The 576,716-nt window shown below is 36.8% G+C and overlaps 2 protein-coding genes across 2 annotated transcripts in view; one reads left to right on the top strand and one right to left on the bottom strand.

Annotated features, from left to right (window-relative positions):
- Positions 1–186,883, bottom strand: part of LOC150095816 (outer mitochondrial transmembrane helix translocase-like) — a 235,029-nt gene extending 48,146 nt beyond the window's left edge. The window contains exons 1-8 of the mRNA XM_090408910.1: positions 186,642–186,883; positions 172,601–172,642; positions 148,594–148,771; positions 135,510–135,578; positions 102,235–102,323; positions 72,222–72,264; positions 44,500–44,696; positions 3,298–3,348 (exon numbers count right to left, since the gene is read on the bottom strand). Of these exons, the coding sequence (XP_090265036.1) occupies positions 3,298–3,348; positions 44,500–44,696; positions 72,222–72,264; positions 102,235–102,323; positions 135,510–135,578; positions 148,594–148,771; positions 172,601–172,642; positions 186,642–186,812 (840 nt within the window). The 5' untranslated portion in view covers positions 186,813–186,883. The remainder of the gene's footprint in view (positions 1–3,297; positions 3,349–44,499; positions 44,697–72,221; positions 72,265–102,234; positions 102,324–135,509; positions 135,579–148,593; positions 148,772–172,600; positions 172,643–186,641) is intronic.
- Positions 186,884–210,788: 23,905 nt separating this feature from the next.
- Positions 210,789–458,814, top strand: LOC150095815 (phosphatidylinositol 3,4,5-trisphosphate 3-phosphatase and dual-specificity protein phosphatase PTEN-like). Its single transcript, XM_090408810.1, has 12 exons — positions 210,789–210,796; positions 227,526–227,616; positions 268,270–268,354; positions 284,356–284,400; positions 293,705–293,879; positions 310,861–310,968; positions 346,354–346,495; positions 349,824–349,987; positions 379,806–379,993; positions 393,309–393,420; positions 431,036–431,216; positions 458,147–458,814. The coding sequence occupies exons 2-12, from the start codon at positions 227,538–227,540 to the stop codon at positions 458,170–458,172; spliced, it is 1,305 nt and encodes a 434-aa protein (XP_090264936.1). The 5' UTR covers positions 210,789–210,796; positions 227,526–227,537; the 3' UTR covers positions 458,173–458,814.
- Positions 458,815–576,716: the final 117,902 nt, after the last annotated feature.

The following is a 576,716-nucleotide window of genomic DNA, read 5'->3' as shown; positions in this document are numbered from 1 at the left end:
TTGCTAGCAGTTTTTTCTGTGAGTACAAATGCAAGCTGAATGGCAGTAATTATACAGCCAGACTGTATAATTAATTCAGTCAAGTGGGATCTGTCTAGATTTAAAATATAGTCAGGAAGCACAGCAGAGGTCTCACATCTTGAATTGTTAGCAGTATAGATGGGGAAGAAATTAGAGTAATCTGCTTTGTGCATATTAAACAATTGCAGGTAGATTAATGATGAAATATGAACTTCCTTAGATGGAATGGTGAGATGTTACATGATAGTGTGTAATTTGCCATGAAGGAATACTGCTATTTTCAGAGCAGGTAATGTTGTCAACATTCATGGCAATAGATGCATAATCTCTTTCACATGGGCGAATGCCAGTCTGATGAGTGTAATACTAAGCTTCCCAATGTAGAGAAAAAATACTAGTCCACATAGAATGTTTTGGAAGAGACTTTAGTTTTAGGGCATAGCTAAGAGACAACTGTTTCTGCCAGAGTAACAGAGCAGCTTCATTTGCTTTGAGGTAAATGTGTTGAATGGGCAGAAAAGAGAAGGAAAGGTTGCCAATCTAAGAACAAGATGGAGAAATGATCTACAAGTGTTTGACATAACATGGTGGACTTAAGGACAGAAACAACTGAAAATTTATGAGGAGGCCTATATCCAGCAGTGGATAGAAAGATGCTACAGCAGAAGAACAATGACCACTCATTTTGCATGTACCTTAAAAGTTTGATCCTTTCCCCTTTATATTTCCTGGACTATAGCAACATCCAATTAAATATCCTGTCTACTAAATATACTCTCAAAGCTATCAGTAGCATTTCCCTTTTGATTCTCAATCATGAGCAGGCACAACTCATCATCAGACAGAAGTAACAGCCACCATTCCATTTATCTTTCTGTGGAATTATTTAACTACAGTCATCCCTCGACTTACGTCAGAGTTCCATTCCATCCGGTAGGACATAAGTCGATACATTAAATTAACAGAGTTATAGGGGTTAGGGAGTTAACAGTAATAAGTATACTGTCATTTTAATTTTTAAACCTTATTATAAAACTGTACTGTGCATTACTGCCACTATAAAACAGGAGAATAATCATCCAAATCTTCCTCCATAATCACATCTTCATTATTTTCCCTATGTAATGAAGGCGTGCGACCAGGTATGCGACCAGGCTGCGGCTCATCTAGTGTAACCTTTGTGTTTTTGATGAAAATGTCCAATGTGCTTTGCTTATTCCTCTTCTTCTTTTCATCATAAATGTGTTTATAGCAAGCAAACACATCATGTACTTTCCTTTCTACTAATAAGTAGTATTCAACATTGGGGTCCATGTCTTCAGCCATTTTGAGACATTGCTAACTGCAGAGAACATTTCTGAAAGACCCTTCACTGTAAATTGTTTAACTACCTTTCTTGTTTCTCTTTTTCCTCTTCCTTTTCTCGTTCTTCCTCCAGTTCGACCAATTCTTCGTTGGTCAACTCTTTCTATGAGTTGAACTATGTCATCATCATTCACTTTGAGATTCAGACTGTTTGTTAGGCGCACTATTTTTCCTCAATTTACAAAGGTCTTGATTTTTTTTTAAAACTTCCAAAATCGTGCACAAATCTTTTTAATGTCTTTTTCCATATGCCACTCATACACTGAGATGTCACTTGACTCAAGCCACAGCAATATTTTTAATAGCATGATAAATATTAAATGCTTTCAAGAATTGCATGAGAGTTTCGTCATGTCCTTCAGTAGCAGAAATGGCTTGTGAAAAAGTTCTCCATAGATAATAAGCCTTAAACACTACAAGAACTCCCTCATTCATTAGCTGGATCAATGAAGTAGTGTTTGGAGGGAGAAACATGACTTGAACTTGGTGAAAATCACCAATATAAGATGGATGACCTGGAGCATTATCTAGAATTAATAAAATTTTAAATTCTAACATTTTCTTTCACAATAGCTTTCCATTTCAATCGCATAACAGTTGATTAAGGCATCCTCAAACAATTTTTGAGTCATCCATATTGCTCCGATAATGAACCAGAAGAGAATGCTTCCTAATGTTTTTGAAGAATCGTGGATTCTCAATGTGCCATATCACAAATGGTTTCAGTTTTATATCCAATCACATTACCCCTAACAGAATCGTAATGTGGTTTTTAGAGCTTTGAAACTAGGCACAGATTTTAGCTTTTCGTGGATGAATTATCCTCTTCGGTATTTTTTTTCAAAACAAGGCGGTCTCATCCGTATTAAATATTTGCTGTGGCAGAATTTTCCTCCTCAATAATTTTATCCAATTTCTCCACAAACTCCTTGGCAACCTTCTCGTCGAAACTTGCAGATTCACCATACATTCTCACATTATGCAGTGCAAAATGCTACTTGAATCTCATAAACCAACAGGAAGAAGCGTTGAATTCGTAGTTGTAATCGGTTCCTGCTTTCTCCTTCAACATGTTGAAGAGAATTCATGCCTTAACAGTTATGGTCATGTGCTAAGAGGTATGCACTTCTGGTTCAGGTCCTCTATGCATGATGGAAGTAGCTTTTCCAATCACAGATAGGACCTTGTTGTTGTTTCGTCACTATTATTGAACTTACAACTTCATTTCAAGATCAATTGCTCGCCTCTTTTTCTGTGATTCTTCACTAGGTTTTTTTAATTGGGAGAGGTGTGTAAGGGCCATGTTGCACAAATTATTGCAAAATATTTAGCGATAAATACATAAATAACCTATTTTTCAAACAGAAAATCAACATAAGAACTGTTGAAGCCATGTGCACTGCCTGGAGTGGTTGCCGCTGAATGCGCTGCTGCCACTGCATTGTTGAATGATGCATTGTTGCTAAATAAAAACCTTTTTACTTTATGCTTGCTTGCATCTTGTTCGAAAGTATGGTCAAAAAAGTTATTTATTCCATTATGGGATCACGGACGTATCTTCGAATGGACATAAGTTGAGGGATGACTGTTCAAGGTGAACCTAACAAAGTAAATCATATGGCCAAAGGTTTTCTGTATTATTTAACTTAAACCAAGCGATTCTTTTGTTATAACTTTACAATGAAAGATAGTCAAGAGACTCAACAACATATCTGTATAAATAAACAATTTTATAATGTAAATGACACCATACCAGTTTTAGTTATTATGAATATGTTCCATTAATATTTTAATCTTTAACAGGCTTGTAAAAAATATAACATTCCCAACACTTGCTAATGATTTAAGCAACATATGCATATATTTGCAAACATAAAATAAATATTACACATTGAAAAGAATGGCACTTACAACTTCATTTTCCAAGATCAACTGTAAAATGCCTTCTCGTTGTTGTTGATTCTAAAAAAATAATAATAATAATAAATAATAAATAAAACATAATAAATATAAATAAAATGTTAACATGTCTATATTCGTTCTAAATAATCAATGACTGCAAGTGAAGTTTAACTATTTAAATAATGATAAAAAAAATAAAATAAATGAGCATACAAACCCAAAAATATTTTTTATTTTTTATAAATAATTTTTTTATTAATTTATATCTATATAGATAAATGAAAAAGAGACCAGATGCTAGCATAGTCTCTTGTAAACATTTTACAAAATGCTACACAGTTTCTGATAAAACAATGAAATAAATTTAAGCTGGAGTTCCCTTTCCACAAACACAATAGTTATAAAATGCTAAACCATGTTCAAAGGTTAGGAAAAAAAAGATTCAAGTATAGTCACAAATCCCAAAATATGGTCAACTCTTACTATAACACACTACCAAAAGCCCCTGCCAAAATTCTACAGCACCAATGCTATTTTAGAAGAAATTCACTATAGCAATCTATTCCTTTGTTTCCTACAGATTCAATATAGTAGGAGTTGATTTATTCACAATCATCTTACCTTATTTTAGTGAACTACTGAAGAACACTGGCCTGGTGGGCAGGGTGTCACATTCAACCAAAAGAGGCAGTGGGTTTGAATCCCGAGCAGCATGGATGTTTGTACAATTTCTCAGGTAGTAAAATGAAGTAATCTCATGATAAAAGTTTAATGGAGTGAAATGCACTAGAAAACAGTTAAAAATAGTATTTAATGCTTCCAATGTTTCATCTCAGTTACAGAACATCATCAGGAAATACAAAATGAGACTTGTAACACACACACACACACAGGTAGCACAAAACTAACTGAAACATATGGACTAGAGACCTAAATAGGTGGGCACAGATTTTAAAAATTAATTCACATAACTGGAATTTGTAGTTTTAAATTCTATTAAAGATGTTCCATTTCTTGCTGAAATTAAAATGGTGGTGGTGTGTGTGTGTGTGTGCATACACCACCATCATTTCCCAGAATTCATAGTATAGGCGAGTAAAATTATTTTGTAACCAGTATTAGATCTCATCTTCCTTTTACCCTCTTTTACCTTGCGGTGTCAAGGGTTTATTAATCATCGGACCTCAAACCATTCACATGTCTGTAGTGATGGCCGGTTTGCCTGCTTTGCGGGATGAAAAACCCCAGGATAAACTGAGGAAAAAACCCTACTGTCCATGCTCAAGACCGGCTGACTTGGCTATGGAAGATTCTTCAGCTCCTCACGTTGTCGAAGGGAATCGAACCTAGGACACTCCTTCACAGGCATATGGCTGCAAAGTGCACAGCCACTAGGCTAACCATAGCAAGATTAACGCAGCGAATGAAAGTCAGAATACAAATGAAAATTGTGATGTAACACCAGATAGCACTGAGAGTGAGGTTAAATATGACACGGTTGAAAGTGAGACTAAAAGTGGAACAAGAGAATAGTTGGACTGATATAAAAAATGAAGAGTTAGGTGCAATGAGGAAGATAGCTCGATTGCGAGGATTAATACATAGTGCAAAGTGGCAGCTGGAGTGATTGCAAAAATGTCTACCGAGTGGATTAGCTAATAACAAAAAGAAGCAAGTGCAAGATAAGAAAAATGAGGGCATGATTGGGAGAGAGAGAAAATTTAAGGATCGAGTGTTATACGTTGATTCAATCGTAAAAGATGTGATCGATGACAGTTTGACAAAATCATGCTTTCCTGGTGCGAAAATTAATGATGTAAGTGAGGCTACCAGAGCGCAAAAGCATAGGATGAAAGAAATGACTGTAGTGGCTGGAATGAATGATTTAAAAGGAGAAAAGTATGGTATGAAAGAGGACTTGAAAAAATTACTGGAAGTAACAAAAGAAAACAGTGAGAGAGTTAAGATAGTGGACGAGTGTGTTGCCATGGTGTGACAGAATAGAGTTGAGAAGGAGGGACATAATAGTGAATGACTCTATGCATAGGTCATGCAGGGGGAGTGGTGTGAAGTTTGTGGCTGTGTGGAGTGAGTTTGACGGGCAAAATGATTTATACAAGGATGGTTTGCATCTGAATGGATTTGGTGTTCGGAGACGAAAAATTGTTGTTGAATGAATGAAAGCGTCTGTGCAGAATCAGGGAAACTAGAGCTTTTTTGGGAGGGGGGGGGCTGTTGAGTGGATGTTGAGCAGACATCAGTGAGGCAGTTGGGTGTAAGAATGTGTATAATATGCCTGAATTAGTACCAATAGTAACAATCCAGGATGGGATTGTTAGTATAAGGCATCAAGATGCCTTATAAGGGGTGGGAATAGGGAGCTTTTTGCACTTTATAATACACTAATGCTAAGATCATTAGGAACATGCAGGAGGAATTTTTGGCCTAGGATGGCTCATCCTGGCCAAAGGTTATTACCATTAGTGAGACATGGCTAACAGAAGATGATATAGTTAGTGGGATAGAATGTGAAGGGTATATTGTATATACAGGAAAGATAAAGAGAAAAGAATGGGGAGTGTTATTGATGATAGCCAATGAACTGTAACCAAAGAGAATAGAAGTTTGACTGCAGGAGAGTGAAAATAGTACATCTGAGGCTATCTAGTGTGAGGTTGAGGTCAGCAGAACAAAATGTACAGTTAGGTGCTGCTATAGACCAGGGGATGGAATAGCTCATAGATGGTGAACCTATGGCACACGTGCCAGAGGTAGCACGTCTGAGAATTTTGCTGGCACGTCAATGATTTACAGGTGATATCCTTTTTATACGCTTATAAATTATTCAACTTTTTTAAAAAAATTATTACAATACATACAAGTTAAATTTTGTTTTACACGATAGAGCAGCTACGAAGACGTGGATATGGTTGGTGCGGTATTAACAAAAGATCACACGACCCAAAGACAAAGGCAACCGACAAGTGTTGAGTTGAAATGCTAATTCTCTTCAACCGAATTCCATAACACCTGAAACTGTCATAACAACATTCACTATATATTTCTTAGTTTTAACACATTCACGACAGGATGTCATTTCTCATTCCAACAGAACTTCTCGTTACAAGCAGGCTCAACTCACACACAGTTTCAACCCTTGGTTGAATTTTATTCCTGCTTGTTTGCATTTGAGCTGGCGGGCAAACTCATACAGGTATTATATGTACAGTGACCATATTTTTTTGGAGAAAATAAAGAACAAATCAGAAATTGTTTCATAATAAATAAATAAACAAAAAAACAAGTTGCATTTATTTGTTTCAATAAAACTAAAAAGCTTTATAATGTTTATTGTAAAATACAAGCATATACATAGCATTTTGAACAATGATATTATTACTCAAAAAAACTTCATTTTGATACTTTTCACAAGAATGATTTTTTTTAATAAATCAGGTTTGTGTTTTTTGTGTTTTAAAAATTCATAAAACTGTATATAATTCATGTCAAACTTGCATTTGGTATAAATGCATGCATTCAATGTTTCGATTTTTAATTGGGTTTTTTCACAGGTCCGCATATCGTTCACTAATGAAAATGCTCGTTCAGTGGGGCATTAGATCTAGGGAGACATAAACAAAATTCAACTATTTTTAAAATGTTTTTAAAAGATATGTGTTTATCTGTGAAATATTTTAAATTTTCAACCCATCTATGTCGGCAGGACTCGTCATTTTGTTGCCATTCTTTGATCTTTTCATTGGTGACATAACTTCTAATACATGAAACTTCATCAAATAGTTCACCTTCATTTATATTTAAATTCCAGTGACTGGAAATGAACAAAACACTTTCCTCGATCTTCGCCCACAAAGGGATTTCTCGTAGTAGGACCCATTCAAATACTTCCATTTCCATGAAACAGCTGTTTCAGTTACAGTGGTAGCTTGACTTATGAACTTTTTTCATATCCCATTTTGAACTCTAGATACAAACCGTGATGGTTTTCTTTTCAAATGAACTAAAGCCTGTTTTACATATTTTTTGTTAACTTTTTATGCACGTTTAGCTGAGTGCCCGCTGAACTGTCTCTAGTGTAACGATTGTTGTTACTACGTCGTATTTATCTGAAATACGATAAACACTGCACGTATTTGCTTTTTTTGTGTGTATCTATTTCAGTATTTGTGTAAACAAATAATACACTTCGTGAAGATTTTTTAGTTTTGTATTTATGATGTGTACTGTATGTATTTGTTGTTATAAGTGACGTGGTTTATTTTGTGAATAATCTACCAGATAAGCGTCATTTCACTGATCAGCGTATTATTTTCAACATAGGGTGAAAGAAAACTAAGAAAGAAAGAAGAGAAGAAGAAAATCACAATAGAAATTAAGAAAGAGATTGTGGGAAAATATGAGAAAGGAGTCGGGCAAAGTGATCTGTGCAAGCAATATGACTTGTCCAAAACCACCATAGCTACAACTGTGAAGAAAGCAGATTTTTATAAGGAACTGGATATGGCCAAAGGAGTATCGTGTCATCTCAAAGAAATAAAGTTATGGAAGAAATAGAAACTTTACTACTCGTCTGGATTAATGACATGCAACAGAAAGGAGATAGTGTATCTCAAAACATGATCTGTCTATAAGCTCAAACTCTTTACAAAGATCTTTCGCAGAACTTGCCATCCACTAGCAGTAGCAAAGACATCAGTGAAGAGTTTAAAGCTAGCAAAGGATGGTTTGAGAAAGTCAAGAATAAAACCAGTATCCACAGTGTTGTTGGACATGTAGAAGGTGCTAGTGTTGACAAAGAAGCTGCTGAAAGGTTCGTGAAGGAATTTCAGAAACTGATGGAGTCAGAAGGTTAGAGACCAGACCAAGTTTTCAACTGCGATGAAACTGGGCTTTTCTGGAAGAACATGCCTAAGAGAACGTTCGTCACTAAAAAGGAAATGGCACTGCCAGAATACAAGCCAATGAAAGACAGACAAACTTTGCTTTTCTGTGCCAATGCCAGTGGTGACCTGAAGATAAAAACCTCTGATTTACCACTCTGAAAATCCTAGTCTTTAAAAAGCAGAAAGTTAACAGGCACAAACTCAGCATTATGTGGAGAGGTAACAGCAGAGCCTGGGTAACCAGGCAATTCTTCTGTAAGTGGATGACAGAGGTCTTTGCTCCCACAGTGAAACAGTATCTACAAGAAAAGGTTCTGCTGAGAAAGTTCTTCTTATAATGGACAATGCTCCAGCATAGCCACCACAATTGGAAGAAGATTTGGATGAACAGTTTAATTTCATCAAAATTAAGTTCTTGCCTCCTAATACCACACCACTCCTACAACCAATGGATCAATATGTTATTTCCAACTTCAAAAAGCTTTATACCAAAGTTCTTTTCCAAAGATGTTTCGAAGTTATCAATGACACAGAATTAACCCTCAGGGCTGGAAGAATCACTTCAATATTCTTCATTGTTTACATCTTATTAGTCAGGTATGGGAAGATGTTTCTGTGAGAACTCTACAATCAGTCTGGAAAAAGTTATGGCCCGACTGTGTCCGAGGTACTGTTGGAAGGAAGGACCTGAAAGCAAAATTAACATTGTAGATACAGTTCTCTCCCTGGGCAAGACCATGCATTTGGAAGTTGATGAAGCAGACATAGAGGAGCTGGAAGAGGAGCACAACGTTGAGCTCACACTGAAGAGCTACAGGAGTTAAAAAGAGAGTAGGAAAAAGAAAGGGATGAGGAGGAAAAACAAATGTCTTCAGAGCAGTAGCACACTCAGGATTTAATCTTGGGGGGCCGAGTTGAGTAGACGATTTGAGAATACACACTACGTATCGCATATGACCTATGACTGAGCATCTGCAACGATTGCTAATTCATAAGGAGTATAGAAATAGAAGACACGACACAACATAAATAAAATAAATGAATTTTATTAATTAGGAAAAGGTTTTTGGAAAATTTTCTAGTGTTTTTTCCTTTTTCTTTGGGGGATGCCCAGGCCCCTTGGCCCCCCTCTAGGTGTGCCACTGCTTCAGAGGACGAAGAAGACAGCAACAAAAAGGGAGCAATTGCAAACAAGTGTTGTAAAAAAATCTTGCAGCACTCAGGCGAATTGCAAGAATTGGTTATTGGTTAACAAGTGGCATCCAAATCAAGTTGTTGTTCCTAGAGCGACCAATATCTTCAATGACAATATCATTAATCATTTAAGAAGGGTATTAAGGAAACGACAGATTCAGTCAATGTTGGATAGGTTTTTTAAACCTCCCTCACCTAACAGACAAAAAGAAGCAACTAATGACAACAAATCTAAAATTCCTGAACCACAAAACCAACCACAAGAAATTTGATTTTTTTTTCTTTTACAATTTAATGGAAGATGATTTTCATAAGGGGTGTTTAAGGGTCAAAGCTGTATAACTGAGAGGACACCTCCATATAGCCTTTAAAGCAATGCGGAGAACAGACCAGGGCTTCTGACCTAATGTCCAATCCGCACCTTCTCGTGGTGCACCCTGTTGGGTATCTACTATACTGAACGAACGAGGATAGGCTGGCAATTTGGGATTTAGCCGACCAAATTGTATTCTTATTGATTAAACCAAAATAAAAAGTGATGGTACAACATGACAAAATTTCATGCCGGGGGCGTCGCCCAGTTAAACAAGGCCCCCGTTGTTTTCACCAGGGAACCAGGGCGAACAGCAAAAAGTCAGCTACTGGAAAAAATCTGAAAACAAACCCCAACTCAACATCACCAGAGTCAAGGATCGGTACTATCAACGTAAGAAGCCTGAATGGCAAAGAAATGGAGCTACCTGAGGAATTAGATAAGTACCAGATCGACATAATAAGAGTGACTGAAACAAAAAAGACCAAAACTGGTGAGATCTTTCTGAGCAATAAATACAAAATGTTATATTCAGGCAATGACAATCAAGGAAAGGAAGGAGTAGCCATAGTATTCAACACAAAATACAAGGCTAATCTTCTTGATGGCAGTCAGTCTCAAGTAGAGTAATGTGGGCAAATATGAGAAGGGGGAACTGGACAATGAGACTTATTTGTGCCTATGGTCCCACAGAAGGTGCTACTAAGGTAGAACTGGAGGAATTTTTTGATGCTTTAGAAAAAGCAACTGACACAATGAAAAAGGAAAAGTTGGTCCCTGTTGGGGATCTAAATAGCAGAGTAGGAAATGATTGTCAGACATACAAAAATATTTTGGGAAAATTTGGAGAAAACAGCAAAGCTAATAATAATGGCAAATATTTGTTGGATTTCAGGTCAGGACATGGACTGGTTATTACTAACACAATGTTCCAACATAAAAATGAGCACAAATTCACATGGAGAGAAGAGGCAAGAAATAAGAAAAGTCTCATTGACTATGTTATTGTTGATAGTGATGTTTTCTCCCTGGTGCAGGACACCAGAGTGTACAGAGGATTTGAAATTCGAAGTGATCACTATTTAGTCTTGAGCAGGATAAAATTGAATTTCATATTGAAAAAAAGAACATGTAAGAAAGTTTTAAAGCGAATAAAAGTTGAGCAGCTCTCAGATGTGAACGGTAGATTAAAATACAGAAAGATTATTGAAAAAAAAATGAAAGAGTTTGAGAACAGGAATCAAACCTTGGAGATTGAGTGGCAAACTCTGAAGAAAACATTGATTGATTCTGCCAGAGAGGCATGTGGTGAGGTTGTGTGCAAGGATGAAAAAAACAGAACTCCCTGGTGGACACAGGAAGTTAAAGAGGCAGTGAAGGAAAAGAAGAAAGGATATCAAAAGTTCCTGTCAAATAAGTCAGCTTGTGCTCTTAGAGAATATAGAGACAAATGCAAGAATGCTAAAAACTGCGTAAAACTAGCTAAACAAAAGTCATGGGAGAACTTTGGCAAAAATATAGAAAATAAATATCAAGATGGTGGCAAAATATTCTGGAGGTTGTTGAAGAAGCTTAGAAATGGAGGAAAGAGTGCTGTAAAAGGAGTTAGAGATGATAAAGGTGACATGAAAACAGGAAAAAAAGATATCCTTGAAGTATGGAGTAATTACTTTGAAAAACTGCTAAATGAAGCAAGCATTGATGACAGCACAGTGGTAAAAAGCACTGACCAGGTATGCAGTCAGGAATACATATCCATACTTGAAGTAGAAAAAGCCATCACAGGCTTGAAATGTGGAAAGGAAGCAGAAGTAGATGATATTCGACCAGAAATGCTGAAGTATGGTGGTATTAAAAAGTCTTACAGTAGCTGCACTGCATAGTTCAGAAAGCCTGGACAGAGGGACGAATTCCCGATGATTGGAGTAGAGCTCTCATAGTACCCATATATAAAAAGGGAAATAAAACTGAATGTGAGAATTACAGGGGTATTTTCCTGAGTGTTCCTGGCAAGATATATGCAAGTATACTTGAGAAACGGTTGAGAAGAATTGTGGAAGAAAAGCTTGGTGAAGAACAAGCTGGATTCAGGCCAAATAGAAGCTGTCAGGTTCAGATCTTCACTTTACGACAAATAGTTGAGAAAGCCTGGGAATATAACAAAGATCTGTATTAAGTTTTGTCGAATTGAAAAAGGCATATGACAAGGTGCCAAGAGAGAAGCTATTCAATACGCTGCAGTTATATGGTGTCGATGGGGCATTATATCAAGCAATACTCATTGAGTTGTAAGTCAGCAGTTAGAATTGAAGGAAGCACAGGAAGATGGTTTAATGTTAAATCTGGTGTGAGACAAGGATGTACATTATCCCCTCTGTTATTCATTATCTATATGGATCACATTATGAAGGAAAGTGATATTAAACATGATATCAAAATTGGAGATGTTAATGTCAGCTCTTTGCTTTATGCGGATGATGTTATACTTCTAAATAAATTCGCTACAAGTCTGCAAGATTCTCTGACTAAATTGAATAGCTGTTGTAATAGATATGGTATGAAGGTCAGCAATAAAAAGAAAAAAACAATGAAAATAGGCAGAATCATTGAAAATGTCAACTGTGTTGTGAATGGAGAACCTGTGGAACAAGTATTTCAGCTACTTAGGCACGATTTTTAGTGAAGATGGTAAATTAAATATGGAAATAGACAACAGAATCAGCAAAGCTGGTATGGTGGGAAGTCAATTGAATAAATTCATATGGAATAAGAGAGAAATTAGTCGGAACACTAAATTAGCTGTATACAAGACAGTGTTCAAACCAGTTTTAACTTATGGATCTGAGAGCCGGATCAGAAGTAAAACATTTGACCAAAGACTAGAGACCGCAGATATGAGCGTTCTGAGAAAGATTAGAGGCGTGAACAGGTGGCATCAATGGCAATATCATATTAAAAATGAGGATATTAGGAAAGAACTTGACATTGTCAGCATCCAGGAATGCGTTAGCAGAACTAATCTCAGGTGGTATGGTCACTTAAATAGAATGGGAGAGAAAAGATTAGCAAAACAAGTGTTCTCGGCCAGGTTGGCAGGAAAACGACCCAGAGGGAGACCAGGATATAGGTGGATTGATACGGTACAAAGTGCCTTAGACGATAGAAATATAAGATCTGATAATGTTGGAGTCTTAACAAGTAACAGACTGATTTGGAGGAAAATTGTAGATAGGAAGTTAGTAATAATGTAATTTTTTCATGTAGTACTATTATATCCTGTACACCCCTTAAGGATACATGGCAGGAAAATGCTGCTTCTCATTCCTTCTTAGTTGAAAATAGTTTTTTTTTTTTTTGGATTTTTTTTTTTATTTTTGAATCTGAGAATGGATTAATTGATTTCCTATAAGATATAATGAAAAATTCGGTTTTGAGATACCAACTGCGGTCAGGAACAAATTCAGTTCCTTAGTTGAGGTACCATAAAAATAAATCAGCTAATGCCTTTTATTCCCTAATAGGGAGTAGGCGATGCCTTTTACCATAGTTTCCGGAAGGAAAGACCAGAGTTTCCGGAAGGAAAGACCCACTTGCTCATGCCATCGACTAACTCGGGGACCGGTCGAAGAAAGGCTTAGAAAAAGTTCCTCCAGTCAGGACTAGATTTGAACTTAGGTCTAACTTCGAGCTCCCAAGTGCAGAAGACGCAAGTGCCACTTCCACTGAGCTACACAGGTCTCCTTGTCAAGGTACCACTGTATTTAAATAATCAATGCAGGTTTGGTAAAGTTTATGAATTGCATCTTTAAATATGTTGGCATCAATATTCAATTTACTGTGTCAATTCACAAAATAAAGGACAAAACAAAATTTTTTTTTTTTTTCTTAGAAAAAAAAAAAATCTTAAGGACAGCAGTGAAATAAAGGACTGTGCTCTTAAATAAAGGAAGTATGGTCACCATAATTATATGGCATGTTTCAATTCGTGGTAGAATTTTATTTGAAGTTAGCCTTTGTGATCTGTCATAATGACATCGAGAACTTCAAATGCAATAAAACAAACACTTATTTCATGTAATTGAAAAATTGGACAATCGTTTTTAGTTAGTATTGTTTTACAGTGCAATGTATGGTTTTACTTGAGTCTATACAGCATAATTTCTGTGGGAGGGGACAATAATAGTGCAATTAGAGACAGCTGGAATAAAAACGCCGCTAACTAATGAATCACACTATTTGTTGAGAAATATATTACACAGACTGCAAAAGCCACTGTACTTTATTCGGGGATACAATAAAACTATTTGTTTTCCTTGCATCTGCAGTATAATGGCTGTTGGGGAGGGCGTGTTGTTACCGAGTGGAGCAAGTTACTATCGTTATCAGGTGAACATGTTTAAACATTTTGAGTGTGTGAGGTAAATGCAAAACTTTTTAATGTCTTTTTTTGTAAAGGCGTGCGAATTACACGTGAGGGTAAGTTATATTCGAATAAATGCGTTAAGCATTTTGCCGACAAGCTGACATCCTTCTGCTGCTTCTCCTGCTCAGCTGACTTGTATGGTGAGTTAAAATGCATAAATATTTTACTTAAGTATAAAGAGCTAATAAGCTTCATTTCGGCAATGAAAACATTACTAAAATTAAGGGGATATTAAATCCCACATAGTTTTAAAACCGAATAAGAAACTCAAAGATAGGAATCGGAGAGTTTCTTGCCGAATATAGTAAACTATAAAATATCGGCGAACACTAGCGTTAGCCAATGCAAGTGATCCTAGTACGTAGTACAATCTCGGGCAACTCGTTGCAAAGGTGAGTAAGCTAGTGTTCGCCGATATTTTATAGTTTACTATATTCGGCAAGAAACTCTCTGATTCCTATCTTTGAGTTTCTTATTCGGTTTTAAAACTGTGGGATTTAATATCCCCTTAATTTTAGTAATGTTTTCATTGCCAAAATGAAGCTTATTAGCTCTTTATACTTAAGTAACTTAATGGTTGCACCTACTTGGAAAACTCGTTCGCAGAGTATATAAGTTCTTTTCGCTATACACTTCGGTATTAGGTCTAGCTGCTCACTGATGAAGCCTCAAAAAAGGCTGAAACCGGTCTGGGTAGTGACCTCCCTCCATAATGTAATAACAGCATACAATTTCCTAGGAAATGTGTTTTTACATTATGGAAAATACCTAAGAATAGCGATCTGAACTTTACTCACCTTTGCAACGAGTTGCCCGAGATTGTACTACGTACTAGGATCACTTGCATTGGCTAACGCTAGTGTTCGCCGATATTTTATAGTTTACTATATTCGGCAAGAAACTCTCCGATTCCTATCTTTGAGTTTCTTATTCGGTTTTAAAACTATGTGGGATTTAATATCCCCTTAATTTTAGTAATGCATAAATATTTTTCTCACTACCGTTTTTTTTTTTTTTCAAACCAACATCATTAAAATCAATTTAATAATACAATAATCAATTATACACTGAATAATATTATAAATGTATATATAAATAAATATTATAAATAAAATAAAATATTATTTATAAAATTATAAATAATTATTTATAAAATATTACATAATATTATTAATTAATTAACTTTCTATTAATTTTTCCTCAACTAAAAACTGCCCGGCACGTCAGCAACTCGGTTTTGGCACGTGCACATAAAAAAGTTCGCCACCACTGGAATAGATGATGGAGATAGTATGCATCGGCAAATAGATCCAATGAGTGGAGAACAGATAATTATTATGGGAAATTTCAACTATAGTAACAATGATTGGAAGGAGGAGAGGACACATGGAAGGAAGGAAATGGATTTTATTAAGATGGATGTTACTAAGGAATAATTACCCAGGAAAGCATGAAATGGAATATATTAGGGGTTCAAGAGTGCTCGATCTAGTAAATGCATCTGAAAATTTGTCTATAACAATTATGACCACATTGCCACCAAATGGTGAGAGTGGTCATATGGTCTTGACCTGGCAGGTGGCTAAAAGTATGGAATTTTCAGTTAAGACAGAGTATATGTGGAGTTACTGGGCTGGTAAGTATGATAAGCTTAGGAGATTGCTTGGATCAGTGCAATGGCATGTAAAACTGCAAGGGCTGGATGTTGATATTGCATGGGAAGTGGTAAAGGTGTTTGAGGGAGGTAATAGCTGACTGCATACCTAGAGTCAGGAGAGTAAATCAAGCAGGAATTAAATGGATGAATAACACCGTTAAGCTGGAGCTGCAAAAACAGAAACAATTGTGGAGGGAATTTAAAGAGAAAGGTGATCTGCAGGCACACGAACAGTACAAGGCTCAGGCCAGAAGGGTAACTAGTGTGGTAAGAAACGCAAAAACAGATTATTAAAGCAAGTTAGCAATGCAGGCTAAAGAGAATCGCAAACAGGTCTTTTGATATGTTGCGAGTAAAAGAAAAAACGTATACAGCAGAATGATTTTAAGGAATGCCGATGGTAGGAAGGTAACTGAATCAGTTGAAATATTAGAATTACTAAGTGAACACTTCACAAGAGTATATCATCCAGGTGATGATATTGCAGGAATGAGAAAAGCATATTACAAAACCTTAACGTGAAAACATCTGTGGGATTGGACGGTATACCAGCTCGAGTCTTACGTGAAGCAGCAAAGGAACTGTCAGTGCCCTTGACCATATTGTTTAATCTAAGCTCAGTTCTGGATTACTTACGAGTCGTCAAGGTATTGGAGAAATTAGTCAAGAGCAAAATACAAGAATGGATAGATGGAGGGATACTGTATGGGGGGGGCAGCATGGTTTTGTGAAGGGTAGATCATACCTCAGTAACTTGTTCATGTTTTATAATATAGTGAAGGCTGAATTGGATAAGGGTAATGGGTTTACAGTAATACTGCTGGACTTTGTTAATGCCTTTGACAGGATACCACATGGAATTATAATCAGTTATTCTAATCACGGAATTCTGTTCAGTTATTTGCCAATGATGAAAAGTATGGTAGAGCAGTAGTGAATATGCATGATGTCAAAATTTTGAAGAATGATTTCGATAGATTGGCAGACTGGGCTAAGAAGAATGGATGTCGGTTTAATGTGGCAAAGTGTAAGGTTATGCATTTTGGAGTGAAAAGATTATCAGCAGTATACCACATTGGTGGAACTCAACTCCAGGAAATTGACAAAGCCAGAGACTTGGGGGTGTTAGTGGATGGGGAGTTGAAGTTTAGGGGGACACATAGCATAAGTGGGTAAATCAGCTCATCAGATCACTTGGTTACTGAAGAATACTTTGACGAGCCAAAATAAACAGGTTATTGTTCTTCTTTATTGAGCCTTAATAAGACCCCATATTTACTACTGTGTGCAGATCTGAGAGCATGAGTTTCTTGGTGATGGGGAGAAGGTAGAGAGAATCCAGAGGCGAGTGACCAAGATAGTAGCTGGTGTAGGGGAACCTTACAAGAACAGGTTGAAGATTTGTTGGTTACAGAAACTGGTTGATAGGCAGAAAAGGGGTGATATGATTGAGACATTTAAATTACTGAGGGTTTTTTATGAGATTAATTCAGGGAAATTTTTAGAACAGTGTGGTGATAGGAGAACTAGGGGCCATCCATGGAAACTGAGCAAGAGTGTTAGAACTAGGTTTTTTACTTGGAGAGTGGTGAACAAGTGGAATAAGCTGCCAAGTTTATTGTGGGTGCCATCACTGTGAATGAGTTCAAAGCAAAGTATGATAAATACTGTGTGAATGCTGAATAGTTCTTGACATGATGTTTAGGGCCTCCCTCGACAAGTCTGAGGATACCATGGAGTTGCCCTTAATAATAATAATATTTTTGTCCCACCTGAGAATAACAAGCAAAAAGTTTAATTTAACACATTGGTTATGGAAAATCTATAAGCATGAACAATTTAGGCATTACAAAACATCCCAAATGTAGAAGAATGAAGAACACTGATCACTGAGTGAAAGCACAGAGCCTTAGAGCACTAAGTCTGTGATTGCACTCAGAGAAATATACATCATTATCATCAAATTCCTGTCATGTACCCTCAAGGGTGTACAGGATATGATAGTACTACATGAAAATAATTACATTATTACTAACTTCCTATCTACAATTTTCCTCCAAATCAGTCTGTTACTTGTCAAGACTCCAACATTATCAGATCTTATATTTCTATCGTCTAAGGCACTTTGTACCGTATCAATCCACCTATATCTTGGTCTACCTCTGGGTCGTTTTGCTGCCAACCTGGCAGAGAACACTTGTTTTGCTAATCTTTCTTCGCCCCTTCTGTTTAGGTGACCATACCACCTGAGATTAGCTCTGCTAACGCATTACTGGATGACAATGTCTAATTCTTTCCTAATATTCTGGTTTTTAATATGATATTGCCATTGATGCCATCTGTTCATGCCTATAATCTTTCTCAGGACTCTCATATCTGCGGTCTCTAGTCTTTGGTCAAGTGTTTTACTTCTGACCCAGCTCGCAGATCCATAAGTTAAAACTGGTTTGAACACTGTCTTGTATACAGCTAATTTAGTGTTCCGACTAATTTCTCTCTTATTCCATATGAATTTATTCAACTGACTTCACACCATACTAGCTTTGTTGATTCTGTTGTCTATTTCTATATTTAATTTACCATCTTCAGTAAAAATTGTGCCCAAGTAGCTGAAATGTTTTACTTGCTCCACAGGTTCTCCATTCACAACACAGTTGACATTTTCAATGATTCTGCCTATTTTCATTGTTTTTGTCTTTTTATTGCTGACCTTCATACCATATCCATTACAACAGCTATTTAATTTAGTCAGAGAATCTTGCAGACTTCTAGCAGATTTATTCAGAAGTATAACATCATCTGCATAAAGCAAAGAGCTGACATTAACATCTCCAATTTTGATATCATGTTTAATACCACTTTCCTTCATAATGTGATCCATATAGATAATGAATAACAGAGGGGATAATGTATATCCTTGTCTGACACCAGATTTAACATTAACCCATCTTCCTATACATCCTTCAATTCTAACTGCCGGCTTACAACTCAAATACAGACTAACTATTGCTTGATATTATGCCCCACTGACACCATATAACTGTAGCGTATTGAATAGCTTCTCTCTTGGCATCTCGTCATATGCCTTTTTCAGCTCTACAAAACTTAAATACAGATCTTTGTTATATTCCCATTCTTTCTCGACTATTTGTCGTAAAGTGAAGATCTGATCCTGACAGCCTCTATTTGGCCTGAATCCAGCTTGTTCTTCACCAAGCTTTTCTTCCACAATATTTCAATACAATTCTTCCATGCATATTTCTTCCACAATATAGAGAAATACTTCCGTAATTCTCACATTCAGTTTTATTTCCTTTTTTTTATATATATGGGTACTATGAGAGCTCTACTCTAATCATCGGGAATCCGTCTCTGTCCAGGCTTTCTGAACTATGCAGTGCAGCCACTGTAAGACTCTTACACCACCATACTTCAGCATTTCTGGTCAAATATCATCTACTCCAGCTTCCTTTCCACATTTCAAGCCTGTGATGGCTTTTTCTACTTCAAGTATGGATATGTATTCCTGACTGCATGCCTGGGCAGTGTTTTTTTTTATCACTGTGCTGTCATCACTGCTTGTTTCATTTAGCAGTTTTTCAAAGTAATTACTTCATACTTCAAGGATATCTTTTTCTCCCATTTTCATGTCACCTTTATCATCTCTAACTCCTTTTACAGCACTCTTTCCTCCATTCCTAGGTTTCTTCAACAACCTCCAGAATATTTTGCCACCATCTTGATATTTATTTTCTATATTTTTGCCAATGCTCTTAGAGAATATAGAGACAAATGCAAGAATACAAGCTGACTTATTTGACAGGAACTTTTGATATGCTTTCTTCTTTTCCCTTCACTGCCTCTTTAACTTCTTGTGTCCACCAGGGAGTTCTGTTTTTTTTATCCTTGCAGACAACCTCACCACATGCCTCTCTGGCAGAATCAATCAATGTTTTCTTCAGATTTTGCCACTGAATCTCCAAGGTTTGATTCCTGTTCTCAAACTCTTTCATTTTTTCTTTAGTCTACAGTTCACATCTGAGAGCTGCTCAACTTTTATTCCCTTTAAAAGTTTCTTACATGTCATTCTTTTCAATATGAAATTCAATTTTATCCTGCTTAAGACTAAATAGTGATCACTTCCAATTTCTAATCCTCTGTACACTCTGATGTCCTGCACCAAGGAGGAAACATTGCCATCGACAATAACATAATCAGTGAGACTTTTCATATTCCTTGCCTCTTCTGTCCATGTGAATTTGTGCACATTTTTATGTTGGAACATGGTGTTAGTAATAACCAGTCTATGTCCTGAGCAGAAATCCAACAGATATTTGCCATTATTACTGGCTTTGCTCTTTTCTCCAAATTTTCCCAAAACATTTTTGTATGTCTGACAATCACTTCCTACTCTGCTTTTTAGATTCCCAACAAGGACCAACTTTCCTTTTTCATTGTGTCAGTAGCTTTCTCTAGAGCCTCAAAAAATTCTTCCACTTCTACCTTAGTAGAACCTTCTGTGGGACCATAGGCACAAATAAGTCTCATTGTCCAGTTCCCCATTCTCATATTTGCTCACATTACTCTACTTGAGACTGACTGCAATTCAAGAAGATTAACCTCGTATTTTGCGTTGAATACTATGGCTACTCCTTCTTTTCCTTGATTGTCATTTCCTAAATACTTAGAGAAATAAACTTTCACTCAGAGAAATGAACTTAGAAAAATATACTAAGAGGAAACCATTCAACATGACATGCAATGAATAACCAGAGAGCTGGCAACTTAATTACACAGGATATGTAAGAGATAACAAGATGACAGCTTGGTAAGAATGTCTCCATAACAGACTTTATAAAATATCTAGGAAATATCACTTGAGCTTCTCCAGACTTTTCCATTGCTTATGAACAAAAGTGGGTAAGTTTGGTTGGGGGGTATTAATGATCCTATGATTACTTTGAAGAGTATTTAAGGTGGAAGCAATGAGATGATGGTCGACTTTGATTTCATTTTCAATAGCAGGATAGAAAGAAAAAAAAAAAAAAAAATTGCCTGTCCACACATTTACCCAAAACAGATTAAAGCTTTTGTATACTATATGCGAGAGCCTCTGTAGCTCAATCAGTATAGCCGAAGCCCTTTGGTCAGAAAGGCCTGGGTTCGATTCCCGTCCATGATATGAGGAACCTTTATCTGGACTCTTTCAACTAAACATGATTTTGCCAGTCTTATATGGAGGTAGAGGAGTTTTTTTCACCCAAAAACTTGGGTTTTTCATCCCTCGGAACAGGCAAACTGGCGCAGTGAACACACATGGCTTTATGAATGCTTACGACAATATATGGAAGAGATATGACCTCGCTACATATAGTTATGTCCATAGTTAACCACAGGTTGCATCATGTTAGTCAATCACCTAGATAGAGGGAGAGACAGCACATGAATGGGATAGGATACTATATGTATATATAGTATATACAGGGTTTGAAAATTCCATGTACAAACTTTGAGGGCATGTAGAAAACATCATAATCAACCATATTCACATAGGAAAGCATGACCAGAAACGCCACCCGAAACTGATAGGTGGAGCTGTTTACCAGCACTCCAGGTGAGCAATTGGGGCTTCCTCATTCAAGCATTCGACGTCATACGAAGAACATGCAGTTTTATGAACATTGAGATGGCAGACATGCACCTCGTTTACGGGTTAGCTGATGGTAACGGACAAGCAGTTGTACGAATGAACCATGAAAGGTACCGCATCATCAAATGTTTGCGCATAGGCATCAGAATTTGTATGACTTTGGATCATTCAGGGATTGCAGACATGATAGTGGGCGGCCACAATCGATGTGAAATCCTGCCATGGAAGAGGAGGTGTTGCATGCGATGGACAATAATCCAGAGACAAGCACACATGCCATTGCCTCTGCTATAGGAGTATCTCGATCCAGTGTATTGATAGATAGAAATATAAGATCTGATAACGTTGGAGTCTTGACAAGTAACAGACTGATTTGGAGGAAAATTGTAGACAGGAAGTTAGTAATGATGTAAATTTTTCATGTAGTACTATCATATACTCCAAAATGGTAATATGGTTGTGCCTTATAACACATCTCATGCTGCAACAGTTGTCGTGCAGAATAATCAGAGCCGAGTTCAGGGTTTAGGCAGAGGGTCCTGTTTGAGAAGTATATTACAGTCTCCATCAAAAGTTAGTGATACTGTGAATGAGCAACACAGAAGGTATAAGATTAATCTTAGAAGGGAATTTTACATAGGCACATGGAATGTTTGGGGTCTACAGATTGGTACTCTTGAGATTGTCTGTAAAGAGATGGATAGGTATAAAATTGACATCCTGGGAATTACAGAGACCAGATGGAATGGAGAAGATCACTTCAAAAGACAGGATGGTAAGCTAGTTATTTACTCAGATGGTGACCCAAAACATCATGGGGTAGCTCAGGCAAGAAGCCTTCTTGGTTATAACCCCATTAATGATAGGATACTTTCTATTAGACTTAAGGCTCAGCCTACCAATGTATCAATTGTGGTAGTTTATGCACCCCACACAGAGAGGACTGAAGAAGAGAGTGAGGAATTCTATGAAAACTTAAACTGTTTTGGACTGTCTACCAAGGAGTGACATACTTTACATCTTAGGGGACTTAAATGCAAAAATGGGAAAGAGTATGAGAGTTAGCCGGAGTGTGGCATGTTTGGTCTAGGTGAATGCAACACCCGTGGTGAAAGACTGCTGGAATTTGCCCATGCTAAAAGATTAGTTATTACCAATACTTGCTTCCAGAAACATCCACGACGGACCTATACTTAGATATTTAACATTGATTGGGCAAGGCACCAGACTGATTATATCCTGGCTCTCCTGCAGTGGAAGACGAGCATCTCTGATGTGCACACTTATCCTGGAGCAGATTGTGATAAAGACCATCAGCTAGTAAGAGCCGAAGTAAGACTAAGACTCCGAAACCTTCCAGGTCAGGTACATCCCACTAGATTGGATGATAGAGTAATTCCTAGTGGATTCACAGAAGAAACATCAACTTTGGTTGGATGATTTTTTTGGAGACCAATGAGGAGAACTCACCAGAAATGCTTTGGGAAGGAGTCAAAATGATAATACAGGATACAGCAAAGAAGTATCTCAGCCCAATAAGAAGACTAAGAGACCCATGAATATCAGATTCAACATGGGAACTAATCAAAAGAAGGCGGGTGGAAAAACAAAGAGACACATGGGCTGAAGAATACAAGAGAAGTCAGAAGAGCCATCAAGCAGAACAAGGAAAAATTCTATACTAATAAATGTGAAGAGATAGAAGTCCAGATGAGGAGGCACAATTATAAAAGGATGCTTTATTTAGTTCACAACTTAAAGCAGAAGTGTAAGCCTAAATTGAATGTCATCAAAGACAGGAATAGAGCATTACTAACAGAAGAGTTAGAAATCAAAAACAGATGGAAAGAATACTGTGAGGAACTGTATTCTTACAGCAGAGTGGATGAAGAAAATGTGGAGCCCTCTCACCAGGAAAATTTTGATTTGAAACCTCCTCCACTTAGGCATGAAGTTGAAAGAGTAGTTAAGCAGCTTAACTGCAATAAGGCCCCATTTGCAGATGAAATCTGAGTGGAGTTAATTAAAGCCATGGGGGATGGAGGGATAAGAGTGTTTCATAGATTGATTACACGGATATGGGAGACAGGATCATGGCCTAGAGACTGGAAGAAGTCGGTTTTCATACCACTACATTAAGAAAGGAGATATGAAGGTGTGCAAGAACTATAGAACTATTTGTTTAATGTCTCATGCAAGCAAAATTTTATTGAAGATCATGCTAAATAGGATTGAGGCCAAAGTTCAGGCAGAGATGCCCAAGGAACAAGCAGATTTTAGGAAAAGTAAGGGCACCAGAGATCAGATCCTTTGACTTAGACAGATTATACAAAAATATAAAGAATTCAGACTCCCTCTGGGATTTATTTGGGATTTAGCTGACCAAATTGTATTCTTATTGGCTTAAACCAATATAGAAAATGATGGTACAACATGACAAAATTTCATGCGGCTGGGACGTCGCCCAGTTAAACAAGGCCCCCGTTGTTTTCGCCAGGGAACCAGAGTGAAAAGCGAAAAGTCAGCTACTTGAACAAATCTGAAAACACACCCCAATTCAACATCACCAGAGTTAAAGTTCAGTACTATCAACATAAGAAGCCTGAATGGCAAAGAAATGGAGCTAGCTGAGGAATTAGATAAGTACCAGATCGACATAATATGAGTGATTGAACAAAAAAGACAAAAACTGGTGAGATCTTTCTGAACAATAAATACAAAATGTTATATTCAGGAAATGACAATCAAGGAAAAGAAGGAGTAGCCATAGTATTCAACACAAAATACAAGGCTAATCTTCATGAATGGAAGGCAGTCTCAATTAGAGTGATGTGGGCAAATATCGGAATGGGGAATTGGACAATGAGACTTATTTGTGCCTATGGTCCCACAGAAGGTTCTACTAAGGTAGAACTGGAGGAATTTTTTGATGCTTTAGAAAAAGCAACTGACACAATGAAAAAGGAAAAGTTGGTCCTTTTTGGGGATCTAAATGGCAGAGTAGGAAATGATTGTCAGACATACAAAAATATTTTGGGAAAATTTGGAGAAAAGAGCAAAGCTAATAATAATGGCAAATACCTGTTGGATTTCTGCTCAGGACATAGACTGGTTATTACTAACACCATGTTCCAACATAAAAATGTGCAGAAATTCACATGGAGAGAAGAGGCTAGGAATCAGAAAAGTGTCATTGACTATGATGTTGTTGATAGTGATGTTTTCTCCCTGGTGCAGGACACCAGAGTGTACAGAGGATTTGAAATTGGAAGTGATCACTATTTAGTCTTGAGCAGGATAAAATTAAATTTCATATTGAAAAGAATAACATGTAAGAAAGTTTTAAAGCGAATAAAATTTGAGCAGCTCTCAACTTGGAAAGAACTTGACATTTTTGGCATCCAGGAATGCGTTAGCAGAGCTAATCTCAGGTGGTATGGTCTCACTTAAACCGAATGGGCGAGGAAAGATTAGCAAAACAAGTGTTCTCTGCCAGGATGGCAGCAAAACGACCCAGAGGAAGACCAAGATATAGGTGAATTGATACGATACAATGTGCCTTAGACGATAGAAATATAAGATCTGATAATTGAGTCTTAACAAGTAACAGACTGATTTGGAGGAAAATTGTAGATAGGAAGTTAGTAATGATGTAAATTTTTCATGTAGTACTATCATATCCTGTACACCCCTTGAGGGTACATGTCAGGAATTTGATGGCGATGATGATGATGATGACTCCCTCTGGTAATGTGTTTCTTACACTACTCTAAAGCTTTTGACTGTGTTGAGCATGTGAAACTGTGGGAAGTAATGAAAAGAATGGGTTTTCCTCAACACACTATTAGATTGATAGCCAACTTGTACAGGCAGTAAGAAGCTACGGTAAGAACAGGTATTGGATTGACTGACTGGCTTCAAGTTGGAAAAGGAATTATGCAAGGATGTTTACTTTCTTCTCACCTGTTTAGTATATATGCGGAGGACATCATGCATGAAGCATTGGATGAGCTCAAGACAGGAATTAGGACAGAAGGTAGATTGATCAGTAATCTGAAGTATGCTGATGATAGAGCAGGGGTTCCCAACCTTTTTGTTTCCTAGAGCACATTCTAAAATACCGGTAGGGCGACGGGCACCATCTATTTTTTCAAGCAAATTTTCTGAATTCATTTGTTAAATGAATACATACAAAGTTTACATTATAATCAAATGTTTTATTACTTAAAAGTTGACATTATATAAAAATTTAAATATATATATATAAGTTAGTGTGATCTTTGGCATTGCATTTCATTGACTAGTGCTTCATAATTAGGAGATATGATGATATTCCAGTTCTTAAACTGGAATGAACAACTTCGAATTCGCATCTACTTTACATTGTATGCGTTTAATACTCGTCATGTGTCATTAACACACGTGTCTTATAGCATGCCATGAATTGTTGCGTGATTATTTCAAACTATGCGGCACATGGTTGAACAGCGGCAGGCACACACAAATTGGTCGACGGGTACCATGGTGCCCGGGGGCATAGGGTTGGGAACCCCTGTGATAGAGTATCCCTTTGTAAAGACATTGAAGAACTAGGACTAATTCTTGACAAAGTTAAGATCAGTAATAACAGAGGATTTCAACTCAATCCTAGCAAGACAAAGATTATGATTCTCAAAGGAAATACAAACGAAGAAGCTCTTGAGAAACAAGTGTACCTTAATGGAGAAAGAATTGAGGAAGTCAGCAAGTTTGAGTACCCGGGATCCATTATTAATGTGAAAAATTGCTGTTCAGAAGACCTCAGAAGAAGGTTAGGAATGGCTAAAACAACAGTCTGAGACCTGTCTAAAATCTGGAAGGATGGCTCAATCTCCATGGGAACAAAGTTCAGGATTTTGGATGCAATTGTTTTTCTAACAGTGACTTATGGATGTGAGACTTGGAACTTAAAGAAGTCAGATAAGAAACGGATATCTGCTTTTGAGATGTGGTGTTTACAGAAGGCTATCGAGGCATACAAATGAATGGGTGTTAGAAAAGATCAGTAGAACTTTAAGGCTCCTTAAGGATATTGATAAAACAAAGTTAAAATATTTTGGATGCATAGAAAGGTTGGAAGGGGGATTTCTCAGAACAGTAATAGAAGGTAAAGTTCCTGGAAAAAGAGGAAGGGGTAGACCATGAATGAGATGAATGGTGTGTGTGTGGAGTGACTGATCTTCAGAGAATTGAGGCCACCAGAAAAAAAAACAACAGGACCACATGGTGAGGCCTAGCGATTGTTTAATGTTATGTTCTTGATTAAATATTTTATCACATAAAAAATAATAATGTCATCCAAAAGAAGGAAGTCTGATTCTGATATAGCTAGCAAGAAAAGAAAAACATCGACTTTGGAAACAAAACTCAACATTATTAAGGATTTTGATGGCGGAATGAAAATTTGCAAAGAAGTTTGATCTACAGGAATCCACAGTAAGACAATCATAAAAGAAAGGTTTACAGATTTTGGAGGACATAGATTCTAACGAGGACCGAATTATAATCACAAGGCAAGGAATAAAAAAATCATTAACTTGCTATGAAAAAATTTTGCGTTACAAGAAAAAAAAAAAAAAAAATTATGCCACCAGACGAATCTATTAGATTTTATGAAACTATCGACATCAAAATAACTTTCTTTTTTTATGTACGAAAAACTACAATAATGATTATATTTCTTAAAAAATATAGGTGTTTTCGTAAACCTTTGGAACTAATTAACTAATATTTGTATGTTTGTATATATAAATTACATGCAAAATTATAACCCGAGTTACGCAAATTCGAATTATGTGCTTTTTGTTGGTCCCACCTACCGTGTAACTTCGGGGTATGACTGTGTGTGTGTGTGCATATATATATATATATACATACGATCATTAGTTACAATGACTTGGTGATTAGATGTGTTCATCTTTTTTTGACTGATTGAAACCAAGAAAATAAATAAGAAGTTAATTTAATGGAGCACACAACATGTTTCGTCAAAACGACTTCTTCAGGTATGGTAACACTTAAAGCAAATTAAAAAACCATAAAAACACTGTGCCATTATAATAACATTTCTCTTGGCAAAAGACTAGCTATCAAAAAACTTAAAAGGAACAGAGATATTATTATCTTCCAAATAAACTGAAGTTAAATTTGAATTATCGTTATAGTCCGTTCTGTAGTTCTATTGTTGTGCAAATGTGAGTGTATGAGTTCACACGTACACCAGTATCTAATGGCAGAACTATGCGAGTCAGGTAGACTATAACTGAGGTTGCTGTTGATGTGAGAAGGGTCTAGGACAATTTCTTTGGGTTCAACTATGTGCCCTTCCACTTCATCATGACAAATATAAACGTTTCATGTTGCATTCCAATCTACTCCGTGTTGGCAGCCTTCATCATTTGTGTTCACTGAAAATAAGACGTGACCTGAGAGTGCACTTGCTTTTATTCTGTTGTATGAAATGTCTCTCTAATGTTCCTCTAGCCATAGGAGGATTGACTTCTCAGTCTGGCCTCCCACAATCACATATTATTTTATATACAATGGGGAACTGAAGATGGTTATGAGCTTGTTTTGGGTGGCTCAGACTGACCTTAGTTTAGGAAGAGTTGAAATTCACATTTTTATATTAAATTCTTTCAAAATTCTTCCTAGTTTCCGGGAGAGGGAGCTGTTGTATGGTATAGAAATATAACCCTTGAGGTTATATTTCTTTACCTATGATCATCACATTCCTTCTGACAAGGATACATTCCAACTTACAAAAGCTTATCAGAAAACCACCAGAAGCATTGGATTATTCATCAACTTGTCTTTTTAAAATGCTGTAAGTCCTTTTCAATCATTCTGAAATCCTACAATTCAAGGAAATCATCACAACGGAAAGGAAGGACCCTGTAACCCCTAGAGAACACGTCTCCTGGGTGGCAGATAGGGGAGCCCACCATGTATGTGTATATATATATATGTGTGTGTGTGTATGTATATATGGTAGGGTGGTCAGAATATACTAAATAAGGACTCGTGGACCAACAGGGCCAATTATCTTGATTGTAAGGGAAGTGGCACTCCCATGAACCCCTAGCTGGATTATCCTCTTCTTCTACTTTGAGGAAGATCCACTCACTTTAATCTTTCCTATAAGGCCTTATCAGCCAACTCTTCTTATTTTATGACCCTTATGCTATTAGAGTACTCAAGGGCCATTGGGTCTTTCCATTTCTGGCCTTACAACTATGTCCCCCTCTATAAACCTTTATTATAATTCTACTCTATTCTCCTTTAATCTCTTTCCCCCTCCAATAAACCCTATTCCTCCTATGGGTTTAAATTTGGAAGAAGGCTAGTTCAGGAGCCTTAAGGTAGCAGCCCTACCATTGAACTATTCCATCGTCAGGCAAGTCACCTGATATGGAGAACATAATTCTACTTTTAAACTAACAGTAAAAGGTAATTGGAATGAATCTATGGAAAACAACCGTGGAATGGAAAAGGTAAAACGAAAATGGAAACGACAAAATATAATACATATAACAAACTGGAATGGAAGAGGAATAGCATATAAAGAAATAGAATTAGACCAAATATTATATGAAAGAAATTGTAAAATAGCAGTAATCACTGAAACAAAAAAGAAATTAAAAGGAACCATGAGAACCGAAAATTTTAATGTGATATACAGTGGAGTTGACAGAGACCAAAGAGCACAAGTAGGAGTCATGCTTTGGATTCATAACTCCCTTTCAAAACAGTTAAAACATTATAAATTATGGAATGAAAGAATAATAGAAGCTAGAATAAAAATAGATATAAGTTATTTAACAATAATTGGTTTATATGCCCCAGAAGAAGGAAGAGAACAGGATAATATTGATTTTTATAATCAGCTACAAAACATAGATAATAAAATAAATAAAAATGATTACGCAATTTTAGCAGGAGACTTAAATGCAAGAATTGGAAACACGAAAATTAATAATAATACAAGGAATATATGGAGAACATACAATAAACAGAAATGGTAAAAAATTGATTGACTTTGTAGTTTATAATAACCTAAAAATAATGAATTCTTTTTATAAACATAAAGATATACATAAATATACTTGGGCAGCAAGAGGATGGAAATTAATATTAGATTATTTTATCTTAAATGAAAAGACATCAAAGTTTTCATTAGATGTTACAGTTCACAGAGGATATGAAATATTTCCATTTCCTCGTTAAAATAAAATTAAGATTACCACCTAAATGGCTACAAGTAACAAGAACAGAAAGAAAATGTAACACATTTGTTTATAAAACTAGACTATTAAATGACACAAATATACAATGGCTATATGAACAAAGAATTAACCAATATCTAGATAAAATAAAACAAAATGAAGAAATAGAAATAGAATGGCTTAATACAAAAACAATACTAAATGCAGCAGCAAATGAAAGCTTAGGAAAGACCAAAAAATTCAATAAAAGGGATAAAACTGAAGATATGGGATGATACAACCAAAGAAATAATCAAAATGAAAAAAGAAGCCTATCATAAATGGTTAAGCAGTAAAAGATCATCATCATCAAATTCCTGCCATGTACCCTCAAGGGGTGTACAGGATATGATAGTACTACATGAAAAAATTACATCATTACTAACTTCATATCTACAATTTTCCTCCAAATCAGTCTGTTACTTGTCAAGACTCCAACATTATCAGATCTTATATTTCTATCGTCTAAGGCACTTTGTACCGTATCAATCCACCTATATCTTGGTCTTCCTCTGGGTCGTTTTCCTGCCAACCTGGCAGAGAACACTTGTTTTGCTAATCTTTTCTCTCCCATTCTATTTAAGTGACCATACCACCTGAGATTAGCTCTGCTAACGCATTCCTGGATGCTGACAATGTCAAGATTAGTAAAAGATTAGAATGCAGTAAAAGATTAGAAGATGAAATAGAATATAAAAGAATAAGAACCATAGCTAAAAGAGAAGTCAGATAAAGACAGAGAATCATGGAACAAATTCATTTCTAATTTAGAACATGATTTATATAAAATAAGACCCAATGTATATAAGATTTTGAAAAGTCTAAACGCAGATACTAAAGAAAACATAAAATTAAACACCGAATTGAAATTAGAAGAATTTCTAAATTTCTACACAGAATTGAGGACAGATAAATATTTTAAAAAAGACAACTGGCAAACACTTAATGAAAATGAAAAGGAAATAACTAAAGAATTAGAAATCAGCCTGAAAGAAAATCACCTGGAGATGATAAGCTAAGTTCAGAAACTGTATAAATATGAGGAACACGATTCAAAGAAAGACTCCTATTATTTTTAAATAAAATTTATACAACTGGTAAGTAACCCCCCAATAGAATAGAAAAAAGCAATTGTGATTCCTATCTTTAAAAAAGGTAATAGAGAAGACCCTAAAAACTATAGAGGTATAAGCATACTAAATCCCTGTTACAACATATATAGCAGAATTTTAAACAGCAAACTAATGAAATATTCCGAAAACTTTATTTTAGAAGTACAGAATGGGTTTAGAAAAGGACGATCATGTATATAGACCCAGCCTTCTGCCTAAAATTAATAACAGAGAAAAGAAGAGAATATAATTTAGAAACGCATATTGCATTTATTGACTTTGAAAAAGCATTTGATAAAATTAAAAGTATTTTATTTAACATATTAAATGAAAGACAAATACCAAAAATATCCTAAAAGCTATCATAAGTATATATGAAAATAATCAAATACAAATAAAATTAAAGCATGAGCTATCATATACAAGAGAGATAAACCAAAGGGTCCGACCGGGACGTCCCCTCTCAGCAACTCTTTTTAATATTTATCTAAATGAAATAATAATAAAATGGAATAAAAATTTCCATCAAGATATTAAACTTTCTCCTACTGTGAACTTAAACACTCTCCTTTTTGCTGACGACCAAATAATAATTACAAATTCTGAAGATAACTGACAGACAGCGATTTTAGATCTAAATGAGATAGCCAAAGATTATGGTATGATAATATCAACAGAAAACTCAAAAACGATGGCCTTTAAAGGACAAGATCTAGCAAGAATAAGATAGTAAAAGATAACTCATTTAACTACCGCATATAAAAATGAAAAATATGTAAATGTAAAACTTGCAAAATATTTATTGTATGGAAGTGAAACCTGGACTAAAACAAAAAGACAAACAAAGATTAATAATAGCAGAAATGAAGTTTATGAGAAAAACTGCAAAGTATACTCTATTTGATCACAAGAGAAACGAAGAAATTATGAAATAATTAAACCAAGAATCAGTAATAGAAAAAATTAAAAAATATAAACATAAATGGATGGAACACATTCAAAGAATGAAAATAGAAAGATTACCAAAACAAGCCTTGAAGTACAAGCCATTAGGAAAATGAAAACCAGGACGTCCTCTTAAACGATTCAATGATGACCTAAGGCCAGAACAGGTCGTGCTAGGCCTAAATCCTTGATATGCATGATGATGATATTCCTTCTGACAAAGATACATTCCAACTTACAAAAGTTTATCAGAAAACCACCAGAAGCATTGGACTATTCATCAACTTGTCTTTTTAAAACACTGGTCCTTTTCAATCATTCCAAAATTCCTACAATTCAAGGAAATCATCACAATGGAAAGGGCACGCAGAATTTACCAAAAAGCGAAATTAGATCTTTTATCAGAACGAATTGGTGAGACAAAATGGAACTTAGCCTATCTTATTAGAAAAAACTCACTTTGGAAAATCATTTAGCAGTATCTTTAGACCCCCATGTCGTGAAACACCATAAAAGAGATAAGCACGCGCCGGGCTTCAAGAACTCAGGAAATCAATAAATCTAAGCATATTAGGAAATTTAATTCACTCAGATTAACACAATAGTGATTAGCACCTAATAAGCATCATGAAGGCCTTAAAAAATTAGTAATAAACAAATCATCTTACACCCTTAGTCCAAAAGAAGAACATATTCTCTCAAAAGGTCTTAATTTGCCAAAATCCATCCTTAGAGAATTGTTTCTTACTAAGATAGAAAAAGCTAGCTCACTGCTTCCTACAGCAGACGCAAATTCACTTCGTTTGGGACAATATTTCCGATTAACAACGCAAAAGCACCAGTCGACAACATTTCTCCTGATGAAAGACTAGCTATCAAAAAACTTAAAAGGAATAGAGATATTATTATCCTCCTAGCAGACGAGGGCAGTGTAATGGTCATACTAAATAAAACTGTTTATCGCAAAAAAATCCCAACGTTACTAGAATCAGATACCTACTCTGAACCAGACCAAGACCCAATGAGAGAGAGAGATACATAATCGAACAAACAATCTCCTTAAGACGACAACGGAACTTCCAAGAAACACACGTTTTTCTCTTTGGTCCTTACATCCACTTATTCCAAGATTATACAGCCTTCCAAAGTTACATAAACCAAATTGTCTCCACTCAGGCCAATAGTTGATAGTATTGATTCACTGACATATAAATTATCAAAATATCTAGCATCCTCCTTAAAAGGTCTAGTAGGAAAATCTTCCTCTTACATTACAAATTCAATGAACTTCGCTTCGAAAATCAAAGGTATAAATCTGAAGAATTCCGATATTATGGCAAGCTTTGATGTTGCAGCACTTTTTACAAATGTTCCAACGCAAGATGTTCTCAGCATTTTAAAAAACAAGATCGCAAAAACACATTTTTGCTCTCCTCTCACACTGTACTAGTTTGGGGTATTTTAAGTTCGAAGAGAAAATTTATAAACAAAACAAAGAACTATGGGTATCCCCCGTCTCAAATACTGGTTAACATTTTCTTCGATGATTTCGAGGAAAAAGCCATCTTTAGCAACATTAAAACCAAGAACATGGCTCCGCTATATGGACGATATATACCTTATTTGGGAGCATGGCGTAGAGAATCTTCACACCTTCCTAAATCATTTAAACAACTTCCACCAAGAAATAAAATTTACCGTCAAGATTGAAGAAAATGGTTCCCTATAATTTCTAGACATGAAGCTTACTAAGATGTCTGATTCTTTAAGGATCTCAATCTTCAGGAAATCAACACATACACGGATAGATACCTACATGCATTCTCACATCACTATCCTGCACAAAAGTTAGGTATCATTTCCACATTGGCTCACCATGCTCGCTCAGTATTGTCCCATGAAGAACTAAAAAATGAACTAAAATATCTAGAAAGAACTTTCTTAAATAATGGATACTCTTCCAAAAACGTTACGACGCAACTATATCAGCACTCTCGAAACAACATAGATCCCTAACAACCCCAAGGGTTATATTTCTTTACCGTACATCAGCTCGCTCTCCCTGAAACTAGGAAGAATTTTGAAAAAATTTAATATAAAAATTTGATTTTCAACTCTTCCTAAACTAAGGTCAGTTCTAAGCCACCCAAAACAAGCTCATAACCATCTTCAGTTCCCCGGTGTATATAAAATAATATGTGATTGTGGGAGGCCATACTACGGCCAGACTGAGAAGTCAATCCTCCTATGGCTAGAGGAACATCAGAGCGACATTTCATAAAATAGAATCAGAGCAAGCGCACTCTCAAGTCACGTCTTATTTTCAGTGAACAGAAATAATGAAGGCTGTCAACACGGAGTAGATTGGAACGCAACATCAAACATTTATATTTGTCCAGATGATGTGGAACAGCACCTAGTTGAACCCAAAGAAATTGTCCTAGACCCTTCTCACATCAACAGCAACTTCAGTTATAGTCTACCTGACTCGCATAGTTCTGCCATTAGATACTGGCGTATGAGTGAACTCATACACTCGCATTTGCACAACAATAGAACTACAGAACAACTATAATGACAATTCAAACTTAACTTCAGTTTACAAGTCTGTAATTATAATGGTACAGTGTTTTTGTGTTTTTTTTTAATTTGCTTTAAGTGTTACCACACCTGAAGAAGTCATTTTGACGAAACATGTGTGCTCCATTAAATTAACTTATCTATTTTTTTTGTTTCAGTGAGTCAAAAAAAAGATGAACATATATATATATATATATGTTCATCTTTTTTTTGACTCATACATATATATATATATATTTGTGTGTGTGTATATGTGTCTGTGCATGCGTGTATTTGAAGAAATTTAATAACTAGAAACTGGGAGATAACAAAATAGAAAAAACTATTATTTGAATGCCCAACTAGTTTCACTTTCTTAGAAGACTTCATTGGGTGCATAACATGAATTATGCTCACCCTAACAATTAAGATTCTATCACTCATCTGGTGGTATGAACAAATTGGAAAATGTGTTTAGATGCTATGATGAGATTGAGAGAAGAACTGTGGAATCAACTGTCCTTAATCTGGTCCATCTTAATACTAACCTTAGCTATAACCTATTTGATTGTCGCTCTTCAGCAATTCAACTTAGGCATACAAGAGATCATAACTGTGAACTTTCCCTACTATACATGGCATCAAAAATGCCTTCAAATGTCAGCAATACATTTGCAACTTAATTTACAGCTATTGTTCTCTTCTAATATATATATTTTTATATTTCTCTTTGCATGTTAAGTATGATGAAGTCTTCTAAGAAGATGAAACTAGCTGTGCATTCAAATAATAAATAATTTTTCTATTTTGTTATCTCTCAGTTTCTAGTCATCATTAAATTTCTTCACCTATGTCATATAGTCAAAAAACCCATTGCATCAAATATATATACAGTTGAAGAATGCAGGTTTGAACTGCATGGGTCCACTTACACACAGTTGTTTTTTTTAATAAATTTGAAATATTTTTATTTTATTGGATTTTTTTTTTTTTTTTTTTTTTTAACAGATTTTGACTACGAGCCACATAGCCTATAAATATTGAAAAAATTAAGAAGAAAAATTAAGTATGTCGTGAATTCATAAAATATATATAGATCCTGGTCCAATTTATCATTTGCTACCATAAAGATATACACAAATCTATTATAAAAAGTTAAAATTTATCAAAACTTATGCACACAAACAATTACAGACCATATGTGGCCATTTGCAGTCAAGAGAAATGTAAACAAACTTAAAGATGCAGTATTAAATGATAACTGCATAAAATAACTTAATTAGTTAAATTAATAAATTAGCATAAAATAAAAAAATTATAATCATTCATTCATTAACGTATAGGCTACCATAAAGCAATCATACTGGTACTTTTTTGTTATCAATGCATGAATTGTTATACCTGTAAATAAATATGAATAATTTCTTTTCATTTTTTGTAATACGTATAACATCTACATTGTTTTGTATCATATAAGACAACATTGATGTAGGTACTGACAGACATACAATTCATCTTGTAAATAGATGATGTATACTTATGGTATCAATAAATACAGTACTGTAAATATATTTTCGCTTCTTTATGATTTTCTCTAATAACATTTTATTTTCTGTTGCTTACTTTAATGTAAGAATATAGTATATAATACATACATACCATACAAAATATGTATTAATTCACTGTTTATGTTATTGGTAAGGCTTCCAGTCAACAGTAGGATATTAGTAGTTAAGTTTTTCGCAAGCCAAAAGTTATATTCTGATTTTCAAACAACATGGGTGGTTGGTGCCCCTAACCCACGCATTGTTCAAGAGTCAACTATATATATATATATATATATATATATATATATATATATATATATAGTATTTTTTGTCGTTTCTACAACTTCTGGTCCAAGTCATATCGGACTCTTTTTACAATCTATTCTATTTTCTGAACATATGTCTTAATTCATAAGTCTCTTTTAGGTTATACATTCGACATATTCTATCTTGGGCTATTATTACACAGTCATCAGTGAGCCCTCAAGGGCTTACTTTAGTGAGTATGGGAGTGGTGAACCCCAAGGTATCTGATGCTGGACCATACCTTATTTCATGTAATAAAAATCTGCTATATTATCTGTAGTCTTGTCCCTACTCTTCTTTCTTTCCTTCTTGTTCCTCCCCCTCCATCTTTCCTATTTTACTTTTCTTCATCTCATGCAGTTTGTTAGCCTTACTTAGTAGGCTACACAAACACAAAAGAAGGCGATGGCAAACCATTTCTGTATATATTTTGCCAAGAAAATTTTATGACCCTAGGCTTAAGTTACTGTGTTATATATTGCTGGAAGATGTGACACACAGGTCAGAAGGCACTAAAGTGGCTACTGAGGAAGAGTAGATAGGAGCTGCCAATGAAGTTAACAGGAATGATGAAGCTGGATCAAAGTCTTCTGGAAATTCAACTACTGATAGAGTTAATCTCAGAAGAAGAAGACACCTCTGCTTTAGTTTAGTGATTTACATAAAATAGGAGCATGTAAATATAAGAAGCATGTATCATGGAAAATTGGAAGTTCTTTCTTTTAAGGTTACACGGTGGTCAGTTCATGGTTAAGAATTTAGGAAGACACAACACACGTGCAAAAATAATTACTTTACTTAATATTAGGAAAGTAACATTTGATGTTTCTACCTCTGTATTGATGTCATCATCAGAAAAATACATATGTATAAGAACCAACCTACATGCTACTGCACCTTATAAAGGTAAAATGAATCTAAGCTGCTTATTAAACTGTTATCTAGCCACCTCTAGTTGGAAAATAATTAATAATATTAAAAATAATAATAAAAATAAAATAAAATAAAATTTAAAAAAAATTAGATATAAAAATAACTTAAAAACAGAACTTCATGAAACATTTCTAAAGTCCTATCGTATCGAAATTTATTTCCGTTCTTGTTCCAGTTGCGCCCTCCACATTCTTGGAATAATTAGTCCAAAAATGATGGACTGATGTGATCGTCATTTTTGTCCAAAATGATGTGTTGTACCACATCATTTTGGACAAAAATGATGTGTCATACCACCATAGTATTTAACTTCACCACTTCAGCCATCGATAATTCAAATCATGAATTATTGATGGCTGAAGTTAAATTGAAATTAAGGGCTAAGAAGAAACAGAAGGACAGTATCAGATTTGATTTAAATCCTATAAATTAAGCATTTAAAGTAGAAGTCTGAGAGAAATTAAAAGGTTTGGAAAGACATGAAGAGAATTCGGTTGTTTGGGTTCGAGGTTATATGGTGAGTGGTCGGTGTAATTTGGCGCTCGTGTAAAATTGGTGATTTTTGGTGTTTTTTGTGTGTGTTTTTCCTTAGAAAATTGGTTTTCTAGTATATTAGAACGATTTTCGTGTTTTTAGAGTATTTTGTGTGTCTTTATAACATATTTTATTGAGGCTGTCGCCGCTAGAGGGATTCGTAGTGTGTAGTGTACGTGAAACCTCCGGATAAGATAAGTATTATTTTCAGTTATTGTTGATAAATTTATTTAATATTGTAGTTTTGTTTGCCTTGCGTCTCTTAGTGCATCTTTTTGTGTGTTTTTGGTGTGTTATAATTTATAATTTGATAAAATACGTTGCAAGTAAGTATGGCTCCAGTACGAAGGAAAATGGCGGCCAGTAATGATGGTTCGCCATCTTCATCAAAGAACGGTAGTATTAAAGAGATGATTCAGTGTACTAGCTGCGAAATGTACGCTTTGTGGAGTGCGGTCGGAGTGTGGTTAGATGATAACAAAGGAGTGAATGTGTGTAGAAAATGTAGGGAGAATGAGAAATTGAAGAGTATTTTGGATCGTGAGTGTGATATTTTTGTCAAACTTCAGAATGAAAAAAATAGGGATATGAAAGAAACGGCGAGGTTTTACCAGAGAATTGTGAGAGTGTGAATGTAGAAAGTGTGAATGATAGTATTAATGGTTTTACTGAGAATAAAAAAGATGAGATAGACAATGAGTGAGATCGCGTTGTTGAATGGTGCGATACAAAGGGCAAAACAGCAGCTAGAGCGTATGAGCAAAAGTCGACTGAATGAACCAGCCAATAATAAAAAGTATGACAGGAAAAATAGATATATGAGTGTGAACATGAACAAAATGAAGGATAGTGCTGTATGGAGACTCGTTAGTACGAGGTGTGATAGTAGAGGATTTGACAAAATCGTACCAACCTGGTGCGACCATAAAGGATGTAACTGAGTCTATTAGAGAGCAAAAGGAAAGGGTGAAAGAAATGATTGTTGTGGCAGGTACGAATGATTTGAAAGGAGACAAAATGGAAATGATAGAAGACATGAATGAATTGTTTGAGGTAGCAAAAGAAAATAGTGAGAGAGTTAGAATGATTAGTCTTTTGCCACGGTATGACAGTGAAATGTTTAAAAGGAGGGCCATAATTGCGAATGACTTTATGTGTGGGTTATGTATGACGAGTGGTGTGGAATTTGTGGACGTGTGGAGTGAATTCGATGGGCGAAAGGATCTATATAAGATGGATGGCTTGCATTTGAATGGTTATGGTGTAAGAAGACTTGAGAAAGTGTTGCTGAATGTGGTGGATGTGCAAATTCAGGGAAACTAGATTTATTAAGGGGGGGGGAAGTAGATATATAGTCCTTAAGGAGGCAGTTGAATGTAAGAATGAATATAATATGCCCGAGCAAATAAGGACAACAAATCAGAGTGGGATAGGGTGAAAGAGGCATTAAAATAAGGCATCAAGGTAGGGTTGAGGCTAATGGGGGTCTTAAATTCATGTATACTAATGCTAGGAGTATTAGGAACAAGAAGGAAGAGTTTTTGGCCATGATTGGCACTTCCAGACCACAGGTTATTGGTATTAGTGAAACATGGCTGACTGTAGATGATATAGCTACCGGGATTGAATGTGATGGGTATAGTGTGTTCAGGAATGACAGGGAGAATAAAATGGGGGGAGGAGTATTGTTGATGATAGCTGATGAGCTGCAGCCAAGGAGAATAGAAGTTGAATTGCAGGTTAGAGAAAAGAGCACAACTGAGGCCATTTGGTGTGAGATTGTGGCTAGCAGAACTAAATATACAATTGGGTGCTGCTATAGACCAGGTGATGGAAAAGATAGTGGTGACAGTATGCACAAGCAAATAGAAGAAATGAGTGGAAGGAGGGTGATTATTATGGGAGATTTCAACTATGGTCGCATTGATTGGAGTGAGGAGAGGACACACGGGAAGAAGGAATTGGATTTTATGCGGTTATTAAGGGATAACTATCTGCGACAGCATGTAATGGAAAATACTAGGTGTCAGAGTACTTGACCTAGTAATTACATCTGAGGGTTTGGCTGTAACAAATATGACCACATTGCCACCAATCGGTGAGAGTGATCATAGGGTCTTGACTTGGGAGGTGGCTAAAGGTGTAGAATTTTCAATTAAGACAGGGTACATGTGGAATTATCAGGCTGGAGTGTATGACAAGCTTAGGGGTTTGATTGGTTCAGTGCCATGGCATGTACAACTGCAAGGACTAGAAGTCGATAGTGCATGGGAGGTAGTTAAGAAGTGTTTGCATGAAGCGATGGCTGACTGTATACCTAGAGTCCGAATAATAAATCAACTAGGGGTTAAATGGATGAATAACATCATTAAGCTTGAGCTGCAAAAAAAGAAACAACTATGGAGGGAATTTAAGGAGAAAGGTGACCGGCAGGCACACGAACAGTATAAAGCGCAGGCCAGAAGGGTAACGAGTGTGGTAAGAAAAGCAAAAAAGGATTACGAAAGAACATTGGCCATGCAGGCTAAAGAGAATCCTGAACAGTTTTTTAGATATGTAGCAAGTAAAAGGAAAAATGTACATGGTAGAATGATTTCAAAGAATGCCGATGGTAGGGAGGTAACTGAATCAGCTGATATAGTTGAGTTACTGAGTGAGCATTTTGCAAGAATATATCATCCAGGTGGTGACATTGCAGAAACGAATGTACCAGTAGATTATACGGGAATTGTGGTAAATGAAGTGGAGGTGAGTAGTCTATTGCATAACCTCAATGTCAATACATTTGTGGGATTGGATGGTATACCAGCTCGTGTTGTACGAGAAGCAGCTAAAGAATTGTCAGTACCCTTGACCATTTTGTTTAATTTGAGTCTCGGGACTGGGTTAGTCCAGAGGGGGTGGAAGGAGGGGAAAATAGTTCCACTGCATAAAGGTGGTTCCAAGACTGCTGTTGTAAATTACCGACCGATTAGCATATCAGGAATCATTGTCAAGGTCTTAGAGAAATTAGTCAAGAAAAGAATACAGGATTGGATAGATGAAAATGGGATATTGTATGGGGGACAACATGGTTTTGTGAAGGGTAGATCATGCCTCAGTAACTTGCTCACGTTTTATAACACAGTGACGGCTGAACTGGATAGGGGTAATGGGTTTACAGTAATACTACTGGACCTTGACAAGGCTTTTGATAGGATACCACATAGAACCCTAATCAGTAAACTGGAGCAGATGGGGATAGACATAGGATTGGTGAGATGGATAGGAGGGTGGTTGAAGGAGAGATACCAGAGAGTGGTTTATTCAGGAGTGGAGTCTAAAAGACAGCTTGTGACTAGTGGAGTGCCACAGGGCTCTGTTCTTGGACCACTGCTTTTCAATTTGTTCATCAATGATATAGGAAAGGATTTGAGAGGAAGTGTTCACTTGTTTGCTGATGATGCAAAGTTGGGTAGAGCAATTATGAGTGCACAGGATGTCAAAATTTTACAGGATGATTTGGATAGTTTGGAGCACTGGGCTAGGAAAAATGGATGTCAATTTAATGTGCCAAAGTGTAAGGTTATGCACTTTGGGGTGAAAAGAATTGCAGCAGTACATCGCATTGGTGGAACTGTACTCCAGGAGATTGATGAGGCCAGGGATTTGGGAGTGTTGGTGGATAGGGAATTGAAGTTTAGGGGGCACATTGCAAAATGTGACTAAAACAGCTCACCAAATCACTTGGCTTCTGAAAAATACTTTAACATGCAGAGACAAACAATTTGTTGTTTCTCTGTATCAAGCCCTGATAAGACCCCACCTGGACTACTGTGCCCAGTTTTGGGCACCAGGGTTTCTTCGTGATGGGGAGGAAGTGGAGAGGATCCAGAGACGAGTGACCAAGATGATAGCAGGTCTGTAGAATGAACCTTATGAGAATAGGTTGAAGATTTGTGGGTTGCAGAAATTGGTCGATAGGCGAAGGAGGGGTGATATGATTGAGACATTCAAATTATTGAAGAGTTTCTATAAGATTGATCCAGAAGATATTTTTGAAAATATGACTGGTGGTGGGAGGACTAGGGGCCATGAATGGAAGCTGGGCAAGAGTGTGGTTGACAAGGGTGTTACAGCTAGGTTTTTTACTTGGAGAGTAGCGAATGAGTGGAATAAGCTTCCAGAGTCTGTTGTGGGTGCTACGACCGTGAATGAGTTCAAGGCAAGGTATGATAGATACTGTGTGAATGTCGAATAGTTGTTCTTGACATGATGTTAGGGCCTCCCTCGATGAGTCTGTCGACTCCTTGGAGTTGCCCGGAACAATAATAATAATAATTAGAAGAACTATGGGAAGAAACAAAATATACAGTCATAGAAGCAACAAAGAAGACTAAGTAAAGCACCAAGAAAGAAAGAAAGATTGTAAATGGTTGTCAGAAGAAGTTCAAATAGCAGAGGAAAGAATAAAATTAAAACTTCATAGAAACAAAGAAAGGGTTAGACAACTGAGTGCAGATTTCCAAAGGCAGGCAAGGAAACATAAGGAACAAATCTAAACAAAACGTGCAAGGAAATTGAAGAAAGCAATATTATGGGTCGAACAAGAGATTTGTTTAGAAATTTAAATGTTACAGGAAAGTTTATCCCTAGATTAGGAATTGTAAAAAGCAATTTGTGAAAATGTCTGATGGAAGAGGAAGCAGTGAGAAAAAGATGGAAAAAGTATGTAGAGGATTTGAACAAGAAAGATAATAATATTGAAGAGGAATTTGAAAGGAGAGAGAGAATTTGTCGAGGAACCCATGATAATGTAAAGTGTAGTGATATCAGTAACAGAACAGCTGCCAAAAGGAAAAGCTTCTGGAGCTGGTGTTTCAGTGTAATTATTGAGAGCAGCTAGGGATGAAGTAGTGAATATATTCCCTGAAATTTTTCAACATGCTTGGAAAAAAATATACTGACTTGGAAAATATCAGTAATCAGTATTCATCCCGATTCAAAAAAAAAAAAAAAAAATCCCAGGATTCCATTCATTTTTGTAAATATGATGCCCAATTGAAATCCTCACTGAATTATTCATTACATCTTCAAAAATTCGAACTTGATCAGATGCAGGTTTTTTTTTTTTTTTTTTTTTTTTTTTTTTTTTACAGCAGTTCAGGAAACTCATCACTAGAACATGGGGATTTCGCACATGTTTCTAGTTTGTTGGCTTTCATCAGATAAATTCTTCTTCTTATAGAATATAGAAGTATTCATTTTCACTTAGAAATAGATAAATTTTTGCTGTCCAAAGACTGGAAGCAGCTGTCCCTCTATAGCAAACAACACACCCTCCCCCAACAGCCACTATACTGCAAATCCAAGAAAAACAAGTAGTTTTATTGTATCACTGAATAAGGTACAGAAACATTTGCAGTCTGTATAATATGTGATATACTTGTCAACAAATAGAATTAGAGACAACTGGGATAAAAATGACATGACCTAATGAATCACATGTCCCCTTGCACAGAAACTATGCTGTATAGACTCAAGCAAAACCATTTGTTGTATCACCACAGTATTTAACTAAAAACAGTTATCTTAACATTTATCCAAAATTTCAATTACACGAAATAAGTGTATGTTCGATTGCATTTGAAATATTCAATGTCATTAAGACAGATCACAAATGCCAACTTCAAATAAAATTGTACTGAAAGAGTTGCAACTAACATGCAGTATAAGCTTTGTATCAGTTGAGCCCACCTGCCCAACATGGAAGCGACACACAAACAGTAATGAGATATCCATTGGTACAACAAACGTGTGAAACACTTCCTGATCTGAACAGCTTAAAAAGATATCACCTATTTTTGTCTTCTTTGTTTCAGTCACATATATTGTATTGATCTGGTACATATCCAATTATGCTGCCAATTCTATTTTTCCATTGATGCTTCTTATGTTTGATAGTACCAATCTTGAACTTTGCTGATGTTGAGTTAGGATATCTTCTGGAATTTCTTCCAGTAGCTGACTTTTTGCTGTATGCCCTCATTCACTGACAAAAATAGGAGCCTTGTTTAATTGGACGATGCCCAAGCTGGTATGAAATTCTGTAAAAAATATATATATATATATTGTAAAAAAAATTATGTAAAAAAGTCTGCAGATCATAATATGGCCTTAACAGTGCATTTACCATCAGGTGCAGTCTCATGTAATGTAGCAGCCAGCTTGTGGAACTAGTTCACTAATGTATCCTCAAATGGTGAGGCTCTCTGCTGAACCTCTACAGTATGTTTGGCATATCCTTGAAAGTCATCATTCACACTATACATTTGAAGAAGGAAAAAAAAAAGGGGGGGGGAGAGACAGCCCAGAAGAATGCTAAGAAAAATAGTTAAAAAAAACAAAATTTGATAGAATAATATTTTATTAACTATAAAAATTAAAAGATTTGTGATAAATATCAATTACAACCCATCAGAACAGATTAAACATTAATCTTGAACAATTAAACATGAGACTGAAAAAGAATAGTTATAGGTAGCAAGAGACTGAAAACCAAATATTAAATGAATATACAAAAAAAAAAAAGTTCAGAATAGAATAAATATATTAATAGAATATATTGAAAAAGAATAATTAGAAGTAGCTGAAAACCAAATATGACAAGACCAACTCTTAGATATTACAAAAGTACCAGTGGAAGCTTAAAGCAAGAAAAGGAGTCGATTACCTATAAATCAGCATACCATTCAGCATCAACATTTGAGGTTTACAGTGAAAACAGACAGACTTGAATTACGTTTTTTTTTAAAAAAAAAAAAAAAAAAAAAAAAAGATTTCAAAACTTACTGGCAGACCTATATGAAACATAGCTGGCATGCGGCGAAGTATGGCTTTATCTACATCTTGTGGTCTATTTGTTGCTCCCATAACTATAACCTGACAACCAGGATCAGTAATCAGTCCATCCCACAGACTCATAAATTGTGCTTTCATCATAGCTGTAGCTTCATGGTCATGACTATCTCTGGAACGCAAAAATGAATCTGCAAATATAAAGACAAAACTAATTATAACAAAATTTCAACTACTTCCTATGCATTATGAAAAAATCATAATGCATAACAAACTGAACCACTGATTTTTTATTTTTTTTTTGTAACTGTAATATTATACAGGTAGTCCTCGACTTATGACGGCCAAAATTATTATTATTAAAAATTCTCTAATTTAACTTTGCCGCCAGCATATATACATACATAAACCACATTGCTTTTGTATACACATTGCAGCGTCACCATTAGTCGACAAGCAAAGCCTATCACCAATACGCAATAGCCACTGCTATGATTCATCCACCTCTAACTTATCACAGTGTTTGGCACGTTAGTTGCTAATCAGCAGTCGAAGTGTTCATTTTTCTCTCGTTGGAATTTTTGTATCTCGTTATAACCCTATCATGTCCAGTAAGAGAAGTAAAACTACTGATGAAAATTCCAACATAAAAAAGAAGGCAAGGAAAGCTTTAAGTTTAGATGTTAAAATGAAGGTCATTAAAGCATATGACAAAGGAAAGAAAGTCGGTAAAATTGCACGAGAAGAAAAACTGTCGCATTCAACTGTTTCAACAATCACAAAAGATAAATCAAGAATAACGGAAGCAGCTAAAAGGGCAGTTAATATGAAATGTACAATTTCAACGAAAAAAAGAGAAGGGCCGATTCGTGAAATGGAGAAGCTTTTAATGATATGGATAGATAATCAAATCATCAAGAATATTCCTCTCAGTTTGTTTACGATTCAAACAAAAGCATGCAGCCTATTTGACAATTTAAGGAAACAACATGATAAATATGGCGAGCACACATTCAACACTAGTAAAGGTTGGTTTTATCGATTCAAAAGCCAATTTAACTTGCATAACATACGAATAACAGGAGAAGCTGCTGGTTCCGATTTTGAAAGTGCCGAAATTTTCAAGAAAAATCTGAAAGAGATGATAAAAGATGAAGGCAATTTGCTAAACCAGATTTTTAACATAAATGAAACCGAACTGCTCTGAAAAAGAATGCCAGAACGAACTTACATTCACAGAGAAGCTACATCGGCACCTGGTTTTAAGGCATTTAAAGATAGGATTATGCTTCTTGGAAGAAAAGCTGCTGGTTTTAAATTAAAACCACTTCTTGTTTACCTTTCACAAAATCCCAGAGCTTTTGAAAAACATTGACAAGAATAAATTGCCGGTTTACTACAGAAGTAATCCTAAGGCTTGGATGACAATTGTTTTATTCAAAGACTGGTTCTTAAATTGTTTTATTCCAGAAGTACATGCCTACTGTCTTGAAAAAAACATTCCTTTTAAAATTCTATTGCTACTTGACAATGCTCCAGGACATTCTCTTCACATTGGCGATTTGAATGAAAATATAAATGTAATGTATCTACTGCCCATACAACAGCTGTGATTCAACCTATGGATCAAAGTTCGATTGCTACATTCAAGACATATTACCTGAAAACTACATTTTCTCAAGCAATAACAGCAATAGCTAACGATGCTATAACATTAACCAATTTTTGGAAAAATTACGATATTAACCAATATATCCAGAACATTGGAACTTCATGGAAGGAAGTATCAGAACAATGTATGCGAGGAATTTGGAAGAAGTTACTACTGCAGGAGACACTCAAAGAGTACAATGAGCATAGTATATTAGAACAAATTGGTGAAGAAATCGTTGAAATTGCAAGGAAACTGGATTTAGAAATCAATATTACTGATATAGAAGAATTAGCAAATCATGAAGAAGGTGAACTGACTGATCAAGACTTGATTTTTCAAAACGAAAGAGTTATAGAAGAAGAAAGGAATAACAAGGAAGATGAAGAAGAGAAATTGTTAAAAAAATTTACTGTAAAAGGATTAGCTGAAGTATTTTCTAAACTAAATCAAGGACTTCAGCTACTCGAAAAAATGGATCAAGACACTGATCACTTCACCAAAGTCGAAAAACAAATTTGAGAAGCAGTCAGATGTTATCGCGAAATATATGAAGAAAAAAAGAAAAAAACCCAACAGACAACAGCAACCAATTTTCTGATTTAAAAAGATACTCCCGATCGCGAGAAATAACCATATCGTCCAAAGTGACAGTTACTCACCTGTTTAATTAAAGACACTGTTAATAAGTTTTTTTGTTTATGTTAAACAATATTTAAAGGAATTTCAAATTAAAGTGAGTGCACCATTTTCGATATGTGTTTATGCATTTTTTTCTTAAATTTTTCTTTCTTAATTTTGTATTTATGTATTTGTATGTGCTAATAATTAATTTATAAATGTTTATGTAAGTTTATACATTTTTCACTGTTTTTTTTATATAGAAACCTAATTTATGAAAATCTTATAACAGAAATCAAACAAATCAAGAATTGACAAAAGTCCTCGACTTACGTCAGAATAGACTTACAACGGAGAGGTTGGAATGTAACCCCGTCGTAAGTCAAGGATTACCTGTAACGAGAACTGATGTCATTTTAAAACTATCTCAGCAGAGATCTCTAATTTGGCAGAGCTCCTACTAATATCTTCTCACTGATGACTTAAATAATTTCAGCATTTTTTTTTTTTTTTAAACCATGAACAAATAATTTATGAACAAGTTTTTGGACTACCAGTGAGCCAAAATATTACTGGACAGCTTGCAGAACTATTCCTCACCTGCTTAAAATAACTTCTATTCACTTACTAAAGGAACTTGAGTAAGTTTCTTTAGTACTTACTAATGGAACTGTTATTTTTTGTTTGTTTTTCAAGGCAGATATGCTGATGATCTTTTCATCAGCATATATTTCATTAGCAACGAACTTTTCATACTAAAATTATTTCGCTTATTTAAAGCCTTTAACCACTACAATTCACAATCAAATATGAGAAAGAAAATTAATCAATTTTTTAAAGTTAACACAAGATCAGATCAATATCAAAATATTAGCAATTACTTGCACTTCTCCTGTTATACCTTACTATATAAAGAAATATGTCACAACAAGCCAATTTATCAATGCATATTACAAATATTCTTCAACAATCATTGCCTTTAACCAAGAAATCATGTGCTTCAGAGACATCTTTCTGCACAGACAATATCCACAAAAATTAAACTATGCTATCCACTGAATGAATTAATATATTCTAAATGGGTGGAAAATTACATTTTCCACCCTTTAGAACATATTAATCTTTTATAGTCCTGATTCCCATATATTCACAATATCCATAAAGCTCTCAAATGAGCCTTTTAAAAATTTCAATGTCAAAAAAAAGCAAGCAATATCAACAAAAAATTCCATCAATGAAATATCATTACATATGCTATACAATTCTAACATACCCTAGAAACTGAGACATTCACTTCTTATAGATTTTCAAGAAAATGAAAACAAATTATAATACTTGGAAACCACTGTAATATGAACAGACCCACAAGATATAATCTAATAAAACACCAGATGAGAACATAAACTGGCATAATTAAATAAATATTTCCTAAGTCATTCAGAGTTATTATTTATTTTGGAATGAACTCATATAGACATTACTACACTGCATGGCAATTAAAATAAGTTACTCCTCCTTAATCTTAAACCAATAAAATGCCACCCTAACCTTATAGTACTTAGGTGTTGGATGTTATGTTTTTATTATGCTTTATTTATTCTCATCTCATCTTCTTTTTACCTTCTTTTACCTTGCGGTGCCAAGGGTTTATTAATCATCAAACCTCAAACCGTTCACGATAAGGTGGTCAGCCCTACGCCTCAGTGTATCCTATGTCCTGTAATGTTGAGTTCTCAAGGCCAGTTTGCCTGCTTTGTGGGATGAAAAACCCCTGGATAAACTGGAGAAAAAACCCTACTGTCCATGCCAAAGACCAACTAACTTGGCTGTGGCTGAGGAAGATCCTTAAGCTTCTCACGTCACCAACGGGAATCGAACCTAGGACACTCCTTCCCCAGGTTGCGAAGCACAAAGCCACTAGGCTAACCACAAAACAATAATGCATATCTTTGATATGCATTAAGTAGCTTATATTTCACTGGATTTCAAACCAACATCTTTTACTTATTACAATACATACGAGGAAGCTTATATTTCACTGGATTTCAAACCAACATCTTTTACTTATTACAATATATACGAGGAAGCAATTCAAACTGTAACAGACAAAAAGACCTAGAGTGCTAATTTTGATCCCTTAAAAGTTGTAAAGTAGTTTTTATAGCTTAAGGTTAAAGTTATCTTAGGTTGAAAATTGATCTTAAGACGATTGTCTCAAAAATGGCGGATTAATGAAGCCACACTTGTTAAGGTTAAGAGAGTGCTTCATAGCCATTGCTAACATTAAAAAAGCATGGTCTGCAAGTCCTGACTTCTCATAACGATAGTAGTGAATACAAAAATATTGATAATTACTTGCACTTCTCCTGTTATTCTGTATTTACCGTATTTTCCGGTGTATAAGACTCATTTTTTTACCTTAAAAATTGATCTTAAAAATGGGGTGCGTCTTATATAATGAAGGTAAAGATTGTTTCCTCTTTTCAAAGTCATACGCACTCTCTTTTATGTTCCAAGATCTTTGTAGGCGGTTAATGGTGCAATCAAATTGATGTGTGACCTTCACGTGACTTCTAGCACGTCATTTGCTAAGAACGGGGAGTCTCTATTCATAATATCAACACCAAAGGGTGCCCTGAAACGGCTATCAATCTCTCTGATGATGAAGAACAAGAGGAAGAAGAAAGAGAAAAAATTAATGATGACAGAGAAGAGTCAGATGACAGTGACATGGGTTTTGCAGGTTTCTGAAAGGTCAGTTTACTATTAAAAATTACCTATTATTTTATCAATTTTTTTTTTAAATCATACTTTAAAGTTTAGGTTTTTTCCAGAAAACTGTATTAAATTTCTTGGGTGTGTCTTATACCGAAAATACGGTAATTATATGCCTAAATTAAATTATCTTTATAATTCCCATTTACATTAGCAAAAACAAAAGTGCACATACGCAACAACGATGCACTTCCCGCTGATTATTTCTGCCTACTGGCGGATGTGCGGTGCGAACTGCATAATGAACGCATGTGCAATTAGAAAAGGGAAAAGTCAGAGAATCCTAAGGATCAGTTGTTCTCAATTCTTTTTCTATAAGACTGTATTTTTATTTATTCTTATATTAGAGGGCTCAGTCCCAACAAACTTACTCCTAAATACAGTTCCCAGAAGGACGTCGACTTGTCGTCGAATGCTTACCGTTGAATATAACTGGCACCCCTGATTTCACTTTACGAAAAGACATTAAAACGTTTTGCATATATACCTCCCAAAAAAAAAAACAACATGCCCTCCCCAACAGCCATTATATACTGTAGATGCAAGAAAAAAATTAGTTTTATTGTATCCCTGAATAAGGTACAGAGGCTTTTGCAGTCTGTGTAATATATTTCTCAACAAATAGTGCAATTAGAGACAATGGGAATAAAAACGGCGTTAACTAATGAATCACATGTACCCCTCTCACAGAAACTGCACTGTATAGGCAAGCAAAACCATACGTTGCACCGGAAACACAGTATCTAACTAAAACTATTGTCCAAGTTTTCAATTACATGAAATAAGTGTTTGTTTGGTTGCATTTGAAATTCTCGATGTCATTATGACAGATCACAAAGGCTTACTTCAAATAAAATTCTACCACGAATTGAAACATGCCATATAATGCTTGTGTGAGTTCCCCTTCCTGCTCAAATGCAAACAAGCAGCAATAAAAAAATCAACCAAGGGTTGAAACTTTGTGCGAGTTGAGCCCGCCGGTAATGAGAAGTTCTGTTGGAATGACAAACAAAACAACACCCCCTCACGAATGTCTTAAAACTAAGAAATATATAGTGAATGTTGTTATGATAGTTGCAGATGTTATGGAATTCAGTTGAAGAGAATTAGCATCTCAACTCAAAAACTGTCAGTTCGATTTGTTTTTTGAGTGGCGTGATCTTTTGTTAATACCGCACCAAACAAATTCATGTCTTCATAGCTACTCTCTCCTATAAAACAAAATTTAACTTGTACATATCGTAACAATTAAAAAAAAAAAGGTGGAATAATTTATAAGCATATGAAAGAATATCATATGTAAATTGTTGATGTGCCAGCAAAATTCTAGGGGCATATTATGGCACGTGTGCCATAGGTTCGCCACCACTGAGGTAGATCATACACATAGATGTTAAAAAGTATAGGGGATAACACACAGCCCTGAGGAAGACCGTTGTGAAGGAATCTGGGCCTGCTCTTTTTTCTGCCAATATGGACCCGGATCTTTCTGTTGGAGAGAATGATTCAAAAAGTTGAATTATAAAAGGTTATAATATTATAAAATGTGAAAGTTTTTTTTACATTTTATAATATTTCCTAATTTAAGGAGGAGGCTCCTGATCCAGACAGTGTCATAAGCATATGTTAGGTCAATGAAAGTGGCTCCAGATTTAAGTTTCTTCTGAAAGCCTGCTTCTATTTGAGTTGTCAGGGACAGGACCTGGTCACAGCAACTTCTTCCTGGCCTAAAGCCAGCTTGTTCAGTCAGGAGTGCTCTTTCAATGAGTGGTGAAATTCTTTTAAGGAGAATTCTTTCAAAGAGCTGAAAGGTGGTGCAAAGCAAAGAGATAGGTCATAGGTTTTTCACTTCATTTGGATCTTTCCCTGGTTTTGGCACGGCAATTATTTTGGCTTCCTGCCACAGCTTTGGTAATTTACCAGTCATGATGATTTCTGAGAAAAGGACAGCCAGCCATGTTGACCAAGATGTTTTACGAACTCAGGTAGTATACCATCTACTACTCCTGCAGCTTTGCCATTCTTGGTAAGTTTTAAGGCTATTATAGCTCTTCCCGAGATATTGGGTGTATGAGTTCAGAAGCTCGGGTTCCATCTTTAAGTTTTGTCTGATGGAAGCTTGTACAGCAATTTTACTGGTAGAGCTGGGATGAATCTTGGGGGTTTTCAATAAATGGTTAGCCATTTGATCAGGAGTTATCTCTGTTGTTTTGTGTGTCGTTGGCTCTGATCCACCTATTTTTCTCAGAAGTGACCAGCTTCTCCGACTAGATGTGATGAAATCGAATTCACTGATTTCTGGATCTTCAGTTTCCTCATATTTGGCTAGAGGTTCCTCACTTTCTTTACTCCAACATGGGATATATTGTTTTCTGTAGCCTCTAGGGATAGAGGATTTTGCTGCAGATTTGAGTAGTTTAACAAATCTAGGATAGCAATTAGGAGTGGGTGAATTGCTCTAATGCTTTGCTCAATTTGTTTCTGAAATGCAGGCCAGTTGGATCTGCGGAGATTCCATCTAACGATTGGTGTTCTGCTGATGACTGGGATTGATGTTCCTATCTCTATTAATGTAGGACGATGTTGACTATTAGGGAATCTGTTAAGGATGGTTCTGGTTGATGGAAGAGGGTGGTCTTCAGAGTCTTTAGTGACTATGCACAGATCTGGGGTGTAGGTTCTGTTCCATCTGGCTGAGTAAAAAGTGCCATCCTGCTTGGCATCATAATTCCAATACAAATTACATGTGTCCATTCAGTTAGCTAGATTATTACCATCCCAGTTGTTAGAGTTCCCATGGTGTGATGGGAATTGAAGTCACCAACATAGATAGCAGGGTGGGGAGGAGGTCGGTCCATCTGATCAGGCCAGGATTGCGATGGAGATTTGTTAACATTGTAGATGGTGATATTTTGAACTTTAATGCCTATGGAGTATTCTGTATCAGAAACACTTTGGGTTATGTCCTTGAGACCAGGCCAGATATAGGTTGCTAGGCCATGCTTGAGGTGGCAGTTATAAGACACTAGAATGAGTCCTGGGATCTTAATCTACTGAGGGCTGTGTCAGGCACATGGGTTTCCTGGAGAGTCAAGACATCAATTGCTTTATCTTTGGCTATTTTGCCGATGACTTTGGTTTTGGATTTAGATATCCCTTCTATGTTTAGGAAACATATCTTGAGGTAGTGTCGACTGGGGGACTGTAACATTTTTCGAAGCTTGCCCTCCACCTAAACAAGCGACGCGATCCTTGTTTTTCAGGGCGACAATCGAGCTGGCATGGAACTTTTTAACTTTTGTATTCATCATAATATAAGTAGTGCAGGAGGCTTGGAAATCTTTGGATGCCTTGTTTGAGACATTAGCTTCATGTTGCCTGTGATTCATCTCTGGGGCTTCTTTTGTCTGAAGCACCAAGAATGTACCACAAGGCAACACTACTGGCACTGGGGGGGGGGGGGGGGCACACACAGGAAGGCTGTCTCGATTGATACAGTAAAAAGTGCCTTATTAGACAGAAATATAAGATCTGATAATGTTGGAGTCTTGACAGATAACAGACTGTATTTTGAGAAAAATTGTAGATAAGTTAGTAATGATGTAAATTTTTCATGTAGTACTGTTGGATTCTGAATGAAGAGAAATTAAAGTTATTGGTATTTCTTTCAGAATCCAACATGATCTTCCATAACATAAGCAAGACTTGTAAATATTGTTTATTGTTTGTGTTTGTCTCTTGCTTAAACTGTATTACTCATATAATTGCTCTGTATTTTGTCAGTTATTAATTATATAATTTCAGGATATGTCATAATAATGAAAGGACTCTGTACTAAATGCCATTTATTTTATTACTTTATTCCTTCAATAATATTATAAGAAATTGTATGTATGTAACTTTATGAGCCTTATGTGAACTGTAATATATATATTTTTTTGTTATTGTGAATGAAGGTGAAGGTAAATTTAACTATAATATTTTTTTTATTAATTTTCATTACTGCATGTAAAGGTAAAATGTTATGTAATGCTTATACTTATGTTTCATTTTGATTGTTGTCATGGAGACGGAATTAAAACTAGATAGCACGAGTGTGGTGGCACGTGAGCTATAGTATTCAAAGGGAGATGGAATTGATATGAGCTAGACTGTGAGAACAAGTTTTGGTGAGAAAGAAAGTGAAGGTATATAAGCGAAAAGCGAGAGTATACAAGGGGGATCAGTAGACCAGAAGCATTCACGATAATGCAGTGAAGAGAGAGGGGGGGGGAAGCACTCATGCAGAGAGGCAGGAAGCAGGGAGCACTCATGGCAGCACGGAGTAAAGTAAGAGTTAAGTTAAGAATATTAATGTATTGAGACTTTACTGACTGTGTGATAATAGTAAAATTTGTTGCTAAGAGATTTTATGATATTGAACTCTATTAAAAGTTATTTTAATATCGTGAAAGCTATAAGTCTGATAGCAGAATGCCCATAGACTGAGTCTGTAAGATGTTGCAAGTTAAGCTAAGACATTTATATAATCTTGTTCTCAGAATTGAGTTTATATGTATAATATATAACCCAGAATTAAATGTTTTGTTTTGATGATTTTAAAATTGTGTTTGCCTGAATCTTCTTTACTGCACCGTTCATGAAATTATCGGAACTAGCAGGGAGCTTCAAAAATAATAGATAAACTCGGTCTATTTAAGAAATAATGTTGATATAAAAGTAGTTGATGCTTGGTTTCACTACATTTCATTTGACTAATCTAGATATAGAGTGGCACAGTCTAAAAATATAAATTTCTCTATATTTAAATTAGTAATCAACCAGCAACTTATTACTGGTTTAAGAACAGAGTTAAAACAAGATGGAGGATCAAAAACAAGGAAGTATGATCCAACAGTACTATCATATCCTGTATACCCCTTGAAGGTACATGTCAGGAATTTGATGATGATGCATTTTCAGGACTGGGACAACTCCTATATAAAGGCTAATGATTTCACATCACTTGCCTTAGTACTTTATTCCATAATGCTATGCATTATGGGAAGGGTCACTACTCAGACTAGTTTCGACCTTTAATGTGGTCTCATCAGACCTCAATAAAGGAAGAAAATGGGGAGAAAAACCCTGCTGTCCACGCCCAAAACTGGCTAACTTGGCTATGTCGGAGAAAGATCTTTAAGCTCCTCATGTCAGCGACAGGAATCGAACCCAGGACACTCCTTTTCCAGGCATATGGTTGCAAAGCGCATAGCCAAAAGGCTAACCATGTGGATCAATAACTTGCCTAATTTTAAAATTCTTCCAAAATTCAGTCAATGAAATTGCACCTTACCCTGTTGTAGCTTGCACTGCTTAACTTGAAAGTTGAAATTCTAGTTATTGACTGTAGCAAAGATGTAGTAATCTGAGGTAAAAATATGACTTTTACATTTTCACACGGGTTATTCAGTACAGCAGAAAGGCCAGGGACATTGTCAGAAACTAAGAGGGCTTTAAATGTAAGATTATTTTATTTGCTTGCAATAGTTTTGAGCTGCTTGACAAAAATAACTCTTTAACCAGTCTTCAAATAAATCTTCCATGTCCCATGACTTTTTATTTTTCCATCAAATTACAGGCAGTGATGTTTTGTTGCAACCTCTTAAAGCCCTCAGATTTAGTGAATGGTAAATAAGCATAAGTTTCAATTAGAAATCGCCTTCAGTAATTCCAGCCAAGAGAAGAGTTAAGCAGTCTTTGGAGACTTTGTAACCAGGTTGTAATTCTTCATTTTTAGCTAAGAAAGTTCTAGGCAGCAATTTCTTCCAATAAAGAATGGTTTCATCAACATTAAAAATTTGGCACTCATTGTAATTATTTACCTCGATTAATTTTTTTAAAAAAACATGCAGGAAATCTGGCAGTTGCTTCTTTATCGGCACTTGCTGCTTCCCTTGTTAACTTGACATTACCCATTCCAGTTCGAGCATTAAACTTTTCAAACCACCCTCTGTTGGCAGAAAATATTGTAGTATCCACTCTGAATTTGATTTCTTTGAGCAATAAAAACAAGCTAAGTGCTTTACCAAACTGTTGTTGATACCAATTGGAATCCATTTTTGATTGCAATCTTCCAGCCAAGTTATTAAAAGATTCTACATTTCAACCAAAATAGGGCTGCACTGCATACTGAATGATGTTGATGCACCTTTACCTTGTTCTATTTATTCCTTAGATTTGGACAGAATTAGTTGTAGCATAGACTAGCACCGTGCTGATGCTTGTCCTCCTTTGATCATTATCAAACTGTTTAATAATGTCAAGTTTCACATCCAGAGTAATAACTTTAAGTTTCTTCTTATCAGATTTCACTAGCATATCACTTTTCCTTTTGGGCATCGTGAACTTTTACAGAATATGAAATACAGTACTGCTTTGCATGAAATATATTTCATGCAAAGTAATGGAAAGACACTACTTTAACACGTCTGCCTTGAATGATCATCTAAGCAAAACTAAGCTTGTGGCAACATGGTAGTGTGGCAGAAGCACAAACTGGCAACACTGTTTATGGACAACAGTTTTCGGGTGTCTTTTTTTTCTATTTTGTAATCAGCTATACTATTCAAAATTTAAGGGGACATATATAAAGGAATGGTATAAATATTTGTGACTGTATTAATCGAAATTCACATTAATTGAAACTGCATATATCAAAGTTTACTTGTTACCAGTTTACCTATTAATATATGTTTCAAAACTGGCTATAATTAGCTATAGTATTAACCAGAAATAAACACGGTGAATGAATACAAATGAGATGTTTCTGGTTCTGGTGAGCCATTACAAAATTTTTCAAGCATATCGTACTTTATCTATTTTGTAAGAGCAAAATAAATAAAGTACTGACCAAAAAAAGTGTGGCAAATTGCAAGGTCATGAAGATCCAGAGAACTGCTGCAATACTGTGGACAGACATAAAAGGATTGCAGTCCCCTTGTATAAAGCTCTCATCAGGCAACATCTAGATTACTATGCTCACATATGGTCATCAGGATTTGAAAAGGATGAAAAAACCTTGGAAAGGGTGCAGAGGCAGGTAACAAAAATGATAATGAGTGCACAATGATGGTTAAGAACACACTGAAGCCATGAAAACTATGGTGTTTGTTGGATAGAAAATGAGGGGGTTTTTGAGTGAGACATTTAAGCTGTTGAAAGGTATTTACTAAACCGATACTGGAGAGGGATTTCAAATTTACATGGAGTGGTAAGAGCACAGAATGTATTGTCTGAAGGAGTGGTGAAAGTGATTGTGGACAAGTTTAAGGAATGGTACAATAGACTACGTTGACTAAGGTAGACTTTTTACAAAAAGTCTTATGACTCCATGGAGGTCAGGAATAATAATTAATATCTATAATAATTATAGATATTGAGAATGAGATAGAGATATAGAGAATGAGACAATATATCTCTGAAGAAAAATGCTCAAATTACTGAAAAAAAAAGTTGCTTCTTGGCCTAAAGAAACCATTAACAAATTAAAACACATTCATGTTAAAATACCTAGTATTTACAGACCTTCCCTCCCCCCCCCCCCATACACACACACACACAAAAAAAAAATCATACAACACAGTACCACACATTACATAATTGCCCAAAAGTTAGCTATGTTACTTGCTCCCTATATAGGTAATACCTCTACTTTATATTTATATATATCTTCTTCTTCCTAACATGGAATATAGGCCATGTGGCCTGTTCCGGTCTCATGCCATCTCTTTCTTGGTCTTCCGATTCTTCTTTTTCCACTTATTTTATATCTGTATAATATTTTTGGTAGTCTGTTGTTGTCCATTCGATTTAAATGTTCTAGCCATTTTTGTTTATACTGTCTTATGTAGTAATTAATTGGTTTTATTTTTAGGGATTGTAAGATTTCTTCATTTGTTTTGTGGTCCCACTTGGTATATCCAGCTGTTTTTCTGAGGAACTTCATTTCTGCTGTTTGAATTCGTTTTTCATCTTTCCTTTTCATGGTCCATGTTTCGCTTCCATATAGTAGAGTTGGTTTTGACAAGACATTATATAGTCTGATTCTAGTGTGTTTTTGTACCAGGGATGGCTTAAATATATTATTTATTATGCCATTTACTTTGACAAAGTTCATTTCAAATCTCAAGTAACAATCCCATATTTAAAAATTCAGATATCATGATTAGTTTTGATACAATATCCTTTACTAATAAGTAAATACCACTAACAGCCATTCTTCATTAATAAAGTCCGACTTTACCACTAATATTTTTGAGTTATTCAAATTTACTATATATGCAAGCTGTTTACTTGCCAAGGGTAAATTAATGGTGCTGCAATGCATCCACATTCTCCTCCTTTGGCCAATTTCTATTTAGAACATTCTAAGAATTCTAAGAACAAATCACTTAGTAGAGTTACTCCCAAACCTTTAAGTCTGCCTGAAATATGTAGATGGTGAATTTGCCATTTAGCCCCACCATGAAATTGAATTCCTTGTAACTGACCTAAACAGCCAATACCCTAAAACAGACTTTATATTAGAAAAGAATCAAATAACTGTCTGCCCTTTCTTCACACATAAGTCAGTCATCTTTCATAGGTTTACTATCTTTTTTTATTCAGAGCCTACACCAGGAGTCACCAAAGAAATCTGCCCGTCGACCCCTTCAAGCGTTTCTTGACTTTTTATCAACCCCCTATATTTTACTATTATGTAATTATAATAGGACAAGCAAAAAAAGACGCTTATGTGAGTTTTTAGATTGTTTATTTTATAGTTACAGTGTTTATTGTATGTATAATATAGTATATATTATTATATTACTATTACTACTACTATTATTATCACTGGTATTACTAGTGATATTAATAAACTACTGGTTTTAATATCACTGGTATTACTACCAGCGCTGCTCAACTCTTCAACATAGAGAAGTTTAGTTCATAAATGAATAACGATTGAATTATAATATGTATGTTGATGAATTTTAGAACATTAACGCTCGCTTGTATGTCGATGTGCAAAAATGAGACTGGGATCGAATACTTGTAAGTATCAGTAAATAAGAACCACGCACATGATGCACTCTCGCTCCCACTGCACCGGCCGGTAGGAACCACCAACATCCGTTTATTGGTAAATACGTCATTTTGGCCTACTTGATTGGCCTCAGTAACTATTTTCATGACCTTACTCCATCTTACAGGTCCTATTCATGGACCTGTAAGATGGAGGTACTGATCCCACAATTCACTCTTAATTGAGTTGTCATTACCTCCATGTCTTTTGTCATGGAGGTAATCCAAGTTAACCAAATTAAATATTACCCATACAATGATGTCTTATATTTTTCTGTCGACCCCCAATCGACCCCGAATCGACCCCAGGGGGTCGATATCGATCCCCTTTGGTGACCACTGGCCTACACACTGAAAGATACCTATGTAAACAGTCGCATCATCACCCACATAAATGAGTGGAATCCTCAAAATACTAACTCGCAAAGCCAACGTTATCTGTTTTAGTGATGCAACAGATCTTGAGTTACAGGTAGGAACCATAAATCGATGGACTTCATGGATAAGTTTGGCCAGTGTGAAATGAACATAACATTTTGAAATGTTATGTTCATTTTGTGGAGTTTTATGGAGTCATAAGGTTTTGGGAAAAATAAGAAGATGCTGTATCATGTGATTACAGAGTATAATGACCTATGGATGTGAGTGTGGGATCCTTATTAACAGCCAAAGGAATGAAGTAGAATTTGTGTAAACAGACTACTTCAGATGAGGTATGAGAGCTACTCACATGGATCACCTCAGGAACGCACATATGGCAGTTGAACATTTCAGTGCTTTGAAATGGTATGAACACATCCAGAGAATGTGAGAAGAAAGATGAAAATTATGAACCGATCGCCCCTGGAAGGAGAAAAAGAGGAAGACCAAAGATTACATGGAAAGGGACCATTGTGAGAGAAATGGAGAAAAGAGGCGTATGGAATGAGGACTGGAGGAATCATGCAGAGTGGAGTCTGAGAAGAGGCAGCAGGAGAAGTCTGCGAAAAAGAATTTAAAAAAAAAAAAATTCTTTTCTCTACTATTTCAATGCTTAAAAACATTTAGAGTGCCTCTGAATAATCAGCAGAGAATAGACAAATTAGGATCAAATTAAGATTATTATTAGTGAGTCTGCAGACTCATCTTGGAAGATCCAAACTATGCACCAATCTATCTGCATCTTTCTTAGAACTCACTGACAAAACACCCGACTGAGTCTGGCAACCCATTCATTCTCCAATTGAAAAACAGCCCTCATACCTGTGCTAACCACTCTTAATTTGCAGAGATAACTTCTTGTTCTGTATCCCCCAGCAAGTGCTGAAATATTTCCTCTGCAGTCCAATAAATATCCATCTACAATCAACTTTGTTTACTTGTGCAGTCACTAAACAGTTTATTATTTTTAGCAAGAACATGACATACTTGGAAGGATATAATTTTAACCACTTTGACTTCAATGTTTCTTTAATAAAAATTAATTGTTCAGCTGAAAGGCTTTTTCTTGGTTTTAGGTTTAACCTTCTACAAATCACTATTTTGTGGATATTTAATTTCAAAGTTGCCATATGCTGTTTTAAAGTGTCATTCAAGGTTTCCTTTCTTTAGTAATGCAACACTAACACTACAAATTAAAAAAAAAACATTTGTCTTTTATCATAACAAAAACTACCTTATCTCTACTTGTCAATGTGTTCTTCGATAACCTAATAATTCTCTGAGATACACTGGCTACCTTAGCAATATGTGTGGTACGAGAGCGAGAATGGAGAAAATATTTGTTGGAAATGTTTTGTAAGTGAATATAATGCAAGTCATGAAAGAATGAACTGAGTGTGGAGAATGGAGTGACTGATAATAAAGATATAAGGCAGGATTGTCAAGGTGTGGAGAATGTAGCAGAAGCAGTGAGTGATAGTGCACAAAATATGAATGAGAGTTTGAAGGAAGTGATGGAAATAATGTGGATAATGAGATGCTAGTATGGAAAGAAACTGCACACTTATGTGGACTCCTTCACAGGACAAAACATGAGCTCGGGTGAATGGAGAAACAATTAGCATGTGGTACAGAAGGATGGAGCATAAAAGAAAGAGTGAATAGGAAAAGAATAAAAGTGCAAGAGACCGGGAGAAAAGAGATAGTATTGTATGGGTATTCGATGATAAGAGAGTATGAAAAAGTGACGAAAACATGTTTTCAACGATGCTATTGACACTAAGTATGCAGAAGAATGGAATGAACAAGTTGATTGTATTGGCTGGCTCTAGTGATTTGAAAGGTGAGAAATATGCAATGAAAGAAGATATGAAAGGGTTGTTAGTGGAAGTGAAAATGAAGAGCAAGAAAGTAAAGATTGTGAATCTGCTACCTCAGTATGATAGGAGAGAGCTGAGAAGAAGGGCCAGGATTGCCAGTGAGAAGCCTCCTGCACCAGGAAGATGCAGGAGGAATGGTGTGCAGTTTATTGATGTATAAAGTGCATTTGATGGACGAAAGGACTTATATATGTCCAATGGACTACATTTAAATAGTTCTGGAGTTAGATGTTTGGAGAAAGTGTTGTTTAGTGAGAGTATGGTAGTGCAACACCAGAGAACTAGAGATATCAGGGAAAATTAAATCAAACATGTGTCTGGATCCCTGTGATAAACAAGCATGGGTACAATAATGATTATGCAATGTTGAACAAGATTTCACAGGTCTTCAATTTAAATGGGTTGGTAATGACATTACACAAGGGTAACTATGGGTATTCATGCATGTGCATGAATGCAAGAAGTATCAGGAATAAGGGCGAAAAGTTTATGGCATTGGTAAGTTCAACTTGCCCAAAAATTATAGGCATCAATGAGATGTGGTTGACTGAAAATGATATAATTACAGGAATAGAATGTAGAGTGTATTGTGTTTTCAGGGAGGATAGAAGGAACAGGACAGGAGGTGGGGTATTGCTGGTGATAGTTGTAGAATTACAACCAACAAAATTAAAAGATAAAGAGGATATTAGGTCTGAGAGAGATGGTTCATTTCAAGTTGTCTGGTGTGAGATAGAGGCAAATAGGACAAAATACATTGTTGGCTGCTGTTATAGACCTAGGATCCACAGGAAGATGTGGATGCCAGAGATATCAACAAATCAGAACAATGAGTGCAGGCTGAACAATTATAGGAGACTTCACCTATGGGTAGGAAATTGGAGGGAGGAAAATGGCATGGCAAGATAGAAGTGGGAATTATACAGTTGTTAAGGGATAATTACATTAAACAACATAGGGGGACAACCTTGAAGGTGTTGGATCTGATAGTAGAATGGGAAGATGTATCAATAACTAAGGTAGACACTCTGCCTCCAATTAGGGAGAGTGATCATGGGTCTTGTTCTGGGAAGTTGCCAAAAACATGGAGTTCTCTGTCAAGAAGGGGTTTATATTCAACTACAAGGCTGATGGTTATGAGAGACTCAGGAGTCTCTTGGAACAGTGGCATGGCTGCTGCAAGAAGAAGCTACAAGGTAAGAATGTCAGTAGTGCATGGCAAGTGGTCAGAGACTGCTTGAGAGTAGCAGTATCAGACTGCATACCCAAGGTTAGGAGGATAAACCCAGTTGGAATTAAGTGGATGAGTGATGATATTAAGCAAGAGCTGCAAAAAAATAAAACATTGTGGTAGATATAAAAAAAAAAAAAAAAGATCAACATACTCTTGAGCAGTACAAAGTGCAAGCAAGAAGGGTGACTAGTATCGTAAGGAAGGCCAAATCAGACTATCAGAAAGAATTAACGAAACAGGCAGAAGTAAACCCAAAAGAGTTTTTTTTTGTTATATAGCAAGTAAGAGGAAAAATGACTATGGTAGAATGACTTGAAACAATGCTCATGGTAGGAAAGTGACTGAACCAAAATAAATAGCTGAATTGCTGAGTGATCATTTTGAAAAGGTGTATCATCCAGGTGGTGATTTTATAGTTGATATTACAGAGATGCATATCAACTTTGAGGTAGATGAACAGGGGGTGTTCAGCATATTAGAAAATATGAATGTGAACACAGCAGTGGGAATGGATCAGCCTGTGTATTATGTGAGTGTTCAAGAGAATTGGCACTGCTGCTGAAGAAGTTGTTCGATTTAAGTCTCAGCTCTGGCAGGGCTCTGAGTGAGTGGAAAGAGAGTAAGATAGTGCTATTGCATAAAGGTGGCTCCAAGACAGAAGTAGCACACTAGAGACCAATTAATATATTGGGAATGGTTGTTAAAGCATTGTAAAAGTTCGTGAAAGATAAAATAAAACAGTGAGTGGATAGGGGTGCGATACTCTATAGTGGGCAGTATGGCTTGGTAAAAGGTAGGTCCTGTCTTAGTAACTTATTCACATTTTATAATAAAGTGACAGCAGTATTGGATAAAGGTAATGGCTACACCATGATACTGCTCAACTTTGCCAAGGCATTTGACAGAATACCACATGGAAAACTATTACAAAAACTGGAGAGGATGGGAATGGATATGAGGCTAGTAGCATGGACAGGGAGATGGTTGATGGGATGGACCAACATCAGAGAGTAGTATATGGTAGAGTGGAGTCTAGAAGAATGATGGTGATTAGTGGAGTATCTCAGGGTTTGGTACTAGGCCAATGCTCTTTGTGGCCTAGTACTGAACTTGTATATCAATGACATAGGGAAAGATTAAGAGGGATATTCAGTTGTTTGCTGATGATGGAAAACTGGGGACAGCAACAGTTGATAAAGGTAATATAGATATCCTGCAGGATGATTTAAATAAATGGCATTGTGGGCAAAGGATAGTGATTATCAATTTAATGTTGCAAAATTAAGGTTATGTACTTGTATATTCAGGTTGAAAAGGTTGCACATGGTGTATCATATTGATATTATTGCAGGAAATTGATGACGCTTGGGACTTGGGGATAATGGTGGATAGAGTTAAAGTTTAGATGGCATATTGCAAAAGTTGGTAAAATAGTTCAACAAATTACTTGGATGTTGAAAAACACCAAGTAAAGATAAGGAAATTATTTTCCCTCTTTATAAGGCTATGAATCAACCACATCTTGACTACTGTGCACAGATTTGGTCACCTGGGTTTCTTGGGGACCAGGAGGCAGTCTAAAACATTCAGAGACGAGTGACCAAGATGATGACAGGCTGTGGAATACTCCCTACGTGTATAGGTTGAAGATTTGTGGGTTACAAAGTTAATAGGTGGAAAAATAAGGGACATGTTAGAAACTTTTAAGATATTAAAGGGATTTTATAAAACTGATGCAAGTGAAAATATTCAATATACGACAAATAGTCAGTGAACTTGGGGCCGCCCATGGAAGTTTGTAAGAGTGCGGTTAGTCGAGGTGTGTGGATCAGATTTTTTGTGTAGAGAGTGGCAAATGAGTGGAATGGATTGCCAGAAATGGTTATGAGTTCCCTGGTGGTGAATGGATTCAAGGAGAGGTATGATAGGTTTTGTGTGTATTATGTTTGATTTGGGTCTCCTGTGATGAGTCTCTGCACTCCATGGAGATGCTGTAAATAATAATAATAATATGCCCTCTAAACTTCAACTCTCTATCTACTGCTGTTCCCAAATCCTTAGCTTCATCTATTACTTGGAGTGCAGTTCCATGTGTTACACAGCTTGTATTATTCCAGTGCATAACTTTATTATTTTCCATATTAAACTGGCACCAATTACCACCTACTCATACTGTCAATCAATTTAAATCATCCTGCAAGCTCTCTGCATTGCATTGTTACACAGATTGTTACACAAATTGGTTAGAGTATTAGTAATCATTGCATGATTACTAATACTCTAACCAATTTTAGATCATTAGCAAAATCATTCCTATGTACAAAGTAAACAGTAATGGCCAACGCCTTGTAACACTACTAGTCAAGTGCTTTGTCGTGGATTCTGCTCCTGAATATACTACTTTTTTTTGTATCTATTCATCAGTTACTTCTGTATCCATATCCATCCTTATTTGTTTCAATTTGCATAACAGAATTATGTGGTATCTTGTCAAATGCTCTTTGCAAAATTCAGTACTATCATTAAGTAGCCATTCTCTTTATTTAACTCAGCTGTCACTCATAAAAATTCAGCAGATTACTAAGCCAAGACAGATTCTTCAAAAAGCCAACATGCAGTCCCCTTCACAGAGCACGTACTCTCACCACCCATTTCTGAAGTCTTTCAATGACCAACTATTCCAATAATTTTACCACCATTCCTGAGATATTGATTGGTTTATAATTTGCAAATGCAGTCTTAGAACCTCCTTTATGCAAAGGAATATTTTCCCCTCCTTACGCAACTTAGGGATTTGGAAGGCGAAACTTAAGTTAAACAGAGGAAATACCAACACCTTTGTACATTCTCATAATACAGGGGCTGATATCCCATCTAATTCCACAGCTGTATTTGCATTGAGATTCTGCAATATCTTTAGTACTTCCAATTCATTGACATTATTTTCATATCAATTCCTGTCACATTTGTCAGAGCAATATCCTCTAATCTGCTAACATCTTTCTCTTACAGATTCTTATATCAGTGCAACTGCTTCAAGCTGCCTACTAAGCCTATCATAATCGCCTGCCCATATTTCCACATTAAACTGGCACCAATTACACCTACTCATACTGTCAATCAATTTAAATCATCCTGCAAGCTCTCTGCATTGCTTTGGGATTTTCCACATTCAGAAGCAATGCAGCTACCCTAGTTATAGACAAATCTTCTAATCCTATGACCAGATCCAACACCCTCATACCAAGACAGATCTGCTAATATTCACCCAAGATGAACACAAAAAATACATCCATGGCCTAGCTGACTATAGTCGGTCTAACTGACCGTGGCTTAAATACCTTAAATTGTATTTAAGAATCAGATGGAAGAAAACTACACTGTTCCATTTCGCTAAATAAAAATTTGAAAGATTCTTTTTAGAATCAGTAGCAGATTTAAAAAAAAAACAGCCTAATCTTAATAAATATGGTTATGTTAAACTTCCCAAGATGTGGGAAAGTTTAATTCTTAGGCCTGCCACCCAACAACTAAGGCTAGCCAACAGTATCACAGAGGATGCCTCTCAAAGACTTTAGTCTTTATATAGTCTAATTTCATTTCTCCACTATTTGTTTCTTATGTGTTTTTGTGTGTGTTATTACAATTTCAACATTGTATTACTGTAGATGTCTCTGTGACAGGCAAAATATTGAGATTAATGAACCTGCAGTTTAATTATTCTCTTTGTGCTGTATAACTGTTCCATTAAATTGTATCATAGATGTAAACCAGCACTTAAGCCTAAATATGTAATATTTTCAGTACTCTTCAAACACTGTAGAAAGGCTTATACGTTGGTTGCACATGATTACTAAATAACTTAAGGAATTCACAACGTACACTGGAATATAAATTAAAATAAACTTTAATATATACTTCCTATATTTCGGCAACGTCACGTTGCCATCTTCATGGGATCATAAGATTAAGACACGTGAACGCATGCACTAAAAACAGCAAATGAGGTCGAAGCGAGGAAACTACTGTTTTTCCTAAAGTTCTGATGGTGCCCCCTAGTGGGCTATATTAGGTATTCTTGGCCATTGGGCTGAAGTTCTCAAGATGTACATCTCGCAAATTTGGGGCAGTCTCATGCATCCAAATTTGTTGAGGATTGGCATGTTTCTTAGGGCTGAGGCTGATTCTATGACTAGTCTTTCAAATTTATACTTGCTGCAGTGTATTACTGTGGCTTTCTTCCACTGTATTCTGTGGCATATATCCAGAGCATGGTCTGCAAGCCCAGAGTGGCTGTACTGGTGAAACCGGATGTAGTCCTTGTGTTCCGAAATTCTGATATTCACTGTCCTGCCTGTTTGGCCAAAGTAGGACAGCTTACAGCTGCAAGGGACCAGGTATACACCATTCTCTACATCCGGGTCACCTCGGGAAAAATTACCAAAATCCTGAATAAACATGACCTGACCTCTTGTTACAGACCATATAGAAAATTAGCATCCCTTATCCACTCCACTAAAGACCAACCACTTCCCCTAGACCTACCTGGTGTATATGGAGTTATTAAGACACTATACAACAAGGCTAAACTAATCTGTTCAAATGACAATGCCCTAACCACTGAACTAAATCACATCCTTAATACTTTCTCAGCCAATGGCTACAACCCCCAAAAAATACTAAAACCAGTAAACCACAGCCCCACTCCCCCCTTCGCAAAAAAAAGATTACTCTAAATCCATCACCATTACCTACATCCGGGGCACCTCGGAAAAAATTACCAAAATCTTGAATAAACATGTAACCTCTTGTTACAGACCATATAGAAAATTGGCATCCCTTATCTGCTCCACTAAAGACCAACCACTTCCCCTAGACCTACCTGGTGTATACCAGGTCCCTTGCAGCTGTAAGCTGTCCTACTTTGGCCAAACAGGCAGGACAGCAAATATCAGAATTTCAGAACACGATGACTACATCCGATTTCACCAGTACAGTCACTCTGGGCTTGCAGACCATGCTCTGGATACACGCCACAGAATACAGTGGAAGAAAGCCACAGTAATACACCGCAGCAAGTATAAATTTGAAAGACTATTCATAGAATCAGCTTCAGCCCTAAGAAACATGCCAAACAAACCCAAACTTCATGCGAGGTCTCAGAGGAGGCCTAATAAAAAGGGACTGAAGCAAGCAGAAGGGGTCCCGGTTCCAGAGTCACCGTCAGAGAGACTGCCCGGATCCACGTTGCTTGAGAGAGGAGTTTCCCACTTCCAGAAAGGAGCCTCTCAGTTCGAGACGTCACTAGAGAGAGAGAGAGACTACTTCTAGGCTGTAAAGAAGGTTTCAAATTGCCGAAAGGAAGAGTTCCAATTGCTGGAGAAAAGTTTCCAGGCCAGGTTAATGTCAGACATTCACCAGTGTGTTGCGTTTTCATTACAATTTGATGAATCTAATGACTTCACTGACATTGCTCAGTTAATGGTATTTATTCGCATGGTATTTCAAGATTATTCAAGTAAAGAAGAACTTTTGAAAATTACACCTTTATTGGGAAGGAATAGGAGAGAAGACATTTTTTGCATTTGATGAATTTGTGAAATAACACAAACTTCTGCTTTTTAAACTTGTGTCTATTACTACTGATGATACTCCTGCAATGATAGGTAATAAATCAGGCTTCATTTCATTATGTAAAAACGATGACAAATATCCAGATTTTTTAACGTACCACTGTATTATTCACCAACAAGTACTGTGTAGTAAAAGATTAAACACAAAAGATGTTTTGGATATTACATTTAAAATTGCAAATTCTGTTCGAGGAAAAGACCTGCAATGGCAGTTATTTAAATTACAGGCAGATGATGATAGGGAACTTCTGTTGTACAATAATGTTCGCTGGCTCAGCAGAAGTCAATTTTTAGAAAGATTTCTTGTATTAATTAACGATATAAAAAATTTTCTTGATGATAAAGGAGATATTTATCCACAATTGAGTGATAAAAGATGGTTGTTACACTTATCATTTTTAGTAGATTTCTGTATGAAATTAAGCAATTGAAATTTAGAGTTAAAAGGTATGGATAAAAATTTAATTGACATGTTAAGCTCAATAAAAACTTTCCAACAATACTTACTTTTATTAAAGAAAAATATAAATGACTGTGAATTTAGACATCTCCCATATTTATTAAAATTTTTTGAACAAAATCAAGAAATGCTTCGCTATGATTTAAAAGAATTTATTCGTGAAATAGAATTAGTTGAGGAAGAAATAAATTCAAAAAGATTTTAATAAAACTGAAATGATTGTATCTTTTATCAATAATCCATTTCAAGAAAACTTGAACATCACAGAAATTTCAAATAAAATTAGTGGGCTGTTTGATATAAACCAAGCTGAAGTAGAACTTGAGATAATAAACATTCAGGATAGTTTACATTTAAAATCAATAAACAATGAAGTCATTTGGAAGTACTGTATGCACATGAAAAATTCCTAATATTAACTGATATTGCGCAAAAAATTCTGTCGTGTTTTGGATTGACATACTTGTCAGAATCCGCTTTTTCAAATATGACCATCATAAAAAAATCAATTAAGAAACCAAATTACAAATGATCATTTGGATGATTGTCTGCGATTGGCCACTTCTTCATATCAACTTGACTATGAAAATATTGCGAGGTCCAAACAATGCCAAATTTCACATTAACTTTTTTTTTAAATCAACCAGCTTTTCCGGACTTGAGTTTGTAATCAATCTGTTGTTTTTTCTAACTTTGGTTTTCCAAAATAGAGAAATAAATATTTTATTCCAATATATTTGTTTGTTTTTTTTGTTGTATTAAAATAAAAAGTGATAAATAAATTTTTAAATACACAAATAAAGTTTTTAGTTGTGTATTTTTTAGTCGTTTATTTGTGCATAATCAGATATCAGGTTGGGGGAACGTGTTCTATATAATTGAGTAGATCGCCGAATAACTTTTTATAGAAAAGTAGCTCGTGTAGTAAAAAAGGTTGAACACCACTGACCTATGGCAACCCATTCCAGTCATTCACCACTTTCTAAGCAAAAAATCTCTATTGCATTCGCATCTATTGAGCTAGGGCACTCTAAGAAATACTGTTGCAAGTTTGATTCTAATTGCCTACTAGAGGAACTTTTTCTGAGCCTTTCATCAACCAGTTCTAGTTAGTCAGGCTACGAATGCCATTTCCACAGGGCTACAGCCTACCCAAACTTATTACAACAATAATTCAATTTATTTAGTTAAAAATCCAGAAGATTTGCACTAGATCAGTGATTTTCAACCTTTTCCATAATACGGCACACCTAGACTAATTATTAAAATTCTGCGGCACACTAAAAATATATTCTTTTAAATTTTTTGATGATCTGGCAAAAAATAGGCATAATTTTGATTGATTTATACACACAAGAAGAGGGAAGACCAGACACTAATAAATAAATGTGCAAATTACAACATTATTTCTTTCAATTAATTTGTTTTCATAAACCTCGCAGTACACCTGAAGACCTCTCGCAGCACAGCAGTTGAAAATCGCTGCACTAGACTTATTTAGGACTATGCTAGCATCATCCAAAAGTAAGAATAAGATTATTTAAATATAAAGAGCCAATAGGCTTCATTTCAGCAATATAAACATTATTCAAATTAAGGGGATTTTAAAACAATGTGGGATTTAATATCCCCTTAATTTGAGTAAGAATAAGAGTTGATTATTTCAGATTTTGCTATCAACTGTAAATTTTGATAATGTGATCCATATAGATAATGAATAACAGTCTCTTGTCTTATGGTGATTTTACATCAAAACGTCTAACTGCACTTCCTTCAACTGCTCACTTATAACTTGAATGTATATATTTCTCTGTATGATGTCAGGTTTACATTTTACAACATTGGTGTTTTGAACAACTTTTATAACACCTTGCCTTTTGTTCCAAATATATAAAATTAAATGCAGATCCTTGTTATTCTCCAATAACTATCTTCCTTTTTTACAGATGAGCATTATGATAACTGTTGGAACTTTATGACCAGGCTTTCTGAATTATGCAATGCAGCTCAGTATCTTTTTGGGAGAATATTATCTACTCTAGCTGCTTTTACACATTTCAAGTCTTTGATGGTTTTATCTACCTCAAGTAATGACATATTCCTGATTACATTTCAGTCATATATTTTCTACCACTGTTCTGTCACTGCTTGCTTCATTTAACAATATTTCAAAGTAATTACTCAATACATCCAGATATCTTTATTTTCCATTTTCATGTAACCCTTGTCATTTGATTTTTTGCAATATTTCCTCCATTTCTCAACTTTTCAAAAACCTCTAGGTCATTTTGTCACCTTTATAATATTTATTTTCTATCTCCTAAGAAAGTCCTATCATGACTTTTGCTTAGCTACTTCTACACATAGCTTGAAATTCTTGTATTTCTCCTTTCTCTCAATGCACCTGCATATTCACCAGGAACTTTTGATATGATCTCTTCATTTCCCAGTCAGACTCTTTAACTTCAGTCTACTAAGATCTCATTTTTCTATTTTTGCAGATGACTTCACCATGCATCCCTGGTGAAATGAATTTTTTTTTCCAATTTTGCACCAAGTTTCCAAAATTTCATTCTTATTTTAAAATTCTTGCAATCTTTCTTCAATGAGTTTGTAATACCCGAGTCTATAATTCACCTATGAAACCTGCTCAATTTCTTTTTAAAACTTTCACACACATTTTTCTTTTCAATATTATCTTCATTTTTATCGTGCTTAAAATTAAATGCCATTCATTTCCATCTTAAATTCCCTGCATACATACATACATTTGTTGTGAACTGGTGTGAAGATATCATTATCAGACAATGCAATCAATTAGACTTTTATTTCTTGTGTCTTCAATGTGAATTTGTACACGTCTTTATGTTGGAACATAGTGTTGGTAATATCTCATCCATGTCCTGCAGAGAAATCCAACAGATAATTACCATTTCTATTAGCTTGCTCTTTTCTCCAAACAGTTTTCAGTCTGGTATTAATTTCCTATCCTGCTGTTTATGTCTCCAACAACTATCTTTTTATTTCATTTTTATTTAAGATAGCTATCCTCTCTAATGACTCAAAAATACTCCTCTACTTTTCCCTTAATAGAATCTTCCATTAGTAACAAAGACTCAAATAAGTCTCATTGTTGAATTTCTCATTTTGAATATGCCAACATCATTTTACTTGAAACAGCCTACCAATCAAGAAGCTTATCTTAATGTTCAGTATTGAATACTACAGCTACTCCTTTCTTACCCCAATCATTCATGATCACATAATAACAATGTGTAGTTATAATTAGTAAAAAATGCTTTGTTCTAATTTCAACAATACCAATTATGTTAATACGATTCTTATGTGAGTTTAACATCTTTGCCAGTGCTACTTCTGATGTTGACAGAATTAGCACTGGCACTGCTGAAGGTGTTGTTCTATTAGCTCACTTTTCTCTATTCACTCTAGTTTCCTTATAACAACAACACTATGCTATGCATGCTTGTTGTGGTTTAAACCAATACACAATACAATTTGGTTGGAACTGAAGGTTGAAAGTTCCATTAAGTTAGACAGCCTGGTAAGTTCTCAACATTCTGAACAGTTTATGTTGATATCTTCTCCTAGTTATCTAACTATGACCCTTTAGTGATCATAATGCAAAATACCTCTTGCAGTTTATTAATTATGTAAAAATTATTTTTTGACATAAAAAATTTATTGCCCTGTCCAATATTTTTCACATTTTCTTTGTTATTATTTCTACAACATTAAAGACAACAACAATTACAAAAAAATTGATCTCATTTAGTATTATTCACATTTAGCAAAATGAATGTTAATGTTAATTGTCACATTTTTGATTTTGCTAGATTATTCTGATAATGTACAAAAAGCTAGGAAACTGTTTAATACACAAAACAGCAGTTTTCAAATATTAGAAACAGTAACATACCTATTTCATCAATAAAAATTATGCAAGGCTGGATCTTGATAGCCTATGAGGAAAAGGGAAAAAAAATATTACTATTATTACACAGGTACCACCTCCATGAATTCTGAAGACTCGTTGTGGGAGTCCCAAACTATCCACCTAATATCTATCATACCTCTCCTTGAACCCATTAACAGGCAAAGGCACTCAACTGATTCTGTTAACCCATTCCATCCATTCATTCACCATTCTCCAAGCACAGAATCTAGTCCTCACATTCTTGCTAACCACACACACTTCTAAAGATAACCTCTTGTTCTTATCCCCTCCCCCAGCCAAGTGCTGAAACACTTCCCCTATATCAATCCTATAAAATCTTTCAAGTAACTTAAGTGTTTCTATCATATGTCCTCTTTTTTTGCCTATTAACCAACTTCTACAACCAACAAATCCTCGACTATCTTCACAGAGCACTCCACAGACCATTCACCATTTTGGTCACTCATCTCTTGATCCTCTCCACCACTTCCTCATTCCCAAGAACCCCAGGTGGCTAACCAGATGTGGATATTCCCAAGGCCTTAAAGAGGAATGACAACTCCTTCATCTCTACTTGTGTGTTCAATAGCCAAATAATCTTAGGAGCTACCCTAGCCAGCTTAGCAATATGCTCTCTAAATTTCAATTGTCTATCTACTACCCCTCCCCCACCAAATTTCTAGCTTCATCTATTTCCTGGAGTACATTTCCATCGACATGGTACACAACACACAAGCCGTTTATTCCTAAAAGCATACATTTCTTCACATTAAGATAACACTCATTAGCAATTGCCACCAACTTACAATCAATGACAACTTACTTAAATCATCCTGTAAACTCTCCAACAATGCCTGCCTTAGTTAATTAACTCTTACTCTACCCAATTTTGCATCATCAACAAACAACTGAATATTTCCCCTTCAAAGATTATTTCAATATTATTTATATACAAATTAAACAGTAGTGGTCTTAGCACAGAACCCAGCAACATACCACTAGCCACCATTTTTTGCTTCATCCAACAACTCCTTCACATCCCCCCCCCCCATAGAATATTTCTCACCTCTCAGGTCATTAGTACCAACCAGGACAATTAGTTCTATCACTTTACCTTTCTGCATTCTGATAGCATTACTAATATGATTAATTTTTGCACCAGGGGAAACAAGATTTTGTTACATTTCATTAAGTATTAATCTGATCACAGAATCATCACACAAAATTTTCTCCTTATCTTGTTTCTTTTGTTTATTCATATGATCTTGATTCCTAACCTTAGACTCCCTGTTTTTTTTCTCTTCTCAGCCCTGTTAATCTATTGACATGTTTCAAATTTTTATACAAGATGTTCATTTGATTAAGAACATAAGTTAGCAACTGTTGAAATGTGAAATAAGTGCAACTAATGAACAAAATCAATGACAACTTCTGTAAATTATGTAACAACAAAGTACAAAGTTCTAAAATAAGATATACAGAAATATTTGTGGAAAAATTTGGGAAAACAGTAACCACATAATGGTAAGAACCTAGTAGATTTTTGTGTATTACATATACCACGTTCCAACATAAATATGTGACTACACATGAAGAGGATACACAAGAAAAAGTCTTGTCGTGGTTTAGTTTTAGCAGGAGAAAAAGGAATTATACTGAAAAGAAAAAAAAAATGCATAGAAAAACTGAAAAAAAAAATGTGAAAGTTGTGAAGCTGAGTAGATTATCAGAGGTAAACAGCAGACTCAAATATAAAAATATTATTGCAGGAAAAAAAAGTTTGAAAACAAGAATGAAACCTTGAAGAATCAATGGAAAATCTGAAAATATTGATTCTGCCACTGAGTCATGGTGAAGTTAGTTGAAGTTGCAAAGATAGAAAAACCAGAACTTTAGGATGGATTCACAAAGTTAAAGGTGGTCCAGAGTCCAGGAAAAGAAAATATTAAAATTTCCTGGTAAGTCAGTGGGTGTCCTGAGAAAATATAGAAAATATATAAGAAAGCAAAGCAATGTGTAAAAGTAGTTAAACAAAAGTCATGGGTGTTAAGATGATAGAAGATAATATCACGGTGAAAAAATGGCTGAGGTTTTAAAAGTTTAGATATGAAGGAAAGAGTACTGTATAAAGAAATCATAGGAGTAACATGAGAACTGAGGATTAAGATATCTTAAAGGTCTGCAGTAATTAATAACTCCAGTAAATGTCTCATAGAACAAGAGATTTATGAAAAGAGAATGAAACTAGTGAATGAATGAAACCATTCGCTCTTGCTTACAACAACTCACTCACTGTAAGCGAGAGCGAATGCCAGAATTGTGAGGAGTGCAAGAAGAATGATGGTAGCATGTTGAAAAATGAAATGCACAAAAATGTGATAGGCTAGGTTGATGTTGTGAGCAATATGAGTGACTGCAAGAATGATACAGTGGAAAATTAAGAGTATGACTAGATGGTAATGGAAAAGATAGTGCACTTACATGGAGTTTTCCACAAAAGAAATGTAAGATTGGAGGTTGGAAAAATGCATGATGGATGGTATGACACAGAAACAAAAAAGGGGGAGAGAAAGCAGAGTATGAAAAGGAAGAAGTGTGAGAATAAGGATCGAATTTTCTATAGTGATTCATTGATAAGAGGAATGCTTGACAGTTCAAAAGTACAGAAACAGGAAAACTAGAAGGTTTAGGGAGGGAACTCCAGGCAACTTAAAGGCTATTAAATGGGAGAGTGACTACATGATAAATGTAGCAGTCCAGGTTATTAACTTTAGTGGGCTAAACAACACAAAGTTTAAGGGAGGCTGAAGAATGAAGAGTGGTATTGCAATTTATGTATACTAACATTAGAAGTATTTGGAATAATGGCAAGGAGTTTCTAGCATTGTTAGTTCAACTTGACCAAAAGTTATAGGCATTAGTAGGACTTGGTTGACTGAGCATGATATTGTCATAGGTATACAATACATTAGTCCTACCAGTCTTAATGTATGGAAGTGAAATCTGGACAATAAAACAAAAAGACAAAGATTAACAGCAGCAGAAATGAAGTTTATGAGAAAAACTGCAAAGTATACCCTATTTGATCACAAAAGAAATGAAGAAATTATAAAAGAATTCAACCAAGAACCGGTAATAGAAAAAATTAAAAAATATAAACATAAATGGATGGAACACGTTCAAAGAATAAAAACAGAAAGATTGCCAAAACAAGCCTTAAAGTACAAGCCATTAGGAAAAAGAAAACCAGGAGTCCTCTTAAACGATTCAATGATGACTTCTAAGGATGGAACAGGCCATGCAAGGCCTAAATCTTTGATATGCATGATGATGATGATTGTCATAGGTATAGAATGCAAAGGATATAGTATCTTCAGAGAAGGAAAAAAGAAAAGGAAAGGGAAAGAGGTCTAGCTAATGATAACAGAAGTATTGAAACAAACAAAAAAAGGCTATCTCATTTAAGGCTATCTTGTGTTGAGATAGAGGATAATAGGACAAAGTATATAATTACTTGCTACTATAATCCAGGGAGAATAAGGGAGGATGTAGATGACATGCATTGGCAACTTAGCATGATGAGTGCAGGTCAAGTAATTATTATGGGAGAGGAGGATTTCAACTATGGAACCATAGATTTGGAGGAAAAATGGTCACAGGAAGAGAAGAAAATGGAATTTATACAGCTGCCGAGAGATAATTACCTGAGGCAGCAAGTAATGAAGGGGACTTGAGGTTTTCTGAGTGCTGAATCTGGTTGTAGCATCCAAGAACTTAACAATAACCAATCCAGCTATGCTAAGTAGGGATGAATATATGTGGAATCACAAAACAGGTGATTATGACAAACTGAGGAGTCAGGTTTCAGCAGTGACAAGAATTTGGACAGATCAGTGAGATGTGGTGCACGGGAGATGGTCAAAGGGTGTGAAGGAAGTAGTATCAGGTGAAGGCGAAGTTTATTTAGTTGTATGTGACAGTCAGAAGAATGTTAATAGAAGTTTCCAAAAAAGGAATCTTAGAACTGTGAGCCTTTAAAGTGGAGGAGTTAAGACTGTAAATAAGTATTAGTAAATAAAAGAAAATATTGCAATTGATGTTCTATAGGAATGTTCGAGGAAATGCTGATTGGAAATTTTCATGTGTCTTAAGGACGTTTGATCTATCTGTTATTTCTGCTGGAAAAGGAGACGGAATTGAGCAACTTAGATAAAGCAGTAGAAGAAACCCTTTTTTGCTGGTACAAAATTTAACAAAATTGAACTGCATGAGGTAAGAGTACTTATACTTCGGTGAATTCAGAATATCTATACTTCAGAGTCAGGAGGAATAATGCTACATAAGTGGGCCAAGCGCTGCGGATGCGATTTGAAGAGCTCCAGATTCGGATAAGTTTTACTAGGAATAATTAAGTATATATGCGTAATTGTTTAAGAGAGGCTGTAAACGTTGTATGCTACGGATATTATTAGTGTGGGGGTTTTTTCTTGCCTAAACTAAATTACGAAATCGTTATTAGACCTAGTAACCTGCAGAGAAAAAAAAAAAAATGGCGTCGGCATTGTCATTCCATGATTTTAATTTAGATTTCAGTCGTTTCGTTAAGTGTGAGGTCTGTTATATGTATTCCTTCAATTAAATAAATGATTTGTGGATGTTTAGTGTGGATGGAAGAAGGGTGTGTGCGAAGTGTGACCTCAACGAGGAACTGATGAATGCGAATATGAAATTGATGACAGAAAGTGCTAGTACCGATTGTGTCGCGAGTGCATGTTTGAAAGAGAAGGATGGTGAGTAAGAGAGGCGAAAAAATGTTAAAAAATCAGGAAAAAAGAAAAACAGCGATTTGACAACCGTAACGGATGTAAAAAGGGACGAAAGTGAGGCGGAAAGAAACGAAATTGAGAGAACGAATGAAAGTAGAAATGGCGTGATGCAGAAATCGCAAGTAAAAAAAATCAAAAGAATAAATAATAGCGAAAAAAGAATGAATGATGGCGAAAGTTGGACGCATGTTGGAACGAAAGTACTGAACCAAAGAAAGATGAATGACAGTAAAAGTGAGAAGAATGATAGCGAAAGTTGGACGCATGTTAGTCCGAAAGTACGGAAACAAAGAAAGATAAATATGAGTGAAAGTGAGAAGAATGATAGCGAAAGTTGGACATATGTTGGACCAAAAGTACGGAAACAAAGAAGGATGAATAAGAGGGAAAGTGAGAAGAGGGGGTCGAGAGTTAGAAAGTTAGAAAGATTTAATGATAGAGAGAATGTGTTGCTAGGTTCGGAAGGTGAATTGGATTGGATGAAGCAAGAAATGAAATGGATGCGGAATGAAATTAAGAGAATTCAGGTCAAAACTATTAAAATAAATCATGATGGCATGAAAGAGTTAACGAAAGATGAGCGAGTGGTGTTGTATGGCAACTCCATTATTAAAGGTGTGCTAGAGGATAGAATGCACCAGGTATGTTTTCCAGGCGGTAAAATGAGTAGTGATTGAGGCATTGAATATGAGGCGAGAGCGAGCAAAAGAGTTAATTGTATTGATTGGTACAAATGATTTGAGAGAGAACACAGAGCGTGTCAAAATGAATGTCAGGAGACTGCTTGGAAAGATAAAAGAGAATAGTGTGACAGGAAGGGTAGTCAGTGTGTTGCCTAGGATTGATTGTGATGAAATGAGGCAGAGAGTAAGGATTATGAATGATATTCTGGCTGAAATGTGTGAGGAGATGGGAGTAGAGTTTGTTAATGTGTGGAATGAGTTTGAGGGACGAAGTGAGCTGTATGGGAGCGATGGACTGCATTTGAGTGGTTATGGTGTGAGTCACTTGGAGAGACTGCTGCTGGAAAGTAGAGAAGTGAATAGAGAGAATGAATCAGATCGAGAGGGGAGTGATGTGGAAGAGCAGGAGAGTAAGACAGGAGAGATTGAAGAAGTGGAAATGAATGGGGAAGTGAGTGGTATGAGTATAGAAAATGAGAGAATGGGTGTGCAAGAGGAGCAGGGAAACGGGGAGGCTCAGAGTGGACAGGGGTATACAGCGTGAGAAAGGTGGATGCTCCAAGAGAATGTGAGAGCATGTGTAGGCAGGAAAGTAATGGGATGACCAGGGATCAAGAGGAAACAGATGAAATTGCAAAGGGTTCTAAAATGAAGAAGCAGAAAGGGAAACGGCCCCAGTCCAGCATGGAGAGATCACATCGAGTGAGTGGTATCAGTGGAACTAGCTGTAGATCCAGAAATGAGCTGTTGTGTTTGTATACAAATGCTAAAAGTATAAGAAACAAGGCAGATGAAATGGTTGCACTAATTGCGTCTGTGCACCCAGAGATTGTCGGAATAAGTGAGACATGGTTAGATGAGGACGACATCCTGACAGGAATAGAGATGGAAAGGTACGATGTGTTTCGTGAGGATAGAAGGGGTAAAAAAGGATGGGGAGTGCTATTGATGATAGAGAAAGGGTTATGTCCATACAAGGTAGAGATGCAAGAGGGAAATAGGGCCAGTGGTTTTGAGGCAGTATGGTGTGAGATAGAGGTGAATAGAATCAAATACTTGGTGGGATGTTGTTATAGACCTGGTAATGTGGATGGTGGTGATAGTGAAATGTATAGTCAAATAAGCCAAGCAAATAAGAAAAGGATGATCATTATGGGTGATTTTAATTATGGCAATATAGACTGGAATGAAGAGATAGCAACTGGAAGTAAAGAAAATGAGTTTCTTGAGTTTTTGAGGGATAACTACCTCAGACAGTATGTAACAGAGGGCACAAGAGGATTAAGGGTCTTGGATTTGGTCATCTCATCGGAGGATGTAATTATCAATGAGGTGTCAAATCATCCACCAATTGGTGAAAGTGACCATGAGGTGATTACCTGGGTGGTTGCCAGCAGTGCAAGGACCCCCCTGTGAAAAAAGGGTATATGTGGAACTACAAGGGAGGGGGGTGATTATGAAGAGCTCAGGAGACAGCTTGCAGGTGTAGCATGGAATGAGGAGTTAGCTGGAAAAGAGATCAATGCAGCTTGGGGGATTTTTAAAAACTATTTAGTAGATGCAATGTCTAAATGTATTCCACGGGTGAGAAGGTTAAATAAGGTAGGTGTGAGATGGATGAATAAAGAGATTAAGCATGCGATACAGAGAAAAAGGGCATTGTGGAGGCAGCATAAGAGAAGTGGAAGTAACCAATTTCATGAGGTCTACAAAGACCAGGCAAGGAGGGTGACTTGGTTGGTGAGAGTAGCTAAAGGGAGGTATGAACAGCAGTTAGCTAATGAAGCCAAAAAGAATCCTAGGGAGTTCTTTCGATATGTAGCCAGCAAAAGAAAGAACGATTATGGAAGGATGACATTGATTGGAGGAAATGGTATAAAGACAGCTGTTGCAGAATGTGTGGTGGAGATACTTAATGAGCAGTTCATAAAGATCTTTCAATCTTGTGAAAGTGACTTCATGGAGAGATTAAGAGCAGTTGATGATGGGGAGGAGAGACTGACTGTAAGTGAGCAAGAGGTGTTTGGGGAGTTGAGTAAACTAGATGTAAATAAGGCTGTGGGACTTGATAATATATCAACGCGTATTCTGAAGGAATGTGCCAGAGAGTTGACACCTGCCTTGACATATTTTTTTAATACGAGTCTTGCACTTGGTCAAGTTCCTAAAGAGTGGAAGGAGGGCAAGATTGTGCCACTTCATAAAGGAGGTGATCGAAATCAAGCATCAAACTATAGGCCTATCTGTGTGTTAGGTGTTGTGGTCAAGTTGTTGGAGAAGCTTGTGAGAACTAGGATCCAGAGTTGGGTTGACAACAATGGCATAATCTTTGATGGACAGCATGGATTTGCTAAAGGGAGGTCATGTTTTAGTAATCTACTTATTATCGTCGATTGGTAGTGCCTCTGCTGTCGATAATGTCGATTGGTAGTGCCTCTGCTGTCGATAATGTCGATTGGTAGTGCCTCTGCTACTAATGGCTCAGTTAAGTAAGTTTGAGCGCGGTTAGTAATTGGAAGGGGCCAATCGTTCGATGCTGTCGGCACACTCTCCCTCGATGAGTCTTTGGACTCCCTGGAGGTGTCAAAATAATAATAATAATAATATTACAATAAAGTGACTGCTTCCTTGGACAGAGGAGAAGGATATACAGTAATATACTTGGATTTTGCAAAAGCTTTTGATAGAGTACCTCATGATAAGTTGACAGTCAAACTAGAGCAGATGGGGTTGGATATTAGATTAGTGCATTGGATTGGAGACTGGCTATCTGATAGGTATCAAGAAGTTGTGTATGGGGGTGCAATATCCAGGAAAAGGAAAGTCACTAGTGGAGTGCCTCAGGGGTCTGTTTTAGGGCCATTACTATTTAACTTGTATATTAATGATATTGGCGAAGATTTGGATGGAGATATTCAGTTGTTTGCAGATGATGCAAAATTGGGACGAACCATAAAGAGTAGTGAAGATGTTGTGGCCTTGCAAGAAGACTTGAATAAATTGAGTGATTGGGCAAGCAAATGGAGATGTGAGTTCAATGTTGCAAAATGTAAGGTTTTAAAATTTGGAAAACAAAGATGGGATGCAGAATTTATGATTGGTGAGAATATATTGTTGGAAGTAGAGGAAATAAGAGATCTGGGGGTGATAGTGGATAAGGATCTAAAATTTAGGGGACACATCACCAAAATTGTGAAGACAACACAAAGACTTCTGGGAATGATGCGGAGGACACTGATGTGTAGAAGTAGGGAGATTCTTGTTCCATTGTATAAGGCTTTGATTAGGCCACACATGGACTATTGTGCCCAGATTTGGTCACCTGGTTTTCAGAAGGATGAAGAGATGTTGGAAAGGGTCCAAAGGCAACTGACTAAGGTAGTTTCTGACCTCTGGAATGTCGAGTATGAGGAAAGATTGAAAAGATGTAATTTGCAGTCTAGCGGAGAGAAGGAAGATGGGAGATATGATAGAGACCTACAAGTTGGTAAGGGGTTGTTATAGGATCAATGGTGGAGAAGTTCTACAGAGAATAGTGGGAGATCAGGGGAGAACCAGAGGTCATCCCTGGAAACTGTATAAAGAGGGTGTGAGTAGGGGAGTGAGAGGCAGGTTTTTTTCGTGCAGAGTTGTGAGTGATTGGAATGCCTTGCCTGAGAGTGTGGTGTCTGCAAGGAGTTTGAATGTGTTTAAGACACGGTATGATGAGATGTGTGCGAGATAAACGGACCTCCTAGATGAGTCTTTGACTCCATGAGGTCTTGTTTAATAATAATAATAATAAAAAAAAAAATAAAAGTAGAAGTTAGATGGATAGTTAGCATCATTAAGGAGTTGTAAGCAAAGAAAAGTTGTAGAGGGAAAATTAACAAAGAGGTGATCGGTATGCCCATGAGCTGTACAAGACAGAAGCAAGAAGAGATAAGGGTAAAGCACAGGCAAGGAAGGACAAAAGAAATGCTAAATTTTATCAGTATGTGGCAAGTAAAAGGAAGAATAACTATGGAAGCATGCCTTTAAAAAGTGCTGATGGCAGGAAGGTAACAGAACCAAATCAAATAGTTTAATTATTGAGTGAGTATTTTGCAAGGGTGTAACCATTTAGGTGATGATGTTGCAATGCCAGTGATAGGAAAACCTCTAGGCTGAAGAATTGGAGATGCTTAGGATATTGCAGAACCTTCATGCAAACATGGCAATGGGATTGGATGGCATATCATCCCACATATTATGAGAATGTGCAAAGGAATTATCAGATTCTCTGACCAACATTTTTGAATTTAATCCTCAGTACTGGGAAGGTGCCAATGGAATAGAAAGAGGGCAAAACAGTTAAACTGCATACAAAAGTAGCAAATTACAGGCCAATCACATCTCAGGAGCAGTGGTTTAGTAAAGAAATTGGCAAAAGACAGAATACGATACTTTATAAGGGGCAACATGGTTTCTTGCCTTAATAATTTGCTTATTTTTTATAATAAAGTGACAATGGAGTTGGACTAGGAAAATTTCTACTCACTAACACTGCTGGACTTTGCAAAGTTTGACAGATTCCACATAGAACTCTATTGTATAAATTGGAACAAATAGGGATGGATATAAATCTGGTGATATGGATTAGAGTTTCAACAGATATCAAAGAATAGTTTATGGAGGAGTTGAGCCCACAAGAAGGCAAATGACCAGTGTCCCACAAAGGTTCAGTTCTTGGTCGTCTGTTGTTTAATATTTACATCAATGATGCAGGAAATGATATGATAAGAAACATTCAGTTGTTTGCTGATGAAGCCGGGACAAACAATAGTAAATGACGATGATGTAGAGATCCTGCAGAATGGCTTAAATAGACCAGTAAAAGGGGCAAAGACATATTGCCAGCTTAATGTAACCAAGTGTAAGGTGATGCACTTTGGGAAGAAGAGATCACAAGTTATATACTATATTGATGGAACTGAACTACAGGAAACAGATGATGCCAGAAACACAGGGATGACTGTGGGTGACTTCCACAGTCACTTCTCCTTTATAAGACTTTAATAAGACCACATCTGGACACCCAGATTTCATGAGGATGAAGAAGTAGTAGTAAAGAGGAGCCAGAGGCAAGTGACAAAGATTGTGATAGGTCTATGGAATACTGCTTATGAGAATAGATTAAAGGTCTATGGGATTCAAAAACTAGCTGATGGCCAAAAAAAGAGAACACGTGACAGAAGCATATAACTTAATAAAGAAGTTTTATAGGATTGACACAGAAGTCCTTTTTCAGCATTAAAGGTCAACTGTGGAAATTGTGTAAGAGTGTGGTTTGCAAGGTGTTAGGAGTAGTTTTTTGCTTGGAGGGTAATGAATGGATGGAATAAGTTGGCCAAAAGTGGTTGTGGATGCTTCATCAGTGAAAGAGTTTAAGGAGAGGTATTGTGTGAATAATAGATCTCCTGCAATGAGTCTTTTAACTCCATGAAGATACAAGCAGTGACATAACAGGGTAGAAAATATACCAAGGGAATGCCAACAGGAATATATATTAGTACAGAGGCAGAAAAATCCATTATCATCAAGTTCTTGATATTTAACTCCAAGGGGTGCTCAGGTTACTATGACAGCACTAAATGATTAAGTTTACATTATTATTAATCTATCCACAATATTCCTCTAAATTAGTCTATTACTTGTAAGCACTCCAATATTGTCATATCTAGCATTTCGTTCTTCTAAGACAGTTCTCACTGAATCAATCCACCCAGATCTTGGTCTCCCTCTGGTTTTCTTCCCAGCCATCTTGGCATCAAACACTTGTTGTGATAACCTTTCCTCACCCATTCTATTTAAGTGGCCATACTATGTTAGATTAGTTCTGTTTACACATTCTTGAAAACTAATAGTGTCAAGTTCCTTTCTAATATCTTCATTTTTAATATCATTCTGATTCTGCCACTGATGCCATCGGTTCGCTTCCCTTCTAGGAAGCTGTATACTGTGGTCTCTTGTCTTTGATGGAGTGCTTTATGTCTAACTGTATACTGCTAGTTTGGTGTTTTGGCTAATTTCTCTCTTATTACATATAAATTTATTCAGCCTGCTGCCCACCATACCAGTTTTGCTTATTCTGTTGTCTATTTCCAGATTTAACTCGCCATCTTCACTAAAAATTGTGCCTAAATAACTGAAATATTTTACTATTTTATAGGATCTCCATTCAGAATGCGGCTGAAGTTATCTATGTTCCTGCCTATTTTCATAATTTTGGTCTTTTTATAGCTGATTTTCATGCCAAATTTATTACAGCTGTTATTCAATTTAGTCAGAGAATCCTGGAGACTTGCACTAGTTGTCTTTAGGAGTACAACATCATCTGCATAAAGCAAAGAGCTAAGTATGACATCTTCAATTTTAATATCAAGGCTAATACCACTTTCTTTCAAAATGTGATCCATATAGATGATGAATAAGAGTAGAGATAATGTGCATCCTTGTCTTACTCCTGATTTTACATCAAACTATCTTCCTGATTTCCTTCAACTGTAGCTGCTGACTGACACCAGTTCTGTCACTAGTTCTGTCACCAGAAAAGCTTTTTTCTGGGCACCTTGTCATATGTCTTTTCCAGATCTACAAAACTTAAGTACAGATCCTTGTCATATTCCCATGATTTCTCAACTATTTGTCTTAAAGTCAAAATCTAATCTTCACAACCTCTATTTGGAACCCAGCTTGTTCTTCTCCAAGTTTCTCTTCCACAATTCTTTCTCGACCTCTTTTCAAGTATGTTTGCATAAATCTTACCTGGAACACTTAGTTGATAAATTCTTCTGTTATTCTCACATTCAGCTTTATTCCCTTTTTTATAGATGGGTACTATGAGAGCTCTACTCCAATCATGGGGAATTCAACCTTCTGACCAGTCTCTCTCAATTATGCAGTATAACCACTGAAAAATTTTTATACCTCAATACTTAAGCAATACAGCTCAATATCATCTGCTCCAGCTGCCTTTCCACATTTCAAGTTTGTGACTGCTTTTTCTAACTCAAATATTGATACATACTCCTTTGGCATTCCTCTTGAAAATTTTCTAGTAGTTCTGTCACCACTTGGTTCATTTAACAGTCTTTCGAAGTAACTACTCCAGTTTTCATGTCACCTTTAGTATCTTTGATTCTATTACAGTAATCTTTCCTCCATTTCTAAGCGTCTTCAATAGCCTCCAGAACATTTCGCCACCTTCCTGATATTTATTTTCCATACCAAGTTTTCCAATGACTTTTGTTTAGCTACTTTTACACATAGCTTAGCTCACTTATTCTTTTTCCATCAGGAAAAAAAAAAAAAAAAAAAAAAAAGAGAAAACAGAGGAATTTAGTTGCTGAGTGTTCCACATAGGATTAATGCAAACATACTTGGGAGACAAAAAAGAAAATTGCACAACAACCAGGATTCAGGCCAAATAGGGGTTATCAGGATCGAGTTTTTACTTTATGGAAAACAGCTGTGAAATCATGGGAATATAAGGTTCAAAATATTACCATCATACTGAGTAAAAGGAACATTAATAGAGAAGACTAGCCAGAACAATTCTAGGAGAAGCCCACGGAGTCTGACATATAAGAGAAAAAATGACTGTGGATAAATGCTCTTCCAAGAAAGGACAATACTCAGATGATGACCAATAAAGATAATGCAGAAGGGCTGTTTAATGATCACTTCATTGAACATTTAATTTGGTAAGGCAGATTTTACTCCAAGAGGAATAGAGTGGGTTAAAGTTTTTTTTTTTTTCAAAGTGAATGAAGAGAAGTGATTTAGACTAATGAGAATCCTACGTTTCAGTAAGGCTCTGGGGGAAGATGGATTTCACATGTTTAAGAGAATGTGCAAAGGAAGTAACCTTGACACTGATTACATGTTTAATGAAAATCTTGCAAACTGTAAGAGTATTAAATAGTGGAAGGAGGTTAATAAGGCCTATTGCATAAGGGTGATGGTTGAATGAATTTATCAACCAATATTTGCACAAAGCAGTCCTCAGCTGCAGATATGACTTCATCACATGTAGTCAATTTTGTTCCTTTCAAGTATTTCCTTAAATTTGGGAATATGAAGTAGTCAGATGGGGCCAGGTCTGTTGAATAGGGTGGGTTAGGCAGGCACTGAAAGCCCAAGTTCTGTATTGTCTGTTTGGTTTCATGAGCAGTGTGAGCAGGTGCCTTTTACTGCAAAAGTGACATGCCTCTGCTCAGTTTCCTGTGGCATTTTTCCTTCAGTATCTCCTTCAATTCCTTCAAAACTGTGAATAAACTGCTGCTGTAACAGTTTCACTTTTTTTGAGGTACTTGGTAAGGATTACACCATCCATATCCCAAAAGACAATGACAAGAACCTTCCCTACTGATTGTGTTCAGAAATTCTTTGGCCATGGAGAACGTTTGTGTCTCCACTCCACTGACTGTTGTTTGTTATATTGGAGGTTTAATGGATTTTTTACAACACTCAAAAATAATTAAAATAGAATTTAATACTGCCTATATTTCGTCCTAGTCACTAGGACATCTACGGGGATTACAAAAACAATTAATGTAACATGCACACAAAAACTTACAATACTAAGCCCAACCACGTGGGTGACACTAAAGTCCTATCTAGGTGACACTAAAGTCCTGGAGCGTCCTCTAAGGGCGGTCGTAGGTGGCCTGGAATATAAGGTGGGACCTCTGGTGATGAGTGTTTCCCAAATCTTCGGAAGCTTAATGCAACCGTATTTATTTAGATTTGGTTGGTTTCTGAGAGCTGCTGCTGCTGCTTCTAAGAAAAGTCTCTCTTTCTTGAATTTGCTGTGGTGGAGCATGGTGGTTTTCTTCCATGATACTCTGTGGGTGGTGTCCAACACATGGTCAGCCAAGCCTGAATGGCCATAGTTGTGTTTAACGATGTACGACTTGTGTTCCTCCAGGCGGATGGATGCTGATCTGCCTGTCTGTCCAAAGTACGCAAGCTTACAGGAACAGGGTACTTTGTAAACTCCAGGCAGAGAGAGAGGAGGGAGCTGATCTTTCATAGACCGGATAAGGGTAGCAAGTTTGCGGTAGGGCTTATATGCTGTGTGTAGGTTATACTTTTTTAGTACCTTGGCTATTTTTTCAGAAGGTGCCACGGATGTAGGGTATGGTGATGGCATTTTTAAAATCTTGTTGACGAGAGGGATGGGGAATGGGGGAGGAATTGATTATTTTTTTGATACTGTGTTCGCTGTAGCCATTGGAGAGGAAAGTTCTGTATATGTGGTTAAGCTCAGTAGTGAGGACGGTTCCACTGGAACAAAGATTGTGGGCTCTCTTGGTAAGAGTTTTAATGATGCCATATTGTTGCGAGGGGTGGTGGTGGGAGAGTTTGTGAATGTATCTGCCTGTGTGTGTGGGTTTTCTGTATACAGTGAAGGCAAGTGTATCATTAGGCAGGCGTGTGACTAAGGTGTCTAGGAAGGGTAAACAATTGTTCTTTTCCTTTTCCATAGTAAACTGGATTCTTGGATGTAGGCTATTGAGATGACTGAGGAAGGAGTCTAACGTGTCTGGGCCATGAGGCCAAATAGAGAACACATCATCTACATATCTTAGCCAGATAGACGGTTTGAGTGGGGCTGAGTCTAAGGCTCATTTTTCGAAATCTTCCATATAGAAATTGGCAAGGGGGGGGGGGGTGAACCCATGGCAGTTCCCTCTATCTGCTTGTAGATTTTGTTTGTTCTTCCAAGAGAAATACCCAGAGTTGATGGCAAAGGAAAAGAGATCTAAGATGTCAGAGGGAAAAACGTTTTCTAAGAGAGATAAAGTGTCAGTTAAGGGAATATTGGTAAACAATGAGGAGATATCAAAGCTTACTAATATGTCTGTATTATTCAAGGTTAAATTTTCTGTGAGGGCTTTAAAGTGGGTCGAGTTTTTTATATAGGATGCGGAATTTCCGGTGAGGGGGGACAGAGAGTTGGCCAGCTGTTTAGACAATCTGTAACAAGGTGCATTAGTGGCATCTACTATAGGCCTGAGTGGGGAATTGGGTTTGTGGATTTTTGGTAAACCGTATATTCAGGGGGGACGGAAGCGGAAAGGTTTAAGTTTTTTCATGACGTCAGGGGGCCAGGAGGTAACTTTTTTAAGTAAGATTTTTAATTTCTTAACTTGTGTTTTTGTGGGGTCGTGTTCTAGCGGGATGTAGGTAGCGCGATTGCGGAGGATAATGTTCATTTTACGATTGTATTCGCTGGTATTAAGAACGACTGTGGCATTACCCTTATCCGCTCTAGTGATGACGATACTTTTTTCTTTGCGTAGTTTCAGGAGAGTCATGCGTTGGGCATACGATAAGTTACTTTTTGGAGGCGAAGAGTGAGCGAGGATGTTGGCTATGTCGAGTCTGATGTTGTTGGCTACCTACGACGGTAAGCGACCGATCCCCCGTTCGACGTTAATCATTACATCAAGCACCAGCACTTCTTTCAGGGCGACGGCAAAATTACGGCCAAGGCAAAGGGCGCTGACTGCATTAAGCTTCCAAAGATTTGGGAAACACTCATCACCAGAGGTCCCACCTTGCATTCCAGGCCACCTACGACCGCCCTTAGAGGACGCTCCACCTAGATAGGACTTTAGTGTCACCCACATGGTTGGGCTTAGTATTGTAAGTTTTTGTGTGCATGTTACATTAATTGTTTTTGTAATCCCCATAGATGTCCTAGTGACTAGGACGAAATATAGGAAGTATTAAATTCTATTTTAATTATTTTTGAGTGTTGTAAAAAATCCATTAAACCTCCAACATAATGTCCTCACAGCACTTAAGCCTCTACACAAGGATGACGGTTGTTTGGTCTCTCTCTCATAGTGATGAAGCAATGTTTCATCAAAAAATTTGCACCTGATTTCTCAAAATGATCCAAAATCCCTTGAGATAACAGAACCTGTTATCACCTGTTATTTTTTGGTTGGCAATCAAACATTTGGGGACCCACTTCGCTGAGAGCTTCTGCATGTCCAGATGTTGGTGGATAATGACCCCAACTCATTCCCTGGATATTCCCAGAGTCTTTGCAATGTTTTTGGCTGTTATTCGTCTCTCATCAAGGATCATGGGCATGCACTACATCAATGTTTTCAGGTGTGATATACTGTGGAAAGTCTAACTGACCTGGGGGCATCTGTTATCTAAAGCTGCCCAGTTTAAACTTAGCCATGATCTATCTGGCAACTTTTGGATAAGCTGAGGAACAGTCTCCTAAAGTCTGACACAAAGTTTGGTGAATCTCAGTTGCAGACTTTTCTTGCAGCACGAAAAACTTGATGACAGTCCACATATCTGTGGCTTCTAATTTCTTCAAAACCTCTGACATGTCTTCTTATATATCCTAAAGGAATCATATTACAATCTGATTAAACATTGGGGGGGGGGGGGATTAAAGGGTTTTAAGATATATTTCTTTATATATCTTAAAAATAAATGACACAAAAAATCAGACACTTCAGAATAAGGAAAATCAGAATTATAATAAAAATTAATACAAGTCTAAAAGGAGTGAGAAGAGTTGTTCATAAGACAAAATAAATTAATAACCCTTAAAGATGGATGACCTTAAAGATGGAAATGGTGTACTAATTAAAGACAAAGAACAGATCATAAGACATATAGAATTCTTCTACGCCAAATTACAGGAAATCCTCGCATAACACGAATTCAATATGCGCAATATTCAGTTAGCATGATTGAGTGAAATAATACTATTGCTCACTTTAAGCAACTGATTAATCAGTTAGTGCGATTTTTTACATTATGTGAATTTTATGTTACACAAAATTTTGTTGCCAATCTGCAGCAAGCAGAGGCACTTGTCAACGTTGCAAAGGAATTGCAAAGGATAATTCAGCGGAGTGATTATGATGATCATCAAATATTCAATGTCAGCAAAACTGGTCTCTTTTGGAAGTGTATGCGAACAAACCTTTCCTAGCTAAAACTGACGCATCTCAACCAGGATACAGAGTATCTAAAGACTGTCTTATGCTTTTATTAGGAGACATGCAGAAGGTGACTTTAAGATCAAGCGTATGTTAGTTTATCACGTGCAGAATCCAAGATCTAACATTATCAAAAAAATCAGCACAATCGGAAAAGAACTTGAATTTAATGAAATGGATAATGAAGATGTGAGAAACATGCTCAATTCCATTCAGAACAGTTAAATAAGAGTGTTCTTCTTCAAAAGAGACCAGCAAAACTGGTCTCTTTTGGAAGTGTATGCGAACAAAACCTTTCCTAGCTAAAACTGACGCATCTCAACCAGGATACAGAGTATCTAAAGACTGTCTTATGCTTTTATTAGGAGACATGCAGAAGGTGACTTTAAGATCAAGCGTATGTTAGTTTATCATGTGCAGAATCCAAGATCTGACATTATCAAAAAAATCAGCACAATCGGAAAAGAACTTGGATTTAATGAACTGGATAATGAAGATGTGAGAAACACGCTCAATTCCATTCAGAACAGTTAAATAAGAGTGATCTTCTTCAACTAGAAGAACAGCATGCATATGAAGAAGAAGAAAATAAGGAGTGGGAACAAGAAGCGAATGTTACGACTAAGAAGCTAACCGCAAAAGAACTTGAGCTAGTTTTCAATCACATTGAGCATGCTAAGAAAATTTTGTTTGATGCTGATCCTGATATACAATGAAGCTTCAAAGTCTGCCGAAATCTTGATAAAGTGATCGAGCTATCGCAAATTGCATGACAAGATGAAAAAGTTGAGCACTATTCAAATATCTTTACTTAATTTTTTTGTAAAAAAGTAGCTCAATCAAATGTTTAGACATTAAATAAAAATTTAAGCAATTGATTTTTTATTAACTTGGATGATTTTATCCTCAAATATAGCTTATAATTTTATTTATTTTTTTTAATTTACGCTGATGGATGAATTATAATTATTCCTACTGTTTATTGTATTCGCTTAATGCAATTTTGGTTACCGCACATTATTTGATGGATTAATTAATTGCATTAAGTGAGGTTTTCCTGAATATGATGATTTCCAAGACTCAAACCAGTAGGAAAACAAAATGTAATATCCAAAATGGAAGAGGTAGAAATATGGTCTGATGTTTTAAAAGAAGTTCAGTATGGAATGAGAATTGAAATTGCATTACAATAGAAAATGTAATTCTGATTTTCCTTGTTCTGAAGTTTTTACTTCCTTGTGTCATTCTTTTACTCATGCTAAAACAATAAGGAAAGAAAGCATATGGTGGACTAGTCATGACTATGTTCAGTAAAATTTATACATTATGGTTAGGCCAGTAGTACAGAAAGCAAAGTGTTGAAATAATGCTATCCTTATTATAGTTTTAAAAAAGGGAGACAAGAGAAGACATTAAAAAATACTGCCCTATTAGCCTCCTTATTTTACAAAAATCATTAGCAATGGAATACAAAATAAACTTGATTTTTGTCAACTTCCAGAACAAGCTGGATTCAGAAAAAATTACTATTGATCATATATTTGTAATAACACAAATTGTTGAAAAGACAAATGAATACCAAAAACCTTTAGGTCTGGCATTTATTGATTTTGAAAAGGCATTTGATTCAATTTCAACATTAGCTATTTTAGAAGCTCTTAAAAATTAAGGAACTGAAAAAAACTCACATTTATATACTTAGCCATATATCCATATATACTGTATATTCAAATGTAGCGATAAAATCCATATATATAATATATAGTTATATATAGCTATATGTTAAGTAAAATTTATACATTATGCCTAAGACAGTACAGAATAGCAGTGTTGAAATAATGCTATCCTTAGATTTTTCCATATATAGCTATATAATACAAATATAGCCAAATTTAGTTTAATCCTTTATTCAAGTGTAAGCAAACAAAGTTTGTGCCTGAAGTATCTTTCGGACTGAGGCAACTCATGGTAAAGGCGAACCAAGCTCTCATCACTCCTTGTCTTAGTATCTCCCATAATGCAAAGCACATCTCCTTGTGGAGATGTATAATGCTATGCATTAAGGGAAGGACCGCTACCCAGACCGGTTTCGAATTTTATTGAGGTCTCGTCAGTGGGAGCCAGACCCAGAGGTGGTCATACTAAGGTGGAAGCAATAGAGAAGTCATATTTACCTATACTAGTTGCCAAAAGGTGTCTCACCTTATTATTAAATTACTCTGGATTTAGAGAAAGATATTGGAAGTTTTTTCCCCACTTGGTTAGACTATAATAAATTTAGTTTAATCCTTTATCCAAGTGTAAGCAAACAAAGTTTGCACCTGAAGTGTCTTCAGGACTGAGGCAACTCGTGGTAAAGGCGAACCAAGCTCTCATCACTCCTTGTCTTAGTATCTCCTATAATGCAAAGCACATCTCCTTGTGGACATGTATAATGCTATGCATTAAGGGAAGGGCCACTACCCAGACCGGTTTCGACCTTTATTGAGGTCTCTTCAGTGGGAGCCAGACCCAGAGGTGGTGATACCAAGGTGGAAGCAATAGAGAAGTCATATTTACCTATATGAGTTGCCACTTCGTCCAGAAATGGAAGTGGACTGACAATGGCTGATGATGTTATAACATAATATATTACAGGGAAACCTGGAGACTCGGGATGAGAAAGGGAACACAGCGTGAGAAAGGTGGATGCTCAAAAAGAGCATGAATACATGGTTAGACAAGAAGAGAAAGGGATAGCCTGGTATGTAGGAGAAGTAGGATTTGAAGTAGGTTATGGAATGAGTTAGAATAAAAATAAATGGCTCAAGGAAGGTATGAAGAAGTCAAATCTAATAAGTGCTATCAGTGAAATTTATAGATTCAAGAATGAGCTGTTATGTTTGTATAATGAATGCTAGAAGTATCAGAAACAATGGAAGTGAAATGGTTGCAGTGATTGAGTTCATTTACCCAAAAATTGTTGGAATAAGTGAGACATGGTTGAATCAGGATGACATCCTAACAAGAACAGACATAGAAGGAAATGATGTATTTCATGAAGATAGAAAGGATAAAAAGGAAGTTGAGTGCTATTGATGACAGAAAAAGAGTAATGTAGAGATGCAAGGAGGAAACAATGGCAGTGGTTTTGAGGCAGTACAGCATAAAACACAGGTGAATAGAATTAAATCATTAGTTGGATGTTGTTATAGACCTGGTAATGTGGAGGGTAGTGATGAAATGTACAAGCAAAGGGTGATTTCAATTATAGCAATATAAGCTGAAATGACAAGATTTATTTCTTTATAGCAGAAATAAAGAAAATGAGTTTCTAAAGTTTTTGAGGAGCAACTACCTCAGACAGTATGCACACAAGAATTTAGGTTCTTGGATTTGATCATCTCATCAGAGAATGTCATTAAAAATGAGGTCGAACTTTTGTAGCTCAGTCGGTATGGATGAAGCCCTTTGGTCGGAAAGACCTGGGTTTCATTCCCATCCGTAATGTAAGAAACCTTTATCTGGTTTCATATGAGACTGGCTAAACTCATCTTTCATTGAAAGAGACGAGTTTAGCCAGTCTCATACAGAGGCAGGGGATTTTTTCACCTGTAAATTCGGGTTTTTCATCCCCCAGAACAGACAAACCAGCCCTGTGAACACACACACGGATTGCAATCAGGAATACTTATGATGGTCCCTCCAGCAATAGGTCTGATTTGTCAGCTATGCCAATCCTGAGCCTGGATAAAAATGGGGGGGGGGGGAATTGAGATGATGCCATACATCCCCGTAAAAGGAGATCATGGCTGTTATATCATATGAACTAAATAAAATAAATTATAAATTAGGTGTCAAATCTCCCTCCAGTTGGTGAGGTGACCATAACGTGATTACATGGGTGGTTGCCAGCCCATGTAAGGAATTCTGTGAAGAAAGGTTATATGTGGAACTACAATGTTGGTAATTATAAGAAGCTCACGAGACAGCTTGCAGATGTAGCATGAAATGAAGAGTTGGGTAGAAAGGAGATTAATGCTGCTTGGATTATATTCAAATTGCTGATAACTATTTGATATATGACAGTCAGCTATCTTCTTATCTATGCTAATATTTTATAATCCAATTTAACATTCTCCGATTTATGCAACAGCCTACCATGCTGCATCCTGTCAAAAGCCTAAAAGTATCCATGCTGTTCATTACAAAGTATAAGACACACCGTCAATCCATTTCTCCATACAAGCCCCATCTTTTCAAAAATCTTCACCAATGCATTGATACTGACAGGTCAACAGTTAGACAAAATAGTCTTTCCCTGCTCATTGTACAATGGTGGTGCAGGGAAACACTGTACTGTACATTCTTTCCACTCCTGTGGAATCTTCACTGTTCTGAGACTCAAATTATGTAGCCTGGTCAAAGAAACAGCTAGGTCAACTCAACTCTTTTAGCATCCTAGCTAATATCCCATCATCCATATACAACAGTTCTAGTACCACCTTCTCATACATAAAAATTTCTTCATCCAATGAGGAAGGTAGAACTGAGCTCAATGTTGCATGCAACAGGCTGATAGCTTTTTGCAAAATGGGCACTCATTAGTTGAACAATCTCTTTTGTATTTGTCATTCTGCATACCATCTGCACTGAGTAGTTATTCCTTAGTTTCAATAATGGAATACGAGTTGGCATAATCAAAAGAAATATAAAAATGGAGGAAAACTCATGTAAAAAACGTATTTAATGGAAAGTTTTTGCATAAGAGTCATAGGCATCAGTACAGGATCATAGAATGGCAATTAAACAAAATAGACAAATCTAAGTAGCCAATGTAAGATAACTAAATACAGTCACTAATTTGCTAACATATACATACATATGTGTACACACACACACACACACACACACACACACACACACACACACACACACACACACACACACACACACAGAAATAGGAAAGATTAGTAGAAAGATTAAAAAGTACTATCTCCCACAAAAGGGGGATAGGTATACACCATCGAATCTGTTTAACCAGGCATTAGAAATGTGGGGTGTCGCCATAGACGACACGCTACTCGACAGCCTGTCGTCTATGGCGTCGAGTAGTGGGTTATGGTAGGGGGGAGCAACACTGAGGCATGACTCACTGCCATGCATTGTTATAAAGTTATAGTCAATTTAAAATCTTTGGGGACTGTGACACCCCACCTTACTAATGCCAGGTTAAGTTAGGATGATTAAGTAAAGCCTCACAAGTTTCTTTACATAGACATTCAATGAGGAAATAACTTTTATGAAGGACTTGTCTTATTTCAATAACTATGTTTAGTGCAGATAACATGCTCAGCAAGTCCAGACTGTTCAGGCTCATAATATTTAATATAAGACTTGTGTTCTTCTAGATGAATAAAAGCAATCTTCTGGTTTGTCCAAAATAAGATAACCGACAAGAACAAGGAATCCGGGTAAAGGGTGTAAAACCTAGAAACAGAAGCTTATCCTTAAGAGAAGTGAGAAAGGTAAAGATTTTTTTTGATGGGGCAAAGGCAACAAAAATATTCAGTGGTTAAACTTTCGCTGGGTACAAATGCAAGTTATTTCTTCTATACTGGAAGAAGATGAAGAGATGCCATAACTGTTGAAAGCTTTTCTGATGAAAGAATTCTTAAAACCATTTGATAAAAAGAGTGGATTTAATACATTGTAATTCTTTCTGTAAAAAGTTAATCTGAAGAATTTTTTTTTAAGTTAGGAAATTATTAACCATATTTAATTATCTTACATAAGCTGCTTAGATAGGGCTTTTTAGAACTTTTTGTTATTGTTTAATTGCTGTTCTATGATCCTGTACTTTGCGGTAAGGGCACAGAAAATAAATATCAGGAAGGTGGCAAAATATTCTGAGGCTATTGAAAAAGCTTAGAAACGAAGGAAAAAGTACGATAAAAGGAATCGGAGATGATAAAGGTGACATGAAAACTGAACATAAAATATATTCTAAATGTCTGGAGTAATTACTTTGAAAGACTGCTAAATGAAACAAGCAGTGCAAGCAGGTAGAAAACTGCCAAGAGGAATGCAGTCAGGAACATATCCATACTTGAAGTAGAAAAAATCATTAAAAACCTGAAATGTGGAAAGGCCACTGGAGTAGATGAAATTCAGCCCGGAATGCTCAAATATGGACGTATAAAAGTTTCACAGTGGCTGCATTGCATAATTCAGAAGGCTTGGTCAGAGGGTCAAATTCCAGAGGATTGGAGCAGAGCTCTCTTCAAATTGCATTATATGGTGTAAATGGGACACTATATCAAGAAATACATAGTCTCTATTTAAGCTGTAAGTAAGCAGTTAGAACTGGAGCAGAAAAAGGAAAAATCAGATGTGTGAAAAGGGTGCACATTATCTGCAGTTATTCATTATTTCTATGGATCACATTATGAAGGAAAGTGGTATTAAATCTGATATCAAAATTCGTGACGTTAATCTTAGCTCTTAACTTCATGCAGACAATGTTATACTTTTGAATTGAATAAACGTAATAAATTTGGTATGAAAATCAGCAATAAAAAGATAAAGACAATGAAAATAGGCAGAAAATACAGTGAAAACAACTGTATCCTGAATGGAGAACTTTTTTTTTTTTTTTTTTTTTTTTAAATGTTGGGCCCATACAGGAGAGGTTGGTTGATCAACCTATAGTAGGTCAGTACCGTATATGGGTAATATCCTACAGAGCAAGTAAAACATTTCAACTATTTAGACACAATGTTTAGTGAAGATGGTAAATTAAATAAGTACACTATAGAATTAGTAAAGCTGATATGATAGGAAATCAGCTGAATAAATTTATATGGAACAAGAAAGAAATTAGTCAAAACACTAAATTAACCTAAATTGACTATACTCAGAAAAGTGTTCAAACCAATTTTAACTTATGGATCCGAGAGCTGGGTTAGAAATAAAACACTTGATCAAAAATTCGTAACCTCTGATAGAGTTCTGAGAAAAATTAATGGCGTGAACATATGGCATCAATGCATCATCACATTAAAAATGATGATATTAGGAAAAAACTTGCCGTAGTTAATTATTATTATATGACACCTCCAGGGAGTCCAAAGACTCATAGAACAACCAATACTATGGGACAGAACCCAGAATTCTCCTCCTCAGTGGCTCATAATAACCTGCTTTATAGTTCAGCAAGTAACCTTTTTTTTGAATGGAACAAACTTAGCCACTTCTCAAGTTAGTATAACATGATCACTGTCACCAACCACAGGGATAAGAGTTGTCTTTAACTGAAACCCCTTCTGACACTATAATCAGATCTAATACTCTTTAACCTTGAGTTACTTTTCTCATATGTTTGAGGAAGTGATGTCGTCTCCAAACAGCCCAATAAATTCAGTTTCATTATAATGAGATTTCACCGACACTGAATCAATGTTCAGATAATTAAAGTGATTACTCATTTTACACCCATCATCTTTATTTGGTAATGCATATCTTTATCACTAGCAACCAATCCACTAAATCAGTAATAGCACTCCACTAACTGATCTTGTCAGACTCCACCTCATACTTAAAACTAACTACAATATGGAAAATTGTTGCTAGTATTGCAGTCATAGGTTTCTACTCTTAACTGGACTCAAAGATCTAATATCATCAGTAGTACACTCTCCTCCTCCTCTCCAATCTATATTTCCTAAAAATACTGTACCCTTTACACTCAGTACTAGTAATTACATCTGGCTCATAGGAGGTATCACTAATGCCTAGAATCTGAGGTCCCAATGTATTCACTAAGGTATCAAAACTCTATCCCTTTGTTTGTGATACTCTTAGCATTCATGTACAGAGTTACCTGAATGCTTCTTTTTTTGAATACTCACTTCTGTAGTCTGCATGACAACTTTCAAATCTCTGTTCTTATGTAGTGCTTTACTTATGCAGACATCCTTGCACATCATTGATAAGTCCAAATCAGATGAACACAAAATCATGTTTTCTTAATAATCATTTCCATAAAAATGCCCATTCCTATTATTAGCACAATTATATAGCATTGTCATTCTTACACAAAAATTGTCATCATTTCTCCCATCACAATCTAGTTTTTCTGATTCTCTTTGTTAGGTCTCCTACCAATTAATAATTTCTCATAACCCTTAATACCAAATGCATTCAAATGTAGGCCAACCTGATTAGCAAGAAGATGCATTTGTGTGTGTCATTACTGCTGCTGCTGAAAGATGTCATTTTTTCATGTTTTAACTAATAATATTAGGTTAACTCATATTTTTTGTTTTATAATGGTGTGTGTGATTAACTGAGTTGTTTAGTTTGTAAGTAAATATATATATATATATATATATATATATATATTTTTTTTTTTTTTTTTTTGTTTTTTTTTGTTGTTGTTTAAGTACGATTTTGTCAATGTAGTGCCAATGCATGGTTCAACAACTGTGGCAAAGACATCATTACTGGGTGATTTGAATTATGTGATTTAGTACAGAGTAGTGTAAGTAACAGATCTAAGGCACTGTATACTGCATCAATCCACCTACATCTTGGTCTTCCTCTGGCTCTTTCCTGCCATCCTGCCAAAGAATACTTGTTTAGCTAATCTTTCCTTTCCTTTCCTTTCCATTCTGTTTAAGGGGCCATACCACATGAGATTAGTTCTGCTAACACATTCTTGAATGCTAACAATGTCAAGTTCTTTCCTAATAGCCTCATTTTTAATATGATACTGCTGTTGATGCTACCTGTTCAGTCCCCTAATCTTTCTCAGAACTCTCATATAAGAGGTCTCCAGTCCTTGATCAGGTGTATCATTTCTAACCCAGCTCTCAGATTCGTAAGTTAAAATTGGTTTGAACAGTGTCTTGTATACAGTTAATTTAGTGTTTTGACCAATCTCTCTCTTATTCCATATAAATTTATTCGGTTGACTTCCCACCATACCAGCTTTGCAAATTTTGCTGTCAATTTCCAAATTTAATTTGCCACCTTCACTAAAAATTATGCCTAAATAGCTGAAATATTTTATATGTTCTATTTTATATATTTTAAATATTCTATAGAATATCCATTCAGGATGCAGTTGATGTTTTCAATGTTTCTGCCTATTTTCATTGCCTTTTAATGCTGATTTTCATACCCAATTTATTACAGAAATTATTCAATTTGGTCAGGGAATCCTGCAGACTTGTTGTGGATTTATTTAGGAGTATAACATCATCTCCATAAAGTAAAGAGCTGAGACCAACATCTGAGTTGGATAGGGAAAATGGCTTCGCAATGATTATGCTAGATTGTACAAAGGCATTTGACTGAATACCACATGGAAGTCTGTTACAGAAATTAGAACAAATGGGAATGAATACAACATCGATTATATGGATAAGAGGGTGGCTGCTGGACAGATATCAAAAAGTGGTATATAGAGGAGCAGAATCCAGGTGAAAGCTGGTGACTAGTGGTGTGCTGCAAAGTTCAGTGCTAGGACCACTACTGTTGACGGGAAATAACCTGAAAGGAAATATTCAGTTGTTTGTTGATGATGCAAAATTAGGTAGAATAACAGTGAATCTAGGCAATGTGGAGAGCTGCAGGATGATTTCAATAGCTGTTAGTGTGGGTAAAATATAATGGGATAATGGATGTCAGTTTAATGTGAAAAAAAAAAAAAAAAAAAGTATAAAGTTATGCATTTTGAGATAAACAGATGATAAGATGTATACCACATTGATGGAACTGTACTCCAGGAAATAGCTGAAGCCAGGGATTTAGAGGTGGTGGTAGAGACAGAGTTGAAGTTTGGAGTTCATTTGCTTAGGTTGCTAAAGTAGCTCATAAAATTACTTGGCTATTGAAGAACACACTAACACTCACTGATACCTATAATTTTGGCTATCACACTAATCAATACCAAAAAATCCTCTCTTTTATTTCTGATACTTCTGGATTTTATGTACATTCATTTCGACATTATCTTGGACCAATAGTTACCCTTGCATTATGTTATTACCAATCCATTCCAATTTGAAGCCTGTGAAAATGCATTCAGCAGTACATCACCATTTCTGTACATGCACATGTCTCAGGAGTGGCTGAACCCACACTTGATTGCATCTACCCTAGCACTTCTAGTTTCCATTTTGCACTTCCAAGCTTTCATTAAACAACATTCTCTCCAAAAATATAATGATGATCTTTTCCTTCATGGTTACACGGTGATCAGGATTTGTCATATAAATTATGGAAGCAACTACTGTGTTAGAGTAAAACTTCATTTTAATATAAACCAAAATAATCACTTGACGTTTTGACTTTCACATTAAAGTCATCATCTGGAGTATGCACATATATATACAAAGAAACAAGCTACACTACCTATATGGTATGCTAAAGTTGCATTTATTTGGTCACCTATATTCAGTCAGTTTTACTCTAACACGGTAGTTGCTTCCATAATTTATATGATGTATTCAAATGCCGACTTGGTAGGCTGAGTGGTTAGCATATCTGTTCTCTGATTAAAAGCTGTAGGTTCAAATTCCACAGAAGCACGGATGTTTGTGATTGCCTTCAGGGGGTAGATGAATTTCTTCACCTGGGGTGAGACCACCATCTCAATTCTTGGAGGCTTCCAGTAGCTTGCAAATTTTTGGTTTCTAGAGTAGAGTTTTTAAATTATGTAAAAAATAAAAATAAATGTTAAATATATATTAATATATTAATAATAATAATAATAATAATAATAAAAACCTTAGCCCACCCACAAATGCTAATGCACTATAGCTTTACAACTCATGGATAGTCGCATAAAAAAAAAAAAAAAAAAATCTATATTAAAAGAACCGAGAATCATATCATACCATCTGCATGGAATGCAGACACTGGCAATGAGGGTGAGATCACCATCTCAATTCTTGGTGGCTTGGAGTAGCTTGAAACATTTTGGTTTCTAGAGTAGTTTTTAAATTATGTAAAACATAATAAAAATAAATTTTATATATATTAAATATATTTAATATATTTCTTTTGGGTAGATAAGTATGAAAGATTATTAAAAAATAAAAAAAGATATAGGATGGACAAATTTTAAGTACAACTGAGGGGTACAGGAAGATTTACCAGAGGATCCTTTTTGTTACAAGTATGGAGGCATACAATGATTTTCTTAGTTTTCCAAGAAAGTAGAAGGTACTCGGCCTGATAATCAATGCAGGAGATGGAGAAGGATGATGCCAGAGGGGGTTTTCATATCTTTAGGTGATTTTATAACAGTGCCATCTGAATGTGGGAGAGAGAGAGAGAGAGGTGAAAACATGGATGAGTTGAATGCTTGACTACCATTTGAGAAGAGTCAAGTTTTTTTTTTGCGCTTGGTTCTTTCAATCTGATTTGAACATGCCAATGGTCTGTTTGCATGGTGAATGGGATGCTGGAGTTTTGGCCACTTGCATTATTTGGATTCTTTTTTGGACTCCCTGAAACACTGAAGTTTGGATAGAATGGGTAAAGAAAGTCTTCATTCTAGGAAGAATTATTTCATTTATTCTTTTGGAATAGGAGTATAGATAAGAAGAGTGAAAACAAGTCAGCTTAAGGAAAGGAAAGAAGGGAAGGGAAGAAATCACACAAGTCATCCCATTTGGCACTACTGCAAAGCTAAAGGATGTGAGATGGAGTGACTAGATGAGGGCCATTCTGCAAGAAAGGAGACCTTGGATGAGATTATGGTCTGAGTTAAGAGGAGAGATGGCATCTACAGTAAATTTATCAAGAGATATTTGTGGAGAGCAAATATCTCTAATTCTTCCAAGCTTGATGATGAAACTGGAGAAGAGAAGTCATTCTGAGCTGTGAACATTTAAGTCCCCAAGGGAAACAATGATGTCACTCAATTGGTCAAATAAATATTTTAGCCAAAGCAAATTATAAATTCGCAGCACATTCTTACCTTTTGAAAAGTAAGAATTGTGCTGCAATTCTAAGAGTATAAAAAAGTATGACTTATTATAACAGATATGTTTCAGGTCGAGCAAGACCTGAAATAACGAGCCTATTGATTCCTATGGATGTTATGATGGTAATAATAAAAATAACAAAAATTGAATTTTTAAACTAATGTTTTATAATTTAAACACAGTCTCCTCAAATTAAGTTTGTGGGAGAAAATCTCTTAAATATTTAAACTATGTTTGATTTTGTTTAGCTATTATTAATATATAGTATTAAATCTTACACATCACGTGACAATGTCAATTATTTTATCACTTCATTGGACAGCAACTCTTTTTCCTAACCAAATGGCATGCACACTGGGGCAGTGCAGTTTTTAAAGAGCTTTATTTTTATTTTATTTTATTTTTTTGAATCAGAAAGATTTTTGAGAAACAATAACTTATAGTAAAATAATTATATTGAAATATCCCTAACATGAGAAAGAAAATTTAATCTACATACTGACCAAAGTAAAAACAGCAGCTGCCAGCTTCTGACTTTCACCATACCACTTGTCTGTCAATGCTGATACCTCCAAGTTGACAAATCGAGCTCCTATTCAAAATCATAACATCTGATTATCATGTTTTAAAAGGCATTTTAAAAAAATATTTGCAATTAAAAAGTATGTGGAATTAATTTTAATATACAATGGTATAAACACCAGAATTATCAACAGACAAAACTAACAAAGGTTTGAAAATAACCACAATTTGTAGAGGAAATAATGATTTAAACAACAGAAAAAATAAGTCTGTTTCAATAGCTTTCAAGAGAAAATAATTTAAATCAGCAGGTTTTATTTTTATTCTTCACAATAAGTTTTTGTGCAGAGGTTGAAAAATCTATAGCACATGAATAATCATAGGTATGTAAGAAATAAAAATGAATCCACTCTTTTATTTAGTTAAAAGCTGAATGTCATAGGCATTTGGTACAGTGTGAAAAAGACTGTTCTGGAGCTCAGAGGAATGACAGAAGGAGAAGTTGGCTTGGTAGCCACATCTTTATAGACCCTGTAAAGTAAACTAAATTAAATTAAATAACTGAATTAAATAAACTCTAAATTAAATTAAATAACTAAATAAATTTGTGTGTGTGTGTGTGTGTGCGCGCGCGTGTGTGTACAATTACAAAAGTTAGGAAAGATTTGCTGATTTATAGAGCACTATCTCCCACAAGGGGGAAAGATGTAGACCATCGGATCTGTTTAGGTTAGGGGAGTGAAGTAATTTTTCACATGTTCTTTGTAAAGCCATTCCATGAGGAACCGACTTTTGTGAATGACTTTTTTTGTCTTTTTCCAATGAACTCTGTGTCTAGTGATGATGGCGTGCTCTACAAGTCCAGACTGTTCAGGTTCAAAGTACTGAATATATGACTTGTGTTTTTCTAACCGGATCAGAGCAGATCTTCCTGTTTGTCTGAAATATGATAACCCACAAGAGCAGGGAATCTGGTAGACACCTGGATAGCTGAGATGTGTGGGAGCTTGTCCTTTGGAGACGTGAGGAATGTAGAGATTTTTCAGATGGGTCAAAAGACATCACAAATATTTAGTGGTTTTAACACTTTAGCTATGCGTTCACTAACATTTTGCACATAGGGGATAGATATAAGCATCGTATATAAAAAAATTCTTTGGATTTCAGAAATAAAATTTCCGATCTTCATCTAGACGATTCAGAGATTATGATTAGTCTAAATGTTGTTTCTCTATTTATGAATGTTCCGTTAGCAGACAGCATTGAATTACTGCACCAAGAATTTTCTCCAGGCATAGTCAAATTATTTGAATTTGTAATAAAGTCCGGTTATTTTTCCTTCAAAAACCAGTTATACCAACAAATTGAAGGAACAGCAGTGGATAATCCTATATCTCCTGCTATTGCCAACTACTTCATGGAGCACTTCGAACGACGTATTTTTGACAACATTTCACCCAGACCTAACCTAACCTTTGGTTCAGATATGTGGATGACATTTTTGCCATATGGAAAGGCACTTCGAAAGAATTACAACAGTTTCTCTCAAAAATAAAAATAAAAACTATAAAAACATAGAGCCCGCTCCTTTTGTTCTTCAGAAGAACTATTATAAAAAGAATTACAATATATTAATTCCTCCTTCTTATGGTTATAATCTAATGGTTATAAGAATCGTCTAATGGTTATAAAAATTCCTTCATAAAAAGAGCTTTAAGTAGTCATGCTTCAGCATCCTCTTCAAATATAGAAGAAGCAGTGCGTATACCTATCCCCTATGTGCAAGGTGTTAGCGAACACATAGCTAAAGTGTTAAAACCACTAAATATTTATGTTGTCTTTTGACCCATCAGAAAAATCTCTATATTCCTCATGTCTCCAAAAGACAAGCTCCCACACATCTCAGCTATCCAGGTGTCTACCAGATTCCCTGCTCTTATGGGTTATCATATGTCAGACAAACAGGAAGATCTGCTCTGATTCAGTTAGAAGAACACAAGTCGTATATTCAGTACCTTGAACCTGAACAGTCTGGACTTGCAGAGCACACCATCAACACTAGACATAGAGTTCATTGAAAAAAGACAAAAGTCATTCACAAAAGTCGGTTCCTCATAGAACGGCTTTACAAAGAAACATGTGAAACATTACTTCACTCCCCTAACCTAAACAGATCCGATGGTCTACATCTTTCCCCCTTGTGGAAGACAGAAGTGGGGGGGGGGGAGAAGAGAAACAAAATTTCTCTGACAAGTTGGCTAGAATAAATGAATAAGTTTGTGAAAGAGGAAGACCAATTTATTAAATGGAATGTCTTCTTTGGATAACATCAAGCATTTCTAGGAAAGTGTTTTGCACACAAAAAAAAGTGAAGCAATTCAATATTCAAACACAAGGATTGTATTATATCATGAATGCAGCTTTTTTTTTTTTTTTTTTTTAATATCAATCCACACAGGAAAAGTGGCAGAGTCTACAACACAGAAGGAATCAACTGATATTTTTACTCAAAAACCTAGAAGCAAGTAATTTTCGGCAAATTACTCTCCCCTGGGTAGTATCCAGAATTTTTAGGCAAATATTTGTCGCACCACTCCAAATATTAGAACATTATAAGAGTGGAGAGATTTTGGATTTTAGGCACAATTCTATTTGTTTATTTAGTTAAAAGCTGAATATCACAGGCATTTTGGCATTTTTAATGAAGATAAGTGAAGCAAAGCAAAAATAATATGTTAGGAGTCATTGAAAATATCAACTGCATTGTGAATGGAGAACCTATAGAACAAACAAGTAAAACATTTCAGCTAATTAGGCATGTGAAACAAAGTGGAGTGCAAAACCGTAAACACTCAAAACTACATATACCGCACTCATATGACCCGCTATGGAATATGCCTCATCAATATGGGCTCCAGCTTCTACTGGCTCAAAAGTAAAACTTGACAGAGTACAATCAAGAGCAGCAAAAATTATTATAGGTGCAGTCTCATTGACAAATAATTTAAAAGCTCAACTTCACATATCAGAAGACAGAAGAAAATTCTCCACAGTTAAATTCACTAACAGAATCAGGAGCCAACAACAGAATCACATCTCGCTCAGAACTTGATGCCTGGACAAGTAAATCTAGACTATAGAGATCATCCACTTTACAATACGATCATGAAATTAGAAAACAGATCAACTTAGAACACCTGTCCATTGAAATAAGCAAAGAGTTATTCCTTTCCACTATTTTCACAAAAAACACAATGATAAACTTAAATCTCCTAGAACCTTGTTCAAAAAAGGATTCACAGGAGGAAAATAAAAGAAAAGGACTTGGCATTATACATCACTTAAATAATCTAAACCAGAGCTGTCCAAAACACTGCCCAAGGGCCGCATGTAGCCCGAGGTGCAATTTTGTGCAGCCCGCCTGTTGGTTTTGATTTTCACAAGCAAAAAAATAAAATAATTTGAATCGAGCATGTATTATATATTTTGATTCTATCACTAATCGACAATCTCGATGATGGAAATTTTATTTGGTGTTTTTGCATCATTATATATACCATGTTTTTCAAATAATAGATGTGTCAAAGAAGCGTTCTTACATTGTTTTGTTCCAACACGCATGCTCCAGGTGCTGACGGGGAACATGAAGGCACAATTAGTGTTGTTCGTTTGTTAAGCTATCGAGGTTGTGTCTCTGCTGCTCACCAAATTACTAGATATGCATTGTGATGTGGCCCTCGGACAAATGCGGTCCTCAGATTACCTAAGGTTGGACAGCCCTGATCTAAACAATGTCATTGCCTACACCGATGCATCATCTGAGGAAGCACTCAACAAGGAGGTTCAGGGGTTTTTCTAACTCTATCTGGAGGCAAAGAAATGCAAATCAAAACCACAGCTGGCAAAATAGTTTCAAACTTCACTTGTGAATTAACAGCCATACAAACATCTCTTAAGTTCTATCTCTCTAGTCCATTAATAAACACATTACAGAAGGAATAACCATCTACAGCAACTCTAAATCTGCACTTCAAGCATTAAAAAATGGAATAACAAAACTCACACAGGAAATTCATGAACAACTAACAATGTTAAACTTGAAAAATAAGAACTGTATACTGCAATGGATACCAGTCCATGTAAATATTGAAGGCAATGACAAACAGTCTAGCCAAAGAAGCAAGACATTTATCTCAAAAATTACACCCACTATCACTAACTGATGCTAACTCTGTCGCCAAAATAAGATCGGTAAAACGAACACTTGAGAAGAAGAATGAAATCAGTGAAATTAATGAAAATAGAGAAATAACCACAATCATCACCAGACTAAGGATAGAACATTTTAAAGGCATGAAAATTCAGCCAGACGGTAGTAGGAGCTATGAAGCATGCAAGAACTGTCGTGGAGTTGAACTAACACCTGCCCATATCTATTCTTGTCCAGCAATTGCTGCTGGTCTACAGAAAACTGGCAATAACCCTAGAGAAAAGCTCTACTCCATCAAAGTTCAGATTGCCAAAGCAGTTCTACAGTTCCATGGTCATATCTAGAAGCTCTTCAATGGACTCGACAACAACAACATAAAATGAAGAGAAGACACAAGAAATAAGAAAAGCCTCAGTGACTACATCACTGTTGATAGTGATATCTTCATGCTTTTTCAGGATACAAGAGTGTACAGATGATTTGAAATAGAAGTTTTAAAAAAGAATTAAAGTTGGGCAGCTTTTACAAGTAAATTGTAGACTCTACTATACAAACATTATCGAGGAAAAAATCGAAACAAACTGAAAATAAATACCAAACCTTGGAGTCTCATTGGCAAACTCTGAAGAAGACAGTGATTTGTTCAGCTAGGGAGGTATGTGATAAAAGGATAGAAAAATAAAAACACCATGGTGATCTTATTTTCTGACCAAAAAAAGTCAGCAAGCAAAACATATAATGATTCACCAGAAAGATAACTGGGAACTCAATTACAAATGGTTAAAAGTAGATCAAAAGGATGGTAATTTGCTTATCAATCCTCAACAACAGACACGATCTACAATCTTGAATCATGAAGGTCAACAGAATGGGTTTCCCCAAAACGTTTTCACAGTACGTTTCCAGAATTTCTGAATTTTCATATGAGCACATCCAGGAAAAAAATGCAGTGTCCAGTTATTTTCAACTTCCAAAGGTAATGACATGATAACAAATTTCAACATAACAGCTCAAGATGATGATGTACAAACTTCCTAAATGGATCCAACTAATGTTCCATCTAATTAGGCATGTGTCCTCAACACACATCAGTCAAAAATGGAGTGCAATGTGTAGTAACTGCACATACAAAATTTTTGCTTTCAGAATTTTTCAGTAATTTTTGAAATTTTAAATTTTTTTCAACGTACTATAAAAACAAATCATATGGTAAATCATGTTTGTCACTTATTTGATTTACTAATTTCTCCAATACAATATTATTCTAACCCATTCCAACTTAATAAGCTCTAATTAGTTACTTTTAGCCTGTGCTCACAGTCTACCATGTGGGTGAAGACTAAAAGTAACGAACTGATACTGATGTCACCAAGTTGAGAAGGATTATTTGTTTTGAGTGTTTATTGTCTAGACTCTAGACAGTAGTCACTTGAACTTGTGAAAAACGTGTTGGAATTTTGCAGCTTTGGATGTAAGCAAATTAACTTAGTACTCACAATTCTACAAATTATAACAAGATGATTAGCAAAAATTCTGGTAGATAGGCTTATATGATGGTTACTCATAACTAATATTTTTCAAGAAATAACCACATATACTAAAATATTAATTCTAATCACTTTAATTAATACTTTTCTATAATTTGGCATTGTTACATTGCCATTACCAAGGATCACAGAAACAATGTGAACACAATAACTAACAAATGAGTCCCATATGCCCAGTGTTAGTGACTGCATGCACATATAATTGTTTTCGTGATCCCTGATAATGGAAATGTAATGTTGCTAAAATATAGGAAAGTATTAATTAAAGTTATTGTGATTAATATTTTAGTATATGTTGCTATATTTCCTGAAAAATATTAGTTATGATTAGCAAAGATGTCACCAATTTTAAGCATATCAAATTAACTAGACAAAGTGGATACTAGATCCGACATTATTTCAAAGCCAAATGTTTGTAGAAACCATGGAAGTTTTGTAAGTTGACCTGAGAACTTACAATACAATGCTAGGCATCCCTGAGTGGCCTTAGCTTGCAATACTTAAAAGACATGGGTGCTGCTCAAGCATCCACATATTCGCCTGTGTATTTGATAAAGGTTTCACTGGAGTGATAGCTGTTCCGAACTGGTTGGTTCTCTTCGGAGACCATGTAGAAACTTTAAGACAGCAAAATCTCTCATTCAGTATTAAGGAAATCAAAATGTCAGAGAAATGTATTTTTCATAAGTGAACTCTCAGTCCATGCGTAAAAGTAATTACTAAAAGAAAGAACCAGAAGGTTCCATTTCGGAAATGTAAAATTTGGCAATGTACATAGGCAAAATACATTTCTCTGACATTTTGATTTTTCCTTAGTACTGAACAAGAGCTTTTGCTCTCTTAAGGTTTCTACCTAGTCTCTGAAGAGAACCAACAAGTTTGGAACAGCTGTCAGGCCAGTGAAGCCTTTATTGAATGCACTAATAAAAGGCAAATATATGGACACTTGGGCAGCGTTTTCGGAGATGGAGAAAACATCTCCATCTCCGAAAACGATCTACTAGCCAGCTTAGATGTCCAATCTTTATTTACAAACATCCCTGTGGTAGAAGTCATCAACATTTTAGGTACTTTGTTTCCACAAGATATCGCTTTGCTCTTCAGTCATTGCCTAACATCAAACTATTTTTTATGGAAGAAAACCATTTCCCAGCAATTGACTGGCTTGGCAATGGGTAGCCCCCTCTCACCATCTTGTGCCGATCTTTTCATGGAAGATTTTGAAAGTAGAATTTTATCTCAAGTAGACCCCAAACCCACAATATGGTGGAGATATGTGGATGATGTCTTCATTGTGTGGAACCCACAAAAAAGATGACTTATTTGAATTCCTAAATAAGATCAACTCCTTTCACCATTCAATCAAATTCATTCTGGACCTTGAAAAAGAAAAAAACAACTACCATTTCTGGATATCCTAATTAAGAAGCAAGCTAATAGTCATTTCACCCTCTCAGTTTATAGAAAACCCACGAATATAGGCCGTTATTTACGCTTCAGCTCCTCCCAAGCATTGTACATATGCTAAAGAAGAGAGCTGTCTGGATTACAACAGACCAAAAAGATCTCCAAGACGAATTGACACTGATATCCAACAACCTCATCTTGAATGGCTACCCCTGGAGACTTGTTAAAAAGATTCTGTTCTCTGATCCACCACAAAGACAACAAGAAGACACTTAATATATTACCACAATCATCATTCCTACGTGGGGACAGCCTCTAACAAGGTTGCTAAACTCCTCAAACCACATAAAATAAGAGTGACCTTTAAACCTAAAGATACAATTCGAAAACTCTTAAGATCTCCAAAAGACTTTCATCCTTTCTTTAAATATGCTGGAGTTTACAATATCCCATGCTCGTGCATGGGATATTGTATATCGGCCAAACTTCAAGAAGCCTTGAGATAAGACAGAAAAAACACATTGGATATGTCAAAAACAACAGACAAGATATATCTGGCTTATCTTCCCATTTCTCCAGAACCAACCATGTCATTGAGCGGGATAAAAGCTTACATAGAAGAGGATTACCGCTCTCGTATTTTTAAAGAAGCCACAACAGTTGCCTGTTCTGTAGAAAATCTTAATAGGAACCAAGGTTTAATCTTATCCGAGATCTGGAAGAACCTAATTAGATCTCTAAACACACAAGAAATGAACTTTAGTACCAACTATAAAATGTTTCTAAACAACAACAAGTGAAATCATGTACGCACCACACGTGTATTGCACACATTCAGTGTGCAATACACGTGTAATTTATAATTAGAATTTATGTTTTGTAATTTATAATTAGAATTCTGTTAATGTCTAGTCTGTAACATGTTTTGTTAGCTTTAGTTCCTATCATCAGTCCTGTACCCTGAAGATGCCAACAGCTCAAGTTGGTGAAACTAGTTGGTATTAAATAGTTTTTTCTCAGATACTTGATCAATATTTCCCACATAATCAATTTACATATTTTCATCACTCCTTTTGATGTATAGATAACGTGCATGCGCCAAATAGCAGTAGAGTTAGGAAGTACAGACAGAGGATGGAGGAATTCTTTGAAAGCGCGTGCGTTGCTAGTAGCAGTGGTCAAAAATGTCACATAAAGATATAGTTACTTGGATTGTAGAAAGTTGGGCTGCTGTAAGTGAAAACTGTGTTAGAAATGGTTTCATTAAAGCACCAGGGAATGCAGTGGTGTCCAGTGACAATGATTATGAAGCTGAAGAAATACCAAACAAAATTTTTAACGCAATTGATTCTTTCAATATTGAGTCTGAAGAAGAATTTTTTGGATATGAATAGCGTAATGTTCAATAAATATTAAGTAATACTTCTACCTTAGTTTTGTTATTACATTTGATTTATACCTTTCAAATGTACACCACGCATGTTCATTTTTAATGATTTTAGACTTTTTTTTGTATAGATAATGTGCGCGTTATGTATCAAAAAATACTAACTTAAATAATTAAATTCCAATCCCTCACTCTCGGAAGTGCAGTCTGGCTGGTGCAGTCGAAAAAAAAATGTTTGCCGGACTGTAAGAGTGTGCAAGGGACGGGATAAATCATAGGCATATGGCTGGTCACCATCCAGGTGATCTCTGCTATCTTCAATTGGAGGGAAATACAACATATAATATATAATAACACTCTAATATAATATATAATAAATAACAATCTATTCATATTCCCATTCATTAGATGATATGATCAGATTCAAGCCTTTCAATCCATGTATACCCTCTGTTATACACAGCCTAATATAGCCATCTCTTAAGAAGAAGATATTCATGTTCCTTATTCTAGATGCTATTTTTTCATTCCAATCTATATTACCATAAGTTAAATCGCTCATAATGATCATCCTTCTCTTGTTCACTAACCCAGGTTGCTTACCTTTTTCTTCATTACCACCCTCTACATTCTATAGCAACATCTCACTTAACACGTTTGCTGCCAACTACAAGTATACTCGTAGTTCGTATATGAGCTACACAAGCCAGCTACGAGTATACTCGTATAATGCTTACCGCTGGCAACAAGATTACCGTACTGATCTTGAAGAAGTGAAAATGCTTGGCTTGTGGAGCTAGCAGCAAAACTGTGTATACTCATAGATGGTATGTGCTCTGCACAAGCCAACTACGAGTATGCTCATATGATGCTTACCGCCGGCAATGAGATTACCGTACTGACCTTGAAGAAGTGAAATTGCTCGGCGTACAGGAACAGACTATGCCGAAGTAGCGTGGCAGCGAACGTGTTAAACATCTCTTCCTACCAATCTCGACCTCGCACCACACTGCCTTAACCCCCCCCCATAGTGCATCTCCACCTAAAATGATAAAACTTCCTTAACATAATCAACACTCCCTTTCTCTTCTTATCCTTTTTATTCTCATAAAAAACGTCATACCCCCCACTTCATTTCTATTCCCATCTGGATATCTTCATTCAACCATGTTTCTCTTATTCCAACAATTTTTGGAGAATAAATTCAATAAGTGAGCCAATTTAGTCTCCCTCAAATATCTGATGTGCCTGACATTTGTAAAAGAAAGACAGCAGTTCGCTTTCAAGTCTGTAACCAGTCCCACCCACGCCACCTGTTGGTTGTGATTTCTCCACACCTCTCCATGTGCAACTGCCTTAATCACCACAGGAAGAAAATAAAAGAAAAGGAATTGACACTATACAACAATTAAATAAACTAAAATGACATTGAAAAGAAGAACATTATTATTATTACCACCCCTAGATCTCATGGAGTCAAAGACTCATCTGGGAGGTTCTAGAAAAGAAAGTTTTAAAGCGAATAAAAGTTGAGCAACTCTCAGATGTGAACTGAAGATAAAATACGCAAATATTATTGAAGAAAAAATGAAAGATTTTGAGAACAGGAACCAAACCTTGGAGATTCAATTTCAAGCCCTGAAGAAAACCCTGATTGATTGAGCCAGAGAGGCTTGTGGTGAGGTTGTCTGCAAGGATAGAAAAATCAGAACTCCATGGTGGACACAGGTAGTTGAACCAGAAATGCTGAAGTATGGTGATATAAAAGTCTTACAGTGGCTACACTGCATAGTTCAGAAGGCCTGGACAGAGGGACGAATTCCCAATGATTGGAGTAGAGCTCTCATAGTATCCATATATAAAAAAGGGAAATAAAACTGAATGTGAGAATTACAAAGGTATTTCCCTATTGAGTGTTCCTGGTAGGATTTATGCAAGTATACTTGAGAAATGGTTGAGAAGAATTGTGGAAGAAAAGCTTGAAGAACAACCTGGATTCAGGCCAAATAGAGGCTATCAGGATTAGATCTTTACTTTACGACAAATAGTTGAGAAATCATGGGAATATAACAAAGATCTGTATTTAAGTTTTGTCGATCTGGAAAACGCATATGACAAGGTGCCATATGCGTTTGACACCATATAACTACAGTTATATTTGACATTTGACACCATATAACTACAGTTATATGGTGTCAAATGGGGCATCATATCAAGCAATACTTATCTTTATTTGAGTTGTAAGTCAGCAGGAATTGAAGGAAGCACAGGAAGATGGTTTAATGTTAACTCCGGTGTGAGACATGAATGTACATTATCCCCTCTGTTATTCATTATCTATATGAGTTTGAAGGAAAGTGGTATTAAACATGATATCAAAATTGGAGATGTTAATGTCAGCTCTTTGCTTTATGCAGATGATGTTATACTTCTGAATAAATCCACTACAAGTCTACAAAATTATCTGACTAAATTGAATAACTGGTGTAATAGATATGATATGAAGGTCAGCAATAAAAAGACAAAGACAATGAAAATAGGCAGAATCGTTGAAAATGTCAACTGCGTTGTGAACAGACAGAGAACCTGTGGAACAAGTAAAACATTTCATCTACTTAGGCACCATTTTTAGTGAAGATGGTAAATAAAATATGGAAATAGACAACAGAACAACAAAGCTGGTATGGTAGGAAGTCAATTGAATAAATTCATATGGAATAAAAGAGAAATTAGTCGGAGCACTAAATTAGCTGTATATAAGACAGTGTTCAAACCAGTTTTAACTCATGAATCTGAGAGCTTGGTCAGAAGCAAAACACTTGACTAAAGAATAGAGACTGTAGATATGAGAGTCCTGAGAAAGATTAGAGGTGTGAACAGATGGCATCAATGGCAATATCATATTAAAAACGAGGATATTAGGGAAGAATCTGACATTGTCCGCATTCAGAAATGCGTTAGCAGAGCTAATCTCAGGTGGTATGGTCACTTAAACAGAATGGGAGAGGAAAGATTAGCAAAACAAATGTTCTCTGCCAGGTTGGCAGGAAAATGACCCAGAGGAAGACCAGTATATAGGTGGATTGATACAGTACAAAGTGCCTTAGACGATAGAAATATAAGATCTGATAATGTTGGAGTCTTGACAAGTAACAGACTGATTTGGAGGAAAATTGTAGATAGGAAGTTAGTAATGATGTAATTTTTCATGTAGTACTATCATATTCTGTACACCGTTTGAGGGTACAGGAATAGCAGGAATTTGATGATGATGAAATAATCTAAACAATGTCATTGCCTACATTTATGGATCATCTGATGAAGCACTCAACAAGGAGGTTCAGGGGTTTTTCTAACTCTACCTGGAGGCGAGGAAATGCAAATCCAAACCACAGCTGGCAAAATAGCTTTAAACTTCATTTGTGAATTCACAGCCATACAAACAGCTCTCGAGTTCTATCTCTCTAGTCCATTAATTACAGAAGAAACACATTACAGAAGGAATAACCATCTACAGCAACTCTAAATCTGCACTTGAAGCATTAAAAAATGGAATAACAAAACTCACACAGGAAATTCATGAACAACTAACAATGTTAAATTTGAAAAATAAGAACTGTATACTGCAACGGATACCAGCCCATGTAAATATTGAAGACAATGAAAGAGCGGACAGTTTAGCCAAAGAAGCAAGACATTTACCTCAAAAATTATACCCACTAGTAATAATATTTTTGGTTTATAGATCAAGTGCTGATCATTTTTATTAACTTAACCAACTAGTTTTGCCAATCTTTAACTGTTGGCGTCTTCAGGGCACTTACATATAGGCTGAAACAATCTCACAATTATGTGTAACTATAAAACTAACAAGAATAACTGTAAAAAACTGACTAGAATAATTACAAATAAAATAGTATCGAACGTGCGTGAAACACGTATCGCATGTACAAGATTAGCTAGCTGTTGCTAAGGAACTTTCTGTAGTTTGTATTAAAGTTCATTTCTTTTGTTTTTAAAGATTTGATTAGGGTTTTCCATATTTCTGGGAGTATTAAGCCTTGATTTCTGTTAAGGATAACAGTAGAACGGGCGACTGTGCTTCTTTGAAAATTCTTGAATGGTAATCTTCCTCTAAGTAAGGGGAACAACTTTTGTCCCACTCGATGACATCATTAGTTGTAGAGAAATGAGATGATAGGCCAGAAATGTCCTGTCTGTTGTTTTTGACATAGCCAATGTGCTCTTTTTGCCTGATTTCAAGGCTTCTTGAAGTCTGTCCAATGTAACTAGAGCCACACGAGCATGGAATATTATAAACTCCAGCATATTTATAGAAATGGCAGTTGTCTTTTGGAGATCTTAGTAGTTTACGAATAGATTCTATTGGTTTAAATGTTACTCTTATTTTGTGTTGTTTGAGGAGGTTGGCGAGCTTGTAGGAGATGCCACTTACAAACGGGATGGCAATAGTTTTTTATATTGAATATCTTCTTGTTCTTTTTGTGGTGGTTCAGAGAAAAGGACTTTATTGACTAGTCTTCTTGGATAGCCGTTCAAGTACAGATTGTTGGAAATTAATGTTGACTCATCTTGAAGGGTCTCGTTGTCTGTTGTGATGCGAATTGCTCTCTTCTTTAACATGTGTACAATGCTGAGTTTATGTGAGATGTGGTGAGAGTAGCTGAAATGTAGGTTGCAACCTGTATTGGTCGGTTTTCTTTACACCGATAGATTTTTACTGCCATCAATTTGTTTTTTGATTAAGATGTCTAAAAACGGTAGTTGTTTTTCTCTTTCAAGTTCCAGAGTAAATTTAATAGAATGATGGAAGGAGTTGATCTTTTTGAGAAAATCATATAGGTCATCTTTGTTGTTGTTCCACACGATTAAGACATATCTGAACCAACGTCCACATATCTGAACCAACTTTTAGGTTTGGGAATATTTTGGGATAGGACTTTATTTTCTAAGTCTTCCATAAAGAGGTCAGCATATGAAGGTGAGAGTGGGCTCCCCATCACGAAGCCTCTTAATTGTTGGTAGATCTTATTTTTCTAGGAAAAGTAGTTAGAATTTAGGCAGTGAGCAAACAATGAGGTTATATCTTGTGGGAACAAGGTACTGAAGATGTCAATGACCTCCGCTACAGGAACATTGGTAAGGAAGCTGGATTTGTAAATCTGTTTGTAAAACATTTTGGTCATCCACTGATAAGTTTTCAATGCGTCATACATGAAGGGAGTTTATGTGCAAAAGCTGGCCTAAAGGAACTTCAAGAAGTGATGCAAACTATAACCAAGGTTGTTAATTGCATTTCTGCATGCACTTTGAATCTATTGAATGAGGTGGAATTTGGTATAATGCACAACATTCAAGGTCTTGTTCTGAAACGATTTGTTGAATGATGAGATAAATCTCTTTTTGACTAATCAACAAATGTCTTATAAAGAAATACATGACATCGTGTGGGTTTGTTAACTGATGTCTTTTGCAGATTTTTGTGAACATTTAAATGACTTGAACCTTAAACTACAGGCTCTGGTAAGACTCTTGATGTTATGTTTGATGACAAAGGCATTTGAAATGAAACTAGCAGTTTTATAAAAGGGATGTAGACAGTAAGAGATTTAGATATTTTCCAAACCTAAAGAAATACATCAATGATCTCCAAAAGGATGAGAAAACAGATCGCCAATGTCTTCAAAAGTTATTTTTAAATGTCACTGTATCACCTGTTCTCTCTAACAAATTCTCTCTTAGAGTTCTCTCTAAGATTTGTTAATTTCAAAAAATTAGAAGAGACTGCAAAATTCATTAATTTCCAGACACTACAAAACTGGATGAATTAAACTTGCAGTTATTTTCATGGATAAATATGGGAGATTTCGAAATGCAGTTGATTGATTTTCAAAGTAGCTAAATTTGGAGGCAGAAATTTGTTGACCTCAGAGTTGACTTGGAAAATATTGTAAAGGAGCAATTACAGACAGGAGTTGGAAGTTTTTTTCCCCCACTTGGTTAGACTATAATAAATTTAGTTTAATCCTTTATCCAAGTGTGGACAGACTTATGTGTTCGTCGAACATGTTGTTTATTATTTTAACGGTATAATAGAACACAGAAACTAAGTAAATAATTAATTTATTGACTTGATGCTGATATTTCGCTGGTATTATAACCAGCATCTTCAGAGCACAAAAACACTGTTTGTCACAATACGCGAGACTAAAACAACATGGTGTACTTTACCAAAACTGTAGCAGCAACACAAAGACTAGAGTCCTGATTTTGGCGCCCTCTATCTGAAAAAAAAAAAAAAAAAAAAACCGCTATCATATATTACTAGAGTCCTAGAAAAGTGCTAGTTTTTTCTTAATATGACTGTCTCCCAGATCTTCGGTAAGTTAATACAGCCATATTTGTTGAGATTTGGAGTGTGTTTTAGGGCTTCTGTCGCCTCTAAGAACAATCTCTCTGATTTATATGGGTTTCTGTGTAGTACTTTTGTGTTTTTCCAGTTGATCCTGTGTGCAGGGGTATCCAGCCGATGACAAAGGCATTTGAAATGAAACTATGCCGAGACACCAAATATTAATTTGGTGTCTCGGCACCTCTTTAAGAAGGCTAACCTGTTTAGTTGCTGCGCCGTGTTCTATTATACCGTTAAAATAATAAACAACATGTTCGACGAACACATAAGTCTGTCCACACATTTAAGGATTCTTCACGGAGACGATATCGTACGCAAGACACGACGATATGGTAAGTGGAAGTTGAAATTGGCGCGGCAACTAAACAGGTTAGCCTTCTTAAAGAGGTGCCGAGACACCAAATTAATACCGAACTGTTTTAAAATCAAAAACAAGTTCCACTCGGCCAAAGCCCAACGCATCTATAAACGAGCGAGTGTAGCGCTTTTACGCGAACAAATTAACACCACTCGTCGGGAATTAGCACAAGCAAATATAACCATCAGCGAATTACGAGAATCACTGCATAATATTCTAAATATGGAACTTTGGCAGATTTTAGAGAACATCACCAACGCAATGGCAAAAAAAGAATTCGACAGAGTCAAAAACCGGCACCAAAAGAAGTTCGAAAATCTACAACAACGGAACACCATACAACGACCACAATTACAACAAGACCTCGTCGTCGTGAATCTATCGTCACTCACCTTAAGCAAAGAAGCCACGACTGCTTTAAGTCGAGGGCACAACTTTGCCATAACTCCCAAGCAAGTTCCAAAAGCCGAAATAATGGCGTCCATCGAACGAGGAATCTACGACCTGCCTCCAACAATAGCTAACAACATACGTTTAGATGTGGCCAACATCCTAATCAAGTCCAAGCCTCCAAAAAATAATATCCCACATAAGGAATTCATTGCTATAAAAGAGCTACGCAACAACAGCCAGATTACCATAACAAAAGCAGACAAAGGAAATGCATGGGGGGGGGTGGGGGGGGGGGGGGGTGGGGGGGGGGGGGGGTGGGGGGGGGGGGGGGTGGGGGGGGGGGGGGGTGGGGGGGGGGGGGGGTGGGGGGGGGGGGGGGTGGGGGGGGGGGGGGGTGGGGGGGGGGGGGGGTGGGGGGGGGGGGGGGTGGGGGGGGGGGGGGGTGGGGGGGGGGGGGGGTGGGGGGGGGGGGGGGTGGGGGGGGGGGGGGGTGGGGGGGGGGGGGGGTGGGGGGGGGGGGGGGTGGGGGGGGGGGGGGGTGGGGGGGGGGGGGGGTGGGGGGGGGGGGGGGTGGGGGGGGGGGGGGGTGGGGGGGGGGGGGGGTGGGGGGGGGGGGGGGTGGGGGGGGGGGGGGGTGGGGGGGGGGGGGGGTGGGGGGGGGGGGGGGTGGGGGGGGGGGGGGGTGGGGGGGGGGGGGGGTGGGGGGGGGGGGGGGTGGGGGGGGGGGGGGGTGGGGGGGGGGGGGGGTGGGGGGGGGGGGGGGTGGGGGGGGGGAAGAAGCAAAATAGTAATAAACAACAAAATAATAGAGCAAGTAAATACATTCAAATATTTAGGTTGCACAATGTCTTATGAAAATGAAGCTGATATAGAACCAAAGATATCAAACTTTTTAAAAGTAACAGGCATTATAAATAAAATTTTTAAACCCAATTATGTACAAAAACACACGAATAAGAATCTACAATACAGTAGCTAAACCAACCTTACTTTATGGCACAGTGAGATATGGACAATAAAAAAAAGAAGATGAAAGAAGAATTGAATCATCCAAAATGAAATTTCTGCGCAGAACTGAAAGAGTCACAATAATGGACAAAATAAAAAGCAGTGAAATCAGGAAAAAACTTGGAATTACAACCTCCCTAAATGAAAGTTATTTGCTATAGAGAAAAATGGAAAGAACACATACTGAGAATGAATAGAAGCAGAATACCTAAACAAATTCTAAATTACCGCCCAAAAGGTACTCGATGCAGAGGAAGACCATTAAAAAGATGGAATTGAGTCCGCAACAGGCCACTTGGCTTATAAGCCTGGAAAGGAAGAAGAGGTAAATATGACTTCTCCATTACTTCCACCTTAGTTTTGCCCACTCGTCAGTGGGTCTGGCTCCCACTGACGAGACCTCAATAAAGGTCAAACGATCTGGGTAGTGGCCCTTCCCTTAATGCATAGCATTATACATGTCCGCAAGGAGATGTGCTTTGCATTATGGGAGATACTAAGACAAATGATGAGAGTTTAGTACACCTTTACCATGAGTTGCCTCAGTCCTGAAGATACTTCAGGTGCAAACAAAGAGAGAGAGAAGTGCGGAAAACAAAGTACAGTAAAATCTTTTGTAACTAGCACCCAATTAACCGGTGCTAGTTACAAAATACCAAAACAACAGCACTTTTGAAGGTCTAAATTTAAACTCGAAATTTAAGCCTATCAGATAAGAAAAATATGCAATGGGCTTGCATTCAGGCAACACTGTTGTATGTACAGCGAGTAGCATGGGGCATGCAACTGCTGCACATACGCTTCACACAATACTCCTAGCGGCTCATTGGCTAAAAGAGATCACGTGGGTCATGTATATTGCGCGGCAATACATAAAACACACAGAACTTGGCAACAACAAACTGCATTCATATGTGTACACTATACGCTTTTGCTATGGCTACTCCCGCAAAACATAAGAGAAATGTTCTCTCTCTTTCTAGAGTTAAAACTTGAATTGCTGGAGAAAATGGAAAGAGGTGTCAGCAGAATGAAATTAATGGAGGAATATAAAGTTGAAAGTTCAACTTTGTACGATATAAAGAAACAAGGTGGTCAACTCCAGAAATTTATGATGCAAACAGAATCTACAAAACTGTAGAAAGTTAGATGTGTCTGATGAACAGAGGAGTGCCAATGAAGTGTCTGTGAACGAGTTTATCGACCAGTTTCAGAAAATTGTGGACAAAAATAATATGACTGCGGAACAAATATATAATGTCGATGAGACTGGATTGTTATGGAAGTGTCTTCCCACATCGACTTTGGCTTGTGTTATGGAAGCCTCGTCGAAGGGCTTTAAGCAGAACAAGGACTGCATAACTGTGGTGGTATGCTGAAATGCTGCAGCTATGCACAAAGTAAGATTGTCAGTGGTAGGCAAGTACCGCAATCCATGGTGCTTGAAAAATGTGAAAAATCTGCCTATCTATTATCAGGCACAAAAGAAAGCATGGATGGACGGATTGTGACATATTCAAAGAATGGTTTCATAGTGTATTCATGCAGAGTGTGAAGGAGCATTTAAGGGAAAAGGGTTTACCACCAGACAGAAAAGTGATTCTTTTGTTGGATAATTGCTGTGCTCATCCCCCCAGCTGAAGACTTAAATGTGGAAAACATTTGTGTTATGTTTCTGCTGCCCAACGTAACAAGCCTTATTCAACCAATGGACAAAGGAGTCATCAAGAATATAAATATGAACTACCGCTCCCTTTTTATACATCGATGTGTGAACTTTGAAGGTAGCATCCAAGATTTTCAGAAACAGTTCACATTGAAAGACACCATATTTACTTTGTCTCTTGCCTGGAAGAATGTAAAGAGCATTACTTTACATCGCTGTAAATTGTGGCCAACAATCATGTTTGAAGATGACGAATCAGGTGACGAAGATTTTTGTGGTTTTAAAACACGTCCCATGTTCAACATCTTGGATTTAGCAACACATTCGGAGAAGGTTAGTGTTAGTGAAGAAAAGGTGCAGGCTTGGGTGGATGTAGACAATTTCTTTCCCATCTTGTTGACAACAAAATAATCGAATATGTACTGGGAAAGGAGAAAAGATAGCAATTATCCATCAATTTGCAGTATGCAAATTGATAGATAATTGCCATGACATGCTGCATTAGTAGATGCAAATTAGCTGTAATTTTGCCTGTGTTCCTCCTCCTAAAATTCTCAGACTATATTAATTCAATTACACTAGCACAGTCGATAATCAAACAAATTTGTCTAATTGAGAAGTACGAGAATTTTGGTGAACTGCAAATTGCAAATAAGACACGATAGTAACCTTAAGGCCTGCTTTGTATGCAGTGGGAACTAGGGACAGAGTTGAGAAAGGACAAAAGAGGGTCAAGTGTAAGGTAGGATTAGTTAAAAGTAAAGTAATAAGGAGTCATATTAGTAGCCCGTATTTATTCTTTCAAAGGCTCATTCAAGGATCAATTTGAGAGTAATTATATTAGTATGATTGTCCCACCACTACAATCCAAGTATACAAAACTGAGAATAACAATAATAAAATAATACACAAGAGAATATAACAATAATATGTTCTGCAAAATTTTGGTTGGCACGTGAGAAAAATTTGCATCAAAGATTTAGCGATTTTGGCACACATACTTAAAAAGTTTGCCCGCCCCTGACCTATAGCACATCAGTGATGTGCGTGAGGTGCAGATAATGGTTGAGAAAGTAAAAACCTATTGACATTCTTCTAAAGGAGCTACAGGTTGAAATAGTTAGAAACACATCATGGGGAAGGCTGTTCCAGATGACAGAGGTAGATGGAATAAATGAGAAAGAGGAAAAGCTGGTTGGATGAGTTTACAGTTGTACTGTAAAGGGATGTTGGATAGTTGCTGCTCATGTTTTAACAGGCCTAACAGCAAGTGGAGGAATGATGTTTGCCAATTCACTGGAACAGTGACCAAACCTATGTTTCTCTGCAGACTCGATTATCCTCCCATATCCAAATCATCAATCATCTTGCTCGTTATCCTTCCTGAAAAACAGACCATGTGGACGGACTCTTTCATTCACTATACCTTAAATAATGGAATCTTCATGCATCACCATTTATGAGTCATTCATCACTTCTTTTTCTCTACTTTCCTCTATTTGCACTTTTTCATTCCTTTCCACAAACATCTAATCTCACTGCACATATTCCTCATTTCATTTCTCATTCTGATCAGCTTGTTATTCAAATTTTGCATCCTGGCATACAGAACTTGTTGATACCAATCTGAGAGCCAGTTGCCTATCCAAGTCACTAATCTTTCATCCAATCTCATCTGCTCCAGTTTAGTTTACAACTTGTGGCAATCTATCAAAAGCCTTTGCAAAATCTACATATACCACTGTATATGCATCTCACTTGTCCAATACATTTGCCACTTTGCTATATTACATAAGCAAGTTCAGAAAACACTACTCCAATACCTCAACTACAACTCCAGATATATTCATCAGCCTATCATTTGTAGCCTCAGCCTTATCACCACAATTGTAAAGTGGAATAATTTTATCTTTCTTCCACTCTCCTTTGTGCTGTTTACAACAGCACAAAGGAGAGTGGAAGGAAGATAAAATTATTCCACATTAGCCTTCACTTACCTATTTAATAAGTCCCTTATTAAATAGGTAAGTCAAGGCTAATGCTAACTCTCCAGAACATTTCCTTAACATGTGGTGATAGTCATCAAGTCTTATTGCCTTATTGACAGTTAGCTTACTTAGATCCTGATATTCCTGTTGCTCGTTAACCGTAAGTCTTCTCTCATTTCATTCTCTACACCTGAGCTTATGAATTCACATTGAAGATGAAACAACCTGATGAAATGCTCACTAAATACCTTGACTATGTCCTCTGCAGCAGTTACTAATTTACCACTTTCATCCATTAACATCATCGTGTCATAATCATTCATATTTCTGCTTGCCACGTCTTGAAAAAATTCCCTAGGGTTTTTCTTTGCCTGGTTTGCTAATTTGCTTGTGCTGCACTTTTTCTGTCCTTATCAACTGAGTCACTCTCCTGGCCTGCTCTTTATACTCATTGTATATCCATTTCGCTTCTATGCTGATCATCATATACAAATTCACTACTAACATTCAACTTATGCTAGTGCTGACTGTAATTCAGATCATAACCTATTATTAGTCACAATGGAAATAAAAGTGAAGAAATTAACAAAAGGTAGTAATAAAATCTCAAAACTGAATTAGAATGATAAACAAGTTTCAAATAAATATCTAGGAACATATAACCTATCTAAAGAATTATTTCATAATGAATATGTAAAAAATGGAAAAGAGCAGTAAAGCAGGTATAAATAATGAAGACTTGGAATAATTTCAAGACAATAATGCACAAAACATCAGAAGATCTAATACAAGGAACAAGAAAAAAAAAAAAAAGAATAAATGTCAGGTGAAATTATGGAATTAATTGAGAGAGAAAGAGAGAAGTAAAGATCTAAGTCTTGTTCTTTTTCTTCTTATCGTGGATTTTAGGCCAAATGGCTTATTCCAGTCTCATGCCATCGGATTTTTGGTCTTCCCATTCATCTTTTTCCATTTATTTTATATCTATATAGTACTTTTAACATCTCATATTGTCTATTATTTACACATTCTATCCACTTTTGCTTCTATTTACTTATGTAAATAAATAATTGGTTTTATATTCAGATCTTCATCATCCTTTCAAGGATTTAGTCCCAGTGGCCTTCTGTTTCTCATTCCATCTTTTCCTTGGTTGTCCCAGACTTCTACATCCTCCAACTGGGTAGTAATTTTTTTGAACAGTCTTGAACTGTCCATACATTCAATGTGTTCAATCCAATTCTTTCAGTACTCATGTACTCTGTCCAATACCGAGTCTATTTTTAGCTTTTTATATATTTTGTGCTGCTTTTTTTTTTTTTTTTGAATGTGTGTGCGCACGTGCTAGAGAGTACAGTGTCCTTCGCAGGAATTTAATTTTTCCAGTTTCTAGAAGAAAATTCTGCAGTTTCTATGGTCCATAATTCACTTCCGTACAGTAGAAAAGGTCTTGCCAAAACTTTATAAACTCTTATTCTTGCATGCTTTTGAACTTGGTTAGGTTTGAAAATATTACTGATCATTCCTGTTATATTTAGAAAGTGTGAAATGTTCATATTGATGTCAGCTTCTTCTGTATATGAGAGAGCACATCCAAGGTATTTGAAGCAGTTAATTTGTTCTAAAATTTTATTTTCAATCATGATTTTACTTCTGACTGGAGAAGGCACTTTAAAAGCCATGATTTCTGTTTTGTCTGTTGGTATTTGCATTCCAAATTTTTCAGCAATTATGTTTGAGTATATTATCTTTGTATATATATATAATCATATAATCATAGCAAGAAGTGAATTTTCAAATTCACTTCTTGCTATGATTATTTGGTCATCTGCAAACAAAAGGGTATTAAGTATTGTTCCACGATCCAGTTTAAATGCTACATTCTATAGCATTTAAACTGAATCATCTATATAAATATCAAATAAGAGTGGTGACATTGGACATCCTTAAAGATTCCCCCAACCTCTTTATTGATTTCTATTCTTTAAATTTTTCATTGATTCTTACAGCTTTATATTTAGACACTGTAAAATTTCTTCATTGGATGGTCCACTTGGTACATCCAGCAGTTTTTCTGAGATGCATTTCTGGTATTTGAATTATTATTTTTTTAAGTAAAGATCTAAGTAAACAAAGTAAATTAAATTACTCAGAAATTTAAGGAGCAAAGGAAATATAGTTCAATAGCAAATGTCAAGAAATTGAAGATTTAGAGTCATCACAGTGGTTATACAAAATACAACAAAATAAATTGAAATACAGAAAGAAAGAAAGAAAAGGACCAAACAACCCACATGTACAAAAAATGAAAAAAGTGGATGTGATATTTGAAGATAAATATTGGAAGAAATATATTATAGGTGAGATCTAAAAATTAATAATGATAATGAAATAGACAACTCTCCAAATCCAAAGAAGTGACCACTTCAAAAATTAAAGAAACTTAAAGCTAGGTCCAGATGTAGTTACAGAAATGCTAAAAATTTCAGGAGGTAATGGTATTATTAACAAAGATTTTTAATTTAATACCAGTCTCGTTGGCCGAGTGGTCAGCATATCTGCTCTCCAGCCAAAAGGCCGCGAGTTCGAATCCTGCCGTGGGCATGGATGTTTCTGATTGTCTGAGAAAATACTAGTGGTGGTGGGCAGTAGACAGCATTGGTATAGTTGCAGCTCATTGTAATTGGATTAAGTGGTGGAGACAGAAAGTTGTAGAGTAGATGCCCTTCCTCGATGAGTCTTTGGACTCCCTGAAGGTGTCACACAATTATTATTGTTATTATTATTAATAGAGACCTCCAGGGAGTCAGAGATTCATTGACGGAGACTACATACTACACACATCAGCTATCATACTAATTCTTGAATTCGTTCACACTGCTTGCACTCACAACATTCAATGGCAATCCGTTCCAATCAGGCACCACCCTCTGAGAGAAAAATCTAGTCCTCATTCCCTTCTTAGCAGCCTCTCCAATATATCAGAACCACAATGGAAACCAGGAGACCAGACCTGCACACAACAGTCCAAGTGAGATCTTATCAAGGCCCTGTAAAGAGACAAAATAACATCCTTATCTTTACATGTGAATATTCATTTCAGCATTGCAATTATCTCTTGAGTTGTATTTGCAATCTTTGCCACATTGCCTCTGAACTTCAACTTCCTATCTATTAACACTCCAAGATCCCTAGCATCATCAGTTTCTTCTAGCCTAATCTCACCAATATAATACAACATTGGATAGGTTGGTCGATTTATTAGTCATTAGTAGCCTCTGCTACTAATGGCTCAGCAAAAAGTTAAGCAAGTGTGAGCGCAGTTAGCAGTTGGAAGGGATTCAATCATTCGATGCTATTGGCACACTCTCCCTCAATGAGTCTTTGGACTCCCTGGAGGTGTCACATAATAATAATAATTGGATATCTAATCATACCAAAGTGAATGACTTTACATTGAACTGACACTCATTTTCCCATGCCCACAATTCCAACCAATTCAAATCGTTCTACAAGTACTGCATATCAGCAGCATTCCTGATATACATATCTTTGCATCATCAGCAAATAGTTGTATGTCACTTGTCACATATTCCTTCCCAATATCATTAATGTACAGATTGAATAACGGTGGACCAAGCACTGATCCTTGTGGTACACCACTTTTTATTTTATTTATTTTTATTTTTTTTATTAATCTTTATTAAGCCTTTACAAGGGTTCTATGCCTGTTCTAGTTATCATTGTAGTCATTCTCTGGTGACAATGCAATGCCACCAGCGTGCCCTGTAGAGACCTCAAGGAAAGAACTTTTATATCCTTCTACGTAAGCCCAAGCTGTTTAAAGTCCTTATAGCAGCATCTGCACTCCATACACCATGTAAACAGATGGTGGTGCTGGTAAACCTCGAAGAAGTTGCCCATGCTCCTCCCATATCTTACTAACTAGATCTTGGTTATTCTTATAATAGTTTACCTTATTATTATGGCTATAGGCTAGTGGGTGCTCTGTTCCCACCACCTGGGCATCAACTACCCAACCGTCACCATCTCTTTTAATCACTAAGTCTAGCTTACGCAAACCCACAAAGATCCTATAATGTGGTTCCACCGCAGTCTCCCAACCATTGTTCTTAAAGCGGTTGTTAAGAATGGAGACCATGGCATCATGCCTCTGCACAAAGACCCCATGGGTGCGGAAGCAACACTGGGCTATATGAGACAATATCTCACTATAGTGGCAGCCAGCCCTACAGTGAGTTGTCACTGCCCCATCGAGCTGAGCGGGCTCAAGTGGGCAGGGCATTCATCCTCATCCTGATAAGGTCAATATACTCGAATCTTGCAGACTCACATCCCCCGTATACCACTTTTTGATATCTGTCAGTCAGCCATCCTCTTATCCATGCTATTATTCTATAACCCAAACCCATTTTCTCCAATTTATGCAAGTCTACCATGCTGTATTCCATCAAAAGCCTTAGCAAAATCCAAAAGTATCATGGTATATCCATTCCCCTTCAATGGTACCATTGTTATAGAATGTGAGCAAGTTGTTAAAACATGACTTTCCCTTAGTAAACCCATGTTGTTCATTGCAAAGTAGAGATTCACTGTCAACCTATTTCTGAATGCGAGCCTGGACCAATTTTTCCAAAATGTTCACCACCACTCCTGAGATATTAACTGGTTGATAGTTGGATGCATAGGTCTTTGCACCACCCTTGTACAATGGAATTACCATACATTCCTTCCATTCCTCTGGAATCTTCCCTGTTCTGACACATATTAAACAGCCTGGTCAAAGCAACGGCCAGTTCAGCTGAACACTCTTTTAGCACATGTGCTGATATCCCATCAGTCCCTATTGCTGAATTCTTATTCAAAGTTGTGCAACAGCTCTAATACCTCGTCCTCATACACCTGAGTTTCTTCATCTAGCGTAGAGGTAACAGTGAGCTCAATGTTGTGTGCAACAGGTTGATAGCTTTTAACAAAATGGGCACTCATTAACTCAACAACCTCTTCTGCATCTGCAACCCTCAAGCCATCTGGATTTAGAAGAGTTATTCTTTCATGTTCATTCTTTCTTTTACTTGCAGCATATCGATAGAATTCTTGTGGGTTGTCTTTAGCATGCAGAGCCAGTTTCTTTTCATACTCAGATTTTGCTTTCAGTACAACAGTTGTGACTATTCTAGAGTGCTGCTTATAACAATATTAACAGACGTCATCCTTATGCACATGGTATTCCTTCCACATCGTCCTTTTCTTATGAATCTCTTGCTTAATAAGATTACACATCCATTTGACTCCTACTCTATTTATTCTTCAAAATGTTGGGATACATTCTGATATTGCATCATTCAAATGTTGTTTAAATGCTTCCCATGTCGATATTCTTTCCATTCAGCAACCGATCCCATTCCACTGAACTCAGTATACTCCTCAGTCAGTTATAATTTCCTGCTTTGTAGTTCAGCATGTAACCTTTTCTGAATGGAACATTCATAAACTTAGTCACTTCCCAAGTGAGTACCGCATGAAAACTGTCACCAACCGGAGGCAGAATAGTTATGTCTTTAACTGAAATGCTCTCTGACTTATAATCAAATCTAACACTCTTTGCCTTTAAGTTCCTTCTGTCACATGATGCTTGAAGAAGTTGTCCCACAACAACTCAATAAATGCATTTTCATTCTTCTCATTAGATTCTACTGATACCCAATCGATATTTGGATAATTAAAGTCTCCCATTATGATTACTCTTTTTGCACTGATTTTCTCTATTTGGTGATGCATTTCTTCATCACTAGCAACTGATCCACCAGATCTGTAACAACACCCCACTATGTAATGGGTCTTGTTAGATTCCACCTGACACCAGATGGCCTCAAATTTATTGCCACATGAAATACTGTTAGTAGTTTTAGTAGTAGTACTACAGTCATAGGTCTCAACTCTAATTGGATTCAAGTCATCCGATATCATTAGCAGCATGCCTGTTCCTTTCCTATCGTCTTTATCCTTCCTAAAAATACTGTACCCTTGATACTCGATACCAGTTAGTATGTCTGATTCTGATAGCCAGGTCTCACTAATACCTACTTCTGGGGTCGCAACACATTAACTAAGGCAACAAACTCTATCCCTTTGTTTCTGATACTCCTAGCATTTGTGTGCAGACATAATAATCTACCTGTTTGTTCTTTTGTATTGTGTTGTCTGAAGTCTGTCTGACACAGTTTGACAACTTGCAAATCTCTATTCTTCTCTGATGCCTTACACACGTAGAAATAATAATAATATTATCTTGCATAAAACTATGGAAAAGTCGAAGATCATCCAATACCAAAAAAGCCAAATTTATTGAGATATGGTGATTACAGAGAACAATTAGCTTAATGATAATGCCTTGATATTTCTTATAGTAATATTGGACAGGCAGCCTAACTCTCTCTAATAAGTCTCTATTTAAGCTGTAAGCCAGTAGTTAGTCACTAATATCTGATGTTAAATCATGTGTGCGAGAAGGGTACACATTATCTCCACTGTTATTCATTATCTATATGGATCACACTGTCAAGGAAAGTGGTATTAAATCTGATATCAAAACTGGCGAAGTTGATCTTAACTCTTTACTTTATGCAGATGATGTTATACTTCTGAATATATCCAGCACAAGTCTGCAAGATTCCCTGCCTAAATTGAATAACTGTTGTAATAAATGTGGTATTAAAATCAGCAATAAAATGACAAAGAAAATAAGCAGAATCATTGAAAATGTCAACTGCATTGTGAACAGCAGAGAACCTGTGGAACAAGTAAAACATTTCAGCTACTTAGGCACGATTTTTAGTGAAGATGGTAAATTAAATATTGAAATAGACAACAGAATGAACAAAGCTGGTATGGTAGGAAGTCAAATTAATAAATTCATATGGAATAAGAGAGAAATTAGTCGGAACACTAAATTAGCTGTATACAAGACAGTATTCAAACCAGTTTTAACATATAGATCTGAGAATTGGGTTAAAAGTAAAACACTTGACCAAAGACTAGAGACTGCAGATATGAGAGTGTCCTGAGAAAGATTAGAGACATGAACAGATGGCATCAATGGCAATATCGTATTAAAAATGAGGATATTAGGAAAGAACTTGACATTGTCAGCATCCAGGAATGTGTTAGCAGAGCTAATCTCAGGTGGTATGGTCACTTAAACAGAATGGGCAAGAAAAGATTAGCAAAACAAGTGTTCTCTGCCAGGTTGACAGGAAAACGACCAATAGGAAGACCAAGATATAGGTGGATTGATACAGTACAAAGTGCCTTAGACGATAAAAATATAAGATCTGATAATGTTGCAGTCTTGACAAGTAACAGACTGATTTGGAGGAAAATTGCAGATAGGAAGTTAGTAATGATGTAAATTTTTCATGTAGTACTATCATATCCTGTACAGGGTACACGGCAGAAATTTGATGATGATGATGATGATGATGATATATATAACTATATAATTATACATATAAATTTTAAACAATTGGTATGGAATAGTTTCCAATAAAAGCTGAAAATTGCTTAAAGTTCTAAAGTATGCTGGACTAAGTAGGCTGAATATGTGCCATCCTAATTCTTGGAATTTTTATGCCACCATTATTGTTGAGATTAGGGTGGTTAATCAGAATTTCACAGACTTCTTTAAATTTTTTTTCATACCAGGTTTTTGTATGGTGTAAAGAGCAAGTACTTTTATAGCCATTGTTATAGCCGTTATTTATAAATGTGTTGCTAATAATCTTTAATTCTTGTTTAAGAGCTTGCTGATTAGAGCAAATTGTTATAGCTCTGCTTTTCAAGGTGTTAATGACTCCAAATTTTTGTGACAGGTGGTGATATGAGTTAGCATATTGGCTAGTATGTGTCGGTTTGCAGTAAAATGTGAAGGATAGACTGCCTGAGAGAAGACGTGTAACCTATCCAGGAACAGGAGTGAGTTCTGATTTTCAATTTCAATAGTAAATTGTATGCGTTCATGTTGTTTGTTCAGGTTACTAAGGAATGTGTTTAAAGTTTGTCGACCGTGTGAGCAGATAATGAAAAACATCATCAACGTATCTAAGTCACACTGTAGGTTTTAGAGTAAAGGAATCAAGAGCACTTTGCATGAAAGCTTCCATATAAAAGTTAGCAATTGGGGGGACAGTGGTGAGCCCATGGCCGTACCTTCTTTTTTGTAGGTAAAATTTATTTTGCCACACAAAGTAACCAGAATGTAGTACGTGTAATGTTGAGCAGAAATTTGTTCTGTAGGAGAAGAATTGTGTCATTGATTGGAACATTTGTGAAAAGGGAAGAAACATCAAAACTGACTAATAAATCATTTTTGCTGAGTGTTATGTTTTTAATTTTGCTTATAAAGTATTGTGTGTTCTTTATATAGGAGGGGGAAATGACCTACTAATTCCTTGAGTCTTGATGCTAATTTCTTGGCTAGGTGATAATTAAGGCTGTCTATTTCTTCAACTATTGGCCGAAGCTGATCACTGTGTTCCAACCATCGATCGTCATTCTGATCACCATGTAAGCGTGAAAGAAAGGATTCTCATCATCCATAGAGATGATACTCACAAGTGTTGCAATCAGTATGGTAAGCTAAAGATACGTTTCCCTTTTGATCAATCGGCTGGCCTTTTTAAAGAGAAGCAGAGACAGTAATCTTATTCCTAACTGCATCAAGCTGAAAAAGAAATTTACTTCCGCTAAAGCACTTCGTATCTATGCATCACAGAGAAAGCAATACCTAGAGAGCAAATTCAAACAGCCTGCAAAACCTAGCAATAACTCACAATCAGGTTTTAAATTTACAATCTGAACTCTCTAGTTATATGAATCCAGATATTTTGAATGTGCTTGAAAGAATCACTGACAATTAGGCTAAATATATTCTAGAAAGTAATAAAGAAAAAACTTAAGGCCAAATTTCATATTTTAAAACAACAGCAAATTTTGAATGCCAATCATATAAATTCAACCAATCAGGATATCTCTTCTCCAGTAAACAACTCCAACAGTGAACAACAAACAAGTGATTCAAGGAGCAACCAACCACCTGCAAACAATAGTCATGTGATCAACTTATCAAGCACCTTAATAACGGTCAACTTGTATTACTTTATATAAAGGCCTCAACTTCGCATTAGCACCTAGAACTGTTATAAACTGGATTTTATATACCATATAGAAAGAGGTATTAAGTCTCTTCTTATTAATACAGCTGATAAAATTTGTTTAGATACCAGCAATGTTCTGAATAGAAAGAAAACCATATATAGCAATGTTACAAAAACAGAACTAGCAGCAATCAAGTCATTAAAAGCTAATCAAGATATAATTATAACAAAATTGGACAAAGGTAATGCCACTGTCTATATGGATCACATTATGAAGGAAAGTGATATTAAACCTGTTATCAAAATTGGAGATGTTAATCTCAGCTGTTTGCTTTTGCAGATGATGTTATACTTCTAAGAATCTGAGAGCTGGTTCAGAAATAAAACACCAATCAAACGGTGTAAATGGGACATTATATTATTATATCTGCTACAAGGCTGCAAGATTCCCTTAACTAAATTGAATTACTTCTGTAATAGATATAGTACAAAGGTCAGCAATAACAAGACAAAGACAATGAAAATAGGCATAAGCATTGAAAATATCAACTACATTGTGAATAGAGAACCTATAGAACAAGTAAAACATTTCAGCTACTTAGGCACAATGTTAATGAAGATGGTAAATTAAATATGACAATAGAACAACAAAGCTGGTATGGTAGGAAGTCAACTGAATAAATGTATATGGAATAAGAGAGAAATTAGTCAAAACACTCAATTAGCTCTATACAAGAATGTTCAAACCAATCTTAACTTATGGATCTGAGAACTAGGTTAGAAATAAAACACCAATCAAATGGTGTAAAGGTGACATTATATCAAGAAATACATCATCTGTATTTGAGTTGTAAATCAGCAGTTAGAATTGAAGGAGGTACAGCAATATGGTTTGATGTTAAATCAGGTGTGCGAGTAGGGTGCACATTATCTCCACTGTTATTTGTTATATTATCTATATGGGTCAACATTATCAAAGAAAGTGGTATTAAATCTGATATCAAAACTGGAGATGTTAATCTTAGCTCTTTATTTTATGCAGATGATATTATATTTCTGAATAAATCCTGGAGATCACAGATATGAGTCCTGAGAAAGATTAGTGGCATGAACAGATAGCATCATTCATATTAAAAATGAGGCTATTAGTAAAGAATTTGACATTATTAGCATCCAGGAATGTGTTAGCAGAGCTAATCTCAGGTAGTATAGCCATTTAAACAGAATTGGAGAAGAAAGATTAGCTAAACAATTGTTCTTTGCCAGGATGGCAGGAAAAAGAACACGGAAGACCAATAAAACAGAAATGTAAGATCTAATAATACTGGAATGTTGACAGATAACAGACTAATCTGGAAGAAAATTGTTGATACGTTAGTAATGATGCAACTGTTCATGTAGTACTTTCATAAGATTTTGTACACCCACCCCCTGCAGGTATACGTCAGGATCATAATGATGATCCTAATGATGGAATCTAGAATTTGATCATAATGATGGAATCTAGAGCACAATGCTCAAAACTTTCCAAAACAGGGCTGACATCAGGAGTGAGTAACTGCACTCCTGTGGCCATATCTATTTTTATAGTTATTATTGGACACATGGCTACCAAAAGTTAAACACCTTCCTCAATCACCTGAAGAGACAACACAAATACATAATTCACCACTGAAACTGAAAATCAGAACACACTTTCATTTCTGGATACCGTATCATGATGCTTTCCTTTGGCATTCTGCTGTAACCCTACACATACCAACCAATACATAGATGTAGACACAAAATCTTTGAGTAATTAACATCCTCAAGAACAGAGCAATAACAATATGATCTGATGAGCAAACCTCTGTCTTGAATTACAAATTGTCAGCAGTAAACAGTGGCTTGGTAAAAATACTGCTAATATATTTCTTCAAAAGTTCATACCCCAAAAATAAAAATAATATAGATTATAGTAAAACCAACCATTCCATACATAAAAGTGATATCATAAAAAATAAGCAGAATCTCTCAGTTTTAAGGTTGAGGAATCCAGAGCACACTGCTCAAAAGCTTCCATATTAGAGCTGCCATCAGGAGAGAATACTGGACATATCCTCTTTTTTGTAGGCAGAAGATATTTTACCATAAAAAGTAATAAGGACATAGTATGTGGGCAAAGGGGGTCCATCATATCGAGCAGAAATTTGTCCTGTAAAAGAAGAACTGTCACTGATTTGGACATTTGATAAAAATGTCAAAACTCATGTATCAAAAGTAATAAATCATCTTGGCCAAGTGTCAAGATGATTTATTATCTCATTGTTTTTTTTACAGGAAGGACCTATCAATTCCTTGGATGTTGTCACTAGTTTCTTGGCTGGGGGCGATATAATTAAGAATGTCAGTACTTCAACAATCAGCCAAAGTGGCATGTTATTTTGATTTATTTTAGAAAAACACTAATTCCTTGGATACATGCATAGTCAGAAACTGTTAAAAAGCTATTACCATGCCATGACATACTATGCATACAAAGATAACAAAACTTAATCCTTAACTACAGGCTATCCATTTGTAACATAAGTGCAGAAGACAACTCATCTCACCAGCTACAACTTTTTACTTTTACATTTTTTTGTATATTCAATTTGATCCTAGACACTAAACATATGCTTCATAAATATTTAATATGAAATACAGCACTGAGTATAAAAGGCATTATAAAATAGTCTACTGAAGGATGCTTTGATTCTGTCATGCAGGTACACAACATTTATTGTAGTTATGCTTTTCAGGTCACACATTTACATATTTAAAAATATTTTAACCACTGTGTCATTATGTTTCCACAAAATTTTCCACATCACTAGAATCTCCAAAAACAATCAATAATCTACTGTCTGACCACAGATCCGAGACCCTTGGCTGGTAATGTGCCAAGAAGAGTCAATTCATGTTGAAGGGGAGAAAGGAATAAGGCAATATAGTAATTCATTTCCAACACACGAAATCACATACTTTATAAGCAAAATTTTCCAACTGTTGTACAAGCAAAATAGTTACTGCTTTAAAAAATAGAATTTTCATAAAAGGAAAGCTAATTTTCTGACAAATATAAGAATAAACACTCATCCCACGAAACGCATTGATTACCATATTATCAGAATGGATTTGCCTTCTTCTGACATGTGCAGAAGTGTCAAAGGATCTCACATCTGTGGGCACGCAGTAGGAAGATTAGTATTTAAAAAAAAAAAAAAAAGCAAAAAACTTTTCTAATCAAAGATAATTTTTCTGTCAGACAAAAGAGAAACATTTATTGCAGATACTAATATAAACTTATATTGAGATGCCACAAGTGATCAGAAGAACATAACCTAGCATCACTGCAGGTTCTGAGAAAAAGTTAATTCACAATAAAGAGTAACAGCATTAACAAAAATATCACTTATCTCAATGCAGGAGTAGCCTATATTTAAGAGTTAATAAGCTGTGATCCAAATTCTTCACGTTATCTAAAAAATGTGAGTTTTTCCAACTTTACTGACCAGCATTCCCCTTCACATATTGATATCCTTACAAAATTTTTATGATTTGTATGTGCAATTGGAAAAAAAAAAAAAAAAAAAATCAACTCATCAGAAAGTTTGCTATTAATATTTCAACAGATAAAATGCTAACCTTTCACTTGTACAAACCTGCTTCTCGGGCAGTAGCTTTGGCAATCATAGTTTTTCCACATCCTGGTGGGCCATGAAGTAAAACTCCTAAATGTTAAAAAAATATTCTCGATGAAAACGGAAACCAAAATGTGCCAGTGCATACATGTACGTTTCAAAAATAATATTCAAAATTACAAACTAGGAGTCCAAGTGAAATGGGATGATGGTGGGGACAAAGAAGAAGAGGATACAGTTGTTTTGTGGTGTTTTCTGTTACATTTTCTCAGTCTGTTTTTCCATGTTTTAATAACTATATTATAAATACAATGTAGCTCTGATGTTTTTTTTTACCACTAGAGGTCAGGACAGTAGAATAAAGGTTGATCAAATCATTGTCACTTTGGCATGCTGTCCGAAATGTAATGTGGCTTCTCTCTGTAGATATATGTACATGCCCCAGATGACCTTAATATGAAGGTCGAAACATCATGAAATTAAAGTAATTATTCTTAACATGGTTTTAGTCTTCATAATTTATCAATAAGAATGCTGATCACAGTGTAACATTAAAGGAAAGGTTTTTTTCTATCATCTCTCAAACCATAGTTATCCCATACTTATAAAACAAGTATTTACAGTTGGCTACAAAGCAAATTATACTTGACAAGAAATCATATTCTTATTTCGTCCTTCAGCCAAGAGAAAGCAAACAGTATGCATATGAAATAGCTCCAAAACTTAGCCGCTTACATAAAAAAGCTGCTGACTTAGCACTTCCTTTCAAGCATGTATACTGCTACTATAATAAAAGCCACTATTCAGAGAGGTTTCAACATTTATGGAGGTCTCTCCAGTATAAGCCAGATCCAGAAAGATTATGAGATTGAATGAATGCAGAAGTCAATTTCTGCACTGATTTCTACATTTATTCAACCACAATTAATTTCTGCACTGACTTCAGCATTTATTTAGCTGCAGTCAATTTCTGCACTGACTTCTGCATTCATTCAACTGCAGTCGATGCATGACCGTGCTGACATTGCTAAGATGGAACAGCAACATTGTAATAATGGAAATGGCGAAAGGCAAGATTCCTGGTGATCTGGACTCTAAAGCATACAATCAGAAAATAAATTTGCTTTCTCGGGATTGAAATATTTATTCTGTGATTGCTAAGAAATTGTAAAAAGTCAGCTAAATAAGCTGAGCAAGTTATTATAATAAGACTACATCCACCATCATTTTGTAATTTGGTTACAAAGTTACAATAAATCCGCTACAAGTCTGCAAGATTCCTTGACTAAAATTGAATAACTGTTGTAATAGATAAGGTATGAAGGTCAGCAATAAAAAGACAAAGAAAATAGGCAGAATCGTTGAAAATGTCAACTGCATTGTGAATGGAGAGCCTGTGGAACAAGTAAAACATTTCACCTACTTAGGCACGATTTTTATTGAAGATGGTAAATTAAATATGGAAATAGACAACAAAATCAATAAAGCTGGTATAGTAGGAAGTCAATTGAATAAATTCATATGGAATAAGAGAGAAATCAGTCGGAACACTAAATTAGCTGTATACAAGACAGTGTTCAAACCAGTTTTAACTTATGGATCTGAGAGCTGGGTCAGAAGTAAAACACTTGACCAAAGACTAGAGACCACAGATATGAGAATCCTGAGAAAGATTAGAGGCGTGAACAGATGGCATCAATGGCAATATCATATTAAAAACGAGGATATTAGGAAAGAACTTGACATTGTCAGCATCCAGGAACGCGTTAGCAGAGCTAATCTCAGGTGGTATGGTCATTTAAACAGAATTGGCGAGGAAAGATTGGTAAAACAAGTATTCTCTGACAGGTTGGCAGGAAAACGACCCCGAGGAAGACCAAGATATAGGTGGATTGATACGGTACAAAGTGCCTTAGACGACAGAAATATGAGATCTGATAATATTGGGGTCATGACAAGTTACAGACTGATCTGGAGGAAAATTGTAGATAGGAAGTTAGTAATGATGTAAATTTTTCATGTAGTACTATCATATCCTGTATATCCCTTGAAGGTACATGGCAGGAATTTGATGATAATCATGACTACATCCACTGAAAATATCATGGAAAGCTTCCTAGAATCTATGCACCTTAAATAAGTAAAAATAATTGTCTTCCACAAACCCGTTGTTGATTTCATAGGTCCTACCTATAGAATTTCTAAATTTCTGTCTACCCTTTTCCATCCTCTAATTGTCTTCAATAAAGTCTACAGAATTTATCTCAAAAATTAAAGCCATAAAACTTTCTGCTTTCTCCAAGTGGAGACTGTGTAACTAAAATACTTATTGCTATGTTCTCCGATGTTATGACCAGATCTAACACTCTCGAATTTCCTGTCCCTTCCATTACATGCTGCCTCAGGTAGTTATCTCTTAACAACTGTATAAACTCCATTTCCTTTGTTCCTTGTGACCATTCCTTTTCCCAATCTATGTCCCCAAAGTTAAAATCTCCAATAATGATTACTCGACCTTCACTCATCCTGCTAATTTGCCAATACATACTATCTACATTCTCCCCTTATACCCCTTGGATTATAACAACTGATTATATATTTCACCTTGTTGATCTCTATTACACACCAAACAGCCTCGAATGAACTGCCCTCTACATACCTGTCACCTCGAGGCATTTCTACCTTTTTTGGCTTTAATGCTTCGTCTATCATTAGTAAAGCCCCTCCCCCATTCTGTCATCTCTGTCCTGCCTGAAAATACTGTACCCCTTACATTCAATCCCTATAACTATATCATTCTTATTTAACCAAGTTTCACTAATTCCTATAATTTTTGGCCAGTTGTACTAAGTGATGACAAAAATTCTTAGCACTTATTCCGAATACTTCGAGTATTAGTATACATAAATTGCAATACTCCCTTCCTCCCATAATCTCTCTGTGTGTGTGAGTTAGCACACTCTGAATACTGTTAATTTTCTGCGAACAATTAATCCCAAATTCACAGCGATTAATGACCTTAGTACTATTTATGGCTGACTATCACTTGCCTCCCTAGCAAATCCCATTTCCCTGTTTTTGACCATTTACTCTATCCTTTATCAATAAATGTTCTAAATGCCAAGCGCCCAATCTATTTACAAACCATCTTTCTTAAAATACTTCTTCCTTTTATCAAACTCATCCCAGACATTCATAAAATGAATATTCAGTTTCATTCCTTTGCAAAAGTTTTTACACAGTCTTGACATCATTCCATTTACTATAATTGCTCTTCAGTTTAATTCATCACTATCAAACCTTGGTAGCACACTCATAATCTTTCCACTCTCGCTCTTTGCATTCATTGCTATCATTAAATCGTTCAAATCCTGTCTCACAGAAAATCTTTCGCTAACTAGATAATTCGTCCTGCAATAATCTCACTTGCTCTATCTTTCTGCAATTTCACAGCCTCAGTTATATCCTTAATCTTTGACCCTGGATAACACGCTTTAAATACTCTGCCATCCTTCACACCCTTAATTATAGAATCCTCATGCAGCACAATATCTTTTTAATTTGATATTCTTTACCCCCACTGATGCTTGTTTTTGTCCCTGATCTTCTTTCACATTCTTTTGTACATCGCTCAGCAATCTCTGTGTATGTATTTCTGCACTATTTATTCTATGCACACACACTCACTTAATCTGTTACTAAATAATCTGTCTTTCTCATTCCTTGTCATTCTTAATCCCGCATACTTTCTATTCCACAAAAAACATTAGAACATATTGGAATGCTGCAAGATAGACTATACAATTTGGTCAGATCAAAATTATAAAATATATTACAGTAATTTAAAAATGTCAGTTCCTTTGTCTCAGGAGAACTTGCACAACACAATTTACTCCACATGCTTCTATCAGTTACAATGGGATATGGCTGTATAAAACAGGCATGTTTCCTATGAGACTGATGGCACCTAACTGTGAAGTCTTGATGATCACTTAAACTTGGGACATTAGACAAACCAGATGTATCATCATATATTACACTAAAACTTTGATGTTTATACGAGCCAATTAATACAGGCAAAACAGTTGATACATTAGAAGATGTGAAATAGACTGCATAATCGTTTGTTTCTACCTTAACATCAGATTCAAGAGGTGATACCATAGACACACAAAATGATAAAGATGTTAAGTAATCTGGACTGACATCCCTAGTAACTATAGAAGAAATGGTTGACTCAGATGACATATCAAAACTATAAAATAAAGGATTGATGTCATCACTACCTATATCAGACTTTTTGGCCATTTGACTCTTTGTAACGTTCAGATCCAAGTCCATCATAGGTTTTTTTGACGATTCCCCTTGTTGACTCTTACTTATCTGTGTTTCCTTCTTTGGATGCCGTTTTCTTTGGAAAATATGACTACGCATGTTTGGTTTCCCTGCTTCATGACAATCATTATCTGAAGCTCCCTGCTGTGTGCCTTCCACAGAATCATAGCGCTTAATAGCAACTTGCAAAAAATCTTTACTTTTTAGAAACTCCGCGGCTTTTAACAATGATGAAAGCATATCCCGTGAAATATTAATTTCTCCATGGTACCATTAACCTTAAGTCATTAAACTTCATATCACTTAATGTCACAACAGAATGATTACTTGAGTTCTCTAAAAATAAGTTGTATAGAAGAGAGCTGCTTGCAGATAGAACTACTTTGTGAGCCTTACGGGTCATTCCCTCACACAATAATGTTACATCCACCAAACTTTCACTAGCAAGTAATTTATCAAAAGCAGTTAATATATTAGATTTGTGATTGTGCCCTTTCAAGCAAATGTTCTGTGATCTTGTTATCATATTGAATTCTGAACTAGGATTAAAATAAAATACTCATTAGGATTCTTTAACCAGAAAATTAGGATTCTTTAATCCCTTAACGTACCCAATTAAAAATTAGTCGTTTTTCTGCCAATTTGTTGGGCGAGGATGATTTGCTGGATCAAATTCATCATTATTTGAAAAATAATGATGAATTTGTGCAAAAGCAAATGAAATAGCCGATACACGCGTTGGCAACTTTTCTCGGCTGAAAGGAAATAGGCACAAGATTGTCTAGCATCTATATTCGGTTGTATTTATATGTGAAACCAAAATTCAAAATCAATTTTTGGTGCAATAAACAAAAGACATGTCACAGACGTCTTTGTATGTTAAGGGGTTAAAGTACCATGCCCCTAACTACTTAAAAAACTGCAGGAATTGCTAAAATGCTTCAACAAAAGACATCATTACACAGACAATATTAAACAATAAAAATAACTAACAATATTTACATATGTTGCTTCAAAAAATCACCTCAGTATTATACACTTATAATCAATAGTTTTCAATTTCAAAGTCCATCATAGGTCTTTTTGACGATTCCCCTTGTTGACTCTTACTTATCTGTGTTTCCTTCTTTAAATGCCATTTTCTTTGGACAATATGATTATGCATGTTCGGTTTACCGCACACAACCAAGTACACATGCTGTGAGAATGACTTAACAACAATGCAATCACAATAGCAAGATTAGGCTTAACAACAATGCAATCACAATAGCAAGATTAGGCTTAACAACATCACTACCACAATAGTAAGATTAGGCTTAACGGCATCGATTCTATACTCATACAATCTGATATCAAATACAAACCAATTATACCAAATAAAAATACCCTACACAAAAATATAAACACATACTTCAAAGAAACATCTAATTGAGAGTCTGCAAATATTGCAGCCTAAATTTAGCTGGTAAGTTCTAACCAACACTATTTGAGCTCCGCTCTAATGTTTGCCATTATACACCATATCGATTTTATAGAAGGAATGTTTTTCAGAATAGCACACGTAATTTTTTTTCCCATCAATACCAAATTCTTGCATAATCCTTTTTTTCCAATAAGGTCTGCCAGTTAATTTTTTAATACGATATACTAAATGAAGCTTTGCTGGAGTATGAGAATCTTCCTCTCTGATGGGCCATAATTGCTCGACTTCATTTTCTATGCAATAAATTAGAATTTCAAATCATGCAACACATTTTCTTTGATTATTCTAATTTTTTGATTCGGAGGTGTATACTTGAAGCTCAACTGCTCCAATTATATTATTCCCACCTATCCAACCTATGTATTTATATAGTCAGTTGTGGAGTAAGACAGCATTATAATTTTATTTTAGTTGGTTAGAATGTTTGATTTGACTACATCGACTATGATCAAATATAAAAAATAATAAAAAGTACTAGAGAGATTGGTAAGAACTAGAATACAGAAATGGGTTGATAATAGCAGTATTCTCTGGGTTTGTTAAAGAGAGATCATATTTTACTAACTTACTTATGTACTACAAAAAGGTGACAAATGTCTTGGACAAGGGAGATGCATATACAGTGATATATTTAGATTTTGCAAAAGCATTTGATAGACTGCCACATGATAAGCTGTTAAATAAACTGAAATGGATAGGAGTGGATAAAAGACTTCTCAATTGGACTGGTGACTGGCTGCCAGATAGGTATCAGAAAGTTGTATATGGGGGAGGTACAGTATTCCAAAAGAGGAAGGTCTCACTAGTGGTGTGCCATGTATGGTTTAAAAATTTAGTAAGCAACTATGAGATGCAAAGTATATACTTGGTGTGGAAACTTTAAAGGAAATAGAGGAGATGAGAGATCTGGATTGGTGGTGGACAAGGACCAGAAATTCAGGGGTCACACTGCACAAGTTGTGAAGTAATCACATTGGATAATGGCAATGATGTGGAGGACCCTGATGTACAGAAATAAAGAAGTTGTGATGCTATTGTGTATGGCCTTAAGAGGCTTTATATGGATTATTGTGCACAGAGTTGGTCACTGGGTTTTCATGATGACAAGGATATGTTAAAAACAGTCCAGAGATTGATTCAGTGAGTTTACACAAAGGTGGTCATTTGTCTTTAGAATGCTTAGGACAGATTGAGAGAATGTTAATTACAAAGTCCCATGAATAAGAGGAAGAGGAGGATATGACTGAGACATACAAGTTAGCCAGGGGGGGGGGTTGTTATCAGGTTGATATGATTGGAGAAGGGGGGGTACAACAAGAAGCCATCCCTGGAAACTGTATAAGGATGGTGTGAGCAGAGTGAGGAGCATGTTCTTTACATGGAAAGTCATTGGTGAGTGGAATGCATTGCCTGGATCAATTTAAGGCATAGATGTTAATAATAATAATAATAAATATTTACTGTAAATATATAAATATATACAACAGATACAAATTCTGTATAGTAAGTAATTTCTCTTTATCTCTCTAAAAAGATCTGAGAATATTTCATATTCGCTACAGAATCACAATCAGTATATTCCGTATATGTAATTCTTATTACATATTCAGATATATCTATATGCCATTCTAAAATTACATAATTTGAGATCAGTAAAATTCTTTCACTCTGACTCTCATAGTTAAAATACATTTCTGAAGAATAACATCAAATACTATACAAACTGAGCAAAGCATTCAGCTAAAAGTTCTGCAGTTTCACTTCATTGTATGGGAAGTTCCTTTACATCAATTATTTTATTATTTCCTTTTACCCCTTAAATCTCATCTCTTAAATTCCTCAAAACAAAATAAAAATTAAAAGGCCTAACTTGATTACTATACTTGCAAGTTTCCTTAAACACATCTTTCTTTCATTTTTGCAGAAGTAGGCATGAAGAATAATTGCTCACAAATAGAAATACATTTAATTGAGCAGTTCCAAATGCACTTCGAATAAAAGGAATTTTACTGTAGATTCTATCTTGCTCCTTGGAATATATATCACTTGCTCCTCATATACTTGATACATTATACTGTCCTTCAATTATTAAGTTCACAATTCCATATCCTTGGAGAGTAGTTAAATATGCATATAAAAACTTTTCCAAGATCAGAGAACTTAACTCGGAAGTTTATTCCACCTTTCCGGCTCTCCTTCCTTGCTTGCTTATTAGTGTTCTTGTTACCCCAGTAACAGCTGTTCTAAAAACAACAACTAATGAACACATCTGTTACCAAGATTCAAAGCAAAAATCACTGACAACATTGTTGCCATTACCACAGTGTTCAATACATTGTAATAGTGTATGTCATAAGAACATTACTATAAACAAAAATACAATCATAGGCAGTACATGCAGTGTTGTTTCCTTGTAACTCCTCAAGGATTATAATAGTAAACAAATTTATTACTTCAATTCGTTTAAGTCTCCTTTCGTTACACTACTGCTTAACCACATGGTGGCTGCGGTAATACTCAGCATACAAATGCATTAATAAAACACAGGTAAATATGTATATATTTGTTAGATTATTTTATCATAAAACAAAACTATTTTTCATTACTGAAATTTTCTCTCACTATACCTAACACTGTTAAAAACTAACATAATAAATGAAACATTTATGTGAGATTTTTACACTCTGCAAAATCCTTGATTCATTTTCACTATCTTCTTTTGAGTTTGACTCCTCCTTCAATCTATGAAGGATTGATCATCCATTGTCAAGGTGACAATGTTTCAAAACTGTCATCTTCTATCCTGTCCATAATAATTTAAAATGCAAGTAATGCTTGAATTTATCATTCAAAAGCTTCAAAGCATTCATCAACAATCTTAAAGTGATGATTTTTAATGGCTGAATTCATAAAAACAAATGTAGCATGCTACTGAGCCCAGCAATGCAATTATCATCCATCTTATGGTTTGCACGCACACACACAGCTTGAAGTTAGTAGATAAGTGTTCCTTAATAGGAGAGGGGTGTAGAACAAGAGGCCATTGCTGGAAATTATATAAGGAGGGTGTGAGCAGAGGAATGAGGAGCAGGTTCTTTGTGTGGAGAGAGGTTGGCGGAATGTTTTGCCTAAGTGTGTTGTGAATGTAGACACACTAAATCAATTTAAGACACAGTTGGATGAGCATTGTGTGCGATAGTGTGTACCTCCCATGATGAGTCTCTGACTCCAAGGTCAGATGCTAATAATCATAATAACAATAATAATGTGTATGGAATGGTTATTTATAATTATTATAAATGACCATCCCATACACATTATTAAGCCTATTCTGCAAATAGATTCATTATGAAATTCAGCACAAGGATATTAATTAACACAATCTGTTTAGGAATTAATATACTTCGCCAGTACTATTCATATCGTTTAGTTTAATCTACCTATTCAATATTTTTTTGCTTGATTTGTTATTTTATTGTCACCATATGAGAATAATTCTGATTGTTTTGCATAAGGCAATCTCTCAACAGGATTCTCATTCTGTTACACTTGTTTTAAAAAAAAAAAAAAAAAAAAATGAGATGAAAAATAAAACCCAATCATTAATTAGATTCCTTGTACTTTCTGGTTTTAAAGACCTGTTCTTTAGGATGTTCCCTTTCATAAATGGAAAGGAACACTCCGAACCTTAACTTTTCATTAATGGCATTAAACAATCTTGACAATGTGAGAAAAGAGCAAAGTGTTTTGCAGTTCCTGAACTTGAAAAAAAATACTTCTTTTTCCAAGCTGGGATATTGTCTCCTGTTAACCAAATGAGATTGACCCTGCATCCTCTACAAATTAATATCTAGTAATTTTCCAAAGTGAATATTCTTTTCCACATTTGCATTTAGCAGGGGCGAATGCTGGTCTTGAAATTCACGCTTGCTCTTGTTATCATTCAGAGAATGAGAGGTGTGATTGAAGTCTGATTAATGGAATAACGAATTACTGACCATTTAAAACTATGTTGAAAGTTTATTTTCCACTTGGTTAGAGTATAATAAATTTAGTTTAATCCTTTATCCAAGTGTGAGCAAACAAAGTTTGCGCCTGAAAGTATCTTCAGGACTGGGTTAAGGTGGTACACACCAGGGCAACTCGTTGCAAACAAGTTGCCCTGGTGTGTACCACCTTAACCCAGTCCTGAAGATACTTTCAGGCGCAAACTTTGTTTGCTCACACTTGGATAAAGGATTAAACTAAATTTATTATACTCTAACCAAGTGGAAAATAAACTTTCAACATCTTTCTCTAAATCCAGAGTAATTTATTAAAAAAAGGGTGGCACACCAATTGGCAATTCCTATAGGTGGAGATGACCGGCAAATGCTTCTGCCTGATATCTCGACTTGGGCCTGGCTCCCACTGAAGAGACCTCAATAAAGGTCGAAACCGGTCTGGGTAGTGGCCCTTCCCTTAATGCATAACAATAGACATATCCGCAAGGAGATGTGTTTTGCATTATAGGAGATACTAGGATAGGAGTGTTGGATCTTGCTCCACCTTTGCAACGAGTTGCCCTGGTGTGTACCACCTTAACCCAGTCCTGAAGATACTTTCAGGCGCAAACTTTGTTTGCTCACACTTGGATAAAGGATTAAACTAAATTTATTATACTCTAACCAAGTGGAAAATAAACTTTCAACATCTTTCTCTAAATCCAGAGTAATTTATTAAAAAAAGGGTGGCACACCAATTGGCAATTCCTATAGGTGGAGATGACCTGCAAATGCTTCTGCCTGATATCTCGACCTGGGCCTGGCTCCCACTGAAGAGACCTCAATAAAGGTCGAAACCGGTCTGGGTAGTGGCCCTTCCCTTAATGCATAACAATAGACATATCCGCAAGGAGATGTGTTTTGCATTATAGGAGATACTAGGATAGGAGTGTTGGATCTTGCTCCACCTTGCAACGAGTTGCCCTGGTGTGTACCACCTTAACCCAGTCCTGAAGATACTTTCAGGCGCAAACTTTGTTTGCTCACACTTGGATAAAGGATTAAACTAAATTTATTATACATTTAAAACTATGTACAGGTAACTCTCGTATAACGCGGAGGTTAAGTTCTGCAGAAATGCTGCATTATATAAATCGGGTTATACGAGTCTCAGATCACATTGAAAAAATAGGGTTATGTTCTGAAATCATTTATTTTTTTTAAATTATATAAACAACAATGACATATCCAACAAAAAAAATATTTTTATTTAATTCAGGTAATTTATGTAAGTTAAGAAAACATATAAACTATGAAACAAATAAATAGTATAAAAGTATAAAAATTACAAATTGTACTTAAACTTCAATGCACATAATGCATAAATGTTTTAGGCAAAATAAAATAGTGCATATTTTAATCTTTCATAGCACGAGGATTTGAGGATTGGTTAATAAACACTGGTTTTGTCATGTAATCACCTGATGAATTACTACAAAACAGTAGAGTAATTCTATCTTTGGAAACTTTGAATCCAGGAGCTGATCTTTCATTTTTCGAAATATAGGTGCGTTTTTGCACTTTATTCCAATATAACCCGGATTCATCTGCATTGAACACCTGGTCTGAACTATAAATGTTTATAAGCTTTGAGATTTTTTTCTTTAATAAGATTTCCATCCATAGGAATTTTCTTTTGAGGTGCAATCTTCTATCGAAATCATTAGAGATTTCTCCATTTTTCCATTAGAATATCGTATACACGAGCAACGCGTTTTGCACTTATCGTTGACCCAGCAATAAACACTTTCTCGGATTTTATGTTCATTTTGTTTAATTGTTCCAATTGTTGATTCATTTAAATTCAAAGTCCCTGCAAAAACTCCGGTTTTTCTCCATTTTTCAACCGATCAAGGATTTTGAATATTTTGCTTCGAGAGAAATTAATTTCGTTTTCAATGCTGGTTTTTCCCTTTCGTTGCAGTTTGTGGCCATTACTATAAAAATAATTTTTTACACAAAAAACCAAGCATTACACACTGTATGTAACTCACCAGAAAATAAAGTGCTCAGCTTGAGAAACACACTTATGATTTTTAATGCACTTTCCTGGCAGAAACAAGGACAATTTTCAACAATAAACGTTTTATATGGTAAACAATTGAGGTACGTGCGTGCTAAAGGGTATTTCCCCTAATATAAATTCGTTACTTATAATTACATGCGGGATACAGGCAGACACAAATTTAAAGATAAAATTTGATTTTTAAGTCCCGCAGTGAAAAACATATGAAAAGATAAAGGGTTACTACAATTTGTAGACCGTGTTTTTATCGGAACCGTGTTGTATAAGTACCGCATTCAACAAGGGTTACTACAATTTTAGACTGCATTATATCGAAACTGCGTTGTATGAGGGTTACATGTATTTAGAAATTTATGTACATTTAATCATACAAATACAACATTATTTTACAAATGATATTCTATCTTTTTCAATTTAGCTATTTGAATACAAATTCTACCCTACAGTTCTTCTTTATGAACTGGTCAATAACATCGTCATAAAAAGTCATAAAAGGTTGCAACTTAATTTTCCCAAGCAATACACACTTGTAAAGGCTGGCTGAAGCTCACTGGCTAGAGCTACTTTGGCTGCGTATGGGCCGTGTTTAAGCAACAGGGTGAGATGACATGGAGGGAGCGGAAATGGCTATGCGTGCATGAAATCACAGTGCTGAAGTGAGGACCTGGATGCTCCCACAACCGAGCAAGTCAAGGTAGCTTGACTAGCATCAGCCTTTGATACACAACGCAAAGCTCAATTATTGCTGCGCAAGCTTAAAACATCTTCTACCTACAAAAATAAAAGCCTAAATAGAATGCTTATAAATGCATGCATTTATTAACAAATAAATATTACTTCTTTCTCAATTAATGAGCTTGTGCAGAAAGCATGGAAAATTCGCCACTGCCATTTAGTGATCTAAACAGCAAAAAATATTTCTAGTGAGAATTTAAAAAAAAAAAAAAAAAAAAAAAAACATTCCAAAAAAAAATCTGCATAAAATTGTCCAAAAACAAAGAACATATGATGAACATAACAGAGACCTTTTCAACAATATTTATGTCATGTGACATGCTTTCATGGAATGAACCACTTTTTGGATACACCACATATAACTTCAATAAAAATATTTCTGAAATAGATGTTTTTAATATCTCATAATAAAATAAACAACGGAAAATTACTGCTCCAATATATGTAAAAATTAAGTAGAAAATTAAATCTGCTTGTAATTACCTTTAGGAGGCTGAATGAGTTGTGATCCTATAAAAAGCTCCCTCTTTTGTATAGGAAGAATAACAGTTTCTCTGATTTCCTGAATGACATCATCCAGTCCAGCAATATCCTCCCAAGATATATTAATACTTGTTGGATCTACTAATTGGGCTGCTATTGATAATTCATAATCAGAAAGCTGTAAATATATATACACATTTTGCTATACTGATTTTGCCAATTCTTTAAAAGCATTAAAAGTACAAAATACAAAATCTGAGATACTGTATTGATTACTGTATCATCCACAATTTGGGGCCTGGTTTCATTTAACAAATAAAGATTCACGTTTTATTTTTTTGGGGGGAGAGAGAAGAGAGAGAGAGAGAAGGTAAAAATCATATGAAAATGAAAGATTCTTTAATATTCAAGTAACATTTAGTTGAAATATCATTCTTTAAGATTTAATAGAAAAATCATTTTATGTTCAAATGTTGGTTAGAGTATGTATTTGCATATTCCCTATTATCTGTAGTGAAAATTTTAAAAAAAGGTAATGCATAAATCATCAACACATTACTCCAGTGTCAGACTGAGTGTGAAGCTGAAGTTTAGGTTTTGAGCATCTCATAACATGCTGTTTTTTTTTCTTGGACTAGCTTAACAGAACTGTTTGAAAAACAAAGTGCCTTTCAAAAACTTTTTGAAAAGTTTTTGACAAGTATCTGGTTCAAAATAATAATAATAATAATTCTTTTTTTTGTCGAATGGTACTTTATTATCTGTCAAATAAATTATATACATATACATACAATTTATATAATACATATAATACACATATTTAAATAATACATACAATTCAATACAAATTACATATAATTTAAAAGATAATACTACAATTTTTCACTTGTGGTTCAATTCAGATTCCAATTTGTCCCATACTTTGTTACAGCGTGCAAGTCATATAGTTCAACAATTCGTGTTATTAGTCGTAATAACGATTTTAGTAATAGTTTATAATCAGTTATAGTTCAGTTACACAGAATAGATTACATATTATCTATCAATATAATTTTTTTTTTTCAGTACAGAATGCTAGGAAAATATCTTATTTAAATTGCATAAATAATGATATTAACAATGTGTTTTACATCTTTTTTCACATTCATATTTACAATGATTCATTTAAATTTACAATGATTCATTTTTTATTAAATTGATTATAATATTTACTTGTTTCTTTGGGTGGCTTCTTCCTCGAAGCTTTGCAGAGCTTATCAGAATAATGTTATCAGTATCTTCATTATTGTTATACACCTTACTGACTGTTTTGTTACATAATCTGCAATCTTTGATTATAAGGATTACATGCATATGAAAGAGGCGGATTAATCCCACCTACTTCGAAGCTTGGGCTAGCTTTTAGGAAGATAGTGGGATTAGCCTTCACTATTTATGTTGTTGTTACTGTTTATGGATGGGATGTAGGCATTGGATGCTGGTGATTTGTGATGTGTATATTAGTGTTAATGGTGCTTTTTGTTTTCTGAAAGCCGTATTGGTTAGATGATGTTGAAATTACTGGTAAGGTAGAAGATATCGGTCTGTAGTTCTGAGTAGTTTCTTTTACAATGTTTGTAAATCGGCGTAATTATTGCAGTTTTTAGTTGTTGTGGAATAATGCTAGTGTCGAATATTATGTTCAAGAATCTCAAAAGTATTGGATTTATTTGTTCAAAGTGTGTGAAAAGGTCTGTGAGTCTTATTTTATCTATTCCTGGAGTGGTCTTTGGTTTTAGTTGAAGAGTACTTCTTTCAGTCCCTGTTTTGTTATGGGTGGAAAATGCATAGTTTGTTGTTGACTTTGTGTCGGTAGTTTTTTGTTGATTGTTGGTAGATTGTCTTTTTTGAGTTGTGTGATATTGTTTGTGAAGGAATGGTTGAATGAGTCTGCTAGTTCCTCTTGGTTTGTGTCCTGACCAAAACTTTTTGCAATAAAATCTTGTGCTGAAGTTTTCTTTTTTCGAGTTACTAATTCGTTGAGTGTAGCCCATGTTTGCTTCATGTTGTCATTATATTCCAGGAATTTTTGGAAGCTGTAGTGTCTTTTTTCCCTATGAATTTTTGTTATTAGTTGATTTCTTGTGTTTTTGTATAAGGTTTGTAAGTGTGTGTTACTGGGTGACTTTTTTTTAGTTTTTTTCCATAGATTTTTTTTTACAGTAATACTATTTAGTATATTGCCATTTATCCATGGATTGCTGTCTGCATGTTTGTGTAGGCTTTGTTGCTTTTTCCTATATTTCTGTGAACTTTAGTTGGAAATTCTCATATAATGTTACAGGATCATTTATTTTAAGTAGGCAATTCCAGTCTGTATTTTTTACATGATTATCGATTTTTTTCAATGCACTTTAATATGATCGAGTTTTGTCGACTTTTGTGGTGGTGGGAAGGGGGGGGGGTAGGTAACGTAATAAAATGAAGTTGAGACAAAGTAGTGATTGGAAATTTTTACGCTAATTACTGATGACGATTATGTATAGATGGGAGCCCGTATCTTGATATGATCAATGCATGATTGTGTTAGTGAATTGTTGAGTATTTCTTCTCTTGTTGGGGAGTTAATGGTAGGGTTTATGTTGTACTGACTTAGTATATCAAGGTATGTGTTAGTGGTTGAAGGCATGGTCAAGAGTATTTATATTAATGTCTCCTATTAGGATGAGCCTATGTGTTATATGGGGTTCGATGCCGCTTAGCCATGCTTCTAACTCATGAAGAAAGCTGAGTGGATTATTATCTGGCGATCTGTATATTATGTTTATTGTGTATTTGATGCTATGTTTGTGGCTATTTGCGATTTCCAAAATTAGTGTTTCTGCATGTTCGAAACGAGTTTCTTTTTCAGTCACATTGTATTTTTCTTTGATAAATGTTACGATGCCACCTCCTCTTTTGTTTGGTCTACATAAGTTGTAGGTTTGGTAATTATTAATGGCGTTGATGGAGATGATTCGTAGTAGAGGTTCAGTGTAGTGGTTGGACAGCTATAGGTGTCCTCCCACGATGAGTCTTCAGACTCCTTGGAGGTGTCAGGAATAATAATTATAATAGTATGCATAAATTTCTGTGTCGTTTATTGCAACTTCAGTCAGTATTAGCGGAGCTATATTTGTCGTAGTGTAGTTGAACAGTATTATCAATGTTAGTGTTTTTTTTTATACTTCTTATGTTTGTATGTACTACAGTGAAGACGGTATTGGTGGAAAAGTTGTGTGCCCATTTATTCAAAGAGTCTAAGACCTTGAAGTTTATATTGTCTGAATGGATATGTTCACCTATATTTGATATTTAATAATAATAATCAGCTAATAAAGAAAAAATAAGTAACAAGCTAATAAGTCATCATCATCAAATTCCTCCCATATACCCTCAAGGGATGTACAAGATATGATAGTACTACATGAAAAAGTTACATCATTAATAACTTCCTATCAATAATTTTCCTCCAAATCAATCTGTAACCTGTCCAGACTCCAACATTATCAGATCTTATAATTCTATCTTCTAAGGCACTTTTTTACCATATCAATCCATCTATATCTTGGTCTTCCTCTGCATCATTTTTCTGCCAACCTGAAAGAGAATGCTTGTTTTGCTAATCTTTCTTTGCCCATTCTGTTTAATTGACCACATCACCTGAGATCAGCTCTGCTAACACATTCCTGGATGCTGAAAATGTCGAGTTCTTTCCTAATATCCTCATTTTTAATGTGATATTGCCATTGATGCCATCTGCTCATGCCCCTAATCTTTCTCAGGAATCATATCTACAGTCTCTAGTGATTGGTCAAGTGTTTCACTTCTGACCCAGCTCTCAGATCCATAATTAAAAACTGGTTTGAACACCATCTTGTATACAGCTAATTTAGTGTTTTAACTAATTTTTCTCTTATTCCATATAAATTTATTCAGTTGACATCCTACCATTCCAGCTCTGTTGATTCTGTGGTCTATTTCCATATTTAATTTCCATCTTCACTAAAAATCGTAGTAGAAAGTAGCAGAAATTTATTTACTTGTTCTATAGGTTCTCCATTCACAATGCATTTGATATTTTCAATGCTTCTGCCTATTTTAATTGTCTCTCTCTTGTTATTGCCGACCTTCATATCATATCTATTACAACAGTCAGTGAATTTAGTCAGGGAATCTTGCAGACTTGTAGCGGATTTATTTAGAAGTAAAACATCATCCACAATAAGGCAAAAAGCTGACATTAACATCTCCAATTTTGATATCAGGTTTAATATCACTTTCCTTCACAATGTGATCCCTATAGATAGTGAATAACAGAGGAGATGATGTACATCCTTGTCTGAAACCAGAATTAACATTAAGTCATCTTCCTGTACTTCCTTCAATTCTAACTGCTGACTAACAACTCAAATAAAAACTAAGTATTGCTTGATATAATGCCCCACTGACACCATATAACTGTAACGTATTGAATAGCTTCTCTCTTAGCACCTTGTTATATGCCTTTTCAGGTCTACAAAACTTAAACACAAATCTTTGTTATATTCCCATGATTTCTCAACTATTGGTTGTAAATTGAAGATCTGATCCTGACAGCCTCTATTTGGCCTGAATCCAGATTGCTCTTCACCAAGCTTATCTTCCACAATCCTTCTCAACCGTTTCTCAAATATAGTTGTGTAAATCTTACCAGGAACATTCAGCAGAGAAATACCTCTGTAATTCTCACATTTAGTTTTATTTTCCTTTTTATATATAGGTACTTTGAGAGCTCTACTCCAATCATCCAGACTTTGTCCCTCTGTCCAGGCCTTCTCAACTATGCAGTGCAGCCACTGTAAGACTTTTATACCTCCATACTTGAGCATTTCTGGTCGAATATCATCTACTCCTGCTGCCTTTCCACATTTCAGGCTTTTGATGGCTTTTTCTATTTCAAGTATGGATATATATTCCTGACTGCATGCTTGTTGAGTGTTTTTTTACCACTGTGCTATCACTGCTTAAGCCAATTGGAAAGCGAAGGCAGGTAGACCTCAAAAAAAGATATTGGATGGATAATGAGACCGGAACAGACCAATATGGTCAATACCCATAATTAGTGTTATGATGATGTTGCTATCAATGCTTGTTTCATTTAGCAATTTTTCGAAGTAATTGCTCCATACTTCAAGGACTTCCATACTTCATCTTTTTTCTCCAGTTTTCATGTCACCTTTATCATCTCTAATTCCTTTGACAGTACTCTTTCCTCCATTTCTGAGCTTCTTCAACAACCTCCAGAATATCTTGCCACCTTCTTGATATTTATTTTCTATGTTCTTACCAAAGTCTTTCCATGACTTTTGTCAGTTTACAGTTTTTAGCTTTTTCAAATTTGTCTCTATATTCTCTAAGAGCACAAGCTGACTTATTTGCCAGGAAATTTTGATATGCTTTCTTCTTTTCTTTCACTGCCTCTTTAATTTCCTGGGTCTATCTTGGAGTTCTCATTTTTCTAACCTTGCAGACAACCTCACCACATGCCTCTCTGGCTGAATCAATCAGTTTTTTCTTCAGAATTTGCCACTGAAGAGTCAAAGCTGTATAACTGAGAGGAGACCTCCACATAGCCTTTATAGGAATGCGAAGAACCGATGAGGACTTCTGACCTATTGTCCAATCCTCACCTTCTTGTGGTGCACCCTGTTAGGTATCTACCTGGATACTGAACGAATGAAGATGGGTTAGCAATTTGGGATTTAGCCGACGAAATTGTATTCTTATTGGCATAAACGAAAATACAAAATATTAAATGATGGTACAACATGACAGCTAATAAATAATAAGGAAAAAAGTAGGTGTTGTGGTAAATCATGGAGACCATCTTAGCAGTAATATAGTGAATAGGTATAAGTAACAGAAACATATTAAAAATGAAGCTTTTAGAAAGAAACAAGACTTCGATCATAACTCTCAATCACAATTCAAAATGCATGAGGAGAGTTGATATAAAAGGTGGTTATGGTCACTTTAACAGACAAAATAGTATCAAAATATGCATAAGCAAAGTGGATCCAGCATTATTTCAAAGCTGAATATAGAAACTATGAAAGTTTCATAAGGTAAGTTGACCAGAGACCTTACAGGAATACACTCCCCAGCATTCACGAGTTGCCTTAGTGTGGGCTACTTAAAAGACATAGGCGCTGCCAAAGTGTCTATATATATATTCACCTTTTATTAGTCCATTTTGATGAGGTTTCACTGGCCTGATAGCTGTTTCGAAATGGCTGGTTCTCTTCAGAGATCAGGCAGAAACTCTCGTTCAATACTAAGGAACTTGAAATAAAAGGATATCTACTTTGCTTATATAATTTTGCATCGCCAAACTGAAGCCTTTTGGCTCTTTATTTTAGTCATCAAAATGTGTTTGATGTCAGGAAGAATAGAAAACTAATAATAACCAAGAGGAAGACTAAGATCTAAGTTAAATGATGCAGTTATTGATGGGAAGTTATTAATAGTACAAACTTAACTGTGTTGTTCTATCGCAGTATCCTGCATGCTCTTTTGTAATACATATGATGATACAAATTTCATCTTTCTATAGACACAGAAAAGCTTAGCTGTATGAGCAGTTCAACTTTGATATTTTGTAGTTTAATTCCTAATACACAGAAAATAAGATATTTAATTATTTATGAATTAATTAATTAATGATTCAATGAAAAGAAACTTGAAAGTGATTACCAGTTGCTGCTGAAAACACCAGCAAATCCCATAACCATATTGTAAAAACAGTGCACAACTCTACTGAAGCAGAAAATAAAAAAATATAACACCATCATCCTCTACTTTCTAGAAGCAGATAAGACATTAAAGGATGACATCAATAAGCTCACTGAAACATGCAAGTTACACTCCAGAAAAACTGTCAGGCCACCTGTTAGGGCCTATGTGCACATGTAATGATGGAATGAACTTCCTGCACTTGATTGATGAACATGACCTGCAGGCAGCATGCCGATGAAGAGATCCCAATTCATAACTGCTGTAAATAGTAACTTCAAAGAAACTCCATCTCTAACATGTGTATGATCTCATTTGGATCTTAACTTTGCTCAGCAGGAATGAGATCATCAACTAGAGGAAACCATCAAAATGGTGATGAAGCATGTGCCACTGAGTATAAAAAAAGGAATGCTGTTGCAAAAATCAAGCAATACATTTAACAGCCACCATGAAGAGACGAAACTCAAACACTGTATACAGAAAGTGCTCGGCCCATGTAGTCAACTCAACAGCAAACCTCATGTCCAGACTGTCTACTTTACAGTTCCAACCCCAATAATGTACATTCCAAGTCTGTAAAAACTCACCTGCTTTTCTTGACAGAAAACCCAAATTGCAACTGCAACTCATTGCAACTCATGGGAAAGATATAATTTTAGCCATGGGTTCCATTAATAGCAAAGCACTGGAAGCATCCTATCCTTTAAGTTTGTGCACAGCAAAAACAGGTAAACCTCATTCTATCGGGGAAAATTTACTACTTCCAGCTATAAAAGATGTGGTAAAAACTATGTTTGGCAATGAGTTACTAAAAGATGTTGATTTGATTCCTCTTTCAAATGACACTGTCAGTCGCAGAATTAATGATATGGCAGGTGACAAAGAATCTTAGTTAATTGAAAGAGTTAAGAAGCGCCCTTATTATGCGTTACAAATAGACGAGACTACTGATGTTACAAATGATGCACAGTTAATATGCTACATAAGATATGCGCATGATAACAACATTCATGATGATATTCCGTTTTGTAGAACTTTGTCATCCCGAACAACTGGAGAAGAAATATTTCATACTCTTGATAATTACATAATACACAAAAGGATCTAGTGGGAAAATGTATAGGCTTCTGTTCAGATGGAGCTTGCGCTCTTACAGGCAGGCATAGTGGGCTTGTTTCTAAGTTCAAAGAAGTAGCTCCGGATATGAATTGGGTGCATTGTTTCATACATTCCTTTTGGAAGCGTTTGCCTCCAAAGGAATGCCACCAGAATTTAAAACTGTGCTATACAATGCTGTCAAGCTAGTTAATTTTATTAAAGCTCGACAGTTAAATAACAGGTTATTTTCAGTACTCTGCAATAAAATGGGCAGTGAATATACACAACTTTTGCTTCATTCTGAAATTCGATGGCTTTCCAGGGGCAAAGTACTAACAAGGTTATTTCAATTAAGGCACGAAGTTTAATTATTTGTAAATGAACGTAATTCTGATTTTGCATCACTCCTTGTTGACGAAGCATAGTTATCAACACTATCCTATCTTTCAGACATTTTTTCGAAATTAAATGAACTAAATATCTCCCTTCAGGGAAATTTTTTAACTGTTCTTGATGCCTACGACAAATTAAAGGCATTTGAGAAAAAACTGGTTTTATGGATTAATTATGTAAAAGACAGACAATCTGCACCTTTTCCAACATTGGAATCCTTTTTAGTGGAAAATAATATTTTTGTTCATTCTGAGTTTGTGAAAAGGGTTTGTGACCACCTCAAAAATTTGAAACTGAATTTTGAAACATATTTTCCAAATAACTTTTATAAGAAATTTCTGTGGGTTCGCGATCCATTTCAGGCTTGCAGTCACGAGAATGACCTTTCGTTATCGAAAAAGGAACAGTTAATTGAGTTTAAGTGACAGTGGGCTTAAATGCAATTCCATGATCTTGGTTTGGCTCGCTTTTGGATCTTGTCTTCAATGAGAAGTGAATTTCCGGAGTTATCTGAAGAAGCATTGAAAATCGTCCTGCAGTGAGAAAGGATTTTCATCGCTCCTTCAAATAAAAACAAAATACAGAAATCATCTTAGTGTGTGCCAATCTTCGACTGAAGTTGACCAATACTGAGCCAGATATCCAGCAACTCTGCATGGGCTGAGAAGCTCAACGATCTCATTAAAAGTAGGTAGTAACATAATTATATCATCTTATTTATTTGTTTAATAAAAATTAAAACGTTGTTCAATGATGATACACTTTTAATCGTTTACTTCCAATTTAATTAATTATATTGCTATATCTTTCAAAACATGCTTTTAGATTTATTATGTTATAAATGGCACAGTTTTTCTGAAATGTTGGTAATTCCTACATAGGTTTTTTAAAAAAAATTACAAAAAGTCAAAACAACGTATAGGGAAATAAATTAAAACACTATGTTTATTTTTGAAGTAAAACTTTAATTCCAACATTCTAAAATGTTATTTTTCTTGCTTTTCTGTTTGCAAAATCATCAAAATCTATTACATCACTTAGTTGCTGTTTTATAGACAATAAGGCAAGATTTCATAAACGCCAAAAAAGGTGCAAGCAGGGCGGATCTCTCCCCCCAGCTACGCCTCAGTAATTTAGTGGTCTGCAGAATTGTTTTAGGCATTTTACTGGTCCTTGGCCTTAGAAAGGTTGAGAAACGCTGCTCTACACCATTCACTCAAGTTCATTTCCAGTTATCGCTATCCTAATACCATTAACCATTCCAAACCTTTTGATTTCCTTTCTTTAAATGGTGATTTTCTTCAGTCTAAATTTCCTAACAACAAGGTCATTTCTCTTGGGGATTTTTTCCCTTGGGGTGTATGGCACAATTTCAACTTCTATACCTCATTCCATTGGTTGGGTTACTGTTTCCAACCTGCTGAAATAATCCTCATTGGTATGGGTTTAAACATTTATTCTCCATTCCGCTCTACATTCCCAGCTGCTAACCAAGCCCTAGTTCTCCAAAAGGTGTACCAAGGATGTACAAGTGAAGAATCAAGCATACCATAACTAGCTTTCATCCCAAACTCCATTCTCCTTTCCATGTTTAAATTTCCCTAGTTATTGCGATCATTCATATCAAAGTTTCTCAACAGAAAACCACAGAGACACTGGAATGCAAATAAATAATTTACTAGCTAAACTTAATTATTTATTTACAAGCAAATGTTTCATTAGAATTATCAGAGGAAATTTAACACTACACACTCAGTGAAGAAAATGACCTGGATAACAAGGACAATCACATGCATGGAGGCTTCATGGTGATTCCTGTTGCTAATGCTGATGGGGGGTGGATAGGGTGGTGCACCAAAATCTATGTAAAATCATACCATCTGTTCTGTTACTGAGTTCTGAAGAATTTGTGCCACTTCCAGGAACAGTGTCTCCAATTTCAAGTGGCATTAGTGAAGTAGCCTGGCTACCTTCCATCTTATGAAGATGTCTTTCTCTAAGGCATGTTGAAATAGTCTGCTTTTTGGTTCTCTATTCCAGATGTATTTTTTATGTTCTTTTTTCCTAACCAAAGTAGTTGGTCCAGTCTATCCAAAATATTCAGTTCCACACTGACAGGGGATGCTGTAGACACCTGGGCAGGAGAGAGGGTCTAGCAGGTGATCCTTAATTTGTCTTAGGCAAGTAGATAGTCTGTTTAAAAGTTTGTATACTGTTCTGATTGTCATTTCAGGAAGAGCATAATTTACCTGTTCTTTTTTTTTTAAAGAGCTTGGTGAGAGGATTTTTGGTTTTATATACTTTGTATTTTTTAATTTATTTTTTACGTCGGCCAGAATCCCAGCTCTAGAAACCAAACACAGAACTTTTTCAAACCACTTCAGGCATCCATTTTGTTAGAATGATGTAAATAGAGCACCTGTTGTGCAGTGCTGGTCCTGATGATGTGTTCTGGAGGTTGAAGTAATGATAATTCCAAGTTTCAGGGCTGGATATTGGTATGGAAGCGACATATGGGCTTACAGTAAACTTAACATATAAGGGGCCCTTCTTTTTTTCTTTTTTTGTGGCTTCCACACATGAAAGGTTTATACTACAGTAAAGTCATACCACACATGGACTAAGGATTTTTTTCTATTTGTATAAATTTTATATACTTCTTTGTAATTTTTTATTTATTTTTTTACATTGCCCAGAAGCCCAGCTCTAGAGACCAAACAGAACATTTTCAAACCACTTCAGGCCTCCAAAGAAGTGGGGAGGTGGTCTCACACTGGATGATGAAATTTATTACCCACCTAAAGATAATCACAAACATCTGTGCCCACAGAAGGATTCAAACATGCAGCCTGTTGGTTGGAGAGCAAATATACTACCAACTCAGCACAAACAGGCTGGCTTACCTTGCTTGCCTTGTAACTAAAGTATCCAACAATACAAGAGCTCCTCCTTTTTTCATCTCTACGGTGAAGCTAATTTGAGGATGGATATTACCCAGGAAATGTAAAACATTAGAGAGCCTGTGGCCAAATGGCAAAGATATCGTCTATATACTTCAACCATAATTTGGGCTTAAGGGAAGCCAAATAAGTGCCAAAGTTTCAAACAATTCACAATATGTGAGGTAGCAATCAGGGATGAAAGTGGAGAGCCCATTGCTATACCTTCAATTTATTTAAAAAGAGGCTGTTCCAACTAAAATGTCTCGATTTAAATCAGTGTTCAAGTGTTCACAAATGTCAGGAGGATATACTAGTTCTCTTGTCCAAAATATATCACCTACTGGAACATTTGTAAAAAAGGGACAACACATCAGAGCTCAGAAAGCAATCATTCTCCTCTAATTAAAGGTTTTATATAGTGGTTTAAAGCATGAAGAGTTTATATTATGTAAGACGATGCCTTGCCAATGTGTCTATTGAGTTTGTGACTGTCCTTATTATCCAGGTGATTTTGGTTTATGTCTTCACTGAGTGTGCAGTGTTAAATTGCCTCTGATAATGCTAGCTTAAGCTAGAAAAAAACTTTGGGGTCTAAATAAATAATTTTAGCTAGTTAATTATTTATTTGCATTCCAGTGTCTACACAGTTTTCTCTTCCAAAAATTTCAACAAGAATAATCCAATCTACTTTATTGCTTATACCAAAGCACAGAATAACTGCAAGAAAACAATCAACTCATCCAAAATGGATTTTGAAAGAGTTGTGAAGATACTTCACATGCAAACTTTGTTTGCTTATGCTTGGGTTTAAACTTGGGATTAAACAAAAAAATAATTTCTTACTAAATATAATTTACTTGGTAACCAAGTGAAAAATACTTTCTACATCTATCTCTGATCCAGAGAATTTTAATAATAAGGTGTTACACCTTTTTACTTCTTGAATATGGGAAATATAAGATTCCGCATTAATTTAACCTCAGCATCTTCCTAGGTATAGCTTCCACTGATGAGACCACAAATAAAGATCAAAACTGGTCTGGATAGTGACCCTTCTTTAATGCTTAACATTATGCATGCCAAATAGAATGTGTGTTTTGAATTTTGAGATGCAAAGGCAATTGATGTGAAGTCATTAGCAAGTATATCTTCATGACAAATAGCCTAGTCATGAAGATACTTCATGCACAAACTTTGTTTGCTTTCGTTATATGCGGCATAATTTAACGCAGCGATTAGGAGGAGTGTATTATGGCAGGCTTCAGGCATATGTATTGGAAGAAAAATCAGATGAGAACAAATTATCCACCATAATATGCAAAGAATGACCAGAGAGAGAGGAGGCTAACAATCCAGTCATAAAGGATAGGATGAGGACCATAAGATGCAGCTTGGAAATAATGCAAAGCCAAACAATGAAGCCTGCCACAGAACAAAAATGGTGGAATCCATATTGATGATCACTAATTAACCAATGGATCCCTAGGTAGTAAAGAAGTTGGTTGTTCATGATGTCCTCCATCACTTTTCTGAGAACTGAGGTGAGTACAATGGGATGATAGTGCAATGCATAACCTTTATCTCCGTTTTTTGAAAAAGGTTGGAAAGCTTGCTTTCATGCTGAAAATTATAGGGAAGACTGATTCCAAAAGATCTGCCTTAGTAGAGCAGAGGTTTTGCCATATGGCTTTGGCATTGGGACTAGAAGGCTTGAATGATATTTGAGAAAACTACCATACTATGTATGGTAGTTTTCTCCACTTTCCTCTAAACATTTTTAAATGTTTAAAGGAAAATGGAGGAAGAACAGTGGTAGGTAGTTCGGTGGAGCAGCACTCATGAAAACATTTACAGAAAGGCTAATGCCGGAACTAAACATTATGGGGAAAGAGACTCTGAAAGCAGACTTTCCTTGTTTTTTTTTTTTTTTTTTTTTGAGTAATGGAAAGAAGTGAACACCAGGAATGAAAATAAAAAGGATTAATGACTTCAATATTTTGTCTCTGACAAAGACATCATCAGAGAGACAATGTGCAATGCAACCACAAAAAGAGAAGGCAAGTATATTAGACTGGAAACCTTAAGGACATCTGTGAGAAATGGAAGGCAACCTTGGTTGTTAGGCAAGAATTAGTTTCCCATATCATGGGGAGTTTCTAATAACCATATTTATTGAAGTTAGGTTAGTTTTTAAGGTCAGCTGCTGTTTAAAAAAACTCCTGTGTTTGTACTTAGTGCAGTCAAGAATGGTAGTCATTTTCATTTAATTCTGTGCAGGGTGTCCAAGGCATGTTCTGCTAGACCGGAGTGATCATAATTTGGGAGACGATGCATTTCTTATGTTCTTCCAGATGAGAGTTGGCCAATCATTCAGTTTGTTCTTAATAAAACAAAATGCAAGTACAGCTTGCAAATTTTTTGCCAACATCCATCTTGGAAGAACATAAATATGTCATCTGCCACAATTATAATCAGTTAGGTCTAGCAGACTGGATCAGCCACAGATATTAAAAAACAATTCAACCTCAAATGGGGTTATGTAAAGCTCCTAGAAAAATGGGAAACTAATTCTTAGCCCACTTGCTCAACAGCTAAGGCTGACTACTAGCACTTACAGAGAGTGCAGCCTCTTAGGACTTTAAGATTCCAGCTTTTGTCACATGTGGTTGTTTGCATGTTACAATTCTTATTTCACCAGAGATGAAATAATGGAGTCATTTAACACTATTTCTAGGGCAATCATCATTCCTATCCTATTCCCTCGGCCATACAGTTGGTGGGGGTAGCTATATGCTACCATACTAGGGAGATGATTATGAGCAAGGTGGTTTCCCCATTGCCTTCCTTGCCGTAGTATATTTTATGACTGTAGCCGTGTTTGTGTGTTCATGGGAATGATTTGCCTATTTTGAGGGATGAAAAACCTCTGTATGAGACCGGTTAACTCTCCTTTAGTCGAAAAAGACCAGATAAAGGTTTTCTTACTTCACTGACGGGAATCGAACCCAGGTCTTTCCGACCAAAGGGCTTTGTCTATACTGACTGAACTACAGACTCCAATCATCATTCCATTAAATCAAAAAAAGAAGAAAAAATTTACAACTAGCACTTAAGCTTAAATACGCGATCGCCCTCTTCTGGATAGCATAAAGCATTAATACATTTTTTATTAATTTTTATGGCTACTTTTGTTTAGGAGTACCCCTTTTTAAAACATCATTTGCTTTTTACTCAATTTTAGGGCACTACTGATATTTTAAAATATAGATTATTATTATTATTATTATTCAGGCCTCCAAGGAGTCAAAAGACTCATCGAGGGAGGGCCTTTCTAAGACAAAGTCTGTCAAGACTCATCGAGGGGAGGTCCCCCCCTGAGAAACACAAAGTTTATCATACCACTCCTTAAACCCACTGACCGTTCTATATGAAGAATATAAGGCAGGAATAATTTTGCACGTGACTTTGTAGAATGTTCCTGATTGTCATCTTACTGAGCAGCATCCGGTATATTATAGCAATATGCAATATTACTGAGGTGTGACTGAAAGGAGTGGGGGGGGGATGGAAATGTAGAGATGAGAGATGAAAGAAAATTGTGGGTCAGGCACAAGGCATGTGAAATTTAAAACCCAGGTTTTAAGGGTGGGTGGTGAATTCTTTGGGAAGAAGGTGAAAGATAGAAATTTTTTGCGGAAAGAAGGATAGAATATGATGAAAACAAGATTAATATTTTTTTTTTCACCACTAAAAATATGAAAACAGTATGCCAAGGTTAGACGAACTTCATCACCATCCTTTCAGGGATTTAGGCCCAATGGAATTTGAAAAAGGGAGCCAGTTGGAATCAATAACATTAAAGTTGCCAAAGAAGACAACTCAACTGTTAAGGAATTTGGATTGTATGAAATTAAGCTTCACTGAAAAGAATTCAAAAAGGGCTAAATGATTTTCAGAATTAGGAGGGAATGGTAGTGACAGCATATGAATGAGACAATGAGGCAGGGAAATCTTTGCAGAAAAAGCAAGCAACAGAAACTGTGCAAAAGAAAGTACATTAAGTATTCTCTGGCAAGGAAAGTCAGATCACATACAAAAACACAAGTACTAACCCTTGTGGCAGAAAGAATCATACAGAGTGTACAGTGAACAGTTAAGACGGGCTGTGGTGATAGTTGTGGCAGAGATTTGAGGTTCAGTCAAAAACAGATCAGGTTTGGATATATACAAGTGCTGATGAGGCACATTATTTAGGTTGATGTTGATACCACAAATGTTGGTGAAGTGAATTGTGGAAAAAAAAAAAAAAAAAATTGGAAGGGAATTTTTTGGAGGAAGCTGAAGAGAAAACAGCAGGGGAACAGACAGTAAGAGGAGACATGCAACCCATAGAGAGCATCCAGACTCTTTGCCATAACATAGTCTTGACAGTTAACTTTGCATAACATAATACAGCCTCCATTCAGGTGCAACATGGTAGTGTAAATGGAAACAAGATTATGTGCCAGCTCACCAGGAAGCCTTCCAAACATGCATAATTCTTAGAGTGGCCATATATCTTTTGTATTTATCAGAATTTAAAAATAAGATGTACAGAATATTAGAAATAATTTACTAGTTATAAATGTACAGAGATGACTGTCAGATCTCTTCAGAAAGGGGGGCAAAAAGAGAATGACACAACATACAGAATTGCATCTATTGAACACATTTGTTTCTAGTAAATATTTTTTTATAGTTTGAGCATTTTGTTCGGAATTCACAACAGATTGGATTTTGACACATCAATATACCATCATGGTTAAAAATATTAAAAACAAATTGGACACAACCAATAAACAAAATTAAAAAAATATGTTTAACTTATTCTCCACAACTCTCTATTAATATAAAGGGGTGAATATGGAAAAAAAAGAAAGATAGTTAACAACCTACTGATATAAATTAGATAGGGCTAAACGGCCTCGCCTACTCCCTATATACAGGAATAAAAATGCGTTAGCTGATTTTTTTTTTAATATTTATTAAGTGTGTGATATCTCACTGAATTTCAAAATCTCTGGAGCACAATGCACTTTTTCAGAAACATGAGGCACCACAACCTCATGACTGTCCATAAAAGAAGTATAGACACCTCAATCAAATATACAGTAGCAATCATCATCTGGAGCAGCAGCTACTGTATATTTGATTGAGGTGTCCATACTTCTAACAAATGCTGGATGATAGTGTCTAAGTCTCTCGGCAATTCAGACCACAATCTCATATAAGTAAGATAGTTCTCACAGAACACCCCCCCCCTCCTCTAACCCTCGACCTCTCATCCTTTAGCACAGCAAAGGAGCCAACTAGGATAACCTGTGGAATTTCTACATATCCTTTCCTTGATCTTACTATTACTTCCACTCACCTGACCCTAACACCTGCTATGAACGAGTCACAGAAATTATTCTAACTGATATGACGACCTTCATCCTCCATTCAACCACATTACTTTCCAAGACCCAGTTCAACTGAAAATGTATCACAGCAGTGAAAGAAAAAAAAATTCAGCTTACGGCATATGGCTCGCATCCAGAACTCCAGCATCATACTCTGATTATACCAAACCACATAACATATGCAAAATCAGTCATCAATGGATCTAAATCTGATTTCATAAAGGCCACCAGCAAAAAACTTGCATCCTGACCAAACAGAAGCTGTGTCCTCTAGTCGCTTGCAACTTCTGCTCTTCTACACTTCCATCTCTGTCACATTCTGATGGCACCACTTTACTCAAAAATAAAGCTAACCTCCTGGCATCACTCTCTTCTCTTCAAACTCCTGCTTGATGACTAAGGGAAATCACCTCCTACCATACCAGAATCCAAGCACCGTATGCCTCCTATAGTTTTTTTGACAAAATCTCATCAGAAAACTACTAAATAATTGTTAGAAGTTTGTCCACTTGATTATACTATAAATTAAAGATTTATATTAATTTAATTTATACTATAACTTAAATTAATATAAATCTTTAACTTATAGTATAACCATGTGGAAAAACCTCCAACAACTATCTCTAATCCAGAGTATTTTAATAATAAGGTGTGACACCTTTTGGCAAACTCATATATGAAAATATGACTTCTGCATTACTTCAACCGTGGTATCACCTCTGGGTCTGGCTCCCACTGATGAGATCGAAACTGGTCTGGGTAGCCACCCTTCCCATAATGCATAGCATTATACATACCCGTAAGGATATGTGCTTTGCATTATGGAATATTAGTATCCCATAATGCAAATCAAGTGATGTGAAGTCATAAGCTTCTATATACAAGTCGCCTCAGCCCTGAAAATAGTTCAGGTGCAAACATGTTTTCTTACACTTGGATAAAGGATTAAACCAAGTATATAATTTCTTGGTATCTTTAATTTAAACTACTAAATAACTTGGATGCTAAAAAGTCTTCCCAGTCCTCATGGCATCGTCCCAATTGTTCTCAAACATTATATTATTATTTGACACCTCCAGGGAAGGCACCTGCTCTACAACTGTCTCCACTCATTCACTAATTATCCAAATGACCACAACTACCTCAATGCCATCTACTGCCGACCACCACCAATAGTTTTCCCACAGAACAATCACAAACATCCATGCCCCTGGAGGGATTCGAACTCTCAAACTTTTGGCTTGAGAATGGATATACGCTGATCACTCAGCCAGCCAGCCAGGCCGGCCTATGCTCCAGAATTGTCCTGCATCGTCTCTGTAATTTATTATTCATATCTGGTACTTATCCCAATGCATGGAAGTAATCTCATAACCATCCTATTCCAAAAAAGTGTGACAGAAGTCTACCTTCACTCTACCCAGCAATTGCCATCACCTCTGTTCTCTCCAAAATAACGCAGAAAGTCATTAATAGCCTACTCCTCCACTAAGTAGAGGCCAACAAATTAATCAGTGACCACTAGTACAAATTCCACCATTCAAGTTCCAAAACTGACCTTGTAGCTTACATCATCCACTACTGGTTATGTACTATGGAAAGGTTCGGAGAAACTTGGCTGTCGCCCTTGGCATTTCCAAAGCTTCAACCATGAGTGGTATTGAGACCTACTAAACAAACTGCCATCCTTTGGTCTTCCTGCTGCCCTCTGTAATTGAGTAGCCAGCTTTCTCTCTGGTCATTTCTTTGTGAGCCATTGTAGATAGCTCCCTCACTTCAAGCTTCACCACCAATGCTGAAATGCCTTGAGGCTCTGTCCTATCGCCTACACTTTCTCCTGTACATGAATGACCTACTCACAATTACCACTAATCTCATCTAGTTTTGCAGACAATAGCACTCTCCACTCATTCTACTCATTTGACAAACTATGCAGTACATTCCAGGCTACAAGATTATATACAACTGTGCCTTAAACAATGATCTACATACTATCCTCCAATGGGGAAAGGACAACCATATGTTCAATGCTACCGAAACAGTCTTGCTTTTTCTTGCACAAAAGAAATCCCAGCTAACCTACCCCTTACCCTCAGTAATACATAATCACCAGGCAAGATCAGATCTCTTTGTTAGGAATAACGTTTACCTCCAGTCTTTCCTAGCATAAACACCACATCAACAACCTCGTCACCAGATTAGATCGCACCCTGAGGCAAACAATTAAACATCACCCCTGATGGGTTATAAGACAAAAATATAAGAAAATCTCCAATTGCTATTTTGTTTTTACTACAAGAGAAACATTAATGCAAAATGATTACATAATAATATTTATTAAATGTTTGCTCTACAGGAATATCACACAATAAAACTGTTTATAATCAATGTCTGCCTCTATCGATATAGTTGCTAGACCAATCAATCTTTCTTAGGTCACTGCTGTTCACAAATAATTTTTAATCAGTTTAAGCTTGGAAAAATTTCTTTCTGCACTTACTATGCTAACAGGAATTGTTAGCGTAGCAACAGTGCCTACCGCAATATGGCTGAATGAGAGCCCGTATTAAGCCACACCATGAGGCAGGCTGCCTCTATGCTACACCCTGTTGACGATACTGCTCCTCAGGATCCAAGAAACTTGCCATTCTCTTTTGTTCAGGAACCTATTTTATACCCAACCATCTCTTCACTATATACAAAATCTGCCCATATTTAGAAAAGTGCTCACATGTTTGGGATGGTGCAAAATTTTCCTTAAACTCCTTGATGCCATCCAAAGGCATGCAATTAGTCTCTTAGGTGAATTCTCCCTTACAGACTCCAACCTTTTCTTATAGGGATAGTGTTTCAGCACTCTGTCTATTCTACAAGTACTTCCACAGTCACTGCTCCAGTGAATTGGCAACTATAATTCCTCTACTCTCTCTTGCATATGCTAATACAAGAGCTGCAGCTGCCTAGGATCCCTTTACTGTGTGACTGCAAACACACCAAACCTGCTTGTATTCATCCTTTTATTCTGACCACCTCTGTCCTCTGGAACAGCTTTCCTCAAGAAGTATTCCCAAACTACAACCTGCAACTCTTCCAAAAAACATCACTAAACTTCTATCTGTCTCAGCATCTGCACCCCACACATGGCAATGATGTGCCTATAAGTCCCCTTGATGTCTCATGTATGAGATCAATATAAATATAAAAAAATTTATTATTATTATTATGGGTATCTCCATGAAGTCAGTAGACTCATCGCAGGAGACCCAAACTATCAAAACAATATCTATCATATCTCTTCTTGAATTCATTTACAGACGAAGAACTCACAACTGAGTCAGGCAATGCATTCCACTCAATTCACCACCCTCCAGGCAAAAAACCTTGTTCTCACACCCTTGTTAACCACACTTTTCTTTAATTTCCAGGGATGACCTCTTGTTCTTCCATCGCTATTACACAGCTGAAATATTTCCCCTGCATCAACCTTATAAAAACCTTTTAGTAATTTAAATGTTTCTATCATATTTCCTCTTCTCTGCCTATCAACCAACCTCTGCAATCCACAAGCTCTCAATCTATCAATGTAGGGAGCATTTTTTACATCACTCATCAACTTAGTCACTCTCCTCTGAACCCTCTGCACAACCTCCTGATCTCCAAGGAATCCAAGTGACCAGACCTGAGCACAGTAATCTAAATGTGAAAGTATCAACACCTTATAAAGGGGAATAATAACCTCTTTATCTCTGGATGTTAGTGTGTTCCTCAATAACCAAGTAATCCTATGCACAATCTTGGACACCTTAGCAATGTGTCCCCTGAACTTCATCTCCCTATCCACCAACACCCCTAAGTCCCTAGCTTCATCAACCTCTTGGACTACTGTTCCATCAATGTAGTACACAGCTGGTAATCCTTTAATCCCAAAATGCATAACTTTACACTTTTCCACACTGAACTGACATCCATTACCATTTGCCCATTTTGCCAGCTTATTTAAATCATCCTGCAAACTCTCAACATCAACTTGATTTTTTATTGCGCTACCCAACTCTGCATCATTAGCAAACAACTGAATATCTCCCTTTAAGCCATTTCCTATATCATTTATGTACAAATTAAACAACAATGGCCCAAGCACAGAGCCCTGAGGAACACCACTGGTCACCTGCCTCATCCTGAACTCTGCTCCTCCATACACTACTTTCTGGTATCTCTCCATGAGCCATTCTCTTATCCATATCACCAGTTTAGTATCCATCCTCATCTGCTCCAATTTGCGCAACAGTATTCCATGGGGTATCCTGTCAAAAGCCTTAGCAAAATCCAGAAGTACCACTGTGTAGCCATTTCCTTTGTCCAACTCAGAGATCATTCTATTATAAAAAGTTAATAAATTGCTAAGGCAGGATCGACCTTGAACAAAACCATGTTGGCCCCTATAGAGTATCATATCCTGATCCACCCATTCTTGAATTTTGTCTTTAACCAACTTTTCCAATACTTTTACCACCACTCCCGAGATGGTGATTGGTCTGTAATTAACTACCACAGTTTTAGAGCCACCTTTATGCAAAGGAACTACTTTGTCCTTCCTTCCACTCCCTAGGGACCATACCAGAGTTCAAACTTAAGTTAAATAACCAAGTAAGAGGCGTTGACAGGTCCTTTGCACATTCACACAACACCGAGCTGATATTCCATCTAAACCTACAGCAGTGTTTGCATTTAAATTTTGCAATATACTAAGTACCTCTGATTTCTTAACTTCAATTCTCACATTAGTTATTGCTACAGGTACAGAGATATCCTCACTTGGGTGAGAGACTTTTGAAAAATGATCACTCAGTAACTCTACTATTACATCTGAATTGGTCACCTCAATACCATCAGCAACCACTAAAGTGATCCTTCCAAAGTCATTCTTCCTTTTACTGGTCACATAGCAGAAGAACTCTTTGGGATTACCCTTGATCTCCTTGGCTAAGGTCTTCTCATAATCTGATTTAGCTTTTCGTACTATGCTGGTATAGTTCACCCACCGATTAGAGGTCCCTTGACACTTCTGTGCATGTCAGAAAAAGGAGAATCCATTCCAATAATAGGGTAATCAGTCTGTCTTCTGGGATGAGTTTGTTTATTATTACAGGTCGGAAAATTTAGCTTTTCTTTTACGAACATTGCTGTTTTTAAAGTGTAACTATTTTGCTTGTATAACAGTTGGAAAAATGTATGTAGAGTGTTAACAAAATTAAAAAAGGTATAGCATAAAACAAAAATGTAACTAAGTTTATTTTTAAGAAAGTTTTCTATAAATAAAAATAATTATACAGAAAAACAGAAATTATTTCAAATGAACTTAGATATTCTAAACTTACAGTTGAGAGAACTGATACACTTTAATGTCCTAAACTGATTAATTATTTATGACTTGTTGTGACTCTTTTAACAAACCCATGAAAAAAAAATTTTGGAAAAAATACCATTATCAAATTCTTTTAATCTTCAGAGTCATCTGAATCGGTGTCCGAATCGCCATCACTTTCACTTAAACAAACCAAAGGTTCGCATAATTTTTCGATAATTCCGTCTCTGTCCCAATATATATTTTCCAATGAGGTGACATGAGAGCAATATTTTCCCCAGTTTTGAACTGTAATACTTTCAATCACCTGTTCTGAAAGCTTAAAAAGTTTCGACATGTCAATATTACCAGTTACATTGCGATGGCGAATGTAACTTTTCACTTCTGCCCAAACATACTCAATAGCATTAATATTGCAATGATATGGTGGTAGCCTCAAAGCTAGAAATCCATGCTCTTTGAGCATCGTGTCGAATTTAAATAGTTTAGTTATGGGCGAGTTTCTTTTGACCAAATTAAGCAATTCAATTTTTCGCATATCTGGGGAATGAGAAATGTTATTTGCAGAGAGCTAATCCAATAAGAACTTGCTTCTTATTAGACCAATTTGGAACTTTGTTTAATCGAATAGAGTGATATGAAGCGTTATCAATTATAACAACAGCATTTTTAGGAAGGTTTGGAATCAGTTTTTCTTATGCCCACTTTTCGAAGATCGTAGAATTCATTTGCCCATAGTAATCTCCAATAGTTGAATTGGCTTTGTATAGTAAGTTTGAATTCGGTAAAAAACCCATTTCTATAAACCGGTTTGTAGAACTCCACATTCTTCTTTAGACTGCCAACATTTTCCATAAGTTAAATTACTATCCATCCAAGTTTCATCTAGATACACAATCGGTCTTTTCTCCTCCCCGAAACATCTTATTGCTCTCAAATACTGTGTTCTATATAAAACAATGTCACTTCGCTCCATGATAAGTTTCCTTTTATTCTGGGACTTTTTAAAACAAAATCCGATTTCATGAGGTATTTTCCTTAAAGTTTCTCTTTTCCAAAGAAAATAAATTTTTTCTTTAAGCACAGGAATCAATTTTGGAACAGTTGGCACTCTCTACTCGCCAACGTAAAATTCATGAATAGTTCTTCTCATAACGTCTACATCAAAACCATTCAAAGCTACGGTTTCGATGGTTTTCTTTCTCTGGCGCTTTTTTTTTTTTTTTTTTTTTTTAGGAGATTTAAATTTTGGTACCTTCACCTTTTGATTCCCTACGAATTCTTTTAACGGTCGATATGCTCGCAATTGCACTTGCACGTTTTATGACTTGAGAAAGGGGAACAAGAAGATGGCCTTCTGATGATTCTTTTCACAGAATGTCAGCACATTACTCAATATTCTTTTGCAAGAGCTGCTGAAACATTTAACAACAGAACTTGTTGACTGTACTGGATCCATCATACAAATTAATAATAAAAAAATAATGCAAAAAAAGCGACAACAAAAATCAAGCTAGTACTAGTACAGCAACAGAGCACGTGATTTCGCATGTTGGAGACCAATTCGTACATCCTTCATTTCTTTCTCCCCTTCGGCATGAATCAACTATTCTTGGCAAAATGCCAAGGAGGGATCTACAAATAGGGGGGCGAACTATAACCTTCCTAGCTTGAGCCTTGTACTGCTCATGGGTGTACTGATCGCCTTTCTGCTTGTAAATTCTCTATAACATTTTCTTTTTTTGCAGCTCAAGCTTGATACTACTACTCATCCATGCAACGCCTACCTTGTTTGTCTTCCTGACCATGGGGGACACATTCTGATATTACCTTCCTCAGATACCCGCTGATTTTATCCCATGCACTGCAAGCTTACTCCGAAGAATTTAAAAAATAAAATAACAAAACTATTTAAATTAAACATAACTCCAAAATAAGAAAAATCTCATAACTGCAAAAAAAAAGTTCCTTACCTTTATATCTTTAACTCCAATTCTATTTAATATTCTTTCAGCCTAAAAAATTGTAATTTGAAAAGTTTTAATTTATTCTTTCACAGTATTCATTTGAGTTCAAGTATATATACTCAATATACTCAATAACATACCTCTTCATAAATATATATTTCACCAATAATGCTATACTGATGCCTATTACATAATGAAAAAAATAATTCTGCAAGTTAATTAAGCATACCTAAGTAGCATCTTCCTCTTCAGTCTTCAGATTCAACTGTACCCTCTCTTAACTCCTCTTCCTATTTTACTGCAATTTCATACATTACTGTCACTGTTATTATTTTTCATACATTACTGTCACTGATGGTACTCACTGGGTGAGGTGGAACTTGGAACATGACCTGATAGTCTTACACCAGGTGTATGACCTGATGGTCTTATACCCGGTGATGAAATTCATATCCACCTAGGGACAATCACAAACATCCATTTCAACATGTGATTTGAACCTGTGGCTTGTTGACTGACAAATGGTTAGACTTACCACTCAGCCAATCAAGGGAGCAACCAGATCACACTCTTTAAAAAAATACATAAGCAAGAAGATGATTACAAAGGAGATAAGTATATAAAGGACAGAATTCAGGAATGGGCAGACAGGAAAATTATACTCTATAGGAGAGAGAGCACTGTTTTGTGAAAGTTTGGTCTTGGTTAAGAAATCTGCTAACTGTTTTTAATAAAGTAATAACTGGGTGCTTAAGGGTCAAAGCTGTATAACTGAGTGGAGACCGCCACATAGCCTTTAAAGGAATGCGGAGAACCAATCAGGGCTTCTGACCTAATGTCCAATCCTCACCTTCTCGTGGTGCACCCTGTTGGGTATTTACTTTGATACTGAACGAACGAGGATGGGCTGGCAATTTGGGATTTAGCCGACCAAATTGTATTCTTATTGGTTAAACCAAAATAAAAAATGATGGTACAACATGACAAAATTTCATGCCGGCTGGGGCGTCGCCCGGTTAAACAAGGCCCGCGTTGTTTTCGCCAGGGAACCAGGGCAAACAGCGAAAAGTCAGCTACTGGAACAAATCTGAAAACAAACCTCAACTCAACATCACCAGAGTTAAAGATTGGTACTATCAATGTAAGAAGCCTGAATGGCAAAGAAATGGAGCTAGCTGAGGAATTAGATAAGTACCAGATCGACATAATAGGGGTGACTGAAACAAAAAAGACCAAAACTGGTGAGATCTTTCTGAGCAATAAATACAAAATGTTATATTCAGGCAATAACAATCAAGGAAAAGAAGGAGTAGCCATAGTATTCAACACAAAATACGAGGCTAATCTTCTTGAATGGCAGTCAGTCTCAAGTAGAGTAATGTGGGCAAATATGAGAATGGGGAACTGAACAATGAGACTTATTTGTGCCTATGGTCCCACAGAAGGTTCTACTAAGGTAGAAGTGGAGGAATTTTTTGAGGCTTTAGAAAAAGCAACTGACACAATGAAAAAGGAAAAATTGGTCCTTGTTGGGGATCTAAATAGTAGAGTAGGAAATGATTGTGAGACATACAAAAATATTTTGGGAAAATTTGGAGAAAAGAGCAAAGCTAATAATAATGGCAAATATCTGTTGGATTTCTGCTCAGGACATGGACTGGTTATTACTAACACCATGTTCCAACATAAAAATGTGCACAAATTCACATGGAGAGAAGAGGCTAGGAATAAGAAAAGTCTCATTGACTATGTTATTGTTGATAGTGATGTTTTCTCCCTGGTGCAGGACACCAGAGTGTACAGAGGATTTGAAATTGGAAGTGATCACTATTTAGTCTTGAGCAGGATAAAATTGAATTTCATATTGAAAAGAATAACATGTAAGAAAGTTTTAAAGCGAATAAAAGTTGAGCAGCTCTCAGATGTAAACTGTAGACTAAAATACAGAAATATTATTGAAATGAAAATGAAAGAGTTTGAGAACAGGAATCAAACCTTGGAGATTCAGTGGCAAACTCTGAAGGAAACATTGATTGATTCTGCCAGAGAGGCATGTGGTGAGGTTGTATGCAAGGATAAAAAAATCAGAACTCCCTGGTGGACACAGGAAGTTAAAGAGGCAGTGAAGGAAAAGAAGAAAGCATATCAAAAGTTCCTGGCAAATAAGTCAGCTTTTACTCTTACAGAATACAGAGACAAATGTAAGAAAGCTAAACAGTGTGTAAAACTAGCTAAACAAAAGTCATGGGAGGACGTTGGCAAGAATATAGAAAATAAATATCAAGAAGGTGGCAAAATATTCTGGAGGTTGTTGAAGAAGCTTAGGAATGGAGGAAAGAGTGCTGTAAAAGGAATTAGAGATGATAAAGGTGAAATGAAAACAGGAGAAAAAGATATCCTTGAAGTATGGAGTAATTACTTTGAAAAACTGCTAAATGAAACAAGCAGTGATGACAGCACAGTGATAAAAAACACTGACCAGGCATGCAGTCAGGAATACATATCCATACTTGAAGTAGAAAAAGCCATCAAAGGCTTGAAATGTGGAAAGGCAGCAGGAGTAGATGATAATCGACCAGAAATGCTGAAGTATGGTGGTATAAGAGTCTTACAGTGGCTGCGCTGCATAGTTCAGAAAGCCTGGACAGAGGGACGAATTCCCGATGATTGGAGTAGAGCTCTCATAGTACCCATATATAAAAAGGGAAATAAAACAGAATGTGAGAATTACAGAGGTATTTCCCTACTGAGTGTTCCTGGCAAGATCTATGCAAGTATACTTGAGAAATGGTTGAGAAGAATTGTGGAAGAAAAGCTCGGTGAAGAACAAGCTGGATTCAGGCCAAATAGAGGCTGTCAGGATCAGATCTTCACTTTACGACAAATAGTCGAGAAAGCATGGGAATATAACAAAGATCTGTATTTAAGTTTTGTCGATTTGGAAAAGGCATATGACAAGGTGCCAAGAGAGAAGCTATTCAATACACTGCAGTTATATGGTGTCAATGGGGCATTATATCAAGCAATACTTAGTCTTTATTTGAGTTGTGAGTCAGCAGTTAGAATTGAAGGAAGTACAGGAAGATGGTTTAATATTAAATCTGGTGTGAGACAAGGATGTACATTATCCCCTCTGTTATTCATTATCTATATGGATCACATTATGAAGGAATGTGGTATTAAACCTGATATCAAAATTGGAGATGTTAATGTCAGCTCTTTGCTTTATGCGGATGATGTTATACTTCTAAATAAATCCGCTACAAGTCTGCAAGATTCTCTGACTAAATTGAATAGCTGTTGTAATAGATATGGTATGAAGGTCAGCAATAAAAAGACAAAGACAATGAAAATAGGCAGAATCATTGAAAATGTCAACTGTGTTGTGAATGGAGAACCTGTGGAACAAGTAAAACATTTCAGCTACTTAGGCACAATTTTTACTGAAGATGGTAAACTAAATATAGAAATAGACAACAGAATCAGCAAAGCTGGTATCGTGGGAAGTCAATTGAATAAATTCATATGGAATAAGAAAGAAATTAGTCGGAACACTAAATTAGCTGTATACAAGACTGTGTTCAAACCAATTTTAATTTATGGATCTGAGAGCTGGGTCAGAAGTAAAACACTTGACCAAAGACTAGAGACCGCAGATATGAGAGTCCTGAGAAAGATTAGAGGCGTGAACAGATGGCATCAATGGCAATGTCATATTAAAAATGAGGATATTAGGAAAGAACTTGACATTGTCAGCATCCAGGAATGCGTTAACAGAGCTAATCTCAGATGGTATGGTCACTTAAATAGAATGGGAGAGGAAAGATTAGCAAAACAAGTGTTCTCTGCCAGGTTGGCAGGAAAACGACCCAGAGGAAGACCAAGATATAGGTGGATTGATACGGTACAAAGTGCCTTAGACGATAGAAATATAAAATCTGATAATGTTGGAGTCTTGACAAGTAACAGACTGATTTGGAGGAAAATTGTAGATAGGAAGTTAGTAATGATGTAATTTTTTCATGTAGTACTGTCATATCCTGTACACCCCTTGAGGGTACATGGCATGAATTTGATGATGATGATGAAGTAATTATATACTTGGTTTAATCCTTTATCCAAGTATAAGCAAACAAAGGTTGTGCCTCAACTATTTTCAGGACTGGGGCAACTTGTATATTGAAGCTAATGACTTCACATCAATTGCCTTAGTATCCCATCCTCTGAGGTTACATCTTGCTCTCCTCCCTTCCCATGTGTGAAATTTTTTCCATATTAATCCTATAAAATCACAATAATGTATACATTTCTAATATATCCACAGTTTTCTACCTATCTATTTGGCATCCCTCTGGATCTTGTCCACCATTTTTTCATCCCTCAAGAAAACTAGATGAAATTTGCACATAGCTTTAATGCAAATTCCACCCATGAAAGGCTATAAGCTTATGGAACCTTGAGCAGTCAAAATTAGATAATCTGCAAAAACTTTGCTCTATATAGATGTGAAACATTTTCAAGTCAGTTTTCAAAGGGGTTTGTCTCACACTGAATGACAAAATTTATCCATCATTAAAAGACATTCAGAAATATCCATGCCTACTGTGTGATTTAAATTGACAGACTGTTGGATGGAGAACAAGTATGCAATCTACTCATCCAACTATCTGGACAATATTCAAGATATGGTAATACTAACTAAAGCATTGTAAATTCAAATAACCTCACTTTCTTTATTTTCAATGCATTTTTCAACCACTAAGTCCACAATCTACACTATACTCTCTGAACTCCATACAGTACCAACCACTAGCCTCACAAATTTCAAAAAGTCCAGTTAAAGTGCATACAGCTGTAGGAAATTTAGGTTGATTATTTGCTTTATCGCATGCTGTCAGTCTATGTCATCCTGCTGGATCTCTGCTCTTTAAAAAATGAGAAAAAAATGGGTATAACTAGAATTCCAAAGTAAATTTCAGAATATAAACCTAAATGGAAGAGATCTGGAAAGACAATAACAGTCCACCTGGCTTAATTAATTAATCTCCAGTTTTGTGCCATCACCAACTAACTCATTCCTTACATTATTAATGTAGTTTTTCAGTATAACTAATCCTATATATGCCACCTGTAAGCTACATTCTCCATAAATGATTTAGTGTGGTCCAGTTCCATCAATGTAATACACAATTATCTACACAGTCACCACTTATATCTTGCATCCAAGGCTATCCCATTATTACAGTGCATCCCCTTATATACACCACTACTGAATTTTACATCCATTCTCCTTACAATGCTTCCTGTACATCCTCATATTTCCCTGTTGCAGTCCTTTTTCCTCATTCTCATCTCTTGCTCCTTCTAGCAAGAAATGAGTATGATGGAACATCCACTCACATTCTCTTCTTCATTCTCACCTATCTCTTTCATGTTCGCACATCACTTTTTTTTTATTGCTCTGGCACCAGTAACACCTCATTCTCATCAACTTGCCTTGTCATATGAATCACATCTAGAGTACAGAGAATCCTCAGCTCAGATCAGTATCAATGATTTCCTTTTGCTGGAAAAACCTGGGTCAAATCCCAATTTTGATTGTGAAGAACAATTACATGGATTAGAAAATAATTGAATTTGGAACTTTAAAAAAATTTAAAAATTCCAGAGTTTAAGAGAATACCTTTGGTGATAGTTGCCTTGACATGGCACTACTAAGTTATAAAGTTTGTCCAGAGTCCATATACTTACATTTTGCAAAGGCTTTTGATAGACTGCCACACCACAAGTTAAAAACTGGAGCAGATAGGATTGGATGACAGATTAGTGAGTTGGATAGCAAATGGCTCTCAAATAGGTATCAGCAAGTTGTGCATGAGAAAGCAGTACCCCTAAAAAGGAAAGCAACTAGTAGTGTGCCACAAAGGTCAGTTCTGGGATCATTATCAAATTCCTGACATGTACCCTCAAGGAGTGTACAGGATATGATAGTACTACATGAAAAATTTACATCATTACTAACTTCCAATCTACAATTTTCCTCCAAATCAGTCTGTTACTTGTCAAGACTCCAACATTATCAGATCTTATATTTCTATCGTCTAAGGCACTTTGTACCGTATCAATCCACCTATATCTTGGTCTGCCTCTGGGTTTCCTGCCAACCTGTTTCCTGCCAACCTGGCAGAGAACACTTATTTTGCTAATCTTTCCTCATCCATTCTGTTTAATGTTCTGGGACCACTATTATTTAATTTGTATATTAATGATGTTGGGATGGATTTAATTGATGATATACAAATGTATGCACATGATGCAAAACTGGGAAGAGTGATAAGGAATCAAGTAGATGTTGTGGCCTTATAGTAGGACTTCAATAAATTGTATGAGTGGGCAAGTGAGGGAAATATCAGTTCAGTGTTGCAAAGTTTAAGACTGAAATTTGGTAGGCAACAATGGGATGCAAAGTATACACTTAGCAGGGAAATTCTGGAGGAGAAGCTGAGGAGACCTTGGAGTTGTGGTGGAGAAGGATCTGAAGTTCAGAGTTCACACTGCATGAGTTGTGAAGTCATATCAGATAATGGCAGTGATGCAGAGGACCTTAATGTGCAGAAATTGAGGTTTTGGAATAAGGCCCTGATCAGGCTTCATATGGATTATTGTGCACAGATTTAGTCCCCTGGTTTTCACTATGATGAGCATATATTTGCCAGCCTGTTCACCAAGTGGTTAGCATACCTGCTCTTCAACCAACAGGCTGCAAGTTCAAATCCTGCTGTGAGCATGGATGTTGGCGATTGTCTTTAGATGGAAGATGAATTTCATAGCCTTGTATGAGACCACAACTCTTGCTTATTTTAGGCCTAAAGTGGCTTGAAAAAGTTCCATGTCTAGTCTCTACAGCTGGGTTTCCAAAATTGTAAAAAATACATTTAAAAAATACAAAAAATATATAGGGGTGCTTAAGGGTCAAAGCTGTATAACTGAGAGGATACCTCCACATAGCCTTTAAAGGAATGTGGAGAACCGACCAGGACTTCTGACCTAATGTCCAATCCTCACCTTCTCGTGGTGCACCCTGTTGGGTATCTACTTGGATACTGAACGAACGAGGATGGGCTGGCAATTTGGGATTTAGCCGAGCAAATTGTATTCTTATTGTTAAACCAAAATAAAAAATGACGGTACGACACGACAAAATTTCATGCCGGCTGGTGCGTTACCGGTTAAACAAGGCCCGCGTTGTTTTCGCCAGGGACCCAGGGCGAACAGCGAAAAGTCAGCTACTGGAACAAATCTGAAAACAACACCCAACTCAACATCACCAGAGTTAAAGATCGGTACTATCAACATAAGAAGCCTGAATGGCAAAGAAATGGAGCTAGCTGAGGAATTAGATAAGTACCAGATCGACATAATAGGGGTGACTGAAACAAAAAAAACAAAAACTGGTGAGATGTTTCTGAGCAATAAATACAAAATGTTATATTCAGGCAATGACAATCAATGAAAAGAAGGAGTAGCCATAGTATTCAACACAAAATACGAGGCTAATCTTCTTGAATGGCAGGCAGTCTCAAGTAGACTAATGTGGGCAAATATGAGAATGGGGAATTGGACAATGAGACTTATTTGTGCCTATGGTCCCACAGAAGGTTCTACTAAGGAAGAAGTGAAGGAATTTTTTGAGGCTTTAGAAAAAGCAACTGACACAATGAAAAAGGAAAAGTTGGTCCATGTTGGGGATCTAAATAGCAGAGTAGGAAATGATTGTCAGACATACAAAAATATTTTGGGAAAATTTGGAGAAAACAGCAAAGCTAATAATAATGGCAAATATTTGTTGGATTTCAGGTCAGGACATGGACTGGTTATTACTAACACCATGTTCCAACATAAAAATGTGCACAAAATTCACATGGAGAGAAGAGGCAAGAAATAAGAAAAGTCTCATTGACTATGTTATTGTTGATAGTGATGTTTTCTCCCTGGTGCAGGACACCAGAGTGTACAGAGGATTTGAAATTGGAAGTGATCACTATTTAGTCTTGAGCAGGATAAAATTGAATTTTATATTGAAAAGAATAACATTTAAGAAAGTTTTAAAGCGAATAAAAGTTGAGCAGCTCTCAGATGTGAACTGTACACTAAAATACACAAAGATTATTGAAGAAAAATTGAAAGAGTTTGAGAACAGGAATCAAACCTTGGAGATTCAGTGGCAAACTCTCAAGAAAACATTGATTGATTCTGCCAGAGAGGCATGTGGTGAGGTTGTCTGCAAGGATAAAAAAATCAGAACTCCCTGGTGGACACAGAAAGTTAAAGAGACAGTGAAGGAAAAGAAGAAAGCATATCAAAGGTTTCTGTCAAATAAGTCAGCTTGTGCTCTTAGAGAGACAAATGTAAGAAAGCTAAAGAGTGTGTACAACTAGCTAAACAAAAGTCATGGGAGGACATTGGCAAGAATATAGAAAATAAATATCAAGAAGGTGGCAAAATACAAAATATTCTGGAGGTTGTTGAAGAAGCTCAGGAATGGAGGAAAGAGTACTGTAAAAAGAGTTAGAGATGATAAAGGTGACATGAAAACGGGAGAGAAAGATATCCTTCAAGTATGAAGTAATTACTTTGAAAAACTGCTAAATGAAACAAGCAGTGATGACAGCACAGTGGTAAAAAACACTGACCAGGCATGCAGTCAGGAATACATATCCATACTTGAAGTAGAAAAAGCCATCAAAGGCTTGAAATGTGGTAAGGCAGCAGGGGTAGATGATAATCGACCAGAAATGCTGAAGTATGATGGTATAAGAGTCTTACAGTGGATGCACTGCATAGTTCAGAAAGCCTGGACAGAGAGACGAATTCCCGATGATTGGAGTAGAGCTCTCATAGTACCCATATATAAAAAGGGAAATAAAACTGAATGTGAGAATTACAGAGGTATTTCCCTACTGATTGTTCCTGGCAAGATCTATGCAAGTATACTTGAGAAAGGGTCTAGATGAATTGTGGAAGAAAAGCTTGGTGAAGAACAAGCTGGATTCAGGCCAAATAGAGGCTGTCAGGATCAGATCTTCACTTTACGACAAATAGTCGATAAAGAATGGGAATATAACAACGATCTGTATTTAAGTTTTGTCGATTTGGAAAAGGCATATGACAAGGTGCCAAGAGAGAAGCTATTCAATACGCTGCAGTTATATGGTGTCAATGGTGCATTATATCAAGCAATACTTAGTCTGTATTTGAGTTGTAAGTCAGCAGTTAGAATTGCAGGAAGTACAGGAAGATGGTTTAATGTTAAATCTGGTGTGAGAGAAGGATGTACATTATCCCCTCTGTTATTCATTATCTATATGGATCACATTATGAAGGAAAGTGGTATTCAACATGATATCAGAATTGGAGATGTTAATGTCAGCTCTTTGCTTTATGCGGATGATGTTATACTTCTGAATAAATCCGCTACAAGTTTGCAAGATTCCCTGACTAAATTGAATAACTGTTGTAATAGATATGGTATGAAGGTCAGCATTAAAAAGACAAATACAATGAAAATAGGTAGAATTGTTGAAAATGTGAACTGTGTTGTGAACGGGAAACTTGTTGAACAAGTAAAATATTTCAGCTAATTGGCATGATTTTTAGTGAAGATGGTAAATTAAATATGGAAATAGACAACAGAATCAACAAAGCTGGTATAGTAGGAAGTCAATTAAATAAATTCATATGGAATAAGAGAGAAATTAGTCAGAACACTAAATTAGCTGTATACAAGACAGTGTTCAAACCAGTTTTAACTTATGGATCTGAGAGCTGGGTCAGAAGTAAAACACTTGACCAAAGACTAGAGACTGCAGATATGAGAGTCCTGAGAAAGATAATAGGTGTGAACAGATGGCATCAATTGCAATATCATATTAAAAACGACAACATTAGGAAAGAACTTGACATTGTCAACATCCACGAATGCATTAGCAGAGTTAATCTCAGGTGGTATGATCACTTAAACAAGGGCGAAGAAAGATTAGCAAAACAAGTGTTCTCTGCCAGGTTGGCAGCAAAACGACCCAGAGGAAGGCCAAGATATAGGTGTATTGATACAGTACAAAGTGCCTTAGACAATAGAAATATAAGATCTGATAATGTTGGAGTCTTGACAACTAACAGACTGATTTGGAGGAAAATTGTAGTTAGAAAGTTAGTAACGATGTAATTTTTTTTCATGTAGTACTATCATATCCTGTACACCCCTCGAGGGTACATGGCAGGAATTTGATGATGATGATGATGAAAAAATATATAAATGATAAAAACAGAAAAAAAATCCTCAGCCAACATAGTACAAAATGTATTATAGGTCTGCAATAACCTTCTGTGGACAGGAGCAACAAAAATATTGGAAAAGGTCCGGCGAACACTAAGTTGGTAAGTGATCTTTAGGATGTGGAATATGAAGGAAGATTGGAGGAATAGTTTGCAAAGCCTTGTGAGAAGGAGAAGGGATTAAATAGGAGAAAGGTGTAGAAAAAGACAGCTGTATAAGGAGGGTTGAAAATTTATTTTTCACTTGGTTAGACTATAATAAATTTAGTTTAATTCTTTATCCAAGTGTGAGCAAACAAAGTTTGCACCTGAAAGGATCTTCAGGACTAAGTTGGTAAGTGATCTTTAGGATGTGGAATATGAAGGAAGATTGGAGGAATAGTTTGCAAAGCCTTGTGAGAAGGAGAAGGGATTAAATGGGAGAAAGGTGTAGAAAAAGACAGCTGTATAAGGAGGGTCGAAAGTTTATTTTTCACTTGGTTAGACTATAATAAATTTAGTTTAATCCTTTATCCAAGTGTGAGCAAACAAAGTTTGCACCTGAAAGGATCTTCAGGACTAAGTTGGTAAGTGATCTTTAGGATGTGGAATATGAAGGAGGAATAGTTTGCAAAGCCTTGTGAGAAGGAGAAGGGATTAAATGGGAGAAAGGTGTAGAAAAAGACAGCTGTATAAGGAGGGTTGAAAATTTATTTTTCACTTGGTTAGACTATAATAAATTTAGTTTAATCCTTTATCCAAGTGTGAGTAAACAAAGTTTGCACCTGAAAGGATCTTCAGGACTAAGTTGGTAAGTGATCTTTAGGATGTGGAATATGAAGGAAGATTGGAGGAATAGTTTGCAAAGCCTTGTGAGAAGGAGAAGGGATTAAATGGGAGAAAGGTGTAGAAAAAGACAGCTGTATAAGGAGGGTCGAAAGTTTATTTTTCACTTGGTTAGACTATAATAAATTTAGTTTAATCCTTTATCCAAGTGTGAGCAAACAAAGTTTGCACCTGAAAGGATCTTCAGGACTAAGTTGGTAAGTGATCTTTAGGATGTGGAATATGAAGGAGGAATAGTTTGCAAAGCCTTGTGAGAAGGAGAAGGGATTAAATGGGAGAAAGGTGTAGAAAAAGACAGCTGTATAAGGAGGGTTGAAAATTTATTTTTCACTTGGTTAGACTATAATAAATTTAGTTTAATCCTTTATCCAAGTGTGAGCAAACAAAGTTTGCACCTGAAAGGATCTTCAGGACTAAGTTGGTAAGTGATCTTTAGGATGTGGAATATGAAGGAAGATTGGAGGAATAGTTTGCAAAGCCTTGTGAGAAGGAGAAGGGATTAAATGGGAGAAAGGTGTAGAAAAAGACAGCTGTATAAGGAGGGTCGAAAGTTTATTTTTCACTTGGTTAGACTATAATAAATTTAGTTTAATCCTTTATCCAAGTGTGAGCAAACAAAGTTTGCACCTGAAAGGATCTTCAGGACTAAGTTGGTAAGTGATCTTTAGGATGTGGAATATGAAGGAGGAATAGTTTGCAAAGCCTTGTGAGAAGGAGAAGGGATTAAATGGGAGAAAGGTGTAGAAAAAGACAGCTGTATAAGGAGGGTTGAAAATTTATTTTTCACTTGGTTAGACTATAATAAATTTAGTTTAATCCTTTATCCAAGTGTGAGCAAACAAAGTTTGCACCTGAAAGGATCTTCAGGACTAAGTTGGTAAGTGATCTTTAGGATGTGGAATATGAAGGAAGATTGGAGGAATAGTTTGCAAAGCCTTGTGAGAAGGAGAAGGGATTAAATGGGAGAAAGGTGTAGAAAAAGACAGCTGTATAAGGAGGGTCGAAAGTTTATTTTTCACTTGGTTAGACTATAATAAATTTAGTTTAATCCTTTATCCAAGTGTGAGCAAACAAAGTTTGCACCTGAAAGGATCTTCAGGACTAAGTTGGTAAGTGATCTTTAGGATGTGGAATATGAAGGAAGATTGGAGGAATAGTTTGCAAAGCCTTGTGAGAAGGAGAAGGGATTAAATGGGAGAAAGGTGTAGAAAAAGACAGCTGTATGAGGGTTGAAAATTTATTTTTCACTTGGTTAGACTATAATAAATTTAGTTTAATCCTTTATCCAAGTGTGAGCAAACAAAGTTTGCACCTGAAAGGATCTTCAGGACTAAAGATCTTCTGGGGTAAAGTGGTACAACACCGGGCAACTCCTTGCAAAGGTTTTATCACACTTTATCCAAGTGTGATAAAAATCCTTTATCACACTTGGATAAAGGATTAAACTAAATTCATTATAGTATACTAAGGAGGATGTGAGAAGGTTCTTTGCATGGAGAGTGGTTAGTGAATGGAATGCATGGCCTGACATTGTGATGAATGCAGATCCATTGAATGAGTTTAAAGCAAGGTTTGATAGGCTTCGTATATAACAGTGCATACCTCACAATGAGTCTCTTGACTTCTTGGAGATCTGGTGTTAATAACAATTATCTCAACACGTCGCGATCATAACCAGGCAACATGCTGACTACCTTTGCTGCTACACTGGCTCATATTCCACAATAATCTCCTGACATCCATCTCTGCATTCTTCTTCTCCTGGGCAACAATAATTTATTCCTGCAAACATCACCACTAACTCTCATTCACTTGTTTACTCCATATATCCTCTGTAAGAAAACAATTTTAACATAAAAAATTAAATAAACCCAACATTATGCAGAGTCAGGGAGATACACCATTAACTATATTAAAAATATGAATCAAAATAACGAGTCATAAATCGATGCACATATCAGCTTGTTATCTCAGTCACAGCTGAAGTATATGATATTGCAAAATAGAGTTGAAAGGAACAATTGTAGTAAGCTGCATTGATTAAAAAAAATATATTTAAAATAAATATTAATTACAGAGTATAAAACTGGTCAGGATATTTTGAATGTGGAGAGAATAAAGTATGGGGGGAGGGGTATATATATTGGGGAAATCATGTTGGAGGCAACACCTCTACACACGTATATTGGGGAAACATCAAACGGATTGTGAATACTGAAGAAGGCAGTGACATGTAGGCAAAAATAAGGTATAATTACAATACAGTATACACATATAAAACCTAGGTCTGGGCTGCATGTAGCTTCTGTCCACAGAATCAGTAGCCTGGTTTTCTTTCAGATTTACAAATGGCAATTTAGGATCTGCAAATGACATTTCTTTAGGAAATGACATTTGCAGATCCTGATAGACAGGAGGAATTACATAAGTTTCAATTATAGAATCAAACATGTACTACAATAAACATTGTCGTCCAATATGATTATATTGGATATAATCCTCTGATATTTCGACTTATCGTCGAAATATCAGAGGACAATAGGAATTTGAATAAACGAAACATAAAGCTTTATTTTTTCAATTTTATTTAGTTTTTAAATTGAAGGGGAATAAAAATCAGGTTAAAGGTTTCCTTCACGTTCTCGAGTACTAGACTGGAGACGATACATCCGATTTCAACTGGAATGTATTTATATGTGGTTGTGCACTATGCGACTATATTTTCCAGGTATGAAAATTCTGATATTTCCCATGATGTACATTCTTCATCGATACGAAAAGTACCGACGTACGGACACTCTCTCATTTCAACTCGTACGGACAGACACACATTGCTCAAATCGTATATCATACCTAGAAAACTACAAAATCCAGCAATAACTATTACCCGTTTTTGAGCTTCGATCTTTTGCTTTCGAGTTGGATCTATAGCATTCACCATCCAACGGATACCAAAATAAGTTAATGCACCAAATAATGTAAGCCTAAACACCAAACCAATTAACTCATTTCTAGTCAAAGGCGATGAAACATTTATCCTTTCGCCGGGCATATTCATTTAACCAAACACGTTACTTTTCAATCACTCCATTGAAAACAAAAACTATTCTAGCTTTTTCAACAACTGAGAAACACAAGTTTTATGTATAATAAATAAGGGTAGTATCAGCCGACTTGCAGCCCAAGGATGTAGTTGATGCAACGTTGACAGATCATTCACTTTTCTTATGATTTTACTGCATACATCTTACGGTGTACACAGTGATGTGCTGGAGAAGGCCCGCACTGTTCGCGTGAACTGATTATAAAATTTAAAAAAAAAAAAAATCCAAACCAGTTGCTAAACGACAATGGCTATAAAATGAAGAGCTGCAATACGCAATGGCGGAACTTGGGCAGTAATTTCTATTTGGTGACAGAAAATCCAGCAGGAACACACTCCTTTCGGCACCTTTAAGCTTCTTTTCTTCTGCTCTCTTCTCTACGCGGCAGTTAGCAATTGTACAAGTATATTATTTTTTAAAAAACATCCACTTAATTTTGCAAACAAAGAATTCGAGCTTCTAGAATTGTAATGAATCTAATAAGGACTTGAATGAACGTTTCACAACGAAACGTTCATTCTTGAAACGGTATATGTAAAACTGAGCAGACGCTCGCTGGTAATGGAATTCATTTCGGTGTGTTGTAATTCTCACAAAGGAAGAACCAGGAGAGTGTTCATTTTATTTTAGCGAGCGGGTTGTTAAGAATTTATCAAAATCAGCCTACAACATGTGTGCTGATCGAGAAAGTCTTAATGAACAAAATGTTATGCTTATCATTTAAAAGGACTTAAAGCAACATCCTTAGCTGCCAATTATTCCAGAACATTCATTACTATGACGTTTTGCTAAGCAGGTAACTAGCATCTTAATGACATTTGGCAAGGACACCAAGGTTAAAAGGTAACTTGTAACAGTACGATAACTGTGCAAAAGTAGATTACTGGTAAAACACCAATTATCGAATTTGACACACTAAAAAGCACTACCAATTGGCCAAGAAGACCAAAAATCTAACTATGCTTCTAAAGCTAAGGCAATGAGTACAGTGCATTGTTATTAGATTACGTATATTATAATTCTAGCCGCTTTGTCTGTTTATTAAGATGAAAGGAACGAAAAGGCGGAAAATTTCTCCTAAAAAAAAAAAAATCAGCTAACGCCTTTTTATTCCCGTATACGGGAGTAGGCGAAGCCATTTAGCCCTATCTAACTTTTGGAGACTGAGTGGGCAGTTCAATCTCCACTGGTACCCAATCAGAGACAGATGGCCCAAAGCTATCACTAATTAAGCGGTACGCAGTGAAGAGAGACGGCTCAAATGTGCCGCCATCTCGTGGTCTCTAACCCTAACACAATATATTTAATGTCTGAAATAATGTGGGTTCTACGGTCGATTTTCTTGAGTTTACAGGACGAAAAACCCGAGTTTCCGGGAGGAAAAACCTGCTTGCCCGTGCCAGAGATCGACTAACTCGGGAACCGGCCAAAAAAAGACTTAGAAAAATTTCCTCTAGTCGCCGACTAGACTCGAAATGAAGTCTTCCTTCGTGCGGCCAAGCGCGGTGGTGTGCAAACGCCACATCCACTGAGCTACACAGGCATTTTCTACACAGGAAAATTTCTCCAGAAAATAGAATTATCACAAGATAAATTCTATAAAATCGAACTTAACACACGCTATTTCAAGCATGACATATTGAAATACAATTAAGAATCACAAGATGGCGGCACTTGATTACAGTCTGGATGACTCTTTAAAATAGTGATAGCCTTGAGCTAATTATCTGAGTGGTTACCAGTGAATAAATTCTCCATTCGGTATCGAAAGGTTAGATAGGGCTAAAAGGGCCTCGATACTCCCTACAAGGAATAAGAGGAATTAGCATATTATTTAATAATTATAACAAGCAAATGTACTACTGAAAAGCTAATGCAAGAAAATGTTGCTTTTTAATTTATAATTAAAAGTTATATACAGGGTGTTCGGGATAAATTTGACATATTTATAATTAATTATATTTTTCCGTAAGTTACATGTATTAACACACACTTCTCTTCATTTAAAAGTTTGGACCCTTCTTCATTCATATACAAGATGTCAGAAAGGATGGATAGCTGGAACCCACCTGAATCATGGAAGAGAATAACTTGTATCATGATGATTCGTGCCCGCCATCAAAATAAGGATATTACGACTGCTGCCCAATGCTCCCTGAATACAGTAAAAACAATCAGGCATGAACTAGAGACTTGCAATGGTGACTACGAGGATGTAGCAAGAAGAAAGATCCCTAGCAGACGATCTGATTGCGTTCGTACAGCAGAATTCCTCGCAAATCTGCAGGAACAGGTGTTGAAGAACCCTGGCATTGGAATTCGGGCTTTGTTCGTGGAGTTGCTAACTGTAGTCAAGCCCTGGATAACAAGGGTAGCCAATGGTAGGCCGTATGTATGGCAGCAGGATTCGGCCCCTTGCCACACCTCTGGGAAAAGTCAAAAATGGTTGTCTGAAAATTTCTACGACTTCACCAGTCCAAATGTTTGGCCTCCAAACTCCCCAGACCTTAACCCCATGGATTATTTTGTATGGGGCGCAGTTGAAAAAGACACCAATCGCACTTCCAGTAATACAAAAGCCCAGTTAATGGATAAAATTAAAACAGTTTTTGCGGCCCTTCCCAGGGAGACTGTAGCATCAGCTTGTTCGAGGTTCTGAAGCAGAATTGAAGCTGTGATCGATGCTAATGGTGGTTATTTTGAGTAAATCTTGTTGATAGTATTGTAATTAACTCTGCCTGTAATGTTTTTTTGTCAATTCATTAAATTTAATAGATACAAAGAAGATTTTCTTTTTCCTTACGAAACTGTCAAATTTATCCCGAACACCCTGTATAATCATCAGGGCGTACAAAATCTATAATTTCGGCTCATTTCTTCCCATTTATGCAGGAAAATCTCACGATGACTGCATGACTCCCTGCAGATTTCAAATAATAATATAAAATACAGATGCAATGAAAAAATCGCAACAAAAAAAGAAAGAAACACTCGAATTATGGAAGTCCATCAGGGAAAATCCTGGTGAACATAATATAAATGAATTGAAAAAGGAAACATAATCAGAAATAAAAGGAAAAGAAACAGTAAATGACGAGATTTCGAAAGAAATGATCACAGCAAAAGTTCGAAAATTAAAAAATTTGAACGGCCATTAAAAAACCGAATAAAATGTAAGGCGAAGAATGTGGAAATTAAACGATAAACTGAAACAAAAGCATTTATTGAAACTATTTATTGACACACGAATAATTTAAAAGCAAAAACATAAAATGCACTCAGAAAATAAAATAATAAAATGTATAAAATCCAATATATTGATTAAACTAGTTACACTTAAGGGAACATATCAATATTGCAAAATATTCCGAGAAGCTAATTAAATGAATCTCGAAAATTAATGGCTTCCTTGAACCTGCGTTGCAGATCAAAGTTTTTTATATGATGGTGGTACATTGGAAATTTACATTATTAGTTCTCGTTGTTCGATTCGTAGAGCCTCTGCTAATAATGGCTCGCAAACGTTAAGCACGATTGATTGCGGTTAGTTGTTGGAAGGGAATTAATCGTTCGATGCTTTGGCACACTCTCCATTGATGAATCTTTGGACTCCCTGGAGGTGTCAAATAATAACTGAGATCTAGGAGGGTGGGCTAAAACGTTCTCGATCTCGAACATAGATGGCAACACTATGGGCAAGATTTTTTTTTCTAAGTTGGAACATCTGTCATAAGCATCCATGTGAAACTGCAAGTCATTCTATCAAATAGTTTGTTTTATACAGCTGCCTCAAGCAAAAGTGTTGTCTGTATCCCTTGAAATGGATAAAATTAATTATCGTACAGTTATAAAATTCTTCATAAAGGAAGGTTTAACGAAAAATTAAATCATTCGAAGTGCATAGGTTTATCGGCACCCTTATCCTTCGTTTTCGACAACTAAAAATGGGCTGACAAGTTTAAACGTGGCCGTACCAGCCTTGAAGATGATCCACGTGAAGAACGTCCAAAAAAGGACGTTCTTCTAATAACAACACCAGAAATTATTGGTCACGTTTACGATATGTTATTGGATGACCGGTGTGTCAAAGTGCGAGAAATTGCTGAGACTATAGGTATTTCAAAAGAACAAGTAAGATATATTTTGCATGAAGAATTACAAATGAGCTCAGAATAACTTCTGAGTTACTCAGAATTACGCTTGTTCAGAAGCAGATGAAAAACGCACTCACACGAAAATCTCTGAACAGTGCTTGGAGCGTCTTAACAAGAATAAAACTAATTTTATGCTTCGATTTATTACTATGGATTAGACTTGGATTCAACATTACCCACCAGAATCCAAACAGCAGTCAAAACAGTGGGCAAAAGCTAGTTTTTCAGCGCCAAAGAAGACAAAGTCAGTTCCATCAGTTTTGCGATGCTAAAGCCATTTTGTTTATTAATTATCTTAAAAAGGGTAAAACAATAACTGAGGAATATTACTCCAATCTGATAACCAGACTAGACGAAACATTTCGTCAGAAAAAAAAAATCATATTTCATCAGGACAATGCACCCGCCCACAAAAGTGTTCTGGCAATTGGAAAATTAAGGAATCACCACTAGGAATTATTTGAACATCCACCCCATTCCACAGATTTGTCTCTCTCTCTCTGAGAATCCTATGTCTTCCCAAAATTAAACTCTTCCTCGCTGGTCAGCGTTTTGATTCGAATCAAGAGGTGATTGCAGCTGTAGAGGGGTATTTTCAAGATCATAATGAGAAACTCTACAGAGATGGGATAATGTTGCTGTAGCATCGCTGGAATAAATGTATTAGTTTTAAGAGGGAATGAAACATTAGAATGAGACAGGAGAATGAGAATGAAACTATCGGTATATGAGACATAAACAGTATTCTATTACATAACACCACATCTCAAAAGCATTTCCTAAACAGCTACTGAAAACGCGAGAAAACAGGTGAAAAATATATCCTTGAAGTATGGAATAATTATTTCGAAAAATTGCTAAATCAAACAAGCAGTGATGATAGCACTATGGTAAAAAAACACTTACAAGGCATGCAGTCAGGAATACATATCCAAACGTGAAGTAGAAAAAGCCATCAAAGGCCTGAAATGTGGAAAAGCAGCAGGGGCAGATGATATTCAACCAGAAATGCTCAAGTACTGAGGTATAAAAGTCTTATAGTGGCTGCACTGCATAGTTCAGAAGACCTGGAGAGAGAGACGAATTAAAGATCATTGGAGTAGAGCTCTCATAGAACCTATATATAAAATAAAGAAATACAACTACATGTGAGATTACAGAGGTATTTTTTACAATGTGTGTACCTGGTATGATTTACACAGATATACTTGAGAAACGGTTGAGAAGGATAGGGGAAGGAAAGCTGAAGAACAATGTGGATTCAGGCCAAATAGAGGCTGATAGGAACAGATTTCCAAACAGATAGTTGAGAAATCATAGGAATATAAAAAATATCTGTATAAAGAGCATTGTAGATCTGGAAAAGACATATGATAAGGTGCCAAGAGAGAAGTTATTCAAAACGCTACAGTTATATGGTGTCAATGGGGCATTATATCAAGCAATACTTAGTATTTATTTGAGTTGTAAGTAAGCAGTTAGAATTGAAGGAAGTACAGGAAGGTGATTTAATGTTAACTCTGGTGTGAGACATGAATGTACATTATCTCCTCTGTTATTCATTATCTATATGGGTTGCATTATGAAGGAAAGTGGTATTAAACATGATATCAAAATTGGAGATGTTAATCTCAGCTCATTGCTTTATGCAGATGATGTTATACTTCTAAATAAATCCACTACAAATCTACAAGATTATGTGACTAAATTGAATAACTGTTGTAATAGATATCGTATGATGGTCAGCAATAAAAAAACAATGAAATACGCAGAATCATTGAAAATGTCACCTGCTTTGTGAACGGAGAACCTGTGGAACAAGTAAAACATTTCATCTACTTAGGTACGACTTTTAGTGAAGATGTTAAATTAAATTTGGAAATAGATAACAGAATCAACAAAGCTGGTATGGTAAATAGTCAATTCAATAAATTCATATGGAATAAGAGAGAAATTAGTCGAAACATTAAATTAGCTGTATAGAAATTCCTGATATATACCCATTGAGTGTATATATCAGGAATTTTATGATGGTGATGATGTTGAAAAATAAAAATAATTTTGAAATTATTTTTATTTTATGTCTTAAAAACAAAATTTAACCTATATTTCGTTTTTAAGGCAGCCACTTCAGAAAACCCAATTTCTCAACGATAAGATGTTGGAAATGGCAAAGGTGCACAAAATCCCTTGACTTTACTGTAGGCTTGCTCTACAATTCTCTCTCCACCCCACAATTCACCACCAACAACAACTACAATCATCAACTACACCAACGCCATCTATTCCATCATCACCAACGCCCACCACCACCACCATTAGTATTTTCACGGATAATCACAAACATTCATGCTGCAATGACGGGATTCGAACCCAAATTAGCCTTTTGGCTGGAGAGCGGATATGCTAACCATTCGGCCAGCCAAAGTCTATAGAAAATCCCATAATGTATCTATATGACTACCTGGCTAGATTTCGTTAAGCAGATTACTAGGATGCAAAGTGAACCATACGTATTATAGTCTATTGTTTTTATCATACGGCTTTCTTTAAGTTTTAGCTATCCGAATGCCAATCACTCCACACACATCATCCTTTCAGCTCATTGATGGTCGACAACTTCCTCTTTCTCGCAGGAACTTTATCCTATAATACTGTTTTATGAAGTCCTTTTTCCATTCTTTATTTCTCTGCAAAGTATTTCAACTCTCTTCTGTCAGTGTTATTTAGAACTTTTAAAGTTTTACTGATACTTTCTGAAGCTATTCAATTGTCCGTCACTTAGTGTATAAGACATCAGCAGTGTTCTGTTACATAACATCACATCTCAAAAGCAATCTCTAAATAGCTACTGAAAACAGCTCCATCCAGAATCTCCAGCTTTGTTCCAGACTTCAGAAAGTTCCTGACTAACTTCTCTCTTTATATTTATTTCAAGAACCATACTCTTTATTTTACTAGAACTGACTCTACGTACTCAGTTATTACTGATTTCATTAATTATTATTATTATTACGTGACGCCTCACCAAAGTACTCTAGGACACGTACTCTACATCAAGATACATGAATGTTCTGTCAAGGATTCGTTTTCGCTTCCCCCTGTCATTATAGAAGAGCACTGTAACAATTTCGGAGGTTGTTGACCCATTTAACATCTATCCAAATTTTTGTCTTCAGCCCATCCATTAGCAACGGTTTATAAGATTATATATATACTGGAGGGCCCCCCCCCCGCCGCCCAAACCCCCGAGTTCTGGGCTGGTAAGACAAAAAATGCGACATATAAACGTTTTTTCAAATTTATATATATATATATAAATTTGAAAAAACGTGTGTGTGTGTATATATATATATATATATATATATATATATATATATATATTCGAAGAGTTGCTGGTAACTCAGCTTCCCGAGTTATAAGTTTCTGACGACTTTATATACAGGAGAAGTGTTACTTTTAAAAGTTACCTAAATTAGTATATTTAATTGTTGACTAGTTAGTGATGAGTTTTTCCTTCTTTTGAATGCCTTTAAGTTTTTACTGGATAACATAAAAAATGCACTTTGTGCTCGAACGTCTAGATAGCTTTACTTTGGTGCAGATGGCAGTGTGAAAATATTGTCATGGATGTGTGATTTATTTACTGTTTCGTTCCTGCAAGGAATGGTGGTTGCGCGAATCATTTCCTGTTATAGAATATAAGATATGCACGCCTAGATTTAAACATTTGAATGAAATGGTGAAAAGAAAGAGGTATCTCGTGTTTCATGTGATGTCTCCGTGCAGTCAAACTTGGTGGCACTATGTTTAGAGGAAATGAAAGGTAACAGTAGTTTTTTAATTGTGCTCCCCCCCAAAAGTTATTTTTTGATATTTGTTACATAATGAATGAAGAACAATTAAAATTCCTTACTGTTATTAAAGAAACCTATCCCCGAATTGATGTTTTTCAATTTTATTTTTCACATTAAATTTTAAGAAGGATCAATGTCAAAATCGCTTTTTGACATGAGAAACCAATAATAATTATGCAAGGCTTTGAGTATTAATTAGTTTGTTTTATGTTAATTTTAAACCAGAAGTATTTCAAGTTAAAGCTATGTGGATTTAACAATCCACTCTTTGGTGGAAAACATAACAAGTAACTCCAAAAGAGTGGGTGCCATCTTATTTGAGATGTGTCAAATTTCTCTTATTAGTACACAGTTGCATATCCATACACATTTAAAAAGTTCATTAGTGTGTTATTTTAATTCAACATTGTTTGAATCTTGTTTTTTAGCCTACATTAATAAGTGGCCTAAGCATATTATTCAGCTTCCCCCACATGCACACATGCACAAGAAATAATGGACAGTATTAAAAGTTGTGTATTTATATAACTGAACTTCATTAAATTTTCTGCAAAGATCAGTCTATCAAGTGACATTTATAATGGATAGTATTAAAAGTCACGTGGGTGTGTACATTTATACATGCATATAAGTTCCATCCAATAACCAACACATGTTCTGTATCATCTCTACAATCCTCTGTACTGTCGTACATCGCTGCGTGCTGTGAAAGCCAGCATATACATCAACATATCCCCCTCCTCCAAAAAAAAAAGATGAAATTCCTCAAAGCACTGATTGAATACTGTCACATAGATTTTCTCCAGAATAATGAAGAAAGTCATCAACAGTCAACTTCTCTGCTTAGTTGATCAGTGATTTTTGGAATCCACAGCTGACCTCTTAACCTATATCACCCACCACTAAAGTTATGAAATTATTTTTGATAGTATCTTGCATTGAGGCCTGGTCAGTAAAGTACTGTTCTTTGATCTGTTTGTCATCTGTAATATGGTATCCAGCTTTCCCTCTGGTTGTTCACTCCTGTCATAATATTATGAAATGTAGATACGTAAGAGGCAGACATAGTTATAAGCAAATAACAGAAGTCACCAGATTTCTTTACTTACATTACCATCGATAAATCTTTTAATTATTATTATTCTTACATGACACCTCCATACCATCAATACATCTTTTAATTATTATTACGTGACACCTCCAGTAAGTTCAAGATCATCGTGGGAGGGCACACTACTCTACTACATCCATCTCACTGTCTTCCCTAATTAATTCTCCAACTACAGCATTACTGCCATTAGCACACTACACTATCTACTGCCCACCACCATCACAAATAGTATTTTTGTTTGTAAACTGTGCCCCCGATTTACCTGTACACAGGATGAAAAACTCAAGTTTCCAAGAGAAAAATCCCTTCTGCTTCTGTATGAGATCCAAAAACTTACATTCAATTGAAAAGCCCACATAAAAATTCTGCTCGTCATGATGAGAATCGAAATCTGGTTATTTTGCAATCAAAGAATGCAATGTTCTGTTGTTCTTCCAATTTTGCTACAGATGTACTTTGATGTAGTTTTATTCTTTACAAATATCCCTCTTACAGATACATAATACTTGCTCCGTAATAATTTCCCTCAAGATATTTTAAAATTATTTGGCTGTGCTATAAATGGAGAATAATTTTCCTGAAGAAATTGATGCACTATATGGAATATTTATGATGTATGCTACCCTCTCCCTCATTCCCGTGTGGCTTCGATATCAATGTCATTTTATCAGTCAAACCCTTTTCCATCTGAACTCCATGTACATGGATCAAAATTAAAGCATCCCTGGATCAAAATTAAACCATCAAAGGGCTTATGGAGCACTATCTAGTAATCCAAATGCTGCGAGACTTTGCAGGAATATATTGTACATCATGTGGAAGCAATATCTGAAAAGAAAAAAAAAAGTTTCAAAATTCACCACCAAGGGTGTTGTAGGCTCTAAATGCATGGAATTTGCATATCACACAACTCAGCAGGTGCTACGCAAGTTTTAAAAAGCTGGACACAGGATTTTTCCCGTCATTCTGTTTGTTAATTCACAGCAATGGCACTAATCTTGCTCCAACTAGCTTTACTTAAGATGTACTACTCAAACAATTGCAGTGCTGTTTTTTCACTCTGTGAATTTCGTTACCTGAACAAATGTTGATGAGGTCCACTATCTCCATGTGCTCTGTGATGAATGATTAGTTGTTTTGAAGAAATGGGATCTTTGGGATCAAGACCTGGCAGAAGTCTCAAACCAATAGGTTACAAGTGAATGTGCTGCTGCCATTGTGAAGCAGGCTATGACTGCAGTGCACTTGCTGTATCAAAACACATGGATGTGCCTTACACAGCTGTCTGAAAAATTCTACAGAAGATTCTGCATTTCTACCCATTCAAGATAACCCTGATATAGGAGTTGCACCCACAGGACTTCAAAAGTTGACTGTCATTTTCTTTAGTATTCCTTGCTTGAGTTGAGTTTGATGCCGTGTAGGTGTCAGTGAAGCTCACTTTCACCTGAATGGAGCTATGAATACCTACACTTGTCAGGTATGGGCCTAACATCCACATGCAATCCAACTGTTCTTTTGCACCACTATGTGGTGTGGGTTTACAGCTTTGTTTATCGTTGCACTATTCTTCATTCAGGACATTCACCAGTCAGGTCGTGTGACATGTTCAGTTACTGCCGAGAGGTATCATGGTGCCTGTGCATGGAGTCAGTCATTCATACAGAATGGGGCCTCGCCACACATCAGTTAATCTGTACAGGAGGTTCTTCGAGAACATTTCACAGACGCCAGAGTGATCAGCTGTTCGTTTCCCACTGCATGACTGCCTTATTCACCTGATCTGACCACCTGTGACTTCTCGCTCTGGAGATTGAAAAGGTTTATTGGGATCATCCAGATAATTGCCAGTGCTGAACGACAGCATAATGCAGCATGTGTGCAATATCTCCAAATCAGTCAAATTCTGCCAAGAAAACACACTGTGCAATTGAACACACTGAGCTTCATCCTAGTCCTTCTGCACTTCAAAGGAGGTTTCTAAAATTTGAAGACATACCAGACAAAGGTGTGTCTGAGAAGCTCTCCAGATTAACCTTCAAGTGTCTTTCCATCTGAGTAACAAACTAAATTCATTTACACAATTCCTAAGGATGAATATTCTCTTCTTTCGCATCCAAGAGTTTCCAAAATTCCAGACTCATATTTTCTCTCATTATAGGCAGATAAGTCAGCCTGCTTGAACATATCTGAAAGAACATCAAGATCACATCCAGTCTATGATTCTGATAAGATAAGTCTTGCCATTCACACCATATCTACACTGCACTGGATGATTAATTATTATTATTAGGAGGAGATATTGAAGGGGTAAGAGTAGATTATAGAGGGGACATACATTAAGCCAGAAATGAAAAGACCCAAAAGCTCTCGAGTACTCTAATAGCATAAAGGTCATAAAATTAGAAGAGTTGGCTGATAAGGCTGTATAGGAAAAATTAAAGTGAGTAGATCTTCCTCAGAGTAGAAGAAGAAGAAGAGGATAGATCCAGCTAGTTGACCATGGAGTGCCACTTCCCTTTACAATCAAGATGATGGCTCTGTTGGTCCATGAGTCTTTATTTGATATATTTGAACCACCGAATATATCTGGGAGCCCACCATATCTGGTGGGCTTCCCTGTCTGCTGCCCAGGGGATGTGCTCTAGAGCAATTCTTCACAAACTTATGGATGTAAAGGCCCCTTTGGAAAAATTAAAATATTTCACGACTCCCATCGAAAAAAAAAAAAAAATTGTAATACAGACATAATAAATTTGTGAATCAATACCAGTGTGTGATTTTTATCGTTAAAATATAAAAAATAACAAAAAAGAAATAATAAAAATTAAATATGTTTCTTTTAATATAAAAAAAAATATACATAGTCTTAAAACATTTTAAATATTTGTTTTCATTATTTCATGGCCCCCTCAACAAAACTAATGCCCACAGTTTGGGAAGCACTGCTCTAGAGGTTACAGGGTCCCCCGAAAGAAAACCAGGACATCCTCTTAAGAGATTCAGTGATGACTTCTAAGGCCAGAACAGGCCACTTTAGGCCTAAATCCTTGATAAGCATGATGATTGCTTATCATTGCACCCTCCATAGAGTTGGCAGACTCATCTTGGGAGGTTCATTCAACTGATAACATATTTCTCATATCGAATCTTAAAATCTTTAACACTCCTTGCATTAACAATACATTTTGGTAATGCATTCCATTCACTAAGAATTCTCCATGTAAAAAATCTACTTCTCGCCTCTTCACCACACTCTTACATAACTTTTAATTTTTCCCCTCTCACCTTCTACTCTTTTTATAATCTCATCTGGATTAATGTAATAACATCCTTTCATGCACTTAAATGTCTCTATTTTAATCACCTCTTTTTCTGTCTATCCACTAAATTCTGCAATCCACATTTCTTCAACCTTTCTCCATAGCCAGCAGTTCAAAGTCCTGATATTGTCTTAGTCTCTAGATCTTCTCCGATTTTTCCACATCACTGAAAACCAGGTAACCAGATTATTGTTTTACGTGACACCTACAAGTGGTTCAAAGTCTCGTTGAGGGAGGTCACTTACTCTACAATTCTCCATCTCCACCACATACAGCGAACCATATCATCTACTGCCCACCACCGCTAGTATTTTCACAGATAATCACAAACATCCGTGCCCGTGGTGGGATTCGAACCCACAGCCTTTGTGGCTGGAGAGCGGATGCACTAACCACTCAGTCAACCAGGCTGGCATAATAGATTTGAGCACAGTAGTCCAAGTGTGGTCTGACCAATGCTTTATACAGTGGCACAACCACTTCCTTATCCCTACATGTTGGAGTACTTCTTATTATAGCAGCACTATGATGTGCAGCCTTTGCAACATGCCCTATAAACTTCAGTCTACTGTCCACCATCACTCCCAAATCTCGAATCTCATCCACTTCCTGAAGTACAGCATTGTCAATATAGTACACAGCCTTATATTTCTGCACTTCAAAATGCAACACCTTGCACTTATTAATTTTAAAACTACAACTCCTACTCCTTTGTCGAAGTCAAAAGTCTGTTTAAATCTTCCTGAAGGGAATTGTCATCACCAGTGCTACTTACAATTCTCCCCAACTTTTTAGCATCAGCAAACAACTGAAGATCCCCACTCAGTCCACTTGATATCATTTACAAACAAGTTAAACAGCAGGGGACCCAAGAACAGAATCCTGGGACATGCCACTGGTTATCCTGCTTTTTTTTTGAGGAACTGTACTAGTCACCCTCATTCGCCTTGATTTCATTCTATCATACACCACCCTTGTATGTCTTATGTAATAGTTTTCCATGTCTTTGCAAAGTCCAGCAGTACCATGGGGTAGCCATTTCCTTTATCCAATTCTGCTGTCACCTTATTATAAAATGTGGATAAATTATAAACAGCAGGCAGGACCAGTGCTTTATACAGTGGCACAACCACTTCTATATCTCTGCATGTTGGAGTACTTGCTCCCTATAAAGCATGATATTCCTATCCACCCATTCCTGAATTTCACTTTTAACCAACTTTTCCAATACTTTAACCATCACTACAGAGATACTAATTGGTTTGTAATCTGCTACTTTTCTTAGAGCCACCTTTATGTATTGGAACTATCTTACCCTCTTTCCACTCCCTCGGAACCTTGCCTGAGCTGACACTTAAATTAAACAATTTTGTCAGAGGCACTGCCAGTTCACTTGCATATTCTCCTAGCACACAAGCAGGCATACCATCCAGGCTCACTGCTATATTCACATTGATATTTTTCAGTATACTGAATACCTCCAGTTCATCTACTTCAATGCTCACATCAGTCTCTGTCACCTCAGTAACTACAAATTCATCAACTGGATGACATACCTATGAAAAGAGTGATCACTTAGTAACTAAACTGTTTCTTCTGCTTCTGTCACTTTCCTACCATCAGCACTGAGCAAAGTTAGTCGCTGGAGGACATGGTGGGAAATTTGAGCTGTCCTAAAGAAAGTGCTTTTTTAATCCGTGAATAGTCTGTTTTTCTACGTTTTTGTAGTGCTACATTGTTTTTTTTTTAATACAAGTGTCCGTCAGTGGTTGTTTTAGAAGTTAGTTGTCGGTGCTATATTGTGTATTTTGGTTACCGAGAAGACAAGATCGGAATAGGAAGCATAACAGTGGAAGACAAGATGAAGAAACATAAGTTTTCATTATTAATTTTATTTCATTATTTAGTTTTATTTTATTTATATTTAGTACACTTAAATGTTTTGTTTATAATCGTTTGTACTTTTACTTATATAGTTATACTCCTTATACATATTTAGTTGCGACACTATTTTGAATAATGGCAGCAGCCACAGTTACAATAGCAAATGGCGTATCACCAAGTCCTCCCCTATTTAAGGACTCCATTTTCCACGATATCATATGGGATTTTGTAGTATGTGGGACTTGTGGAATCAATGCGTCCTGACAGTTGTATGTGTGGCAGGTGAGAGAAGGGGGAATACATATGTGTGCAAAATGTAGGCAATGGGAGTAACTTGGTGAATTAGAGAATACTATAACTGACCTAGTTGAGACTATTACTCCTCTTTGAGTCAGAGATGGGAGATTCTCCACGTACAGAGATGAGTGGTATGATAGAGGGCAAGAGAAATATGAATAAAATAATGAGAGTGGGGAGTCAGGAAAGGTTGAATGATAGTGAAGTATTTTTTGGAGATCATCTGAATTGGGGGGATGAATGGCAAATGAAAGTGGGTGACTTGCAGAGAGAGAGAGAGAGAGAGATGAGCTGAAAGAGCAGGTGGAATGTTTAAGGAATGAAATGAGAAGGGTGAAAGAAGAGATTAGGCGAATGGAAGAGACGAATGCAAGGCGAATCAGAGTAGGAGTGAGAGAGAGAGAGAGTTATGGGAATGATAGAAGAGGAGAGAATAGGAACAGTAGAAGAGAGGGAATGAGAGAGAGAGAGAGAGAGAGTTATGGGAATGGTAGAAGAGGAGAGAAGAGGAGCAGTAGAAGAGAGGGAATGAGAGAGGGTTATGGGAATGGTAGAAGAGGAGAGAATAGGAACAGTATAAGAGAAGGAATGAGAGAGAGTTATGGGAATGGTAGAAGAGGAGAGAATAGGAACAGTGTAAGAGAGGGAATGAAAGAGAGTTATGGGAATGGTAGAAGAGGAGAGAATAGGAACAGTGTAAGAGAGGGAAAGAGAGAGTTATGGGAATGGTAGAAGAGGACAGAATAGGAACAGTATAAGAGAGGGAATGGGAGAGAGAGAGTTATGGGAATGGTAGAAGAGGGGAGAATAGGAACAGTATAAGAGAGGGAATGAGAGAGAGTTATGGGAATGGTAGAAGAGGAGAGAATAGGAACAGTATAAGAGAGGGAATGAGAGAGAGTTATGGGAGTGTTAGAAGAGGAGAGAATGAGAACAGTGGAAGAGAGGGAATGAGAGAAGAGGAGAGAATGGAAACAGTAGGAGAGAGGGAATGAGAGGAATGCAAGAGAGCACTGGAACCAGGGATAGAGTGATGTCAGGAAGTAGGGGAACACAGAGAGAAAGTGTTAGAGGAGAGAGAGTGAGGGATGCATGTGAGCAATCGAGGAACAGGGTGGTCAGAGGTGTAATGTATGGGGACTCAATGATCTGTGGTGTTCAAGATAGAATGCATGAGGAGTGTTTGCCTGGAGGAACGATAGAAAGTGTGGCTATGGCAATTAAGAGGGGTGAAAGGGTGGATGAGATGATTGTGATGGTAAGAACAAATGACTTGACAGGTAATGTGAATTGGGCAGCGACAGATATGAGATTCTTGCTTGAGGTTGTGCAAAAGAAGACACAGAGGAAAGATAGTATGTGTATGTGTTGCCTAGGTATGATAGTAAAGAGCTGAGCAGAAGAGCAGTAATATTGAATAACATGATAGCTAGAATGTGTCAGAAGCGAGAATTGGAATATGTGGATGCTTGGAGGATGTTTGACGACAGAGAGGAATTGTATGCGAGAGACCGCTTGCATTTGAATGAGGATGGACATAAGCATCTGGAGAGATTGCTGTTCTGAACGAGTCGGTGCATCCCAGAGTGGATGGCAGCAGGGGTGGCCTCTTGTGGGAATAGGTACTTGGGAGAAGGGGGACGACATCAACTAACAGTGAGTCCAGTAGAGTCTAGAGGGGATAATGCTGGGTATAGAAACAATGATATTTTTATGCTTTACACCAATGCCAGGAGTATCCAGAATAAAGGAGAGGAATTGATGGCACTGATAGCATCAGCCTGGCCAAAGATCACCGAGACGTGGTTGACAGAAGAGGATATAATAACAGGAATAGAAGTAGCAGGTTACAGCATTTTTCTGCAGGGTAGGAAGGGAATGCGTGGTGGTGGAGTACTGCTTATGATAAGTGACGACTTATGTCCTCTAAGAGTGGAGGCTTTGGAAAGCAGTGACACTAAGGATTTTGAAAGCATATGGTGTGAGGTAGTGGTGGGCAAGACAGGATATTTAGTGGGGTGTTGTTACAGACCAAGGAGCACAGAGAGTGGGGATCAGGAGATGTTTAGACAGTTGAGCTTGGCAAGTGCAAGAAGAATCATTGTTATGGGAGATTTTAACTACAGCAATATAAATTGGGGAGAGAAAGATGCATGTAGCAATAAGGGAATGGAATTTCTAGAATTCTTGAGGGACAAATGTCTTAGGCAACATGTAATAGAGAGAACAAGAGGTTCAAGAGTTTTGGATTTGGTCATGTTAAATTTTTTTATATTTTTATATCGTATCTATCAAAAAAAAAAAAAAAATCAGCTAACGCCTTTTTATTCCCGTATATACGGGAGTAGGCGAGGCCATTTAGCCCTATCTAACTTTTGGAGACTGAGTGGGCAGTTCAATCTCCACTGGTACCCAATCAGAGACAGATGGCCCAAGGCTATCACTAATTAAGCGGTACGCAGTGAAGAGAGACGGCTCAAATGTGCCGCCATCTCGTGGTCTCTAACCCTAACACAATATATTTAATGTCTGAAATAATGTGGGTTCTACGGTCGATTTTCTTGAGTTTACAGGACGAAAAACCCGAGTTTCCGGGAGGAAAAACCTGCTTGCCCGTGCCAGAGATCGACTAACTCGGGAACCGGTCGAAAAAAGGCTTAGAAAAATTTCCTCTAGTCGCCGACTAGACTCGAAACCAAGACTTCCTTCGTGCGGCCTAGCGCGGTGGTGTGCAAACGCCACATCCACTGAGCTACACAGGCTCATTATCGTATCTATTGTTATTGTTAATTGTTAGATAGCCAAACCTTACTTGTTAAGTGGTTATATTTAATACTTAATATGTTTTCTCGAGCTTGTTTCTACCTTGTTATCTCTATCAATTCCAGTTAACTTCTACTTTGTGGCTACCGCTATAATTGCTCACGTGTGCAAACTCGATAGACATAGAAATTGCCTCAGGCCAAAGCCAAAATTCTTTGTTACAATACTGGAATTAACTCCGTATCAGAATTTGGAAAAATTTATTTGTTGAAGCTGCACCATCCAAATTCTTAGACAAGAGAAGATTCTTTGCCAGGGAGTTAATTCTCAGAATGACACACTTATCGACAATCAAGCAATTAATATTTCCAATTACAAAACCTTATATGTCTAAATTTTTCCCTTACTGCAGTTGTAGCTATCCCCGACTATTGATTCGCTCAGGTTCTATTTTAATGAGTTGTGCATTGCGATTTCAGATCAGGCAATTTTGTTAGGTAAAAAAAAAAAGATTTATTCATCACACTAATACAATATTCAATTACAAAAGGTACTTAATTAAGCTAAATCTCTCCTACAAGATTAAATGGGTTAAATAGACATAACCTTAATATTCCTAATCTTTCTCAATATTAGACAATATCTACAACTAATTTAAATTACTGACTCCTTCCTACAACATTTGGCTATCCTATACAAGCATTTACCTTATTTAATTTCAAGATATACTGGGCTATGACATTCATTAGTACATTAACTTTACACTGTGCAATATCTCTTTCTCAGACATGACACAATTTACAAGTTGGTTAGATTCTAAAGTCCTGTTTCAATTCATGTAAGTCCAATCACTGAGCATATCCACACATTATTGCTTTCTAACTCTTTCTAGTATACAAAGGAATTAAAAAGTTCCTACATTACTGAGTAACTGGATCTTTCTGGTCCTCTTTCTCGATCTTTCATTGAATTCACATGGCTTATTACCTTCTCCTACAGTTTGCTGTCTTCAGAACAAACTGGCGAATATGATCATGAATTGCCTTTTCTGATGTGGGCGAAGCTGCTCTGCCGGGATCGGTCCACATGGTTATTTTCGTCTGCGCTGACTTTTCCGATGTACCGATGATTATGCTTGCACTGGATCACTATCTTGCCGCATAGCTGCCACTGGACATCGTTCTTCTCGACCACGTGCACATACTACTCCTCCTCTGGGAACGATTGAAGCAGGAATCCAAGGGAGAAAAAAAGCAAAAAAGGCCTCAAGTTCGCATCGCCAAACTCTATATGTCCTTCCTGAGCTGTTCTCCCTACTACGTCACCTTTTCCACCCGACACCTCTCTTGCACTCAGTACCGTTCTCCATGGGGACTTCCTGTGCGCAACTTAGTCTTCGAGTATGTGACTGCCACTGGTTATGTTTATAAGCCAATTATCTCGTTGTATATGTCAATCTAACTTTCTCATGCTAACATGTTTTTTTACTAAAATTCAACCCTTGTCGGTTTTACAAGGACGCATAAAAGTATAATACATAGGAGAATTTATAATTAAAAGACTATTTTGTTTTTTCATTAACAATTTTACTTATATACAAGTATTCTTCCAGAAATTTTGTTACCTGTTAAATCTGAATGAAATATTTTTACAATAAATTAAACCTTTCATGCAAGATTTAACAGTCATAGCATCAGAAGAGTTCATAATAACTGAGATGACATCTCTTCCACCAGTTGGAAAGAGTGACGATGTGGTTTTGACTTGGAAGATGAATAGACATACAGGAGTATCAAAGAGATGGGAATGTATGTGGAATTATAAGGCAGGTGATTATAATAGTCTTAGACGTCAACATGGGGAAGTGTCATGGAAGGAGGAATTGGAGGGACAGGATATCATTAGTGCTTGGGAAATTGTGAAGGAATACTTGTTAGCAGCAATAGTAAGCTGTATATCACGAGTGAAGAAGAGGACACAATTTAGAGTAAAGTGGATGGCAAACAATATTAAACAGGAACTGCATGCGAAAAAAGAGGCTATGGAAGATATATAAGGAGACAGGTGAAGAGTAGATGCACGAACAATATAAGACATGGGCCAGGAGAGTGACTAGTATGGTAAGGAATGCAAAACTGGAATATGAGAAGAGATTGGCCCCAAGATCCAAAGAAAATCCTAGGGATGTTGAAAGTTTATTTTTCACTTGGTTAGAGTATAATAAAATTAGTTTAATCCTTTATCCAAGTGTGAGCAAACAAAGTTTGCGCCTGAAAGTATCTTCAGGACTGGGGTAAGGTGGTACAACACCAGGGCAACTCGTTGCAAAGGTGGAGCAAGCTACCAACACTCCTATCTCAGTATCTCCTATAATGCAAAACACATCTCCTTGCAGATGTCTAATGTTATGCATTAAGGGAAGGGCCACTACCCAGACTAGTTTCGACCTTTATTGAGGTCGAATGGGAGTTCATGCCTTTCATCACTGGCCTCTTTAGATTTAAAAAAAAGTTGTGCTGAGAGTCAGCTTGATAGTGAGAGAGGAGGAGAAAAGATAGAGTGGATAGTAGTAGATAGTTAAAAGAGGCCTCAGTCGATCTACTTGGCCTGACTTAAATGTCAGCACCAAGCAGATCTCCGACATTATCTCCCTCCATCCGTTCTTTTCAGCTTTCCCCGGTCAGTCACCTCTTCAGGTGTCTGCCCGAGGAAAGTGGGGAAAAACAAATGAAAGAAGCACCACATGAAAAAGAGGAACTAGTAAATAACATTAAAAATTACATATAACAATTTGTAAGAAACTAGGTAAATTCTGAAATTTCAACCTGAATGACCAGTTTAATACTGAGAAGAGCGGGGGCAGAGCCTGGCCTGGGTGATGCAGCCACAAGGAGCTGCACCGCCTCGGTGTAAGCCTTCGCAGCCCAGGTTCTCAGGATATCCCCTCCTGTGTGGAATAGACATAGACCTTTTTTTTTTACAACAAAAATTCTAATCTGAAAGAGGACAAAAAGAAGAAAAAACAAACCAGAATTTTTTTTTTTTCCCCCGCTCTGGCAGATCGATACTAGGAGTCGACTGACTTGTTAGGCGAGGTTTAAATCCTCCTGCTGTCTATTATTGTGGGTTTTAATGATGAGATCTGCTAATTTGTCTCCACGGACGTGGTTTAGCATGTAGAGGCCTCTGTGCAGTGCTAGTCCCACGTCGTCCTCTGCATCGATAAGACCAATGATCTTTTCAGGAGTGATTTCATCTATATTATCGACAAACACGTCGTTCCATTCTGCACTGACGACTCTTGGCCCGTTTTGTCCTGTGAGTATCAGTTGAATGTCTCCGAATGTTTCTATTGCTTTTCGTAGTCTCGCTGCCTCCTCGGGGAAATCCTTTAAGAGATGCAATATAGGTGCATTGGCCTTTGCATGAGGGAACTTTGTGGGTTCTGAAGTTGTCTTTATATTTCCAACTTGTGCTGGACTTCTTTGTTTCGATTTTTTAATATTTACTTCTTCAGGGCTGGCTGGCCTCTTTTGTGTGGTTTCTGCATTGTTGATTTCCATATCTATTGCCTCCGTGTCCTCGTCTATTGTGACTGCAGTGATAGTTCCGTTTTGTTGGTGCTGCTGGTTATTTTCGGTTCCTACGTCTGTAGTGGCGGTTTGATCGGTGGCCAGTTCCTCCTGCCCTTCATCTCTCCTGGTTGCAGGCTTCTCCACTGGTGTACTTGGCAGTGTTTCGGAGGTGGCGGCATGATTCTTTGTTGTTCCCTCATGCACGGCCTTCAGGGTGGGGAAATCATTCGGTTCTGCGCCAATAACATTTTCGGCTGTTGTTTCCGTGTTGGGCGTAATAGTGCCTCCCAATTTTTCGGCCAGATTTCTGTCCGGACAGGTGTCTATTTTATGGCTGTTAATGCCGCATTTTAGGCATGCCGATTGGCACTGTGCTAGTGTATGACCCGCTGTTAGGCAGTTCTTACACTTGAACTTCGGGCACTGGGCCCCGAGATGAGTCAGGGCTCCACATTTAAAACATTGCCTCTTTACTCCCGGGTAACTCACCATTACCCTGGCCGATCCGATCATTACAAAATTCGGAACTTCTGTTTTCATCGTTAACGAGAACGTGACTTCCCCCGACATCCATTCAGGGTAGTCAGCATCTTTGCCTACTTGGACATCTCATACGGTTCCCCATTTCGAAAAGACTTGATTAATTATGTCGTTCCCTCCTTCTAGGTATTCCAGAGGGAATCGCTCTATTCTCATCTTTTTAGAGATACTACCAACAACAAAAGGATGGCAAATTTTCCCTTCACACTCAACCCCTTTGAGTAGTTTCTCCCTTGTTGTTGTATTTTTACAAACTACTTGATATCTGCCACCCCCATAGGGGGTAAAGCCAGAAATATTATCTTCCCCTACGCAGTCAATTAGCGCTTTCGCAAACGTCCTCTTGTGTACACTTGCGTCGATTTCGAACCCGAGGGTTCTTACTCTCGGTAGAGCCGAAGACATACTTCAAAAAAAAAAAAAAAAGGGAAGAGTAGGCCCTTGTATGATCCAAGTCCACAAAAAGAAGACCTGTAGAAAGGCCAAGCTTTCCCTGTTTGCAGATAAGAAAAACCTGTTAAACTTAGGTACAGGGAGAACACAAAGAACCAAAGAAGAAAAAAAAAGAAAAAGGGTTCTTACCAAGGCAGCAGGACTGTAATAGGAGCTCTCTCTCGGGGTCTGGAAACTGAAAGTATCCAAGGCTGGGATACTTTCACTGCAGAGCTGGAACATGGAGCTTTCTCTCAGGGTCTCTTCAGTGGGAGCCAGGCCCAAGTGGAGATACCAGGCAGAAGCATTAGCAGGTCATCTCTACCCATAGGAGTTGCCAAATGGTGTGCCACCCTTTTTTAATAAATTACTCTGGATTTAGAGAAAGATGTTGAAAGTTTATTTTTCACTTGGTTAGAGTATAATAAAATTATTTTAATCCTTTATCCACGTGTGAGCAAACAAAGTTTGCGCCTGAAAGTATCTTCAGGACTGGGGTAAGGTAGTACAACACGAGGGCAACTCGTTGCGAAGGTGGAGTAAGCTACCAACACTCCTATCTCAGTATCTCATTAGACATATCTGCAAGGAGATGTGTTTTGCATTATAGGAGATACTGAGATAGGAGTGTTGGTAGCTTGCTCCACCTTTGCAACGAGTTGCCCTGGTGTTGTACCACCTTACCCCAGTCCTGAAGATACTTTCAGGCGCAAACTTTGTTTGCTCACACTTGGATAAAGGATTAAACTAATTTTATTAAAATCCTAGGGAATTTTTTAGCTATGTGGCCAGTAGGAGGAGAAATGACTGTGGAAGAATGACATTGCAGGATAAAAATGGGAATAGAGTGACTGATGAGGAGGACATAGTGGAATTGTTCAATGAATACTTTATTGAAGTAATTCATCCTGGAGGAGTAAATTTTAATACCAGAGGGATAGGGCATGTTCGAGGTTTAGAAGTGCAGGAGGAGAGTGTGTTCCAGATGCTGAGTACTCTGGATGTCAGTAAAGCTGTGGGATTGGATGGTATTTCACCACGAGTTTTGAGAGAATGTGCTAAAATACTGACAGCTCCTTTGACCTGGGTTTTCAATGAAAGTCTGGATATGGGAAGGAAGGTAGTGCCATTGGATAAGGGTGGTAGCAGACTGGAAGTATCTAATTATAGGCCAGTTTGTGTGTCATCAGTAGTTGTTAAGATCTTCGAGAAATTAGTCAGGGACGGCATACAGCATTGGGCAAATGAGAGTAATGTTATAATAAGTTTAGTTTAATCCTTTATCCAAGTGTGAGCAAACAAAGTTTGTGCCAGAAAATATCTTCAGGACTGAGGTAAGGTAGTTCAACACTGGGCAACTCGCAGCAAAGGTGGATCAAACTCTCAACTCCTTGTCTCAGTATCTCCCATAATGCACAGCACATCTCCTTGCAGACATGTATACTGCTATGCATTTAGGGAAGGGCCACTACCTATACCGGGTTCGACCTTTATTGAGGTCTTGTCAGTGGGAGCTGACGACAAGGAGTTGAGAGCTCGATCCACCTTTGCTGCGAGTTGTCCGGTGTTGTACTACCTTACCTCAGTCCTGAAGATATTTTCAGGTTCAAACTTTGTTTGCTCACACCTGGATAAAGGATTAAACTAAATTTATTATATTCTAACCAAGTGAAAAATAAACTTTCAAACATCTTTCTCTGAATCGAGAGTAATTTAATAATAAATGGGCCAAAAATAAACTATAGGTAAGGATGACCTCTCCTATTGCTTCTGCCTTAGTATCTCCACTCTGGGCCTGGCTCCCACTGACAAGACCTCAATAAAGGTGGGTATGGGTAGTGGCCCTTCCCTTTGTTGTGTCGTCCCTCTTGCTAATTGATCCATTTATGTTGGTTTGATGGACTTATCCTTATTTCTTTAAATTCCGTTTTTTTTTTTTTTTTGTTAGATGCTGATCCGAATATAAAGAAATTTATATTATACTGCACCACTCTATATTCAGGTTAGTCTATATAATACAGACGAATCAATCATCAACTAACTTTTGCAATCTCACTTTATCATCAACTAACTTTTGCAATCTCACTTTTTACATCATTTAAGGCTTCTGCAAGGTTCGAATAAGTTTTATGAGCAGTGCAATGAAGAAAAATTAGGCAAACAACAAATGAATTCAATAAAATAAACATTTAATGCAGGGTTATAGAACATGTACATTTAAGCATAATTTTCTAAGCAAGATAATCTAATTAAATAATATTCAAAATATCTCTGAGATACTAGTAACCTCTCGGTTTGGTTTAAAGATTGAAGTTAAATTTACAGATCTTATTCTCCAACGCTTAAATACTATTATCACAACTTGTCTCTATTCAATGAGATAATTCAATTCTTTTATACATCAACTTAGTTCAAATACTCATAACAAACATAAAACATTAGGCATTAAACATTCAGCTGTCAATTCTATATTCTTCCGAATAATTGAAAATGGTTCACACAGTTCAGTGTTTCCAGAATTTTACAGTAATTATTCTTAAGGTAGAATTCTCTAATTCCCTCTTCATCAACATACACTTAATTTAATTATGAGGCAGTTATCATTTCAAGGGGGAAACACTTTAAAGCTCCATACTTCGGTTATTTTTAGCAGAACGCCACAGTTAATGTTAAGATATATCAGGTGGAGCTAACTCTTATTCCTTCTTGCTGAAATATAAAAAAGGACTGCTCTTACCGGGTTACACCTTTTACACACTGGATTCACTATAGGCTCATTTAAAACTGTAGTTAACTATTACTTTGAAGTAACACTATTCAAAAGAAATCTTCACTATAATAACTGAAATATTAAACATAGAGCTTCACAAGTCTTGACGTGCTCGTTTTAGGTAATCTACTTATTCCTTATTTTCTTCTATGCATTAAATTCAACTTTGCACTATTCTTCCTGAAAACAATTGGAATTCGTCGTAATTTTAGAATTCCGTAGAAATATTCCGAATTGCCTATTAATTTCCCAGTCCTTTCTTAATCTATTTTGGCATTTCCCATATCCCCTTACTGCCACCCGTTACTTCACTCCTTGCTGTCCTGAATGCTTCTTCTCACTTTACTTTCGTTTTCCAATTAAAATCGTTCGTTCTTCCCACCAAAATCCGGTTCTAGCCAGTTCAGCTTACATCTGCTGGCTTCACTCCATATCACAGCCGTTCACGTTCTAAACATGCGCTTACTAAAAACAAACTCCGTTTCTCCTTCAGCAGCAAATCAAATGCATTCAGAAGAATTGCATAAAATCACTCTTACATACAGAAATAAAAAAAAGATATATCACAATTCATATAATATGCATTTAAATTTGCTTAGACACAGTTTCTTATAATAAATTTTATAGAATAAACTAAATAAAATGAATGACATATTTATATAGAGTCTGTCATTATTATTACATATTCTAAGATTAAATAATAAATTAATAACAAACAAAACTCAAAGCATTTATATGAATAATATATTACAAACAAGAGACTAACAACAAATGATATTTACAAGTCTTGCTTATAACATGGCGGATTATGTTAAATGTGAATGAAGTATTAAAACATACAAAATATCTTCATTCACAATTTAACACCTTAATGCATAGCAGTATACATGTCTGCAAGGAGATGTGCTGTGCATTATGGGAGATACTGAGACAAGGAGTTGAGAGCTAGATCCACCTTTGCTGCAAGTTGCTCGGTGTTGTACTACCTTACCTCAGTCCTGAAGATATTTTCAGGCGCAAACTTTGTTTGCTCACACTTGGATAAAGGATTAAACTAAATTTATTATAGTTTAACCAAGCGAAAAATAAACTTTCAGAGTAATGTTATCTGCGAGAGTCAACATGGATTTGCGAAGGAGCGCTCTTGTTTTAGTAATATGCTAGCATTTTTTATTATTATTATTATTCAGGCCTCCATGGAGTCAAAAGACTCATCGTGAGAGGTCCTTTCTAAGAAACATAAGTCTGTCAAGACTCATCGAGGGAGGTCCCTTCTAGGAAACACAAAATCTATCATACCACTCCTTAAACGCATTGACCATTCTCGCTCTCACCACTCAATCAGGTAATGCAATCCATGGTTCAACCACCCTCCATGCAAAGAAACCACTCCTCGCCCTCTTTCTCACAGTTTCTTTTCGTAACTTCCGGGGATGGCCCTTTTCATGACTCCTTCCTGCTGTTCAACCAAATGAAAGAACTCCCCAGTGTCAACCCTGTAACCACTTCTCAACAGTTTAAAAGTTTCAATCATATCACCTCTCCTCCTTCTATCCACCAAACTCTGCAGTCCACACTCCCTCAGCCAATCCTCATAACTAACATTGTACAGTCCTGAAACCATCTTTGTTATCCGCCTCTGTATCCTTCCCACAGTTAATTTATCACCTTCAAATCCTGGGGACCAGATCTGAGAACAATAGTCTAAGTGTGGTCTGATCAGAGTTATACAATGGAATGATAACCCTTTTATCTATGCAGGTCAGTGTCCTTCTCATTATTGCAGCAATCCCCTGTGTTACCTTCACTACCTTTGCAATATGTCCACTAAATTTCAGGTTTCTATCAATCATCAACCCCAAATCTCTTGTCACCCCCTACTTCCTCCAGTTTAACTCCTCCCATAGAGTATGCAGCATCCCATCGATGTGTCCCAAACCTCAAGACCTTACATTTTGCTGCATTAAACCGACACCCCCATTCATTTGCCCATCTATCTAGCTTATTCAAATTCTCTTGTGCAGGGCTACCACATCTGCACTATTACTAATAACCCTTCCCAGCTTTCCATCATCCGAAAACAACTGAATATCCCCTTGCAATCCATGGACAATGTCATTAATATAAAGGTTAAACAATATAGGTCCCAGTACTGAGCCCTCTGGAATCCCACTTGCAACCTTCTGCCTCTTTGATATTGCTCCACCATACACAATTCTCTGATACCTATCGGACAGCCAATCCTGAATCCAGTTGACCAATCTGACATCCAGACCCATGTGCTGCAACTTGAATATCAGCTTATCATGTGCCACCATGTCAAATGCCTTTGCTAAGTCTAGGAAAATGGCAGTACAGTCATACCCCAACTGATGTGAATCTGAAGTTACGTGGTTTCTTATATGTACATATTCCCATCCCACTTCACGCCTCACCACTAGTCGTATCTTTCAGGTGCCGGCCGCATTCGCTAGTGTCGCACATGCTGTGAACAAGCACTGACGTGTTTTGCGTGGTCTCCATTCATACCTGATTTTTATAGTCTACAAACCTTGCGATTGTTTCATGTTATGTTCTTGATAAAAAATTTATCACATAAAAAATAATAATGTCATCCAAAAGAAGGAAGTCCGATTTTGATATAGCTAGCAAGAAAAGAAAAATATCGACTTCTGAAACAAAACTCAACATTATTAAGGATTTTGAAGGTGGAATGAAAATTTGTGAGCTAGCAAAGAAGTTCAATCTACAAGAATTCACAGTAAGAACAATCATAAAAGAAAGATTTACCGATTTTGGAGGACATAGATTCTAACGAGGAACGAATTATAACCACAAGGCAAGGAATAAAAAAATAATTAGTTTGCTATGAAGAAATTTTGCATGACAAGAAAACGACATTATGCCATCAGACGAATCTATTAGATTTTATGAAACCATCGACAACGAAATACTTTCTTTTCTTTATGTACGAAAAACTACAATTATGATTATATTTCTTAAAAAATATAGGTGTTTTTGTAAACCTTTGGTCCCAATTGTATGTTTGTATATATAAATTATATGCAAAATTATACCCCGATTTAAGCGAATTCAACTTACGCGCTTTTTGTTGGTCTCACCTACCGTGTAACTTCGGATTTTACTGTATATGCCTTTTCCTCATCTAATGCTCTTGTAACTTTATTATAAAAGGTTAGCATATTGCTAAAACAAGAGCACCCCCTTCACAAATCCTTGTTGACTCTCAGAGATAACATTACCCTCATCTGCCCAGTGCTGTATATGGTCCCTCACTATTTGTTCAAGATCTTACTAACTACTGATGACACACAAACTGGCCTATAATTAGACACTTCCAGTCTCTTACTACCCTTATGCAATGGCATTATCTTACCTTCCTTCCATTCCATGGGCACCTTTCCCGCAGCCAGACTTTCATTGAAAACCCAGATCAAAGGCACTGTCAGTCTCCTTAGCACATTCTCTCAAAACTCGTGGTGAAATATCATCCAATCCCACAGCTTTACTGACATCCAGAGTACTCAGTATTTGGAACACACTCTCCTCCTGCACCTCTAAACCTCAAACCTGCCCCATCCCTCTAGTATTCAAATTGACTCCTCAAGGATGAAATACTCCAATGAAGTGTTCATTGAACAATTCCTCAATGTCATTCGTCCCCAGTCATTTCTCCTCCTACTGGCCACATAGCTAAAAAATTCCCTAGGATTTTCCTTGGATCTAAGGGCCAATCTTTTCTCATATTCCAGTTTCGCCTTCCTTACCATACTAGTCACTCTCCTGGCTTATGTCTTATATTCTTCATGCATCTTCTCTTCACTTGTGTCCTTATATCTCTTCCATAGCCTCTTTTTTTAGCATGCAGTTCCTGTTTAATATTGTTTGTCATCCACTTTACTCCAAATTGTGTCCTCTTCTTCACTCGTGGAATACAGCCTTCCATTGCTGCTAACAAATATTCCTTCACAATTTCCCAAGCACTAAAGATATCCCGGCCTTCTAATTCCTTCCTCCGCAAAACGTCTCTAAGTTGACGTCTAAGACTATTATAGTCACCTGCTTTATAATTCCACATACGTTCCTGTCTCTGATACTCCTGCATGTCTATTAATTTTCCAAGTCAAAACCATATGATCACTCTCACCAACTGGTGGGAGAGATGTCATCTCAGTTATTATCAGCTCTTCTGATGCTATAACCAAATCTAAAACTCTTGAACCTCTTGTTCCCTCTGTTACATGTTGCCTAAGACATTTGTCCCTCAAGAATTCTAGAAATTCCATTCCCTTATTGCTACATGCATCTTCCTCTCCCCAATTTATACTGCTGTTCAAAATCTCCCATAACAATGATTCTTCTTGCACTTGCCATGCTCAACTGTCTCAACATCTCCTGGTCCCCACCCTCTGTGCTCCTTGGTCTGTAACAACACCCCTAAATATCCTGTCTTGCCCACCTCCACCTCACACCATATGCTTTCATAATCATTAATGTCACAGCCTTCCGAAGCCTCCACTCTTAGAGGACACGGGTCGTCACTTATCATAAGCAGTACTCCACCACTACGCTTTCCCTTCCTATCCTGCCGAAAAATGCTGTACCCAGCAACTTCTATTCTTGTTATTATATCCTCTTCTGTCAACCATGTTTCGGTGTTCCCAATAATCTTTGGCCAGGCTGATGCTATCAGTGCCGTCAATTCCTCTCCCTTATTCCGAATACTCCTGGCATTAGTATAAAACATAAAAATGCCATTGTTTCTATACCCAGCATTATCCTGTATAGACTCCACTCTGCTCAGCGTTACGTGATGTCGTCCCCCCCTTCTCTGAAATTTCCATTCCCAGAGGACACACTGACTCGTTCAGAACAGCAATCTGTCTAGATGCCTCTATCCTTCCTCATTCAAATGCAAGCAGTCTCTCGCATACAATTCCTCTCTGTTCTAAAACGCACTCAAAGCATCCACATATGGTGAATGAAGTGGAGGTGAATAGTCTATTACAAAATGTCAATGTGAATACAACTGTGGAAGCCTCATGTTGTACGTGAAGTGGCTAAAGAATTGTCATTGCCCTTGACCATTTTGTTTAATTTGAGTCTCTGGTCTGGGTTAGTCCCGAGGGGGTAGAAAGAGGGGAATATAGTTCCACTGCATAAAGGAGGTTCCAAGACTGCTGTTGTATATTACCGACTGATCAGCATATCAGGAATTGTTGTCAAGGTCTTGGAGAAAATAGTCAGGAGGAAAAGACAGGATTGGATAGATGAAAATGGGATACAGCATGGGTTTTGTGAAGGGTAGATCATGCCTCAGTAACTTGCTCACGTTTTATAACACAGTGATGGCTGAACTTGATAAGGGTAATGGGTTTACAGTGATTCTACTGGACCTTGCTAAGGACTTTGCAGGATACCACATGAAATTCTAATCAGTAAACTTCAGCATATGGGGATGGATATAAGGTTGTGAGATGGATAGGAGGGGTTGATGGAGAGCTATCAGAGAGTGGTTTATTCTGCAGTAGAGTGCAGAAGACGGCCTGTGACTAGTGGTGTGCCGCAGGGTTCTGTTCTTGGACCACTACTGTTCAATTTGTTCATTAACGATATAGGAAAGGATCTGAGAGGAAGTGTTCATTTGTTTGTTGTGTAGAGCAATAGTGAGTGCACAGGATGTCAAAATTTTGCAGGATGATTTGGATAGTTCGGAGGACTGGGCAAAGGAGAATGGATGTCAATTCAATGTGGCAAAATGTTAGGTTATGTGTTTTGGGGTGAAAAGATTAGCAATAGTATATATCACATTGGTGGAACTGTATTCCAGGAGATTGATGAGGCCAGGGATTTGAAAGTGTTGGTGGATAGGGAGTTGAAGTTTAGGGGCACATCGCAAAAGTGGCTAAATCAGCTCATCAACTCACTTGGTTGTTGAAAAATACTTTGATGAGTAGAAACAAGCAAGTTATTGTACCTCTGTACCGAGCCTTGATAAGATCTCATCTCAACTACTGTGCCCAGATTTGGTCATCTAGGTTTCTTCTTGATGGAGAGGAGGTGGAAAGGATCCAGAGATGAGTGACCAAGATGATAACAGGTCTATGGAATACAGTGGTACCTCGGATTGCGAGTAACTTGGTCTGCGATTGTTTCGCAAGACGAGCAAAAATTTTTAATAAATTTTAACTTGATAAACGAGCGACGTCTTGCAATACGAGTACTGTATTACCTATACACTTTGTCTGCTGAGCGTCACGTGATCACAAGCCACTCAGGATTGTGGGTAATCGTCTCACATGCACGGTCTGAGTCGGCATACCTCATTCGTAGGAGTCAACATTCGTGCTAGCATTGTGACCACGTGTGTATGCGTAATGCATTTTTTTATTTTGTGTCCATATGTAGTGACTGTTCTTTATTAACTATACTACGACAATGGCCCCAATGAAGAAAAGGGTTGAAAGAAGTGGCATCCATAGTGTTGTGAGGCACGGAGAGGCTGCGAGTTCGGGTGCAAAGGCAGCTGTGGCATTTGTTGCCAAGTTTCAGAAGTTCATGGTTTCCGAGTGTTACCTGCCGCAACAAGTTTTTAATTGCGATGAGATAGATAGCAGTGATTCTGTTAGTGACAATGAAAGTCATCCTACCCAATACAATTAATTGTATTTACTGTAATATGTAATTGTAATGTAATTAATAAATTCGATTACTTTTTGTATTTTGTATTAATCATTTTTATATGAATATTTTTGAGTTTTGGATTGAATCATCTGAGTTTCTATTATTTCTTATGGGGAAATTCGCTTTGATATACGAGTGCTTTGGATTACAAGCACGTTTCCGGAACGAATTATGCTCGCAAACCAAGGTACCACTGTATACCTTATGAGAACAGGTTGAACATTTGTGGGTTGCAGAAATTGGTTGATAGGCGGGAAAGGGGTGATATGAGTGAGACATTCAAATTACTGAAGGGTTTCTATAAGATTAATTCAGAAAATAATTTTGAGAATTGGACTGGTGGCAGGAGGACTAGAGACTATACATGGAAGCTGGGCAAGAATGTGGTTAGCAAGGGTGTTAGAGCTAGGTTTTTTACTTGGAGAGTGGTGAATGAGTGGAATAAGCTGCCAGAGTCTGTTGTGGGTGCCTTGGCTGTGAATGAGTTCAAGGCAAGGTATGATAGATACTGTGTGAATGTCAAATAGTTGTTCTTGACATGATATTAGGGCCTCCTCAATGAGTCTATGGACTTCTTGGAGTTGCCCGTAATAATAATATTCCAATCCTCTCTCCTGACCCATTCTCGCTATTATGCCATTTAATATCACCGCTCTTCTGCTCAGCTCCTGACTGTCGTACCTAGGCAACACACACTGCCTAGTGGTGAATGAGTGGAATAAGCTGCCAAAGTCTGTTGTGGGTGCCTTGGCTGTGAATGAGTTCAAGGCAAGGTATGATAGATACTGTGTGAATGTCAAATAGTTGTTCTTGACATGATGTTAAGGCCTCCCTCAATGAGTCTGTGGACTCCTTGGAGTTGCCCATAATAATAATAATATTCCGATCCTCTCTTCTGACCCATTCTCGCTATTATGCCATTCAATATCACCGCTCTTCTGCTCAGCTCGTCACTATCATACCTAGGCAACACACACACCATCTTTCCTCTCTGTGTTTTCTTTCATACACCCTCAAGCAAGAAACTCATATTTCTTGCTGCCCTACTTACATTACCACTCAAGTCATTTGTTCCTACCATCACAATCATTCATCTGCCCTTTCACCTCTCCTAATTGTGCCGCACTTTCTATCATTCCTCCTGGCAAACACTCCTCATGCATCCTATCTTGAACACCACGGATTATTGAACAGCAATACCACCGTATTCCTCGATTGCTCACATGCATCCCTCACGCTCTCTTTTGTAACACTTTCTCTCTGTGCTCCCCTACTTACCTGCCTTCCTGACATCACTCTATCCCTAGTCCCTGTGCTCCCTTGCATTCCTCTCATTCGCTCTCTCCTGCTGTTTCCATTCTTTCCTCTTCTATCATTCCTATATCTGACACTCATTTCCTCACTTCCACTTATCCTATTCTCACCTCTTTTATCATTCATAGTATTCAGTCATCATTCATTCTATCATTATAATAAAGTTACAAGAGCAGTAGATGGGAGAAAGGATATACTGCCATTTTTTTGGATATAACGAATGCATTTGACAGGGTGCCACATGATAAGCTGATATTTAAGTTGCAGCACATGGGTCTGGATCTCAGGTTGGTCAACTGGATTTAGGATTGGCTGTCTGATAGGTATCAGAGAGTTGTGTATGGTGGGGCAGTTTCAAGGAGCCAGAGGGTTACAAGTGGGGGTCCCACAGGACGTCAGTTGTTTGCAGATGATATGAAGCTGGGAAGGGTTATTAATAATAGTGCAGATGTGGTAGCCCTGCCCAAGAGGATTTGAATAAGCTAGACAGATGGGGAAATGAATGGGGGTGTCGGTTTAATGCAGCAAAATGTAAGGTCTTGAGGTTTGGGACACATCGATGGGACGCTGCATACTCTATTGGAAGAGCTATACTGGAGGAAGTAGGGGAGACAAGAGATCTGGTGTTGATGATTGATAGAAACCTGAAATTTAGGGGACATATTGCAAAGGTGGTGAAGGTAACACAGAGGATTGCTGCAATAATTAGAAGGACACTGACCAGCAGAGATAAAAGAGTTATCATTCCGTTGTATGACTGTGTGACTATTGTTCACAGATTTGGTCCCAGGATTTGAAGGGGATAAATCAACTGTAGAAAGGGTGCAAAGGCAGATAAGAAAGATGGTTTCAGGACTGTATAATGTTAGTTATGAAGATCGGCTGAGGGAATGTGGACTGCAGAGTTTGGTGAATAGAAGAAGGAGAGGTGATATAATTGTGGGTTTTAAGCTGTTGAGTAGTGGTTACTGGGTTAACACTGGGGAGTTCTTTCACTTGGTTGAACAGCTTGAAGGAGTGATGACAAGGGGCCATCCCTGGAAGTTACGAAAGGAAACTGTGAGCACGAGGATGAGGAGTGGTTTCTTTGCATGGAGGGGTGGTTGAACCATGGAATGCATTGCCTGATAGAGTGGTGAGAGTTAGAACGGTCAAAGAGTGGTATAATAGACTGTGTGTTTCCTAAGAGGGACTTCCCACAATGAGTCTTGATAGACTGTGTTTCCTAGGAAAGACCTCCCGCAATGAATCTTTTGACTCCATGGAGGCCTGAATAGCAATAATAGTAGTAATTACTTGCTACATAGAAAAAAAACTCTTTTGGATTTACTTTGGCCTGCTTAGCTAATTTTTTCCCAATCTTATTTAGCCTTCAATACTAGTTATCTTACTTGCTTGTGCTTCAAACTTCTCATGGGTATGCTGATTTGGGTTTGGCTTCCACTGATGAGATCTCAATAAAGGTCAAAACAGGTAGTGACCCTTCCCATAATGCATAACATTATACATGTCCATAAGGATATGTGCCTTGCATTATGGGATACTGTTGTGTCCCAATTTATGATTATTATTCTATCTAGTGAAATTCTGCTTATCTATATTCAACTTTTATCTATGTATGAGATATCACCCTAAAATACAAATATTTAAGCTATTTCTCCCCTTAGTGTCCCTAATATTTATATTATACTGCGCCTTTTGGGACATTTAGTTTGAGATATTAAATACAAAAACAAGGAGCAATTACTAAAATATGTCTGAATGTGAAACAATATTGCAGTCGTGACCCTCTATCTCGTAACTTAACACATTAATCTCCCACCTGATTAGGTTCGTACGTTTTTCAAGTGATGCATTGGGCAGCAATTTCAGACAACTGTTTTATCAATGAACAAAGGTTTATTAAACTCATTAGCATGGTACAATTCAATTTCTAATATAATTCAATTCAATACTAAGAAAATATTTACAAAATAACATTAGCTAATCACAAGTATTTGGCTAAGATCCTATATGGGTATTACAATCATGCCGCCATAACAAATTCAACACATACAATCATATGTATAATCCCAGATCTAATTAACACCTTAGTTAACCCTATATTAGTCTGAATATACACTATATGCTGTAGCACATGGACATATGTGATCAATTCATGCTATTTAACTATCCAAAACTATGTAGATTAAATTATCCTTTCACTGTACTAACACATAACTTTGACATTTAAAACTTTCCTGTACGTTACAATACACATGCATAATTCTCAGGACACATGAATACCTATATAATTAATATTAAACAAGCATACTCTCAGTATAATCAGTCATGTACTAAAGTCCTAGTATGATTTTCCTTAGTCTCTTCAACATTTCAGTAAGAGAATAATGATTACAATTACAGACGATTTTCAGTTAACACGAGATTTTTACAGTACCTTTTTCTCTTGAGTTTTCTATATTGGCCTCTACCTTTTTCCGATTGTACTATCCTGGTATGATCTCGCCTATAATCGGTCACTCCTAAGTTCTTTTGGCATTAAACTGTGCTTATGTGATCTTTACTTTTCATACTTGAATTAAGAACACACTTTAGAAGCGTCTATACCATGGCTGTGAAACTCACCACGTGGACACCAACTTCTTTACAGATTTCCCTTTCTCGTAGTTGTCACTGGATGATGAAACACATAGATAATACCTTCTTTCCTTTAGCTAAATGGCATTCCTCGTTTCTTACCATAGGAAATACAGAATCGAAATCCCGCTCACTTTTGTTTCCTTGTTGTGACGACGGAGATAACTCCAAATCCGCTACTCAGGAAAATCACGTGAAACCTATACAAAAAAGCTCGTGAAGAAACTCTCCAGAAAAAAAGTCTCGTGAGTGGGGTTTCTAACCCTTTTATACCTTGACCCCTACTGGCACCTTCTTTAATTTCTTTTCTCCGCCCCGTACTGGATTCGACTTCACCGACCAATTAGGGTGGCGTTTTTCTGCCAAACATCCTGAGGTCGGCAAGCATGCGACTCACACGTGACGATGTCCAAATCCGGGAATTGACCCTGAACGATAGTCTATTGTTTTTCTTTTGCTAGCCTCTAAATTAATCCCACCTCCAAATTTTCTAAGAATTTCATTAATATTTTAATCTCTAGCCTCTCACATGCAATTTCTTATGACTAATCCTTTCTGTCTTACTTAGCTAAATTTTTTTTTTTATATCACAACTGTAATATATTCCTTCTTTTACTATTTAGTTCAAGAAACACTTTTTTTGTTATATATTTTACTTGGATGCAAGAATATTTTTCTTTCTTTAAATAATTTCTATATTAGCTTTTATACAGGGGTTTTATTTTATTTTCTCTTCATGTTACACCATGAAAACTGGAAATTCCACATAGTGAAGGTATCAGGGTGTAACAATACTAAGACAAGTGATGTGAAGTCAATAGCTTCTATATTCGAGTTGCCCAGTCATTAAGTTACTTCACTCACAAACTTTGTTTGCTTACACTTTGATAAAGAATTAACCTCCTCACCAGCCATTATGGATAAAATGCACATCCTCATATGCTTTGTATCCATCATATATTTCAATGTAATATCAATGGTATTACAATTTTAATATGCATTTTGCATCCATGATAACCTTGACGTCTTGGCCAGTAGCATGGTTAAATCAAGAATATAATTTCTTGGCATCTTTAATTTATTTGCTAGTCATGCATTTAATCCCTACTTAATTTATCCTCCTTACCTTGGTTATGCACTTAGATACTGCTTTGCTCAAACAATTCCTTGACCACTTCCCATGCACTAATGACATTTATTCCATGTAGTTTCTTATGTCATGTCACTGCACCAAGTTGCCTCCTAAGTTTGTCATAATCGCCATCTTTGTAGTTCTGCACCTTTTCTTGAATGAAATTTCTACAGAAATTAAAGATACCAAGAATTTATATACTTGGTTTAATCCTTTAGCCAAATGTAAGCAAACACAGTTTGCATCTGAAGTACTTTCAGGACTCGGGCAACTTGTATATAGAAGCTAATGACTTCACATCACTTGCCTTAGTATAATGCAAAGCCCATATCCTTACGGATATGTATATAATGCTATTCATTATGGGAAGGGTCACTACCCAGACTGGTTTCAACCTTTATTGAGGTCTCATCAGTGGGAGGTTGAAGGTTGAAGTAATGCAGAAGTCATATTTTCATATACGAGTAGCCAAAAGGTGTCGCACCTTATTATTAAGATATTCTGGATTAGAGACGGTTGGTTGAAGTTTTTCCACTTGGTTATAGTATAAATTAAAGATACCAAGACGTTATATACTCTGTATCCTTTACCACCTGGAGATAATCATCATCAATTTCATTATATATATATATTTTTTTTTTTTATGAAAAAAAAAAAAAAAAATTGAATGACTAGAACCGAGATTTAATTAAAAAGGTTTTAATATAAACACACTAGTTTCGGCCTGTAACAGCCTTCTTCAGGTGACATTATAAAAGAAAAAACACTAAACATTGAGGGTTAAAAGACTATGAACAACATAGACAGTCTTTATACATAATTAGCATGAAAACGTTGTAGTTGTATTTGAAGCTGTTCTTTCATTTGTTGCATTGTTGGGAGAGTGCGTGCTTGCTGCATCACGTGAACGCCAGTACATGATTACAGCTGAATGACTATCTGGGAGGTTGTAGCTTAAGTTGTTATTTAGATGAACAGGATTGAAGATGATTTCTCTCGATTCCACAATTTTTCTCTCTATTTCGTCACTGCAATGGAAGATGTTTGTAGATTTTTCCCAGCAGACTTTGTGACTTTGGTTATCATCATTAGGATTAGCCGAGAAGAGGATATGACTTGATAATGCTCTTGTAAGTAATGTCTCTCATGTGTTCTTCCATACGCATTTCGACAGATTTGTCTGTCTGCCCGAAATAAGGAATATCGCAGTCACATAATATTTTATATTCGCCAGGGTATTTGAGTTGATGATGATAAGGTTTTGGGTGGCTAATTAAGGAACGGATCTTTGGAAGTGGAGTGAACAAGGTTCTGATATTGTATTTTTTTAGAACTTTTGCTAATTTATGTGAAACAGTACTTATGTAAGGAATAGATATATTGCTTTTGAATCTATTTGATGACTGACTGTGCAAATATCTGTTGGTATGTGTGGGTTTTCTATATATCGATATTTTTAGTTTACCAGAAAAGCAAGTCAGTTTGACATCAAGAAAAGGCAAGGAATTATCCGTTTCAAGCTCAGCAGTAAACTTAATACTTTGATGTCAGCTATTGAGATGTTCGAGGAAAACCATAAGGGATTCATGTCCATGGCTCCAAACAATGAAGACATCATCCACATAATGTTTCCAAACTTTAGGTGTTAAAATAAAGGATGAGATAGCCTTGGTTTCAAAATCTTCTAAGTAAATATTTGCAAGAACCAGAGATAAAGGATTACCCATAGCCAGTCCATGATTTTGTTTGTATATATTATCTTGAAATTTGAAGTAACCGGACCTGATGCAATGTGTAAGCAAGGCTAACATTTTTTTGGATAACTTGTATAAGTTATCCAAAAAATATATTATCAAGAACAACCTCCCAGCTGTAATCATGTAATCACTGTAATCACTGGCGTTCACGTGATGCAGCAAGCACGCACTCTCCCAACAATGCAACAAATGAAAGAACAGCTTCAAATACAACTACAATGTTTTCATGCTAATTATGTATAAAGACTGTCTATGTTGTTCATAGTCTTTTAACCCTCAATGTTTAGTGTTTTTTCTGTTATAATGTCACCTGAAGAAGGCTGTTACAGGCCGAAACTAGTAGTGTGTTTATATTAAAACCTTTTTAATTAAATCTCGGTTCTAGTCATTCAATTTTTTTTCATAAAACTATGTATGTTAACCGAGTCAATGATCATTCTGTCATATATATATATATATATATATATATACGTTAAAGATACCAAGCAAATTTAAACCTGGTTTTACTCCATTTCCCAAGTAAGCAAACAGACTAAAAGTCAAGTTTGCGCCTGCAATTGATGCAAGTCTAACTGATCCCACAGGTAGTGCAGGAATTGCATCAATTGCAGGCGCAAACTTGACTTTTAGTCTGTTTGCTTACTTGGGAAATGGAGTAAAACCAGGTTTAAATTTGCTTGGTATCTTTAACATATATTTATACCCAAGGTAAAAATACTTTCTACATATATATATACATACATATATATATATACATACATATATATATATACATACACACACATCCATCCATCCATCCTCAAAGGGTGTACTGGTTACAACAGTTCAGTATAATTGAGTTTACAATATTAGTAATATCCTATCAACCCATCTAGAGATCTTCTTGGCATTTCCTCTAACTAAGGAAGGTTTACTTTAGCAGTGGCAATACTAGCCAGATATGCCAGAGCTACTTTTGTGGAAATGGGCTATATTGCAATAAGGTGGGAATGACTTGACTGTGAGAAGTTACTTCCTGCTATTCAGGATTATTCGCTTGTTTGCTGTTGAATATTATACTGTGGCTTCGTTTCCCTGCTCACTGTTCCTTGAATATAACATCTTGTATTTGTTATTTAGAAGAATTTTTTCTGTTTTTGTCTGTTTTGGTAACATCAGTGTTAAAACAGATAGTACTTATTGACCTGGTAGTACTTCTATGTTTTACCAGTACCATTGTGTTCTGTTGATTTCTCTTATGTATTGTCTATCATTAATTCTGAAAGATTGATTTGGAATTTTTTCCAGATGCTGATTTAGTTTATTTTAGGTTATTCCATAACAAAAACATCTGGGGCTCTGTAACTGGGAGACTCCCCATCTGGCATGAAATTACGTGTGTCCTTATCTGGTTTGGTTCAAGCCAATAAAAATGCAGTTAGATCTTCTAAATACAAAATTGCCGCCTGCCCTTTTTTGTTTGTTCAGTGTCCATTGACATACCACCTAACCAGGTGCATCACATGTGGTGATTGGACATTGGATTAGACTCCACAATTGTTCTTTGCATTTTTAAAGAGCTACATGGAGTTCTTTAATTAATTAAAAATATTAATATTTGTGGCATAAGTTGGACACACTGCAGAACATTTTTCTTTATAAGTCCTTCCACCTATGAAAGTTAGTTTGTAAAATTCCACCTATTAATACCATGGACAAGCCAAGGTTTCACTACCATTTTTTTTTTTATTTATTTTTGTTTCAATTCTTTCTTTAATTATTTATTTATTTTGCATTTTTTTAAAGTTGTTTTTGATGTAGTCCAGAAATTCTGCTTGAAATCAAACATGAAGCTTTTTCAAGCCCCTTCAGGCTGCCAATAAGCTAAGCATTGTTCTCACTTTGGGTGATGAAGTTCATCTCCCACCTAAAAGCAATCATGTCAGTGCCACAGCAGCAGATAATCCTACCAATCATGCTAGCAAATTTGGAAGCAGAAGTTCTATATCTTAGCACTGATATACTATCATCATGGAAACATTATTTCTAATCCATCTGGGATGCATGAAATTATTTTATATATTACATCAGTAGAGTTGTCAAATCACTGAAATGACAAGTCAGTATATTACTTTTCAGTTTAAATAATCAGAATTAAGTATTACAAGTACAGTATAGTCATGTAAACAAGTTTGTCTCTGTTAAAAGAAAGATATTTCCTCCTTACAATGTAGAAAAGAATTGAAACATTTTTAAAAATGTAGTTAACAATTTAGACTAATTCCTTATCGAGGAGACAAGTAATTCAGTAGTCATTAATGATTAGTCTGTATTAATATCACACTTAAGTATTATGTAGCATTTTTGACAGTGTATCACACAATATAGACAAACAGATTTCCTATCCTTTATTCATTTTATTTGTGAATAACAGTCAGGATTGACAATGGCTTCAAAAATTAAAGGACTTGTTAGTAAGAAGAAACGCCGTTACCGAGAAGATGGATTTGATTTGGATTTGACATGTATCCTTTTTTGTTGTTGTTTATCAAGATCTTCTGTGTGAAATTTCTGTTTAAATTATGAATTTGGCAGGATGATAGTTTTATTGTAATTAGCTGTCTCGGCTATAATGCTATCACATATGTACCCTTCAACAATTTCTATCATCACCATTAAATTCCTAGAACAGTTCCTATACATAGGAACTATATATTTAGGAACTGTTCACTTCACAATATAGACCGAAGGGGTTAATGTATCCATTAACCCCTTCTTTGTCTATATTTAACCTTTTGTTATAATTTATTTGCAGAGAGTAAGCTAAGTATATTTATAATTGTTTATTGCTTGATTAGAATCTTTTGGATTCCTATCCAAAATGGTGCACTAACTTCAAAATTAACATGAATTCCAAAGAATGAAGCTTATCTATAAAAAAAAAAAAAAAAAAAAATGCAAATGTTTACCGTAAATGTGTGTGTGTATGTGTGTGTGTAGCAGTATGATTCAGTATATTATTATCATCATCTGTCATAATTACCATCCTTATAGCCCAATATAAACTCTTTCTTGATGAAGAATTCCACATGTTTAGCAACTTCCTAGAACAAGACTGCATGGTCACTTTCCCCAGTTGATAGATGGTCTACTTTGTTTATGGATATATTTTTTGATGCCATTTCCAGATCAAGCACTCTCGAACCCCCCTGGTTCCCTTCATTAACTGCTGTTTCAGGTAATTATCTGTTAGCAACTGTATAACTTCCACTTCCATCTTGCCTTGACTCCTTTTTTTGCCATTCTAATCTATGTCCCCATAGTTGAAGCCCCTCATACTAATTGATCGGCTTGCCACTCATTGTGCTAATCTGTTGATCCACACTTTCCTGTGGATCCCTTGGTCTCTACAGCAACCAGTAATTTATTTTGTCCTGTTTGCCTCTATCTCACACCATCTGCACCATTTCCCTCGAGACCTAAAATCTTCTTTAACTTGTAATTTCAGATATCAACAATACCTGAACTCCTTTCCTATTCTCTCTTTCTCCCTGAAAATACAGTATCCTTTACATTCTATCCTGTAACTATATCATTTTCTGTCAACCAGGTCTCACTAATTCATATAATTTTTGATAAAGTTGAACTGGCCAATGCTAAAAAATCCTTCTCCCTTATTTCTGATACTTCTAGCATTCATGTACATGCATTTCAGTGTCCCCATTCTGATTTGAAATGTGTGACATTGCTTTCAGCATTGCATCATCATTTCTGTATATCAGGAGTGGCTGAATCCACACTTGACTGATCCCACATTAACAACCTCTCACTGAAGAACGATTTCGAAACATCTAACTCCAAAACCATTCAATTCATTCCATACATATATAAAGTGCACATCTTTTCACCTGCACAATCTTCTCATTGACTCATTTGCAATCATGGCCCTTCTTTTCAGTTCAGTCCTGTCATACCGAGGCAGCATACTCTCGTTCTTTACTATCTCCCTCTTTTTTTACTTCTATCAGCAACTCTTTCATATCTTCACTTATAGCATATTTTCTCACCTTTCAAATCATTCAAAACAATCAATTCTTTCACTTCCCCCTCTTCTGAAAACTAACAGCTTCACTAACATCCTTGATCTTCACACTTGGGATACATGCTTTTGTCACTTTCTCATTAAATATATACCTTGTATCCTCAAATCTGTATACAATAGTTTCTCTTTATTTTTAGTATCTCTCACTTTCATACTTTTCCCCCAGTCACTTTTTCTTTCATTCTCCTTCCTGGTATACTACACGACATGAATTTCTCCAGTCCGTGATGATATGATACAGCACAGCACACAAAAACAATACTGAACTTAAACAGCCCCTTCAGTAGATGTGGTATGACATATGCCATTCAACTGTATGCACATTAATAGGAGAGCACGTGTAGAGAGTACACCATTATTACATTTAGCTGTAGCAGTGGTGTCGACGTTGGAAGAAATGTACTTTCCGCTCATGGCAAAAACATGATGTTAAAAAAGAGTTTCATCATGTCATTATATATTAACAGGATTAAAGAATTTAAAATATTTCAAGTTAAAAACTTTGAAGGAAAAACATAGATTTAATCCAAGGAATTAGAAAATTAAAATAAGAGTTAAAAGTAAAAGTCTTAATATGTTATAATAAGGGGAAAAAACATATCATTATAAATTCAGATCTAAGTTCGTAATCCAGGTCACAGCTTCAGGAGCCCCTTGTAAAAAGTCATTCTGGTCATTCTGATAAACACGGAAGGTGCATTCTTTTACAATATGTGGCATAGTCTGTTGTGGAGCACCACAGTCACATTCTGGAGATGTTCATTTTTTGTTTTGTCCATGGTTTGTCCGAACCCTATTTAGTACTGTCCAGGTTTTGTGAGGTAGATCTGATCCTGTAATGATTTGATCCCCTTTAAAGATGTTATGCAAATGTTCTTTCATATTTTCCTGTCATGTTTTCCCCCACTTTGATAAAGGATTATTATTATTATTCAGGCCTCCATGGAGTCAAAAGACTCATCGTGGGAGGTCCTTCCTAAGAACATAAAGTCTGTCAAGACTCATCGAGGGGAGGTCCCCCCTAAGAAACACATATCATACACAAGAAACACATATCTATCATACCACTCTTTAAACTCATTGACCGTTCTCGCTCCCACCACTCCATCAGGCAATGCATTCCACGGTTCAACCACCCTCCATGCAAAGAAACCACTCCTTACCCTCTTGCTCACAGTTTCCTTTCGTAACTTCCAGGGTTGGCCTCTTGTCATCACTCCTTCCCGCTGTTCAACCAAGCAAAAGAACTCCCCAGCCTCAACCCTGTAACCACCTCTCAACAGTTTAAAAGTCCCAATCATATCACCTCTCCTTCTATCCACCAAACTCTGCAGTCCACATTCCCTCAGCTGATCCTCATAACTATCCTTGTACAGTCCTGAAACCATCTTTGTCATCCGTCTTTGTATCCTTTCCACAGTTAATTTATCCTCTTCAAATCCTGGGGACCAAATCTGAGAACAATAGTCCAAGTGTGGTCTGATCAGAGATTTATACAACGGAATGATAACCCTCTTATCTCTGCAGGATAGTGTCCTTTTCATAATTGCAGCATTCCTCTGTGTTACCTTTACCAGTTTTGCAATATATCCCCTAAACTTCAGGTTTCTATCATCAACCCCAGATCTCTTGTCTCCCCTACTTCCTCCAGTATAACTCCTCCCATAGAGCATGCAGCATCCCATCGATGTTTCCCAAACCTCAAGACCTTACATTTTGCTGCATTGAACTGACACCCCCATTCATTTGCCAATATGTCTAGCTTATTTAAATCCTCTTGCAGGGCTACCACATCTGCAATATTACTAATAATTCTTCCCAGCTTTGCATCATCCGCAAACAACTGAATATCCCCTTGCAGTCCACTGGCAATGTCGTTGATATAAAGGTTAAACAATATTGGTTTTAGTACTGAGCCCTGTGGGACCCCACTTGTAACCCTCTGCCTCCTTGAATCCAGTTGACCAATCTGACATCCAGACCCATGTGCTGCAACTTAAATATCAGCTTATCATGTGGCACACTGTCATATGCTTTCGCTAAGTCTAAGAAAATTGCAGTATATGCCTTTCCCTCATCTAATGTTCTTGTAACTTTATTATAAAAGGCTAGCATATTGCTAAAACAAGAGCACCCTTTCACAAATCCATGTTGACTCTCACAGATAACATTACCCTCATCTGCCCAATGCTGTATACGGTTCCTGATTACTTTCTCCGAGATCTTAACAACTACTGATGACACACAGACTGGCCTATAATTAGACACTTTCAGTCTGTTACCACCCTTATGCAATGGCACTATCTTACCTTCCTTCCATCCCTGGGCACTTTTGCCAAATCCAGACTTTCATTGAAAAGCCAGGTTAAAGGCACTGTCAGTTCCCTTGCACATTCTCTCAAAACTCGGGGTGAAATACCAACCAGTCCCACAGCTTTACTGACATCCAGAGTACTCAGTATCTGAAACACACTCTCCTCCTGTACTTCTAAACCTCGAACCAGCCCTATCCCTCTAGCTTTAAAACTGACTCTTCTAGGATGAAATACTCCAATAAAGTTTCATTGAACAATTCCACTATGTCCTCTGCATCAGTCACTCTATTCCCATTTTTATCCCACAATATCATTCTTCCACAGTCATTTCTCCTCCTACTGGCCACATAGCTAAAAAATTCCCTAGGATTTTCTTTGGATCTTAATGCCAATCTCCTCTCATATTCCAGTTTTGCTTTCCTTACCACACTAGTCACTCTTCTGGCCTGTGTCTTATATTCTTCATGCATCTCTTCACCTGTCTCCTTATATCTCTATCATAGCCTCTTTTTCGCATGCAATTCCTGTTTAATATTGTTTATCATCCACTTTACTCCAAATTGCGTCCTCTTCTTCACTCGTGGTATACAACTTACCATTGCTGCTAACAAATATTCTTTCACAACTTCCCACGCACTAGTGATATCCCGGCCTTCCAATTCCTCCCTCCATGAAACATCTCTAAGTTGACGTCCAAGACTATTATAATTACCTCCATTATAATTCCACATAAGTTCCCGTCTCTTTGACACTCCTGCATGTCTATTCATTTTCCAAGTCAAAACCATATAGTCACTCTCTCCAACTGGTGGGAGAGATGTCAACTCAGTTATTATCAACTCTTCTGATGTTATAACCAAATTCAAAACTCTTGAACCTCTTGTTCCCTCTGTTACATGTTGCCTAAGACATTTGTCCCTCAAGAATTCTAGAAATTCCATTCCCCTATTGCTACATGCATCTTCCTCTCTCCAATTTATACTGCTGTAGTTAAAATTTCCCATAACAATCATTCTTCTTGCACTTGCCAAACTTAGCTGTCTAAACATCTCCTGGTCCCCATCCTCTGTGCTCCTGGGTCTGTAGCAACACCCCACTAAATATCCTGTCTTGCTTATCTCTACCTCACACCATATGCTCTCAAAATCATTTGTCTCACTTCCTTCCAAAACCTCCACTCTTAGAGGACATAGGTCATCACTTATCATAAGCAGTACCCCACCACCACGCTTTCCCCTCCTATCCTGACAAAAAATGCTACACCCAGTGACTTCTATTCCTGTTGTTATATCCCCTTCTGTCAACCATGTCTCAGTGATCACAATAATTTTTGGCCAGGCTGATGCTATCTGTGCCACCAATTCCTCTCCCTTATTCCGGATACTCCTGGCATTAGTATAAAGCATATAAATGCCATTATTTCTATACCCAGCATGATCCCTTCTAGACTCCACTGGGCTCAGCGTTACCTGACATCGTCTCCCTTCTCCCAAGTATCCATTCCCACAAGAGGCCACCCCTGTTATCATCTTCCCTGGGACACACTGACTCGTTCAGAACAGCAATCTCTCCAGATGCCTACGTCCTTCCTCATTCAAATGTAAATGGTCTCTCGCATACAATTCCTCTCTTTCCTGAAACGCACTCCAAGCATCCACATATACCAGTCCTCTCTTGTCACACTTTCTTGCTATTATGCCATTCAATATCACTGCTCTTCTGCTCAGCTGATCATTATCATGCCTAGGCAACACGCACACTATTTTTCCTCTCTCTGTCTTCTTCCATACAGTCTCAAGCAAAAATCTCATATCTCTCGCTGCCTGACTTACATTACCACTCTAGTCATTCGTTCCTACCATCAGAATCATCTCATCCACCCTTTCATCTCTCTTAATTGCCATAGCCACCCTTTCTATTGTTCCTCCTGGCAAACACTCCTCACGCATCCTATCTTGAACACCACGCATCATTGAGTTGCCATACATTATACCTCTTACCATTCCCTCTCTCCTATTGTTTCCATTCTTTCCTCTTCTTTCATTCCCATAGGTCTCTCTCATTCCCTCTCCTCTACTGCTATTCTCTCTTCTAGCACTCCCATACATGTCTCTCATTCCCTCTCTCCTACTGTTTCCATTTTCTCCACTTCTAGCACTTCCATATCCGTCTCTCATTCTGTCTCTCCTATTGTTTCCATCCTATTGTCTTCTAGCATTCCCATACCTCTCTCTCATTCCATCTCTCCTACCGTTTCCATTCTCTCCTCTTCTAGCATTTCCATATCTCTCTCTCATTCCATCTCTCCTACTGTTTCCATCCTCTCGTCTGCTAGCATTCCCATACCTTTCTCTCATTCCCTCTCTTCTACTGTTTCCATTCTCTCCTCTTCTAGCACTCCCATACCTCTCACTCATACTCCCTAAATTCTCTCTCTCCCCTACTCTGATTCGCCTTGCATTTATCTCTTCCATTCTCATAATCTTATCTTTCATACTTCTGCTCTCATTCACAAGACATTCCACCTCCTCTTTCACTCATCTATCTCCCTCTGCAGGTCAGTCACTCTTAATCTAAATTCACTCTCCCAAACAAAACCGTCTCCTAAACTTTCACAGTCACTCACACCTTCCACACTATCAACTATTATTTTCTCATTCATATATATATTTTTTTCATTCTCTCCTATCACACTACTTGTCTTCCTACATACATTCTCTGTTCCTGGAGCAACAGGGTCGGATATCGATATTTCTAATGCACCTATTTCCTCCAACTGCCTGCATTTTGCGCACATACATTCTCTGCTCTCTTTCACAAGCCACATATCCAATTCCCGAGACGCATGCATGCTGCAAGTACTGCATGCCACAAAGTCCCTTATGATATTACTTATAATCTTCTTCTTCTTCTACAGCTTCTCCCACTTAAGTGGGGTCACTGTTTGTTATGAGTCTCCTCCACACCTTCCTGTCTTGGGCTGTCACCACATCCAAGTTCTTCATCTTGAAGTCCTCTTCTACCAGCTCCCTCCATCTCTTCTTTGGCCGCCCACGCTTCCGCCTTCCTTGCACATCCATCTGCATGACCCTTCTTCCCACATATTCGTCCTCCCTCCTCATCACATGACCAAACCATCTCAAACTTGCCTCCTGTATTTTTGATCCTAAGTTCGTAACTTTCACTGTTCCCCTGACATAGTCATTTCTCAGATGATCCTTTCTGGTCACACCGCACATCCACCTAAGCATTCTCATCTCTGCTACTTCCATCCTGCTGATGTTATTTTTCCTCAGGGCCACAGTTTCTATAGCATATGTCATATCTGGCCTCACTACTGTCCTATAAATTTTGCCTTTCAGATTGATCGGCACCCTCTTATCGCATAACACTCCAGCCATCTCCCTCCAGTTCCTCCAACCTGCTTGTATCCTGCATCCCACTTCCTTCTCAACTCCTCCATCTTCTTCCACTGTTGAACCTAAGTATCTAAAGTCTCTCACCTTCCTGATGACATTTCCTTCCAGCTCCAGATCTGTCTCCCGGCCACCGCTCACTGTGCAACACATATACTCTGTCTTACTTCTGCTCAATCTCATACCTCTCTCTTCCAGTACTTTTCTCCATCTTTCCAGTTTAGTTTCCGCTTCTTCTCTTGAATCTACACACAGCAAGATGTCATCTGCATACAACATTGTCCAAGGTGCATCTTCTCTCACCTCCTCTGTTACCACCTCCATCACAATATTAAACAGAAACGGACTTAATGCTGACCCTTGATGCAAACCAACTGTTACTTGAAAACTTTCTGTCTGTCCCAAACAGGTCCGAACACTTGTCTTCACATTTCTGTACATTTCCCACACCAACCTGACATATTTCTCCAGCACCTTCTTCTCCCTCATACACCTCCAGACTTCTTGCCTTGGCACTCTATCGTATGCTTTCTCCAGATCAATAAATACCAGATGTAGCTCCCTTTGTTTCTCTCGATATTTTTCCATCATCTGTCGTAACCCAAAGATAGCATCTGTTGTTGATCTACCAGACATGAAGCCAAATTGTTCCTTTGCAATCTCCACCTCCTCCCTCAATCTACCATCAAGAACCCTTTCTAGGATCTTCATTGTGTGGGACATCAACTTTATTCCTCTGTAATTTTTACAGTCTTGTGCATCCCCTTTACCCTTGTAGATGGGAACAAGAGTACTCTCCCTCCATTCCTCGGGTATATTTTCCTGTCAAACTTTCATGAACAGATCCCACAGCAGGTCAATTCCCTCTTCCCCCATTGCCTTCCATGCCTCCACTGGAATTCTGTCGGGACCCACCGCTTTTCCATTCCTCATCCTCTTCATGGCCTCCGTCACTTCCATTCTACTGATGTTCTGCACCATCCCCTCAGAAGGCTGCCCATCTCCTCTGTGAGTCCTTGCATTTTCTTCATTCAAAAGTCCCTCAAAGTATATTTTCCATCTGTTTCTTATGTCCACATCCCTCCATAATACTCTTCCTTCAGCATCTTTGATCTGCCTCACATATAAGATGTCCTTAGCTGCTTTATTTCTACATTTCGTTAGTTGGTAAATTTTTCTCTGGCCTTCCTTTGTTTCTAATTGATCATACAGATCTTGATATGCCATGGCCTTCACCTGTGCCACAACTCTCTTGGCTTCTTGCTTTCTCTCTTTGTACACCTCTCTGTCCTCTTCCACTCTTGACTCATCCCACTTCTGCTTTGCCTTCCTCTTAGCTGTCACTGCCACTTGTACATCATTATTCCACCACCAACCCTCCTTCTGCTCTCTAATCTTTCCAGATGTCTCACCAAGCACCTCGATTGCACAGCTCAGGATTACTTTTGAATTATTTTTCCACCAATCTTGTACACTTTCCAGTCCATCCGAAATCCTCTCTAACACTCTCTCCCTAAAACAATTCCTCACACTCTCCTCGTTTAAGCGAAACCACTTAATTGTCTTCATCCCATGGCAACCAGAAGTTCTTATCTTCGATCTTATTTTAAAGTATGCGCACAGCAGTCGGTGTTGTTATGCTACTTGATCTGTTGGAATTACTTTACAATTTGTCACAACCTTAAGATGTTTTCTTCTAGTCAAAATGTAGTCAATCTGTGAGCTGTTGTTACCACTTCTAAATGTTATCAAATGTTCTTCCCTCTTGAAGAAAAACGAGTTCACAATTGCCAGATCAAACGCTACTGCAAAGTCCACAACCCTCTCTCCTTCCTGGTTCATCATTCCCACTCCGTGGCCACCATGCACCCTTTCACAGTCTCTATTCTGTCTTCCTATGTGCCTGTTCAAGTCTCCTCCGACAATCACCATCTCATTTTCTTCCAATTCCCTCATTTCTTCATCTAACACGTTCCAGAACTCATCTTTTTCCTCTGCTGTACAACCAACTTGCGGGGCATATACACATAATACGACCACCCGCTCTTCTCGACCACTCGCTCTTCTCCAAGACCCAATTTCATTCGCATGATCCTGTCGTTCCTTCTACCCACGTCCAGTACTTCACCCTTCATTCTGCCACACACCACAATTCCTACACCATTTCTTCCCTCGTTATTCGCTCCAGAGTAGAACAATTTATATCCATCTCCCAGTTCCTTTGCCTTTCCCCCTTTCCACCTTGTCTCCTGCACACATAAAATGTCCAACTTCCTCTTCCTCATCATGTCTGCCACCTCTCTTCCCCTTCCAGTCATGCTTCCAACATTCAGTGTTCCCACTCGCAACGTCCTCTCCACCTGCTGGGCTCGCTTCTTTAACCGCACCCGCCCTTGATGCGGTAACCCTCGTCCACTTCTCACAGCTGTAGGGCGATGTGGCTGCGCGTCGCTTAAGGGGTACGCCCTAGCCCTTATATCATTTTCTCTTCGACTCATAATCATAGTTTGAGTTGGCACTGAAGTTTTCCTACCGGATGCCCTTCCTGACATCAACCCTCGCATTTATCCGGGCTTGGGACCGGCACCTATTGAGGATAGCTTGCCTCCTTCGGTGGCTGCATAAGACGAAATGACTTAGCAAGATAGGAAAGACTCACCCCTAGCCCTCGAATACTCTAGTAGCATCAGGGGGAAGGAGCAAGGAGAGGAGAAAGAAGCAAAGAAAGAAGAGGAGGGACCAGTCTACAGAATAATATAACAGATATATATTACATGAAGTAAGGCATGGTCCAGCATCAGGTACCTCGGGTTTGCCATGCCCGTACTCACTAAAGTGAGCCCTTGAGGAAATGATATTACTTATAATAAAATGAAAATTATTTATCACTAGTTCTTCTGCTGCTTGTAGTGGTGGATGGTGAGATTTCAATCCATTGACGTTAAGAGTTGAGAGATCCTGATGAATAGGTAGGTTCGGATTACCAGCAATTTTTTGAAATTTTGAAATTTAGAATTTCTTCTGTGCAACTTTTAGTTTTATTACTTTTAGTGCAAGTTTTATAACAAGGTGACGGCTGAACTGGATAAGGGAAATGGGTTTACAGTGATACTGCTGGACCTGGCAAAGGCGTTTGACAGGATACCACATGGAATTCTAATCCGTAAACTACAACATATGGGAATGGATATAGGGTTGGTGAGATGGATAGCTGGGTGGTTGATGGAGAGATATCAAAGAGTAGTTTATTCAGGAGTAGAGTCCAAAAAACGGCCTGTGACTAGTGGTGTGCCACAGGGTTCTGTTCTTGGACCACTGCTGTTTAATCTGTTCATTAATGATATAGGGAAGGGTCTAAGTGGGACAGTTCATTTGTTCGCTGATGATGCAAAGTTGGGTAGGGCGATAGTGAATGCAGAAGATGTCAAAGTCTTGCAAGATGACTTAGATAGATTGGAGTTCTGGACTAAGGAGAATGGATGTCAATTTAATGTGACAAAATGTAAGGTTATGCATTTCGGAGTGAAAAGATTAGCAGCAGTATACCACATTGGTGGAACTGTACTCCAAGAGATTGATGAGGCCAGGGACTTGGGAGTGTTGGTGGATAGGGAGATGAAGTTTAGGGGGCACATTGCGAAAGTAGCTAAATCAGCTCATCAACTCACTTGGTTGTTGAAAAATACCTTGACGAGCAGAGAAAAACAAGTTATTGTACCTCTGTACCGAGCCCTGATAAGACCTCATCTCGACTACTGTGCCCAGATTTGGTCACCTCGTTTCCTTCTTGATGGGGAGGAGGTGGAGAGGATCCAGATGCGAGTGACTAAGATGATAGCAGGTCTATGGAATGAACCATATGAGAACAGGTTGAAGATTTGTGGGTTGCAGAAACTAGTTGATAGGCGGAAAAGGGGAGACATGATTGAGACATTCAAATTGCTAAAAGGATTCTATAGGATTAATTCAGATGATATTTTTGAGATCAGGACTGGTGGTGGGAGAACTAGGGGACACCCATGGAAGCTGGGCAAGAGCGTGGTTAGCAGGGGTGTTAGAGCTGGGTTCTTTACTTTTAGAGTGGTAAATGAGTGGAATAAGCTGCCAGAGTCTGTTGTGGGTGCTATGACAGTGAGCGAGTTCAAGGCAAGGTACGATAGATACTGTGAGAATGTTGAACAGCTGCGTGAACATGATGTTTAGGGCCTCCCTCGATGAGTCTAAGGACTCCTGGAGTAGCCCGTGGTAATAATAATAATAATAAAAAACTTTTGCATTTATGCTGTGTAGTTATTGCTATATCATTGGCATAACAAAATTTCCTTGATTGTGACTGGAAGATCAGATATATACAGATTGAATAATAACGTAAGGTATAGACAGTTGAAGTTGGAGATAAAACAGATCCCTGTGGCAATCCATTATTTAACTTCCCTTCTCTGCTAGTTTTATTACTTATAGTCACTATAAATCTTCTATCTCTTAGCATATTGTTAATAATATAGACTATTGTTTTACATGGGATAATTTTATATAATTTATATAGAAGGCCTAGTCTCCAAATGGTGTCAAAGGCTGTTGACAAATCAATAAATGCTGCTGATGTTTTTAAACCTTTTTGAAAACCAGCTTCTATGTGAGTTACTAAAGAGAGAAAACCTGGTCACAACACCCACAATTTGGTCTGAAGCCAGCTTGTTCTATTGGGGCATATTTAAAAATTGTGGAGCTTATTCTCTTATAAATAAGTCTTTCAAAGAGTTTATAACAACAACTGAGGAGAGTAATAGGTCGGTAACCTTCCAGTTTATGATTAGGCTTACCAGGCTTTAAAATTGAAAGTATTTTTTTTTTTTTAAATAGTGGGAAGTTTACCAGTTGTAAGAATGTCAGTATAGAACTTAGTTAACCATAATCTTGCATTTCTTCCCAGATTAATCAAAAATTCTGGATGAATGTTATCAAAACCACGAGCCTTACCAGGCTTTAATTCCTTTAAGGCTGCTTCAACTTCTTGCTGCATAAAAGGGCGTGCAAAATTTGAAGTTGTAGGTAAAGACTTGCTAAATTCTTTTAATTTTCTCTTAATATATCTTGTATGCTTTTCATTGATGGGGATACAAGTAGTGTTGTCAATTTAGCTCTTTTGGAGCTAGATCTAGCTCTTTTTTTTCTTCCCTAGCTCTAAAAATTTTAATCTAACACCTAGCTCCATATCTAGCTCCTTCAGAACTAGTTTCAGCTCTTTTTAGTTGTTTTTATAACTTACTGTTAAAGAAATTGTTTTAAAAGTTTTCCAGATGTTTGCATTTGATAAAGAATTGTATTGTATGGTACGAGCATCGTACATGTTTTGAATGCATGATGATATCAGTCAGTCACATGGCCCAACAGTCTGCCATTTTGTCGTTTTAAAGTTGATATCACCGCTTCAAGTTAGTCTTTGCACAGTGTTCTGGTTGGTAGTTACGATAACGAGTTTGAAGTCTTCAAAGACTGATCGTAATTCGTTGCAGTAAAGAGTTGTATACCCTTCTTCAAAAATGAGCAAAGAGAAAAATAAAGCTTACAAGCAAAAATTTAGGAGGGAGTAGTTGCAAATGGGCTTAGTAGATGGTTGTGTGAAGCTCCTGGTGATGCTACAAAAGGCCACTATAAGTTTTGCAGATGTGATATAGGTGCTAAATATTGTCAGCTTGTAAAGCATAGCAAAACTAAGAAACACCGTGCTACAGTTCCATATAAGGCTATTCCTATTACAAATATGCTTGTGAAAAAGTCTGATGAGACCGCGAACTTTGAAGGTTTGCATTATTTCTTTGTTGTCACTCATCATTCAACATTTGTGATCATCTAGTAGATCTTTTCAAAAATATCATCCCAGACAGTCAAATTATGCCAAAGTTAAAATTCACTGAACTAAATGCTCTGCAATTGTAAAGAATATTCTAAGTGAGCATTTTGAAGAAGATCTAATTGCGGACATTGGAGATGAAAATTTCAGCTTGCTAATAGACGAATCGAATGATATCACAGTAAATAAGATTTTAGGAATGACCATCATTTATTATAGCAGGAAATTCAACAAAATTATGCATACATTTCTGAGCATGGTGGTTCTAGAAAAGTATGACGCTAGTGGTATTGTGGCTACACTGAAAAAAGGGCTCTTGACCAAGAAACTGGACATTAAAAATCTCATTGCAAACGGTACAGACAATGCTAGTGTTATGGTTGGTGTCAATAATGGCGTTTATGAACAACTGAAGGCATATATTCCCTCCTTAATTTTAATTAGATGTGTATGCCATTCATTACAACTGGCAATGTTTCGCACCTGTGCAGAATCTCTCCCAGGAAAATTAGAATTTTTAGTTGCCGAAACATAAGTGGTTTTCACATTCTTCTTCAAGACAAACAGAATACATACAAAGAGCTGTATCAAACTATCAACAAAAATGATGCTCCTCTGAAAATTGTAAGCAATTGTCCAACAAGGTGGCTCTCCATTGAACCTGCAGTAGACAGAATTCTCAGCCAGTGGTTGGAATTAAAAACTCACTTCGAAGTCGTGAGTGTGACTGAGAAATGTTACAAAGCTCAAATTTTGTGGGAGATGTACAAAGATGAAAGGAATCTACTGTACCTTTTATTTTTGCATCCTGTTCAAGTTCAGCAATTCAGCAAGTTAACAAAATTTTCAAATCTAACAGTGCGGATAAGATGAGATTATTTGAAGACTTTCTCGTTTGATTCACTCTACTGCTAATATGTTGCTACCATCATCCACAGTCGACCCTCTAGAGTCGGAGATTGATGACTATTTGGATCCCAGTCCAAATCTTGGTTACAGATTTGAAAGAAAAATTTCAGAGTTGATGATACAAAAGAAAATAACGCAAAATGGAGCGAAATCTTAGAAGTAGAGCAAGACAGTTTCTTCTTGGTCTCTTCAAACAGCTTAAGCAAAGGCTGCCTGAAAACTTGAATATTTTAAGAATGATATCTTCTTTTTCTGTTGACAATATCCTAAAACATATAAAAGAACCTGCTACTTCCATCTTAGAAATAATGCTGCAAACAGAAAAAGATGTTGCTACTGAATACCAGTACAATACTATCCACTTAAATAAATGGACAAATATAGAAAAAAAAAAGCTATTCTGGACTGAAGTACGAGAATATAAAGATGCATCTGGAATGAATCCATTTAAAGAAATTGCTCACTGTCCAATAAATTTATTGATACTGCCAAATTCTAATGTGGAAATTAAAAGAATTTTTAGTTCCATGAATGAAGTTAAAACTAAATTAAGAAACAAGATGGAATTACCAATGCTGACAGCTATTTTGTCAGACAAGTATGTCCTCAAGCGTAGCAACAAGTGCTGTACAGACTATCATTTACCAGCATCTACACTGAGTAATATTGGAATGATGGCCACATATAATAAAGCTGAAAATCTAAGTGAAAACGTGGTGAATTAAGCGCAGAAGACCACATGGAAGATGTATTTAGCCACTTATATGCAAGTATCACTTCAACTTGAATACAGTAAGTAACTTAAAAGTATCAGCTACTACTTTTAAAATTTTAGCTTCAAATTTTTATTTTTAACTCCTTTTTAGCTTTTTTTTTTTTTTTTAAGATTTAGCTGTTTTTAGTCATTTTCATTTGGCAACACTAGATACGAGATATATTAACAATATGTATAGCTAGTTGATCTGGGGTGATTCTTGGTTGTTCTTTAATCAAAGGAGCACTACTACTTAGTTTCGTAAGAAGGTTCCAAGCCTTACTGCTGGAATGAGTAAAGTCTATACCTTCAACTGTATTTACCCATTTTTTCCTTCGGGATATATCCAAGTTTTCTAGAAGTTCATCTGCTGTTTTTGGGTCATTGTTTATCTGATATTCATTATAAAATAATTCACATTCTTTGCTCCAATCATGTATATTTATCAACATAGTTACCTATGTCTAATACCTCTAGGAATACTTTTCTTGGCATCAAGCAGGACTACACCTATAAATCGATGATGAAAATTGCTACTTATTGGAGATATCCAGCAAATATATTTGTCAAGTTCATTTGCATATTTATTCCAGTCAGCCTTTTCAAAATTCCAGCGTGGGATAGGCTTTGATCTTACAAGTGGAATAGAAATACCAGTGTCAATTAATACTGGTCTATGTTGACTATGAGGAAAGTCAGTTAAGACCCATCTCAAATTTTGCATAGGGTGACCTGAATTATTTTTGCTCACAAGACATAAATCAGGGTTATAGTCTCTTTTCCAGGCCACAGATCTAAAAGTGCCTTTATCTTTGGCATCAAAGACTAAATGAAGATTATTTAGTTCAATCCAATCAACAAGTTTTTCACCACATTCGTTGTTTCAAGCATAATTCCACTGTTCATGGTGACTATTCAAGTCCCCAATATAAATTGTGGGATGTTCAGCAATATGAATAATTTTTTTCTGGGCAAGGTGATCCAGGTGGCTTATAAATATTCATAATTGGAATATTTTGAACTTTTATCACTACAGTATGTATGTTTTCTTCAATATTTTGAGATTAGCACTTAAGACGATTTCGCACGAACGTTGCTATTCCATATACTTCATGATAAGTTGCACCAATAGAGTGTAACCTGGAATGCAACCTCTTTTAAGGAGTTGTTCAGGATCAGCAGCATGTGTTTCCTGGACAGCAATCACATCAACATTGTTGGTTAACGATAATATCGATAATTAATCGCATTTGGCTTTGCTAATAGATTCCATATTTAATTGACAAATACTTAGTGTAGGGCCAATGTTTCTAAATTCTGGTTTCTGCAAATCAATATTCAGTAGACATCATGAAATTTGCCAGAAGATCCTTAGGATGGACTGGTTGCCTATCGCTGTTGCTCATTTAGCTCCACCAGCGACACATATAGCTTAAGGATCACTATGGATACGAGCAACTTTGTTCTCTAGTATATGCATGCATATATATATATATATATATATTTATAAAAATAAATTTAACTGACTAGAACCCGAGTAAGTATAACAAAAACCTTTAATACATCACGACTAGTTTCATCGGTGCTCCGACTTCTTCAGGTGAGAAATGAAAAACTTAAGATATAAAAATAACAAGGTAAAAAACATGGACTTTCCAGCTTAATAAAAAGCAGAATAGTAACAGTCATATTTGAATAGGTGACCGCATGAGTTGAATGTGTGCAACAGCTAATTTTAGAGCGCCAGTACTGGATTACTGCGCTATGGGAATCAGGCAAATTGTAGCTTAGATTGTTGTTCAAATGTGAAGGGCCCAGAACTATTTCTTTTGATTCGATAATTCTTCTTTCGAATTCATCCTTGCATATATATAAATTAGTAGTGCGTTCCCAGTCAACTTGATGTGGCTGTTCTTCAAGGTTAGAGTTTGCTGAGAAGAGGACATGACTGGAAAGGGTGCTTGCTCGTGTTCTACTGTAAGAGATGTCACGTCTATGTTCCTCAAGACGAAGTGAAACAGATTTATCTGTCTGGCCAAAATAAGGTCGACCACAATCGCACAAAACTTTATAAACACCAGGAAAATGCAGTTGGTTGTGTTTTGGTTTTGGTCGACTCAGAAAAGAACGAAGTTTTGGCAGAGTAGTATAGTCGGTCTTTATGTTGAATTTCTTCAAAATCTTAGCTAGTTTTGGGGTAAGAGAGCTGATAAATGGTAACTGTATATGAGTGATAGGGTTGGAATCATCTTCGTGTCGAGGATGTTGGCGTGGTCTCAAACGTTTAGTGATGTTATGAGACGAATATCGATTATTTAAGAAGGTGTTTTTCAGGAAGTTAAGCTCTGTTTGAAGGTCTTCTTCTGTGGAAGTGAGACATCTTGCTCGATGGGCGAGGGTGGAGATGATGCCCAGTTTCTGAGGTGGGAAGTGATGAGAAGAACCATGTAAATATCTATCAGTGTGGGTGGTTTTTCGAAAAATTGAAAATTTAAGACAGTCAAGTAATCTGTTGATCTTTAGATCCAAGAAGGGGAAAATGCCGTTAATCTCTAGTTCTGATGTGAATTTAATGTTCTAATGTTGGTTATTTAAATGGTTTAGAAAGTTTTGCAGTTCCTCTAAATTATGTCCCCAGATAAGGAAGATGTCATCAATGTAGCGTAACCACAGTTTAGGTTTCAAAGTAGCTGAGGAAATAGCTTTCTCTTCAAAATCTTCTAGAAAAATGTTAGCTAAGACTGGGGATAGAGGGCTGCCCATAGCTAGACCGCTAGTTTGTTTGTATATTTTATCTTCGTAGCAGAAATAGCCAGAATTGATGCAGTGAGTTAGAAGAGCAAACATTTGTTTAGAAACCTTGTCCTTAAGAAGAGTCAGAACTTCATCTGTAGGTACATTCGTAAACAGAGATACGATGTCAAAACTCACCATTCTGTCAGAGTCTAAAAGATTCAAATTTTTTATTTTTGAGATGAAATCTTCAGAGTTTCTGATGAAGGAGGAGGAATTGCCAACTAAATGTTTTAAAGAAGCTGCAAGATATTTAGACAGATTGTACGTAGGTGAGTCAATCCCTTCCACAATAGGTCTTAAGGGAGTGTCAACCTTATGGATCTTAGGCAAGCCGTACAACCGAGGAATGAGGGGATGGAGAGAGCGGAGAAATAGTCTTGTGTGTCTAGGAAGTTCAGAAGTTGATTCCAGAAGATTGTTTGTACGGTTATGAAGTTCTCTTGTGGGATCACTTTCTAGCATAGAATACGTATTATTTTGGCCAGACAGATAAATCTGTTTCACTTAGTCTTGAGGAACATAGACGTGACATCTCTTACAGTAGAACACGAGCAAGCGCCCTTTCCAGTCATGTCCTCTTCTCGGCAAACTCTAACCTGGAAGAACAGCCACATCAAGTTGACTGGGAACGCACTACTAATTTATATATAAAGAAATGATTGTTGTGGCAGGTACGAATGATTTGAAAGGAGATAAAATGGAAATGATAGAAGACCTGAATGAATTGTTTGAGGTAGCAAAAGAAAAGAGTGAGAGAGTTAGAATGATTAGTCTTTTGCCACGGTATGACAGTGAAATGTTGAAAATTTATTTATCACTAGGTTAGACTATAATGGATTTAGTTTAATCCTTTATCCCAGTGAGAGCAAACAAAGTTTGCGCCTGAAAATATCTTCAGGACTAAATATATAGTGTTGTACTATCTTATCCAGTAAGTAGTGCAACACCAAGGCAACTCGTGGCAAAGGTGGAGCAAGCTACCAGGCACTTCTAACCCAGTATCTCCCATAATGCAAAACACATTTCCTATGTGGATATGTATACTGTTATGCATTAAAGGGATTGGCCATCAGGCGCAAACTTTGTTTGCTCTCACTGGGATAAAGGATTAAACTAAATCCATGACAGTGAAATGTTTAAAAGGAGGGCTATAATTGCGAATGACTTTATGCGTGGGTTATGTATGACGAGTGGTGTGGAATTTGTGGATGTGTGGAGTGAGTTTGATGGGCGAAAGGATCTATATAAGATGGATGGCTTGCATTTGAATGGTTACGGTGTAAGAAGACTTGAGAAAGTGTTGCTGAATGTAGTGGATGTGCAAATTCAGGGAAACTAGATTTGTTAGGGGGGGGGGAGTAGAGATACAGTCCTTATGGAGGCAGTTGAATGTAAGAATGAATATAATATGCCAGAGCAAATAAGGACAACAAATCTGAGTGGGATAGTTAATATAAGGCATCAAGGTAGGGTTGGGGCTAATGGGGGTCTTAAATTCATGTACACTAATACTAGGAGTATTAGGAACAAGAAGGAAGAGTTTTTGGCCATGGTTGGCACTTCCAGACCACAGGTTATAGGTATTAGTGAAACATGGCTGACTGTAGATGATATAACTAGTGGGATTGAATGTGATGGGTATAGTGTGTTCAGGAATGACAGAGAGAATAAAATGGGGGGAGGAGTATTGTTGATGATAGCTGATGAGCTCCAGCCAAGGAGAATAGAAGTTGAATTGCAGGATAGAGAAAAGAGCACATTTGAGGCCATTTGGTGTGAGATTGTGGCTAGCAGAACTAAATATACAATTGGGTGCTGCTATAGACCAGGTGATGGAAAAGATGGTGGTGACAGCATGCACAAGCAAATAGAAGAAATGGGTGGAAGGAGGGTGATTATTATGGGAGATTTCAACTATGGTCGCATTGATTGGAGTGAGGAGAGGACACACAGGAGGAAGGAACTGGATTTTATGCAGTTATTAAGGGATAACAATCTGCGACAGCATGTAATGGAAAATACTAGGGGTCAGAGAGTGCTTGACCTAGTAATTACATCTGAGGATTTGGCTGTAACAAATATGACCACATTGCCACCAATCGGTGAGAGTGATCATAGGATCTTAACTTGGGAGGTGGCTAAAGGTGTAGAATTTTCAATTAAGACAGGGTACATGTGGAATTATCGGGCTGGAAAGTATGACATGCTTAGGAGTTTGATTGGTTCAGTGCCATGGCATGTACAACTGCAAGGACTAGAAGTTGATAGTGCATGGGAGGTAGTTAAGAAGTGCTTGCATGAAGCAATGGCTGACTGTATACCTAGAGTCCGAATAATAAATCAAGTAGGGGTTAAATGGATGAATAACACCATTAAGCTTGAGTTGCAAAAAAAGAAACAACTATGGAGGGAATTTAAGGAGAAGGGTGACCGGCAGGCACACGAACGGTATAAAGCGCAGGCCAGAAGGGTGACGAGTGTGGTAAGAAAAGCAAAAAAGGATTACGAAAGAACATTGGCCATGCAGGCTAAAGAGAATCCTAAACAGTTTTTTAGATATGTAGCAAGTAAAAGGAAAAATGTACATGTCAGATTGATTTTAAAGAATGCTGATGGTAGGGAGGTAACTGAATCAGTTGAGATAGTTGAGTTACTGAGTGAGCACTTTGCAAAACTATATCATCCAGGTGGTGACATTGCAGAAACGAATAAACCAGTAGATTATACGGGAATTGTGGTTAATGAAGTGGAGGTGAGTAGTCTATTGCATAACCTCAATGTCAATACATCTGTGGGATTTGATGGTATACCAGCTCGTGTTGTACGAGAAGCAGCTAAAGAATTGTCAGTACCCTTGACCATTTTGTTTAATTTGAGTCTCGGGTCTGGGTTAGTCCCGAGCGGGTGGAAAGAGGGGAAAATAGTTCCACTGCATAAAGGTGGTTCCAAGACTGCTGTTGTAAATTACCGACCGATTAGCATATCAGGAATCATTGTCAAGGTCTTAGAGAAATTAGTCAAGAAAAGAATACAGGATTGGATAGATGAAAATGGGATATTGTATGGGGGACAACATGGTTTTGTGAAGGGTAGATCATGCCTCAGTAACTTGCTCACGTTTTATAACACAGTGACGGCTGAACTGGATAGGGGTAATGGGTTTACAGTGATACTACTGGACCTTACCAAGGCCTTTGATAGGATACCACATGGAACCCTAATCAGTAAACTGGAGCAGATGGGTATAGATATAGGGTTGGTGAGATGGATAAGAAGGTGGTTGAAGGAGAGATATCAAAGAGTGGTTTATTCAGGAGTGGAGTGGAGTGCCACAAGGCTCTGTTCTTGGACCACTGCTTTTCAATTTGTTCATCAATGATATTGGAAAGGATCTGAGAGGAAGTGTTCACTTGTTTGCTGATGATGCAAAGTTGGGTAGAGCAATTGTGAGTGCACAAGATGTCAAAATTTTATAGGATGATTTGGATAGTTTGGAGGACTGGGCCAGGAAAAATGGATGTCAATTTAATGTGGCAAAGTGTAAGGTTATGCACTTTGGGGTGAAAAGAATAGCAACAGTATATCGCATTGGTGGAATCATACTCCAGGAGATTGATGAGGCCAGGGATTTGGGAGTGTTGGTGGATAGGGGGTTGAAGTTTAGGGGCACATTGCAAAAGTAACTAAAACAGCTCACCAAATCACTTGGCTTCTGAAAAATACTTTAACATGCAGAGACGAACAAGTTGTTGTTCCTCTGTATCGAGCCTTGATAAGACCCCATCTGGACTTCTGTGCCCAGCTATGGGCACCAGGGTTTCTTCGTGATGGGGAGGAAGTGGAGAGGGTCCAGAGACGAGTGACCAAGATGATAGCAGGTCTGTGGAATGAACCTTATGAGAATAGGTTGAAGATTTGTGGGTTGCAGAAATTGGACGATAGGCGAAGGAGAGGTGATATGATTGAGACATTCAAATTACTGAAGGGTTTTTATAAGATTGATCCAGAAGATATTTTTGAAAATATGACTGGTGGTGGGAGGACTAGGGGCCATGCATGGAAGCTGGGCAAGAGCGTGGTTGACAAGGGTGTTAGAGCTAGGTTCTTTACTTGGAGAGTGGTAAATGAGTGGAATAAGCTTCCAGAGTCTGTTGTGGGTGCTACGACCGTGAATGAGTTCAAGGCAAGGTATGATAGATACTGTGTGAATGTTGAATAGTTGTTCTTGACATGATGTTAGGGCCTCCCTCGATGAGTCTGTCGACTCCTTGGAGTTTCCCGGAACAATAATAATAATAATAATAATAAATAATATGCAAGGATGAATTCGAAAGAAGTATTATCGAATCAAAAGAAATAGTTCTGGACCCTTCACATTTGAACAACAATCTAAGCTACAATTTGCCTGATTCACATAATGCAGTAATCCAGTACTGGTGCTCTAAAATTAGCTGTCGCACACATTCAACTCATGCCAACGGTAGCATGCGGTCACCTATTCAAATATGACTGTTACTATTCTGCTTTTTATTAAGCTGGAAAGTCCATGTTTTTTACCTTGTTATTTTTATATCTTAAGTTTTTTATTTCTCACCTGAAGAAGTCGGAGCACCGATGAAACTAGTCGTGCTGTATACTTTCTTGGGTTCTAGTCAGTTAAATTTATTTTTATATATGTATACATCCCGAGTAAATCCTAATTGCAATAATATATCTATATACAAAGATAAACTATATTACATTTCAAACAGTATGCTAAAGTGACAATGATTTGATTAGCCTGACTTCTAGTGAAACAAAAAAAAAAAAAATATATATATATATATATATTTGTTTCACTAGAGGTCAGGCCAGGAGAATAATGGTAGATCAAATCATTGTCACTTTAGCATACTATTTGAAATGTAATATACCATGTCTTTGTGTCTGTCTGTGTGTGTACTCCAGATGATTACCATCATCATCATCAAATTCCTGCCATGTACCCTCAAGGGGTGTACAGGATATGATAGTACTACATGAAAAATTTACATCATAACTAACTTCCCATCTACAATTTTCCTCCAAATCAGTCTGTTACTTGTCAAGACTGCAACATTATCAGAAATTATATTTCTATCGTCTAAGGCACTTCGTAACGTATCAATCCACCTATATCTTGGTCTTGCTCTGGGTCATGGCAGAGAACACTTATTTTGCTAATCTTTCCTCGTCCATTCTCTTTAAGTGATCATAACCACCTGAAATTAGCTCTGCTAATGCATTCCTGGATGCTGACAATGTCAAGTTCTTTCCTAATATCCTCGTATGAGAGTTCTCATATTAGGTATTCCTAATATGAGAGTCCTGCAAAATATTTTGCAGGACTCTCATATCTGCAGTCTCTAGTTATTTTGGTCAAGTGTTTTACTTCTGACCTGGCTCTCAGATCCATAAGTTAAAATTGGTTTGAACTGTCTTGTATACAGCTAATTTAGTGTTCTGACTTATTTCTCTCTTATTTCATATCAATTTATTCAATTGACTTCCTACCATACCAGCTTTGTTGATTCTGATGTCTATTTCTATATTTAATTTACCATCTTCACTAAAAATCGTGCCTAAATAGCTGAAATGTTTTACTTGTTCCACAGGTTCTCCGTTCACAAAGCAGTTGACATTTTCAATGATTCTGCGTGTTTTCATTGTCTTTTTATTGCTGACCTTCATACCATATCTATTACAACAGTTATTCAATTTAGTCAGATAATCTTTTAGACTTGTAGTGGATTTATTTAGAAGTGTAACATCATCTGCATAAAGCAAAGAACTAAGATTAACATTCTCCAATTTTGATATCATGTTTAATACCACTTTCCTTCATAATGTGATCCATATAGATAATGAATAACAGAGGGGTAATGTACATCCTTGTCTGACACCAGATTTAACATTAAACCACCTTCCTGTACTTCCTTCAATTCTAACTGCAGACTTACAATTCAAATAAAGACTAAGTATTGTTTGATATAATGCCCCATTGTCACCATATAACTGTAGCGTATTGAATAGCTTCTCTCTCTCTCTCTCTCTCGGCACCTTGTCATATGCCTTTTCGAGATCAAAAAACTTAAATACAGATCTTTGTTATATTCCCATGATTTCTCAACTCTTTGTCGTAAAGTGAAGATCTGATCCTGACAGCCTCTATTTGGCCTGAATCCAGCTTGTTCTTCACCAAGCTTTTCTTCTACAATTCTTCTCAACCATTTCTCAAGTATACTTGCATAAATTTTGCCAGAAACACTCAGTAGGGAAATACCTCTGTAATTCTCACATTCAGTTTTATTTCCCTTTTTATATATGGGTACTATGAGAGCTGTACTCTAATCATCGGGAATTCGTCCCTGTGTCCAGGCCTTCAGAACTATGCAGTGCAGCCACTGTAAGACTTTTATACCACCATATTCGGCATTTCTGGTCGAATATCATCTACTCCTGCTTCCTTTCCACATTTTAAGCCTTTGAAGGCTTTTTCTACTTCAAGTATTGATATGTATTCCTGACTGTATGCCTGTTGATTGTTTTTTACCACTGTGCCATCACTGCTTGTTTGATTTAGCAATTTTTTGAAGTAATTACTCCATGCTTCAAGGATATGTTTTTCTCCCATTTTCATGTCACCTTTATCATCTCTAACTCCTTTTACAGCACTCTTTCCTCCATTTCTAATCTTCTTCAACAACCTCCAGAATATTTTGCCACCGCCATGATATTTATTTTCTATGTCCTTACCAAAGTCCTCCCATGACTTTAGTTTAGCTAGCTTTACAGTGTTTAGCTTTCTTAAATTTGTCTCTGTATTCTCTAAGAGCACAAGCTGACTTTTTTGCCAGGAAGTTTGGTATGCTTTCTTCTTTTTCTTCACTGCTTCTTTAACTTCCTGTGTCCACCATGGAGCTCTGATTTTTCTGTCCTTTGCAGACAACATCACCACATGCTTCTCTGGCTGAATCAATCAGGGTTTTCTTCAAGGCTTGCCACTGAATCTCCAAGGTTTGGTTCCTGTTCTCAAAGTATTTCATTTTTCCTTCAATATTCTTTGTGTATTTTTGTCTACAGTTCACAGCTGTTCAACTTTTATTAGCTTTAAAACTTTCTTACATGTTATTCTTTTCAATATGAAATTCCATTTTATCCTGCTGAAGACTAAATAGTGATCACTTCCAATTTCAAATCCTCTGTACACTCTGAGAAAACATCACTATCAACAATAACATAGTCAATGAGACTTTTCTTATTCCTTGCCTCTTCTCTCCATGTGGATTTGTGTACATTTTAATGTTTAAACATGGTGTTAGTAATAACCAGTCCATATCCTGAGGAGAACCCCAACAAGTATTTGCCATTATTATTAGCTTTGCTCTTTTCTCCAAATTTTCCCAAAATATTTTTCTATGTCTGACAATCATTTCCAATTCTGCTATTTAGATCCCCAACAAGGTCCAACTTTTCCTTTTTCATTGTGTCAGTTGCTTTCTCTAAAGCCTCAAAAAAATTCCTCCACTTCTACTTTAGTAAAACCTTCTGTGGGACCATAGGCATAAATAAGTCTCATGGTCCAGTTCTCCATTCTGATATTTGTCCATATCACTTTTCTTGAGACTGCCTGCCATTCAAGAAGATTAGCCTCGTATTTAGTGTTGAATACTATGGCTACTCCTTCTTTTTCCTTGATTGTCATTGCCTGAATAAAACGTTTTGTATTTATTGCTTAGAAAGATCTCACCAGTTTTTGTCTTTTTTTGTTTCAGTCACCCATGTTATGTCGATCTGGTAGTGATCTAATTCCTCAGCTAGCTCCATTTCTTTCCATTCAAGCTTTTTATGTTGATAGTACCGATCTTTAACTCTGGTGATGTTGAGTTGAGGTTTGTTTTCAGATTTGTTCCAGTAGCTGACTTTTCGCTGTTTGCCCTGGTTCCCTGGCGTAAACAATGGGGGCCTTGTTTAACCGGGTGACATCCCAGCCATCATGGAATTTTGTCATGTTGTACCATCATTTTGTATTTTGGTTTAAACCAATAAGAATACAATTTGGTCGGCTAAATCCCAAATTGTCAGCCCATCCTCATTCGTTCAGTATACAGGTAGATACCCAACAGGGTGCACCACGAGAAGGTGAGGATTGGACATTAGGTCAGAAGCCCTGGTCAGTTCTTTGCATTCCTTTGAAGGATATGTGGAGGTCTCTGCTCAGTTATGCAGCTTTGACTCTTAAGCAACCCCAAAACAAACATTTATTTACACTAAGCTGTATTTATACAAATTAACCAATAGAGAAATATTCTTTCTTACTTCACATTATGCTTAAAACATTAGAGAAATTAACCTTTTAAAAGTTCACAGAGTCATGGAACATTGGAGGGCGCTAGTGAGCCAAGCGCTGTGGATGTGTCTAAGAAGAGCTCCTGATTGAGATAAGTTATTCTAGGAATAATTAAGTATATATGCGTAATTGTTTGAGTAAGAGCAGCTGTAAATGTTGTGCACTATCGGTATTATTAGTGTGGGGGATATTTCTTGCCTAAACTTAATTACAAAATCGTTATTAGACCTAGCAACCTGCAGGAAAAATAGTGGCGGCATTGTCATTCCAGGACTTTAATTTAGATTTCAGTCGTTTCATTAAGTGTGAGGTCTGTTATGTATTCTTTCGATTATATGAATGATTTATGGATGTTTAGAGCGGGTGGAAGAAGAGTGTGTGTGTGCGAAGTGTGACCTGAACAAGGAACTGATGAATGCAAATATGAAATTGATGACATTAAGTGTTAGTAGCGAGAATGTCGTGGAGAAAATGAGTGCACGTTTGAAAGAGAGGCGAAAAAATGTTCAAAAATCAGTAAAAAAGAAAAAGAGCTATTTCAAAACCTAACAGATGTTAAAAGGGACGAAAGTGTGGTGAGAGTGGCGGAAGGAAACGAAATTGAGAGAACGAATGAAACTAGAAATGGTGTGATGCAGAAATCAAAAGTGAAAAAAAAAAATTAATGACAGTTAAACTGAGAAGAATGATAGCAAAAGTTGGACGCATGTTAGACCGAAAGTACGGAAACAAAGAAAGATGAATGAGAGTGAAAGTGAATAGAGTGATAGCGAAAGTTGGACATATGTTGGACCGAAAGTACGGAAACAAAGAAGGATGAATGAGAGTGAAAGTGAGAAGAGGGGGGTCGAGAGTTAGAAAGATTGAATGATAGAGAGAATGTATCGCGAGATTCAGAAGTTGAATTAGATTGGATGAGGCAAGAAATGAAATTAAGAGAATTCAGGTCAAAACTATTAAAATAAATCATGATGGCATGAAAGAGTTAACAAAAGATGAGTGAGTGGCATTTGTATGGCGACTCCATTATTAAAGGTGTGCTAGAGGATAGAATGCACAAGGTATGTTTTCCAGGTAGTAAAATGAGTAGAGTGATTGAGGCATTGGATATGAGGCAGGAGCGAGCAAAAGAGTTAATGGTATTAATTGGTACAAATGATTTGAGAGAGGACAAAGAGCATGTTAGAATGGATATCAGGAGGCTGCTTGGAAGGATAAAAGAGAATAGTGTGACAGGAAGAGTAGTTAGTGTGTTGCCTAGGTATGACTGTGGTGAAATGTGGCGGAGAGCAAGGATTATGAATGATATGCCAGCTGAAATGTGTCAGGAGATGGGAGTACAGTTTGTTAATGTGTAGAATGAGTTTGAGGGACGAAGTGAGCTGTATGGGAGCAGTGGACTGCATTTGAGTGTTATGATGTGAGTCGCCTGGAGAGACTGCTGCTTGAAGGTAGAGAAGTGAATAGAGAGAATGAATCAGATCGAGAGGGGAGTGACATGGAAGAGCAGGAGAGTAAGACAGTAGAGATTGAAGAGGTGGATATGAATGGGGAAGTGAGTGGTATGAGTATAAAAAATGAGGCAGTGGGTGTGCAAGAGGATCAGGAAATGGGGAGGCTCAGGGTGGTACACAACGTGAGAAAGATGGATGCTCCAAGAGGAAGTGAGAACATGTGTAGGCAGGAAAGGAATGGGATGACAAGGGATCAAGAGGAAACGGTTGGAATTCAAAAGGGTTCTAAAATGAAGAAGCAGAAAGGGAAATGACCCCAGCCGAGCATGGAGTGATCACATCAAGTGAGTGGTAGCAGTGGAACTAGCTGTAGATCCAGAAATGAGCTGTTGTGTTTGTATACAAATGCTAAAAGTAGAAGAAACAAGGCAGATGAAATGGTTGCACTAATTGTGTCTGTTCAGCCAAAGATTGTCGGAATAAGTGAGACATGGTTGGAAGAGGATGACATCCTGACAGGAATAGAGATGGAAGGGTATGATATGTTTCGTGAGGATAGAAGGGGTAAAAAGGGAGGGGGAGTGCTATTGATGATAGAGAAAGGGTTATGTCCATACAAAGTAGAGATGCAAGACAGAAATAGTGCCAGTGGTTTTGAGGCAGTATGGTGTGAGATAGATGTGAATGGAATCAAATACTTGGTGGGATGTTGTTATAGACCAGGTAATGTGGATGGTGGTGATAATGAAATGTATAGTCATATTAGCCAAGCAAATAAGAAAAGGGTGATCATTATGGGTGATTTTAATTATGGCAATATAGACTGGAATGATGAGATAGCAACTGGAAGTAAAGAAAATGAGTTTCTTGAGTTTTTGAGGGATAACTACCTCAGACAGTATGTAACAGAGGGCACATGAGGATTAACGGTCTTGGATTTGGTCATCTCATCAGAGGATGTAATTTTAAATGAGGTGTCAAATCATCTACCAATTGGTGAGAGTGACCATGAGGTGATTACCTGGGTGGTTGGCAGCAGTGCGAGGACCCCTGTGAGAAAAGGGTATATGTGGAACTACAAAGGGGGGGGGGTGATTATGAAGAGCTCAGGAGACATCTTGCGGTTGTAGCGTGGAATGAGGAGTTAGCTGCAAAAGAGATCGATACAGCTTGGGCTATTTTCAAAAACTATCTAGTAGATGCAATGTCTAAATGTATTCCAAGTGTGAATTGCATGTATTCCAACTCTGCCATTCTAGTCTTCAAGTGCAACAAAGAGACACTCTCTTTCACTAGAGCATAAAATGCTGATGCCCTCACTTAGTTTTGTATGCCAGTCGAGGCACAGTTCCTGGGTGTAGCCGCTGGTACACTCTACCAGCTACTTGGAGCCATAAGTGAGAGTTGCATGAACAGAGAAGACCAATTCCATCCAGCCACCAAAAATTTTGATGCAACTGCTGAGCAGGCAGAGGTGCTACTCTTAGTGTCATCATTATCATTGCCTTAATTGAGATGTACCGACATACCAGGAGGGTTCTACCACAGTGCAAAGGGCATTCGGGGAGACCACTATTAACACAAATGAGAATCACAGTGTGCTGGAGAAAGTGGTAGTCTCCAACACAGTCAATGCCAAACAGTGGTAAAACTTGGGACACTGAGGCAGTCACTACAGAGAATCCTTAAGGAGCTGGGTGCTTTTTTGTACGTCATTCAGGTGGGTCAGTGTTTAACAGCAACAGATTATGTTGCACGTGCTGGCCAAAGTCTATGAAGATCCATCCTTCTTCCATAATATCTGGTTCTTGGATGAAGGAATTTCCATCATTTGGGTAGATGACTTTGACGATTCACACAAGGAAACTGTTCTTGATGCCAAAAGTAGCGATAGCAAATAGGAGCTTCTTGGTAAATCGCATCATTTTCAGTTTTTTCTGAAAACTTTAATTTCCGAAAATCCTCAGATATGTCTCGCACCATGATTTTTTAGCTTTCATTTTGGGAAAAAAGTGAGAGTTATATTCGAATAAATACGGTAAATTTTTTAGTTTCAAATTCTTAAGTATGGATCATTGGTTAGACTGGATTTATAAAATGTTGATATTGTATCTGGATCAAATGAAATTGATAAGGTTGTGTCGTCTGACATCTCTAGAGAACCAACTAGGGAGAAGATGAAATATCTTCGTAAGTATGATATGAATTACTTGAAATGTGGATTTTCATGGACAGGAAATGAAGAGGAATCTATTCCAAATTTTGTTCTATTAAAAATAATTTTTTTTTTTTTTTAATATTTTGCATGAACATATAAATTCAAATAAAATAGACATTTACAATGAAATATACTTTATTTATTTATTTATTATTTTGATAACACTTGGTAATAATGAAAATTAAAGGAGGGATATGCAGATATCTGAAGTTTGAGAAACACTGCTCTATAAATTTGCAGTTAGTAAATACATTTTCATACAAAGAGATATTGCCATTTTAAAAATTAGCATGATATTAATTCAGAGAAAGCTCTCTCACTCTTTTCCACACACACACATACACACACACAGTTAAATTCAGTTCTGAAGGATAACTTCAAATACCATATATATACAGGCAGTCCCCAGGTTACAAATGAGATACGTTCCTGAGAACGTCTTTAAGTCAGATTTGTATGTGACTTGGATCCCTGATGAACAGCACATATGTGGTAATAATAACAATAAAAACAATACTATAATGACTCATATGAGGCAACAATAATACAGTGTAACAACAACAACAATGATAATAATACCCCTGTACTGTAATAATAGGTTACAGAAATTATTGTGCTCCTTCTTTTAATTCAAACAAACTCATACAAAAAGTTTAGATAGGAGATGTGAGAAATTTCAAAAAAGAATATTGAAGGTTGCATCAGTGTCTTGCTTACTGGAAGGGGCATTTCTGAGGCAAGAAGGTAGGCTAACATTAATTGGAAGATGATGATGGAAATGGTGCTGCAGAATTGGGATTTGATTCTGTTTCTGGTGGAGGGGAGCTTACCACTGAAGTCAGTTTCTTGAAAAAGGTATCTAGGGTTGTTTTCACAGCCCTTTTTTCATCATAAATGTCCTTGTGATAGCTTATATTCTCACTAACTGCACGGTAAACCGCTGAATGTTAGGATCTTGCTCCTCAAGCTTAGCAAATCCTGCTTCAGTGAAACAAAAGGATCCAACTAATTCTTTTGTCATAAACTTTTTTGGCTCTGGGTCTTCTGATTCTTCGTGTTGTGTTTCTATCAGCTGCTTCTCTGTGCCCATAAGGTCTTCATGGATAATTCTTGGGACTCTAGTAAGTCAATGACATCATTTTCATTGATGTAAAATTGCAGTGCATTGACACTATCCACCACCACAGCTTTTTTTGGCTTCGATGTCTTCTGTGAAGCCACGAAAATCATCACAGAATTGAGAGCACAGTTTGTTCCACACCACTTTAATTGTTGATTGCTTCACTTCCTCCCAAGTCATTTCTGCATTTAAGGATTGATCCATTGGCTGTAGTAATAATGTAGTGTTGGGTGGTAAAAATACAACCTTTACATTAGGGTGAAGGTCATCTAAAGATGTTGGATGTCCAGGAGCATTGTCCAGCACAAGCAGAATTTTAAAGGGAATTTTCTTTTATGAACAGTAACGTTCCACAGCAGGAATAAAACAGTTCAAGAACCAATCTTCAAACTTGGCAAGTGTGACCCAGGCCCTTAAATTTGACATCCAAATAACAGGAAGAGATGCTTTAATAATGCGGCAAAGTGCGGGTTTGTTTACATGTGCAAAAGAAACTAGTACACGAATTATTAATTTAATTATTTAATTATTAATTATCCTTATTGGAAGCCCATTCGTAAGTACGGAATGGCGTAAGTCGGGTCGTCCTTAACACCTGTGGACTGCCTGTACACACACACACACACAGTAGCAACAAATTAATCCAAATAAGCCGAATCATCAGTTTTCAGTTTCGGTTTTAGTTCACTATTTTGGTTTGAGTGCTGACTGTTTTAACTGTCTCTATGATGTTTATTAATAGTGTTGTACATTTTTAATAGACTAAACAAGTTGACATTTGTAGTGTTTTATTCATTTTGTGTGGCTATAAAATGGATACATCTCCAAGAAAACATTCAAAAATATGTTCTCTGCACACAACTATGATTCAAAGACAAATTGCCAATGAATGTGGTGTTGGTTTGGGTACTGTTAATGCGATTTTAAAGAGGTTTGGGGAAACAGGTAACTTTTCTCTGGCAGAAAAGGAAAATATGGACAAAAAGGAAAAACCACACTTACTCAAGATCATTTACTGGTTAGGAAAAGCAAAATGAATCCAAGATTGTCTGCTGTTGACTTAAATAGAGACTTGGCAGCTACTGGGATTAATGTTTCTGATAAAGGCTATGCAGAAAAAAGGCTCCAGTGAGCAAAAGTGTACAAAGATTGGACTGTTAAGGAGTGGAAGAAGGTCATATTTTCAAATGAGAGTTATTTCTTTGTCCAAGGAGTGTGAGTATCCTATGTTTGCAAATCAACAGCTGAGAAGACTTCCTGCCTACCTTCAATAAGCTCCTAAACATCCAGATGAAACAGATCCAAAAAGGCAAAGAACTCATCTTTCAGCAGGATCTCGCTCCATGCCACACTTCAGAAAAAGTGAAAGAGTTTCTCCAAAATCATAACATCCAGTTGCTCCAGTGGCTAGGTAACTCTCCTGACGTTGATCCAATAGAAAATTTGTGGGCCATGGTGAAAACGAGACTTGGAAAATTAAATTGTGATGCAATGGATAGCTTAATGTAGTTCGTTATAAAAGTATGATTTCGAGATGCAAAAATAAGAAGTGTGTTCTATATTGGTAGAGTTCATGCCTAAGTGAATTAATGAACTTATTAGGAACAGAAGTGAGCAGGTAAAATATTAGGTAAATTTGGAGTTTAATTTTTGTATTTATTTTCTTGCAAATTCTTTAAAATGTGAGTGAACGTTCAGATTAATTTATTCACTATTGTGTATATATATATATATACACAGTAGTGAATGTATATGCCTTTTTTGTTCCCGTGTAGGGAGTAGGTGAGGCCGTTTTTAAGCCCTATCTAACTTTTGGAGACTGAGTGGGCAGTTCAATCTCCACTGGTAGCCAATCAGAGATAACTGGCCCAAGGCTATCACTAATTAATTGGCACGCAGTGAAGAAGGCGGCTAGTAAGTGCTGCCATCTGGTGGTCCCTAACATAATATATTTAATGTCTGAAAATAGTGTGGGTTCGATTGCCGATTTTCTTGAGTTTAAGGGACGAAAAACCTGAGTTTCCAGGAGGGAAAACCTGCTAGCCCGTGCCAGAGATCGACACGTGTCAAACTATAGGTCGACAGTGGTGTCAAACTATAGGCCAATATGCATATCAAGTGTAGTAGTGAAGGTATTGGGGGTGCTGGTTAAAAACAGAATACAAACCTGGATTGACAAGGGATATCCTTCGAGAAAGAGTAGTATGGATTTGGTAAAGGGAGGTCATACTTTAGTAATTTAATAGCATAGAAGATAGTTATAGTGTGATTTATTTGGATTTTGCTTAAAGCAGTTGATCATTTAATGCATGATAAACTGCTGTTGATAGGATGGGGGTGGATGATCATTTGGTAGCTTGGTTATTGAATGGTTGACTGATAGGAATCAACAAGTTGTATGGAGGTACAGTATACTGAAAAATCAAGGAGAAAAGTATGCTGGCATAGGGTTCTGTTTTGAGACCACTGTTGTTTAACTTATGTATCGTTGATGTAGTTTATTATGTGTGAAAGGAGATATTCAGTTGTTTGCTGATGATGCTAAATTAGGAAGAGCAATGTCAGGGTGACTGGAATATCTGATGTGATGTGATGTTCTCTATCAACTAAGATCCTTTGCCTCCTCCTCCACCTCCTGAAGCAAAGATCCTCCAAAATGATAAACTGAAGTTCACAGGAAACATTGTGAACGTTGGAAGGGTTACAACTTTTGCTACTATGTGAAGATGCTGACATGTATGGATAAAAGGAAGTGAATTGTTCCACTGTATGGGACACTAATTAGGCCTCATTTGGATTTCTATGCACAGATCTGGTCATCTCGCTATATTGATGATAGGGAATCACTGGAGACAGTACAGAGGCAAAAATTAAGTCCATCTCAGGACTCGGAATATTAAGTATCAGATTGAAGGTTTGTGATCTTCTAGTATAGACAGATAGATGGAGGGGGTGATATGATTTAATCACATAAGTTGGTGGGAGGAGCCTATCAAATAAATACAAGGGAATTATTGTTTAGGGTAATAGGCCAATCTATCCAAATCATCCTACAAAATTTTGACATTATGTGTACTCACTATTGCTCTACCCAACTTTGCATCAATGGCAAATAAATGAACAGTTCCTCTCAAATCCTTTCGTATATCATTAATGAAAACAAATTAAATAGCAGTGGTCTAAGAACAGAACCCTGTGGCACACTACTAGTCACAAGCCTTCTTTTGCACTCTACTCCTGAATAAACTATTCTCTGATATCTCTCCATCAACCCCCCCCCTTCCTATCCATCTCACCAACCCTATACTATTCCGATGTGCTGCAGTTTAGTGATTAGAATTCAATGTGGTATCCTATCAAAAGCCTTAGCAAAGGTCCAGCAGTATCACTGTTAACCCATTACCCTTTTCCAATTCAGCCATCACTGTATTATAAAACATGAGCAAGTTACTGAGGCACGTTGAAAGTTTATTTTTCACTTGGTTCGACTATAATAAATTTAGTTTAATCCTTTATCCAAGTGTGAGCAAACAAGGTTTGTGCCTGAAAGTATCTTCAGGACTGGGGTAAGGTGGTACAACACTGGTCAACTCGTTGCAAAGGTGGAGCAAGCTAACATCACTCCTATCTCAGTATCTCCCATAATGCAAAACACATCTCCTTGCAGATATGTCCAATGTTATGCATCAAGGGGAAGGGCCACTACCCAGACTAGTTTCGACCTTTATTGAGGTCTCTTCAGGGGGGAGCCAGGCCAATCCGCAAGGAGATGTGTTTTGCATTATGGGAGATACTGAGATAGGAGTGATGTTAGCTTGCTCCTCCTTTGCAACGAGTTGCCTGGTATTGTACCACCTTACCCCAGTCCTGAAGATACTTTCAGGCGCAAACTTTGTTTGCTCACACCTGGATAAAGGACTAAACTAAATTTATAATACTAAGGCATGATCTACCCTTCACAAAACCATGCCCCCCCCCCCATACAGTATCCCATTTCCATCTGTCCATTCTTATATTTTGTTCTTGACTAATTTCTCCAATACCTTGCCGACGACAGCTGATATGCTGATCGGTATCTAATTTACAACAGCAGTCTTGGAGTCTCCTTTATGCTATGGAACTATTTTCCCCTCTTTCCTTCCCCTCAGGATTAACCCAGAGCTGAGACTTAAATTAAACAATATGGTCAAGGCCACCAACAATTCCTTTGCCGCTTTATGTAAAACTCAAGCTGGTATACCATCCAATCCTACAGATGTATTCACATTAAGGTTTTGTAATATACTATCCACCTCCATTTAATTCACCTCAATTCTGATATAAGCCATTGGTTCCCTCATTCCTGCAATATCACTGCCTGGATGATATATTCTTGCAAAAGTGTTCGCTTAGTAATTCTACTATTTCAACTGATTCAGTTACCACCCTACCATCGGCATTCCTTAAAATCATTCTGCCATATACATTATTTCTTTTACTTGCAGCATACTGAAAGAACTGTTTGGGATTGTCTTTAGCTTGCATTGCTAATTTCTTTTCATAATCTGCTTTTTCTTTTCTTACCATACTAGTTAGTTACCCTTTGGGCCTGTGCTTTGTACTGTTTGTGTGCCTGCAGGTCAACTTTCTCCTTAAATTCCTTCCACAATTGTTTCTTTTTTTGCAGCTCGAGCTTAATGGTGTTATTCATCCATTTAACGCCCACTTGATTTACTCTCCTGACTCTAGGTATGCAGTCGGCCATTACCTCCCTCAAACACTCCTTTACCACTTCCCATACACTATCGACATCCAGCCCTTGCAGTTTTACATGGCATGGCACTGATCCAGCAATCTCGTAAGCTTGTCATACTTACCAGCCCAGTAATTCCATACCCTGTCTTAATTGAAAATTCCACACATTTAGCCACCTCCCAGGTCAAGACCTTATGATCACTCTCACCAATTGGTGGCATCGTGGTCATATTATTATAGTCAAATTCTCAGATGCAATTACTAGATCGAGCATTCTTAAAGCCCCTAGTATATTCCGTTACATGCTGTCTCTGTTAGTTATCGCTTAGTAACTGCATAAAATCCATTTCCTTCCTCCCATGTGTCCTCTCCTCCTTCCAATCAATGTTACTGTAGTTGAAATACCCTGTAATAATTAGCTGTCCTCCATTCATTGAGTCTGTTTGCCTATGTATACTATCTCCATCATCTATTCCATCTCCTGGTCTATAGCTGCATACAACTGTATATTTTATTCTGCTGGCCTCAATCTCACACCAGATAGCCTCAGGTGTGCTATTTTCACTATCCTGCAGTTGAACTTCTATTCTCTTTGGACACAGTTCATCAGCTATCATCAATAACACTCCTCGGCCAGACTGCAGTGCCCCAAAGACTAAGATCCCGACATAGCTTCCTGACAACTGTTGAACTACCTAAAAACCTCCCAGAGACAAGCCTTCAACAATGGCTGGCACTATATCCTGAAAATAATACTGGTATTTCAACAGCCGAACATCTTCCACGTGGTGCCCACTTGGACTGGAATACTTGGAAAAGCCTAAACAGACTCTGGACAACAGGACGCTGCAAACAAAACCTCATCAAATGGGGCTACCTCGCTGGCCCAGACAATTGTGAGCGTGGGACAACCCAGTCCATGGAACACCTTCTTTCTTGTCCCTTTCTTCCATCGCCTTGTGCAAAAGACGATATCCTGCACAGAAAGAGCAGTTGATTGTGCAAGATACTGGAGGAACATCTCACCATGTTTATTGTATATAAGTTATGTATGGTTTCCTTTTTTTTTTTTTTTTTTTTTCATATTTAATTATTATTCCCTGTATAATTCACCTACCAAATCTAAGCTAATCTCATTGTAATGTATCCTAATTTGTTGTAAATCATGTTGTACCACTTACTGCTGTACTGCTTGTGTTTGGATATGAAATAAATAAATAACACTCCTTACCCCCCCCCCCTCCCCAATGGAGTGACTGATCTTCAAAGAGTTGAGGCTGCCAGAAAAGCAAACAACAGGACTACATGGCGAGGCCTGGTGTGGAACATCACCGAGCATCGGAGTGACCATACGCCATCTGTAGATGCCCAGTGAACATAGAGAGAGAGACCCCCTCCCACACACATTATTTTCTCTCTGTCTTTCCTGAACACCCTTCACAGTCTATCCCACTAACTATATCATCTTCTGTTAGCCATGTCTCTCTAATGCCAATAACCTGTGGCCAGGAAGAGCCATCCAAGGCCAAAAATTCCTCCTCCTTGTTCCTAATACTCATGGCAATAGTGTACATAAAGTGCAAAAGCCCCCTAGTCTCATTCCCTATCTTGCCGCCTTACACTAACTATCCCATTCTGGTTTGTCATCATTCTTACTAACTCTGGCATATTATACACATTCTTACTCTCAACTGCCTCATTGATGTCTGCACATCTGCTTAACAGCTTCTCCACTTTCCCTGAAAGCTCTAGTTTCCCTGATTCTGCACATCCACTTTCACTTCATTCAGCAACAATTTTTCCAGTCTCTGAACACCAAATCCATTCAGATGCAAATCACATCCTTCACTTATACAAGAAGGATGAGACATCCTTCTTGTATAAGTGCTTTCGCCCGTCAAACTCGCTCCACACTGCATACATAACCTACGCATAGTCATTCACAATTATGGCCCTCCTTCTCAACTCTGCTCTGTTATACCACGGCAACAGACTATCTTGACTTTCTCACTCTTTTCTTTTGCTACTTCTAGGAATTCTTTACTAGAAAACTTTGCAAAGTTTCTCCTTTTAAATCATTCGTTCCGGCCACTACAATCATTTCTTTCACTCTATGCTTCTGTGCTCTAATAGCATCACTTACATCATTAATTTTTGCATTAGAAAAGCTCCATTTTGTCAAACTCTCATTTATTACTTTTACTACTGAATCGTCATATAACACTCGCTCCTTAATTTTTCTTTCACTCCAATCATCATCTCATTTTTCTTATCTCGCACTTGCATCTTTATGTTAGCTAATTCACACAGTAAACATTTTTGTAATCGCTCTAGCTGCTGCTTCGCCCTATGTATCACTCCATGCAACTAAGCTATCTCCCTCATTGCATAAAAAAAACTTTTAATTTTTTATATCAGTCAAAACGATTCTCTCACTCTGTACTTTTACTCTCACTTCTAAATTCATTCTCAATGCTATCTGGCGTTACATCACAATTTTCTGTTGCATTCTTACTTTCATCTACTACATCAATCTTGTGACCTGAGACACACTTTAGATCCTTGCTTTCATGACACTTTCCTACCACTATTGCTTTCAAACCAGACTCCACCCACTCTCGGCAAAGTATACATTCCACGACCTTACACTGGACAAACTAAAAGAATAAAATATGCCTACTAGAAACTGAACCTGAGACCTTTCGTTTGTCAGGCAGATGTGATAACCACAAGCACCTGACTTTATCCAGGTGTAATTAAACATAGTTTGCATGTGAAGTATCTTCACAACAAGGTACTTTTGTATATAGAGGCTAATGACTTAACAGCAATTGCATTAGTATCCCATAATACCAAAACATCTTTTCAAACATGTATAATGCTGTGCCTCCACACACACACACACACACACACACAAGCGCATAGCCACTCGGTTAGCCGAATGGCTATGTGCTTCACAACCATATGTCTGGGAAAGGAGTGTCTGAGTTTGATTCCTGTCGCCGATGTGAGGAGCTTAAGGATCTTTCTTAGCCATAGCCAAGTTAGCCGGTCTTGGGCGTGGACAGTAGGGTTTTCCCCCCTGTCCAGTTTATCTGGGGTTTTTCATCCTGCAAGGCAAACACCGGGAGGCATAGGGCTAGCCACCTTATCCTCGGGACAGGTACAGCTTAGAAGAGCTAAAAATAGCTCCGTAACAGGCCTAGGCCTGATATGTGAAGGGAAGAAGAAGAAGTATTCGACTTATGATGTGTTGTGTAAAGTACTTTTTCTTTGTACGTCCTGAATATGAAAAGTGAAAGATTTGCAATTAAACTTTGTTTTAAAGTGGAACTGCTGTAGAAACCCTAGAAATGGTACAAAAGGCTTATGGAAATGAGGCTTTGAACTTATCTAACATTTTTGGATGGTACTTGTGATTGCATGATGGAAGGGAGTCGTTAAAATAATATGAGAGAAGTGACCACCCCATATTGGCTTGGAATCAGGAAATCATAGTCACTGTTGCTGGAGAATGATCATTGAATCACATCACGAATGGCAGCAGAGGCTTCAAACATCCGTAATAGCAGTGATTCTGAGTGAAGATTTGGAGAGAAGGGATTTGCAACTTCGAGTGGGGGATGCACAAACTTATTCCCCACTTTTTATCACCTCACCCTCCCTTACTCACCAGATTTATCCCCTCCAGACGATTTCTGTTCCCAAAGTTCAAATGAAGCTGAAAGGGCATCAATTTGGAGTTGTTCCAGCCATCCAAAAAGCTGTTTGAATTAAAGACAATCAAACAAGCAGAATTTTTTGTGACTCTCTGAAAACTGTACAGGTGACCTATAGATGCCAATGGATTTTTTTATATGTATATATAATTTTTATCCTATAGCTTTTGGACCACTGTGTATATCTCTATATTAGCCACTATATATAAGTAGCCTAGTTTAAAGCTGCTTCATATGCAAACTTTGTATGTTTAACCTGGATAAAGGATTAATATAATTTCTTGGCAAGTAAAATTTAGATGATGATGATTACCTTATATCTATAGCAAACCCAAACCATAAATTTGAGTACTCGCTTAATTATTTTGCACCATTGGTATTATGAATTATACAAAATCTGAGATGAACAACTGCCAATGTGTAAGCTTGTCTATATGTTTTAAAAAATGCTACTGATATCCTTTTCCATAGCTTGGAATTCAAGATATGCCTGCAGTGCTAAAAAATGTTTTCAGGTACGGTATGTATAATATGTATGATGCTATATTTTCTTTTTTCTTGATACGTTGGCTGCACATGATTATTAAATAATTTAAGGATTCACAACATATACTGGAATATAAATTAAAATAAACTTTAATATATTATTATTGTTATTATTCCTGATACCTCCGAGGAGTCCGAAGATTCATCGCTGGAGGACACCTACAACTGTCTAAACCACTACACCGAACCTCTACTACAAATCATCTCCGCCAATGCCATCTACCACCCACCTCCACCACCACAACAATTAGTATTTTTTGTCTGTAAATTGCGTGTGTTCTGAAGGGCCGATTTGTCTGTATGCGGGATGAAAAACCCGAGTTTCCGGGAGAAAAAACCCTGCTACCTCCGTATGAGATCGGCTAACTCACCTTCGATTGAAATCATCCAGATAAAGATTCCTCCCGTCGCGACGAGAATCGAACATAGGCCTATTCCAATCGAAGGGTGCAATGTACCGTCGTTCTTCCAATTGTGCTACGGAGGTCAAATTGATACATTGCCCAAATATGCTTCCTATATTTGGGCAATGTCACATTGCCATCTTCATGGGAACATAAGACTAAGACACATGCACGCATGCACTAAAACAGCAAATGAGGTCGAAGAGAGGAAACTACTTCCTAAAGTCCTGATGGTGCCCCCTAGCAGACTATATTAGGTATTCTTGGCCGTTGGGCTGAAGTTCTCGTGATGTATGTGTCCCAAATGTGGGGCAGTCTCATGTATTAAAGTTTATTTTAATTTATATTCCAGTATATGTTGTGAATTCCTTAAGTTATTTAATAATCAGATACTATATATATATTTATTATAGTTATCACTGTTAATATTCAATACCACTTTTAAGCTTGATTACTTAACTATAGGAAGATATCAGTAATAATATTATTGCTATGGGTTTCCCAGCTGAAAAATTAGAAGGTGTTTACCGAAACAACATAGATGATGTTGTTAGGTAAGTTTTTCTATAAAGCGATGTTTGTAAATACTTTTAATATTGCATTTTCATCTTTATCATTTTCTAACACATTCTTTCAGGAAAATTTACAGAATACTGTACTTACTGAACAGGTGTATAATAGACTTTTGAGTCTGCCTAGGATGTTAACGCTACTTGGTCTAGTTCAGCATGAGTAACCCACCTCTTAAGATTACCTCTACTTCCAGTTTGTGGAATACTAAAAAGGGCATATTCGTTTCTGATATCTTCATTTATAGTTTTATTGATGAGAGTTTTTCACTTCTCAAAGAATAGTCAGGATTTCTGGTTAATCAGTTGGTTTATTTCTTACTCAACTTTCAGTTCTATAATGTTAAAATTCATATGCTGCTGATATCATGTTTTGGCTGATTTTTTTCCTATTCAGAATAAATTTATTCCACTGGTTATTGCAATATTTTCTCCTCTTATATTTTTTGCCTAATTCACTAAAATTTATGTCCAACTATAAAATGCTTTAGGAATATGATTTTCTGTATTATTACACAAAAATAGTGTCTCATGTAGAATAAGAAACTCTTTTTATTAATTTCTCGACAATGAAATGGAAAATTCATTTGTTTCACTTCATCAGGACAGTTACATGAATAAACTTAAAAACAACAACAACAACAAAAAACATTAGAAAACAGATAATAACAGTTAACAACCCTAGTGAAAATATTTGAACATGAATAACAATGGAAAGTGTGCATTTGCTATGATGTTGTGTGCTCAATAATTGACTGCTGTATACCACTGGTAAATATGAACGTGTTGTGATGAATTAGTGAAGACCAAACCTGATGTAAAATCATCCGTTGTGTCAAAGAAAATAAAACGGCCACAGTGATAGATTACCACTCAATAAAATAGTCACCATCTTATCTGATAGATATCATGGCAAGTGTAGAAAGAAGCCTTCAAAGAATTCTGAGAAATGCTACAGATTTTCTTCAAATCCAAACAACCCTCCATACTTTTACAACCAAAACTTATAATGAAGGGCTTTAAAAAACATTATAAAAGATAAAAACATCGTAGTACTAAGAGTTGACAAAGGCAACTGAAAAGTAGTATTGAACTCAGTAGAATACATAGAAAAAATGCAGTCACTTTTAAATGACACTAACACCTATGAAAGGTTAGATCACAACTTACGAGATATTTCATAATAAATCCAGCAACTTAAAAGCATTCTGAAGTGGTCTGCGGAAACAAAAAAGCATCTTGAATCTAGATACCCTCTTGTTCCAAGAATATTTGGGGACACTAGTGAGTAGGGAAGTGGCAAACCCAAGGTATCTGATGCTGGACCATGCCTCACTTCATGTAATATGCATCTGTTATATTATCTGTAGACGGATTCCTTCCCTTCTTTCTTTTCTTCTTGCTCCTTCCCCAATGCTATTAGAGTATTCGAGGGCTAGGGGTGTACTCCATAGGAGCGGTCACATAGGCATCTGTCTCCATGTTAGAGCAGCTTTTTAAAATGCTGACAGAAGCAGAAAAATGCATTTCCCAAGATGTCTGATCAGCATGGGGAAATTAGATCATCAATCTCCCAAATGCCACAAAGAAGAGAGAAAGGCTGTACTGCCCAAGGCCGCATCGGGCAAAGACCAGATCTGACTAATTCTTCCCTACAGTATGACAGTATTGCCTTAAATCACCCTTGGAAGCAGAACCCAATGAAGCAGGGAAATCAATTCAACAGAACAATAAAGTCACAAACAACAAAATACCAAAAAAGAAAATACTACTCTCTAACTTTAATAACATATAATGTAAGAGCACTGGGAACTCAGGATGATAGAATAGAAAAACTTGAAAATGAACTGAACAAGATAAACTGGGACATTATTGGACTATCAGAAGTTAAAAGAAAAGAGGAAAACTGTCTGACAGTACATTCAGGCAATGCACTTTACTGGGAAGGACCAGAAGATTCAAGATTAAAAGGAGTTGGCTTTGTTGTAAACAAATTTCAACTAGAATATCCACCTGTAAAGGTTTATCTGATAGAGTATCTTTTGCCAGATTAAAAATTAATGACAGGACATGTATCAAAATAATACAGGTTTGTAGCCCAACAAGTGAAAGTGATTGATGAAATAGAAATATTTTATGATGTCGAAAAAGCAAAACATGAAAATAACTATCAATATATAATAGTCATGGGAGATTGGGAATTAAGAGACATGAAACAATTAAGACATGAAAGAGATAATGAAACATGTAGGGACATATGGATCAGGCTTTCGGAATGAAAGGGGAGACATGCTGATCAACTTCTTACAACTGACTAACTTCAAAGCTATGAATACCTTCTTCAAGAAGAGGCCCAACAGAAAATGGACTTGGTTGAGCCTGAATAGGAGAACAAAAAATGAAATAGATTTCATACTGTCTTCAAGCACCTCATATTTTCAGTGATGTTTGTGTTTTAAACCATGGCATCATCTCTGATCACAGAATGGTGAGAGGAGAAATAGAAATATCGGTGAAAGCTGAGAGAGTTGGATTGCAAATAAGGAAAAATATTATAAAAGTTGAAACACTTTACACAAACAGGGATACCTTCAAGTTATCAGTGGAAAAGAAACTTAAAGAAAAAATACAAATTATATCAAATACAGGAATAAGCATTGACCAGGAAGAAGAAAAAATAAGAAACATTATATGAGGATATTATGATCCAGATCGAATGCAGAATCTGCCAACTTCCACATCAAATCGCCAACAGTGTAAGACTGGATGTAGCTTGTGTCCTCTCCAAAGCAAGACCACCAAAAACCAACATATCCAACAAGGAAGATATAAAGCTCTACAGGAAATGAAGAATAATAAAGAATTAGTTATCACCAAAGCAGATAAGGGGAATGCAACTGTAATACTTAACCAAAAGGACTACACAGGTAAGCTTAATGCTCATCTATTAGATTGGACTACTTACCTCCCTATCGAATACAATCCCACCAACTCACAAATTAGAAAACTTCACAGGCTCCTTAAGAAAGTCACTTCTGGGCCTGTAGAAGTTACCAACAGATTAAAGCCATTTAACTCTATACACCCCCACCCCCGTATGTATGGATTCCCAAAAATACATAAAGAAAATGTGCCATTATGTCCCATAGTGAATGACATTGATTTCCCCACATACAAATTAGCTAAACATTCGGCCAAAGAGCTCACACACTATACTGGCAACACACCATCACACATAAAAAACTCAGCCCACTTTAAAGCCAGCATTGAAAACCTTACACTCCAACATACTGACATAACGGTCAGCTTTGACTTCTCCTCCTTATTCACAAATTCCCACTCAAGGAAACTTGAGAGCTAATCCAAGCTAAATTTTCTCCCAATATCTCAGCCCTATTTCAGTTCACAATGAACTCAGGCTATTTCGTTTGGCAGGGAAAATTCTATAAACAAATAGAGGGGACAGCCATGGGTTCACCACTCTCCCCACCCTTGGCCAATTTCTTTATGGAGACCTTTGAAGAAAAAGCCTTAGCCTCTGCCCCACAAAAACCAACCATATGGCTTCATTACATTGATGATGTGTTCGCTATTTGGTCACATGGCTCTGAAACACTCCTCTCTTTCTTAACACACTTAAACAACCAACACCCCAGAATCAAGTTCACCCTGGAAAAAGAGGAAAACAACAGCCTCCCTTTCCTGGACACACTAGTCACCCGCCAGCCTGATGGACCCTTGGTTTTCTCAGTTTATAGAAAAATCCACCCATACAGGCAGATACATTCACCAACAATTCCCCCCCTCACAACAATATGGAGTGGTGAAAACACTTTACAACAGGGCTAAATTAATCTGTTCTAACGACATGGCCCTAAACACTGAACTAAATCACATCCTCAACACTTTCTCAGCCAATGGCTATCCCACCAAAAAAATCCAAAAAATATTAAAACCTACAGCCCCCCCCCCCCTCCACAACAAGGATTACTCTAAATCCATCACCATTCTCTACATCCAAGGCACCTCAGAAAAAATTACCAAAATCTTAAAAAAACATGACCTGACCTCCTGTTATAGGTACAGAAAATTGGCATCCCTTATCTGCTCCACCAAAGACCAACCACTTCCCCTAGACCTACCTGGTGTATACCAGGTCCCTTGCAGTTGTAAACTGTCTTACTTTGGCCAAACAGGCAGGACAGCGAATATCAGAATTTCTGAACACAAGGACTACATCCGCTTTCACAAGTACAGACATTCTCTGGATACACCATGCTCTGGATACATGCCACAGCCCTAAGAAACTCTCCAAACCTCAACAAATTTGGTTGTATGTGACTGTCCCAAATTTGGGAGGCTTACATCAGCAGACCTTCAGCTCAACAGCCAAGAACACCTACTTAGCCTGCTAGAGGGCACCATCAGGACTTTTAGCTTCCTCTCTTCATTCTCAGTTACTGTGTTGTATTGCCTACGTGCACATGCCTTTTTTTTGCAAGTTCCTTTTGAAAATGGCAACGTGACGTTGCCGAAATATTGGAAATATTTATTAAAGTGTAATTTAATTTATATTCTTATCTACGTTGTTCAATTCCTTAAGTGATTTAGTAAAACATTATTATTGAATCTGCACAAAATTTAAAAGAAAACAAAAGGAACTTGAGCAAGAAACTATCAGAAAAAAGAGAAAAAAATCTAAGATTGCAGAAAGGGAAAAGAGGAACTATTGAAATAATAGTAATAAATAAAGCAATAAGGATAAATATAAAAGAAGATATTAAGAAAAGAGAGGATGATATGATCTAAAAAAATCATCGGTGGAAATGGAAACCTCAGAATTCTAAGAAATAATTTCATTTGGAAGAAAGAATATTATAACTTTGAAGACCAAAATGGAAGAAAATTGTTTAACAAGAAATCACAGAAGAAGCCAAAAATTTCTACATGAATCTGTATAAAAGTGAAGATAGAAAATTTCAGAATCAACAAAAAAAATAGATTATGACAATACATCCATTACAAATCTTTGAAATTGAAAAGGCATTAAAACAAATGAAAAACAATAGACCTGCTGGGGAGGATGGTTAATAATAGAGATGATTAAAGAAGGTGGGGATATTCTAAAATAAGAACTGAAAATCCTCTTCAATAGATGCATCAAAAAAGGAGAAATACTCCTAAATACTTATGCAGTAAAATAATGCAAACATTATTTTACTGCATAAAAAAGGAAGTAAATTAAAACCAAAAAACTACAGACATATTAGTTTGTTACCTCACATTTATAAGCTTTTCACTATAACCAATAGCGAACAAGACTAGAAACTAGATTAGAAATAAGACTTGATTCAATACAACTCTGAACAAGTTGGTTTCAGAAAGAACTTCAGTACAATAAATCATATTCAATCAATAAGCCTGCTTATTGAAAAATGCAATGAATACAACCTTCCTCTTCACAGAGCCTAGATTTTAAAAAAGCTTTTGATTGCATAAAAACATTATTATTATGATTATTACGTCACACCTCCAGGGAGTCCAAAGACTCATCGAGGAATGGCTCATCAATCCACCAATTACAACTAACCACAACTACACCAATGCCATCTACCACCCGCCACCACCTCTAGTATTTCCACAGACAATCACAACATCCATCTCCATAGGCGGGATTCAAACCTGCAGCCTTTTGTCTGGAGAGCAGATAACCAGGCTGGGCATCATCAAAAATAGAAGCTCTTAGAGATTATGGCATTGAAAACCAGTTTATTAACATAATAAAATATATTTATGGAAATGCTACATCGAATATCATTCTTAATGAAATAAACAAAAAATTTGACATAAATCAAGGTATAAGGAGACACCATTTCTCCCACTCTTCACATTAACACTGGGATGTATGATAAGCAATTTAGAATGGTCCAATAAAGCAGTCAGTATTAATGGAATTAAATTAAATAACCTAAGATTTGCTAATGATATTCTTATTATTTCAAACAACATGAAAGATTTAAAAGAAATGATAGAAGATCTAACAACTAAATCACTAGAAATTGGATTAGACATTAATTCTAAGAAAACCAAAATAATGACAAACTGAAAAGTATGCAGATGAAACATTATTAAGGTAAACAATAAAGAAATTGAAATAGTAGATGAGTATGTATACTTAGGAAAATTGTTAACAATGAAGAAACAAGGAGTCATAGAAGAAGTGAAAAGAAGAATAGGAATGGGATGGGAAGCTTTTGGAAAATTGAAGATATTTTGAAACAGCAAAATAAAACCTGAGAACAGAGCAAGACTGTTCAACCAGTTTGTATTGCCTGTTATGACATATGGAGCAGAAACCTGTCCAATCAAAAAGGAAATAATAGATAAAATGCAAAAAACAGAAAGAAGAATGGAAAGATGTCTGTTAAACATAAGACTCAGAGATAAAATGAAGAAATAAGAGCTAAAACAAAAATTTTTAGATATTGGAGAAAACATACTTCGAAAGAAATGGAAATGGACGAGACACATTGCAAGACTCAAGGACAATGGATGGAACAAAACTTTTACTGGAGTGGCAGCCATATGAAGTTAAATGATCGGCTGGAAGACCTGAAAGAAGATGGTCAGACAATATAAGAAAAACAATTGGAACTCTTTGGCACCAACAAGCTCAGGATTTGGAGACACTTATAGCCAGAAGTGGCTATAAGGGTTAAAAGAAAGAAAAAAAAGGTGCATAAACAGGTCTTGCCGTTGAGACCTATTGTTGATGCAAGATACTCTCCAACTGCTTTGCTATCAAAATGTTTGCAAAGTAATAAGCTCTTACACTTGCCAAGCATCGTCCTATATAAAGAATACAGTGCACTTCATAGAAAGCATCAAAGACATCATATTGGTTTCTTGTGAGAACAGAAACCACACAACTACTATAAGACCTCTTTCCACCAGACACAATTGATCTCTTGAAACACTACATCAATAGCGTAATTTTCAAATTCCAAAGTGCATATTTTGAACAGAAGGAAGGACTAGTGGTGAGCTCTTTCCCCTTGTTAGCAAACCTATTCATGGAGTGGTTTTTAAGCCTTTCAGTATCAAGGAGCAGAATGTAAAAGTTGGTAAAGATATGTTGACAATATTTTTATCATCTGGTCTGGTTCTATTACTCAGAAGATTTTGTCACCTACCTCAACAACCTTCAACCTCAAATTAAATTCACTGTTGAATTAGAGAAAAATGGATCTTTATCATTTTTGGGTACCTGGTTTAAATATCCAAACACAACACACTCAATTTCTCAGTTTGTAGGAAGCCAACATACACAGGATGTTATCTATACATCACATCACATCACCTAGCACAAAAAATAGGTATCATCTGTTCCTGAAAGGGCTTAAGAATTTCCACTAACAATAAAAATGGAACCAAGAGTTACAATACCCACGCTCACTCCTATTGAAAAATGGCTAGAACAGAACATTAATCAAAAAAAAAATTCTATGTCATCCTCAAAACAATCAGATGAATGAGAAAACCAAGACTTTAGAAGAGAGTAATTCTTCTATTTATACAATCGGGCACAGACAAAACAGCAAGGTTGTTTTGTGAACATAGTATAAAGGTTCTATATTCTACCCAATCAAAAGATCCCTAATCACCTGAAATCTCCTAAACTTTCACATCTGCCACTTAAAAATAACAGGTGTCTACAAGATCAGTTGCAGTTGTGATTTACATTACATAGGACAGACATGCAGGTTTGCAGAGGAATGCCAATCAGAACATTTCAAGGATATTGAAAACAAAAGAAGATGCAAATTGGGACTGTAGTACATACAACTGAAACAAAACATCAAGTAGTTTGGCAACAAACAAAAATGTTCACACAAGTGCTCAACCTACAAAAATGATTTTTTTTTTTTTTTTTTTCAGGAGTGTTCAAAGAATCAGCTGAAATAATAAACATTCTTTACAGTGCAACAAAAAACAAGAGATGATTTTACATCAGGTGTGGTCTTCTCTAATTCATCACAACACCCTCATATTTACCAGCAGTCCATGAATCATCACACAACATTATAGTAACTACACTGTCATCGTTGTCGATTTCCTGATATGTATCCTCTGTTATATTCAAAGCTTAATTGCTCCAATTATGTTATTTCTCATTTATATTCAACCTTATATATTAAAGTCAGTCATGGAGTATAATTTAATAATATATTTATATATAATTTTATTTTTAGTTGATCAGAATATTTCAGATGCATATCCAGGATGATACATTGATGTTGTGTAATCTAAAGAATGAAGCTCAATTATAAAAAATAAAATACTTACTGTAAATCTTCGATGAGTCTTGACTCCAGAAGAGTTGATGTAATAATAATATAAATATATACAACAGATACAACTCTCTATAATAACTAATTCTCTCTCTAAGGAGGTCTGATAATCCTTTTCTCTATAAAATTACAATTAATAAGATTAATGCCCATTCTAGAATTACTGTATGAGACAATGAAAATTCTTTCACTTTCTGACTCTCACAGTTAAATACAGTTCTGAAAGATAACATCAAATACTTCAAAAACAGACTGAGCCTAGCATTCGGTTAATAGTTTTGTAGTTTCAATTGACTATATGGAAACTTCTTGATGAACATTTATTCCATTGGTCTCTTCGTTATCCTCTTTTATTTATTTAATTTCTTTATTGTTTCCACAAATTCATCCATTCAGTTTTATCTCTCAAACTCTTTAGAAAGAAAGTTAAAAGGCCTTACTTAACTATTATACTATGCCTTCTTTCAGTAAGCAAGTTTCCTTAATGCATTTTTCCCTCATTTTTCTGACATGAAGAATAATCGCTCAGACAATAGGAATACATTTGAGTAGTTCCAAATACACTTGCAATAAAAGGAACTTTACTGCATATTGCTCCTTGGAACATATATCACTTGCTTCTTATATACAAAGAATTGATACATCATCAATGTATCAGTTCCTCGGAGAGTAATTAAAGATGCACATTAAACTTTTCCGAGATTAGAGACCTTAACTTGGTAGTTTATTAGACCCTTTTTAGCTCTCCTTCCTTGCCTACCTACTCTTTACTGGTTAGCATTCCAGTTACCCAGGAACAGCTGAAACTACAAACTTAGGGAAACAGTTTTGTTACACTTTCATTAAGTACTCCCTGATCGTTGAGTCTCCTTACATAATTTTCTCCTTAACTTGCCAGCCTGGCTGGCCGAGTGGTTAGCATATCCACTCTCCAGCCAAAAGGCTGTGGGTTCTAATCCCACAGTGGGCATTGATGTTTGTGATTGTGGAAATACCAGTGGTGGTGGTTGGTGGTAGATGGCATTGGTGTAGTTGTGGTCAGTTGGTGGAGCCAGAGTTGTAGAGCAGGTGCTCTCCTTTGATGAGTATGGACTCCTTGGAGATGTCAAATAATAATAATAATAATAACTTCTGTTTCTCGCTTGTTTGCTTGGTCTATATTATTACTTCTGACTACCTGCTTCTTTCTCCTCTCAGACCTATAATCTTTTGCTGCTTCTGCAATTTTTCAATTTGTTCTGGGAAAGATAACATTCAAGCTATTCCTTTATGTCAATTTCATTCTCCTCTGTTTCCCCAGCCTCACATTTGACATTAATTCTGACATTTTTCATATTATTGTCGATATTATGCACTCTACTAACATTTGTTCTGTTCTCATCACCTGATTGGCCTAGTGGTGTGCATATCTGTTCTTCAGCCAAAAGGCTGCAGGTGTGAATCCAGCTGTGTGCATGGATGTTTGTGATTGTCTGTGAAAATACTAGTGGTGGTGGTGGTGGGTGGTAGATGGCATTGGCGTAGTTGATGGATTTTAGTGGTGGAGACAGAATTGTAGAGTATGTGCCCTCCCTCTATGAGGCTTTAAACTCCCTGGAGGTGTCACGTAATAATAATAATAGGCACTCACTTTTGAAACATTTAATACACATACTCTCTCTCTCCTGTTTCAATTTCCTTCTACATATCCTTCGATGCAACAAGTACCGCACTGCACAAAATTCCGCAAATGCAAACCACCTGACAACGTGGCCTTTGCCACCATTGTTCTACCATGCAGTGGTGCCACATTGATGATATTGTATTTAAAAAAAAAAAAAAAGGTTAGGTTAGGTTACAAGCTAAATAATCCAATTGCACACCCATTTAAAACAGAAAGTACAATAAGCTAACATAACATTATCAATTAAAATATGAAAAAATTGCTATCCTTTATGAGAGCTAATAACCACGTCTAATGGCATATTTGACTGTACTTGACTATTGTGCACAGATTTGGTGATCTTTTCTTGGAATAATCAGGAGATGGTGGAGAAGATTCAGAGATGTGACTAAGCTGGTGACAGGTCTCTGAAATCTATGAGGATAGGATGAAGGAGTGCGAGCTGCAAAAGTTTAGTTAATAGGTGGGAAAATGTTATAAAATTCTCTCCTATAGCACTCTCCTAACCTCAAGTATGACTACATTAATTGCCAGAAATTTTGGAGACAGTCATCTTAATTTCAACTGTAACCCAATGGGTGTAAAATCTTCGGTACAAATGAGAAGGCATCAGATTTGGACTTCAAGTCTTTTATCCATACAGATTGAATTGTTTCCTGTACTCATTGTCAATGTTACTTGTAGTTGTACTCTGAAGGTGCTGGTTTGAAATTCAGAAAAATATAATCCAGTTAATAAATATCTTTTATGTGATTTATTGCTTTGGTGTTGTGTAATACTATAAAAACTAAAGAAAAGATAAATAATGAGCAGCACCTAAGCTTGTCTGTGAGGTTCAACTTTAAAAGATGTAAGTTTGAATCCTTCTCTCATATTGTTTATGAATGTCTTCAAGTGGTAGATGACCTCCATCAGTTGTAGTGAGACCAGCAACTTTAATTATTAGAGCACTGGAATTGCTTGGAAAATTTCCACATTTGGTTTCTAAAGTAATTGCAAGGTTTTTGAATTATAGTTCCCTTTGCCCAACCTCAGCACATAATGTAAAATAAGTTCACAACATTTCATGGATTTGTTTTTATATGGATTCATATAGAAACAAACCCCATATAGCATGCTAGCATTTGAAATGAAATATTGATCCATCTGTTCAGTTTTTTTATTGTTGCTAGTCCAATCGCTAACTTATGTGTATATTGTTGATTGGATTTTAACGATATAGATGCGAACACAGATTGATAAGAAAATAACGATTTATTAACTTAAACGCTAATATTTCGCTGGTATTATATCCAGCATTTTCAGAGCACGCAAACAAAGTTTGTTACAGTAGTGAGACAACCACAATCCGGTATAACAATGGGTCTAGTTTGAGCAACTGTAGCGTGCAACACAAATACTAAAGTCCTAATTAGGCAAAATCTAAGTTGGAAAAAAAAAAAAAAAAAACGAGAGAGAATGCAGGTATTAATTTGGTTTTAGGATGACTATCTCCTAAATCTTTGGTAGATTTATACAGCCATACCTGTTGAGGTTTGGAGTATGTTTCAGGGCTTCTGTTGATTCCAGGAACAACCCCTCTGACTTGTAAAAGCTTTTGTGCAGTATTTTTGTTTTTTTCCAATCGATCATGTGTGCAGGGGTATCCAAAGCATGGTCTGCCAGACCCGACTTGCCATAGCGAAAGTGCCGGATATATTTTTTGTATTATTCACCGAGGCGGATGTCCACAGGTCTTCCTGTCCTGTCCATACTAGGCTCGATGACATGAACAGGGCACTTCATAGATTCCTGGATGTGATAAAGGAGAGAATCTGGCCTTAGGTGAACAGATGAGAGTTGCCAATTTCACATAAGGTTTAAATACAGTGCATAGTTGGTGTTTGTTAAGCACCCTGGATATCTTTTCAGATGTGCCTTTAATGTATGGGATGGTGATAGTTTTGTTGTAGTCTTCTGTGGTAGATAGTGGTGGGATTTTTCTGGAGCATTTAGTATTTTATCTATCTTATGGGGATTATAGCCACTCACCTGCATCAGGAAGGTGTGACGTAGGTGAGAAAGTTCAGCATTGGGAGCAATGTCATTGGAACAAATTGCTCTAGATCTATGGGTTAGTGTTTTTAAGATACCATATTGTTGAGAAGGGTGATGGCGTGATTGTTTGTGTAAATATCTCCCTGTGTGTGTGTGTGGGTTTTCTATAAACCGAGAATGATGAGGAACCTTCTTGAAGACGTGATAAGTGTGTCCAGGAAGGGTAGACGGTCATTGGCTTCTAGTTCCATTTTAAAGTGGATTTTAGGGTGCTGGCTATTTAGATACACTAAAAATGTATTCAATGTGTCTGAGCCATGTGGCCAAATAGCAAACACATCATCAACATAGCGTAGCCAGAGACTAGGTTTGAGAGTGGCTGTGTTGATAGCTAGCTTTTCCAGATGTTTTATGTAGAAGCTGGCTAAGGGAGGATCCCATAGCTGTCCCATTTAATTGTTTGTATGTTTTCTCATTCCATGTAAAATAACCCGCCTGTACTGTGAATTTAGTAATTTAAGAATTTCAATTAATGGTACATTCGTGAATAATGAGGTGATATCAAAACTCACCATTAAGTCTGAACTTTTTAAGGTGTGGTTTTCTAAAATACTTTTTAGGTGGGTAGAATTTTTAACAAAAGAGGGAGAATTGTTTGTGCAAGTGGCTAGTAGTTTGGCTAAATGTTTAGCAAGTTTATGTGGGACTGTTTATGCTATCTACAATAGGGCGTAAAGGTGTACCTTGTTTGTGAATTTTTGGAGCTCCATATATCCTAGATGTTTTAACGTGGAGAGGTTTGAGTTTGTTGACTGTTTCTTTTGGCCAGGAAGTGATTTTGTTCAATAACTTGCACACCTTATTCTTTTGTGAGTTGGTGGGATCTCGATCTATAATTTGATATGTTGACTAGTCTTTGAGAAGTGTATACATTTTGCTTTCATATTCTATTGTATCTATCACTACAGTTGCGTTTCCTTTGAAACGCAAAAAGTACTGCACAAAAGCTTTTACAAGTCAGAGGTTGTTTTCCTGGAATCAACAGAAGCCCTGAAACATATTCCAAACCTCAACAAGTATGGCTGTATAAATCTACCAAAAATTTGGGAGACAGTCATCCTAAGACCAAATTAATATGTTTTTTTTTTACTTAGATGGTGCCTGATTAGGACTTTAGTCTTTGTGTTCCACGCTACAATTACTCATACTAGTCCCACTGTTACACCGGATTGCAGTTGTCTCACTACTGTAACAAACTTTCTTTGTATGCTCTGAAGATGCTGGATATAATACCAGCGAAATATTAGTGTTTAAGTTAATAAATAGTTAAAAAACTAGACTTTTTGTGGTTATGAGACCATAGGTTTTTTTAAATTAATACATAGATTAGTATAATCCTGCCTACTAGTTTCGCTAGCAACTGTCTAGCTTTGTCAAGGCTCGAACAGTACATACAAAAAAATATGAGAGAATACAGAAACGTTGCTAACTGTTAGACAGTTAACTTTTAAACATATGCATGACAATGCGTGCATGTGTTGAGAAGCTTCAGTCAGTATCATGGATACGTTGTATGCACATGCGTTACATGATTTTTTGCATATTGAAGTTCTTAAACTGAGTGAGTTGATTAAGTTTTTTCATATATCTTTCAGTATGGCACCCTGATTTCTGTTTAGGTTGTTATCGGTTCTTAATACCACTACCGCTTCCTTGAAAATTCTGTAACTGTAATCATCATCTAAATAAATACGGCATAGAGCTATTTTCTCAGTCATTGAATGGTTTGAAGTAGAAAAGTGAGGTGCTAAGCCTTAGAAGACTGTCCTTGTGATTGACATCCCCAACATGCTCCTTCTGTCTGATTTCTAGGCTTCTTGAAGTTTGCCCAATATATGAAAGACCACACATACATGGAATTCTATAAACACCTGGATATTTGAAATATGGTACACTGTCTTTAGGAGATCTTAATACTTGTCTGATGGTAGTAGTTGGCTTAAATACCACTGTGATGTGAGATTTTAACATTCTCGCTAATGGCAGATCCTCCCCTACATACCTATTGGCTAAACACCTTGCCAACTTACTTAAAAATCAGACAAACAGATCACTGCCTGAAATCAAATTTCTTCAAAGTAAACAACACAGTTAGTTTACCAACAATTGGAAGTCTAGCAATGGGTAGCCCACTGTCACCACCTTGTGCAGACCTATTCGTGGAAAAGTTGGAAAATGAAATTTTCACAAATTACACCTAAACCATCGATATGATGGAGATACGTTGATGATATTTTGATCATTTGGAATGAAAGCATTGATAACCTACAGGTGTTTTTAGAGAGAATAAACTCACTTCATAACCATATTAAATTTACTCTAGAAGTTGAAAAAATAGACAACTCCCCTTCCTAGACATACTGGTGAAAAGGCAGGAGAATAATTTTAAACTCTCCACATACAGAAAAACCTACAGATACTGGACGTTATTTACATTATTCTTCTAACCATTATAGAGCACATAAACATAGCATCATTCACATATTACGGAACAGAGCCAAAAAGTTTATTTCAGACGAAGAAGAGGTACAGACAGAACTTTCTCAAATTGCTATAACACTATTGCAGAATGGTTTTCCTACAAACATTATCAACAAATTCCTTTATAAAGACAACCTCCAACAACAAGAAACAGTTGCCCAGTATGTTTCAACAGTAGTCATCCCTTATGTTGATTCAGTCTCTTCAAGGTTAGCAAGAATGTTAAAATCTCAAAACATCAGAGTGGTATTTAAGCCAACTACTACCATCAGACAAGTATTAAGATTAAAGACAGTGTACCATATTTCAAATATCCAGGTGTTTATAGAATTCCATGTATGTGCGGTCTTTCATATATTGGGCAAACTTCAAGAAGCCTGGAAATCACACAGAAGGAGCATGTTGGGGATGTCAATCACAACAAGACAGTCTCCTCAGGCTTAGCACCTCACTTTTCTACTTCAAACCATTCAATTGACTGAGAAAATAGCTCTATGCCGTATTTAGATGATGATTACAGTTAGAGAATTTTCAAGGAAGGGCAGTGGTGTTAAGAACGGGTAACAACCTCAACAGAAATCAGGGTGCCATACTGAAAGATATACGGAAAAACTTAATCAACTCACTCAGTTCAGCGGAACTTCAACATGTGAAAAATCATGTAACGTGTGCATACAGTGTATCCATGATACTGACTGAAGCTTCTCAACACATGCACGCATTGTCACGCATATGTTTAAAAGTTAACTGCCTAACAGTTAGCAACGTTTCTGTATTCTCTCATATTTTTTTGTATGTACCGTTCGAGCCTTGACAAAGCTAGACAGTCGCTAGCGAAACGAGTAGGCAGGATTATACTAATCTGTATTAATTAAAAAACCTGTGGTCTCATAACCTCAAAGTCTTGTTTTTTTAGTATTTTATGACCAAATATGTATAATTTAATAAATTGTTATTTTCTTATCAATCTGTGTTCGCATCAATACTGTTAAAATCCAGTCAACATGTGTGATGAACACATAAGCCATTCCACACGTTTATATGTATATTGATTCTGAAATTTTCTGAAACTTAAAACATTGGGATTATTAGTAGTTGAATAGTATAGTATGAGTTATGCAAATTGATACTGGTTAAAAGTTATTCGATTGGAATAAGTGGATTGTGGAAACCGTGGAAGAAATCAGATATGCAAATCTAAAATGATGGTGTCTAACTTTCTTTATAACTGATTGGGGGGGAATAATTACTTGTGTTTGCTGGCAAATTTATATTCAATGAAGGTTGTAATAGATCTTTGGTTGATAGTATAATTGCCATTATTGTCACTCTCATTTTTCATGTGGAGATTGTTTTGTTTTGTATTTATAGAAAATATTTAATTTTATTTATAGATTTCTAGATTTCAAGCACAAAGATTCTTACAAAATATATAACTTGTAAGTATGTTTCCTAAATTAAATTAAAAAAATTAGAGAATTATAAACATTGAAAATGTTTATAATAAAGCTCTCAGCATGTGACTTGTTGACTTTTACTATATTACCATAACTGTGTCATTTGTTTATTCATAATATTAATTTCTTAAATATAATTATTAATCCAGTAAACTTTGTTTATCTAGCCCTTAATCAGGAATTCTTAAATGCTTTGCTCCTATTAATATTGGGTAGAATTTGATTGACTGGATTTATTATTATTATTATTTTATTCACATAATTGATACCCAATCAAAACAAGATATCATTTAAACAATAATTTGACTGGTGATATAGAACAATTCAGATTCCACCCAAGAATCTAAGAATAGTCTGTCAGGTAGCGTCATAAAATATGGACTGTTTCAGGTAATGCTGTTTTTTGTAGATCATATGGGATCACTTCGTTGATGTTTAATTGTTGTAAATAGTTGGATAGCTTTCTTTGAAATTGCATGAAGTGCACCGATAACCATTGGGATGACTTTGGTGTGTTTAAGTCACAGCTGGCCAACTTCAATTTGCCAGATCTCGATATTTAATAATTTTTTCCAGTTCTTTGTTGTTAACGTTACTATCACTGGGTACTGCGATATCAATAATCCAAACTGTCGATGTTCGATAATTGTGATGTCAGGTCTATTGTGTTCCAAATGCCAATCGGTTTATATTCTAAAGTTCCAGAGAATTTTTGCTGTTTCATTTTCCAATACTGTCTCTGTTTTATGCTGCCACCAGTTATCAGAAGTAGGAAAGCCATATTTTTTGCATATATGCCAATGAGTTATTTTGACCACTTGATCATAATGGTATTTATAGTCAGTTTCAGCTATCTTGCTGCAGGCACTGATTAGGTGTTCTACAGTTTCATCTTTCTGATTGCATAATCTACATTTACTGTTATTATTGATGTTCAAAATTTTTGCTTTCATTGCATTAGTTTCCTAATGCCTGTTCTTGAGTTGCTAGAATAAATCCTTCTGTTTCTTTTTTAATATATCCTATCTATATTGTAGCCATTGCCATGTCTTGTTAATGTTAGTTTTGTCCTCGGTATCTCGGAGAAATTGGCCATGCAAGGGTTTATTTTTCCAGCACACATATTAGTTATTTTGCTGTTCCTTTTTGTAATTAGATTGTTTCCTGTTCCTTTTAGAAGGCCCTCTTGTGTATAATTGCTTGAAGCATTTGCTCAGAGCTATTGTCAATGTAACTTTTTAAGCTAATTTCTTCTTCTTCCACAGTCTGTCTCACTTGCAGCAGACCCTGTCCACCTATTCTCCTTGGCAGGTACAACCAATCAACATCACTTTGTGGATATAATGCATGATGCATAGTCATTAGTTTTCTAGTTTTGCAGTCCAATTTGTCCAGGTCTGTCTTCTTTTGTCCAAACTATTATGCCAGTTGTGTATCGGATCACTGGTATAGCCCAAGAATTCATTGCTCTAATTGTGTTTGATTCATTTAGTTTTGTTTTCAGAATATTTCTAACTCTTTTGGTGTATTCTGCTGCTGCCTGTTGTTTAATTTTCAAATGGAGAATATCACTTCTAATATTCCTAGGTATTTATAGTGTTCATCAGCTGAAATTGCTTTTATATATTCCTCTTGATCAAAATTAAAATTGCTAGTGTCATTAATTTTTACTCATTTAATAGATAAAAAAGCGCAGATATCTAAACCAAATTTTATTTCAATGTCCTGACTGAAAATTGTTATCCTAAGATCCCGTGGAGTGACAGACTCATCTAGGAGGTTCCTTTTGTCATAAACACACCTCATCATACTGCACCTTAACACTCAAATTCTCTGCAGATACAGTGTTTTCAGGCAGTGCATTCCAATCATTCACAACTCTCAATGCAAAAAACCAGCTTCTCAATCACTTGTTCGCACACACCTTGTATAGCTTCCTGGGATGACGTCTTGTTCTCCCTCAATCTTCTACCATTTTATGAAAAACCTCTTCAGCTTTAATCCTAATAACCCTTTACTAACTTGTATGTCTCTATCATATCACCCTCTTCTTCCTCCAATCCACTAGACTCTGCAAGTTTCATCGTCTCAACTTTCTTCATATTCAGCATTCCAGAGATCAGAAACTGTTTTGGTCAGTTGGTCAGTCACTTCTGGACCCTCATCAACATCTCTTCATCTTTTTGAAAACCAGGTGGCCAAATCTGTGCACAGTAGTCCATATTTGGGCCTAATGAGATCCTTATACAATGGAGCCATAATCTTACTTCTACAAGTCGGTGTCTTCCACATCTACAAGAATTTCTTGTGTTGTCCTCACAATTTTGGCAATATGTCCTCTAAATTTCAGATTCTTATCCACCATCACTCCAAGATCTCTTATTTCTTCCACCTCCAACAATATATCCCCACCAAGTGTAAATTCTACATCCCATCTTTGTTTCCCAAATTTTAAAACATTACATTTTGGAACACGTTGCAAGAATGAAAACAGAAAGATTACCAAAACAAACCATTAGGGAAAAGAAAACCAGGACTTCCTCTAAAGAGATTCAACGATGACTTCTAATTCCGGAACAAGCCAGTCTAGGCCTGTTCCGGCCTACCCATTACAAGACTCGTATTAAACAAATATGTCAAGGCAGGTGTTATCTACTTGACACGTTCCTTTAAAATACGTGGTGTTATAACATCAAGTCCCACAGCCTTATCAAGTTTGCTTAATTCCCCATGTACCTCTTTCTCACTCACAGTCAGTCTCTCCTCCTCCTCATTCACTGCTTCCAAACTCTCCATGATATCACATTCACAATGATGAAAGACCTGTATAAACTGCGCATTAAATATCTCAGCTATATCCTTCACAACACATGTAGCACATTTTGTTTAACATGTGGGGGTCTCTCCCGTATGTTTGTTCTTGCTTCATTCCAAAGGCAACTAGTAGTAGTAGAAGTACTTATGTTGGTCCTCTTGTATACACTTCCCTTGTTCCGTTATGTTTTAAAACTTAAAATATAAGACTGAAACCAGAAGGAAGTCAACTGAAGAAATTTTTATTATTATTATTATTCAGGCTACCATGGAGTTAAGAAACTCATCGTGGGAGGTCCTTCCTAGGTAACACAGTCTATCATACCACTTCTTGAACTCATTGACTGTTCCTACTCTCACCACTCTATCAGGCAATGCATTCCACGGTTCCACCACCCTAAACGCAAAGAAACCACTCCTCATCCTCTTCGTCACAGCTTCCAGGGATGGCCCCTTGTCACTGCTCTTTCATGTCGTTCCACCAAGTGAAAGAACTCCCCAATCTCTACCCTGTAACTGCCTCTCAACAGTTTAAAAGTCTTGATCATATCACCTCTCCTTCTTCTATCCACCAAACTCTGCAGTCCACATTCCCTCAGCTGATCCTCATAATTAACATTGTACAGTCCTGAAACCATCTTTGTTATCTTCCTCTGCACCCTTTCCACAGTTAATTTATCCCTTTCATATCCTGTGGACCAAATTTGAGAACAATAGTCTAATTATGGTCTGATCAGAATCTTATACAACGGAATGATAACTCTTCTATTACTACAGATCAGCATCCTTCTCAGTATTGCAGCAATCCTCTGGGTTACTTTCACCACCTCTGTAATATGCCCCCTGAATTTCAGTTTTTTATCAATCGTCACCCCCAGATCTCGTCTCTTCCACTTCCTACAGTAGAGCTCCTCCAATTGAGTATACAGCCTCCTATCGATGTATCCCAAGCCTTTTACTGCATTAAACCGAAACCCCTATTCGTTTGTCCATGTGTCTAGTTTATTCAAATCATCTTGCAGGCTGCCACATCTGCACTATTACTAATAACCCTTCCCAGCTTCACATCATCTGCAAACAACTGAATATCCCCTTGCAATCCATTGACAATGTCATTGATATAAAGATTTAACAATACAGGTCCCAGTACTGAGCCTTGTGGAACCCCACTTGTAACCTTCTGCCTTCTTGATATTGCCCCTCCATACACAACTCTCTGATACCTATCAGACTGCCAATCCTGAATCCAGTTGTGTAACCTGACATCTAAACCCATGTGATCTAACTTAAATATCAGCTTATCATGTGGTACCCTGTGAAATGCCTTTGCAAAATCCAAAAAAGGACAGTGTATGCCTTTCCCCTCATCAACTGCTCTTGTCACTTTATTATAAAAGACAATCATTACTAAAGCAAGAGCTCCCCTTAACAAATCCATGTTGATTCTCACAGATAACATTACCCTCATCTGCCCAATGCTGTATATAGTCCCTCTCTAACTTTTCCAAGACCTTAACATGTTTGCTGCCACGCTACTTCGGCATAGTTTGTTCCCATACGCCGAGCAATTTCACTTCTTCAAGGTCAGTACATGTAATCTCGTTGCCAGTGGTAAGCGTCATACGAGTATACTCGTAGCTGGCTTGTGCAGAGCATATACCATCTATGAGTATACACAGTTTTGCTGCTAGCTCACAAGACAAGCATTTTCACTTCTTCAAGGTCATTATGGGTAATCTCGTTGCCAGCGGTAAGCGTCATATGAGTATACTCGTAGCTGGCTTGTGTAGCTCACATACCAACTACGAGTATACTTGTAGTTGGCAGCGAACGTGTTAACAACTACTGATAACACACAAACTGGCCTATAATTAGACACTCCAGTCTGCTACCACCCTTATGCAATGGCACTATCTTACCTTCCTTCCATCCATCCCTTGGGTACTTTTCCCGTAGCTAGACTTTCATTGAAAAGCCAGGTCAAAGGAGCTGTCAGTTCTTCATTACATTCTCTCAAAACCTGTGGTGAAATACCATCCAGTCCCACAGCTTTACTGACATCCAGAGTACTCAATATTTGGAAAAAACTCTCCTCTTATGCCTCTAAACCTCAAACTTGCCCTATTCCTCTAGTATTAAAACCTTCTCCAGGATGAAATACTCCAATAAAGTACTCATTGAACAATTCCACTATGTCCTCTGCATCAGTCACTCTATTCCCATTCTATTCATTTCTCCTCCTACTGGCCACATATCTAAAAAATTCCCTAGGATTTTTTTTTGGATCTTAGTGCCATTCTCTTTTCATATTCCAGTTTTGCCTTCTTCACCATACTGGTCACTCTCCTGGCCTGAGTCTTATATTCTTCATGCATTTGCTCTCTACCCATCTCCTTATATCTCTTCCATAATCTCTTTTTCACCTACAGTTCCTGTTTGATATTGTTGTCATCCACTTTACACCAAATTGTGTCCGCTTCTTCACTCGTGGAATACAGCTTACTATTGCTGCTAACAAATATTCCTTCACAATTTCCCAAGCACTAATGATATTCTGACCTTCCAATTCCTCCCTCCTTGAAACTTCCCCAAGTTGATATCTAAGACTATTATAATCATCTGCCTTATAATTCCACAATGTTCCCTTTTCTTTGATACTCCTGCATGTCTATTCATCTTCCCGTCAAAACCATATGGTCACTCTCTCCAACTGTGGCGGAAGAGATGTCATCTCAGTTATTATGAGCTCTTCTGATGCTATGACCAAATCCAAAACTCTTGCATTCAAATGAATGCAAGAGTTTTGGATTTGTTCCCTCTATTACATGTTGCCTAAGACATTTGTCCCTCGCGAATTCCAGAAATTCTATTCCCTTATTACTACATGCATTTTCCTCTTCCCAGCTTATAATGCTGTAGTTAAAATCTCCCATAACAATCTTTCTTCTTGCACTTGCCAAGCTCAACTGCCTAAATATTTCCTACTCCCCACCTTCTGTACTCCTTGGTTGTAGCAACACCCCCACTAAATATCCTGTCTTGCCCACCTCTACCTCACACCATATGCTTTCAAAACCATTAATGTCACTGCCTTCCAAAGCCTCCACTTTTAGAGGACAAAAGTCATCACTTATAAGCGGTACTCCACCACCACGTTTTCCCCTCCTATCCTGCCGAAAAATGCTGTACCCTGCTACTTACTTTCCTGTTATTATATCATCTTCCGTCAACCACTTCTCAGTGATCCCAATAATCTTTAGCCAGGCTGATGCTATCAGCGGCACCAATTCATCTCCTTTATTCCGGATACCCCTGGCATTAGTATAAATCACAAAAATGTCACTGCTTCTATATTTATCATTATCTCCTCCAGGCCCCACTGGACTCAAGTGTTACCTGATGTTGTCCCCTGCTACCATCCACCCTGCAATTTCTAATTTTTCCCTGCATTGACACACCGATTCATTCAGAAAACAGCAATCTCTCCAGATGTCTATGTCCTTCCTCATTTGAATGCAAGTGGTCTCTCACATACGTTCCTTTTTGTCCTCAAATACCCTCCAAGCATCCACATATTCCAATCCTCTCTTCTTACACATTCTGGCTATTATGTTATTCATTATTACTGCTCTTCTACTAAGCTCTTCATTATCATACCTGAGTAACACACACACACTCACTATCTTTCCTCTCTGCGTTTTCTTTTGTACAACCTCAAGCATGAATCTCAGATCTCTCACCAATTTTAGTATACAAAAATGCAAAATTCTGTCTGGCCATATTAATAAAGTTTTCTTAATGTCTTATATGTTAATCCTAATCATGAGAAAATTTTTAACCTATAGTACATTAATACTATAGGATGACCCTGGAATCATGCCCAAAGATGAACATATGTCATCAGTGGGAACCAGACCCAGAAGAGATACCAAGTTCAAGAATTGCAGGACTTATCTATATCTCATACAAAAAGTAGTGAAAAGATCTAACACATTATTCATATACTCTGGATTGTAGCTTGCTGTAGAAATTTTTTTTTACTTGATTATAAATTAAATTTAAAATACCAAGAAATTATATTCGTGTTTATTTCTTTATCTAAGCATAAGCAAACAGTTTGTATGTGAAGCTTCTTCATGACAAGGCTACTTGTATTTTCTATATATAAGTAGTCTTTTTGTGCAGAATTGTTCTATTCTCCAAAGACAGTACAAGGTTACTTGTATGATCTATATACAAGTAGCCTTGTTGTGAAGAAATTTAATCCAGGTGAAGATTACACTTGGATTAAATATAATATAATTTCTTGCATTTTTTTAAACATTGCATGATTGTTACATTTTAACGTGAAATGTAACTTTTTAATTTTTTTATAGATACCTGTAAGTTGTAAGAAATGACTCATCGTTTTTGAACAAAATTTCATGCAAGACACTAACACCACTTATCTCAATCAAAGTCACTACTGTTTATTCAACCATTATCAGCAATTTGGAGATCTAAATGCCAATCTTTTTGAATCTTTTTGATATAGAAAATATGAAAAGATTATGTGACACAAGCATGTGTTGCTTATGTCACATAATATTAGCATATGTCTGAAGGTATTACTGAACATTACTGGTGGGGAAAAAGCAAATTTTTTTTTTTTGGGGGGGGTGTAATTTTGGGTAAAATTATTCTCTGTAAAATTAACATCGTTAATTTTACAGAGAATAATTTCTGTGGTAAAATTATTCTCTGTAAAATTAGCATCGTTAATTTTACAGAGAATAATTTCTGTGGTAAAATTAACATAGTTAATTTTACCACAGAAACTAATACGAATATTCTTTAATCTGCAATGGAACTTTCTCCACAGAATTTCGAAAACAGTAGTCATTTCTTTTGAGAATAATAAATTATTATGAGAATAATAACAATTAGTGCTATGTTATATGTGAGCAAAATTCATGTTATCAGGAAACAGTCTGTTCACTTCTATATCCAGCAGGTGATAAGGAGGATGAGATTAGGAACAGAAATGAAAATATCGGTAGAAATGAAGAAAATTAAATTGGTAGACCAAAGAAAGGAAGAAATTAAATATTTAAAGGTCAAACTTTCATAACAAGGAAGCACTATAGTACTCTAATAAGTCTTATTTTATACAAGTGAAGGAAAATTCATGTGAGATCAAAGAATTTTCTAGAAGAATATAGGTGTCATTGTTTGAAGATGTAAGAAAACTTTCTTTTTTTTTTTTTTAAGAATTCTATAAACTAGGAAATCATGATGCCCAAACTGCTTATGTTGCTTCCAAAGTTTCCAAGAAAACAGTGAAATAAGAGAAGTAAAGACTTAAATATATGAGCTTAGAAAATCAAGATCCATACAGTTTGTAAAGATTTAAAAAAAAAAAAAAAAACATTAAGAATTTCTTCTAAATGGATCAATAACACTTTAACAGAATTTAGAAATAGGAATATTAAGGACAAATATAAAAAAAAAATACAAACATAAAAAAAGTTTCTGACCTAAATGTTTCTCATTATTGAAAGTTTGTATTTAAGGTATGATACTATTATTGTTATTATTACTATTACTACACCCTCCATGGAGTTGGCAGACTCATCATGGGAGGTTTATTCAGGTGACAACATATTTATTATACTGAGTCTTAAAATCCTTAACACCCCATACATTAATAACATATTCTGGTGTTCCATTCACTGACAGTTCTTCATTTAAAATATCTACTCCTCACTCCTCCCACCCCTCTTCACCACACTCTTGCATGTCTTCCAGGGTGTCCTGCAAAGAAATTACAGAAAGAAAAACGTGTGATATGTATATAGAAGAAAATCAGGATTTTAAGGTATCTTTTACTACCTTTAAAAATATATTTTACAAGAAATTTAATCTTCGTATCTTCTCTCTCTCTCTCTCTCTCTCTGTGTGTGTGTGTGGCATACAAGTTAAGCTCTGTAAAACTGAAGTTGAAATTTTTCAGGATCTGAAAATCGATTAGCAGAAATAAATTTTGCCCTCTGCCAACACCTTCAGGAAGTTGAGTCAGCCAGAAAAGAGATGATGCAAGATTTTGATGCAACCAGAGAGAAATCTGAATTTGAGACACCTATGACATGGAAAAAACATTATCACTATTATAAATTCTGACTAATTTGATTTTTCATAAGAGAGAACTTAGGATTTATAATGAGGGTGTACACTGAAAGGAGTACTGTTTTGTTTGGTAAGAAGAAACACCAGGACATGGTACACAAGGAGTTCACTCAATCCTAAAAAAAAAGTTATTAGAAATCACATCAGCTCCGATAAAAAAACTCTTAGTACTAATCGACTCAATATTAGTTATCTTTTTGTGATCCTTAATAATATTTAAGGATCATCTGGTTAACAAACTTAAAAATTTTTAATTTTTCATTACTTTATTAGCTCTGTAATTTTTTTTTTTTTTTTCGATATGCAGGTGTTCAGAAAGATATTATGATCCTTGTAAGTTTCATCAACGTGTAGCCCATTATCCATTTGAAGATCATAATCCACCTTGTTTGGAACTAATGAAACCGTTCTGTGAAGATGTAGATGATTGGTTACAAAAAAATGGTCATAATGTTGCTGCAATTCATTGCAAAGCAGGAAAGGCAAGTATCTTAAGTATTTGTATAGGATAGATGCTGTAGTTGGTATCCTTTTCTTTCTAAAAATTCTTCTAAAGCTTTCCTTGCTTCTACATTTAATTTATCATTATTGTTTTTTTATTATGAAATTTGGGTTTTGATAGGATTTTTTTTTTTTTTTTTTTTTTTTTTTTTTTTTTGAAATTTGGACTTTGGTAGGAAATTTTTTTGAATCTTTATATTGAAAAATCAGTCTTGATGCAAAATGGCAATTAAATATATTGTAGACCTCATTTGCTTAAGTGATGTGATTTTTTGACAACTAATTAGCAACTCTAACCAGTGCTTATATTTTTGTAGCAAACCTAAGTACTTGTTAGAATAGATTAGTTTTGTGTGTCCACTGTGGCTGATGGAAATTGATATTTGGTATTTTGATTTTGTCTGAATTTTGTGTCATCTCAGATTTGGTTTAATCTTACCATTTTCAATAGCAAAATTAGGCGTGTTGATGCAAAAGGGTCTTAGCTTCAGCGGAATTGACTGGATTGTATAGAAAAATTACTACATTTTCATAAAATGTTACAAGAAATTAACTGCATTATCGTAAGCACTGCAAAATTAAGGCATACAATTTAGCTGTAGAAAATAAGTGTCAACTATGAGCATGAGTAGTTGAGAAAGTTGATACTAGCCTAGTTGAAAATTTTGAGTTTTAAATAATTTCTAACATATCTAATCATTTCTAACATAGAAAAATCTTATACATTAAGATAATCTGTCTCATTGTGTAAGCACAGAAAATACTTCGAAAATAATAAATTATATCTTTAAAATCGGGATGCTTAAGGGTCAAAGCTGTATAACTGAGAGGAGACCTCCACATAGCCTTTAAAGGAATGCGGAGAACCAACCAGGGCTTCTGACCTAATGTCCAATCCTCACCTTCTCGTGGTGCACCCTGTTGGGTATCTATTTGGATACTGAACGAACGAGGATGAGCAGGCAATTTGGGATTTAGCCGACCAAATTGTATTCTTATTGGTTAAACCAAAATAAAAAATGATGGTACAACATGACAAAATTTCATGCCGGCTGGGGTGTAGCCCGGTTAAACAAGGCCCCCATTGTTTTCGCCAGGGAACCAGGGCAAACAGCGAAAAGTCAGCTACTGGAACAAATCTGAAAACAAACCCCAACTCAACATCACCAGAGTTAAATATCGGTACTATCAACATAAGGAGCCTGAATGGCAAAGAAATGGAGCTAGCTGAGGAATTAGATAAATACCAGATCGACATAATAGGGGTAACTGAACCAAAAAAGACAAAAACTGGTGAGATCTTCCTGAGCAATAAATACAAAATGTTATATTCAGGCAATGACAATCAAGGAAAAGAAGGAGTAGCCATAGTATTCAACACAAAATACAAAGCCAACCAATCTTCTTGATGGCAGTCAGTCTCAAGTAGACTAATGTGGGCAAATATGAGAATGGGGAACTGGACAATGAGACTTATTTGTGCCTATGGTCCCACAGAAGGTTCTACTAAGGTAGAAGTGGAGGAATTTTTTGAGGCTTTAGAAAAAGCAACTGACATAATGAAAAAGGAAAAGTTGGTCCTTGTTGGGGATCTAAATAGAACAAGTAGGAAATGATTGTGAGACATACAAAAATATTTTGGGAAAATTTGGAGAAAAGAGCAAAGCTAATAATAATGGCAAATATCTGTTGGATTTCTGCTCAGGACATGGGCTGATTATTACTAACACCATGTTCCAACATAAAAATGTGCACAAATTCACATGGAGAGAAGAGGCAAGGAATAAGAAAAGTCTCATTGACTATGTTATTGTTGATAGTGATGTTTTCTCCCTGGTGCAGGACACCAGAGTGTACAGAGGATTTGAAATTGGAAGTGATCACTATTTAGTCTTGAGCAGGATAAAATTGAATTTCATATTGAAAAGAATAACACGTAAGAAAGTTTTAAAGCGAATAAAAGTTGAGCAGCTCTCAGATGTGAACTGTAGACTAAAATACACAAAGATTATTGAAGAAAAAATGAAAGAGTTTGAGAACAGGAATCAAACCTTGGAGATTCAGTGGCAAACTCTGAAGAAAACATTGATTGATTCTGCCAGAGAGGCATGTGGTGAGGTTGTCTGTAAGGATAAAAAAATCAGAACTCCCTGGTGGACACAGGACGTTAAAGAGGCAGTGAAGGAAAAGAAGAAAGCATATCAAACGTTCCTGTCAAATAATTCAGTTTGTGCTCTTAGAGAATACAGTGACAAATGCAAGAATGCTAAACACTGTGTAAAACTAGCTAAACAAAAGTCATGGGAGGACTTTGCCAAGAATATAGAAAATAAATATCAAGAAGGTGGCAAAATATTCTGGAGGTTATTGAAGAAGCTTAGGAATGGAGGACAGAGAGCTGTAAAAGGAGTTAAAGATGATAAAGGTGACATGAAAACGGGAGAAAAAGATATCCTTGAAGTATGGAGTGATTACTTTGAAAAACTGCTAAATGAAACAAGCAGTGATGACAGCACAGTGGTAAAAAACACCGACCAGGCATGCAGTCAGGAATACATATCCATACTCGAAGTAGAAAAAGCAATCAAAGGCTTGAAATGTGGAAAGGCTGCAGTAGTAGATGATATTCGACCAGAAATGCTGAAATATGGTGGTATAAGAGTCTTACAGTGGTGGCTGCACTGCATAGTTCAGAAAGCCTAGACAGAGGGACAAATTCCCAATGATTGGAGTAGAGCTCTCATAGTAGCCATATATAAAAAGGGAAATAAAACTGAATGTGAGAATTACAGAGATATTTCCCTACTGAGTGTTCCTGGCAAGATCTATGCAAGTATACTTGAGAAACGGTTGAGAAGAATTGTGGAAGAAAAGCTTGGTGAAGAACAAGCTGGATTCAGGCCAAATAGAGGCTGTCAGGATCAGATCTTCACTTTACGACAAATAGTCGGGAAAGCATGGGAACATAACAAAGATCTGTATTTAAGTTTTGTCGATTTGGAAAAGGCATATGACAAGGTGCCAAGAGAGAAGTTATTCAATACGCTGCAGTTATATGGTGTCAATGGAGCATTATATCAAGCAATACATAGTCTTTATTTGAGTTGTAAGTCAGCAGTTAGAATTGAAGGAAGTACAGGAAGATGATTTAATGTTAAATCTGGTGTGAGAGAAGGATGTACGTTATCCCCTCTGTTATTCATTATTTATATGGATCACATTATGAAGGAAAGTGGTATTAAACATGATATCAAAATTGGAGATGCTAATGTCAGCTCTTTGCTTTATGCGGATGAAGTTATACTTCTAAATAAATCTGCTACAAGTCTATAAGATTCTCTGACTAAATTGAATAGCTGTTGTAATAGATATGGTATGAAGGTCAGCAATAAAAAGACAAAGACAATGAAAATAGGCAGAATCAGTGAAAAAATCAACTGTGTTTTGAATGGAGAACCTGTGGAAGAAGTGAAACATTTCAGCTACTTAGGCACAATTTTTACTGAAGATGGTAAATTAAATATAGAAATAGACAACAGAATCAGCAAAGCTGGTATGGTAGGAAGTCAATTGAATAAATTCATATGAAATAAGACAGAAATAAGTCAGAACACTAAATTAGCTGTATACAAGACAGTGTTCAAACCAGTTTTAACTTATAGATCTGAGAGCTGGGTCAGAAGTAAAACACTTGACCAAAGACTAGAGACCGCAGATATGAGAGTCCTGAGAAAGATTATAGGCGTGAACAAATGGCATCAATGGCAATATCATATTAAAAACAAGGATATTAGGAAAGAACTTGATTGTCAACATCCAGGAATGTGTTAGCAGAGCTAATCTCAGGTGGTATGGTCACTTAAACAGAATGGGCGAAGAAACATTAGCAAAACAAGTGTTCTCTGCTAGGTTGGCAGCAAAACGACCCAGAGGAAGACCAAGATGTAGGTGGATTGATATGGTACAAAGTGCCTTAGACGATAGAAATATAAGATCTGATAATGTTGGAGTCTTGACAAGTATCAGACTGATTTGGAGGAAAATTGTAGATAGGAATTTAGTAACGATGTAATTTTTTTCATATAGTACTGTCATATCCTGTACACCCCTTACGGGTACATGGCAGGAATTTGATGATGATCTTTAAAATCTTTGGTATCCTTTTCTTTCTTTCTAAAAAAAATCTGAAAGCATCAATAGAGCTACCAGAAAACTTGGATAAGTACCAGGTCAACATAACAAGTGTTACTGAAACAAAGAAAACATAAACAGGTTTGATCTCTCTTAACAACAGATATAAGATGTTATATTCGGGAAATAACAATCAAGGAAAAGGGGTAGCTGTACTATTAAACACTAAATATAAGGATAATCTTTCTTGAATGGCAGGCAATATCAAGTAAAGTTATGTGGGCTAATATCAGGGAACAGGACAATGAGATTTATTTGTGCTTATGGTCCCATAGAAGGTTCTATTAAGGAAGAAGTGGAGGAATTTTTTTAAGCATTAGAAAAGACAGCTGACACAATGAAAAAGGAAAAGGTAGCCCTTCTTGGAGATCAAAACAGATCAATGCAGAAAGGAAATGATTACCAGATATATAATAATGTTTGGGGGAAATTTAGAGAAAAGAACAAAGCTAATAATAATGGTAAGTACTTGCTAGATTACTGATCAGGACATGAAGTAGTTATTACTAACACCATGTTCCAATATAAAAATGTGCAAAAATTCACATGGATTGAATATGCAAGAAATAGGAAAACACTCATTGACTATGTTATTGACAACAGTGATGCTTTCCCACTGGTTCAGAACACAAGAGTATACTAGGAAGTAATCAAAATTTAATGTTGAGCAAGATAAAATTGAACTTCATATTGCAGAAGTGGAAAGTGTTAAGCAGGGCTGAAAGAAGCAGGTGATCCAAAGGAATAATAAAGACTGACCAAACAAACAAAAAACAAAAAAAAAGTTAAGGAGAAAATTATGTATGGAGACTCAGTGATCAGGGGAGTACTTAACAAAAGTGTGAAAAAATAGGATTTCCCAGGCTCAAAAATTCATGATATTAGCCACACCATATGGATGCAAAAAGGTAAGTCGAAGGAAGTGATTGTTTTGGTTGGTACGAATGATTTGAGAGGCAAGAAGTATTCTATGAGAGAAGATGGAAAGGAGTTGTTTGAAGAGCGAGAAAGTGAAGATTGTAAGTCTCTTACTATGCTATGATAGAGGAAAACTGAGGAGGGCATTGATAGCCAATGAGTATATACATAGATTGTGCAAAAGGAATGACATAGTATTTGTGGATCTGTGGTCTCTGATGAAAAGAAGGATTTGTAAAATGCAGATGGACTGCATCAAAATAGTTTTGGTGTCAGGTGTCTGGAGAGCTTTGTTCACTGATCATGCTGAAGTGCAAATTCAGGGAAACTTAAGCAATTGGGTTTGGAAGCAAGTGAGTTTGTGTGGATGCACCCATTAAGCTAATAAGTGTGAGAATGACCAAGTGATAAATCTAGTCTCTCAAGCAAAAATATTGAATAGTGTGGTCATTTCAAAAAGTAAAGGTGGGTGGGGGACTAATGGGATGCTGCAGTTTCTATATACCAATGCCAGAAGTATCAGGAACAAGATGGAGGAGTTTTTGGCATTAATTAGTGCAACCTCGCCAAAAGTTGTAGGCATTAGTGAGACTTCACTAACAGCAGATGAAGTAGATATAGGGATTGAATGTGAAGGGTTTAATATTTTCAGGGAAGATAGGATGGGGGGTACTGCTGATGAATTGCAAAACAAAAAGAATAAGAGACAGGTTGGTTGGTTGTTGCTATAGGGCAGAGGGTTTTACAGATGATCTGGGAGCCATGCATTGCCAAATTAGTGCAATGAGTACAGGTCAAGTGATTATTATGTGGGACTTGTGGGATTATCATATGGAGATATAGACTGGAAGGAAGAAAGATCACATGGCAGGAAGAAAATAGAATTTATACACCTGCTGAGAGATAATTACTTAAGGCAGCATGTGATGGAGAGGACTAGGGATGGGAGAGTATTGGACCTGGTCACAGGAACAGAAGAGCTATCCATAGCCAAGGTTAAAACATTGCCTCCAATTGGTGAAAGTGACCATGCAGTCTTGACTTGGGAGGTTGTAAAACATGAGGAATATTATATCAATAAGAGATATTTATGAAACTATATTTGTGATTATGACATGCTTAGGAAGAAGCTTAATATCATTAAGCACAAGCTGCAGAAGAAGAAAATGCTGTGGATAGGATATAAAGAGAAAGGTAACCAGCAAACTCATGAACAGTACAAGGCTCAGGCAAGAAAGGTGACTGGCATGGCAAGGAAGGAATACTCCTGCTGAATTTTTCCACATTTCAAGCCTTTGATGGCTTTTTCTACTTCAAGTGTCGATATGTATTCCTGACTATATGCCTGTTGAGTGTTTTTTACCACTGTGCTGTCACTGCTTGTTTCATTTAACAATTTTTCGAAGTAATTACTCCATGATTCAAGGATATCTTTTTCTCCTGTTTTCATGTCACCTTTATCATCTCTAACTCATTTTACAGCACTCTTTCTTCCATTTCTAACCTTCTTCAACAACATCCATTATATCTTACCACCTTCTTGATATTTATTTTGTATGTTCTTGCCAAAGTCCTCCCTTGACTTTTTTATAGCCAGTTTTGCACAGTGTTTAGCTTTCTTACATTTCTCTCTGTATTCTCTAAGAGCACTTAGACTTATTTGCCAGGGAACACTAGCTGACTTATTTGCCAGGAACTTTTGATATGCTTTCTTCTTTTCGTTCACTGCCTCTTTAACTTCCTGTGTTCACCATGGAGTTCTGATTTTTCTATCCTTACAGACAACTTCACCACATGCCTCTCTGGCTGAATCAATCAGGGTTTTCTTCAAGATTTTCCACTGAATCTCCACTCAAACACTTTCATTTTTTCTTCAATAATTTTTGTGTATTTTAGTCTACAGTTCACATCTGAGATCTGTTCAACTTTTATTCGCTTTAAAACTTTCTTACAATTTATTCTTTTCAATATGAAATTCAATTTTATCCTGCTCAAGACTATCCTAAGTACACTCTGGTGTCCTGCACCAGGGAGAAAAGATCACTATCAACAATAACATAGTCATTGAGACTTTTCTTATTCCCTGCCTCTTCTCTTCAAGTGAATTTGTGCACATTTTTATGTTGGAACATGGTATTAGTAATAACCAGTCCATGTGCTGAGCATAAATCCAACAAGTATTTGCCATTACTTTAGCTTTGCTATTTTCTCCAAATTTTCTCAGAATATTTTTGTATGTCTCACAATCATTTCCTACTCTGCTATTTAGATCCCCAACAAGGACAAACTTTTCCTTTTTCATTTTGTCAGTTGCTTTTTCTAAAGCCTCAAAAAATTCCTCCACTTCTACCTTAGTAGAACCTTCTGTGGGACCATAGGCACAAATAAGTCTCATTGTCCATTTCCCCCATTCTCGTATTTGCCCACATTACTCTACTTGAGACTGACTGGTATCAAGAAGATTAGTCTCGTATTTTGTGTTGAATACTATGGCTACTCCTTCTTTTCCTTGATTGTCATTGCCTGAATATAACATTTTGTATTTATTGCTCAGGAAGATCTTACCAGTTTTTGTCTTTTTTGGTTCATTCACCCCTATTATGTCGATCTGGTACTTATCTAATTCCTCAGCTAGCTCCATTTCTTTTCCATTCAGGCTTATTATGTTGATAGTACTGATCTTTAACTCTGGTGATGTTGAGTTGGGGTGTACTTTCAGATTTGTTCCAGTAGCTGACTTTTTGCTGTTCGCCCTGGTTCCCTGGCGAAAACATTGGGGGCCTTGTTTAACTGGGCGACGCCCCAGCCAGCATGAAATTTTGTCATGTTGTACCATCATTTTGTATATTGGTTTAAGCCAATAAGAATACAATGTGGTCGCCTAAATCCCAAATTGCCAGCCCATCCTCGATTAGGCGAAGATGAGCTGGCAATAATCCAGGCAGATACCCAACAGGTTGCACCACGAGAAGGTGAGGATTGGACATTAGGTCAGAAGCCCTGGTCGGTTCTCCGCATTGCTTTAAAGGCTATGTGGAGGTCTCCTCTCAGTTATACAGCTCTGACCCTTAAGCACCCCATATATATATATATAATTCTTACATTCAGCTTTATTCCCTTTTTTTAAATTTTTTTTTTATATATATATATATATACCGGGTGATTATAAAATAACGTCAAGTTTTCAGAGCCTCTACCGAGTAATGTATTAAACGAAACACACCAATATTTGGTAGACATACACAGTGGAACATGGGGATTCGATTTAACGAAAAAAAATGGTACCAAAAGTTGCCAACAGGAGAAATTTTGGTGCTGTTTACAGAGTAAAATGCATGAATTTGCATTATCGTGTTTCTTGTGAGCGATCATGCAATAAAAGGAAAGCCTGTGAGATTTCTTATCATTTGTAGATGAACTGCTTTTCAATGCCTCTTACCTTACGTGAGCATGCTTTGTTAGTCAAGCTCTATTTTCAGTGGAACAATAATGTCAGTGCTTGTCTTCGTGATTTTCGGCGTATGAAAAATTTACGAAATGGACCGATTAGCTTAACAAACTTACGATAACTGATTCGGCGATTTGAAACTACTGGAACTCTAGCAGTGCAGTAGGTAGGAGATGCAAACCAATCAATCACCAACAAGTTGCAACTGCTATTGTGGAACAGGAGATGACGAATGTGCAGGGTACCAGCAGTGCACGAGCAATATTCCGGCAAATGGATATCGCATACACAACGGTGTGGAAAATTCTACATCAGATGTTGGAGTTTTACCCCTATGAAATCAGTCGTGTTCAAGAATTATGCCCTGGTGATGCAACCACACGAATCGACTTATCTTTGAGATTCTTAGCGCACATAGAAGTGGATGATGCATGGCCATGGCAGATTTTATGGAGTGATGAAGCGCACTTTTATTTGAACGGCGATATTAACACGCAACTGTCACATTTGGGCTGCAACTAATCCGCAAGTGTGGTGCAGATTTACGGCATCTTTTATCATCGGTCCATACTTTTACGAGGAAAATTGCCAAAATGGACCAGTGACCTGTTCTGTCAATGCTAACAGGTATGCCAATATGCTACAGAACTTTGTGGTTCCACAACTGCAGCAAAGAGAATGTCTCGATTTGACTATCTTCATGCAGGATGGTGCACCACCCCACATCGGACTTCAGGTACTGCGTGTTTTGTGACAACATTTCTCTGACAGAAGAATCATTAGTCGTGCATTTCCAATGCCATGGCCACCGAGATCGCCTAATCTCAATCCTTGTGACTTTTGGCTGTGGGGATTTCTTAAAAGCATTGTGTATCAAGGACATGTACCCGATATTCCAACTTTGAAAGATCGAATAATGTTACACGTGAGATTCAATTCCGATTCAACAAATCAATTCCAATATGTTACGAGCCATTGTGGAAAATGTCATGCACCATATGAAGTTCCTGGAACATCAGAATGGTGTTGGTATTGAACCTCATTTGTAATTAACAATAAATGTAATAAAATTGATGTGTGCTGTCTCTCATTTGCCATTTAGTCATTTATTAGTCGCACCTACTAAAATTAATTTGGCAGTGCCAAAATTTCCCCTGTTGGCAACTTTTGGTACTATTTTTTTTCGTTGAATCGAATACCTATATTCCACTGTGTATGTCTACCGAATATTGGTGTGTTTCATCCAATACATTACTCGCTAGAGGGCTCTGAACACTTGACGTTATTTTATAATCACCCGGTATATATATATATATATATATATATATATAAGGGGAATAAAGCTGAATGTAAGAATTATAGAGGTAATTCCCTTCTCAGTGTTCCTGGTAAGATTATGCTACTTTTCTTGAGAAACAGTTAAGCCAAATTTTGGAGGAGGAGCACAAGCTGAATTCAGGCCAAATAGAGGTTGTCAGGATCAGATTTTCACTTGAAGACAAATAGTTGAGAAATCCTGAGAATGTAACAAGGATCTATGTTTAAGTTTTGTAGATTCAACAAAGGCATATTACAAGGTGGCAAGAGGAAATCTGTTCAATATGCTCCAGTTATTTGATGTAAACTGGAATTATATCAAGTAATACATAGTTTCTGTTTGAGCTGTAAATCGGCAGTTAGAATTGAAGGAGGTACAGGAAGATGGTTTGGTATTAGGTGTGTGACAAGGGTCTGCTATGGTAGGAAGTCAACTGAATAAATTTATATGGAATAAGAGAGATTAGTAAAAACACTAAAGTAGCTGCATACAAGACAGTGTTCAAACCAATTTTAATTTATGGATCTGAGAGATGGGTTAAAAATAAAACTCTTGATTAAAGACTGGAGGCCACAGATAATAGAGTCCTGAGAAAGAGTATTATTATTATTATTATTTGTCACCTCCAGGGAGTCTAAAGACTCATCGAGGGAGCACATCCACTCTACAGCTCTGCTTACAATGCTCATAATCCACAAATTGACTGCAACTACATGGCATCTACCACCGACCGTCACCACTAGTATTTTCACAGACAATCACAAACATCCATGCCCACAAACATCCATGAAAAAAAAAAAAAAAAGAAAAAATCAACAGAATCTTACAACATTATAACCTCAATGTCACCTTTAAACCACCCACTAAACTTAAAACCATATTCAACTCCTCTAAGGATCCTCTCCTCCCCTTAGCACATCATCCTGGAGTCTATTGCATCCGCTGCACCTGTAACTTACCGTACATTGGTGAAACAGGACGGACTATCCCTATATGCAAGAAAGAACACATTAGGTATAACCATTATGGTGAAGCAGGCCTCTCAGACCACGCACTCAACACCTTACACCAAATCAACTGGAAAAGCACCTGCTCCTTATACCGCACAAAAATCTGGTACGAAAGGAAATTTAAGGAATCCTGCGAAATCCTGATAAACCACCCAAATATCAACAACAAAGATGGCATGAAAATTCCAAGGATCTGGATGGCACACATTCAGCCTACTAATATGAAAGATCCAGCATAAGTCAGGACTCTAGCCAATCCTTAGCTAGTATTAGAAACCATTCCGTACCAACTGGCTGGAATGATGTTAATATGTATATAGTAGACAACACTAATAATAGGACTCTAGCGTTGATGTATAATTTTTTATTTTATTTATTTATTTATTTATTTATTTATTATTATTATTTTTTTTCCACACCAGAGGTCAGGCCAACAATTGTTGTAGCGGTTGGTCAGTGTCTTTAACAAACCAGTTTGATTGTAGTATAGCTTGTTTCCTGTGTATAGTTGTATGCTGCAGAAGATGACTTTGACATAAAGGTCGAAACGTCGAATGTAGATTTTAGTTATATTAAACTAAAGTTTTTATTCAAACACTGTAGTTGTCTCCATAATTTTCAAAAATGCATTCGGATCACCGTGCAAGCCTAAAAGAAAGGATATTAGAAAAGAACTTGATTTAAGTTAGTATTCAGGAATGTGTCAGCAGAGATAATCTCAGGTGATATAGCCACTTAAACTGAATGGGAGAGGAAAGATTAGTTAAACACGTGTTCTTTGCCAGGATTGCAGGAAAATGACCTGCAATCCTTCACCAGGGCACTCCTTCCCCAGGCATATGGTTGCGAAGCGCAAAACCACTAGGCTAACTGCACAGACACTCCCCACACCTAATCTTGATTCATCATACTCTATCCTTCTCCTTTTCCCTAAAATTCACAATTCTTCATAAAGAATTTAAGCCCATTCTTGGAAACTCGATTTTTAATCCACATACCTTTTGTTTTTATCTACAATTCAAGCTCTCACATTTTTCTATCTCCACATTTCTTCCCCCCCCCCCCTTTCCTTTCTGTCATGCTTCAGCAATGATACAAAAGTGTTTTTCGTTATATGCCTGATGCTGCTTCAAAAGAAGAACATCCTACAAAGGTATGTCCAAAATTATTCCTTCCTTATATTTTTCATGTATCTACGTCTCAAAAATTTCAGTAATGCTTAAAAAATTGGAACAGAGTAAAAAGTCAGTGACATTATAAAAGAGGTACTCCTTAAGAAAAATAGCTGTGAAAATAAATAAAAAGCTTGTATTTTGCATTCACTTAAATGTTATTGTCACCATTCTCTGGAATTTGCTGTATTTTTTATTCCATATTGTTTTCAGATTTTTGTAAAATACAACTATTGACAGAGAGGCCAGCCAGCAGATATAGAAGTTTGTATTTAATATATCTTCTTGTTGCATTACTTGCAAGCATGGAAGAACTACAATGAATTTCTGATAAAATAAACGAAGAATGTATAAAATTTGGATTAAACCTTAATATAGACAAAACAAAATTATGCAAATAGGAAAAAGAAACACCAATCTGAAAATTGAAATTGATAGTAAGAATCTAGAGCAGGTAGAAAACTTTACCTACCTCGGAGGAGTAATTGAGTACAATGTGAAATTACAGAAGATAAAAACAGACAAATTAATCAGGCACCCCAAACTTTTGGAGGACTAAATAAAATATAGAAGTCAAGAGACATCGAACAAGAACAAAAGTAAGAATCTATGAGACAAAGGTCCTTCCAATACTTCTCTATGGAAGTGAATGCTGGAATCTCAAAAAAGCTGAAGAGAAAAAATTATTAACTACTGAAATGAGTTGGATAAGAAGATTACTTGGAGTATTTCTACTGAGTAGACTAAGAAATGGAGACAGCTAAAACAGAAAATAGGGAAAATCCAAGAAACAAAACTGCGATGGTTTGGCCATGTGTCCAGAATGGGAACAGAAAGATTTGCCAACTAAAGCCCTGTATACAATGATGGAAGGTAAAGAGCAGCCCAGAATTAGATGGATAGACAAAAGAGGACCTGAAAACCAAATCACCACAAGAAACACCAAACTGGGCCGAATTATTTGGACTCTCCAGGGACAGACAGAAGTGGAAAGAGTTCATTCAGCTTCACCATCATCCACATAGATGATGGAAGAGAGGAGAAGAAGAAGAATGTCTTCTTATATTATGCAGATGTTGTTGTTTAAGTCCTCAAATTTATGGTTGGTTTGATAGCAGTATGCTATTTTATTAGGGAGTGATTATGAAACAAGGTGATTTCCCACTGTCTTCCTTACCCAAGTATTTATGACTGTGGACGTGTGTGTGTTCATGGGGCCAGTTTGCTTTGAGGGATGAAAAAACTTGAGTTTCATCAAGTTTTTTCATCTTTCAAAAAGACCTGATAAATGCTCTTTGCATCATAGGAATTGAGCCCAGGTCTTTCTGACTAATGGACTTCATCTATACTGACTAAGCTATGGAGGCTCAATTATGCAGATATAAGATTTTTATTATTACCAGACTTCCATGGAGTCAAGGGACTCATTATGGGAGGTCCCACTCTCGCATGGACAGCTCATCACACCTTAAATGTATTTACTGTCTCTGCACTCACCACACTTTCAGGCATTGCATTCCAGTCACCCACTGCTCTCCATGCAAAAAAAAAATCTTCCAGGGATGCTCTCTTGTTCTCCCTCTGTCTCCAGTTAGTCTATGAAAAATCTGATCCACGTTAATCTAGTAATTACCCCTTACCAACTTCCACATGTCGATCATTTCCCCCTCCCTTCTCCTTCTAACCACTAGGATCTGCAATTTACATTCTCTCAGTCTGTCCTCATACTACACATTCCCATCATCATATGTTCACTGGATATCCACAAATGTTGTATGATCACTCCGATGCTTGGTAATGTGCCACCAGGCCTTGCCATGTAGTCCAGTTGTATATTTTTCTGGAGACTTCAACTCTGAACATCAGCCATTCCACACACACACACACACACCATCCATCCATCCATCCATCCATCCATCCATCCATCCATCCATCTCACTGACGGTCTATCCCTTCCTCTTTTTCCAGGAACTTTACCTTCTATTACTGTTCTGAGAAGTTCCAATTCATTTGATTATATTTTAGCAACAAGGTATGTTTCTTTCTTAAACTTGGGCAAGTCAGACCATGCTTAATGATAGGTATGTTCGTACTTATTCATAATTAAGTCGCAAAGAAGCTTCATGCTCAAAAATGTCCAGATATGTATATCAGGATATACATGTAACTATCTCAGATGTTTTCATGGTCAATTTTATGCTTGTAAGTAGAAAACCAGAGCATCTAGAGGAACTCTACAACCGCAGTCCCAGACTCATTGACTTGAAATAACCAAGCCTTTCCATCTCCCAGTGTAAGACCTCTGCTTCCCTTACTGGTTGCCTGAAATGGCTTGAGTGTCATGTTTAGTTTTTATGGCAGATTTTCAGATTATGTTAAAGAAAAATAATTCAGTTAATAAAATGGGGAAGGGTATTTTAACCCATACATGTCACTGATGCACCAGGTAGTTTACCTTTCATAGTGGGAATCACCTAAAGCAAATACTAATCACCACCATGACCAATCTTATACCATGAAATTCTCCACTCGTTATAGGTTGGTTTCTGCATATTTCATATCTTATCCCCTCTCTCTCTCTTCTCTTTTTTTTTTTTTTAATTAATTTTGATCTCCCCACTCCCTCACCCAATACAAAGTTCTCTCTTTCTCTGTTAACGTGTTTGGTTTATGCAGATTTTGAAGTTTTACACTTAAAAACATTTGATATAAATCTGTCAACTGTCGAACAAGAACAAGCTAAACTAATAACATCCTCCAAAAGATGTCTCATATGATCTATCCAGTCATCAGGTCTTTTATGCTGAACTAATTGAATAAAGTCTTCATATAAATTTAATTAATAGAAGCTTCTCTCAAACAATACCTGACCACTTACTATGCACTACTACATTCTTTCCTTGTAGCTTCTCAAGCCAATGCACTTCTTCAAGATGCCTTTTAAGTCTGTCATAATTATTAGCTTTATAGTGCAACATAAACCATCTCTTGACAGAGAATTTCATGTATTTAGCAACCTCCCAGAACAAGACTACATGGGCACTCTCCGCGATGAGAGGCAAAGTGTCTACCATGGTTATGGATACATCTGATGCTATTACCAGATCCAGCTCTCAGACTCTTGATTCCCTCCATAACATGCTGTTACAGGTAATTAACCCTAAGCAACTTAAATTCTGTTTCCATCATGACATGCACCCCTTCCTCCCTCCAATCATTGTCTCATAGTTGAATTCCCTCCGTAATAATTGCTCATCCTGCACTTGTGCTGATTTGCTAAATTTTCTCCTGTTAGCATCTATTTTGCACCAGATTGTCTCAAATGCACCATCTCCCTCTTACCTAAATTCCTCTTTAACTTCTAATTTTGTTTTTTGAAGTTTTTCTGCTATTGTCAGGAATAACCCACCTCCTTTTCGATTCCCTCTGTTTTCCCTGAAAATGGAGTGCCCTTTATATTCTATCCCTGTAGCTATATCATTTTCTGTCAACCAGGTCTCACTGATGCCTATAATATTTGGAAAGTCATGGCGACCAGTGCCAAAAACACTTGTTTATTTCTGATGCATTCGGAACATTTGTGTGCATGCATTTGGACATCCCTTTCAAGCCTTATGGCTATGTAATGTCATTACTAGCCCATTCAGATTTGAAACCTGTCAAACTGCATTCAGAATTGCATCCTCATTTGTCTCAAGTGTGGCTGAACCCATACTTGACTGCATCCCCCCCCCCAATATTTCTGTTTTCCCTGATTATGCACTTCCAGTCGCTTACTTATCAGCACTCGCTCTAAACATCTAACTCCAAAACCATTCAAATGCAATTCATTAGGCATGTTCCAGTCCTTTTGTCAATCATATTCTCTCCATACATCTATAAACTGTGCATTGTTCCTCTTGCACAATCTCCTCATTGACTCATTGCAATCATGACCCTTCTTCTCAGTTCATTCCTGTCATACTTGAGGCAACATAGTCACAATCTTTACTTTTTCACTCTTCTTTGCTTTTATCAGCAAAATTAGTCATGTTCCTTACTCATTTGCACGTCATTGTGCTCACAACATTCACTGATAATGAAATACAGTAGTACCATAACTGACTTAAAAAAAAGTCCATTTAGTTTTTGAGCTTTATACTCATCAGGTGATGAGAACCATCTTATACCTAGAAATTGTAGCTTTCAGAAACTGCATTGCACTTTTTTGTATCAGTATGGTAATTTATTAAATTAGACAAAATCTACTTTACACAGTTGTTTTAATGGTCAGTAACCAAATTTAAAAAATAAATTTCTCTATGTTTGATTTCCATATTGATGGTGTCATTTAAATGAAACAAAGCAAAAAAAAATTAACTAGATGATGAAAAAATCCATTATTATATTAATGATTATATTAATTACAATTTACACTTAAATGAAATTTCATATTCTGTTAGCCTCTGGCGGCCAAGTGGGGGAAAAAAGTCATGAATTTCGAGAATAGGCATCATTGTTTTCATGAGTGAGATTGCCGAATTAAATAATTTGATACGTGGAAAGGGGAAGTAACAACTCGCTTGGTATTACAAACAAAGTTAGTACAAAAGTCATATTTATTTACTCATTATCAATATTTTTGAATTGAGATATCATATCTCAGTTTGTGAATTACTAATAATGTTTAGGTGTAGAACTAAAAATGACATTATTGTGAAAGAAAATTGTGGGGAAAGAAGGGTTAAATATCATTTTAAACATGTTGGGAATATGATTTTTGTAGTTTGTAAATATATAAAGAAATATGCAGTTTATTTTCTTTTGTTTCTGTTTCTATATCACTATAGTTTTGTTAATAATTATGTGCATCCCAAAAAATCAGATCACTAATGTATGGTTTTTTGCGTGTTTCTCTATTCACAGGGTAGAACTGGTGTTATGATTTGCGCCTACTTACTACATAAAGGAGTGTATGAAACAGCAGAAGAAGCTCTCAACTACTATGGTGAAACCAGGACACATGATCAAAAAGTATTTATTTTATGCCTCTTAATTGAATTGAGAAGAATACTTAATTGAGCTACACAGTTATTAATGAAAAATCCTTTTTTCCCCTTTCTACTTTTTGAATGTCATTCTGAATTTAAATAACTTAATCTTCATTTTTATCATGTACATCCTGCCTACTAAATATTGTAACCCTGTTGTACATTTAATAGTGTGGACAGTTAATAGTGAGGATTGATGTTCTTGGATTCTTTTTTCAAGAGAATGTCCAGTCTGTCCAAAATAGGAGAAATCACAGTTGTTTGGACAGACTGGACATTCTCTTGAAAAAAGAATCCAAGAACATCAATCCTCCATTCTTCACAACAAACCTGAAAAGTCTGGATTGGCTCAACACGGGATTGAAACTGACCACATCATCTTTTGGTCCAGGACTCGCCTCTTACATAGATCCCGTTATAGGTTCGAACGTTTGTTCATGGAAAGCGTGGAGGCCTTGCTCCATCGTCCCAACCTGAATCGTAATGACTGTATATCTATATCAAAAATCTGGGAAAGTCTAATCAAGATTACTCATTAATTTTTTTTTTCCAATCATGTCTCTACTTCAAAATATTCCGTTTCATACTTAGTGATATAACATCATGCGGCGTGTTCTTTTTTTAACGATCTATTGTTAATATTCTACTTGTATTTTTTAAAACTGTTCTTGTAATACCACTGAGGATGGTCTGCTATTTCCAGACCGAAATATTTGGTTAATTAAATATCTTTCTTGTGTTTACGTGCATATATCATTCAGTCTTATGTCACAAGTATCCTTAAAACAGCAACTTATTTCCTGATAATATGCTGGTATTATATCCAGCATCTTCAGAGCACAAAAGGAATTGGTCACAGTACGCAAACAGCAACAATTTGGTTTAACAGTGGGACTAGTTTAAAAAATTGTAATGGACAACGCATAAAACTAAAGTTCTAATTGGTGCCATCTATTGTTGGAGAGAGAGAGAGAGAGAAGTATTATTAATTTGATGTTAAAATGACTGTCTCCCAGATGTTTGGTAAATTGATACACCCATACTTGTTGAGATTTGGAGAATGTTTTAAAGCTGCTGTGGATTCCAAAAACAGTCTCTCTGGCTTATAGAGACTTCTGTGTAGCACTTTTGTTTTCTTCCATTTAATCCTGTGTGAAGACATGGTCTGCTAGTCCCAACTTGCCATAACATATTTGTTATGTTCTCTAAGGTGGATGTCATCAGTTCCTGTCTGTCCATAGTAAGCCAGGTCACAAGTACAAGGCACTTCATATACTCCTGGACCCAAGAACAGGGCACTTCATATACATCTAAGGATAAACTCTCCCCAAAGGAGAGAACTTGTCTTTAGACAACTGTCATCCGATGGATGAGAGTTGCCAATTTGACATGAGGTTTAAATGCTCTTTGGAGCTGATGTTTATTAAGATATCTTGAAATATCTTGATTTGTTTATTTATTTATTAAGATATCTCTAGATATCTTTTCAGGTGTGCTCTGAATGTATGGAATGATACTTTGGCTGTAGTCTTTTGTGTATCTGGCAATGGGAGCGATTTTTCATGAAGCATTTAGTATTTTGTCTATTCTTTGGAGATTATAGCCATTGCCTAAAGAAGTGTTATGCAAGTTTAGTGGTAAGAGCATTGTCATTGGAACAGATAGCTCTGGCTCTGTGAGTTAGTGTTTTCAGAATACCATGTTGTTGAGTTGAATGGTAGTGTGGTTGGTTGTGAAAATATCTCTCTTTATTTGTAGGTTTTGTATAAACAGAAAAAGATAATGAACCATCAGGAAGGCCTGTAACTAGTGTATCTAGGAAGGGCACATTAACTTCCTGTTCCATTATGAAGTGGATTTTTGGGTGTTGGCTATTTAATTGCCCTAAAAATGTATGTAATGTGTCTGTGGCCAATTAGCAAACACGTTGTGAACATAGTGCAGCTAAATCAGTGGTCTACATAGAACACTTAGAAAACTAAGTGTTCTGTGTAGAAATTGGCTAGGGGGGGGGGAGAGCTATTGCTGTCCCATCTAGTTGTTTGTATATCTTCCCTTTCCATGCAAAATAACCTACATTTACTGTAAATTTAAATGATTCAAATACATCTGGGGGAGAAGTGCGACTTCAGCAAATCCAGGGTTTCAGTTAATAGTACATTGGTAAATAGTGAAGTAATATCAAAATTAATCATTGCCTGAACTTCTTAAAATATGGTCTCTTAATATACTTTTTAGGTGAACAGAATAATTAACAAAGGAGTAAGAATTACTTTTTATTTTGGGGGGAGGGGCACTTAATTTGGAGGAGTTTAAATATGTTCTTGAGTTTATAGAAGGTTTAACAATGGCATTAACATTTTAATTGTGTGGCAATCTATTTATTTTTATTTGATGACCTTTAATATATGTAATGGCTATGGTTTCACTTTAATCTCTTATTTCCATTTTTAGGTAGTTTTGCCAAAAATTTTATTAATGGTATTTTTGCTATAGCCAGTTTTTGTGGAGTGTCAGCACTTCACCTGAGAAAGGAATGAATTTTTTACTGATCTGGCTGAGCCATATACTCCCAAGTGAATCTTATCAGACACAGACAAATTGCATCAAGTTTTTTCATTTTTAAATTTTTAAAAATAATTTATATAAACATATTTGATTATATATTCCATTTATATATAGAACCTGGTTTACTTAATTTAATTTTTTTTTAAATTTCTTTTTGTACATAATATCATATTTATTAATTTGTCTCTTTATTACTGTTCCTTATTAGCTTGAGTACTGTTGTAAGGATGTAGAAGAAGGAATAAAAATAAACGGAAAGAAGGAATAAAAATAAAATAAATCATTAATAACTTAAGATATGCAGATGATGTAGTAGTGATGGCAGAAAGTGAAAATGGGTTAGAACAAATTATTCAAAGAATTGAAAACTCTTGTAAAGAGTATGGACTAAGAATTAACACAAAAAAAACCAAGATAATGATAATGGGTAGAAAAATAGGAGATAATGTAAAAATAAGATGTGGAGGAAAGATTTTAGAAGAAGTGGAAAGATTTCAATATTTAGGTAGCTGGATCTCAGAGAAAGGAACTTCAGAGTTGGACATTAGAAATAGAATATTGAAAGTTTATTTTTCACTTGGTTAGAGTATAATAAATTTAGTTTAATCCTTTATCCAAGTGTGAGCAAACAAAGTTTGCACCTGAAAGTATCTTCAGGACTGGGGTAAGGTGGTACAACACCAGGGCACTCCTTGCAAAGGTGGAGCAAGCTACCAACACTCCTATCTCGGTATCTCCCAGTTGTTGTTGTACCACCTTACCCCAGTCCTGAAGATACTTTCAGGCGCAAACTTTGTTTGCTCACACTTAGATAAAGGATTAAACTAAATTTATTATAGAAATAGAATAGGCAAAGCTAAATCGGCATTTATGGAAATGAAGAGAATTTTAATAAACAAGAACACTAAAATAGGCGTTAGAATTGGAATAGTTAAAGCAACAGTTTGGAGTATTGCAAGTTATGGAAGTGAGTCATGGACACTAAGAAAGAGAGATATGGAAAAAATTAATGCATTGGAAATGTGGTGTTATAGAAAGATGGAAAAGATTAGCTATACAGAAAGAATATCAAATCAAGAAGTGTTAAGACGAGTTGGGATGGAAAGAACACTGTTAAAGAATATTATGCAAAGAAAGACTAGATTTGCAGGACGTCTTCTGAGAGGTTCTTCGGGACACCCGACAAGAACTATATTACAAGGGAAAGTTGAGTGGAAGAGAAGACGTGGAAGACCAACTAGAGAGTGGTTTAATGACATCGTGGAATGGACTGGTTTAAGAATGATGGAAGCGACAGACAGAGAGAAATGGAGAAGAGCTGCTCATCTGCTGCAACCCTCTTGCTAGAGGATGCTACCAGACGACGACGACTGTTGTAAAATTTGGCTTGAGACAGCATGACCTTTGCTGTAATTATGTCCTAATCAACCAACTTATACCTCCTTAATTCTAACTGCGACTTACAGTTCTTACAGTCTATTCAAGAAATATTATTTTGGTAACTTCTATGGGGTAAACAGACTCATTGTGGGAAGCCCACTCTGCAACCAATCACCAACAACTCTCCATGCAGAAAATCTACTCCTCACATCATTCTTCACCACATCTTTATTCAACTTCCAGGGATAGCCTCTCATTCTTACCATCTTAGCATCCACTCTTTTTATAATTCAGTCTGTATTAATCTGATAAAATCCCTTAATTAACTTGAAGATTGTTATCATATCTCCACTTTTCCTCCTATCCATCAAACTGTAATCCACATTCCCTCAAATGTTCTTCATAACCAATACTTCAGAGTCATGATATTACTTTAAACATTCATTGTTGGACCCCCTCTAGTGTTTCCACATCACCATGAAAAACCAGGTGATGAAATCTGAGCATAATAGTCCATATGTGGTCTGACCAATGTCTTATATAGAGGTGCTATATCACTACATGCCAATGTATTTTTTATCATATTAGCAATACAATGCACAGTCTTTGTAACACCTGCAATTCCCCATCGGAACTTCAGTCCACTATCTACCATCACTCCAAGATCCCAAATCTCATTCACTTCCTGAAGTACATCTCCATCAATACAGCACATTATATCTCTTATATCTCTGTATCCCAAAGTGTAACCTTGTATTTATTAATATTAAAACTGTAACCCCACTCAATTGTCCGAGCTAAAAGTCTATTCAAATCTTTCTGAGAATTAACATCAGCACTACTCCTGATAATTCTATCTAACTTCACATCCAAACATTTGAAGATCCCGAGTCAATCCACATGAAATATCATTAACAAATAAGTCAAATGGTAGGGACACAAAAACAGAACCCTGAGGCGTGCCACTGGTTGCCTTCCTTTTCTGAGACACTGCTCCATCATACACAACTTGCTGGTACCATTCAGAGAGCCATTCTCCTATCTGTCTAACTAATATACTATCTATTCCTATCCTCTGCAACCTTGTACATCAACTTATCATGTGGTAATCTATCAAAAGCTTTTTCATAGTCCAAGTATATCACTGTATGTTATTATTATTATTATGGGTGACTCCGGGGAGTCCTTAGACTCATCGAGGGAGGCCCTAAACATCATGTCCACACAACTATATGTCATTCTCACAGTATCTATCATACCTTGCCTTGAACTCGCTCACCGTCATAGCACCCACAACAGATGCTGGCAGCTTATTCCACTCATTTACCACTCTAAAAGTAAAGAATCCAGCTCTAACTCCCTTGCTAACCACACAACCTGCCAAGCTTCCATAGGTGTCGCCTAGTTCTCCACCACCAGTCCTGATCTCAAAAATATCCTCTGAATTAATCCTATAGAAACCCTTGAGCAATTTGAATGTCTCAATCATATCTCCCCTTTTCTGCCTATCAACTAATTTCTGCAACTCACAAATCTTCAACCTATTCTCATATGGTTCATTCCATAGACCTGCTATCATCTTAGTCACTCGCCTCTGGATCCTCTCCACCTCCTCCCCATCAAGAAGGAACCTAGGTGACCAAATCTGGGCACAGTAGTCGAGATGAGGTCTTATCAAGGCTTGGTACAGAGGTACAATAACTTGCTTGTCTCTGCTCGTCAATGTATTTTTCAACAACCAAGTGAGTTGATGAGCTGATTTAGCTACTTTTGCAATGTGCCCCCTAAACTTCATCTCCCTATCCACCAACACTCCCAAGTCCCTGGCCTCATCAATCCCCTGGAGTACAGTTTCACCAATGTGGTATACTGCTGCTAATCTTTTCACCTCAAAATGCATAACCTTACATTTTGTCACATTAAATTGACATCCATTCTCCTTGGCCCAGAACTCCAATCTATCCAAGTCTTCCTGCAAGATTTTGACATCTTCTGCATTCACTATTGCCCTACCCAACTTTGCATCATCAGCAAACAAATGAACTGTTCCTCTTAGATCCTTCCCTATATCGTTAATGAACAAATTAAACAGCAGTGGTCCAAGAACAGAACCCTGCGGCACACCACTAGTCACAGGCTGTCTTTTGGACTCTACTCCTGAATAAACTATTCTCTGATATCTCTCCATCAACCACCCACCTATCCATCTTATCAACCCTATATCCATTCCCATATGTTGTAGTTTACGGATTAGAATTCCATGTGGTATCCTGTCAAATGCCTTAGTTAGGTCCAGCAGTATCACTGTAAACCCATTACTCTTATCCAGTTCAGCTGTCACTGTGTTATAAAACTTGAGCAAGTTACTGAGGCATGATCTACCCTTCACAAAGCCCTGCTGTCCCCCCGTACAGTATCTCATTTTCATCAATCCATTCCTGTATTTTTCCCTTGACTGCTTTCTCCAAGACCTTGACAATGACTCCTGATATGCTGATCGGTCGGTAATTTACAACCGTAGTCTTGGATCCTCCTTTATGCAGTGGAACTATTTTCCCCTCTTTCCACACCTTTGAGACCAAACCAGACCCGAGACTCAGATTAAATAACATAGTCAAGGGCACTGATAATTCTTTAGCGGCTTCACGCAAGATCCGTGCCGTTATACCATCCAATCCCACAGATGTATACACATTAAGGTTCTGTAATAGACTATTCACCTCCACTTCATTCATCACAATTCCTATATAAACTAATGGTTCCTTCATTTTTTCAATGTGACCACCTGGATGATATACTTTTGCAAAGTGCTCGCTCAGTAACTTCACTATATCGACTGATTCGGTGACCTCCTTACCATTGTCGTTCCTTAAAATCATTTTGCCGTGTACAGTTTTTTTTTTGCTTGGAGCATATTGAAAGAACTGTTTGGGCAGTTCTATAAAGCAGTTTGCTAAAATAAGACTTGCCATTCACATACCTATGTTGCTTATCATAGAGAATCTTATGTCCATCAACCTAATCCTGTATTCTATTTCTAACCATTTTTTTCAACGCTTTGATCACCACTGAAGTAACAGTCTATAATTGGAAACTTCTGTGCTCAAATCATGCTTATAGGAAAGTATTGTTTTGCCTTCTTTCCACTCCTTAGGAACTTTCGCCACTGCAAGACTCATTAAATAATCACGACAAGGGCATAGTTAACTCTTTTGCACATTCTTTAAAAATACATAGTCATCTGTTCCCACAGCCTTATTAACATCTAACCTGAGCAACACTTGATACATCTCTGATTCTTTCACCTTTAATTCTCCTAATTCTTGCCTCCCTTTGATGTATTGCATAGCATCATTCACACCTCTGTGATATACACTGATGAAATGTTCATTATATAATTCCACTATACGTATGGTTATTCTCACCATAACTATTCACCATTGTCAACCTGCCATAATTATTTTCTTCTTGCTTGCACATAGCAGAAAAATTCCCTTGGATGAGCTTTGACACCTGAAAGGCTAATCTCCTCTCATATTCTACTTTTTTTTTTTTTTTTAACCATGCTTGTCACTTTCTGGCCTGCAGTTTATATTCTTCATGCATCGGTTCACTGCAAATCATCTTGTACTTCCTCCATGACAACTTCTTTTCTAGCTCTGCTTGCTTGATTTCTCTGTTTATTCATCTCATTTATTCGCTTAACTCTTGGTATGCAGTTATACATTGCTTGTGTTAGATACTGCCTTATCTAATGCACACAGAAAATGAAATTGCTGTCAAATTAGAACAAATATCAGAATGGAAAGACATATCAAGAGAAATATGGCAAGAATGTACCCTATCACCTCTACTTTTTAATATATATACATATAATTATAATAATCTGGAAACAGCATAATCCATTTCATATGCAAATAACCTCTCGAATAAAGATAGATACTTTTATTTACAGATGATCAGATTGTATTAGCGAGATCAGTAAAATCATTAAATGAAATTTCAGAACAATATAATATCAAAAGTAAAGACAAAAATAATGGCTTTCAAAGGAGAAAATCCAATAAGAAGTAAAAACTGGGATGACTTAATCATATGAAGATGAAAAGACATTAAAATATCATTTTTTTTTTTTTGAAGTAAATGGCATAATAAAGAATTTATTTAAGCTGTACTTGGTACAAAAAACACAACAGAATCAAGCTGTATTACATTCTGTCTAAACCAACTTTATTATATGGAAGTGAAACACGGACTATAAAAAAATAACGAAAAACGGATTCAAACAGCAGAAATGAAATCTCTCAGAAAAGCAGCTGGATATACCAAATGGGTCCATAAAACAAATGAAGCAATTTTATAATCCCTGAATATAAAACCATTTTGCCACTATATAAGTAAATATAAACAAAAATGGTTAGAACATCTAATTCAAATGGACAATAGCAGACTGTCAAAATACTATCCAGATATAAATGGAAAAAGAAGAATAGGAAGACCAAGATAAGCGATGGCATGAGACTGGAACAGGCCACTTGGCCTAAAATCCATGATAGGAAGAAGAAGATTTTCAACTCAAATATAGACTATATTGATCTATATAATTTCCCTCTTACACCATATAACTGTAGTGTATTAAATCTTTTCTCTTTGGACCTTGTTCTTTCCAGATCTTTCATTGTAAAACTTAGAAGTCCTTATTATATTCCCATGATTTCTCATGTCTTAAAGTGAAAATCTGACCTTCACAACTCTGTTTAGCCTAAACTTTAGCCTACTCTTGCCTGTAATAGTCAGTAGGATTTCTCTGTAGGATAAATCTCCCATGTTTTCATTTCCTTTTTATAATTGGGTAAGATCTCTACTTCACTCTTCTGGCATTTGGCCTTCTGAATGATGCAGTGCAGCAAATATAAATCTTTTATACCTGATGGTATCTTATATTTGAGAATTTTTGATCAAATATCACTGCTTCAGCTGCCTTGTTTTGATTACTTGTTCTATTTCAAGTATTGATATATATGCCTGATTACATTCCTCTTGAATTTTTTTTTTAAACACTATTCTGTCACTTTTTGATTCATGTATTACTCTTTCTACGTAGGCTGTTCAATAAGTTATAAGACTATATTTATACAGAAAACAGATTACCTTTAATCGTCATCATTTACATGATCTTTTTCGAAGTAACTACCGTGAGACGCTATGCATTTGTCCCAATGTTGCGTCCACTTCTTAAACACGTGAAAGTCCTTTTTTTGAGAGCTCTTTCAAACTGCCTCCGCAGCTTTTACACATGCTTTGTTGCTTTCGAAATGGCGGCATCTTAGTGGTTTCTTGAGCTGAGGAAACAGCCAGAAATTGCACGGTGCGAGATCAGGACTGTATGGAGGGTGTGGTAGGATATCTATGTTGTTCTTCTGCAAAACATTCACTACACAACCAGCAATATGTGGCCTTGCATTATCGTGGTGCAATAAGAAGCCATTCTTCAGCAATGGACGCTTCCTTTTGACGTGCTGTACCATTGTCCGTAAAACATCCGCATAGTATGAGCAGTTTACAGTATTCCCGGGTTCTACAGCGTGTTGGTAAACAACGCCATCGTAGTCAAAAAACATTATGGTCATAACTTTACCAGCCGATTTTACGGTTTTTGCTTTTTGTGGGTAGGCGAAGACAGATGCTTCCATTCACTGCTTGTTGTTTCATTCTAGGGTCATAGTGATACAACCAAGCTTCATCTGCTGTAATGATGCGTTTTAAGAAGTTGTTGCCTTCTTGTTCCAGTCTTTCTTTCCATTCTGTGCACACATCCACTCGATGCTGCATTTGCTCCGGTGTCAAGAGTTTCAGTCCCAAATGTTCAGCCATGATTGAGTGAACACTTCCCACAGAAATATTCAGGATAACATGCAGCTGGCATACTGTAATTCTGCAATCCTCCTTGATGATAATCGCTGCTGTGTTGATCATTGTCTCTGTGATGGACGTTGAAGTTCTTCCCTCATGTTCAAGATCTTCCACATTTTGCCTTCCTTCCTTAAAATTTTTATGCCAGTGAAAAACACTTGCCATCGACATTGCTTCATCGTGGAAAGCTTTGCATATCATGTTAAAAGTGTCCGATGCCGATTTTTGCAAACGCACACAAAATTTAATCGCATAACGCTGTTCCAAGGACGCTTCCATTTCAACGACTGGTCGTGGCTCGTAGGCGTGCCGAAACAAGCTTGCGTTTAGTCACGTGACACTCTGGCACATCAACCTGTATGCGCCATCTATCAACCTCTTTTGTTAATATAGACAGCAACATTTCTTTATTCCACAGAAATTAATATTGTGATGAGTGGTTTCGCGACAGTAAAATTAGTCTTATTACTTATTGAACAGCCCTCGTATTTTACTTGCAATGTAAAATTCTGAATGGGTTAGTGATGTACTGCATATAGCCTCTCTCAGCCAAGTAGCCTAACTTTATCTTAGTATGATTGTTTCCCTAATGAAGCTCTGCAAGGCAAATATTGCCACCTTGAAAGTATACATTTGTAGTTATAGGAAATGCTAGCACTAGGTGGTAGAAGATTTTCATTGTCTGGTGAAACCACCACCACCACCACTACTACTACTACTACTTATTTGAGATGTGCATGGGCTATTGCCATGTTTTGTTTTTCAAGTTGGGCCTCTGGTTTCTGTCCACTCCCTTTCATTTTACAGTACTGGTGATGACATCCTTCATGCTGTAATTATTCATCCATAGAGTCAGTGCGTCCTCCATTGGGGGGGGGGGGGCACAACAATAAAGCACTTTTTTCATTCCAATCTTCAGATAGTACATGGGACGGAACCTTTTAAAAATACTCTGGGAGGTTTTCTAATCAGGTTGCAGATAATCCTCCAGTTGTGCCTGGAGAGATTATGCTGCTACTAAATATCCAAACCCAATCTGTTATTCTTCACTGAACCTCAACTGGCATCCTCTATGAATTATTCCATCCCTAAGAAGAGTGTGAACATGCACTGTTTTCAGATCTCATATCTGGCAAACATCAGACCTGAAATATTTGTTATATGATCTGCCTTTATTGCCTAGACCAGTGGTTCTCAAAGGGTGCACCCTAGAAGATTTCCGGGTGTGCCCTGTGGTATTCCAGAGAAATACGTGTCCAGATATAAAAATAAATATAGTTACTCTATTATACCTTTTCATTACGGATATACAGCTCTTTTTGTCAACACATCATTATTATGTTAATTAACAGCAGTTTTTCTTGCAAAGAGAACAAGAATATGGTTTATTCTTGTTGTGTATATTACTTATTTTAAAAGTGTTGGAAGTGGATGTTATGTGCATATTACTTATTTTCAGATAAATACAGCCAAATAAAATGGATAGATTTCTCAAAAAGAAGCGTGATATTGAAGAATCAGATTCTGGAAGTGAGCAAAAGTTAAGTGCAAGTAAGAAAGCAAAATCGCAGCCTACTCGCAAATATAATGAAAGTTATTTAAGCTTTGGTTTAATTTGGACCGGAAGTGAAGATCATTTTTTGCCGCTATGTTTAGTATGTGGATGTAAAATGGCAAATGAATCATTGCTTCCTAGTAAATTGAGTAAACATTTTAAAATTATACGCTCTAATTTACAAGATAAATCTGTAAGTTTTTTCAAGAGATTGTCTGAACAGCAAACAAAAGCGGCAAATTCTTTTAAAAGTATAATGACTGTTTCTGATAAAGCTCAAATTGCTTCTTATCAAGTCTCAGAACTGATAGCAAAAAATATGAAAGATCATACTATAGGTGAGTCACTTATTTTGCCTGCATGCAAAAAAAATGGTCATGACAATGCTAGGAAATGAAGCAGCAATGAAAATAAGCAAGATTCCTCTGTCCAACGATACAGTTCACAGGCATATTATAGAAATGTCTTCTGATATCGAGAAAAATGTATGCAGTAATAAACTTCAGTATTCAAATTTTGCATTGCGAGTTGATGAGTCAACAGACATTACCAACAAGGCGCAACTCTTAGCATTCGTCCATTTTATTAATGAAGATCAAATAGTAAATCAGTTTCTTTTTTGCAAAGAATTAAGTGTGTCTACAAAAGGTGAGGACGTTTTTAACATTTTGAATAGCTATCTTGATAAATGGCATTTAACATGGAAGTCGTGTGTAGGCATTTGTACAGATGGAGCCCCTTCCATGGTAGGCTGTGTAAAGGGCCTTACAGCTTTTGTAAAAAAACAAAATGAGAATGTTATCGTAACTCACTGCTTTCTTCATAGGGAGGCCTTGATGGCAAAAACATTGGGAGAAAAATTAAGAGAAGTTTTAGATCAAGTTGTTCAGATGGTAAACTTTATTAAAACAAGACCTGTCAAATCGCGTTTATTCAAAAAGCTTTGTATCGATATGGATTCACAACACAGACAGCTGCTTTTACACACTGAGGTGAGGTGGCTGTCAAGGGGGAAAGTACTTACCCATGTACACGAGCTACGACAAGAACTTCTTGCGTTTTTTGAAGAGATGAAACAATTACATTTTTGTAACCTCCTTCGGTGCAAATTTTGGATTGCCAGGTTACAGTATTTGGCTGATATATTTCAGCAGCTCAATATTTTGAATACTAGCATGCAAGGGAAAGAAGAAAATATTCGCACTGACAAAATGAAAGCGTTTCAGAGAAAACTACAGATTTGGAAAAGAAAAGCTGTTGAAGGTAATTTGGAAATGTTTCCATTGGTAAGTAACACTTGCATAAATGAAACACTTCCAATAATAGTTGAACATTTAACAAGTTTAGAAGAAAAATTGAGTTCTTATTTTCCATCACTTAACACTGAACAATACGATTGGATTAGAAACCCATTTATGGAAACTTCAAGTGATTTTGGTTTAACATTAACAGAAGAAGAACTGGCAGCTATATCCACTGATTGTGGATTGATGATTAAACATAAGGAATTGTCTCTTGAAGCCTTTTGGATTTCTATAAAAGAAGAATATGTGTCAATATCTAAAAAAGCTTTGAACATTTTACTACAATTTTCAACATCATATTTATGTGAATTAGGATTTTCTACCCTCACCACAATTAAGTGTAAAAAGAGAGGAACTCTTCAATGTATTGACGAGGAAATGAGAGTTTGCCTTTCAAATATATGCCCAAACATTGAAGCAATTGCTAGGACACATCAGGCTCATGTTTCTCATAAACACAAGAATGAATAAACTTAAGGTATGTTTCATTTTATTCTTTTTTTATTGCATTATTTTTTTTTCTGTAATATTTGACTTAATTATTATAACATATTTCTCAGAAATTTGTATATAGTGCTCCTACAATTATTTGTAGTATTTTAAATGCACCCCAACTTCAAAAAGTTCGAGAACCACTGGCCTAGACTGACCTTTTTGATTATCTCTCACTGAAAGATAATCAGTTTAATTACCCACGCAGTGGTATAATCTTTCTTAGAGATTTCAATCCCCATAATAATTCTGACTGCCTCCCTTTCTTTAAATTCACAGTTCAAGTCGGAAGAGAAGATGAATTGTTTGTTGTCAGTAGTGATGCAAATCATTCACTTTCCTGAATTTGAGGGAATCCCCATCATTCTCCTAAAATATTGGACCTTTTCTTAATCAGCTCCAAATACACCATTCATGTTAGCTCTCCTCTTGGCAGCTTTGACCATAATCGTGTCCTTTTTTTTTTTTTTCCCAGCCATTCGCAGCCTTGTGTCCTATTGCATTACAATGGTATCGCTTGGATGAATGTCAGAATTTCTATTTCTCTTTTCCATGGTCTGATTATTGCTTCCACTCTCCTGATCCAAAGCATTTGCTCCAGTCTAATAATCAAAATCATTCTCCCTGAGATGAGTGTCTGTATTCCTTACTCCACTTAGAATCTCTGATCATTATCCATGCCTTGGTCTTCCAACAAATGTGCAAAAGCAGTTCAGTCTAACAGTCGCATACACATAATGGGTGGACTCAGGTTAAGGACTGTAGCTTCTCACTCATCTTACACTGCAGTGCTGCTAATAGATAGGGGGGGGGGAAACAAATCTGAACCAGACATTTTAAATGCCAGATGTACTTATTTTGCCTCATGTTCGAATAGCAGTTGAGCATTCTACTAGTCCATTGCCAAGGATGTTGGCAAAGTTTTGCCCTACATTTCCACCTCTCTCTCTCTTTCTCTCATCCTGATCTAACAATGGTAATATCCCCTAAAGATAAGACAGATATGTTAGCATCAGATCTGCCTTACCTTTAGGAGGCATACCAGGGATAGATTATCAGGCAGTCCATCCTTGGTATGCCTCCTCTGATTTTTTTAGACAGACAGGAAAAAAACTCAATAACCTTGATAATAATAATAAGTCCTTCAGCCAGTTAGTATCCCTCCATTTGTACTAATACTCATCTTACACTTGTATTTCAGAAATAACACACATCCCGTATTGCATTTACAAGTTGTCATACTCACCTGTGTAACAGCATAGAAGCAAACTTTTTTCTATCTGTTTTTAAAAATGATAGAAAAGGGCAACAGCTAGTTTCTTCACTATTTAACAGTCCCATCAGTTAATTAGGGACCACATCATCATCAAATCCTGACACCTGACATGTACCCTGAAGGGTTGTACAGGATATGATAGTACTACATGAAACTTACATCAACACTAACTTCTTATCTACAATTTTCCTCCAAATCAATCTGACCTGTCAAGACTGTTATTATCAGATTTTATATTTCTGTCTTCTAAGGCACTTTTTACTGTATCAATCCAACATCTTGGTCTTCCCCAGGTTATTTTTCTGCCAACCTGGCAGAGAACGCTTGTTGCTAATCTTTCCTCTCCCATTCTGTTTGTGACCATACCACCTGAGATTAGCTCTGCTAACACATTCCTGGATGCAAACAATGTCAAGTTCTTTCCTAATATCCTCATTTTTAATACGATATTGCCATTGATGTCCCTAATCTTTCTCAGGACACTCTCATATCTGCAGTCTCTAGTCTTTGGTCAAGTGTTTTACTTTTAACCCAACTCTCAGATCTATATGTTAAAACTGGTTTGAACACTGTCTTGTATACCGCTAATTTAGTGATTTGACTAATTTCTCTCTTATTCCATATAAATTTATTCAGTTGACTTCCTACCATGCCAGCTTTGTCGATCCTGTTATCTATTTCCATATTTAATTTACCATCTTCAGTAAAAATTGTGCCTAAATAGCTGAAATGTTTTACTTGTTCTATTGGTTCCCCATTCACAATGCAATTGATGTTTTCAATGCTTTTGCCTATTTTCATTGTCTTGTTATTGCTGACCTTCATGCCATATCTATTACAACAGTTATTCGATTTAGTCAGGGAATCTTACAGACTTGTGCCAGATTTATTTAGAAGTATAACATCATCCGCATAGAGTAAAGAGCTGAGATTAATGTTTCCAATTTCGATATCAGGTTTAATACCACTTCCCTTCATAATGCAATCCATATAGATAATGAATAACAGAGGGGATAATGTACGTCATTGTCTGACACCAGATTTACCAAACCATCTTCCTGTACTTCCTTCAATTCTAACTGCTGACTTAAAACTCAAATAAATGCTTAATATTGCTTGATATAATGTCCCATTGACACGTACAACTGTAGTGTTTTGAATATTATATTAGGGAACACAATGATCACAATATGACTGCTATTTCTGTGGAATCTAAGCAGACCTCCTTGCTAACTTTATCCTCCTTTGGACATAGGCCATGAAAAGATTTGGATAAACTCACATTGATTGATCGATTGATGCAATAGGGAGATGCATTGCTGCTCAAAATTTCCCTCCAGAAGACTTATCCTTGCTCTGAAGAAGTAGGTGGCTAGTTTGTCTCAAGAATTCCTGAATTACTTGGTGCTCAGCATGGTATGACATTGTTAGAGCATCATCGCAGGTCTGGCTAGACTTAAGTCATACTGAAATGTCTTTTCTCTTAGTTTACTGTAATCACTGTATATTAATTCCTTAACTACGTCCGTAGGAAATTTGTAACTTTCGCCAAATTCGTTTTGTAATTTAATTTGTATTAAATATATAACACATTTTTTGTATAATATAATTTATTTGTATACTGGCAGTAAATTTACATCCACATTTGGCTGTAGTCATGAAAATTTTTTCATATAGAGGTAAAAATGGCAGTAAGTCAGGGAAACTAAATTATAAAGGGAAGAATGGTCTGAATGAAAGTGTAAGAGTGACAATGTTATATAACTGTGTTAATGATGGGAATGAGCTTTGTCATGGAAATGTTGATAAGGAGAGAACAATTTCGGCTTTGTGTTCATCCGGTTTGGAGTCATCAAACGTGTGCAAAGATGTCTACATGTATGAGGTATCAGAGAAGAATGGAGATCTGCAAGTTGTCCAACTGCATCAGGCAGACTGCAGACGAGATTATACAAAAGAACAAACAGGTAGATTATTATGTCTATACACAAATGCTAGGAGTATCAGAAACAAAGGGGTAGAGTTTGTGCTTTAGTCAATATGTTGTGACCTCAGATTGTAGGTATTAGTGAGACCTGGCTATGAGAATCAGACCTACTAACTGGTATTGAGTGTCAAGGGTACAGTATTTTTAGGAAGGATAGAGAGAAGAGGAGAGCGTGCTGCTAATGATATCGGATGACCTTGAATCCATTTAGAGTTGAGACCTATGATTGTAGTACCTACTACTACTACTACTACTACTAAGAATATTTCATGTGGCAGTGAGTTTGGAGCCATCTGGTGTGAGGTGGAATCTAACAAGATCAATTACATAGTGGGGTTGGGAAGTTGTTTTTTCCCCCCACTTGGAGACTAATAAATTTAGTTTAAATCCTTTATCCAAGTGTAAGCAAACAAGTTTGCGCCTGAAGTATCTTCAGGACTAGAGGCAACTCGTGGTAAAGGTGGACCAAGCTATCATCACTGCTTGTCTTAATATCTCCCATAATGCAAAGCACATCTCCTTGCAGACATGTATAATGCTATGCATTAAGGGAAGGGCCATTACTTAGACTGGTTTCAACCACAAAATATTTTTGTTGCCTTTCAACCCATCAGAAAAATTGCTACCTTTCTCACTTCTCCAAAGGACATGCTTTCACATCTCAGTCATCCAGGTGTCTACCAGATTCCTTGCTCTTGTGGGTTATCTTATTTCGGACAAACAGAAAGATCTGCTTTTATTCAGATAGAAGAACACAAGTCGTATATTCATTACCTTGAACCTGAACAGTCTGGAATTGCAGAGCATGCCATCAACACTAGACATAGAGTTTATTGGAACAAGATGAGAAGCCTTCACAAAAGTTGGTTCATCATGGAACGGCTTTATAAAGAAACATGCGAAACTTTACTTCACTCTCCCATCTTAAACAGATCCGAAGGTCTACATCTATCCCCCCCCTTTGTGGGAGATAGTACTTTTTAAATCAGCTAATTTTTCTAACTTTTTAATTGTTTGTGTGTGTATGCATATATATATATATATATATAATATTGATATATGTATGAATGTGTTATTTATTTATTTTTATTTTTTAAATAAGTTAGGAAAGTTAATGACCTTTTTTAGTTATCTTAAATGAGCTACTTAGGTGGTGCCCTTTTGGAATTGTCGGTTATTGTTTAATTAGCCTTTTTAAATGTACTGAAGATGCCTGTGATACTCAGGTGAAAATTCTACTAATAAATAATATTTTACATGAGTTAATTCCGTTATTATAATTGTAAGTAATATGCCTACTCACGGTATTTCCTTACCAAAACAGAGAAGACTACTCCTCTCATGAAATAGCTAAAAGGGTGTCCTGTAGTCAATCTACTGTGGTACGACTGCTGGTGAAAGGAAAGGAAATGGGATATGCTGAAAGGAAGAAGAGGAAGGAAGAAATCCACTGTCTACACCATGCCAAGATCGAGTTTTAAAGTGGCTCTGGCTCAAAATTATTTGTGACAGTTATTTGGTTATTATCCCTTTTCAAATAGGTATTTAGATTTAATTACCAAAAAAACATGGTTACAGCAGGTGATGCAGTTTCTGTGAACTTCTGAACATGAGCGTAAAACAGGTGTATATTACATGAAGTAAGGCATAGTCCAGTATTAGGTACCTCAGGTTTGCCACTCCCATGAAACAAATAATTGATGCGTTGCAGAACAGGAAAGAGCGGGTCAAAATTAGAGGTAGTTGTGGGCACAAATGACTTGGGAGAAAAAAGCATGTCAAAATAGATATTTGAAGTTGTTGCGGTAGATAAAGGATAAGTGTTGTTGGAAAATTTATTAGCATGTTGCCCAGATTTGATGATAGTGAATTGAGAAGGAGAGCAGAGGTAATGAATAGTAAGATGTCTGAGTTGTGCGAGTCAAAGCGAGTTCAGTTTGTACATCTGTGGAGTGAATTTGAAGGAATGTGGGAATGGTTTAAAGTTGATGGATTGTATTTGAATGGGTTTGGTGTTGGGCAGTTAGAAAGGCTATTGTTTTTTGAGAAGGCACAGAGTCAAGAAGTTAATACAGTAAATGATCAGAATCTACTTGTAAAGCAGGATAGCACAACTAAACGGATTGTATGACAGGAGGAAGATGGATACGAGATTGAAGATGTGGTTGCGGGAGCACAAGGTGATGGAATTAAAGGTAAGGATAAGACAGGTATGAATTTAAATTAGCGTCAGGATCGTGGAAATGGGAGTGGTCAGACCAAAGAGAGAGGTGTTGTTGCATAGCAGCTAGAATAGCGAATCTTGGTGTTGGTAGAATGGCTGCAGATACACAGGGATTGTTATGTATACAGATGTAAGGAGTATTTGAAACAAGAGTTTCAAAGTTTTCTGAGTTTGTTGCATTGATTGAGTCAGTATCCCCAAAGATAATTGGAGTAAGTGAAACTTGGTTGCGTGAGGAGGATGTGATGTCAGGAATAAAAATGGAAGGATATATAATTTTCCGAAAGGATGGGAATGTGAAAAGAGGAACGTGGAATGCTAATGATTGCTGAGGAATTGTGTCCGCAAAGTGTGGAAGTTGATAGTTCACACACACAGATTTTGAATGTGTGTGTGCTATGAAGTTGAAATTAACAGGCTAGTATATCTGATAGGATGCTGTTATTGGCTAGAGAATGTAGAGAATACTAATTGTGAAATGTTTAGGCAAATTTGTTGAACATGTTAAAAGAAGGTGATCCTGATGGGAGACTTTAATTACAGGAATATAGAGTAGAAGTAGGAGATAGTGTATGGGAACAAGGAGAGTGAATTTGTTGAATTTTTTTGAGATAAATATCTTAAGCAGCATGTGACTGAAGCAAGTAGAGGCTTTAATGTTTTGGATTTGGTGATAACTTCACAAGATGTAGTTGTTAATGAGGTGTTGACTCTGCTGCCGGTTGGTGAGAGTGGTCCTGAGCTACTTGTTTAGGAAGTGGTGAAACAAGAAAAGGTTAATGCCAGAAATGGATGTATGTGGAAGTATAAAGCAAGTGATTGTAGTTAGCTCTGTAGTCAGAATTTAATTTAGAAACTCATCTTTTGTTTATAAATTATGAAAAAACATTTGAGAATGTAAAAAGATATATACTGTTTGATATATTAAAGAATAAATAAATATACCTAATATTACATCATGTTGGGGGTTTAATGGAATATTTACAGTACTAGGAAAGGATTAAAAACTAATTTTAATGCTTCCAGTATTCATCTCAGTCACTGAGACATCTTCAGGGATTACAAATAACTCTTGTAGCAATTGCAAAGGCAACACAGTACTAAATGAAACATGTGGGTGACTCTAAAGTCCTGTCTAGGTGGCCTAGGATGTAATGTGGGACCTCTGACAATTATTGTTTCTTTCCCAAATTTTGGGAAGTTTTATGCATCTGTATTTATTTAAATTCTGTTGATTTCTGAGTGCCACTACAGATTCTAAAAACAGTCGTTCTTTTTTAAATTTATTATGAGAGTAGAGCATGGCAGTTTTCTTCCAAGAAATCCTGTGGGTTGTATCCAATACATGGTCTGCAAGGCCAGATTGTGTAAATGGATGGTCACTGATCCACCTGTCTGTCTGAAATAAGCCATCTTGCAGGAACAGGTTACTTTATATACTCCAGGCACTGAGGGAGCTGATGTTTGGTAGAATGGATAAGGGCAGCAAGTTTCCAGTAGGGCTTAAAAGCTGTGTAGAGGTTCTACTTTTTTAAAGACCTGGCTATTTTTTCTGATGTGCCACAGATGTAGGGGATGGTGATTTCATTTCTAAAATCATTCTGAAGCAGTGACTGAGGAATAGGGTAGGAACTTATTATTTTTTTAATTCTGTAATCACTGTAGCCATTGGAAAGGAAGGTGTTGTATGTGGTTGAGTTTGGTTCAAAGAGAGGTTCCACTGGAACAAAGATTATAGACCCTATTGGTTAGAGTTTTAATAATGTCATATTGTTGATGAAGGGGTGGTGGAAAAGTTTGTGAATGTATCTCTGCCTGTGTGAGTGGATTTTCTATATATAGTCTAGGAAAGGTGAACTATTGTTATTTTCCTTTTCCATCATAAACTGGATTCTTGAATTTAGATTATTGAAGGTGACTGAGGAAAGAATCTAACATGTCTGGGGCCAATGAGGCCAAATAGAGAACACATCATCTACATATCTTAGCCAGATAGAAGGTTTGAGAGGGGCTGAGTCTATGGCTCGTTTTTCAAAATTTTTCCATGTAAAAATTGGCAAGAGGAGGTGGGGGGGGGGGGGACCCATAACAGTTCCCGTAAAATTTGTTCTTCCAATAAAAATAACCAGAATTGATGGCAAAGGAAAAGAGATCTATATCAGAAGGAAAAACATTTTTTAAGAGTGTCATTTAAGGAAATATTGATAAACAGTGAGGTGATGTCAAAGCTTACCAATGTATCTGTATCATTTAAGGTTAGATTTTCAATCAAGCTTTTAAAATGGATAGTGTTTTTTATATAGAATGTGACAAGTCCAGTGGGGGGGGGGGGGGTAAGAGAGTAGGCCAGCTGTTTGACACTTTGACCCAAAGGGTTTGAGTTTATTTTAATATCCAGCAGCCAGGAAGATACTTTTTTAAATAAGTCTTTTAACTTGCATTTTTGTGGGATCATGATTTAGTGGGATGTAGGTAGTGCAATCTCGGAGAATAATTTCCATTTTTTTTTTTTTTTTTTTCAATTATATTCCATGATATTACCCTTATCCATCTGGTGATGATGCTAGTACTTTTATCTTGCAATATCTTTCTGAGAGCGGTGAGATGACCAGAAAATAAATTCCTTTTTGGATGCCAGGTCTGATGTTGTTGACTATTTCCGAATCTAATCATCAGATTCTTCTATGTTGTACATTATGTCTAGCAATGGCACTTCTTTTGGTGTGATGGCAAAATTATGGCTGAGGATTATGTCCCTAATGGCATGTTCCTTGAGACTTTTCAAAGATAGATTCACTACTGTATATAGTGGTTGTGATTTAGATTTACACAGATTGTTATAGTTTTTGATGTACTTATTTTTTATTTTTAGGAATTCTTTTTTGTGGAAACTTCTGAGATGTCTGAGAGAATAATTGGACATCTCAGAATGTTCTCACCATTCTCCACCATAGTAAATTTAAAAAGGAAAGACTGTTTTTAAAATCTGCAGCAGCACTCAGAAATCAACCGAATTTAAATAAATATAGATGCATTAAACTTCCCAAATTTTGGGAAACAATAATTGTCAGAGTTCCCACTTTACATCATAGGCTACCTACAAATGCCCATAGAGAGTACACTACCTAGGTTGAAGAAATGTGGATTGCAGAGTATGGTAGATAGGGGGAAAAGAGGTGATAAGGGTCGTTCGAAAAGTTTGGTAAATTTCCAATTGACGGCGATACAATTGTTCATTCATAACAGTGTCGGCACGTATCATCCTTTTCATGACCCCTGGCAAAATTTTAGCCACGTGCAATGCGTAGTTCTCATTTGGCAAACATTTAAAATGACCATGTTCACATTTTTCATAAAAATGAATAAAAACGTTTCGTGCAGTGAAAACACTTTTATTTGAAGAAGTGGACGACCGTGCAGATCAAAGTCGAATTAGATGCAGTTCATGGGGACTCTGCACCAGCATTAAAGACTCTTTATTTTTGGATAAATGAGTTTAAACATGGTCGTTAATCTATTGAAGATGAAGCACGCTCCGGACACCTGACTGTCACTACGAAGAAAATTATTGACAAAATCCATGGTATCGTTATGGAAGACCGCCTAGTGAAAGTATATGAGATTGCTGAGATTGTAGGCATCTCAACTAAATGGGTGTATAATAACCTGCACAAAAAATTGCACATGGAAAAAGCGGTGAGTGCAATGGGTACCATGATTGTTGACTATTAATCAAAAATGTGAGCAAAAAAGAGATTTCAATGTTTAATCACAATTCGCAGGATTTTTTGTGTCCTTTTGTGTTATTCGGACTCTAGGTATACCTAGAGTCCGAATAATAAATCAAGTAGGGATTAAATGGATGAATAACACCATTAAGCTTGAGCTGCAAAAAAAGAAACAACTATGGAGGGAATTTAAGGAGAAAGGTGACCGGCAGGAACATGAACGGTATAAAGCGCAAGCCAGAAGGGTGACGAGTGTGGTAAGAAAAGCAAAAAAGGATTACAAAAGAACATTGGCCATGCAGGCTAAAGAGAATCCTAAACAGTTTTTTAGATATGTAGCAAGTAAAAGGAAAAATGTACATGGCAGAATGATTTTAAAGAATGCCGATGGTAGGGAGGTAACTGAATCAGTTGATATAGTTGAGTTACTGAGTGAGCACTTTGTAAGAATATATCATCCAGGTGGTGACATTGCAGAAACGAATAAACCAGTAGATTATACGGGAATTGTGATGAATGAAGTGGAGGTGAGTAGTCTATTGCATAACCTCAATGTCAATACATCTGTGGGATTGGATGGTATACCAGCTCGTGTAGTACGAGAAGCAGCTAAAGAATTGTCAGTAACCTTGACCATTTTGTTTAATTTGAGTCTCGGGTCTGGGTTAGTCCCGAGCGGGTGGAAGGAGGGGAAAATAGTTCAACTGCATAAAGGTGGCTCCAAGACTGCTGTTGTAAATTACCGACCGATTAGCATATCAGGAATCATTGTCAAGGTCTTAGAGAAATTAGTCAAGAAGAGAATACAGGATTGGATAGATGAAAATGGGATATTGTATGGGGGACAACATGGTTTTGTGAAGGGTAGATCATGCCTCAGTAACTTGCTCACGTTTTATAACACAGTGACGGCTGAACTGGATAGGGGTAATGGGTTTACAGTGATACTACTAGACCTTGCCAAGGCCTTTGACAGGATACCACATGGAACCCTAATCAGTAAACTGGAGCAGATGGGGATAGATATAGGGTTGGTAAGATGGATAGGAGGGTGGTTGAAGGAGAGATACCAGAGAGTGGTTTATTCAGGAGTGGAGTCAAAAAGATGGCTTGTGACTAGTGGAGTGCTGCAGGGCTCTGTTCTTGGACCACTGCTTTTCAATTTGTTCATCAATGATATTGGAAAGGATTTGAGAGGAAGTGTTCACTTGTTTGCTGATGATGCAAAGTTGGGTAGAGCAATTGTGAGTGCACAGGATGTCAAAATTTTACAGGATGATTTGGATAGTTTGGAGGACTGGGCTAGGAAAAATGAATGTCAGTTTAATGTGGCAAAGTGTAAGGTTATGCACTTTGGGGTGAAAAGAACAGCAGCAGTATATCGCATTGGTGGAACCGTACTCCAGGAGATTGATGAGGCCAGGGATTTGGGAGTGCTGGTGGATAGGGAGTTGAAGTTTAGGGGGCACATTGCAAAAGTGACTAAAACAGCTCACCAAATCACTTGGCTTATGAAAAATACTTTAACATGCAGAGACAAACAAGTTGTTGTTCCTCTGTATCGAGCCTTGATAAGACCCCATCTGGACTTCTGTTCCCAGTTATGGGCACCAGGGTTTCTTCGTGATGGGGAGGAAGTGGAGAGGGTCCAGAGACGAGTGACCAAGATGATAGCAGGTCTGTGGAATGAACTTTATGAGAATAGGTTGAGGATTTGTGGGTTGCAGAAATTGGACGATAGGCGAAGGAGGGGGTGATATGATTGAGACATTCAAATTACTGAAGGGTTTTTATAAGATTGATCCAGAAGATATTTTTGAAAATATGACTGGTGGTGGGAGGACTAGGGGCCATGCATGGAAGCTGGGCAAGAGCGTGGTTGACAAGGGTGTTAGAGCTAGGTTTTTTACTTGGAGAGTGGTGAATGAGTGGAATAAGCTTCCAGAGTCTGTTGTGGGTGCTACGACCGTGAATGAGTTCAAGGCAAGATATGATAGATACTGTGTGAATGCTGAATAGTTGTTCCAGACATGATGTTAGGGCCTCCCTCGATGAGTCTGTCGACTCCTTGGAGTTTCCCGGAACAATAATAATAATAATAATGATTCGTGACTGTAGATGAAACTTTTTTATTCTTCAGATGTATAGTAGTGGATCCACCACTACACACCTGAGTCCAAGCAGCAGTCAAAATAGTGGACAATACCCAGTGAAAGAGCACTAAAAAAAAGCAAAGACCGTTTTGTCAGCTGGGAAGGTGATGGGCACTTTTTTTTTTTTTTTTTTTTTTGGAATTCCCATGGAATTATCATGATAGATTATTTGGAAAACAGTAAGACAATAACAGGAGTCTATTATGCATCATTGTTGGACCATTTAAAAGAAGAACTGAAGAAAAAGCGGCCAAGATTGGTGCACAAAAAGTGCTCTTTCATCAAGACAATGCACCGTCCCATACATCAGCCATTGCAATGGCAAAATTGCACGAATTGAGGTTCGAATTGGTTCCACATCCACCATATTCTCCAGACTTGGCCCCGTGTGACTCCTTCTTGTTCCCAAACTTAAAATTTTCTTTGAACGAGGATGTCATCAAGGCTGTCAATGACTATTTTGCACCATTTGACAAATTCTACTTTTTAGATGAGATGAAAAAATTGGAAACTCACTGGACCAAATGTGTAGACCTCAATGGAGACTATGCTGAGAAATAAAGCTGATTTTATCAAAAAAAAAAAAAAAAATGTGTTTAACTTATTTTTTTTACCAAACTTTTCAAACAACCCTCGTAAACCAGAGGCCATCTGTGGAAGTTATGTAAGAATGTGGTGAAGAAGGGTGCGAGGAGTAGATTTTTTACATGGAGAACTGTTAGTGAATTAACAACACATTACAAGAATGTTGTTAATCCAAGGAGTGTTAAGGATTTTAAGATTCAATATGATAAATATGTTGTCAGTTGAATGAACCTCTCGCAATGAGACTGCTGACTCCATAGAGGGTGTAATAATGATATAGTGCAGTGCTTTAGGCTATAAATGAACCATCAATAAAGAACAACTACGTTCTCTTTGTTCTTTGTGAGCAGATTATTTCTATCTGGGCCAAATTGCCTAGAGTAGCAACAGAAATTCTCAGGTCTAGTATATCTGATACATTTGGGTGTGAGAAAATAGTTATTTTCTTCTCCTCATCGTCCTTTCAGTGGCTTACATGCTTTAATATTTTACCAGTAATATTTGTTGATAGTTCATTGACCTAGATTTTCTGGACTTATTTAGCTACTGCAGTGATTATTACAAAATAAGTATGTTAAAATTACATAGAGAAAGCAAAGTTATTTTTAGTGAAAGACTATTTTATATTAAAAAATATTAATTATAAAAAGCCAAATGGCTATTTTTTCTGGCGAAGTTAATTAAATTAAGGGGATAAAAATCCCCTTAATTGGTGTTGTACTACCAGGTGTTCACTTACACTTGGATTCGCCGATAGTTCTTTGGCATGAAACTCTTAGATCGTAGTTTTCGATCTCAGAGTTTTGCATACTGGCTGTAAAATAATAAGAGATTTTTATTCCCTTAATTTAAACATTAATTATGTTGAATTTTTATCAAAAACATTAAATAACATTTATTGAAACAAGATTTGAACATCCCCCCCCCTCCCTTTCTGCTCAAAATTTCAATATACGGCTTGTCATGTCATTTTTAGTTATTTGATAATTGATGCCTTGGACTTTGAAAAGCATTTAATAATTACTACATGACAGACTTGTGTATAGCTGCAGAAGATGAGATTAGAACTTAGATGAATTGTAGACTGGCTTTCTGAAAAATACCAGTAAGTTATGTATGATGGAGCAGTGTCTCAGAAAAGAGAAGTGACGAGTGGTGTGCCTTGGGGGGCCTGTTCTTGGGCCCATACTGTTTAATTTAAAATTTTTTAATGATATTTCATTTTGTTTGACTGAGGAGCTTCAAATGTTTACTGATGATGCAGTTAGCTAGATTATCAGAATTTTCCTGATGTTAATTCTCTACAGTAAGGAATAGATTAGTTTGGACAAATTATTATTTGGTAACCCCCATGGAGTTAACGGACTCATCGTGGAAGTCCCACTCTACCAGCAACATGTCTATCATAATGAGCTTTGAAGTTATTTACACTACCTGCATTCACAAACTGAGGCAATGCATTCCACTCACCATGCAAAAAATCTACTCCTCACATCATTCCAAGGATGCAACTTCCAGAAATGGCCTCTCATTCTTACCATCTTAACATCCACTCTTTTTATAATTCATTCTGTATTAATCTGATAAAATCCCTTAACGAACTTGAAGATAGCTATCATATTTCCACTTTTCCTCCTATCCATCAAACATTGTAATCCACATTCCCTCAAATGCTCTTCATAACCAACACTCCAGATTCCTGATTGGGTCTCCCACGATGAGTCTACGGACTCCATGGAGATACCATAAAATAATAATAATAATTTTGAATATAATAATAATCTTACCAGGAACACTCAGTAGAGAAATACCTTTGTAATTCTCATATTCAGTTTTATTTCCCTTTTTATATAAGGGTACTATGACAATCATCTGGAATTTGTCATTCTGAACCATGCAGTTCAGCCACTGTAAGACTTATATCTCCATACTTGAGCATTTCTGGTCGAATATCATCTACTCCAGCTGCTTTTCTACATTTCAGACTTTTGATGGCTTTTTCTACTTCAAGCATGGATATGTATTCCTAATTGCATGCCTGGTCAATGTTTTTTATCATTGTGCTGTCATCACTGCTAGTTTCATTTAGCAATTTTTCGAAGTAATTACTCCATACTTCAAGGATATCTTTTTCTCCAGTTTACATATCACCTTTATCATCTCTAATTCCTTTTACAGCACTCTTTCCTCCATTTTTGAGCTTCTTCAACAACCTCCAGAATATTTGCCACCTTCTTGATATATATTTTCTATGTTCTTACTAAAGTCTTCCCATGACTTGTTTAGCAAGTTTTATACAGTGTTTACCTTTCTTACATTTGTCTCTGTATTCTCTAAGAGCGCAAGCTGACTTATTTGCCAAGAACATTTGATATGCTTTCTTCTTTTCCTTCATTGCCTCTTTAACTGCCTGTGTCCACCATAGAGTTCTGATTTTTCTATCCTTGCAGACAACCTCACCACATGCTTCTCTGTCTGAATCAATCAATGTTTTCTTCAGAGCTTGACACTGAATCTCCAAGGTTTGATTCCTGTTCTCAAACTCTTTCATTTTTTCTTGAATAATGTTTGTATATTTCAGTCTACAGTTCACATCTGAGAGCTGCTCAACTTTTATTCGCTTTAAAATTTTCTTACATGTTCATCTTTTCAATATGAAATTCAATTTTATCCTGCTCAAGACTAAATGGTGATCCTTTCCAATTTCAAATCCTCTGTACACTCTGGTGTCCTGTACCAGAGAGAAAACATCACTATCAACAGACATAGTCAATGAGAATTTAATTAATCCTTGCATCTTCTCTCCATGTGAATTTGTGCACATTTTTATGTTGGAACATTGTGTTAATAATAACCAGTCCATGTCCTGAGCAGAAATCCAACAAGTATTTGCCATTATTATTAGCAAAGAGCTTTGCTCTTTTCTCCAAATTTTCCCAAAACATTTTTGTATATCTGACAATCATTTCCTACTCTGCTATTTAGATCTCGACAAGGACCAGCTTTTCATTGTGTCAGTTGCTTTCTCTAAAGCAGGGATGCACAAACTTGTTAAGGCCCAGGGCTGCATAGTTCCACTGTTACTTATTGGAGGGCTGCCAAAAAAAAACTGAAAAAGTTATCTACCATATATTGTTTATTTTATTTATGCCTATCATAATTGTTACATAAAAAGGTAATAAAAAGTAAGTGAATTTAATTTGATGTGTGACATTGCATTGATTTGACAATTGTTTTGATATTTAGTTCGAGTTTTGTAGTAGCCAACCGCAAAATTGATTCTAAATTTTCATCAGTCAAGCGGTTCCTATTTTTTGATTTGTTAATATTCATGACTGAAAATGTTTGTTCACAAATATATGTTGAGCCAAAGAGGCTTGCACATTTTTAATGCATCTAGCATTAAATGCAATCTAGCAACCATTTATAATTGTTTTTATTGATACAACGATGAAAGTTTAATAAATTGCCTTTGTTAAATTTATTTCACAGGGTCTCATCATTTTGAATGTCGATGAATTCAAGCTGTGCTGATTCGGGTGCATTTTCAGGCAAAATGGCAAAAGGATTGCTAAATAAATCTAACAACGGTTTCACTTTTTTAAAATCAGAAAACCGATCCTTGGAGGCTGATATCAAGTTATCAATCTTTTCAACATACACAGTTTTGAAGTTGACATTGAACTTTTCAGAAACTTTCTTATAATTAGGAAAACGGATGTAATTCCTTAACTTCAGTTGGATTTGAAATAGATTTAACTTGCACTTAAAAGACAATGTGGCCGTAAAGTTGAGTAACTAATTGATCTTTGCCATGAAGTTGCGTATTTAACATATTTAAATGATCAATAATGCCAACCAGAAAGGCTAAGTCACATAACCAATCTGGATTTTTTTAAGTCATGAAGATTTCTATTTCATCAAATAAATTTAGGAACCGCTCCAATGTTTGTCCACGACTTAGTCACCTCACTTCTGTGTAAAAAATTAAGTGACCATATTCACTTTCAATGTCTTCAAGAAACTTTTTAAATTGTCGGTGATTAAGGCCATGGGATTATATAAAATTAATCGTTGAAACCACAACTTTCATGACACGTTCAAATGCAAGTTTCTTAGGGCACAAGCTCTCCTGGTGGATTATACAGTGGAATTGTATCAACTCATCGTCGTGCCATCCCAAATGCTTTTTCAATAATGTTACCAATCCAAAATTAGCTCCTTTCATGGTAGGAGCTCCGTCAGTCATTATCCCTGATAATTTTGTCAGATCTAAATCAATTTTGGAACACTGTTTCAAAAGCCCAGTGAACATGTCATTACCTTTTGTTTGATCTGACAATGAACTCATTCCAATCAACTCCTCACTTACCTCAAACTCCTGCGTTATTCCACGTGCAAATATTAACAACTGGGCTGTGGAAGTAATGTCAGTTGATTCATTAATAGCTAATGAAAAATAGGCAAATTTCTTTGAATAAGATGTCAATTGGTCCTCTACATTTTCCGACATTGCAGTAATTCTTCTTTGCACAGTCATCCTGTTTAACTGAATTTTCTCAACATTTTTGGCTGATTCAGGACAAATTTTTTAGCAGCTATCTCAAGGCGATCTTGAACGAAATCTGTCTGTAAATGGTCAGTACCTTTTTGCTATAAGGCGAGATATTTCAAAACTTATTTCTGTTGTGATTTCCGAATCTTGAATAGGTTTTGTAAACATCACTTGCTGACCTGTCAATTCTCGTTTCAAAAATGAAATCTTTTGTTTACGTAGTTCTTCGGGTAGATTTGAAAATGTAGAATGCAGACTTTCATAGTGTCTCCTTATATTGTATTCTTTTGGTATGGCTAGAGCACTTTTGCAAATCAAGCACACGATATTATTAAATAACTGCACAAAACCATATTTTTCAGTCCACCTATCCTGAAACTGCCATTTTTCATCCTGTAGTTTGCGTTTCCTACTTGGCCCTGCTTTATCCATTGTAGAATTTATTTTTTACCGTTTCCTAGGGGGTGATAATTAATTGTAGCAACCGCACCTATGAAAACAAAATACTCATATGACAAATAGACGAATTATAAAATTTGTTAACATTATTACTAACCGATTATCGTAAGTAGACAGGCAATCGTGACGTCACAGCTACTTTGCTTTGTGCATGTACCATTTTTAAAAATTACCTATCGTGTAACTTGTTAAAGTTAAAATAATACACGGTGAGGCGGGCTGCCAGCAAATCAACGGAGGGTCGCATGCGGGCCACGGTGTGCATCCCTACTCTAAAGCCTCAAAAAATTCCTCATGTGTTACCTTAGCAGAATCTTCTGTGGGACCATAGGCACAAATAAGTCTCATTGTCCAGTTCCCCATTCTCATATTTGCTCACAACACTCTACTTGAAATTGCCTGCCATTCAAGAAGATTAGCCTCATATTTAGTGTTGAATACTATGGCTACTCCTTCTTTTCCTTGATTGTCATTGCCTGAATATAACATTTTGTATTTATTGCTCAGAAAGATCTCACCAGTTTTTGTCTTTTTTTGTTTCAGTCACCCCTATTATGTCGATCTGGTACTTATCCAATTCCTCAGCTAGCTCCATTTCTTTGCCATTCAGGCTTCTTATGTTGATAGTACCGATCTTGAACTCTGGTGATATTGAGTTGTGGTGTGTTTTAGGGTTTGTTCCAGTAGCTGACTTTTCGCTGTTTGCCTTGGTTCCTGGCAAAATCAATGGGGGCCCTTGTTTAACTGGGTGATGACCCAGCCGGCATGATATTCTGTCATGTTGTACCATCATTAAATATTGTGATTTAAGCCTATAAGAATACACTTTGGTTGGCTAAATCCCAAATTGCCAGGATGCACCAGGAGAAGATGAGAATTGGACATTAAATCAGAAGCCCTGGTCGGTTCTCTGCATTTTTTTAAAGGCTATTGGAGTTTCCTCTCAGTTATACGGCTTTGACCTTTAAGCACCCTGTAATAAAATTTATATTCATGAAAATGACAAAAATAGTTTTTGCATAGTTTTTAAGAGCCAGCAGCATTGGCAAAGCACAAACTCATAATCCTTATCTACTGAATAACCCATTCAGCAGACTGTAACTTGTAATTTATTTTTTTATGTTGGGCCCATACACAAGAGGTTGGTTGGTTGTCACCTATAGTACATTAGTGCCATTTTAGAACAAGTTTTTGAAAAATTTCTGTTAAGTCTTTTGACAGCATAAAAATCAGAAGCTCGCCTGCTTTTTTTCTTTGCTAATTCACTGATACCATGATGCACCTGAATCTGCAAACTATCTGATGTCCTACTTTTTTGGAATACGAGATATACACAGAAGTGTTTTTTTTTTGAGGGGAGTGGAGGGGATTACAAGGTGATGATTCATATTATCTGTGTCAAAGAGAAAAAAAATAGCAAGTACATATGTGTACAATATATATAAGCATAAATAATAGAAAAATGAACTGTGAAGAAAGACACAAAACCCTAACTTTTAATGTACAGATAGGAAAGAAATTGAAGTGCATGAAAAATAACATTTAGAGAAATAACTGTTAGCTAAAAATGAATTAATTGTAATTATGAATTTGCACAAATTTATGCATATAGACAATTAACATGAAATGAAAGTTTGTGCTAAGAAACAGGCTACTAGCGACCTGTTTCTATTTCTTTTAGTTCTGTAGTACAGCTGGCAGAATTGTGGCAGTGTATGTTGGTGCCTTACTTTGTGCATTACTGAAATCTTTTAGAAAGGAAGAACTAGTAGATCAGATTTTTTTTAACATACCGCAAGCAAAATATGCACTATGTAAAGCAGTGCACTGTATAATGTAGCACAAATGGTAAAAACAGTGCGTACATAATAAATGCTTGAAATCTTTGCTTTTGCTCTAAAAAGTCAAAATAGACCTCAATATTTTGGTCAACTAACAGCAAATGAGTATGTGCTAAAAAATAGCAAATTAATGAAATGCTTACACATCAATATTCCATAACTAAGTAATGCATTGAGCCACATGGACCAAAAATAATCTTGATTAGAACGAAAAGCTAAGGAAGAGGGGATATACATATAAATAATCCAGATTTATGCACCGGACCTTCACATGATGATGATGAAGAAATGCATGTCTTCTATCACAAACTACAAGACTTCATAAAGAAAACTAATAAAAAAAGATACCTTAATAATCATGGGAGATTTCAATTCCAAAATAGGGAAATACCAGATATGAAGGGTGTCATAGGCAAATTCAGAATAGATGAGAGAAATAAGAGAGGTGAAAAATTACTTGAATTTTGCAAACAAAATAATATATTCATTTCCAACACCCAATTCTACCACAAACCTTCCCATAAATATACTTGAATATCACCGGATGGAGTCACCAAAAATTGTATTAACTACATTTTAATAAGAAATAAATGGAAAGCATCAGTCCAGAATGTCAAAGCCTTAAAAAGCCTGATTTCGACTCTGACCATGATGTCCTCTCAGCAAAGATTAAATTAAAATTCATAAATCACATTCCAAAGAGTAACTGTAACCTAATAAATATAAGCAAAATAAACGAAGAACATATAAAGGAATTATATGAGAATTCCATAGAAAGAGAACTGCAAAACATGCTCTTTGCTAACGTAGAAACTGCATGGAACCAGGGAAGAACAATAGTCAAAAACATAGCTATCAAGATTCTAGGCAGAGCCATCAAACCAAATAACAATTTGATCACCCCTGAAATCTTAAAACTCCTAGAAGAAAAAAAGAGGGGCTAAAAACACATTAAATCAGAATAATTCCGAAGAAAGCAGACAACACTATAAAAGGCTAAAAAATAAAATCGATAGAATGCATAAAGCAGCAAAGGAATCATGGTTAGAAGAAAAAGTAAAACAATGTGAGGAAGCAAATAAAAAGCATGACACTAAAACTGTTTACAAAATAATAAAAGATCTAACCAAAGAAGAATATAATAACATCACTTTAAAAATGAAAAGATTCTAATAACATAGAAACCGGCACAATTCAAGATATACAAAAAAATATATGGAAAGAATACTACCAAACACTATTCCAAAGAAACAAAATGTGGGATTCATGAAATAGCGAAGAAAAAGGAAGAGCACCTACTATCCTAAAAGATGAGCTACTTAAAGCAATAAACTAAATGAAAACATCCTAAACACCTGGAATTGACCAAATTCCTAGTGAACTCTGGAAACGAGGAGGCCAGAACCATAAAATATTTATTGAAACTTTTTAGCCAAATTTTATTCTCAGGAGAAATACCTAAGGATTGGAAAACTGGGATCATAATACCTATTCTTAAAAAAAGGTGATAAATATAAATGTGAAAACTATTGCCTATCACCCTTTTAAATCATAGCTACAAGATATTCGTTCGAATTATACAAAACAGCATGCATAAATTACTTGAAGAAACTGTCGAGGAGGAACAAGCTGGTTTCAGACCCACAAGATCTACAATTGATCAAATCTTCACACTTAATACTATAGCAGAAATATGCTGGGAACACAATCTACTGCAGTGGTAGATTGTGTTCAATAGACTCTGAATTGTAGACCTTCATTTCAAACTTTTAAGTCAAAGACACAAATTTAATAATAATATAAAAACAGAATTTAAGATAGAAAAAGGAGTCATACAGGGCTGCCCACTTTCACCTCATTTATTCAACATATGTTTCTTCCATTTATATTTAATCCTGGTTCCAGTGAACCAGGAGTAAATATAAATGGAAGAAACATCAACCACATCAAATATGCAAACGATATAGTAATCCTGGCAGAATCCAAGCTACAATTAGAAGAAACAGTCTATCTTTTAAATGAAGCATGCAAAAACTTTCGAATGTGGATCAAGCAGTAAGACCAAAATAATGAAAATAGGAAAAGAAGTTGAAAACATCTCAATAACCCTGGAGAATCAAACCCTAGAACAAGTAAAATCCTTTGTCTACCTAGGAAGCACCACTACACACAATTTAGATAGCACTGAAACAGTAAAACACAGAATTAACATTGGATGGCCGAACATGAATAAATTAAACAAAATATGGAACAGTAACGAACTCTCTAAACATTTTGAAATCAAATTATTCAAAGCCATGATCATCCTTACAGCAACATGTGAAAGAGAGTGATGGCGACTCGCTAAGAAGGAACTACTTAAAATAAGTGCATTTGAGGGGAAGTGCCTAAAAAAATAAACAAAACACACTGGACTGAACATAAAACCACAGAACAAATAAAGCAGGATCTCAACTACCAAGGCAACCTCACAGACATTATTCTTCAGCAACAGCTCTGATGGTTTGACCATTTCCAGAGAATGCCTCCTCACAGACTTCCAAACATTGTGCTAAATGGAAGACCGAGGAACAGTTGGCTCAGATCCTTAAAAGAAAGAGGCGAATTCCCCAACTTCATTAGAACCATTTGGAGACAGATTGTACGGGCAGGGGACTTAACCCATCGCCAGATTAATGAGATGAAGAAGTAATGCAAACCAGAATTTCCACTATATAGCTATGGCTTGTGTAATTCCACAATGTTTGTCAATCCAGTTACTAAAAATTTATTTTATTATTAACCACCGCATAAAACACTTTCTTTAAAATTACATTCAGAAGAAAAAGTTATGCATTTTTTCAAGGTGCCATACTTTCTTTATGGACAATGTTATAATATTTTTTGTTATATTACCCAATTCATATTGTAGTACAGTTTAGCATATTTTTATGTACATGCAAAGACTAATAGGCCAGTATTAAAGATGAAAAGAAAGGTAATTATGTCTTGACTCAGCAGAACAAGTGCAATTTCAGGGTTGGTTGACTTAAGTTTTGAAACTTTGAAGGATTTGAAGGTTGGATGAATGGTAGATTACTGTGCATTCTTCAATTTCAGTGATATTGCTAAATAATTTCTTGTAGTTTGACAACCATATACTGTTATGTCATGCTGCCAAAAAAACATGATGATTTACTTAGCAAGGTTTAAATCATTTGACTCAATGTAACAATCTCTGTTCTTAAGAAAGAATCTTGATTTATATATATTTTTGATGGTTTATTATTTATAAGAATCAATTCAAATATTAATTATAATGATTTCTGAACTGGTAACTGAAATGAACTCATTTTTCTTTTAATCTAGGGTGTAACAATTCCAAGCCAGCGAAGATATGTAGATTATTATTGTGAACTAGTCAAAAGAAATGTGGAGTATAAACCAGTAACATTGGTACTCAGATCATTACGACTTGAACCAATACCAACTTTTAATGGTGGAACTTGCAGTAAGTTCAGCATATTTAAAATTTTACTTGTGTTTGTGTGTGTGTATATATATATATATATATGATGATTTGTTGTATTAACTCGGAATTGGGATATGTTCGTACTTTTATATACTGACTGAGATCCGAGAATTAGAACAAACAATTAAATTTATTAAATACACAACATGTTTCATTAGAGTGGCCGACTTCTTCAGGCATGAGAGAACATAGAAAGCCAATAAAGAACACTATAAAGAAACATTAAATCACTATAAAACTATAAATTCGACTATAAACCACAGTTAACTTTGAACTGGAGCTACAGTCCGTGTTAAAGTTCAATTGTTAGACACCTGTGTGCGTGTGGCTTCATGAGTGCGCCAATATCTGACAGCAGAGCTGAATGAGTCCGGTAAATTGTAGCTAAGGTTAATGTTTATATGGAGAGGGTCCATGACAATTTCTTTAGACTTGACTATGTGGCGTTCTGCCTCGTCGTGACATATGTGAAGGTTTGAAGTTGTTGTCCAGTTTATCTAATGTTGGCGGCCTTCATTATTTGTGTTTATTGAAAACAGGACATGGCTTGAGAGGGCACTAGCTCTGGTTCTTTTGTAAGCAATGTCTCTTCGGTGTTCTTCGATACGTAGGAGGATGGATTTTTCTGTTTGGCCATAGTATGGTTTTCCGCAGTCACATGTGATTTTGTACACACCTGGGAATTGTAGATGGTTGTGAGCTTGTTTGTATTTGCTTAAACTTGAGCTTAGTTTGGGAAGAGTAGAGAAGCACATTTTTATGTTAAACTTTCCCAAAATTCTTCTTAGTTTCTTGGACAGCATACTGATGTATGGCAAGGAGATATAACCTTTGGGTCATCTGTGTTTCTACGTTGTTTCGTTGATGGCAGTATAGTTGTTTATTGATAGTATGATGGGTATCATCTCAACTCTAGTGCATTGTTCCAGATCTGTACTGTCAGATGAAGAAGAACTAAAAAATGAACTACAACATCTTAAAAGGACCTTCAAAAACAATGGCTACTCTTCAAAAACTATCAATAAACAACTATACTGCTGTCAACTAACAAATAATACACACAGTTTTGCCAGTGATGGCACACCGCCTTCCTCCTTACTTGACAAACCTTGCGTCAAACTACCACAACTCACAGATCAACATCCTCTGCAAGCCTACATTCTGATCTCCAAACTTTTCTTCAATGGGGCTCAGATAACCTTGTCGATTTCAATGATTGCAAAACCCACTTCTGCCTTATTTTCCACAAAAAACAACCATATTATCCCAGCCTTACCTTTTGACAAAATCGAATCTCTAGGCAAGATGAAATCCTTGGGATTACCTTGACATCAAGACTCTCTTGGTATAAACACATTACAACCATTTCTGCCTCGGCAATCAAAAAATTAGGATTCCTCTTTTGTTGGCATTACTTTACCCCTGAACAGCTAACTCTGTACAAATCGCAAATCCACCCATCCATCTTACTGGATGGGTGGATTTCAAATTTATAGTATAACCAAATGAAAGTCATCGTAAAGTGAAAATATGAACTTGACAACCTGTGTTTGACCTTAACCCAGCTTGTTCGTCTCCAGGTTTCTCTTCCACAGTCTTTCTCAACCTCATTTCAAGTGTGCATGCATAAATCTTCTGGAACACTTCATACAGAAATTGCTCTGTAATTCTCACATTCAGCTCTATTCCCTTGTTTATAGATTGATACTATGAGAGCTCTACTCCAATCGGGAATTCGACCTTCTGACCAGGCCCTCTGAATTATGTTGTGAAACTATTGAACTTAATTGTTTCTGTTCAAATATCATCTAATTCAGCTGCCTTTCCACATTTCAAGTTTTTGACTGTTTTTTTTTACCTCAAGTATTGATATGTACTCTTCTTTGCATTCCCATTGAATATTTTCTAGTACAGTTCTGCCACTGCTTGTTTCATTTAACAGTCTTTCAAAGGAATTATTCCCAACATCTGGATATCCTTATCTTCAGTTTTCATATCACCTTTATCATCTTAGATTCCTTTTTCAGCACTCTCTACTCCAATAGTCTCCAGAACATTTTGCCACCTTCCTGATATTTATTTTCTATATTCTTACCAAAGTCTTCCCATGACTTTTGTTTAGTAATTTTTACACATAGCTTAGCTCTCTTACATTTTTCTCTGTATTCTTTTAGGGCATCTGCTGACTTATTTGCTAGGAACTTTTGGTATGCTTTTTTCTTTTCTAGGACTGCTTCTTTAACTTTTAACTTCTTATGTCCACTGTGGCATTCTGATTTTTCTATCCCTACAACTTCACCACATACCTCTCTAGCTGAATAAATCAGGGCCTTCTTCAGAGTTTGCCACTGAGACTCCAAAGTTTGGTTCTTGTTTTCCATCTGTTTCATCAATAATGTTTGTATAGTCAAGTCTACATTTATCTGTAAAAGCTGCTCAACTTTAATTCTTTTTAAAACTTTCTTAAATACTGTTCTTTTCAATGTGATATTCATTTCTGTTCTGCTTAGCACAAATTGATGGTCACTTCCAATTTCAAATCCACTGTACACTCGTGTATCCTGAACCATCATGAAGATGTCACTATCAATAGCGATGTATTCAATGAAGCTTTTCTTATTTCTTGTATCTTCTCACCATTTGAACTTGTGCATATTTTTTGTTGAAACATGGTGTTAGTAAAGACTTATCCATGCCCAGCAAATACCTTTATTATTAGCTTTGTCCTTTTCTCCAAATTTTCCGAAAACATTCCTGGTGGGATTCATTTCCTACTCTTCTGTTCAGATCGACAACAAGGACCACTTTTTTCCATTTTCTTTATGTTGACTGCTTGTTCAAAAAATTCCTCCCCTTTTTCTTAGAAGTTTTTTCCCCATGCTCTGTAAAATTGCTCTGTTTGTATTTATACTATCCTGATTGGTTCTTATCACTAGAGATTTGGAGCAATGTAATTTGGTTTACTTTTCTTGGAAGTAATAATGCTGCTTTTTCAATTTGCCTTTATGTTTAATTTCTTACTGCTTTGTAATTTTCTGTAGAGAGTATTTCACATTTCAGTGTCCAAAATCTGTTTTACATTTCAAAAAAAGAGATAAAATAATACTATCATATGCTGCAGGTACTTTTAAAATTAAGCTGCTGTTTTCTTTTAGTTCTCAGTCTGTCATTGTTTGTGTTACAAAATAGCAAACAGTTCAAATAATATTATTTTTGTTAAGTTGTTAAATAATATGTTAAGACTTATTTTGATACATGACTAGTTTAAAATATTAGATATTTATAATTTTTATTTTTTTATTTTTAGGTCCATACTTTGTAATTTATCAACCTAAAGCTAAGTTATATACATCTCCTGTGATAGAAGTAAGGAGAGGCTCCAGGTGCCTCTATTTTGAAATTCCTCATACATTACCAGTCTGTGGAGATATAAAGGTAGAATTTTATAACAAGCCAAAAATGATGAAAAAGGCAAGTTGAAAAACGTTCTAGGTTTGTTTAAATTAAAAAAAAAAAAAAAAAAAGACATGGAAACTTTATAATTGCACCTTCATTAGGAACATTTTAGTCATATTAGTGTGATATATTTTAATAAAAAAATAGCTGCAAGATGAGAGAGAAAGTAATAGTTACAAGTGTTTATGTAATTAATATCAGCTTGGTTGTCCAAGTGGTTAATGTATCCACTTGAACAACCAGCAGGCTGCAGGTTCGAATACCACCATAGGCAGTGATGTTTGTAATTGGTTTTCTTTAGATGGAAGATAAATTTAATCTTCCAGTGTGGGATTACTGCTGCCCTGTATAAGCCTGAAGTGGCTTGTAAAGTTCATTTTTGGTCTCTAGAGCAGAGTTTCCGGACCAGGTCAAAAAATAATAAAAAAACACAAAAAATTAATGAAACCATTAATAAAAATGGGGGGGGGTCCTTAGCCATCTACACTACTAATGTGTTATAGGTTTACAGCTTTCATGGGTGGAAGTCACGTAAATCATACATATAGAGAGATAGATAAATTCTGTGACAGTAGGTGTGAAATAAAGATATGTATTGAGCATGCTCTGATGGACATGTGTTACATTTCTATTGTTTAGGCAGGTTACATCTGCATGTACAGGTCTAAGTATTTGGAGACATGAGATGTCTGAACTCTGATTTTTATTGTATTGTTTATAATGATCTTACTTGCATTTTATGCAGAGAATTGAGTCATTTTTCTGTTCATGTCATGGTTGATAATTATTGGTTTAGTGGAGCAATTAGATGCTGACTTTGAGATAGTGGTTGAAGCAAATCAGTGAAAAAGAAATCATTTAATGCTATCGAGAAAAGATATGCTCATCAAAAAATTTTAGGGAGGTTTTGGTGATATGCCCTGGTCCACCAATTTGAGAGTTGGCATGAGGCTGATTTCCTTATCAAGTTAAAATCTCTATAACTCAAAAGCTCAAATGGGAAATAATCAGACAGAAATTATGGATTAAGACCAGGAAAGGACAAAGGTAAAAGATTAGGAATTACATTCATTCTGATAGTAGTTATGTGGAATGTAAGAAGTATAATAACAAAGGAAGAATACAGAAAGATAATACAGAGAAAAATGTGAGAAAGTGGACTGCATAAAACTAGTTAAACAAAAGTCATAGGAAGACATTGGTAACAACATAGAAAATAAATATCAGGAAGGTGGTAAAATATTCTGGAGGCTGTTGAAAAAAAGCATAGAAATAATGGAAAGAGTACTGTAAACAAAATCAAAGATAATAAAGTTGACATGAAAATTGAAAATAAAGATATCCTAAATGTCTGGAATGTTTACTTTGAAAGATCGTTGAATGAAGCAAGCAGCAACAGCATAGTGGTCAAAAACACTCAATGGGAATGCATTGTACTGTTTTATATATGTATATATATATACACAGGTAACCCTCATATAACACGGATGTTAGGTTCCATAGAAATGCCGTGTTATATAAATTGCATTATGCAAGACTCAGATCACATACAAAAAGTAGGGTTATGTTCCAAAATCGTTTTTTTTTTTAAAAAAAAATTATATAAACAACAATGACATATCCAACAAAAATATTTTTTTATTTAATTCAGGTAATTCATGTAAGTTAAGAAAACATAAACTATGACACAAATACATATTATAAAAATTACAAATTGTGATTAAGCTTCATCGCACGTAATACATAAATGTTTTAGGCAAAATAAAAATAAATGCATATTTTAATCTTTCGTAGCACGAGGATTTGAGGATCGGTTAATAAACATTAGTTTTGTCATGTAATCATTACCGATGCATTACTATAAAACAGTAGAGTAATTCTTTCTTTGGAAACTTTGAATCCAGGAGCTGATCTTTCATTTTTTGAAATATAGGTGTGTTTTGGCATTTTTTTCCAATATATCTCGGATTCATCAGCATTGAAGACCTGGTCTGCATTTTAAATGTTTATAAATGCTGAGAGTTTTTTGTTTAACCCCTTAACATACAAAGACGTCTGTGACATGTCTTTTGTTTATTGCACCAAAATTGATTTTGAATTTTGGTTTCACATATAAATACAACCGAATATAGGCGCTAGACAATCTTGTGCCTATTTCCTTTCACCTGAGAAAAGTTGCCAACGGCGTGTATCAGCTATTTTGTTTGTGTTTGCACAAATTCATCATTATTTTTCAAATGATGAATTTGATCCAGCAAATCGCCCTCGCCCAAAAAATTGGCAGAAAAACTACCGCTTTCTGATTTTTAATTGGTATGTTAATGGGTTAATAATATTTTCATCCAAAGGAATTTTCTTTTGAGTGCATCTTCTTTCCAAATCATTAGAGATTTCTTCATTTTTCTCTTAGAAAATTGCATACACGAGCAACGAGCTTTGCACTTACCGTTGACCCAGCAATAAACACTTTCTCGGATTTTGTGTTCATTGTGTTTGATTGTTGATTCATTTAAATTCAAAGTCCTTACAGCAACTGGTTTTTCTCCATTTTTCAACCAATCCATGATTTTAATTTTTTTTCTTCGAGACAAATTTTCTTTTCAATATTCATTTTTTTCCCTTTCAATGCAATTTGTGGCCATTACTATAAAAATAATTTTTTTACATAAAAAAAGCATTACATATTAATTATGTATGTAACTCACCAGAAAATAAAGTGCTCGGCTTGAGATAACACACTTATGATTTTTAACGCGCTTTCCTGGCAGAAAACGAAGACAATTTTCAACAATAAACACTTTATACAGTATACAATTGACGTACATGTGTGCTAAAGGGTGTTCCCCCTAATTTAAATTAGGGGAAACAACCTTTTTATAACTACCTGCGCGATACGGGCAGGCACAAATTTAAAGAAGATAAAATTTGATTTTTAAGTCACACAGTGAAAAATATATGAAAAGTTAAAGGGTTACTACAATTTCTAGATGGGTTCCCCCTAATTTAAATTAGGGGAAACAACCTTTTTATAACTACCTGCGCGATACTACAATTTCTAGACGGGTTCCCCCTAATTTAAATTAGGAGAAACAACCTTTTTATAACTACCTGCGCGATACTACAATTTCTAGATGGGTTCCTCCTAATTTAAATTAGGGGAAACAACCTTTTTATAACTACCTGCGCGATACGGGCAAGCACAAATTTAAAGAAGATAAAATTTGATTTTTAAGTCACACAGTGAAAAATATATGAAAAGTTAAAGGATTACTACAATTTCTAGACGGCGTTTTTGTCAAAACCGTGTTGTATAAGTACTGCGTTGAACAAGGGTCTACAATTTGTAGACCGCATTATACGAGGGTTACCTGTATATATTCCTGAATTGGAATATATATTAATATTAAAATAATCATCAAAAACTTGAAACGTGGAAAGGCAGCTGGAGTAGATGATATTCAACCAGAAAAGCTAAAATATGGAGGGATGAAATATTTAAATAATTTTCACGGTTTACATATGTAAGCCATGAAAGTTTTTTTTTCTGTTTCAAGTATTGATATATATTCCAATTCAAGAATATATATATATATCACAATGCACCCCCTCTTGACCACTATGCTGTTGCTTTTTGTTTCATTGGTTTGTTCAGCCTTTGACAAGCTGGTGAGATAGGATTGCCTATTTGCTGTTCCTTTGATTTATTTTAACAACTTATTATGCCATGTAAATTAGCTTGCATTGATGGCGAATTTAAATAGGTTAACAGTGTCTTCTGTGAAATCAGATTGTAAAAACTGTAAAGTCTCTTGTAGTAGTATGTTGAAGAGGTAGACTTCTTCAAAAGAAACCATAATTGTTATTTAGACAGATATAGATCTTTTATGTTCTCTTTAAATTCAAGACTGTTTTTAATATATGATCTAGTGTGTCTATTGAGATTTTGAAGATGACGAGAGAGAAAGAGAGAGAGAGATGTTTCACAAGATAGTATGTAGGAGATCCAATACAGTCCACTACTGGACATAGTGAGTTGCTATCCTTATACATTTTGGAAAAACCATAGAGACAAGGCAGACAGCCTTGATGAATTCTTAACCTCTGAACAATAGTGGCTTCTCACAATTGTATGTTGTCCAATAATTTATTTAATTTGATGATTTGACTTTTTGTTGGATCCCTGCTGATAACACTGCAGGTTGATTTATTTCTCAATAGATATTAATTTTACAATTATACTCAGTGGTATTACTTTTGTTAGCCTTTGTGATGATAATATTGGTGTTCTGGCATAGGGAGCAAAGAGTTTATACTTCTGAGAAGAGTATATTTAAAAGAGGTTGTTTTTCTTTGTATAGAATTTGGACAGTCTCAAAATGTAATATATTTCTTCATCTGTGTGTAATTCTCTGATACTTTTTTACAAATTTCCCATGATTCTAAGTAAGCTACAGTATATGTTGAGGAGATGAGTCAAAATCAGAACCTTTAGACCAAATATTTAGTTCATCATTTGTTAAGTCTATTAGTTCAATTTATAACCCAGCTGTTATTATTAGACTCAGTTATTTGTTGAATATTGTGGTGATTTCTTCCTTCTAATATTTTAAACTTGCAAATTAATCTACTTTTAAGCATGAAATATGCTTGTCTAGCCAATGATAGCAGAATACAAGAAATTAATTCAAAATGGTTCACCAAGAATCTTTTTAAAGTACTTTCATGTTTGAGAAGTTGAGCATTATTTAAATAAAACTGCTTCTTTGTTTTTCACATATTTCATTTATTAATAACACCTTGTTTACTTTTTGATAAATTGTTCAAACAAATTCGAGGAATATCAATTGGCAGTTATATCTCACCAGCCTTAGCTGATTATTTTATGGATCATCTAGAAAAACAACTATTTGATGCTATGTTTCTTCAGCCTCATGTATGGTTACATTTTGTTGATAATATATTTGCAGTCTAGTCCCACTCCAAGTTAGAATTACTTTGGTTCCTAGAGAAAATAAACTTCTATTCCCATATCTAGTTCACTATTGAACGTGAATCCAGTAACCAGTTATCCTTTTTGAATAACTTAATAATTCAAAAGCCAACATTTACTGATAGATACATTCACTCATCCTCTCACCATCATTTATGACAGAATATAGGTATTATCAAGAGTCTTGTACATAGAGCTTCATATGATATGCTTTTCTGATTAAATTTTGTTAGATGAACTGAATAAAATTAACTTCTACTAGACTATAGTCTGCTCACAGTTGAGAGAACCATAGCTGGCAGAACCAAAAAGTCAGTTCATGTTGAAGGGGAGAAAAGAAGAAAGGATGTATGAATTCGTCACCAACATGTGAAATCATGTGCTTTATACCTAAAATTTTCCAACTGTTATACAAGCAAAATTAGTTACCGCTTTAAAAACTAGAATGCTCATAAAAGAAAAGCTAATTTTCCAATGTGTAATAATAAACACTCATCCCATGAAACAGATCTTTGATGTGGAAAAAGAAAAAAATTCAGTGTTCCTTGATGTGGAAAAAGAAAAAAAAATTCAGTGTTCTTTGATGTAGAAAAAGCTTATGACACAGCCTGGAGATATGACATTAAAAGATCTGTATAACCTAGGTCTCAGAGGACACCTTCCTGTATTAAAAATGTTCTATCCAGGTTTTTTTTTTTATCTAGTGTTCCCATGACTGTCTTAAGTCCAACACTTTTTGCTATGAAAGTTAGCCCAATTACTGAACAGCTTTCTCCCACAATAGGAAATGCTCTATATCTTTATGACTTCACAATTTACTGTCATTCTTGTAACATGAGGGTAATTGAAAGACAACCTCAGCAAGCAATGGATTTTTCTCTCTTTCTATGGGCTCTTAGTAATGGCTTCAGGTTTTCAGCATAAAAAAAGTATCCATGTACACTTCTGTTGAAAATGCACTTTTCACTCAGCTTCTGAATTAATCAGTTGGTCCATAGTTTGATGTTACCAGTGCCATTAGGACTCATCTTTGACAGAAAAGTTCAAATGAGCATTGAATCTCCTTTACACTCTATCCTCTACTGAATGTGCTTCATTTTTATAATACACTTATGCATTCAGAGCTAGAGCTGGATTATGGGTCTTAAGTCTACAGTTCTGCAAGGCAGAATACCCCATAATGGTCGAATCCCATCCATCATCATGTTAGATCAGCTCATACTTTTTAGATGCACTATTTGACATTACTGTATACAGACTACAGACAGTTTATAAAATCAAACTAATTGCCCGATGGCAGGAAGTATTGGCAGTCTAGTCAACATAGAAACAGAAGAGAGGAAGTTGTTCTTAGACTCTGCCTGTCATGGTCATCTTGCACATTCTTATTTATTGGGGGCCGATGACCCACCTATGTGGGAAAAATGCAACAAGCATCTTACCATTTAATTCCATTACATTATTTTCAGGTAATCATCCCTTAGTAACTGTATAGATTCCATTTGCTGCTTGCCATGTGCCCTTTCCTCCTTCCATTCTGTACACATTGTACTAATCTGCTGATGCATGGCATCCAAATCTTCCTGTGGATCCCCACCTAGTCTATAGCAGTAACCGATAATAGACATTTTGTCCTATTGGTCTCTATTTCACACTAGATACCCCAAATGAACAATCTTTCTCAAACCTAATATTCTGCTTAACTTCTGTTGTTGGTTAAAGTTCTTCAGCAATCATGAGTAATATACCCTTTCTTGTGTCTTGTTCCCTCTGTCCTCTTTGAAAAGAAAATATTACTTACATTCTGTCCCTGAAACTATATCTTTTTTCTATCATCCAGTGCTGACCAGTGCCAAAAACTTCTCTCCTTTTTTTTGATACGTGTGGCATTTGGTACATACATTTCAACATCTCCCTTCCCTTTGAGCTTTCAGTTATTCTTGTGAATGTCATTGCCAGCCCATTCTGATTCGAAACCTAAATAAATATGTAATATTGCACAAGGTTGTTCCTGTCACTAGTGAAGGCCAAAGCATTTGAAATAGTATCTTCTGGTAGTAGAACACTTTACAAAATGTACTAATAGAAGGAAGACATATGTGCTGTTTTGAGAGCATATCTTTGATATTCCTATCATAATACTCTATGTATAGAGATCAAAGATTTTGCGATCATCAGCTCTCAGAGCTCTCATCATTATTCCTTAGCACCTCAATGGAGTTACAATTCATTGTGGGAGATTTTCTTTAGGAAACACAGTCTGTTATATTTCCTGAAACTAATTTATCGTTTGGGGGCGTGGAGACTGATTTTCTGTTTAAAGAAAGAAAAAAAAACTTCCTTACTCATATGAAAATCAAAAATTTCCACATATTCATTTATTGAGGCGAAAGCAGATGACTAGTAGTGTGCCACAAGGGTCAGTGCTGGGACCTTTGCTGCTTAATTTATTTATAAATGATATAGGAAATAACCTGAAAGGAAATATTCAGTTGTTTACTGATTATGCAAAATTAGGTAGAGTAATAGTTAATCAAGGCAGGATGATTTAAATAGGCTGTCAGTATAGTCAAAAATAATGGGTGTCAATTTAATGTTGCAAAATGTAAAGTTATGCACTTTGGGATAAATAGATCACAAGCCGTTTATCACATTGATGACACTGTACTCTAGGAAATATATGAAGCTAGAGATTTAGGAGTGGTGGTAGACAGAGAGTTAGTTTAGAGGACATGTTGCTAAGGTAGCACATAAGATTACTTGGAAGTTGTAATTCCTCTTTATAAGGACTTCATATGCCCTCATCTGGATTACTGTGCTCAAGTCTGGTGCCCTGGGTTTCTTGGGGATGTGGAAGCAGTGGAGAGGATTCAGAGGCAAGTGACCAAGATGGTGAGTGGCCTGCAGAATGTGCCCTACGAGAATAGATTGAAAGTGTGTGGATTGCAGAAGTTGGTTGATAGAAGAAAAAGAGGGCGTATGATAGAAACATTTAAGTTGCTTAAAGGATTTTAAGCTCATTGTTCTCAAAGGAAAAACAAACATGGAGAAAGAATTGAGGAAGTTAGCAAGTTTGAGTACCTGGGATCCATTATTAATGTGAAGAATTGCTGTTCAGAAGATGTCAGAAAAATGTTAGGAATGGCTAAAACAGCAGTCAGAGACCTGCCTAAAATCTGGAAGGATGGATCTATCTCCATGGGAACAAAGTTGAGGATTTTAGATGCAGTTGTTTTTCCAACAGCGACTTATGGATGCGAGACTAGGAACCTAAAGAAGTCAGATAAGAAACGGATATCTGCTTTTGAGATGTGGTGTTACAGAAGGCTGTTGAGGATATCATATACTGAAAGGCATACAAATGAATGGGTGTTAGAAAAGATTAGTAAAACTTTAGGGCTCCTTAAGGATATTAACAGAAGAAAGTTAAAATATTTTGACACATAGAAAGGATGGAAGGAGAACAGTAATAGAAGGTATTACTCTGTTATTCTCAGAACAGTAATAGAAGGTATTACTCTATTATTCTCAGAACAGTAATAGAAGGTAAAGTTCCTGGAAAAAGAGGCAGGGGTAGACCATCAATGAGATGGATGGATGGCGTGTGTGGAGTGACTAATCTTCAGAGAGTTGAGGCTGCCAGAAAAGCAAACAACAGGACTACATGGCGAGGCCTGGTGTGGAACATCACCGAGCATCGGAGTGACCATACGGCATCTGTAGATGCCCAGTGAACATAGAGAGAGAAAGGATTTTATAGAATAGATGCAGAGGAAATATTTCAGCATTTGGCTAGAGGGACCAGAACAAGGGGTCATCCCTGGAAGTTGAATAAAGGTGTGGTCAGTAGGGATGTGAGGACTAGATTTTTTTGCTTAGAGAGTTGAATGAGTGGAATGGGTTGCCAGAGTCTGTTGTGAGTGCTTTTTCTGTTAATGGGTTCAAGGGAAGATATGATAGATTGAGTCCCCTGCGATGAGTGTCTTTGGACTCCATAGAGGAGGTGCCCATATAATAATAATAATACCCACAGTGTATCCACACTGCCACAGTTCCATAGCTGTGATATCATTTTTTGTTGCTAGCCTTTGTATGTGCTCTAAAGGTTTCTTCATCTGCAAATCCTAGTAATCTGATCTGCAAACTATAATTCAGAAGTAGAGTAATCAGGGCCTTATGCAATTTTATCACTACTCTTTTATTCCTTCTATCTTCACCACCTTATCATGTTGTACCTGAATGGTACAACATCATAAATCAACACCTTACATAATCAGATGTAAGATCTCAATCTTACATCCATTACAGATTGCCTTTGATAGTTGTCCTACAAGAAATTTCTTTTCCCTATTCCCAGATGCTATCCTATTTATTCATTTTAGCATTACTATAATTAAACTTACCAGTAATATCACACTTTCAGTATTTCAGTACTAATTTAAAAAATAATTGTACATCATGGTTAATTCTGAAAGCTACTGCCTAGGAACAGAGTGTTGGTATGATGAATCTGTTTGTGAAATCATAGAAGCAGAAAGTTTTATTCTTGTTTTTAGAGAAACTTGTGCCATAATTCTATACAATATACATGAAAACACAAGATAAAAATATTATTTTTTAAATATCATCATCATGGGGGTGCTTAAGGGTCAAAGCTATATAACTGAGATGAGACCTCCACATAGCCTTTAAAAGGAATCTGGAGAACCAATCAGGGCTTCTGACCTAATGTCCATTCCTCACCTTCTCGTGGTGGACCCTGTTAGGTATCTACCTGGATACTGAACGAACGACGATGGGCTGGCAATTTGGGATTTAACAGAATTAATTGTATTCTTATTGGCTTAGACCAAAATAGAAAATGATGGTACAACATCATAAAATTTCATGCCGGCTGGGGCATTGCCTGGTTAAACAAGGCCCCCGTTGTTTTTTCCAGGGAACCAGGGCAAACAGCGAAAAGTCAGCTACTGATACAAACCCTAAAACACACCCCAACTCAATATCAGCAGAGTTCAAGATCGGTACTATCAACATAAGAAGCCTGAATGGCAAAGAAATGGAGCTAGCTGAGGAATTGGATAAGTACCAGATCGAAATAGTAGGGGGTGACTGAAACAAAAAAGAGAAAACCTGGTGAGATATTTCTGAGCAATAAATACAGAATGTCATATTCAGGCAATGACAATCAAGGAAAAGAAGGGGTAGCCATAGTATTCAACACTAAATATGAGGCTAATCTTCTTGAATGGCCGGCAATTTCAAGTAGAGAGTGATGTGAGCAAATATCAGAATGGGGAACTGGACAATGAGACTTATTTGTGCCTATGGCCTCACAGAAGGTTCTGCTAAGGTAGAACTGGATTTAAATAGCAGATTAGGAAATGATTGTCATACATACAAAAATATTTTTGGAAAATTTGGAGAAAAGAGTGAAGCTAATAATAATGGCAAATACTTTAGATTTCTGCTCAAGACATGGACTGGCTATTACTAACACCATGTTTCAACATAAAAATGTGCACAAATTCATATGGAGTGAAGATGCATGGAATAAGAAAAGTCTCATTGACTATATTATTGTTGATAGTGATGTTTTCTCTCTGGTGTAGGGCACTAGAGTGTACAGAGGATTTGAAATTGAAAGTGATCAGCATTTAGTCTTGATTAGGATAAAATTGAATCTCATATTGAAAAGAAGAACATGTAAGAAAGTTTTAAAGTGAATAAAAGTTGAGTAGAGCTCTCAGATGCGAACTGTAGACTGAAATATACAAACATTATTCAAGAAAAAATGAAAGAGTTTTAGAACAGGAATTAAACCTTGGAGATTCAGTGGCAAGCTCTGAAGACAACGTTGATTGATTCAGCGAGAGAGAGGCATGTGGTGAGGTTATCTGCAAGGATAGAAAAATCAGAACTCTATGGACATAGGCAGTTAAAAAGGCAGTGAAGGAAAAGAAGAAAGTGTATCAAAAGTTCCTGGCAAATAAGTCAGCTTGTGCTCTTAGGGAATACAGGGACAAATGTAAGAAAGCTAAACACTGTGTAAAACTTGCTAAACAAAAGTCATGGATAGACTTTGGTAAGAACATAGAAAATAAATATCAAGAAGGTGGCAAGATATTCTGGAGGTTGTTGAAGAAGCTCAGAAAGAGTGCTGTAAAAGGAATTAAAGATGATAAAGGTGATATGGAGAAAAAGATATCCTTGAGATATGGAGTAATTACTTCGAAAAATTGCTAAATGAAACTAGCAGTGATGACAGCACAATGATAAAAAACATCGACCAGGCATGCAATCAGGAATACGTATCCATACTTGAAATAGAAAAAGCTGTCAAAAGTCTGAAATGTGGAAATGGCAGCTGGAGTAGATATTCGACCAGAAATGCTCAAGTATGGTGATATAAAAGTCTTACAGTGGCTGCACTGCATAGTTCAGAATGCCTGGACAGAGGGACGAATTCCCGATGATTGGAGTAGAGCTCTCATAGTACCCATATATAAAAAGGGAAATAAAACTGAATGTGAGAATTACAGAGGTATTTCCCTACTGAGTGTTCCTGGTAAGATTTATGCAAGCATACTTGAGAAACGGTTAAGAAGGATTATGGAAGAGAAGCTTGGCGAAGAACAAGCTGGGTTCAGGCCACAATAGAGGCTGTCAGGATCAGATTTGCACTTTACGACAAACAGCTGAGAAGTAATGGGAATATAACAAAGATCTGTATTTAAGTTTTTGTAGATCTGGAAAATGTATATGAAAAAGGTGCCAAGAGAGTTAGAATTGAAGGAAGTACAGGAAGATGGTTTAATGTTAAATCTGGTGTCAGACAAGGATGTACATTGTCTCGTCTGTTATTCATTGTCTATATAGATCACATTATGAAGAAAAGTGGTATTAAATCTGATATCAAAATTGGAGATGTTAATGTCAGCTCTTTGCTTTATGCAGATTATGTTATACTTCTAAATAAGTCTGCTACAAGTCTGCAAGATTTCCTGACTAAATTGAATAACTGTTAGATATTACCATATCTAACAGTTATAACAATAAGGTTAGAAATAACAAGACAAAGACAATGAAAATAGGCAGAAGCATTGAAAATATCAACTGCATTGTGAATGGAGAACTAACAAGTAAAACATTTCAGCTATTTAGGCACGATTTTTAGTGAAGATGGTAAATTAAATATGGAAATAGACAACTAGATCAACAAAGCTGGTATGGTAGGAAGTCAACTTAATAAATTTATATGTGATAAGAGAGAAATTAGCCAAAACACTAAATTAGCTGTATTCAAACCAATTTTGACTTATGGATCTGAGAGCTGGGTCAGAAGTAAAAAAAAATGACCGAAGACTAGAGACCGCAGATATGAGAGTCCTGAGAAAGATTAAGGGACATGATCAGATGGCATCAATGGCAATATCATATTATAAATGAGGATATCAGGAAAGAACTTGCCGCTGTCAGCATCCAGGAATGCATTAGCAGAACTAATATCAGTGGCTATGGTAACTTAAACAGAATGGAAGAAACAATATTAGCAAAACAAGTGTTCTCTGCCAGGTTGGTAGGAAAAAGACCAGAGTAAAACCAAGATATAGGTCGATTGATGCAGTAAAGAGTGCCTTAGAAGATAGAAATATAAAATCTGATAATGTTGGAGTCTTGACAGGTAACAGACTGATTTCAAGGAAAATTATAGATAGGAAGTTAGTAATGCCGTAAATTTTTCATGTAGTACTATCATATCCTGTATTCCTGATATATATATATATACCCTTGAGGGTGTATATATCAGGAATTTGTTGATGATGATGATGAGATATCATCATCATTTGAATGCAAATGCTATATATTTCAAATTTGAAATTGCAAATGCTATCATTTACCAATTTTTGCTCATACTGCTTTTGTTGTCCTTACCAAGTCACTCTCCTGGCTTGTTCTTTAACATGCATATACATGTAAAAGAGAGCAAAAGAATTCCTTTGCATAAGTGAGGTTCTAAGACTGCATTAGCAAATTATAGACCAATCAATATCTCAGATGTGGTGGTAAAAGTACTAGAAAAATTGGTCAAAAAAGAGAATTCAAGAATGGGTAGATAAAAACATGATACAGTATGAGGGTCAGTCATGCCTTAGTAATTTACTAACTTTTTATAATAGTGTATGAGCTGAGTTGGATAAAGGAAATGGCTACCCGATGATTTTGTTGGATTTTGCAAAGCCGTTTGACAGAATACTACATGGAATTCCATTATGCAAATTAGAACAAATGGGGAATGGATATGACCCTGACTAAGTGGGTAAGAGGATGGCTGCTGGACAGATATCAAAAAGTGGTATATGGAGGAGCAGAATCAAGCGAAAACAGGCAACTAGTGGTGTACCACAAGGTTCAGTGCTGTTTAATTTGTACATAAATGATATAGGAAATAACCTGAAAGGGAATATTCAGTTGTTTGCTGATGATAGAAAATTAGGAAACATAATAGTTAATCAAGGCAATGTGGAGAGCTTGCAGGACAAATTAAGTAAGCTGTCAGTATGGGCAAAGGTTGGGTGTCAGTTTAATGTTGAGAAATGTGAAGTTATGCATTTTGGGATAAATAGATTATAAGTCGTGTATCACATTGATGGCACTGTACTCCAGGAAATAGACGAAGCCAGATTTACAGGTGGTGGTAAACAGAGAGATTAGAGGATATGTTGCTAAAGTTTGCTAATCTGAATTAATATGAAAATATTGCTAAAGGTTAATAATCTGAATCACAATTTTTTATCACCTCTTGTAATGAAAATGAAAAATTACTTAGACTTGTTGAAACAGTTTGCTTTTCGTACTTGAAAAAATTTCTTTTAAGTTGAGATATTGTGTGCAGAAAGCTTTAATTGATTTAGATCATCATCATCTTCCTGATATGTATCCTCTATATTACCTACATGAAATGGTTACATCGTTACTAACTTCATATTGACAATTTTCTGTCAGTATGCCAAAATTGTCGAGTCTTATATTTTTATTTTTTAAGGCACTTCTTCACTATATCAATCCACTAGATTTTGGTCTACCTTGACAAAAAATACTTGTTTTGCTAACCTTTTCTATCCCATTCTGTTTAAGTGACCATACCACCTGAGTTAGCTCTGCCCACATATTCCTGAATGCTAAAAAAAGTCGATATATTGTTTTATATTCTTTTTTCTGTTACATATTTCTGGTACCTATTTCTCAACCCTGCTTTGTTCTTTTTTTATTGTTTACTTAAAACTTCATGAATGGTCAACTGCCACCAATCGTCTATTTCTACTATATCTTATGTTCTCACACTCTATAGTCTAACAAATTTATTTGTTTTCTGTGCCAGTTAGATCATATATTGAGTGCAAGATTATAAGACTTTCAACTTAAAGACAAAGCAGATATTGTTTGTATTCTCCCCTTTTGTTAATCTATACTTTTATTTAGTTGATCACTTAAACTTAATCTTATGCAGGTTTGAATTTTTTCGGAATAGTGCTTGACAGAATCAGTCCAATGTGCTGTTCACAAACCATTTAATTAAATCTAAAGGTTATTTACACAACCTGATCTATATTAACACACACACACACACACACACACACACACACACACACACACACACACACACACACACACACACACACATTGTATTGTAATTCCTTGTTAATTTCAATTCTTCCTTTGAAGTTAAATCACAATCTAGAGCATCCTGCTAGTCATACATACACAAACTGAAAGAAGGCATACTTCAAATAAGCTTAATTCAGTATTAATCTATATTATCTAGTACAGTACTCTTCTAACTCTTACAATAATTACTTATACACAATTGACATTAAAAGACATTTAGAGTGAGCTTATCTCGATTTTAGTTATGCAACTTAATCTACATATTCAAAAATACATTTGATGGTGCTGTCTTGCTTAGGAATATCACATGTTTAAGTACTTGCAATTCTCATTCATCATTGTCTATTACATGAACCTTTTGTCCACATGAAAGTGCTCCTTTTCTTATCTTCTGCTGGCTCGTCCATGACCTCACGCCAATTTTCTTCTTTGTTCAAGTCATCGACTATTATATGCCCTCTAGGATCCTTAACATGGCTGCACTCTGCAGCTCTTTACTAGCTAGACGGTCTGATGATAGACAATACTTCTCATGGCAGTGGATCCCCAGTAGAAGATTCAGAAATCTAAGACCTACAATGTTTCTCTTTCAATTAGCTGTATTGAACAGCTCAACGACACTCAACGACACCTCACATCTCAACGACACCAGGTAAGAGAAGATTGAGAAACCTAAGTCAAAGTCCTTCTAGAAGTTTTGCCTTATAGGCTGACTTCCATTATACTCATGCACTTGTCTCTCTAAACTTCCATATATGGTCATGTATTGACATCCGAACATGATGACATCATACTTCACACATCTTTTGAAATTGCCACATATGGACATGGGTTAACAGTGTTATATAATGATGTCATGCCTCACATTATTTTAACAAAGGCCCATGGTTAACTTATTAAAATTGAAAGTTTATTACAGACAGAATTGACATTTCTTTAAGTGAATCTCCCAAGAAAAACATGTAAAAGCGAACATGATAAGTTACTTATCATGAGATATTTTACACTGTCTTTAATCAAGTGTTATACAACTGAGCTCTCAGATCCATAATTTAAAATTGATTCGAACACTGTATTATATACAGCTAGTTAGTGTTTTGAATAATTTCTCCTTTATTCCATTTACATTTATTCATTTGACTTCCTACCATACTAGTTTTGCAAAAAAAATTTTGTCTATTTCCATATTTAATAACATCTTCACTAAAAACTGTCCCTAAATAGCTGACACAATAGATGACATTTAAATGTAATGTAAATGAAATGTGAACGAAACCAAAAATCTAGCCCTTAAATCCTTAAAAAATAACCAAGACATTATAATCACGAAAGCAGATAAAGGCAATGCCACTGTCCTTTTAGACCATACAGCATACATTGAAAAAATGAACCATTTAATATCGGACCACAACACCTACCAAATGGTAAACTACAACCCCACAAAACGTAAACGTAACAAAAAGAAAACAACTGAATTAATCAAATCCGTCCACACATGGCCCGAAGAAACAACAAAAAAATTAATACCTCAGTATGCCCGTGCACCCAGAATTTATGGCCTGCCAAAAATACACAAACCAAGCACACCGCTTCGTCCGATTGTTGAAGGAAGTGACAGCCCAAATTATCACTTAGCCATAAAATTAGCTGCCACACTCAAGGAATTGGTAGGTCAGTCCCCTTCCTACATAAAAAATACACAACATTTCATTAATAAAATTAAAGACATTACGCTCAACGACCAAGATTTATTAGTCAGCTTTGACATAACTTCCCTTTTCACCAATGTCCCGATCAATGACATGATCTTGCTCCTACAGAACCCATTTTCACATGACATCACGGCCCTCTTTGCCCACGTACTCCGCTCCAGATATTTCGTGTGGCAAAACAGTTTTTACCTTCAAAAAGAAGGTAGAGCCATGGGCTCACCACTTTTTCCCCCAATAGCTAACTTTTATATGGAAGACTTTGAGCAACGTACTATAGAGACAGCATGTCTAAAGCCCAAAATTTGGCTCAGATACGTCGACGATATTTTCGCCATTTGGCCCCACGGCCGCGAAGCCGTAAATACATTCCTTAGTCACCTAAACAAACAACACAAACGTATCCAATTCACCATTGAAATGGAAAAAAACAACTCTCTTCCTTTCCTAGACACACGTCACACGTCTTCCCTCTGGCTGTCTCTCCTTCTCAGTTTACCGCAAACCTACACACACAGGCCAATACATACACAAAAATTCTTACCACCACCCAACACAAAAACTAGGTGTCATAAGCACCCTTAAACACAGAGCCCCTAACTATTTGTTCTAATGAACAGGCTCTAAACCAGGAATACAAGATCATCAACCAAACATTTATCAAAAATGGATACAGTAAAAAATCTATTCACAAGATCCTCCATAAAGATACCAGTAAGGACAAAAAAGATTTCAAGAATGCTATTGCCATTCCTTATGTTAGAGGCATTTCTGAAAAAATAGACAGAACACTTTGCAAATACAACATTAAAATCACCTTTAAACCCCAAAATAAGTTAAGACACCTACTCAGTTCTTCTAAAGATCCTCTTCCACACCTTGCACACCCAGGGGTATACAAAATACAATGCACATGTAACATACCATACATAGGGGAAACAGGGCGAACTATCCCAATCAGACAAGACGAACACAAACAACACATTAAATACCTCCATTTTGGTAAAACCGACCTTTCTGACCACGCACTCCAAACATACCACAGAATTGACTGGAAAAATACCAAGTCCCTACACCGCACCAAAACCTGGTTTGAGAGAAAATTTAAAGAGTCATGTGAAATGCTCAAACACAACCCAAATCTCAACAAAAATGATGGCCTAACCATTTCAAGAATGTGGAGGATCCATCTACAACCTGTATAACAACCTAAACTAGCCTTAGAAAAATCCCGCTACAAGAAGACAACCTGGTGAAGTGTTTGGAACATTCAACAGCAACTGAAAGAAATCATTTTATAACAATCAGAACTATCCAGAAGAATATTAATACATGAGGACTTTAGCAGTTTATTGTACTTGTATTTATTTATTTATAATATATATATATATATTTTTTTTTTATTTATTTATTTATTTATTTATTTTATTTTATTTTATTTATTTATTTTTTATCACTAGAGATCAGGCTAGGAAAAGGGATTTATTAACTACATAGATTTAGTTTACCGGTATACAGGGCATAAGCATGTAGCTTGGTTCCTTATACAGTTGTATTCTTCCGATGATGACCTCGATATAGGGGTCGAAACGTCAAGTTTTATTTTATTAGTAATTAATAAAATATCTGTTCAACACGTGTGTTTTTGTGTCCCTAAATTTACAAATATGAATGTAATGTTTTTGTTCACTTTGTTGGGGGAATTTGATTGATTATTGAACTAGTGCATGCATATGGTAATATACTAGTGGAGAGTTGCTTAGAAGTTGTAGAGAAAAATAGCTGAATACGGTTTCTGCCTACCTTTTACTTGTTTTATAGGTTACTATATTCCTAGTTTTTCTCTTTTTATTGCTGAATTTCAAACCAAATTTATTACATTAGTTAAGAAAAATCGTGGAACAACCTAAATTCAGGCCAAATAGAGGTTGTCAGCATCAGATTTTCATTTAAGACAAATAGTTGGTGTATAAAAGTAAAAAAGTATAAGGTATAAAAGTCTAACAGTGGCTGCACTTCATAGTTCAGAGGGACGAATTCCAGATGATTGGAGTAGAGCTGTCATAGTACCCATATATAAAAAGAGAAATAAAACTGAATGTGAGAATTACAGAGGTATTTCTCTACTGAGTGTTCCTGGCAAGATTTAAGCAAGTATACTTGAGAAACAGTTGAGAAGGATTGTGGGAAGAAAAGTTTGATGAAGAACAAGCTGGATTCAGGCTAAATAGAGGCTGTTAGGATCAGATTTGCACTTTACGACAAATAGTTGAGAAATCATGGGAATATAACAAAGATCTGTATTTAAGTTTTGTAGATCTGCAAAAGGCATATGACAAGGTGCCAAGAGAGAAGCTATTCAAAACACAGTTATATGGTGTTGATGGGACATTATATCAAGCAATACTTAGTCTTTATTTGAGTTATTTATTTATTTAAGTCAACAGTTAGAATTACAAGAAGTACAGGAAGATGGTTTAATAGTGTCAAACAAGGATGTACATTATCCCCTCTGTTGTTCATTATCTATATGGATCACATTATGAAGGAAAGTGCTATTAAATCTGATAAAATAAATGAATTAAATTCTGTGTGATGATACAGCGTTCCCCCTTTATATGGGAGTTCACGGTACCATCTAGTCCCCCCCCCCAAAAAAAAATAATAATAATTTATCCCGGCTCCGGAACCACCATAGATTGATGAATCAGACTTATGGCTGGGTCAGTATTTTGGACTGTAATCCATGTGTGTCTTCGAACTGGTTTGACTGCTTGCAGGATGAAAAACACCAGATAAACTGGTGGAAAAAACCCTGCTATTCACGCCCAAGACCGACTAACTTGGCTATGGCTGAAGAAGATCCTTGAGCTCCTCACGTTGTTGACAGGAATCAAACCTAGGACACTCCTTTCCCAGGCATATGGTTGTGAAGCGCAAAGCCACTAGGCTAACCGCACGGACATTAAACCTAATATGAGAATTGGAGATGTTAATCTCAGCTCTTTGCTATGTGCGGACGATGTTTTACTTCTAAATAAATCCACTAGAAGTCTGCAAGATTCCCTGACTAAATTGAATAACTCTTGTAATAGATTTGGTATGAAGGTCAGCAAATAACAAGACAAAGACAATGAAAATAGGAGAAGCATTGAAAATATCAACTTCATTATGAATGGAGAACCTATAGAACAAGTAAACATTTCAGATACTTAGACACGATTTTTAGTGAAGATGGTGAATTAAATATGGAAATAGACAACAGAATCAACAAAGCTGGTATGGTAGGAAGTCAACTGAATAAATTTATATGGAATAAGTGAGAAATTAGTCAATACACTAAATTAGCTGTATACGAGACAGTGTTCGAACCAATTTTAACTTATGGATCTGAGAGCCGGGTCAGAAGTAAAACACTTGACCAAAGACTAGAGACTACAGATATGAGAGTGCTGAGAAAGATTAGGGGCATAAACAGATGGCATCAATAGCAATACCAGCATCCAGGAATGCATTAGTAGAGTTAATCTCATTGGTCACTTAAACAGAATGGGAGAGGAAAGATTAGCAAAACAAGTGTTCTCTGCCAGGTTGGCAGAAAAAAGATCCAGAGGAAGACCAAGATATAGGTGGATTGATATGGTAAAAAGTGCCTTAGAAGATAGAAATATAAGATCTGATAATGTTGGAGTCTTGACAGGTATCAGACTGATTTGGAGGAAAATGTAGATAAGAAGTTAGTAATGATGTAAATTTTCCATGTAGTACTATGATATCCTGCACCCCTTGAAGGTACGTGGCAGGAATTTGATGATGATGATGAATCTTACCTGGAATACTCAGTAGGAAAATTCCTCAGTATTCGCACATTCAGTTTAATTTTCCTTTTTATAGATGGAAATTATGAGTGCTCTATTCCAATCATCTGGGATTCAATCTTCTTATCATTGCTTTCTTCTTGAATATTTTCTACTACTGTTTTTATCACTTCTTGTTTCAAAAATACAATTCTCTGATGTCAGATTGCTTTGTCATTGAATGGGAGTTTTTGCTCTCTAAAGGTTTCTGCATTGTCTCTTAAGAGAACTAGCTAGTTTGAAACTTCCGTCAGGCCAGTGAAACCTTTATTAAAAGGCCCTAATATAGACACTTAAGCAGGACTTGTGTCTTTTAAGTAGTGCAAGCTAAGGCAACTTCAGTCCCTAGGAATGTGTTCTTGGAAGCTCTCTTGTCAAAATTTTGAAACTTTCTACTATTTCTATGCCCTACACACTATAATCCACTATTTCTATATAATTTATGACACCATTATGAAGCCGTATGGCTCTTTCTTTGAGAATTACTTCTTGTTTAATTTAACAACCTTTCATAATATTTACTCCAAACATCTAGAATATCTTTAGTCATAAGTTTTCGTGATGCCTTTTTCAGTTTCTAACTTTTTTCAATATCCTTCAGAGCTTCTTGCCACGTTCTCAATATTTATCTTCTCTATTCTTAGCAAATTCTTTTCAAGACTTTTGTTTACTTTTACTCACTGCCTTGGTTTATTACATTTTTCTCTATTCTCTTAGGTCATCTGGAACTTTCAATATGCTTTCTTCTTTTCATTAGCGTCTCTTTCATTTCCTGTATTCACCGTAGAGTTCTGAATTTTCTATCCTTGCTGACAACTTCACCATATTCCTCTCTGTTTGAATGAATCGATGTGTTTTTCAGAGTCTGCCACTAAGTCTCTGTGATATGATTATTGTTTTCAAACACCTTTATGTTTATTCCAATAATATTTGTATATTTTTAGAGTTCACCTCTGAAAGATGCTTAAATTTGATTCTTAAAATGCTTTTACATAATTTTCTTTTCATTATGTTATTTAGTTTTAATCTACTCAGAATGAAATGGTGATCACTTTCTCTTTCAAATCTACTATGTATGCATGTGTCCTGAACCCACATGAAGATATCTCTTTTGAATACAAGTAACTCAGTCAGGAAAATACTTCGTGCCCAAACTTTGTTTACTTACACTTGGATAAAGGATTAAACCAAGAATATAATTCCTTCGCATCTTTAACTTAAGATATCTCTATCCATGTATATGCACATGGAGAGGACTAACACATGTCGGAACATTGTGTTAGTGATTTTTTTCGGTTGTGTAGTAGCAGCTACCCGTTGCTACTACACGATTGTGTTCTGAATGGAAATCCAGCAGGTACTTACCATTATTACTAGTTTTGTCCACATTTTCCCCAACACATTTCTGTACAGTTAGTTTTGGTTTGGTTTATTTCAGTTCACTATTTTGGTTGAGTGCTGCTTGTTTTAACTGTCTGTACGATGTTTATTAATAGTATTATGTGTTTCTAATAGTGTAAACAAGTTGACATTCATAGTGTTTTATTCATTTTGTGTAGTTATAAAATGGATACATCTTCAAGAAAGCATTCAAAAATATGTAATCTTTCTCATCACAGATCCGTGGCTCAAAGACAAATTGCTAATGAGTTTGGTGTTGTTTTGGGTACTGTTAATGCGATTTTAAAGAGGATTAGTCCTGACAGGAAAGGAAAACTACACTTTCTCAAGATTGCTTACTAGTTACGAAAAGCAAAATTAATCCAAGATCGTCTTCTGTAGACTTAAATAGACCTGGCAGCTAATGGGATTAATATTTCTGACGTGACAGTCCGTCAAAGATTGTTGGAAAAATGGAGCTTCCAACAATCACAAACTTGACGAAGACTATGTAGAAAAAGAGGCTCTAGTGGGGAAAAGTGTACAAAGATTGAAATATTGAGAAGGGAAAGAAAGTCATATTCTCAGATGAGAGTCATTTCTTTATCCAAGCAGAGCCAGCAAAGTACCCTACATTTGCAAATCAGTGGCTAAGAAGACTTCTCTTGCCTACCTTAAACATGTTTCTAAATATCCAGCTAAAAAGATGTTCTGGGGTTGTCACATGACTGTTTAGGATCACTTGTGCCTGTTGATGGTATGATGAAAAGTGACTAATACATAACAATATTGGAGAAAAGAGTGGTCCCACAGATCCAGAAAGACAAAAAAAACTCATCTTCCAACAGGTTCTCACTCCATGCCACCCTTCAAAAAAAAAAAGTTGAAGAGTTTCTCAAAAATCACATCAATAGCTTCAGGGCTAGGTAACTCTCCTGACATTAACCCAATAGAATATTTGTGAGTCATAGTGAAAAAGGGATTTGGAAAGTCATTACAATCCATTATAAAAGTATCATTTTGAGATGCAGAAATAAGACAAATGTGTTCTACATTAGTAGAGTCCATGCCTAAACGAATTAATGTACTTATTAGGAACAGAGGAGCATATATAAATTATTAGGTAAAGTTGGTGTTTAATTTTTGTACTTATTTTCTTTCAAAATTTCCTAATTTTTTGAAGTTTACAATTTTTCTTTAAAATGTGAGTGTTTGGATTAATTTGTTCGCTAATATATGTCTGGCATTCATTTCCTGTTGTTCTGTTTAGATCTTCAACGAGTACAAACTTTTTCTTTATATCAGCTGCCTTCTCTGATGAGTTGAAAAATTCCTCCACTTCTTCATTGCGAATTGGCATTCCCCTTCTTTGATTTCAAATTCAAGTCAGAAGTGAAGTCTTATTATTTGCTATCAATGATTATTAACATTAATTATTAACCTGCCAACCAGAATACCACATAATCTTTATCATTCTTCCACCACTCTGGCCCTTTTTTTTAACCAGATCTCCCATCAAGCACTCTGTAGATTTTTGCTCTCTGTTTGGTAAACCATAACCTTATCCACCTTTCCTTTCTTCAGACTGATTTCCTCTCAGCCTCCTACCCTATGACACAGCAATGGTTCTAATCATCGTGACCACTGGGATTTCTGTGTTCTGATTATTGTTATTGCTCTCCTGATCCACACTTGCTCTGATCAAATAATTCATACTGGAAGTAGGACTTTCATTCTCTGTCTTTTTTTCAGATCATAATTCTTTGAAAAAAAATGTGCCTAAGCAGTTCAAGATAAAATTCAACATATATTTAATGGCTCAAGGCAATAACTCCAGCTAATCATTCAGCTGCACTACAGCCTGAAAAAAAAGTGGATGAAAATGGGCATCGGTTCCAAAGCAGACTAATGAAGCCCAAATGCCAAAAGTTGCCTCTTTCTCAAATATCAGTGAAGCCTTCTAGTCTCCTGCTGAAGCTGTCAGGCATAACTCTTGTTTCCACCACTCACATTATAATGATACCATAGTAACATTGCTAAAGATAAGAGTCTTGGCATTAGTCTTTTCCTGTAACTCCTGTATAGATTATCAAGATAAATTCTTCCTGCACTACCACAAACTTCTCATAGTATACATCCTCTGCTCTTTTGCTTGAAGAATGTCAGAAAAATCCTCATTTGAAACTTGTTCTCCAGAATTAACACCCATCCTAATCACCTATATAAAACTTTATCTGGTATCTACTCAAAACAGCAGGCAAGCAAGTCTTTATATAGCCTGTCTATAAAAAAAGGAAATAAAAGTCATCTGCCAATATTCTCAGAAGTGGTGGAGAAAATCTTCAACAACCAACTTCTTCACAATCTAAGGACTATCAGTTAGTGATCCCCAGTGTGGGTTCCATACTACTTTCATTGCACTTTATCTCTGCTTTTTAGTGTGTTCTTCAATAACCCGGTAATCCTGGTTAAGTTATTTTAGTGACTTTTACAGTATGGCTTCTGAATTTTAACCCAGAGTGGACTAGCAAACCCCAAATCCCTAGCCTCCATAATTGCTTGCAGTTTATTTCCATCAGTGCAGCATAGCTGGTAATCTTTTCCTCCCAAAATGCTTAACCTTACACTTTACCACATTAAACCGATAACCATTCTTCTTTGCCCATAGTGTTAGTATATTCAAATTATTCTCAAGATGTTCACATTATCCTTATTTACTATTGCTCTACCCAGTCTTACATCATCAGCAATTAACTGAATATTTCTCCTCAGGTCATTTCCTACACCCTCTGTCCAAAAAAAAACCGAAATTTTGATAGAAAATAAAACACAAGCCAATTATAATTACTCAAATCATTTATTTCAATCAATATACTCTCCCTCAGCTTCAATACAACGTTTGGCACGGTCAATTAATTTGTTAAATGAGTTATATTGGTTTTTGGGATACTGTTTGAGGGTCATGGTTACTGCCGCTGAACGTTTTCAACGGTGTCATATCACTTTCCTTCCATTGGCAAATGAAGTTGGGGAAGAGAAAGAAGTCACCGCAAGATAAATCAGGTGAATACAGCGAGTGATCCAACACACAAACTTGGTTTTTGCTCAAAAACTGTCTCACAATGTTCGAATGATGAGATGGTTCATTATCGTGCAAAAGTGACCAGCTGCCTGCATCACAATATTCGTGCCATACGCAATGAATTCTTGCTATCAATTGCTTCAAACTTCGAGATAAAACTCACCATTGACAGTTTGACCAGGCAAACGAATTCTTTGTGGATAATGCCCTTGGAATCCTAGAAACAAATCAGCATTGTCTTTACTTTTGACTTCTCCAAGCGACTTTTTTTCGGATGCTACTCTTCTGATGGTCTCTACTCAGCACTTTGTTTCGGGCTCATACTCAAAACACCACGTTTTGAGTATGAGCCCATCTTGAAACGATCGTCACTAGTAATGATCGTTTCAAGAAAGTTTGAGTCCTTACGAGTGGTTTTAATGAGGTCCTTGCAGTGTTCAATTTGATACATTTTTTGGTCGTCGGTCGACTTGTGGGGAACATATCATGAATTCAATTTACGAAGGCCCAAACTCTTGGTCAAAATGTTGTGCACAGTTGATTTTGGAATCCTCAATTCATCTTCAATCAATCTCATTTCTCGAAATCGGATGATTTCGAGTTTTCTTTGATGAAATCACGCACTTTTTGGATGGCCCGGCTTTTCTTCGTCCTCAAGCATCTCACAACCACTTTGAAATCACTTAAACCACTCGTAAACTTGAGTACAGGATAAACATTCATCACCGTATGCTTTTTGAAGCATTTGATGTGTTTCGGAAAAACTTTTACCAAGTTTCACACAAAAGTCGATCACAGCTCTTTGTTTGATACTCATATTCCAACCATTCGTCAAAACACACTGCCACTCTTGGCACTATATTTCGGCTTCTAATGAAACAAATGTCATAAACAGTTGACACAACACTAATGAAGGTTGTCACTTTCCACAACCAAAAAGATACAATAGGTGGCCTTGCTGGTTTCTTCTATTTTCAAAAAGTTCAGTTTCTTTTTGGGTAGAGGGTATATATTGTTAATTTATAAGTTAAATAGCAGGTTGAGAACCCCTGTCTTAGAGCCTACTTGCCTTGTGACTTTCCCAGAGCTGAGACTCAGATTAAACTATCTGATTAAAGGTTCTGTTAGTATCCCAGCCCATTCTCATAATAGGTGAACTTATATTCCATGCAATCTCATATTCATTATCAAGGTTCTGTTAGATCTTATATGCCTCTGCTTCATCTACCTCTGTTTCAATATCAAACCCTATCACATCTATCTAACAGATAAGCTTAGGTGTTGATGGTTATTCATGACTTATTTTTCACAGTATTAACAACACCACACACACTTTTATCACAAAGATGTTTTATTGACGCTTATATTTTGCTGATTTTCAACTCAGCATCATCAGAGCACAACACACTTGTATACGCGACAGTGAGCGAGTGAAACAATATAATTGCAAAAGACAAAAGATCTCAAGTCCTATTTTTGGCACCCTCTAACGAAAAAAAAAAAAAAGCAGCTATCCAGGAGTTAGGATAACCATCTCCCAAATTTTTGGCAAATTAATGCAACCATATTTGTTAAGGTTGGGAGAATTCTTCAAAGCCATTGCTGACTCAAAAAATAATCTTTCAGATCAATAACAACTCCTAAATAGCACATTCGTTTTCCTCCATCTAATCCTGTGTGAAGGAGTGTCCAAAACGTGGTCTGCCAGTCCCTACTTGCCATAGTAATAGTAGCGAATGTATCTTTCATATTCTTCCAGGCGGATGTTCACTGATCTTCCTGTTTGCCCATAATAGGACAAGTCACAAGGAACTTCATACACTCCTGGGTGTGCTAAAGGGTGAAGTTTATCCTTAGGCGAGAGGATCAGAGTTGCCAGCTTGACGTGAGGTTTGAAAGTGGTGCAAAGGCCATGTTTCAACAATGCTTTGGCTATCTTTTCTGATGTACTTCTGTTATAGGGAATAGAAATGGTCATTTTGTATTCTTGTGTATTAGGGGAGGGCAGAGTAATGGGCCTATGTAGTATTTTATCTATTTTGTAGGGATTGTAGCCGTTGGCTAAGAACACATGGCACAGGTATTGGAGTTCAGTGGTCAGAGCTGTATCGTTAGAACAAATGGCTCTGGCTCTGTGTTTTTAAAATGCCGTACTGTTGGACTGGATGATGACGATGTGATTGTTTATGTAGGTATCTTCCTGTGTGTGTAGGCTTCCTGTAAATAGAAAAAGATAAGTGATCCATCTGAAAGGCGGGTGACTAATGTGTCAAGAATTAGATCTTTTGTCTTTTGCAATTATATTGTTTCCTATCACATCTGTTATTGCAATATCTCCCACCTGGATGATACACCTTTACTTACCAGTCACTTACCATCAGCATTCATGAAAATTATTCTACCATGGTCATTCTTCCTTTTACTTGCTACATACTGAAAGAACTCCTTTGAATTATCTTTATCTCACTCAGCTAATTTCATCTCATACTCTTTTGCCTTCCTTACCATACCAGTCATTCTTCTGGCCTATGCTTTATACCGCAATTGCTGATTTAACATTCACAATGTATCCCCTGAATGTCAGGTTATATCATCATCATCATCATTCCAAGATCACTTGCATTCCCCCATTTTCACTAACTGAGTATGCAGCCTCCCCCCCTTTTTTTTTGTCATAATTACCAACTATGTAATTTCGTATGTAACTCTTCTTTACTGAGTGAGAATTCTATACATTTAGTCACCTTGCATGTCGAAGCTACATATTGGAGAGTTATGTAATGTCATATCAGAGAATTGGTTTGAAGGAGTGATATCAAAGAAGCAGGATTACAAGTGGGGGTTCTACATGGCTCAGTGCTGGAACCTTTATTGTTTAGCCTTTATATCAAGGACATTGTCAATGGATTGCAAGGGGAGATATTCGGTTGGGAAGGGTTATTAGTAATAGGGCAGATGTGGTAACCCTTCATGAGGATTTGAATAAGCTGGACAGATGGTTAAATGAATCGTGTTGTCAGTTTAATTCAGCTAAATGTAAAGTCTACAAGTTTGGGATGCATTGATGGGAGGTTAGTGGAAGTGGGGGAGGCAATGGATCTTGGAGTGATGATTGATACAACCTGATATTCAGGGAATATATTGCAAAGGTGGTGAAGGCAACCCAAAAGATTGCTGCAATACTGAGATGGATGCTGACTAGCAAATATAGAAGAGTAATGATTTCATTGTATAAAGCCCTGATCAGACCACATCTGGACTGTTTTACTCAGATTTGGACCAGAATTTGAAGGGGATAAATTAACTTTGGAAAGAGTGCAGAGGCAGATAACTAAAAATTATATCAGAACTATACAATTGAAAGGGAGATGGTAAATCCCATTTTATTTTATAGCCGGGTACGAAACTCGGATCGAAATCCATCGAAGTCCTAGCCGAAAAAAGTATCAGCGAGCCCAAGAGTAAGTAATCCCTTGGGTAGTACAACACCAGGGCAGCTCCATGCAAAGGTGGAGCAAGCTCCGTCACTAACCTTAATATTCTCTCATAATGTAAATCACAGCTCCTAAGATATGTATACTGTTTTACATTATGAGAAGAGGTCACCACCCAGACCAGTTTCAACCTTTTTTGAGGTCTCATCAGTGAGTAGGTAGACCTGGAATACCAAGGTTTTAAGTGAACCGAACTTACATACCTCTACTATCGAATTGCCAAAATGGTGTACTCATATATTGTTATTACCAAATTGTTATTGCTATGTTTTACCGGTTACATAAGTTAATTGAAAGGGAGCTGGTAAATCCCGTTTTATTTTATAGCCGGGTACGAAACTCGGATCGAAATCCATCGAAGTCCTAGAGTTTCATGCCGAAAAAACTATCGGCGATATTTTTATGAGATTATGAGAGGTTAGTGACGGAGCTTGCTCCACCTTTGCATGGAGTTGTCCTGGTGTTGTACTACCCAAGGGATTACTTACTCTTGGGCTCGCCAATAGTTTTTTCGGCTTGAAACTCTAGGACTTCGATGAATTTCAATCCGAGTTTCGTACCAGGCTATAAAATAAAACGGGATTTACCATCTCCCTTTCAATTAACTTATGTAGCCGGTAAAACATAGTAAGAACTATACAATGTTAGTTATGAGTTTAGATTGGGGGAATGCAGACTGTAAAGTTTGGTATAAAAAAGAGGAGAGATGATTCAGACATTTAAACTGTTAAGAGGCAGTTAGAAGGTTGACACTAGGGAGTTCTTTCATATTGTAGAACAAGACAAGGGACCATACCTGGAAGTTGTGAAATGAAATCGTCATTATGAGTGGTTTCTTTGCATGGAGGGTAGTTGAACTATGGAATTCATTGCCTGGTAGAATGGTGTAAGCACAAATGGTGAATGAGTTTAACGAGTGGTATGACAGACTTTGTGTTGTTTAAGAGAGCCCTTCCATGATGAGTTTTATGACTCTGTGGTTGTTCTGAATAGTAATAATTAGAAATAAAATGTTTAATTATTCCTTCCAATATTTTTTTGAAGTCAAATTGTCATTATCAGAAAATAATGAAAAAATTGATGTGTGCATCCATAGGCAACATATAGGGTAAGTATAATTGAAGGTATGTCTAAAATGCTAAGTAAATTTCCACTAGTAGGCTTTGAATAGGTGTTCTTGGTTGTTGGGCTGAAGTTCTCAGGATGAGCACTTTGCATATTTGAAGCACATATCGGTTTGTTCATGGCTTCCTAATGATGGCAATTTGATTTTGCCAAAATATTGAAAATATTAATTATAAGTGTTTCTAATTAACATATAGTATACATTGTTAATTTCCTTAAGTAATACCATTATGGATAACCAAAATATAGTCGTACCCACCAGAATTTTTTTACTTCTCATTCCTGTCACAAAAAATGTCTTAGGATCAGAAGTAAAACCTTCAGGTTGTAAAGTTACCTGAGCTTTTTTTTAAAAAAACATCATGTTCCCATGGACCCTCGACACCGCAAGGTAGAAGAGGGTATATAGAAGAAGAAGAAGAATCATGTTCCCCCTCCCTTTTGTTTTAATATTTACACTTTTAATATCTACTTCACTTGGAAAATTAAACTTTATTAAATATTTATAGTTGCAAAAACTTCTTTAGGAAAAAATGTTTCAGTTCTGGTTCAATACATTCTTCGTGCATTCAGAAGAATTATTAGATGACATAGCAGGAACCAGCAGTTGTACTGACTCTTCATTTAATCTGTTTGCATTTGAGGATAAAGTGAAAGATAGGAATGAGAAAGACTACTTGTTACAGCCTCCTCTTTGCACAGAAAAAAATAACAGGTAAATAATTACTTTATTATAAATTACAAGAAATTATATTCTTGTTTTGATCTTTTACCCAAGTGTTTGAAAACTAAAGTTTGTGGATGAGGTATCTTCATGTCTTGTTGTAATAGTGAATACAGTATTTTTTTTGTTTTGCTTTGTTTTGTTTCTGCTCATGAAGATTTATTTATAAACTTATAGTACATTAGTTCCATGGATGTGCTCAGGATTTTTTTTTTTACATAGTCCAGAGCCCTGCTCTAGACCAAACATAGAATTATTTCGAGCCACTTGAGAACCTCCAGTAGGCAGGTAGTAGTTTCACACCAGGTGATGATATTCATCTCTCACCTTGAAGATAATTACAAACATCTATGCCATGGTGGGATTCTAACCTACAGCCTGTTGGCTGGAGAACATATATACTAATAATTTGTCAGTAATGACATGAGCATTTCTACTTGCACCTGTTTAATGATGCTATTCAACCAACTCCTGCCTGATTTATCTTTCTGGCTCTGGGTATGCATGGTATTTTAGGGTATTTAAACCACCAAAACCCAAAAATATACTTCACAATAGAAAAAGAAAAGGTCTTTCAAATGGTTCATTATATTTTGTTGTTCATATGGGAAACCTACACAAGACTATTGTTAGTGTACAGTAATACCCCGACTTATGCGAATCTGGAGTTATGCGGTTTCTTATATGTACATATTCCCATCCCACTTCACGCCTCACCACTGGTCATATTTTTCAGGTGCCGGCCGCATTCGCCAGTGTCGCACATGCTGTGAACAAGCACTGACGTGTTTCGCGCGGTCTCCATTCATACATGATTTTTATAGTCTACAAATCTTGCGATTGTTTAATGTTATGTTCTTGATAAAAATTTTATCACATAAAAAATAACAATGTCGTCCAAAAGAAGCAAGTCCAATTCTTCTATAGCTAGCAAAAAAAGAAAAACATTGACTTTGGAAACAAAACTCAACATTATTAAGGATTTTGAAGGTGGAATGAAAATTTGTGAGCTAGCAAAGAAGTTCAATCTACAGGAATCCACAGTAAGAATAATCATAAAAGAAAGGTTTACAGATTTTGGAGGACATAGATTCTAACGAGGAATCAATTGTAGCCATAAAAAAATAAAAAAATCATTAGAATAAAAAATCATTATCTTGCTATGAAGAAATTTTGCGTAACAAGAAAAAGACATTATGCCATCAGACGAATCTATTAGATTTTATGAAACTATAGACATCGAAATAACTTTCTTTTTTTTATGTACCTTTGGTCCCAATTGTATGTTTGTATATATAAATTACATGCAAAATTATACCCCGAGTTATGCGAATTCGACTTACACGCTTTTTGTTGGTCCCACCTACTGCGTAACATCGGGGTTTTACTGTATATGCTGCCCCTAGGCAAACACTACTTTGCCACTCCTAAATTCAAGAAAATATATAAAAATAATTAATAATAATAAATAGTGTTTTGGTGGTTAAGATACAATTGTGCTAGTTTCTGCTGCCCTTCAAACTTGCTGCTTAGTAAGTTACAACAGCCCTGCACACATACACACACTCTGAAAGATATTTACAGTTCATAAGTTCATACCATTGTCCACAAGACACACATAGATCCAGAACTATTTATATAATGAACACAACTCTAGAACTATCCAGCACGCATTTATAACCAAATGGTTGCAACCCCTTTAATCTCCATGCCACTTTTAAACCAAACATTCCACTACCTCAGCTTTTCTAAGGACAGCCTTCCTCCACTTACACATTCTGAAATATATAAGGTTTCAGGTGCTTGCACCTTGTTAGACCTCTAAACAGATCTCCTGCAAGAATATAAAAACTATATTTGCTATCATTGCTATGGCATAATCTTTTTGTTTGTATCTCTCTTCTGGTTGTGTCTTAACACTAACATCCTAAAACTGAGTGCTAGTAGTATAAGTCAGACATCTTAGCATAAGCAGCTCTCTCTCCTCTATTTCCAAAAACACTAGATATTCTTTTCTTCTGCTTGAGACAAAATTACAACTCCTAATACCATTAATCCCAAATGACATCTGTCCTAGAATATTATTATTATAATTATTCAGGCCTCCATGGAGTCAAGAGACTCATCATGGGTGGTCCTTCTTAGGAAACACAAAAAATATGTTTTTATATTAAGAAACCAAACTATATGCTTAGGTTATAATCTACGCATAATGAATATTGGAGAAGGTGGGGGACCATTGTTGTAATCACTCCTTTAGAGATCAGCTGTAAATCGACACATTCACGGATGTCGCTGCGCCACTCACACTCGAAGAATATTGTGGGCACATCAAAATCTTCCTAAAAATGCTCGATGCTATCCAGAAGAGTGCATTGCAGTTAATGGACAGCCCTTCTTTCACTTACCCACTTCAACACTTTCTCATAGACATTGAGTTTTCTGCCTTATACCTCCTTGTTATTATATTAATTGTTGCTTTTCCACTAGCAAGTATTATTCCTTCACTTTTCCTTAAGCCTGTAAACATATGGGCTACTGTTGGTCAACATTAATTCATTGTCCAGCTTCAAACATACCCAGCCAATTTCTCATCTGCCTCCTTCTTTCTGTCTGTCTGTCTCTCTCTCTCTATCTACTTGTGTTCTTTAGAAAGGTCTTCCCATGCAGTTTTCCCTTAGGACTATTGCCTCCAGTCATTCAGAAAACATATCAAGTTCGGTTTTAATCACTTGCCCATACACAGCATTGATGTAATTTTACCCTCCCCCTCTCTTTTTTTTTTTCCTCACAGGAATTATATTAGGTTCTGACCCTACCTGTTTCAGGACTTGTGTGTATGTGTCTCTTTATTTTACTGTTATATAGGGTTATTTATGTAGCTTAGAAAATGATGTCAATAAGCATTGAAGCAGCAATATAATGATCATTAATTTCCTGATATGTACCCTCAAGGAATGTACAAGCTACTATAACAGTATTACACGATTAAGCCAACATTATTACCAATCTCCCATCAACAATTTTCCTCCAAATTAGTCTATCACTTCTGCACATTCCAATATTGTCATATCTAACATTTCGGTCTTCTAATGCACTTATGACTGAATCACTTCACCTAGACCTCAGGCTTCTTTTGGGTTTTTTCCTGCCATCTTCGAATCAAACATGTGTTTTTCTAACCTTTCCTCACACATTCTTGAATGTTTCCTTCCTAATAACTTAATATTTAATGATTCTGCCATTGATGCATCTGTTCACTCTTTTTATTTTTCTCAGAAAACTCATATCTCTTGTCTCTAATCTTTGATCAAGTGCTTTATTTCTAAACTCAACTCTCAGATCCATAAATTAAAACTGGTTTGAATACTGTCTTGTGTAGTACTAGTTTCGTGTTTTGGCTAATTTTTCTCTTATTTGGTATAAATTTATTCATCTGGCACTCCCACTGTACCTGTTTTGCTTCTATTTTCAAATTTAATTTGCCACTTCACTAAAAACTGTGCCTAAATAGCTGAAATGTTTTAATTGTTCTGTAAGTTCTCCATCGAGAATGTGCTGAAGTTTTCTATGTTCCTGCGTATTTTCATAGTTTTGGTCTTGTTATTGGTGATTTGCATGGGAAATTTGTTACAGCTGTTATTCAGTTTAGATAGAGAATCCAGGAAACTTGCACTAGTTGTGTTTAGAAATACGTCATCATCTGTATAAAGCAAAGAACTAATTTGATATCTCCAATTCTAATATCAGGTTTAATGCCACTTTCTTTCTTTCATAATGTGATCCATAGATGATGAATAAAAAGTGGAGATAGTATGATATTTGATATAAATATCAGATATTTATATCAAACCATTTTTCTGTATTACCTTCAGTTCTAACTGTTGACTTACAACTTAAATATAGACTATGTAATGTGCTGTAAGATGTTCCATTTATTCTGTATAATTGTAGCATTTTGAAAGGTTTTTCTTTGGGCTCCTTGTTATATTCCCATAACTTCTCAACTTCATAACTCTCAACAATTGGTAAGAGATGGGTCACTGATCAACTTAATTGTTTTCTTCTGTATTGAGTCAAGTATTTTAGGGAGACCTCCCCAGATGTAAGATCAGTATTCAATGTTGGGCAGATTTAAGATTTGTATAGGATTAATAGCTGTTGAGAGATAATGTAATGCATTGAGCAAAAGAGACATCCTAATTTTTTATAAGCAGTATTTGTAACATTTTAGGGTAATCCTAATCCCGAGAAGATAGATCCCATCTTGTATAGAGACTTGGATGGTGTTAAGAGGACTTCAAGAATATGGTTCTTTTTTATGTAAGATAAACTGGAACTGTTGAAATTTTTTCAATTGGTTTTATTCTTTATCCAAGTGTTGCAAACATAAAGTTTGCATTTATAGTAACTCCGCTACTAGGTTACTTGTATATATAGGCTAATGACTTCATATCAATTCCTTTAGTATCCCATAATGCAAGGCACATACCCATTGATGATGGGAAAGGCCACTATCCAAACTGGTTTCGACCTTTATTGAAGTGTCATCAGTAGGAGCCAGACCTAGAAGAGATACCAAGGTTTGAAGTAATGCAGAAATCATATATTTCCCATAATGCTCTGGATTAACTTTGTGTAAGCAGACTTTGCTTGCTTACACTTGGATAAAACCAAGAATATAATTTCTTGCCATCTTTAATTTATAGTATAACCAAGTGAAAAAACTTTCAACAACTAGCTCTAATCCAGAGTATTTTAGAGCATTATTTCAACCTTGGTATCTCTTGTGGGTCTGGCTCCCACTGATGAGACCTCGATAAAGATCGAAATCAGTCTGGATAGTGGCCTTTCCCACAATGCATAGCATTATACATACCCGTAAGGATATGTGCCGTGCATTATGGAATACTAAGGCAATTGATGTGAAGTCATTATCCTTTATATACAAGTAGCCCAGTCATGAGGTTACTTCACATGCAAACTTTGTTTTTGCTTACACTTGGATAAAGGATGAAACCCAGAATATCATTTCTTGGCATCTTATCTTAATGTCAGCACTGCGTTTTGAAAGTGACAAGGTTATCTAATGAGAGTTAGACAGCAGTTGGTATTGGTAGCTGGATGAGTGAAAAGTAGCATCTTCAGTGGAAAAGATTTCCTGTTTTTTTAGAAGCTGAAGCAGTAGTGATGTGTTTTTAACAAGAGAGGCTTGATTGTTCGTACTTGGAAAGAGATGTAATCCCATCTGGTAATTTGTGTGTTATTGAAGGTAAGTAAGCTGAGATCCATTTTTCGAGAAAAATAAGAAAAACCGTGTTTGTAGCACTGAAGGTGACCAGGTTATACTTGTTCCATTGAAAGATAGTATGAAGATCAATGTTTGTCATTAATTGCAAATCATCTTGAAGCTTGGGAAGTTTGAGCATGCATTGTTTTCTGAATGATAAGTCTAATGAAGTGTACTATAGTCAGTATAGCTGTAGATAGGATTATTGGTAATTGAGAGTAAATCGCTTATGTACATTTGAAAGAGAGGATGTGATGGAGCCATCTGCCATGGCATGGTGAACAACCAGAGAGAATCCGGCTAACTTACAGAAGGTAGACGAATGGATAGCAATTTATTGAGCAGGCCTAACTACCAAACACAATCAGAGCCTCTGAAAATGTCAAGAGTGATAGCACATTTCTCCAAACCTTTCTGTGGCTTGTACCCATTAGTGAATGATGTAGGTTAAGAGGTTGGTCGTGGCTCTACAATGAAAAAATAGGACATTGAGGTAGTGGAGAAGTTGACTGTTTTTTTTTAATAGATTGAATACAGAGAATGATCAGTTAACGAACATAATCCATTCAAAGACTATGTTCGCTACCCGAATTGTTCGTTAACCGATCATCGATTTACTATAGATTTTTCTCGGAATTTAATTAATTCGTTCTGGAGACCCAAAAAAATAAATAAAAAATTATATAATTTTTTACTACTTTTATTTATAATAACAATAATACATACATACATACATACACAGTCTTGCATTTTCATTAAACATGTTTTTTTTTTCCCATTTATGGGGTGTTAAAGAATCTGTCCAATGTCAATTACTTTTCTGTTTTCTTCAGGATTTTTCGGAAGTGATTAATAGCATTGTCATTGTAGAGATCCCCAAACCTGTTGACCTCAACCTGGTTTGGGTGCCATTCAGATGTCGGCATTTGTCCTCTTTCATCTTCCTCTTTTTCAGAAGAAAACACCTCGCTGAGTTTCTTGGTGTACTTCATTCAAGAGTTCTTGGAGTTCTTCTGTCAGATCATTTTCATGTTCCATTATGAGCTCTTCAATGTCATCTTCATTCACCTCCAATTCCAGATCTCTAGAAGTTGTCACAATTTCAGCCATAATTTCAGGGATATCATCTCCATCTCCCTGAATGCAGGATGGACACAGCTTTCGCCAAGCAGAATTCAACTGTCGTTGAGTGACTTCTGATTACGCCTTTTGAATGAGCCGGATAGCTTCAAGAATATCAAATTTTTCTTTCCAAAACATTTTTAATGTCATCGTTGAGGAGAACTGCCATGCTTCAAAACACCGACGAAACAGCGTGCGAATGTACAATTTCTTGAAACCTGCAATAACCTCTTGATTGATTGGCTGAATCAGCGAAGTGGTATTTGGAGGCAGAAACTGAACTGTCAGCCAGGGAAATTTTTCCAGCAAATTATCTTCAAGGTCATTTGGGTGTCCTGGTGCATTGTCCAATAGCAACAGTGCTTTCAATGGCAATTCATTGGTCTGAAGGTAATCCTTGATGCTTGGGGCACAAACTTTAAACAGCCATTCTTTGAAAAGAACCTGCGTGAACCATGCCCTTTCCGATCTCCACATCACTGGCAGTCTTTCTTTAATTATGGAATTTTTGTTGAATGGGTTCTCAGAGTGATAGATAAGAAGCGGTTTAAGCTTCATATCACCATTAGCTCCCAAAAGTAACGTCAATCCGTCTTTCATGGGTTTATGCCCAGGAATATTTTTTCATCTTTCGTGATGTAGGTACTGTTCGACATGCACTTCCAAAATAAACCAGTTTCATCGCAATTGAAAATTTGTTGTGGACAATATCCATCTTTTTTAATGAATTCTTGAAATTTGAGACAGAACTTCTCAGCTTCTTCTTTATCTGCACTAGCAGACTCACCGTGCATTACCACATGTTTAATGCCAGATCTCCTTCTAAACTTTGCAAACCATCCAGTGGTAGCTTTGAATTCTATCTCCTCATGTAACGAATGTGGAGTTCGTTTCTTCAGTTCTTCAAAAATTTCTCTAGCCTTCTCTTGAATGATAGTCATACTAGTTACATCTCTTTTCATTTCCCTTTCTTTTATCCAAACTAAAAGCAATCTCTCCATTTTTTCATGGATAGCACATCTTTGTTTCTCAGATGTGGTTTTCGTTACTCCTTTAGCTGCTTGAGTCTTCTTGATTATATCTTTCTTAGCTAAGATTGTACCTACTGTAGACCTGTTCAAGCCATACTTCCCAGCAACATCAGACATCTTCTGCCCACTCTCTACCTTGGCTATTATCTCTTGCTTAGTTTCTATGGTGAGCACAGTTCTTGACACTCAATTCTTTTTAGGCCCCATAATATTATCAGGGTTTTTTTTTAAATAAAAAGTTCAGAAAAGCACTTATTCAGAGAACAGAAATCAACTATTGCACAAAAAGGTTATGTATACAACTGTCAAAGTCTTGTTCCAGAAACTGTTCATAGATGGCAGTAAAATACAGTTCTACAAATCTTACACACAGCATCGCTTCTTCTTGTGTTTGTTCTGTGAGGTGTTTGTTATCCGACCATAAAAATCTTTCGCAAAAATGTTCATTGCCCGATTTGTTCGCAGTCCGAACTGTTTGTTAACCGATCACCCACTGTATATGCTTGCTTTCCCTGCATGGTGATAAGTGCTGCTAAGTATAAAAGATTGTAGAGATGATATAAGACAGGGGTTAGTTCTGAATCACAGTATTCAAGTACAGTTTGAGAGATGTCATCAGGACCAGAAGATTTTTTGCTATCTAAGATATTTAGTATTCTTCTGATGTGTTATTTGCCAAAAAACTACAAGAGACGTATGGTAGCATGTTTCTACTATGGTAGGCAATTTTGCCTTGGTCATCTATGCAGGTTGAAGGAGAAGAGTAGTGCCAGGAGGTCAGCTTTATCTTTAGGTGCTATAATGTACCTAGATGTGAGAGAGGGGAGGAAATGCAAGGAAGCAGAAATTGCATGTTGACGTTGCAAAATTCAGAAGATACAATTTAATTCCTTTAGGACTGGAGGCAAGTTTTCTGCTATTGGCCATTACAAAGAAATATATGGCTTTGCTATCGGTTTTATTTATTACATTTATTGCTTGCTTCAATAGGCACTGAGTATGAAGCTGGAATTCTTGTTGCAAGTCGCAGTATGGTGAATTTTATTTTGTTTTTAAACTGCTTTGGTACGCTTTTTGTTAAGAAAGTGGGTTTATATTTTGTTAAAAGTTACTGTATATATTTCAACGTTGAAATACACTAACTTTTCGTGGTGTTTATAGTTATTTCCTCTATGTTTTACTGGTTATTTCTTTTTTAATGTGCACCGGAAAAAGGCTGATACAAGTTGAAACTAGTTGTGCTATTAAACTTGGTTTTCACTTTTCTCGGTTTCTAGTCATTCTTTTTTTTTTTTTTTTTTTAAAAAAAAGATATATATATGTAATTATGGACTTCTACTCGGTTGTTGTGATACATTTTTAAAAAATATAGATTTAATGACTTAAAAACCGAGGTAACTTATAAAGTTTTTTATGAGACTAATACAACTAGTTTCGGCTTATAACAGCCTTCATCAAGTATTCATTAAAGGAAGAGAATAGTAATAAACATTGAAGCATCTAAAAAACTGAAAATTACAGGTAAAAATTGCAACACATAATTGAAACAAAAAACATATTTTTCTCGTGAACGCGTTGAAAACATTGAATAACTGCAATATGGCTATCTGGGATGTTATAACTCAAATTGCTGTTTAAGTGTTCTGGATTCAGGATGATTCCCTGTATTCCACGATTTTCTTATAACAGCATTTTTATAAACGCTGTTATAAGACGAAACTAGTTGTATTATTCTTCAGGAAGATCCTACAAGAGAATTACAAAACTAGTCGAGGTAACTTATAAAAAACTTTATACGTTACCTCGGTTTTTAAGTCATTAAATCTATATTTTTTAAAAATGTATCACAACAACCGAGTAGAAGTCCATAATTACATCTATAGCCTAAATGACGAGGCATCTCTAATTAACATCAAAAGGAATTTTAAAAAAACATTGAAGAAAATAGGAATGAAAATAAACAGGTTAGTCTTCCTCAAACGTTGCAAGTTCAATACGGTTTTTCCTAATTTCATCTCTTTTCAAGAAAAGATAACAACAGAACGCGCAAAAGAATTTATCGTAAAGCTAAAATGGATCTCCTCAGCGAAAGAATCTCAGATACAAAACGTTGTTTACCTCTTTGTTCAGCATAAAAAGATCTTTAACTCAAAAAATTGAAGAAATTATGGATAATGATAGCTTACATGATTTTATCATTAACAGTGAAGCACAAGCTACTTGAATACAAAACAATAATAAGTATACCCTAATCAAGAAATTTGATACTTTGAAAAGATTACAAAATACATCTGGTTGTACTACAACCCGTATTAATCCAGACAGAGTTGTTGTGAACAAATCTTCTCATATTTTACAGATGAGAAAAAAGATATTTTAAGCAAAGGTCTCAATTTCATTCCTTCACCAAAATTTATCCCTAAAGAATCTCTTCTTACAAAAATAGAAAAAGCAAGTTCACTTATTCCTAATCATTTAGCGAAACTTCTCCGTATTGAATCGATTTTCATTATCATAATATTCTCATAATGTTCGCCTTTCTTTACGCTCACTACAGCCTCTTATACCACGCATCTATGGAGTTCCTAAGATACATAACGAAAACACTCATATTCGCCCAATCGTGGAAGGAATTGATTCACCTACTTACAATCTTTCAAAATATCTAGCAAAGCACCTCAAATGTTTCTCCAATAAATCCTCATCATTCATCAAAAACACCACAGACTTTGTTTCTCATATCAAAGATATTTCCATTAATGAAAATGACATTATAGAAAGTTTTGACATTGTCTCTTTATTTACTAACTTTCCTACAGACGAAGTACTTACATTACTAAAGGAAAAATTATCCAAAAAATTGTTTGCTTTATTAAAACATTGCATTCATTCTGGTTACTTTAGATATTGGGACTCCATTTACCAACAAAAACAAGGCCTGGCAATGGGTAACCTATTGTCCCCAGTTCTAGCAAACATTTTCCTAGAAGATTTTGAAACGAAAGCTATATCTTCCTTCTCATTTAAACCAAAACTTTGGAAACGTTATGTTGATGATATTTTCATTATATGGAGTCACGGATGCACATCTCTCATAGATTTTCTTCATCATCTTAACAACCAACATCCTAATATAAAATTTACTGCTGATCTAGAACAAAATAACTCCTTACCTTTCCTGGATGTAATGATTACACGATGCTCTGAAAGATTAAAATTCTCTATATACAGGAAACCTACTCATACCAATAGATATCTGCATAGTCATTCTCATTATTTCCCACCACAGAAACTTGGAACTATTTCTACCTTAGGACACAGAGCATGCTCTCTTTTGAATGAACCAGATGAACTCCAAAAAGAAATAAATCACCTGTTTCTTATCTTTAAACAAAATGAATACTCCAAAAAAACGATTAAGAAATTTCTTCTGGATCCTCCTAGACAGTGCACCACAGAAACTAATAATAATTTTAAAGGTAGCATCTCCATCCCATACATTAGCACAGTCTCTAACAAATTGGCTAAGATCCTTAAAAAATACAACATCAGGACGTTCTTCACCACACTTCCAAAAATCCATTCTCTTATCAGCCATCCAAAACCTATTCATCACAACCTAAAATATCCAGATGTATATAAATTATGGTGTGATTGCAATATCCATTATTTTGGACAAAGCAACAAATCTATTGAACAACTTATCGAGGAGCATAAGAGAGACATCTCCTATAAAAGATCACGTGCAACTGCATTGTCAAGTCATGTTCTTTTCTCAAACAATCCTAATGATAATCTCCAAAGTCACTCCGTTTGCTGGGATAAATCAGAAAATATTTTTCGCTGGTGATGAGCTCGAAAGAAAAATCGTGGAATCCAGGGATATCATCCTGAATCCTGAACACTTAAACAGCAATTTGAGTTATAACATCCCAGATAGCCATACTGCAGTTATTCAATATTGGCATTCACGAGATAAAAAATATGTTTTTTGTTTCAATTATGTGTTGCAATTTTTACCTGTAATTTTCAGTTTTTTAGATACTTCAATGTTTATTACTATTCTCTTCCTTTAATGAATACCTGAGAAGGTATTCATTAAAGGAAGAGAATAGTAATATGAACCTGATCTGAACCCTGATGTTATAAGCCGAAACTAGTTGTATTATTCTCATAAAAAACTTTATAAGTTACCTCGGTTTTTAAGTCATTAAATCTATATTTTTTAAAAAAATATATATATATATATACACACACTGTGTTTTTTTCCTATACATACATACCTGTGATAAAGTTTAATTTATAAATTGGCACTGTAAGAGGTTAACTACAATAATAAAATAGAACAATTTTAATAATATATGCAATAATATATGCTGGTCTGGTTGACCGAGTGGTTAGCATATCTGCTCTGTGATTGTGAAAATACTAGTGGTGTAGACGGTGATGGTAGTAGTGGAGACAGAGTTGTAGAGTAGGTGGACTCCCTGGAAGTGTTACTTAATAATAATAATAAAAGTTATATAAATGTGAATAGAATCGTAGCAACCCTCAGCATATGTTTTTTTTTTTATTATTTATTTGTTATTTTATGAAGTTGAGAACTTTCACCTTTTCACTTAAAAGGAAGCACTTTGTGGCTTCTCTTTCACATATCCGAATTGCCAGCATCATACTCTTGTGCTTTGAGGCCATTATTAAGTAAAAGAAGGGTTACATGAACTTAAGCACTGCAATACCACAGCAGTCGATTGATCTGATAATCGAGAACTACTCAAAACGGTATGCAATTTAAAACATGAAATGTTGATGTCTGGAATTTTCCATCTAATATTTTTGTGTGATTACTAAGTGAATAATGGGCAGGTAGCGTATATGGTACAGCAGACATACGCTGGACAAAGGAGTGATTCACGTCCCTAGCAGGATGGTGCAAAATTTCATCACATTACTCAGAATGGCATGCAATTTAAAACTTATAAATTGTTTATTTCTGGAATTTTCCATTTTATATTTTCAGACCAGGGTGGTTGACCGCTGATAATTGAAACCATGGAAAGCAAACCCACAGATGGGGGGGAGGACTACGGTTTTTACATTGGTGTATGTATGATTTGCATTAGGTCAGTCATTGTTTACAGTCTGATCCTCGTGTACATCTCATCTGGTGTTGGCCAATAGAATTAGAAGCGAAGCCAGTCAGAGTGAGCATTGTCACCTAGCAAGATAACTTCACTATTTGGGATTGCTGGATTGCAGAAAGTGAAACCTCAGGGATAATAAATTAAAAAAGTCAGTGTTTTTTGGAAAGCACTATAAATACATCAGGTCAATGTGACTGAATGGAGCCAAGTAGCCTTAAGCAAGAGAAGACTAAAAGCAGAGTGTTCTAAATTAGCATTATCTGGCATATAGTGTCATATCTCTCAAAGGCAAAACTGTCTAGTTAACAATGCAATTTTGCTCTATGCTTTTGCATTAAAATAAACTCTAATATAGTAAATCTGTATGTAAATCATACTATCTCAAGATATTATGATTTACATACAGATTTACTTTATTATCCATTAATCTAGTTCTCTGTTGTAGTGTCCAAACATTGAACTTTTTCAAGCCACTTTAGGCTTACCAGAAGTACAGTGGTACTCACAAACTAGATGACAAAAATGGTACCTCTTAAAATTGATATTAGGCAGAAATTGATATTCCTTTTGACAAAATTATCAACTAAACAGTACTTAAATATCTGAGTTGCATTTCATGTTCATTGGTTAATGATATAATTTGTGTATTGTTAATTATTGAACTTAACGATTTTCTGGTGATTTATACTGTGAATTCACTTTTTTTCTATTTCTTTCAGTTTAAATATGGATGATGGCCTTAAAACTGTTCCCACTTTGATTTTGATGAAGCATCATTTAGATAAAGCGTATAAAGACAAAGCACATAAATTGTTTAGTCATGATTTTAAGGTAATTAATTATGTCGAATTTAATCATTTCTGGATGGATGGATGGGTGTGTGTATGTATTTATAATTTCATCACTACTTGGGGATGATTAGATGGAATGTTAACCACTTTTTTCTAAGAAAGCTGCAAACTAAATTAAACTTTCCAAGAAATTGTATTCTTGTTTAATCCTTTTTCCAAGTGTAAGGCGAACCAAGTTTTTGTACTTGAAACATCTTCACAACTGAGCTATTTGTTGTAGAAGCTGATGTCTTTGCATCAATTGCCTTAATAGCCCACAATGCAAAGTACACTTCTTTTCAGAAGTGTATATTGTTATGCATTATAGGAAAGGTCCCTGTCCAGACTGGTTTTGACCTTTATTGAGGTCTCATCAGTGGCAGCCAGACCCAGAAGCAAAACAAAGATATAAAAACCACAAACTACAAACAAAATCTCTCAAACTTATCAGTACTTACTATTTTCAGAGTTTTGAAAACTCATACAGGCTGATATGTTCATGCAGAGTTTAATGGAATAACTACAGTAAAGAGAAATAATTAAACAGTAGGTTTAGTCATCATTTCAATATTTCCTCTCTGTCACAGAGACATTTTCAGGAATATAATGTTAAAATTGTAATATAATGACTCTATAAAGACTAAAGTCTTTCGAGGAGCACCCTCTATGGGTGCTGCTAGCTAGCCATAGTTATTGGTGGGAGGCCTAAGAATTAAAGTTTCCCAAATCTTGTGAAGTTTAACACAACCATATTTATTAAGATTAGGCTGATTTTTTTTAAATATCCTACTGATTCTAAAAAGAGTTTTTCAAATTTTTATTGACTGTGATGGATCATAGTAGTTTTCTTCCTTCTGATTCTATTCAATGTATCCATGGCATGGTCATCTAGACTTGACTGACCATAGTTGTAGCAGCAGATATATTTTTTGAGTACATGTAGGTGGATGTAGGCATTTCTTCTAGTTTGACCATATGATAGGCTGCAAGAACAAGGAACTTTGTAGACATCTGGAACAGAGAGGGGAGAAGGTGAATCCTTAGGAGAGCAGAGAATTGAAGCTAGCTTAAATCAGGAACTAACCAAATAGAAGGTTAGAGACTGGCAGTATTAGGAGCATGTTTTTCAAAATACTCCATATAGAAATTGGCCAGAGAGGGGAGGAGAGACATGGATGTACCTTCCATCTGTTTACATGAGGTGTTCTTCCAAGAGAAGTAACCAGTATGGATAGCAGAAGAAGAGAAAGAATTTTTTACTAAATGTAGAGTGTCAGAAAGAGGAATATTTGTGAATAACAAAGTGACATCAAAGCTCACCATATCATCATTGTTTAAAATTAAATTTTGAATTCATCATTATCAAATTCCTGATATATACCCTCAAGGGGTGTACAGGATATGATAGTACTACATGAAAAATTTACATCATTACTAACTTCCTATCTACAATTTTGCTCCAAATCAGTCTGTTACCTGTCAAGACTCCAATATTATCAGGTCTTATATTTCTGTCTTCTAAGACACTTTTTACTGTATCTTGGTCTTCCTCTGGGTCTGCCAACCTGCAGAGAATACTTGTTTTGCTAATCTTTCCTCTCCCATTCTGTTTAGTGACCATACCACCTGAGATTAGCTCTGCTAATGCATTTCTGGATGCTGACAATGTCAAGTTCTTTCCTAATATCCTTGTTTTTAATATGATATTGCCATTGATGCCATCTGTTCATGTGTCCCCTAATCTTTCTCAGGACTCTCATATCTGCAGTCTCTAGTCTTTGGTTAAGTGTTTTACTTCTAACCCAGCTGTCAGATCCATAAGTTAAAATTGGTTTGAACACTGCCTTGTATACAACTAATTTAGTGTTTTGGCTAATTTCTCTCTTATTACATATAAATTTATTCAGTTGACTTCCTACCATACCAGCTTTGTTGATTCCGTTGTCTATTTCCATATTTAATTTACCATCTTCACTAAAAATCGTGTCTAAGTAGCTTAAATGTTTTACTTCTTCTGTAGGTTATCCATTCACCATGCAGTTGATATTTTCAATGCTTCTGCCTATTTTCATTGTCTTTGTCTTTTTAATGCTTGACCGTCTTACCATATCTATTACAACAGTTATTCAATTTAGTCAAGGAATCTTGCAGACTTGTAGCAGATTTATTTAGATGTATAACATCGTCTGCATAAGGCAAAGAGCTGAGATTAACATCTCCAATTTTGATATCAGGTTTAATATCACTTTCCTTCATAATTTGATCCATATGGATAATGTACATCCTTGTCTGACACCACATTTAACATTAAACCATCTTCCTGTACTTGCTTCAATTCTAACTGCAGACTTACAATTCAAATAAAGACTAAGTATTGTTTGATATAATGTCCCATTAACACCATACAACTGAAACATTTTGAATAGCTTTTCTCTTGGCACCTTGTCATATGCCTTTTCCAGATCTACAAAACTTAAATACAGATCTTTCTTGTATTCCCATGATTTCTCAATTAATTCTCTTAAAGTGAAATCTGATCCTGACAGCCTCTATTTGGCCTGAATTCAGCCTGTTCTTCACCAAGCTTCCATTCCACAATCCTCAACCGTTTCTCAAGTATACTTGCATAAATCATACCAGGAACACTCAGTAGGGAAATACCTCTGTAATTCTCACTTTTAGTTTTATTTCCCTTTTTATATATATGGGTACTATGAGCTCTACTCCAATCATCTGGAATTTGTCCCTCTGTCCAGGCCCTCTCAACTATACAGTGCAGCCACTGTAAGACTTTTTTTACCTCCATACTTGAGCATTTCTGGTCGAATATCATCTATTCCAGCTGCCTTTCCACATTTCAGGCTTTTGATGGCTTTTTCTACATCAAGTATGGATATGTATTCCTGACTGCATGCCCAGTCAGTGTTTTTTACCACTGTGCTATCATCACTGCTTTTTTCATTTAGCAATTTTTCAAAGTAATTACTCCATGCTTCAAGGATATCTTTTTCTCCCATTTTCATGTCACCTTTATCATCTCTAATTCCTTTTATAGCACTCTTTCCTCCATTTCTGAGATTCTTCTTCAACAACCTCCAGAATATCTTGCCACCTTCTTCATATTTATTTTCTATGTTCTTACCAAAGTCCTCCCATGACTTTTGTTCAGCCAGTTTTACACAGTGTTTAGCTTTCTTAAATTTGTCTCTGTATTCTCTAAGAGCACAAGCTGACTTATTTGCCAGGAACTTTTGATATGCTTTTTTCTTTTCCTTCACTGCCTCTTTAACTTCCTGCACCCACCATGGAGTTCTGATTTTTCTATTCTTGCAGACAACCTCACCACATGCCTCTCTGCCTGAATCAGTCAGTGTTTCTTCAGAGCTTGCCACTGAATCTCCGAGGTTTGGTTCCTATTCTCAAATTATTTTATTTTTTCTTAAATAATGTTTGTATATTTTAGTCTACAGTTCATATCTGAGATCTCTTCTCAACTTTTATTTGTTTTAAAACTTTCTTACACGTCCTTCTTTTCAATATGAAATTTAATTTTATCCTGCTCAAGACTAAATGGTGATCACTTCCAATTTCAAATCCTCTGTACACTCTAGTGTATGACAATCATTTCCTATTCTGCTATTTAGATTCCTGACAAGGACCAATTTTTCATTGTGTCAGTTGCTTTCTCTCAAAGCCTCAAAAAATTTCTCCAGTTCTACCTTAGCAGAACCTTCTGTGGGACTATGGGCACAAATAAGTCTCATGGTCCAGTTTCCCATTCTCATATTTTCCCACATCACTCTACTTGATACTGCCTGCCATTCAAGAAGATTAGCCTCGTATTTAGTGTTGAATACTATGGCTACAAGTGCTTTTCCTTGATGATCATTGCCTGAATATAACATTTTGTATTTATTGCTCAGAAAGCTCTCACCAGTTTTTGCCACCTTTTTTTTTTTTGTTTCAGTAACCCCTGTTATGTCGATCTGGTACTTATCCAGTTCCTCAGCTAGCTCCATTTCTTTGCCATTCAGGCTTCTTATGTTGATAGTACCAATCTTGAACTCTGGTGATATTGAGTTGGGGTATGTTTTGAGGTTAGTTCCAGTAGCTGACTTTTTGCTGTTTGCCCTGATTCCCTGGCAAAAACAACTGGGGCCTTGTTTAACCAGGCGATGCCCTGGCCTGCATGAAATTCTGTCATGTTGTACCATCATTTGAAATTTTGGTTTAAGCCAATAAGAATACAATTTGGTTGGCTAAATCCCAAATTGCCAGCCAATCCTCATCCATTCATTATTCAAGTAGATACCTAATAGGATGCACCACGAGAAGGTGAGGATGACGTTAGGTCAGAAGCCCTGGTTGGTTCTCTGCATTCCTTTAAAGGCTGTGTGGAGGTGTCCTCTCAGTTATATAACTTTGACCCTTAAGCACCCCCAATTTTGAATTAAGGATTTGAAATTCATGAAATTTTTTTATAAGAAGAAGTGTGGCCAGTAGAATTTAAAATAGAATTTTAGCTAACTGTTGGACTAATTTAAAGGGGAAGGAGTCAGTAGCATCTACTAAGGAATGGAGAGGGTAATTGGGTTTATGGATTTTTGGCAATTTACATATCTGTATTGGGGAGGGTGAGTTTCTAAAAACTTCAAGAGGCCAAAATGTGACATTTTTTAGAATCTGTTTTAGTTTTTTTTTTTTCTGAGGCTTGTTGGGGTCATAATCTAGCAGTTTATAAGCGATATGGTCTTTGAGCTGTACATTCACTTTCTGGCTGTAATTACTGGAAGAGGACAACAGTAGCATCACCTTTGTCAGCTGTAGTAAAAATTGTTGTCGTCTTTGTGAATTCATAGTGCATGGAACTGGCTATTGGAGAGATTTCTTTTTGGCAGCGATGTTTGTAACAAGATGTTACCTGCATTGAGCCTGATGTTGCTGGCAACATCAGGAGGTAGGGTAAGCACACCATGCTCTGTATACCATGTGATTTCTAATTTGCGAGGCGCTGTTGCAAAGTTGTGCTGAAGGCTAAGAACACTAATGGCTGTTTCATCAAGTCTTTTTTGCCTAATATGTTAACGACAACTTGTAGCAGCTTAGAAGAAGAAGACCTATGTTGATGATTATATTTTTTAATAGGTTTGTCTTTTATTTTCTGAATTAAAAAATATAAAAAATGAAAAATAATCTCAGGCACGGAAAGAATGACTTGAAGCATAAAAGTCTCTTTTTAGATTCAGCAGCAGATTTAAAAATCCAGCCTAATCTTAATAGTATAGTAGCGTTAAATTTTCCAAGATTTGAGAAACTTTAATTCTTAGGCCTCCTGCCCAAAAACTAAGGCTAGCCAACTTTGCCCATAGAGGGTGCCTCTCATAAGACTTTAGTCTTTATATAGTCTAATTTTATTTCTTCTACTTATTGTTGCTTGTGTCTTTGTGTGTGTGTGTGTGTGTGTGTATTACAGTTTTAACATTGTATTCCTGAAGATCTCTCTCTCTGTGACATCTTCAGGAATACAATACTTCAGACTTAATATTGAAATGATGAAATCTGCTCTTTATTTATCTTTGTGCTGTAGTTACATTATATTATGATTGTAAATCAGCACCTAAGCCTAATTATGCATTCATAAAGAGTTGCACCATAATCTAAGTAAAAATTGGAATTAAGACATTAATACATTGTTCCCTTGCTTTATTTCCTATAGATAACTTACATAAAAGAAGTGCATTGCTTCAAATCAACGTTTTTTTGACAAATGGTTTCAGAGAAGTCTTTATTAACAAAGCTTTCAATAGTTATAGTATTGCTTCCTTATGTCAAAGGAATATATGAAGATATTGCAAGAATTTTAAAGTCTATCAATATTTTAAGTGGTGTTCCATCCTATAAGAAAAATTGCTATTTTTTTCTTCACCAAACAACAAGTTTTCTCCATGTAATTTTCAAGACCTCTACTAGATCAGTTGCTCTTGTTGCATATCTTATTTTGGACAAATCTGGAACACCTGCCGTTTCCATTTATGTGGAACATAAATCTTATTGTAGTGCAGATAATTGAAGTGTGCTATAATTGAGGTAACCAGAGAGGTTCTGTTGAAAATCTGAGATAGGAAGAACACCATTTAATTATAGAAATTAAATAATAGATTACTTATGTTTAAATAATTTTAATAATACAATTTTTGGCTATGTATCAGAGACATTTTCAGTACAACTATACAATGAAACAACGTAATATACAAGTAGCAGAAAAATTCTAAAAAGCACAGCTTTAGTGAGATGACAGTTAGTAAATTCATAATTATGAAAAAGAAAGATTATCAGATTGAAAAGTACCATCTGTGATAAGGGAGATTGTTAACAGATCTATTTAAATATGGACATAATAATTAATATCTCACAACTTTCTTCATAAAGACATTGAATAAGTAATCAGTTTTTATGTAGGATTTTTGTCTTATTCCACAGTACTCTGTTCTTGTCTGAAGAATCAGGCCATTCAGCATGGCCTGATTCTTCAGATCCTTGAATCAAGATTTATGTTCTAACTTATTACAGACAAAAGCATATCTTCCAGATTCAAAATAAGACAGAATGAAGAGAGCACATGGAGATGTTTCTGACTGGACAAAATGCCACAGGGATTATTGCAAATTTTTGCAGGATCATTTTCACAATGTACACTTTCTTTTTTAATTTACAGAAAACTTACCCACACAGGTAAATGCATTCACAAACATTTCCATTATCCCCTCTCTCGGCAGTATTATTATTTGGTAACCTGCATGGAGTCAACAGTCTCATTGTGAGAGGCCCACTCAACCAGCAACATGTCTATTATAATGAGCCTTGAAGTTATTCACACTACCTGCATTCACAACACACTCAGGCAGTGCATTCCACTCACTAACAACTCTCCACATAAAAAATCTACTCCTCACACCCTTCTTCACAACTTCAAGGGATGGCCTTTCATTCTTCCCATCTTAACATCCACTCTTTTTTATAATTTCTTCTGTATTAATCTGATAGAATCCCTTAACTAACTTGAAGTTTTCTGTCATATCTCCTCTTTTTCTCCAATCCACCAATCTCTGTAATCCACATTCTCTCAAAACACTCTTCATTTATTTATTTTGTATGGATTTCCCCCCCCTCCCCTTTCCTTCCCATCCCTTAGGACAGGTTGAGCCCTCCTAAAGAGGGATTAAGTGTGTGTGTGTAGATCTGTGTATGTGTTCATGGGGCTGGTTTGCCTGTTCTGAGGGATGAAAGACCCAAGTTTCGAGGTGAAAAAGCCCTCTACCTCCGTATGAGGCCAGCTAACTCACCTTTAGTCAAAAGAAACCAGGTAAAGGTTCCTCATGTTATGGACAGGATCGAACCCAGGTCAAACGTCTGACCAAAAGACTTTGTTTATACTGACTGAGTTATGGAGGCTGTTACACTCTTCATAACCAACACTCTTGAGAGAGCCATTAACCTCTATCCTAACCAGGCTTCCCTCACAGCTGATCTTACCATTATTTGTCACACCTTATCTGCTGACTACAACACCAACAAAATTAACAAAATACTTCTTCCTCCTTCCCAAAACCCCTTTTGACATACAGATCACAGTAATTGTATTAGTATTCAGGGCTTGTCAGGAAAAATATCTAGAACTTGAAAGAAATATAATCCTTGCATTGCTTTCTAACCACATATTATACCACATAAGGATTTGCATCACTTATCTGTTCTCCTAAAGACCAGCTCCTTTCCTCTCTCAGTTCCAGATCCATATTTGTGGTTCCTTGTTCTAGAACTTGTTATATTAGAGTCTGATCTACTAACATCCATAATGAAGAACATAGACAACATATCTGGTGCCACAGTTAGGGTTAGACAAGTCTAGTAAACTATGCCTTGGACAGCCTGCACATGATGAAATGGAAAAAAACTTCTGTGCTTTACTACAGTAAATACAAACATGAAAAACTTGTTTGGAATCAGCATCAAATTTCAAAACCATCTAGACTTCAATAAACATGGTTTGTGTGAAACTCAGTTCATTCCAGTTTATGTGAAACCATTCTTAGACCTGCTCAACAGCCAAAGTTCCTAACAGCACCCACAGAGAGCAACCCTCATATTGTAGTATCCCTGATATACCTCTGTTACAGAGACAAAATACTGAAATCATGGACCCTCTTTTTAATTCATTCCTTATGTTGTCTCCATTCCATTTACACATTCACATCTCACACTGTCCTTGACTTTAGGATGGGACACGAAAATTTGCCTTGTACTTATTATTATTATTACGTGACACCTCAAAAAGTCACCTCCTAATCAGGTTCTTGCAATATTTATTTGATCAAGCTGCGCCAGCCAGATCCCTAGGTCAGAAATTCCTCTTAACCAAGGAGTAACCTTCAGAAAATATACTAAGCTAATCAATCTATTAATTATTCTTTATCTCAATTTTATCTATAATTCCTAAGATCACACATTTACAAGAATATACTCACTTGGAATGGAGGTATCCTAAGTTATAAAGTTAAACATAGCAACTGTAATTCACACAACATATCCAATCATAGGTTAATTTCATAGCACAAAGTTTTGTTTGCATCTTCTAAATATCCTTACTAGTCTACACATACTCTCAAGACAATCTCATCGGTAACTTAGATCATTACTCATAACAATTCAAACTACAATTCATTCAGTTAATTACTTGAGAAATAGCCCTAAGACTTAAAACACTTAGCGAATCCAATATTCACTAAAGTCCTTTTCCTACAAGTATAGAGTTCTGAAACATAACATCTCTTTTCTTCTATATCACAATATTCCTCTCTTTCTTAACAACGAATTACAAAAGGTTTTACATTACGATATCTCTGGAAGTATATTCATTCTGTCATCTTATCCGTACTTCGTCCCATGGAATGTCCAGTCTTCTTCTAGACGATTGTCTCACAGGCTAGGCTTGGACGTCATTGTGCTGCCTTTCTTTTTCATCGTCGACCAGAAACAGCATGGGTTGGATCGACCCACATGGACGTATGCGGTGGCCAGTTCCTTCAAGCTTACTCAGAAGGCTACCGATTGTCTCCTTGTATGTTCCTTCCATACGACATCGCAAACCAATGGCAGCGAATAGCTATCGATACGATCCCGAACTCGAACTCATTCCAGCTCCACAAGAAAATCCAAAGCAAATCAGATGAAAAAACGAAAGACCAAAGACCTCTTAAAGGGGGGGGGGCAAACCCCTTTTATACCCACTACCTTTGGCACCCTCTTCACTACCATACCTTTTTTGCCTGGCACCCTCTTTTGCACTCGTCTCATGTTTTCAATTCGCATTTTCCTGGAGAATTCTGTGCGCGTGTCGTGTCTTCCCGGAAAACACCGAGTGTGTGTGCCGTTCCACACATGAACAATTTGCCGTAGGCTACGCAATTCACCCAAGGTTTTCATTAGTGGACTTTGAACTTCTGTTACATGCCTTGATATATATCTTACAAAGAATACCTTTTCCAATATAAATGATCAATGATTTCTGGTGTTATTACACTTTTTGACATCCTTCATGTGGATCATCTTTAAGGGGCACAGCCACATTTAAAATTTGCAGCCCTTAATTGTTGAAAACGAAGGAAAAGAGTGCCCATAAACTTTTATGAACTTCGAATGAATTTCTTTTGCTGTTAAACCTTTTTTTACAAAGAATTTTATAATACTGCACGATACTCAATTTTATCCATTTCGAGAGATACAGACAACACTTTTGCTTCAGACAGCTGTATAAAAAAAACTACTTGATAGAATGACTTGCAATTTTACATGGATGCTTATGACAGATGTACCATATTAGAAAAAAAAAAAAATTGCCGATAGTGTTGCCATCTATTGTCGAGGCCGAGAACTTTTCAGACCAGCCTCCTATATATATATATATATTTACATATCACTCATGAATATGAGAAGCCACAAAGCCTATAGGTCAGTGATGGCGAACCTATGACACACATGACAGCACTGACACACTTGAGGGTTTCAGGTGACACACCTTGGATGTTGAAAAATATTGGTATTCTGATGAAAAAACTAATTTCAATAATTTCAGTTTATTAAATTAATTGTAATACGAATTCATAGATTGTATATCAATGTCCTATTAAATAAATAGCCTAATATGATATGTATAAATTACCATCTATGATTAATTAGTAGTTAAATTTATAATGCATGTATGCAAGTGGCATATCAACAACGTCAATATTTAAAAAAAAAAAAAGATGTTTGACACACCTGGATAAAATGGTTTGCCATCACTGCTATAGGTAAATAAATTCTGTGTAGGGGCTAATTAAAGGGAATCTTATTATTTGATTAGTATATTTAAATTGCTAAAAGGCATAAATATGCATTAATTTTCTACTCCAGGATGCTAGAATTAGTGAACGTTGGCAAGCACAGATTTTATGATTGAATTGCCATACCATATCACTTCTTTTTTCTCATATTTTAATTGATTTACCTAGTTGTTGTTCTTAACATTCTTATCAAGTTGGGAGGTTTTCTTCCTCTTCTTGTTGTGATCATTTTTCTTATCTGAAGTTTCTTTAAACATTTTTCCATTTTTTTAACTAAAAATTTCAGAACAGATCTGGTGGTGGGAGAACTAGGACTATCCTTGAGGAGTGTGGTTAGCAGAGAGTATGAGGACCAGATTTTTTGCTTGGAAAGTGGTGAAGGAGTGGAATAGGTTGCCAGAGTCTTCTCTGGGTGCCATGACTATGAATGAGTTCAAAGCAAAGTATGATAGATATTGCAGGAAAATTGAATAGTTTTTGACTTAATGTGTAGAACTTTGGTTGAGTTGTACAGAATTCTACACACTCTGTGGAGTTGCCCATTATTATACATACATACATCTTCAAGGCCCACTCTTCCTAATTGGGTTGTGGGGGCAACAGTTGCAAGAGGAACTTCCAATGGTCACGATCTTCTGCCACCAAGCTCAGGTGTTCTGGTGGGATTCCCAAACGTGTCCACCCAAGGTTTTGAATATAATCTATCCAGCGAGTCCTTGGCCTTCCACGTGGCCTCCCACCCTCTGGCTTGGCAAAGAGGGCCTGCTGAGGGAGCCTCTCTTGTGGCATTCTGACCAGGTGCCAATACCAGCGTAACTGTGATCTCTCAACACGGAGAAGCAGCGGTTGAGTATTGAGGGTTTCCCGAATTGCAGCGCTTCTGACTCTGTCGAGTTTTGTCAGCCCCACAACCCCTCGAAGGAACCTCATTTCAGTCGCTTGGATTTGTGTCCGCATTCTTTCAGTCATTACCCAACTCTCATGACCATAGGTGAGGATGGGGACATAGACTGTATTGAAGACAGCCAGCTTTGCCTTCTGGCTTAACTCCCACTTCAATACTACCGAATGGCCAAGCTCCCGCAATATTGAGCTTGCTAAGCCAATTCGAGTATCTGGCTCTACGTCCCATTTTCCATCATTCATGAATATGGACCCAAGGTATTTAAACTTCTCCACCTGTCTCATTGGGACTCCACTTACATTTAGAGTGCACTGGGATGGTTGTCTTGAGACCACAAATGTTTCAGTTTTGGCCACACTGATCTTCATTCCGTCGTCTGCACAAACAGCTACAAACCTATCCAGGGTCCGCTGGAGGTCATCTGTGGAAGAGCTAAGCAGAACTAGGTTCATCTGCAAAAAGCAGACATCCAATGCTACTTTTCCAATTCTGACACACTCACTGCCTCGGCTGTGCCTATCAATCTAGTCCATAAATATTATGAAAAGGAGGGAGTGACAGAACACACCCTTGGCGGAGGCCAACGGAGACTGTGAAAGGTTCAGACTTTGTGCTGTTTACCCTGATACAAAACTCTGGGCATTCATACAGGGACTTGATGACAGCTAATAGTTGACCATCCACTCCATACTCCTGTACTACTTGCCAAAGCTTATCCCGAGGAACCCGGTCATATGCCTTCTCCAAGTCCACAAAACATGTGTAGACATTCTTGGCATATTCCCACGATTTCTCAAAGACTTGCCTTAAAGTGAAGATTTGATCAGTTGTGCTTCTACCAGGACGAAAGCCACATTGTTCTTCCTGGAACTTTGACTCAACTATGCTCCTGCACCGTCTTTCCAAGCACTTAGCATACACTTTCCCAGGCAGGCTGAGCAGAGAGATGCCACGATAGTTACTGCAATCCTTCTGGTCTTCCTTCTTAAAGACTGGTATTATTATGCCTGTCTGCCATTGCTTTGGTGCTCGCCCAGATACCCAAGCAGCCTGACACACGCGAGTCAGCCAGAGAACACCATCTCGAGACGAAATGCTAAAAGCCTTTCGTCCCGAAAGGCTTTTAGCATTTTGGGCTGAATTTCATCATCGCCAGCAGCCTTGCTCTATTTTAGCGATTTTATTGCTAAATGGACCTCTTCTGCTGTGAGACTAGTCATTACCCTGATCTGCACCTCTTGGATGTCCACAACTGGATGCCCATTATTATTATTACTATTATTTCATGTATATTAAATTGATATGGCTAATTAAATTTAATGCTCGAGAGTTGAAAAAATTAAATATATCTTTATTCTTTCAACCTATATATATATATATATATATATATATATATATACACACAAAAGTTGCTTGTATAGCCTGTCAAAATTATTATATCTGCTTCCATATCACTACAACCCCAGAAGGAAGATTATTTTAACTTGGCCTGTGATAATAGCTGATAAGCTATTATCACAGGCATCTGGGACTATGACAAATAGTCTTGGATAGCTGGACCAAGACTATCACAGATGGCCTTGTTTCAGTCTGTGTTGGCTAAGGGTGGATATTAGCTGCACTTACAGTCATCATCATCATCATCATCATCAAATTCCTGCCGTGTACCCTCCAGGGGTGTACAGGATATGATAGTACTACATGAAAAAAATTACATCGTTACTACCTTCCTATCTACAATTTTCCTCCAAATCAGTCTGTTACTTGTCAAGACTCCAACATTATCAGATCTTATATTTCTATCGTCTAAGGCACTTGGAACCGTATCAATCCACCTATATCTTGGTCTTCCTCCGGGTCGTTTTGCTGCCAACCTGGCAGAGAACACTTGTTGTGCTAATCTTTCTTCGCCCATTCTGTTTAAGTGACCATACCATCTGAGATTAGCTCTGCTAACGCATTCCTGGATGTTGACAATGTCAAGTTCTTTCCTAATATCCTCGTTTTTAATATGATATTGCTATTGATGCCATGTGTTCACAGCTATAATCTTTCTCAGGACTCTCATATCTGCAGTCTCTTGTCTTTGGTCAAGTGTTTTACTTCTGACCCAGCTCTCAGATCCATAAGTTAAAACTGGTTTGAACACTGTCTTGTATACAACTAATTTAGTGTTCCGACTAATTTCTCTCTTATTCCATATGAATTTATTCAATTGACTTCCCACCATACCAGCTTTGTTTTTGTGTTGTCTATTTCCATATTTAATTTACCATCTTCACTAAAAATGGTGCCTAAGTAGATGAAATGTTTTACTCGTTCCACAGGTTCTCTGTCTGTTCACAATGCAGTTGACATTTTCAATGATTCTGCCTATTTTCATTGTCTTTGTCTTTTTATTGCTGACCTTCATTCCATATCTATTACAAGAGTTATTCAATTTAGTCAGGGAATCTTGCAAACTTGTATCGGATTTATTTAGAAGTATAACATCATCTGCATAAAGCAAAGAGCTGACATTAACACCTCCAATTTTGATATCATGTTTAATACCACTTTCCTTCATAATGTGATCCATATAGATAATGAATAACAGAGGGGATAATGTACATCCTTGTCTCACACCAGATTTAACATTAAACCATCTTCCTGTACTTCTTTCAATTCTAACTGCTGACTTACAACTCAAATAAAGACTAAGTATTGCTTGATATAATGTCCCATTCACACCATATAACTGTAGCGTATGGAATTAGCTTCTCTCTTGGCACCTTGTCATATGCCTTTTCCAAATCGACAAAACTTAAAACTGATCTCTGTTATATTCCCATGCTTTCTCAACTATTTGTCGTAAAGTGAAGATCTGATCCTGACAGCCTCTATTTAGCCTGAATCCAGCTTGTTCTTCACCAAGCTTCCACAATTCTTCTCAATCGTTTCTCAAGTATACTTGCATAGATCTTGTCAGGAACACTCAGTAGGGAAATACCACTGTAATTCTCAACATGCAGTTTTATTTCCCTTTTTATATATGGGTACTATGAGAGCTCTACTCCAATCATCGGGAATTCGTCCCTCTGTCCAGGCTTTCTGAACTATGCAGTGCAGCCACTGTAAGACTCTTATACCACCATACTTCAGCATTTTTGGTTGAATATCATCTACTCCTGCTGCCTTTCCACATTTTATGCCTTTGATGGCTTTTTCTACTTCAAGTATGGATATGTATTCCTGACTGCATGCCTGGGCAGTGTGTTCTACCACTGTGCTGTCATCACTGCTTGTTTCATTTAGCAGTTTTTCAAAGTAATTACTCCATTCTTCAATGATATCTTTTTCTCCTGTTTTCATGTCACCTTTATCATCTCTAACTCCTTTTACAGCACTCTTTCCTCTATTCTTAAGCTTCTTCAACAACCTCCAGAATATTTTGCCACCTTCTTGATATTTATTTTCTATATTCTTGCCAAAGTCCTCCCATGACTTTTGTTTAGCTAGTTTTACACAGTGTTTAGCATTCTTGCATTTGTCTCTATATTCTCTAAGAGCACAAGCTGTCTTATTTGACAGGAACTTTTGATATGCTTTCTTCTTTTCCTTCACTGCCTCTTTAACTTCCTGTGTCCACCAGGGAGTTCTGATTTTTTTATCCTTGCAGACAACCTCACCACATGCCTCTCTGGCAGAATCAATCAATGTTTTCTTCAGAGTTTGCCACTGAATCTCCAAGGTTTGATTCCTGTTCTCAAACTCTTTCATTTTTTCTTCAATAATCTTTGTGTATTTTAGTCTACAGTTCACATCTGAGAGCTGCTCAACTTTTATTCGCTTTAAAACTTTCTTACATGTTATTCTTTTCAATATGAAATTCAATTTTATCCTGCTCGAGACTAAATAGTGATCCAGTTTCAAATTCTCTGTACACTATGGTGTCCTGCACCAAGGAGAAAACATCACTATCAACAATAACATAATCAATAAGACTTTTCTTATTCCTTGCCTCTTCTTTCCATGTGAATTTGTGCACATTTTTATGTTGGAACACGGTGTTAGCAATAACCAGTCCATGTCCTGAACAGAAATCCAACAGATATTTGCCATTATTATTAGCTCTCTTTTCTCCAAATTTTCCCAAAATATTTTTATATCTCTCTCACTCATTTCCTACTCTGTTATTTAGATCCCCAACAAGTACCAACTTTTCCTTGTTCATTGTGTCAGTTGCTTTTTCTAAAGCCTCAAAAAATTATTAGATATATGAAGAGCCAAAGGCTTCAATTCGGCGACATACGACTTGTTTAAGTTAAGGGTTATTACATCCCATATCGTTTCTTTGCCGAATATAGTAGAAACTTTATAAAGTTTGGCGATTCCAAGCGTAAGCAAATACCTGGATAGTGCAGCAACTGACCCTAAAGGTAGTGCAAGCTGAGGCAACTCATGTCTAAGGTGGAGCAAGCTCCGATCACTATTCTTGATATTTACCCATAATGTGAACTTAACTCCTAGGAGCTGTATTTCTATTCAACATTATGAGAGAAGGTCACTACCCAGACCAGTTTCGACCTTTATTAAGGTCTCATCAGTGAGTAGGTAGAATGGGAGTTCATGTCTTTCATCATCAGCCTTTGGAGTATAAAGATTGCTGAGGGTCAGCAGTTAGTAATAGGGGAAGTTAAAGAAAGGTAGAGTAGGAAAGTAGGAGGTAAAAAGAGGCCTCAGTCAACCTGTTTTAGCCACAACCTCTAACCCAGAGGTTGTGGCTAAAAGGTCTAAAACATAATCTCCTTACACCTGTTCTAATAAAAAAAAACTTAAAATTTACACTTCACTTTATACGAAAAAGATAACTTTAGATTACATTAATTAAGGTGTCTGGAGACATCATCTCATAACCCCTGAAATAAAGAAAAATGTTTGTTAAAATTTGGAACTTAGATTATTCTTAAACTATGCCTTACAACTGAAAAAAAAATATAAAAATAAAATTAAAATTAAAAAATACTGCGATAGCGGGATCCGTATTCAGGTGGACTTTATCAACCAGAGAACCGAGAGTTGGGGGAAGAACCCGGCCCAAGTGATGCAGCCCACAACGAGCTGCACCGCCTCGACGTAAACCTTCGCAGCCTGGGTTCTCAGGTGAACCACCTCCTTAGTGGACTAGGGAACCAATAAGTTGTACAATAGAATTAAGTATTTAGTTGGTTCTGAAAGGAGGACAAGTTTTTAGTTTGCCCTTAACTCTTTTTTTGTTGTATTTTTCTGTAAGATTTGAGAAGCTACTGTTTTTTCCCGGCCATTTATTATTTGGTGAAGAGCTTTATACAGCCTCCTTTCCGTTTCTTCGCTTAGTTCAGGGATTCCTTTTAGCTGTGCTGGGTTTAGTTCACTTAATCTTTCTATATAGAGGTCTTCCCCATTCGAAGCTTATGGTCTCAGGACCCTGTGAGGAGGAGTATAGGTGCTCCTATTTTGTCTATTGCAGTTCTAGATTCCCTGCCCTAATACACTCACTTGTCTAGAAAAGAACAGTCTCTCCAAATGTCTATGCCCTTGCATGTCTAAGGTAAATATTTAAATTTTAAATGTCTCTCTTGCATAAAGCTCTCTATAAGGACAGGCAACATGTTTTTAGAATATGTGTTTTTATTATGTAATCCTGTATCCTAATTTAAATCACATGGCTCCCTTTGCATAATTAACCTATTTGTCAGTATGATTGTACATATTTCCTATAGGGAAGCATTTTAAAATGTACTCTTCAAATGTATTGTAATTAAAAAGTTCATCCTTTTGGAAAATTTGAAATTTCTCTATAAAAAATATCAACAGATGATTATTATTTTATTAATGAAAATGATTTCAGATTGGGAATAGAACCTAATTACAAGAAAGGATGGCAATGATTACACTGGCCAACAAAAAAAAAATTTTTTTTCTGCTGATTATGATCTGACACTTGTTTTTTACTAATTTGGGTGCACTGATTTCAAATATCAAACACATTTTTCTATATCACGTCAGGTTTTTCCTCTGTGCCATTTTCTTTTTGCTAATTTGTAAGTTTTTGATAGTTTTAAGGAGGCAATACTATTTAGAGGATCAAAAAAATCGATTTTTTAATATTATTTTCTGAAAGTATGTACTTTTAAAAATCTGTTCCTAACTTTTTATCAAGAAATTCGAAAAATTCCCGAAGATATAGCCTATTATTCAAAGCGGTGCGCAGATCAGAATCGGAGCACTCACCGCTCTCACTTGTTAGTAAACGAATAAATGCGTAAGAACCTGCAACGGCACGTACTGGCGCTTTGAATGCGAGAGAGGCCGATAACCGACCTAATACATTTAGGTGATGAAAAGTAGGCGATGACAACTGCCTAAAACAAATGAATGCTATATGTGTCATAGCGAACAAAGAACAATCGAAATCAGTCAATCGTTAATCAATTGTGAAAGTATGATGAGCGCTTATTCTCTGGTTTTTTTTGTCTTGTTAATTGCATGTTAGTCGGCAGTGAAGAAAATACATCATGTCTACTACTCGAAATTGTGTCAATAGTGTAGATTCCTTCTGCTACATTTGTGGCAGCTTTACTGTTCCCAGTCAAAGGACAAATATCACTGATTTCATTAAGAAAGTGTACTTTGCATACTTTGATGTAAAAATTGCAGATCAGGACAAGTCATGGGCTCCAAATAAAGTGTGTAAGTCATGTGCAGAAAATTTACGACAGTGGAGCAAGGGAAAACGCCAAAAATTAGCTTTTGGCATTCCAATGATTTGGCGTGAACCGAAAAATCACGTAGATGATTGCTATTTTTGTTTAGTTCAGACTTCTGGTTATAATAAGAAGAATCGGAAAAAAATTGTGTATCCAAATCTCGACTCAGCAATTCGGCCAGTTGCTCATTCCAATGAAATAGCCGTGCCAATTTATAAAGGACGTCCTTTACTTGAGAACGAGCATGATCGGGATATGCCAGATGTTCTTGAGGAGCAAGACCCGAATGTTGATTTAGATAATGAAAATTTAATTTCTAGTTCTGGACCGCAACGTTTTACTCAAGCGGAATTGAATGACTTAGTAAGAGATTTGGGCCTATCAAAGAAATCACGGAATTGTTGGCTTCAAGATTAAATGAAAACACTTACTGGAGCAAGATACGAAGATAACTTTTTATCGTAGCAGGGAAAGTAATCTTGTACAATATTTTAAACATGAGTGTGGGTTTGTTTACTGTAACAATGTGTCAGGTTTACTAACTGAAATGAGTGTTGTACAATATCATCCAAATGAGTGGCGTTTATTTATCGACAGTTCAAGCAGAAGTCTCAAGTGTGTCTTACTACACAATGGGAATGTATATGGCTTAATTCCTATTGGCTATTTAGTCCACTTAAAGGAACCATATGAGGACATTAAAAAGGTTCTGAAGTTATTAAAATATACAGACCATAACTGGATCATCTGTGTGGATCTTAAAATGGTGAACTTTTTACTTGGCTTTCAAAGAGGATATACAAAGTTTCCGTATTTTCTATGTTTCTGGGATAATCGAGCTAGAAACCAACACTGGAGTCAGAAACATTGGCCTCTTAGAATATCCTTAAATGATGGAGAACAGAATGTTATAAATCAACCTTTAATCGACAGAGAAAAAATCATTTTTCCACCTCTACACATCAAACTAGTCTTATGAAGCAGTATGTTAAAGCTTTAGATTTACAAGGTGACTGCTTCCAATGCATATGTGAAAAATTTCCACGACTTAGTTATGAAAAAATTAAAGCCGGTGTATTTGATAGACCTTTAATTAGAACTTTAATGAGAGACCCAAATTTCATCAACTCTATGAACAAAATTGAGAAAGAGGCCTGGACTTCATTTACGATGGTTGCGAATAATTTTCTTGGAAACAAAAAAGCATGCAATTACAAAGATCTAGTGGAAACAATGCTTGAAAATTTCCAGTGCCTAGGTTGCAACATGAGCATAAAGCTTCATTTCCTATACAGTCATTTTGATAGATTTCCTGAGAATTTAGGTGCTGTAAGCGATGAACAAGGCAAAAGATTTCATCAAGACTTAAAAACTATAGAAGATCAGTACCAAGGAAGATGGGATTCTCACATGATGACCGACTACTGTTGGAGTATTCAAAGGGATTGCCAAAACAGAACACACAGCAGAAATTGCTACAAACAAAAATTTATTCCCTGAAACTCGTGTAAGTAAAATTGTTATTTTTTTATGAATATTCTTGTAATTTTTAATGAATATTTTTAAGTAGTTATGTATCTAATTATCGGCCTCTCTCGCATTCAAAGCACCAGTACGTGCCGTTGCAGGTTCTTACGCATTTATTCGTTTACTAACAAGCGAGAGTGGTGAATGCTCCGATTCTGATCTGCGCACCGCTTTGAATAATAGGCTATATCTTTGGGAATTTTTCGAATTTCTTGATAAAAAGTTAGGAACAGATTTTTAAAAGTACATACTTTCAGAAAATAATATTAAAAAATCGATTTTTTTGATCCTCTAAATAGTACTGCCTCCTTAAAACTATCAAAAACTTACAAATTAGCAAAAAGAAAATGCCATAGAGGAAAAACCTGACATGATAGAGAAAAATGGGTTTGATATTTGAAATCAGCGCACCCAAATTAGTAAAAAACAAGTCTCATATAAAAGTCAGCAAAAATTGTGTTGGACTCTGTTATTATTACTACAAGGACAACTCCATAGACTTCAAAAACTCATCTCAGTAGGCCCATGGAAGCTCATTATTCACACACTGTCTTTCATACCTTTCTTTGAATTCACCCACTTGACAAAGCATTCACAATTGCCTCTAGTAGTCCATTCCGTCATTTGCCACTGTGCAAGTAAGGGCATGTCTTCAAGCCCTTGCTAACCACATTTATACAACTTCCATGGGTGATCTGTTGTTCTCTCCTCTTTTGTCACACATCAAAAAATTTATTTGACATCTTATAACATCCCTTTAGTAACTTGTGTTTCTATCATCTCCCCTCTTTTCTGCTTATTAAGTAATTTTATTCCAGAAATCTTTCTGTCCTTTGTTCTCCAGATCACTTGTCATTTTCAACCTTTGTCTCACATCCACGAAAGGTTGTAAATCTACATGTTTAACCTTAATGATTATCCTACCCATGGTATTACCACAGGTGGATTAAGATTTTTCTTCTTTTTTTTACTTTTATTAATTTTTTTTTGTATGTTTAATTTATTTTTTATATAGTCCAGAAACCAAACATGGAACTTTTTTGGAGCCACTCAGACCTCCAATAAGCAGGATGGTAGTTTCATGTGGGCAATGAAATTCAGGACATGGTTGTGGATCCTGTACACCACTTCCATGTCTCTTAAAAAAAAAAAAAAAAAAAAAAAAAAAAAAAAAAAAAAAAAAAAACTCAAGCAACTAAATCTGTGTGCAGTAGTCCAGAGTCTTCTTAAACTGGTAGTTTATAAGGCTTATCTATACACATTATGTATAGATCCTTTTATCATATTATCCTTTCCCATATGTATAGATGTCTACCTTATCTATACATATCAGTGCATTTTTTTAAAACTAGATTAGATCCTTTTTTATTTCCTTTAAGCTGTTTTTCCTACTTATGTATCATGTTCTTGGAGCTCATTTGTCTACCATCACTTCCAGTTCCATCTATATAATACATAGCTTGTATTATATAGATGGAACTTTTTCTATCTTATAGAAGTCTTTTCCTCCCAAAGTGTTAACTATACACTTTGCCACGTTGAACTGGCAACCATTATCTCTGTAGTATTGACCTCTCTCACTGAGCTAGCTTTCCAGTACATGTCACTTCCCTTTACACTCCACCTATATCAGAACCTACTATATATTTTGTTTTTTGACTTCTGTCTCTAGACCACACCAGAAAATTTCAGACATCCAAAGATCTCATATGATCCTTCCTTTCTTCTGATCTTCTGCTCTAGTTAGTTGCACTTCTGCAGTATCCTACCCACTTCACTGTATCCTCATTGAAAATACAATTGCCCCTTATATTCTACCCACATAACTCTCTCAACCAAGTTTCACTAATGGCTTTAATTTTAGCCAAGCCAAACTAATCCTTAACTGATGCTTCTGGAATTACTCTGAATTGAAATATTTCCTTATGCCCACGGGAACCTTTGCATCTTTAAATGGCTGCCCCATTCAGATGTGATTTGAAAAACTATATTCATCATTAAGTTAAAAGGATAATAAATTCCTCATTATTTTAAAGCCAGATACGAAACTCGGAGATCGAAATCTAAGAGTTTCATGCCGAAGAACTATCGGCGAGTCCAACCGTAAATCAACACCTGTATTCATCATTCTTTGATCTTTCCTATTTTCATAACTCATTTACCCATGCACTCTTCAAATATTGAATATGTGAAGAGCACATGGATAAATGAGTTATGAGCTCAAACCTTCTTTACTTGCTTTATGTCAAGTAAGAAAACAGGGTATGAGCTTTGAATTTTCGAAAGTAATCCAAAGCTTATAAAGTCTAACAGCTTTCACAGTTCCCATTGTACATTCAAAAGACATTCTCTGAAGAGTATATATTTCTTTTATTAATGCCTTTAATTGAAAAATATTACTAGATATTTATTCTTCTTCTTTTGAGCTAAGTACCTAATACAAATTGAAGCCTTTCTGGTTCTTTGTTTTTCTTTAATTTTGATTTTAGCACTTATGAAAGATATAAATGTCAGATATTAGCTGTTGTATGCATTCTAGGTTTCTGCATGATCTCTGATGAGAATAAACAGTTTACAGTTGTCAGACAAGTGAAACTCCAAATCAGAAGTGCTAATAAAAGGTGAATATATGGTCTCTTCAGGGAGTGTCATGTATATAGCATAATAGCAAAGCAACTTATGGCAAATATTATGAAATCTTGGTATAAGTTGCCAAGATTATCATGTGTAAGTTTATGATCTTTTTCAACTTTATAGTTTCAGACACTGCTATTATATTGTATAAAATAATAATGGATGTTTATTATTGTTTAATTAACTCAAAATAGTTTAATTTTGAGTGTGATATGAAACTAATATGATTAGAATAACATAACAAAGACCGAACTCAACAAAAAATACAATTTTAAATATATATCAAAGTAAAGTGCTTAAAAAAACTTCCATAAGTAATAATTGTATAGTTAAGCTTGAGTTAGCAGGTGGAGTTTAACTCCATTAATTTGCACCTGTCCAGTAGGTTTTTGTATAAAAACAAACAAAATTTTCTATATTTCTAATCAGGATAATTTTTTAATGATGATCCTATGCCTGAGAAGCTTCTCAACCTATAATAGTGTAAAATTATATATATATTTGTCTTGGTTTATCATTAAATTATTAAAATCCTACCGACTGCACCATTAGTAAAAATATAAGTCATTCATCAAATTGCACCATTTGTAAGGTCTCTGTTTAGTTCTCCAAGCTTCTCTATCTTAAATCTTGTTCCTCCCTTTTTTTCCTGCCCTTGCTCTTTGTTCCTACCGCATGTAAAGCAGACTCTGATTCTAGCTATCGCCAGCTATATGATTGTGGTATATTAAATTTCTCATGCTCTTCTGCCTGACAAATTTATTTGATTTATGGCTGCACCAGCCAGGCTGATTATTAGAGACTAAGAAATTAAAGAAAGGGAACAAAGGCAAGATCTTAGCCAAAACCTTCTTTAACCATACAGTGAGTCGTGGCAATATCTAATCAACACACACAGGTCCGTAATTTTTTTTTTAAGATAGTGCATTGACAATGATCAGATCAAATTGTTGTTCAAACGAAGTATTTTATTCTAACTAAAAAAAATTGACGTTACAAACTAGACAAATAGTGGGGAATAACTGTTTCTCCCAGTATGGCTAACTCCAGCAATTTCATTACACAATTAAACCAAGCACGTTCTGCGTTTACGCAACCCTAACACACTACTTTACAATACATTCTAGATAATTAGTGAGGAAAAACTGCCTCTCCCAACATAGCGAACCCCAACAATATCATTACAATTACAACAAGCACAGTCTGCATTCACACAACCCTAACACACTATTTAGTACTACACGATACATTCTAAACAAATAGGGAAACAACTGCTTCTCTCAGCATAGCTAATTTCAGAATTATACCTTACTCAAATACAATATATACATTTACACCACTCTAGATGTTTGGAGTAAATATATTAAAAGATTGTCAATACTTAGGTAGAAAGAGCCATCTAAACGTGAAATGTTTTATAAAAGTTTTACATATGCTGCACTGCATAATTCAGAAGTCCTGGTCAGAAGATTGAATTCCAGATGATTGGATTAGATATCTCTCATAGTACCCATCTGTAAAAAAAAAAAAAAAAAAAAACAGAAGGAAATTGAGCTGAATGTGAGAATTCCAGGATAACTTTCCTATTGAGTGTTCTAAGCATCCTTGAGAAGAGGCCAAGAAAAATTGTGGAAGGGAGAGTTGGAGAGAAACAATCTGAGTTCAGGCCAAACAGAAATTGTCAGGCATGGGAATATAACAAGGATTTGTGTTTTTAAGTTTTGTAAGTCTATAAAAATCCATCTTGTAGCACTTAGGAAAGCGAAGGAAGCTAGCAGCACTGTGTTTACCACAGTGTCATATTGTTACGCGCTCAAGCATATGCACGTCATAGTGAGATGCGAATGATGATGATGAAGTCTGGTAAAAGACAAAACAAAAGGTGTGAAGAGAAAAGTTGTTCAAAATACTGTAAATTATATTGTGTTAACAGGACATTATACAGAGTACATACTCTATATGTGAGTTGTAAGCCAGCAGTTAGAATTGAAAGACATATAACAATATGGTTTGATGTAAAATCAGATATATGCATGGGTGCACACTATGTCCACTGTTATTCATCATCTGTATGGATCACATCATGAATAAAAGTAATATTAAAATCTCAGCTTTTTATGCAGATGATGTTATATTCTTAAATAAATCCAATACAGTTCTTCAGGATTCCTTCTCTAAATTAAACAAATTTGTTCAATAACTAAATTGAAAATTACCATGAAAATAAGCAGAAACTTTGAAAATAGCAGCTGCATTCTGAATGGAGAACCTATAGAAGTAAAATATTTATTCTATTTCGGCACAATTTTTTTATGAGGATGGCAGATTATGTTGGAAATATACAGTATAATTAGCAGAGTTAATATGGTGGGGACAAAGTTAAATAAATTTATATGGAAATAGAGAAAAATTAGCCAAAACACTAAAATTACATATAGAAATCAGTGTTAACTTATTTTTCTGAGAGTTGGGTTAGAAATCAAACAGTTCATTAAAGACTAGGACTGCAGATATGGGAGTTCTAAGAAAAATTAGTGAGTGATGAACAGGGCATCAGTAGCAGAATCATGTTAAAAATGATTCTGTTACTGATCCTTTCTAACATCAAAATGTTAGGAAGGATCTTGATATTGTTAACAGTCAGGAATGTGTGAACAGAGATAATCACAGATGATATGGTCACTTAAACAGAGTGGGAGTGGAAAGGTTAGCAAACCAGGTATTTGATGGCAGGAAAAGACCCAAGGTGAATGAATTGATGGAATTCAGAATGCCTTAGAAGACCAAAATATAACATCTGATAATATTTGAAGCCTGGCAAATAGATTAATTGCAAGGAAAATTGTTGATAGGAGGTTAGTAGTAATAAAAACTTATTCATATAGTACTGTCATGATATCCTGTACATGCCTGGATAGTACACATCAGAAATTTGATTATATGGTAGCTCTCCAATGTAGAAGGGCAATGGAGTGTAGTGTCATTAACAAAACTATGGAACAGGATTTGAGGTTCATAAGAGTAGGTCATTAATAAAGGAAAGGTTGATCAGATATGTGAAGTGCCTTGAAAAAGTTCCTTGTTTGGTCTAGAGACCGACCCAACATTTAAATTTTTCAAGTCACTTCAAAGAAAGATTATTGGACTATGTAAAAAAAAAAATATATATATATATATATATAATATTATATTATATTCTTAGTCCATCCATGGTACTAATGTACTATAGGTTTGCAAAAACCTTTCATGAGTAGGAGTCGCATAAAAAAAAAAATAAGTGCCTTGGAAATATCAAATGCACTCACATTTCTCCGGACTTTTCTGTGTCTTATATTCAAAGGCAAGTAAAGTTTCCTAGGAGGCCTGCTGTGGAATAAGCATGATGTAATTTGTATTGTGACCATTAATTTACTGGTGGGCATCTTGGTGATGAAAAATGGCCACTACATTCGAGAGTATTGTAGTGGAGGCAATTGGCAGAGTAGTTTGATGGCCGACTTTTATCTTCATTTCTAGAAACAAGTTTAATATGACCACTTGTATACTTATTGCAATTTGTAGTTTCTCCCAGGCAAGCCATCCCTACCTTCCTATGGTGTAGCTCATTTCCATAAATGGAATTTGCAACTAGTATTTGCTTCCAAAAAGCACATCTTCCTTATTACTAGGGAGGAAATGCCAACTAAACCCATAAATGGCAACTTCCATTGTCCATTAATTCACTTGCTAATTGAAGGCTTGAAGTAGTTGTCACATTTTATCCTCAGAGCAAAGTTAGAAGTTCTGTTTCTCCTTTCTTCTTATATGACAGCACCAAGAACATACCAGATCCATTCACCAAACCTTTCCCATATGAGGGCACGGCAGTAAAATTATCCTACAGACCAGCTACTGGATAGTATATGGGATTATACCTGATGCTAATACATCAGGAGGCAACTGGTAAGTGATCATGCTGGAAGGAGTCCTGGTATACATTAAAAATTACTAAGCCTCTCTTTGTGTTGGAAGTATGTTTTTGGGTCCTTTGCCAACATTACATGTTCTCTACTGCTTAACACAGAATAATAATGCAAATCATCATAAATAATTTCACTAACAATACCAATTTAAAAAAAAAATTAAAAAAACAGCACAAAAAAAAAAAAAGCTCTAATTTGAAGAATTTTACCAAACAACAAAAATCCATTCGAAAGATAAAATTTTCTTCTCTACATTCACAGTCTTATCTTCAGTATAAATCAGCGTGCATTACCATCATCATCATCAAATTCCTGCCATGTACCCCCAAGGGGTGTACAGGATATGATAGTACTACATGAAAATAAATTACATCATTATTAATTTCCTATCTACAATTTTCCTCCAAATCAGTCTGTTACTTGTCAACACTCCAACATTATCAGATCTTATATTTCTATCATCTAAAGCACTTTGTCCTGTATCAATCCACCTATATCTTGGTCTTCCTCTGGGTCATTTTCCTGCCAACCTGGCAGAGAACACTTATTTTGCTAATCTTTCCTCACCCATTCTGTTTAAGTGACCATACCACCTGAGATTAGCTCTGCTAACGCATTCCTGGATGCTGACAATGTCAAGTTCTTTCCTAATATCCTCGTTTTTAATATGATACTGCCATTGATGCCATCTGTTCATGCCTATAATCTTTCTCAGGACTCTCATATTTGTGGTCTCTAGTCTTTGGTCAAGTGTTTTACTTCTGACCCAGCTCTCAGATCCATAAGTTAAAACTGGTTTCAACACTGTCTTGTATACAGCTAATTTAGTGTTCCGACTAATTTCTCTCTTATTACATACGAATTTATTCAATTGACTGCCTACCATACCAGCTTTGCTGATTCTGTTGTTTATTTCTATATTTAATTTACCATCTTCACTAAAAATCGTACCTAAATAGCTGAAATGTTTTACTTGTTCCACACATTCTCCATTCACAATACAGTTGACATTTTCAATGATTCTGCCTATTTTCATTGTCTTTGTCTTTTTATTGCTGACCTTCATACCATATCTATTACAACACCTATTCAATTTAGTCAGAGAATCTTGCAGACTTGTAGCAGATTTATTTAGAAGTATAACATCATCTGCATAAAGCAAAGAGCTGACATTAACATCCCGAATTTTGACATCATGTTTAATACCACTTTCCTTCATAATGTGATCCATATAGATAATGAATAACAGAGGGGATAATGTACATCCTTGTCTCACACCAGATTTAACATTAAACCATCTTCCTGTACTTCCTTCAATTCTAACTGCTGACTTACAACTCAAATAAAGACTAAGTATTGCTTGATATAATGCCCCATTGACACCATATAACTGCAACGTATTGAATAGCATCTCTCTTGGCACCTTGTCATATGCCTTTTCCAAATCGACAAAACTTAAATACAGATCTTTGTTATATTCCCATGCTTTCTCGACTATTTGTCGTAAAGTGAAGATCTGATCCTGACAGCCTCTATTTGGCCTGAATCCAGCTTGTTCTTCACCAAGCTTCCACAATTCTTCTCAATCGTTTCTCAAGTATACTTGCATAGATCTTGTCAGGAACACTCAGTAGGGAAATACCTCTGTAATTCTCACATGCAGTTTTATTTCCCTTTTTATATATGGGTACTATGAGAGCTCTACTCCAATCATCGGATATCATCTACTCCTGCTGCCTTTCCACATTTCAAGCCTTTGATGGCTTTTTCTTCTTCAAGTATGGATATGTATTCCTGACTGCATGCCTGGTCAGTGTTTTTTACCACTGTGCTGTCATCACTGCTTGTTTCATTTAGCAGTTTTTCAAAGTAATTACTCCATACTTCAAGGATATCTTTATCTCCCGTTTGTTTTCATGTCACCTTTATCATCTCTAATTCCTTTTATAGCACTCTTTCCTCCATTCTTAAGCTTCTTCAACTACCTCCAGAATATTTTGCCACCTTCTTGATATTTATTTTCTATATTCTTGCCAAAGTCCTCCCATGACTTTTGTTTAGCTAATTTTACACAGTGTTTAGCATTCTTGCATTTGTCTCTATATTCTCTAAGAGCACAAGCTGACTTATTTGAGAGGAACTTTTGGTATGCTTTCTTCTTTTCCTTCACTGCCTCTTTAACTTCCTGTGTCCAGCAGGGAGTTCTGATTTTTTTATCCTTACAGACAACCTCACCACATGCCTCTCTGGCAGAATCACTCAATGTTTTCTTCAGAGTTTGCCACTGAATCTCCAAGGTTTGATTCCTGTTCTCAAACTCTTTTGTTTTTTCTTCAATAATCTTTCTGTATTTTAGTCTACAGCTCACATCTGAGAGCTGCTCAACTTTTATTCGCTTTAAAACTTTCTTACATGTTATTCTTTTCAATATGAAATTCAATTTTATGCTGCTCAAGACTAAATAGTGATCACTTCCAATTTCAAATCCTCTGTACACTCTGGTGTCCTGCACCAGGGAGAAAACATCACTATCAATAATAACATAGTCAATGAGACTTTTCTTATTCCTAGCCTCTTCTCTCCATGTGAATTTTTGCACATTTTTATATTGGAACATGGTGTTAGTAATAACCAGTCCATGTCCTGAGCAGAAATCCAACAGATATTTGCCATTATTATTAGCTTTGCTCTTTTCTCCAAATTTTCCCAAAATATTTTTGTATGTCTCACAATCATTTCCTACTCTGCTATTTAGATCTCCAACAAGGACCAACTTTTCATTTTTCATTGTGTCAGTTGCTTTTTCTAAAGCCTCAAAAAATTCCTCCACTTCTACCTTAGTAGAACCTTCTGTGGGACGATAGGCACAAATAAGTCTCATTGTCCAGCTCCCCCATTCTCATATTTGCCCACATTACTCTACTTGAGACTGACTGCCATTCAAGAAGATTAGCATCGTATTTTGTGTTGAATACTATGGCTACCCATTCTTTTCCTTGATTGTCATTGCCTGAATATAACATTTTGTATTTATTGCTCAGAAAGATCTCACCAGTTTTTGTCTTTTTTGTTTCGGTCACCTCTATTATGTCGATCTGGTACTTATCTAATTCCTCAGCTAGCTCCATTTCTTTGCCATTCAGGCTTCTTACGTTGATAGTACCGATCTTTAACTCTGGTGATGTTGAGTTGGGGTTTATTTTCAGATTTGTTCCAGTAGCTGACTTTTCGCTGTTCGCCCTGGTTTCCTGGCGAAAACAACGGGGGCCTTGTTTAACCAGGCGACGCCCCAGCCGGCATGAAATTTTGTCATGTTGTACCATCATTCTATATTTTGGTTTAACCAATAAGAATACAATTTGGTCGGCTAAATCCCAAATTGCCAGCCCATCCTCGTCCGTTCAGTATCCAAATAGATACCCAACAGGGTGCACCACGAGAAGGTGAGGATTGGACATTAGGCCAATAGCCCTGGTCGGTTCTCCGCATTCCTTTAAAGGCTGTGTGGAGGTCTCCTCTCAGTTATACAGTTTTGACCCTTAAGCACCCCGCGTGCATTACCATTATAAATAAAAAAAAAAAATCAGGCTTAGCCTGATATTTTTAACAGAATTTCACATTTCATCTTCAACTACTAATATCCCTCACAATTACAAATGACACTCTGATTGATTCCTTTCACCACAAGGATGGGCCTTTATCAAATGTTGACATCCCAGTGTCGGAAAATAGCAAATCTTGAATCCCTCTTTGTGATCTGACTCAAAATTACCTTCTGCCATTCATTTGTATTTTCTGTCTTAGTTGCTATCCAAATTTGATAACTTCTGATCTTTTTCAGTATTTGTCTTTGAAGATTGATCACAGCCCAGGTAAAAAAAGCAGGTCCTCTTCTTTGGGAAACTTCAATGTTACGAACTCAAACTGGCTTCCCTCCTTTAGTTAACTGATCAAGCTGGAAGAAATGCATAGATTGCTGTCACCGACAATCTTTCACAAATTGTCCTCTGTTTTCCAGAATATCTGAGAATCCTCTCCACTCAGTCAGTACCATTTGATGAGATCAAAAGTACCTTTTTGATCTCTTCATAAGAGATCAAAAGTACCTTTTTGATCTCTTCATAACCAATTCTCCTGATAAATTTACTATAGAATTCAGCTATAACCCATTATTTCAATTTCATGACTATTCTTGATATGGAAACTAGTTATTTTCTTTTCATGTAGATGATAATCATACTTAGAAAACTTTGAATCAGTAAACTTTCTTATTTTTTTCTTTAATAGTTTCTTCCGCTTTTCCTTTATTAGCTTCAGATGGTTCCATGTAGTTCCATAAACTATTCTGAGGCTGAGAAGTCTTCATTTGATGATCCACAACCTTCTCCATCTTAACATTTTTTATCATTTCTTCTTCTTTTAGATTGAGTTAATTTTTTTAGTACATCTTTTACTTCTTTTTTTTTTATGATCTTTGAACTTTATTGAAGTCTCATCAGTGGAAGCCAGACCCTGAAGAGATACCACTGTTGAAGTGATGCAGAAGCCATATGTTACCCACATACAATAATCAAAAGATGTCTTATCTTATTATTAAATTACCCTGGATTATAGGCAGAGGTTGAAAGTTTTTTCATTTGGTTATATTATAAATTAAAGATGCCAAGAAATTATATTCTTGGTTTAATCCTTTATCCAAGTGTAAGCAAACAATGTTTGCACATGAAGTATCTTTGCAGAGGCTAATGACTTCGCATCAGTTGCCTTAATAGGGGTCTAGCTCCCACTGATGAGACCTCAGTGAAGGTCGAAATTGGTCTAGGTAGTGGCCCTTACCATATTTATAGTATAACCAAGTGAAAAAACTTTCAACACATCTCTCTCTCACACACATTGAAATGGCACTGTTGTAACATCACCCAGAGATGATGTCAATCTGAAATTTCTTTTCAGCCATCTCCTGCAATGATCAAGGCAAAATGCTCTCCACATTAAGAATTGTGCTTAAAATTTGTTCTTCAGAATTAATTCCCATCTATATCATCTTTACAATCTCTTCTATTCATCTGGCATCTATCATATTAAAGCACAGGATAGATGCTGTCTTTTGAAAACAAGGCTATATTCAATATTCGAAAATGGAAAAAGTCATCAGCAGTCAGTGCCTTACCACCTGGAAGCTAACAACTCAATCAGTGACCACTAGTGTGGATTGCTGTCAATCCACAGAAGGTGTCCTTATCAACTTCAGCTGTGTACAGACACAAACTTTGGAAATGTCTGGTGAAATGCATGTGGTTACGCTAGATATTTACATTGTATTTGATCAAGTCTGACACAAAAACCTGCTTACTAAATTACCATCTTATGGTCCACCATTTGCAATTGGATTACCATTTTCTTCTTTAGTTATTCACTACATGTCATGGTGGATAGCTTCCCTTCTAATTTCCACACTAATACTGGAGTATGCTAGAAGTCTATACTATTGTCCATGCTTGCTCTTTCTCCTTTCATAAACTTTCTGCCACTAACCTCAAATTCTTTCTATAGTTTTGCCATCGATAGTACTCCTCGTTCATCATTTGAATTCAATAAATCCTACCCTACTCAACATATCTGTAGCTACACTATCTTCCATAGTCAAACACTGATGTCTTTGTTATAGTGGAGTGAGAACAACTCATTCTTTCTTTTAAGATTACACGGTGGTCAGCATTCATAGTGAAGAATTTATAGAGACACAACACATGTTAGAATAATTACTTTATTTAACGTTAGGAAAGTAACTCGACTTCTGTATTGAGGTCATCATCAGGAAAAATGCATAAGTATAAGAACAAGCTACATGATACTGCACTATACAAAAGTAAGATGAATCTAAATGCTTGTTAATCATTTAACCTAGCCTGACCTCTTTGTAAAAAATAAAAATAAATAAAATACAATAAAATAAAATAAGAACTATATTAAATATTTCTAAAGTCCTCTCATATTGAGATTTTCTTCTGTTTGGGCTTGTTCTGGTTGCTATATGGATTGCAGATAGGTCCTTCATATTCTTGGAATGATTAATCCATCATTTTTGTTCAGATTTGGATAGCATTTCACAAGCTTCTTTGAATTTTCTTTCAAACTAGGTTTTGGTGCAGTGTAGGGACACACCACACCAAAGAATGGACTGGAAAGGCACCAAGTCCCTACATTGCACCAAAAATTGGTTTAAAAGAAAATTCAAAGCTTGTGAAATGCTGAAACATTATCCAAACCTGAACAAAAATGGTGGATTAATCATTCCAAGAATATGGAGGGCCCATCTGCAATCCATATAGCAAGCAGACCAAGCCCAAACAGAAGAATATCTCAATATGAGAGAATTTTAGAAATGTTTAATGTAGTAATGTAGTTCCGTTTTTTTTTTTTTTTTTTTCCCTGCAAGAGATCAGGCTAGGTTAAATGATTAACAAGTATTTAGATTCATCTTGCTTTTGTATAGTGCAGTGTCATGTAGCTTGTATCATACATGTGTATTTTCCTGATGATGACCTCAATACAGAAGTCAAAACGTTGAAGGAGAACAATTCAGCTTGAGTGCAACTGAAATACAGATCTATCTTATTGTACAGAAGAAAGAACCACACATCACCCCCCCCCCCTGCTCTCTCTCTCTCTCTCTCTCTCTCCTTTGATAATACCCATATATCTCCACTTGAAATCAAATAGCTCATTTTGAACTGACTTATACTTCTAGGCTCTTCTTCTTCTTTTTTATTTTATTTATTTATTTTTGATAAAGACATCACTTCTCTAGAAGTCCCATAAAATTCACCTTTAGAATGGGATAGATTAACTGATGGTCCCTTTCTCAACAATTATGGTTAGTTTTCGTAGATATCTGTTTTCATCTTATGAAGTTCTAGTTATTTCCATGGACACTGTTCCACTGAACTGGCTGCCAACATCTGTTAACTATCCAGTTTCAGCATCCCAAACCAATTTCTCTTTCATTTTATCTACCCCCCACAGTTTTTTTTTCCTAAAGGCTACAATTTCTAGTTCAAGAAACATATCAACAGATTCCTTTTTCTTTTTTTTTTCTCATCATTTGCTTATGCACATACACACACAGGATTGATATGGGTTTCGTAGCCTATCATGTTTCTTATATAACTGACCTACAAAAGGCTGTTAGCCTATAGTACATTAGTACCATGGGTGGGCTAAGGATTGTGTATGTGTGTGTTTTATTTATTACATAATCTGGAAACCCTGCTCAAGAATTTTTTCAAGACACTTCAAGCCCCCATGAAACCATCTAGTGGCCTAATGCAGAGCAGTGAAATTCATTTCTCATGTAAAGACAAACACAAACATCTGTGTGTACAGCAGGATTAGAACCCACAGGTTGGAGGATGGGTAACCTCACACTTACAGAGTGGGTAACATAATTAACCACTCTATAAGTGTGAGGTTGATATTTAAACTAAAAAAAAAAATGATTATTACAGCAGGCAATGAAATCCATTTGTCTATTCTGATGGTTTACTGTCTGTTGGCTGAGTGATTTCAGCAAAGCTGCTAATATGCTTATTCATATTAATGTAGAGAAGTTTGGCATACACTCACATTTGTGGTGGTCCTGACATTAGTTTCATCAGCTTTTATAATTCCATGATTTAGCACTAAAATTGTGTGTTCTATCTCTAGAAAAGATATTTACAGCACTTTTTATACCTGATATGAATTGGGGGGGGGGGGGGGGGCGATTCCACAGTTACCTTACATCAATTTTTCCTTTAATTTTGCATGATGGAGTAATCAGTAGCACCTAATAAATTAGAAGTTAAGGTAAAAAGTTACTAAGGTCCACTCTTAAATATTTATCAAAAGACAGAATTCATAATGGGCAAAATATCATCATCATCATCATCATCAAATTCCTGCCATGTACCCTCAAGGGGTGTACAGGATATGACAGTACTACATGAAAAAATTACATCATTACTAACTTCCTATCTACAATTTTCCTCCAAATCAGTCTGTTACTTGTCAAGACTCCAACATTATCAGATCTTATATTTCTATCGTCTAAGGCACTTTGTACCGTATCAATCCACCTATATCTTGGTCTTCCTCTGGGTCGTTTTCCTGCCAACCTGGCAGAGAACACTTGTTTTGCTAATCTTTCCTCTCCCATTCTATTTAAGTGACCATACCATCTGAGATTAGCTCTGCTAACGCATTCCTGGATGCTGACAATGTCAAGTTCTTTCCTAATATCCTCATTTTTAATATGATATTGCCATTGATGCCATCTGTTCATGCCTCTAATCTTTTTCAGGACTCTCATATCCGCAGTCTCTAGTCTTTGGTCAAGTGTTTTACTTCTGACCCAGCTCTCAGATCCATAAGTTAAAATTGGTTTGAACACAGTCTTGTATACAGCTAATTTAGTGTTCCGACTAATTTCTTTCTTATTCCATATGAATTTATTCAATTGACTTCCCACGATACCAGCTTTACTGATTCTATTGTCTATTTCTATATTTAGTTTACCATCTTCAGTAAAAATTGTACCTAAGTAGCTGAAATGTTTTACTTGTTCCACAGGTTCTCCATTCACAACACAGTTGACATTTTCAATGATTCTGCCTATTTTCATTGTCTTTGTCTTTTTATTGCTGACCTTCATACCATATCTATTACAACAGCTACTCAATTTAGTCAGAGAATCTTGCAGACTTGTAGTGGATTTATTTAGAAGTATAACATCATCCGATTAAACCAAAGAGCTGACATTAACATCTCCAATTTTGATATCAGGTTTAATACCACATTCCTTCATAATGTGATCCATATAGATAATGAATAACAGAGGGGATAATGTACATCCTTGTCTCACACCAGATTTAACATTAAACCATCTTCCTGTACTTCCTTCAATTCTAACTGCTGACTCACAACTCAAATAAAGACTAAGTATTGCTTGATATAATGCCCCATTGACACCATATAACTGCAGCGTATTGAATAGCTTCTCTCTTGGCACCTTGTCATATGCTTTTTCCAAATCGACAAAACTTAAATACAGATCTTTGTTATATTCCCATGCTTTCTCAACTATTTGTCGTAAAGTGAAGATCTGATCCTGACAGCCTCTATTTGGCCTGAATCCAGCTTGTTCTTCACCAAGCTTTTCTTCCACAATTCTTCTCAACCGTTTCTCAAGTATACTTGCATAGATCTTGCCAGGAACACTCAGTAGGGAAATACCTCTGTAATTCTCACATTCAGTTTTATTTCCCTTTTTATATATGGGTACTATGAGAGCTCTACTCCAATCATTGGGAATTCGTCCCTCTGTCCAGGCTTTCTGAACTATGCAGTGCAGCCACTGTAAGACTCTTATACCACCATACTTCAGCATTTCTGGTCGAATATCATCTACTCCTGCTGCCTTTCCACATTTCAAGCAGCCTTTGATGGCTTTTTCTACTTCAAGTATGGATATGTATTCCAGACTGCATGCCTGGTCAGTGTTTTTTTATCACTGTGCTGTCATCACTGCTTGTTTCATTTAGCAGTTTTTCAAAGTAATTACTCCATACTTCAAGGATATCTTTTTCTCCTGTTTTCATTTCACCTTTATCATCTCTAATTCCTTTTACAGCACTCTTTCCTCCATTCCTAAGCTTCTTCAACAACCTCCAAAATATTTTGCCACCTTCTTGATATTTATTTTCTATATTCTTGCCAAAGTCCTCCCATGACTTTTGTTTAGCTAGTTTTACACACTGTTTAGCTTTCTTACATTTGTCTCTGTATTCTGTAAGAGTAAAAGCTGACTTATTTGCCAGGAACTTTTGATATGCTTTCTTCTTTTCCTTCACTGCCTCTTTAACTTCCTGTGTCCACCAGGGAGTTCTGATTTTTTTATCTTTGCACACAACCTCACCACATGCCTCTCTGGCAGAATCAATCAATGTTTCCTTCAGAGTTTGCCACTGAATCTCCAAGGTTTGATTCCTGTTCTCAAACTCTTTCATTTTCTTTTCAATAATATTTCTGTATTTTAGTCTACAGCTCACATCTGAGAGCTGCTCAACTTTTATTCGCTTTAAAACTTTCTTACATGTTATTCTTTTCAATATGAAATTCAATTTTATCCTGCTCAAGACTAAATAGTGATCACTTTCAATTTCAAATCCTCTGTACACTCTAGTGTCCTGCACCAGGGAGAAAACATCACTATCAACAATAACATAGTCAATGAGACTTTTCTTATTCCTAGTCTCTTCTCTCCATGTGAATTTGTGCACATTTTTATGTTGGAACATGGTGTTAGTAATAACCAGTCTATGTCCTGAGCAGAAATCCAACAGATATTTGCCATTATTATTAGCTTTGCTCTTTCTCCAAATTTTCCCAAAATATTTTTGTATGTCTCACAATCATTTCCTACTCTACTATTTAGATCCCCAACAAGGACCAACTTTTCCTTTTTCATTGTGTCAGTTGCTTTTTCTAAAGCCTCAAAAAATTCCTCCACTTCTACCTTAGTAGAACCTTCTGTGGGACCATAGGCACAAATAAGTCTCATTGTCCAGTTCCCCATTCTCATATTTGCCCTCATTACTCTACTTGAGACTGACTGCCATTCAAGAAGATTAGCATCGTATTTTGTGTTGAATACTATGGCTACTCCTTCTTTTCCTTGATTGTTATTGCCTGAATATAACATTTTGTATTTATTGCTCAGAAAGATCTCACCAGTTTTGGTCTTTTTTGTTTCAGTCACCCCTATTATGTCGATCTGGTACTTATCTAATTCCTCAGCTAGCTCCATTTCTTTGCCATTCAGGCTTCTTACGTTGATAGTACCGATCTTTAACTCTGGTGATGTTGAGTTGGGGTTTGTTTTCAGATTTGTTCCAGTAGCTGACTTTTCGCTGTTCGCCCTGGTTCCCTGGCGAAAACAACGGGGGCCTTGTTTAACCGGGCGACGCCCCAGCTGGCATGAAATTTTGTCATGTTGTACCATCATTTTTTATTTTGGTTTAACCAATAAGAATACAATTTGGTCGGCTAAATCCCAAATTGCCAGCCCATCCTCGTTCGTTCAGTATCAAAGTAGATACCCAACAGGGTGCACCACGAGAAGGTGAGGATTGGACATTAGGTCAGAAACCCTGGTCGGTTCTCCACATTCCTTTAAATGTGGAGGTCTCCTCTCAGTTATACAGCTTTGACCCTTAAGCACCCCGGGCAAAAATATTAATATGAATATTATTTAGTGGGCATAAAATCTGGTATGCTGGCAGATTTAGGCACAAAAGTTCAATTTCACACCCTTCTAAAAAAGTTTTAAAAAAAACTTTTATATTTCATATATAATGGATAATGACTAATTTTAGTTTTATTGTGTATTTTTTGAGAAATTTTTTTTTTTTTCATGGAAGATTATATTTTACTTATCTAGGTTAAAATGTATTTTGCACAAGTCACTGAAACTTCAAGCTGTTCACCATGTCACGACCATAGAGTAGTGATGTGTAGTCATAGTACAAGTGATGATGCTGTCAGCAATCATGGAGAGGGTAATAGTGATAATGAATTGTTGGATGATACAGAAACAGAAACGGATGATGAAGAATGGGAAGGTTTGTGAATGCACATATGTTTAAGTAAATTTTATAAACTATTTGGTACACTAATGCACACAAAGTATTTTGTGAGACCAAAGCATATACAGTATTAAGCAGAGCATTAAAATTATTAACCTAAAATTTAAATTATTAGCCTCAATTCATTAATTGAGGTTAATAATAACATTCTTGAATATATTTATTATTACTTATGTATATCATTTCTCTCTCTTATACTAAATCAGAATGTCACACCTTCATCAAAATGAAAAGCATGACAGGGGTGAATAGCAACAGAAGTATTCTTTTCTGTGATTTCAAATTTATCAAGCAAATGTTCCTTTAATCACACACACACGCACGTTAAACCTCGTTTGTTTTCTGACAGGGCCTAATTTTCCGCATATCTATATACATACTCTCTTTGTGCTCCAAAGCATATAAGGCTAAGATCCATCTTCTCCAGTTAACCCTATCTTTTGTAACTAATTCTGCTTTTCTCTCCAGCTCTCCCACTGTGCCTACGAGATGCTATCAAAAAGATACTGGACTGTGCTGGACACTCAGCAACAGATCGAGTTACAGTCTTACACCGCCAGGTGTTAGCAGCGTAGACATTGTTGAGTCAGCCTGCCACGTGTCATTGAACTCTGTGCACCAGAATTCACATTATTCTTTATCACATATTTGTGCTGTTTTGCAATTTTGCATGAACCCAAAATCAAAACCAAGGGAAAATGTAAAATTTTGCATAAAACTTGTGAAATCTGCCACAAAGATCCTTGAATTACTTCGTAAGGCATATGAAAATGAAGCCATGAGCCAAACTCCGTGTTTTGAGTGGCACTCATGTTTTAAGAAGTGCAGAACCACCTTGGAGGATGACAAGAAGCTGGTATGACCAACCACCAGCACAATCCACAAAAATTCGACAGATCATTTGTGCAGATTTTTATCAATCACCATCCAGGAAGTTGCTGACAGAGTTGGGATTTCATATGGAACAGCTCAAATGATTATCACAAGAGATTTGAACATGCATCATGTCGCTGCCAAGTTCGTTCCTCTTTTCTTGACTTCTAACCAGAAGGAGCACCATGTTAATGTCTGTCAAGATCTTCGTCAAAGAGCCATTGATGACCCAATCTTCAGGTGTCATTGCAGGAAGAGTTTGCATTCCCCAAGACCGAAAAAGGTAAAGGCAAGGCAAGTCAGGAGTGCAACAAAGAACATATTGATCGCCTTTTTAACATTAAAAGGATTGTGCACTGAGAATTTCTCCCACCTGGTCAGACAGTCAATGCAGAATTCTACTGCAACGTTTTAAGGTGGTTGAGAGAAGACATTTGTCGGAAAAGACTGGAACTGTGGCTAAGCTGCAATTGGCTCCTCCACCACCACCATGACAACACTCGCTCCCACAGCAGCCTTAAAAACGCAACAGTTTTTGGTGGCCAATAGCATGGCTGTCCTCCCACATCCTCCTTACTCGCCAGATTTAGTCCCTTGTGACTTCTTTTTGTTTCCAAAAATGAAATTGAAGCTGCTGGGGTGGTGGTTCAACACCATCAAGGAAATCCAAGATGAACTGCAAGCAGTGCTTGATGTGCTTCAACAAAATGACTTCCAGAAAGTGTTGGGAGCATGGTTGCTGCATGAACTCAGAAAGGGACTACTTTGAAGGGGGCGGGTACTCCAAATTTAAATTGGATAAGTTGTAATGATTTTATTAGATTCTTAAAGATACTTGTGACATTAGGATTATAAAATACATACATGTTTACACAAGAATATTATTTAATTTGCCAAATATTTCAGTCTGAATATTACAGACCATCTTCAGTGACTACATAGGAATAGTTTTAAAAATCAAAGTGGAATACGAACAATTGATCATTCACAAATAGAACGAGACGAGCGATGTCATATCACTAAGTATTAAAAGAGTAAACACTTTTTATCAGAGTCATGATTAAATTAAAGATATTAATTCAGAAATTCATGTAATAATCTTAAATAACATTAGACTAATATTGGAAGTTTAAAAAAAAAAATTAATGTGTTATCCTGATTAAACTTCTCCAAATTTTTGATACAGATATACAGTCATTATGATTCAAGTTGACGTTGAAATAAAGCCTCCACACTTTCTTTAAATAAACGTTCAAATTTATAGCGACATCTGTGTAGGAGGTGAGTCTTGGACCAAAGGATGTTGTGGCTTGTTTCTATTCCATGCTGAGCTAATCCAGATTTCTCTGGTTTGTTGTGTTGAATGGATGTGTGATGCTCTTGAATTCTTTTTTCTATAGAGCGTCCTGTTTGTCCAAATTAGGAAAGATTACAATTACTTGGAACTTGATAAACACCAGGTAGAGACATGGTTGAGCGTTTATCTTTAGAAGGAAAATGGGTGGATAATTTGTTAATAGTGTTGGATTCTGAATGAAGAGAAGTTAAAATTATTAATACTCCTTTCAGAATCCAACATAATCCACCATATCAAAGGCTACATTTGTAGATATTATTTAATGTAAATCTCTTGTTATAAACTTTTATTCATATAATTACCTTTGAGTTTTTTTTTTATTTAATCTATGTATTAATAATGGAAAAGACTCTGTATGAAAATAACGTTCAGATTATTTTATTTATTCCTATATTAATAGTAGAAGAATTTGTGTTCATCTTATTTAACTGTATATTATTTGAATTGAAAAATATCCTTTTATTTTATTTCTGTATGTAAAGGTAAAATGTTATGTAATACTTATGCTTATGTACTGCTCTGATTGTTGTCATGGAGACGGAGTTAAAAGTAGAAAGCATGAGCGTGGTAGCACGTGAGTTATGGACGTGAGATGGAATTGATATAAGCTAGACAGTGAGAACAAGTTTTGGCAGGAGAAAGGAGTGAAGGTATATAAACGGAAAGCCAGAGTAAACGGGAGAGGAAGAGTCGGGGAGTCGAACAGTCAGCATTCAGCAATAGAACTGGGAAACTAGGGACTGAGTGCAGTCGGAGCACACAACACAGTAACGGCACTCAGCACAGTACAATAGAGATGAGGAAATTATTTATTAGCAGCATGGAGTTAAGTAAGAGGCTGTAGTAATAATAGGAATTAAGTGCTGTAATTAAATTACGAAGGATCGAGATATAAATTGACAACTCAGAATATTGATATGGTCTGAAGTTAAAGTTGAATTATAGAACTTCCAAGGAAGATTAGTGGAAAGTTGATTCTATTGTAAAGTAGTATATGAGGAATAAGTGAATTTTCTAGTGCAAGTGTGTCTGCATTTGTGATGTGCTGAGATTAATGATTAAGTTATTTTAAAGAAGATTACTTTTGAAATGTGTAGCTCCAGTGTGATAGTTAACTAAAGTTTTAAGTGTGCCTCAATGAATAATATGTGCGAGGATTTATTCCGGTAAGAACAGTTGTACTTTATAGCATTTAAGAGTGAAGTTATAAGAATTAACTCCTCCTGTTAATTCCTAACGTTAACTGTGGTGCTTATGCTGAAATTAACCGAAACTAGAAGATTAATAGTCTTCCCCCATTAAAGTGATAACTACCTCTTGACTGAACTATGTGATTTCTGACTAAAGGATAATTAGAGAATACAATAGTTAAAATATTTGCTGTGAATTTCAGTGATATTGAACTTTAGAACTATTTTTGTTTGTTAGGGAGAAATCAGATTTTAAAGACCCAATGTTTGATACCAAGAGTTGAGTGAATGTTATGAGTTGTTGAACAGAGTTATTTTTGCATTATCTTGTATCCAAAGTATGTTTATATTATATAACCCTGCATTAAATGTTTTGTTTTATTGATTTCAATTGTTAGCCTGATTCTTTTTCACTGTACCGTTCATAAAATTATCGGACCTAGCGGGAACCTTAAATGCTTATGTTAAACTCGGCCTATATATAAAAATTAGATTGCTAAAGTTAATCAATACTTGATTTCACTATTTTGTATAGACTAATCTGAATATAGGGTGGCACAGTACAATAGAAATTTCCCTATATTTGGTTTAGTAATCAAGATTAATTAATTAACCTTAATAAGAACAACTTATTAAGCTATATATAAAAATTAGACTGCTAAAGTTAATCAATACTTGATTTCACTATTTTGTATAGACCAATCTGAATATAGGGTGGCACAGTACAATAGAAATTTCCCTATATTTGGTTTAGTAATCAGCATTAATTAATTAACCTTAATAAGAACAACGTTAAAACAAGATGGCGGATCAAAAGACAGGATGTACTATTACTACTATGGAAGGACAATCCAGCAATAGGTGTATAAGTGGCTGTTAAATCATATTTCTTCAGAATTCTTGAAATTGGTTCTGAAATTCCGGAAGTGTAAGGAATTGGAACTCGACATATTGAATCTTTGCTGTTTTGTTTTGAATTGTAAGAATTGGAAAGATGTTGTGTACTCTTTTCGGAGAAGCCATTTAGTTTCATGTGATGTTTGATAGTCAAAAGTTCTTTCTGTAATAAATGAGAAGTTGAACAATTAGTTTTGGCTCGTCGGATTAAACATTTTATAATTCCTGTTTTTTGACAAGGATGGTGGGCAGATTCTTTGAGAATATAATGACCTGTGAAAGTTGGTGTTCTGTAAACTGTTGTTGTAAGAATGCCTGAAGGTGAACGGATGTGGAGGACGTCTAAAAATGATAACTCGTTGTCTTTTTCAATCTCCATGATAAACTTTTTACGAGGATGTAAGGAATTGATACTGCTTAAGAAGGAAGGTAAAGAGTCACTGTTATGCAGCCATACGGCAAAGATGTCGTCTATATATCTATCCCAAAAGGATGGTTGAGAGAATATAGATGAGAACAGGACTTCTTCTAGATGTTCCAAATAAAAGTTGATTTCCAAGTTCTTCGGTCCAGGGCGTCCTTCGGACTACATCATTTCTCCCTAAAATCCTTTGTCACCTTATCCCTCCACCTGAGCTTGGGTCTGCCTCTTTTCCTCCTTCCCTCCAACTCCATATACTCCACTCGTTTACCAACATACTCCTCACCCTTCCTCTCTACATGTCCGAACCACCTCAGCCTACTTTCTTGTATCTTCTTGCCAATTGGTCCCACCTTAACCGTCCCTCTGATGTAGTCATTCCTTATCCTGTCCTTCTTTGTCACACCACTCATCCATCTCAACATCCGCATTCCCGCTACCTCCATCTTCCTCTCCTGTGCCTTTGTCATAGGCCACGTCTCTGCGCCATAAAGCATCGCCGGCCTCACCACCATCTTATACAGCTTTCCTTTCCTCTTACAACTCACTCTCTTGTTGCACAGGACCCTGCTCATCTTCCTCCAGTTCATCCAGCTGCATGTTATTCAGTGCTGTATTTCCTCATCCAGGTCACCATTCCTCTCGACGACTGACCCAAGATACTTGAATTTCTTCCCTGAAATTAGCCTTTCACCCTGAAGTCGTATGATCATATCCTCGTCACTCCCCGTTGACATATATTCAGGCTTCTCCCGGTTAATTTTCATGCCTCTTTATTTTTTTTTCCCCTATATTAGTCTAATGTTATTTAAGATTATTACATGAATTTCTGAATTAATATCTTTAATTTAATCATGACTCTGATAAAAAAATGTTTACTCTTTTAATACTTAGCGATATGACATCACGTGGCTCGTTCTATTTATTATTATTATTATTATTATGGGCAACTCCAGGGAGGCCTAAACATCATGTCCACACAAATATACGACATACTCACAGTATCTATCATACTTTGCCTTGAACTCACTCACCGTCATAGCACCCACAACAGACTCTGGCAGCTTATTCCACTCATTTACCACTCTAAAAGTAAAGAAATCCAGCTCTAACTCCCTTGCTAACCACACAACCTGCCAAGCTTCCATAGGTGTCCCCTAGTTCTCCCACCACCAGTCCTAATCTCATAAATATCCTCTGAATTAATCCTGTAGAAACCCTTTAGCAATTTGAATGTCTCAATCATATCTCCCCTTTTCTGCCTATTTACTAATTTCTGCAACCCACAAATCTTCATCCTGTTCTCATTAGGTTCATTCCATAGACCTGCTATCATCTTGGTCACTCGCCTCTGGATCCTCTCCACCTCATCCCCATCAAGAAGAAGTCTAGGTGACCAAATCTAGGCACATTAGTCGAGATGAGGTCTTATCAAGGCTCGGTACAGAGGTACAATAACTTGCTTGTCTCTTCTCGTCGAAATATTTTTCAACAACCAAGTGAGTTGATGAGCTGATTTAGCCACTTTTGCAATGTGCTCCCTAAACTTCATCTCCCTATCCACCAACACTCCCAAGTCCCTGGCCTTATCAATCTCCTGGAGTACAGTCTACCAATGTGGTATACTGCTGCTAATCTTTTCACCCCAAAATGCATAACCCTACATTTTGTCACATTAAATTGACATCCGTTTTCCTTGGCCCAGAACTCCAATCTATCCAAGTCATCCTGCAAGATTTTGAGATCGTCTGCATTCTCTATTGCCCTACCCAACTTTGCATCATCAGCAAACAAATGAACTGTTCCTCTTAGATCCTTTCCTATATCGTTAATGAACAAATTAAACAGCAGTGGTCCAAGAACAGAACCCTGCGGCACACCACTAGTCACAGGCTGTCTTTTGGACTCTACTCCTGAATAAACTATTCTCTGATATCTCTCCATCAACCACCCACCTATCCATCTTATCAACCCTATATCCATTCCCATATGTTGTAGTTTACGGATTAGAATTCCATGTGGTATCCTGTCAAATGCCTTAGCCAGGTCCAGCAGTATCATTGTAAACCCATTACCCTTATCCAGTTCAGCCGTCACTGTGTTATAAAACTTGAGCAAGTTACTGAGGCATGATCTACCCTTCGTAAAGCCATGCTGTCCCCCGTACAATATCTCATTTTCATCAATCCATTCCTGTATTTGTCCCTTGACTACTTTCTCCAAGCCCTTGACAATGACTCCTGATATGCCGATCGGTCGGTAATTTGCAACAGTAGTCTTGGATCCTCCTTTATGCAGTGGAACTATTTTTCCCTCTTTCCACACCTTCAGGACTATTTATGAATGATCAATTGTTCATATTCCACCTTATTTTTTTAAAACTATTCCTATGTAGCCACCAAAGATGGTCTGTAATATTCAGACTGAAATCTTTGGCAAATTAAATAATATTCTTGTGTAAACGTGCATATATTTTATAAAGATTTTATTAGCATACTCCTGTTTCTTTTTGATAGCACCTTGTATTTATTTTTTTTTTTCTCTTATTTTTTGGCAAGTTGATATAAGCCTTTGCCTTCTGGGAGGATCCATGGCAAAACCACTCATGGAATTTCTCCTCTAACTGTTCTCAGTAGACATCTGCTCCATTTCCATCTGTTTCATTATTGTTATTATTATTCCCTAATTAAAATAAAAAGCCAAAAGGCTAGTTTTCTGGCAAATGAATAGATATTAAATGGATAAGAATCCTATATTTTTATATAGCCAGTAAGTGAAACTCAAGATCGATAACTACGATCTATGAGTTTCAATGCCGAAAAACTATCGGCGAAGGCAATTCGAAGCAAAGGTGGAGCAAGCTCCCTCACTATTCTTGATATTCTCTCATAATGTAAAACACAGCTCCTAGGAGATGTAATACTGTCATTACATTATGAGGGGAGGTCACTACCCAGACCGGTTTCAACCCTTTTTTGAGGTCTCATCAGTGAGTAGGTAGACCTGGAAAATATCAAAGCTTAGTGAAAAGAACTTACATACCTTCACTATACGAATGCCATAAAGGTGTGCTTGTATTTTGTAATTAAAATAAAAAGCCAAAAGGCTAGTTTTCTGGCAAATGAATAGATATTAAATGGATAAGAATCCTATATTTTTATATAGCCAGTAAGTGAAACTCAAGATCGATAACTACGATCTATGAGTTTCAATGCCGAAAAACTATCGGCGAAGGCATTGAAACTCATAGATCGTAGTTATCGATCTTGAGTTTCACTTACTGGCTATATAAAAATATAGGATTCTTATCCATTTAATATCTATTCATTTGCCAGAAAACTAGCCTTTTGGCTTTTTATTTTAATTACAAAATACAAGCACACCTTTATTGAATTCGTATAGTGAAGGTATGTAAGTTCTTTTCACTAAGCTTTGATATATTCCAGGTCTACCTACTCACTGATGAGACCTCAAAAAAGGGTTGAAACCGGTCTGGGTAGTGACCTCCCCTCATAATGTAATGACAGTATTACATCTCCTAGGAGCTGTGTTTTACATTATGAGAGAATATCAAGAATAGTGAGGGAGCTTGCTCCACCTTTGCTTCGAATTGCCTTTGCCGATAGTTTTTCGGCATTGAAACTCATAGATCGTAGTTATCGATCTTGAGTTTCACTTACTGGCTATATAAAAATATAGGATTCTTATCCATTTAATATTATTATTCCCTGTTAATAGTTTTTTTGCTGTCTGTTTATATAATTGTTTTTTAAATATTGTTTCTAAATATTTTTAATATTTTATGCAAACTCTTTGCATGAAAACTGTTTCATTTTGCTTCATGTGGCTTTGTAAGTTTCATTTCTCTGATCCAGACAATAATAACGGCTTTGCACTGCTATTAAAGATCTTTATTTTGGTTTTTTGTTGTGATATTTGGATTTTTTCCATATATTCAATCTTTTGAAAGCTAGAGTAGACATTAATGAGACATGGTTGACCGAGGATTATATGTGGTCATAGGAAGAGAATGCAAGGGATATGAGGTCTTCTGAGAGGACAGAATGAACAGGATAGAAAGAGGAGTTTTATTAATGATATGACAGAAATTGAAGCCAGAAAGAGTAGAAATACACCAAGAGTTCAGGAATGAATTCAGAGATTTTTGTTGTTGTTGTTAACAAAAGAATGATTATGGGAGGTTATTAGTTGATGAAAATCAACTAATAGACAAAGGTAATCACTGCAGAGGAAATCCATCCATCCATCAGTGGTTCTAACAGGCACTTAAGTGTCCACGACCAAGAATAGTTGGACTTCGCTACCGTAATTCAAGGATAAGGTAGTTAGCCCTGTGCCTCCCAGAATGTCTGTTTGTTCACAGGGATGGTTTGCCTGTTCTGGGGAACAAAAAAACCCGAGTTTCTGGGTGAAAAAGAACCCTATCTCCGTATGAGACCAGTGTTAAATCTTAAACGAAAGGTTTAATTTGCCATAAAACATTTCATTCGGGATTTAACTAGGATACCAAAATTTCCCAAAGAAGTACTTGTATATTGGTATAAATGAAACTATAAACAATGTATTAGTCGTTTGTTTTGTAGATTCTTCAAAAAAATTTTTTTATTGTTAACTGTCCTGTGAATGAAAGACAAAAATTGAAATTTAGTGAGAATTATAATGGAACGGGAAAGGTTAGATCAAAGTTCACAGTGAAATAATCGGCTTAAAAACGTAACTCTAGGCAGTAGCATGTCCGAGGTGTGTGCAAGATATCCACGGTGGAAACGTAACGAGGAGAAGATAGTACTGAGTGCAAAAGGCTTAGGTGCCATGAGGAATCGGTGATGTAGTAGGGAGACCAGCTATGCGAGGATATAAGAAGTTGGGCAGTGCAAACTCGGGGCTTTTTTTTTGCTTCTTCTCCTTTTGGCTTTTGGACACCAGTGGAAGTCGTTCGAGCAGTTGAGAAGAATGATGGTCAGTGGCGGCTATGCGGCGAAGTAGTGTTCCAGTCCAGGCAAAACAACTGTGCAGCTAGACTGTCAGTGAGGACCGAAGTTTCATGCCGAACCTATCCAGGCAGAGCAGTTTCACCCACATCGGCAAGAAGGTGATTCGTGAACGTAATCACTAGTTGGTTGTGTCCGAAGATATGGACCATAGAATGAAAAGACTAGCCATGTGAATTCAGCAAATTGTTCGAGTGGAGATGCCAGCGTCATCTAAATGGTTAGCAATCTAAAACCTTTCTAGTTCCATTGTATTCTGAACAAAGCTAGAGTGTAGAAAAGTACTGGTATATTATGTGATAGGACTTATTGACTGGTAGCAGCACTCTAGTATGAAATCCACTAGATAATTATTGTAATTCTAGAGATGTGTTGTAGTAGAGTTTGATATTGAATTGTTGAGGCATGTCACAGTCTAATAGCCTTAGAATGAATGTAATAATCTCTTGCATAATGTATTAAATGAATGAGAGTAGGACATCTTAAATTGATATTGTCTTTTTAATGTGAGGTATTGATTGCGGTGAGATTTTGTCTGGTTAAATAGCGTTATATGCAAGTGTAATTCAGCTTAGCTAAGTGTAATTTTGATAATTGTGTGACGTACATTAGAATGAATAAACATTTTTGTTTTCTTTACCTTATAAAATTTCCTGATCTCTGAAATCAATGCACCGCTCATTAAGATTAGGACCTATACGAATTCAAACGTGTGGGATTAGTCACGACTGTATTTAGAACAAGTTCATTAAGAGTTTAAAGTTCATCATCATCAAATTCCTGCCATGTTCCCTCAAGGGGTGTACAGGATATGATAGTACTACATGAAATTTTTTTCATGTAGTACTATCATATCACTAAAAAATTACATCATTACTAACTTCCTATCTACAATTTTCCTCCAAATCAGTCTGTTACTTGTCAACACTCCAACATTATCAGATCTTATATTTCTATCATCTAAGGCACTTTGTACCATATCAATCCACCCATATCTTGGTCTTCCTCTGGGTCGTTTTCCTGCCAACCTGGCAGAGAACACTTGTTTTGCTAATCTTTCTTCGCCCATTCTGTTTAAGTGACCATACCACCTGAGATTAGCGCTCAGCTAGCTCATTCCTGGATGCTGACAATGTCAAGTTCTTTCCTAATATCCTCGTTTTTAATATGATATTGCCATTGATGCCATCTGTTCACGCCTATAATCTTTCTCAGGACTCTCATATCTGCGGTCTCTAGTCTTTGGTCAAGTGTTTTACTTCTAACCCAGCTCTCAGATCCATAAGTTAAAACTGGTTTGAACACTGTCTTGTATACAGCTAATTTAGTGTTCCGACTAATTTCTCTCTTCTTATTCCATATGAATTTATTCAATTGGCTTCCCACCATACCAGCTTTACTGATTTGTCTATTTCTATATTGAATTTACCATCTTCACTAAAAATCTAAAAATCGTGCTTTTACTTGTTCCACAGGTTCTCCATTCACGACACAGTTTACATTTTCAATGATTCTGCCTATTTTCATTGTCTTTGTCTTTTTATTGCTGACTTTCATACCATATCTATTACAACAGCTATTCAATTTAGTCAGAGAATCTTGCAGACTTGTAGCGAATTTATTTAGAAGTATAACATCATCCGCATAAAGCATTAACATCTCCAATTTTGACATCATGTTTAATACCACTTTCCTTCATAATGTGATCCATATATATAATAATTAACAGATGGGATAATGTACATCCTTGTCTCACACCAGATTTAACATTTAACCATCTTCCTGTACTTCCTTCAATTCTAACTGCTGACTTACAACTCAAATAAAGGCTAAGTATTGCTTGATATAATGCCCCATTGACACCATATAACTGCAGCGTATTGAATAGCTTCTCTCTTGGTGCCTTGTCATATGCCTTTTCCAAATTGACAAAACTTAAATACAGATCTTTGTTATATTCCCATGCTTTCTCGACTATTTGTCGTAAAGTGAAGATCTGATCCTGACAGCCTCTATTTGGCCTGAATCCAGCTTGTTCTTCACCAAGCTTTTCTTCCACAATTCTTCTCAACCGTTTCTCAAGTACACTTGCATAGATCTTGCCAGGAACACTCAGTAGGGAAACACCTCTGTAATTCACACATTCAGTTTTATTTCTCTTTTTATATATGGGTACTATGAGAGCTCTACTCCAATCATTGGGAATTCGTCCCTGTCCAGGCTTTCTGAACTTTGCAGTGCAGCCACTGTAAGACTCTTATACCACCATACTTCAGCATTTCTGGTCAAATATCATCTACTCCTGCTGCCTTTCCACATTTCAATCCTTTGATAGCTTTTTCTACTTCAAGTATGGATATGTATTCCTGACTGCATGCCTGGTCAGTGTTTTTTACCACTGTGCTGTCATCACTGCTTGTTTCATTTAGCAGTTTTTCAAAGTAATTACTCCATACTTCAAGGATATCTTTTTCTCCCGTTTTCATGTCACCTTTATCATCTCTAACTCCTTTTACAGCACACTTTCCTCCATTCCTAAGCTTCTTCAACAATCTCCAGATTATTTTGCCACCTTCTTGAAATTTATTTTCTATATTCTTGCCAAAGTCCTCCCATGACTTTTGTTTAGTTAGTTGTACACAGTGTTTAACATTCTTGCATTTGTCTCTATATTCTCTAAGAGCACAAGCTGACTTATTTGAGAGGAACTTTTGGTATGCTTTCTTCTTTTCCTTCACAACCTCTTTAACTTCCTGTGTCCACCAGGGAGTTCTGATTTTTTTATCCTTACAGACAACCTCACCACATGCCTCTCTGGCAGAATCAATTAATGTTTTCTTCAGAGTTTGCCACTGAATCTCCAAGGTTTGATTCCTGTTCTCAAACTCTTTCAGTTTTTCTTCAATAATCTTTGTGCATTTTAGTCTACAGTTCACATCTGGGTGCTGATCAAATTTTATTCGCTTTAAAACTTTATAACATTTCTTTCTTTTCAATATGAAATTCAATTTTATCTTGCTCAAGACTAAATAGTGATCACTTCCAATTTCAGATCCTCTGTACACTCTGGTGTCCTGCACCAGGGAGAAAACATCACTATCAACAATAACATAGTCAATGAGACTTTTCTTATTCCTTGCCTCTTCTCCCTATGTGAATTTGTGCACATTTTTATGTTGGAACATGGTGTTAGTAATAACCAGTCCATGTCCTGAGCAGGAATCCAACAGATATTTGCCATTATTATTAGCTTTGCTCTTTTCTCCAAATTTTCCCAAAATATTTTTGTATGTCTGACAATCATTTCCTACTCTGCTATTTAGATCCCCAACAAGGACCAACTTTTCATTTTTCATTGTGTCAGTTGCTTTTTCTAAAGCCTCAAAAAATTCCTCCACTTCTACCTTAGTAGAACCTTCTGTGGGACGATAGGCACAAATAAGTCTCATTGTCCAGCTCCCCCATTCTCATATTTGCCCACATTACTCTACTTGAGACTGACTGCCATTCAAGAAGATTAGCATCGTATTTTGTGTTGAATACTATGGCTACCCATTCTTTTCCTTGATTGTCATTGCCTGAATATAACATTTTGTATTTATTGCTCAGAAAGATCTCACCAGTTTTTGTCTTTTTTGTTTCAGTCACCCCTATTATGTCGATCTGGTACTTATCTAATTCCTCAGCTAGCTCCATTTCTTTGCCATTCAGGCTTCTTATGTTGCTAGTACCGATCTTTAACTCTGGTGATGTTGAGTTTGGGTTTGTTTTCAGATTTGTTCCAGTAGCTGACTTTTCGCTGTTCGCCCTGGTTCCCTGGCATTCCCTCGTTCCCTGTATAGTTTTTGTCATGTCCTACCATAATTTTTTTTTTTTGGTTTAACCAATAAGAATACAATTTGGTCGGCTAAATCCCAAATTGCCAGCCCATCCTCGTTCGTTCAGTATCCAAGTAGTTACCCTACAGGGTGCACTACGAGTAGGTGAGGATTGGACATTAGGTCAGAAGCCCTGGTCGGTTCTCCGCATTCCTTTAAAGGCTATGTGGAAGTCTCCTCTCAGTTATACAGCTTTGACCCTTAAGCTCCCCGAGTTTAAAGTTGGGTGTATATTAATAGCTAAATTGCAGAGTCATAGGTTAGTCTGGTTGTTAACTCTCTGACAAGGAGACTTCTCTAGTATAGGAAATAAGATGGTGCAGCTATAGCAAACAAATTTTTCTTAATTCTAAAAAGGAGTTAATTCCAGATTTGGATCCGAAGAAATTTGACTCAAATCCGAGTTGTACTCTTTGTTTGTTGAGATTTGCATACATATCCAATAGAAGGAGCGGCAACAGAAAGGATAGCATTTAGCTAAAGCAGATTGTAGTAATAGCAGGGTTTAAGAAAGACAGAATACTATAAAAGCTAGAATTAAGGAAGTAATTAATAGAAAGAGAGTTTACACAAATATAATTAACAAGATAGATACGTATGTAACACCAGCTAGCTCCTCTTTCGTCGAAAGAGACTTGATAAAGGTTCCTCACCTCATGGATGGAACCTAACCCAGGTGTTTCCGACCAAAGGTATTTGTCTATACCGACTGAGCCTACGGAGGCTCACTGCAGAGGATACAGTTGAAGTATTTAATGAGCAATCATTCTGAAGTATTTCATGTTATAAGGAATTAAATAAAGTTGATTTTAAGAAGGATTATAAACTGAAGGTTTTTTAGATAGTTCCAAGCAGTTAAAAGTACAACTGATATACTCTCTCAAAAAAAAGTTTGCCAAGGAAAAAATTCTGCATATTACAAATGTTTCAAGATTAAAACTCTAGCTGCCTATACTGCAACTGTTAAAAAAAAAAAATAAATAAATTTAAATAAATCTAAACCCGATTTTGTAAAGACAAAATGCAGAATCTTGCCTCCTATTCTAATGGTAGTCAGTCATTCCATTTCCTCAACAGAGCCATTTGATGCTGCACAAATTTCTAAGTCAGAATCTAATTCATTGTGTTGTGAAATCAGTTTAACAGGTGAGACGAACATCTTTTTAAAATGAAATATAATAGAAAATATTGGAGATTTTTAAGCTTAGCACATTCATACCAGGCAGTGTTACATCCTGCATTTCCATTTAAGAGGATACTTGCTTAATTATATGTTATGTACCTTCTGCATTGAGTTGGTTCATTTTTACAAATTTTAAAAATCTATGGCATGCTAATTTCAATGTCTCCCATTAAATTTTAATTATAAAATTAGTGTTGTTGTAATGATAGAGGGATGTTTTCATTCCATATATCTCCAATTTACACTAATTGTTGCTACATAAACTTTAGCACTGATTGTATATTTTTTGATCCTTATACACAGAATAAATTGCAGAAGAGAGGGGATAAAAATCGGCATGGGACTACGGAAGTTAGTGACTTATATATCAGTTCTAAAGCCAGTACAAGATCTAGAGGGAATCTGCAATTTTTGTATACCAATGCAAGAAGCATTCAAAATAAGAGAGAAGAATTTTTGGCATTAGTCAGTGCAATCTCACCAAAAGTTGTAGGCATTGGTGAAACTTGGCTGTCAGCAGAAGATGTGGTCACTGGAATTGAATGTGATGGGTACAGTATTTTCAGGGAGGATAGAGAAGATAGAACAGGGGGAGGAGTTGATGATAGCTGATGTGTTACAGCCAAAGAAAGTAGTATATCAAGATGATAGACATGTGAATGAGAGTTCATTTGAGGCGGTCTGGTGCAAAATAGTGACCAATGCAACCAAATATATAGTTGGATGCTGCTATATGCCAGGGAGTACAGGGGAGATATTGAATTCATGCATCAGCAAATTAGTGCAATGAGTGCAGGCTTAGTGATTATTATGGGGGATTTTAATTACGGTGATATCAATTGGAAGGAGGAAATATCACGTAGCAAAAAGGAAATGGAGTTCATACATCTTCTACGAGATAATTACTTGAAACAGCACATAACTGAAGGGACATGTGGTGTGAGAGTGTTGGACTTGGTTATTGGTTCAGAGGTTATATGCATAAGTAAGGTGTCCTCGTTACCTCCAATTCGTGAAAGCGATCATGTGGTATTGACTTGGGAGGTTGCAAAATCTGTGGATTTTTCTGTTAAGAAGGGGTATATACGGAACTACAGGTTAGGCAATTATAACAAGCTTCGGAGTGAGCTTGCAGCCATCCCATGGCAGAACATATTGCAGGGGAAAGATCTTAGCAGTGCATGGGATAAAATCAGGGTATCTGAGGAAAGCAATATCAGATTGTGTTCCCATGGTCAGGAGGTCAAACAAGGCAGGCTTTAGATGGATGAGCAGTAGTATCAAGCTTGATCTGCAAAAAAAGAAAATGTTATGGAGAATTTACAAGGAGAAAGGCAATCAGTACACCCATGAGCAGTACAAGGCTCAAGCTAGGAAGGTTACCAGCATAGTAAGAAAAGCTAAATTAGATTATGAGAAGACCTCAGCCAAAGAGATCAAGGGTAATCCCATAGAGTTCTTCCGCTATGTAGCAAGTAAGAAGAAGAATGACTTCAGAAGGATAACTTTAGTGGGTGCTGATGGTATTGAGGTGACAAAATCTGATGTAATGGTCGAGTTACTGAGTGATCACTTTTCAAAAGTCTATCACCCAAGTGAGGATATCTCTATACCTGTAGCAATAACTAATGTGAGAATTGAAACTAAAGAATCAGAGGTATTTAATATATTGCAAAATTTAAATGCAAACACTGCTGTAGGCTTAGATGGAATATCAGCTCGGGTGTTGCATGAATGTGCAAATGAATTGTCAACCCCTCTTACTTGGATATTTAATTTAAGTTTGAACTCTGGTATGGTCCCTGGGAGTAGAAGTTAGACAAAGTGGTTTCTTTGCATAAAGGTGGCTCTAAAACTGCGGTAGTTAATTACAGACCAATCACCATCTCAGGAGTAGTGGTAAAAGTATTGGAAAAGTTGGTTAAACACAAAATTCAAGAATGGGTGGATCAGGATATGATACTCTATGGAGGCCAACATGGTTTTGTTAAAGGTAGATCCTGCCTTAGCAATCTATTAACTTTTTATAATAGAATGACATCTTAGTTAGACAAAGGAAATGGCTACACAGTGGTTCTTCTGGATTTTGCTAAGGCTTTTGACAGGATACCCCATGGAATACTGTTACGCAAATTGGAGCAGATGGGAATGGATACTAAATTGGTGATATGGATAGGAGAATGGCTCAGGGAGAGATACCATAAGGTGGTGTATGGAGGAGCCAAGTCCAGAATGAGGCAGGTGACCAGTGGTGTGCCTCAGGGCTCTGTGCTTGGGCCATTGTTGTTTAATTTGTATATAAATGATATAGGAAATGGCTTAAAGGGAGATATTCAGTTGTTTGCTGATGATGCAAAGTTGGGTAGCGCAATAAAAAATCAAGCTGATGTTGAAAGTTTGCAGGATGATTTAAATAAGCTGGTAAAATAGGCAAAAGATAATGGATGTCAGTTCAATGTGGAAAAGTGTAAAGTTATGCATGTTGGGATTAAAAGATTACCAGCTGTGTACTACATTGATGGAAAGGTACTCCAAGAGATTGATGAGGCTAGGGACTTAGGGATGTTGGTAGATAGGGAGATGAAGTTCAGAGGACACATTGCTAAGGTGTCCAAGATTGCACATAGGATTACTTGGTTGTTGAGGAACACACTGACATCCTGAGATAAAGAGGTTATTATTCCCCTTAATAAAGTGTTGATACTTCCGCATTTGGATTACTGTGCTCAGGTCTGGTCACCTGGATTCCTTGGAAATGAGGAGGCTGTGGAGAGGGTTCAGAGAAGAGTGACCAAGTTGGTGAGTGATGTAAAATATGCTCCCTACATTGATAGATTGAGAACTTGTGGATTGCAGAGATTGGTTGATAGGCAAAGAAGAGGGATATGATAGAAACATTTAAATTACTGAAAGGTTTTTATAGGATTGATGCAGGGGAAATGTTTCAGCTGTGTGATAGTGATGGAAGAACAAGAGGTCATCCCTGGAAATTAAAGAAGAGTGTGGTTAACAATGGTGTCAGAACAAGGTTTTTTGCCTGGAGGATGGTGAATGAGTGGAATTCATTGCCTGACTTAGTTGTGAGCTCTTCGTCTGTAAATGAATTCAAGAAGAGATATGACAGATATTGTTTTGCTAGTTTGGGTCTCCCGCGATGAGTCTACTACTGACTCCATGGAGATACCCTTAATAATAATAATATAGTACATAGACTCTTGATTGTTTCTGTAATGTATGCAGTGTGGCTGGAGAGTGGATTATCACTATTCAAGGACACTTTTATTCTGGTCTTCCGAAAGAATAGCCATAGCGAACAAAATTCTGTGTTGCTATATATAAAAATGGATTCTGTTTTATTGCAAGCACACCCATAGCATTAAATATAGTATTTCCTAATTTTTTTTTAAGTTATATTTAAATGTTAATAAAATTCATGTTTTAATAGTAACTTTGTTAGGTTTTGGTTTTTATTTTATTATGTGTAATAAGGACGTATTGTTTTGCAAAACGTGTGTTTCAGTTTTGTGTGTGTGTGTGTGTGTACATAGTACTCTGTTGTAAGTCAAGGACTGACTGTGTATGTGTATGCAGGCTGAACAAAATTAAAGTATCCCTGTTTAAGGCCTTTTATACATTATATTATTTTATTATAAACAAAGAGTAAAATTAGTTAAAACCAGACAAACACATTTTACAATTCAGGCATGTTAACTATTAGCATATCCTCATGGCTCATTTATTGATTTCCAACTTATGACCATCTTGACTTAAGATGGGATCATCAGAACAGTACTCTGTTGTAAGTCAAGGACTGACTGTGTATGTGTATACAGGCTGATCAAAATTAAAGTATTCCTGTTTAAGGCCTTTTGGAGCACAATTGAGTGATCAAAATGCTGCAAAACTGCAGGAATACATTGTGCTGAAGCACAATGTATTCCTGCAGTTTTTTGTGGAATTTTCATGTGGGAGTGATATCTGAGAAAAAAAAAAGAAAGTAGTTCCAAAATTCATCACCAGGGGCATTGTAAACACCAAATGCATGAAATCTGCATATCATGCATAACTTAGCAGGTGCCGGATGGGTTTAAAATGCTTCATTCCACAATCTCCATGTGCTCTGAGACAAATGAGTAGCCCTTTTGTGGTCCTAATTCGTCCTAATCCCAACAGGATTGTTGGGAGTTAAACTTGGCAAAAGTCTTAAACCAATCAGTTCTTAACAAGTGAATGAAGTTGCTACTGCCATTGTGGGGTAGGTCATGAATAACAGCCTGATTCCTGCAGTGCATATGTGCTTTATCAAAACAACAGATATACCTCACACAACTGTCTGGAAAATTCTATGGAAGATTCTGCATTTTTACCCATTCAAGATAACCATGACACAGAAGTTGCACCCCTAAGATTTTGAAAGTCAACTGATATTCACTTTAACATTCTTTGCTCAAGCGAATTTGGATGCTGAATGACCGTGGATGATTCTGCAGAGATAGAGAGATGAGGCTTACTTTCACCTGAACAGAGTTGTGAATACCCACAACTGCTGGGTATGGGCCATGCAAAGTCCACATGCAATCCAATAAACTCCTTTGCATTTGTCCAAAGTTAGCAGGTGTGGGTTTACAGTATCATTTATCACTGCACCATTCTTCTTTGAGGATATTTGCCAGTCAGGTCCTGCGACCTGCTCAGTTACTGGTGAGAGGTATCATGATATTATAAATTTTGTTGTGCCATAGCTACTGCAGCACGTGTGTATGGATTCTGTCATTTTCATACAGGATTGGCCCCCCCCCTCCATACATCAGATGATACATACAGGAGGTTAGTCGAGAAAATTTCTAGGAAGCCAGATCAGCTGTGAGTGTTTCCCACTTCAATGTCAGCCTTGTTCAGCTGATCTGATGCCTTGTGACTTCTTGCTCTGGGGGATTTCTCAAAGACAGGGTTTATTGAGATTGTCCTGATACACATATCAGCACTGAAAGGTAGCATGAAGCAGCATATGCACCACATCTTCCAACCAGCTGCATTCTGCCATTGAACACACTGCAAAGGATGCAGTTTGTAGTATACCAGGAAGAGCAGCACACTAAACAGTACAGCTTGTGAATGGAAGTGAATAAAAATGTGTTATTTATGCTTGTGTCGCTTTTCTCGTTCTTACACACAGAAAAATTTACTACATCTATATTCAGTATATCATACGATGCCCCTGGTGGTAAATTTTGGAACGTTTTTCAGATATCTCTTCTGCATGACATACAATGTATTCCTGCTTCGCAGTCTGTGGTTGGATAGTGCTTCACAAAGCCTTAAACAGGGATACTTTAATTTTGATCACTATGTGTGCATGTGCGTGCGTGCGTACACAAAACTGAAACACAAGTTTGCAAAACAATACATGTCCTTATTACACATACACAATCAGTCCTTGACTTACAACAGAGTACTGTTCTAATGATCCCATCATAAGTCAAGATGGTCATAAGTTGGAAATCAATAAATGAGCCATGAGGATATGCTAATAGTTAACATGCCTAAATTCTAAAATGTGTTTGTCTGGTTTTACCTAATTTTACTCTTTGTTTATAATAAAATAATATAATGTATAAATTATAATATAAAATTACTGTATACTGTACTGTACTGTAATAAATAAATGTGCCGATGAGAGATTTTAATTACAGCAATATAGAATGGAAGTAGGAGATGGTGTATGGGAACAAGGAGGGTGAGTTTGTTGAATTTCTAGGGGAGAAATATCTTAAGTAGTGTATGACTGAAGCAACTAGAGGCTTTAATGTTTTGGATTTGGTGATAACTTTACAAGATGTAGTTGTTAATGAAGTATTAACACTGCTGCTGGTTGATGAGAGTGATCATGAGGTACTTGTTCAGAAAGTAGTGAAACAAGAAAAGGTTACTGCCAAAAATAGATATATGTGGAAATATAAAGTGGGTGATTATGAGAAACTCTGTAGTCAGTTAGAATTAGTACATTGGGTATAAATTATAGATGCCAAGAAATTATATTCTTGGTTTAATCCTTTATCTAAGTATATGAAACATAGTTTGTCTGAAGTATTTTCAGGACTGGGTGACTCGTATATAGAAGCTAATGACTTCACATCACTTGCCTTAGTGGAAAAACTTCCAACTAATCCGGAGTATTTTAATAATAAGGTGTGACACCTTTGGTCTACTCACATAATGGAAATATGACTTCTGCATTACTTCACCCTTGGTATCACCTATGGATCTGGCTCACACTAATGAGACCTCAATAAAGGTCGAACCGATCTGGGTAGTGACCCTTCCCACAATGCATAGCATTATACATGTCCATAATGACGTGTTTTGCATTATGGGATACTAAGGCAAGTGATGTGAAGTCACAAGTTGCCCAGTCCTGAAAATACTTCAGACGCAAAATTAACCTTAGATGTTAAGATAACCAAGTGGAAAACTTCCACAACTATCTCTAATCCAAAGTATTTTAATAAAAAGGTGTGACATCTTTTGGCTACTCGTATATGGAAATATGAAGTATGAATCTTCAACCTTGGTGTCACCTCTGGGTCTGACTCCCACTGATGTGCTTTTGTGCTGAAGGGGTTGCTTTCCTTGAAGTATGTGGGGCTCTGCTCAGTGGTGGAGTGAGCCTGCCACTTAGTGGAACTACTGCTGAGTTAAATGATCCTTCGGGTCACTCATTGTTGGGTAATCTGAGGGATTGCACGAGTTTTTGGAGTTATTTAAATTTGGTATTCCCAAACTTAAACATACCTCAATAAAGGTCAAAACTAGTGTGGATAGTGACCCTTCCTATATCTCATAATTTGCATTATGAGATACTAAGGCAAGTGATGTGAAGTCGTTAGCCTCTGTATATGAGTTGCCCAGTTGTGAAGTTACTTATCAAAGTGTAAGCAAACTTTGTTTGCTTACATTTGGATAAAAGATGAAACCAGTAATATAATATCTTGTCATCTTTAATTTATAGTATAACCAAGTGGAAAAACTTCCAACAAGTACATTGGGTAGATGAGCTGAGCAGAAAAGATATTGATAGTGCATCTAAATTCATAAAGCAGTACCTGACACAAACAATGTATAACTTCATACCAAGGAAGTGAGTGAATAGAGTAGGATTGAAGTGGATGAACAATGAAATCAAGCAAGCTGTGTTGGCAAAGAAAATGCTATGGAAGAGGTACAAAACAGTTGGTGGTGATCTAATCTGCTCAACTTTAATTATTTGTAAAACTTTTCTTTTTAATACTGTTCTGTGATATCCATTTGATCCTACTTAATTCATCACCATTTGGTAATATGAAAGCAAAATGCACACACTTCTACAAGATTAGTCAACATACCAAATTATAGATCAGGATTTCACCAACTCGCGAAAGAATAAAGTGTGAAAATTGTTGAAAAAAAGACACTTCCTGGCCTAAAGAAACAGTTAACAAACTCAAGCCCATCCACGTTAAAACACTCAGAATATATGGAACACCTAAAATTTACAAACAAGGTACACCCCTGCGCCCTATTGTGGATAGTATAAACAGTCCCACACACAAACATGCTAAACTACCAGCCACTCTCACAGTCAATTTTCCCTCCTTTGTTAAAAATTCTGTCCACTTAAAAAGTATTTTGGAAAATCATACCTTAAAAAGTTCAGACATAATGGTGAGTTTTGATATCACTTCACTATTCACAAATGTTCCATTAATTGAAACCCTTGATTTACTAAAGCCACACTTTCCCCCTGATATATTTGAATTATTTAAATTCACAGTACATGCAGGTTATTTTACGTGGAAAAGGAAAATATACAAACAATTAGATGAGACAGCAATGCGCCCCCCCCCCCCCAGCCAATTTCTACGTAGAACACTTGGAAAAGCTAGCTATCAATACAGCTATCAATATCAAGAAAAGCTAGCTATCAATAGTGCTTTGTCTATGCTATGTTGATGATGTGTTTGCTATTTGGCCAAATGTTCCAGAAACAGTGGATACATTCTTAGCACACACTTAGGGGCCCTGGCCCTCCCAAAAGAAAAAGGAAAAAAACACTATAAAATTTTCCAAAAATCTTTTCCTAATTAAAATTCATTTTTTTATTTATGTTGTGTCGTGTCTTCTATTTCTATACTACTTATGAATTAGCAGTCACATAAGGTGGAAATACCCTAAAGCTATCGGGAATCATGCCCCCCCCCTCCAGTATTAAATCCTGAGTGCGCCACTAGTATATATCCATTGGTGGGTGATATCGGTGAGGTGATCTGCTGTGGATCTTGATTGGCACAATCCATATTAGTAGTCACTGGACAGATCTCCTGGTGTCAAAGAAGTTTACTATTGAATAAATACCTTCTCCATTACTTTAGACAACATTTCATTGAGAACAATAGGTCAGTAGTAGGTGGCAGATATTATTATTCAGGCCTCCATGGAGTCAAGAGACTCATCGTGGGAGGTCCTTCCTAGGAAACATAAAGTATCATACCATTCCTTGAACTCACTGATCGTTCTTGCTCTCACCACTCTATCGGACAATGCATGCCACGGTTCTACCATTCTCTACACAAAGAACCACTCTTCATGCTCTTGCTCACAGCTTCCTTTCATACTTTCCAGGGTATATAATGTAGTGTACAGATATTAAAGAATAAGTGTTAGTTCAGGAGCTCATCCCTTGATCACATTCAGTGGGATTCCATAATGACTATTTTTTTTGGTATATGTGTGATTCAAGATTCCTCAGATGTCTTTCTGTCAGATGGCCACAGGAGACATGCAAGGCAATGTTCCTTGTAAAGAAGGATGTAGTTTGCCTTGGTCATCTATGCAGGAGTTGGATAAGGAGAATGATGCCAGGAAATCAATTTATTATTATGTTATGTGGTCATACTACCTTTGTATGAGAAAGAGGTGCAAACACAGATTGCAACAAAAGTGACACCCAACAGCTTTTACAATGGACCAGAAGGCATGATTGGCATTGGCAAGTTTTCTACATTTCAAAGTTGGACTTAGCCTGTTAATTGTTTTTGCAAGTATTGCATGTTTCAATGTAGGCTTTGAATGAAACTGGAGTTTTGACTCAAGCTACTTATGATAAACTGCACATTTATTTAAAACACTGCTTAGTGCAAATTTTGAAGAGAGTGGGGAATTAAGTAGTCTTGACATGGAAAGGATCAGTAAAAGTCTTGGAGAGCTCACTTGGCATTGTTACAATGCCAAAGTACATTAGGTTGTGAATTGGTGAGGTGAGAATCTTCCACTAGAGATGAAACATGGATGAGATGGTGCTCTGAATTACCAGGAGATGCAGTCACTTGAGTATTGAATCTGGAAGGAGAACTTGTTAAGAAAATATCAAAACGCTGCGGGTTCGAATCCCACCATGGGCATGGATGTTTGTGAGTCTGTGGAAATACTAGTGGTGGGTGGTAGATGCCGTTGGTATAGTTGCGGTTAGTTGTAGTTGGTGGATTGAGTGGTGGAAACAGAGAAATGTAGAGTAGGTGTCCTCCCTCGATGAGTCTTTGGACTCCCTGGAGGTGTCACATAATAATAATAATAAGTGTTGGGGTGAGTGGAGAGGTTTGTCAGGAATTCTAGTTGGGAGCTAGATGATTTGCTTTAAGTCGTCGCTTTTCTCTTCCAGCCTAGTTAAGAATTGTGGACATTAAAGTCACCAAGAATGACGATTTCACTATTAGGAAATATGGATTGCAGGAAATCAGTCTTCAAGGATAAGAGGTCAGAATGACTTTCAGGATTGAGGGAATGGGAGAAACTGCAGAATACATAAGGAGAGATTCAAGAAGGAGTATTAGATCACAAAAAAAAGCACAGGAAGTATCCTTCTGGTGGAAGGAATTAATACAAAGTAGTTTGGATAATTAAGATGGGCTGTGGTAGTTTGGCAGAGATTGTCATAAACAGAATATCATGTTTGGATGTTAGATGATGATGATGCACATAATTTAGGCTGGAGTTTATACCATGAATGTTTTTAAAGTGAATGTGTAAGAATTTTTCTGATTTTGAGTTTTTTTAATATTTTCTGTGGAATTTTTAAGGAGGAGAGAGAGTTGTTTTTTATTTTAATTACAGTGATGCTATATTATTTAGGTTTACTGTCATGTTAATGTTTCACAAGTGAAGAGAAAAAGTGCAAGGGAACATACTGTGGGAGTAGATAGATTCTTATATATGACATACTGAGAGCAGCCAGTCTCCATGTCATAACGTGTTTTTGATCTTCACAGTGTTCTCTCACATACTATTACACATAGCCTCTCTCTCCAGGCACAACTTGACGGTGAGATCATGCACAAGCTGATATCTGGAAACCTAAACATGGCAACATGTTTAAGAGGCCTCCTGTGATTCCTCCTGAGACAGACTGACTGACAGACAGAAGGGCTGTCAATCTGCCCACCCTCAAAGATGGCGGAGTTTTTCTAGAACTTTACAGTATTTCTGTCATGTCTTGAAGAGTATCATTCACACTGGATGTTGGAAGATTTATTTGGGGGGGGGGGTTTCCAGAACCTCCTGTGATAACTAAACATGGTAACAGTATTTCAGTGGATGATGAAGGTCACATCTTACCTACTGTATAAGTATGCTAACTTTTACAGTAGATAAGAATAATAGAAAAATAGAGTAAGTGTTCTCTCACATTCTCACACATAGCTATAACATTCAGGTACAACTTGGTAGTAGTGAGATCATGCATCAGCTGATCAGAAAACCTGTTATGAAAAGTTTTCAAGTAAGAAAAATTCCTACTTTTACTCTGGCAAGTATTTCTATTTTTATAGTAGGAATACTTGCTAGAGTCACCAAAGTCGCTTTGCTGGAAACAGGCTTCACCTTGAGTAGGCAGGGTTGACTTGACCAGGAGAAGCTGTATATTGCTCAGATAAGTTTGTTACTCACACATCTTTAACTTTCCTTCCACTATTTTCTTAGAGATTTTAGACTTATTGAATTTGCTGAGAACCAGGGATTGTATATTGGTAATACGTTATTTAAAAAATGAAACAAAGAAATATGTACCTGAAGATCACCAAATGAAGTTTTTAATGAAATTGATTGTTATCATGAAAAGCATGGAAATATTAGATGTATCTGTTGAAAATATTAGCTACATTCTTGGTGGCAAACTTAAAACAAGTAAAATATTTAAAGTATTTAGGAAATTTTTTTTAGTAAAAATGGCAAATTAAATCACAAAATACACAGTAGAATGAGCAATGATGGTGTGAAGTGGGATCATCTGAATAAACATATAAAGAATAAGAGAGAAATTAGTTAAAATGCTAAAGTAGATGTATATAAGACTGTTTAAATCACTTTTAATTTATGGTTCTGCAGATTAAGTTAGAAATACACAGTTGATGGAAAAATAGCAACCACAGATACAAGTTTTGAGAAATTGAGGGTGTGAACAAATGGCATCAGTGGCAGAATTATATTAAAAACTGAAATGTATAATTGTGAGCAGAGCTGTAATGTTATCTCTGATCTTAAGCAAAATGAGAAGGGGACTGGTTAGTAAAACAAGTTTTGTTTGATGCTTGGATTACATTGAAAAGACCAAGAGCCAGGTAGATTGATGCAGTTTAAAGTGTCTTGGAAGACCAAAATATAAGCTCTGACAGTATTGGAATTCTGGCAAATAACAGACTGATTTGGAGGAATATAGTATGCATGATGTATGTGATAGTATTACACACAAATTTTCTTTTGTAGTACTATAATCAATACTGCACTCCTTAAGGTACATATCAGGAATTTGGTATCTATTATTATTTGGGCAATTCCATTGAGTTTGAAACTCATTGTGAGAGACCTATGTTAACACACATTATTTACACAGTATGTATTGCAAATCTCCTTAAACTCATTTACTTGCAAAGCACTTCTGACCACTCTGAACCAAATCTGTGAATATACAGTTTTGTATTAATTTTTATGAAAAATGTTATTAATTTTCATTATTAATCTGCTGTATATCCAAAATAATTACTGAATATGTGTGTGTTTTTTAATAGGTGAAGATGAATCAACTTACCTGTGACAAATCTTTTTATATGTTATGAACTATCCTGCCTATATTTCGTGTAGACTGTGATCATCTCGTAATTTTTATTTCCTGCCATGAACCTCAAAACAACCACTTGTAAATAATGTGACCAGGATGATTGACGTTATTCTTTGTTTCTGGATAGATGTAATCTAATCTATGTGCTTTACATATAATTTGTGATCTCAAGTACCAAGCTTGTTTTTATATAGATCACCTTTAATTAAGGTGTTTATACATGGTTTTGTAGTAATAAGAAGCATAAATGCACTCACAAATACTTTGTTTCTAATTTATATGATCTCATGTAGCAATAGTAATAGTATAAATATATTTTGTATTTTAGAGAAAAAAAAAACAGTTTTATATAGAAAATGTTTTAAACTGTTGTAGGTATTTATTGTAAAAATGAAATTTAATATATTATGTATGATATGAAAGTTCACATTAGAGCAACAAATCAGGGTTTTTTTTTTTTTCAATGACTTTGTACTGTATATTCATTCTTTGAGAGACTTTTAGAATAATAATATATAAATTATTTACTGTTCATTGGTAGCAAATACGGATATATTGGACACCAGTTAATTTTATTATCCCAGACTGTTTCATTATAAATAAAGCATTTCTTTATTATATTTTGTGTAGTACTATAAACAGTACATTATTAAATATGTAGACATCAGAAAAATACTGCACCACATTAGTTTTCATTTATGACAGTATTTAATAAGAAATTATCTCTTTTTTTGTTTGTTTGTTTTTTATCAGTGATTATCATTATTATTGGCAGACACCATCATGAAATGCATCTCGTTTATTGTGAGGCCATTTATCCTCACAGTACTTATAACTCTCCTTTTACTCATTCATTGCAGCACTCATCACTTCCACCAGAAACCTCTTTCATTCATCCACTTCATATCATGAAACAAACCTAGACCTCTTTTCAACTTCGAAGATAATTACCACTTCTGCCTTTTCCCCTCTGATGGTATTTGATTCTTCTGTCATCATTAGCAGAATAATTAATGACAATCTCCTCTTCTTTTTTGTCTTCCCTAAATATGCAATACCCAGTATGTTCTATTCCTGTGAAGGTTCTCCATCATAAACCGTGTCTTACTAATGTGCCAATAATTTTTTGACTATTTTACAAATACTGATGCCATCCCACCCCTTTGTTTACATATACTTCCATGATAATTGCCTACTGATCTTATTATTATTATTATTATTTGCTTGAGCATCTTTGTGAATTCATCATGAGAGGCCTATACTAACTATTTGCACAGTACCTATCATATCTCTTCTTGAACTCATTCACCTATGAAGCACTCGCCATAGCATCTGCCCACTCATTTTCATTCATTTACCACTCTCCAAACACAAAATCTAGTCCTCTTGCTGACCACTCTAACACAGTTTCCAAAAGTGGTCCTCATTTCTCTCATTTCCTGTCTTGAAATGAAATAATTCTTCCGTGTCAGTATTATAAAACCTCTTTAATAAAGTAATAAAGTGGAATAATAACCTTCCTAGCCCTGCTTGTCAGTGTGTTCTTCAACATATCCACGTAACACTTTTGAGCTATTTTCACCTCCTTTGTATAATGTGTCTTCTGAACTTTAACTTCAATTTCCTCTCATGTGTTGAGTTATAAAAAAAAAGAAAAAAATAATTTCAGCATATTTAATCTTAATTTAATCTCTTTCATTATCTCTATAACATCTTCATCGAGTATTGCTCTTTCCAGTATTCTCTCATCAACAAACAGCTGGATATTTCCCTTAAATTGTTTTCTATATCATTGATGTACAAATTAAATAACAGTGACCCAAGCTCAGAGCCCTGTGATAACCCCTAGTCACTTTTGTTCTCCAGGAGTCATTTTCTTCATATACTACTATGTAATGCCTTTCCATCAGCTGCTTTCTTTCCATGTCACCTGCATCATGTTGAGCCCCATTTGCTCCTGTCCCCATAAAGGATCATATTCCTGTTCACTCATGCCTGAATTCTACCTTTTACTAACTTCTCTAATACCTTAACTACTAGGCAACATCAAAGGCGAGAGTTTGTCCTTAGGAGAAGGTAACAAGTTGTAAATTTGGTTAATAGGTTTGTATGTAGTGGCAAAATTGTATTTCTTCATAATTTTAGAAAGACGTTTGGAGATGCCTTTGACGTAAGGTATGGGAATCCTATGGACTTCTTCCTGCCTGGTTTGATGTGTGGAGAAGTGACTGATGATTTTTTGAGTTGTTTTCAAAAAATCATCAGTCATCAGAGGAGCAGAATTTGTGTGCTCTGGAAACTAGTGATTTAATAATGCCAGATTCCTGAGATGGATGATGAGCGGAAGAATTGTGAATGTAGCGACCTGAGAATGTAGGCTTGTGAAAGACAGATGTGGCGATGGAACTGTCTTCTTTTCTTTGGATGTGTAAATCCAAAAAGGAGATACCCTGTGGAGATTCTTTTTCTAACGTAAAGTTGATGCGATGACGAAGAAGGTTAATTTTATCTAGAAACAGTTGTAATTCATGTTCGGGATGATCAGAGACTGCAAATACGTCGTCGACATATCTTAACTAAATTTGTTTTTGGTTTGGGTTCAAAAGTGAATATTTTTTCTTCAAGGTGTTCTAGAAACAAGTTTGCTAGGTTTGGTGATAAAGGAGATCCCATTGCTGTTCCTTCTTCTTGCTTGTAAATTTGACCTTTCTAGGTGAAGTAACCTGATGCAATAACAAACTTGAACAATTCAACTATATCAGATGGAAATTTTTGAGTTAGTAATTCTATTGTTTCTTTATGGGAAATGTTTGTGAAGAGGGAGACAATGTCGAAGCTGATTAACAAGTCAGTTTTTGATAGTTGAATGTCTTTAATTTTTTTGTGACACTCAGTAGAATTTTTGATTGAAGACTAAGTGGCCTATGTGAGGGGGAAGAAGGTTAGATATGAATCATGATAACTTGTAAGTTGGACTGCTAATACAGTCTACGATGGGTCTAAGTGGAACATTAGTTTTGTGTAGCTTAGGTAAACCATAAATTCTAGGAGGTCTTGCATGGTATGTCTTAAGTTTTTTGATTGTTTCTTCATCTAAGGAGAAGTTTCATTAAGTAGCTTATTTAATTTTCTGAGTTGAAGTTTTGTAGGATCATAATCCAATTTGGCGTAAGTATTACGATCTCAAAGAAGTAAATTCATTTTTCGGTCATATGAGTTTGTATCAAGAACCACAGTGGTATTTGCTTTATCAGCTCTGGTAATGATTATGTTTTTATTATGTTTTAAGGAAATAATAGCTTTCAATTTTGATGGTGGGATATTTAATTCTGAAGGTTTGTCATTGTAGATCACTTTAGCTACTTCAAATCAAAGTCTGTTGGCTTCAATACTGGAGAGATGGTTGACGTTTCTTTCTATATTATGTATGAAGTCTAAATATGGGAAACATTTTGGTGAAATCACAAATTTATGGCCTCTTGCCAGAACATTTAATTCATCTTTTGTTAGTGGACCGGTTAGATAAATTGAATACCCATTTTTCCGTTGGTAATTTGTTAATGATCTTTTTTGATCGATTAACCTACTACACAGACCAAACTTAAATCGCAATGACGTTCTTACTATTCTTAAAGTATGGGAAATTGTCATACAAAATTGTGTTAAATAATTTTTTTTTTTCTGTAACACGTTACACACATTTAATGACATTCTATTGTAATCATGCACCCTAACTGTATGTTATTCTTATTATTGTTTTAAACTACTGTACTGATGATGTTCTAAGATATTTAGGATGAAATATTTACAATTAAATAATTTTCACTGTGGTTAATACGTATGTTTCTTTTAATTATGATTATTCAACAAGTCAACTATTCTGTCTACTTCTGTTGCCTCCCTACAATCAGCACTTGTTATGGTCATTCTTCCTTTTACTTGCCACATAGGGAATGAACTCATGGATTTGATTTGGCGTTCTCAGCTAGCCTCCTCTTATAATCTGCTTTTGCCTTCCATTCTGTGTATGTGCATAAGCTTGCTGATCACCTCTCTCTTTATATTCCATCCACAACTGTTTCTTTTTCTGCATCTCCCACTTAATGATTCTATTCATCCATTGACTCTAGTTAAACAGTCTAATAAAGCTTTCTTCACACATCGCTTGGTGTTTGAAGAAAGCTGTAGTAGATTGACAGTATTAGATGGATGTAGTGTATGCACTGCATGGTTACTGCCCCCAATTACATGCTGTCTTAAGTAATTATCTCTCAGCATCTGCATAAATGTCATTTCTTTTCCTTCCTATGACCATTCCTCCTTCCAGTCTTTGCCACTGTATTTGAAGTGCCCATAATAATTACCCATTCTGCACTCATTAGGATAATTGGTTTTTATCTCTCTCACACTATATAGCCTCAAATGCATTGTATTTTTCATTCCTGCTTTTTTCTTGAACTCCTGCTCTCTCTCTCTCTCTCACACACACACACACACACACACACACACACACTTCAGTTCATATGATATCATTAGCAAAACTCATCCTCTATCAGGTTTCACTAATGCCTATAACTTGTGAACCAAGTTCAACTAACCATTGCCAAAAACTCTTCCTCCTTATTCTGGATCTTAGAGGTACTTGCATAACATTTTCATTCCTTTCTTTTTCTCTTCAGGAATGTAATCTTGTTTCTTCTCTTCCACTAGCCAAGCACTTTTTTTTGCTCTCTTCAGTTCACATTGAGTGTTATGAAGCACTCTCCAAGTCCTGAAATTTCGTGCCCTAACTAAAAGATGTCATATTTCTCTTTTTCTTCTCCTTTATCATCTTTTGAGTTTTCTCACTTTGTTATCACCCTTTTTCTATTCTCTTACCTCCATGAATTTCTACATTCTATTTCAATTTGTAGGTTGCTGTAGAACAAAAAAAGGTATGCAGGAAATTGAAAATGAACATAGTGCAAATGAAAAGTGTGAATCGAAAGGAAGTTATCAGATAGAAGTGGTGAAAGACAAGTATAATAGTGAGGTGGCTTTAAAGAGAGAAATAGGACACTTGTTGGAGTCTTTCACAGGACAGAGCAGAAGTCATAGCAGCTGGAAAGTGTTTAGCAGTACAGCAAGAAGGAATAGTGAGGAGAGTATTAAAGAGCATAAAAAGGGAGACATATGGTGATGCTGTTCTGGTTTGGAACTGTTAGAATGCAGAGTGGGAAAATGAAAGAGTTAATAATTTTTGCAAGAAAAATGATTTAAAAGATGAAAGTATGGAATGACAGAAGTTATTATAACAAGCAAAAAAAAGAAGAGTAAGACAGTCTTTCCCAAAGTTTTTTACAGTGAGTTGAGAAAAAGGACTGTGTCAGTGTATAGGTGGTATAGGATGAATGGCAGGGTTTAGATTTATAAATTGAATTTGATAGACAAAAAAGACTTACAGGTTCTTCTCGAGGATTAAAATGCACTTGAATGGATTTGGAGTTAAGTATCTGGAGAAAGTTCATTTCATTTCAAAGTTTTGTTCAGTGAGAATGAAAGTGCAAAATCAGGGAAACTAAGGCTAAGAAGATGCAAGTGAGGCATTTATGCAGATACCTTTGAGGTGAGTGAGAAAGAGCAATGATGAATGCAGTTTTTCTGGTTTTATATCAGAATGGAACGTCTAGTTATACTAACGCCAGAAATATTGTGAACAAGGGTGAGAAGTTATTAGCATTGTTTATCTTGACTTGGCCAAAAATTATACACATTAATGAGATTTCGTTGATACTGCCATCACAGGGATACAATTTAAGGGATATTCTATTTTCAGTGAAGTGAGAGAGAACAAAATTGGAGGGTGCCAATGATACAGTATCTACCATTTATCTGACCACATCTGGAAAGCAATTTGCTATAGTTGAAGGATCAGGTATGTGAAGGTACAATTTTCCAATAGAGGGCTGTAAGTTGTGTAATGTCAGAAAGATCTCAGAAAAGATAAGCACTATTTTGAATAATAATTGGCAATGTTTCATGAATTTTAGGGTTTTATTATTTATTTTTGATAACGAAGTGTGTGCGTGATTTTTGGTGTGAATTCTGCCAAATTTATTAGTCTAAATTGTTTTTTTTAAGTATAACAATGGTGGTCACAAGGTCAACCACACTGGCATTGATCGGTGCTACTAAACGAGTGCTGAGAAAGTTGAGATTGCATTGCCGACATAGACTGTTCGAAACTGATTCGATGTCATGAGTGCAATATGTATGTATGCATGGTGGAGTGTAAGAGATGTGTTTGTGAAGAGAGAGAGAGAAAGGATGGATTTGTCATAAGTGTGATATATTGTTGGACCACGATGCAAAGAATGCAAAACTGATTGAAAAGATAGATGTTGTAAAAAATTCACATGAAAGAAACGAAAACTAGAGAAACTGAGAGAGTGAAAATGCAAGGATGTAGAAGCGAAAGTTATGAAAAAGTTACAAAAAACCAAATTGAAATGAAAGTTCGGGAGACTGAGGGAGTGAAAGAATGCAAGGATGTAGAAGCAAGAGTACAGAAAAAGTTATGAAAGTTAGGTAAAACCAAAATGAAACGAAAGCTAGAAAAACTGAGGGAGTGAAAGAATGCAAGGAAGAAGAAGAAGCAAAAGTTACTGATACGGGAGCAAAAGAAAGTATAACTGATGAAACGGAATTAAGGTGCAGCAGAACAAGAGGTAGCGAGATTGCAAGAGTGATAGAGAGTAAAATTGTCGGAATGCAAGATTTTAATAAAAATTAAAATGTTATTAAAAATGAAATGAGGAATATGTGGAGTGATGTTAGATGTCTAGTGGAAAGTAATGAAACTGTGCAAGAGAACAGAATGAAAGAAAAAAAAGAGTAAAAGAGGTAAAGTGATACCAGGATAGTAGTATATGGAAATTCCATAATTAGAGGACTAGTTACTGAAAGTCCATAAGATCTGCTATCCAGGTGGGAGAATGAGTAGGATAATTAAGGCATGGGGAAAAAATGAGCGAGAGAGTTAGTCATGACTGTGGGGAAGAATGTAAGAAGAGTGATGTCCTCGCATACAAAGGATGTGAGGACAAATATCAGAAAACTATTGAGAAGAGAGAAAGATAACAGTGTAGTAAGAAAGGCTGTCAGTGTGTTACCGAGGTATGACGATGATGAGTTGGGATGGAGAGCCAAAATCATGAATGGTATGCTAGCTGAACTGTGTGAGGAGAAGGGAGTGCAGTTTGTGAATATGTGGCATATATTTCAGGGAAGAATGAAATTTTACAGGCGTGATGGGTTGCATTTAAATGGCTTTGGAATGAGTGTACTGGAGAAAGTGTTGCTGGTGGGAAGTACATTTTGTGTGTGTGTGTGTGTGATGCATACAAGAGATCAGAAGGAAGAGATGAAGGGAAAAATCAGTACTGAAGAGAAGACATGCTTGACAGTGGAAACAGTAGTAGTGTGAGAGATGAAGAGAATGGAAAGGCAAGAGGAATAGGAAAATGGGGGGTGTTTGGGTGGACAGGGAAACATCCTGTCCACCCAACTATCTATTATCGACTCTCCCTGTCCATTCTTTGTTGGAATGGACAGGGAGACATTCCAACAAAGACATGGGAGAGTCGATGTTGAAAGTGGCAGTGAATATATGTATGGAGTATATATTGCAATGTGGGTGGGCAAGTTGAGACTGAGCAGATATATGTGGTAAGTAGTGATAAAGGTGATTGGGCAGGTGTGGTGGGGAAATCACAACCAACACATGGCTTGGATAAAACTGGCTATAAACCTAAAATGAACTGCTATGTTTGTTTACAAATGCCAGAAGTATCAGAAATAAGGGAGATGAAATGGTTTCAGTAATTGAGTTTATTTGCTCCAAAATCATTGGAATAAGTGAAACATGGTTGAACAGGAATAGAAATGGAAGGATACAGTATTAAGTAGCAGGCGAATTAAGTCTGCATAAGATTGACATGAAAGGGGGAAAGGGTGGGGGAGATGGTGGCAGTAGTTATGAGGCAGTGCGGTATAATATGGATGAGAGGAGGAGATATTTATTTGGATATTGCTATAGGCCTGGGAATGTGGAGGGTGGTGATGAGGAAATGTATAAACAACTTGGATTAGTGAACAAAGGAAGGGTAATTATTATGGGTGATTTTAATTATGGCAATATAGATTGGAATGAAGAGATGGCATTTAGGAATAAGGAAAATGAATTTCGAGAGATTTTGAGAGATAACCATCTCAGCCAGTATGTAAAGGAGGGCATGCGAAGGTTGAAAGTTCTAGATCTGATCATTTTGTCAGAGGATGTAATTGTGGGAGGGGGTTGTACGCTTTCCTCCAGTTGGTGAAAGTGATCATGAAGAATTCACCTGTGTTGTTGCTAGTCACATGCAGACTTTTGTGAGGAAAGGATGTGTGTGGAATTGTAAGACTGGTGATCATGACAAGCTTAGGAGACTGCTTGGAGCTTTAACATGGAATGAGGAGTTGAGCGATAAGGAAATAAATGCTGCATGGGAACTGACAAAGAAATACATAACAGCATCAATGTGTGAATGTATTCCAAAGGCCAAAAGACAGAATATGGATGAATGTGGAGCTTAAGCATGAAATCTGGAAAAGGAAAGTACTTTGGAGCAAGTGCAAGATGAATAATGGTAATATTCAGATGAAGAGTATAAAGAACAAGCCAGGAGCTTGACAAAGTTAGTAACGAAAACAAAAATAAGAGTATTGGAAGTTTTCCACTTGGTTATACAATAAATTAAAGATACCAAGAAATTATATACTTGGTTTAATCCTTTATCCAAGTGTAAGCAACCAAAGTTTGCACCTGAAATATAATCAGGACTAGGGCAACTTGTATATAGAAGCCAATGACTTCAAGGCAAGTGATGTGAAGTCATTAGCTTCTATATACAAGTTGCCCTAGTCCTGATTATATTCAGGCACAAACTTTGTTTGCTTACACTTGGATAAAGGATTAAACCAAGTATATAATTTCTTGGTATCTTTAATTTAAAAGAGAGTATGAGCACAAATTGACAAATCAGGCAAAGAAAAACCCTAGAGAGTGTTTTAGATATGTGGCAAGTAGAAGAAAGAATGATCATGGTAAGATGAAGTTAATAGATGAAAGTGATAGGAGTAACTGCTGCAGAAGACTTTGCTGAGGTATTTCAGTGATCGGATTATAAGGGTGTTTCATCCTGATCATGGTGGAATCATGAGGAACTTAAGTGTAGAGGACATAGGAGAGGATGGCTTAATTGTGAGTGAGCAGGAGGTATTTGAAGAAATAAATAAACTTGATGTCAGTAAGGCAATAGGATTTGATGACATATCACCATGCATCTTAAGGGAATGTTCAAGGGGAAATGGTAGTAGCATTGCTGTGCCTGTTTAATAAAAGTCTGCAAGAGCACAGGTTCCAAGGGAGTGGAAGGAGGATAAAATTGTTCCACTGCATAAATGTAGTGATAAGACTGTAGCTTCAAATTATTGGTTGGTCTGTATATCTCTGGAGTTGTGATGAAGGTACTGGAGAGATTGGTGAGAAGTAGGATACAGAAATGGGTTTGTAACAGCAATATTCTCTGTGGTTATCAGCATGGTTTTGTTAAGGAGAGATCATGCTTCACTAACATACTTAGTGCTATAACAAGGTGACAAATACCTTGGACAGGGGAGATGCATATACAGTAGTATACTTAGATTTACAAAGGCTTTTGATAGACTGCCACTCGACAAGCTCTTAAATAAATTTGAAACAAATGGGGTTGGATAACAGACCTGAGTTGGATCGGTGACTGGCTGTCGAACAGGTATGAGAAAGTTTATATTGGGATGTTGTATCACGAAAGAGAAAGGTCACTAGCGGTGTGCCGCAAGGGTTAGTTTTGGGGCTATTATTGTTTGGATGTTAATGATATTAGGATGTGTAGTTGTTTGCAGATGATGCAAAACTGGGGAGAGCAATGCAGAGTCAAACGGATGTTATGGCCTTACAAGAGGACTTCAATAGATTGCATGAATGGACAGGTAAGTGAACTCTTAGTCCAGTATTGCAAAATGTAAGGTTTTGGATTTGATAAGCACTGATGGAATGCAAAGTATACACTTGGTGGGGAACCTTTAAAGGAAGTAGAGGAGATGAGAGATCTAGGAGATGAGAGATCTTGTCAATGTTAGACAAGGACCTGAAATTCAGTGACCACGTTGCAGAAGTTGGAAGACTTTGCCATTATCTGATGTGACGTCTTCACAACTTGTGCAATGTGGATTCTGACATGCAGAAATAGAGAGTTTACAATGCCATTGTATATAATAAATTTAGTTTAATCATTCATCCAAGTGTGTGCAAACAAAGTTTGCGCCTGAAAGTATCTTCAGGACTGGGGTAAAGTAGTACAACACTGGGCAAAGGTGGAACAAGCTACCAACAATCCTGTCTCAGTATCTCCCATAATGCAAAACACATCTCCTTGCGGATATGTATAATGTTATGCATTAAGGGGAGGGCCACTACCCAGATTAGTTTCGACCTTTATTGAGGTCTCTTCAGTGAGAGCCAGACAGGATTATTGGTAGCTTGCTCCACCTTTGCCCGGTGTTGTACCACTTTACCCCAGTCCTGAAGATACTTTCAGGCGCAAACTTCGTTTGCACATTAAACTAAATTTATTATAGTCTGACCAAGTGAAAAATAAACTTTCAACATCTTTCTCTAAATCCAGAGTAATTTAATAAAAAGGTGGCACACCGTTTGGCAGCTCGTATAGGAGGAGATGACCTTGCTAATGGTTCTGCCTGGTATCTCCGCTTGGGCCTGGCTTTCACTGAAGAGACCTCAATAAAGGTCAAAACTAATCTGGGTAGTGGCCCTTCCCTTAATGCATAACATTATACATATCCGCAAGGAGATGTGTTTTGCATTATGGGAGATACTGAGACAGGATTGTCGGTAGCTTGCTCCACCTTTGCCGGTGTGGTACCACTTTACCCTAGTCCTGAAGATACTTTCAGGTGCAAACTTTGTTTGCGCACACTTGGATAAAGGATTAAACTAAATTTATTATAGTCTGACCAAGTGAAAAATAAACTTCCAATGCCATTGTATAAGGCCTTGATCAGGCCTCGTATGGATTATTGTGCACATATTTGGTCACCTGGTTTTAATGGTGACGAGGATATGTTGGAAAGTGTCCAGAGAAGATTCACAAAGGTGGTCTTTGGAATGTGGAGTATGAGGACAGATTGAGAGAATTTAAATTGCAGAGCCTCATGAATAGGAGGAAGAGGGAGGGGGGGTATGATTGAGACATATAAGCTAGTCGGGGGTTGTTATCAGATTGACAGGGGTAGAACAAGAGGTCATTGCTGGAATCTGTATAAGGAGGGTGTGAGCAGAGGATTGAGGAGTAGGTTCTTTTCATGGAGAGTGGTCGGTGAGTGGAATACATTGCCTGGGTGTGCTGTGATTATAGAACATTGAATCAGCTTAAAGCATGGTTGGATGAGCATTGTGTACAATAGTATGTACCTCCCACGATGAGTCTCCGGCTCCATGAAGGTCAGATGTTAATAATAATATAAATGACAATTACCTGGCATTATATGAGAAGTCAGTTAACATACAAGATTCAGTTTGTTTCAAAGCAACAATACTTCTTTTGAAGTATCATTATTTTGATGGTCAGATAAATGGTAGATTACTCTTCCAGAAAAATTGCAACTGGCATGATCAAGAATAAATGCTTAATAGAAAGGAAGGGTTGAGGGAGACATTACATATGGAGCTATTTGGTTGAATTATGGCTGGTTGCTTTTATTGGTTAGGTGGGGGATACAAAAGGGAGTGAAAATGATATTAGCAAATTAGCCCAATGAGCACAGGATAGGTTTGTTATGGAAGACATCAGCCATTGAGATAATGGATTAGGAGGAGGAAAGGATATAGTGGGGAGCGGAAATTGAATTATGCAGCTGCTTAAGAAGTAATTATCTAAAATAGTGTGTCATGTACAACTTTGCCTCTTTCTAAGGATAGTTCTCATGCAATTGGCCTATAACGTGGCTGAACAAATGGAATCTCCAATTAAGAAAACGTATATGTGATAATACAGACTATCCTTGACTTACAACTACTTGCGGATATGATGGCCATCCCAGTAATTCTATTATATTATTTTGACTCCCAACATTCAGTTGTAAAGTATAATGACAGTTGTTTTAACCACTATTTGATAACATCATCTTCTCATACTGCTACACTGCAGCCATGCTTATTATTGTTTGGATATTAGTCTATAATCATGTTGGCTAGAATCTTGTAGCAATTTCATTTACAAAACTTCTCATTCAGTATGCACTGTAAACTCAAGTCTCATTATTAATTATAGTATAGTGATACAGTAATTTTATGTTATAATTTGTACATTGTATTATTTCACTATAAACGATGAGTAAAATTAGTTTAAAAATATAACAAAGTAGACCTGCATCTTTTAACATTCAGGTACCTTAACTGGCATGGTTCATGTAGTAGACAGTGATTGCCAATTTATGACCAATATTGCCTTGTGAAGAGGTTATCAAAATTGAACTCTATAAGTCAAAGGCTGTATGTATTGGGACGGGTTAGATTGACAAACTCAGGAGAGCTCTTTTAGCATTGCCATGGGATTAGAAACTGCAATGGAGGAATGTTAGTATAAAAGAGAAATCAGTTCATTCCAGGATCAGGAGGATAAATCAGGTAAGAGTTAAATGGATGAATAGTATCATTAATCATGAGCTGCAAAAACAGCAAATATTGTGGATGTCTCATGAGCAGTACTGAGTATAGATGTGAATAGTGACTAGAGGTGACTAGGAAGACAAAATCATATGAGAAGAAATTGGCCGTACACGGCAAAAAATATTCCAGTGTTTTTTTTTTGCTGTGTGGTGAGTAAAGAAGAATAATTATGGAAGGATAACTTTAATGAATACTGATGAGATGAGATCTTTCTTTGCAACAAAATACAAAATGCTATATTCAGGCAATAACAATCAGGGAAAAGGAGTGGCTATAGTATTCAATACTAAATACAAGGATAATCTTCTTGAATGGCAAGCAATATCAAGTAGAGTGATAAAGATATTCTAGATGTCTGGAGTAATTACTTCAAAAAATTGCTAAAGTAAACAAGCAGTGACAGCAACTTGGTAGAAAACACTCAATGGGAATGCCATCCAGAATATGTATCAGCACTTGAAGTAAAAAAAGCTGTCAAAAAAACTGAAATGTGGAAAGGCAGCTGGAGGATGATATTTGACCAGAAATGCTCAAATATGGAGGTATAAAAGTTTTATTGTGGCTATACTGCATAATTTAGAAAGTCAAATTCCAGATGATTGAATAGAGCACTCAGTACCCATCTACAAAAAAGGGAAATAAAACTGAATGTAAGAATTAGAGAAGTATTTCTCTACTGAGTGTTCCCAGTAAGGTTTATGCAAGTTGTTGAAAAACAACTTAGAAAAATTGTGAAGTAGAAGCTGGGTAAAGGCCAAACAGAGGTTGTCAAATTAGATTTTCACTTTAAGAGAAATAGTTCAGAAATCTTGGGAATATGACAAGGATCTGTATTTAAGTTTTGTTTTTCTTCTTGGAATTGCCCTGACATCAAACACCTCTCCTGGCATAAACACGTCACAACCATTGCATCCTCAGCTTCCAAAAAACTAGGATTTCTCTTTCGCTTAAGATGTTACTTCACCTCTAAACAGCTGTTAACCTTATACAAATCACAGATCCACGCAGCTATCTAATACTGTTCTCAGATTTGGAGTGGAGCTCCCTCAAAATGCTTGACAGAGGGAGAGCAATTGGACTGATAAATGATCCAACTTTTACCAACTCACTCCACTCACTTTCACATAGACATTTGGTCTCTGCAATTTGTATATTCTATAAATATTTCCATGGGAAATGTTCATCTGAAACAGCATCAATAATTCCCCCACCATGCTAAGCCCATTTGAACACGTACAGCTGCCGCCTAACATCCTTTCACAGTACACCTTGAAACCCACAGAACAAGTTTTTTTTTTCTCTTCATCTCTGCTAAGGCTGTACAGTGGAATAGTCTTCTCCCAGACATATTTCCCAAGGAATACAATATACAGGCATTTAAATCAAATGTCAACAAGTTTCTCTTTTCCCAACCCACTACCCATATACAGTACTAATGTACTATAGGTTGATCAGCCAATCTCTTGTGTATTAGCCAACCATCAAAAAAAAAACCAAACCTTAAATGTTGTTTCACATCCTCTATTTTCTCCTATCAACCAAATTTTGCAATCTACATGCCCTCAATCTATCATCAAGAACAGGCCACTCACCATCTTGATCAATTTACTCTGAATCTTCTCCACTACTTCCTCATTGCCAAAAAATCCAGGAGACCAGACCTGAGCACAGTAATCCAGATGTGGATGTATCAAGCCCTTATAAAGAGGAATAACAACTTCCTTGTCTGTACTTGTGTGTTCTTCAATAGCGAAGTAATCTTGTGTGCTACATTAGCAATATATCCTCTAAACTTCAACTATATGTCTACCACCATCCCTAAATATCTAGGTTCATCAATTTTCTGGAATACTAAGAATCGAGATGAAACCATGCGACTAGTGGTGTACTGCAAGGTTCATCTCGATTCTTCCCCTCCATATACCGCTTTTTGATATCTGTCCAGCAGCCACCGTCTTACACCCTTAACTAGTGTCATATCCATCCTTTGTTCTAATTTGTGTAACAGAATTCCATGTTGTATTCTCTGAAATGTTTTTGCAAAATCATTGTGTAGCCATTTCATTTATCCAACTCAGCTGTTACTCTAGTATAAAAAGTTAGTCAATTACTGAGGCATGACCGACCCTTCACAAAGCCACGTTGACCCTCATACAGTAACATATTTTTATCTACCTATTCTGGAATTCTCTATATGACCAATTTTTCCAGTACTGTTACTATCATGTCTGAGATACTGATTGGCCTGTAATTTGCTACTGCAGTCTTAGAATCTCTCTTATGAAAGGGAATTATTTTACCTCCTTTTCACTCCCTTGGAACTCTTCTAGAGCTGAGACTTAAATTAAAGAACCTAGTCAAAGGCATGGCCCAGTTCCCTTGCACAGTCTCTCAAAACCCCATCTAATCCCACGGTGGTATTTACATTGAGTTTTGTAATATTCTAAGAACCTCAAACTTGTCCACCTCTGTTCCCATATTGGTGTCTCTCACTTATGTCAAAGCAGTAACCTCACTAGAATTATATGCCTTTGCATAGTGGTCACTCAGTTACTCAACTATTTTATCTGCTTGTCTTCTGTTGGCCATCATCACTCACTAAGGTTACTCTTCCATGGTAATTCTTCCTCTTGCTTGCCACATAATGAAAGAACTCTTTCTGATTTCCTTTGTGTTATTTTCTTTATCATGTTGTCTGTTTTATTTTTAATGTTATTTGTTTATATATATGTAAAACTATATATTTCTATATTGACTTTCTCTTAAAAAACTCTTTCAAAGATAAATCTTGTCTTTGTTTAACCCTCAACTATATCCCTTGTCTGCTGCGCCTTTCTTTTAATCCTTCGTGGCCTCTCCTCCAATCTTAAATCGTGTGCAAAATTTTCAAACGAGAATTCTCCGTGATCTATAAATTCTGGGGTCGAGTCCTTTTTGGAATCAAGAAAATTTATTTGTTTAGCTGCACCATCTTGATTCCTATACAACAGAGAACTTCTTGTCAGGGATTTGACCTACAGATTATCACGATTCCAATTAGTTATCAAAGTTAAACAAGCCCTTACTAATAATTCTAAACAGCAGTCATGACCATTTCCCGTGTTTTTACTTATACAGGTTTGATATTTTTAGCAGGTAGTGCATTGGCTTGGAAGTTCATACATGTATTTTGGGTTAAGAAACAAAGAAATTTATTCATTCTAAAATACAATACATGTTAATCAAACTATGATAAATGAAGGTCCCTAAAATTATGATCACATTGCCACCAATCGGTGAGAGTGATCATAGGGTCTTGACTTGGGAGGTGGCTAAAGGTGTAGAATTTTCAATTAAGACAGGGTACATGTGGAATTATCGGGCTGGAAAGTATGACAAGCTTAGGCGTTTGATTGGTTCAGTGCCATGGCATGTACAACTGCAAGGACTAGAAGTCGATAGTGCATGGGAGGTAGTTAAGAAGTGTTTGCATGAAGCAATGGCTGACTGTATACCTAGAGTCCGAATAATAAATCAACTAGGGGTTAAATGGATGAATAACACCATTAAGCTTGAGCTGCAAAAAAATGAAACTGCTATGGAGGGAATTTAAGGAGAAAGGTGACCGGCAGGCACACGAACGGTATAAAGCACAGGCCAGATGGCTAACTAGTGTGGTAAGAAAAGCAAAAAAGGATTACGAAAGAACATTGGCCATGCAGGCTAAAGAGAATCCTAAACAGTTTTTTAGATATGTAGCAAGTAAAAGGAAAAATGTACATGGCAGAATGACTTTAAAGAATGCCGATGGTAGGGAGGTAACGGAATCAGTTGAGATAGTTGAGTTACTGAGCGAGCACTTTGCAGGAATATATCATCCAGGTGGTGACATTGCAGAAACGAATAAACCAGTAGATTATATGGGAATTGTGCTGAATGAAGTGGAGGTGAGTAGTCTATTGCATAACCTCAATGTCAATACATCTGTGGGATTGGATGGTATACCAGCTCGTGTAGTACGAGAAGCAGCTAAAGAATTTTCAGTACCCTTGACCATTTTGTTTAATTTGAGTCTCAGGTCCGGGTTCGTCCCTAGCGGGTGGAAGGGAAAATAGTTCCACTGCATAAAGGTGGTTCCAAGACTGCTGTTGTAAATTACCGACCGATTAGCATATCAGGAATCATTGTCAAGGTCTTAGAGAAATTAGTCAAGGAAAGAATACAGGATTGGATAGATGAAAATGGGATATTGTATGGGGGACAACATGGTTTTGTGAAGGGTAGATCATGCCTCAGTAACTTGCTCACGTTTTATAACACAGTGACGGCTGAACTGGATAGGGGTAATGGGTTTACAGTGATACTACTGGACTTTGACAGGATACCACATGGAACCCTAATCAGTAAACTGAAGCAGATGGGGATAGATATAGGGTTGGTAAGATGGATAGGAGGGTGGTTGAAGGAGAGATACCAGAGAGTGGTTTATTCAGGAGTGGAGTCAAAAAGACGTCTTGTGACTAGTGGAGTGCTGCAGGGCTCTGTTCTTGGACCACTGCTTTTCAATTTGTTCATCAATGATATTGGAAAGGATTTGAGGGGAAGTGTTCACTTGTTTGCTGATGATGCAAAGTTGGGTAGAGCAATTATGAGTGCACAGGATGTCAAAATTTTACAGGATGATTTGGAGGACTGGGCTAGGAAAAATGGATGTCAATTTAATGTGCCAAAGTGTAAGGTTATGCACTTTGGGGGTGAAAAGAATAGCAGCAGTATATCGCATTGGTGGAACCGTACTCCAGGAGATTGATGAGGCCAGGGATTTGGGAATGTTGGTGGATAGGGAATTGTAGTTTAGGGGGCACATTGCAAAAGTGACTAAAACAGCTCACCAAATCACTTGGCTTCTGAAAAATACTTTAACATGCAGAGACAAACAAGTTGTTGTTCCTCTGTATTGAGCCTTGATAAGACCCCATCTGGACTACTGTGCCCAGTTATGGGCACCAGGGTTTCTTCGTGATGGAGAATTGGAGAGGATCCAGAGACGAGTGACCAAGATGATAGCAGGTCTGTGGAATGAACCTTATGAGAATAGGTTGATGATTTGTGGGTTGCAGAAATTGGTCAACAGGTGAAGGAGGGGTGATATGATTGAGACGTTCAAATTACTGAAGGGTTTCTATAAGATTGATCCAGAAAAAATTTTTGAAAATATGACTGGTGGTGGGAGGACTAGGGGCCATGAATGGAAGCTGGGCAAGAACGTGGTTGACAAGGGTGTTAGAGCTAGGCTTTTTACTTGGAGAGTAGTGAGTGGAATAAGCTTCCAGAGTCTGTTGTGGGTGCTACGACCGTGAATGAGTTCAAGGCAAGGTATGATAGATACTGTGTGAATGTCGAATAGTTGTTCTTGACATGATGTTAGGGCCTCCCTCGATGAGTCTGTCGACTTCTTGGAGTCGAAAGTGATATTAAACCTGATAGAAAAATTGGAGATGTTAATCTCAGCTCTTTTCTTTATGCAGGTGGTATTACTGCTAAGCAAATCCAGGACAAATCTGCAGGATTCTCTGACTAAATTGAATAACTGCTGTAATAAATTTTGTATAAAAATTCAGTATTAAAAAAAAAAAAAAAAAAAAAAAAAACGGTAAAATAGTCATAACATTGAAAACATCAACTGCATCCTGAATGGAGAACATATAAAACATGTAAAACATTTCAGCTATTTAGGCACAATTTTTAGTAAAGATGGCAAATTAAATTTGGAAATAGACAGCAGCATTAGCAAAGCTGGTAATGTCGGCTAAATAAATTTATATGGAATAAGAGAGAGAGATTAGTCAAAACACTTTATTTCTCAAGCTTCTGATTTTGCACATTATTTTGGGTGATTTTAATTATTAAAGTATAGATTGGAATAAACATATGGTCTTTGGGAATAAGGAAAATTAATTTCTTCATTTCTTGAGAGACAACTGTCTTTGGCAATATGTAAAGAAGACTATGTAAGGATTGAGAGTTTTATATCTGATCATTTCATCAGAGGATTTAATTGCAAGTTGGGTTTTACACTTCCCTCCAGTTTGTAAGAGTCATCATGAAGTGATAACCTTGTTGTGGCATATGATGACTTCTCTTAGAAAAAGATATATGTGGAATTACAAAGCTGGTGATTAATGGCAAACTTAGAAGACAACAGCTTATAGCACAGAATGAGCAGTTGAGCAATAACGAAATAAATGCTGCTTGGGAACCGACAAAGAAATATGTAACAGCATCAATGTGCAATATATTCCAAAAATAGGAGATATTACTTAAGCATAACGAGCTAATAAGCTTCATTTCGGCAATGAAAACATTACTTAAATTAAGGGGATATTAAATCCCACGTAGTTTTAAAACCGAATAAGAAACTCAAAGATTGGAATCAGAGAGTTTCTTGCCGAATATAGTAAACTATAAAGTATCGGCGACACTAGCGTTAGCCAATACAAGTGATCCTAGTACGTAGTACAATACCGGACGACTCATTGCAAAGGTGGAGGAAGTTCAGATCGCTATTCTTAGGTATTTTCCATAATGTAAAAACACATTTCCTAGGAAATGTATGCTGTTATTACATTATGGAGGGAGGTCACTACCCAGACCGGTTTCAGCCTTTTTTGAGGCTTCATCAGTGAGTAGCTAGACCTAATACCAAAGTGTATAGCGAAAAGAACTTATGTACTCTGCGAACGAGTTTCCCAAACAGGTGCAACCATTAAGTTACTTAAGTATAAAGAGCTAATAAGCTTCATTTCGGCAATGAAAATATTACTTAAATTACTCACTAGCTACTCACTGATGAAGCCTCAAAAAAGGCTGAAACCGGTCTGGGTAGTGACCTCCCTCCATAATGTAATAACAGCATACATTTCCTAGGAAATGTGTTTTTACATTATGGAAAATACCTAAGAATAGCGATCTGAACTTCCTCCACCTTTGCAACGAGTCGTCCGGTATTGTACTACGTACTGGGATCACTTGCATTGGCTAACGCTAGTGTCGCCGATACTTTATAGTTTACTATATTCGGCAAGAAACTCTCTGATTCCAATCTTTGAGTTTCTTATTCGGTTTTAAAACTATGTGGGATTTAATATCCCCTTAATTTAAGGAGATATTAGTTGCAACTTTTTCAGTAGAATTTTATTTGTTAAATTGGCATTTGTGAAGTATCGTGGTGATGTGGAATATCTCAAATGTAATTGAACTGATTTCAATTTATATGTATATATGAAATCAGGGGGGGAAAAAACTTAGAACACCAGGCAAAATATAAATAAAACGGCAATAAATACATATAACAAGCACAGCAAATTTTACAAAATGATTTGCTGCTCCATCAACCAACATGTATTCCTGCCATGCCTAAATGAATCACCTGATCAACGTTATGCCACACAAAAAGCTGTCAAATAAATTGAAATAGATAGGATTGGATAACAGACTTATTAGTTGTATCAGTGACTGACTGTCAGATAGGTATCGGAAAGTCGTATATGAAGAGCAGTATCCTGAAAGAGGAGGATCACTAGTGGTATGCCACAGGGATCAGTTTTTATTATTATTAAGAGAGACCTCCAGGAAGTCAGAGACTCGTCGAAGAAGGCCACACACACTAGCTATCATACTTATTCTTGAATTCATTCGCACTGCTTGCACCCACAACATCCAATGGCAATCCATTCCAGTCAAGCACCACCCTCTCAGCTTCCAAGGATGCTCTCTCATCTTTTCCCCACCCTCCATAAATTGAAATCCTGTATGACCCTTTCAGAAGTTTGTAAGTGTCAATCATATCACCCCACCCCCCTCTTTCTTCTGTTTGCTAGTGTCTGCAGTCTACAAATTCTTAAAATTCTTAATCTGTCTTCATAATCAGTATTCCACAATCCTGATATCATTTTTAACACACTCCTTTGTACTCTCTCCAATATATCAGAATCACAACGGAAACCAGGAGACCAGACCTGCGCACAATAGTCCAAGTGAGGTCTTATCAAGGCCTTGTATGTTCGTTTCAGCATTGCAATTATCTTTTGAGTTGTCTTTGCAACATGGCCTCTAAAACTTCAACTTCCTATCTATTAACACTCCAAGATTCCTAGCCTCATCAGTTTCTTCTAGCCTAATCCCACCAATATAATACGACACTGGATATCTAATCATGCCGAAGTGAATGACTTTACATTTATGGACATTGAACTGACACCCATTTTCCCATGCCCACAATTCCAGCCTGTTCAAATCATTCTGCAAAGACTACATATCAGCAGCATTCCTGATTACCCTACCTATCTTTGCATCATTCAGCAAATAACTGTCATTTGTCAAATCCTTCCCAATATCATTAATGTACAGATTGAATAACAGTGGACCAAGCACTGATTCTTGTGGTACACCACTTGTTATTTTTTTTATTTTTTTTTTTTATTATTATTATTAATCTTTGTACTGGTTATGGGAAGTACTACCCTTACATCATGTCCAGACTTGATATAGGCCTAAGCCTTTCCAAGTGTTTTACCCTATGCCTGTTCTAGTTATCATTGTAGTCATTCTCTAGTGGCAACGTCATGCCACCAGTGTGCCCTGTAGAGCCCTCAAGGAAAGAACTTTTATATCCTTCTGCATAAACCCAAGCTGTTTTAAGTCCTTATAACTATCTGCACTCCATACAGCATGTAAAGAGATGGTGGCACTGGTAAACCTCGGAATTTCCCCATGCTCCTCCCCGTATCCAACTAGATCTTGGTTATTTTTATAATAGTTTATTATTATGGCTATAGGATAGTGGGCACCCTGTTCGCAACACCTGGGCATCAACTACCCAAACCTCACCATCTCTTTTAATCACTAAGTCTGGCTTATGCAAACCCGTGGAGGTCCTATAATGTGTTTCCACCGCAGTCTCCCAACCTTTGTTCTTAAAGCGGTTGTTCAGAATGGAGACCATGGCATCATGCCTCTGCACAGGACCCCATGGGTGCGGAAGCAACACTGGGCTATATGAGACAATGTCTCATTGTAGTGGCAGCCAGCCCTACGGTTGGAGTCGTCACTACCCCATCAAGCTGTGTGAGCTCAAATAGGCAGGGCATCGATCCTCGTTCTGATAAAGTCAATATACTCGAACCCAGGGAGGAGTCTGGTGCCATCCCTTACCCAATCATACTGGGGAGGCACCAGATATGACTCTTTTAAAGGAGCACCATCTGCAGAACAGTGCAACAGAGATGCACACCTCTTGTGTTCTGCAGGTGCTGACTCGATTCAAGTACCTTGATAATGGGACCAGCCTTTAGCCCGCCTAAAGTCTTCTTGTATTAACGGGCTATAGAAAGCCTCTCTGCAGATGGAAGAAGATAATTCTAACTGTGCAATTCTTGACAGCCGCAGGCGTGAGATCGGACATCTAAGTGATGTAACCCCGAGCCCACCCTCGCATGGAAATATGCAGTTGGAGTGTCAGGCAGCAGTCAGGGCCATGATCTCATGACTGAACAGATATCCCTGTCCATTCAGGACAGTACTAAGATATATGTCCTGCCAAGCACCAACTTGTGGAAAAAGCGAAGTAGGAGATAGCGGGAAAGGAGAAACAGTCTTTGCTGGGGCTTGAGAGGAGCTTTCCTCAAAGAAGCAATTCTGTCTTCTAGGATTGCTTCTTTGAGGAAAGAAGGGATAGAAGAGGAGATACCGAGGTATCCCCACTCTTCTAGGATGGTCAAAGCATGCAACGACCTCCCGTGCAGGGAAACTCTATAGTCTCGACCTTAAGCTTCTTGTCATGAACAGAGAGGACAAGAGCCAAACTCCGGTCAAGGAGTTCCTGCAAGCCTATCTTAGTAGAGGCTACGTAGATCATCTGCTAAGGCCAGAGCATTAAAAGAAGAAGCGCCTAGAGAATAGCCTATATGGCTAGGAAGAGAGCGAAGAAACTCATTTATAATGCAGTTGAAGAAAAGGGAAGATAGAGGATCACCCTGGCGAACACTCCACACTGCGGGAATAGAAGTTGCATGGGACCTTGTAGTGATAGTGATGGAGCTACCCAGGTATAGATCCATAACATATGAAAGAAAGGGTTCTGGACATCCAGCAATAGACAGCGCTCAAAGGAGAGCAGGAAGGGAGATGCTGTCAAAGGCCTTTTGGAGGTCCAGCGACGCCATATATAGAGGCTTAAGGTGGCGTCGGGAATCAGAGAGAAGAAAAGAAAGAAGATATATATTCTCGGCACAGCCGTCCGAAGGGACAAAAGCTCTCTGTCTATAATCATGTTGTATATGTTGCTGAAGTCGTTTAACTAATATTTTATGATAGAGTCTAAGTAATACAGGGGAGATGGTAATAGGTCTAATGTCTGATGCACAGCTTGAAGTTTCTTTCTTCGGAATGAAGATAGTTCTTGAATCATGTAAGTATGGTGGTATTACTTTACTGGAAAGGAGAATGTCCACTAAGTCTTGAAAAATCTTCGACGGCACCTTCCGAAGCCTAGATGCAGGAAAGCCATCAGGTCCGGAGGCAGAGAAATTGGATGGAAGAGCTGCTTTAATCTCTTCAATGGAGACAGGCTGGTATATTTGAATCGACCTCAATATCGTAATTTAAACCTTGCAGACTCAGATCCCCCCATACCACTTTTTGATATCTGTCAGTCAGCCATCCTCTTATCCATGCAAATATTGTATAACCTAAACCCATTTTCTCCAATTTATGCAGCAATCTGCCAGGCTATATTCTGTTAAAAGCCTTAGCAAAATCCAAAAGTATCATTGTGTATCCATTCCCCTCGTCTAGTTCAATGGTAACATTGCTGTAGAATGTGAGCAAGTTGCTAAAACATGACCTTCCCTTAGTAAACCCATGCTGTTCATTGCAAAATAGAGATTCACTGTTAACCCATTTCTGAATGCGGGCCCTAACCAATTTTTCCAAAATCAGTTTTGGTACCATTATTGCTCAATTTGTATATTAATGGTATTGAGATGGGTTTAACTGGTGATATTCAGCTGTTTGTAGATGATGCAAAATTGTGGAGAGCAATGCAGAGTCAAATAGATGTTATGGCCTTACAGGCAGACTTGAATAGATTGCATGAATGGGCAGATTAGTGGAGCTATCAGTTCAGTGTTGCAAAGTGTAAGGTTTTGAAAATTGGTAAGTAACAATGGGATGAGAGACAAGAGATCTAGTAGTGTTGGTGAACAAGGACCTGAAATTCAGGAGCCACATTGCAGAAGTTGTGAAGACGTCACATTGGATAATGACAATGATGCGGAGGATCCTGACATGCAGAAATAAAGAGGTTATGATGCCATTGTATAAGGCCTTGATCGGGATTATTGTCCACTGATTTGGTCACCTTGTTTTCATGGTGATGGTGATATGTTAGAAAGGGTCCAGAGAAGATTCACAAATGTGGTCAATGGTCTTTGGAATGTGGAGTATGAGGACAGATTGAGAGAATACAAATTGCAAAGCCTTGTGCATGCATGGAAGGAAGGGGGGATATATAAGTTGGTTGTTGTCAGGTTGACATTGAAGAGTGTTTCATAAAATAGGAGAGTGGTAGAACAAGAGGCCATTTCTGGAAACTGTACAAGGAGGTTGTGAGCAGTAGATACTTTACATGAAGTGTGGTTGGTGAGTGGAATGCATTGCCTTAGTGTGTTGTAAATGTAGACACATTGAACTGGTTTAAGGCATGGTTGGATGAGCTTTGTGTGTGGTAGTGTGTACTCCCCCACAATGAGTCTCTGATCCATGGAGGTCAGATGTTAATAATTATTATTATTAGTTCATTGAATTAGCCACTCCCCATAGTTATTTACTGCAGTACCAAATGCATACAGTAGCTATTTATTATTGGCTAGTTATTTATACTCTGCTAACAAATTTCTTTCCCCCTTCTCATAAGCTTTTTTTTATTATTATTTATGCCATCATAAATGCACACATGCATGTCTAGAATTTATAGGATCACATGCTGTTCATTCCACCCACCAATCAAAAAATTATAAGACATACACATAATATCTGAAAATGTGAAGTATTAATACTTCATTTGCTAGTAATGAAAGTATTTCTATTCATACCTGTTCTTTCTCTCCTTTATATTTCCCATCAATTAATTCAAATTTGGTTGGTATACAACCAAATCTATTAGCACTCCAGGATTCCCTAGCCTCATCAGTTTCTTCTAGCCTAATCCCTGTTCTCCTTAATTATTGTTTTCTAATATATCCTAAAACAAATGCATTAGTACCACGCACTGAGTGATTTGGTTACACTCAAAGAAATGTCATGGTATGTGATGCTTCTGCAGAAATGCAAACACAAAATTTCCATGGGTAATTGTGGTTTTTTCGTCCCACCAGATTAGGGCGACAGTGAGTGATTGACAATTTCCCCGACCTGATTGTGTTAAGGGAATGTTCCAGGGAGCCTTGGCTACTTTAATGAGGATTCTTGCAGCAGCAGCGCAAGTCACAAATGAGTGGAGTAAGATAAAATTATTCTGCTTCACAAAGCTGTAATATGGCTAAAGCTGCAAATTTTAGGCTGATCTGTATGTATATTTGGAGTTGAAATAAATTCAACTCCTGATATACCCACTCATAATGATCTCCCTCTTCTTATTTGCTTGGCTAATTTCATTATACATTTCATGGTCAATACCATCCACATTCCCAGTTCTATAGTGTTATGTCTCGCGTGTCCTCTTTCGTTTTACGTTATTTTAACTTTCTATCTCATCTTTCCTTAAATTCTATTGCTTTATCTATCTCTTATATGTATCAGAGATTTCGTTGCTGGCCAAATTTATTTTTAGAACGACTGCGCCAGCCGGCAACTAATTTCTGATATTCAAATAGTTAACATTGATTAACGTAGGGATCACGTGATGTGCAATCGTGGTTCCCTCCCCTCTTTATTACATGAATTGTTTCCCCTCCCTTACTCACACAGGTCCGAAAGTTTTTATGATAACTCAGTCTCAGAGGAACAGAACTCAAGAACTTTGATATAAAAGAATACATTTATTAAAACACTAGTATGGATACACTTTTGTATAATCATTCAAGATACACTTTAAGTAAAAATATCAATGTTAAGTTACCTTCTTTGAACTAAATTGAGAGTCTGAACTCCCCCCCCCCCCCTCTTTAGATTAAGATATCCAAAATTTCAATCTTTATGGTTAAGTAATTCAAATATATATCTTTGTCTTATGATTAAGCTCAGACTCGACTTATCCGTACAGGGTTACTCAATGCTCATCTTCTAAGCACAATTAGATATAAACTTTATACATGGCATATCAAACTCTTTCTAACTTATATTCTAACATGGAAAACAAATTTCAATTCTGCAAAGTCTCTATCTCTATGCCCACATTATAAGTGAAAATCAGGCTAATATCTAACACTACAGCAAAATAGCTCTTTCCTGACAAACAGTTCAAAGGTTAGGTTCCCTTCTCGGCACAAGCTTGGAATGGCACCAGCTTACTTGACACAGACAATTAGTCCAGTCCAGTCTTACACTATGGGTAAGATAATGTATGGAGTTCCTCAAAACCTTGGCTCCTTCTCTTTTTTTTTTTTGAGGTTTACAATTCTAGAATATATATATGAAAAGGTTGTACATTACCATCTTGCCTTTCACTTCCGATATGGCCAGACTTCTTTAATCCATAGCCACATGTTTCTATGGCCTCGGCGACTTACTTCTGCTTTCTTCAAATGTTGCCTTTCGCTGGCTTTACATTGGCATGGTTCACCAATGGCTCCTTACTGAAATTCTGACTTCATTCCTTAGGTAGCTTTATTCGGCTCGGTTACAACAGCAACCGGGAGATTGTTGCTGGGCACCAGTGATAAGCTTCCTCAGCTATCCAGGCTTGGACGAGAACACAGGAACAGAAAACAAGAGAGCGTTTGAGTCTAGCACCACACCTTATATCAACCTTGCAAGTGCCCTCTCTCATTGACTACATCATATACTTTGCTATGGCCGATTGGTCACCTGAACTCTGAACTGTTTTAACAAGGTTCTAAAACATAGATCTCTTAAGCACATTTAAAAACAACAATTTTGGTCATGAAACACATTTTTCCTTTGCTTATTTTACCAGGACGATAGTTCTAAACACAGATTTCCTTAGCTTATTTAATATTAATAATCTCAGTAGAGTTGATATACCTTTGAGTGAATATATATACAGTACTCCCTTAGCCCTGTTCTTGGAAGTATAAGCATGTCCTTATCCTTAGGTTTTCATTGTCTCTGTGTTGGGTCGGAAAACAAATTGGCTTACAGATAGTTTTTCCCTTTTTCCAACACAACAATAGCAACATATGACTAAGTATTTCATTTTATTCACCTCTATCCTGCACCATACTGCCTCAAAATCACAGCCACTGTTTCCTCCTTGTATTTGTACTTTGGATGGACATAACTCTTTTTGTATCATCAATGCACTACACCACCCTTTCTGTCTTTGTGAAAAAACATCATACTCTTCCATCTCTATTCATGTCAAAATGTCATCCAACCATGTCTCACTTACTTTTCAATCAATTTTTGGGTGAATGAATTAGTAGATTTAAATTTCCTTTTAACTTTTTAACGAATGCTAATGCATTAATTAAGTCACCTAATCATCATCATCATCAAATTCCTGATATATACCCTCAAGGGGGTGTACAGGATATGATACTACTACATGAAAAATTTACATCATTACTAACTTCCTATCTACAATTTTGCTCCAAATCAGTCTGTTACCTGTCAAGACTCCAATATTATCAGGTCTTATATTTCTGTCTTCTAAGGCACTTTTTACTGTATCAATCCACCTATATCTTGGTCTTCCTCTGGGTCTTTTTTCTGACAACCTGGCAGAGAACGCTTGTTTTGCTAATATTTCCTCTAACATTCTGCTTAAGTGACCATACCACCTGAGATTAGCTCTGCTAATGCATTCCTGAATGCTGACAATATCAAGTTCTTTCCTAATATCCTCATTTTTAATATGATATTGCCATTGATACCATCTGTTCATGTCCCTAATCTTTCTCAGGACTCATATCTGTGGTGTCTAGTCTTTTGTCAAGTGGTTTACTTCTAGCCCAGCTCTCAGATCCATAAGTTAAAATTGGTTTGAACACTGTATTGTATACAGCTAATTTAGTGTTTTGGCTAATTTCTCTGTTATTCCATATTCAGTTGACTTCCTGCCATACCAGCTTTGTTGATTCTGTTGTCTATTTCCATATTTAATTTACCATCTTCACTGAAAATTGTGCCTAAGTAGCTGAAATGTTTTACTTGTTCTATAAGTTCTCCATTCACAATGCAGTTGATATTTTCAATGTTTCTGCCTATTTTCATTGTCTTTCTTTTTTTAATGCTAACCTTCATACCATATTTATTAAACAGCTATTCAGTTTAGTCAGGGAATCTTGCAGACTTGTAGCAGATTTATTTAGAAGTATAACATCCACATAAAGAAAAGAGTTGAGATTAATACCTCCAATTTTGATATCAGGTTTAATACCGCTTTCCTTTATAATGTGATTCATATAGATAATGAATAACAGAGGGATAATGTACATTCTTGTCTGACACCAGATTTAACATTAAACCATCTTCCTGTACTTCAATTCTAACTGCTGACTTACAACTCAAAGACTAAGTATTGCTTGATATAATGCCCCATCGACACCATACAACTGTAGTGTTTTCAATAGCTTCTCTCTCTTGACACCTTGTCATATGATTTTTACAGATCTACTAAACTTAAATACATATCTTTGTTATATTCCCATGATTTCTCAACTATCTGTCATAAAGTGAAAATCTGATTCTGACAGCCTCTATTTGACCTGAATCCAGCTTGTTCTTTACCAAGCTTCTCTTCCACAATCCTTCCCGACCGTTTCTCAAGTATACTTGCATATATCTTATCAGGAACACTCAGTAATGAAATACCTCTGTAATTCTCACATTCAGTTTTATTTCCCTTTTTATATATGGGTACTATGAGAGCTCTACTCCAATCATCTGGAATTCATCCCTCTGTCCAGGCCTTCTGAACTATGCAGTGCAGCCATTGTAAGATTTTTTATACCTCCATACTTGAGCATTTCTGGTCGAATATCATCTATTCCTGCTACATCTCCACGTTTCAGGCTATTGATGGCTTTTTCTACTTCATGTAATGATATGTATTCCTGACTGTATGCCTGGTCAGTGTTTTTTACCACTATGCTGTCATCACTGCTTGTTTCATTTAGCAATTTTTTGAAGTAATTACTCCATACATTGAGGATATCTTTTTTCTCCTGTTTTCATGTCACCTTTATCATCTCTAATTCCTTTTACAGCAGTCTTTCCTCCACGTCTGAGTTTCTTCAACAACCTCCAAATATATATTGAAAGCCAAACGGCTATTTTTCTGGCATCCTTAATAATAATTAAGGGGATACAAATCCCTTGTTGTTCAACTGCCAGTAAGCAAAACTCTAAGATCGAGAACTACGAATATATGAGTTTCATATATACCGAAAAACTATCGGCGAATCCAAGTGTAAATGACCACTTGGTAATAAACCTCCAAATATCTTGCCAATTTCTTGATATTTATTTTCTGTGTTCTTGCCAAAGTCTTCCCATGACTTTTATTTAGCCAGTTATACACAGTGTTTAGCTTTCTTACATTTGTCTCTATATTCACTAAAGAGCACAAGCTGACTTATTTGCCAGGAACTTTTGATATGTTTTCATCTTTCAGAAATTCAATGTGGACACAGCAAGTTAAAGAGGCTGTGCAGGTATTTTTCTACCCTTGCAGACAACCTCACCTCATGCTTCTCTGGCTGAATCAATCAGTGTTTTCTTCATGGCTTGCCACTGAATCTCCAAGGTTTGGTTCCTGTTCTCAAACTCTTTCATTTTTTCTTCAATAATCTTTGTGTATTTTAGTCTACAGTTCACATCTGAGAGCTGCTCAACTTTTATTCGCTTTAAAACTTTCTTACATGTTATTCTTTTCGATATGAAAGTCAATTTTATCTTGCTCAAGACTAAATAGTGATCACTTCCGATTTCAAATCCTCTATACACTCCTATGTCCTGCACCAGGGAGAAAACATCACTATCAACAATAACGTAGTCAATGAGACTTTTCTTATTCCTAGCCTCGTCTCTCCATGTGAATTTGTGCACATTTTTATGTTGGAACATGGTGTTAGTAATAACCAGTCCATGTCCTGAGAAATCCAACAGATATTTGTCATTATTCTTAGCTTTACTCTTTTCTCCAAATTTTCCCAAAATATTTTTGTATGTCTGACAATCATTTCCTACTCTGACCATCTTTTCCTTTTTCGTTTTGTCAGTTGTTTTCTCTAAAGCCTCAAAGAATTCCTCCACTTCTACTTTAATAGAACCTTCTGTGGGTCCATAGGTACAAATCAGTCTCATTGTCCTGTTCCCCATTCTCATATTTGCCTACATCACTCTACTTGAGACTGCCTGCCATTCAAGAAGATTAGCCTCATATTTAGTGTTGAATACTATGGCTACCCTTTCTTTTCCATGATTTTTTTCATTGCCTGAATATAACATTTTCTATTTATTGCTCAGAAACATCTGACCAGTTTTTGTCTTTTTTGTTTCGGTCTGCCCTATTATGTCGATCTGGTACTTATCTAATACCTCATCTAGCTCCATTTCTTTTCCATTTAGGCTTCTTATGTTGATAGCACTGATCTTGAACACTGGTGATGTTGAGTTGGGGGTGAGTTTTAGGATTTGTTCCAGTAGCTGACTTTTCGCTATTTGACCTGGTTCCCTGACGAAAACAACGGGGGCCTTGTTTAACCGGATGACGCCTCAGCCGGCATGAAATTCTGTTATGTTGTTCCATCATTTGAAATTTTGGTTTAAGCCAATAAGAATACAATTTGGTTGGCTAAATCCCAGATTGCCAACCCATCCTTGTCCATTCAGTATCCAGGTAGATACCTGACAGGGTGCACCATGAGAAGGTGAGGATTGGACATTAGGTCAAAAGCCCTTGTCGTTTCTCTGCATTCCTTTGAAGGCTATGTGTAGGTCTCCTCTCAGTTATATAGCTTTGACCCTCAAGCACTCTCTGTCACCTAATTTAAATATTATAATAAAATAAAATGTGTATCTGAATGAAAGTCATCAGATAATCCGTACCCCCCCCGCTTCTGAAGTGCATCAAGCAATTTTTAGGATTTTGGTGCACCACTCCAAATGTGTGAGTAGTATTCCATGATCATATGGATTTGGAATTTGTAGACAGTTAGCTTCTCAGAATACAGGTGAGAAGTAGTTCCATTAGCAGTGTATGGGCACAACTTGTAGAATACAAGTTTTTAACATGATGTGATTTCTTTCTGGGGGAAGACGAGGATAGATTGGAGTGAGAAGTTCTTGGTAAAGTCGGTAAACATTGCATTAATCATCAGTGCAGAAATTGAAAGTGAATAATGTTGCCGGTGAGTCAGCCTTGTCTTTGGGTAATGTTACTATAGTACCACTTGGATATGAGAGTGGTGGAAACATGGGTGGGCAAAAGTTGTGCCTAATGGCTTATCAAGGGACCAGAAGGCTTGACTGCCATTTGGACAGTAAGCAAGTTTGCAGCATTTCACCATTTCAATATCTGATTTGGATTTCTTGATGGTTTCTTTACATCAAGAGAAGAACTGAAATCCACTGTATTATTATTATTGTACAGGCACCTCCATGGAATCTGAAGACTTTTTACAGGATACCCAGCCTATCCACACAATCTACCATAGCTCTCCTTGAGCCCATTAATAGAAAGCACTCACACCTGACTCTGGCAAACCATTCCACTCATACACAACTCTCCAAGCAAAAAAATCTAGTCCCCACATTCCTACTAACCACACCTTTATTTAACTTCCAGGGATGACCTTTTGTTCTGGCACCTCTAGCCAAGTGCTGAAACATTTCCCCTGCATCAATCCTATAAAACCATTTTGAGTATCTTAAATGTTTCTATCATATTCTCGCTTTTTTCTCCTATCAGCCAACTTCTGCAATCCACACACACTTAATCTATCCTCATAGGGAACATTCCACAGGCCACTCACAATGTTGCTCACTTGCCTCTGAATCCTCTCCACTGCTTCCTCATCTCCAAGAAACCCAGTGGACCAGACTTGAGTGCACAGTAATTCATATGTAGGCATATCAAGGCCTTATAAAGAGGAATAGCTTCCTTATCTCTGCTTGTGTGTTCTTCAATAGCCAAGTAATCTTATGTGCTTCCTTAGCAATATGTCCTCTATACTTTATATCCACCACCCCTAAATGTAGCTTCTTCAGTTTTCTGGAGTATAGTGCCATCAATGTGGTACATAACGTGTAATCTGTTTATCCCAAAATGCATAAATTTACACTTTTCCTCATTAAACTGACACCCCTTATCTTTTGCCAATACTGACAGCCTGTTAAAATCATCCTGCAAGCTCTCCACATCACCTTGATTAACTATTAATCTACCTAATTTTGCATCATCAGCAAACAGCTGAACATTTCCTTTCAGGTTATTTCTAGATCATTTATGTACAAATTAAACAGCAATGGTTCCAGCACTGAACCTTGCAGCACACCACTAGTCACCTGATTTTACCTCGATTTTGCCCCTCCATATATATATATATATATATATATATATATATATATAGAACCTTTTTGATATCTGTTCTGCAACCACCCTCCTAACCAGTGTCATTTCTTTGCAAAATGAGTTAGCCGATCTCATACGGAGGTAGCAGGGTTTTTTCTTCCGAAAACTCAGGTTTTTCATCCCGCATACAGACAAATTGGCTCTTCAGAACACATGCAATTTACAGACAAAAAATACTAGTTGTGGTGGAGGTGGGCGGTTGATGGAGATGATTCGTAGTAGAGGTTCGGTGTAGTGGTTGAGACAGTTGTAGGTGTCCTCCCACAATGAGTCTTCGGACTCCTTGGAGGTGTCAGGAATAATAATAATAAAAAATTCAGCAGAATCATCGTATAGCCATTTCCTTTATCAAACTTAGTTGGTACTGTACTATAAAAAGTTAGTAAATTAAGGTATAACCTGCCCTTCACAAAGTTATTACCCCTCATACATTATCCTATTTTTATCCACTTCTTGAATTCTCTTTTTGACCAATTTTTCCAGTACTCCATGACTTATTTTTCACGGTATTAACAACACCACACATACTTTTATCACAAAGATAAATATATATATATATAGAACCTTTTTGATATCTGTTCTGCAACCCCTCTTAACCAGTGTCATTTCTTTGCAAAATGAGTTAGCCGATCTCATACGGAGGTAGCAGGGTTTTTTCTTCCGGAAACTCAGGTTTTTCATCCCGCATACAGACAAATTGGCTCTTCAGAACACATGCAATTTACAGACAAAAAATACTAGTTGTGGTGGAGGTGGGCGGTTGATGGAGATGATTCGTAGTAGAGGTTCGGTGTAGTGGTTGAGACAGTTGTAGGTGTCCTCCCACAATGACTCTTCGGACTCCTTGGAGGTGTCAGGAATAATAATAATAAAAAATTCAGCAGAATCATCGTATAGCCATTTCCTTTATCAAACTTAGTTGGTACTGTACTATAAAAAGTTAGTAAATTAAGGTATAACCTGCCCTTCACAAAGTTATTACCCCTCATACATTATCCTATTTTTATCCACTTCTTGAATTCTCTTTTTGACCAATTTTTCCAATACTCCATGACTTATTTTTCACGGTATTAACAACACCACACATACTTTTATCACAAAGATGCTTTATAATAAAGCATCTTTGTGATAAAAGTGTGAGCGTTAATAATTGTTAATACTGTGAAAAATAAGTCATGAATAACCATCAACACCTCAGCTTATCTGTTAGATTTTCCAGTACTGTTATCACCACATCTGAAATAATTGGTCTATAATTTACTGCTGCAGTCTTTGAACCTCCCTTATGCAAGGGAATTATTTTGTCCTCTTTCTACTCCCTTCGAACTCTCTCAGAGCTGACTTAAATTAAAGAGCCTAGTCAGAGGCATTTACAGTTTTCCCTGTACATTCTCTCAGAACCCTAGCTGATGTCCCATCTAATCCCACAGTTGTATTTACATTGAGATTTTGCAATATGCTAAGAACCTCCAACTCATCCACCTCTATTCCCACATTGGTGTCTGTCACATATGTCAAAGCAGTAACCTCACTAGGATGATATACCAATGCAAAGTGTCACTCAGTAACTCAACTATTTTATCTGCTTGTCTTCTGTTGACCATCATCATTCATTAAGGTTAATCTTCCATAGTCATTCTCCCTCTTACTTGCTACATAACAAAAGAACTCTTTGGAATATCCTTTGGCCTGCTCAACTAGATTATTCTTGTAATCTGATTTTGGTTTCCTTGCCATGCTGGCCAGCTTTATCTTTACATACCCTCCATTGCATTTTCTTCTTCTGCAGCTCGTATTTTAATGATATTACTCATCAATCTAACTCCTACCTGATTAGGTATACAATTTAGCATTGCTTACTCTGGATGACCCTTAACTATCTCCCATGCACTACTAACATCCTTACCATGCAGTGTTTTATACCATGACACAGAGTTAATCTTCTTCCTAAGCTTGTTATAATCATCTGCCTTGTAGTTCCACATATACCTCTTCTTGACAGAATGTTCCTCATGTTTTGCAATCTTCCATCTCAAGACCACATGGTCACTTTCACCAAGCAGAGGCAATGTGGCCACCTTGGTTATCAATAGCCTTTGTGATCCTATGACCAGGCTTAATACTCTCCCACCCCTAGTCCCTGTCATCACATGCTGCCTTAAGTAATTATCTCTTAGCAGGTGTATAAATTCTATTTCCTTCCTTCCAGTCTGTATCTCCATAGTTCACGTCCCCCATAATAATAATAATAATCACTCGACCTGTACTCGTACTAATTTGGCAATCCATGTCTTCCAGATTATCCATGGATCTCCCTGGCCTATATCAACAACCAAATGTATATTTTGTCTGACCTTAATCTCACACTAGACAGCTTTAACTGAACAGCCACTCTCCCACCTATCTCCTATTCTTTTTATTATTATTATTACATAACACCTCCAGGGAGGGCACCTACTCTACAACTCTCCATCTCCACCAACCCCAACTACCTTCATCATCTACACCAATGCCATCTACCGCCGACCACTACCACTAGTATTTTCACAGACAATTGCAAACATCCATGCCCACGGAGGGATTCGAACCCGCAGCCTTTTGGCTGCAGAGCAGATACGCTAACCACTTGGCCAACCAAGCCAGCTTTTTATCTGCACTTCATCTGCTGTCATCAGCAGTATCCCTTCCACTGACATCCCCTGTCAAAGATTGCAACACCTCAAATTCCTCCTCCCTATGTGATATGCTTTGGCTCAAAATTTCTTTACTAAACTTTTGTCTCATTCATTTACTGTCTTTATCATGTTCCAAACAATATCAGCTCTAACATCTTCGACTATATATTTCTACACCTTGCTTTCTGCAAGCAAAATATCATAATAGTGACATCATTCTTCCTAGGTGCTCCTCTGATCATGCTGGGAGGAAATATTTGGAGGTATATTTGGAAGTGAGCTAGGATTTTGGTCCTGAGCAACTCACGGTGTAGTGAATTTGTTTCTTGCAATGCATTGGTACATTGAGAACCAATACTTGGAGAGTGGTCAGGAATTTTGGGTGGAATGGGGAATGATGGTCTTCATTCCTGTGAGGATGATTTGGTCTGAGCAGATCTTTGTATTCGGAGAACAGGAGTGGTACTGGAAAGGAAGAGGAGTCACAGAGGTCATCCCATTCAACACCCTTGTAGTGCCTGGGACATGACTGAGAAATGAGTGAAGGTTGTTCTATGGTAAAGGAGACTTCTATGAGTTTGAGACCTAAGTTACCAAGAGAAGAATTGAAATCATCCATAGTATATTTGGAAAAAAGAGCTTGTTAAGAAGTCAAGGGGTTGTCTGGCATTCTGTCAAGTAGATAGAATATGTATGTTAGGTTGTTGCTAATGGCATACACCTCAGTAACCTTCCAGTTTGATCACTGAAGCTCCCAAGAAAGAAAATGTCACTATTATGATATTTCGATTGCAGAAAGCAAGCTTTAGGAATATATAGTTGAAGAGGATAGAGTGATTATGATTGTTTGGAGCATGATGGGGGATGTCCCCCCATGCCCAAAGTCAATGCACAATGAGTTTGGGCAGTTGAGGTTGATTGTTGTTAAAGTTGCCAGCTGAAGATCTGTAAGAATAATAATTCTAGTTTAAGATGACTGCAGGTGATGATGGTGTGCTTCATTTATGTTTCTGTTTAGGCCACAGATATTAAAGTGGATATGGAAACTTTTTTTTTTTTGGTGAGAAGTAATGTTTCTGGGTTTTTGTTTCTTGTTTTGATTTTTTGATTGGATTTGTGTTGTTTGTTATGTTTTTTTAATTGTTTTTTGTCAGCGATTTTTTATGTTTCACAGTGAAATCATGTTTCTTGAGTTGCAGTTTATTATATGTGGGGAGGAAGAGATAATGGTAGGGAAAGACTTGCAAACATATTGTCCACATGGAGAGAAACCAATCACCTACTACATGTGGCTTTACAGCTCTTCTTGCATATCACTGTGCTTGGTCTCTCTCCAGTCAAGAGCTAGTAAATGGCAGCAGAATTTAAGTCTACTTTGATCAGGACTCTTTCTGATTTGTTACTATTAGGTTCAGCTGCTGGCTGTCTGCTAGCCTGCACAACTGCTTCACTGGTGTACCCACAAATGGGAGAGGATCTGGAGGCCACCCTACAGTGTGATTGGCATGTCACTGAAGATATTACCCACACTGCATATGAAAAGAGAGGTGGGAGAATAGAAACCAGAACTCTTGCTCTGATGACCAAACATAGCTGCAAACTATTTCAGGCCTCCATTAAGTGGTGTTTCACCAAGCAGACACCTACCAACTAGAAGTCTAGTTGGCATTTCTTCCAACTAGCGAAGGTATGTTTTGCAGCAGCGATACTTGCTGGATGCAACAGATCACCATTTGTGAAAACAAGCTATACCACAGGAAGGTGGGAATGACTTGACTGTGAGAAGCTATATATAGTGCATTAATAGCCCAACTAAAATACTAAAGTTCAGTCTCCAAAAACCTTTCTTTTACCTAATATTATCCCATATGTTCAGGGCACATCTGTAACGATTCCCAGACTGCTTAATAAATGTAAGCTTCACACCACATTCAAACCATATATGAAACCAGCAACCCTCATCCATTCACCTAAGTACCTGTCTTTATCACATCCAATACTACTGCAGAAATCAAGCACTAGTAATATCTAACTTGAAAACTAAAGTACTTTCTAGGAAATGTATGACCTACTCATTGAAGAACGAACCCAGGAGAAACTTCCAGATCCACTTTACAAATATACATCTTCACCCTCAACATTGTCCACTTCTACCTCAAGTTTATAAACTCCACCTGCTTTTCCTGACAGAAACCAAATTTCAGGCTCTCCAAACACTACCCAACTCAACTTCCCTAAGTACATGCTCTTTGACTCTGTTTGACTCAAGGGTGGCATATTTTTTCTGATTACATGCATCTTTCAACTGAGGTTCCTAGGCTTTCTCACTGGCCTGGTTGGCCGAGTAATTATCATATCCACTCTCTAGCCAATAGGCTGTAGGTTCGAATCCCACCAAGGTCATGGATGTTTGTGATTGTCCTACTAACCAATTACCTAGTACTGCTGTTATCTGTGTCCTGGTGCAGTATGAACTTTATTGTCTTTGTGCCATAAAAAATCAAATCAAATCAAACCCAGACTTTCTCATTTCATGGTGCTCTTAGTGTCTCAGTAATTTTTTCATACTACCTCTATGCCAAAAGAAATTATTATTACCCCAAGACCTCATGGAGTCAAAGACTCATTTGGGAGGTCCTTTTATCACACACACACACACACACACAGCTCATCATACCGTACCTTGAACACATTCAAACTCCTTGCAGACACCACACTCTCAGGCAAGGCATTCCAATAATTTACAACTCTGCACAAGTTGTAAATGATTGTAAATACCTAACAGTTCTGTTTATCAAGTAGTTAGGTCAGGTCAAGTAGTTAATGTGTATTTGTATCCTAACTACTTAGTAGCTGTTAAAAAAAAAATAATACACAAAATTGTAACCATGGAGCATTGTAGTGCACAGTTTCGGAACCAATGACTTTTAGCATTCACCTTTTTTAACATTCATTCAACATCCCTTTTCAGTCCACCTACAAACACAGTAAATCTGCTTCTCCTCTTCCTCATTTAGTCCAGTTACCTCTGTTTTCCAGAACTCTTTTCCAATCTTCTCTCTGCACCCCACACTTGATATGAGCTGTAGGTTCTTTTACCTCTCGTATATGGGATCAGTATAAATAAAAGTGAAACCAAAGAAAAAAGCAGAAAAAAAAATATAAATATTTTTCAATAAATAAATTTATTGAAGTATGAAGAATTATATATGGGATGCTTAACAGTCAAAGCTGTATAACTGAGAGGAGACTTCCACATAGCCTTTAAAGGAATGCGGAGAACCGACCAGGGCTTCTGACCTAATGTCCAATCCTCACCTTCTCGTGGTGCACCCTGTTGGGTATCTACATGGATACTGAACGAACGAGGATGGGCTGGCAATTTGGGATTTAGCCGACCAAATTGTATTCTTATTGGTTAAACCAAAATAAAAAATGATGGTACAACATGACAAAATTTCATGCCGGCTGGGGCGTCGCCCGGTTAAACAAGGCCCCCCGTTGTTTTCACCAGGGAACCAGGGCGAACAGCGAAAAGTCAGCTACTGGAACAAATCTGAAAACAAACCCCAACTCAACATCACCAGAGTTAAAGATCGGTACTATCAACATAAGAAGCCTGAATGGCAAAGATATGGAGCTAGCTGAGGAATTAGATAAGTACCAGATCGACATAATAGGGGTGACTAAACAAAAAAGACAAAAACTGGTGAGATCTTTCTGAACAATAAATACAAAATGTTATATTCAGGAAATGACAATCAAGGAAAGGTGTAGCCATAGTATTCAACACAAAATACGAGGCTAATCTTCTTGAATGGCAGGCAGTCTCGAGTAGAGTGATGTGGACAAATATCACTCTAATTGCAATACTGAAATGAACTTCCTCATGAAAAGATAAGGATGTCATTTTGCCTTTTTACAAGGCCATGAAATAGGGAATTCGACAATGAGACTTATTTGTGCCTATGGTCCTACAGAAGGATCTACTAGGGTAGAAGTGGAGGAATTTTTTGATGCTTTAGAAAAAGCAACTGAGACAATGAAAAGGGAAAAGTTGGTCATTGTTGGGGATCTAAATTGCAGAGTAGGAAATGATTGTCAGACATACAAAAATATTTTGGGAAAATTTGGAGAAAAGAGCAAAGCCAATAATAATGACAAATACCTGTTGGATTTCTGCTCAGGACATGGACTGGTTATTACTAACACTATGTTCCAACATAAAAATGTGCACAAATTCGCATGGAGAGAAGAGGCAAGGAATAAGAAAGGTATCATTGACTGTTATTGTTGATAGTGATGTTTTCTCCCTCGCAAGACACCAGAGTGTACAGAGGATTTGAAATTGGAAGTGATCACTATTTAGTCTTGAGCAGGATAAAATTGAATTTCATATCGAAAAGAATAACATGTAAGAAAGTTTTAAAGCGAATAAAAGTTGAGCAGCTCTCAGATGTGAACTGTAAGCATATCAAAAGTTCCTGGCAAATAAGTCAGCTTTTGCTCTTAGAGAATACAGAGACAAATGTAAGAAAGCAAAACACTGTGTAAAACTAGCTAAACAAAAGTCATGGGAGCACTTTGGTAAGAACATAGAAAATAAATATCAAGAAGCTTAGAAATGGAGGAAAGAGTGCTATAAAAGGAGTTAGAGATGATAAAGGTGACATGAAAACAGGAGAAAATGATATCCTTTAAGTATGGAGTAATAACTTTGAAAAATTGCTAAATGAAACAAGCAGTGATAGCACAGTGTAAAAAACACTCAACAGACATGCAGTCAGGAATACATATCCATACTTGAAGTAGAAAAAGGCTTGAAATATGGAAAGGCAGCAGGAGTAGATGATATTCGACCAGAAATGCTGAAGTATGGTGGTATAAAAGTCTTACATTGGCTGCACTGCATAGTTCAGAAAGCCTGGACAGAGAGACGAATTCCCGATGATTGGAGTAGAGCTCTAATAGTACCCATATATAAAAAGGGAAATAAAACTGAATGTGAGAATTACAGAGGTATTTCCCTACTGAGTGTTCCTGGCAAGATCTATGCAAGCATACTTGAGAAACAGTTGAGAAGAATTGTGGAAGAAAAGCTTGGTGAAGAACAAGCTGGATTCAGGCCAAATAGAGGCTGTCAGAATCAGATCTTCACTTTACGACAAATAGTTGAGAAAGCATGGGAATATAACAAAGATCTGTATTTAAGTTTTGTCGATCTGGAAAAGGCATATGACAAGGTGCCAAGCTATTCAATACTCTACAGTTATATGGTGTCAATGGGGGCACTATATATCAAGCAATGCTTTGTCTGTATTTGAGTTGTAAGTTGGCAATTAGAATTGAAGGAAGTACAGGAAGATGGTTTAATGTTAAATCTGGTGTGAGACAAGGATGTACATTATCCCCTCTGTTAATTATTATCTATATGGATCACATTATGAAGGAAAATGGTATTAAACATGATATCAGAATTGGAGATGTTAATGTCGGCTCTTTGCTATGCGGACGATGTTATACTTCTAAATAAATCTGCTACAAGTTTGCAAGATTCCCTGACTAAACTGAATAACTGTTGTAATAGATATGGTATGAACGTCAGCATTAAAAAGACAAAGACAATGAAAATATGCAGAATCATTGAAAATGTCAACTGCGTTGTGAATGGAGAACCTGTGGAACAAGTAACACATTTCAGCTACTTAGGCACGATTTTTACTGAAGATGGTAAATTAAATATGGAAATAGACAACAGAATCAACAAAGCTGGTATGGTAGGAAGTCAATGGAATAAATTCATATGGAATAAGAGAGAAATTAGTCAGAACACTAAATTAGCTGTATACAAGCAGTGTTCAAACCAGTTTTAACTTATGGATCTGAGAGCTGGGTCAGAAGTAAAACACTTGACCAAAGACTAGAGACTGCAGATATGAGAGTCCTGAGAAAGATTATATCCATGAACACATGGCATCAATGGCAATATCATATTAAAAACGAGGATATTAGGAAAGAACTTGACATTGTCGGCATCCAGCAATGCGTTTGCAGAGCTAATCTCAGGTGGTATGTTTACTTAAACAGAATGGGCAAAGAAAGATTAGCAAAACAAGTGTTCTCTGCCAGGTTGGCAGGAAAACGACCCAGAGGAAAACCAAGATATAGGTGGATGGATATGGTATAATGTGCCTTAGACGATAGAAATATAAGATCTGATAATGATGACATTGGAGTTTTGACAAGTAACAGACTGATTTGGTGGAAAATTGTAGATAGGAAGTTAGTAATGATGTAAATTTTTCATGTAGTGCTATCATATCCTGTACACCCCTTGAGGGTACATGTCAGGAATTTGATGATGAGAATTATATATATTTTTTAAATCTAATGTCCTTTAACCCAAGACATGTGGTATGAGGCTTATTTGTACATATAACATTATATATCTCAGCAGGGATGTAGTTGGGCCAGGGTAATGCCCTTGGTTCTTTTTTAAAACTATCAAAATTTTTTAATTCATTATAATAAATTATAAGAATTATAATAATGAGACTTATAATGCATTTCCAGCTTTTGGTCAAAAAATAGCAGCTTGCACTGTTGTCATTTTCGTTTCAGAAAACAAGACAGTCTCTCTGCTATATGGCTGTCGCATATCGCAATAATGTTTTTTTTTTATTTTTTAAATTTTTTTTTATTGTTCTTTCAAATATTTACATATGTACAATGATCATCTATTCAGTATATTATTTTACAAGGTTCAGCCCTTTGTTCTACGTATAATGAGATTTAAATAGTAATGATGATAACATAGGTTTTTTTTTTTTTTTTAAATAACAATCACAGTAATAATTTACAGTTATATTATTCAGAGTTACTTAAGTTGTATAATATTACATGTTGTAGTTTACTGTTTTTTTTTTCAAGTTTGAAAAGGTGTGATTATACAACAGTATTTACACATATGCAATCAAAATATTATATTTCCTAATTCTCACAAACATACAGTGTAAACTCATGATTTACATTTTTTTTTGTTACATTGCATACATTTGTTACAGTTATTACATACATTACATACTTTTGATTACATATGACACATTACTTACATTTGTTTACATATGATACTTACATTACTTACATTTGTTTACATATGATACTTACATTACTTACATTTGTTTACATATGATACTTACATTACTTACATTTGTTTACATATGATACTTACATTACATATATTGGTTTACATGTGATGCGTACATTACATGCATTTGGTTACATATGATACATCTTGGATGAGGAGTAATTTCTCTGCTTTCATCCTCAAAGCTTATATGTAAGCTTATCTGAGGATGACACCAGTTGGTGTCATCCTCAGATAAGCTCAAAAAAAACCAATATATATATTGGTTTTTTTTGCTGTGTTGGAGAGCTACGAAATCTATGATTGAGAAATTCTTGCACACGCATGCACACACACATATACAGGGTGTTCGGGATAAATTTGACATATTTATAATTAATTATATTTTTCCGTAAGTTACATGTATTAACACACACTTCTCTTCATTTAAAAGTTTGGACCCTTCTTCATTCATATACAAGATGTCAGAAAGGATGGATAGCTGGAACCCACCTGAATCATGGAAGAGAATAACTTGTATCATGATGATTCGTGCCCGCCATCAAAATAAGGATATTACGACTGCTGCCCAATGCTCCCTGAATACAGTAAAAACAATCAGGCATGAACTAGAGACTTGCAATGGTGACTACGAGGATGTAGCAAGAAGAAAGATCCCTAGCAGACGATCTGATTGCGTTCGTACAGCAGAATTCCTCGCAAATCTGCAGGAACAGGTGTTGAAGAACCCTGGCATTGGAATTCGGGCTTTGTTCGTGGAGTTGCTAACTGTAGTCAAGCCCTGGATAACAAGGGTAGCCAATGGTAGGCCATATGTATGGCAGCAGGATTCGGCCCCTTGCCACACCTCTGGGAAAAGTCAAAAATGGTTGTCTGAAAATTTCTACGACTTCACCAGTCCAAATGTTTGGCCTCCAAACTCCCCAGACCTTAACCCCATGGATTATTTTGTATGGGGCGCAGTTGAAAAAGACACCAATCGCACTTCCAGTAATACAAAAGCCCAGTTAATGGATAAAATTAAAACAGTTTTTGCGGCCCTTCCCAGGGAGACTGTAGCATCAGCTTGTTCGAGGTTCCGAAGCAGAATTGAAGCTGTGATCGATGCTAATGGTGGTTATTTTGAGTAAATCTTGTTGATAGTATTGTAATTAACTCTGCCTGTAATGTTTTTTTGTCAATTCATTAAATTTAATAGATACAAAGAAGATTTTCTTTTTCCTTACGAAACTGTCAAATTTATCCCGAACACCCTGTACATACAATAACTTGGAATGTATTGATGCATCGCTGAACTGGAAGCCTGAACGAATATATTGTGTTTCATTAAGTTTGTATGGTATTTTGGGTGCATGTTTCTTGTTCATAGTATGTCCTTAGAGCTCTTTTCAGACTATTGTAGTTTGTAAGGTTTCTGTATTGAAAAGGTAATTTGTTTATCATGTCTGGGATACAGAAGTTTCGTGTGCTTTTCCGTAGTGATTATTGTATTGATATGTGATATAATTAGTTGTCTGAGGTCTTGTTATGCGATATGTGTTTCTGACTGTTCTGTAGTTGGCAATGAAATAATGTTTTAGCAAAGCTGCATAGTGACATAAATGTTTTGCTGTCAGTATTTTGTGTTCTGACATTGCAGTGTATATAAAGTCGTTATTGTCTCTTTGTTTCCCAAAAGATATGTTTTATGATTTTGTACTGTAACGAGATTAATCTATTTATTTTGTATGGTGCACTGAAAGCATACGTTGTTATAGCGTATCTTAGTATATTTTGGAATAGTGCTTTGTATATTAGTGTTTTTAGGCGTGTGGGGACTATGTCTTTTAACCTGTAGAGTTTGCCAGTTATTGTTCGGAGTTTGTTGTGTAGATGGTTTATGTGGCTATTCCAATTGATATCTGCATCATAAATGAGACTTGTTAATAAATTATGTTTGTTAATAATAATAATAATGCCGCACTTCGTGCTCTGGATGTTAAAAATAACAAAACATTTTTAACAACATCAGTGCCACTTTAATTTTAGTACTTATTATCACCTGGTAGATAGGATTATACGTTGGTTACTCATAACTATTATTTTAGAGGAAATAACAACATATATTAAAATATTATTATAAAAACTTAAATTAATACTTTCCTACATTTTGGCAACATTACATTGTCAACATCAGGGATTAGAAAAAACAATGATATGTGCATGCAGGAACTAACACTGGGCAAATGAGACCGAAGAAAGGCAACCAAAGTTGCCAGCCTGGTTGGCTGAGTGGTTAGCATTTCCACTCTCCAGCCATACGGCTGTGGGTTCGAATCCTGCTGTGGGCATGGATGTTTGTGATTATCTCTGAAAATACTAGTGGTGGTGGAGACAGAGAGTTGTAGAGTAAGTGCTTTCCCTTGATGAATCAGGGACTCCCTGGAACTGTCAAGTAATAATAATAATAAAGTCCGGCCTAGAGTCCCTAGTTGGCCAAATTGGGTAGTTGTGGTCGTTGAGCTGAAGATCTGAGGATTAATGCTTCCCAAATTTGGGATGGTCTCATGCATCCAAATTTGTTGAGGTTTGGAAAGTTTTTCAGGGCTGAAATAGCCTAAATGAAATAAGAAATAGCCTTTCATGTTTATATATATATATATATATATATATATATATATATATATATATATATATATATATATATATATATATATATATATATATATATATATATATATATATATATATATAATGTGCAGTGTAATAGAGTGGCCTTCTTTCTTCCAGCATATCCTGTGTTGAGTGTCCAAAAGCATTGTCAACAAGCTCTGAGTAGCATTGGTGGAATCTGATGTAGTCCTTGTGTTCAGAAATTCTGATATTGGCTGTCCTGCCTGTTTGGCCATAGTAGGACAGTTTGCAACTGCAATGGAACTGGTAGGTCTGGGGAATGTGGCTGGTCTTTGGTGGAGCAGATAAGAGATGCCAATTTTCTGTATGGTCTGTAAGTGGTTGTAAGGCTGTATTTCCTTAGGATTTTTGTCAATTTTTCTGGATATGGCAATAAATCTTGAGTAATCTCTGAAGGGGGGGGGGGATTAATATTTTTGGGGGATTGTAGCTGTTGGCTAAGAAAGTGTTGAGAATATGATCAAGTTCGGTAGTAAGCACACTGCCATCAGAACTGATCAATTTTATCCTGTTATATAGGGTTTTTATATAACGTGTAGTAAATGTATCTACCTGTATGTGTAGGTTTTCTGTAAACAGACAATGCCATGTATCCATCAGGCTGGCATGTAATGAGGGTGTCTAGGAATGAGAAACGGTTGTTGTTTTCCTTTTCTAAGGTAAACTGGATATTGGGGTTATAACCTTATTAAATAAAAATCTCAGGAGGAGATATAGATGTAGAAAGTATTTTTAACTTGGGTATAGTTATGTTAAAGATACCAAGCAATTTCAAACCTGGTTTTACTCCATTTTTTCCAAGTAAGCAAACAGACAAAATGTCAAGTTTGCGCCTGCAATTTATGCAAGACTAGCTGATCCCACAGGTAGTGCAAGACCAAGGCAACTCGTGGTAAAAGTGGAGCAAGCTCTGATCACTAATCTTAATATTTACCCTTAATGCCAAAACACATCTCCAAGAAGGGGATGTATGATGTTTTGTATTAAAGGCAAGGGGCCACTACCTAGACCGGTTTCGACCTTTGTTGAGGTCTATCAGTGGGAGCCAGGCTAGAAATACCAATATTTAGTAATGCAGAGCTTGTAAGTATTTTTTTAGATGTGTCAAGCAATTTTGGAGCATATCCAGGCCATGTGGCCAAATGGAGAACACATCATCTATGTAGTGTAGCCACATAGTGGGTTTATTTGGAGCAGAGTTTAATGATTTTTCTTCAAAGATCTCCATGAAGAAGTCTGCCAGGGGTGCAGCAAGTGAAGAACCAATGGCTGTCCCCTCTATCTGTTTGTAGAAATTTCCTTGCCAAACGAAATAGCCTGAGTTTTCTTGGCTGACACTAATGAAGTGTCAGCCAGGAAAACTTTGCATTAGAAGAGCTTGCTGCAATGCTGAACATTGACCCTTGGATGATCCTCTCTGACATTTCGAATGTTCAGTAGACAAAAAAAAAAGTTTAAAAAAATATGATGCCATTACATCAAGAAATATGAAAATCTACTACAAAACTCAGCTTCCAAGCCTCAGCTACCTTCTAACACAATTGTAAACTTATCATCCTTCACCCAGAAGCTTAAAGCAATTTATGTACTAGTACCAAAAAAAATTCCAGCAGAAAAAAATAATGATCCAAGTAGAATGAGGTATCCTCAGCCTTCACAGCCATACTTCTAAGAACATTAGACTGGATGTAGCCAATGTACTCACTCATGCTAAACCACTAAAAAAGTAACCTCTCAAGGAAAGAAGTTGAAGCTCTGCAAGAAATTAAAAACAACAACAGAATAATGATTACAAGCAGATAAAGGAAATGCCACTATGGTTAAACCAATTGGATTATGCAGGTAAGCTTGCCTCCTTACTTCTAATTTGTTCTACTTACCTCCTTATAGACTATGATCCCACCAGTACAAACAGAACTTTCCATAGACTCCTTAAAAAGATTATCTTTTGGCCTATGGGAGTCACAAACAAACTAATATACTGGCAAACCTTCACACATAAAAAACTCAGTCCACTTTAAAGCCAGTATAGAAATTCCAGCCTCACAGTCCAACACACTGACATGATGGTCAGTTTTGATGTCTTGTCTTTATTCACTAACATCCCACACAAAGATACCTTAGACCTCATTCAAGCCATATTTCCTCCTGATATCTCAGCTCTGTATTCAATTTACCATGAACTCAGGCTATTTTGTTTGGCAATGAAAATTCTACAGACAGATAGAGGGGACAGCCATGGGTTCTCCACTTTCTCCACCCCTGGCAAACTTCTTCATGAAGACCTTTGAAGAAAAATCCTTAAATTCCACATAAATCCACTAGCTATGCTCTGTAGATCATGTGTTCTCCATTTGGTCACATGGCCTGGATATGCTCCACAATTGCTTAACACGTCTAAACAATCAACACTCCAGGATCCGGTTTACCTTAGAAAAGGAAAACAGTCTCCCATTCCTAGAAACTCTGATGCCAGCCTGATGGATCCCTGGCATTGTCTGTTTACAGAAAACCTACACATACAGATAGATACTTTCACCAGCAGTCACATCCTCCCCTTCCCAACAATATGGGATTATAAAAAACCCCATATAACAAGACAAAAATTAATCAGTTCTGATAGCAGTGCCTTAACTACTCAACACTTTCTTAGCCAATGGTTACAATCCCCAAAATATATTCGAACCCTAACTGTAATCCCCTATCCCTGCCCCTTCAGAGTGGAGATTACTCAAGATCTATTGACATATCTGGAGCATTCGAAAAATTGACAAAAATCCTAAGGATATATGGCCTTACAACCACTCTTACAGACCACATAGAGAATTGACATTTCTTATCCGCTCCACCATAAACCAGTCACATTCCCTAGATCTTCAATTCAACAGCCAAGACTAACCAATTATCCCACTATAGGGGGGGGGATTTAGAACTTGAGGCTCGACTTTGTTTTTGCCTTTCTTCAGCTTTATTTGCCCAGTGTTAGTGCCTGTGTGCACATATAATTGTTTTTTTGTGATCCCTGATGATGGCAATTTAACATTGCCAAAATATAGGAAAGTATCAAAGTTTTTGTTAATTAATATTTTAATGTACATTGTTATTTCCTGAAAAATAATAGTTGTTGATTATCATATGTGCTGAATTGTTAGTAACATGCTTTATTTATAGAAGAGTCATACCATCCTTATAATTGCAAACTTGATATTGATGCTATCTTTATCATAAATGCTTGTCATTTATGATCAAAACTAGTGTCCTGTTTTTGAACAAGATGGCTTTACTATAATACGGTTGTTCATTTTTCTTTGTTACTTATAATGCGTATACTTCTGGACTTCGGGTTTCAAAGGACACCTATGTTTTGCACGACGATATGAGTCTGCATACAGATTTCTTCCTATATTTGTTTTCTTTCTACATGGCATAAGTTAACATGTTTTGTTCAAAATTGATACCAGAACATTATTAATAATTAATAAAATAAAAAGTAGAAATTAGCTTTAAACTCAACTTTACATCTAAATTGTTAAGATATTCGTTGAAATATTAAGATATTCATCTGTGATAATTGTGTTTTGGCCAAATTATGAAAATATCTATATATCTAATCCTTTTTTTTGGCTGCATGTTTTATACTTAGGTAGTGTTTATTGCTTAAAGAACTCTATGTACTGGGTTAGCATGCCAAGGTGAATTGGCAGAACTTATAACCAAGCCTTTTTGTTCATGTATATGAGAATAAATTACAGGGAGAAAAAAAAATGTTTCCGACAATGTTGCAATAAGTTTGCTGTGTTAGCTGCCATAATTGGTTATTTTTTCTTTATGCACATTTGTGAAAAAAGGCTTACAGTATCCAGACTAGCCATGATATTACTTAGCTTTAAAATTCGATCCTTCATTTTTTACTGTGAAATCAGGAGTTTTCTTGTACGATGCAGGTTGTCCAATGCATGGTTGAAACATCTTAGGTATATGATTAGGTTGATAATATCAGCCTGTAGAATCCTATTGCTCTGCAAGAAACCTCTCCCAAATTTCTGTACTCTTCTGTACTGTCTCATGGACCATCCAGAGTTTTTCCATTCTATTTCTGTGATCTCCACCATCTCATCCTCTGAATCTATTAATCTAATTCTCTCTCTCTAGGAATCCAAACTTTATTAAAGATTCCATCTTTCATCCTGGTTCAGTTCCATCTTAACTGTTGTGACCTGACTGATGTGTGAATTTTTTTTTACCTTCTGTACTGTTTTCCCATTGCTCATTGCATACTATTATAAGTTTTTATTTTTTTATCAAGATTGGGCACCATATCATGTGGGAAATATAATGAATCAAGCAGCTTTTTTTTAAGAGATAAATAGGCAACTTTTAAGTTATTACTCATGACTTTTGCTTTTGTAAAATTCTCAAGTCACACCAATCTGCTGCCATTGTTCAGTTTGTTTATCATCTCCGTCAGACAGCAGTATCATCAGGAAATCAATTTTTGTGTATCATTTTTTCCTCAGGTACTGATACCTTTGTTGGTCCAGTCAAAATTTCTGATCAAATAGGTTCAAGTGGTGTGATGAAAAAGTGTGAGTGCTATTAGGTCACTTCATTTAACACCTTTGTTGGCTGGGAATTACTCTTCCTTTCTTTCTGTGCAAAAAACTGCTTGTTTGGATTATTTTGACATATTTAGCATTTATGCCTTATTCCACTAGGGCATCTAAAAGACCATTTTTTGATAATTTGATTTATTGTATGTAAGTGATTTGTTGTCAAGAAGTTTCCCTAAATCCTGCATGCTCATATGACTAGTTTGCTTCCAGCTGTCTGACATTCTGAATAAATCTGAACAACTTACAGTTATGGAAAATAAGACTGACTGGTCTATGGTTGTTTATATGTGATTTACAATTTTTCTTATATAACAGGATTATCTTTGATTTTAGCCACTGATCTTGGATTGATTCACTGAAAATAACATTGTAGAATGTCACCAGAACAGATACCAATTCTTCTTCTTCTTCTAGTACAAATAGTTTGACATTTATCTCATCTTTAGCAGGATTTTCCATTTTCCATCTCATATGGCATTCTCATTTTCTGTACTGTTTATCTAAGGGACAGTTTCTATATTGTCCAGTATTGGGCCTGTGGTAGCACAGTGAAGTTAGTTGGAGTTTTTGTGGTTCCTTCTTTTTCATCTTTTAGTTAGTTGATCCAGCTCTTTCCATAAGAGTTTCTCTCTTGTGTTATTTATATGCTGGTATTATTTCTCAAGGCATCTCTATTAATGCAGCATTAGCATTTCACACGTCCTTCCTGATCTCTCTTTTCTTTCCCAGTAGGAAGAAGGGATGAGAGGTCTCAAGATGCCTCGTTCTCTCTTTCTCTATCTTTTCTTCAGTTCCAGAGATCAAAGAAAATGGGAATGAAGGAAGAAGTTGGTTTTAACGAGTTTAGAGGTTAATCATATATGGATGATGAACAACAGCTGCTCATGACTATACTTCATTAGAAAGCAGAATGGTAATGACCAGTTCAGTGCAATAGCACCCATGGAAATACATATTATAGAAAAGACACAATGCTAAAAATAGAGCACACTATAAGAAAGTTGAGAGTTCAGCGAGAGAAGAATCATCTAGGCTAGGTGTAAATTAGTAAAATCCCTTCCATCCATCCACATTGTATCAGCAAATCTTGTTTATGCATTTTAGGCATTTGTGGAATAACTGTTTATTTAGAATATAACTTACATTTGATTTCTTTTAATAACTTACAAGGGAGAGTCTGAAAAGTTCTCATAAACATCTAGAACAAAATGATATTAAAGCAAATGATATAACTACAAGAAAGAACATACTAGTAGCAGGGTTATAAAGGTAACTCTTATTTCTTATATCCTCATGTTATTATTATTAACATCCGACCTCCGTGGAGTCAGAGATTCATCATGGGAGGTACACACTTATTGCACAAAATGCTCATCCAAACGTGCCTTAAAACGATTCAATGTGTCTATATTCACAACACACTCAAGCAATGCATTCTACTCACCAACCACTCTCTGTGCAAAGAACCTGCTCACTCTCCTTATACAGTTTCTAGAGATGGCCTCTTGTTCTACTCCCTTCTCCCATTCTTTGAACAATCTCTTCCATGATAACCTGATAACAATCCCTGACTAGCTTATATATCTCAATCTTATCCCCCCCCCCTTCCTCCTATTCACGAGGCTTTGCAGTTTACATTCTCTCAATCTGTCCTGATACTCCAAAGACCACTGACAACCTTTGTGAAGCTTCTCTGGACTCTTCAGTATATCCTCATCACTATGAAAACCTGGTGACCAGATCTTTACATATTAATCCATGTATCATTATACGGTTGCATTATAATCTCTTTATTTCTGCATGTCAGGGTCCTCTGCATCATTGCCATTATCCAATTTGATGTCTTCACAACTTGTGCAATGTGGCTCCTGAACTTCAGGTCCTTGTCCACCATCACTCCTAGATCTGTCATATCCTCTACCTCCTTTAAAGTTCCCCACCAAGTGTATACTTTTCATCCCATTGTTGCTTACCAAATTTCAAAACCTCACACTTTGCAACATTGAACTGATAATTTCACTTACCTGCCCATTCATGCATAACATCCGCTTGACTCTGCATTGCTCTCCCCAATTTTGCATCATCTGCAAACAACTGCATATCACTAGGTCAAACCCATCCCAATATCATTAACATACAAATTGAACAACAATGGTGCCAAAACTGACTCCTGCAGTACACTAGTAACTTTTCTCTTACAGGATACTGCACCACCATATACAACTTTCTGATAGTATCTGACAGCAACACTGATCAAACTCAGAAGTCTGTTATCCAATCCCATCTGTTTCAATTTATTTAATAGTTTGTTGTGTGGCAGTCTATCAAAAGCTTTTGCAAAATCCAAGTACACCACTGTATATGCATCTCCCCTCTCCAAGGTATTTGTCACCTTGTTCTAGTATGTAACTAAGTTAGTACAACATATCTTCCCTTAACAAACTCATGCTGTTCATCACAGACAATACTGCTGTGTTCAACCCAATTCTGTATCCTACTTCTCACCGATCTTTCCAGCACCTTCACCACAACTCCAGATATACAGAATTGGCCTATAATTGAAGCCACAGCCTTATCACGACCTTTATGAAGGTGTTAGTAGCAAGAATGCTGCGAGGAGGATGGGTGCTCATCTGATAGAAATGGATGGTGTAAAGAGCAGAGAAAAAGTATTAACATACAAATTGAGAATGAGCAATGATCAGAAAGACGAAAGTGATGTGAATGTAGCGGAAGTTGGAAAACAAGGTGCATTTGGAGATAACGTGGCAAGTGGCATTGACTGCAAACAAGTGTGTATGATGCAAGGTTCAGAAGTTTGAAAATTCAAAAGAATGAATGAATGACAGCGAAATTGTCGTGCAAGGTTCGAAAGTTGAGTTGGGTAAGATAAGGCAAGAGATAAAATTGATGTGGAATGAAGTTAAAAGAATGGGAAATATGTATGGAAGAGTGAAAATGATGAAAACAAATAATGTTGGTATAAAAGAGCTAACGAAAGAATTGCGAATGGTATTGTATGGCGATTCATTTATTAAAGGTGTGTTGGATGAGAGGATGCATAAAGTATGTTTTTACTGGAGGTAGAATGAGTGGAGTAATTGATGCATTAGATATGAGAAGTAAGTGAGCAAAAGAGTTGGTAGTTGTAATAGGTACAAATGACGACTACAAACAAAGAACACATCAGAATGAATATCAGGAGGTTGTTGAGATGGATAAAAGAGAATATAGTATGATAGGAAAGATAGTAAGTGTGTTGCCAGGTGTGACAGTGGTGAGATGAGGCAGGGAGCAAGGATTATGAATGATATGTTAGCAGAAATGTGCGAGGAGAAAGGAGTGCAGTTTGTTAATGTGTGGAATGAGTGTGAAGAACAAAGTGAACTGTATAGGAGCGATGGACTGCATTTGAGTGGTTTTGGTGTGAGTCGCTTGGAGAGACTGCTGCTGGAACGCAGAGAATGAATCTGATCAAGTGGTAAGTGATGTGGAAGAACAGGAGAGATTGAAGAGATGATTGCAGAAGTGAATGGTATGAGTATAGAGAATTAGAGAACAAGTGTGCAAGATAGACAGGGAAACGGGGAGGCTCAGGGTGGACAGAGGACCACAGCATGAGAAAGGTAGATGCTGCAAGAGGATGTGAATGCATGTGTAGACAAAAAGGGAAGGGGATGACCTAGGATCAAGGGAAAACAGTTAGATTTGAAGATGAATAAGGAGAAAAAGAAATGGCTCAAATTAAGCATGGAGAAGTCACATCAAATAAGTGGTGAACTAACTATAGATCCAGGAATAAGCTACTGTGTTTGTATACAAATGGTAGATGTTTAGGAAACAAGGTAATTGAAATGGTTGCATCAATTGAGTCTGTACACCCCAAAATTGTTGGAATAAGTGAGACATGGTTGAATGAGAACAACATCCTGACAGGAATAGAGATGGAAGGGTATGATGTGTTTCGTGAGGATAGAAAGGATAAAAAGGGAAGGGGAGTGCTATTGATGATAGAGAAAGAATTAAGTCCATACAAAATAGAGATGCAAGAGGGGAATAGTGCCAGTAGTTTTGAGGCAGTACGGTGTGAGTTGGTGGGAGATAGAGGTGAATAGAATAAATTACTTAGTTGGATGTTGTTATAGACCTGGTAACGTGGATGGTAGTGACTATGAAATGTATAATCAAATTATCCGAGCAAATAAGAAAAGGGTAATTATTATGGGTTTCCGTTATACTGTATTTACTGCACCTGCAACATACCATACTTAGGAGAAACAGGATGCACAATTCCTATCAGACAAAAAGAACATAAACGACACATCAAATATAATAATTATGGTGAAGCTGGCCTTTCTGATCATGCCCTGAACACCTTACATAGAATTGACTGGAAAAGCACTAGTTGTCTACATCACACCAAAACATGGTATGAACGCAAATTTAAGGAAGCCTGTGAGATCATTATCAACAAACCCAATCTAAACAATAATGATGGTCTAAAAATCCCATACATATGGAAGGCATATATTCGTCCCACGAATCCTTCCTCTCTAAGAACAACTATAAATAGGACTGTAGAAAATCCAGGATCCTAAATCTAAAATAACAATGTTAATACTAAAAAATAGGACATCATTGTTGAAGAAAAATCTGTAAGAAAGAATGTTTATTCATGTTGTAATTTATAAATAATTTTTTAAATAAAAAATAACAATTGTAATAATAGAAATAGGACATCACTGTTACTGGAAGGAAAACTATCTATAAGCAAGAATGTTTATTCATGTAATCATAAATTAAATCTGGCTTGATGTAATTTTTATTTTATTTTATTTTATTTTTTTCACTAGAGGTCATGCCAGTGAGTAGCATGTGATCAAATCATTGTTTCTTTAGCTTTCAGTTTGAAATGTAATGCAGCTTGTCTTGTATATTTATGTATGCTCCAGATGATGATCTTGATATGAAGATCGAAACATCGGGATAATAAAAAGAGTTATTCTAACACGGTTGTAGAATCCATAACTTCGAAAATGAATGCTGATCACCATGTAACACTAAAATAAAGGTGATTATTATGGGTGATTTTAACTATGGCAGTATAGACTGGGATGAAGAGATAGCAACTGGTAAAGAAAATGAGTTACTTGAGTTTTTGAGAGACAACTACCCCAAACAGTATGTAACAGAGGGCACACGAGAATTGAGTGTCTTGGATTTGATTATCTCATCAGAGGAATGAATTGTAAATGAGGTGTCCGATCACCCTGTAGTTGGTAAGAGTGATCATGAATTGATTACCTGGGTAATCACTTGGAAGAATTTTGCTCCACTTCGCATGGCACCAATGCGAAGTAGAGCAATGGCTTCCAAATCGTCATCATTGTTTAAAAAATTTAATTGAAGGGAGTTCGTCCAGTGTAATGTCTGCTTTGCCAAGAGCAGCTGGAGTTTGGTTTGAGAGCGATAGTGGTGGGAAAGTGCCATGAAAGCGAGGATCTAAAGTGTGTCTCAGGTCACGAGATTGACGTAGTGGATGAAAATTAGAATGCAATAGAAAATTGTGATAGAATGCCAGATAGCACTGAGAGTGAGTTTAAAAGAGATACAGTTGAAAGTGAGAGTAAAAGTACAGAGCAAGAGAATGGTTTGACTGATATAAAAAATGAAAAGTTAGCTGAAATGAGGGAGATAGCTCAGTTGTGTGGAGTGATACATAGGGCAAAGCAGCAGCTGGCACGATTACCAAAATGTCTACTGTGTGGATCAGCTAACAGAAAGAAGCAAGTGCAAGATAAGAAAATGAGAACCTGATCAGGAGTGAAAGAAAAATTAAGGAGCAAATGTTATATGATGATTCAGTAGTAAAAGGTGTAATACATGAGAGTTTGACAAAATTGTGCCTTCCTGGTGTGAAAATTAATGATGTAAGTGATTAGAACACAGAAGGATAGGGTGAACTGGATAAGGGTAACGAGTTTACAGTGATCCTACTAGAGTTTGCTAAGGCCTTTGACAGGATATCACATGGAATTCTAATCAGTAAACTGCAGCATATGGGGATAGATATAGGGTTGGTGAGATGGATAGCAGGGTGCAGTGGTGGCACTAGAATCTTTGCTGCCCGCATGCAATTTCTATCTAAGCGCCCCTGTAACGATCTGGGCGTGTGTGTGTGCCCCGGCAGTGTCCCCCTTCGTAGTGGTGCCCGCATGCTCTGAATGTCCACTTCCACTGGCCCTGGTAGGGTGGTTGATGACGAGATCTCAGAGAGTGGTTTATTCAGGAGTAGAGTCCAAAAGACGGCCTGTGACTAGTGGTGTGATGCAGGGTCCTGTTCTTGGACCACTACTGTTTAATTTGTTCATTAATGATATAGGAAAGGATCTGAGAGGAACTGTTCATTTGTTTGCTGATGATGCAAAGTTGGATAGAGCAATAGTGAATGCACAGGATGTCGAAATTTTGCAGGATGATTTGGATACTTTGGAGGGTTGGGCTAAGGAGAATGGATGTCAATTTAATGTAGCAAAATGTAAGGTTTTGGAGTTTTTGGGGGTGAAAAGATTAGCAGCAGTATACCACATTGGTGGAACTGCACTTCAGGAGATTGACAAGGCCAGGGATTTGGGAGTGTTGGTGGATAGGGAGTTGAAGTTTAGGCGGCACATTGCAAAAGTGGCTAATTCAGCTCATCAAATCACTTGGTTGCTGAAAAATACTTTGATGAGCAGGGAACAAACAGGTTATTGTTCCTGTATCCTGTATCAACCTGTTCTCATAAGGTTCATTCTATGGAATGAACCTTATGAGAACAGGTTGAAGATTTGTGGATTGCAGAAATTGGTTGATAGGCTGAAAAGGGATGATATGATTGAGACATTCAAATTACTGAAGGGTGTTTCTATAAGATTAATCAGAAGATATTTTTGAGAATTGGACTGGTGGTGGGAGGACTAGGGGCCATCCATGGAAGCTGGGCAAGAGTGTGGTTAGCAAGGGTGTTAGAGCTAGGTTTTTTACTTGGAGAGTGGTGAATGAGTGGAATAAGCTGCCAGAGTCTGTTGTGGGTGCCATGACCGTAAATGAGTTCAAGGCGAAGTATGATAGATACTGTGTAAATGTTGAATAGTTGTTCTTGACATGATGTTAGGGCCTCCCTCGATGAGTCTAAGGACTCCTTGATGTTGCCCGTACTACTACTAATAATAATAATAATAACGAATATGACCGTGTTGCCACCAATTGGTGAGAGTGATCATAAGGTCTTTACCTGGGAGGTGGCTAAATGCGTGGAATTTTCAATTAAGACCAGGTATATGTGGAATTACTGGGCTGGTAAGTATGACAAGCTTAGGAGATTGCTTGAATCAGTGCCATGGCATGTAAAACTGCAAAGGCTGATAGTGGGAAGTGGTAAAGGAGTATTTAAGGGAGGTAATTGCTGACTGCATACCTAGAGTCTGGAGAATAAATCAAGTGGGAGTTAAATGGATGAATAACACCATTAAGTTTGAGCTGCAAAAAACAGAAACAATTGTGAAGGGAATTTAAGGAGAAAGTTGACCTGCAAGCAAACAAACAGTACAAAGCACAGGACCAAAGGGTAACTAGTGTGGTAAGAAAAGCAAAAGCAGATTATGAAAGGAAATTAGCAGCGCAGGCTAAAGACAATCCCAAACCATTCTTTCAGTATGGTGCAATAAAAGAAATAATGTATATGGCAGAATGATTTTAAGGAATGCCGATGTTAGGGAGGTAACTGAATCAGTTGAAATAGTAGAATTACTAAGTGAACACTTTTGCAAGAGTATATCATCCAGGCAGTGATATTGTAGGAATGAGAGAACCAATAGCTTATACGGGAATTGAGGTGAATGAAATGGAGGTGGATAGTATAGTACTGAACCTTAATGTGAATACATCTGTGGGATTGGATGGTATACCAGCTCGAGTCTTACATGAAGTAGCAAAGGAATTGTCAGTGGCCTTGACCATATTGTTTAATTTAAGTCTCAGCTCTGGATTAGTCCCGAGGGGGTGGAAAGAGGGAGAAATAGTTCCATAGCATAAAGGAGGCTCCAAGACTCCAGTAATTTCCTGTTGCAAATTGTAGGCTGATCAGCATATCAGGAGTCGTTGTCAAGGTATTGGAGAACTTAGTCAAGAGCAAAATACAAGAATAGATAGGAAATGGGATACTGTATGGGGGGGGGGGGGGGCAGCATGATTTTGTGAAGGGTAGATCATGCCTCAGTAACTTGCTCATGTTTTATAATACAGTGACAGCTGAATTGGATAAGTGTAATGGGTTTACAGTGACACTGCTGAACTTTGACAGATACCACATGGAATTCTAATTAATAAACTGCAGCACATGGGGATGAATAGGAGGGTGGTTGATGGAGAGATATCAGAGAATAGTTTATTAAGGAGTAGAGTCCAAAAGAAGGCTTTTGACTAGTGTTGTGCCGCAGGCTTCTGTTCTTGGACAATTGCTATTTAATTTCAAGAGTAGCAGGGAAAGGGGGGAGGCTCAGGGTGGACAGGGGTACACAGCATGAGAAAGGTGGATGCTCCAAGAGGAGGTGAGCATGTGTAGGCAGGAAAGGAATGGGATGACCAGGGATCAAGAGGAAACAATTTCAATTGAAAAGGGTTTTAAAATGAAGAAGCAGAAAGGGAAATGGCCCCAGTCAAGCATGGAGAGATCACATCGAGTGAGTGGTAGTATCAGTGGAACTAGCTGTAGATCCAGAAATGAGCTGTTGTATTTGTATACAAATGCTAGAAGTATAAGAAACAAGGCAGATGAAATGGTTGCACTAATTGCATCTGTTCACCCAAAGATTTTTGGAATAAGTGAGACATGGTTGGAAGAGGTTGACATCCTGCCAGGAATAGAGATGGAAGGGTATGATGTGTTTCGTGTAGACAGAGGGGGGTAAAAAGGGAGGGGGAATGCTATTGATGATAGAGAATGAATTATGTCCATATAAAGTGGAGATGGAAGAGGGAAATAGTGCCAGTGGTTTTGAGGCAGTATAGTGTGAGATAGAGGTGAATGGAATCAAATACTTGGTGGGATGTTGTTATAGACCAGGTAATGTGGATAGTGGTGATAATGAAATGTACAATCAAATTAGCCAAGTAAATAAGAAAAGGGTGATCATTATGGGTGATTTTAATTATGGCAATATAGACTGGAATGATGAGATAGCAACTGGAAGTAAAGAAAATGAGTTTTTGAGGGATAACTACCTCAGACAGTATGTAACAGAGGCCCCACGAGGATTGAGGGTCTTGGATTTGGTCATCTCATCAGAGGATGTAATTGTAAATGAGGTGTCAAATCATCCACCAGTTGGTGAGAGTGACCAATGAGGTGATTACCTGGGCGGTTGCCAGCAGTGTGAGGACCTCTGTGAGAAAAGGGTATATGTGGAACTACAAGGGGTGTGATTATGAAGAGCTCAGAAGACAGCTTGCAGGTGTAGCATGGAATGAGGAGTTAGCTGGAAAAGAGATCAATGCAGCTTGGGAGATTTTCAAAAACTGTTTAGTAGATGCAATGTCTAAATGTATTCCAAGGGTGAGAAGGTTAAATAAGGTGGGTGTGAGATGGATGAATAAAGAAATTAAGCATGCGATACAGAGAAAAAGGGCATTGTGGAGGCAGCATAAGAGAAGTGGAAATAACCAATTCCATGAGGTCTACAAAGACCAAGCAAGGAGAGTGACTTGGTTGGTGAGGGTAGCTAAAGAGAGGTATGAATAGCAGTTGGCTAATGAAGCCAAAAAGAATCCTAAGGAGTTCTTTCGATATGTAGCCAGCAAAAGAAAGAATAATTATGGAAGGATGACATTGATTGTAGAAAATGGTACAAAGACAGCTGATGCAGAATGTGTGGTGGAGATACTTAATGAGCAGTTGATAAAGATCTTTCAATCTTGTGAATGTGACTTCATGGAGGGATTGAGAGCAGTTGATGATGAGGAGGAGAGACTGACTGTAGGTAAGCAAGAGGTGTATGGGGAGTTGAGTAAACTAGATGTTGATAATATACCACCACATATTCTGAAAGAATGTGCCAGGGAGTTGACATCTGCCTTGACATATTTTTTTAATATGAGTCTTGCACTCGGTCAAGTTTTCAAGGAGTGGAAGGAGGGCGAGATTGTGCCACTTCATAAAGGAGATGATTGAACTCAAGCATCAAACTATAGGCCTATCTATATGTCAGGATGTTTGTCTGTGAAAATAATAGTGGTGATGATGAGTAGTAGATGCCTCTGGACTCTCTGCAGGTGTTACGTAATAATAATAATCATGATAAAATTATATTCCTTGGCCAGCTTGCTGGCCGAGTGGTTAGTGTATCCATTCTCTAGCTAAAAGGCTGTGGGTTTGAATCCTGCCGAGGGCATGGATGTTTGTGATTGTCTTTGGAAATACTAGTGGTGGTGGTCGGCAGTAGATGGCATTGGTGTAGTTGTGGTCAGTTGGTGGATTGAGCAGTGGAGGCAGAGTTGAGGAGCAGGTGCCCTCCCCTCGATGAGTCTTTGGACTCCCTGGAGGTGTTTAATAATATCTTCATAATACAAGGACTAGTAGAATTATGCTGGGAACAGAACAAAATATATCTATTACTGTTTTATAGATTTTAAACAGGCATTCGACTCAATAAACAGAATAACTTTATTAAGAATAATAAAACAGAAACAAATCGATGATGATACCCTAGACTTCTTAGAAAAATATTATAGTCTCAAAGATGCAATAATTAAATTTAACAGTATAACAACAGATAAAATAAATGTCAGTAAAGGAGTAGCCCCAAGGATGTCCCATCCCCCCCCCATACCTTTTTAACATGTACCTAGAAGATATAGTTAACCAAGCCTTGGAAGGAGAAAAAGAGGTCAGCCTAAATGGTTATAACTTTAATAACATAAAATATGCAGATGACATTGTAATGCCATCTGCATTATGACATTGTAGTGTCATAATGCCGACACAAAAGAAAAAACGGTGAACCTAATAACCAAACTAAACCATACAGCTAAAGAATACAACATGACCATAAATATAGACAAAACAAAAATCTTTGTAATTATTATTCATGTTATTATTATTCAGGCCTTCACTGAGTCAAAAGACTCATCACGGGAGGTCCTTCCTAGGACCTCCTATCAAGACTCAGTGCAGGAGGTCCCTCCTAGGAAACAGTCTATCATACCACTCCTTAAACTCATTGACCATTCTCGCTCTCACCACTCTATCAGGCAATGCATTCCACGGTTCAACCACCCTCCATACAAAGAAACCACTCCTCACACTCTTGCTCACAGCTTCTTTCGTAACTTCCAGGGTTAGTCCCTTGTCACAACTCCTTCCCGCTGTTCAACCAACTGGTTGAACTCCCCAATGTCAACCCTCTAACCACCTCTCAACAGTTTAAAAGTCTCAATCATATCACCTCTCCTTCTTCCATCAACCAAACTACGCAGTCCACATTCCCTCAGCCGATCCTCATAACTAACATTGTACAGTCCTAAAACCATCTTTGTTATCTGCCTTTGTACCCTTTCCACAGTTAATTTATCCCCTTCAAATCCTGGGGACCAAATCTGAGAACAATAGTTGAAGTGTGGTCTGATCAGGGCCTTATACAACAGAATGATAACTGTTTTATCTCTGCAGGGCAGTGTCCTTCTCAATATTGCAGCAATCTTCTGTGTTACCTTCACCACCTTTGCAATATGTCCCCTGAATTTCAGGTTTCTATCAATCATCAACCCCAGACTCTTGTCTCCCCTACTTTCTCCAGTATAACTCCTCCCATAGAGTATGCAGCATCCCATCGATGTTTCCCAAACCTCAAGACCTTACATTTTGCTGCATTAAACCGACACACACCCCATTCATTTGCCCATCTGTCTAGCTTAATCAAATCTTCTTGCAGGGCTACAACATCTGCACTATTACTAATAACTCTTCCAAGCTTCATATCATCCACAAACAACTGAATATCCATCAGCAATCCACTGACAATGTCATTGATATAAAGGTTAAACAATATAGGTCGCAGTTACAGAGCCCTGTGGTTCCCCACTTGTAACCTTCTGCCTCCTTGAAACTGCCCAACCATTCACAACTCTGTGATACCTATCAGACAGCCAATCCTGAATCCTGAATCCAGTTGACCAACCTGACATCCAGACCCATGTACTGCAACTTAAATATCAGCTTATCATGTGGCATCCTGTCAAATGCCTTCGCTAAATCCAAGAAAATGGTAGTATATGATTTTCCCTCATCTACTGCTCTTGTAACTTTATTATAAAAGGCTAGCATATTACTAAAACAAGAGTGCCCCTTAACAAATCCATGTTGACTCTCACAGATAATATTACCCTCATCTGCACAATGCTGTATACGGCCCTCTCTAATTTCTCCAAGATCTTAACAACTCTGATGACACACAAACTGGCCTATAAATAGACACTTCAAATCTGCTACTGCCCTTATGCAATGTCATTATCTTACTTTCTTTCCATTCTAGCCAGACTTTCATTGAAAAGCCAGGTCAAAGGAGCCATCAGTTCTTGAGCACATTCTCTCAAAACTCGTGGTGAAATACCATCCAGTCCCACAGCTTCACTGACATCCAGAGTACTCAGTATTTGGAACACACTCTCCTCCTGTACCTCTAAATCTTGAACCTGCCCTATCCCTCTAGCATTAAAACTGACTCCTCCAGGATAAAATACTCCAATAAAGTGTATTGAACAACTCCACTATGTCCTCTGCATCAGTCACTCTATTCCAATTTTTATCCCACAGTGTTATTCTTCCACAATGATTTCTCCTCCTACTGGCCACATAGCTAAAAAATTCCCTAGGATTTTCTATAGATATAGGGGCCAATCTCTTCTCATATTCCAGTTTTGCCTTCATTACCATACTAGTCACTCTCCTGGCCTGTGTCTTATATTCTTCATGCATCTGCTCTTCACCTGTCTCCTTATATCTCCTCCATAGCCTCTTTTTCACATGCAGTTCCTGTTATTGTTTGTCATCCACTTTATACCAAATTATGTCCTCTTCTTCACTTGTGGAATGCAGCTTACTATTAACAAATATTCCTTCAAAATTTCCCAAGCACTAATGATATCCCAACCTTCCAATTTCTCCCTTCATGAAACTTCCCCAAGTTGATATCTAAGACTATTATAATCACCTGCCTTATAATTCCACATACGTTCCTGTGTCTTTGATACTCCCACATGTCTATTTATCTTCCAAGTCAAAACCACACGGTCACCCTCTCTCTCCAACTGGTGGGAGAGATGTCATCGCAGTTATTATCATCTCTTCTGATGCTATGACCAAATCCAAAACTCTTGAACCTCTTGTTCCCTCTATTACATGTTGCCTAAGATGTTTATCCTTCAAGAATTCTAGAAATTCTATTCCTTTATTATTATTATGTGACACCTCCAGGGAGTCCAAAGACTCGTTGAGGGAGAGTGTGCCAACATATTCAAATGATTGAACCCCCTCCAACTACTAACTGAGCTCAAACTTGTTTAACTTTTTGCAAGGCCATTAGTAGCAGAGGCTCTACCAATCGACCAACCTTTATTGCAACATGCATATTCCTCTCCCCAATTTATACTGCTGTAGTTAAAATCTCCCATAACAATCATTCTTCTTGCACTTGCCAAGCTCAACTGTCTAAACATCTCCTGGTCCCCACCCTCTGTGCTCCTTGGTTTGTAGCAACACCCCACTAAATATCCTGTCTTGCCCACCTCCACCTCATACCATATACGTGGGCTGTTCAATAAGTAATAAGACTAATTTTACTGTGGTGAAACCACTCATCACAATATTAATTTCTGTGGAATGAAAAAATGTTGCTGTATGTATTAATAAAAGAGGTTGATAGATGGCATATACAAGCTGATGTGCCAGAGTGTCATGTGACTAAACGCAAGTGCTCATTGGCGCGCCTATGAGGCACAACCAGTCTTTGAAATGAAAGCGTCCTTGGAACGCTTGTCGAGGAAAAGTTTTTATGCAATTAAATTTTGTGTGCGTTTGCAAAAATTGGCATCGGACACTTTTAACATGATATGCGAAGCTTTCCACAATGAAGCAATGTCGAGGGCTAGTGTTTTTCACTGGCATAAAACTTTTAAGGAAGGAAGGCAAAATGTGGAAGATCTTGAACATGAGGGAAGACCTTCAACGTCCATCACAGAGACAATGATCAACACAGCAGCGATTATCATCAAGCACGTTAAAAGGAAGCATCCATTGCTGAAGAATGGCTTCTTATTGCACCACGATAATGCAAGGCCACATATTGCTGGTTGTGTAGTGGACAATTTGCAGAACAACAGCACAGATATCCAACCACACCCTCCATACAGTCCTGATCTCGCGCCGTGCCATTTCTCGCTGTTTCCTCAGCTCAAGAAGCCGCCACTAAGAGGCCGCCATTTCGAAAGCAACAAAGCATGTGTAAAAGCTGCGGAGGCGGTTTTGAAAGAACTCTCAAAAAACGGACTCTCACGTGTTTAAGAAGTGAACGCAACGTTGGGACAAATGCATCGCGTCTCACGCTAGTTACTTCGAAAAAGACCATGTAAATGATGACGATTAAAGGTAATCTGTTATCTTTATAAATATAGTCTTATTACTTATTGAACAGCCTATGTACTTTCAAAATCATTCGTGTCACTGCCTTCCAAAGCCTCCACTATTAGAGGACGTAAGTCGTCACTTATCATAGGCAGTACACCACCACCACCACGCTTTCCCTTCCTATCCTGCTGAAAAATGCTGTACCCTGCTATTTCTATTCCTGTTATTATATCCACTTCTGTCAACCACGTCTCAATAACCCCAATAATCTTTGGCCAGGCTGATGCTATCAGTGCCACCAATTCCTCTCCTTTATTCCAGATACTCCTGGCATTAGTATAAAGCATAAAAATGCCACTGTTTCTATACCTAGCATAATCCTCTCTAGACTCCACTGGACTCAGCGTTACCTGATGTCGTCCCCCCCCCTTCTCCCGAGTACCCATTCCCACAAGAGGCCATCCCTGCTACTATCCACCCTGGGCATTCTGGTTTCCCTGCATTGACACACCGACTCGTTGAGAATAACAATCTCTCCAGATGTCTACGTCCTTCCCCATTCAAATGCAAGCGGTCTCTCGCATACAATTCCTTTCTGTCCTCAAATGCCCTCCAAACATCCACATATTCCAATCCTCTCTTCTTACACATTCTAGCTATTATGTTATTCAATATTACTGGTCTTCTGCTCAGGTCATCACTATCATACCTAGGCAACATGCACACTATCTTTCCTCTCTGCAGCTTCTTTCGTACAACATGAAGCAAGAATCTCATATCTCTCACTGCCCAATTTACATTACCTTTCAAGTCATTCGTTCCTACCATCACAATCATCTCATCCACCCTTTCACCCCTCTTAATTGTCTTAGTCACACTTTCTATCACAAACACTTCCAGGCAAACACCCCACACACATCCTATCTTGTACACCACGGATCATTGAGTCCCCATCCATTACACCTCTTACTACCCTGTTCCTCGCTTGCTCACATGCATCCCTTTCTTTCTCTCTCTCTCTCCCCTCTAACACTTTCTCTCTGTGTTCCCTACTTATCTGCCTTCCTGACATCACTCTATCCCTGGTTCCAGTGCTTCCCTCACATTCTTCTCATTCCCTCTCTACTCCTCTATCATTCCCCTAACTCTCTCTCATTCCCTCTCTTCCACTTATCCTCTTCTGTCATTCAGATAACTCTCCCATTCCCTCTCCTCTCCTATTCCTATTCTCTCCTCTTCTATCATTCCCATAAGTCTCTCTCATTCCCTCTCTTCTACTGTGCCTGTTCTCTCCTCTTCTACCATTCTCATAACTTTCTCTCATTCCCTCTCTTCTACTGTTCCTATTTTCTCCTCTTCTATCATTCCCATATCACTCCTACTCTGATTCACCTTGCATTCGTCTCTTCCATTTGCCTAATCTCATCTTTCACACTTCTCATCTCATTCTCTAGACATTCCACCTGCTCTTTCAGATCGTCTCTCTCACTGCAAGTCAGCCACTCTTATTTGCCATTCTCCCAATTGAGGCCATCTCCAAAACTTCGCAATCATTGAACCTTTCCACACTTTGGAAATTGGAAAAAACAAAGAAAAAGCAAACTTCTTCTTGAATGGATCAACAATTGAAGAGGTAAATTAATTCAACTATTTAGGAACAGTAATAACAGAACACTTAGATACCATGACCACTATTAAACATAGAATATCAACTGCATGGTCATCATTTAATAAGCTAGGTAAAATCTGGAAAAATAATAAAATCTCCAAACCTCTAAAAATAAAATTATATAATGCAATTACAATTATAAATCCCGCACTGTGCTATATGCTTCATAAACCTGAACGCTCAAGAAGACAGAGATACAAAAACTGGAGGCTTTTGAGATGAAATTTCTTGGAAAAATAAATAAAACAAAATGGACAGAAAATAAAATAAATGAAGCTGCAAGACAAGCCTAAACTATACAGACTCGTTAATAGAAAAGATCAAAAGAAGACAACTTCAGTGGTATGGACTTGTCGAGAGTATGCCACCAAAAAGGCTATCTAACTTCGCTCTGTATGCAAGATTAGAAGAAAAAAAAGGAAGACCAAGAACTAAATGGATAATATCAATAAAGGTCAACTCCAGATTACAAACCTATAAACAGCTCACCAGCCATGCAAGAAACCCAGACTACTGGAGATTATTGTGGAAACATGGAAGACTCAACCCATTCCCAACAGAAGATGAAAGTAAATAATTAAGTAAGTAAACATCATCTTACCATGATCATTCTTCTTTGTACTTGCTACATATCTAAAAACTCTCTAGGTTTTTCTTCACCTGATTTGCCAATTTCTGCTCATACTGCACTATTGTTTTCCTTACTAATTGAGTCAGTCTCTTGACTTGTTCTTTATACTCTTCATGAAACTGATTATTACCATTATTCATCTTGTACTGACTGCAAAGTACCTTCTTCTTCCAGATTTCATGTTAAGCCCCTCGTTCATCCATTTTACAACTATCTTATTCAGCCTTTTGGTCTTCTGAATACATTCACATATTGATGCTGTTTTGTATTTCTTTGTCAGTTCCAATGACATTTATTTCCTTACTGCTCCAAAAACTTCACAATCATTCAACCTTTCCACACTTTGGAAACTGGAAAAAATAAAGAAAAAGCAAACTTCTCCTTGAATGAATGAACATTAATAAAACAATTCAACTATTTAGGAACAGTAATAACAGAGCTCCTCATTCCATGCTATAGTTCCAAGCTGTTTCCTAAACTTATCATAATCACTAGCATTACAATTCCACATATTATATTATTAAACCCTCCATGGATTCAACAGACTCATCGTGGGAGGTTCATTCAACTGACAACATATTTATCATATGGAATCTTAAAATCCTTAACAACATTCTGGTAATGTGTTCCATTCACTGACAATTCTCCATGTAAAAAATGTACTCCTCACACCCTTCTTCACTACACTTTTACATAACTTCCAGGCTTGATCTCTGGTTCTACCCCTCTCACCTTCTACTCTTTTTATAATCCCCTCTAGATTAATCTGTTAAAATCCTCTTAGATCTATCACATCACCTCTCTTCCTCCTATCCACTAAACTCTCCAATCCACATTTCTTCAGCCTCTCTCCATAGCCAGCATTCCAAAGTCCTGCCATTGTCTTAGTCACTTGCCTCTGGACCCGCTCCAGTGTCTCTACATCACATTGAAAACCAGTTGACTAGATCTGAGCACAATAGTCTAAGTGTGGTTTGACCAGTGCCTTATTATAGTGCCACAATCACTTCCTTATTCTTACATGTTAGAGTACTTGTTAACATAGCAGCAGTATGATGTGTAGCCTTTGCAACACTAGCAATATGCCTTATTCAGTCTACTGTCAACGATCACTCCCAAATCTCTAATCTCATCCACTTCCTGCAGTACGGCATCATCAATATAGCAACAGTCTTCCATGCTGTATTCTGTCAACAACCTTAAAATCCAAAAGTATCATGTGTACCATTCTTCTTGTCTAGTTCAATGAAATTGCAAAAACATGACCTTGCCTTAGTGAATCCATGCTGTTCATTGCAAAGTAAAGATTCACTGTCAACCCATTTCTGAATGCAAGCTTTCATTGATCAATAGTTTGATACATCAGTGTTTGCACCACCCTTATACAATGGGATTACCATACATTCTTTCCATTCCTGCAGAATCTTTCCTATTCTGAGACTCAAATTATATAGTCTGATCAAAGGAATAGCCAGTTCAACTGGCTCTTTTAGTACGCATGCCGATATCCCATCAGTCCCTATTATTGAATTCTTATTCACTTTGTGCATCAGCTCTAATACCTCCACTTCATTCACCTGAGTTTCTTCATTCAGTAAAGAGGTAGCAGTGCACTCAATGTTGCATACACCAGGTTGATAGCATTTAGCAAAATGCACACTCATGAGTTGATCAAGTATTTCTGCATCTGCATTCAAAAGAGTTATTCTTTCATATTCATTCTTTCTTTTACTTGCAGCATATCCATAGAATTCTTGTGAGTTTTCTTTAGCTTGCAGAGCCAGTTTCTTTTCATATTCAGACTTAGTATTAAAGTTTCTGTACAACAGTTGTAACTATTCTAGCCTGCTTCTTATAATGTTCATAATGGACATCATCCTTATGCACACGGTATTTCTTCCACATCATCTGTTTCTTACAAATCCCTTGCTTAATAAGATTACACATCCCTTTGACTCCTACATATTTATTTTTATTATTATTATTATTATTATTATTCAGGCCTCCATGGAGTCAAAAGACTCATCATGGGAGGTCCTTCCTAAGAAACACAAAGTCTATGAAGAGTCATTGAGGGGAGGACCCCCCCCCCCCTAAGAAACACAAAGTCTATCATACCACTCCTTGAACTCATTGACCGTTCTTGCTCTCACCACTCCATCAGGCAATGCATTCCATGGTTCAACCATCCTCCATGCAAAGAAACCACTTCTCACCTTCTGGCTCACAGTTTCCTTTCGTAACTTCCAGGGATGGCCTCTTGTCATCACTCCTTCCTGCTGTTCAACCAAGCAAAAGAACTCCCCAGTGTCAACCCTGTAACCACCTCTCAACAGTTTAAAAGTCTCAATCATATTACCTCTCCTTCTTCTATCCACCAAACTCTGCAGTCCACATTCCCTCAGCTGATCGTCATAACTATCATTGTACAGTCCTGAAACCATCTTTGTTATCCACCTTTGTACCCTGTCCACAGTTAATTTATCCCCTTCAAATCCTGGGGACCAAATCTGAGAACAATAGTCCAAATATTGTCTGATCAGGGTCTTATACAACGGAATGATAACTGTTTTATCTCTACAGGTCAATGTCCTTCTCATTATTGCAGCAATCCTCTGTGTTACCTTCACCACCTTTGTAATATGTCCCCTAAATTTCAGGTTTCTATCAATCATCAATCCCAGATCTCTTGTCTCCCCTACATCCTCCAATATAACTCCCCCCATAGAGTATGCAGTGTCCCATCGATGTTTCCCAAACCTCAAGACCTTACATTTTGCTGCATTAAACCGACACACCCCCGTTCATGTGCCCAACTGTCTAACTTATTCAAATCCTCTTGCAGGGCTGCCGCATCTGCACTATTACTAATAATCCTTCCCAGCTTTGCATCATCTGCAAACAACTGAATATCCCCTTACAATTCACTGACAATGTCATTAATATAAAGGTTAAACAATATAGGTCCCAGCACTGTGCCCTGTGGGACCCCACTTGTAACCCTCTCCTTCCTTAAAACTGTCCCACCATACACAACTCTCTGATACCTATCGGACAGCCAATCCTGAATCCAGTTGACCAATCTGACATCCAGACCCATGTGCTGCAACTTAAATATCAGCTTATCGTGTGGCACCCTGTCAAATGCCTTTTCTAAGTCTAAGAAAATGGCAGTATATGCCTTTCTCTCATCTAATGCTCTTGTAACTTTAACATAAAAGGCTAGCATATTGCTAAAACAAGAGTGCCCCTTCACAAATCCATGTTGATTCTCACAGATAACATTACCCTCATCTGCCCAATGCTGTATATGTTCCTTCACTACTTTCTGCAAGATCTTACTAACTACTGATGACACACAAACTGGTCTATAATTAGACACTTCTAGTCTGCTACCGCCCTTAGTGCAATGGCACTATCTTACCTTCCATTCCATGGGCACCTTTCCAGTAGCCAGACTTTCATTGAAAAGCCAGGTCAAAGGTACTGTCAGTTACCTAGCACATTCTCTCAAAACTTGTGGTGAAATACCATCCAGTCCCACAGTTCTACTGAGTACATCCAGAGTACTCAGTATTTGAAACACACTCTCCTCCTGTACCTCTAAATCTTGAACCTGCCTTATCCCTCTAGCATTAAAACTGACTCCTCCAGGATGAAATACTCCAATAAAGTGGTCATTTAACAATTCTACTATGTCCTCTGCATCAGTCACTCTATTCCCCCCATTTTTATCCCACAATATCATTCTTCCACAGTCATTTCTCCTCCTACTGGCCACATATCTAAAAAATTCCCTAGGATTTTCTTTGGATCTTAGGGCTATTCTCTCATATTCCAGTTTCGTCTTCCTTACGATACTATTCACTCTTCTGGCCTGTATCTTATACTCTTCATTCATCTTCTCTTCTCCTGTCTCCTTATATCTCTTTCACAGCCTCTTTTTCGCATGCAATTTCTGTTTAATATTGTTTATCATCCACTTTACTCCAAATTGTGTCCTCTTGTTCACTTGTGGTATACAACTAATCATTGCTTCTAACAAATATTCTTTCATAATTTCCCACGCATTAATGATATCCCAGCCTGCCAATTCCTCCCTCCATGAAACTACCCCAAGTTGACGTCTTAGACTATTATAATCACCTGCCTTATAATTCCACATACGTTCCCGTGTGTTTGATACTCCTGCATGTCTATTCATTTTCCAAGTCAAAACCATATGGTCATGCTCTCCAACTGGTGGGAGAGATGTCATCTCAGTTATTATCATGATGCTCAGTTATTATCATGATGCTTCTGTTGCTATAACCAAAGCCAAAACTCCTGAATCCCTTGTTCCCTCTATTACATGTTGCCTAAGACATTTGTCCCTCAAGAATTCTAGAAATTATTTTTCAAACTTTCACGACACATTCTGAAATTGCATCATTTAAGTATTTTTTAAATGCTTCCCATGCACTCCTGATATTTTTCCCATCTAGTAACTGATACCATTCTGCTGAACTCAGTATACTCCTCAGTTGGTCATAATTTCGTGCTTTGTAGTTCAGCATGTAACCTTTTCTGAATGGAACATTCATAAACTTAGCCACTTCCCAAGTGAGTATCACATGATCACTGTCACCAACTGTAGGCAGGATAGTCATGTCTTTAACTGAAACACCCTCTGACACTATAATCAAATCTCCTTCTCAAGTTCCTTCTGTTACATGCTGCTTGAGGAAGTTGTCTCACAACAGATCAATAAATTCAGTTTCATTCTTCTCATGAGATCGTACACATCCCTTTGATGGGTACGATATCCTACCCAATCAATTTGGATAATTGTAGTCTCCCATTATGATTACTCCTTTCACACCCATTGTCTCTATTTGCTGATGCATCATTAGCAACCGATCCACCAGGTCTGTAACAACACCCTATTATGCAGATTCCACTTCACATCAGATGGCTTCAAATTCACTGTCACGTGAAATACTGTTTTGCTTGTACTACAATCATAGGTATCAACTGGATTCAAGTCATCCAATATGATTAGCAGCATTCCCCTCCCTCCTCTCCTACCCTGTCTGTCCTTCCTAAAAATACTGTACCCTTTACACTTGATACCAGTTCTCCCTAATGCCTATAATATGAGGTCCCAACATATTGGGACCTCATATTATAGGCATTAGGGAGAACCGGTTGAAAGTGACTGCAATCTGCATGACACAGTAGGACAACTTGCAGATCTCTATTCTTCTCTAGTGCCTTATACATGTAGACATCTTCGCACATGTTTGATGGGTCCAAACTGAATGAACACAAAGTCAAAATCGTTCTCTCCTTGTAATCATTTCCATGATAATGCACATTTCTGTCATTAGCACAATTATATAACATTGGCACTCTTATTCCATTTGTTATCACCACACCATATATAGTTTAGTTTCCCTGACTCTGTTTTAGGTGTCATATCAGTTAGTTTTTCAAGACTTCTGAAAATTCAGGTGTAGGGGCCATCCCTTTTGTACAAATCTAATCTTTCCTCAAACTCACTCCACACATCCAAAACTTGCATCCATTCGTTTTACACAGCCTTCGCATCAAATCATTTGCCATTATAGCTCTTCTTCTTAATTTTTCCAAGACCTTAACAACTACCGATGTCACATAAACTGGCCTATAATTAGACTCTTCTAGTCTGCTACCAGCCTTATGCAATGGCACTATCTTACCTTCCTTCCAATTCTTGGGTACCTTTTCTGCAGCCAGACTTTTATTGAAGAGCCAGGTCAATGGAGCTGTCAGGGCTTTAGCACATTCTCTCAAAACCCATGGTGAAATGCCATCCAGTCCCACAGCTTTACTGACATCCAGAGTAATCACTATTTGGATACACTCCCCTCTAAACCTCGAACCTGCCCTACCCCTCTAGTATTAAAACCTTCTCCAGGATGAAACACTCCAATAAAGTGGTCATTGAACAATTCTACTATGTCCTCTGCATCAGCCACTCTATTCCCATTTTTATCCCGCAATGTTATTCTTCCACAATCATTTCTCCTCCTACTTGCCACATAGCTAAAAAATTCCCTACGATTTTCTTTGGATCTTAGTGCCATTCTCTTCTCCTATTCCAGTTTTGCCTTCCTCACCATACTAGTCACTCTCCTGGCCTGAGTTATATTCTTCATGCATCTGCTCTCCACCCCTCTCCTTATATCTCTTCCACAATCTCTTTTTCAACTGCAGTTCCTGTTTGATATTGTTTGTCATCCCCTTTACACCAAACTGTGTCTGCTTCTTCACTCATGGAATACAGCTTACTATTGCTGCTAACAAATATTCCTTCACAATTTCCCAAGCACTAATGATATCCTGGCATTCCAATTCCTCCCTCCATGGAACTGCCGCAAGTTGATATCTAGGCCTATTATAATCATCTGCCTTATAATTCCACATACGTTCCCATGTCTTTGATACTCCTGCATGCCTATTCATCTTCCAAGTCAAAACCACATGGTCACTCTCTCTCCAACTGGTGGGAGAGATGTCATCTCACTTATTATCAGCTCTTCTGATGCTGTGACCAAATCCAAGACTCTTGAACCTCTTGTTTCCTCTATTACATGTTTCCTAGGACATTTGTCCCTCAAGAATTACAGAAATTCTATTCCCTTATTACTACACGCATTTTCCTCTTCCCAGCTTATATTGCTGTAGTTAAAATCTCCCATAACAATCATCTTTCTTGCACTGCATAAACCTCTCCTGCTCCCCACTCTCTGTGCTCCTGACTTGCCCACCACTACCTCACACCATATTAGGGTGACCAACTTTTGAACCTGAAAATAAGGGAGATTGGGTCATGACAAATTTGAGCGAAATTTTTGGGATGTCATTATTACTGCCGTGGGGATAATGAAGTCACGTTTACATAATATAAAATTAGCTTTGTGAACGTTGGATGGCACGAATTTTAGCCACTAGTATTGTTCTTCCCATTTCTTCAGATAAACATACAAATATTTGCATTTCTTTTTTGGTTGCCTTTTTACATTATTACTTTCATTTCACTGTCACTCTCCATGACGAAAATATACGATGGCACTCAATATTCAAGGATAGTGAAAATACTTTGAGAATGAATGCAGACACAACAACTAGTAAGAACGCAAGATAGGAAACAGACAAACAAAATCAAGAAGTGTATGTCGAAAATCGCTACTAACCATTTGATTATTCCGAATGGTATCGATTATTAAAATGGAGCCAAAGGTTATAAGATCAACGCAACGATATAACATCTTTGCTGAAACACCCATGTATAGGGCTGCGCCAACCCGAGGGTGCACCGCACCCGGGCGACAAAATTGATATGGCCGCATTTTATGTAGCAAATATCTAATTTGGATTATACAATACGGTAGTATTACGGGTGGCCGATAAAAGTTTGCACCTGGGTGTCAAACACCCTTGGCATGCCCTTGCCCATGTATATTCGTTGGCCGGAATAGAATTGTATCGATTAGAATTTTCCAAACTATCGATATTAGTGTCAAATTGTATTCGGCGGTTATAATATACATTGAAAAATTAATGACAATGATTGATTATGAAAAATACAGGAACCAGGATAATCCAAAAAAATAGCTAAAATACCAGAGAGTTGGTCACCCTACACCATACACCATATGCTTTCAAAACCATTAGTGTCACTGCCTTCCAAAGCCTCCACTCTTAGAGGACATAAGTCAACACTTATCATAAGCAGTACTCCACCACCACGTTTTTCCCTCCTATCCTGCCGAAAAATGCTGTACCCTGCTACTTCTATTCTTATTATTATATCCTCTTCTGTCAACCATGTCTCAGTGATCTCAATAATTTCTGGCCAGGCTGATGCTATCAGCACCACCAAGTCATCTCCTTTATTCCAGACACTGCTGCCATTATATAAAGCATAAAAATGTCACTGCTTCTATCTATACTTATCATTATTCCCTGCAGACCCCACTGGACTCGGTGTTACCTGATGTCGTCCCTCTTTCTCCAAGTACCCATTCCCACAAGAGGCCACCCCCTGCTACCATTCATCCTGGGAATTCTAGTTTCCTTGCATTGACACACCGACTGGAAAACAGCAATCTCTTCAGATATCTATGTCCTTCCTCATTCAAATGCAAGTGGTCTCTTGCATATATAGTAGTTCCTTTCTCCTCAAATGTCCTCCGAGCATCCACATATTCCAATCCTCTCTTCTGACACATTCTGGCTATTATGCTATTTATTATTACTGCTCTTCTGCTAGGCTCCTCATTATCATACTTGGGTAACACACTATCTTTCCTTTCTGCATTTTCTTTTGTACAACCCAGTGGTGACCCATGGCTTGAAATGGTGGCCATGCTGCAACTTTCGAAATATACATACACACTGTAAGTACAGTGTATACGTGTTTGGATAAAATATCAAAATTATGGAAAACATTTTTAAAAAAAAAATCAGCTAATGCCTTTTTTTTATATTCCTGTATAGGGAGTAGGCGAGGCCGTTTAGCCCTATCTAACTTTTGAAGACTGAGTGGGCAGTTCAGTCTCTACTGGCAGCCAATCAGTGATAGCTGGCCCAAGGCTATCACTAATTAAGCGGCACGCAGTGAAGAGAGACGGCTCGACAAGTGCTGCCATCTCGTGGTCCCTAAGTCTAACACGATATATTTAATGTCTGAAATAATGTGGGTTCTAGGATCGATTCTCTTGAGTTTATGGGACAAAAAACCTGAGTTTCCGGGAGAAAAAACCCACTTGCCCGTGCCAGAGATCGACTAACTTGGGAACCGGTCGAAAAAAAGGCTTAGAAAAATTTCTTCTAGTTGACGACTAGATTCGAAACTTCATGCGGTCAAGCACTATGGTGTGCAAATTCCACATCCACGCAGCTACCCAGGCTAAAAAAAATTAAAACATGAAAAAACATTGTTTATTATCGATAGAATTATACAGTTTAGTATAATTCAAAATTACTTAAAAATGAAATCTCTTCCTTTAATTGTAATTAAAGGAATGGATTTACAAATTTTGGACATTACAATCAAATCCTTTAATCGTAATGTCCAAATATTTAAAGAGATGAAGTAAACACGATAAGCACTACAAACACTCTACTACTGGCGTAAACTGCATATATAAACAACAGTGGAACTACGCGACGGACAGTGGCGCATTACGCTAATAGTGTGCATCTCACTATGACGTGCATATGCTTGCGCGTGTAGCAATATGACACTGTGGAAAATACAGTGCTGCTAACTCTTCTCCTTCCTAAGTGCTACAAGATGGATATTTTTTATACAAAATAAGAGAATATATAGGATTGTTGATGATAAAATTAAATATTATATGCAAATATTAATAAATATATATATTGAGAAAACTTGGGGGTGCTGCAGTTCTGCAGTGCCTATGCACAAGCCACCCTGGTACAACCTCAAGCATGAATCTCAGATCTCTCACCACTTAATTTACACTAACTTTCAAGTCATTCGTGCCCGCCATTACAATAATTTCATTTACCCTTTCACCCTGCTTAATTGCCATATCCACACTTTCTCTCGTTCCTCCTTGCAAACACTCCTCTGGCATCCTATCTTGCATACTGCGGATCATCGAGTCTCCAAACATCACACCTCTAACCACTCTGTTCCTTGATTGCTCACCTGCATCCCTCACTCTCTCTCTCTCCTCTAACCCTTTCTCTCAGTATTCCCCTGCTGTCCTGGAATCACCCTATCCCTGGTTCCAGCACTCCCTCACATTCTTCTCATATCTTATCTCTTTCTGTTTCATTTTCTCCTCTTCTATCATTCCCATATCTCTCTCTCATTCCCTCTCTTCTACTGCTCCTATTCTCTTCTATCATTCCCATACAGTGGCGCTTGTGAAAATTTGAAGTGGGGATGCTGCATATAGAAAATTTTTTAAAAAAATATATTCTTTTCTACCTAATCAGTAACCAATTTATTAATAAATAAATTTACATATTAAAAAATTGCTTTATTAAAAATATTTCACCCTCACCATGAACAAACACCAATAATGAAAGTTTCATATCTTACAAAAATAACGATCAAGCATACGATACACTGCCCAAACGAGCGGTGTCGGGAATGGCTTGTAACGTACAATCACAAGCACAAACGAATATCGACGAGATGGCTGTATTTGGCCAAACGCAATAATTCTGACACTGCGTTAGATGGCAGTGTATTTGTTTTGTGTAACGATAATTGGAAAATATAATTCTTTTCATATTTTCAACAGTGACACTCATCATAATTCAGCCTTGTATCTATAATAAATGCATAATTATATGTTATTTTAACAAAATAAAATAAGATTTGCAAAAAATAGTTCACCCTCACTACAAACACGCACCAATAATAAAAGTTTCGTATCTCACAGAAATAACGCGCGCAAGCATACGATACACTGCTCGTTTGAGTAGTATCGGAATGACTTGTAACGTGCAATCACAAGCACAAACGAATATCGGAGACACTGGAGCAATTGGTCGAACGTGATAATATCGACACCGCGTTAGATCGCAGTGTATTTGTTTCATAATCTAAAGCGTTAATCGAACATTTCCAATTATTAACTATTCAATCACTGTCAAAACATAAACTTTAACATGTTATATTACATTTATATACAGTAATGTTGTAAGCATTGTTATTATTTATAAACAAACAAAATTTAAATTTTTCATTTTTTCCTTGGGGGTGTTGCAGTGTCGCAGTACGGGCCGCCACTGATTGATACAGTAAAAAGTGCCTTAGAAGATAGAAATAGAAGATCTGATAATGTTCGCATCTTGACAGGTAACAGATTGATTTGGAGGAAAATTGTAGATAGGAAGTTAGTAATGATGTAAGTTTTGTATAATACTATCATATCCTGTACACCCCTTGACTACCGGTACATGTCAGGAATTTTGATGATGATGATGAAGATCGATGAAAATGACAATATAAATTAATCTCAATTATTAGTAGAAGGAGAAGAATATTCGTTTCGTGCTCTTGTATCCACTATGTCTTTTACGTTCGGTTATATCAAATTCATCGTTTTTTTTTTTCTTTTTTGTTTCAAAAATTATTTTCAATGTTTTTTTTTTTTTTTTTTTTTTTTTTAAACAGTTTAAAGACTGGTTTTTAAAATGAGATAGACTTTGAAGTATCAATATGGAGAAAAAAAAATTTCACTCGACGAGTGTTCAGGTTTTTCTTGGGGGAAAGGGGGGGTCTATATCTTGGATAGAAGTAAATAGGTTCTTTTTAAGTATATATTAAAAATGTTTTATGGTACATAAATGGTTAACTTTTAAAATACTTTAAAAAACGTGCTTTGATATCATTAATACAAACGTTGAAATTTGTGAAAAACAAAGAACACCAAAAAAAAAAATTAACCGTTTTCAAATATCTTTGACCGTTATTATTATTACTAGAAATTACCACGAAGTCATCAATCGCCGACAACAACTGTCATACCTTTACTTGAATTCATTCATATTATCTGCACTCACCACCTCAGAAGTATTCCATTCCAGTCACTCACTACTCTATTCATTCTCAACTTCTATGCATGCCGTGTCGTCTTCTCGGCATCCTCCATAAAATGAAAAATTCCATCTACTGGTATTCTGTATAACCTTTCAACCGTTTGTAAGTCTCTATCATATCACCCCCCCCCTCTTTCTCCTATATGCTAGCGTCTGCAGTCCACACATTCTCAATTTATCCTCATAATCTATATTCCAGACTCTTGATCGATATCATGTTTAACACGCCCGTGCACCCTCTCCACTGTAATCGCATCATGTCAGAAACCAGAAGATCAAATCTACACACAGTAGTCCTGGTGAGGGCGTATCAAGTCCTTGTAAAGAAGTAGAACGATTTTGTTATCCATCCACATGTCAAGCTTTGTTTCAGCATTGCAATTGTTCTCTGATTTGTATTTACAATATTTGCTTTTGCTATATAACCGTTGAACTTTAAATTCCTATCCAGTGAAACTGCGATCCCTTGCCTGATCGGTCACCTAGCACAATCCCACTAATATGAAATGCCGTTACATATCTCATCACACCAAAGTGCATAACTTTACATTTACTAGCATTGAACTGGTAATCATTTTCACATGCCCACAGTTCCAGCCTGTTCGAATCATTGTGCAAGCGTTACATGCATTTGTATTCCTGACTACCTTGCCTATGTTTAAATCATCAGCAAAGAGTTGTATGTCTCCTATTAAATCCTTCCGAATGTCATTAATATAAAGATTGAGTAACACTGTATCAAGGACTGATCTCTGCGGTACACCACTAGTCACTTTAAATCTAATCTTGCAACTCACATCTCCCATAAATCTTTTGAAATCTGTCAGTAAACCACTCCCTTATCCACTATTAGTTTACATTTCAATCCCATATCTTCCAACTTATGCAATGACATTCCATGCTATCTCATAAAAAGCTTTAGCAAAATCGTTCAAAAGTATCATGGTGTATCTATTCCCCTTGATTACATTATTATAAAATAAAGTAAATTACTGAAACATGACCTTCTTTTGGTAGACCCCATGCCGTTTGTTGAAACATAGATTCTCTGTCAACCCATTTCTGCATGCGAGCCCTTACCATCTTTTTTCAAAATCCTCAGCACTTGTCCAGAGATGCTGATAGGTCTATTGTTATGCATACCATACCTTCCACCACTCATGTATAATGGGATTATCGTACATTGTTTCCACTCCTATGGAATCTTCTCTGTTCTGTGGTTCAGCTATCTCTTGAGAAAGTTGTTTTTCTCTTAATCCAAACATTCGGCGTTAATTCAAGTTATAACACGAATATATTTTTTTTAATTTAAAAAAAAAAATTGTGATATATTCCATTTTCTAAATGTGCATTCCGGCTGTTAAGGTCGATCTGATAAGTTGTTGTAAAGGATATAATGTGTGGTGACTGCATCTTTTTTCCAACTGACTTATAGAATTTCTGAAAGATGAAATTCTGGCTGAAACTCGGATTTTTACTCTCTTCATTTCGTCAAATAATCCCTTCGAGACACACAGCATTTGTAACTGTCACTTTTCATTTCGAACATACCTAATCCGAAATATTAGATTACTTCATCTTGCTTCTATCAGCGAAGCATGTTGCTGTCATCATTGGCACCGCGCTAAAATTTAAATTTAAAGTTTACAGTCGACAATTAGTGAACAGCCTATTTCGTCCTGATCTATTTTATCCATTTACAATTAATGATACGCTACAATGATCATCGTCGATAGAAAAAATAAATAACACTATGCCAGATTTATCGTGTTTTATTTTTTTTATTTATTGTCATCAGCAACATTACGTACCTCATAATGGAATGTACAGGATACTAAAGATACCGGCCAATGAATTAGGAACTTTTATTTAATACCGTGTTGGACTTCCTTTAGCCAGAAACAGCACATATGCCTTGTATGTGTTGGATTGCATCTATATCAGTCCTTTTAACGGGCTCAGATTTGTCGGAAGCGAACTTTACTCCCGGATCTGTTTTGCTAACATGTCCCATACATTCTCAATGGGGTTCAGATCCGGACTTTGTGATGTATTGGGAAGACGGTGCAGGTCACTGTCGTGCTCCCTGAACCACTTCGAACAATTCTTGTGCGATGGACAGTAGCATTATCGTCCATGAAACATCCGCCACCTGCTGGGTAAAAAAGTCAACATTGCAGGATGGACTTGATCGGCACCAATGTTCAGGTATTCTTTGGAAGACACCCGATCTTTTAGCAATATCGGGGGACCGTTCCGTACCAAGAGGACATGCCCTACATCATGACACCGCCTCCAGACCTTTTAGTTGTGTTTACAAGGCAAGCTGGGTTCATTGTTTCGTGTTCTCCTGCCAAACTCTTGTCTACCGTCGGTATAGAACAAGGTATACCATGACTCATCGGACCACATGACTTTTTTCCCAATGTCCAGTCACGGTGTTCCTGACATCACCGAAGACGAACTTTCCGGTTCTTCACAGAAATCAGTAGTTTCTATATAGGCATGCCACCACCAATACTGATCCTCTTCAATTCCCATCGCATAGTTTGATGAGATATGGGTCTGGAACAGCCTTCATTAAATGCTTCGGTCAATTGCTATACACAGGAAGTTCTGTTTGTCCTCCGTTCAAGTTTTCCAAGATGACGACAATCTCGTTCCTGACAGACGATCTTAGAACCACAGTTACACCTCTTAGACATGCAAGTTGGTTATTTATCCACTGATTAAACATCCAGGATATCTCATCTTTTGAAAAACCAGTAATTTCTGCTGTTTTCAGAAACAATCGCATCACTAGTTAGACGGGCACTCACAATAGAATCTTTATAGAACTCCGAAAGATCCTTCGTGTTTCCCATTGTGATCAACATGGTTGACAATTAGTGACCAGCAGCATTCTTAAATAGTTGCCTAGAACATTGTTTCTCAACCTGTGGTCCGCAGGCAAACGTAAATTAAATATATATATATATATATATATACTAAAATAAAGAGCGAAAAGGCTTCAGTTCGGCAATGCAAAAATTATTCCCGTAAGCTCTCTGGTCAACTTATTTTTACGAAACTTTCATAGTTTCAAAATTCGGATTTGAAATAATGCTGAATCTAATATCCACTTAATGCTTATAATTTTTGCATCGCCGAGCTGAAGCCTTTTGGCTCTTTATTTTAGTAAATACTTTTACGCACCGACCGAGAGTTCGCTTACGAAAAATACACCTCTCCGACATTTTAAGTTCCTTAGTATTGAAAGAGAGTTTTTGCTCTCTTAAGGTTTCTGCTTTAAGAGACCATTTTAGGTATCTGGGATTAGTGGTTTCCGACGTGGCCTCTGTAGTGCTGTGCTCAAATTCCAGAGAAACCTTTTCTCTGGAATTTGAGCTGTTCTGTTCAGTGGTAGGGTGAGCCTCTCAATGAGCAGAGCCACTGCTGAGTTAAACGATCCTTCAAGTCGCTCATTGCTGGGCGATCTGAGGGATCGTACAAGTTTTGGAGAGGTAGCCCTGCACTTAAACAAGCTGCCTGGTCTCTGAGGAGAACCAACCAGTTCAAAGCAGCTGTCAGGCCAGCGAAACCTTATAAAAAAAATTAGAAAGCGAATAAATGGACACCTGGGCAGCGTTCATGTTTTCTAAAGTGGTCCGTGCTAGGGCGACCAGAAATGCCCGTGAGTATATTCCCGTAAGCACTCTGGTCAACTTATTTTTACGAAACTTTCACAGTTTCTACATTCGGCTTTGATCTGGATCTAATATGCACTTGATTTTTATGATAAATATATTTAATTATCCAAACCAAATAAATTAAAATTGAATAAGTAAGTAAAAATTCTGGCTGAGCTGCTGAAAGCTTTGACTGGCAACAATAACTATTTAGTGGAATCCGTTCAGGACATCTATAAAACAATACAATTACCTGAAGTTTTTACATCTATTTGCATACCAATTCCAAAGAAACATAATGCACAAAATTGTGTGGATTACAGAAATGTGAGTCTAATAACCCATGCATCTAAAATTATTTTAACCATCGTTAACAAACAAATTGAAAGCGGTGAATTAAGTGAACAACAGAAAGGTTTCAGAAGAGAAATGGGAACCAATAATGCTATCCTGGAACTAAAAATACTAATAGAAAGATCGCTTGAAAGAAATAGGAATATTTACATATGCTTCATAGACTTTCAGAAGGCTTTTGATCGGGTAAAACATAGAGGAGTTAGACAAGGTTGTATCCTTTCACAAAATCTATTTAATATCTATAGTGAGGCAAATATGAAAACGATTGAAACACAAAAAACAGGAATTAGTATCAATGGTATAAAATACAACAATCTTAGATATGCCGATGATACCATTCTAATAGCAAAAACAGAAACAAATTAATCAAATTACTGCAGCTAGTAATTGAAGCAGGTAAAGAATTTGGATTAGACATTAATGCAAGAAAAAAAAACATTTGTGAAAATCTCAAAAGAAAGCCGATCCGAGCCAGAAATATTCATAAACAATATGAAAATTGAACATACATCAGAATACAAATATTTAGGCACCTACTTTACTGCAGATGGAAGCAAGATAAAGAAATAAAAATAAGAACAGCCGTAATCTGGAAAAATAAAGAGCTGCTCAGAAGTTCTGGGAATATCGAGACAAAGAAAAGAATGATAAGAACATTAGCGTGGCCAATTTTTACAGGAAGTGAGACCTGGATATTCAAGAAGAGAGTAAAGCAACAGATAATGACCTTTGAAATGTGGTGCTAATAGAGGAGAGCGCTCTGAAAATCCTATGGACAGAACATGTGACAAATACAGATGTTTTACAGGAAATGAGAACACAAAGATCTTTATTATAGGAAATGATCCAGAGAAAGATGAGATTGGCAAGACATGTACTGGGAGGTTCAGCAGGACAGAGGATACTAACAGTTTTAGAAGGAAAAATTATGGGAAAAGGATCAAGAGGCAAAAAACGAAGGACATGGCTTGAAGATATAAGATCATGGACAGGATCACATGGCTATGTAGAAACAAAAAGGAAAGCCACCAACAGAGAGAACTGGAAGGACATGGTGCTGCACCCTCTCACTGAGGAAGCTACATGAAAAAGAAGAAGTAAAAATTATTGAAATAAAATGGATACTTTAAAAAAAAAATAGCTGTAGAATGTTCATGGAATGAACATTCTGCCGAGTCATTCGGCGTTCACTTGGCAGAATGATGAGTAATAAAAGAGGGTGAAGTGAACAACAATATGGTTTTGTTGCTTCATCCTTCCCTTGCTGTTTTGTCAGATTTCAAGTGAACGTGTGTTATCCAGATTTCAACCAATTTGTTGTTTATTGATTTTTATTACGGAAGGTTTTCCTCCTTTAACCAAGGCTCAGTATATCTTCAGAAGTGCTAAGTGATACTTGGACAAAATGTGTTGTTAGTTAACCCCAGCATTTATATATTTTTCGGAAACGTTTTTTAATAATGGAAAAGTGGCTTAGAACTAGGACTTTGAAAAAAAAAAAGAAAATGAAACATGTGATGCTAACCCTAATTGTGATACACGTGTTGTAACGGCAAGTAAATCTGATACTATTAAAGTAGAAGAAAAAACCATTTCAAAGAAAAAAAACAGTAAGAAATATAACAGTTCTTATTTGGAATTCGGATTCACTTGGTGTGGAGATGAAAGTGAACAGAAACCTCAATGTGTTTTTTGTTATGAAGTGTTGTCGAACGAGTGCATGAACCTGCAAAACTGCGACGACATTTAGAAACTAAACATTGTGATGTGAAAAATAAACCAATTGAATTTTTTCAGCGACGCTTAGGGACATTAAATCATGGGAAAGATATACAGTAGTTTCGGTCGTGGGTTGATTAATAGCAAGGCACTGGAAGTATCCCATCACATAAGTTCGTTCATAGCGAAAACAGGGAAACCCCATTCTATCGGGAAAAATTTACTACTTCCAGCTATAAAATATGTGGTAAAAACTATGTTTGGGAACAAGTGACTAAAAGATGTTGATTTGATTCCTCTTTCAAATGACACTGTCGGTCGCAGAATTAATGATATGGCAGGTGATGTAGAATCTCAGTGAATCGAAAGAGTTAAGAATAGCCTTTATTATGCGTTACAAATAGACGAGACTACTGATTTTTTACTTAAGTATAAAGAGCTGATAAGCTTCATTTCGGCAATGAAAACATTACTTAAATTAAGGGGATATTAAATCCCACATAGTTTTAAAACCGAATAAGAAACTCAAAGATTGGAATCAGAGAGTTTCTTGCCGAATATAGTAAACTATAAAGTATCGGCGACACTAGCGTTAGCCAATGCAAGTGATCCTAGTACGTAGTACAATACCGGACGACTCGTTGCAAAGATGGGGGAAGGTCAGATCGCTATTCTTAGGTATTTTCCATAATGTAAAAACACATTTCCTAGGAAATGTATGCTGTTATTACATTATGGAGGGAGGTCACTACCCAGACCGGTTTCAGCCTTTTTTGAGGCTTCATCAGTGAGTAGCTAGACCTAATACCAAAGTGTATAGCGAAAGGAACTTATGTACTCTGCGAACGATTTTCATTGCCGAAATGAAGCTTATTAGCTCTTTATACTTAAGTAACTTAATGGTTGCACCTGTTTGGAAAACTCGTTCGCAGAGTACATAAGTTCTTTTCGCTATACACTTTGGTATTTATTTGGTCTAGCTACTCACTGATGAAGCCTCAAAAAAGGCTGAAACCGGTCTGGGTAGTGACCTCCCTCCATAATGTAATAACAGCATACATTTCCTAGGAAATGTGTTTTTACATTATGGAAAATACCTAAGAATAGCGATCTGACCTTCCCCCACCTTTGCAACGAGTCGTCCGGTATTGTACTACGTACTAGGATCACTTGCATTTGCTAACGCTAAGTGTTCGCCGATACTTTATAGTTTACTATATTCGGCAAGAAACTCTCTGATTCCAATCTTTGAGTTTCTTATTCGGTTTTAAAACTATGTGGGATTTAATATCCCCTTAATTTAAGTAATGTTTTCATTGCCGAAATGAAGCTTATCAGCTCTTTATACTTAAGTTACAGTTAATTGAATTTCAAGTGACCGTGGATTTAAAATGCAATTCCGTGATCTTGGTTTGGCTCGATTTTGGATCTTGCCTTCAGTAAGAAGTGAACTTCCCCAATTATCTGAAGAAGCATTGAAAATCGTCATGCAGTTCTCTACAACTTATCTTTGTGAGAAAGGATTTTCATCGCTCCTTCAAATAAAAACAAAATACAGAAATCCTCTTCGTGTGTGTGCCGAACTTCGACTGAATTTGACCAATATTGAGCCATATATCCAGCAACTCTGCAAGGGCCGAGAAGCTCAACCATCTCATTAAAAGTAAGTAGTAACATAATAGATCATATTATTTATTTGTTTAATAAAAATTAAAAGTTTGTTCAATGATGATACACTTTTAATCGTTTACTTCCAATGTTTCCATATGTATTCAAAACATGATTTTAAATTTATTATGTTATAAATGGCACAGATTTTCCCAAATGTTGGTAATCCCCAAATAGGTTTTTAAACAAATTACATAACTTAGTGGTCCGTAGAATTGTTTTAGGCACTTTATTGGTCCTTGGACCAGTAAAGTGCCTAAAACAAAGTGGCTTAGAAAGGTTGAGAAACGCTGGCCTAGAACATGTGGTGACGCACGTGACGAAGCATTTTGTTAAACGCTGCGGAAGTGACGTTTATGTAGATCTGCATAAAAGTTTCTAATTCAGTGGCCGACATGTATAAGATAATCATACACGATAAATTTCCATTAGTACTAACTTCCAATTGACAATTTTCCTTTGAATTAGTCTGTTATCACTCCATTATTGTCAGAAGTTACGTTTCGGTCTTTTGTGGAACTGTTAGCTGCATCAATCCATCTCCATGTTAGTCTCCTCTCGCCCCCGCCTTTTTCTTTCGTGAAACATGTTCATTAACCACCACTCTCCCCTTCTTAAGAGATCATACCATTTTACATTAGTTCTATTCCTACATTTTTGAAAGCTAAAACTGTCATGGCCAGCCTGGTTGGCCGAGTAGTTTGCATATCCACTTTCCAGCCAAGAGGCTGAGGGTTCGAATCCTGCCGTAGGCACGAATGTTTGCGATTGTCTCACTAACTTTGTGTGTAAAGCGAATCTGGAAGACCTGCCACGTCTTCCAGCAGAAGACTAAAACCGATGAGGTACGGTAATGACCACCATACGCCGTTGGATCAGAAGATTAGAAAGAACAGTAAAAGGAATCATCGAAGCGAAGGAATCATCGCGATCTTCCCACTTGGCGTCTTCAAATGCCAGTAACAAGTGGATGAGAGTGATTATGTTAGAGGGAGAAGAAATCAGTACTCGAGTATGGTTTGAATTGTCCAGAGGGCAAACAACATCCGCAGAATACGTAGAAGCGTCTTTGGTAAGGAGACGACCTACAGTGTTTGGAGAGTGGTTAGTGGTATCTAGTAGGCAGGGGAACAATTCGGTCAAGATCCTTGGTGACGATAAACGCCTCGACTTCGCTGCCTGCTCGAATCATGCAGAGTTTGAAAAGATAAACCAGCTGAAGTTGTGAGCACTAAAATTTCTGGAGAAGACGACTGATGTTTGAAGAAGGGAAACGAAACAGTTCAGAACGGCTGCTGCTGTAATGATGATATTAGAAGAACGAAAGAGGAAATCAGTGATCTGATAGGAAGAGCAAAAATATTTTAGAAAACAGATGGAAAAGGAGGAGATTTTAGTTAGAATAGCACTCAAGAGTGAAGTGATATTCATGTTCAAATGCCATCTTTGAGAAGAAAAGAGTCGGCGTTTAACGGAGATTGAGTGATGACTAAAGAAGGATTTTCTGTTGGGAAGAGCAGTTGCAATGTTGCGGATCGAGGATGAAAATGAATATTTGAAGTCTGAGCGAAGGCAACGTATATTTACGAAGTGGATCTGGAAGGGCTGTCTTTTTCCACATGTACTTTTACCTTATGTTCATATTCTTTTGTTTAAAGTAAGCTGAAACTGTAAGAGACGTACACTAAGAAGTCAGTTTCCTTTTAAAGTTATACACATGGATAATTTCTCCTAACTCTTACAGAAATCAAACCAGAATTTGGTCAACAGTCCAAACATGGTTTTTGACCACCTTCAACTTACAAAGTTCAAATGTTACCGTAGTTAACATTTGAACATAGCGAGGCCATCGCTACAACTGGAGGAGGCCTGAGGTGACTGTAATATACAATTTTGCAGAGACCAATAATCCAGTGTATTCTACTCATAGACTTTTTTAATGCATTTTTTCCCGTTTATCGTCCATTCTTTTATAAAAATGGCAGTTAAAACACTGAGTATTAGCGAGTTGATATTCTTAGGTTAGACTACAAGTAATGCTGTAGAACAGTGCCCAAACCGAACAAAAATGAGTAAACAATTGCGATAAAAAAAAATTTTTAAAAAGTTGAATAAAGATTGTCCACATTAAGGGCACACCATGGCTTCGACGAGAGATTAAAGTAATCGTGGTGGCTAATTGTGATTCGTGAAAGGCGCAGCGAGATGAATTTTCGGTTTTGAAAGACTGAGGTGATCCTGATGTGATGTTTATCGTGCGCCCAAGATTTCAACGTTCCGTGCCTGAAAGTATAAAAATCAAAGATAATAAATAAAGAATTCTGAATTACTATATTATCATTCAATCCCATGAAATATTCCATATTATGGCGTATTCTGATTTTACTCATTGTACATTGTTATGCTTTTGGTTCACAATTTCAATTCTTTCATAATCTCAAAGTCACCACCTACACTCTTGAAGAATAATCTTATCATTTCGCCACTTTTATTCTATAGAAGTATTTAGCAATTTCCCCGCTGAGAAGTTTTAATCCAATTAATGAAAGAATTGATTACTCTAGGTCCTCCGAGAAATTCAGCTCAATCGGATTAAAATGAAGCTCGGGTGGGGAGGAGGACAGGACTGCTTTCTTCGTTTGTTCGTTCGAAGATGTTAGCCGTTTTAACCTTTCGGCTTTTTGTAAAGTGATATCTTCTGTTAATCAATTTCATTACATAAAATAAAAACTAAGCCAGAGCTGGATGCAGTTAAGCAGCATTAGTTAATTGGTTAGGATTTTTGTCACATCGTTTAGAATCGAAATTCTCTTTTGACATCGGAGCACTACCATGAGAGCAGCAGCGACAAAAGTGTTACAAATTGTTTAAAAATAATGGCAGTAAAACAGGGAATTTATAAATTGCAACTGCCCTCCTGCTTATTTATTCAATATTATTATAGAAATGATTAATATTAAGAGATAATTTTACGAAATTTTATCTTTTTATTCTTTTTGTATGAAATTACAATTTACGAAATCAAAGTAAACAAATTCAGAAGGAAATTGCATTTTTGTCGTAATTTCTGAAGTGTGTTGCGGGTGGGAGGGAGGATAACAAACGGACCTGAAAAGTGGTCGTGTAATTCAAGGTGGAACTTCACTGCGCACAGAAGTACATTCTCGGTCTGAAGCTGCCCATTTAGCTTAAAACCAAATTATTCCTCGAGTGACTTATGGGTTCGACCTTTGCAGCCACTTTCGGACCGCCCATGGTCTTGTGAAGAAAGCACTCGGTAGAGAAATTTCTTCATCCCTCCTCTTTAAGTTATAGGAAGCGAAATATGTGAGTCTCCTTTCGAAACAGATGTATCGCCCGATGCATATTTACGGATCAATTATTTCTATCTTCGTCCATAATGAAATTTTCTTTCTACGATTACCTCGGTTGATAAGTTTGAAGAAATGTAGGTCTTGACGTCCCACGCGGTGCAGATAATCGCTATTAAAATAACCGAAACGCTGCTATGGCGATATTTCAAATCCTTGCTCCCATGGTTACCTACTTAGAGAGATATTAGAAACGGTTTTCGCTATCTCGTTGCGTGACAGAAAAACGGTGCGCTTTTGCACGTGCCAACTGCCCTTGGTGTTTTGAGCGGAGTTCTGTCTGCAGCCACGAGTTAGCTTTTACGCACATCCTCCTCCTCTCCTTAATGAGAAGACGCCCAATGATGATAACCAAATATGTGCGCTTACTTGAGTCATTTGCTGTGTCCACAAGAACCGAACGTGTCATTAATTTCTCCGCTGAGATGGGCTTTCTTTCAGGTGTGTGTGTGTGTGTGTGTGTGCGCGCGCGAAAAACAAGACTATTGTTTTTACATTTTTAACAGCTAAACAGTTCAGACTTGTCAGGCGGTTCCATTCGTCAACCGCCTGACGATCTCTTAATATTTAAATTTAAATAATTGATACGAAACGTTCCTAAACAGACGCTTACTAGGTTTCGCTGATCTTCATTTTTGGAACTTTTCTTTACTAAAACCAAATAATAACAATAAAACCTGTTGACACTTCTGTTACTAGTCTTCTGGAATTACTGACAGAGAGAGAGAGAGAGAGAGAGAGAGAGAGAAAGGCTGATTTATGACTGATTAATAATCCCTTACTCCCTAAATCCCTAAACCAGACAGAGGCAATAAGGCGTTTGCCCCTCCTCAAGAAGTTAGAAAAGAAAATATTTTTCATCCTCCACACCACACTTAACGCTCCTCAGTCACCATCCCAAAATGTTCCGATTCCTGAGCACAGGCACTCTGCATCTGCCGTGTTCCACAGATCCCTCCGGGATTATGTTCATCCGAACTCGAATCGCTAATTCCGCCATTTTTCTCTCAAAGCCTGCAAAATCAGTAAGCAATGAACAAATCTTCGCAGTTTTACTTCATTCAGCTGCCATCTCCAAGCTGGAAACTGGTGACCATGGGCCCCACTTGTTGCCTCTTCTTCCCTGTGCTGATTATATTGGTCATCCTCCATCTCTTAGCACATGCCCTAAGAATGTTTGCTTTGTGATCTCATTAAATCTTTTATTTTTTATTTCGTTTGCTCTTTCAAGTATTTAGTTGTTCATAATCTTTTCTAACCAACTGATCTGCAGCATCCACCTTAGTACTACGTCTTCTGAGCCATCAATTTTTTCCCCGTTTCTTTTCTGATAGTCCATGTTTCTGAGGTGTGCAGTACTGCACACCTCAGAAATAATACACATGACTGGCCAACATTGTTGTATTTATATTGACTTTTCTGTTGATAACTATTTGTTTCATGTACTGTTTGGGCTATATGTGTTCGTTTGATTTCGTGTTTACATTTCGATCGTCAGTAATTACCCTTCCCAGATTTATAAATCTATCTACTTGTACTATGAGGTGGCCTTTTATTAAGGTTGTCATCAGGTTTTTGATGTTTTTGATGAATTCGTTGTTTTACTTGTGATTATCACTGCTCGTTTTTTCTGTATTACTTTAAGTCCAAAATCATCATCACGGCTTTGTTAGTTTACCAAATATATTTTGCAGACTCTCTTTGTTCTCACTGCGCCATCTGCGTATCTCAGATTATTTACGTTACTTCCACCAATAGCAATGCCTCGATGTGTTTTGATTTTCTGCATGGCCTTTCCAAGACAATCCAAAAGAGCAATGGTGATACCACACACATTCCTGTCGGACCCCTCTTTTGATATTGATCCACTGTGAAAATTTGTTGTTTATGCTGACTGCAGATTGTTAATTCGTGTATATTATTTATTATCCTTAAATCCTTTGAGTCTTACAGGAATCTTACAGGAATCTTAGAAAACACTGGACCAGTGTTTTCTAAGATTCCTGTAAGTTTATCAGGAGAAGCAGTGTCAAATGAGTTTCCAAAACCTACGAAGCGGAAATGGATCTGATTTCGCACACCATTCTGGAATTTAATGCGCAGCTTATGTGCATTAAATCCACAGCCACAGCAGCAGCGCCTGTGCATGGATTCAGTCAATTTTCATGCAGGGTGCAGCCCCTCTACACATCAGTCGATCCTGACCGAAGAACAATATGGCTTCAGAAGTGGAAAAAACATGAGTAGAGGGCCGCATCCTGCATGAAAATTGACTGAATCCATGCACGGGCACTGCTGCTGTGGCACAACAAAAAATATCGTATCGCGATACCTCTCGGCAGTTACTGAGCAGGTCACAGGACCCGACTGGCGAATGTCCTCGAAGAAGAATGATTCAGTGGTGAACGAAGCTGTAAATCTACACCACGCAATAACTTCGGGTGAATGCAAAGAAATTTATTGGATTGCGTGCCGGTTTTGTGCAGCACATACCCAACACTGAATCATTCTTCTTCGAGGACATTCGCCAGTCGGGTCCTGTGACCTGCTCAGTAACTGCCGAGAGGTATCACGATACGATATTTTTTGTTGTGCCACAGCAGCAGTGCCCGTGCATGGATTCAGTCAATTTTCATGCAGGCAATTGTGGGTATTGCCAGCTCCGTTCAGGTGAAAGTGAGCCTCATCTCCCCGCAAAATCATCCACGGCCACCCAGAGTCTAACTCCACTTGAGCAAGGAATGTTGAAGCGAATGTCAGTCAACTTTCGACAATAGATGTCGACATCTATTGTCTTGATACAGCACGTGCACTGCAGGAACCAGCGCTGTTATTCATAACCTACTCCACAATGGCAGTAGCAACTTCATTCACTCGTTGAGAACCGATTGATTTGCGACCTCTGCCAGGTCTAACGCCCAACGATCCCGCTTCTTCAAAACGACTAATCATTCATCGCAGAGCACATGGAGAGAGCGAACCTCGTTGATATTTGTTCAGGCAACGAAATTCGAGGAGTGCATCAACAACATTGCGATTGTTTAAGTTGTACAGCTTCACGAGGAAAGCACGTTGGGGTAAGGTTGGTGCCATCACTTTGTTGGTATTAACAACCAGAATGATGGGGAAAATTTTTTGTCCATCTTCTCAAACCCTCCTGGCATCTGCCGAGTTGCATGATATGCAAATTCTATGTATTTGGTGTTTACAACGTCACCTGGTGGTGAATTTAGGAACTCCCCCTTCCCCCCCTCGGATATCGCTTCCCCACGACGCACAATATCTTCCTGCGAAGTTTCGCTGCATTTGGATCACTGGGTGGCGCTCCACAAGGTGTTAAACGGGGATTCTTTAATTTTGATCACCCTGGATTTCTCCTAATGTTCCAGGAGATCCGATTCTTCAAACAGTGCACCCCTTTTCCATTTTTTATACGTCTGAGTTGCTTGTTACTTCCTTTTCTCTAAATTCTTTTATCTTGTATTCTTTAAATGCATGACGACTGGCTTCCATTTCTTGACATCCGTTCATATTTCCTTCTTCTCCGTACATTTCTGAATTATTTCTTTATTTAATTCCCTACATTTACTCAGATCATTCATAAAACTCTCTCTCTCTCTCTCTCTCTCTTTTAATTAAATCTAGAATAGATGACTGATCATTTTATCAGTCATCTGTTTTCCAATTCCTCCTCTTCACTTTGAAATAATTCTTTAAATCGATTACTGTATTGGTTTGTTGTTCGTCTTTGAACGTTGTTTTATCATTCCAGTTCGGTCTTAAGTTTTTATTGCTACGTTTTGATAAATTCTTCGATTTTAGTTTCATTCTTCTTGTGGCTTCTAATAGTTCATGTTCTGAACTACATTCAGCACTCAGGTCATTTCCCCCCCCCCCCCCCCAAGAGCATTATGGTAGTTTGGCTTCGGTCTCAATTCCTTCTTTTTATTTATCCCACCTATCTTCACTTTTGCCAAAATACTCTAACCTGCAAGAGTTAAAAGAAATTGCGATAATTTCCGCTGTTTGCATAACCTTTCCCCCCCCCCCCCCTTCTATAGGATTCGAACCTCTCGTGGTTGTTGTGATTGCTACAGACTGAATGAAGGTCTTACTGCCGTCCATAAAATGTTAAAGGGATCGCATTTCGTATTTGAATTCCAAATAACTCGATCCAACGAAGTGGTCGCGGCAAGTTCATAAAATCGCAATTTTTTTTTTTTTTGTGTGTGTGTGTGTGTGTGTGTGTGTGTGTGTGTGTGTGTGTGTGTGTGTGTGTGTGTGTGTGTGTGTGTGTGAAGTCCGATAAATAATTTGGAATTAACACTGACGTTCATCCGCGCAATAGCGATAAAACCTCACGTGAAATCATTATCCAGTGTTTGCTTTATTTTCAGCCTGCAATATTATTATCGCGAGGTCCTGAAAGTTGAGAGATTTCATCTTTGCTTTCAATGCACTTCTATGACGTCGAACACTCTCCCTTTTATTACAAACCTTTCCTTAAAGTTTTTTTCCACCGAATTATTAATTATGTTACCGAAGTGGAGAGTCAAACTGGTTACCAAGCGGTGAGCGGCAAGAGCATTTTAACGTCAAGATTGCTTTGGGTGCTGTCTGCGTGTGACGGCAACGTTGCACTTGCGCAGTATCCTTTGTTATTGCCGCGATTGGGAGGAAAACTTATCGCAATTCCACACACATAATTTACTTATTATTATTATTTAAACTTTTCTGTTATTAAGAAAAAAATTGCCCTACCGAGAAACAAGATTTCTCATCATCCGGGGATATTCCCTATAGCAGCGTTTCCCAAATTTTTCCTACGACGGAACAAATCCTTAAATTTTAACGGAACACCTTGGTTAGAGTCGCCGCATTTAAAACCATTCCAGGCTCATATTAATATTAATTTTGATAATTTTTCACGGAACACTTATTCACTTTCCGCGGAACACAATTTGGGAAACCCTGCCTTATAGGATGTGTGGAGGGGGAGTGGGGGGGGGGGATGGTTGTCTGGAGCCGCAGCAACTAAGACTATGAAGACCCATGCATTATGTTCATGTTATTCGATTGATTTGCTTGATTTCGTTGAAAAAACGGAATAAAAAAAAAAAAAGAAGAAGAAGAAGTTTTTCGCGTCGTAAACGAATTTAAATCCCGATATTTCCAACCTACTGAGCCACGTACGGAAGCTACAGGAGGAGAAACCACGTCGACTAATTTTGATCAGCGGGTTTTCTTCCACACTTCCGACATCAAGCGATGCCCACTGCAGTGGGAACAATGCCCGTCAGGTAGGAACGGGAATCCTAACTGTACTTCGCTATGGAAAGGTGTTGACGATAACTTCCTGACACCACGTGATATATACACCCGGAGGTCATGTTTTGTTTAATTACTTCTCTTAAGCTGCGCGGGGAATTATTCTTAAGTGCAATGCAAATACTGCCAATTTTGGAAAACGTATGTTTTTGTTTTTTTAAAAAAAAAGAAAAAGAAAAGAAATTCTACTATGGAATGAATGGAAATAGGACGAATAATTGAGAAAGAGAGTTAAAAGTAAAATTTGGGGAATGCGAAGGGTAAATGAAAATTATTCGTTAGAGTGTTTTAAATGTAAGAAATTAATTTCGGGTCCTTCTGTACCAGAATGGCTTTACTGGATTTTTTTTTCTTTCTTTTTACTTCGCCGATGTTTTTGAGTTGTGAAGCCCACCTCTCGTTTTAAAAACGTAACGTACACTTCTTAAAATGAATTTCCTTCACTTTATTCACCTTTTATTTGCACCAAGTAAAATGACGATCAACTGTTCTTAGCTCATATTCCTGGTGAAAGCGTGCTAGCGAAGCACAGGTTGTCGTGTGAAGTACCCTTTCACACTAAAACCTATGCAGATGATCTTAAGTTTTCCACAACTTAGCTTTCTCCAAATGATTGTGTTTAATTGAAGAAAACAGTTTTTTTTTTGTTGTTGTTGTTTTTCAAAATTCGGAAATTTTGTCCCCGTTTCTAAACTTGTTAATAAAGATACTCGAAGTACAAAATGGATGAGGGAGAGGAGTACTGAGCGTTTGGCGTTCGTGCTTTTTTTTTTTTTTTTTTTTTTTTAATTTTAATAGAGAAACTGCTTGTGGTTGTAACTGTTGTTATTATGATATAAAGCATAATTTTATACGATAATAAGGGAGCAAGGAAAACTACGGGTATACAAGAGATTAGAGCGAAAACGAATAAAAGGGGTGGGGGAGTTCAGAACCGGAAGCAAATTCAGAAGAAGTCGCTCCTGCTTATTATTATTCAGAAAAATAGGACAAAGACGAGCACCTGAAGTTAATCCGAAAGACACACTAAAGACAATCTGGTCCTGTCCTCCATTACGCATCTCTTGGCACTGTGCCAACACGCTCAGCAGGCTGTCTGTCTAACCCTTTCACTCCGAGCAACCTGTAACGCTACCACCCTTGTCGGACTGGTTTTGCTTCCCTTCTCTCCCGCGTTTTCGCCCTCACTCGCTTCGTACACTCCTCCAGTGGATGGGATGTCTGATGCTCCGAGCTACGGGGACCAGTTCTCATCTTTGGGCGATATCTCATCGGCTGTCATCTTTTGCCCGGGCTCACGAGCACACGCACACTCCATCCACGTGACCTTGTTGTTAGCACTGCGTTTTTGCGCGCCAAATCTGTCGAACCATTTTGCAAGGCGAAGAAAGTGAAAGTAGCTCCCGTTCGAAGATTTCCCTTCAAAGAAGGTAAATTTCCTAATTTTGCGAAGCGCGGTTTTTGTTTTGTTGTTATTGGTCGCTTAATCGATGACATTATAATCAACTGCAATTTTGCACTTTTTGCCAATATGCAAAACATTTACGTAATAAAAGCATTTTTTGAAAATATGCAAAAAAGTTCTTTTATTATACAAATGTGCATATTAGAAGGGTGATTATTAGACCGTAAAGCAAACCCTTTCATTACGCAAACAGAATTTCAAATCTGAATGATAACTCGTAGCAAGACTTTAAGTACTTCGATTCTTTGAAAAAAGAAATAATACTACGAATAATGCGAAGTGTGCTTTAATGGCCTCAATAGAACCGTAAAATCTTCTTGGAATCCACTGATTTTCGTGATTTCACTCCCACCATGACAAATGGCAGTGATTTCATTGTTGCACTTTAAAGCACACCCGCTGGATGATTTGGTAAGTGATTGTTTCAGGAACGGTCCTTGGAGCGGTGGAAGGACGCAAGTCCTTGGATGTTCTTGAATCTTGTTCAGAAATCAAAAAAAAAAAAAAAAAAAACTTTCGGAATAAACACTCGAACGTCTTTCAGCAGTAATTGTTTCTCATCGATGAAACCGATTAAGGTGGCCCCGCAGTGAATGCAAAATCTATGTTGTGTCGATGAAGAAATTTCTAACTGGTGGGTTATTATAATTGCTTTTGACGTGATTTGAATCGCGTCAAACAAATTTACAAATCGATCCCCACATGGGATTTAAACTCACAATCTGCTGGTTGCAGAACTATCTCGATCAACCAAACCGGCGAAATATTGAGTGTGTATTCTTATCACTACCAAATTCCAAGGCAGCTTGGACTACACCGTTAAAAAAAAAATCAAAATAAACGAAGTAAATTATGATGATTTTATTTTCTGTTTATAAGAAAAACGAAACAGAAAATCTATAAACGCTGTTCAACCACTAGCATTTAACAAGAAAATCGTTCGTCGTGTCTACTTTGTTGGCTTTTTAAATGCTTAGAATGTTTTTAAACATTAAAATTCTTTTTAATGTTTAAAAACATTTAAAAAATTTTTGTAAACTTTTTAAAAATTAGAATTTCGTTTAAAAAAAAGAGTTCGTTTAAAAATGATATTAAAAAGCCTCAGATACTGGGAAACTGTAAAGTGGTAACGATTGTGTAAGCACACGACTAGAACAAGAAGTTGCCTCTTCGACTTGAGTGAAGGAAACTGAAGTGTTTGCTAATAAGAGGAGCAACAAATGATTGCGTAAGACGTGCAAAAAGGAAGGGTTGCGAGGGCCAACAGCAAACTAAAACACCTGTTCTTTAAGAGATGAAAATGAAAGAGGGAAGTAGAAAATCCGCGCAGTACAAGTTTAAGTTAGATATCTAACTTAACCAAGCTCTTATAAAATACAGTCATTAGACATACTAGCTATTACTGTGTTTAATAGCTTGCCCTAAGGCTTCTGGCGCGAGTTCAATGGAAAACCCATGTTGAACTCGTAAAACCCAGAGGGCATTTGTTCTCCGAGGACTAAAAAGAAATTACTTGCAAAGTCAGAGCGTTTACTTTCTAATATTGCAGCTATAAAATTAGCAAATATTCCTCAAAATGATGAAGGCCTTTGCAAGCTAATTTATATAACTTTCTTACTTGGGGTTTCGAATTTTTTTGTCTTTTCGGTATGTACTGTACTCACTTAAATAATCTCAAAGACTACATAGTTATGACGATCCTCCTTGTTATCTGGTGCAGCATTAGAAAGTGGGCTCCAATACCTTCAAAAATTTTCATCAAACTACTTTAATTTTTTCAATACTAGAACTTTAAAAAAATTAATCCTGCACACATTAGCATTCGTTAGGAGGAAAAATAGATTCTAGTTGTTTATTATTATTTTTTTTGAATAATTGAAAGTTGTGATCCTGCGACTTTCACCCTTCTGACATCGGCGCCCTTAGCAGTTACCCCAGCGCGGTAATAGTACCGCGAATAGAACAATTTGTCTTTTCATTCTGCTGTGTTTGGCACATTTTTTATTTTACGCATTTCATAAGAGTGCTATCTACAGATCTCCTCAATAACTCCGTAATAATTATTATGCAAGTGCATGAGAATTATTAAAAAAGAAAAATAGAATTTATCCTGCTTTTTTTATAATGCAAACCATATTAATCTGAAAATGTTTGCGTTGATGCCACAAAAAATAACAACCTTATTATAATGTTTTCATACTCGATGAATTCATTTAAATGTTTTAACAAAGATATAAAAGGATTCGTTCCATACCCGAGTCATGAAACTGCACCACATCGAACCGATTTTCCATTGCGTATCTTTATAAAAATAAAATTAGAATAAAATACGCACTATTCTTGAGAGCATCCCCCCACCTCCCGTATAATGACGATAATTTGCATTGAGAATTGGCTCTCGTCATTCAGCTTTGTTCTTTATTTATGCTTTCGTTTTTAATTTTGTTCGTTCTTTCTTGCAGCAAGTCTTTGTTCTTTCGCTGCTACGCATCGGTCCGGTACGGCACCTTCAGGTGTCTTAACCGGAACAGCCATTAATACGATTATTCAGCCTTGTTTATTAGTGAAACTTCGCCCACCCCCTCGAGCCATGCCGATTGTCGGAAGAGCTTTAAATAGTAAAATAGCACTGGAAGGGAAGCCCCACCTGTTTATGCCACCAACTAAGGAAGATCACGTGCATTTTCCCTTAGGTAGCGTATCTCGCCTTGTGAGCAAATCTTTGTTCTGCCCGATCCCTCTTTTCCCCGGGCCACGAGGAGGTGGCTCACCTGGTGCAGGTAAGACGGTCAGCAGGGAGGCAGCTCCGCACTTGTAAGTAGGACGTGACACACGAGATGAAAGCAAGAAGGAAGATCACGCGGGGGGGGGAGCTCTCTGGTACACCTTAAGGTGGCCTCCTAACCTACGGTTCCCCTTCTTTCATGGGCTGCACGAAACATGATCGACATCTGCTGCGTTGCATTCAGGGTTTCGAGCAGCTAGTCTTTTGGCGTGTTAGGAACCACCTGTCTCTTACTTCTAATGAGCAGCGCGCGCTCCGTGCATACACCTGGACATAGACTGACTCATCCGATGCAGGTTTTTCGATGTAGACAGCTGTATTTACCGAATTTCAATGCGAGTGTTAACACTCGAGTGTTAGTACTGCCGTAGCAGCAAAAAAGTAATATTAAAAAAAACCTGAATTCTTCCAATCGAGCATATTACTAAATTTAGGGAGAAAACTAAAAAAACCAAAAACAAAAGTTGGATGGCGAGCTGCTTCCTAAAATGTTAACCCTCGAATTTTTTTTTTTTTTTCTTCAAGCTAAGTGCGATGCTTTTTATGAAATTCGGTGCGTTTTAGTTCTGATTTTGGAATTTCTGTACGACTCACACCGCAGTATTAAAAAATTAACGTCAAAGAATTCGTAAGGTTTTTAACGAAATCATGGAGCCTCAATTGAATGTGAAGCCGTGCCAAGAAACATCTTTTGCATCTCCTAGAAGCCCATTTGCAATATTTCTCTCCGAGTTTTCACCTCCCTTAAAGCAGATCTCCCTGCCACACGTGGAGCTTTTCCCACTGTGGCAGGGCTCACTCGCTGCCTCGGTTGCTTCGCTTCTGTGCATTCATTGATATCAATCAAGCCTCGAACAAAATTCTGCCTCCGAGCCTGCCATTCTTAAATGGCGGTGTTTGACTGAAATTTTGACTCCTTAGTTCCCCTTGAAATCTGTTTGTTTTCGTAAATCTAGCAACGACTACGTTCTAAATTGATTTGTGCTTGCCTGGTTGGCCGAAGGATTCGCTTGGCCCTCTGCAACCAACAGGCTGCGGGTTCGAATCCTGACTCGGGCATGGATGTTTGTGATTGTCTTTAATGGAAGATAAGCCGGGTGTCGGCTTGAAAAAGTTTTGTTTGATCTCCAGAGTACGGTTTCCCTACTGTGTAAAAATGCATCGATGTAAAAATTGATAAAAATAAAAAAAATTCTTAGCCCACCAAATGCACCACAGGTTGCAACAACTAAAATCAACATGCGAGCAAGCACAAACCAAACACTCCTCGATCCCAATTTGCGTAGCTGGAAATAACCGTCTGGTTTTTGGCAGCTCTTCGCGCTCGCCATGTCACGCGCGAAGATGTTTACTAACACTACGACTGTCGAGTAGGCTCCGATTCTTTAATGGTCGGTTCTTCCCCTTCCTTTTGCGTCGTCATCTGTGTGTTTCGCACGTGTCGTGTCAGAGAAGCACCACGAAACACGAGAGGAGCCTCACGTGATGAGAGTTCATTTCACTGCGAACCGGTCTTCTCGGACGGGTTTCACCGGTTGTGGTCGTTGGTGATGAGGATAGAGAGACACTGTGCGCATGCCCACCTGCAGCCGTTTCCTAATAAATGACGACAACCCCCATACGTGTATGAAAAGTTCCCTTCTATTTTCTGCGCACGCGGCAGAAGCATCCAGCAGTTGTCATCAGGCAGCAACAACAGAGAAAAATCAGCCTGCTTTCTTACGAGATTAGTTTGTTCGAATTTTAAGATTCTCAAATGCGTGCGCGTGTTCTTCGCAGATAAATCTTTGCCTTCGGCGAAGATATGTCATTGAAACTTTGGGGATGCTTTTGGCAGTAGAAGCAAAACGTGCATAAATTAGTATTTCCCGAGGCTCAACATGGTTAATCAGCATCGAGTGGCTACTTCCGCTTCCTTTTTCAGTTCTTATGTACACTTATATGAAAAAGTAATAAATAAAGCATTTCGATCATTCATTTTTCTACATCTATAATTTGACTCATTACATGAAATACACTGTAAATGTTCCACTTCCCAAAGGTGAGCATATATCGTCTTTTGCACGTTCTTTCTCCTTTTGAATGTGGGACAGGCTTGTGTGTGGAGGGATGGAGATGTTCAGTTCATTTCCCGTTCGGAATTGGCCTTAATCCGAATAGATCTACCGACAATTTCATTTCGCCGGGAAAAGCAATTTTCAGATTCCACCTTGGTTAAGAGTAGTTCGATAATATTCAACCAGAAAGTAAAGAAAATGAGAGTTCGTATTATTTTATAACATCTCTAAAAGAAAAAGGTATAGAACTGTATCGTGAGCATTGATGCTTATCAATAACACAACACGGTGCTGGATTCTGGCACCAGAAGATTACGCATTCTTAAGTTTTCATTCCATGCACTCGGCTTAATTTATTATTAGTTGAGGGGAGTCCGAAGACTCATCGAGGGAGGGCACCTACTCTGCAACTCTCCGTCAACCACACCAACGCCATCTACTGTCGACAACCATCACTAGTATTTTCTAAACAATAACAAACATCCATGCCCACGGTGGGATTCGAACCCGCAGCCTTTTGGCTGGAGAGCGGATACGCTGACCACTCGGCCAACCAGACCGGCTTTAGACAAATATTTACAATTCATACCTAATCACATGGTCGTAGTTTATTAAGATATATTTAATGCGCCCACAGAGCAAGAAATAAAAAGAGCATTGTGGTCCTTTCTTTCCCCTCTGTACATCGCTGCTGCTGCTGTTCGGAATTACGGCCGAAGCAACTGGGGCGACGAGACCAGCGTGTTACGTCTGTTAAAAACCCTTCCACTGCCGAACGAGTAAAGTCAACTCACTTTCGAAAGTAAAACCCTTTATATAATGGTTCTCCCCGTCCTCGAGAGGATTTGAATCCAGGTCTATCTACATTAAGAGAATTGTCGATGCCGAAGACGCTACTAAACAGGAATTTTAGATTAAACTGAGCTTGTCTCAAATTCTTGCTAAAATTTGCTTTAAATTTTTTTTTTTTTTTTTTTTTTTTTTTTTTTTTTTTTTTTAAGGTTTAAAGTGAACCCCTCCTCCTCTGTCTTGTCGTTCTGGCTAGCAAACCCGACTGTTGAGTTTTGCTAGTTACCGTTCGCAGGGAATGTTTCATTGCTAACAGCAGTAAGGGCTCTCAAGCGAACGAGCAGCCTTCCCCCCCCCCCCCTCGCAGAAGACGACAGGATGTTTGAAGTAATTTCGAAGGTCATTTCTGTGGCCATTGTTTTCACTCCTAATTAAGATTTGTGAAATAAAAGGGATCCAGCTTTTCTGTAAACAACCTCTACCTACCCTTAGGGTAAGAAGTCTCGTGCACACGTGGCTAGACGGACGCACGCACGCTAACCTAAGTGGCGTGCGTCTTAAAGACGAGAGAAACGTGTGTGTGTGGGGGGGGGGGGAATAAGGAAAGCATCAATTGCAGATATGTCTGATAAATAAGAATGCGTCGTCAACTAGTGAAGCAGAATGGAAGCTTCACGTAATGAGACTTCCTCCCCCTGACGAATGTTTAAAGAAGAAAATACAGAAAAGTTCCTTTTCTCTGTAAAATACAAAATGAAACCTTCTGACATTTATAATGCGTGCATAATTCTATCGGTTCATGAATATTCCTAAAGGAACGTTTGTTCCGACTGATAACAGAATTTGTGGAAGAAAAAGTTTTCGCTGTTGAGGAGGAGCGAAGCACTTCGTAGGACTGCTGGCAAATGACTGACAGAAACAGATGGCTCGCGCCGAGATTTTTCAGCCGTCGCAAATTTCACCGATGAACGTACTTCAATAATAATACAAGTTAACTGTCTGGAAGTTCAAAATAATTTTTATTGATAATTTTACTCTTTCGTTTTTTCTTCCTGTTTTCTCTTCTTTCTATCCTGTCTTTGTGGTGTTTAAGAAGAAGCAACTACTGATCCAGGCGATGCTACTTTTATTTTGCTTGGCCGCTCCTCTATTATTCTGCTTCTCTTTATTGGGTTGATTTGAATTTCTTCGTTTATAGAATCGCTGATTTGCTGCCACCTTTATTATTAGTATACGGACCCTCACGAAAATAAGTTCGAAGTGCAGTTCCACGATGTTCGCAGGAGTGAAACTTCTTCATGGACAGATCATATTTCATGTATTTCTTCAGGTCCCTTGAAAGAGGGGGGAAAAGGCCATAGATTATTCTTTGGAGTATTCTAATAATGATGAACTGTAGCATCATTTTCCTGATCGTCTGTGAACTTATTAAAAGAAAACAGGGGAAAAATAACGCACTGCAGCTAGCAGCTCTCGTGGACTGAGATATTCCTGAAAGACGATAAAAGGATCAACTACTCCACTTCCACTTGGGCTAAAGTATCTCACAGCCCTTCTATTCATAAGGCCATCGCTTCCATCCTATGCGCCCGTGCAATCGAAATTGTAAACAAAAGGCACCCTCGTGTAGAATGGCGTTTTGCACGACATTCTACACGATGGTGTTGTCCGGTATTTTTCCCGATGGTGGAGGATTAAAGCTTAACCGGAACCTTTTTCCTGCTCATGAGCATCTTTTCCCTGCACGAATCAGGTTACAATGATTATCCCATTGCTACCACACTCAGCAGGTCGTAGAAATTGTGTACAACAGCATTCTCCGATCGAGTTTCGGACATGCTGACCAGGGTATTTCGCGGATTTCTCCATTACGACTCCCGCGTACATCATTACAGTTCAAATGCATTATCAAGATGAGTCATCTTCATTCTCCACAACTCCTTGCCTCGCTATTTTTATTATCCTGACAAAACAGACCTGCTCACAACACTTTAGTCAAACACTTTAGCGAAACACATTAAATTTCCAACTTTTTTTCCTATTTTTATTGGAGCTCTTCTTTCAACTGAAATCCTACTGTTTCTGATAGCATCCTACTTGCTTTCATTCACTTCTTTATATACTTGCAAAATTTCAATTTTACAATGTTTGTAATAGTTCAACACACTTAATACTTCACGACTAACTACTTTGAAAAACCTTCTTTAGTCCTTCCTGCACCTCAGCATAGTAAAAAACTGAATACTCCACGTGGGCCACCCTAGGCGTGAAGGCCACAGCATTATTCCCAGCTAACGCAAGGGACATCGAGAAACTAGGTTAGCAGCCTTTCTCAAAATATAAAATTGTCTTGCTCAAGAAAACGATGAAGTTGACAACACGGAACCGAAGGCCAGACAAGGAAATCGAAAACTTGGAAACAGCAACGTCCAATGTAAGATCATTAAATCAGAAAGAAGATGAACTGATTAAAGAAATTAATTTAAAAAATAAATATTAAAATAGCAGCGTTATCTAAAACGCAAAACCACGTGAGAGCGTACAACAGAATAAGTAAACAGAAAAGGCAAAAGCTCGAGACGCAGTACATGGACGATATTAATTAAATATAAAAAGGTAACCAGAAAGAATCATTCATACACGATTAAAGGGTGCGTCATTAATTTCAGAAATGCTTCTTGAAGACGAGAAACAAATCAATGCATTTTACTTTGTAAACAGGAAGCAAATAAACGCTGGTTTTCTTTTATGTAGAGTTTCTTGTAATTCATTGGCATTCGTTTGTTTCTTGTTAGACGAGAAACAAACGAATACAAATGATTTAGAAGCTTAAGACGATATGGAGCTAACGGAAAGGATCAATTACAGCTGATTATAGATTTAAAGTCACGAATTGGATACCAGACAGTACAGGAATACAAAGATTTAATTGCAAAATAAAAATGGAATTAAATGATTGTAGTTCTGTATAGACAACGAACTGAGACTAAATAACACTCTCTCAACATAAAGAAAATCCTAAAATGCCTTTGAAAAAATCTCTCGTAAGAAAAAATCTGAAGTAAGAAGCGATATCCAAGTTCTTAGCACCAACTGATTCAGTAGCCTATGGATTAACAAAAACGAAGAAAAAGTTTAGAGTTAAACTATTACAGAAAGAAGGTATTAAAACAACGAAGAATAGTTTAAAAAAAGTAGCTTTATTGAAAACACGGAAGGGACGGATTCAAAGCTGGAAAATCTAAAAATAATATTCAACGATCAGCAAATGAAGGGGCCTCCGTGGCTCAGTAAGTGTAGAAGGCAGTCCTTTGGTCGGAAAGACTTGGTTCGATTCCCGTCGGTGACATGAAGAACCTTTAACTCACCTAAAGGTTCCCCATGTCATCTCCGTATGAGACTGGTCAACTGATCTAAAGGTGAGTTAACAAGAAAGGCTCCGTATGAGACCAGTTAGGTGAGTCGACCCGTCTCATACGGAGATGGAGGGTTTTTTCTCCCGGTAACTCGGATTTTTCGTCCCTCAAAACAGGCAAACCGGTCCCGTAAACGCACACGGCTACAGTCCTAAAATATACTACGGCAAGGAAGGCAACAAGGGAAACCACTTTTCTCGTAACCAGAATGGTAACATACAGCCAGCCGTATGGCGGAGGGGGATGGGATGGGAGAGCAAAGATTGAGAGAGAATATTGGAAATAAAAGGAAAAGATGGACCCTTGGCACTTAGAGGGAGTTAAACTACTGAAACAAAAGAAAAGGAAAAGAGGGTTTTTTAGATAATCGCAATGAAGAAAAGAATGCCAGCTGGAAAAGCTTAAGAAATGAAAGGAGCAATAAAACGAGAATTGGAAGAAAACTATTCAAAACACGAAATTTTTCAAAGGAGGAGCAAATATGGAGACGGAAGAGAAACCAAAGAACTAAATTATGCGAGCATGTAAACATTCCCTTAATTAAAAAAAAAAAAAAAACAGTTTGGAAGAACACTTTACTAAACTGTGTAAGGTTAAAAAAATTATCTGAAAATTTGAAAGATCGTAAAAAAGAGAAAACATTTTCGGAAAACTTAGAAAAATAGTCGGAATGCAGAAGGGGGTTGTTAAAATATGGAAGAAGAGAAATAATATTACAGTTGACAATGAAAAAGTGTTCGAAAAATACCAGATGGAAAGAGCAAAAATTTGTTCTTTTATTCAAAAGTTATAAATGGATTTTTTTCAAGTCAAGAATTAAAAAAAAAAAAAATCTCGGATTATTTGATTTAATTAACGAGTCTCGTGTGTCTTGTTCTTCCCAGCTTGCTGTTCTTGCTTCTTTCGCCACAGGATGCAGTTTGCCAGAATGACGTAGAAGTTTCACATGGAATTCAGCGGAATCTTTGTGCTCGTTTACGGGGGGGGGGGGATCTTTTACCTTGAAGGAAAGCCAACCTTGGATATTATTGTTCTAATATATGGAACGAAATATTAATACCGTGATTCAGTCTGTAACTGGATGGCGGAATGGAGAGCGCCTCTGATCCGCCAGACTTAAGTGGTTTTCGTCCCACCTGAAGTCCCTTTAAACAAAAAAAAGTGTTGGGTTTCTAGCTACAGAATTTCGGGACTGTGCAATCCTTAGCGCTCCCACAGCATTCATCTTGCTATAAGTTTGCTTCTAACCTTCCGTGTGGAGGGGAATTCACATTAAAAAAGGGGGAAAGTTCCGTACTAGAAATACGACCGTGCGGCTCTCCTCCGTTAAGCTTTCGTCGTGCTCTTCGGCGCTTTAGCCCGACTTCTCCCCCAGAACTTTTTTATACGCTCGAGTCTTTTTTTTTCGCCGCAGTGTTTGGTCCGACAGTTGTGCCACCGGGTGATGGCTTGAAAGCACGTGCCGAGAGTTCTGTTGCGATCAACATAAAGGCAGCACCGCGCCCATTTACAGCTGATGCGAAAGGAAGCAACAGGCGATTGCACGTGCGGGATATCGAGGATCGGTTATTGTCTTCAGCTCTTGCGACACACTACTCTCGCATGATCAAAAAGTTCCCCTTTCTTTTCTACACTGACGATGCTTATTTCGGTAATAAACGAAAGAAATAAACGCGAGTGATGCATCTGCTTTCTTTAATTCACCACCTAATGGAGCGTGTTAAGGAACTTCTGCTCTTCCCAGCAACAGGCCGTGGACAGAAATTTCCCCATGGGCACATCGATGTCTTTGGCTGGGAGTTCAATTTCATCTCCAATACACCCTGCTAAAATATTGGCGTCCTGAAACAATTCCACGTTCGGTCTTCAGAGCAAAGTTCTCGGAATGTTAGCCAGCTCGTGATGCACGATAGGTTTACAACATTTTGTGAGTTGAATTCACTTAAAAAAAATAATAATAAAATAAAATAAAACCATGTAACCTTTCCGTCACTTATTCTGAATGCTGTTGACACGCACAAGTGAAAATATTCAACGTCTGCTGGGCTCATCCTGGTTGTACTGTTTCTCATTTTGATGGGGTAAAGAACAGAAAGCCCCCCCCCCTAAGACTTATTACTTCTGAATAATGCAAAGGACGACTTTGAAATAAACAACGAGCCCCTCAGAAGATTCTTCTCTACCTAAAGCTAAAGGAGCTTTATATCTGGGGGTTAGACTCAGATGATGACACCTCGCAGAAATGGTCCAACAGTGTAAGATGTAGTCCTGTAGCTGATGGTGGCCACTAACTATCACCACTCATCGTTACCCAAAAGAACGAATTTATGGTGGTTTTAGTTTTCCAAGAGTGTGTATGTGTGTGTGTGTGACCTTTTGCGTATGTTTTCCTGAGCTACAGTGATTGTATAGCGATGTAATATGACTGAAGAAGTTAGTACTCGACTCCTGAAATGAACTTTTAACGATCGAAATTGTTTCATTTTAAAAATATGTCTTCCTATTCGGTGCTGAAAAAGAGCCGCCTGTGCTGAGGGTGGATGTGACTTATTTATGTAATTTTTAACTTTAAGAATACATTTTTCTGTAGTTTAATATGTATAGAAAAATATAATGAATGGTGGCTTACCAAAGAGAAACAAATCCGGTCTGCTGCAATATAAAGGCACGTGCACCAGTCGCTTATGTTCATAGGATGGCTTGGCCTTTATTTTAACAAGCAATTGTTAAAATGCATGATAATAATAATAATAATGCATATTTAATTCATTTTTTCATTAATCAGAGAAAACATCTGTTGCCGTCGATATACATATAAATATATATTCAACTTTCAATGCGAGTCAGTGTTATTTAAACGTAGCCATAGACTAAGAGCACAAACAAAAATAAATTAATCAACTAAAAAATAAAGTAGGAAGTCATTAATAGGTAAGAAAATTATGCCACTCGTGGCAAAGCGTGCTTCATAATAACATTCTTGTAAACCGTGAAAGCAATCACCAGCTGAACTCAGTTTTGCATAACAGTGCACGCAAAACAATTTGTTCGACCTAAGTTCAAAATACGGAAATCCAAAATACCAAATTTCATTCAATTCTATGAGACTGGGAATTATTATCATTTGAAATCGTTTTGCAAATCAAATTGAAACGAAAAACTTAAAAATGAATCTTTCAGCAAGCGAATTATTAATAAAATTTCGAAATGATTGTTGCTAAAAGTTAAATCAAAAGTTGATTGCAACTCGGCATCACGTGCTTTCTGAAAGTCCCGAATTTTCATTAAATTGTATTCAGTCAGAGAGGAATTAAGCGATATATTTTGGCGATAATTTTTCCCCGGTTACCACAATCTGAAATAAAATTGGTTTGACAAAAAAAATCACGCGCCATGGCCTGAGTTGCCTGTGTGTTAATCCATTCAACCGCAACTTTTTTTTTGGCAAACAAATGACGTTTCTCCCAACACTTTCATCTTCAGAGCTTCGATCGCCATGGTTGTAAGTAGGGATGACTCATTCTCTAAACAATGATAGAAAGAAAAAAAAAAGGTCTTGAATATCTTATTCCGCAGTGGAAGAGTATTTCTTTGTTGCCGAGAAAGGTGTGATTAGTTCCAGCAGCCACCGTAGTCGCACAGGTGGTTGCTGCTACCCCGTAGACTTGTGATTGCTGACTCCGGTATAATTAGCTTGGAGAGGAGCGCGTGCAGCTAATAACTGCAGTGATTTTTCTTGCTCGAGAAGCGTAACACCTGGAAAAGGGCAAAAAGAAGAAGGAAAAGTCGCCTCTCGTGTTACTAATTTTGGAACAGTTTTGGTTCGTGATTGCGTCCTCTGCGGTCTTCGAGCTATCAGTTTATGAAATGCCGAAATTTGATTTAAAAATTCAGAATTTTATCGCGGTTTACCTCCGCTAATCTCAAATCTTTTTCTTTCTATGGAAAAAACAAAGTGCGGTTGTGTATTCGGATTCGATTTGAACAGACTCGATAACATTGGAGAGGTAACATTGGACCATTTTGACTGATGGTTTACTGCTTAAGGGACGAGCTACGAGCTCACGCAGCGCATTAACACCGCTGCAATGTATTAAGCTTAGCCAAACTGGTAGGAGATTCCGATGTGTAAAACTATTCTTTGAACCGAGCAAGAGCGTGCGTCTTCTTCTTCCTCTTAATTGGTAGAACCCGTTCTTCAACCAGTAGGCAGCGGGTTCGAACTCACCATGGACCTGGCTGCGTGCGAGTTTCTTACTAATTTTGTGTGCGTGGTAAAGGCATCTGCGACCCTTCCACTTCTTCCAGTCGAGACTTCACTCCTAAAATCGTGTGAGATACTGCGGTGACCACACGACGTCCAATAAGAGATCAAATGCGAAAAGCACTTCCTCTTAACCCTGCGGAGGTCGCGGCTGATCTGACAGATACAAACAAATTGTTTAATATAAATATTCTTACACATATCCAGTGTATAGCTTGGAGGTCACGAGTAGCTGCGCATGCATATATTACGAGTGATATTCCACACTGTTTATGCGGTCAGTTTTGGTTTAACACGTGTTATGCAAAGGTGTGCGATATTTGATAGTAAATTGTATCTGAGAGATACCGCGACCTCCGATGTCAGTATAGTACTGGTTCAGTTGTTTTTTTTTTAATTATTTATTCAATAATTTCTGGATTGTAACTGAAAATAAATAAACCATCATGTACTATATTTGCAGTGTTTTGTTTTTTAAAGTTTTATCGCATTTTAGCACATGCTAGTAATGAATGTATTTCTCAGATACACGCGACCTACGCTACAATTTTTTCGACTGCGACCTCCGCAGGGTTAATGGGGGATTGAAAAACAAGTTTCCATCAAACTTACTTGAAATACAGTAAACAGTGTGTACTCCTTTCAGTCTTATATTTCAATTTTGCTTTAATTATTAAAGTTGATTTTAACTATTTTTAGAAATAAAAATTGTTATCAGTTCAGGCAAAATAACCGCTTTTTTATTTTCTGCTAATTACTGAGTTGCCTGATATTAGCAGATTAATATTGAAATACTCATCACGTCAAGCAGACGTCGAACGTTTACGTTTTTTATTTATTTTAAACACATTTTTTGATTTATTAAAACACAACCTTTCAGTTGTTTTCCTGTGGTGAAGAGAAATAAAAACTGCGCTTTCTCTTTTGACAAAACGCAGGTGTAGAAAATGGTGGAAAAGAAAAGTGACAAGCCTCGATATTCTGACAGTCCAGGAGGAAGATTATGGTCATGTGACTCTGGACGCCGACGCTACTGCGATCACACTTGACTGCTCTGATAAGCCGAGCTTCAGTTCAGAGACCAGGATAATGGATCTCGTCCTATCTAAGTACCCCCTGCCCGTCTTGCCGTCTTCTCCCTCCGTGGAAAAGGCGATTTTAAATGGTTCTGCGACGTGTACTTCGGTCTCGTCTAGTCTCGTGAGCAACTTTTTTTTTCGTTTTTTCCGAAGGCCGGAAACTCGACAAAGGTAACGGAAACAAGAAGTTTGCTACTAGTGTGCGGCCATTGTGCAGAGGAGGCTTTTGTACGTAGCTGACGATAGTTTGCGATTTCAATCCCGTGCAGGAAGCGTCGCGTATATAAAGATCACGCAGTAAACTTTCAATTTCTTCGGCATTTTGCAACTGAATTTGGAAGTGCGACATCGGCAATGAAGAGTGGTCTTCTCATTGCGAACGGACGTCTCGTTATCTCTTCATAATGTTCATCGTCATCTCTTAAGCAGGCATCCGTGAGAATGCATTTTTTTACTTCATCTTTCATGGATTTAGGTCTGTTCTGGCCTCAAAAGTCACCATTGAATCTGTTTAGCAGACGTCCTGGTTTTCTTTTTAGTAATTTACGCGTAATCTTTCTGTTTGTAATTTAGGTAATCTTTCTGTTTTCAGAAAGATTACAAAGACTACGAAAAGATCTGTTGTTGTTGTTTTCCAAAAAAAAATATTTTTTTAGGTAAAAAAATCTTCGAATCCACCAGTCAACACTTTTAAAAGCTGCAGTTATTGAATCACTCGATTACGGCGATTAATTGAATAGAAACAATTCTCAACTAGCAAGCGAAAAATGGCATTTTAAGTTGTACTTGAGGACACAGGTTTTTTTTTTTTTTTTTTTCCCCTTCCGCACGTGATAATTATTATCCGTAAATGCATCCTATTTTATTATGCAAGTGATTCATTACTCTGGATAGCGCAAGCATTTTAAAGCATTCTCGGCGCTGGCACTTTCTCTCTCTTTCTTACTCTCTGAGTTTCTGGTTAGAGGGTTAAACGCTGCAAGTAGAATTACTCGAACTCTGTTATTCTCGAAGGAAACTTTTATTAGGAAGATTTCGTCTCGTGATATCGTTTTCACATATTTGTCTAGGATTGATACCAGACGACTTCAGGGATTGAAGCACAGCATGGACGTCAGAATACTGAAGAATAGGCCGCCATTGATGGTCTCAATATGCCATCCATTCCTAATAAGACTACAAAAGATCGCACTAAATTACTATCTTTCACACCCTTCAGAGCATCCTTCAATGTGCTCGACCCAAATAGTACTCCGAGCTTGATTCCAATATTCACTCAAAGAATATTCCTCGAGCTCATACGCTGCACAGCGAACTTCCACTGTCATAAATTGTGTTATTGAGTAAGCATTTCGGGAGGAAATTTAGAAGATTGCCGTGATTCATCTTATTGATTGCCTTTAGCGTCTTAATCACTTTCAGCAAGTGTCGTTTTGCTCATCTCTTAGGTGGAAAGGGACTCACAATGGAGACGGTGTTTATTGAGGGAGAGCGGAAAAATTTAAGAATAAAAAAAAAAATCGAAATCTTTCGTCACCCACGTGCTAAAGATATCAGTCGTCTTCATTTCTCTAACATATCCAAGTGTTGTTTCTTAGATATCCGAACTCCAAACGTCAATGCAATACTCTAAACGAGGTCTCCTAATAGAGAATAATCGCAATTTTGTGTCACTTTGCGAAGTTTCCACAGAAATTAATGGGGAAAAAAAATTACAGTTTTGTCCGCGTTACCAAGCCATATTTACTGCACCGAAGGCGTTACCATAATCGTCGCTTCCTAGCATCTGATTCTTGTTTTTCGCTACTGCATTAAAAGTGATGCTTCCTGAGTACGTAGTTGGGCCACTCTTCTGTGCATGCGCATTAACTACCGCCGAACGATCAAGTAAATTTGCATTATCATGGTTCACTTGTTTGTGTCGAGTCTTCAGTGACACTCGAGCAAACAACGACCTTTGAAATACGTAAGCGCAAGAAAGTTTCTAAATAATGCATTTACGCAAATACTGTATTCCGATCGGAAACTTACCATCTTCAGCGCAAGTGACAATTCAAAAGACAGAATAAAAGCGCGAGATTTCGCAAACGAGAATGCACCATCTTCACCTGAATATCCACAGTAATTGCGCGAACAAAGACAGTCTTAATCGATGCTCGAGTTTCGCATTGCGAGATGTAAAAAGGAATCTTTCCGAGTACGAATAAAAATTTCTCGCTTCCGGTGAAGTTTCTACCTCGGACGGTCCATTTTCGGATGAGATTCGCTGCAAGTCGTTCTCTTCGACCGTCGTTCATTGTTCTGCAAAAAGATGCTCCCAGTGTACACGATTATTTCACGAGGGGGTTCATTCACGGCACTCTTGAGTCAGAAGATGAGAAGCTCGTCCTTAAAAATCTCAAAGAAGTAATCAGGGCTGAGTTAGGTTTGTCTGAAATTGACCCACCCTCGATTCGATTTAAGGAGGTCTACGATTACTTCGAGATATCCTGTGATTATTTCATCGCGGACAATCATTAACGCCGCGATGTGAATATTTCACATCACGGTTTTAATGAACATTAATCATTTAGATCGATCACCTTCCGATGCCAAAAAACAGTTCATTACAAATTCCAAATCAACGCAGTTTAGTGCACCGCTCTTTCATTTGTGTGGTGGTGGGGCGCCGAAACCTCCGTAAAGTTAGCTTATTTATTTATTATTTTATGTTCCCGTTTACGAACTATAAAGAGGATCTGAAGGGAATTGCACATGCCGGGCACTGAATTAGAAACCTTCGTGCAGATGTACGTAACTGTCACTTACTCATCGTCTATGCAAAATACTTGGTCACGTGCGTCACCACGTGTTCTGGGCAACTGTTTAAGAATGCTGCTGGTTATAATAGTCGATAGTCTTGATCACAATGGAGAAAAAAAAAAAAAACGGTCGATTTTTTTTTTTTTTTTTTTCCGAGTTCGATAACGGCTTATTGTGGGTGCCCGTCTGGTTGGAGCCGCGATTTTGAAAATAGCAGAGCGGACTGGTTTCTCAAAATATGAGATAGTCCAGTTGCAATCAGTGGGAAAATAACCCACTGCTTGTCTAAGATTCCTAACTGTGGTCCAAAGACAGTCTGTCAGAAACGATATCGCCGTCGTCTGAGAAGGCTTGTTCTAACAAACCAAATTTCCTGTGTGTGCAGCAACTGACCGAAGCATTTAATGAGGGCTGTCCCCACTCACATCTCACCGAACCAAGCACAGGGATTGAAGACGATCGGTATTCGCATTCGCATTCCGATAGGGAAACCACTGAATGAAATAAAAGTGTCTAATTCAAGCTGGTATGTGTATGAACTGCAATAAGCCCTGGAATATGCTTATAAAAAACCTGCTGGTAGTATTTATGGAACTTAACCAGCACTCTCCAGTTTCATCTAAGTAATAGTCTGCAAGTTATTTACTGCTTCTGCGTTTGTCTGCAAGAATTGCAATGCATTTGATCATTGAGTGGGCTTTCCGCATTTATGGTTTCAAAAATTAAGCGTGGATTTTTAAAAGGTTCTTTTCTCCAATGGTCACACACACGCGCGCGCCATTATTACACTTAAATGGCTTGGAAAAAAAGTATCACGTTTGCTTTCAAAAGGAGCAGGGCTCAAGCACTGCGCTATTGTGTTATATTTGCAACCTTTCTTGGATTGGAATCTCGTCAGAATACACGTGCCGCAGGCAGTACGGGAGGGCCAAGCAAGATATTTATTTCGAGAAATAAGGTGGATTGTGTTTTGATAGCATCCAGATGCACTAAATTATGCTCCCCACTTGAGAATGGAAAGCAGATCACAGGACTTAGCATCATTTGAGCATCGCAAGGTTTAGAGAATGAATAATAAGGAGAATAATAAGTGTGCTCTCATCAGGAACGGAGCGACCCAATCGCCAAGTGCAAGATCAAGACAAGATGATAGTTTATTGAAAAGCGTTTTAGACTGGACTTAATCAAATGGCTTGAAAATATCAGGAACGACTGCATGACTTTCTGCAATGTTTTCCATGGTTTGTTTACAAAACTCGGTAAGTTTAGCAACAGATCTACTGCGGAGCCAAAGTGACGGGATGTACGTTGTTACTCAGATTAACGGGTGGGCCTCCCGGAAGGTAACTATTGACGATAGGCTCAGTTCTTTCGAGACGGGAGGAAACAGGACTTTTATCTCCTTTTTTAGGGCGAGGTGTGGGGTGAAAGGATGGGGGTACAGTTTTCACAAAACTGAAAGGATTCCATCTTAACCAGGAACTTATTAGTATCTGGATATCGAGGATTTTTTTGTCTTTTTGCTGAGAGATCGGAGAAGGAATATAGTTTGCAGAAACGTTGGAGGTTATATTTCTTTTCATCTGTACAAGAGTTTGGAGGACCAGACTCTTGACCAGAAATCAGCCTTATCTTTTGACGATGTTGCCGTGGATGTGATCAACATCAGAAGTTGCACCACACAGCTTTAGTGATAAACAAAAGCCGTGACTGCTCTTTGAAGAGGAGGGAAATTTTTTTGCATGTGACACTTGCAAAGCCTGTTTGGCATTCTTCGTGATTTTTTTAAACTTAAGATGTTGGCTCTATAGTGTAGACTAGGGTGTAGCTAGAATGTTGACTTTTTAAGGTATTTTGAAATTTTATGTGGGACTGTTTTGACATAACTTTGGAGAACCGGAGTTTAGATTATATATATATAATCTCCTACGGCTAGAGGAACATCAGAGAGACATTTCATATAATAGAGTCAGAGCAAGCGCACTCTCAAGTCACGTCTTATTTTTAGTGGATACAAACGATGAAGGCCGCCAACACGGAGTAGATTGGGATGCAACATCGAACGTTTATACTTGTCACGATGAAGTGCAACGGCGCATAATTGAATCCAAAGAAATTGCCCTAGACTCGTCTCATATCAACAGCAATCTTAGTTATAGTCTACCCGACTCGCATAGTTCTGCCATTAGGTACTGGCGTACGCGTGAACTCATACGCTCGCATTTGCACAACAATGGAACTACAGAACGGACTATAACGACAATTCAAATAACTTCAGTTCACAAGTCTGTTATTATAATGGTACAGTGTTTTTTTAATTGCTTTAAGTGTTACCACACCTGAAGAAGTCAGTTTTGATGAAACATATTGTGTGCTCCATTAAATTAACTTGTTATCTATTTTCTCGGTTTCAGTCAGTCAAAAAAAAAAAAAAAAAAAAAAGATGAATATATATATACAGTATATATATATAGAAGAGGCATTGAAATCCCCGAGACCATCCTATTTGAAACTGTTATGGTGGGCAGTACACGAGGCTGAGATTGGCTTAGAAAAGCAAACGCACACAAGTTCAAGATTGGAGTTGCTAAGAGGAGAGCCAACACCTGGAGAATAACGAGGATTGTGCAGTATTCTGGTTGGTAGATAAAAGATTTGTGGTTGTTGATTACTGTCAGCCAGCGTGACTCGCATCCCTTCCAACTTGAAATATTCACGGAGAAGATCTCAGTGTGTGGATAACCAGCCGAAATAAATAAATGACCAAAACAGTCGAGCGTGGACGGTCATCCGAATTAGGCGGGCGCAAAGCCAGCATATCAAAGTCATAAAGTGAGCAAGGAAATCTGGGGTCACAACAGATCACACAAAGGGCGTTCAAGGTTTAACAGCCTTCGGCATCGAATGTCAGACCTAACAAAAGCGCATGTTCGACCTTTCTAACAGAGGCAATAATTCAGAGTAGTTAGTATAGTTAAGGTGAACTGTAGTAGTTGAGGAAGTCAGTCGATGTTCAGCAATCAATCACTATTCACGTTTTGATGCTGCAAGCAATGCTTTACGCCATTTTGTTGAGACCTAAATGTTGGTGGTGTGGTAAGCGGATGTGGAAGTATATTTTGTCTTTTTTTTTTTTTTTATTTCTGAAATGGGATTTGTTGGTTTCTCGGGTGAGGATTATTTTTGCTGCGTTTTGCATTTATCGTAGGAAAAAAAAGTAGGCATGAAAGACTCGTGGGAATGAATCCCCACAGGGAGCGTCCTAGCTTGAGTCGAGTGTGACCTCCAGATACTTCTGTACTCGAACTTCCACAATCTCACAGAGTGAACAGTATTATTATTTGTCAACTGAGCGAGATGTCTTCTGACGTGTTACCACCACGTTTCGTTCCTTGTACCATCTAGTTGCCGGCCTGTGGAAACTGCTGCGCCCTTCAAGGATGTGTCGAGTGATGCTCGTCATTCTCACTGCATGTATGAAGAAAGGGAAACTGGAGATCAAACAGCAACAGTCACGTCGTGCCTCCAATCAGCAGAGCAATGGCGTGTCGCTGGGAGATAGATGACATTCCGAGGTTCGGTTGGCGTCGCAGCCATGAAAGATATGCGTATGAAGTGGCAATTCTCACCTTGCTAGTACGATGTTTGTGGAAATCTGATCCATTCCCCATGAGTATGGGGAATGGATCAGATTTAAGTCTTAACTCTTTGAACCTACTGCCGGAAAAGACTAAAGAGAGGCGTCTGTGTACTCGAAAGGCCGGTTTTTCTTACCGGCATTACCCGAAGGGCCAGTAAAGCAGCCACTTAGAGAGAAGGGAGGGATACTCGGTATTATTGATGATATCTCTACGCGGCTGGTGCTAAATTATCGCTTATTCGGAGCACCCCTCTGAGTCTGCTGGATCTGATTTTCTAGAAATAGAAACATTCTTAGTTATTCGCGTGTTGTGCGAAAGTGAAAATAGCTACCAAATAATTTAGCATCATTTTGATACCCTCATCACGGAGAAAAGCGAAATTCTAAGCAAGCAATCGACTGGGACGAAAAATTAAAAAAAAAAAAAAAAAAGAGAGTATTGATGCAGAATTCCAAAAAAAAAAAAAAAAAAAACACGGATGTTTTAAGGCCGCACATACTAATGAAATATAAGCATCCCCGATTCGAAGGACCTTCCAGATAACGAGAAGACTTTAAAGCGAACACTGCGATTTTTCTGATGGCGAGTTAGCCGTGCGAAGTCGCTTGGTCAACTGACAAGGACTTGCCAGAGCACGCTGAAGCAGTTTACTGCTGTTCATAATTGGATCCGCCAGTGAGAACTGCTTCGAGGCCGTTCACTCTAAAGCTGAATTCTAGCAATTAATCACTGGACTGCAGCATCAACGATCGCATGAAATACTACGAGCAACGAAGACCGCAAATGAAATTCATTCTTTTCCATCCAAGGCCAAAAGTAGGTCTTGTAACATTTGGAAAGTCGCCTTGTACGATTTTTTAAATTTTCATTTAAAATTCACGTCTTCCAGAGAGGTCAAAACGGGGACCCCATCCCGGGGTCGCGGTGCGGTGAAGTGGAAGCCCGCTGTTTAGAAAGTGCAACCTGCGATTAAAAAGTAACCGAGAATGATCTGAAAGAAATCACAGCGAAGGAGAAAGGAAGCCGCCGTTCCTGTGCCATCGGAGATCTTAAACCCCTACGTTAAACACGTGACGAAGTTGTCTGCAACATACCCAACACCGGTATAATATCATCGCTTTGTAATACGTGATCTATCGGATGTTCGACTTCGCCTGTTACGAGTGATGCCCGCGAATCCCATCGTGCGCTTTCTTGTTTTGTGCCTTCATTTAAACGAACGACCTCTTCCACTCCGTTCATTGTGACTTCTCGAGTAATCAACGCGCCTCCAAAATTTGACCTCAAATTTTGCTTCTAATAAAATTGACGGAAGTTTGTCGGTTTAATAATTACGGTAGTTCATATTTGAGCTTTTATAAAGGAAAAAAAAAGAATTTTTTAGTTTGGAATTTATTTATTTTTTATTGCAATGAAAATGTTTAAATTCGTAAGATGATTATGAAGTTGAATAATGAGAAACGCGGCACTCGACATTTTACGAAAACCCAGACGCTTCTAGTAATTGAACGGTCCGCCAATTAGTTGCATGCCGATCCCCTAATCACTGGGCCAAAGCGTCTTCTTTCGCTGCGTATATCGACATCTCTTGTGAGACACCTTTGGAAAGTGCACTCGATGTGAAAAAAAAAAAAAAAACTCTATAGAAATGTCAGAAATCACAACCCGTGACCTAACTGCCCACAGCAACAGCCGCTAAATTTACGGCTTTGCCGCTATCAGCGCGTTGCACTCTATCTTTTGTTGACCAGGGCTTACAGAGTTGACTGCCCCTTTTTCCCGGGGTTCTTACTAGCTTACTTTCAGAAGGGTCGCAGAAATAGCGGTC

Source organism: Typopeltis vanoorti, chromosome 19 (genome assembly GCF_054136105.1).
Source record: "Typopeltis vanoorti isolate ZY-2024b chromosome 19, IOZ_Tvanoo_1.0, whole genome shotgun sequence".
NCBI lineage: Eukaryota > Metazoa > Arthropoda > Arachnida > Uropygi > Thelyphonidae > Typopeltis > Typopeltis vanoorti.
Note: the sequence above shows the minus strand (reverse complement) of the source record. Positions and strands in the feature narration are given on the sequence as shown.

What these genes read in the sequence shown, in the direction of transcription:
- LOC150095815 (XM_090408810.1), top strand. Translation starts at nt 227,538, where the DNA reads ATGGCTTCAAAAATTAAAGGACTTGTTAGTAAGAAGAAACGCCGTTAC. An exon ending in ATTTGATTTGGATTTGACAT is followed by an intron (nt 227,617 to 268,269) that starts GTATCCTTTTTT and finishes AACTATAGGAAG; the next exon opens with ATATCAGTAATAATATTATT. An exon ending in TGTTTAGTCATGATTTTAAG is followed by an intron (nt 393,421 to 431,035) that starts GTAATTAATTAT and finishes TTACTTATCTAG; the next exon opens with GTTAAAATGTATTTTGCACA.